Source organism: Bombus huntii, chromosome 1, assembly GCF_024542735.1.
Source record: "Bombus huntii isolate Logan2020A chromosome 1, iyBomHunt1.1, whole genome shotgun sequence".
NCBI classification, from domain to species: Eukaryota; Metazoa; Arthropoda; class Insecta; order Hymenoptera; family Apidae; genus Bombus; species Bombus huntii.
The window spans coordinates 1167749-1680240 of record NC_066238.1 but is presented as its reverse complement, the minus strand read 5'-3'; the positions used below and the strand labels follow the sequence as shown (position 1 = coordinate 1680240).

The 512492-nt window shown below is 36.7% G+C and overlaps 2 protein-coding genes across 28 annotated transcripts; one reads left to right on the top strand and one right to left on the bottom strand.

Annotated features, from left to right (window-relative positions):
- Positions 1 to 1306: 1306 nt before the first annotated feature.
- Positions 1307 to 167996, top strand: LOC126872294 (C-type lectin 37Db-like). 15 transcript variants are annotated; one of them, XM_050632137.1, is made up of 8 exons: positions 1310 to 1937; positions 5152 to 5376; positions 57673 to 57763; positions 70979 to 71107; positions 95208 to 95489; positions 157179 to 157291; positions 165797 to 166032; positions 166742 to 167996. In XM_050632137.1, exons 3-8 carry the CDS (start codon positions 57679 to 57681, stop codon positions 166857 to 166859), a joined length of 963 nt encoding a protein of 320 aa, XP_050488094.1. In that variant the 5' UTR covers positions 1310 to 1937; positions 5152 to 5376; positions 57673 to 57678; the 3' UTR covers positions 166860 to 167996. The 15 variants fall into 15 exon arrangements, with proteins under 15 accessions (XP_050488084.1, XP_050488094.1, XP_050488069.1 ...); XM_050632112.1 differs by having other exon boundaries at positions 1310 to 2101; XM_050632118.1 differs by having other exon boundaries at positions 1310 to 2101; positions 5129 to 5376.
- Positions 167997 to 170726: 2730 nt separating this feature from the next.
- Positions 170727 to 491304, bottom strand: LOC126871575 (glutamate receptor ionotropic, NMDA 2B). 13 transcript variants are annotated; one of them, XM_050630551.1, is made up of 20 exons: positions 491090 to 491304; positions 433681 to 433779; positions 356756 to 357257; positions 351301 to 351472; positions 256102 to 256280; positions 254025 to 254439; positions 250375 to 250561; positions 248221 to 248359; positions 222869 to 223098; positions 197817 to 197964; positions 195755 to 195938; positions 194369 to 194508; positions 193120 to 193232; positions 191017 to 191301; positions 188992 to 189197; positions 188163 to 188398; positions 187674 to 187867; positions 183927 to 184043; positions 178934 to 179053; positions 170727 to 177048 (listed from the first exon to the last, which is right to left on the bottom strand). In XM_050630551.1, exons 3-20 carry the CDS (start codon positions 357056 to 357058, stop codon positions 176991 to 176993), a joined length of 3426 nt encoding a protein of 1141 aa, XP_050486508.1. In that variant the 5' UTR covers positions 357059 to 357257; positions 433681 to 433779; positions 491090 to 491304; the 3' UTR covers positions 170727 to 176990. The 13 variants fall into 13 exon arrangements, with proteins under 13 accessions (XP_050486508.1, XP_050486500.1, XP_050486511.1 ...); XM_050630543.1 differs by having other exon boundaries at positions 491108 to 491304; XM_050630554.1 differs by having other exon boundaries at positions 178934 to 179035; positions 491108 to 491304.
- Between the last annotated feature and the right edge of the window lie 21188 nt (positions 491305 to 512492).

The window sequence follows — 512492 nt, the reverse complement described above, 5'->3', positions numbered from 1 at the left end:
AATAAAAATGTAAAATATGAAACGTTGAAATACCATTCGAGGAATTACAAACACTTCGAACGATCTGCATCTTGACATTTTCTATTTTTTGACCAATTTTAAAAGTCGTGCTAGATCGTGAATCTACGTTCGAATACGATTTCCAAAGAGCATTCCGCTAAGAATCCAACCGTGCGACGTAATGCCACGCGAGGTAGATTCCAGCGAAGGTACGGTATTTCAGGTCATCTCGCAACAAGAATGTTGTTGCATCGGAAAAAGGAGCCTACTTCCTTTGGCGAATCGCAATTGTGCAAACGAAATTAACGGTAAAGGTCGCCTTCGCGTTTTCTACGAACACGCTTATTTGTACCGCCTTAACGACCATTAATTACTAACGATCGTGTAACGAGCTCCTTGTCGGAATTTATTAATTCGCGTTTTAAACGACCTTAAGAAACCATACGCAGATAAACATTGTTGAAATCGACGTGCATCCAACGCAACATATTTGTCGAATGCTTAGAATTCTTCGAATCGCTGGTTCGACGCATGTCTATCAATCGATAGATTCAGAATGTTGCCAGGATTATTTCGCAAATCGTAAATTACGCTATGGCAATCAACTAACGCTGTATATCTGATACGCTTAACGATCGGTCGTTTGGTTCATCTACGGGTGTCTTCGTTCGTTATCAACGGCAAAATCAATATTTTCAAACGCAACAATTCGGTTGCATTGTGAAATCGTCTGACCGTTTCAACGAAACAAATGCGATCACGGTGTCCTGACAAAGAGAGGTTCGTCGTAGAACAAACTTGAAATTAGAAATACCGATGGAACACGCGATAAATATTTTCGTAAGATGAAATTTTGAGAACCTCGATATATCATATTGGTTTTCTAATCCCTATTCAATGGTGGCTTTGAAACCAGTCCAATAAATTTCTTCACGATTCTCGCCAGACGTTACGAACGTACGTAAAACGTGTTTGTCATTATTAGCATTATATACTGGAAAATGGAATGCTAGGATTCTACGAGAAGAGCGCATGCTTGGGTCGGCTATTTAGTTCAAATTTTGCACATAGTTAGTACATACCATGTGCGATAGCACACGTCTGAACGCACGAACGGGCAATTCGAAATTTTGCCAGCAAGTCATGGTCGAGGAAGGAAGTTTATCGCGCGCATTCGCTACGATATACGTAGAGATACACGCGACAAGCAAAAGCAAACTGTACGATCAATCGATCGATAAAAAAAAATGTTAATAATCCTCGTTTACCTCATTACTCTTCTTTCCACTTTGCCACCATAAATGAAAAACAGAGGATCTTAGGCGTTACGATTTTCTCTCGTACACACGTCACCCACACGAAACGAATCAACGACCAGAATTGCACGCGCAACCTTCGCAATCGCGAAGATCATCGCGTCACCGTTAAAACCGGCAATTATTCCCCGGTACAAATTTTACGCGTGCATGAAGCAACAGCGGCAGCCAAGCCTCCGCGGAATCATTCACGGTAACCTCTCACTCTCTCCCTCTCCCACGCGTGTTCGTGGCATGGGACCGTAACGGTGGAACGGAGAAAGGAGAAAATCGTGAAAATCTCGCGCGAGTGAAACAGAGACGGACGCACGTGCGGGGCAGAAGGTGCGTCCGAGAAAGAGTGGAAGGTACGATCGGGAACGGCGATCCTTTCTTTCTCCTCTCCTTCTCCCTCTGTCTTCTGGTTTCTCTCTCGTCGGTTCACCTGAGAATCGGGGAATGTCCTCGTGGCGAGAGCAGTCGTCAGTGTCTCGGTAGACCTCCATCTGGAGCCAAGCTCTGTACAGGAAACGATCGACCGTGTTCGTTCGCGTGTCATTCAGTGTCACGTGTGACGTTGAACGTACGCTTGTCGGATACTGAAACGGAAACACGGTGCCGATGACACTGGGAATCCCGAAGGTAGACGAGAAATCACGGTGATCGTAGCCTCCGTCGTCGTCTGCGACGTCTTCCGGTCCCGCGTGTTTCCGATTCGATTTGCCTGCACGGCGATTCGATTGCCTCGCGCCGCCAACGTTTCACCGTAGTCCGGAAATCTTGCCACGAGAAACATCTTGCCAGTGGTATGTGCGACGCGAAGATTTAGAGGAACGGCGTCGAAATGTAAATAGCTGTAATGAGAGAATTCCGGCAGCTCAGCTTCGATCGTTCGACTCACGCGGAGCGCGACTTGTGATTTTTGAAGAGGAGTTGGGATAGGTGATTGTTGGAAAAGTGGTATTAACTGGATAGTTCGTGCGGTGATTTGTTTTTCTTCCTTTTTTTTTTTTTTTTTTTTTTTCGAGGAGATTGCTTTTTCAAATTGCCGGGCGGATAAATATCTTTATTGGCGTGTGTATGCGCGTGCGTGCGCGCGTATGTCGAGTACGATCGACGTCGATGCTACGATGTTCTACGATTCTTGTCTTTGCAATTAAAAATGATATTGCATCTTGGAGGAGTTTAAACATATAGTACACACGTAAAATCGACGGCCTTGATATCCTTCGTGTGCTTCTCATTAGTATGAAATCGGTATATGTACATGTCACGTAAAATCATGGGAATATTCCAAATTTACTTCCTCTTTGAGAACAAAGACTCTATGAAGACTCACTTAAAAAATTTATTTCGTTCGACGCATAACATCATCCGCTTATAGTGCCAACTGTTCCATCCTTTGTGCAATCGTAAATTTTCCATCGTTCTACACTTTGTGTAACCATAAATTCCCCATCGTTATTGTAAAACGTAAACCGAAGCACGTAAACCACCTGTTCTTCGACACTTTTCTCGATGATCTTTCGACCAACTTTAAACCAACGGCGATTAAACGGCGAGAAAGACGCGCGATGCTAAACGTAGGCCGTCACGACCAATTGATGACGGGCATTGTGCCGCTAATAGTCAGTTCGTTGGATGTTAAACGAGGCATAACTCTTTCCCCGCTATCCTGATGACACTGCATCAACACCACGGACTCAGCCGTTGGATCGCAGCGTAACGCGACCACGAAGGAAATTGTTCGAAATGACGGTGGACTGAAAACCTCGACCGCGGTTCGCGATTTGCGTGCAATTTAATCGAACGATTCAACTGAATTAGACGCGCCGGATGATCGTTGCGGGGGCGCGATGTACGTAGCTGTAATCGGCGGGAAATAATTTGTTTGGTCAAGCACCAGTTACGCGAAATCTGATTGGCTGCAGATGATCGATTGGTTTACAGGCCACGCGGAGGAATTAGGCTGGTTATCGTTGCTAATCGTTCGACCGTGATTTCCATCGTGCGGTTCAATGGAAGGCGAACGATGCTGCTTGGCAAAAATTGACCACGTTGTTTGATCGTGTAAAACGAATATTTTATCGCAACAGATGAAATCTTCGTAATTAAATCCGTTTAAATCAGTGTTTAACCGTTGGGTAACCGATCGATGTTGTTTCGCTTGTCTGCTAATCGTGTCTTCAATTACGCCTCGTATGGCAACGCAATATTGCGAATTTTATTCCGGTGCAATCGGCGTTGATTTTTTCTTTAGTAACCAATTAAGGTAATTTCCGATAAAATCATACTCGAAGTAATTGTAATACACGAAACGTACACGAAGCATATTATATCGATACGTATAAAGATTAAAATCTCGAATAAATCGTTCGTTCGGATTACAATACGGTGAAACATGCTCCGGCGCGGGAAACTGACGCGGTTTTCTTCGATAAATCCGAGAAAGGTTGTGCAAGAACATTCGCGCCGGTTGTTCGTTTCCAGTTCGAGTCGCTGGCTACCAGTTTTCGCGCTCACCTTTAAGATCTGGGCCAGCAAAAATCGGGGACTTTGTCGGCTCACGACAGGAGTGGCTGCACGATGTTACACGACATAACGTATCGCGGGAAGCACGAAAGAGGCGGAAATCTTCGTGGGATGAAGGAGACTCCGATTCCTCTTTGATACTAGGATTTCCCCTCCGTTTGCAAATCCACTCTTGCGTGCGGTTTAAATCCGCGGAAATCTTCTGCGGCAATTCCTTCCGGGACAAGGGACAACACGTTCCGATCGTGCGATTTTAGATTTCTCTCGTGATATCGAGGTATCCGATCATCTTAAAATGGGATATTTTCTCAAGTTTAATTGCATTTTATTTGTATATTCTTACTTCGTTTCACGTAGGTTGCGTAATACGTTGCGAATTTTACGTTACTCTTATTTCTTTTTATGCAAATTATATGATATTTCATCGTGATATATACGTCCTGAATGCACAATCCTAGGATACCGAAGCTTCTTCTTCTGGTCATTGAATTTTTCAAAGTATTATTCCAAAGAATTATTTTCTATTCTATAGATTTTCTATTTTCAAAGTTTCGTTAAACTCTACTTGTTTACCCCGTTGTGAACCTTCCGTACATTTTTATGGAAAATATACTATATATCACGGGATAAATAATCGAGAATTTCAATCTCGAAGCTTCTTCTGGTCACTCTTTTTCGACGTATCCAAGTTCGTTTGTATTCTGCAAATATATCTTGAAAATTATCTTGAATTCTATTTGTTATCTTCTATATGCGTAGTTTTACGTAATCTTTTATATACCCCTTTTGATGTAAAATACAATACATCAAAATATCATGAAAATGTGATACAATACATATTTCCATGTACAGTTATCGTACAGTTTATCATTATACTGCTATACAACGATACGTAACGTTAAAAATACTCCATACTCGCGACTTTTCGAACGACTATTCGTAAAATACACAAAAGACATTATAGGCGTATCGTATTACAGAAAACACGACGCTACGCGCGTTCTAACTGAATTTTGACGGCGCGTTAACCCAGGCGCGTCCCCTAGAGGTCGTTTCGATCATCGATTCCACAGCGTTAGATCACTTGTTGTCAGTCGTCGCGTGTTCTCGAAAACATTTCTGCGTCAGCGCCTTACTTTCTAACACGAAACGTCGAAATGTTTCCAAATCGTCGCACGAATATCCTATGACCTCGAGCGTCTTTGGTCGCTCGTTGGAATCGCGTACGCCTCGATCGAAGCTTCCAGTCGCGTGTCAACGGCGTTTGCCAGCGAATCTTTCGAACCGTTCCGTGTTTTCAGTGTGTCGTTTCGGTGTGTTGCAGCTGAAAGAAGTGTCGCACGAAGTCGACAAATTTTAAGTAGCATTTCCAGTGCCGCAGGTGCAAAACAATCTTATGTGTTACATGCTGTGCAAGCGAAACGGTTGAGAGAAAGAGAGAGAGAGAGAGAGAGAGAGAGAGAGAGAGAGAGAGTGAGTGAGTGAGTGAGAAGAAAGGAGCGGAGGAGAACGCCGGGGGAAGAATTCCTTTAGCCAGCTCGAAGAAACGGTGAGTCAAACAGCATGATAAAGTTTAATGGCTCTTGCAACCGGAACTTTTGATGCACGACCGTACTGCAAGTGCTGTTATAGTTTTCGAGATGGTAGTTTCGTGACGTCACCGAATCCTTTATCGTCTATCAGTTTCGTTATCGTGATTAGACTGCGGATTTTTATGCAAATCTGTGTGTTGGAGAATATTATTAAAAGGGCAAACGCTCGGCAGAAAACTGTTTTATCTATCGTGTATTATACACCGCTATACTCTGTGGATATTTTATATATTTTTCATGTTATATACAATTTTGTATTTTTAAATTTCCTATAAATGTATAAAAATCCGTGGTGGATTAAATCATGATGGATGGTTGACGAACGAGCTACACCAGTCAGTTTCGTATCGTGAAAAAGTTTTAGCTTTACCGTCACCGTATAGCGGATTTAAGTTTTAAAACGGAATATACACTGGGACCTCCTATAACGCGCAACTTTATTTTTACGTTTCGCGTTATACACGAATTCCGGGTTATAGGCCATAACGCGGATACCGAAATAAATTCTTTGAATTAACGTAACTAATGCTGTATAGAAATAACTGTCGCACGTAATACATAATTGATTCTATCTCTTTCGTTACAGTGTCTGTTCGTATTAACATACATTGGAATATGTAATTACGTGTAATAATTCGTTCTCGATAATAATAATCGCGTAGAAATAATTCGTTCGAAATACCAAGTTTAATGGGAAGAATAGAATATAAAAAATGATATAAAAATAATCAAAATAACAAAGTCCAAAGTAAAGTTACCGTTGAATAATACAAAAATTACGAAATCAATTAATTTTATTTAACTTTCGTACACTGTACGTGCTAAACTATGGACAAGCTTTTCTTAATGAAAAGCACACGAAACTGAAAACAAATGTTTCTACGTTAAATAAACGATCTAATGCATCCGTTTTCGCGTAGAATCTTAATTTTATTGCTTATTCGTTATGACAGGAATATATTCTTTAGGAACCAAACGACCAATCCGGATAGAGTCGATTAGTTTGAATTTCATATTACTCGAATGACTAAATTGACCAGTTATAAGTAGGTAATTGTAAGTATAAGTTTTTCTCGATAATCGAAAACGATAAGGAGTCGAGCAGACAACCCGACAAGTAATTAAATAAGCGGAGAATTATTTCCGTTCGCTGGAAAGTAACTTTCTGCGGCAGTGGAACTGTATTTGATAATTTTGATATACGAACCGTACGAGGTGGAAAATTAATAAGGGGCGCTGGAAACCTGGTGATATATAATACGTGGAGTTTCGTTTCGTTTCGAAGTAGCTTGACGGAAATTTACAAACGTAATTACGTTTTGGAACTTTATTTAATTCGCTCGTACGCTTGAACCATTTTTAACGTTTTATCCATAACAGGAGAAATTGAATTTCGCGTTTGGTTCGTTAATACCAGAAGAATGCCAGAATAAAGTCAGTTGTATTTTCTTATATAAGGTTCGTTCATTTATTCTAATATTTCGTTTCTAGTTAGTCACAGGTTACTCGCCAAACACGTTTCGCTTATTCCTCCTGTAGGACTAGTTTACAATCTAACACTTGTTCCAAAATGTTGTCGGAAATATTGAAATTTTTACGCTTTTCCTCGCCAACAAGTTATTGCTTCCATCACGTAAAGGTACTCTCGGGAGCTATGCAGTTTCCGTTGAAATTATGATTTCATATACTATCCGTAATAGTAGGAATATTTCAAATGTATAAAGTTACTCTTCCTTGATGCTGCTTCTTGCATGTGTACGTTGAAACAACACCGGTGCGTCGCGTAACAAGAAAGAAGATGGTTCCTTTTGTCAAGCTAAAGCGACGCGACACGATAAATTTTCATTGGGTTGTGTCCCCGTTCTCGAAGAATAAATCTGAGAAACAAATGAACGCACGTGTTTGCACATATGTATGCGCTCGCATGAAATCCTATATGATAAAAGTTAGCTGTCGGTTGTAGCAACAAGTATTAATAGTATTTATTTCATTTAGAATTTTATTTCCTTCTAGACTAAGAGTTGAAAGATCTTTTTACTAAACGTTTCAGAGTTACAATATTACTTGTTGTTCTATTGGGCTGGCAACTAAGTGATCGCGGATTTACCACCCAATGACAAAATCCGCAATCACTTAGTTTCCAAACCAATAATTGACAAAGTTCGTTCTAAAGTTACGTAATACGCATAATAAAATAAGAAAGAAAATACAAAGCGAAGGTTTATCTGAATTTAAAACTTAGTTAACATTATCGTGTACATATTTCTTGCCATTTTGATGTTCGTAAATCACGATTTTCATAAATCACGCGTTTTCTATGAAAATGAACGAACAAAATTCACTTAACCCGATACTTATTTACTCAAACCATAACCGAGAGAAGTCTCTGTAATAAAAGACACTCGAACGTACGAACTGCTTTTATTTCCGTTTTCATTTCCACCGAAGAAGTGGATTCCATACTGAGAAAAACCTTGTACAGAGATGCTTCGCGTTAGCATAATTAATCCACATTTTTACCGCTAAAGTTCTCAAGTGCCCTTCGTAATTTAAAAACCTGATCCAAACAAATCTTCGTCCGAGCCCTATTTTTCAGTCGTGTTCGCTAAAATACGAATCTGCATAAATATCCGTATGTTAGTAGCGACGAGCACGAAAAACTTGTGTATGTCGAGTGGGTGCTGAGGCGAAAAGTTTGAACAAGCAACTGAAAAACGTGATAATAAATCGATCAGTTACAATCCTACTTTTCTAGAGAGCGATCCCGGTTTACTTCGTATTTTTGCCAACACATCAAAAAGCTAGAATCCAAGCGGAATCTCGTTTCGCTCTAATTTGAATATTTTATGTATTTGCACGTGTTACGCGTATTCTGCGCAGCTTCGCGTTTCCAAATTTTCCTTCGAACATATATAAAAATCGAATGAAACGTAGAATCCAGACAGAAATTTCTTCCACTCTTCTTTGGATATTTCATGTATCTTCGTATATTACTCGTATGCTGCGCAGCTTCCTTTCTCCAATTGTTACATTTCCCGTGAATGTATAAAAATTCACGGTCTAATCATGACGAATATAAACCGGAAGCAGGATACGGGGCGCGAATCGATGAGGTCAGATGCCAATGAACGAATTTACCGAACATTTGCCTGCTAATTCACCTATGCAAGCCGTGTAATCCGGTTATGTTGTTGAAACCGCAGGAATGTGCGGCTACGTACCTGTGCGGCTAATAGTACCTCTCCTATCCTACGTGTATATACACGCGTGCACGCGTCTATGCGTATGTGTATACGGCCAAGTTTCGTACGTACGTCAGTCGCGTGGCCGGTATGCGCGGCTCGACCACGGACAAAAGGGTGAGAAAGAAAGGAACTGGGTCAATGTGATTTCGCGAACTCTTTCCCTAGGCGCGATCGCAATTTAACTTCTACGACCGCGTGCTCTATGTTGTTCGTTGTGTTTTACGAACCATCGTTACCCCATTTCCAGCTCTTCTGCTCGACGCGACGTTTACGCGAAAACAAGCCCTTTAATCGGTTTAACTCGAACGATTTTGAGCGACAAACAAATTGGTGGGATTTATCGCGTTTAATTACAAGCGTTCTCGCCTTCTGTTTGTTTCCAGTTGAATATTTGATACCGGCAAAGATTTTTGTTCTTCTAGTTTGATCACTTTCACTCGGTGGCAATATTTTGCCCCTTGTTTCAGCGACGTACACGCTGCAAGAACTTGAATTCCAACTGGTCTCGATATCGTCTTTCTTCGCGGATAGAACGTGTCTGCCTACGCGAAATTATATTGAACGGGTTAGATTAGTACGAACAGGAACAGTCATATAACGTTTACCTTCTATTTACGTAAAAGAGGAAGAAGACGAACGCGAGCTGGAACTTAATTGCAACTGGTTGATGGTCAGTTGCAAGAAAATCTCAACTTTGTATGTACAAGCTTTATCGTACGTACGTAGAAAGTAGTGTATATAAAAAAATGCTGTATAGGATAAAAGCGTATGCGAAGATTGGCTACTGCAATTGTATATCCTGCAGAAACAAAGAAAATTCTTGCTCCTTTCTAATCCATTCTTGTGTAATCGCTATATTTTTCACTTTTCCATAACGACGATCGCAAGTTAGTTTTACTCTTCGTGACTTCTGACGATACTTACTATTGGAACGATAAAAGCATAAATAGTAATACGACGATATAATCAATTTATTTAATTTATGCTCCATACAGGATGGAAAATACGATTGTTACGATCGGAAGAAATTTTGTATAATACGAATCAAGCGAAACGATCGTTTTCGCGTTTGTCGTGTAACAATTTAAATTTATTCAGTACGTAATCATTGCAGGATACTTTAATAGAGAAAATACCTAGAATATCGTTAGTAAACGTAACTTTAAATTAACCGAACTTAATACTGCCGATCGTCACTCAGCCGATGAGTATCGCGATTTACATCGGTTACGCGGATGAATTAAATTTTTATTCAAGGGGTGAAAATCGTGAATGGGGTGGTCCGAGGTAGAAAAAAATCGGGAATAGGATGCAACGAAATGCCATGGCTCGACTCGATTATCGATTCCGCATCCCCTCGAACTCTCCGTTACGTGTTCCGCAATCGAATTGGCCGGTTTGCCGGGGCTTGCCGAACGTTTGCCCGCCAATTTACTTAGGCACGACGTGCGTGAACCTGCGACAACCTCGTTAACGTTATCGGGTACACGGTAACGTGCAAATGCGCCGCGATTATCGCCGAGTGCAAATTGCGCCGCTTGGCCTATCCCCGAGGTTCAAATTTTCCCGTTTCACATCCTCGATGTAACAGGTTCCGCGAAATTAAGAAAAAATTCGGAATTGGCTTTATACGATAGTTTCTTTGGTATCGATTCAGAAAGTTGGAAGGTTTTTGTGAAATATAAGATCTTGGTAATAACATCAGCGTTTACAGTATGCAGAGGATTTCCGTTTTACGATATTTTAAGGGAAAATATTTTCGTTCTATAGATTATATTTTATTTAAATCGGATGCAGAGAATCTAAAGTTTGACGTTGAATGGCTGACGGTTTATTTACGTTTCCAGGTATATCGCGATAAATTATTATTTTTGAGTAAATAATACATCAATCGCGAGATTATTTATCATACTATATATTCCTGTTGATAAACGTTTTTGAATAATATTTTAACGAGTAATTAAACGAGGCTCCATATATATATATATATATATTAATTATTCGAGTCAAATAATTAAAAGGATACGAAAAATACTTCTGCGATTCGTTGTATCAGATTACGCACAGTAGAAGCGACTGCTCGTTTGGTAGGGTCCGTTTCCAAGAATTTATGAAATATGTTACTTTCCCAGACAGACAAAAGTTGGCGAACTGTCGGGATAACTTCATCCCATAAGGACGGAGTACGTGTGAGTTTAGGTACGAAAATGGAAAGCTAACGTCATGGCAAGTAACATAATCTAAAAGAAGAGTCAGAGAGAAAAAAGAAGAACGTAGTGGAAGAGAAAGCTTAGAACGGACGGTACATTGAGCGTTGGATCGTCAGAAATTGATCATCGAACGCCTAACTTTATCGCGAATTGCTCGCTAGAATTGCATTAGTGTTCGCTATCGTGTTAAGAGCTTTTCGCTAAGCGAGAATAGGGGAGAAAGTCTTTCTGACGTTATCCTCTTGGAAGTTTCGAAAAGCATATGCGTCATCTAATTCCAAGACACTTGCCAGCCGCGGAGTAATCGTCGAGTGAAATCTCGAGTGGAAGTGAAATCATAGTAACGTAATCAATCATATGGTGATTAATTAAGTCGCCTAGTTTATCATTAAGATTTGTAGTTCCTGTTAGGTTTCCCTGCGCGACGCAGAAACCATTTCGAATATCATGTTGATTTCGAATTGATATCAACATAGCGACGTGTCAACGATTATAGCAATTAGCTAGCATTTTATCGTGAATTCCGGAATAATATTTAACGGGACATAAATATCAGAGGTTTGTGGGTCGAGTTTCGAGCAACAGTCCGGCACGATTGTTAATTTCCGGCTTGAACGTTGTATCGCGATTATCCTTGGGTGCAAATTGCACCCAATCTCTTGATACCTCGAAACGGACTTTACAGTTCTCTGACGTCTTAATGGCCTTGGCTGGCGCTCGTAGCTTCGCTACAGATTTAAACAGTCTCCCTTTGGGAACGAAGTTAACTTCTAGTTTAACTGCGGTCGCGAATCTCGTGTTTTGTTTTCTTCGCGGCCGGAACTTCGTTGGACTAGGTCCGAACGAAATTAAGAGAACGCTCGCGACTTTGCAGCGTGGCGACCAGCGGATCGAGTAGCTTAACTTTAAATCACGAACGTAAAATCATGTTCGATCTCGCGGTTTGTAATAACACGAAGTCGAACTGTGGAATTATACATTATGGATAGTTGATTATTTGTCAAGTCTGAATCACAAGCGTTTTGACTTTTAAACAATTTGTTATGTCAAATCGAAAAATCTTTGTTTCTTTTCAAATCGTTCAATTTTGCTAACCAATCGTTTCTTTTAAGTCGCGTTATCGACACGCAGTGGGGAATTATATAGTTAATAGAAGCATGAATTAATAATCGTAAAATACAATGGTATCTCTATTTAAAAAATTGAAATCTACTATGCTAAATCAAATACGAAATCCGATCATGCGCGAGATAAATAAATTCGATATTTGAATTGGCAAACGACTTATGATTCACCATATAACACACCACCACCATATTATCTCGTAATATCCAGTGAAAGGATAATAAGTTGAGAATAATATTGCAGAGATAAAAAGGTGGAAAGTAATTTTCTTTGAGCGAAAAAAGCTTACCGATGTAATTAAACGATTCGACACTTAACCGATAGAGATGAAACGGTGTATAATAATATTTAAATATAATTTACGCGACATTCGTACGACAATAATTAGCGTAGAAGTGAAACATTCTGAAATTAGATCGCAATTCGCTTAGCAACGAAATACCGGTATTTATGTCGCTGTGCATATTGCATCGCGTGCTTTTCCCTGCATCGATGTAATAAATTGAATCTCGATTCCGATTGTTTGCCCCGTTGTTAAATATTTACAAAGCCCCGACGCGCTTACTGTGTATGTTTTTTCCTGCAATTTGTTCCCAAGCAAACAGAATCGGCGAACGTACGTTCATCAAAATTGCATAAATTTTATCGCAACTGACTAACCGGTGCACCGTCGTTTTTTTTTTTACAAATTATCAACGTATCGACAACCGTAATCTTCGATTCGGCATATTCGTTGCGTAAAAATGTAAAAAAGCGAAGGGTCGTATCGATCGCCGTTATTTGGGAACATTTCGTTAATTTCGCAATATCGCGGTTACTCTTGTCAGATACTTGATTTCGATATTCGTTGAACGGTGATCGATTTGACGTGTGAATTTATATTGCATCTCGTTTGCAATGGGTAGATCTGTAGGGCTGAATTGGTTCAAATAAGTTGCTCGATAGAGTGGAGTGCCAGTTGTTCAAATATCGATTATTGGATGTTTGATTCGATTAAATGTCGAGTGCCGGTTCGATTACTCCCAATTATTTATACGATAAACTGTCCTGTCTGCGCTATCGTTAACTTATTCCTCGCCAGGTTAACCTTAAGATTCTATCAACCAATAAATCTAACGCTAAGTTTCATTACTCTTGTATCAAATGTCGAGTAAACATTAGGATATTAAAGTTTCATCCACGTTCTACGCATTCAAGTTCTGTTGACCGTCAGTCAATCTCTTCGACGTAATACAATAATTTCTCTAGTTGAACATTTCTCACTTTCGTACGTGTCGTTTTATTTCTCTTACAAATGAATTACGTATATCGTATTTCTATTCTTAAGAATTGAAATCTTAGCCAAGATCGATCTATTTTTATCAACTTGGTATTCCGCGATTATAAAAAATTATAGTCAAGACAGCACTCGGTTAACGCGCGAGGAAAGATTTATATGAAATTGTCCGGCTAATTAACATTTCGCTAGTCACGAATCGCGAAGGATTTTACTCACGAATCGCAGAACATGTCCTCGGAGTTGGATCAGAATTCCCGTAATCTCAGCATCCTTATTTGCATACCGTCTTATGTCAGCCAATCTGGCGCAACAAATACTATAATTCTCGTTACCGCGATACTCGTCCCATTTCCGACACCGCAAGTGCGACAGCAAACAGTTTGAAACGGAACCAGTTGAAACGACTGAGGAAGTGGAGGTCGTGCGTTAAACCGCGAAACGTCGCGGAATAATTGTCATTGCGGTTTCGCGCTTGTCATCGAACCCGTCATTATATCGCGTTCCACGTTGTTTCGCGGGCACAGCGGATCCTGTCATTTACTCCACGCCATCGTCGCCCCTTTCCACTCTTTTCTCTGCCCCTTCTGATTTATCCTTCGTCACGTCCATTATCGTTTCTCGCGACTCGTCTTTAATAAAGCGACACCAGAAGGGTTCTCGAGGTTCGAGCATAAATTTTCGAGCCATTCCTAAATGTAGAACGTTATTTCCCCGTTCTGCGATCTATTCGAGGACGCAGATGCTGTCCATTTCTAACGGAAACCCTCTTTCCCCCACTTTTAAGTCGATACGGAACTTCTGTGTTTCCTTGTATAATATATAGGGTCAGTGAAGAGCTCGTCGTATTTGTCGACTAAACGTTAAAGAGGAAATATCGTAGTGGCGCTGGAAGAAGGAAGAAGTACGAAGAATAAGGATTTCCGAGGACTACGAGAAATATTACCGTGAGGAAGTAAATAAGTCACAATTATATCGTTATCACTGTCAATCACAGCATAATTTTTTTTTTTTAATATTCTGGGCTTATAAAATTTGTTTAGAGTAGATTGGTCTTTTAGTCGAAAGGTACTAAAGTTTAATCGAATTTTAACGAAAAGATAGTTATACTTTTCTTTATTGTGAATTAGTTAATAGACGAATAAAGGACAGTGTAGATAATAAATAATGAAATTCGTAGTCACGCGGAGATCGAGATTGGTATTTTATTTAAGGAACAGCTCGGCGAAGGTGAACAAAGTTTCCGTCTTAACTCGATCTATTCAGATGAAGATACTTTAGGTGAAGAATAATGTTCGAAAATTAACGATTATTTTCGTCAAAAAAAAAAAAAAAAAAAAAAAACACCCCACCGAGCGAGTTGAACATTTTTTGTCGAGCGTTTAAAGTAGCTTTTGTCAACGTTTTTTGGACGGAAGCGGCGATTCGTTTGAATATTCAAAGAACCTTTTAAAAATGCTGTAAAATTCACCGGTCCGTTATAAATTGAAATTTTGAGCAAAGTCATCGCGAACGAAAAAGAAACAACCGTACCGAACGTTTCTCAAATATGTTAAATAATACAATGGACGAAGTAATTAAAAAACTGACCATTTTATTTCTGCACGGGAAAATCAATCGCAAAGTTCCACGATAAATTCCAGTCGATTTTCATGATAATCGATTCCACGTCGGCGTGTTGATCGCTTAAAAATTCCCGCTTGACTATGGTCAGATTATTCAAACGATGTTACGTCGGTCTTTTCAAAAGTAATCACAGTCATAGCGACTTCTGCGTTTATTCAGGCTCCCGGTCGATTAATCGAATAATGGTATCGTCGATTTTAATTCGCACTTTCAATATCATTGCGTCGCGTCGGTTTGCTGGAAGAGCGACACGTAAAAATAAATTTCTCAGGAAACAAAATTTGAAACGGAAAACTGGAAGTAAGAAATTACCGACGATTCAACTATTTAGCAGTGAACAATTCGTCTCCCTCTTACGATATTATTGAGATATGTATAATTTTATGTGCTAGACTAGATTGACCGCGTAGTAGTGATACATGTATGTGAATATGAGTGTACGGATAATTTTATGTGTATGCGCGGCGTCTCGGAAACAAAGGAATGTAAACTGTTCAGTTAACAGTCTGGTTAACACTGGAACACACTGGAAGAACGTGAGATGCGTGCAAGTGTGTATCGACGAAGATCTTGAAGGTCGTTTATTAAATAAGTCTAAAACTATTTTAATATGAATTCTAAATGTAAATTCAGCGTTCCTATACCATTATTTCGGCAATTAAGATCCAAAATTCTCAACAGATATAATATCCTTCAGGGTGTCTCGCAAAGTATCCAAGCATATTCCTTGCCATTAAAAAATGAGTAGAACGTTTTTTTCATAATTTCATGATTCTCTGAATTCGTTGCTCTCGTATCAAATCTGTCAATATCGTAACATCAGCATAGAAACAACAAGGAAATTTTCAATATTCAGCAAGAAAGTATCCAATAATTACCACCGAATATTATTTTCCTGCGAATATTAAAACGGGTATTATTTTACGTTGCGTATGATAAACATGCGGTAATTAAATTCTCATTATCATTAAGTTTTTCTTCGCGTTTCGTATCGAAATTCGGAATATTTACCAGGAACCAAAGCTTGCGGCTCATTTGATAAATAACGCGATAATCAACAATGATATTTAAAAGTCATTTAACCCGCCTCCCCGTCGGGGGCATTTTATCAATGCGATGCGTAACCGATCGAATGCTGTCGGAATAAATTTAAATTTATTCTGGACACGGAGAGGCGGCCGAATCGACGTGCAAGCGTAGACCGTTTAAAAATTCACAGGCCGACTCTGTGGTCAGAATAAAAATTTCCAGCGACGCGGCCGGACGACGAAGGTGTCGTTGCGTCGATTGTAGAAACAACGAGTGCCGTGCGATAATTGGTCCGCGATCGACGCGCGTACAGCGCACGCTGTTCCGCGTATATGCCGACTGCCACGTTTAATAGCGCCTACCTACGTTACGAACCACAGCGATATATTCAATCGCTAATACCTTGTAATGCTCGCCGACGAGCCACGCTCGCTCTTTTCTTCGTCCCTGTCGCGTGAACGTTGTACGATAATTTCTCTCTTCTCCCTCTTTTCGTCCTTCTTTTTACGTCGTTTCTGCGTCGTGTTACTATTGTGAATTGTGGATTTTAATCGCCGAAATAAATATATAACAACATTTAGATTACACTTGGGATTGATATCAAAATAGTTTTAGATTTATTTAATATGTGATTTACAAGATATTCGTCGATTACATTTGCACGCATCTCAGTACTCTCTTTGTCTCGCCATCTGCTATACCACGCTACCAACGCAGTTGCATTCACCTGTTTTACGAGACGCTGTGCACGCACATATTCCCTAACACTCATACTCGTATATGTGTGACACTACTACGCGGCTAGCGTCTAGTGTAGCACACATAATTACACATATCTCAATAGTTACTCTATGGTTAAAGTGGATTAATGTGTATTGGGACAAACTGATCTTTCTGATAAATGAAGCGTTTGAAGAGTGCGTATACGTAAATCATAAAAAAGTTATATGTATACGTTATATATTTAGATATATTGGTATTATGAGTTGATCGAGATGTTCGATCATGTTCTCCTTGTTGCGTTTACATGGTAACGATGGAATGGAAGATTGCGGAATTTTGCAGTAGTATGGCTAAATTACCGGTTCTCTTTATTGGAAGGTAATTACGTGTTTACTTGTTTGTTGATGTTTGTTCAGCACATACAGTGGAATTTGTTCGAACGGAATTTTACTTATTTTCTGTTGGATTGTGCTATGTAAATGTAGGATAAATTTCTGGTATTTTATTTAATGATATTATTTATTATTGATTGTTAGTTATATACTCGTTTAGTGCGTAGAAAGGCCATTTATTTGAAGGAAATTTAAGTTAGCGCTTGATTAAGTGTTTTGTCGATTAAACATTCGACTTCATTCGTACGATGCTCCAACAATTTCGTATAAACGGAATTCTGCTGTAACGAAGATTCCATTTCTTCTGTTGAATAAATTGCCCGAACCATAAGAATACTATTTGTCTGTTCACCGATTTATCACATCGTAAAAGACTTCGTAAAACGTAATATTGGAAAAATTTTTGTAACGAACGTCCCAATACGTTCAACGACCATCATTTGTACAAAGGAACAACCGATAAAAAGAGAGGCGTAGCTACGTTAAAAATTTTCAACGAACTTACTATTTAGCAATGAAACGAATTTAAATGGTAAAGAAATTCGTTCAGCAAAATGCAATCTCCCTTTTGCGGCCCACCAGTGAACAACTAGCCAACAAAAATATTAAATTATTAAATTATTAAATTAACATACCTGCGATTCTCTAAGTTTCGATCGTATTATTAGTCGCGCTTTGTTCCAACGTTCCGCAAACATCCCAGTTCGATGAATCTTTGATAAGTTAGAATCCACTATGTTTACGAAACATCGGAGCAAAGCGCAACGCGCTAATAACACGATTGAAACCCGAATAACCGCAAATGTCTCATCGGACAGTCGTGAAAGTTTAAAGTTCGAAATAATTAAATTGTTCTTGATACACAAGCGTAATCCTGTAATCCCATAACATATTTTACGATCTACTTCTAACAACGCGTTTCACCAATACAGATACGTATCAAGGAATAAGGGAAATATCGTAACAAAACTTACCATGTGTCTAGAGCGTAGAGGAACGTTCACCGTCTGACTATCTTTTTCTACGTCGCCCAATGATATCGTGGAAACGCGTGGATTCGAGGCCTAATTACAGGGGCAATGCAACCGTCTCGATATCTCGAAAGGTAATGCTTTCTAATGCCTGTCAACCGGATGCACGTGTCCTTTTGTTCTAAATGCATACGAAGCGAAGCAAAAATTGCACGCTCGATCTCGAGGCGTTTCGCGATTTTGCAACGTCGATTATCCGCGATACGCGAGATAAGCGCGCGGATTTTCCGCTCGCGACAGAAACCGGAACATTCCAAGAGGAATGTAGAGGGAATTCGGGTCACCCGGTATATTTTCAATGGAAACCAGAGATCGCGTTAACCGGCTTCCCACTCACACACCGGTGGAATAATTTCGTCGCAACGGCTTTGTTTCGGAACGCGAGACGTCGCAAAAATGTTAACCTAAATTGGAGGGTGTTTACGAAAACACCGTGGAACGAATTTCATTTCGCGTAATTAACCTCGAGAGCGGAGCCACCAAAGTGACGAACGAGGGGAATAGCAAGCTAGACAACGAACGAAAAAAAAAAAAAAAAGAAAAAAAAGATAGTTTGAAATTTTTCTGGGCCGCGGTCGTTGCCTTTTGACACGAACGAATTTTTACCCCGCTAATTGGCTTTCTGCTTCTTGCACGTTGTTTCCTTCCAAGTGGCGGAACGTTATTGCGGAAGAATTTCGAAGTTTTAACTCTGCAGAAAAGTTTTTAGCTGAAAAGATTTGAATTTCCGTAATGCGACGTTTCAAACCCTGGATTATTTAAATTTGTTAGCGCGAAATTTAAATTTCGAAAAATTTGGCTCCCGCGCTCGATTCAAATTTTAACTACGATCGTTCGATCTTTCTCCATTTTAAAACGCTCGTACGTGAAGCTATAGGCGTTTATGTTATCGCGTTAAGTTCGTTAAGTTGCGTAATAATTTACGGATAATGTTGTAAATTTTTCAACTGAACTGTGCCGATATATATGATCATCTTGTGAAAATTATCCTTCGTTTATTAAAATTTTTATAAATTTGTTTCTTAATTGACACCGGCGAACCAAATACAGCGATTACGCGAATTGTAAAATTCTATTGGAATGGTCGATGCGTGACCAGACGATATCCTATTTCAACTAGGGTGCCGTTTAACGTTAACCTGGTTGCGCGAAGTTACGAAACGATTATGTAAGGTCACTGTGTGACAGTGAATGCAACCAGTTGGGTTTATTGTTCCGTCGTCGAAGGTATAATGGTTTGTGTACTTCCTTCTGTGTGATCGCGGTGAAAATGCATGGCTGACGCAAGAAGCAAATACCTTGACGATTTATTTTCCTGCGCGACGTATGGAATTCGCCGTTTGTAAGGTGTGTGCAACGTAAACAGACGTCGTACGGTGTTCCATGGTGATATAACGTAGAAACTTTCGTTGCTTCGCTTCACGGAAATAAATAACAAAAGCTTAAGTAAATCACAATTTCAAATCAGGGTAATTTACCTGGGAAAATACATTTATCGAGAAAAAAATCAATTTTCAAAAGTATCAATTACGTATCGCTGTTATAATAAATCACTTTGAAAGATCGTTACTTATCGTGAAATAAATGTATGTTATTCGAACGCAATTACCAACGATCGATTGACATAAAGTTCCATAATGATCAATTTGTCGGTATGGTATTCGAGATAATGAATCCATTCGTTAGCTTGATTTGATATTTCTATTAAGATACCGGCGATTAATTTTTCAACGAATACGCCTCTTCTATCGTATTTCCACTGGAAGAAAAAATAGAGCCGCGTATGCAGTTTGTACAAAATTTCCTCCCCATCTTTCCTCTCCTGAAATTCACTTGTCGAATATTTCTCGCTGTATTTAATTATGCGTTCGCTGGTATCGGATATCGCGGTTGAGCGCAGAGTCAGAATAATGGCTGGAAACTCGTTTAGATCGTCGATATCTTGGACTTTCGGACAAGAAACGGCTTAATTAATCGCACGGCAATTGGCAGCGGAAAAACGAGTTGTTTCGCGTTCGAATCACGCGGGCAAGAAGCCAGAAACCATCGGGGCGTCGTTAACGGTAATGCGATTCAGAGCAGATATGATTTCAGTCGGCGGGAATGCAGACTGTGTTTCTATAAATCACGATGAGAAAGGAAAGATCAGTGAAGTGACTCGTTCGTTACAAATAACTGTTTGAAACCCGTCTAAGGCGAGACATAAACTGAATTGCAAGCGTGTTCTAAATGCTTGTCGAATGACGAATAATTTTAAATGAACGTTACCTCTGGTTCAGCTATTGCGCAGAATTGGAAGGAAATGCTCCGAGACGATACAGGCACGGACAGTCGTTAGCAATTCGGCGATGAATTATAAAATTGGATCGTTTGGAATGTTTAGGAATTAATTATCTGTGGCTTGTAGTTTTCGTTAGACAAGTTTTCTTAAATGTACTGTAAAGGAAGGACTGGTTCTGAATTAATATTATACGGCCTTGAACGAGACTCTAGCTCCTTACGACTACCAATACTCGATATCTAGTTACTCGTTGCTGTCGTCAAAAATTGTGAACTTATTTTACGATCGTACTATATCAATCCCACGTATCATATTCCTCGTGAAACAATAAGAACAACATCTCTTTCATACTGCAGTTTGAAAGTGAGAAAATGCAGTTTGAAAATTGATCAAGTACAGGTGCTCGAACACGTTATAATTCCGAACTGGATAAGAGTAAATAATCGACAAATGATGATTAAATGATAAATAAATATACACGATAAACGATAATTAAATGATAAATAAATATACATGCGATAATTAAATGTCATTCGACGTAAAACTACGTGTTATTCAACTGGATTCTATATACCTATATATATGTCGGAGATGAAAGGACATCGGGGCTTCCCTTTTGGAATGTCGGGAGATTTTTACCAGAATTTTGCTATAGTTACACTTAAGTAATAAAACTAAGAAATAGTTTTAATGTTCTAATCCGATTTTATGACGATGGACTTGGGCTCGAAGTGACACAGCGGGTCACTGAACGTAGCCACGGTCATGGGAGGGACGTGTACCTGACAGAGGTATGGAATAATTATATATCGCTCTGCTTAAAAACAACGATTGACCCGAGAGGTGGGGAGAAGAATATATAAGGGCAGTCCCACTTGGACTGCAAGTTAGTTCGTTCAGATAAGTTTTACTTGTACGTTGAGTCCGTGGATTCGTTGTCATCAATATCTCGACTGTCCGATCACCGCTATTACTTGTAGCCTCTTGGAATAACCACATTTGTACCAATAAATATCAGCTATAACCGTGATGGTAAATTCGAGTGAAGGCCCAAAATTCCAACCTTAACCCGACATATATATAGATTGCATTTCTCTCAGACGATTTCTATGCAGATCTGTACAGCGCGTAATATCGCAAATCTCGTTAATGTAACAAATTTTGCCACCCTGTAACACTTAGTGAATCGACTGAGGATACGGGTAGAAGCTAGTCGTCTGGTTGTGACGAACAAGTCTGCGATGGAATTTCAGGGAAGATCGTCAAACGTCGTAGATACGTTTGAAAGCATCTGAGCCGGGCTGTACCATCCGAGACGATGGTGAAACTTTAACAACGATCACGATGGAACCCATTTAAGGGCGTGTAGAAGTTTCTTAGACCGTACTGGACACGATAGAATTCCTGTAGATATCCAGATTTTGGTAAAGCGTCGCAAGTGAATTGCAGTCTTGCGAAACTTTGTTGCTTATTTTTAATCGTCCCCTAACCATCATCTTTTAACCTGCAAAGTGAGAAAGTCGTACAAACTGTATCATCCTCTTAGGCGTAATACATTTTTTATTTAGAGCTTCCTTAATTTTTCACATCTCGTTCTATCTCTTCTGAAAATAATTTATGCAGGTAGTGTGCATTGCATTTGTAAATCTGCCATTGACAATGTATTTCTTCGGAATTCTATTAATTGTAAGTTATTTTCATTTGCAAACGAGCGTAATTAAAACTGATTTATCTTCAGTATTATTACACTTATTCTGAATTTTGTAATTATAGATATTTTTGCTCAAGAGAAGACTCAGCTTAACGATATTTTGATCATGTTTCGTTCGATTCGTTAAAGATTTGTTTCACTCGTCGTTATTCGATAAATCTTCGTATTGTTCGAACGTGTCGGATAATGTTTTGTCGTAATATGTAAACAAGCGTAATAATCGATGAAGCTTCCTATCGCTACAATAGCGTATTCGATAATTTGTTGCGTATTCCAATCAAGTAGAAGCGATTGTGTTCAATCGAGGTGTTCCAACTGCATTCTACCTGATTGGACTAACTTTGATCGTGTTTAAGTAATTCTATTGACGTTTCGCTTTGTCCGTTGAATTTTGATTGTCTAGTAATTTGGTCAGACAATTCGAGTCCTTTCTAACGCCGTCAGTTATATCTACGTTTACGTCTGTCTAATCGATTCTATCGCTATTTTCGAAGATTTTTCAACTTTTTCAGCTTTCTTTTTCAGATATGATCCGCAGGTTCATCGTATTCTGTCTTTGTGATTATACCTTGTGTCTATTTACGGCGATAGAAATGAAAAGTTCATGGTTCCCCGTACAATTTATAATATCTGATCGTAACATAGCGAGAAATCCCTTAGATTTTAACCGACAAATTTTTGCTTCTCTCGATGAATACCATGTACCGAAGTTTGAGAGCCTTTTTCGCAATTTTCCGTATATAAAGATCATTCCAGAAACAGAAAGGGAATACAGCGGCTACAAGATGCATCTCTGCGCCGTTGTACTTATTATAGCGTTTATATGCTAATTACTCGACACCAAGTGTATTAAGTTCCATATTATTCGGCGACTCTCATTACGTTGGTTACTTTCATACGGCGACAACATTTTGATGCTACTATTAGGTCGTCCGAAAAGTTTCTTTCTTTTCATAAGATGATAACAGACGAACAACAATTTCTATTTTATATTATTTCATTCAATTAGGTATGATCCATTTCGTTCTATTTATATTATTAACGAAACACATTATATATAAAACAAAAAACATTGTGCGTCTATTATTTCCTTACAAAACGAAAGAAACTTCACGGACCTGATAAAAGGACGCTTCCTTGGAAAGTAACGTTGCTTACAAATTCTTTTTTCAATCCCTTACAGATTTCAGACGACAGAACCGCACAGTCGAACAAATCGAACGGTTGTTCTTTTCTTTACACCGTCGAGCCATTAATTGCCGGAATTCGTTTAACGTGGTTGCCTGGTTTTTGCCTGTGTGTATGTATCGAGAACCGTTTGGTCGGACGATTCTCGAGTAATTCGCGAGTAATTGAAACGCACGGGCTGTCGGGTTTGGCTCGCAGACTTTATTAAACTCGAGCGGCAATGAAAGTTTACGCACGGCGTTATTCTTTTTAAACGACCGCCAGAGAAAGTTCTCCTCTTGGCGAGAACGGCTCTGCTATACGCGGCTGCGATAAAACCTATCCTGGTTACGAGACAGCGAAGAGCTATCGCAACGATGCGGAAGCCAAGGAAGCCGACATGTCGCGGTACAAAGCGGCTTTACTTAAACCGTCCTGTCTGACGACCGCAATGAGTTCCGTATTTCGATTTAATGCGTATCGCATTGATGCTTACGCAAACATCGTGTATGCTTGACAATATACATGTAGCGTGTTGTATACGCTGTTATTCGAGGAACACGCGTCGCTATTTTACGACACTACAGTCCGTTATCGGGTTTTCTTTTATGCAACGAATTTTAAATCACCGGAATTTCGAAGAATCGATTATGTAAGATCGAAATTATGAATTACTATAAAGAGATTACAAAGTACGTATGTGTAACGGCACTCGACAGCAATTAGCGTCGGACGACGGCAGCGCAGTGGTTAGCGCCTTATTTTACGAACGTTCGGGAGCCAGGTTCAAATCCCGGTGATCGTAGTCCGGTTTTTCTTTCCACGATACAAAAATGAGAAGAAAATGCAGAAATACCCCAGCAGCGACATCTACTCCCGCAGCAGAACCTATCTATTCTCTACACCAGAAGTAGCACTATCGCCGTAACTATAGTACACCTCATATAAAAAGAATAAAATACAACGATGAGATATAAAATAATTATGGTAACGTACGGTCTGCTGAACGTTCTTTCGGTTTCTTGCGAATTATCGACTAAAGAGCACAACCGGTCAGGTCAAACCGATCGGTCGATATCGCGTACCTCGAATGAATTGAATTAACGCTCAAGGTGGAGGGAGGTTTAATATATCGAGTGTTAGAGTAGTCCAGCACTGTGTTGAACTTGTTGTATAAACGTAACGTGTGATGTGATGCACTGCGTTGGTGTAAGATCTTGTTGGGAGTGAAGTCTTTCACTCGTACGGTGCGATGTCTGATGATGAACTGTCCTTCTACGTTGCTGATTCAGCCGTTGGATTTCGTCTGTCCATCGTGCCCTTCCGGCTGGTCCTTCCTGGGGTTTTTACCTGACCTCGGAGTCATTAGATTTCCAGCTCGGGGAGGACATGTAATTCTGAATTTCCTAAAGAAGGGAATGGGGCTGTCCGTGCCATAAACGGACGGCCACTCAAAATTCCGAACACGGTTATTTTTAGACGCAACTATTGTTGCAACACTCGATTAACTAGCGATCAGTCAGGCACTACTGCTCGGTTGGTATCGCGAGCCTTTGAACGTTATTAGCGTCCAAGGTGGAGGATTATAATAAATGTAAAGAGCGAGGTTTAGTTCACCTTATTTATTCCACTCAATACTCTGAATACAACTGTCTTTAGTTCACTGGCTATCCTGTTAAATATAATGGTCACTGACTACGTGTTGACTCTTAGAATATTGGTGCAAGAGTGACCCTTGGTGATAGAATATGTAAGAGGTCTCATTCCTGATACGTGATTTCTCGTTCTAATGATACGTTAAATATCTTCTTGAAATATTACAAATTCTTTTTATTTACTAAAACGAGGGCAAGATTGATTACAATGAATTTTATTCTGAACAAGTATTCGTAACATCCGGTGGCTATACAGGTACGTGTACGTTATATTTTGTAGAAAAATAAAAACCATTCATTAAAACATCCGACTGTGAAAAGGTTCAAATTACGTTCAACCAAGTTTTTCTTTATTTAAAGCCGTATATTTTAGGCGTATTTAAAGCCGTATATGTTAACGATAATGTCTTATTATTTCGATTTTCCCTGCCAAACATCTATGTATCCTAAACGTATATATTAGATCGTCCGAAAAGTTTCTTTCGTTTTATGAAGAAATAATAGACGCACGACGTCTTTTTGTTTTATATTATTTTGTCGAATTACGTACGATCCATTTTATTCTGTTGAGATAAACACCGCGACAATTCACAGACTTGATTTCACGTTTGTACGAAGCTGCACTGTTGTAAGAAACACGTTCGCGGAAGAAAGACACTTTTCGGACAACCTAATACATCGTATTTCAAAGGAATTACCTGGAATATTATAATAATTCGGAATTTGCTTCTTCCTAAGAGAAGAACAGCGAATCACGAGCGTTTCCTTGCTTCGCAAAATTTTTTGTACAGATATATCGGGTTGGCAACTAAATGATAGCGGATTTTGTCAATACTATCTAATGATAAAATCCGCAATCACTTAGTTGCCAACCCGATATATCTGTAAAAAAAATTTTGCGAAACAAGGAAACGCTATACCCAAGGAAACCCAATACCTATGCCGGAGAAAAGTCTGCAAGAGTCTGTTCGATACAAATCAGACCTATCTTTGCGCAAGTTTTGCAAACAGCCAGCTAATTAGAAGAAAAATTCTCGCATATAATTTCAATTGCTTATTCAGAGAGAAACGTGGCCACGAGCAACGAGATACGCGAACGTTCCGGGAACGGAGAGCGTTAGATTTGTCGGAGAGCATCCGCTGGAAATTGCGCCGCTATTTGCAACCAAAATATGTATATTGCAGTCGGTGGTTCGCGATTTTATTCCGAGACGGCGAATAGAAGAAAATCCGAGAAACAGAGATTCCAGACGGAATGAGCGGCAGCTTCGTTAGCGTTCAATTTCGAAGTCATCGTGGTAATTGCGCCTCGCGGCCGCCATGAAATTGGCGCTTTTTATTCCTTCAAATGAACATCCAGGCAGTAAAAGTGACTTGATCGTCTATGAAATTTGTCGACATTATCGTATTTTTCGTCTTGTTTACTATTGTAAACTATTGTAATACTTTCGTGTTTCCTGTTTCAAGAAAAGTAATCGTTTTCACAAAATTGTACGTTAGAGCAGAGAACATTGTAGGAACATTGACGGTGATTACTGTTTATTATTATTATTGGTCATTCGTTATCATTTCATTATGAGTTCAACGAATAATTCGTTAGATGTAATTAAATTAAATTCGAAGAAATGCCAGTTGATATTTCGATATTTCGCATTGTATGTATCAACGATCGCTTGTTTGCTGTTTAATAATTTACTCGATACGAAGCGAATAATACGACCATAAAGCTGTGCAACCGAAGATGAAACAGCGATGGTTATCGATAACGAAAGAAAGGGATTATTTTTTGAAAATTTCTAGTACTTTTACGTCAAAGATCGTGGAAAGCGATTCGTTTGAAAACTTTTTGTAAACGTAGAAATAGCGAAAAAGAGAGGCGATAAAGGAGTTTTATCTTAGAAACTCGCTGAAACGCTTATCGAAGATGGAAACTTTATTAGCTGCTCGTTCGTTACATTATCAGTTTCGTCGTAACAACGATGCAAATTAGCGATTGTTCGTAGAAAATTTGGTTTACGCGATGATCTCGTTTGACGTGGTCGTGCACAAAAAGTCCTTCGTTTCCCATTGAATCCTCTTTCGACTAATGAGCGTTTCATCCGTTCATCGGATTCCGCGTGACAAATGGTCGTCCCCTTGGCGAATGCAAACTTGCTTCATTAAAACGGCTGCATTAATTTGTCACAGATTCGCGCGCTTCAATTTCTCGAATTTCTCTGTAGCGTGAAATTTTCCTACGTTTTACGCTAAGTTTGTATATTAAATTTGTTTCCAGGGAAGATTCACTTTGCTTCTTTTAATGGAAATATCTTATCGAAAAATTACCTTTGAATAGTCAGCAAAAGTTGTAGCATAAGCCATCCCGGGCTTGTGAGATTATTATCGGTTGGATCTCTTTTCAATTGTATCATAAATTAAGTTGAAATGGATTTTCTCGTCAGAACAAACCAATTTTGTACTTGAACCGGTAGAAAGAAAAGTACAAACGGAAAGTTTTAACCCTTAACAAAGAAGGCTGTTCGCCCCGAAGGGAAGTAAGAAGTTTCTATCCGACGAATGCAATCTACGGAATAAATGACTTTAAGTTTACAAATTTCTCGCTTCTTCGATCCCGAATCTACGCAGCAAATTTGCCTTCCAGAAACTTCTCACTTGTCAAAATGAACTCGTCTTACATCTGATGCGAGAGCAGGAAAAATTTTAATGCAGGAATTGGAAAACTTTCCAGCAAGAATAATTTCCATTAAAAAGAAAAGATTGATATCTGGTTATCTTTCCGTATAAAAAATTGTCCAATACATTCTGCAACCAGTAGAAGCAAGACAGAAAATGTTACACAAACGGAAATCGTTGACAGGTTGTTGAAAAAATATAACAAAATTAATGAAATACCAAGGGGGATGTTGTTCCAGCTCGCAAGACTGTCCCAAACTACGCCAAAGGAAAATTAATATTCGCGATTGATTCCTTAAAACAGAACATACCATTGAAAAATTAAAACGAGCTTCGTGGAGTCGTAAATTTAATTTCTTATCACTGTCAATGTATATCGTTGTTAAAAAGATTTTACATGGTCTATTCATAGATACCATTTTTGTCTTCTATCGCCGTAGCCGAAAGTCTGACATTGTTTCCTTTATATTTATCATTTGCCTTATAACTTATTAATAGAGCTTCGAGCTATTTATATACTGTGGAAATTAAGGTATCGAAATTTGTCGGCAAACAAACAATTTATGCGATTGGAGCTCGTATAACGGAAGGTCGTCAATTTCTTCCACTGTTATTTTCTGTTCGCATAGAAGATGCTCACGTTCGGACAAGCGAACTTAACCAGGAACAGTCGAGTTAATCGTTAAGCATTAACTAAAATTTTGTTCCGCTAAAGGAAATTCAAATAAACGGAGTTGTACCGTACGACGCTCGTTCTTATTCACATTCGCAGATCATAGTGACGAAATTTAACTAGAGTAGAAGTAAAACGTACCTTATACATCTAGCGACTGAAAAGTCTAGAACTGAATCTTGGATTCGTCAAAGGAATCCATCGACGTTCATCCATTCATTTTCTCCTTAAATGTCGCGACCTACTTTCGATAAACTTACCGATCGTCCCGTTACGAAGTGAAACGATCCAGGTGCAGATCGTTAGCTCGAGGGATCGAGGTATTGACCCGCGAGCCGAACAGGCGATCAGCTGACGCAGGAGCTGACGCAGGTAACTCGTTTTACCTGCGTTCATGCATTTTCGAAATCTCTTTGGCCGTCGCTCCCCATTCTCCGTGTTCATTGATCTTTTGGCCAAGTTGATTGACTTTTCGGCGTCGACCGGTGACGCCCTGGAAAAGGTAAATCCTGGCTTCAGGTGAGCAAACAGGTGCATTCGACCAGGGGATCAGGTTACGCGAGAGATCGGCTAGGTTGCGTTGTGTTTCGAACCGGTTCTACGCTTACTGGAATCTCAGGTGCACGATAGGTACCTTATACTCGATCGGCTGGCCATTCTAAGCGTAGCAGAATAGACTCTTCGATTAGATGCAGTTTTCGCATTCGGAGATTTGAAAATGTGCACGGTGGTGGATAAAAGAATGACTTAAAGTCGATACACGATGAATTTTGGTAGCTTTTGTATCGGAACTATTTTTATCGTCCTCGTCGTGTTTAACTGACATCCGTTCTGTGACAGATCACTGACGCGTGCTAACAATTTTTGAACAGAAATTAGCTGCGAATTTATTAAGGCCACCAGATACGGTCGATTGTTCGATATCTCGCGAATAGCGTGGTTAGCGTCGTTTAAGGCTCAAAGGATCGTCCAAGCGTAATTGATCGAAATTAAATCGAATCTGATGAACGAGACTGATGGGGTAAACCGATTGCGAGGCTCTTGCGGGTAGTTCCTTTATAATTCCGCAGATTGTTCGTATCTCGAGATCACCGTTATCAAATTTTTGACTTGTAAATTCGCGGACAAGGTGTGACAGGTAAATGAACTTTAGCCGTGGTGTTACGATCCTTATACGTAGTCTTGCTTGCCGAATTTCATTAGCTTCATCGTCGACTAGAAATTCCCTGTCGTTATAGGAAATTCGTTTCTCCATTGAGATAGCTAAGAATTTATTCATTTTCGCACCGTTAATCGAAATTAAATTTGTTAAAAGTAAACATTTCCCTTTAGCACGGGAAAACAAGAGCCGAATTTTATCCAAAGTGTACGTGGAAGATTGTTCGCTATAAAAATGTCCAATTATTCGTACATTTTTAATGTTACGTAACACGATTCACAGATTATCCATTTAAATATAAGTATGATAATTAAAGATCTTGGTACTGCCTGGAAAATGGCTTTGTTGGAAGTGAAATTACACCGGCACGTAATAAATTATACATTCTGGAATTTTATCGCAGATTTATGATTCCTTTTGTCCATTATAATATTCCATAATCGCTATTACGATGGCAGTAGAGAACAATTTATGCACAATAGCATGGAATGTATTCTGTATCGCTTCTTTTGATGTAATTTATAAAGTCGAGGAAACTTTTGTATCGCTGATTATAATATTCATAGCGAAGTCTTTTAACCAAGTGGAAATCTCCATGAAAAAGAAACGAAAGGAGAAATCTTGAAACTAATTCGTACAAAATATATTGGCGTGTTACTTGAAAATATTTTTACCGCAATACGAATATGTTGTCGCATCGGAAGGAGAACGAGGGACGCGATACGAGAAAGACGAAAGCGAAAATCGCGATTGGAGTGGGAATCGCCGGTCCGGCAGAAGAAAAGTAATAGGAACGTTCGCAATCCTCCTTCTCGCTTGTTGTCCTGATATTGAACACCTGTTCGCGCACCTGAATCACCTGGAACGTGAATTTATCTGCGCATACGGCCACTCGAAAGTCCTCCTTGCGATCTTTACCGCTCTGATAGAAGAACCGTCGTTTTGTTTTAACCATTTCAAACCTATGACGTCCTCTTCTAAGCGAGACCATTCCGAGCGAGCGTAGCATCATCTTTAAATTAAATCCAGCTGTATAAATCGTGCTTGCTTTCCCCATTTCTCTCTTCGACAATTAATTTTCGTTTCACTGATTTATCGAAGCGAGAAATATTCTTCGACGAATGAAAACTTATGTCTGAGAGAAAAACGTGTCTCGTCATAAATACACGAAGACTTGCTTAATTTCTTGCTTTAGGAATTGCTGTATGGATATATATGGAAATATATAATAAAATATATACAGATTTATATAGAAATGTTTCTCGGATAAGGTGGATTAAATTTTTACTAATTAAATTAAACACGTTGCCTAATCTGCCTGGCTGAAATAATTAGGAGGGATTTGCAATTTGATAGCTTTGGCATCGATTAGCTTACGACTTTGTTTGCACAGATATTCAAATTACTAGGTTAATGGTCGGTAATAAAATTTGTAAACAGAAAGAAAGAATATATTTTAGTTTCTTGATGATCTATGTTACGACATCAGCTTTCAGCTTGATCGAGATCTTCATTTGCATATTATTCCTATATGTGCATATATCGTCCTTGTTTATTAAGAATATTCATTAACAACTATGTGTATTTTTTTTTTTTTTTTTTTTGACCGAAGTTATTCGGTGAGATGTGTGATAGATACAAACCCGATTCGTATTTTGTGAAAAGGAATAGATTTAACGAAAGGAATTTATTTTATTTTTACATTTTGTCTTTATATAATCGTAATTTATATTTTCATTCCTAACAGATCAGAAAATCGTATTTAAGCGATATCATCGTGTTCATACGTTTAAATACGACGAAGTATGAGTTTCCAATTACTCTTTACCGCGGTCTAATTAAATCCTATCGCTTGTAATCGATACACGGCCGTTTTATGTCAATCTTTAATCAACCTAATATTCGAAATTAAATTTCAATTTCTTAATCAAACATATCACCTCAAGCTATGAAAACGAAACCAAAAATTCTTTTAAAACTAAGCATCTGCTCTTTTCATTTCAATCAAAGCACACTCTCGCAATTAAATCGCGATTCTCTTCGAACTACCTTCCATAATTTTGCTGATTTACGAAATCGACGTATCGATTTGCCCGAAATTCTCATCGAGGCAAAGGTATTAGGTTGTCCGAAAAGTTTCTTTCTTTTCATAAGGCGATAATAGACGAACAACAATTTCTGTTTTATATCATTTTATTGGATTAGGTACGATCCATTTCGTTCTATTTCTATTATTATATTTGTGTATAATTCAATAAACTAATATAAAACAAAAAACATTGTGCGTCTATTGTTTCCTCATAAAACGAAAGAAACTTTCCGGACAACCTAATATTAGTAGTTCGAATGAACGAAGAAAAATTTCTATAATTTTTGACGATTTTCTTTTATTTCGTTTCAACGTTGCTTCAAAATCGAACGCTATCAGTAACGTCGTATAGCTGTTCGTAGTCTTGTCTCTAAATCGTTAACCAAACATTTGGTAACTTACGGTTTTGATGCGCACAAAAGTTGCGCCAAATTCATTAGGTTTTCCTTCGAATATAATATGCACAGTTTGTTTGTGACGAACAGCGCGCTTTTAACGTTCAAATCGTTCGGTCGTTGGTCATCAATTCAGGTATATTCGCCGATCCCGTATGTCAGGAGAACAGCAAGTGGAAGACGTACAGGTAGAACGTCGATTGCGTTCCACCTGAGGCGAGTGCAACGTGCAACGTGTCTTAGTGCACTCGACGCTGTGAATATCGTTGTAGTGCATCTCGGACTAGGGCAGTATGTATACCTCGGCCATTCGTCGTTCTGGTTTTGTCATTTGCGTAGTCCGAGGCCGAGCGAAATCGAACGGTGGGCATACCATCGACTAATTGCTGCCATTTCACGAGAAATCAGAAAGGAGGCTCTTAAAAGAGGAAAAAGATGGAAACTTATTTTTTATCGGAGATTTCTAACTTTTACCTTAAGTAATTTTATCTTCGATTTTTGACACTTTCAATTCTCCGCATATATTTAACATTTAGCTTTTTCAAGGATTTTTTTTTAATGAATATCGACAAAGTTTCTCCTTTTTGGAGTTTGTATAGATTATTTCTTCGATCTCGAATCGAGCTATCTTTCCTGACGCGTTGAATGAAGTGGCTCTCAAACGCTCGTGTTTAATTTGGAGAGAATTAAGATTCGATTTACTTAAATATCATTTACTTAATTGGGTTTAATTAGATTAAGGGGTTAAAGATACGTTTCGCTTAATTTATAACATACGCTTCGGTAAGTATAACAGACTTGAAAGAATTCCTCGGATTGAAATACACGGTTGATTGCTATGTGTTTTACGATGGTAATTAAATTCTTCTGTTTATCTGTATTTTGTTACTTAACACGATAATTACGTCCCGAGCTTGGTATTTAAATAGTGGAACGGCCTGATATTCATGTCTGTTGCATTCAATTCCCGTATTTCGTGTGGAGGTTCTGATGAAAAAGTTGAGTAATGAAGACGATTCACCATTTGTTTTTTTGGAAACGAAGCTAAGTCTAAAATGCTAGAGTTTATAATAATATTTCTATAACACCTCTATAATAATAATACCCTTTGGCTTCAGAAAATAACACTCTGTGGAAAAACAATATTATTACAAATACGGTACCCTATTACAGTTTTAAAACGATACGTACGATTACGCTTACAAGCTCAATTAACCCCTAAAGCGAGACTCGTGGTAAGGGATTTGTGCCATAAGCGAAAACCACGAATCTGACTGGTGGTAATTTACAAATTACTACTGATTCATTATCCACTTTGAAATAATGAATTGTTTTTGTTAACTGATCAATTGATCATGATTACGCCCTAGACGTCTTAACCCCTTCCTGTACTTTATAGAGTCAGACTGGCGACGAAGATTTTGGCCCAAACATGAATATCGCGAGTCTGACTCGCGACCAGATACTTGGGTCAAACGTAAACGTAACAAACCGAGCTCGCGGACTGTTTTTTTTTGCCCGTTACGATCGTGACTGAATGTTAGTTCCTGTTTACGAGCATCAGTCTGTTTAGCGCGCGTCGATGTCTACCGCTTGGGCCCGAGTTTCGTCGAACTAAATGGCACGGGAAGGGATTAAAAACACTATTTGTCCTCAAACGTTATTTATTATTTCGCAATTCCTTTTGTAGCCCCTAGATATACATGTCATAAGACGTATACATTTTGCGCCAGTTCGGGCACACGGTTGAACAGACGAATGGCACGGCGCGCGACCGAACTTCTTGCTTGCTATGGCTCGCGCGATCGGCAGATTGCGTGTAGGCCAAGGGGTTAAACATTAGAAAATAGGAAATTAAACGCCCATCACATTACATCGGGGTACAAGGAATTTATCAAGCGTAAGAATTGCCAAATAGTATTATACATGTGTAATACTTTAAAAAATAGCGAATTATATCTCAACGTACATTATTAAACGTCTAATGGGATGCAAAAAAAAAAAAAAAAGAAATAAAACGATTCTATTGGCCGTCAATTAATTTTCTCTTGCGCGTCAATCGTATCATTCCTCCTGTAGAGGATCGGTCAGTATGCGAGTAAGCTTACTTCTTTTAGTTTCTCGTATCGTCCAGTGGCTGGGGGATTCGTCATTATGTCCTCGACTTGCTGTAGGTGCCGACTGTCGAGACATTTGGCGAGGGTCACAAACTTCATTTTGTCGTTCGTAATGTCTGCTGCCTCGAATTGCGCCTCCAATAAGACGAACCATGCCGTGATGTTCGGGGGCTGCAATGGAGGCATGCTGACCACTTGATTGGCAATGGTTTTGCTATTCGCAGCCTCGTTAGTATTTGCCATTATCTTTCCTCACTTTTCGCACGTTGGAGTTGCCACTAGCTCATGTACCGCTACACTTCTCTCTGTTAGTAACAACGTTGTAACTCTTATTCCACGAAACTGGGATACGACATTCTTTCTTATCATCCCATAAATTACATCATAAAATTACGCGTAAAGTTTCATACAATTTTCAATTATACATATGAAAGTACATTAGAAACAGCTCTCTTACGTATTAGGTTGTCCGAAAAGTTTCTCTCGTTTTATAAGGAAATAATAGACGCACAATGTCTTTTCTTTTATATTAGTTTAATGAATTATGTACGAACATAATAATAAAAATAGAACGAAATGGATCGCACCTAATTCAGTAAAATAATATAAAATAGAAATTGTTGTTCGAAAGAATGAAACGAAAGAAACTTTTCGGACAACCGAATGTTTTGTAATTTATTTTAAATAACGTGTTTCACTTTAAACTTCTCAGTAAATAGTTCGATGATAACCTCAGTCGTGGTTTCGCTCGTGCATACGTCTTTTAATTCTTTCACTAACATTCGCTATTCCAATATTCCACGCGATCGTTGACAAATCTATCAAAAAAAAAAAAAAAAAAAATCAAAAATAATCTCGCAAAGCTGCGAATGTTTATCCAGAAGAAGCAAAAATTCTGTTACAGAATTTACATCGATCGCGTGGAATCGTAACGGGGGAGATGGCGTAAAAGTTGTTTAAAACACATCGCTGGATACGTACACGTGCCTCTAACATTTTCCTCGAAATTACATTGCGCTCACGTAGCCACGTTAACAGCTCGTCGTTTAAGGATTCTCGTATCAATTCAAACAGTAGTTTCACAGTTCGAATATAATACTCGTCGAAAAAATGGAGGACACACGTCTGACTAAACTTAAATGGGCGCTCGTGTCGAACACGGTTTGCGAATAACTGAAGGTCCGAGAAATTTTCATTCATTTGCCATTTTCATAGGACGCGAAAACGACGAATCTGGTTCGTTAATCCAGAAATAAATAGCGAAATAGTGGAGTTACCAACGATATTCAAAGCCGCGACATTTGCTCGCGACTCTGACCAACGTTCCAGCGTCTCAGGATCCTCGGTTCCGTGACATTTCACTGAGAGTCAGCCGGTTTATAAAACGCAATTATATCGCTAGAATTAACAGACTCGTGCGAGAACTTTGTTCGCAACTTCGTTGTCCTGCTTGCGTTTCTTATTATCGTGTTCGTCGATTGTAAAATTCTCGTATATGAAAGCATTTGTTTGCAGCGTTTTAATACGTTTAGAGAATAGCAAGTGCAACGATCCACTCGTGTGAACGAATATCGTTGGTTCGTTAAATAATACCTACGCTAGTTATTGATTTTCTGTCAATGAACGCGTCCTCGTTCGGGTATCGACGAGTGTGATGGAAACAGAAGCTTTAACAGCTGCCCGTGTTCTCGATGTCTATCATCTTTTCCTTCTTCCTTGTCTGCCTTTTTGGTTTTGTTACTCTGTAACGGTGCTTTTGTATTTACCGTTCTGTTGTAAGCTGTCGAATAAGCGACATAATCTTTTCGTGTTACTCGACAGAGAACTAGGCTCTTCGGACAAAACAATTACTCGTTAAGTAATATTAGGTCGTTCTAAAAGTTTCTTTCGTTTTACAAGAAAATAATAGATGCGCAATATTTTTTGTTTTAATGCAAACGAAACGTGTCCTACGATAGCTAGAAGACGATCGAAGGTAAAGACCACAACATTTGACAAGGTTTCGCGTTTGTGTCAACATAGCCAGATGAAGCAGCTGCGTGCAGATAGCACAAAGGCATTGTTGGAACAACCTAATGCTTTAACCAAGATTCATTTACGTAGAAAGGTTCTGTCATTTTGTAATTTATTTACTTTTAGGATTAATTGTACTGTATAAATTATTTGAGGGTTAAATATGATATGGTAGCTATTAGTTGCGATGTGTATGGAAGTAAAAATCTGTCGTGCTGTGCTTGCAAGACCACACGCTGCTTCAATCACGATACACGTTTGCAATTTTGGGACAGAAGGTTCTCCTTATTCATCATATTCCAGCTATAGATTATCATCTTTTACGTGACTTGTGAAGTAATATGAAGCAAGAACACCTTTAATAATCCCTGGAATATTCTTTTGGAACTGAACCTGGTTAACTGGAATATTCTATACTGGAATACTATCAAGTTTTAATATAGACGTAAATATATTTGTTCATCTGTAATATTCGACGAATATCGACGTATCGAATATCTAGTAGATACACGTGGTATCGTCGATTTTAATAATGCGACGATGAAGATAGAAGGAATATTAATTTTGTCAAAAATAACTGCGTATTTTTAATAATCACAGAAGCGAAAAATACGAGATTAGCTGCAGCATCGCGAATAAATCTTGCACGGTACTGGCCGAAACAGATACGCATAAATCAATGCTTCATCCCAGCCAACAGCAAACAACTAAGCATCAAAGCGCTCTCTGCCATTATTTCGCTCGTAGTGCAAATTCGTCTCTCAAAGTTTACAAGCCAAACTTGCTCGCCACCTAAATTACCTACATACACCTCCGCATGTACCGCGTGTCACACCCATACGCGAGCGTTCGGTGTACACCAGGATTCCCCCCGAGTAAGAAGGCAAAATGTCAGGTAACACACGGTCGACGTGCAGCGATTTGTTGTTAACCTGTTACCTTCTCGTGCGGTTTACCCCTACCATGAACGTGGATCGTTCGGAATAACCGACAAGAGGAGAACGAAGGAAGGAAGGGGTACAGGAGAAAAGGGAGAGTGGGGACGGGAAGCTGCGACCTTACACCTTCGCCACAGGTGTAACATCCTTCCGTGTCTGTTATCCTGCTCGCCCACGCTCGTGAAATTCACCTGAAAAGGAAATCCGAGGTTTCTTTACCTGCTCGCGCGCATCATCGCCTTCTCGTGTCTTTGTCACGCTTTCGTCTCGTGCAGCGTGCAACACATTCCAGAGAACATCCACGTTCTCTGGTTCAACCTGTTCGCTCGTCTGACCGCCTGGTCTTCCCGACTCCTGAAAATCATCTAGACATTGCGTCTTCACGGTCGAGTACCGGTATACCCGGCCAACTTTCCCGTGACCCATCGCATAATCATTCCGCTCTAATGCGCTCGTTCGGATAGTAGGTTCGCCTGACGCGACGGTTGGGGAAATGTTACTTGGCTGTGGGAAGGCTTGGAAGTAGTAGAGCTGTGAAACGAGTTATATATGCATATATATGTAGATATCGATTGGGTGTTTCCTTGCTGGGAATGATGGACGTTATTGGTTAATAAGCTTGCTTGTATTACATGGTACCGATTGTTGCTGAGCATTGAGTTGTTCAGAGGGAGAGAAGTTTGACGAGAAGAGTTATGTTTAGAGAGCGATGAATTTTTGTGGAGTTTATTTGGGTAGGTTTTTGCATATTTCAGGTGAAATACGAATTGACGTTTGTTCGTCATTTATGTATTTGTATAATTATTTATATACAGGACGTGCGTTTATGTACCTATGAAAAATGTAAGTGTGCCGGAATATACAGGATATTCGAACTAAAGTACGTGGTATTTAAAGGACGAAACATTTTTGCCATATTAGGGTAACTTCGAGACATCGAATTCGGGTAAAGATCATCCTCTAACGATCCTCTACGGTATGTTACATCCTTCGTCTCATTTTAGTTGCCTATAGACACCATATCACAGAACGACGGGAACGAAGCATGGTACTCATGTGCTCCGAGGAACTTCGTATTAGGTTGTCCGAAAAGTGTCTTTCTTTTACAGACACGATGCATCTTTATACAAACATGAAACCTAATCTATCGAACGTTGTGATCTTTATCTTGATGGAACATAAATGGATCATACGTAATTCGATAAAATGATATAAAACGAAAAACGTTGTGCATCCATTATTTCCTTATAAAACGAAAGAAACTTTTCGTGCAACCTAATAATTTGAATAACGACGTGGGAGGGGAATGTGGTGGGAGAAGGTACAGACTGAACCTTCGAAGATAAGGTGGGAGGTGTGGGCGTTGGGCCAGGTAAAAGGCTGCACCTCTGATTCCCAGGCGAACAGCAGATCGAGGAATCGGATTGAATGCAGGCGCAGGTTGCACCGTTGCATCGATACCGAGAACAGTCGTGTGCAACGTCGCTGTTCGACCAACACTGTCCATCATTCCTCGCGGTTATCGATATAAACTCTGAACTGGATGGTACATTTCGACCAATGATATTCATGAACCCAAATCTCTCATATTTTAGCCATCGAACTTCATGTATCTTGGTCATTAGTCTATGCGATAGTTGATTCAGGTTTAGACTACGTAACTGTCGAATTTCTCTTTGCATATTTCACTTATTGCCATATTGTAGCTACTTCTTTGACATTCTTTTGAGAAGGATCCTGGATAGTTGCTTTTTTAAAGCGACTGTCAGTTGGTTCGAAGAGGGAAAAATAGACTATCTTTTTGTGAAATAAAATTTAGGACGAATTCAAAATTAAGAGATCCAGTCACCTATATATGTAATGTATTAGGTCTAGCTCTATCTTTTGCGTATTTGTGCTGCTTCTTATTACTGTTGTCGCTTGTAGTATTGGTTATTACACGGGCTGTTATGCTTTGCTTCCTCTTATTATAGAAACGACTTCCTTGTTATTATAGAAATAAGATTTCTTATTAAAACAATCAACTTCATTTTCGTCTGTTACAACTATAAGTACGGCGTATCTCAATGGGTCACGTGTTTGACCTTTATCGGCTTTACCTCGCAAAGAATTACAACAGTCTGGCTAGAAGAAAACGATGTTTCTGCAAGGTTATCAGAAACTTCTCCGTTAAATGGCAAAAGGTAATTAAAAAAAGGAAAAACCGCACGTATCTCTTATACTCACACTCTTTAACGGATAGGTATTAATTCTACAAAAACAGATCGTGTTTAAATCCTACGAAAATTTCATCGCAATCCCGCAGTTTCTCTCAATTTCAAACACGATACTGTCGTACCAAATTCCATACACCTCCTATCCATCATAGTCACTGAATTTCAATGGCGACACTATTTTCCCTACAACCAAAGCTACTCCTAATTTTCCTGGCCCTCGGTACGCGAAACAATTGGCGTTGTTCTGGTTGTATAGCGAGGGCAGTCATCCGGCATCGATTAATATTCATCCGCGGTCGTGGGTTCCCGGCGGACGCCTGCGTAATAATCTCGAAAGGCTCTGGCGTGGTGTCAGAAGCTCTCACGCAGGTGCAAAACGCAGCACGTTGCCACGATCGACGTGCGCAGAGTTGCTGGTTATTGGTATCGTGTTAACCGGCGAGCAGAAACGCGTCGAAGCTCTTCGCACCCAGACGCGAAAGAGACGCGAACCGCGCTGGTTTCACGCGGCATTCCTCCTTCCTGTCGTCATTCCCCCTTGTCATGGTCGCGCGCCATCCTACGGTCCAGCCTGGGGACGAATCGGGTCGTTGATCCTGCCGGTCGAGTAGTCGCGACAAAGACAAGCCACTGGTGACCAATTAATTATCATCTGGAAAGGTGGACTGGTGGCGATCGATGACCAAGGCACCATCAATATCCGGAGGTGTTCGCAACTTCGCCTTCCTGCGTCTTTCTTTCGGGATTGTTGTTCGTTTTCGCGGTATCTTGCCCGAATGGATTGGACGAGTAAAGTTTCGCAGGAGGAGTACTCGTGTCTGATCCTTGTCTGTTGTATTCACTGGATTTGCTGGAGCGACTGGGATAGTAGATTCGGAGGTCACGCGATCTTTGGCGGAATAAACTCCGCGTTTCCTTTTCTCCGTTTTTGTATTTTCTCGTTGTCGAAGTTAACTTCTTTGGAAACGAGCCTGAGTTAAATGAAAATGAACACGGACTGGGGATTTACCGCCAAAGAATTAGAACCAATCGTATGTTATTTATCTAGGGTTTACTAGGTAAAAGTTGGGTAATATTTAGAGCACGATGTTTGCACTGCGAGTGAACCCTGTTTGCGATGTTCTTTGTTATTTCAACCGTACTGTGTTATGTTTAAACTTTCGTTAATTCGGTAACGTTGCCCGGTTGGGAATACATATGGCGAAACGATATTTTTAAGGAAATGCGATGTAGAATCAATTAACGAAATTCTATTACCTGAAATTCCCATATGATTTTTGTAAATCGTTCGATGTATATGTATAACGCGAGTTATATTCTTGACAGGCTTAGCACGGTCTTTGTTATTGGAAAATTTATCGCCGCTTCGGTGTAGAGTTTCCTTAGTACGGATTACGTCAATCAGATTGTCGTTCAACCGTTGCAACGTTTCCTTTCGTTCGTCCCTCGATGACGTAACAAGGTCGCGGTAGCGAGCGACTCTCCACGCATAAGAGGATACCATGAGAACGAGAAAGTGATCCCTGTTGAGTAAAAAACCTGACGTTCCACGAACGCTCGCATACCCCGCAACGTTCTCTCTGCATAGTCCGCGATTATTCCGTGGAACGTTAAACAACGTTGCGTAAAATATTTATGGATGATTTTCATCCGAACGAAATCTCTATGTTTCTGGGTAACTGGTATAAATATGTATTAAATATTTATAATTTTGATCAAATTACGGATTTGGCAGTGACGTGTGTCTGAATAAAAGACAACCGTGTCACTGATTCGTCTTATCCCAACTCTGGACTAGTTGTTTCACTTAGCTAACGTTATCCACGTGTAATTAAATTAAAGCTATCGAATGTTTAAGCAAATTTTATTTTTTATATAAAAATGCTCAAAAGGCAGAAGATTTGCAACGAAACTTTCTACTTTTGTCTTAGAATATATAAATATATTCTATAATATTCTTATTTTCTATATTTAATTCTTGCATATAGAAGTTCGTAGAAAAGGGATGACGTAAGACGGAAAGGTCTAGCGTGGAACGAACAGAAGCAAAGTCTGTACTTAGAAAAGTGACTAATCACGGTGCGCTAGAATTTAGATAGTTACAATCATGTTTCAAGAGTTTTTAGAACTTTCCATACGAATTTCTATAAAATGAACAAGCTCCTTGTTTAAATCGAATATTCCTAGATAACTCGTTATAGCGTAACACGATATATAACCAATCATCGGAAATAGGTGAACGAAAGCAATCTAAAACCGTGTCACAGTAAAAGCGTTTTCCATCGGATTTCACTCTCCACGCACTCCAGGATCGAGGTCAACGAGACCTCATAACTCAGAGCAGATTTAATCGCAGCGGATTTAACTGCATGGATCTCCTACATCTTAAAGCCGAGATCTAGTTACGAACACGTAACGACAAAACCGCTCTCCCACTCTTGTTCAATTTCCAATCACGCATTTCATCGATCAAAGACGGCAAAAGCTTCCCTACTCCATTACCTCCTAACCATGAGATTTAATTAAATTCCACGAGCTTCGAGGTTAATTGTAATCCCGGACTAATGTACGCACAGTCTGCTTATGCTTACCATAAAGCTGCCCCTAGAGAAATCCGGGTCCAGGTGAGCCCCCGGGACAGGTGTATCGATCAGTCGGTTAATTAAATGCCTGGTAGGCTGCCCTGCGGTTCCTCCAGGAATCGGCTGATACCCTGTTATCCTCGACCGGTCGCTTGCCCCCGCGGTTTCGACCGCGAACCTAAAACTCTTCGGATGAGAGCGGAATCGGTATTTTCATCGATCAACAGGTGGCTTTTAAGCTCGACACTCGTACGGCCATCGTTCCTAACGAAGGATCTTTCCGAGCTCGTGTTCCCGAGCGTTTTCGAGAAGCCGAGCTTTTTTCCCTCGTTGAATTTCTGTCTCGACGCATCGTGCAGAATCGTCGCGATTTCTGGGGTTTGCGCCCTTCGGTCTGGCTCCCTTTTTGCGATTTCCGCAGTTCGAATCTTTATCTTTATCCTCTTTGCAGATATTTTTGGAAATAATTATGTAGCTGTTTGACGAGTTCAGTGTGAAATTAAGAATTGTATGACGTAAGATCGTGTGGTTATTGTGATATGATATTATAATATGTTGAAAGGTAATACAATTATTGCCAATGTAAAATATGCCACACACGTATCCCTTGAAATATACTGTTAAAGAAGATGCAAAATATATAGACAGGTAATTTAAGAAATCTGAGTTAATGGGTGCTACGTTAATATACGCTGACGCATATATTAAAGGAAACTAAAACTTACGTTATCTATGGAGAACACCACTCGTGCTCTATGAGAAATAATCACATCGCGGTATATAATCGTTAAAAGCGTTTCGATTCTTACAAGAACGCGCACACCTGCGATATTCCAGAAAGTACGTGGCATCTGCATAATTCTATATTTAACAAGATTAATAATTAATAAAAACAAACTATTAATCCAAATACGTATTTGAAACAGCATGGATACGCTGAATCACGATGGAAAGATTAATAGAATTTAATAAAGTGTTTTCGAGAACGTTTCTATCCGAACTATTCTCGCGTTTCTATTCAGTCGGAAACAATTAGCCGTATTAACTCAAACTGGGAAAGTATTACGAGAAACTCTCGAATGAACGTGAACTTCGCCACGCAACACTTAATCGTTGCGACATAAGATCCAGCAACATTTTCACAGTGGAATTACGGTTCGCGTAATCCGTTTATGCAGGCCGGCAGTTTTTACGAATGGAAAACAGTTTCACCGGCTGAGTTGGGCGTTTCTACGTTGGTGTCGCGTAAAGTAAAACTTAATCCTTGTTGTGGAAGAGCGGTTAATTGTTTCAAGGTATGCCTCGCATGAAAACCACGCTGGAATATAATTGTTTCCGCGCACGTCTCGTACGGAAGGCATCCGTAGTTTGCTTGTTGCAAGCCAGTTACCGAATACAATTATGTATTCGCTGGTCGCCTTTGCTAATTTACTTTCCAAACTGGCTTTACGTTCGTTCACGCCGATTAAAATTTCACAATCTGAACGAAATTGTCCGTACGCAGAATGGATCCGAATTGGGCACGAGGAAACGCGGCGCAGCGATGTTCGGTTCGCGCCTTCCACGGTAGTTTTAATGCCCGAAGAGAACTTTTCCTTTGTATGCTAATCTCGACACGCTACAAATTTCGTTCTCACCGCTCGCAGGGAATGTTAAAGGGTTTGTTTCCTGCCGGCAAATTGTACAGTGTCAGTCGAGATTCTAACGATTTCTCTCTTCTTCGTTGCGCACGTTAGACTTTTTTGTTCTTTCGACGATTGCAGCCTGCCACGTTGATCCTCGGTGATCGAACTTTGATTTGGTTACGAGGAAGTTTTGGTCGTGTGATCTCTTCTGTTCCTTCGGCTTATCTGCATTTTCTTGTATAACGATCTACCAAAAGTAGTTAACGTAGTAATAATAGTGAATCGATTAGGTAGAAGTTACATGTTACAGACTTCTCTTTTATAATCTTGTAATTTTATGTAGCAGCGGCATAGTCGTACGATGTTGCAATTTCTAAAATTCCGTTTATTTTATCACTGTTTTGTAATTTTCTTGCGCTATTTTGTAATCTCATTACGGCAGAATTTATTAGCATTGGTAACTCTTGCAACATGTCTTGCAACGATGTCAGTCGAATCGTTCGAAAGGTTCTTGGAGTCTAGAGATCAATAATTAATACGAATGGAATGTTTCCGGTATTAACACTTTGACTGCCACGTTGGTTATATATGAGCTTCTTACAATTGTAAAAATTAGGGCATTTAATAATCGATAAATAGAAGATACTTTGAAATAAAAAGTGCCCCATTGAACGATTAAACGTTTTTATTAGAACATCGATAAAAACAAAAATGAGAACAAATCTTGCATCTAACGGTGCACTGTGTTTGCATCGATATCTTTGAGGGGTAATCTACGAATATTATTATAAACACAGCTTAGAAAATAATCGTAAATGCTGCTTTGTAATCGTATAATCGAAGTTAGAAGTGTGCACATACCTTACCGTTATATATAGAATGAGCAAATACCGTTTACTAATATCTTCCACACGTTTCAACGATATATTCCGCATGTTTTGCTCGCGACGAGACAACGAATGCGAATGGTTTGTTGAAATAAACGAAACCTCGTTGTAATACGTCGCTATCGACTGTTATCAAGGCGCCACGGTGGTCACCCGTGACCATCAACGAGATAAACGGCTCATCGGGGAAGAATGTTGTCTTACATGATCGATTTATTATTATTTTGCCATTATATGCTTTGAATAATAAAAATACTCGCGTGGCGTCCTCAGCGAAACGTGTGATTTCGACGTGGCAGTCAAAGTGTTAATACGATTATATAGCGATAAATTACGATATGCGTAACAAAGTTACTACATGACGAGTAAATAGAATAAGATTAAGAAACTATATCAGTTTTTATCACAAGTCATATTTAGGGATCGACGTAGCAGAATAGAAATAGAAGAATTAGGCGCTTCAACGTTTTTTAGTTGATATGTTATTCTCTGTCATAACTTGTAAAAACTAAATCAATAGATGGTTTACACGCGTGCGTAATAATATTATCAATCCATTTCAAAATCGATTTAATTAAAACGAACGATCGTTCCTCCTGCACGAATTGATCGAGTTGATCGATATTACCGATCAACTTACTCTTCCATTTATCTCACAAACTAATGGTAATCGTTTCTCGTACATCAAAATATTCTTTTCGTCGTTTTCCTTAAAACCAACCAGACATCTTTTCGTTTCGTAAATTTGTTACTCTCGTCAATAATTAATAATTAATAATAATTCATGCTATCGTATTAATATCGTCCCACTATTCCCATAATACAAGCCGATCGTACGCTATAATAAAATGTATTTAGAGCACGATCAAAGTGTGCAGCAGTTCCGGTTAATAAACTCTAAAATTTCCTCGTTAGCTCCGATCAAAGGATAGATAATGGTTCCTGTTACAAAATTCAAAACAGTTTTCCATGTGCCCCCATACCGTACGATACGACGCCAAGTTAACAGTGCTATTGTATATTAAGCAGAAACGGATAGCCGGAGACGTAACGACATTTCAAATTCGATCGAAATTAATTCGACACGGCCGTGAACGTGGTAGCTTTATTTCGTTAGCTCGTCTTCTTTCGTAAAATATTACAATAATAATACAGAACGTGTGGCGGACAGATAACAAACTCGGATTTAATATGCGGAATCGATTGGAAAATGTCGAATCCCGTCCGTCTCGTCGTTTTCACGAGTAATTATTCGTTCGGCTTATTGACAGAAGCGGAATAATTGAACGTAATTCGATTAAAGTTCGGCCAGTAGTGGGGGCAATTATCAAAACTTGGATGGGAAGTCATGCGGGCATCGTTGAAACGATTGTCGAAACTTCGAAGCTGTCCGGATATCGTTCGTGCAGGAAAACCGATTGTTCCTACCTTTTCGCCAATAACGATCGATCCTTCACCTGCAAGATTATTAAACTATTTCTGACATCGAATATCGAGGTAGTCTGGTGTCTTTTAGGGAGACGAAAGTTTCTTCCAAGTTCGACTAGCTAATAATAACTCGAGAAGCTAATCTTCAAATTTGTATCGTTCGACTCACGGATGAACGCTTGATGAGGTTCATTAACGTTTATTGCTGATATGTATCCTGATTCCAGGTAAATAAAAGATTTACCTGTGCGAATAAAATTTCATGCTGAAATTCCTTCTCTCGGGATTTTGATTTTTATCGAGCAAAGTATTAAACGTTTCCCTACACGAACGATTGTACAATACGATAAAGAGTCTCAGTTAACACATTACGTACGGGTCACGAGATATCTCGTGTTTAGCAAGCCGAACGTTGCGACCGGATCACGAGATTCTCGTTTTCACGCTTTTTCGACTAAATCGATGACTTAAGCAACCAGAGACAAATGTTTTCGTTATGTTACCAGGGTAACGAAGCTTGCGCATTCTTGTGTCAAATGAATAGCAGAACAACTGAACGTTGACATTCCAAGCACGTAAAAACAATCAGTCGGTATAGCCAGTACATCGGTAGATCTCTGCCGATCAAAAATGTGCAGGCCCTGGAAGCGCTTTGAGCTCGCAGAGCGCCCTACGCAATGTGTTAACGAGCGTCTCAGAATATCATGCAATTTTTTAAGCAGCCACGGTGAAGAAATTTGTTGTTATTTCTGTATTCAGAGGTAGGATCACAATAGCTATTATTTTATTTTTTTTGATAAATCTATCGCGCCGTTCTGAGCCGAAAAACCTTTATTGCACTTTCTTACACGGACTAGGAATAAAAGCAAAATATCTTAAATCGACTATCTGATTAAGACTATCTTCTAGTTACTATTTATTGTAACTAGCGCATCTGCACACGAATGGCGAGCGCGAACTCGCGTTGTCATTTTGAGCAAAATTGATAATTTTATTGATAATAATAGTCACGTCACGAGCTATAATTGTCCATAATATTTCAAATACAATGATACAATGTATGTCTACAGAGGGACAAGTATCTACGCAATTTTTCACAATCGTACTTCACGGTCTTTGCACGCGCTTCCTCGAATTTTCTACGAAACGGGCATCGAAGTAGACGAGAAAAAGACGCGAATCGTCGCGCGATGATAAGTCACTCGCGTGATTCTCGTGAAATTGAAAAGCAAGTTTTCACCCCGGTGAGTGTAGTAGCACGCGAGACAGCTTCGTTCGGCCAGTTACGCTCGAAGAACGAAAAGCAACGATCGTCGCCTATTTCCTATCGACGGAACAGACTTCAACCGCAACGTCAGTGACTGAGAACAAAAATAAGCGAGTCGATATGCGCCTATATACACGCACTGTTACCCTGTTTCCCCAGTCACGTTTGAATCTTACCACGTCAGGGAACACTGGGTCGTGTTCGCGGTCTATTTGTGAAGGAAAACAGAAAATGGATAAAATATCGAGGTTGCTCGACCACGTCGAAGCCGTTTCTGCTTCTTTTTACGTTCGCCTCGCCTCGCTGACTTTCGCCTTTCATCCCTCTTTCCATTATCCCATACCTTCTTCCCCATGGGTGTCTTAAGTACATGTCGATGCAGCCTCTTTCGGTGGAGCTACTACCGGGCATCTGGAACAAATAAGGAATATCGCCCGGAAAGACGTAGCTCCGAGAGCGAAAATGATTGGACGACGAGCTAAGGATACCAGCTCCTCGTTCGACTCGATCTTTTGCGTTCATCCTCCCACCCCTGGACTTCCCTCCATAGTATAGCAATCTCATCGCAGTGTCGTTTGGTAAATAAGAGACCAGCTTGTCCTGTAAATATGTACACGTATTTCTATCGAAGCTTCTTTGTCCCCTGTTTGTCGTCGGTACAACGTGAAAAGGTTTTCATTTAGTTTTTCACTTGCTCGCTTCAAAGATACTCTGGTATTCGTTTAATCAGTCTTCACAGACTTGATACTTTTTCGTAGGATCTTTATTGGAAGAAGAGAGTTTAATCCTGTTATTCGTAAATAGCAAATACACTCTGGTTTCCTGATTGCTACGGTACAGAATAAAGCGATAATTGGTTTAGAAACGACTGAGTTTCCGCGAGAAAGGGGAGGTTCGAGTAGACGACGGAATTGTTGAATTATAATTACCGTCTATGTATGTCAAACAGAATCCTCTTAAGGACGGGCAATCTAGCTTAAGCAGCAGCAAGATGATCTTAAGGAAAGTCAAATGTTTTTATTAAGAGAAGGTATTTTTGCGAGCGTTCTATCTAGACAATAGCATAATTTGTTGCGTAGGAAGAAGTGGGAATACGCAACTAGGAGTAGAAATTCAGAGAAACTGGTAGATACGATAGCTTCCTGGCGTTGTATGGTTGCAAGTAACTCGAGGACGCTTCTATTCGTATTGTTCTTAAATCTCGAATGCAATGTGGCGAGTGAGAATTCCTATGACAGTAATAAGAGATCGAGAATCGTGTAAATATCTTTCTTGATGGAAAGCAAAGAACGATTTAAGGAATAAAATTAGGAATTAGAAGTACACGTGTATTATGTGTAGTGCTTATAAAGAAACCTTTCGTAGGAACAAGATCGACCAGAGTTGCAAGTTCGTTTGAAAACTGGAAAAGAGACTTTCCAGAGAATTATCAGTTGTCCCGACAAGGGAGAACGGTTCGGTTCCGATCTGCACGAAACATTGGAATCTCGATCCTTTAGCTAGCTGACTCAAAAACGATCGTAAGATTATCAATATGAAAAAATGATGGATAAAAGACAATAATAGTAAATTCTAATTGAACCAAGTCCTTTACAATTCATGTATATTCCTTGGATGTTATTCTCGTGGAAAATATTTGGATGACCGTTTGATTATTTGGAACGTGCGTTTCCATTGTAAACAGCAGTCTAAAACGCCACGGTTACCGAACGGAACAAGAGTAACACGTGGTACGAGACAGGAATCGCTTTCTGTTCTTAATCTCGAACCGAAGCTCTGGTTAACCTGGCGGTGTATAGCCGCACGTAACGATAACGCGATTAAAGTAACAAAATACGTGTCGTGGTCGGAATTTCTCATTCGTTTCGCGTTTCTCCGCTGTGCGAGCGTGGCGTTCGTTTCCTTTATCAGCGGAACGCCGCGTCGCTTGCTTTATTGCTTTTCGCGTGCGCCACGCCAGACCACAATAGGACGACAAAGGGGCCACGGGGGGTGTGCCGGCGACGATAGCAATAAGAGCGGCGAAGCAATATTAAGACTCGAAACATACTGCGGAAAACGAAGCGACGCAACGTTCAGGTGCTTCATCTCGGTGATTCCGGCCAGGGGGACGAGTTAAACTTTCATCGTCTTCCGGCTTTATTCTCCCTCCTTTCGTTGCCTCTTCCAACCGTTCTCTTTAATTCTCGCCCGAGCCTGCCAGAGGACGAGGTGAAACGAGACACGCTCAGCCTGCTATTAATAACGTCTGGTATCGTTGCTAACCCTGAAAACTTATTTCTGTTTATTCGCGACCTTATAATATCGTCGGATTAACCGTACCTTTATCCTTCTTTTTTCTCTCGTTTCTCATTTTCTTCGTCCGTTTGGTTCGAAGCCACGCTTCGATCTCTCTTAACGACTGGTTGCTCTCCTCGACTTGTCGAGGAGAATTACGCTTATAAAGGAGCGTAAGCGAGAGAATAAATCGTCGAGGAGACCTGTGTCAGAAATTTCAGAGGCAATTTCAGGTCGGAGCTCGCCGGATTGCTTTCATTATTCAGTTCATCGTTCGGCCCCGAAACGAGACGACACTAGGCGATGGTGGTAGGGATGCAAGACCTCGCTGCAGACGAGAACCTTTCGGAAGGTTGATCGCGAAATTCTTAGATTTTCATTCGACCACGAGGTTTCCAACGCCAGCCGAGTAATTTCCCCTGAGTTCTATTTCGTTGCGGCTACGGATTCGCGGCTACGAGATCGTCGAGTTCTTTCGCAGTTCCGCCGATCTTTCGAAATTGTTATGCAAATTCATATATCGGGTACTGGCTGGATTTGTCGATTAAGATCGTACGTACGCAGGAACGATGTTTAAGTCGTACGTAATTGCGTAAATGTTAACTTTGTACAGGGAGTCTGGTTCGTAGAATCGTATTTTATTATGGTAAATTGGTTGCTCAGTAGGTCGATAATTTCATTCGCTTCTTAACGATTGTATTTTTTTAAATGGAGCTGATAGCTTAATTGGTTAAGCGATGTATATCAAATTAGATACGATCACGAGATTAAAATAATGTCTTTTCTAATGTGGTCGAAATCAGTTTGAAACGTTTTGGAAACTGTTTATCGCGAGGCGAGACTAACGTGACTGGAATACTTGTATGCTAATATAACACAATTAGCAAAGTTCATGGATATGCAGCCATCAAAGACTGAAACTTTCTGATGTAATTTCATTAGCGTGGAGCAAGTTAAACGTGATTCCGAGTGTTGGTTAAAGGGGGACAATACACGAGGACAATACATCGCTGCTTAATCATATCGACAACTAGCATAACATGCAAGCATTATGTTTCTTCTGTGACAGTCTCGAGTAAAGCTTCCATTGTAGTAATATAATATCAGTTACGAGCATTCTACAGAGTTCTACAACGTTCATTAGCTGTGATTTCACTTTTAATTTGAGTTTCAATTAATTAGCCACTTTCAAATTGTAATTTCAATCGCATTTCTCTATCGAGATAAGAAGGGAAATATTATTGATTTAGATTGATAAAAAAAAGTAAGAAGAAACATTGTTAAACGATAAAGAGAAGAACAAAAAAATTCGAAAAACGAAATAGAATTACAAAATACGATATTTATCATTAACGTAGAATCTCCTCGACGCGTTCATTGCGTTCCACGCGCACTCGATTCGACGCGTATTTTTAGACTCCGTACGGTACCGATTTAAACACCACGCGCGAACTACAATTCCCAAAATTATGAAAAAGTATTGCATACCGATTCATATATAAAACACACGCGTATGTAAAGTATCGGGATATAAATATACATAGTACGCGATGCTGTATGAAAATGTTTTGTTATAGCACACAGCATGGTAGAAAATCGAAATCGGGGCCGCGGTCAACGTGTTACGCGAAACAATTTATACGAACCGCTACCACAAAAACCTCAACCCTTTTCGAATAGAATTCGTAAATTCGATATCGCCGGTGGAACGATCCCGAGATCAACAGCGATCGCTTTTATACAAATATCATTAACAGAGTTGAGAAAGTTTGCCGCCGGGGCGGGAAGTGAATTTCTGGCTGGTGAATAGAGCCGACGCGCCGGTTTAATCTCTGGAGAGCTACTTAGCGAGGAAGTTTGTTCGATCAGCGGCTTTTCTTGCGGGAACCTTGCCCTGGCCCTTCTTGCCTTGCCAGTTCCGTGACGAACAGCCCTAATTATCACTCGGTCGGATGTGGCCAGAACGCCGTCAGAAATTCCCTCGCAAATCCTTCTATTCTCGCCAAGGCTCCTGCTCATTTTTCCTCCGGGTTCAACGCGAGCGCGGGAAAGCCCCTGCGATGCTCCCTGGATGTTTTTCGGCCTTCGTCTTTCTTCCCTGGTCAACGTCTGCGTCTTTCTCGCGACGACATTTGAGAAATGAACGTACATCTAGCGCGTGCAAAAACCAGCGACCGTTCTCGCTTCGATAATCTCAAGATTTCTGGCTTAACGGGGGTAACCGTGTGCGCTGAAGGATGTGAGCGGGATCCGGAATAATTGTTTCTCTTTTTTTCGAAAAATTTTTGGACTCGTTTAATTTGGAGAGGAGAAATCCTCGGATTGGGAAGACGAACGAGTATAGCAAGATGCGGACATTTCGGGGGGCGGAGGAAGAATTTTCTGAGGAGATCATTCAACAGGGTGTAAGGATATAACGGGCTCGCTAAATACTTGGAAGATCTTGGCTGAATTATCCAGGTTGTAGGTTAAGCTAGCCTGTATCGTCGTCTAGGGTAGGTGGGAGTATCATCAGAGAATTACATAGTTCTAGTTTGACTATCCAGCATCTGGAATGTCGAGATAATTCTTAATCGAGTTATTATTCTTAATCGCACAGAAAACGTAACGATTATAGATAAAAACATATCGTTTAAGATCTTGTTATCTATAATATGTCTTATTTTTACTTATATTTAATTCATAGAAAAGAAGATCCTTTGTGTGTCATATCTCACGTTTTACGACCAACGTATCGCCTCAATTTCTTTTCCTATTCCTCGTTCCATCTCTTCGATACAATCGTTTCTCTCCTTTTAACTTCCTACTTAATTATCCATATTTTACTCCCGACTGCGATAAAATCGTTGTTACTATATAGCGCGCAGCGGACGACTCCTCTTTCTTCGTTCGTTACGCTTAGTACACGGCAGATAGGGCTCGCTATCTCGGAATCAATTTTCCCTATTGCAGGATCCTCTCAAGCCTGCTGTTTAAGCGCTCTTTCGTCGGGGCAAGGTTCATAATGCAACGTTAGTCGGGACTACGGATGGAAAGAGCGGCTACAGCTATATCCGCGTATCGATCGACCCCGAAATCGAAATGCATCCTGTTTGCCTTCACGGCGCGGGTACGTCGCCGGTTTATTCACGCGGGCGGATCAAGGTCCTCCATAGAGGACTCGCCGAGGCCGTCCCCGATGAAAAGGGCTAGGGAATATTTTAGATCCGGCTAACCGTGAAACGAGATACGTGCAAGTAGCGTGGGCTCACGCCTAGCCAGCCTCGCTTCAGCGATCGATGAACCGTACGAAAGGATGCTCGAAGGCGCTGTTCCGGTTCCAGCGTGCAGCCCGTCGTCGTCTCGAGACACAGAGCCACGTTTGGTCCACGAGGCTTTACGTGTGTTCGCGCCAAGCACACGCTGCGTCCTCTCCTACTTTCGGTGAGAACTCTAGGTAGCTTCCACCGGCGATGTTTTCCCTTTGGGAAAAATAGAAACTTCCACGATACTCGTTGGAGGATTTGCCGGGAATAGCCTGGTAGAAGGAAAGGGATAAGCCCCACCGAGAAATATAGGCTACTGCTGACGGAGTCGTCCATTCTTTGGACAGGATCAAAGCCCTGGCTCGTTCGTTCGCGAAATAAGCGCGAACGAACCGTGACGGATATGGAGCACGACATTGTCCATCCCTTTTTATCTCTGCTATTTTATGGGTTTCATTCGGTCTCTTCTTTAGATGGTTTCGTTCTCGAAGGTATAGAGTGGCTTGGATACTCGAGACGGGTTGATTTGGTACGGCTATAGGGAGATCTTCGTTTCTGTTAGAACTCTTTGTATCAGGATTTTCAGTGATTTTAACTAACGACTCGTATCTTCGCGCATGGACGGTCGTAAATATCAAGACATTTACAGTGGTCGAATGAAATGTAATGTTTGGTATAAATTGGACGTGTCGAATGCTTGGTGTAAATTGAACCGGTGTGCTTTGCTTTATAACGTAAAGTATCAAGTCGCGTAAATTTTGATTGACTTTTCGATAAATTTCCACGTATATACATGGGAAAAATTCCTGTCCTTATCAAGACGATGGTATATAGGATGTTCTATAAATTAACCGTGCAATTCTTACAGCAAATATGGTAAATGCCAAGTATGAAGAAATAACTCGGAATAATATACCAAATATGCAAATGATATAGGCGTTTAATAAATCTTTGTGTACGATAACGTATTTTAAAATTAAATGACGTACCCTCCTAAGCGATATATCTACGTACAAATTTTTGAAACATCTGAAATCCATTCCGAGAAATCCACAGCACCCGCATAATATATCGAGAAAATTATGCCACGAGGTCTCGTAAGCACCCATTCTCACCGAATCCTACACCCCATGCGCCATTCAAGCAGAAACAAATTCTTACCAGATCTGAACAAATTCTTAAACACGTATACGATACACCGGTAGATACACAAAGAGAAAAAGATGCTTTTTGTTCAACGTTTACATGCAAATGGTCGACCGGGCTGTCGCAAATATTTATACAAATAGCCAGCGATCGGGCAGCTACCGGATAAGGACAACAGTTTGTACTCGACGATTCTCAAAGGAACCGCGCACGTAAATATCGCAGATGATCACGAACGGAGAATTCAGCGGTCGCACGACTCGATCATAGGACGATCGGAAAGACGCACTGCTGACTCGGCTGTCTCGAGCTCGGATTCGCGACCAAAGTGCCCGCGGTTCGAGCCCTGGTCGATTTTTGACCATCATCTGTGTTACTCGATTTATTCCTAGTTGTATCGTGCTTATGTCAGCGTGTTGTTATCGATTCGGAATCTACTTAAAATCGTAGGTGCTTCGCGTTTAGCTGTTCACAAACTCATCGTACACGTACTGAGACGTTAAAGTAACAGCGTCTCGATGTTGGAAATTAAACGATTATTTATGCGAATTCATATTCTCGTGGAGATGATTAAAAGAATGGAGCTCATATGTAGGTAAAAAATTGTTTCACGTATTAAATAGTATTACAACAAATACTGTACTTCGCACTCTTCATATATTTTTCTACATTACGTGCTTTCTTACGTATTTTTTCATCTCCACATTTTTCATAAACATGTACAAGTCTACCCCGTCTACCGACAACAGAGCTCCTTGTACTTTAGAGTACCTGGAATTAATCTCTTGTACACGTATATGTGTATGGAAAACAACACTTTGTTAACAGTCTCAGAGCACTAGAATTTAGCAAAAATGAGAATATGCGAAACTTAGAATATTAGAAGCTCTATACACGAGAACATGTTTTGATACAACGTCGTTGTAACGCAAAAGGTAGTCACCAATAACCCTAGCGATTGACGAAGCTTGAGATAACAAAACAACGCAAAAGTTACAGCATCGTCGATGAGAGGATAAGCGAGATATTACGGAATATCTGTAGTTGTAAGGAGAACGATACGTGATCCTATGAAATCTCTATATACCTATACATGGATGCATTTCTTTGAAGATTTCGAAACGCGATCGGGGGATAGTAGAAAATGTTTTGTTCGGCGCCAGCCAAGTTCTACGTATACAACGTTCGAGACCTTTGCGCCCCAAGACCTTTTCCCATGAATACGATCGGCGGCGCAAAGTAGAAACTTCCATCCGCGCGACGACGGCTCTTCATCCGCGAAATTAACGAGATTCTGGCAAGCGTTGGTCCGCCTCCGCGATTCTGCGAAACGTTGCCGTTCAGCGAACGATTTTGGCCTGAACAGCGTGCTAAATTGTTATCGGTGTTGTGTAATCGGTGGAGTTCCACCTTTATGCGGATTTGCTTGGGTAGCGTACGATGTGGATTGGGTTAAAGTTGCAGGCGATTTTGGTTAACTACACAGTGATTTACTGACATTTCTTTATTATTTCTAGCTTAGCTAATTTTGTTTAACGAGAAAGGAAGACTGTTTTAATGACAAATATTTATCTTATTTGCCATAATTGGTAATTGGTTAAGTAATCTACCTTACTTGTATGTTATAATTTAGTCCTTAATGGATAAGTACAATTACGATCACGGTTCAATTTCACTCTTAAAATACCTGTGAAAAATAAATGATACGATATGTATGCTTTTGAACATTAATGTAAATCAAACTGTTACGTCGGGCGACACTCTACCTAGGCCAGGCTACACACCGCGGGCAAGATGGGAACCAGATGTTCATGAACCGGATCCTTCAGACCGAACAAACATCTCTTTACTGAATCGTTTCTAAAGCTTATTGTTTACTACGGGAAGATACGGGAAAGTTAGTTTTTCTCACGTATCACACTTCCCACTAACAACTTTCTATCGAGGGCGGCTAAGACCCTTCCTGGTCCACCAACCTTCGTTTATCCAATCAGAAGCAATGTCTACTGCCCTCACTTTCCTAACCAAAATTGTCATCAACAAATCCGATGATCCCTTGCGTTAGACAGACCCATCGCTAGCTTTCCTCCGACACAGCATTGTCACTTTAAGTTACTTATTCTTTATCGTTAGAATAGTAAACATGTCATTATCGGGTTTCTATCCTTAAATCAATCATCTACTTAACTTGTACATACGCATCAATGGAATTATCTTCTTTACAAAGTTGTTGGAACAAACATTATTTTATACCTGTTAATTCGGTATAACCTCGATTGAACCACCCCTATTATCGTAACAGAAATCAGGGGATCGATCATTTCGTGGCGTCGATTATCTAATCGTAACGGGAATTTACGACTCCCGTTGACGTGCTTTCTTGCGATCGCGTCTCTCCGCGAATAGTCGAAACACAAACAGAACAGAGGATCGAAAAGAACTCTTCGCTTTCTAAAACCTCTCGATAGTAAATTAGAATAAAGCATCACGGAAAGCCTAAACCCTGGAAACTCCGAGCTGTCCAAAAGTTCTCCGAATCATGTAAACTTTCGAATCTCCGACAAATGGAGCATTGTAATCCGACGCATGTAAACGCTTCTGCCATTCCGTTTGACGAGGGTCTAGACTCTAGAGTCTCTAGGTTCTCGTGGTTTATGAATCCAGCTACGTAATTGTCCGCTGAGAATCTCGTTAATTAGTTTAAACGATCGAACTTGGTTCCAGAGATGGCAGTCTGACGTTTTACGACTCGTACTCGCGTACAATGTTGACTATTAACGAGATATCGACTAGGAGACGCAGATAGGTATGACAGGGTGCAGACTATGCGTTAATGAGCGGGCAATCGACGCCGACAATTGGCAGACAGGATCTCATCGTACCGGCTCGCTTTTGATTCGTGACAGGCCAGACTGCCACTGGGACCCCTTCGTACCGCACGACAGTTGTCAGTGACATGAAAGCATTACGGCGATCGATTACCGCACGGCAGCGCCGTCGATGATCTCCGTCCATTTCGTATACAGCCTGTTAATACTAACATCTGTTCGTGGCGATCTGATCGTCCAAAGTCAAATTGTAGGACCCTTTTGTTCTCGCAGTCGGGAGTTTACCAGTTTCACGACATTGTCGAGGTGTAGATAGTGGCAGCCGCGCGTGTGCCTCGCTATTGTTCCATTGTCGAAAGAGGTTCACGACCGACGTTATGACGAAATAGACTATGGCAGATTGCGAGAGATTGATCGTGGATGATCGGGAAACCTGGCTGTACCGTTTGATGCCACGTAGCTTCATCTTGTTTGGGAAGATTTTAATCTATTACGTTAACTAGGAATTATCGACTCGTTCGATACTCCATCGACAAACTGTTGTACGTTGTAATTTTTGTTATTTAGCAATTATTTATTTCTTCGCGAGCGTTGTTTCGATTCTGTCAAAGACGAGTCAGATCGCGTTTACGTTTCCAAGGATTAAAATCGAAGCTGCGTTATTCTTACTGTCTTCCAATTCTGTGATTTTGAATGCTTTTGGTCGGAGGTTGAGTCGGGTAATATGTAGTTAAATTTAATCCGTAAATTACGTAGAAATCGACGCGTCAGTGGTACGAATCTCGTGAAAAGCGTCGAATGTATGAGTAGCGTGTGTGGAATAAGAGAAAGCTGAGTTTTAAACCAGACTTTTCGCACTCGTTCCACGCTGAATGAATTTACAATAATAAAATTTGTTCTTCGCGCGTTGGATGTAGAAGCAGATCAGCTATAGAAATTACTATAAAACGATTGTAAAATTTTATGAATAGTATACTTTTCGGTAGGAAATAAATTACTCGCTTCAAATTATTTATTAGTCATATCTTCAGCTTACAATCCACCGCGTTGCTTTTAATAATTCAAACTGATAAAATTTTAACAAGTATTTGCCATTCAGAAAGTTCGCTGAGCGTACACGTATTTTATCGCGTGAACAGCGAGACAATCGCATGGGCTGGAGAACTGCTGCGGTTTCTGAATGTTCTCAAACACATTATAATTAATTCATGCGTTACCTTGCAGGTCGAAATGAGAAGGTGTGGCTTCGTCGTGTGGTTGGTCCTCGCCTGCCTCACCAGCGACGCATTGCAACAGTACAGGGAAAAGAACATCAGTGAGTGATATCATTTATTACTTCGTTTAATTAACACGTTGGAAATCGCCTACGTTCGCGTTTACGTCCTCGAATTGTCTGTCCAAAAAGCTGTCAGGGCGATAAGTGATAAAATCATATGGAGGTAACGCGATACAAAAGGTGCAGAAAATGAAATAAAACAATAAATAATTCACGAACAAGATTATCGAGACGTTTAACACTCTACGATATGTACGTACAAAATGCAAATTGAAAGTGACAAAACTTTTAGAAGACTTTCATGATAATGGTGTACACGTGAAGCATATGTTTCAGTTTTTATACTATAAATAAATTTACATAAATGTTATTCATTGTCATATAACATTGAACGTAATAAATATGCAATGACCAATGGACGTGTTAAAATCAGCTGCTAGTGATCGTGTCACAACAAATTTTTTGAACGGTTACCTGCACGATAGAACTAGCGCATCCGCACATGGATGGCGAGCGCGAACTCACGTTGTCATTTTCAACAATTTTTTTATAGTCACTGTATGTATAACAGAAGGGAGAATTCGTATTTCCGAGGAATAATTCGTTTCGAAGCGCTTCAATTCTCTTCATAGGCGGTTCCACGACATTACGAAAGATGCAGAGTCTTGCCGTTTTCTACTGCTCGGTCGATGAAACGATTCTCCACGGGATTAAATCCCTGGCGACGACACGAAGTTAATTAGAGCCACGTGTCTTTCCGCCAATAAGAATTACAACATTCCCTGTGTGTCGTCTCTCGTGTGCTCTCGTCGAGGGAAGCTTCTTACGGTCGAGTCGTTGCGCAAAATTAGGTTAGATCGGGATCGGCGAATTCAATTCTTAATCTCGTTAGTCAGCGTCGTTCTCAATCTTTCGTTCCTCGTGCAATCGCTTCTCGCGAATCAGTTTGTCCCTACCACGTTCATCTGGATATTGATGAAGTTTCCTAATTAAAATTTTTATTTGATACCGCAAGACTTTCGAAAGTTATATCTCGCCCTGTCAATTATTCATCGTTCATGTGTTTTTTAACGAGCCGCGAGATGCAAGTATCTTAGAAATGGTTGAAATTTTGCAAAAGTATTAGCCACGAGATAAAAGGAAATTGTTTTTTTAAGGAAATGGAAAGTGTTTTTTAACGAACCGCGAGATGCGAGTATCTTAGAAATGGTTGAAATTTTGCAAAAGTATTAGCCACGAGATAAAAGGAAATTGTTTTTTTAAGGAAATGGAAAGTGTTTTTTAACGAACCGCGAGATGCAAGTATCTTAGAAATATTAAAATTTTGCAAAAGTATTAGCCACGAGATAAAAGGAAATTGTTTTTTAAGGAAAGGGAGAGTGTTTTTTTAACGAACCGCGAGATGCAAGCATCTTAGAAATGGTTGAAATTTTGCAAAAGTATTAGCCACGAGATAAAAGGGAATTGTTTTTTAGGGAAAGGGAAAGTGTTTTTTAACGAACCGCGAGATGCAAGTATCTTAGAAATGGTTGAAATTTTGCAACAGTATTAGCCAAGAGACGAAAGGGATTTGTTTGAGGTATCTATTTACCTGTGCATTTTACAACACGAATATTTCGAAAATTTCAATATATTTTCTGGAATATTCTAAAGTCGTACCTTGCTAATATTATTCGACAAGAAAGAATGGGATCATGGCGAACCATAATAATTTAGGTCGATGATTAATCTTAATTTCCGATCTATATTATACGGGATAGAAAAGATCGATAATTTGTATCGTGTAAAATATAAAATACAAAGTAGAATCGAATATTTTGAAATTAAAATAAATTGAAATTAAAAATACCGCAATGTTGAGCAGCTAAAGCCAAATTATTTTAGTTACCTACGATCCAACGATACCAATTAAAGATAAAAAATTCTCTCCGATGTAACAACTAAAAGAATACAAAACACCATTAACGCTCATCATAGCGATGAAAAAAATCTGTAGGGATAGCTCCGATATCATATTTCTTTTTCTGAAACATATTCCCTTGCGCTATTAAAACCAGCCGAAAAAAAGATCGAAAAGGGAAGATACCATATCCACGTCGTGTATGCCATAACTATAAATCCGTTGGAACCGAACGTTGAGAAAAAAGCTCGTGAAAATCACCGCGGCTCTATAGCACGTACGTTCATGCTTGCCAATCACAATGCATCGCCACAAAGTTATCCTTTCTCGACTGCTCGACCAAGGTATATAAATGAATTTACAACCGTCGTATGATCGAATGGCCGACGAACAAAGTTTCGCTATGAAATTTTCGTGTGTCGATAGTCCGCGATAAGACCTCGATACACCGTACGTTACATTCGAATGTACACTGCGGTTCAAAAGTATATGCGTGTACATTCGTTTTTCTCCGAAGGAGTATCATTTAGTTAGAAAATTGGGAAAAGGAAGACCGACGAGCGCTCTTTTATCTTTTAGCAGCGCCATCGTAGAATGTTACGGCAGGTTGAAATTTATCTCTAAAACTCGGTATGTGCAGGGGAAAAATTGATATTTGCGAGAATTAAGAAGCCATTTAAATAATCAGCTACCATTTCGACGAATAATTCACGTTTCGTATGACACATACATACGTAACGTTAACGTTCTACGAGAAATATCGCTTTAGATCGTTAGCTTGCCATTTAATTTACATGTATTAGCAACTTTCGTGTATCGTTGATATCAAATCAGTCAAAGCTTTCACATATGGTACTTACGAACGAGTATGTACTAATACATGAATGCGTATGTGGAGAAAGAGGGAGAGAGGGAGGAGAGGCGCATATGGGACGTGGCACGAACGAGATTCTCTATCCGCTCGATAAACTCGACGCATCGAAATCAAGGGGTGAAGAGGGAGCTTTGGAATTCACTCGGCGGAACTCAAAAGCTCGACGAATACCCGGTGATATTGGGAGCAGATTGGAAGCCAAGAATCCGCCACGAGATTGAAAAGTTCACTCCCGATTCCCATGGCGGCTTTTACCGCGGACAAGACGGTCGGATAGTAAAAAGGGCAAATTAAGCGCGCCCACGTAAGCGGAAAAACCAGCCCGTCGCCCTCAAAGCGAGTCTCTATTTTTCCCTCCTTTTTTACTCCCCCTGTTCTCCTATCGTCTATTTTTGACACTGTTTTTCAACTTTTAAAATATCGAGCCGGGATGACAGCCGGTCGGCTCTAGGCACCGCGATAGATTATCCTCTTCGATCCGTACCGGGTAGAACGTTAAATTAGAAAACGGTCAACATTTATTCGGAACGTAGAAATCTATCGTTTCGATGGAAATTTTTCGAGATGCGAAAGAAGAGAATAATTTGCATTTGGTTTTTGGAAATGACGGAATTGTGGAGCGATTATCGCTTACATATCCCTTGCTTATTCGATAAATGCGAACTATGCAGCAGCGTGTCCTGCATATCCTCGTACAAATTATTTTGTGTCCGAATGTGTAGAAATTTCATCTTTCTTCTTTAAAAATTTCTTTTTTTCTGACATTGTGTTTTTATTATTGTGCTTGCTCGTCACCGAGGGACAATCAGGAAAATTATTATATCACATTATTCTGTAATCTTATACGAAGTCATAATTTTTCTTTTTCGTTTCAATCGTTGTTATAGTTGCAAGTCTTTACGTTTCAGATTTTGAAGTTTAATACTAAGAACAAGCGAAAGAATGAGAAACTTTGGAACTGCGTCGAATCATTGGCAATGAAATATTAATCGTAATTATCGAAACTTAGCTGGGTTTTAATCGACCAAGTAATCGGTCTAAGCTAAATTAACTTTATTTTCAAATAAGTAAACATTTTCCTCTTATCAGCAAAATTCTCAAAAGTCTAACGTTATTTATTGGTGTATAAATTACAATCTAAATGTTATTTATTATTATTTACATATTATTATTGTATATTGTTATTTCTAAAATAATTATCAAGGTATTAGCTAAAGAAAAGAAATCTTAACATCTTAAAATATCATCAGGTTCAAAGAACCAGACAGAATACAGCAACATATTTTCTTCTTCAAAGAAGGTATCGATCAAAGTGTAAACTTCTCAAGGAAATTCCTTTTCCGATATCAACTTTTTTTCCAGTCAAGCAGAACAAACTCATTTCGATCCGGAAAGAAGTATTTTCTCTCTAAATAATCTTCTAGAATTTGTTCCAAAGCCATATTATAGGTAATCAGAGGAAGAAGTAACAAAGTAGATTCAAAGTTGTTTCTTTTTAACCCTACTACGTCCTTTCCATCGTTTCCGATCTAATTACATTTTTCTAACATCAGAAATAATCACAAGTTTGTATGCATGGTTTCTCGCCTTGCGTTCAATATTTTAAGAAACAATAAAACATATATATTTATCTTTTAGGTGTAATAATAAATTTAGAATAATAAGATGGGGATTGAAATATAACAGTTCCAGATACGGTTAGCCATCGTCGATTCGTTTCATGAAAATGGTTGACTTAATTGATATTTCACAGACGAGATTCGAAAATGTTTCCAATCGAAATACAATTTTGTTGGACAAACCAACAAGAACGATCCTCCGGAGGATCGAGCTATTTATTTACATAGCGATGCGACCACATAATCCTTCTATTGAAATGAAAATCCCTGCTGATGCGTTCGATGTCTTTTGTGGCCTGGCCAAACATGGAATAATCGTATTACTTTTACTGTTTAATACTGCGTTATTTTGTTTGTTAAACGACCAATAACATTATCAGTCGCTTTGAGGAATCGTTGCGTAAAAAAAGATTGATATTCTATAGGAGATCTGGTTATCTTTGATCTTCTAAAATAATTTTCGATATATGAATTTATATTTATGTAATTTGGTCAAAGTTTTGTTCGTCATGTTTGAAATTGATTCGATATCGATTAAAAGTAGACTATAGCTTAACAGCTAAAATAGCTTTAAATTATTCCTTTTTCTTCGATAGAAACACCTATTTTTATTTTAACTAATAATTTCATTTTGTTTATTTTTCTAAGTTCGTCTATCGAAACATACAAAAATATAAAGTAAAAAATGACATCAGGAGTTATTTTACCGATTATGAGAGTCCAGTAGCGAAATTCGAAATAATTAAGACGACGCAACATATGCGTCACTTTTCGCAGTAATCAGAGACGCGTCTCTGCGATTACGCGCATGAATTTGTAATATTCGTGTTTGTGGCACTTACACGCCGTCGTTTTGATGCTTGGAATTCTAATTAAAGAAATTTGCAAATTTCCTGCATACGACGTGAAAGTGGAGCATCGAGGAATTTTGCATTTATGAAATGCATACGCGTGTAGCTACTGAAACTAATTGAAGCATAATTGCGAGTGTCCCTTGATCGGTTTTCCTTTTTGCATATTTTATGCGATCTATCGGGGGACACGTACGGTTTCGTTCACGTTAAAGAAGGTTTTATGCAGTATGGTTTCTGTCGTGGATAATCGAAATTACGGCCATTAAGGTAATTTGCCATAAGCTCCATGAAATTTTATTACCCGCTGACAGAAATAATAAAACGATGACCCGTACGATCCGTAAAATATTTTAATAGGCGCCATTAAAGTCATAATTCGAACTAACGAAGCAAATTTTATTTAGTTCCATGTATCGCCATATTTAGATCCCACGCCTACGCACAAACAATAAACGATAAATATTAGAAATATCATCGAACCAACGACATTATATTTTTTTCTTTGTTCTTAATAAATTGTTTATTCGTTCCAATAAATTTTTTGCACGTGCATTTATACGATGAAAAAAAGAAGGTTCAGTAACGTTAGCTGTGCATCAAATCGTAACGAAAGAATTTCTGAGAGTTTCACAGTCGAAGAAACTCGTAAAAATATCTTGAAACTTGTTTTCCTTGAAATTGTTCCGGTTACAGCCGTAGCGGATGGGTCACGCACTTTTGTGAAATTCAATTCCCGAAAAAGATTTAGGCTGTCGTTTTAACTCGTAAGTATTTGTCACTCTGCATGCTGGTGAAATCCCATAAACGTTCCGTAAACGGGTTCCATCGAGACTTGGCGCCACTGCGAACGCATCTCTGACTACGTTCTCTTTTAAGTCCAACGAGAAATTCTTCTCGACCTTAAATCGCGTTTCGCTGGCGCGAGGAGAAAGCTATGAATGGTAATTCATGGCAGTTCGCGGGGAAATGCGTTATGAGTACAGCCTGTTGGTATTTTCAGGATATTTCTGGGTATCGTAAAAATATAATTTTACGTAGATATAGAAGATATTATTTTAATTTATTGTACGATTATATGTCCTTAATAAAAATTATATTAGATTTTTAACATCGAATAGATTGGGGACATGATCGACTTGGCTCGACGAAATTATTACGAAGGCAAAGGAAATATAAATATCTGGACATTGTAGGTTGCGTAATCAAGTAAAAGTAGCGGAGTAAACTTCTATATTTTAATAAGTATATACCTCGGTTGACTTATCTATTTATGATTATCATACGAAAATAAACAGGCTTCAAACAAAATTATGCAAACGTATTGAATTTGTAATACGTCCAACCTGCACTAATGCGTCTTAGAACGTTTCTGTACGAAGATGCCTCACGTAGTTGTTTTGCCACAGAGGATTAACACTGCACGACGCACATAATGTAATAAACAAACACTGGACGAAGCAATTTCGCTGCTACGCGCAACCTACAACCTGCGACAAGTTCAAACCTTTCGATATCCCCCTCGACCAGTATAAATAGACGACCATGTCCTCCAGACACAGTTAGTCGCGCCAGTCAATATCAGTCAGTCAGTCAGTCAGTCAGTCAGTCGGGCGAATAGGTATAACGAATCTGTCTAACGAGTCAGCATGACAATCAGTATCAGTACCGCAGTATCGCGCAATCTTATAACGAGTATCATCAAGCGAGCAACGCTTGCGATTAACTTTGTATTCTACATTTCATAATATCTGTAAATATAGTTAATCGAATTAACTCGTCTCCTTATTACTTTAACCAACACCACCGTCCACCACGAGTCTAACCATACATAACAACGAATATTAGCTCTTTTTCTATTTATTTTACTTATATTTAAATAAATTACGTTTATTTTAACGATACATAATAATGTTGAGTGTAGATAGATGTTTCAGCTATTTCCAATATCATACGAGGTAACGCAGTTGTTGCTACAGTTGCGAGATTTGTGTAGTTCGACGTAGGAGATTTCCGACACGTGGTGTACGATATAAATGCTTGCAGGCTCGTGTAATCCGATGTAGATAACTTCAGTTCTATCTAGACTGCTCAAAATCCGATAACCGCGTGGAAACCCAAGAAACCCTCAAACCTCAAGATCGTACTATTCCCAGAGATATCTGGGGTCATCAGGATCGCAAAGATCCTCGGAATCTTCCAGGCCTCCTGACATTGGCCAAATTCTTGAGATCATCTAGAATCCACTAGACGTCCAAGATAGTTGGATTCCAAAGACATTCGTAGCCTCTGAGATATCCCGAGGTCTTAAAATTTTCCAGACCCGTGGGATGTACTAAATATTTCATTGTTCTCGCAGCCTTAAGCATTTGATTCTGAGGCACTTCTGAGATTCAAGGTGGATTAAATATTTGATTCTTTAATTGCATCAACTTCTGATATTAAATACCAGACATTACAGTCTCGATTGTTTCTTAATTTGAGTCTTGATTTTGCTTCTGGTACTAAAAGAATTGAAAAAGGATTTCTCAATATTGGTAACTCGTATCGATACGAACTCGCGCAAGTAGTCTTAGATTTTAAATTATTATACACGTTTAAATGCTTATAAATTTCACTTAATCGTGCCGCGTATTTTTAGTATTGCTAACGGGTGCAAAGTATTGGGGATTAATCGCAAAAGATTAATTAAATATTATATCGAACGCGATTCACAGTCATTATCGTGAAACCGTAGGATTTAACGGTCGGCTGCGACGAATCTCAAATTTGATTTAAAAAAACATTTAAATTTCGATGTTTCTCGCTATCGGATTTATTGATATTCTACGCGAACGTTGCACGAGCGCGGCGATTTGCATAACGAACCACCTAGCACGCGGCACAGAAAATTCGAACGATTCTCGAGATAAGTATGAAAAGAGCATTATCGAGTAAGCATTTGCGATCGAGCGAAATCCCTTGGATACGCAACTAGATTCCAGGTTCGGCTGGTTTTTATCGACTGACAAAAGAATCGGGATCGCCGATCGGCCAAACGACTCACGCTGTCGCGGCATCGCGAATTACGTTTTTCCGTAATTTATGCGCATACAGAGTAAATGAATCGGTCCTGGAAACAGCAACATCTGCCGCGCGCCACGCAGCTTTGTGTACAGCGCTTAATTGGTAATTAGCTGGCGTATTTAACGTGAGCAGCGGCGAACAATTGGTCCCCCCGTATTCTCTTTCCAAATTCGTTTAACAAACGAATCGCAATTGCAATGATTACCAAGCGTTCCCAGCGAACGAACGGTGCGCCGTGATTGCGATTTTATTGGTCCATCCTGCACGCGTCGATTAAGCTTTTTGTTCGAATAAAAATTACCCGCCGCCCGCCGACTGTCCCTTTTACTTTCTATTTCTATCGCTTTTCCTACCGTTCGTCTACGTTCCAGTCCGACTGGAAATTCCGCGATTCTATCGCCATCCTCGTAAACATCGAATTTACGCGAACGTCAACGGAAATCGATGATTCGACATTCTTGGTTGATTAAATCGTTCCACGATATTCAGTCGTAATCCGGGGAAAATTGCCGAAGTAATTGTCCAGGGTGTTTGTGTCGCAAAATTTTAATACGAACGAACGGAACACTGTTTTAAACCTTTGCGCTCCTATATCGAGCGTGGTTCGACGTCGCCGCTTTTCGTACATAGGAATGTAATAATTTATATTGTCGCGAGTTTCTGACGATTACGGTATGGAACGTTAAAGTGTACACGCATCGCGACAGAAAATCAAGAAGACGATCCTCAACGATATTGTCACGTAAAATTAATGCTACAAAAAGGAGTAGCTGAGCTATAACTCAAGTTGACTGTGCTTTTATAATTTTCTAAGCTTTTATTCACGAACATGATTAAGTACGATATTACAATGAAGTAGCGAAGTTAAAATAGTTGTTCAAATCACGGCCAAAACTGTACACAAGACTAGTCTCATGGTCGAATGCTCGCAGTTTTATATGTCGTCGAGTTTGTTGGAGTTAAAGGGCGAGGAGAGGATCCTGAGTGCCCTACGTGATGGGGAAAGTTTGGTGTTGGGCCATGTGCAAAGGTAAGGTCAAAGTCTAAAGGTTCATCGTCATGTAGTGTGGAATGGCGTGGATTCGAGTATGGTCGCTGTCACGATATCCGCGATATCGATTAAATATTGAGGAGCTCACGTGTCTTGAACTCAACGAACTCCCTTGTATCGCGCATTGTACATATACCGTGATCATTGTAAATAAATAATAATAATTTCGATATAACATAGTATATACTATATAAATATCTTATTCTATTCCATTTTGTTGGTAAAATACCGATATAGCGAAACATTACACGATCGTATTGTTCTGGCGGCAGTGACTGCTGAAATCAACGCGCTCCGTAGTAAGACGAAGGTTGGAAAGTACCGCTGATCGCAAAGAGTTAAAATAATAAAGTAGCATTATTCTCAACAGTATGATTTTCATTCTGAGTAAAGAATAGTGTTTGCATGCTACTTACATTACGGTAATTCGAGCAATAAATTCCAGTTTGAAGTTTAAGACGACAAGCTCGAGTGCTTTATATTCCGGTAAAAGTCAAAGAGGAATCGCGATCATAGCTACGCGAATTAAGGTGAAACGGGGAACAGCAGCGATCACAAATCAAATGGCCTTCGGAAAGAATCGATACAGTCGAGGCACTGGAGTAATTATGTTGCAAAATTGGCCAGCTCGGTACACGCGATCCCGTGACTGATTCGGATACGATTCCAGGTCAGATTGGATCCGTTCTGCTGTTTATGGTAGTCCCGACTCCACCACCCGATCCGAATCTATTTAGAGATATGATTTACGTTACGCCACCACGAACACGCCGCTGTCCTCTCTACCTGCCTTGTTCTCGTTCGAACGAGAGAAAAAAAAAAAAAAAAAAGAAGGGCCGATCCAGCATTGTCTGGCCAACGCATCGCGGTGCATTGTATGCAAATACCGAGCGACGCACCGATATCTCGGTTTCCCCTCCCATTACGTATCCTCTGTCATGTTCCACTTCTTTCACGTTGATCGTGCAATTAGAGTCGCGTGAAAAACACGGAGATGGTGTCCGATGACTTACTCGTCGTGAAATGTGCTTCATTTGTCCGTTTCCGTTTGTCCGTTTACACGGGAAAAATGTGGTACGTACGATGTTTCTGATTTTCCAACTCTCGTGATATTTCGTCAAACTCGTTACTTGGTAGCTGAAAGGATGTATGTTTTAATGTAACATAGTTGAAAGGAGGAACAATCTGCTCGATAGAAAAATATAAGTCTTCGGTCGATAGACGATAAATTTATGGAAATACTTGATAATTTAGTAATAGTTTATTGCTTGACAGAGCAATGGTATTTTAAAATTGCTCTTGTACGAACAACGAAATAACGTGATCTATCGTGTCTGCTCTATGGTCTTCAATTATACGATACATTACGCTGTGTCGCTTTTGTAGTCATTTCGTGTATTATGTTCGTTTCGAAGCCTCGATTTTCATCAGGAGACTTGTTTTCGATCGTACGATTGCCACGGACGAATTTCGTCTACGCTGACTTTACTTCCCTTTGTACATATTTCATGGTATGGAAACAGCGATTCTTGGAAATTATTGATTCTTAACTTTTTAAAACTAGCTAGTGGACCGTGAAAGTAAAAAATTCAAAAATAATTAAGCGTATCTCGGTGAAATAATATTTGCCAGTAACGTTCGTTAAAATTACATAAAACGAAGAGAACCTTATCCTACTTAAATATCGTAGAATGAGACTGGTATTAAAACGAAGTTCCTATTGCGCTTTACGATTAAAAAGAGGCGATATGTCTTTTACTGCATAAACTTTATAGATCGATCGAGTCGTAGAGAAACGGAGCCCGCAGAATGAAATTGATTTCACCGATTCATTCGGTCGGAACGGACGATGATTTCGGCCCGAAGCTCGTAATTTATTATCGTTCGCCTCGAAGACAGAATGGACATTGTTCGTTCCGTATCGCGGTGTATTCGGAGTAAAGGCCGACGGTTTAAATGAAAGTTTCGCGAACTCCGCCCCGTCGATTTGCGATGCGAGCAATAAACGAAACGAGGTCGCCGGCGATCATTGTACAGAGAAAAGTTTAACCTAGGAAATATCTGCGAATAAGAATGAAAAGCATCGACCAACGGAACTTTAGATAATTGCTGGGAGAATTGAAGAAAAGTTTCGCCTGGTGGAAATAGTAATCGCGATTCTCGTAGTCGCGATTTTCCCTCGCCTTCCAGCATCGTTTCTTTTTGCCAAACGACTGGCTTCATCAAACGTCAGTTTCCAGGGCAGTGACACGTTTCACAGAGGATCGATTTTCAGATACTCGCAAGAATTAATTGGAAGAATGAATTATTTTTTAGGACGGTGGTATTTTATTATTTTATCTAATAAAACTATTCCGCTTAATATAAACAGAATGTCACGATCCGCAAACCGGTTCAACCTTCTCGAAATGGTAAACGATATACCTAAAATATACAGAGTGGTTGGTAACTGGTGGTACAAGCGGAAAGGGGGTGATTCTACGCGAAAAAAGAAGTCGAAAATATAGAATAAAAATTTGTCGTTCGAGGCTTTGTATTCGAGAAATTCGACTTTGAATTTTCGCTCGGTACACGTGCACTTTATCGCATCTCGTTATAACGGATCTCACTGTAGATCGTTGTCTCGATTGACGTTATTTTTTTAATTTTTTAATTTTAAATTTTTAAAATTTTATCGTGGAAAAAAGGCCTGTGGCGGCACTCGATAGCACACCACCACTCGACACTAACTAGAGTCGGACGACGACAGCGCAGTGGTTAGCGCCTTAGGTTACGAACGTTCGGAACCCGGGTTCTCGAATCCCGGCGACCGGAGTCCGATTTTTCATCCACGATACAAAAATGAGAAGAAAAGCGGTCGTACCCAGCAGCGACATCTATAGCCTAAGCACTCATGATACTACATTTGTGTAATATCAAAAGGGGGGGGGGGGTATATGCTTGGTCTATCATATATTTAAGTTCGAGTTTCCTCGGGATAGTACAAGTTGTAAATTTAAAGTATAAACTAAGAATCGTAAGAGCGCTGGGAAAGAGAGAAAGTGAGAGAGTGTGTAAGTAAGAGTGTATGCCTTGGTGACGTCAAAGCTAAATGAGTAGGAGTGGGAGAAGGGTGCGAGGGGCGAGAGTCGGCATTTTTTGACCTGGCAAGACAGACGTTGAGAGCCGAGTGTTAGAATAAGACGTACGAAGATATTGTAGTCAGTTCTTGCATTGGGTATTGCTTGTTAAAATGAAACTAAACTTCGCTTCAAATGGAACATCCTTTCTTGTCCTTACTCTAGACTATTTAGGTACTACATTTGTGTATTTATCGTAATTGTATATTTAAGCGAAACGTCGTTTTGTATAATCGTTTTAGACAACGTTCAATTATTTGACTTCGTCACATTTTTAAAGCTTAATACGATTTGTATATCCGCGGTATGTGTCGCATTAAGCGCTGGACTCGCATAGTTGGGCAATTTTGAGAAAGACAAGGAGAGACTTTGCAAGAAAACTGACACGCCAGGAGGTAAAAATGGTAACTGGAATTTGTCGCGGTTGTCAACAAGCGTGCACAACTTTATGAAGATCGTCCTACCGTTGTTGACCATCGCAAAAACCTTGAATCGTTTGGCAAAGACAAATGGCAAAGTGATCGTAACGGCGCGGTTCCCAAATTTCTTGTTACATTTCCTGACTTTCTTGAACGTGACAGTTTACGTCCAAGAAAAATGATCGCTAGAGCTACGTGTAATCGCGTTTGATGTACTACATAAAAAGTTATAAGGACGTAATATCGCGGCTTAAGTTTTTTCGTCGCTACAGATTTTCTTCGTGACAACTTAAGAATCGACGCAGTTTCGTTTGAAAGTTAACAAATAATAAGATATCCGGTTGGTTAATTCCAGACATCGTTGCACGAGGACTCGATAGACGTCAGATTTCGCGTCGAAGAAAAGAACGAGATTCGGATCTTTGGACAGAGATCGAAACTTGTTCCAGATCGTTGGACAATGACTCGGTGACTATCGAAAATCGTAAGTTATCATATTTGGTGACCTTAGTGACTCTGATCTTTATCTTTTCTTGGCTCCTATGTTAGTATTAAGGAACCTGTGCATAAAGGTTCTTGGATGGCTCAATAACATTTCACGTTTTTGATTCAAAGTACTGTACACTGTGGCCGAAAGCGATCAAAGCGAAGCTCTGCATTCTCAGCGGTCGAAGCCCCAAGATCTTGTAACGATGAAAGTTTTCGTGATGATTCCAAGCTCGCGCGACAGCAGGGTTGTCTGACTTTCGAGATCCCATACTACTAGAATCCGTAGAAATCTCCACTACTTTTGAAATGTTTTTATAAATTCTTCGTAATCTTGTAACTTCGAAGTAGTCTAGATTTCTTCCAAGCAGTGTGATTTATATTGGTATATTAAAAATTTTGAATTAGAATTTTATACGATTTTCACCAATTTTTTAAGTACTTGAAGATTAGATTTTTATTCGCAAACACGCGGCAAGAAATGCGAAATCTCGAATTAGCTGGCTGTGTGTGCGTTCGATGTTTTTTGGTTGATGATAAAAAGACCCTAAGAGTATTGGAGTGTATAGCCCTTTATCGCCGAGAAATTAATAAGTTCCTCTTACATCCTTCTTCGTGAATTCTTTTAATATTATCATTATGTTTCTTCTACTTTCTATATTTCTATATTTTCTATATTTTATATTCTATATTTTCTGTAATTATATATTCTATAAATTATATATTCTATATTTTCTATAATTTATTTTCATCAATTTTCGATTATTAATATGCGTATTTGTACAATTCTACCAGCGGAAATAGTAAACGCAGTCATTTGAAACGTAAGAAGTTACTGCAGCACGAATGCAATTTCTCGATTAATTTCTCAAAAACAAAGGTCCATGCACTCAAATCCTTTTGGAGTTGTTCTATCGTCAGCCTAAAGCGTCGAACGCGCATACAACCAACTCGTTCGAGATTTAGCAGTTTTTGCCATCTCCTTGTCACTTGCAATTTCTTCTGACGATACACATACTACGTTGGTATTTTCATTTCATATTCTTTGGCTCGAATAGATATGTTAATAACGCAGCAATAATTGTATGTTGCACGAAGAAGATTATATAGATCTGATTATGCTTATGTTCTTCAGCGATGAGAATAAAAATCTATTTGAAACGAAAGGCAATATTATCTTTATGATAAATCATTTCTCTTTGTTCGACTCTGTGAATAATTAATTTTCGAATCGATTCCGTCAGACCGGACTAGAACCATTTGCGCGAGTGTTCTCATCGCAGAGCGCCTGATGTAATTATGTTTTACGTTCGCCTTTGTATCGAGCGTTTGAAGTTCGTACAAAGCTATTTCCCGTAACGAAAAATGTTCAGCTGTAATTTGATGCAGAAAGTTGAAAAATTAATTCGCATATTGCTGTCAGAGAAAGTCGATTGTTCGCGAGGAATTATAAAGAGAATTAAAGTACTACGTTTTAATCAAATAAGAATTATGGATAACACGACAAGGTGTTACAGATATATTAGCTTTATGTATGTGAAACCTTCTTCAAAATTTCAATTTTATGCGATACGATATCAGATGAAAGTAAAAAAGCAGGTATTCCTTAGAACTCACGTATCGCATATTCAATATTAAAGAAATTTATAGAAATAAATGTCAAAATGTTATTAGCGTTACGAATAATTAGAATATCCCTGTGACTTCTCCATGTAAATTTAAAATTGATATAAGAACCGCGAAAGGCACTGCAAACATGAATTTCATATTTATCTTCTATTTTACCCAGACAACCGCTTAACGCATAAATTATTCTAACAGAAGCAATAAATGAAGAAACGCTAATATTACTTCGTTCCAAGAATTCTTTAATCGTAGATTTGACCCTTCTTATATATTTTAAATAATAAAACTATACAGTTAGTCGCCTGAAGAGTACGACAAATCACGCGGAAATTACTTTGACGTTTAATATATTTCGAAAGAACTACGCGCAATTAAAATTTCATTTGAAAAAGAAACAACGTTTCATACGTACCAACCCAACACACATTATCGTCTAAAATACATGTCGTTGCAATAAAGGGATTTAATTGAATCCAGTGAGCGATCGAGAAAGGGCGGGCTTTTCGAATGTTCGATCGAATCACGTCGACGAATCTCTGTTCAGTCTTTTCGCTACAGTCTTTCGCAGTCTTGTCGATCTGGTTAATAGCGTGTGAAATCTCGTATAAATACGGTAGAAGAGCAGAACTGTCCGCGACATTTTGCAATCTTGAAACGGCCGGTCGTTAAATGGGAATGATCCCAGTTACATGACCGAGCTCAGCTGCGGGGCGAAGAAACTACGGCGATTCGATCCTCTAGTACCCGAAACCTCTTTTCCTCTTATCGAGGATTTCTGATAAAAACGTTTCCAACTGCCTCGCAATAGAACGCGCTGTCGAATTGTTGAAAATCTGGACAACAAAGGAGTTAAGCTCTATCGTTCTGGCTAGATCAAAGGAAATCCTTGAGAACCTTTGTAACTATTGTAAATGAAATAAAAGAAGTCATTTGGTGGAATAGCGTAGCGCAAGTACTACAATTTGTTGGAGAAGTAATTTCGTCGTTTGTTGTTTTGAATTCGGTGAAACTTCGATTTCACGCGATATTCACGTGGAAAATATTAATATGCCAAGACAGGCCAGAAGTAACAACGACTCTGTAGAAGCGGAGAATGAGTCGAAAATCGATATACCTGATATAATAGTAGTTGTAAGACTAATGACGGTGAAAAATGTATTACTTTACGAAGGTCACTTTAAATTCTACTTTGTTCAGTTTCGATGAACCGTAAGACGCTAAAACGTAGTTCTTTTCTTGTTTTGTATTCTCATTACTCCTCTTAACGAAACTTTAAGGTCCTTAAAAAATACTTTTCCGGGTATAGAAACTGTACAAGTTTGATCAAAAGGAACTAGAACGTCCTATGTATAATTCTGTTTCAATCTTCATAAAATTCTGAAACCCACTATCCGGGCAACTGGTTCGATCCAGCGTTAAACCTTCGGTATTAACATCGTTACAAAGTTTCCCTTTGCTAGTTTACCGTTTCGTAGTCTGATCGAAATCTGGAGAATGGCTCGCCGTCAAATCGACAGAATCCTCTCCGCCGTTTCCAATTCCAGCAATAAAAAGTCGTTCCGTTTTGTTGCCTCTCGCCGTTTTCGTACAAGTTCCCTTGGCCGCGTCTTTTTCGATTCGAGATCCTTCCGAGGATGCTTCACCGCTGCTTCCAATTACCACGGGAAAAAAGCTGCCAATTAGGGAACGTGATTCGCGTTTCACACTCGAATGACCTCGCCGGGATCGCCGTATTTACGCAAAATCGTTGGATCTGGATGGAAGAAGGGACGATTGTTGGAAGCAATGATTTACAGCGTGAATTTAATTGCTCTGTCGATGGAATCGAGAGAATGCAAGATACTTCTCGGCCGGAAACGAAGGAACGCTTCGTCGATTCAAGTGTGTACACTTCACGGCATTAAGAGCAAGCGCTTGCACGTAACGAGCGATTGATAGCAGTAATTGATCGATTCATCTATCGATCCGCTATTTTTTCGTTTCAAGAGTATATCAAAATTTACTTCTGTGTTTGACGACTGTTATAATTCAATCGTATTTTATATTTAGGAATATTGATACGTTTTAAAGTTGTAATACGTATTGCGGCAATGGGAATTATCGGTGATCTTTTTGTCAGCGATTGAGATTTGATTGAGGATGATTGAGCTCCGAGTGAAATTACGGTACAAAAGACGATTGCGCGAGCATCCAAGGAGACGTGATTGCACGTTTCCTTCGTTAGAATGCGTAGCGTGAGGCTGAGTTAGTTCTTGAATGGTAGTTATCGAATTCTATTCTTTCGTGATGTATTGTGCTGTGTTATGTCACGTCGCACGTTTACCGCATTATATTAGTTTAGAAGTATTTTAATATATCTAATTACAGTTTGAAGTAAATTGACACTGGATCTGTGGAATATTAACGTCGTAAAATACTCGTAAAAATGTTTAAACATAAACAATATTTATTTGATATTTCTATAATTTGACACGAAACAGACAGATAACTAACTCTGTTTCACTTATTTCCTGACTATCGCGATTTCTGAAAAGAAGAAAAGAAATTTGAGAAAACGATATCGATCACACTTATTGTTATTGAACTTTGCAATTTTTCAAGTATCGCCTCAAGAATGTTTAAACAAAAACGATATTTATTTGATATTTCTATAATTTGACGCGAAACAGACAGATAACTAACTCTGTTTCAATTATTTCCTGACTATCGCGATTTCTGAAAAGAAGAAAATAAATTTAAGAAGAAACAGACAGATAACTAACTCTGTTTTAATTATTTCCTGACTATCGCGATTTCTGAAAAGAAGAAAATAAATTTAAGAAGAAACAGACAGATAACTAACTCTGTTTCAATTATTTCCTGAATATTGCAATTTCTGAAAAGAAGAAAATAAATTTGAGAAGACGGTATCGATGACGCTCATTGTTATTAAACTTTGCAATTTCTCAAGTATCGCCTCAAGAATGTTTAAACATAGACGATATTTATTTGATATTTCTATAATTTGACACGAAACAGACAGATAACTAACTCTGTTTCAATTATTTCCTGACTATCGCGATTTCTAAAAAGAAGAGAAGAAATTTGAGAAGACGATATCGATCACACTTATTGTTATTGAACTTTGCAATTTTTCAAGTATCGCCTCGTACCAAACGTACCAAAGCTCCTAATGTTACCGCAGTAAAGAGTCGCGAGATGGAGCTGGTGCAAATTTCGCGAATTCGGCTCGTCAGAAGAAGGGGACTCGTTCTCGTGATCTTCTTATTGTCAGTAACAATTCCTTCGACGACGTTGATCTAAGGACGAGACGATATCTCCTGGGACGGTGTTCCTCCGCGAGTAAGCTTTGTCGAAGCTCGGGTTATTTGCCTGGTCTTCCATCGTATCGTCGAACGAGTATAGAAGAAGAAGAAGAAGAATAAGAAGATGTAGAAGAGGAGACAACAGAGAGGGCAAGCTTGAAAGGAAGTCGAATTTCATTATGGAAGCAAGAGACGCGTGTTCTCTATATTGGCCGAAGCCAAGAAGCTAGAAGAGGAAAACGAACAAAGGAGAGAAATTTGACGGTGGAAAGGGAAAACGCGCGAGGTAGAACGAGACGAATACAACGAGTTGTAGAGAAACTGAAAAAGTTGCGTACGCCGGATTTCATCGAGTAGGAGAAACGAGAATGTTATCCATGCAGGGTGTCGCAAAATATGTAGAGGATATTTTTATGGTGTTAGTCGTAGATATCGAAACACTGAAAGAGGTTTCTGCGCAAAAATATCGTCCGAGGCTCATATCGCAACTTACGAACAATTTCATTTTACGCTCGAAATACTTTACGAAATATACCGATGTCGATGAGTCAGTTGACGAATCTCTCTGCGTATATCATTCGTACTTTGTGTTTCTCGCTCTGAGATCCGCGAACCGAACAAAATAAGAGAGTAGCATTTTGACTGTACATGTATTTCGAGCAGTGCTGCGAATATTATTTACGGAAAGCAGAAATACACGCATTGAAGTATTTCCTTAACGAAAGATATACGAACGAGATTCACTTGATTAAATGGATTTTATATAAAAGTATCAATACTTGTATCCTTCTAAGATATGCTTGAAGAAACTGTTATCACTCAACGTAATATCTATATAGTTTCGTTCCTTCGCGTTGCAATGAAAAACACGAAGTCTTTATCGATGCTAGTACACTTCCAACGTGATATAAAATTGTTCCACTTGAAAAGTAAGCCTCGGGTGACCATAGAAACATATTCTCTACGTGTTTTGTGACTCTGTATACGAAATTCGGGAAGAAAATGGAATCAGAAAGAAACGAAGAACGGAAGAAACGAAGGACGTTTGCAAAAGAGTGAAAGCGGATGGATCGAGGACAAAAACGGTGGGTGCAGGGACGAAGACGAGAAGAAATTCTCTACCAGTCCTCTTTCCTTTTTTATCCCCTGCACCCTTTTCGTTCGCGAGGGAAAAGCAAGGGACAGGGTTCTGCGAAGAAAGGAAGATCGGAAAATTGCCAAAAATGTTCGACGATGAACCGATGGAATAATACACGAACGAGCACACACGGGAAACGCAATTTTTGGCAGAATACGTATTAACCGCGATTATATCTCGATGAAACGATTCTCGATTTGATCTAACAGTGCGTAGAAATCGTGGGAGCCATCGTCTGGCTTGTGTTTCCTCGATGGATCTTCTTTTCTGCGAAGAATGGGAGAGACAGACGCGCAATTTCAGATCGGGCGACTGCCAAGAGAACTTACGACTTGGGAAGATATCGCTCATGGCTGGTCGACGGGCGAAAATTTTTCGCTGTCGTCCCGAATCTTTTGATGCGCGACGTGGTAATTAATTATTTCCTTTCGTGCAACGAATTTGTGATAATAAAAAATACCTTAATAGATAATGTGTGTGTGTGGGAATTAAAGAACGCGCTCTTTCTGTGTCCACAGCCGTAATAAATATCCGTAGCGACGAAACTATAAATCACTTAGATTCGAGCATTATTTTCGATATATTAAATAGAATGTTTTACCGCAGAAGGAATCGTAATAGAAATTTATATACTTAATTTAGTATCCAAGGATACATATATGTACGAAACAAATTCCATTGAGAAAAATTAAGAGTTCATTCTACTGTACACCTATGAAAACATAACTTTTCTTCCCTTTGCACTTGCTAAAAGAATACAGTTTCACCCGTATATCTGAGAAAATTTAAACAGACTTACATCTGTTTGAAAATATCAGGTATCAAGTTGTCTGAAAAGCTCCTGTTTTCGCTATTCGCTATCATTCATATCGTTAATAATTAAGCGTACCTGCTAGTAATTAGTCGCGACATTTATCAATAAACAGATGATTTTGGTAATCACGAAGAGAATCGGACCGTGTCGCGTTAGGAAGCATAACGTCGATATTATTCACGAGTCACGACCACGTGACAAACGAATCGACTAGCAATTAATTGATTACCTTTGTTACGTCGGATGACACTCTACCTAAACCAAGCCACACACCGCGGGCCAGACGGAAACCAGATGTCCGCTCATCCTTACTGCGTACCCTCAATAGTCTTAAGGACCCGTCATTGCTAGCTGAGGTCCTTCAGACCGAACAAATATCTTTGTTTCTAAATCATTTTCCAAAGATTCTTCCCTACTACGGCTTGACACGGGAAAGTTAGTTTTTCTCACGTACGATGCTTTCCACTAGCAACTTCCTATGGAGGGCGGCTAAGACCCTTCCTAGTCCACCAACTCTCGTTTATCCAATCAGAAGCAATGTATACTGCCCTCACTTTCCTGACCAGAAATGTCATGAACAAATCCGATGGTTCCGTGCGCTAGACACACCCATCGCTGGCTTTCCTTCGACACAGCATCGTCACTGAGCTTTACTTATTATACAACGCTAGAAAAGTCAACATGTCAGTAAGGGGTTAGTCTACTACAACAAAACTCTATAGTGTGCCATTGCATCGCGTCTCTATACGCTAATTCATTGTCGACGATATATATCATAAGCAACGGTGTAACTTAAGTGGGAAAAATATCAATTTTATAACCCTGTGAATCACAGTGTTATACCCTCTCAACCACCCCCATTATCTTAACGGAAATCAGGGGATCGATCAACTCGTGGTGTCGATTATTATAATCGCAACGGGAATTTACGACTCCCGTTGACGTGTTTCCTCGCGATTGGTCGAAAATACAACCTTAATCGTAAAAATATATCTTATCGCTCTGTTTTTTTATCGTAATAATTAACGTTGCGGTGTTACAACGTCTACTTTCTTACAATAAACTTAATAAATTTCCTTGTTTGAACGTAATAAAGAATAGAAATAACTACAGTATATCCCTGCGCTGCATTACTCCCCTACAAAAGACGCAGATATTAGGTACAAGAATACAAACTGCTGGCCGGTATTACCGTACAATGCGAACGCAATACTCTTCAAGAAAAGAGTCGTAGGAGGGGAGTTATTCTTCGAATGCATTCGTAAATGGGCTTCTGGAGAATCTCAGGAGCATCCTGAAGGCGAAGAGTGCGCGCAAAGTGCAAGACAATTCTCTGTCATCAAGGAAACCCGATTCTCCTCGTAGACCAGTAAGTGCTTCTGATCGTGAGACAGAACGAGAGAAAAAAAGAAGAAGAAGAAGAAAAAGAAGCAAGGGAGCAAGGGAAAGATGGAGAAGACAGGGAAGGGCGGTACATACGCATGAATGGGCGAAAACTCATTCTTATTTCCGGCGCGGTTCATTGTGCATTGTTCGTAAAATGGAAATGGAGCCGGCGATAATTTGCGTTTGAACGAGTCCCCCTTTACCTCTTTATCCTTCTCTTGCCCTTTTCATCCCCTACATTTTGGACTTTCTCGCTGGTCTGACCAGCCAAATTAACGAGAAGCGTTCGCGATTACGTGTATTGGCCTCATAAAATAAAATAAAATATATTTGTATATTAAAAGTTTGGAATTAAAGGTGTCTACGACAGCAACGTCGTAGGTTTTTGCTTAAATCGTTGAATTCTATGTACTATGTTGTCCGAAAAGTTTCTTTCGTTTCATGAGGTGATAATAGACGAACAACAATTTCTGTTTTATATTATTTTATCGAATTAGGTATGATCCATTTCGTTATATTTCTATTGTCACGTTCGTGCATAATTCAATAAACTAATATAAAACGAAAAACATTGTGCGTCTATTATTTCCTTATAAAACGAAAGAAACTTTTCTGACAAGTTAATACTACGTGATGGCTCTAAACTGTCGGCTCTTGGCACGTAGAATATTCATTGGTTTTTACGCTAAAAAATTTTCATAACGAACAGGTCGAGCTATTTTTTATTCAGATAACGTATAATGACTCTTTCGTGCTCGACGTTGCATATATACGCGACGAAGTTATCAATTAACCAAAAGACAGATGTATCTCTTTTCTGTAAAGTTGGCCTGCTGTGCATTGTGTCTTTTATACATAAACATACGAAAATGCTTTTCGATTATAAATAATCAGGAAAAATTTCCCTACGGTCGAAAAGATGTTCGCGCGTGAAAGACTCGATAGAATTGCGTAACGAACGAGCTAATTAAAACAGTTGACGACAAAATACTATTTCCTAGAGGAAAAGAATTAACGAGAAGATACGTTTCGATCTGATACCTTTTTTAACTTCACAGGTGGAAAAAGCAGCATCGCGACACTGTGCGAAACGTGACACGCATATGTATGTATCGTACTATTAATGGAGAAACTCGTTAAATGGTAGAAGCAGTACAACGAAACACGCAGTTACAGTTATTAAGCGTTTCGTGACAGCGTCGTTTACTTTAGTTACTCAGGCGCGTAATTTTCCAGCTGTTTAACAGTATCAAACAACAATTTTCCGAGTAACTTAATCTTCAGTGTTCTCGCGTCCATTAAGAAGTTTCTTCATCGCCTATTAAAATATGTCAATCGCGTTATTATCGCGATCGAAATTATCGTGATATTAATTACAATCTTTCCAGGCGATGATTAATATGCACATTGTTTTATTAGATTATATTGTACCACGTTAAAGCGACTAAGTATCCAGGTATTTTGACGTTAATTGCACGAATGTCACTACGAAAATCTCGATTCCTTCAATAAATAAATTATCGAAGACATAATCGCGTCTCTAAAAGATCCATTTAATTATTAATTAACTCGATACCTTAAAAGAGTATCCTGTTCTGTTCCTAAAAATCATGAGAAATTTATCCTGTTGAAATTTTCTAAATTAATCATCGAACGCCAAAGAACAATAGATCACACGTTTTTAGCTCTATAATTTAAACGCATGAATTATTTTTCCCGAAACGAATAAGTCAAATATAAGTTTCGAGTCTTGCGACTAAAATATATCGTACGGTGCCAGATGATCCGAAACGGCTGTGTAAGCGCCGTCAGGCACAAACGCAAAATCGACGATGAACGGACGCGTTGCTTTTGACATCCGACCCATCGTCCAGTAACATTCGTCACATCGTCTCAAATATGCGCTGACACGTCGTCACAACATATTGAAATAGACTTCCACGCAAAGGACGGGGAGGGTCGCTAAAACGACAGGTTGATTCTGCAGATGGTAGATTTCGTTGTTTGTCTATTATCAAATAATTCGCATTTCGAACTGCAGCTGCATCTGTGCGCGGCGGTGAAAATAGCCCGATCATGGACATAGTACGATGCATTGTGTATCGACTCAATGATGCGCATTGGAAACACTATCGATCGTCACGGACGATAATATGTATATGAATTTACGTTTGTAATTACAACTGATTGCGTTCTGCTGAAATACTAACACCTCGAAACGTGTCTGTTTTAGCGAATTTCCCGTTTAATCCCTTGACATTACTCAGAGCGCGAGAGAAATTTTGCGCAGATTCGAAATTCACGCTTTGCAATTTTATTAAAGCAGGGAAGAACCACGAGTCTGTTTCTTCGTTCGTATGCATAAGACTAGGTTGCGAAGCTGTGCAAAATTTTTAAATCTTGCGCTCTATCTACGATTCATCTTGTTTTATCGGAAGCAAAATGTAAGGGAGAAAAATGTGCGGAAGCAGAAGAAGGAAGAAAGAAAGGGAGGAAAAGTAAGACAAGGTAAAGAGGAATTGAGAAAGAAATGAGAGAGAATGGAAAGGAAGGAAAATCAAGGAAAACAAGGAACGGAGGGAAAAAAGATAGCGAAGAGGAACGAGTACCCACCTTTATTTCTGTTGATTTCAGGGTTCAAGCAGAAAAGAGCCGATGCTTGCCTTGAAACTCTCCTGCGTACAATCTCTATATTCCACCTCCTCTTAATTTCACCATAAATCTATACCTCACCAAACATTTTCACAAATGTCTGGTTATTAAACTATTGAAATTTTGAATGATCAAGTTAACTATAGCTATCGTAGATATTAATTAAACTTAATTATACTACGGCGATAGTATCTGCATCGTATAGACGATGCATACGAAATCTGCTTCCTAAAATAAACGCGTAATAAAGCTTATCGATAAGAGGCAGCTGTTACGTTAAATTAATTAGATTAAATATAATATGTTTATAGCGCAGGAGCAGACGTAAACTTACACCGTGTACATTTCTGCGCGAGTACTCTTTTCAGACACTGTACTCGCATACCTTGAATATGGCTAGACGAGACTGGTTTCTAACAGCGGGACATTAATGGAACGATCGTTGCGTTACAGGCTAACGTTACATCTCCGAGATCGGAGTTCGATGAGGCGACCTTTTTCGTTCGCCACCATAATTCAGACTGGTAATTTATGGAAATGGGCCTTGAAGTGTCGATAACATCGAACGGCGACTATGAAGTAGGATTTACGAAGAAACTAATTGAACCGTAGGATTAAATTGATTTAAGCGAAGAGCGCGTGGGTACGAAATATGCTTGATTCCATCGTCCTAAGTATGCCTGACGAAAGAATAAGAAAAGAAAAGAATTTCTTGTTTATATATCAGATTTAATCGATATTTGGTATAACCGCTTCCGTCGCTAATAACGTCGCAATTGACGACACGATTATCGATTTTATTATTTACATATTATATTACGTTATATATTATAATATGTTACATTACATTACATATTACATATTATATTTCCTTGTTATTTCGAATAACTTAAAACGCGATTCAACAGTGATTCAACAGAAAAAGCGATACGAGAAGAAATCCATTTTCGTAACTTATACTTGTTTCATTCGATTCGATTTATTTCGTCAATTTTTCGTTCGGAGAAAAGGAACGCTGTGGACTTTCGACATTTGTCGATTAGAAGTTCCGTTATACGCGACGATACCTGGAAAAATGAAGTTCGCAATTAGGAGAAAGTTGATAAATACTCGAGTGGTCAGTGACTCGTCGTCGTTCCACTTATAACATCTTCATATCACATTTCTCTGAACTGGCGTTGTTAAACACTCGACACCGATCTTCAAACGCGTAATAACGAGCGTGTAGACGCAACGGGAATTCCAAGCCATTATCGTTGAAATAAAAAGTTTCGTACGAAAGCAGCGTCAAACGAGACGCGTCCAATTTCTTGCTGAGCAATTATTCCGCGAAAAAGAGATAGTGTTTGCTTGTTTCGCGATGTCATCCGTTTCATTCGTTTATCTTCCGTTCAACGAAAAGAAGTTGCACAACAGATCGAGCGTGACTGCAAAAATTCGGCGAGCTGTTTCCCGATTTCTTACGTGTCGAAAACACTAACGAGCCTGGACCGTGCAGAAACGAATTGGGGTCTTAATTACATAATATTTTGCTGCAAACTATGGTGCAGTGCATTTTTCCGTTATTAAGTAAATTTAACAAAACCTTAAATAACAGAATTACCAACACATTGTGCAACATTACACCGTATCTTCTAGCGATTGTTCGATTAAAGATTCGTCCGTTGCTTCAACATTATTCGTATTCCATTTTAGAAATATATTCTTCATTTTATTACAACTTTTGCCAGAAATTTGACCTTTTAACGGAAGATCATCGTCATAGCGTTATCGAAGATATAAAATACCAACGATATACTTTGTCCAAGTAAAATTAACTACGCAAGGCAACCTCACGCGTGCACATATACACGAATCAAAACTGCCATCGTCGTTCGTTTCAACAAGACTGCTTTCCTAACTCTTCTTTCTTAAAAATCTAATCATCGTAGATAGTCAGCTTCCAGGTAACGTTCATCCGCCAAAGAGCTACGTCAAATTAATTCGTCAATAGCTGTCTAGTTGTCCGAAACGACGACAAACTCTCTATCGTACAACCACAAGAGCGACATCCGTCAGTTATTCACAATTTACCGAATCGAATACGATTTCTCTACGAGATACCGACGAGTTTGTTCTTGGATCAATTTCTTCCAAGACGTTTATCAGTTGACTATACAAACTAATAGCTGAGAGGTGCCCGAGGCAAGTGTCGCGCAACTTTCTTGCTGCCTTTAGCGTCTTCTGTTTACAATTACTCAAGCCGCTCGTCACGTACGACAGGCTGCGTGTACCGTAAGTTTGCCGTGCAGCCTGGCCGTATTTGCTCGCACGGTATGAATCTTGCGCGGGTCGTCTCACATTTTTGCGGTGAAAACAGTCGGAAGCTCGTCAACCAAACTTCGATCGACTGTCGTTCGTTCGATGTCTTCGGAGTTTATCCCAAAAAGCTTGTCGTTTCTGAAAGAACCGTTCCCTGTTTCTACGTGCACGCTATGTGTGCCTCTTGTTTCCTAGCAACGGTGTATTTTAGTTTTAGTTCCGTTAGTCTGCCGTTATTTAACTTCAGGAAGATTTATGGTCGATACTTAAAGCTCGTACTGATGTATCCATTGATTTAGCGAGCCGGTGTGTAATTTAGTAATTTGCCATTTGCAACTAGCAAATTAAATTTGTAACTCAACATTATATGTTACTTAACGCTATACGTGTAACCAACGCTTTCTATGTACCAGGCAAATCGCTTAGTGCTAAGTGGCTACGCGTCATTCGACTAAATTACTATAGTCCGTTCAACGAGTCCAGCTATAAACATATGCACGTGACGGTATTTGAATAAGACAGGGACGTTGTCGTAGTTCTTAAATATCGTACTTACTACGTACTTACTACGAATTTTGGAGACTGAGAAATTCGTCCCGGATATGAACAAACGACTAGCGTTCGGTGATCGGCCAATGGTTAGATCTGCTGCCTCTCGCGTGTGCTTTCAGCACGCGAATGTTTGTTTATAGCTGTTTATTATAAACTGTATATTACTATTATTATCATAAGCTGTATATTATAATAGCTGGTATCTTGACTCGTTGCACAAACTTTAGACGTATCTGTACGAGCCTTCAAACTGCGTAAGAGAGTACGATCGTTTAGAATTTCAGGACTAAAGAGTTTAGGTACGACGAGACTGTTCGGTTCTATGATCGCGTTGCCTTGAAAAAATACTTCTGGCACAAGGGACTATATTAAATACAACGGCGCTTACTTCGCAACTTGGAAAACAAATACACATGTAAGTGATTCAATGACTTGGCCGAGCAGCACTTTGTATCCTGACGTAAAAGTTTCTGACATGTTTGTACGTTGCGAGGAAAGAAAAACGAACGAATAGAGCGCAGAGATGGTTCGTATTGGAAGGTGAGATCGATTGGACTTTCACGAGTAAATGGAGTTGGTAATTAAAAGGTCGCGACTCCTGTCGACGCGTGGCCAAACGACAACGACGCCCAGTTTCTAATTAGAGTGCCACGGACTTCAGGCTGTGACCGTGTCGAGAGCCTGTAAATTTAGATCCGTGGAGAACAGGAAGTGTTCGTTGCGGCTCGTTTGATTTCCGGCCAGAACGCAGGTGACCCTTGCTGTCGCCAAGCTTGGAAAGCTTCGGATTAAATGAAAGTTCGAACGTCGTTCGTATCATATTCGTTAAGGGTATTCTGGACATTGGTCATTTTGTTTCACCGACGAATATTTCAACGCGATATCTCTCTTACGATGTATAGTTGACGATAAGTATAATTTTAACATCCAACACTAGCGTATAGATAGGAGATTGTACTATTTAACACTTTACCGATCGATAGTCTATTAATCGGCTTTTTGTCGCCGATGATCTTTCTCATTATTCGAGCAGTAATTTGTTATTTAGTACTAAGGTACCTTGCTCAGTTGCGTCAGCTGCGCTGCTTTGTAAGCTTCCAGAGTTTGATACCAATTTGAAAAACGTACCGTCCGCAATGAACAAAAAGAATGGTATTGGAGAGTCTGAACCGAAACAGAGCCGGCGCCAGGGAGAATCTGCGCCTGAGATGCCAGTGGGACGTGCGTATGCTGTTGAATCCTAGCGGTATCGGTAAAATGTTAACGCGTTGAGTGTCGCGGTAGTCATCGGTGATCCATGTTATTAAATTTGTTTAGAATTATTAAGATAAGATCAATCGGATAGGCTAAAAAGTTATCAACAATGCGTATGAACTAGGGAATATTGCGGAGAAAAAGAAGCACAAATACAATATAATATTTTGCAAAAATTAAATGTTACATGGTGTTATATATTGTCAGCGTACTTTAATTAATTTCGATTTCGTTATTATTATTTCATTTGATGACTTTGCTTGGCGTCACATATTTCCATCGATGTCTTTCTGGCCTAGGAATGTAGCTAGGACTGCGACTAGCTTTACCCTTTTCGTAAATGAGATTATCCGAAGCTTTTCGAAAGATGTATGTCGACAAATCCAAACTCGCGTAAGCCGTTTTAGAACAAACTGCATCGCGACTCGATACCAGCCGATGTAGCTGCAAGTGCAGTGGAAGTCGTCTCCTTCGAACGGGACAACTTCTCACTGCTCGTATTACGTAGACGTATTCTGTCTGCGTTGATTTGCTCACCTGGTTCTGCTGATCGGTCGTCAACATTCTAGACAACATAAATGGTGTTCTTAGAAAAGGTTTGAGCAAAGCGTTAAACAATACGTTGAGAATTATAAACAAACTGTAGATGTTTATACACATATAGTGCCCGCGAAAAGTATTTCAATACCATTGCATTTGTTATAGCATTTAAATTCAAGATAAATTCTTTGTCGTTTGGTAGAATTTTCATACGATCAGAAAAATGTTATACGTACAATGAAAATGAAACGTAGAAGCTGATAAAGATCTCTCGAATGGAAAAAAAGTATGTACAAATATTCGCTGGAAACGCTCTTTACTCTCGACGATCTGTTGAAATTTAAATCTCCCGGAAATGTATAAACATTCGCAGTCTAATTACAAACCAAAGCGACAAACCAAACGTTAGAAAATTACAGATCCACTAGATACACAATTTTTCCGAAACATTCGCAACCAGTTGTAACCGTCTAACTTAGTCTAAAATCGTCTAATTTAAACTCGATTTTCCATTTCGAAGAATACGCGAATCGAATAATCGTTGCCTTACGCGCGGTTGCCCGAATAGAAAATCTGCGATTTGGCCGGAATGAAATTTTTAAAGGACAAAGAGAATCGCGTTAACGCGAAAGAGCCGGCATAAAGCATAGAAATTTTGTCAGAGCGTCGACTGTCTGCAGGCGTGTCAGAAGCCTCTGAATAATGAAAGCAGCGTTGCGAATCGACGATGTTTTCCCTATGTTCCGCACGCGACATCAAACTCGCGCCTGAATACGTTTCCGGGCGTAATTTAAGGCTCCCTGGGCGTGACGTTGGTTGGCAAATTCCAACGGGCCGTTAAATAATTCGTCGAACAACGTACTTTCGAGGCCCGATCGATCGTTCCGCCACGGCGTCCTTCAGGCAAGGTGCATTGACTTTTCTTTCCAGCTGAATATTCGAGTGGATCTTGCAGGTGCTGGTTGCCATCGAATTTATCGAGTCGCGTACACGATCCAGCAACGTCACGTCGTTCTGTACGTCGTTCTTTGAACGATTTCCATCTTGTTCCGCGCGATCTTGACGTTTCGCGATCCTTTCGTCGACTATGGCGGATTGGCTGTCTGACGCGTTGTCGATACTATTTCTCAGGCTTTCCTCCAGCTCCAGCAAATCTCGGAAAAACGTTTGGCCTTTGACGCCGAACAGACCTGTTCTGAAACAATTGCGCGTGTCTACCGAGCAACGATTCGAAGAAACGAAAGAAACAAACATCGAACATACCTGTTTTCGTTGTTGCACCTTTTTCTTGCGAGCACGTTCTCCGTATCGGAATGAGACTTCTTCAACATCGCCTGTTCTCTCTTTCGATGCCTCTTCAATTCCATGACGATCATACGTCGAACGATAACGTTCAATTCCTCCTCCTCTTTGCCGGAACTGGTGGCGCGTCTGTCGAGTATTTTTTCCAACAACTTTCACGTGTGCATCGTTTTATGATGTGTGTAATTATACGGTATAAGGAACGAACGAAAGCGTAGTGTGTTTAGAAATTTAATGCCACGGGTCGATGACATTTCTGCAATTTGCTTTTCTCTTTCGAGAAAACACGGGATTACTGAGTTACTAGCCGATCCAAATCAATCCGACGGATTAGAAAGCGTTAAATAATATACGAGGACAGAGCGATGACATCGCGTTCGCGACAATTTCGGTTGAAACCGTGGAAAGGATGGAACTATAGTTAAAATTTCAATCGTGTCGTTTCGATTGAAATTTCAGTCGCGAGTATCCACGACGAGTATCGTACGATCGTAAAAACACATCGAGTATTCTCGTTCTAATTGACTTACGATCGGCTAAAGAAAATCGTAGATTCCGTTCTTCTGTCGTTCCTCGTCCAATTCTTCTTTGGAGACGATCCAACGTCTTCCTCCCCATCTTTGCTTCGAGATATCGCACTCTTGCTCCAATGAAACGCAGATTTTTCTTCCGTACAATTTGCCTCGCTTTTTGGGTCTATTCCAAACTGTTCGTCGAAATAATCGTCCTTCCGCGTACGCGCATCGTCATCCTTATCCGCTGCCTCGCAGAACGAAAATTCCTCGAACGTATCAGCTACCTTTGCAAGATTTTCATTTTCCTTTTGTTCCACCTCCACGGATCCTTTCGATGCACGAGCAGTTTCTTCCGATGCATCCATCTCGAAATCAACTACCTTTTCGTTCGGAAGTTGTTGCGAATTTTTCGCGAACACGACGTCCTCTTGTAAGATCGAAACGAGAAACTTCTCCGCCAGGAAACGACTCACCGTCGCCTCCGAAGGTTTTTCATTTCTCATCTCGAAATTTGCCAAACGTTGCTGCGAATGTCCGCCGTCCCTTCCAATTTCTAAATGCGCCTCGAATTTATACGACGAACGAACCTCGTTGTTGTTCGGGCACGTATTCTCGTTTTCACGAGCAAACGCGTCCTCTGCATATCTTTCCACTCCTGGAACCATGGCAACGTTTTTCATCATAGCGTAATCGGCGAGTTTGCCCTCGGACCAATCTATAAATTTCGACGAGGATGTTGCGCGGCTTTCTTGGAACGTTGCATCGTACTGTGAATTCTTTCCCTCGCTCGTCGACGGTTCCACGTTTTTTAATTTATCGGCTGCTGCATCGAAATTCGTTTCCAGAGTGACGTCGTCGTTCGAGGTTTTATCTAAATAAACGTCCATGTCGTTTCTAATATTCTGCCCGGTGATTTCTATCGAGATTGAATCATAACGACGCTTCTTTCGCTTTTCCAAATGACTTTTCAAATTCTTCCTGAAAGATGCACGAATATCTTGAAAGATCTCCCCGAGTAGACGTTTGACTGTGCAAGGTTCGAACTCCGGACGCCTATGCACGCTGAAAGCAGATCTTCGAGGAAATTAGTCGATTCTTATCGAAGTTAACTGTCTTTCAAAATAATAAGAGGAGACAACAAGAGTATTCGTTTGTACGTATGATACAGTATAAAAATCATCGAATTTATTCTTTAAGAGATTAACGAGCTGTTAAATTAATGACAAAATAGATATATTCGAACATATGGTTCTTATCTGAATTAGCTATTTAAATCAATCGATAACAAATTCAACAATTCTCTTACATCATTCAACGATCGTCTAATCCATTCTTATGAATACTAACAAGTCTCTATACGTCGATAGAAGTACGCGAGTATTTCCTCGTATGATAAAAAACCACCGAGTGAGAAGACAAGTACGCAACAATCTGGAAGTCAGCAACGCCTATCGGATTGGCCGACAAAGCGATTACTCATCGACCGTACGCAATATTCGTCGCACGTAGAACGAAAGTCAGCGTCAACTTGGAAATTGAATCGAATCGATCAACCTTTTCGTGATTATTCGATTTGACGGGCCGCGATTTAATTACTTTTTACCATGGTCGCGGAAGTAACGGATTCCGCGTACGAAAATTCATCGGAAAATAACGGGGGGGGGGGTCGGGAGCGCAATCGGCGCGATACAATCAATTAAATTCAATTACGAGGTAGCCACGCGTACGAACGGGCTTGCGCGACAAAATCGACGTAATTACGCTGGTTCTCGGCGGGAGACCTGGTCAATAATTGATTTCCTCCGCGCCACGAGACGCTTCTCGGTACCAGATGATCCGACGTCGATTTCTTCCACCTTCTTCTCGACTTGTTCACCTCGTAGATCGATAACAACCTCCGGACGCTCGACACCACGAGCAAAACGTTCCACGCGAGGACAGCGAGCGAACAGATGCAGATTAGTGGTAATATCGAGCTCTCGTATCCCAGGATACTTGACATTCGCATAGTAGCAGAATTATGCAGGTAACACGATCACGAAAACGAGAATTTCTGCATGTTATCCTGGCACGTCCTCACTCGCGCATCTTTGCAATTGTTTTCTTTTTGTTACGTTAATTTCTTTCCTAATGAAATTCAAGTAATTTTCTTTCCACGAGAGATTTAGGTTACCGAAAGATGCGAATTTTGCGGTGGCGACTGAGCGATTTGCGATTGTTTTTTGCTTTATCCCGCAATGTTCCGGTTTAGATATACCTACGCGAAGTTTGTTCGTTTCCAACTTTTTGATCGTTTGGTATTTTTTTTTCTTTTTTTTTTTTCATCCCTTTCATCGTGCGCGCGTGACTTCCGGGAGAGCGGCACGGTCGGGAACAATGTAAAAGTGAAGTAAGTATAGCATTTGTAATTTGAAACATGGCTGGACCGTGGCGTAGTTTGGAATTAATTTCCCGGAACCGTTCTAAATGCATTTTCGGTGCAAATATTTTTCGCCGACGAATATGAACGCGAATATTCAAATGCGTGGGAATTAAACCGGTCGCGGTGCATCAAGGAAGACGAATTTCGAACACGTTCAATAAATTGGAAGATACAATTTTATGCAAACGATATTTCGCCTGAGATATTAAACGACCCAGCCTCTAGAATTGCAAATGTGCTCGATGTTAATATGTATGGCATCGTGGAATTTAATATGTCGTGTCACGGTGATTTTACGGCAGATACGATCGGGTCGTGACAAACCCGATCCATTACCGACAACTGTCAACTACATGTTTAAAGACTCAATGTCACGAAGTTCGAGGCCACGAAACGTAATGAGAACGGCATTGTGTTACCGGAACTCGACACAAAGAACGCGGACTCGTAAAGTTTCGTATCTTTTGAATTTCCTTTTCGAAAATGAATAGCTTCTGGTATTTAATAATTTCTAGATAGTAGATGTCGTATGGTAAATATTATGTTTTACGTTACGTTAATACATTGAACAACAAAGTAGAATTGAATAAACTATTGATTCAGCTCCTTGGAAATCATTGGAATTTCTACCGATATTTTTATCGTCGGTTTAAGTTCTCCGCAATTTAACACAAGTTTCCTGAATTTCATTGAACCTGATCGTAATAGTAAGAAAACGGGTACCTATTCTATCGATCCATTATCCAATAGTCCGTCATTAATAATTTACTAGTTGCATAAAACTTTAGGTTTCTAAATCAACACGTTAGATACCAACGACGATATCGAGTATCGTGTGTTCTTAATTAATTATTACTTGACCTAAGTTCCCTATAATTTATAGATATGAAATTCACAAAGTTCCCTAAATTGCCACGAATCGCCTATAATTTCCAAATATTATCGAAATCGATCAGGATCGTATGAAAAACTAAATACCTGTAACGACGTTATTTCCATTGATAAACTCGACGAAATCCATGCAAAATTATATCATTCAAAAATCGAACGTTTCTTTAAACCACTCAACATGAAAATGTGAGAAAGTTGAACGAACTCTGTCCATAATAACCGTTTCAATCGCGATATTTCATCTGCAAATAAAGATAATGTATCTATCAAGGGATTAAAGGCGAATCGGGATCGCATCGTATCACGTTCATCGATCAAACGTCCTCGTTTCTTTCTCGTCGACGAGTATTATCTGAATGAAACGGTGCCCAGCGGTATCGAGCATTGGTTTTTCACCACTTCCTATCCACGAGTGGTGTATCGAGTATCCGGTGCACCCTTTAATTCGTACGCATCGCACGTATACGTGACGTTGACGATTCGAGGACGCCGTTGAACGTCAAACGCATGCCCACGTTGCGAGGACTCTCTAATGGAGTGTCCTGCCAGGTCGAGTGGCTCCGTTGCATATCATTTACCTTTACGAGCAAACGCAGTTACACACTCGGCATAACGTCGATGCTTTAATCACGTGATCCTGATTCTCGGTTAGTCAGCTACGTTTCGACCAATCTCTCTCTGGAACGTGTCGTAAGTTACCGCTTCGTGTCACGTTCATCCTCGTGATCCTCTATAAATAAAGTGTCGGACGATTTTATGCTCCGTTGCCGGTCGATCTCACTGCTATTAGGCTTCGCAAGATCTACGTTCATGACGGCTGCAATTAGTAGACTGCGAATGTTTACGCGAATTTACGCATGTCCGTACAATTTAGCTTTGCGAATGTAATTCAAACACAGATTTATTTGGCGTATCAAAGATTACGATTGAAACGCGGATACCGATGCAGATTTGTATTTTTGCGAAGAGAATTAGAGAGATGGAATCCAAGCTGATATTTGTTCCAGGTATTAAATGTTACAAGGAATATTCTATATGGGATATTTCACTGACTTTAGACGTACGTTTGACAAATTTTTATATTTCTAAATATCTCGTAAATGTATAACAACGTACGGTCTAGTTATAGTATACGCTGTCGTAAAAAGAATCCAGGAATATTACGTAATCGAATTACGCCGTACATAACGTAATAGCCGATTATGAAAACACGGATTAATGAAAAATTTGAAGGCGATCTCTTAGAAGAGTGATCATCGGACAAGAATTGAAACTAAGAAAAATTACGACACTTTTATTCGAAAGTCCCTACTTAATGTTAACACGTATACTTACGAAGTAATTCGAAATAATCTTCTCTCCTATGAAAATGAAGTTACTCCGTTGACCGAAAAAATCGAATATACGATTGCAATTGGAATCGAGGTCGAATCATAAACTACTGGATTTCGACGATAATCTGTACGGGGAATTTGGTGAAAGTTGTATCATAATTTCGTATTTGAACGCGGAGATTTTGGGATGCTGTGTAAGCGAAGGGATTAAATAAAGTGTGCTTATATAAGTTACGGGTATCTTTGTAATTGTTCATGATTGACATGTATTTTGAATACACGATTTGAAGTGCCTCCTACGATAGAAATTATGCTTTCCTTCGATAGATCTGATAAATTATTCAGATCCTATAAATAGAAATCGTGTAATTATCATAACGAAGCTACATCGAGTACAGTTAGCTTTACAATGGGTGCCACTAGGTCAACGTCAAAAATACTGCATTAAAAATGACAAATGAATCTGTCAAGATATTAAATCAGACATCGTTTCTCGATGCCTTAAAACGCTAGCATAGACAACTACGGATATTTTTAAACAGCTTTATTTTCTACCAAACAACATTCTCTTCCCTTACCATCGAAGTGGTTGCTACCTGCGCAAGCTTCTTACGCGAATATCGAGACTTCTGTAAGCTTCTATTCGTTTCCATTCGCAAGAAAGTGCATTACTGTTTCAAGCTGAACGACAGCGATACTGCAGCAGAAAGATGATCACGCAACGACGAACATCGAGTTGATACTGCTTCGACGTCAATAAATTCGATATTTGCAACCCTTACAAATTCAGAAATAAGAAAACGGAAAACTGATAAACCACGATACTTGCTCCATTACAATTTTACTAAAGGAAATCTAACGCGATAGAACTAGTCACGATCATCCTGCGTTACCACTGTACATCCTCCAACGTCGCACGACAATAACGAACAATTTTCACGCGGATTATACCAAAGGATAAGGAGAAATATGTTAAAGACACCGCGAAAGGAAGTGAAATAGATCAGCGTAGCGACGAACGGGGGAAAACGTTCCCTAAGTGACGACATTTTCACAGAATGTTTCCCACAGCTGGTCAAAAACCCGGAATAGAAGAAAGGAAGACGGAGACGCGGAGCAGTGTATTACTCCGGTTCCGTGGCCCTCTTAGGAGCTCTTAGCGAGTCGTACGAAAAGTTTCATGCATACGAATGTACGAGAAACTTTAGATGCACGGCGTTTCACGACGTATTTGGAATTAAGGCAGAAGAACAGCAAGAGAGAAAAAGAGATGAGACGTATCGGAATAGGTGAGAGAGCGGTAAAGAGAAAGAGAGAGAGAGAGAAAGAGAGAGAAAGAGAGAGAAATAAAGAAGGAACACGTAGATAATGGAACAAAAGATGATATAACGTATATTATTGCTTTCATAAGTCGTCACTTGTCGTTCGGTAAAATTGCACTTTTTTAGAATGCCACTATGCAACGATAACGGATGGATAGGAATGCATGAAGCATGAAAGGATAATACAAAAGTACGTACAGTTTCACGAAACTACATACACGAACTTCGTACACGGTGTACATAAAGTTTCGTTCCACGTTACGACGGATATATCGAGTTTTAGTTCAAACGAAAAATACTTGGTTGGAATGTATCGAATGCACCTTGAAGTGTCTTTAAAATTAAGTTCGACGAAGTAGGAGCGTAACTATGGCGTGACGCTGTAAGAAAGGAAAGAAGGACAAACGGAAAAGGAAGAAAAGGAAGGGACGATGAGTTTTGTCAGTGGACTCGTCGACAAAATAACCTAACAGATCCGTATCTTAGATGCTGAGATAACGGACTCAAGTCAGAGAATGTAGGAGAAGCGTTTGCGACAATTGCCTTCGGTGTATATCTCTCTGGTGGCTGAGAACGTCGGCGTACAATATAAAAATGTATCGAAAGAGAACGAAGCGGAATAAAAATGAAATAAATGAATTTAAAAAAACAAAACGAAATAAAAAAAGAAACAAAAAAAAAACTCACACACAAACGCAAGGTAATTGGCCTGATTACGAGAGCAACATGATTTCTGTCTTGCAGGCGGCGCGGAGACAGACGCGGTACAGGCGATCTTGGCCAGATATCTTCAGAGGCGTCTTCAGGGGTCGCAGCTGTCGACGCCGCCGCCGCCAGCTGTCCTCTTCAGTAGCAATAACCAGGCCAGAATGAGACACGCTCAAAGGACTACCAGCAATGCGTTGCCGAAGAATGTCAGCGAGAAAGAGAGGAGGGAACGCGTGGAGGATTACGAGGATTACGAGGACGACCTTGAGGGTTTCGAGGACAGTGAGAGGAGCAGGACCAGATTCGATCTCTTCGCCGGTAAATCCTTGAGCCCCGCTCATATTCCATTTTTCGGATCATTTCGTGTCTTGATATTTTATCACTCGAGTATTTTATGATCTTCGGATAAGCTTTTGTAATGGTCTTCGGTGAAAGGGAATTACAGACGAGAATATGTCTACTATGTCTCGATGTTCGATCAGTATTTTAATTTAATAGTTTGGTAAATTTATTTAAGGATTTCCCGTTGGATGAATTGAAAAACAACGACGTTTTTTGTGCTTCCCCGATCATTGAAAATACGCGGCAACTTTTAGTAAAATTAACGCCGATTTTTATTCGGATATAAAATCAATTACGTATATCTACCGATTTGCGTCATTGTTAATTTAATTATCGTCAACTATGTAGAGTATATTTAGGTGTACAATACAAGTCGATAATTGTAGCGCTAGCGGTTTACAGAACACGTGTTAGAAATGGGAATTAAGACTGTAGGTTTTAGAATACGTTACTTTCCTACGTTGCAGCACATAGTTGAGGGGGGATAATCACATTAGCACTGGGACGAGAAGAAAGTGGAGTTGCGCGAGGACGTGGAATTTCGGACAGAAAGTTAGCCTCGTAGCGACTAATTACTAACTGTTTCTTCTAATTACTAAAGGTCCATTCGCGAATCAGTAAATGTAAGAAACTCCGAAAGAAACTAGTCTTCGACTCTTTTTATTTACTTGCCATGTATATATCATTGTTCGTAATTGGCAGTATCTTTCTTCGCTTTTCGCCAAGTTTTCGATCGGTTCAACTGTCACGTTATAGCGAAATTGATTTCACATCGTTATTTACGTTATTCGCGTAATTATTATTATAATTATTAGACTACGGATTGTCACACATTTATGCACATTATGCGTTTAAAAATTCATAGAACGCCATGCAGAAATATAGTACAAAGTAACCAAAGCAGAATGCTCGTTATAATTTCTACTTAGTAGACGAAGCACATTTCTATCGGGTTTCCATTTTCTTACCTGCGTTCAAATATGAAATTTAATAAAAAAATTACAGTCTAACGACTACATATCGTATATCAGCTTAGAAACAATAGCGATGAGATTCATATTCACCGCCTATAGTTCGCTTACGAGTTCGTGTCGGTAAATGCCATGCTTGCCACGTTACTTGAAGTTATCGCGGATTCATTTACGCATTGACGCCAAGTTTGAAGCCTGTGCACGGCTACGTGATTACTCTTCTGCAATTACCACGTTTAATCCGGTTATACCGTTATTTAGCCAGCCATTCCTGTTATTACACGTAAAATACAAGGATGAACGGATTATCGAGCGAACCCGTGTGTAGCTATGCAGCACGGATAATCAAATAAAACGACGGCTAATCGGACAATCGAAGATAACGGGCGATACCTATCCAACGACGCAGACATTGCTACTATTAATATCTGGATATTCGAGCAGGTCTGTTATCAGCAGCCGAATAACGCTTTCTGATCACTGGCCTGACTGATCGTTTCCGTTTGAAACGATTCGAAATTGTTCGTTGGCCGGTCATCTATATTCGTTTGCTCTGTTCCTCAATGGAATTATTCTGTTATACAGTTAGCTTGTCTATTTGGATTTGTAAAATAATGTTGCAAATTGGAAATGGAACGGAAATTTCTCTATTTGCAAATGGAAAAGATTGATCACTATCGCACGTGATATAGTATGGTTTTGCGAGGTACTAAAATGTTCGGATGTTTGTTCCGTGTGTCTCTAACTCTAAGTAACACTGTGTGGGTTTTCGTCTCGTTCTTCTTACGAGTGATGTATCCTTTCGATATATCACTTTTAAAGTCTTTTTATATTAACAATGCTTTCGTAGCTCGAAAGACATTTTAAAAGTAACGATGTGAAAATCGTTATTTAACAATCAAATATATTTTGTGCTGCTTCTTATTTTTCCTGCTCTTGGTGCTTGCATCCACGTATTTTATCGGATATAAAAGAGAAAAAGAAGTTTTCGTATAGAAGGCAAATATTATCTAAACTCTCTTATCTGTTAATCGTCTGTAACGAATTCTACGTATACAAATTTCTTATATTCGATCACCAGCTATCGCTAAAAATTCCAAAATGAAAGATCTGGAATCTCCTGCTTTCGGTTAGCGCGGAATTTCGGCGACGCTTCGCAAGAAGGAAGCGAGGTCATCGCTGTCCACCGTCTCGAAATTACTCACCTGCCGTGTGTAATGCGACGACAAGGGAGTAGAGGAGCGTGCATTGACGTCACAATGCCACACGCCTCTGTTCGGATCCGTTCTGATCGTGTCGAATCGTTCGACGGTAGAACACGTCTGCCTTGCTGGCTGCACGCTTCAGATCTCTCGCATCTCTCAACCCGGCGCGAGAATGCTTTCGTCCATCGCAAATACCGCCTGTTCTTCGCGCCGTAACGTGTATTCCTTGAGTAGTTTGGATTTTCTAACACAGCTCGCGTCGACCTGCATTGAGATTGAAATTCTACTTCAAGAATTTCTCGAATTTCTCGAGATATATAGGAAATCGAAGAACATGGTCGAAAATTCACGAAAACGAGGAACGTAGAAACGTAACCACTTCTTTCTTGGTTTTTATTATCAAGAAAATTGTTGTAGCGAATAATAAATCTCTTCATTTTTGTCATTTTTATCGTATATTTTTTAATAAATTTATTTCGTGCACAGACGATGAAGCTAAGAAGATTGTACCGTTGTGTTTTCATTATTAAATTCTTTTCTTCCGTTCTATTAATTTTGAATGGAATGTATGTTTCCAACAATGCGTCTGCCGTATTTTTTAATACTAATTTTGTACTATTGTATTATAAATTAATTGCGATAGCGGAATCGTAATAATAATAATAATAATAATAATAATAATAATAATAATAATAATAATAATAATAATAAAGTGTATATTGCACATGACTACATACAGTACCAGAGTAAACAGTAATAACAACAATAATAATAATAATAGAACACGTGCAGATCATGTTTATATGTAATACTATAATGTGACACACCGTGAAGTTAATCGACTGACCCCTTAATTTGCATTCCATTTCCAAGTGGTAAATTGTAATTTGCAGAAACGTTTAAAATGCCATTTCACACTTTACGTAGGATAGAAGCAAAATTGTATAATTTATGTCGTTTATAAACTGAATTAACAAATTTTACAGAGTTTTAATTGCGTGTTCTAACGAACCGACACTATTTACCGTATCTTTCAATTCTACACGTTTAGTTTATTTTGCATTTTCATCATAGTAGTTGTACGAAATTTCGTGCAACGAATTCCGGCAGCATTTCGTAGTCGCTGGTTGCCACGATTCGCATTCAATTTTCATAAAGTTCCTTTGTAGTTGCTGACGGGACAAACGGTGCACTTCATCATGGAAAAATGAGAATTGAAACTTTCTCTTTGTCTTTCAAATTTCAGACTCTCGAGAAAGTTTGCGACATGGTGCTAAGTCTTACGTCGAAATTCGCGTCGTGCCTTGAATCTCGCAGAACTTGAAATTTTACTCCCTTACCATTCCTTCGTATAGCAATTCTTACATCGAACAATATAAAATTTTATAAATATTAGAAAAATTTCTCTTCGAAGTTAATAAACGAAGATCGTTGTCTTCCCAACGGATACGATATAACAAAACATAATTTGTGATATCGTTTCATCAAATTTTTTCTTCCTTTAAATACCACCTTCGACACGTATGTTCGTGTGTACAGCAATTAATTTACTAGACATTATCACATTGTAACACCGAACTAAATTTTACGGAAAAATATCTCGATTTCATATTCGGCCAATTGGTTCGATTTTAATGTTATTGAAAATATATGGAGCTTGTTCAAATCGCGTGTTTCCTCATCGCTAATCTTCACGTTTTTATTTTTTATTTTGAAGACAAAAATTCCAGATGTTTGCCAAATTAATAAGGAGGATGAATATATATGGAGAATGTCAGAGTTGGAACGATTTAAAATCAGGACAAAAAGAGGAAATATAAATTATTAATACGCTGCGAATTTTTATGCACTTAAAAAAGTTTGCAATACATTGATATTATAAAACCGCAGAAATGCAGAAAATTTACGTAATATGTAAAAATATCCAAAATATCCTGCTTTCTATAACACTCGTTAAATAAAACAATGTTTTACCAGGGCCTACTTTTTAAATTATATTCTCGAAAATATGAATTTGCATAAAAATTCGCGGTCTAATTATCAACATGTGTACGGTTACGGTTACAGTATAATTACATATATATTAAGTTACATGTTAATAACATATTAGAAGTTCCTAAATTTTGCTTTTAAAATTCTCTCGCGTCTCTCAGTTTCGCTAAAATAGCGAGGACCGTCGAAAATTTTTAACGAGCCAAATTCGCCAGATCGGGACCGTGGAACTTTCGAAAGCAAAATTTTCAACAAAATCTGCTTTCCTTCGTGTACCGAAAAGCTGAAGCTCGATCGAATGACCGGTGTACAGAAACAGAACGGAAACATGAATTCTACGACGGATTGACACGTATGCAAACGTGACATATTGGACCTTTACTCTATTTTTCCTCGTTTTATTTTTCTATTAACGAAAACGTTTCTCTACGACCACCCCTCACCCTCAACTTCTGCCGAACGATTTAAAGTTCGTGTGTTCGATATTTCAGCCGAGAGCCTTGTCGTGCTTTTAATTGAGCGCAAGGGATTTCGATATTCGTGCGATGCAATATGCAATCGAGTGAGCCATCCAATCGAATGGTCACGGGTCGTCGATTGCATCGACGATGCAACGACAGCCGGGGCCGACTTGTTGATAAGTTTTATTTGTTGCTCGTCAACCGGTCCACGCTTCCCCTTTCCTTTGTCCCCTGTCTTTCAATCGGGCTAGATTCGACGTTCATCCAATTAAATGTTCGCGGCCTGTTTCCCACTCGTAAACCATCGTGCAGCGATTTCTCTTTCCAGCTTAACGTGCCTGTTCCATGGCAAATCGTTTAATTACACCGGTGTTTGTTAATGTCCAGTAACACGGCCTGAAACGCGCTTTGTGATAGTATTCGCGGATTCGTCGATCGAACATAAGATTACGTTGCGTCAGGTTTGTGCACGATGCAACCCAATTTATAGAGTTTAGCAGGATTATGGCTTGTATAATATTAAAACTGTTGAATTCTTTTGTATACAAGTGAAACAACGAAAGGTAGATAGGCAATAACATGTGTGCGATGAAAGAAATGTTGTTAGTTTGCTTTCTTATACGTGTAAATATATATGAGGATTATATGGATTGTATAATATAATGTAATTATACGAATTATATTATTTTATATTTTATTTAGTTTTACATAGTCTTTCTCTTTCGTGTTTGCACCAACTTGCGAGCTTCTGCGTTAAGTGTAGACAGAATTTTAAACAACGATGTACCTACATATCGATTTTGATCTAAAATTTAAATAAACATATCTTTTAGTTTCCTTACGTTAATTCAGACATCAGATAATTATCTTTCTTAGATAATATAATGTTTTCTTCATTTAAAGACCAAATTTAATATATCGATCATCCTTCCTTTTTTGTATTACTGTTTGTGAATTGTCAAAAAAAAAAAAAAAAAAAAAGAAGCATCGTGTATCAAATAACCCAACAAAATTTCTCCTGATCTTTTTAAAGTTTGTTCCGTGTAATTATTAAATTAGAATTTCGTGGCGTATCAAACGAACGTTGTCTTCCTTCCGATTCCATTACTACGACAAATTTGATTTCATCGTTGGAAGTCGCGGAAATATAATTTCAACCAGACGAAGGCAATAGTATTGTACGCAAAGAATAAGAGAACGGTAGAAATTCATGGCGGATTGCAAATTCGTTTCTCGGGACCGTGCAAAGGAACTGTGTCAAAAGTGTTTGCAGTATTTCGTTCTCCATCGCTTGAAAGTTTCCTTTGGCCCGCGGCGGCTCGGAAATTAACAGATATGTAGGCGTGTTTGCGAAGCGGGTAAAAGTCGCGATGAAACACGCGGAAGAAGCACGAACTTTCAAAGACCGTTTTTCTTCTACTTTTGGGAATGATTGGAAGTATCCTACGCTTTCAACTCGGTTGATATAAATTCAATTTATATTTTCCAGTTTCGAGCAAAAGCACGCTGTATTTCAAATTCATAAAATTCTTTTCGTAATATCGAAGGATGAAATTAAAAAAAAAAATTCTTATTCTTCGCAAGAGAATAATTAGACGAAAGATTTACTGCTCGTGGCTTGAACAATTTACGATCGAATAATTTTGATAAAATATCTTTACGAATTAATAGTAGTTGAATTTCGCGTTGATCGACTTTTTTAAGCGAATGTACATTAATTTGTACTTAGTAGTTTACATTTTTCCGATAAAGCTTGGCAAACTCCTCGGTAAACTTTCGTAATCGATGTTACCGATCGTATTATGCGTGTACGGTTCTCGTATATCGCATCGAAGTTTCGCATCGACAACTTGATACTTTAACTACATTCTACTTAAAGTTGGCATTGTTAGATTTCTAATTTAACGCAATTAATATCCTATCGGATAGCTGGTAACGTGATTGTAAATTCAGACACTCGTCTAGCAATGAAATCAGCGTACGAATTAATTAAAACTCGATCGATGGTTTTATTTGAAGGAACACTCATCATCGAACAGACGCTTCGAAGTACCTCCGTACTCGAGTCGATTATTCTTTAACAATGTACATAAGTACACGTAGCAGTGCACATAGTCCTCGCATAGTACCTATGGATTTCCGATCTTAATACGCTTGCATACTAATCATTACTCGCTATTGGTTCAATTCCCAGGACAGTGAAGAAGCTATACAAGGAATTCTTCCTTTAGGAAACAAGATACAGAAAATACAGAAAATGATACGCACACAATATCGCTCTTTTACGTGTACAGATAATAATTTCGTAACATTTGAAAACATACGGATTTTTGTAAATTGAGGTTTAACATCACAGGCATTTTTCCGAATTAAAAAAGGTTCCTTGCTTGTACAAGCGAATTAATTCTTTTCCAAATTAAATTAAACGTCGTGTCGTAAACATAACTACATAGCGGAATTAATAATAATTGTACGATTCTTTATATTATGGACAAACTCCGATATCAGAAAGACGATCGTTAATCAAACGTGCGTATTTCCTGTATTAACAAAAATATTCATGAATCGATCTCTTCTATATTAAACTGGATTAAACAAAACGCCAATATTTCATTCATACATTACGTGTTGCTGTGTTTATTCGTGCATCGAGGAAATTTTAATCGAATCATCGATAAATTCGTGTTTAAGAGCAAATTGTTGTATGTTAATATTTGGCGATTAATCTAACCGGTTGTCAGCATCTTTAGAATAGCTAACTTGATAAACACGTGGAAGATATTCGCTGTCATCTAACAGAACGCTGGTATTTATTGCGTTATCGTGTCACATTAATCACATATACGCCAGAGCATCGTGGAAATTGCATATTTATAAAATGACATTTCACTGTTTATTATATGTGAGACAATATGTTGCATAATGCAGCCTGAAATTAACATATCGAACATGTATTTTGCTCAAATAAATGCGAAACTAATTATCCGTTATCGCTACGAACCTTCATCTCGATCGACGCACGAACTAAATGTATTTCCATTGTCCTATTTCGTCGATGCATTCGATCGCGTATCACGCGATTAAGAACGCAAGCTCGTAAGAAATATGATATTTCGTAAAGTTATAATTTTCAGAATTTACGACCATTGGAGTCTTTACGTGTCGTATACGAGATAAAATTAGTACGGTTTTAGAACGTAGTTTGGAATAGAATCTGCAAACTATGTAATTTCAATCTTTTGCTATAACATGTTATTATTCTCATACCGTTTAATCTTCTTGTTTCATCTCATTATTTTTCACCTCATTTTCTTCTCTTTTCAGATAATATATATCCACGAGAATATTTCTCCAAATATCTACCTCAACGTTTAATGAAACTTTATATGACATCAAAGAGTTATTTTTAATTTACATCTCTCACGATTATGAAAATTAATATCGTAAATTTCAAAGGCATTTTGTGTCCAACAAAATGAAATTTACGTTTATCAGAGAGTACGCGAGCAGAAAGAATACGACGCATATTTTCCCAAACCGTCCGATCGCGCACGTTGCTCTCAAAACGTATAATATTCCGTTTCTGGTAATATTTCTTCGCTATTTTTATACTACGTTACCGTTTCATATCCCTCTATTTATTTATCCCTGCGTAGAACGCGTTCCTCGAAATGCACCAAGTAAATAATTTCATAGAAGATATATCCCCATAACTGTGGCGGCCATTTACGAAGCTACGGTGCAATATCGCGAGGTCGGTCGAATTACGTACAACCGTGCACGCGTACGCACACGCCAGGGGCAGTCAGATCGCGCAAAATAGCGATGAAATTTCGAATAGAGCAGATATCTGTTCATCACCTGTCAGCTGTTAGACCTATCATATCGTTCCGTCGTTTCTTCGACATTTGGCAGGAATTAATAATTGTCCATCGACGCGCATAATGCGCTCCAATGCGCGTTCACCATTCCTCTGTCCCAGTTAATAGCTATTTTCTGTTATTCCAGTATACCGTTCACCGTCTGCTTCAATTTATTTCGAAATATCCCAACGACAATGCCCTCTATCGCTTCGCCCCACGCTTATTTGATTATCGCTTCGAAGAAATTTATTCAGCCGAACAGCGTTATTTTGTTTGACATTTTGCGCGCGCGATGTTTCATTAGAATCTGTTTAACTCCTTTACAAACTCAAACACTTTATACTAAACTGCTTTTCAAACTACTCGTACGAATATCCTTTAATTTTCTCATGCGTTTCTCCGTAATTAAAAGGAAAATTATTTATGTTCTTTATCATGTTGTACGCTAACGGTACGATTATTCGTAGGAACACTTAACTCTAATTTATTATTAATTTATTGACAATACAAAGTGTACGTAGGAAGTATACAGAGTGGTTGATAACTAGTGGTACAGGCGGAAAGGGAGTGATTCTACGCGAAAAAAGAAGTCGAAAATATAGAATAAAAATTTAAAAATTTAAAAATTTAAAAATTTAAAAATTTAAAAATTTAAAAATTTAAAAATTTAAAAATTTAAAATTTTAAAATTCAAAATTTTAAAAATTTAAAAATTCAAAATTTTAAAAATTTAAAAATTTAAAAATTTTTTAAATTAAAAAAATAACGTCAATCGGGACAACGATCTACAGCGAGATCCGTTATAACGAGACGCGATAAAGTGCACGCGTACCAAGCGAAAATTCAAAGTTGATTTTCTCGAAAACAAAGCCTCAAACGACAAATTTTTATTCTATATTTTCGACTTCTTTTTTCGCGTAGAATCACCCCCTTTCCGCTTGTACCACCAGTTACCAACCACCCTGTATTTGTATTTACAAGAAATATATTTTCAATATTGATCTTCTCAAGTACCTTAAACTATTCTTTTATCAACTTCTATACCGCTTCTGTCTTATGTAATACCAAGTATATTACACAACACGTGTTAATATTTGTACTTTCGTTTCGATCATTCGATATTCAATATGCATTGCCGTTAACGCAACTATTTCTTCCTGCTATTATACGTTTTAATCGTTCAATGTTTGTCATTCGATCGGAAGAACATAAAAAGATAATAAGCTTGCAACTAAATGCTGCGGCAAGATTATCGAAAAGAAAACATTTCTAACGAAAGAACATATGCAACTGTAAAGACGGATTCTAATCCTAATGCCTTAAGACATTTTTCGTTAACTTACGATGCTTACAACCTACCTACCCATCAAATTGTATTAGGTTGTCCGAAAAGTTTCTTTCGTTTTATAAGGAAATAATAGACGCACAATGTTTTCTGTTTTATATTAGTTTATTGAATTATGCACGAACATAATACTAGAAATATAACGAAATAGATCATACCTAATTCAATAAAATAATATAAAAAAGAAATTATTGTTCGTCTATTATCACCTTATGAAACGAAAGAAACTTATCGGACAACCTAATACCTACAACTGCTTATTCGATAAATTTGTGTAAACTTTAATTCGGTGAACGTTGCGCAATAGAAACTCAGCGCGTACATTTTCAATCGATTGATCTATGAGTTGGTTGACGGCACACCGTTTGCACTAAATAATTCGAACCGATGCCGGGATGTTTACAATCTCCCAGGGATTAGTCGGAGGAAATAGAAACCCGATCGAACGAACGATCGGTATGCGGATAAACGAATTTGATCGTGTCGTGTTTGGATAAATAATCGACTGTCATGGGTTTCGCGAGAGTCGATGTAATTCGATTGGAAATACAAGTCGCAAATGTATGTGGCCGAGACACGACGCTTTCATCGGGAAGTTGGCGAATAAGAAGGACAAACGCTAGATTTCTATCCCAATATCGCACGCAAAAGCGTGTAAACAGGCGGCCAACGGATTTCACTTCGCCTCTTTTCCTTTCTCTTTCTCCTCGTCCCTCTTTTTCCCTCCGTCTAAATCTCGAGCTCGGACCCTTTGTTCGTTTGCTCGAGCTCGGGAAACCTTTTTCGACTTCCAGATCCGTAGCAAGCATTTTGGAAACCTTTGCCGATCTTAGACTTCTCGTGAACCTTTCTGGAAAAACTTTTTACCTTCCGTTCGAAGCCCTGTTGACTTTTAGAAGCCATCCACCGGAAAATGTTCCTATGGCGCACTTTGTCGTGGACAAAATCACGTTCAACTCGGTTTTAAGAGACTCTTACGTCGGAAAGAAGATTACACTTTCCGAGGGCCAGAATTCTTCAGCTGAATTTCTTTCTCCGCGATTCTTCGAGACCAGCTCGCCCTCGCACCTTCGTCTTTCAATTAAACACGCGACTTGTAATTCCTATAATAATTTCCGACTTTATCGTACGCGTGTATATCTATAGTTTCATCATTTGTTCGCGTAACGTTATTTAGCGTAAGTTGCGTGCTTCTATCTTCTAATTATTTCATTACAAATCTATTATTCCGTTATATCGTATCGTACGTGTTTTATACTCTAAATAAAATAAAATTTACCGATAAATACAATATTCTAACATTTATGACCTGCGGTATGTATTCGAAATTTGTCACGTTCTCCTCTACCCTATATGCTCGGTAACCAATTTTTACCATTATTCGTAAGTTTTAAACAAATAATGTTTGATACTTTTAGAATTTAAAGTTTTCCGACCAATCACTTTCGAAAGTACAGAACGCGTATAACTCGTGAAACTTGAATCAGGCGCGCGGTTACAAAGCGGATAACGATTCGATTACTCATTGCCAGTCGACGAGCGTCCACCCATGAAGGAGGCGGTTCTTGAAATCCAGCTGAAGCTGTTTCGAACTTTTAATCAGTTTACATGATTTCGCGGGAATTGGAGTTTCCGTGGGCCGCTATAAACGCTAATTAAGCCGTTTCGCCGGCTAGGATGCATTGTGTTCTCGCGCGTGTGGCGCAGCCTTGTCGCTTTTCGCCGCAATCGCGGGATTTAAACGCTGACGGTTTAATTAGGGTTACACAGTTTTGCCTGTCGAAATTAGCGCGGTTGACGTCGGAGGTACAAAGGCTCGCGGGACTAACGCGACCCGTCGAGGGCACCGTTATTAAAATTACGACACTTCGTATTAGCGACGACGTTGCGCTACAAAGTCTGGCAAAATGTACAGGGTGGTTCTCTTATCTCGGATTTCTTGATATCTTACAGTCGAAGAATCGAAGCAAAGGAGACTGTGAATGGCAAAACTAAAGTTTCGATTATCGAAATGTTATTTATTGACAAAATGTAACAAAATTTATTTATTACACGTGCTATATTACCTTGTATAACTGCACTATGTTTTCATTTTAATAGTTTAAAGATCATTTAACTAACAACAAGAGGCATTTTATATTTTATGAAAGGATCTAAGTTGATTACGTAGTTTCTTTAAAAAGGTTATAAATACCATTTTCTTATTTAATGGAATAATTGATTTATCTACGCACATGTTCAAGGCTGTGAGCAACTGGCTCATAGCACTTGCGGTCTAATTTAGAAAACTGAAAAAATGCTAAAAACTATATGAATTAGTACGATAACATTTCCCTCTATATTTATTGATATTGGCATTTATATAAATAATCTTTTGAAAGAAGAAAATTTCCTTAAATGGCACTTACAGCCACGTTTACTTCCACTCTTCAATTATGTAATTATTTTTCTTGGTTCGAAACAACAAACTCGGTCGATGATTCACGATCTTTCCTCTCAACACAATTTTTATGTTCTCCTTGTCCTTCGCAGGTAAGTCCAATAAAATTAAAGTCAAAATATCTTTACGAGCTTTTTAAAAAAACCGTCAATGGCCTAGAAAATTGAAAAAATTGACCTTTGAGAGGAAAAATCGTAAACCATGATATTCGTCGTGGTTCTGAACCAACCAATTTTGTCCTAACATAACATTTTGTATGGATAAAAATAACTAAGATATTAACCAATCTGAGATAAAAGAAACGCCATGTATATCTACATATGCATACAAAGCTCTGGGAAAAGTTAGCTTTTTCAGACATCATTTTTGTAACTTTCTAGCTTTTTGAAAGTATCGAGGCTATCCCTTCTGGCTATCTTTTGCTTTATGTGGAGTTCTGTTGGGCTCGTTACAGAAGATTTGAACTTTTTTAATTTATCTTTCGAGTTCGTTTTAATTAAATGATCTTCTGCTAGTGCATACTTTAATATCTTTAGTTTTATATTTCTTTTATACTTCCTTCTAATTATACAATATGTATATATTATTCGGTGCTAGTAATGAATATTGAAAACTGAAGTAGTTTGCATTTTTATGATTCGAAGAAATTGAAATAAATCTTATCGGATTAATACGTATTCTCAAGCTTGAAAAGTACCATAATTTCAGTGTTTCATATTCGTACAATATATTCCTCCTTCTTTTTTCTTTTTTCTTTTTTTTTACGTGGAGGAAATCTTCATATACACCTTACCACCCCGTGGATGCGGGCAGAAGGTAGTGTCGGATTCTTACCGGCTAAAAACCTTCACGGGCGGGACGGTAAGACCAATGCGAGTTGATCGTCGAAGGCCCCTGTGTGCTTAATGCCATGCACCTTTAACCAAGCACTCTCAGTAAGTAACACCCACAACATACGCAAGGGAGGGGCTGACCGCTTGCCTGTTGTATATTAACTTGTAAGAGAAATTTCGGTTTTTCCGTCCAATCAAACTTTTTAGTCTTACCGAGGATTCGAACTCGCGACACGTCTTCAATTCTGAACCTTAACGAGCGTAGCTGGCTACCCCGCCACAATATATTCCTTCTAACTACGCTTTATCTCACAATAGAAGTAGAATCTGAAAGTTTTAGTCAGACTAATATTACACGTTACGTATTTTGCTCGATTAATAGTGTAATTCTCACAACTATTTAAACAATCTTCTATTATGTTAAACGTAGAAATTAATTTTAACGATCTTCTCATAATTCTAACAACCAAATATTTCCAATGGCCGATTAAACTAGTCTAAAACTTAGTCTTAAACAAACCAAATTTACACGGGTCACCACCGATTCGCAGCGCAGATTTACCAAACGATCTGCGAACGATCTATCAAATTCACAGCTTCGTCGCTCCTTTAAGAAACTGGAGAGCTATTCCGCCAAACAAAAGATCCCATTGAAGGTAACGAACAGTCAGAAGAGCACGAAATAGAATCGAGCGTCTCGTTGAAACGACAAGAATCGCATCCTCGTTTCGTCCAGAGATTCGATGTTTCTCTATCGGCGATTGTAGTTGCGGGTTGCGATTTATAGCCACTGGTATATACGTTTCGCAGTTAACTCCGGTTTTACGAGCGGCAGACGGCAAAACGAAGAACACGAGAACCAGATCCGTTCTTAATTACGCTTTTTGCTCGTGCATCTATGCAGGAGGAAGCATAATTCGACTGTTTGCAGTCTTCGTCGAAGGCGTCGTGGCAAAGACGTCTAGCTCTCTGCGTTTCGCTGTGATAATTCATGCTAAAACACATCGGTGCACGATGTTGCGCTGTGATTTCTACTGGTTACATTAGCACTCACTCCTCGGGATAAGTGTACTTAATGTTTGCTGCGTTTCTCTCTCGATTGGCTGCTCCACCTTTGCTCGAATAATTAACGAAAGTGTTACGTATACGTCGGTCGCAGGTTGATTAGAAAACGTTAAAGCGATATATAATTTCATCTCTTTTCTAACGTTTGTCTCTTAAAAGTAAGATACTTTAATTATGAAAAAGATTAGAGGAAGAATTATTAAGCGGAATATTAAACGATTTACGAATAATTTGAGAAGAACGTAGGAGACAGCCGAGCCGTTTACAATTAGAGAAACATTGATCAATTCCGTAAATTGGGTAATAGAAAAAAGCAACGACGTTAAATACTATTATTTATTATTATTTATAATATTATTTTTATAATATTATTTTTTAGAATTATATAAATATTATTTTTTAGAATTTACCTCGGAATTTATTACTATTTATTTCATTTCTTCTGATAATTAAATTTATAAAAATAAGTCATTTCGTTTTCTTTTTTTGAGCAGTTGAATCTGAATATATGTGATCTCAATGCATAATAAATCCGAGGGAAGGTTTAATTACAAGTGCCAAGTGTAAAACAGGTATAAGATCGGCGTGCCAATTTAATTCTAATGCAATTCCTCTCAAAATTCCACATACGATATCCAAGTGTGATGATATACAATTTTCATTACCACTGGAAAAATTCACAATACCGAGTAAAGTAACAATCGTTACGAACTTTTTATATCTTTCAAGGTTCTCTATTTTCGCTTCTCCGCAGAGTTCGCCGAATAAAAACTTTGGCCAACAGCAGAGATTAAATTTAAAGAAATTTTCGATTACTTTTCTTCAAACTTCTTTATCTCGCTTTACTAAACGCTGCTCCGATGATTATGCGAAGTTTCGTTAGCTCGAACAGCAAACTTTCGTGATATGGAGATAAAGTAGCGTACAATTTTCGGTATACGCTCGATTTTAAAATATAAAAATGCAGTGACCGAGAGGCAACCGAAACATTTTCTATAAATCTGTTTGTTGAAACGTGTTAAAGTCGTTCTTTCTTTCGCTAAGATTCGTACTTTGCCGATTTCGTTTGGCTGTTTATTCGTGTAAAGACATTGCGATATTTCCATAGCTCGGAAAGTTTTTCACGTACCTTCGTGGCCCAGCTACTTCCGCCGTTTCTCCCGGTTGAAGTGTAACCAAACTATGGAAATTTTGTTACGCAACGTGCCTTGAGTTTGTTTAGGGTAACACGGCATCCTCCGGTTGTCTCTTCTTCTTTTTCCTGAATATATTTCAACTTCTACCATTTTGACGTCGGTGGTCCAGGGACCATTTGGCTACCATTTTGACTGAATATTTTGCAATTCTGAATGATATCCTGTATCCTTCGTTATTGATATTCTTCTTCTAAAAAATTTCTATTTTATCTATGCATCGAAAATATTCGCAGAAATAGCACTCATCTTATTCACCTAATTTCTATTTACAGTGTTAGTTAACTATAATCTTAAGAAAACCATTTTGATCAAACATTTTTTTACTCAACTTTATATACTTCTTTAAATTTACGTCCATTTTTCTTTGTTTCACACTTTTTATTATTCGGTAATTTAAATTCTTCTTGTACAAGTGAATTTGACATTTTTGCAAAATTTTAATTCGTTCCTTCCAACTCTTTCCTACAGTCTGCGTAAATATTAATTCTAAAGGATTATTGCTTCAGTAATCCAGTTATTTCATGATTTATTATCTTTCTTACGCTGTTGTAACATTCAACAAATTTATTCAGTTTTAACGATCGAACAATAATTCCTATCAGTGATGCTTTATCAGCCTTTCGGATTTACGAATATTAGAGCCAATAACGTGTCGCAATTAATTTAAACAAATCGAAGACTGAGATCGATCGAGCCAGTAAATAACGCCTAACTGCCTAATCACGCGTTTAAATTTACAATCCTCGCTGTTTGCTTTCGTAGCTGCGCCTCTCTGCAAGTGAAATCAGCGTCGCTAAAAAAACAACGTCCAAGCTCGAGTTGATCGCTGAAAAATCACAAAAAGCGTTCGCTTTCACCAATGCTGACTGAAACCTGCCAGGTTCAACGTTTGTCCAGCTGTTCGCCGCGAAAAAGCCAACGAAAACCAACCGACACGCTTAAAAAAATTTTACCTTCGTTCGCGAGGAAAAGCAAACACGTAACCCAGCCACCAAGTAGAATAAGACCGTTCGGATCAGCCTCGCAATTCGCAAACTTTACAGTACGACAGTGTTTGCTATTCTCGAGGATTCTTTCCTTTTCATTTTCTTATGTCATTTTGCATACCTAACGTTGACGTTTAAATGCTTAGAGCGGTGTTTAACCCGTTTTCTGCTACTAAAATATGCCGGCTCTTGCACATGTTTCTCATCAGAAGAAACTTTACTGTAAATATCTACTAATCATCTTAATATAGATGGACTATTGCTTTGTTTAATTATTGTTGAGAATTGTGGATCTTAATTGGCGAAATAAAAGTAAAGGAACGCTAAGATTACACTTAGAATTCATATTAAAATAGTTTTAGATTTATTTAATAAACAATTTCCAGGATCTTCGTCGATATACGTTTGCACGCGTCTCAGCACTTTCTTTGTCTCAGCATCTTCCATACCACACTGCCAATGGAACAATTACATTCGTCTGGTTTTCGAGACGCCGCGCATACACATACTTCCACACACTCATATTCACATACGCGTGTCATTACTACGCGGCCAATCTAGTCTAGCACACAAAATTATCCATATCTCAATAATTATATAACTAATTTTGTCAAAAGGCAGAAAGGTAGTAGGCGCGTTAGCAGCATCATTTATCGTCAGATAATTGCAACGGTGCATCGTATACACCAAGAGCAAGGAATGTGCTAATTTTATGGCGTTTTTTCGTCATCCTTGATCCGATCGTACTTTTCTAACATTAACAAATATTAAATATTATAATAAAATTAAACACCTCTTTTGGTACACGAGCGCAGACACAGACTACAGAAACACCGGATTTTGAACTGTCCCGTTATTCGAAAAATATTTATATAACAACGTGCCTAAGTACAAAAGAAAAAATATTTCAGTGACCTTTTACATATTTTAAAATACAAGTTCGTTGAATACAACTCAGGTAAATATCGAACACGCGCGATTGCAAATTACAACTTTGAACTTTCTTTACACCGTAAGATTGCACCATTGTCAGTAAACATCGTTAATATATTTGCGTTGCAAATAATTGTTTTTCAAACAATTGTCTCGACAAACATGGTGGATGTCAATAGAGGCTCCGTTGGCTATTTGTTCGCGCGAGAACAGCCAACATCTCCGTTAGGTACGAGCTATTACACGGTTTTCGAGGAAAGCCGACGCTCTTAGAAGGCCTCGAAGGTTATGAGTATCTGCGCGACGTTGATAAGCAGCTGCAGAGAGAACGAGGCATTATTGCGTTATCGTTTCCAAGTCCGCAAGCCTGGATCGAGCCTCCTTCTCGAGGTGGCTTTCTCGCGTGCAAGTCACCGTTCAAGGAAGGGTCGGTATTATGCTTGGAACAGAGCTTCGAGTCTACTTCGTTGTCTCGAATTCTGCCCCTTAATTAAACGTTCGTTGTGTTTGAGGCTCGTCGAGAAACTTTCTTCCAGGGGGTCGAAGTGGAAATGAAGCTTTGGGGAATGAGCGAAATTTTACTAGATAAAAATGCGAATGTACTTGCGAAACTTTGATAAATCCCAGACACATTTTGCAAGTTGATTTGATTAAAGAGGATTCTACCATCGTTCCAGGGATTCTATTCATTTTTGCGAATTGCGGCGTCGAACAATTAAAAATAGAAAGATCGAGACTCTAGCTTTGAAGAAGAATCTTGACATCATTTCGGGGATTCTAATAATCTGCACGAATTGCGATTTGAGGAACCAGAATAGGAATTCTGAGGAACCTCGTCTGAGGAACCAGACGAATTGAGGAACCAGAAATAGAAAGATGAAAGCTCTAGCTTAGGAGGGTAACGAGGGACCAAAGGTACGGAAGAAGAATTTTAAATAATTTTAAATAGTCCAAAAATATAGAAAAATCGAAGTAACACTGACGGATGATAGTCGAGTCGAAATGAAAAGATCGTAAAGTCTTGGTGAATTTAGCAGAGTTGATTCGATGAAAGAAAATCCGAGGGTGACTTGATGGTTTTTGCGAATCCAAGTAATTGGTGATTTCGAGGATTTAAAGACAGAGAGATTTAAATTCCAACTTTGGAACAGACGTAAGAAATGAAAAATATCAGAATTATAGAATTTCTAATAATTTCTATGGAAATAGTTTCAAAATATAAAGAATCGAAGAAACATCAGAAGATGATAAACGACTTAAAATACAAAGACTGTAACGCGTCGTTAAATGTTGCAAAGATGGTTCGTTGTTGTATTGGAAGTGTACCGCGTTTTAAAAAATGTTTACCGTAGAAGCAAATGGAAGTCAAAGCTACGAACATGCGCAGAAATCTTCCTATAAATTGAATTTAATGCATCGAAAATTATGTGTAGTAGAATCTCGGAGTTATCTATAGCAAGAATTGTTCAAGTTACAAAGTTCGAGATAGATTTTGCCCTGTCGGAAGAAGATAGAAAATGTCTTCGCTACGACAACAGTGCTTTCTCGTTATACTTCCAAATTTTCATAGACTGCTTTCCACACGTTCTTTCACGGTTCCTCTTCCATTTTTATCGATATACGTTTTTTACAATCCTACGTTCTCGTGGAACTTTGTCGAAATCTCTCAAGAATTGCCTTTCTAAGAATCTAAATCGCCATTGACCTAGTTCAAAGGCTCAACCGTCTAATCCACTTATCGAAACTTTCTTCAACGATTAAATAACGTTTGAAATCATCAACCATTTATTACACCATTTACCGCCATAGGCTACATAATTACAACAGAAATTTTATTATGTTCGTGTGTGTATGCGTGTTAATACAAAACGATTCAATTACGTAATACGGAACTTGCAGATCTCTATCATATTCTCTACGCTCGATAGATATTAAGAGACTAGTTTCGAGCATTAACGCGTCTACCGACAAAAATCATTTTTATTAGAAAATTTGTAACGTTGCTTGTTACGTACGGCTGTAAAAATGTAAATTTAGTAACAAGCTAGAAAGCAGATACACGGAGTGGATACGTATCTTGAGAAACGCACGAGAAATCGATACGACGAAATCGAATTATCGCGACAGCAAAAAGTTTGCCAATACCGGCAGCAGTTTCGCGTTCTTTAATTAATTATGCTCGACTTAATTGGCGCCGGGTCGAGATCGCCGAGTAACGAGCTGCTGAAAATCGTGCTGGTCCTTTCAGTCGCCATTGAAATTTTCAATCGATCGTGAAAGCGTTATAAGTTGCAACGAACATTTACGTAAGACGACAAGCTTCGCTGAAACTAAATGGTCACGGGTCCGCAGTATGTACACGCGTTCGATCGAGAGAAATGTATCGCCAAGTGTATCCAGTTGGCTCTGCCAAGGCCGGTCCTCTTTGGAGAAAGTGAGTAACTTCGTGACTAGTACTGTGTTCGATAGTTGCAAGACCATGCTGTTCACGCGATGTCACTCTTCCTTTGACTTTCGTGTAAATACCGTGTAAATACCGATAAATTCTCAAGGCTTTTACTCTTCTTTTTATGATGGATTTTCCAATTGAGAATGAAGATAATCTGTTTGATGGAACAGATTTGAGTATGGCTTTGTTTATGTCAGCATGGTGATTTTGGTATATGTGTATATGAGAATTTATTTGGTCAGACACGATTTCGTGTAACGAATGATATAATTAGACATAATGTCGTACGATGGAAGTGTTCTTAGAATTTATTATACTTAAGTAATATTTATTAATAATTAAAGTAAATTCTATGTTCGTCATGTTCTATGAATTAAATGTTCAACTCCTCGTAATTAGAAATTTTTATTTGGTGTACGTCATGTTTTAGAAAGTTCAAAGATTGACCTTAATTTTTTTGAAAATTCAATAGCCGGAATTCTCTATATGGAATTACCAACACCCGTGGAACGATCTTTTCATATGTAGCAGAGTTATTTCAAGGTAAACGTTCACGAACGTGTAATTGCCAATTTCATTTACAAGCTTACGTTTCGAAAGAACCGCATTTCAAAAGCAAATCATATTCGCAAAAAAATGAAAGCAAACTGTTACTCTGGCGTCTACAGTGCAATAGCGTAATTAACCATAAACAAGGTTTTGCAAGCAGCGACACTGACATTGACATTTTACGATGTTATTCTTTTACTTCGCTGATTTTTATCAAGTAAATGCTTCCAATAAATATTTTGGAACTTCTATACACATTTTCACATCTATTTCAACGTTTACCAATATAATCAGGATAGTCGTGTCTCGTTACGACGTTAGTGAAATTTCAAAATGTTTTATACAATATACAGGGTGGTTGGTAACTGGTGGTACAAGCGGAAAGGGGGTGATTCTGCGCGAAAAAAGAAGTCGAAAATATAGAATACAAATTTTTCGTTCGAGGCTTTGTTTTCGAGAAAATCGACTTTGAATTTTCGCTCGGTACGCGTGCACTTTATCGCGTCTCGTTATAACGGATCTCACTGTAGATCGTTGTCCCGATTGACGTTATTTTTTTAATTTTTTAAAGTTTTAAATTTTTAAATTTTTATTCTATATTTTCGACTTCTTTTTTCGCGTAGAATCACCCACTTTCCGCTTGCACCACCAGTTACCAACCACCCTGTATACGTAAAAAGTTTCTGAGAATACTTTCGCGAACCAAGCAGACGTAGAAGACCTTTCAATTGACGAATCATATAATATATCATTCATCTGCACGCGCAATTAACATTTGAAAACAGTAGTCAGGTTACCACCTATCGACATCTGTCTTTGAGGTGAAAATGAAAAGGATATCCAAGATTGACTCAAACGACGTTTCCAGATTATAATCAAAGATCGCGTCTTTTACGTTACCAAAGATCGTGAAACTCTTGATACGAATCGGTTAATTAACTGTCGATAGCCGATCGTCGTTGCGAAATTTGATCGACGATAACAAGAAGCTAGGCACGGTTCATTAATGGATCGATTATTAAATTGAATATCGATATTTTCGCTTCCGGGTACATGGCATCCGTGACACGGGACGTCAATAATTTTAATTAGGAATCGATTGACCCTAATTTTCGGAAAGGACAGAGGAGACCAGCACTCTGTGTCGATAAACGTTCTAAGAGAAGTAAGGTCGATAGGCATTTTGTCTTATATAATTTCTCTAACGTAATTTGATATTTCATAGATACGACATAGCAGAGAAATATATTTTACATGGAAAAGTTCTTCGAAATTATACGTACGTTAATTATGCATAGAACATTTAAAAGTTTCCCGAACTAAAAGAAATTAGAGTCACCAATATTTGATATATAACGATTACTTTAAAATCAATTGGATTGAAATTAATTGAAACAAATATCGTGATAGTATTTGATAAACATCAATATGTTTTCATTGAAAAAGCGTTTCGATAGACACGAACACGTTTTTTTAAAGCATTCGATTAACATCAATATGTTAATAAACATCGATACGTTTATTGAATGCTTTCCAACAAAAGTTACATATTACGTGGAAGAATTATTAAAAATTATATAACGTTAGATAAGAAATTAAAAGAAATTAGAATCTTGTCTTCTTTTCAATTGCGTAAGGCTCGTGAATCGCAAAGAAATTAGGAAAAAGAACTATTACAAACGTTACAAGTTGCGTTTCAGTATTCCTAGCTTAATAAAAGATATCCGTAAATTTGCCGTGAAAATACTTATTGTCTAGCTTCTAAATTCTTGCGCTTAAATATTACGCAATATCTCCTTTTTTATTGCACTACACCCATTCAGCTGTACGCGCACGTATAATAGTTCTTTAAACAAGTTTTTGCATAGAACAATGGGGCAGTGCTTGAGCCAGGTGAATTACGTTCCGTGTATTTTCATTTGTTTCGAGAAGCGGCCCGTTTGTCTTCGCCCGAAAGATCTAAGAGACGCTTGAATTTAACGAAGAAGCGCTAATTGTTAGAAATGATGTAAGCACTGTGTTGCGTTCAATTGCGGCTCGGTACATCACGGTCTTCGTAAATGCCCTACTTCTACCTTTCCAGTGTCTCAACGTCGTTAAAACGTTCAATTATTATTGTTACGACACAACGAGTGGAAACAATAAATTAATCATTACGGTAATAACGATATATTTACCCGTTCAGAAACGAGAACTCAAGAACGCGGTCATCGTAAATTTCACGATACGATTTTGGTCGATGTTTATGAATATTCTTGCGATTGTTTATTTGCTGCGTTGTGGTGAAACTTTATGCGTAATACATTGTAAAATGAATCTTTCATTAAACCGAAAGTTTCAGCAACACTAATAGTACAGTTTCAAATAGAACGTAAACCCAGTAGAATTTCCCGTAGTTTCTAAAATCAACAGACGCTCTATATCGATCAAATGTCCGCACATTTTGACTTTGAATTGCAAGTAAAAATGGAAAAATTCCGAAAGACAAATTCAAATGTTGACATTGTAAGATTAATATTTGTTTATGCGAATGTAATAAAAATTCTCAAGAGAGGTATGTATTCCATTATTGATCTTTCAATCAATAGACAGTGTATGTAAAAATAATAATCGAGGATACACGATTGATATGAATGTAAATAACAGGTTAGCCACATTTACAATAAAAAATAACATTTTATTTGCTCGATATAACTTTACGTAGTAGAGAGTTAAATTATTAGCTTAAGTATAAACCACTTCTGATATTCGTATCTTGTACGGTACACAAAATGATATGCCCAAAGAGATGATCGTAGCTAGTCATTTACCAAAAATGAAAAAAAAATATTCACTACATAACCTGTTAACCCTTAATTAACATCTTCCACGATAAAAATGTGTTTAAGAAGAGCAATTTATAAAATCGATACCACGAAATCAGATGTTCCATACGTTACAACCTAACAAGATACTGTGACAAACGTCGAAACGTTATAAACATTCACGTACGAAATTCATTCTTTTCGAACGTTTATTAAATCCTCCTAAAATGATCAAACACGAGTGACAAATATTTTCGCAGCGTACTGTACGTCGAGGTGCAACAAAACAGTCGGTCTGGTTATCCAACCAGAGCCTCTCTCTTTCTCTGCGAAACCTTCTCCTCTCCATACTCGGTCCGTTGCACCACTCGTAAACCGAATGCTGCACAAGTTCGATACAGTTCGAGCCAGACACGATTTTGTCACACTTCAATTATTCCGCTCGATCCCGTTTTCAGAGCGGTTTCGAGCGAACAGCCGTCGTGTCACCAGAAAACTGGTCGGCCCTCGGACGACTTTCATTTCACATTTAAACGGCGAAACGATTGAAATTTCCACGGTGTCACTCGCCACGGCCGATCGAGTTAGACAACCTTGAATCGGTGAGCGTGGTACCATACACCGTTTCGACTGCTACGCTTCGTCCTTGTCAAGATCGCGCGCTCGTGATCCCGCGGATCCTCAGCCGGAGGATTTTCCGATCGAGTCGACGGAACGTGGAAAGCCAGTTCCGCTCGATGGTAGAAAGATTTCAAACATATCTTCCGGATACGCTGGATAAAACCATCCGAGAATTTCGACAGCTTCTCGAACGTTTCCTGCGAAACGTGTAGATCGGTCCAAGCGAAAATCGTGACATAAATTTAGGTTTTGTGGAACGATTTTGTTGAGAGGAAGATTATTACAATTTTCGATTGTTTTTCTAACATTGAAAAATATTTTCAGACACGGTTCGAACAAGATATGAGAAATTCGTTATTGGTATGCGTAATTTCTCGTTTCAATTTGACGTATGAAAGTAAAGAGATATAAAGTAAATCGTGTACAGCTATCTGATATCGTTTCTTCGTAAAGTACGACGACAGAGCATAATTTCTCAGCAACTTTCTTACGGGATTTGGTAAGACAGTAATTTCCAGCAAATTACCTGTTTCCTCTTACGATGTAAAAGCTATTACATACAAGTTGTATCCTCCTTTAAAAAAGGATCGCATTCGTCATTTTCGCGATCAATTTCACCAAAATTTTACAGACCTATCAGGTGTAATGAAAGATAGAGGAAAAGAGAGGGAAGATGAGTTTCGCCTGAGACCTACTAACGAACTCCTTGGAAAGGCTTTTTGGCAAACCCGTGTCTTACAATTAGACACGCAAACCAAGTCTCTGGGCGTAGATCAAGCCACGTCCTATGTAAAATAACCAACTCGCGAAATAAATATTAAAGTTCTTTGGTTTTCTCCAAAAATATGAACAAACAGGATGATCCAGAAAATGTATGGCACATAGTTGTTAATAGTTGCTATCTATAAATCATTTCGTATTTGATGAGCAGTGTCTCCGCAATAAAGTATTAAAATCTAGATGTACGTGTTTGAATATATTCCAAGAATGTCTGTAGCGAGTAGAACAGGTAGAGAAAACAGAGGCACTATGTGCATATGCATGAATAAATGGTCGAGGAAAATGCATACGCGAGCAGTTGAAAGCGGGCAGGCGAGAGTGAGAGTTTTGAGAGAGAGTTTGATAAAGATCTTGATCGGACACAGCACGAGATTCGACCAAATCATCATCGTCGATTTATCGTTGCTAGTAAATATAATAATTATTTTATTTGATATTTTACCTATCTAGTACACCAAACACATTGAAAACCATAAAATACAAAAAGTATTTAGGACGCAGCATTCTTTTGTCGGATTTTACATTTCCATAATATTCAATCTTTGTAGTCGCACGAAAGCGTTGCCGAGTAACACGAAATTTAACATCACATTGGCCTAATTAATCGGTATATAAATGGTACGACAAATAGAACAGTGCTCGAGTACCTTCTATAGCAACCGTAAATGCTTTTGATTCTCCAACTGTCACTACACCTGCAATACCATCGATAACTAACACTCAAAAATTAATTGGTTCATAAATCAAAATAAAATATCCGCCGTACTCGATCGATTTATAATACAATAAGAACAAGACAGGCTCATCCATTGTAACGTCGCTTTCACAACTCTCGAATGTTTGTAAAATATCGTTCCACCGTGAATTGTAATTTCATCCGATATAAACCGATCCTTTCCCGAAGTAACATCTTCTTTGTCGTTGGCCACGTACCATTTTGGAGTTTGTAAACAGCGATGGGCCGAATGCCTCTGTGCCTTTCTAAGCGTGACCCTGGTTACGAAACGAGCCACCGTGGAATCTTTAACTTTCATTTTCTACGCTCGTATCTCCCCGCGACGTGCTTGGCGCATGCTGTTGCACGTGACACGCGTTGCCAGTGCACGTGTATGAGCGTGTGTCTACGCGTGTCCAGCGCATAAACACAACCGTTAAGGAGGAGTAAATAAGAGCCTACTCGAGAGACGAGCTTTCGATCTGGGTCAGCGAATCTTTTCCTTTTTTCTTCTGCCTTCTGTAAATGCGCTATTGGAATGTTGTCTGTTACAGGGTTGCTATCTCGTACAGTGGATTCTAGCGTCGACGAGTATAGTAGCGTGATGGTACAGGAGCAGAAGAACCACTCCCTTATGCGATCTTATTTATATGAGCTATTCACAGAGCAAAGTGGTTATAACTACGCTTTCTGAGATCTTTCGAATTCGCTGGTCGGAATTTTTGAAATCTTTCAAACTTATCGTCGGAACTCTATTTGTGACTGATTCGTTATCTTACGTAATTTCATCATTTTCATCGTCGATAAAAATTCTCCATCTATATGATTTTATTGCATCTGTCGGAAATGATCAGTCAGACCCGCATTCCTCTGTCTGGCCATTTTCTCATAAACGCGCAGTATGTAGTGCTCTCTGTTACTCATCCGTCACGCGTTGCTAAATACATTGTCTCACTGGTTTATGTGAAACGTGAAAAACAACAACAACCAATGAGGCCCGTATTCCTTTGGCTCTCTCAGCTCTCTATTATGGTAACTTGTGCATAACGCCATTGTTTATACAACGTGAGAACGAGAATTGCTGGATTAAATGCATGAACTTCGCGTCATTCTGTTCTAAGCAAGCGTAAATATCTGCTGGAACTAACTTACATCCTATTCTACCATCTTAATTCATAACTTTCTCGAACCCGCAAAACTTGTTGTATTTTCCTTAAAACACGATCCGAGTTTCAAGAAAGTTAATACGTGTATATCGCTGTATCTAACGTTTAATGAAATTGTAACTTCTCTGTGAGAACCATTAATTTTGATGTAATCGTGCATTACGGTAGTAGTATGAGAATGTTATAGTTGAGCAGATTTGACGTTGGCATTTAAGCAAGTAAATTATATGACAATTTATGAGGTGTTGGTGGTGAAATTGGTTGGAAATGGTGGTTGGAGGTGATATTAGCAAATGTTAAATTATCGTGTATGGAGATAACGAGAGAAATTATAGGGCAAAGTTGGAGCAAACGTTTGAGATGATTTTCTTCTTTATTTTCTCTTTCAGCATGCTCAAGTGTATCAAACGCATAGTTATTTTATCTTCCATTAACGCGATGTACTTTTCTTTTCGCCAATGAGGAACGTTTTAAAAATTGTGCAATAAATGCGAGATTCGTTTCAGTTCTGATATTTCATTGTAACTTTGTAATTATAACGCATGATATATACGGCAATAATTTTCCTCCAATTAATTGTTCCAGGAATATTTTAAAAATTGTTTAACGAGTGTGAGATTCGCTTTAATTGTGATATTTCATCTCGAATAAATTCGTCCAAGATTAATAACGATCTCACAAATCCAATATTTCATCTACCGGTCTCTTAAAATTATAATACGATAACGTAAATTAGTCAAAATGTAAATTTGCATCCAGAGAATCTCCTTCTTCTCGAAAAAAAAAGAAATACAAAATTTCAAATTGAATTTATATTTTGTAAAAAAAGTCGGTCCATTCTTCTCTTTTCATCGCTGCTTCCTTCTGTTCTCTGAAGTCTATTTTCAAACTACGCTGACCTGATCCTGACAGCCTGACCGAGGCCTACATTCTTGGAACGTGTGTTCACTGGTAAAAGGCATTGCGAAAGAATCCAGCCGCTTCATTTCATGATTGCTATATTCCACATAAATCATATAATAATATTCGTACATCGCATTGACGTCGATTATGACTATAAAAACTACAGGAGGCAATTATTTCGTAAAATTTATAATGGCCATAGAAATTAGTATGTCGAAATCGAAGAGAAAGGAGAACCCTTTTTTCAGTTTGTCACGTTAATAGTTTTCGTCAACGTATGAAGATTTATGAAGAAAGCCATAAAAAATATTGAGCTCTCAATTAGTCATGGATATTCAGGTAATTTATTCATTCATACGCACTGAAATCTTGGTACCATATAATTTCTGCGAGAAGAGAAAAGTAGGTAGGAATTTTAGTAAATTTTTAAATTTTAGTGGAAAAGTGGCGTCAAATATTTAATTACAAACAAATGGCATGTGTTGCGATCTAGCATGGTTATAAATAGACCGCGGATTTTTATGCAATTTCATACTTTTATGAAGCAGGAAACTAAAGAAACGAAATCCACATTCCATAGTAATTTGTTTCGCCTACTAAAAATTACGATGAATACTCGACTGGATATTTTACATATTTCTGCATATCGTATTCTGTGCATCCTCTGGATTTTTGTATCTTTAGTGTCTACTCACGAGTATTCGATGTTTTCTTTTTCTTTATTAAAGAGACAGTAGTATAGTAAATGATATCTTTGTTCCTTCGATGAAAGTTTTAACGTCGATAAAAATGAAAGGTAAACGTTTTCATGAAATCTTAAACTTGAAAATCTGGAAAGCATTGAAATATTATTACGAACTTTCAATATCTTGATACTTTCTTGCATTTACGATGATTTACTCGAATAATAGGTATAATAAAGAACGAATGAAAGAATCTTCGCTTTCTCGGTGAAAATTTCGCTTCTGTAAAACTTTGTAAGCCATCCTTTATCTATGAGGGACGTATTAATACCGAGAAAGTCGTACTACAATGAAAATTACGCTTTTTACATTTGAAACAGTCGCTTAAATGGAAGTTTGGAGAGATACCGAGTTGGAGAAACAATCATGATTATGAAACGAAGGAAAAATAAAGTTAATTTATTGCCTCGTGATTTCAAGTTTTGTTCGAAACGAAACGGCAGTTGCATTCGTGACGTGGTTTAATTTTCATTTTTGCAAAATGAATGATTACTCAGAAGTTGCCAGTGTTTTGTTCTATAGTTTTTCATCTGTGACGATACTCGTGCCATTGCACAAGTATATAAATCTAGTGCATGTAATTACAATAGCATCGGCAAGGAAAATAGAACTTGAACAGATCATCGAGGAATAATGTTCGATGTTTTGCTTTTCCATTTGGACAGTAACATTCAATAACGTGCTTTCATTTGTCAGTGTCTGTGTCTGTCGATTTGCCAACGGCTAAACATTTGTTGGCTAATGTAGTCGCGCCTTTCTCAGGTTCCTCGATTATCTCGTACATAGTTTCCGTTCTGACGACATCACGATATCGTAGACTATAGTCTGTCATAAAGAATTCCTGTGAAACGATTTGATTAGAAGAGGAAGTAGAACAAGTAGAAATTCTTTGCTGAGAATGAATTTCTTTGGACAATGTAAATACATAGTCAATTCACGTCTGATAACTTTGCATTCCTTTAAAGCAGATCTGATTCATAATGTAGTTTTGTATGTAGAAACATATTTCAAGTATATTCTTGTTGATTCGTAAATGACAAGTTGCTAAATTTTATTGCCAAGAAATATCTGACATATCAATACCTTGACGTTGCGTACACGCCGCATAATACTTCGACAGATCATCAACTAATTAATCTACGAGTATATTTAATTTCGATAAAACTGTTCTTACGAAACGTGCATCGTCTTTCCTGCGGAAACGTTGGAAAAATGGGTTTCTAGTATTAATAATCGAGAAAATATAATTAACGTTCAGTTCAAAAAATTTTTAAAAATTATTCATCACCGCTCAGCCCTTTCAGAATTATTACCACAGTATCGGTTTTCGTTCAATACGAATATTCTAAAAAATAAAGAAATATTAGACGGTCACGTATACGTATAATTTAATTCTCAAGAAAAACAAGCAATCGCTTTCTCTGATCCGTCGCAATCACCGGTCATGCAACAAATCTTAACGATTCGCGCACAACAAAAGATAGCAATCGCAATCAACCGGTTATTTATTCCATTCACGGCAGTTGAAACAATGCACTTGCAACTAAAAGCACCCCCGCAAATAATTCTTTTGCTCGCGCGAACGATACTGGAACAAGAATTTCGCGCGTTACAACGCTCACGCGCGCATTGTCAATCGATCCGGCGCTTCGAAGTCGAACAATGTGCATCAGTTTTGCCGGGCTTCTCGTATTTTATTTCGACGTTTCTGTGCTATTGGCGGGGTGATTTATCGGCACGGCGACGCCTCATCGTGTCCTGATCGAAAGTACAGGGAATTGGATTCTCAATCGCGCCGCGTCACACTGAACGTCGTCGAATAATCTCGCTAGAAATCTCTCTCATGAATAATTCGCGCCAGAGTTGTCGATACTTGCGTATTTGCCCGCCGCGTTCTGTCGTCGCACACGTGATTCGAAACGATCGCCTTTGTAAATATCGTCGTCGCGACGGATTCCCGCCCTCCGCCCGGTCCTGACATCCACTCCATTTTCAAACGAGAAGTTCATCGCTTCGGGTACACGAACTTCCATTTCTGATATTCCCATCGCATACCTTGGGAAAAAGAGGTCGATCAACCGATAACGCGGGCGAATCTTGAAAAAATGAATCGCCGAGGCTGTTTCCTCTGTAAGAAAACCTTCCGATGGACGAGGAAAATATTTCAAGCGTGGAGGAATAGGATTTTGATCCTTAAAAGGTTTCACTTTTCAATTGTTGCAGCACGTGTTCCTTAAGTGTAAAAGCTAACGAGGTAAAACAGATGGAACGAAGCGTTCTATCGCTTTTCCACGCTAGATGAAAATGATATAAAGTTCAAAAGTAGGTAAATGTCGAAGAGTAAGAAGATCGCAAATAGTCACATTGCAATGGTATTATTACGGTACTATGGTATTCGAACAAAATTCATGAGGTTTTTATCGAAATTTATCCATTGTACTCTCCTATGGTTAAAATGAACGTTGGAGCCTTTGCACGGTTTTTAATCCGGTGGACAAAATTTTAGTTTCAAGGAGGTGGTCAAATTTTGTTTCTTTTTTCTACAGAAATGTACGATGTAATGCTTGAAGTATAAAAAATCGTTGTATATTTTAAGTATTTTGAGCGTAAGTGCTGAAAATTTTGTCTTTTTGCCAGTTCCTTAAGCTACAGCAAGATTTACAGTAAAAGCTCTTTGTATATTTTAAACGTTTTAAGCGAAGATATATTAGCTTTTAAGAGTTCTTAAACTACAAAGGAATTCTTTGAAAATCCATAAAAATGGAACGTTTTTAGCAGGTTTTAAAGAAATATTTGGTTTTATGTTTGTAGCGGTGAAAGAATTCTTCTTTTTTTTTTTGTGAAATTTTCTTGTCGTTTCTTCCTTTCTGTGAATTTCGGTTGCTCTTTAGTCTGTTTTTTTATCACCGTTTGATACTTGTTTTACGTTGTTTTAAAAGGTTTCATATTCGGCCTTCTGTTGGTTACACATATATGTACCATAACGAGTTGAGTATAAAAAGCTAGGCTTGTTTTCTTTCGTTTATGAGACAGACGCTTTTATTAAAAAATTTAAGTTGGAAACCTCGTAACGCAGCTCGGCGACTTGCATGACCATGTACGCATATAGATGTGCCAGATATTTTAATAAGCTGTGGTCATAATATACAGCGCTTACTTTTCTAACAGTAGAAAGAATATTCTAATATTTAAGTATTTGAATCATCATAGCTCATCGTAAGTATTTTAATCTCCAACTTTTAACATCTATAACTGTTCTTCTAAAACATACCACTTAAGATATTTTTCGCTGTCTTTCTATTTCTCGTTTTGTTTAAAGATCATTGTATTTCTTCGTGTCACACCAACATATTGTACAATATAATTTTATGTGACACGACGCTATACTCATCTAAAATTCAATGTTTCTGGAAAAAGAGAAGGGACACCTTAATTTATATTCTACAGCGAAGCCATAATATTTCTAACAAGATTTTTCCATAGCCTTCTTTTCGAACGCTACGTACAGTGAAAATATGAGAAAATGAAATATTTACGTCGAGTAAAGCCTTCTGAACTATAGCACAATGCCTTACATTTATGATATTTGCAACCACGTTTGATATTTGTCAATGCTATTAAATTAATCTCGAACGCGGCTTTAATTCCAATCTATAAGATTAAAACGCAAACGGATAAACTAATAATTACATGAAAATTGAAGAATATATTAAAGAGATTTTATGCTGTGATATTTACATTTATGCTCGCATATTCCAACGCGATTATTTCACGTAATGTCCTTTCGCCAATATCTTTTCCTTCATCGTCAAAATTTTGAACACTCGTAATATCAAGTATGAAAACTACTTCGTTTAAATAATAATAATTTTAGTAATAATCCATTACATATAACAGCACAAAATTTAACATACCAAATAAAGAATAACCTTCGCAATCGATATCTCTCTCACTCTCGTGATACACCATTCTTTACTTAGCACTGTCGAATCAAAGGTGAACACATCCACGAACCAAAAATCATAAACCAAGGATCAAACAATCGCTGCTTCGTCTATCCGAAACCACTCCCTAGAACAAAGGAACTCCATTCTGAGAACAATCGATCAACGGATGTTGTCTACGGTTCTTCGAGTCGTTGGTCGGTGAATTACGAGACAGCAGAGCCTGTCTCCAACATTCGTTCGGCTTAGCCGCGTTCAAAGTTCTTCGGCTCGAAGTTGAACTTGAGAACAGCAGGGATGGTTTGTCGAGCAATTTCGAAAGTTATACGCACGCCTCACGCCACGGATTTCGTCTCGTTGTCGTTACACGCCAGAATTAACGAGAGAAAGAAAGATAGAGAAAGAGAGAGAGAGAGAGAGAGAGAGAGGAAGAGCTCTAGGCCCTTTAATATATTGTAATATCAGCCGTCGATCCTTCCGCGAACCACGAAATCGTTCGCGCTCGAGCGATTGCACGCGAACGAGCAAATTCGGGGCGCGGTACCAACGAACGCCAAGAAAACTGACTCGGATTCTCGTAGCCGTAGGTTCCCCCGAACTTCGTCGTAGACATTAGCCAAGGATCTTCCGGCGAATGTACCGAAACTGTGATAGAGGAGACGCAATATCGCGCATTAGATTCGTACGAGCGATTTGTGACATTTCGGGATTCAGGAATTGAAGAAGTGCCGGGGAGTTTGGAATTGTTGGGTTGCGAAAAGTATCTTTTTACGGAGGATATCGATAGCCTTGATGAAAAGATAACACCGATTTACCAATTTTAAAAAATTGTGGAAGGTTATTATGTAAAATGTGAAGAATGCGTGTTGGAATGTCACGATAAACAGATGTTTTTCTCGTTTCAAACCTGCCTATCTCTCTTGCGATTCATAGATTTTCTTGCAGACTCGATCAAACCTGTTATTGCGCAATGCAATGCGAGGATTTTCTTGAATTCTAACCAGAAGAAAGAAGTTGTTGCGTTAAAGATTCCAAATTGTAGAATGTGTGTACAATGCCACGAAGAATTCGCAACCTCGCGGAGAGACCCCAAGAAGATGGCCAAAAATTCCAACTAGCCCTAAAAGTCGCCTTAAAAACAATAGGATCCAACAATTTCGAAATTATTCTCGAATCCAGATCGTTCCGTTATCGCGTCGATATTCGCTGACGCAAATGCTCCTTTCACCTCGATCCGTTTTTACGTCTCCGCGAACGGCCTATTTGGAGAACGGATGGAACGATGCTCGGCCGCCATTGTTCGCAGACAACTTTGGTCCTTTCGTCCTCGAATTTCTTGGACGACGGACGTGGCTGCTTCGAAATTCCTCGAGGCTCGAGGGCCCTCGCCGAAACACGAGTCGTCGTTTTACGACACGTACCATCGTCGGGCACGCGGACCAGTCCTATGGTAATCCGTGGTGGTGGTCTCGCATCTGAGACCAGCGGGAACCGGTGAAGGTCGTTTGTCGTGGAATCCGATTGAAAAGCGAACGTAGCCGCCAGTTGCCGTTCAGTTCGTCGTTGTTTGCCCAACGGGCTTTACCACAGCTGGATCCTGTGCCTTCTCCTGCTGACTCAGGTACCCGAAAATCCTGTCGTTCCACTCTCATTGTCCATAAGCGACGATCACTTGCTTTTATATCGCTCGCTACTCAATTTTGTAACTGGCTTCCGTAATGACTCGTGTAAAAATAACACTAACTTTCGGTGAACTGAGGTGAAGTTTTGGGACGTCGCTGAAGATATTATCTATCAGAGGCGTTTCTTTGAGGAAAGATGCTGTTTGTATTGTATTAAATGTTACGTGGTAACATTATAGGCGTTTGTGCTTGTTAGGAAGTTTTTGGTGGGTTCTCTATGGGAGCTGTTCGAGTGTAACGGGTTAGAGGAGAAGGCTATTTGTATTGAGAACACGGTAACGTTGTAAGCTCTTGCGATTTTTGAAGATTTTTTTTAGTTATGTCTCTATGAAAGCTATTAGAGCGTAAAGGGTTAAGGAAGAATACTATATGGTAGCAGTATAGGCTCCTGTGTTCCATTTTTTTTTTTTTTTTTTTTTTAAGAATTCTTTAATGATATGGGATCTACCGAAATGTAAAAAGTTAAGTTATTGTGTACATTAATTTTGGAGTATTTTTTCGGAAGGGTCTAGTTAAGGTAAAGATTTATTAGATTTTATCGCGAACATTACTTTATGATAAGTTGAAGTACTTGGAGTACTGGTTAATCTAACGATGGTTCGAAATCCATTGGCCAATAGTGTCTGTGGATCGAAACAATAGAGGGAAAAGTCAAGAGATGAAGTGACAATGTAATTGAATAGCGAGGATTAGTGTTCAATACTCCTCGATGGCCAATTGATTTCGGACAAATTGTAAGCTTCGGAGCTTAGGGGCTTCCCTGTTCTGCTTCTATTACCATAATTTGCCAATTGATTCTCATCGAATTCTACACATTGAGTCGGCATAACTTGATATCTCGAATTTCTGACTTCTGCAGACCGACTAGTATAATAGAATTTCGTTAAAATCCAAACTGCTAAAATACAGCATCCCACTCTTCGTATCAATTTCTAACGTTTAAACTAATTGTAATAAAAATACAATAACAATCGCAATAATGCCAATCCCAATAATTTTTTTTTTTTTTTTTAGAATTTTTGCTATTTACTGCAATGTTATCAAATTCTACTAATACCTAATTCTATTATCGATAGAAAGCAAAAATAACCTAAGACTCCAACCTAATGGTATTATATCCCCTGTACATTTTTACGATACAAAAAAGAAACCTCTTCAATTTCTCCATGTTTCTCAATAAAATTCCCCACTTACGTCACCAAACTCTATCGACTTCTAGTCTATCTATTTCTGTGACTCACCGCTTTTACTCAATACCGTATCCCTCCCACCTTACAAAATTAGGGAAAAGATCTGCAATTTCTCCACATTTCCTCTATTAACACCTAATTCAATGACTCACGGAAAACCACAAACAAACCTCAGACTTTCGACCAGTACCAATTTCCACATCTCTGACAGAAAACTGTTTCTCTGTTCGCAATAATATCATCAAACTATAGATACCAACACATGACTAACATCTAGTAACCTCTGTTTCTATATGACTCACCAGCAATCGCTTCGATCCACGAATTTCTCCCGGCACAGATCGAGATCTACCGGTCATCGATATCCTGTAACTCCGTAACTGCAAAGCTCTTGGCGTTCGTCGAATAGCTGTCGAGTTTTCGAGCGTCGAGAAGCCGGCACGCGCGAAACGAAGGAAAATCGGCTCGGCCGATCGCCGATCTCCGCGACATTCTACGCTACAATCCGTTCGTGGTAACTCCTATACTCGGTCGAGAACAGGACGCACGTGCGAGTTCTCCATTCACTTTCTGGCAGCGAGACCCGCAGCATCGTCGCCGATCCTCGATCGTGTGGAAGACGCGCGCGATCGCGAGACTGCCAGACAGAGGGATCGAGCGATTACATGTGGCCCTCTTGTTCAGAAGCGACCGGAAGACTGTTGGATCGGAACTTATGGTCGTACGGGGGTAGATCTAGCTGGAGCGACGAGTCGAAGAGATCGAGGACATGATGTCGTGGCTGTTCCTGCTTGTTCCACTGCTCCTGGGATCCTTGGAAGCTGTTCCTGGGAGACTAAACGGTACGTGTCTCCGACTGTTCTGGAGATAAGCTCGACCTATTTCCGTGACTAATTTCACGATCGTGATATGCAAGTGTCCCGTGTATATCTGGTGTTTTCTCGTTATCAAGTGATTTTCTACAGTGTTTCTCGTTCGCAGAAAGTTGAAAGTATTTGGCTTGTTTGATTTGCAAGGAGAAAGTTAAAGTGATTTTTCGAATAGGGTTTCTCAACTATTTTCTTACGGTTTTGCGTTTTTTGAATCGTAACATTGAGAGCAAACGTGAACTGATCTTAGTGTGTTCAGCCAATTAAATAATTCGGTATCGTAGATTATTATAATATAATAGTATAAAATATTCAGTGGAAAAATGGTTACAGTGATTTCGTTGTGTTATGTTTGATTTAGTTATTAATGCTCGATTTGAATAGTGCACTCGTTAAAATTGCATTCAGGACAAACGTAGTTTGATCCATTTTTGCTCTCAGTGCCTCAATTTAGGATAATAGAAAATGGATATTACCGTAGTTTTTGTTTGGAGTTTCGAATAGAGAAGTTTCTAGATTCGTATTTATGTAACTTCTTTTTACTCATAAGTGGGGAATATCGTTGTAACGTTTAGTCATCTGGTTTTGAAATATCCTGTAGGACTGTGCAATACTCTCTGTTAAACATACTCGACATTTGGTATTTGATTTTTATGTATAGTTTCGAAAGAGAAAGTCGGTGCGATTTTAAACGACATCTTTAAATTAGTAATAATAATAACTTGAAAATGGACAAGTATTATCGTGGTTATCGTTATAATTTTAAAATATACCTTTTTTTAGACTCGTAATTATATTCGTAATTTTAGACAAAAAACAATTATCGACAAGAGGCAGTCAGAATTTGCAAATTGGATTTTATTCCATCTATTTTTATAATTATTGATCGATCACGTTAATTTTTCTGTCCTGTAGAAATTTCTCTTTCTGATATTCTCTATGTACGTCAAGTTATTTTGTAAATCGATAAGACGATGAGAGAACAACGTATTTACGGGCTGTCTATGCAATACGAATGGCGATAATACCATGAGTGATCGAAACATTTCATCGCAACGTCATGATCGATGTAACGAAACCGCTATTATCGAGATCAGCTTCCCTTGATCGATCGTGATATTTCACCAGGCAGTTTGTTGTTTCCAAACAACTGCTGATTTGAATCAGAAAGATTGCTTGTAGCATTCTCGATGAAAAATTCGCTCCACTACTCTACCGATAACCGATTAAACTTTTGCCGTAGTTCGTGACACATTTTCCCCGTTCTCTGGGTCGTAACTTACGTTCTAGTCGTTATTCCCGTACAAAACAGATAAATTTCGTAAATTTCACATATGGCGAGATTTTCACGCTCCAATTTCCAAATAGTAATAACAATAATCGCCAGTTTTCTAATTTAATACTAATGGTAGAATCTTGATTATTACAACACCAATTGATAAAATAGTCGATTACTTATTTTAATATGGAATAGATTTTTTCTGAAAATTTATTTATTACTTAATAAAGGAATTAATGTAATTTCTCTTTTGGAAATTTTAGCGACGATTCCTTGGAAGAAAAATTGGAGAATTTGTTAAAAAGAGTGATGTATTAAATTTTTATTCCAACATTTTCGTCTCTGTTCGATATTAATTCTTAGAATACCAATTGATAAAATAGTCGATTACTTATTTTAATATGAAATAGATTTTTTCTGAAAATTTATTTATTACTTAATAAAGGAATTAATGTAATTTCTCTTTTGGAAATTTTAGCGACGATTCTTTGGAAGAAAAATTGGAGAATTTGTTAAAAAGAGTGATGTATTAAATTTTTATTCCAACATTTTCGTCTCTGTTCGATATTAATTCTTAGAATACCAATTGATAAAATAGTCGATTACTTATTTTAATATGAAATAGATTTTTTCTGAAAATTTATTTATTACTTAATAAAGGAATTAATGTAATTTCTCTTTTGGAAATTTTAGCGACGATTCCTTGGAAGAAAAATTGGAGAATTTGTTCAAGAGAGTGATTTATTAAATTTTTATTCCAAAATTTTCGTCTCCGTTCGATATTAATATTCGTAAAATAATTCAAAATAAATAATTTCCTCTCGCGGGAAAGCAAAGTTACTCGATTGTTCGGGCAGCGGGTGTCGCGATAAATTCTGATAATCAACGTCTTGCTTTATATTCGTTGTCGGCCGATATTTCTTCGAATCTTGCCCCCGAAATTATTTTAGTCCTTGACAGATCCCGATTCGATCACTTTGGACACCTTTCGCTGACCATGATCGCGAACACTTCACCGACCTTGAAAGCTATGTTCATTGAACGACTGTATGGATGGCGGACGTAGCCCGGGGTGAATTCCTTTCCTTCGATCTTGTTTCCAACATCTATCGGGTTATCCAGGCGATTTCATGTCGTTGATACCGATCTCGATCTCGATCTCTCGTTTGGAAGAACATGCCAGATGGTTCAGAATTATTTCGATAACACGTCATTTTTTACGTTTTCTGTTACTATACAATTTAAGATGACCTTCGAATTCTAAGATAATTTTTGACCTCTATTTTCTCTATGCAGTACTAGCTTGTCCCAGTTACTTTGACAGAAGTAGCACATGTTTGATTTTGTAACTTACATACGAGGTATTCCAAACTGCGCTACTTATCTGCTAGTTAATAATCAAAACAATGGAAGAAAAAGAACTTCTTTGAATATTTTGCATTTTTATACTTTTTTATTATACTTTTGTACTTTATATTTTTGATATTACGTACATAAAAAGTTACACAAATTAAACATACAAAGCTTAAGCGTATCACATTCCGAGTTTCAAGACATCGGACAATTTTATATCAACTAGATATTAAATTGATTATTGAAATTCAATCAATTATTCAACACGATTAATACTAATAGGAAGATTAGATTTAGGAATTATTGCCCAATATTATATAGCAATTTTCCGCGAATTAGCATTTTCACGTTTATTTCGTTGAATAAACATTATTTATCACCAAACTGTTAAATAATAACTAAATATAATACTAATAAATAATACTATCTTAACGATATATTATACTAATTAAACGAATCAGTCTATCAGTACACTCTACAATTAAATATAAGAAGAAATCATTCCACAAATCTGCTACTCAACCTTTCACATCACTGCATACGCTCTAACATTTTCGAGACATTCGTTCGACGGAATAAAATATCCTAGGAAGGTTCAATTAACGTATTTCTTCCGGTCGCGGAGCACGCTCGCGAGGAACAAACGAAACCACCGGATGCATTCGAAATCGAGTTCTCGATCGATTCGCCGAGTCGAGCCACTCGCTTCGGTTTCTTCTACCCATTTCCTTTCCCGTTTTCTCGCTCGTTTACTTCCGCCGGTTCTCGAACGATTACGAAACAGGGTCTCTTCCGGTGCACTCGTTCAGAGCTTCGGAGGGACGCGTTTGCGCGCCAGCACACAGGAGCAGGGCATAAATCACGGGTCGCGATAGCGGGACACTGAAAAAGATTAATGAAGCCATTGTGAGCAAAGAACACTAGTTTGACGGTATTAGGAAACTGGCATGGCTAGGCAAAGGAGGAGAAGGAGGAGGAGGAGGAGGAAGAGGAGGAGGAATTACCATCGGGTGAACTCCGCGGTTTCGATTCGACGCACAATAGAATTATGCTCGGGAGCTTGACGACTCGACGACGGCGTCAACTTTTCGAGCGTAACGTCGTTAGTCTCTGAATCGGCCGTAGCGAACTGCGATCGAATCGTCGCGCGGAATGCGTTTCGTCTCCTGATCGTTGGATTATTACGAAGACGCTGGATGGAGGATGTAGTCGGATATATAATAAAACCACGGCAACTCGAATCTCAAGAGAAGATTTTCAATTTTTCAGTTATCGAGGTTTCGCTTCATCGAGGTGTTGATCTATCGATGTTTTCCATTAAAAGAGGTTTAACGAACGAAGATTCGACTTACGCAGGCTAGTGTAACTTTTGACTTGAATGACGAAAAACAATCAGTTTGCGCGAGGGATCAGCATAACAGAAGACAATAGTCTTCGTGCAAGAAAGAGGGACGCGATACTTCGAGTTCTAGAGACAGCGGTGGTGGAACTTCATCGTAAAAGAGGTGTACTTCAATTTGTCGAACAGGTCGAGTTTCTCTGAATTCGAGTTACAGAGATAAAATAACGTATTCAAACGTGGAGAAAATAATTCGAGTGAAAGGAAGTTTATATTTGGATTTTCTCAGAGTAGAGCAGAAGGGAATGAAGGAAATTCTAATCTTATAGGGATTTTCGAATTATAGAATTTCGAGTTACCGAAGGTTTGCTGTACTTGTGTGTTTAGATAACTCTTGGTTCTGATTCTTAATTTTATTATACAATTACGATGCTGCATTTTATTATTCTGATTAAATTGGTGCGAGTATACAAAAGATATATGGATCCAATTAATGCAACAATAATAAACGGGCATACGTATTTTACGAGATATCGTGCATTAGGTTGTCCGAAAAGTTTCTTTCGTTGTATGAGAAAATAACAGACGCACAACGTCTTTTGTTTTATATTATTTTGTCGAATTACGTACGATCCATTTTATTTTATTGAGATAAACACCGCGACATTTCACTGTTGTAAAAGTGAAAAAAGTGCACGGTCGTAAAATACACGTTTACGAAAGAAAGATACTTTTCGGACAACCTGTAGAAGGAAATTCTTATGCGCGTTAGAAATAGGTAATTTCTTAAATAAATTTATTTCTGATTTCGATGTCTGTATCTCGTTCTTTCCCATATTAAACTTTTACAGTCGACATAGACGTTAATGAATTACTATGATTTTCGAGACAATTCAGAAACGCATAGGAAGCAAACTCTTGTTTCTATTACTCGCGTTAGATATGTTTATGGCAACGATATGCTTTTACACCTCTAACATTTACTGACACATTCACGTATATATATATATACACAAACTTTTTAAACAATTTTGCAATCACCTTATACGAAGGCGCAGTAGCAATTCTCTCGTCGCTTTATACGAATTTCTACTGTATTACTTTTAATCGTGTCTCTTTGCTCTACGCGCCAATAAGCGCAGCTGGAAATTCGTGCCAATGTAACTTTACGCCATCGAATTTCATAACTTTCCGGATTACGCGAGATTACGCACTTGATAATCATTGCATAGCGCTTTAAGCACACGATTTAACTCGCGAAGCGGAAATCCTGTACGCTTCTTCCTCTCTCGTCCTCGGTAAAGCCGCCGTATTCTCCTGTTTTGCTCTTTCCATTTTATCTCTATGTTTTTAACGGTTGTGTTTTCGTTTCTTCTTCGTTTACTACTTTTTCCTTCGCCTCGGCTGTTATCCTTTGGCTCGGTCACATGCTTAGAGTCTCGGTGAACGCTCGACACGCTCCAAAAGATTAATTTACAAACCGAACCGCGGTAAATAGCGAGTTGACACTACTGGATCGAATTCTTCCGCGATCACCGTTCCGCTTTGATGCCGATCGAAAATCGACTGTGGTTTGATATGGAAGAAACTTCGATGATTTCTTTCGGTAGGCGATGAATTAGAAACAGTAAGAACGTTGCTTTTTCGGAAGGAACTGCACGTATCTAGGAAGTGTAGAAGAGTGAACTAGAAATTTTGTAACTGGGACTTTTAGATTAATTTGCGATAGATTTTTTCACAGATTTTTCGCAAATGATGTTTATAATTATGGTGATGTACAGTTAACGCAACGTAAATAATTTGCTGTATCAAGGTAGTATATGAAAACGTATCGCAAATTTTATGATTGGAACTATTGAAGATTAGATAGTTTTAGACATTTTATTATTACATCAATTTTTCACGGATGTTCCGCAGATTATTATTTGCTTGCGTTAATCGTGAAATATAGTTAACGAAACGTAAATAATTCCATAGAAAAATAATAATAAAAAGAAAAGAGGCATAAAGAAGAGAAAAGGTACTCGGAAAGCAGAAGCGAATGTACGTGCAAAGGGCCAGTTATAGTTTATATCGCTGCTATTAACCTAATCGAGAAGAAGCGATTCAGAAGTTATCGACGATAGAGCTGTATTTCAACACTGTTATATTTCATTTTCATTTTTCATACTTCAACACCTCGCGTAAGTATTTCGAATAATTCTATGTAATATTTTTATAATTCCTTCTATCCATATAGAGCAAATATACATTAGAAAACCGCGCTTTTATATTCTTCTGAATTTTCTTCTTGCGTACTTGTAAACTTGATTGATTGCATCTTATGGAACGTTAATGGAGGATTGATCCTCCGTCTGTTTAATCATTCTCATCTTAATTATCGTCTAACGCGATCGTGTATTAACCAGTTACATGGTAGAATGTTTTCTTGCGAAACACCTTGCCAGCGTTACGCTCCAGAAGAGTAATTTCTTAATGATCCGGATCTGAGCCACAACGTGAAGGTAGAATAGCTGGAATAAATGTATCGAGAAAGAACTTCTTACATTTTCGACAGATACGAATTTTAAGTGCTAAAAAGATAACAGCCCACGTATATGGAATTTGATGTAGCGAACGTGGAATACTTTATGTTTCCTTCTTGTTCAAATCTTGTATACACGTTAGCATAGAAGATAGGAATTCCAGGCTTCTGCATTTTCGACGTTAATAATTTCAAACTTCGCTTTAAAGTTCCTCTCAAAAGTTTATCAATATTTTATCCTGCGGGAACGTACGTAAAGGGTAAACATTTTTGGCTTCCCAACAATTTCGATTAAACGGCACTAACTGCTTTGTTTACGGCTTAAAAATTCAGTCGAAGTATCTACCAGACATTTAATTCCGTACATCTAAATTTATTATTCTTCATAAGTTATTGAACGAAATTTCGTTCTTATTCGAATGATCCTAGCTCGAAAGTAACTGGAAAGTTTTAAAAATACGTAAAAGTTTGAGACGCGAGTCGACGTTACAGCGGAAGAAGAAGAAATAAGACTCACTTTCATCTTCGCTGACCCAGAATTCGCGTTAATTGCACGATGCTTTGCATCGTTAAACCTGCTCGGTTTTTAGCGATAATGTAGTGCATCGGTAACATTCTTTCGTAACTATATGCTTGAAACTTTAGCGATAAATATAAACTCATTGCTATGTTTATTTACGCTAATACTCGACTGAGAAAAAATTATTTTAAGGATCGTATTCTATTTTCATGACATATTAAAATTTTCGCTCAATTAATTTCTTCTCCGTTTCGTTGAAATATTTTTATTATACCATTTCTTGTTCCATCGTTATAAACGCTTGTTCTCTTGAAAGCAATGGGCCATAGTTAGAAACGATGATTTTTTACTACGAGATGCTGTTCGAAGATTAACCTGTCAGTTAAGCATTTTGTATAGTGTCGTATCTCATTTGCGATACTAGTCGTAGCTCGAAGCTAAACGAAGCTGACGGGCACACCTGCTGCGTACAATGTATTGTGATTTCAATAATAGTAATTAGGTATTCCTGTCAAATCAAATTTAACAGCACGATGAAGTAATAAAAATATCGAACGTTATTATAAAGTCAATATTGCATAAGAAAAAAACTTAAATATTCTACAAAGTACAATAATCGTTTATCTTATTGAACGTATAGCAGAATTTCTAAAATACTTTACGGTAATACCAATTTGTCGAAATATAAAAGAAAGTAATAGCTACGAATAGCACTAAAATATTTGCGATATGAATATAATAAGAAAATCAAATAAAAATAGCGTAGTTTATAAACAAATGGTTCATCTGCTGCTGGCTTGCAACGATAAAAGTAGGTACTTTATAATTTACTAATGTACATACAAATATAAATACACAATGCAAATTAATAAACATATATATTTTGTTAAATAACAACGCTGTACGTTTAAACTGAAAACACTATACATTAAAATATATATTATACACTATACACAATATATTTTAATTTCTTCGAACTGTAGCCTTCTCTCTCTTTATCACTCTGCAAAATGATCTATCTGTTTCTAGATTATAACAAATTCAATATACGCTGTCAAAATCTTAATTTCGATTTGAAACGAACTACGATTGTTCGTGGACTATGTCCCTAAACCTTTCATACAAACTACTCGTTTCTCATATGCTTTTGTTATTTATGTATGTCCGAAATATCGTTTCGACTTGGTTGGAGAAATTATGGTTTTTTAAATAGGTGATTTACATCGAAGATAAGTAATCGTCGAGTAAATATGGTTTTAAAATATTCCATTGGAAGGTAACGGGGATCTATGCCGCTCCCACGATGTCGATAAATCACTTTCGCAGGATGATCGCAAGCTTGGAGGAAGAAAAGTTGTGAACCAACCTTCGCAACTGGAATTTCATGCCTGAGGGAAAGTTCGAGGCACGTGCGCACGATTGTGTATGCTTATTTCCGATGGAAATATCGTAATCTCGGATTATACGACTCTTTGAACTTTCTTATTGAATTCCATTTGCATTGATTCATGTGCATTCTTTTTGCTTAGGGTCCCTTCCGTTCTTCCATTATTCTCAAATAATTATTATAATCTGTGAATTAATTATTTTTAATTAATTAATTTAGTATGCGAAGTGAAATTGTTGATTGGAGAGGAAATTGAATTATTCATCGGAACGCAGCGTCTGTGTGCGCTACTGTGATTTACTCATTCTACTACGGTCGACTTATACTGAAAAATTGAAGAAATTTGTTATAATCTGAGAATTTTTATTCGATGTATAAGAATTAATTATTTGATATATGAAGTGAAATTATTGGCTGGAGAAGACACTGAATTATTCTTCAGAACGCAGCGTCTGTGTGCACTGCACGATCTACTTATTCTACTACGGTCGACTTATTCTACTGAAAAATTGGAGATAACAATTCACGCGTCTGTGCTCGTATCGAACGATCTACTGAAGAATTTTTAACAGTCCTATCGTGGTAATCTTTTTGATGTTATTCGATATTTGGTATTTTTAATATATTAATTTATTATTAACATTGTACGTGAATATGTTTCTTCTTAAATTTTCTCTTTCTTCAAATTTCATTATTCTAAGACATTCGTAAGTCTATAGAATACGTTTAAAAAATTACTTTAGCTATCTTTTAATAGTTTCTTATAATCGAGCAATTATCCTGTTCCATGAAATTTTACACGAGCAATGGTTATCGAAGTCCAATATTTTGCGTTTCAGCAAGTCTTCGTGCAGCTTTGTTCGCGTTCTGACAACTTTTAAAGTGATTTCGTGAAGCCTTCTCAAATATTATAAACGAGAAACGAGAATAAGAACAAAGTGTTGCAGAAATAGCGAGATAAAAGATCAAATCGTTTTACCATTGCGTTTGTTCGTCGTGTGTAGTGCTTTCACGTGGACATCCACGTGTGTTCCATTCACTTTGTTTCTTTTCCTTCGTTGTTTTACGGATGCATCACCCTCTCACGTTTTATAACGTTTCAACATTGAAAATGTCACTTCATCGCTCATGTACGCGAGAAGTAGGTGCAGTAGAAGATAAAAATGCAGAAACTTCGATAAGTTTTTATAGGACAATCTAAAATGTAGATAGTGCGTATATTATAACACTGCATTTCAGTGATTTTGTTACGAATCGTAGTTTTTAAATTAATAATCAACTAATTAATATAAAAATGCAAGAATACCTCGTTAAAAAGGCTTTACTATTAGACACTATTTATTTATTATCGTTCAAATTATGTACATGATATTCAAAATATTCATATGCCATATCTCTATGTTGCATTGTGATTATTTCGCGCTGCATGCCAATTATCGTTTCCCGTCATTGATATATAGTTCTCGTCCCATTCTACTTACAAATTATATCTTCTTCGCACCTCCATCGTATTAAAAACGCGAGATAAGGCATTATTATATAGCCAAGAAACAATTCCGCTAAAAAGCGCGTTGTGCATATTTCACCGGTCAAGTCGAAAGAAATCGTTAAAGAGTTCATTCGAAATATACGGATCTTTCAAATTAATCTCCAGCGTAACAATTTCCATACAACACTTCTGTGAATCGATTTCGCTCGATGCTGCGGTATTTCACCGGCATTCTTCCTTTTTCCATCCCTGCTCGTTTTCCAACGTTCCTCGTCGCGTTTTTCGTGACGTTCACCGTGCAAGGCGCGACATTCCGCTCGGCGAAGCGCACGAGGAATACTGGATGCCAGAATGGAAACGCTCGGTCCCCTGGGACGCCCACGAGGACCCGTGAAAATGATATCGAATTCGAGATACAATTCGAACGGATCGAGTTCTCGATAAACACGTGACTTCTGCTCGCCACCGTTCGTCGATAATATCTTGGGTCACGTTGGAATTTACGCGGCTACGGGAAATAAATCGACCGGTCAGGGAAAGAAACTGCCTACCTGGCCTCTGCACTCGCGGATGAATTACGATTCCCTCGGCTTTTTCTCCTTTTCCTTTTTTTCTTCTTTTTTTTTTTCTTTTTGATGGTGAAAGCGGACGGACGGTTTAATGGAAAATAAATAACGCGCGACCACCGGGAAAGGTTGGAGCAAAAAATATAGTTTGATGGTTTTTTATGTGTTTGTTCCGCTGGCTCCGAGGGAGAAATGGATGTTACGATGGTTGCGCACATGTGCGCTGGCAAAGTAGTTAGGTGCTTCATTTTGCATGGCAAAGTCATATTGTACGAGCTGATTTGGAATGATGAACGCGAGAGTTAGTGGCAGTTGTTTTAGCGAAGTTAGACTTTTGCGAACGTGTATTGACTGGAGAGCGAACTAATACTTTGTAAGCTGGATAGTTAAGTGTTTGTTTGACGTAATGAATGTCTGGAGTAGGTACTGACGATTGATTCCCGCGATCATTGCTTTGTCAACCTAACATTCGATTGTCGATTTAATATTCGTTAATAGGTGGAAGCTTATTTTGTAACGTAACTTGATTGGGAAATATGCAAAAATGATCGATTATATATGAAAGTTGACTGTATATGATCGTCAAAAGCGATAATGATAACAATTCCTCGTTTTCTTATTGTACAACTTGAATGTTATTTAGATTTGGATCTTTCATCTAACATTTGTCATATTATATTAGAAATTATTTCATGGAAAGAGATTATTTCGGTATTTTTCGTACATTTTAAGTTACTACAGAAAGTTAATTTCCAGAAGTGTATCATCTTTTTGACGTAACAAAGAAATTCTAGAATGAAAATTCTAAAGTAAATTCTCGGCACTCGAGAGGAAACGCAAACTAATTACTTGCTAACAATATAATTAACACTTTGTGCCATTATTATCCTTTAATAATATCGTAGGCGGCGAGCTTTTCCAAGGAAGGGTAGTTATCGAAACGGCGAATACGAGAACCTTTGCTCTGACCTAGAGTTTGGTTGTTACGCGTTACTGCAAGTATAATAACCTGAAATACATTCTCGGTGGTAAAGCAATATCCGGAGAACAATGACAGAGCACGTCGAAAAGGAAACACTTCTGATTTCTACGGATACTGAGTATACCATTGCAAATACTCGACTTGTTTCTCAGCTTGTAAACGAGCTTTTCATTGCTGGAATACAAATACCTAAATGTCGTAAACAAAGTATTTTATTCGAATTAAAAAGAAAAGAGCGAGAATAATGAAAGTTTAAATTTCTTCTAGACAGATTCTTCTAGATATCACATTAATCTATTATCCACTTAATCTTCGGACTATAGAATTAGGAGTCGATAAAAATTAGAAGAGTTAAATAAATTCATTAATTTGGTTAAGTTGTTAATTTGGTTTCAGTTCTGTTTATTATTCAATTGTACCATTTTCTTTTTAAATGTGACACAAGAAGAAAAAAGTAAATCTGAGCGAAGAATTAGCACGAATTTATGGGTTGTAATAATTTTTATTTCAGTTATTCCGTACGTTCCCGATTTCCTAAGATTAAAATCCCCTCTTTTCAACTAAAGTACAGAAGTTCTTTCATGAGAACATGTTGTTTACTGAAATTTTATTCTATATACAAGACCTGTAAGATATATCAGAATTACCTCTTTCAATGTCATTTTCTTCGCCAACATTTCTTTATCGCGATACTAAAAAAGGAAGGTAGACGTGATGCGATTACGTAAGAGTGTGCAGATTATTCGAAATACTTGAAGCAATCGGGCGCAGTCGACACGAGCGATTCCCTTTTATTTTTTCGCGTAACGGTATCCTTTTTCGAGAGGAGTAGAGTTAACCGGTTTTGAAACTTTCTCTGTCACGTTTCCTTCGTAGCAGGCGGCTCTACGCGTCAAACCGCGATGACCTTTCGCGCCAGACAGGATAATTAAACTTCCTTTTGGGAACAAGCTGACAATCGCCCGCCACATAAAAGAAATGCAAGAAAAACAACGTCTTTGACTCCCGTTCATAAAAGAACGAGGATAAAAATAAACGCTCGTTAACACATCGAAACTGCTACCTTTGCGCGTAATAATAGCGCGTGCCACGAATAGTTCGGTAATTGCAGATATTTCTTAAGTGCGTGGATACACAGTAGAACCACGTTTGTATTGACAAATTTAATGCTGAACTATATACGAACTCGTTCTAAGCCTCTCTGGACCTCTATTATCCGAACTATGTACATATTTTTGTACCAATTACATGTAATGATTTGCATCTACGTATATTTTTGTAATGAACATATACGACGATTTTATCTCGAATAAATTCCATATATTATTCGTAAACTCGTGGATCGTAAAGTTTCATCTGTTTTGTTATCGAATTGGTTACTGTTGCGCAAGAGTATTCGTTAATGTTGGTAACCTAACACCATATCAGATAATTTGTAACCCGTGACTCGTAAAGTTTCACTAATGATATTAGTTCGGTCGTACAAGAAGGTCTAGCTCCTATTATTCGAGCTACTAAGGAAAGCTGAAGAGGGTAGCGATTATTTATCGCAACTACTCAATTATCCCAACTGTTTCGTCCCTCGATCTACTCTGACAAGTGAGACAAAGCAATTATACGCGACATTTTATCGTATGTAATCTGTTTAAAGTACGAGCAGAGTGCGAAACTAATTTTTCACTTAGGTCTTTGAAAACTATGTTATATTCTAAAGGTTACGCTTATACAGGATATCGTACAGGATATTATATGGTAATTATACTTATACAGGATGTATGAAAATTTGGGGTAAAATTTTAAGAGAACGTAGTATTCATCGGAACAAAAAGGTCTTAATAAACATGGATTCAGAAACCATTAGCTTTGGAGTTATGTTTCCTACTATAAACCTGGAATGGAATAACAGACCCTAACGTTTTTCGGAAGATGGATTGGACGTGGTAGATCTATGACATGGCCGACTCGTTCACCCGATCTATATCCGGTGGGCTTTTATCTACGGGTACATTTAAAAGGTACAGTGTGCGATAGATCAGTCACTTTGGTAACTGAATTATAGAATTCGGTAACCGGACACAGCGAATCGAAAACTGTTACCAAGAAATAATCTTTGAACGTGTGCGTGATTCTATGGAAAAACGTGGCGAATTGCGTGTTGAAATGAACGGAGGGTATATCGAACATCTCATAACCCCGAAACTAATGGTTTTGTCTACTACTAATGGTTTTGGTGTTTATTAAAACTTCTCGGCTTGTTTTGACGAGTATTATATGCTCTTAAAGTATAATATTTCCCCATTTGATACACCCTGTACATGTCGAATTTTTAATAAACATCGATGCACGTATATTTATTGTTGAGCGTATTTGAAACGCGACTCTGCCGCGTTCTGCGAATTATTTTCGACCTAATCGTATTTTCTATCGTATTTAACAAATTTTACAAGTTTCAGGAAAAATGCAATTAATTGTTGCCGATATGTGCTATATTTTTCGTTCTAATTGTTTGACGAAGATTCTGTCGATACGTTAAATATAACTGTCTTGCCGTTTATTAAAACGAGACATAAAAATGTTACGACTATAACGGGGTGAAAAATTTCAAAAAGCGTTACCACGTCATGTAACTTGTTCTTTATCTACAACGTTTCGTAAACTGCGACTACAACACTCTCTATACGATGCACCAAGTTCTTTCAATATCCTCGCCATTTTCCGCCACTCTGGCAAACTTATGCAACGTCCCAAATGATATAAGACAGGTTTCCAATAGAGACGTTTTTGGGAAGGCCAGGACCGACCCACTTAGGCGAAACTTTCAACTTCGTTTTTCGAGTTTCTCGAATAATCTTCCGCTTGTCGAAAGAATTTTCGAGTTGCCTTTAAAAAGGCCGCGCCACCTTTCAAGCATCCCCGCTGCTATCGTGTCAGAATGTTTCCGGTGTGTTAGTCAGATTCAATTTTCCACTGCATGCGTCTTCTGGGATGCGCTCACCTCCGACGCGCCAGCTTCGCGAAGAATTAAGATAAATAGCTGGATAAATACCTCCGTGGCGAACTCGGCTTTTACCAATTAAGTTAGGTTGGTATAAAGTTGAGAAGTTTCTAATATCCAATAGTCTTACCAGTTTAGAACGAACCATTCTCATCGCGGCTATTCATCAAGCTAGAGGCAGATTCGCTGCATTGTTACGTAATCGTTGCCTTCGACGGAAATGAAAGAAGTACGATCATGATAAATGCGTTTTAATGGTGAAATCTTCTTATTCACAATTATACAATGTTTATTAAACTCAACTTCCTTTTACAATTCATAAGACATTTAATTCTATAAGAGCATTATAATAACGAGATTGCAAAAGAAAATACGTTGCGTGTTCATTGTTAGGTTTGATTTTTGAGAATGATGTAGCGAGAACGAAGCATTCTGCGAAAGTTAATGGAACGGAAAAGACAATTGAGTTTGCGGTTGAGTTAAGCTAAGTCCACACTGACAGACGATCGTACGTAGACACGTGTCGCAGTCAATCAACATCTGTCTTTCTGCGAGTTTCCCATCACAGACTGTTGGTTGGCCGCGACACGTGTCTACGGACAATTGTCTGTCAGTGTGGACTTAGCTTTAACGCAATCATGCTGTATCGAGACCTGCGTTTAACGTCACGTGATCCAACGCTATTTAATTTCTTAAGAAGTTTCTTCATTAAGTTCTTATATTCGTGTCTCGAAATAATCCGTGTTTCATTGATTCTTGTGTGTGTCAGTAATGAGTTATTTTTAACCTGTTAATCAATCAACTCGTCACCTGAATCTACGATACTTTAGACAGAATGATTAATTTTCCTAAGTATTTTTTGTTCTTTAATGTATCGTTATATTTGAATTCGAAGTATTTTATATGTGTATAGTTAGTTACATTTGCTTGAATTAACTGTTAATATATGATATTTAAACACGAAAGAACGATTCTCCTTATTTTTAAGATTTATATAAAATTAATATTATATTTAAATTTTTCTACAGAACTCTTCAAAGAATTTATTCACAGAAACTGTTTTGTGTCATGATAAATATATATAATAACATTAAGAAATAGAAACAGTCGTTTCGTTTCAATTTAATTGCATATTACGACAGCTACACGTACTCTGTGTTTGACGAGTATACTCGTCACCAAGAAATGGCAGTAAATAAATATATATATATAATTTACAAATATGTACGATTACTTGATCCAACAATTGTAACTAGATTTTGATTTTCATGTCTTACGATTGGGCACATGTACATGCACACACACAAACACGGACGTGGCACAGCTTACGTACGTTTCTCTGAGTCTCAATTCCGTAACTCAATTCCGGCTCTTTTAACGTCAGATGGGAACCTGCCTTTTCCATTCCCATGAAGCGATCCTACGGCTTTCTCTTGTTCACCGGTTCAATTCGGCAGAATTGTTTCGTTTCGGGATGTCTTCGATCACTCTACGCGATACGAAGCTCCTGCAACAAGCTACAAGTTGCATTACAGCGAACTTCTATCAATGTTCTGTCATGCGATAAACATACTCCTATAATAGAGACGAGAAAATGTGTTTCGATCATTGAAAGATTTACCTTGATATTTTTGCTTTAAATTCTTAACGTGTAACATTTGTCAAGATTTGTGGAATGTAAGGACCTTTGAGTCTACAAATCTCCAAGGTTCCAAAGTTCGCAACTTTGCCAGAATTTCTCGAATTCCAGAAATTCTAAATCTACAAAGTCCTCGAGTTCTACAGTTTGAAAGTTTCTTAGAGTTTGTCGAACTCGATAAATTGGAAATCTACAAATCACCCGACTTCCAAAACCTTACATTCCAAGGCAGTTAATTTAGAAATGAAATAACCAAGTAATACTTGCAAATAGTTTTTTTTTTCAAATTATATCAACTTACTACGCTTTACTATACTCGCTACACACCTCGTTTCGCTTCACTGTTACACATCATAGTCATCGGTTCTGATCATAGTTTAATCATTAGCAGGGTTGTTTAATTATTATCAAGCACCGAGTACTATCTCTAACAAGATGCCGCAACTCTAATTAAAACTTATGGCACAACTATTATTAAGCATCCGTATTATACACTTATAATTAGATAAACTCGTTAAACTGACAATATGCGAGTACTATCGTTGTGAATGATCAATCTGTTAATCCGCGACGATGAACTGAATTATCCCTTGATTTGCCGATCTCTTAGACTTAGATGCAACAAGTATCTTTGCTTAGGAATCCCAGTTTTTGTACGTGTCATTTCATTTCTATCAATTAGATAAATAAATTACGTCATATTAGGTTGTCCGGAAAGTTTCTTTCGTTTTATGAGGAAATAATAGACGCACAACGTTTCTTGTTTCATTTCACCTCGACATTTCACAGACTTGGCTTCACGTTTGTACGAAGGTGCACTGTTGTAAAAGACACGTTTGCGAAAGAAAGATACTTTTCGGACAACCTAATATCCATACTTGCAAGAACTGAGACCCACCTAATCGAAATTGATTTATTTTTATTAATTTTGAATTCTATGATTTAGCGTGATTTATTATTATTATTCAGAGTCGACTAACTACTTTTTAAGGCTTAGATGATAAAAATAAACAAATATCTATTTGTATAATAGCTTCCAAGCATATATTGTTAATTAATTATTATGAACACATTTGTTTTGAGAATTACCTTTCGTTAATACGCGATTGAAATTTTTAATGCGACCAATTATCGTGTACACGTTTTGCGGGAAGAGAAGGGTGGCATTTCGTTGTAATCAACGGTAAATTAGGTTAATTATTGCTCATAAAATTACAGGCTGACCGATTGGACGCGTTCCAAAATAGCTGGCGTGCAAGTTGAATCCGCTGGACGATCGGCGATCGTTTCGATGCCGAGGCACGCCAACTTTTGTAACGCGCACATTAATTACGACAATTATTCGGAGATTCAAGCGTATTAACACGTTAATGATCACGTTATATACGAAGATACTGACGTTTAACAACAAACAGGTGCTCGATAATCGAGCAACCGCTCTAATTAACATGCACCGTCGTTTGGACGTGATTCGCATTTGAATAAATTACATCATTAAATTACTTACTTATAAACAGCAGTTTTATAGAGAAGTGAATAAATTGGTTCGTCGCTGGCCGATTTATTATATTTTTAACAGTTATTAGCTATATTATATTAAAATATTCTCAGGTTTATATCACGCTGCGATGAAAGGTAATTTTTTAAAAAATGATATTCTACAGATAAGAAATGAAATTAAAAAAATTCTCTGAATATTTTTTCAACAGTATTGCCTCTTCAACCTAAATTGTATTTTATAAAGTTTTTGAGAAATCGAAATATCAAAGTACTATGATAGAGATAAACTGTTTTCATTTTTCAACTACATAGAAACTTTTTATATTTTTGCTGCGCGTAATAGAATTCCGCTTCTTTAAAATATCTATTATTTTAATGTATTTTTTCTACCTTCGCAAATCAATATGTAAATTATTCTACTCTAGCGTTTCAATTTATGCAACTTTTACTTCACTGCGTACTTGTTAACATTAAAATTCAATCGACTAAAATTCAATTCACATTAAATTTCCTTTTAACGTTAAAATTCTCTTAAAGAATTCATGAGTGTTCAAGAGGTGTTTATACGAGAACTTATGCTACAATTCTCAATGTCAATAGTCGATTCTTTTCCTTCCTTATTCTTCGGGTACGGAAAGAAGCGAATTAAGAAGCGATATGTTCGATCTATGATCAATAAGTATTATAATATATATATATATATATATATATATATATATATATATATATATATATATATATATATATAATATGTTTTGTTCCCGTGGATTTGGTTCCTAATCCCAACCGATAAATCGACGCCGCTTTAAAGGCCGCTAATAGCCTGCCATGGATTTGTAAATTCACGCGATGGATTTTCGTTTAGCACATTGTGAATTTCGTATTGTACGAAACAACGTGACCGGCCACGAAATCTCGCGATTTGTTACTTGCCGATATCGGTCATTTCAAAGCATTGCGTTATCACGCAACATGACCAGAGAAGCTAAGCAGGTCTTGCTCGAATCGATTAGCTCTTGTATCTGATTTAATCTGAAAATCTTGGTAGATGATAGAGCTAGATCGTTGAAATGGTGGCATTAGATGGATAATTTCAAATAGATGACAGTTCGATTGGAAAAATAATTAATTTGGAAAAATATTTCTCCGTAGTATCTCAATTTTAGGGTTTCCTCGATAATTACGTAGATACGTAAGTAGAATCTTGTTCATGGGGAAATATGAAATATGAGATACGTTGTTGTGTAATATCGTTAAGTTTACGGTTTTCTGCGTAAATATTTTACGTGTCTAAAATGTGATCTTCTTCGGAATCACATTCACGAGGAAATATGTTTCATGTATCACGTATGTTATATATTTTATTATTGACGTAATCGAGGAAATATACTACCTAATTAATGTAACCGATATATTGTAATATATTATACGTGTTATATTATTATATTTTCTACCTGCTCTGTTTTACAACACAACGTTGACGTTATTTCCATTCTGATAAGCATAACATTTTAACGAGACTGACATCAAAGATTTATTCTTCTAAATAGAATTTCAATTTAAGCTTTTGTACTTTTTCGACAGAAAAATTTATTTGTAGCCATTCTGAATATGAAACTTTGAAAAATAAATTCACATTGTTATTACGTGTTAGCATATTTACGTAATAGGAATTTTCTGAAGTTATTTTTAGTGCGCTCACTCTGCTTCCTTCGTAAACTTTCTTTTTTCCCGAAGTCGATCTTCCTGGACTATCGCGCAATCATCCTTGGCTCCTCTCACTTTTACTCGTTTTTCCGTTACATCACTTTACGATGGTATTTTTCCCTCGCCTAACGCGTATTGAATATTTTCACCGATCGAAGTTTCGGTTCTATTATGCGCCACTGGAAAAGATCACAAAGTGGCGAGAAACGCAAAGCTTGTTTCATATCACGTACTTGGCTTTGTATCGAACAGGCGAATCGTGTATTGGACACGTGAAACGTGGACAGAGCCACGATTTCTCCAAAAATGATCGTACGAGGTATTCAAGGTCTGAATTCATTTTCTGGGACACCTTAAAAACGTGCCCACCTATTTCTCCGTTTCTTTGACACACACGCGTGTTTTACAGAGTGGAATTTCATCGAATATCGTACCAACGAAGCGCTAGAATAATTTCTCTTTCCTAAGAATTAAAATATAATTTATAGGAAATTTAATTAAAAATTAGATATTTAAGAAACGACGCGTGAAACTATCGAATTTACGACTTGAAATTTTTTTCAAAAGATGTGAATCTCTAGAAAGTCGGACACACATTTATACGATCTTCACTGTCCTAGATCGTGATCTGATAAATAGCAAAAATATTTACACGTGTAATATACACAATTTAATCAAATACTTATAAATAGATTTACTATGGACTCTTCGTATCTTTGCGGAGACAATGCATGTGAAATTGTCTCGTAACGCTATTTCTAAAACCAATCAATCTCCCAAATGAAATCTCGAGAACAACTAAATATTCATTTTCCCGTCCGATCCCCTTTCATCGTGAAACAAGAGGCTATGGCTGTAAATAGAATTTCACGCGTGTACCGATGGTAAATTTCCCAGTTGCTGACATCTGAACTTTCACAATTTTTCATCGAAATTATCAGACCCGTTTCCTATTCTTCGCTAATCGCAAGAGTTTTGTAAATCGACAAATTCTTCGCTCGAGCTATTTCAAATTTGAGTTTACCCAAGTAACATTACAACGCCTGTTATCATCGCCTGAATATAATATTTACTCTGAATATTCTATACATTTTCTCATATTGTACACATTTCGCACATTCCGCTACATTTATGTAAATATCCCGTAAATACATAAACATACGTATCTATTTATTATATGATAACACTGGCGCGCAAGATGCGACAAAGATCCTTAACCAAAATAACCAAAATATCATATATCATCAACAGTGAGCGTGTTAATACTAGGCAAACATCAAGCAACTATTCGTCGCCCAAGAATTCCTAGAAAATCGTTTTAGAATGCAACCGCTAACGACCCTCGACCTCTGACCTCGCTTAAGAAAACTGTCTCGCTAATAACCTTCCTTTACCAATTCTATCATTGCTACATATTTTTATGGGAACTCTACGTAAGTAGACTAGTCCCGGGAGGGACGTTTTCGCGCGATTCCAGGGGAAAAACCGTAAGAAGAATGAGACGGAGAATAAGAGATGGCTGGTGTCTATTAAGAGATCCGTTGAATATTAATGCCACGAGACGTATTCCAGGACGTCATGGACCGGTGCGCGACGATTAACGAAGCGATTATTAAAATATGCAGAACGCTCGTCCTAATTAGCCCGTCGACGAAACCGAGAAGGGCTTTTGCTCGTCCACTATCGTAGCTGTGTGCCTTTTCTTCGTGGCAAGAACCAAAGAACACCACACTCGTCTAAGTTTTCAAGGGGTTGAATTTCTTATCGTCGGCCGATTTTCTTCCATTATCTCGCCCGATTACTCGAACCGGCTGCCTCGTTAGTCTCGTGCTCGTGTGTTTAGATCAAGCTAACGAATCCTATTTTCTATAACGAAGATTTTTAAGATTCATTTGCGTAAAGATAATTTAATTCGCTTTGGTTTTATCGATTGTTAAACTGCGAATCTTTATGCATTTATGAGAAATTAAAAGGTGCAGGAATACACAGAACGCATATAATACACATGTGGCATAGTGTGACATCAGGGAAGGACGTGGCGTGAGGGACAATTGTTTATTAGAGTTGTGAAAGAGTGTTGTGAGCGTTACCAAGATATGTTTAGGAAAAAAAGTGAGCATGGAAAACATTGTGACGAGAGTTGAGAGAGTCAGAGTTGAATTTATCGTCGACGTGTGAAGATCGTTGTGTTGTTGTGTCGTAGAAGTAGTGAAACGGGGTATTATGTTCGATTTCGCGTGAGTGCAAACAATATTGTATAAATCATACTGTTACCTACAAACTAATAATGTAACATTGCTACGTACATATATAGTATACCTAAAATATCTACAGCGCAACAATCTTTATAACATTCGGTAAGTGAGACAAAATCTATTTGTTTAATCGTGTTCGTAAAATTTACAATCGCGTAAACATCTGCAGTCTACCGACTGTACATTATTTTCGACAAGTAGCAAAAATTTGGTAGCCAGAAGTAAGTTTTCCATTGAACATTAGAAAGAATATAAGTGTAATGTTGGTGTATTAGGTTGTCCGAAAAGTTTCTTTCGTTCCATAAGGTGATAATAGACGAACAACAATTTCTGTTTTATATTATTTTACATTATTTTTATTTGATATTATTTTTATCATTGAATTAGGCACGATCCATTTCGTTATATTTGTGTTATTATGTTCCTGCATAATTCAATACGCTAATATAAAACAGAAAACATTGTGCGTCCGTTATTTCTTTATAAAACGAATGAAACTTTTCGGACATCCTAATATATCAAAATGTGAGTATCGCGTACTATTTCCTTTTCCTCTTTTTAACGGATTTCCCATCATCGTCTTCCTCTTCCTCTTTCCTTCTTTTTTCTTCTTACTTTGTTAAATCACGCGAAATGATGCGTTTCGTTTTTTACAAAAAGTAGTTGAGAAATCGCACGTCGCCAGTTTTATTCGGTCTTTCGAACTGAATCAAATTTCCAATAAGTTAAAGCATTCTTAGAAGATTCTCAGAACGTTCGGATGTTCGATTTTTGATCGAACGAACGATCACCATAAGTCGAAAGAATATCCGTTTACGCTTTCGTTTCTAAATCTTATTAAAGTAGACGGAGAGCGACGCCTTGAGACGCCGACGAGGATGAGAATTTCGGAATTTCCAAGTAGTTCCTGTTGGATGGATTAATCGCGGCGGTTGGCTGGGTAAAGGATAATTGAAAGGTTAATGAGTGACTCGATCGTGTACAACCGGCGGCGGAACCGAGCCGAGATCTTGTTAAAATGCATGGCCCCCTTCTCGTTGAGAAATTGTCTTACGGAACCAAGAGATCTGCCCCCCCCCCTGCCTCTCTTTGGGAATTTGGAAACGTCCGCTCGCCACAGTGAATTCATTAGGTCGATGGATACCGTCGTAGCCGTGTTACGGAAATTGGATGTTTCGTTTATGACGCTGTGGCACGACACGCGCTTTTTTTGTGATTTTGCGTGCCTGGAGATCGTTTCCAGGAGGTTTGTGAAATATTTGAACGTTTTGGGAGTTTATTGGGTTTGCTAATGAACTGTTAGATCGAGTAGCGCGTTTGTTAACTCGACAGGAGTGTTTTGTCGCTGTTCTTTCGTGGAAGGAAGAGAGATCAGTCACGTAGCAATGTTTTTTTGTTGCAATAATGTTTACTGTACTTTTTGCAATCATGCTTAATGACTTGCTGGTCTCGGATATGTCCAGATGTGAATTTTCATGTGACGTTTTTAAAAGTTGTGTCTAGTAGGAATCAAAATTTGTATGTTCGTGATAGTATTATTGATAACAGTATTATACATTGTATTATGTATTGTATATTATTATATCAGTATAGTATTATACTCTACGTTGTTAGTTAATAATATCGTTAGTTAATTTGCAGAGAGATGGTTAGCTATCCCAAAGAATATTACGTAGTGTAAATAGCGTTAGAAAATTTCAAAATTTAATAAAATTATTACGCTCTTAAATGGTTAACAGTCCCTTCTATAATTTATGAGAATTTATTTTCATTCGTTATATAATATGACGGTCTTACTCTCATTTATTTTTTTGTCTTATTCACAAGACTGGATGAGCTTCTATTTAAAAGCTTCTTGTAATAACTTTGCCATGTGACCTCGTGCGAAGCGCATAAAGAACAAGATGAAAACGAAGTGAAACTACAACGTCTCCGTGTTATTTACATAACATTAAACGTTAATAAAACGACACCAGGTGGTGTAATGAATCGAAGAGAAATTTACCTCGATCGATTACACCTGCGGCCGAAAAATTGTCGACGAAATTACGTAAGACGAAGAACGTAACTTTTCTCTCTCTCTCTCTCTCTCTCTCTCTCTCTTTACACGTCCTACATAAATTCTTGCCGGTAGAATTATCTTTCTTTATTTTTCGTAACAAACGAATCTTTCTCGCCGTATAATTATTTTCCCTTATTACCGTAACAGCTCAATTTAAAACTCTAAAGAAGACATCTTATAGAAAGTACATTCGGCGTTTTTATCTTATCCCAACTGCCTAGACTAATTAACTTCGTTTCTTCGTGTTAATTAAGAAGTTCACCTCCTTTGTTAACGGAACCGCCCTTAAAACCAGTTTCCTTAAAAAGAAACATCGGACTGATATAAATAATCTCTTTGTATCCCTGGAAAATCTTAAGATACTAAACGAATTAAAAAACGACGATAAATATCGTTCCCTAGAAAAAATGTATCGCTGTCAAAATTTGCAACAGTTTGGATTAAGTTATATAATTTTAAACCAGTTAATTCTAGTTTATATTCTCCAGTTCATGTGATAAATACTATCATTTACATTTGTACCACAAAGTGTAGAATATAAATTAAGATTAAACTCTGTAAATTTTTATATCTTCGTATTTCGTATAGAATTATTCAAATTCCTTGTTCGCAATTAAGCGTGTATACCTTCTAAGCTTTAAACTCGATTTTCTCAAAAACGGATTATGTTTTTCTTCAGTTTATTTTATACACCACGTGTATAATCGTACCACGCGTCCTGTTACACTCTGCATTATCCACGACGAACTAGTTACTAATACAACTAAATTAATAACAACAATATTAACGCGCAACAGAGTCTCGTTACATCAGAAATACAAAAAACTTCGTCGGTTAACAAGTGATTATTTCTCGTGTCACTTTACCCGAATCGTCAACTAATTCGTCACTTCATTCGTCACTTTTTTACGCCACGAATAACGCGAGTAACTTAACACAAGACTAACCTGAGCTTTCTTAACTACCTATGGCGCGACGCTACCAGACGAAAATAAAAAACAACTCGTTATCCTGAGTTCACATAAAATTCTTTCAATAACCAGCAAAGGTAGGAAAAAGAATCTGGAGAAATATCTCATTAAACAAAAGCAAACAAAATTTTATGATACTATTTTCTCCGATTATTTTTCCAACACTGTACTCGATTGAGTCGCTGAGGTTCATGGCGATATTATTTATGCGGCGAGCCGAGCACTCCGAATCACGTTCATTTTACAGTCTATATTATCCGAAAGTTCTCGTTAAGTTCCTTATTTCCATAGGCGTGTTTTATCGCCGGGAACATTAAAACTTTCGCCCTCGGCGAGAATTATGCCGCGATATAATGGTTCGTTAAAGCACGGCCAAAAGAGGTGGGCGATCGTGCCTTTAATAATGGAATTTTCACTCGTCGGCTTTTCCTTGAACCGTTACGCGTCTCGAGCCACCAGAACATCGACTCTTCCGCATTACGTAACAAGTTGGTCTGACCCCCCGTGAACGCTTGTAATTCCGTTTTCTCGCAACCAGCATTCAACAGAGAAATCTATTACGTGAATTAAGGGGAACGTCGCAAAGAAACCTTCAGTTAGCGAAGGTAAATGGTGGCAAACACGATTATTAACGATACCGTTGCGGTGGAGAGATATCTGTTTATTTCTGCCTCTGCACGTGGATTATTTCGATCGAAAAAGAGCAACGTTAGGTGTCAGATTTTACGCATTTGATCACTTTGATCGATACGTTTGATATCCAATTAGAAGCAACGAATAATACTTTTGAATCATTGTCGAATATACAATGTAAAAAATGGAATAAAGTAAATTAACCGTCGACAGTATCATGAAGTTTCTGAATGACCCAATGTTTCGATTCTAATAAAAGTTAACATCCATTGTTATCCAAAAGCGTTTATATTTTCCTGATAATTATACAAAGAAAAAAGAATAAAATCTGTTATTTTAAATACGCTGTTAAGTTCGATGTTTAATACTTTAAATACTTACTTCAGGAACTTTATCTGTTATTCGTTGTACAAACTGCAACTTAGCACGAAATAATAAAGACAACTGAATGAAAACCTTGAATAAGGGACTGAAGCAAACTTAACAGATTCGGAGGAAACGCTCTTAAACTACACTGTTCCATAAGTTTCAGGCGTTTTACGTATTTCTTGTATTCGGTACTATATCGCCTTCTTACGAAATATCTGCAAGCCGTGTAAGTGAGTAATGAAACCAATCGACACAGACTGTGAAACAATACTTTCCTGTTAATTTAACTTCAACCAAATTGTGTTGTTGATCTTTAGTCGAGATTTGCGTGCAATTAATTTGCCAGGGATTTCTACCAGATCCACGCTAACATTTCCATTGTTTCCACAGACGACTGTCCAAACTGCGTGGACGAGCACAGCAGCAACCTGGCCGCATCAAGATGGACGATGCCGCTGTTGAAGCTCGGCGAGAAAAGATACTACCTGGGGATCTTCTTCAAGGTATCACGGCTGCCAGTCACTTTGATTTATCTAGTTGCTCTGGCGGGCGCGGCCTACCGGACATTATCGAATTATTTCCGTGCCCGTAACTTTCCCGCTTGCCGTCTCACTGGCGCTTTACGGTGCATCGAACGCCAGACCGGGCTTGTTATCGATCTGTTCACCTGAACGCGACCATCCCCTATATCTATGCTTTGTATCACGCGGCAAAGAACGCGGAAAATTGATCTTGTTGATCACTGTCCTCGTGGACTCGTAACGATTCCTCTGTCAAGCAGATTGCGTTGACGGAAGAGAGCTCTCTGTCGGGTTGGTCGAAGACAACGGTTTGATAGACACACGTTCGTCAAATGAGGGAGAAAAAGGTGTTCTTTAAGAGGAACAGGTGGACGTTTATATTTCTAGAATGCGGAAGTATTCTATCGATGCTTGCTAGTTGAGGATCTTCGATTATTTTTCGAGAACCGACGTTTTACGGAAGCGTGATTTGCAAATACAGTGCACTTCCTCTTGTTTGAGCTTTTAACCGAATACATCTAACTTCTTTCAGAGAAAATTTACCGATACGTTTCATGCGACGTTAAGCTTATTGGTGGTCCAGAATATTCGTCGTGAAAGGAACTTCGATGTAACAGAAAGGTGATATCGTGATGTAATTGAAAGAAAAACAAAGGAGAATAGAAAAGAATACTTTAAATAGTACGAGTCTATATATAAATACATTACGTATATGTTCAAGATAGAAAAGGTTTTCTCAGTGTAGGTGATATCTTTGTAGAAAAGGATAGTAGGTTGAGTATTGAATTAAATAGTGTTAAATTAAATTTTCAAATACATGTAAATATATCCTTTATTTTATACAGTGCATATTCACGCGTACATACAAACATATGTCTTTTGTAGCTACTTATAATATGATATCTGTTCGCTTAATCAGGTAGTGATTTAATTCCACAAATACCATTTAAGAGAAAGTCTACCGTATGCGCGAAAGATTAGAATGGAATCTTGATAACGTCAAGTTGTCGAAAAATGTTCTAACAGCAGGACAAATATCGATTCTTAAGTACACACGAATATTCTTTAAATCGAAGTTAAAATATTTAAACTATATTGTAGTTATACTACAAGCAATTTTACACTTCCATTCGCTATTCCCACGCATATTTTCGCATTGAGGCCACTTTATGTCAGTATCAGACACGCGATCTCGCTTTAACTCGATTCCACTGCACATTCAAATCTCCAACGACCCATTCCCCACCGCTTGACACACAATTTCACCTCCATTCCATCTCCTTAAAACAGGAACAGCGTCGTCTCGTCGACGACCGATGCCTAGAAGTGCCATTAACCCATTTATTACGTATTCGTGTCTAGTTTAAACCCGTCACCCACTTTATCACGCTTTTCCCTCTAACCTAGACCCCTTGTAGGACTCCCAGTTGGCGACCGCGAATTCCCTGGAAGGTAAAATCGTCGAAGTATCGCTTAAGAACTCGGAGAATTATGGGCGAATATATCTGCTAGAAAAAATTATCGCTATAACTTAAAAGCGAATTTATTCACTCGGAACGACACGTTTGCTGTGCTAAAATATTATTCAGTGATATGAAATTTAATATATTATACTTAGAGTTGATTAATTAACAAGTACTATAGAAAATACAATACCGTGCGCCGATACTTATTGTGGCTACTGTACATGCGCTCGTTAATTATCATTTCGATTTTAAATAACATTGATTAAAATTTCATATTATTATTATTGTTGTTTATCATTAAAGGTAATACAGTTCCTTTTCCCTGACATTATATACAGGGTGGTTGGTAAAAAAATTTTTTTTTTTTAATTTTTCCATCGAGACAACGATCTACAGTGAGATCCGTTATAACGTACCGCACGCGTACCGAGCGAAAATTCAAAGTCGATTTTCTCGAAAACGAAGCCTCAAACGAAAAATTTTTATTCTATATTTTCGACTTCTTTTTTCGCGTAGAATCACCCCCTTTCCGCTTGTACTACCAATTACCAACCACCCTGTATATATTCCTTGCAGCAAACTTTCTATTTCTTCGTGAAAGTGCTACAAAACTTCAAATTCTTATTCTTCAGATAATCCTACGTAAAAATTTATGTAGTAGTTTTAACGCATCAACTTTACTTATACATATATCTGTTGGATATTTGGAGTATTTTGGTCGCTTACTTAAGGATGAACCGTCCTATTACTTCGCTTGTTTAAAAATAATCTCTAGGGAATAGTTTGTTATTATTTTAAACAAGATAGAAGTCAAGAGTTTGTCGATAATTATATTCGTCTAGTGAGATCGATAATTTTCGTCGATTAACATGTCAAAATAATCCTTTTAAAAGCAAACTACAAATAAACTGCATCTTTTTATGGATTTAAAAATACAGAACTATGTAGCGTAGACAAAACTACAGAAAATATGCAAACCAAAGTAGTCATCACAATATTTTTATGTTAAACTGCACCTTTTTATGAGCTTAACAATACAAAGCTATCTAGAATTGACGTAATGCACAAAAGTACAGAAAATATGCAAACCAAAGTAGTCATCACAATATTTTTATATTAAACTGCATCTTTTTATGGGTTTAAAAATACAAAACTATTTAGAATAGACTTAATGCACAAAAGTACAGAAAATATGCGAACCAAAGTAGCCATCAAAATATTTTTATGTTAAACTGCATCTTTTATGGGTTTAAAAATACAAAACTATCTAGCATAGACGTAATGCACAAAACTACACAAAATATGCAAACCAAAGTTGTCATCACAACATTTAATAGGCGAAATGAATCTCTATTTGAATCCCATTTAATTGGTTATCTCTGTAAAAACATGTATTTCCACAAACATCCACGATCTTTAAATAATTCCCGATTATACAGAGTGCTCAGTTGAGGCCACTCAATCGGTTAAGTGGCACGGCATTTTCAAATTGTTAACCAGCCGAAAATGGAGATTCACGCAACCAGATGAATCGACCGATCGAACAACTCTCTCTATCACTTTTCTCTCTCTCTTTCACTCTCTCTTTCTTTTTCTCTCTCTTTGACCGTTGTTGCTCCACAAGTCGAGTCACCTACTTTCCTTGGCTCGCGTGCAAACGGAACCGCATTATTAAGACAGATTTTGTAATGGCAACGGCGTGTCCGGTCCGCGGCCTTGCAACGATCTCTCTGAAACGGTGGGTGGAAGTGACGTAAAGCGTTTCTTCGGCGATAAATGACGGCGTTTCGCAACGACGTAAAGGAGCGCTGCTCGATCCTCCCTGTAATCGGATTAACCGGGACGAACGTCCTTCTGCACCCGTTCACCTTTTGTTTCGCCAGCAAACAATGAAGGCTGTGATGGTGTCTGTTCGTTTGTTGCTCGAGTAAATCTTTGGTTACACCATTAGTCGAAATATGGTCTTGGTTATTATTTTATCGTTTTACCTGACACCGCGGAGTATTTGCTTTTTAGTGGTTATCCAAATTCGCTTCGGGATTCGTTTGACCTGTCGCGAGGCTCGAAGTATGATTTTCTAGCTATGACTGAATTTTTTAAGCAGTTGGTCTATTTAATTTCTGAAATAACAGAGTAAAATTACATTATAGAGGCGAACCATAAGTATTTTTACAAATTGTAGAAATCTTACGAAACTGTAAGAATCTTACAAATGTTGGAAAGAAATTCGAAGATTGTGGAAATAAAATAAAATGGAATGAATTACGAGAATGTAAAATTACAGTCTACAAATTATCGAAATCGTCGATGAAATAATGACTTTGGATTACGTAAGAAATCAGAAGAATGTACTTAAAACACACTTCTGGAATATACGTATAGCGCACTTAACGTTCAGTATGGAAGGATAAGTTGCAGATTTTTCACTTCACTTTCGCAATAATTTGATGTTAAATCACACGATCAATCTTTTTACAAACTCATTTCCACTCGCATTAAAAAAACGCGACGCCTCTCTTATCTCCTTGAAAATTAGAATTTTGACAAGTTTCAAGTACCTCTTTCTGCGATTAATTAATAATAAATCCTCATCAAGCCGATACATCATTATATTTATTTACTTATATTATATTTTCTTATAGATAATTATTACTATTTTATTATTTGTGCTTCTACCGATTACTATTTTATTATTTTCATCACACTACTTTGATTATAAATAGGTACCTCGTGTAGTTATTTACGACGAAATAATTTATAACTTTCTCCCTAGTCATCTTTAATCATCAAATCAATGGCAGACAAACTGATGTTTAATACGTGAAATTCTTCCAAAGCGTGGAACACAAAGTAGCCGTTTCGCCGGACGTGAATAGGACACGCGTAATATTAGAGATATTTCAATGGAAACGAAATATGCAAATGTCGCGGATCCGTGTTTCTTTGCGCTTCCCCTATCGGGCGTAAAATACGAGAATGCTTGTTGCGCGGTCATTTGCCAGGCGTAATGGAGCCGGCTGGCGAAATTTATGCGGCTTTACACTCGCGTTTTTTGAGCTCGTACTTTCGTGCTGAAGCGTGCCGCTCCGGTAGTTCTCCTCTCAGCGGTACACCGAAACTCGTACAGGAAGGCGCACCAGTGACGAATTACGACGAAAATCCGGCAAGACAATTTTTCAACAAATTTCGGCATAATATAAAGTGGTTTTGAATTGAAATCCGATGGAACGTTTGAAGGAAAAATATACGTTTCGTTGACGCTTTCGCGTGAAATGAAGTTTGAATTTTGAAATAGAATTAAATATAATTAAAATTTTATTGGCATACGTATCGTTATGTTTAATTTTTATATTATTTCTTCATTCCTTTTTTTTATCAGATGCAATAACGTTCTTTCAGATATGAAGAAGTGGTATTTTTCATTTCTGAATATTTCAAGTTTTAAAAAGTTAATTAGAAAGATTCGATCGAATTGAAATACCCTTCTGAATATAAAACGTATACTACGCAAATAATTTAAAAGATCGTAAAAATGCTGCTAGAGATCAATTTAAAATCGTAATTATTATTTCGCGGTACTGTTAAATATTTCATAATGATTGCCTGATCGTATTATTTCCTCCTTTACATTTTATGTGCCTAAAAAAATATTATATTTTACGTACGTATTTATAGAGTTTATTATAAAATAAACACGAAACGAGCTTCGACAAACGTAGAAACAGCTTCGCGATTGTAGCAGATGGAACGAGAACGAGGAGAAACGAGTCGCGAGGAGCACGATCGAGAGCATTTAAATAGACTTAATGCGCATTCGTTCTTTTAACCACAGTGGACAAAGTAAAAGGCCAATTAAAGGAGAAAACAGGCTGCGTCGGTATACGCGATCGCGAATAATTCTTTTCACGTTCATCGATTGCCACGGGCAATTTGCTGCACGGAACGAGCGTCTGCGTTGTCTTCCCCAACCATAAAGTAGCGGTATTTTCATCGATATCCGCACGAAATGGTAATTTTGAATAAATTCGATTGCGTGTTAAAGTATGAACGATTAGGGAGACACTTGTCATTCTTCGAAATCTTCATTGCCATTTTTTCTAAGGAAAGAATGGAATTAGGTAGCTACGAATTACGAATGACACCACAACTCGTAGATAAAGCATTTACTCGAACCGTCGATTGTTGATTAATTTAAGCTAATTAAGATACTTTTTAGGTGTGTATATCCGTTTTATGTACACTTCCACTTAGAAGTTTAAAGCGCGTTAGGATAAAAGAAATACCGACTTCTTTAAGTAAATAAATATTTTATTCATTACATTACTATTACGTAGTATTGAAATGGTAGTTGATTACATTTAAAAATAGGGCTTATGATTGTAATATTCTTATTTCTCAGAAAAATATGTGAAAAATTTATTTGTCTCATTTCGGAAAAAAAGAATACCGCAGGCTTTCAAGTGGATATATTTATTACAAAAAATGATTATAAAATTGTAATTTCAATGAAATAAATTATAATCGTGCTATAATATCGGATTAGATAGATTATGAAAGAAAAAGAAATACTCGTAAATAAGTTCACGTATCTTTTTCACGATAATATATGTATATTCCAAAGATTGGAGGATATGTATCGTAATAAAAGGTCGGTTTGAAAGAAAAATGCCACTAAATCTGTTTCAAACGAGATTTAAAGGAAGCAGGGAAAATATGATAAAAGAAAATTGAAGAATTTACGATACTAAAATGAAGGGAGGGCTGATAATCACGGTGGTGTAAGTCGAATCACTGCTGCTTTTTCGTAAAACAATGTCTTGCGTTTGTTACTGCACAAAATACTCATCATACTTTTCCAAATCGCGAAAAGGTATCGCGGCGAAGAAGAAAGCGTAAAGTTAATTAATTACGAAACTAAGGAAGATTCAAGAATCGAAGTACACGACTAAATCCAAATCCTTCAAAATTTTCATTCGCGCCACTATGATTTTCAGCTCGTCAAATGACAGATAATTTCGTATATTTCATTTTCGATTATAAAATCTTCTCGACTTTTCACATAGGACGAAACTCGATGAAACTAAAGTCGAAGAATACACATTGATCGTTCCTTCGATAACGAAACCAAGTAAAAATGTAACTTGCACAGGAGAAGATGAAAATAAGCAACAAAACCGTATATCGAAAGTATTCGATTTCGTAAACTGTAAAATAGAAACGGGACAGTTTCATCCCGCTAAGATATGAAGGAAGAGGGCGAAAAGATTTTGAAGGACTCGACGTTGAAGCAATCGCAAAGGCGCTCCTATTTATCGCTCTTTATTTGCATTCCGGCCGGGTTACACGCGATTTTTCGCGTTTCTCCATTCCCCTCTTTTCCTGTTTCCCTTCGTGTACGGAGGTGAAACGTGTTCTCCGGTCCGGCAACCTCGACAAAACATTCCTCCGCATCGACACGAAAATCGCATTCGGCCGGGCCGTGGCGTCGCTCGCGAATTTATGACACGACGTGTCTTTGGCATGCTTGTCGCCGAAAAATATCGACGCCGACGTATACCGCGTTAACAGGGCGAAGGATACTCCCAGAATCGAAAAAATGATACTTCACGTGGAACGTTCCGACATTGTGGATGTTAGCGAACGTAAAGAAACGTTCGATGAAATTATTTTATTTCCGATCTGAGAAGCGAGTCTTGTTTCGTTGAACGTTTACAGTCACACGAAACGTCGTAATAAATCGCTGGCGAGTCAGTTGAGAGTTATCAGTTAAGTTTCATCATCGTTCGAAGGGATTGATTTGTTTTAAAAAATGCAGCGACTGCAATGTTTAATCGAAAATCATTTGCACGCTCTGTATCAATTGGCCTACAACAGTTTTGTTCTGTCGTCATTGTAATCCTAACGAAGAGTAAAAAGTATTATATGTCTTTCGATGAGCATTTTTCAAATGAAATTATATATCGTACCAAAAGTGAACTATCGTGTCCAAACACTTTTGTGCAGTAGCGTAATAATCGGTAAAATAGTGGATTTAATGTCGAAAATATTTTAAGGCCTGTTACAACCTTAATTAGATTCTGTCATTATCCCACAATATGATACGATCATTTCAAGTTTAAAAGAATTTCAAGTAATCTAATTATATGAACGCGATGCGTTAATTCTGCCATGATACAATACAGCATATAACTGTCTCTGCTGTTTAAATGTACAAAGACTACCATTATATCACAGTCCATAATTTAACGAACAATTATTGTTAATGTCCAAACCAGTGTCTCTTTTAATTATCTCGAATCCTGTTCCACAATAACAATGTTTAATTACCATTCGAATCGGTGCATACGCATATTATTCACCTAAAAGCCGACACTCGTCATTCACCTAATATTTTATCATACACGATCGCACAATATATTTCGTTTCTCACTCTATTTTCTCGAGCAACATTGATCGTACGTAGGGAAAACTTTCGATTAGATCAGTTTCTTCGAACGATTAAAATAAATTTGTAAATATTCTACTCTGTTTTGTTTTATTTGTATTGATAAACGACCAGCGAATTCCTCGAATAAAGCGTGTTACGACCGTTCGCGAAGAGACGCGATCGCGAGGAAACACGTCACCGAGAGGCGTCAATTCTCGCTACGATTCTGATAGTCGACGTCGCGAGCCAGTCGTTCCCCTGTTTTGATTAGGATAACAGAGGTAGTTCAAAAGATTGTAACACTGAATTAACAGGGTTAATATAAGCTTCTATTTTTAACAATATTTAAAATTGTAATTAACACGTTACAAATGATTTAACGATGATATAACTAGTTTATTATTATAATTCGACTCGACTTTATAATATTTGTCGTTCACTTCAACGACAGAACGGTGGGAAGGCAAAAAATAAATTGGAAGAAACGAAAGAAGAAAAACAATAATGAATTTGAGGCTGGCGTTTAATTCTGCTTCAACGAGATTTCATTCTATCCGCTTGTATCGTAGATTTCATTTTTTAATTTCGTTACAGGCCAACTGGTACAGGGCGTCCCAGTATTGTCGATATCACGGAATGCATCTGGCGAGTATAGCGTCGCAGGAGGAAAACGACAGGCTGGAGAAACATATTAAGGACTTCGGCCTTGGACACGAGCATTTTTGGACCTCTGGTACCGATCAGGCTGAGGAAGGCACTTTCTTCTGGATGGCGAACGGCAGGCCAATCACGTTCGAAAATTGGAACGTCGGCGAGCCGAATAATTTCAGGTATGAGCCTGCGATATCTAAACTAGTAAGGACACAAGAATGTTCGTATAATAGAACAAACATTTTTCTGATATTAAATTCCATTCTTTTAAACGAGGATTAAGAAATTACAATTCTTTTCTTAATATCTAATAAAAAGAATATGTATATATTAGATTGCCCGAAAAGTTTCTTTCGTTTTATAAGGAAATAATAGACGTACAATGTTTTTTGTTTTATATTAGTTTATTGAATTATGCACCTAATTATGTACCTAATTCAATAAAATAATATAAAATAAAAATTATTGTTCGTCTATCATCACCTTATGAAACGACAGAAATTTTTCGGTCAACCTAATATTTCCGAAACAAGAAAGGCCATCTTCGTGATCTTTAATTGCTGTTCATGCTCTAATAATATAATGTAATGCGTGGAATAATAGTATTTCTAACAGAGGGAAATACTAACAGACGTTCTGTTCGAATAATGGGATATTCGGCTCATATTAGAATGTTCAGATATTAGCATACTCGAGCGATGGCGGATAGAGAGGAGTTTCTATCGCATCGACTTCACCTCTCCGAGGGAGACATAACAGGAAGCATTACTCCGCTTTTCATTGTTCTGAAAGCTAATTGAAACCGTTTGATAATATCTCCTTCAATACATGCCTAATAAGAGACAGAGGAGAAAAAAGACAGCATAAATTCGATGCATTTCGTTGCAGATACGAGAACGGCGAAGAGGAGCACTGCCTGGAGCTGTGGAACAGGGATGGTAAAGGGCTGAAGTGGAACGACAGCCCGTGCAGCTTCGAGACGTTCTTCGTGTGCGAGGTGCAGTGATCGATCGATCGGCCAACAGGATTGACGAAAAACAGGATCTGAAAGTCATCGATACACGGGATTCGATTCACGATACATCGACTTGCCTATCGAGTCATCCTGCCAACTATTGCCTCGTCGACTTCGTTTTTCCTCCGGGACCTCGAAACAAAATAGAAAAAGTGACTTTCTCTGTGTGTGCGCGTGCGTGTGCGTGCGTGCGTGCGTGTGTGTGTGTAAGTGCGTGTATTCCACGTAGACGAGCGTTTTAAACGCGTCTTGCGAATCGATGGATCGCGGGCAAATGGATGCTGAACGTAAAGAAACAGATGGCGAACACGATGATTAGGATACCGAGATGTTTCTGTGAAGGAAATTTTTGTGAAATGGTCTGAAACCTATGCTTGGATTTTTATGTGAAAATCGCGGTTTCGTTACAGCAAATACGCCTTATTTCTGCTACTGCGAAGACCACTAGTTCTACTTGTTCGTAGAATATTTTTATAGTAAGTAGCAACGATGAGAATTTTCTTTACTGGTGGATAAGAACTGACGAAAGAATGGTTTAAAATGATTATTTTAATGGCTTATTAACGTTCACGTTGTATGATACTATTTGCTTGTTAAATTTAGCAATTACGAAGTAAGGACTCGTAAGTTTTAACGTGGATGTTAGCGATAATAGTCGTTTGTCATTAACGCAAAGAAGCCTGTGTTTGGATAATGGATTCTTTTTTTTGGAAGATGGATAAGCTGGAGCTTGTGTGCTACTTTTTCTTCGATGATAGAAACGTAGAATTATAGTTGCGTCGTTGACGAAAGTTCCAACAAAAATGTGACCGTTGTTGGTAACCAGGCGGAAAGTCAGGGAATTTTCAAACTTTGCCAATCGATGGAATCAAGGTTGTCCGATACGAAAAGCACTTCCAATTCCATAGATTTGCAAAATTTCTGGTTTCTAATCGTAAGATATTTCCTCTTTTTCTTCCGGTTTCCTTACCAAAAGCTCGTTGCTAACGTTAAAAATGTCGAGAGGAGAAATCAAAAGACTTTAAAGTGGGCGTGTCGATTAACGATGATTTAACAGAATAATGTAAGCTTCTATTTTCTAATTAATATCTGAATTAAATAACGAAAGGAATAAAGAAATGAATTCTACATCGATGGTTGAAAATTATTAGCGATCAATTTAATGTAAGCGACGAGCAGAATTCGCACAATCGGAATTCTGCGCCAACTTTCATGATTTTATTTTTCACGAGTTCGTTGGGCGTTGAAGTGGAAACCCCGGACGTCGGAAACGACGTTGTACATGACATCATTTAGCGCTATGCAATAAAATTCAAGTTACATTATTAATACTCCGTGATATTTTTTCCCCTCGTCGTTCTTCAAATGCCAAAATAAAATCACATTAATCATTTTGGCTAAAATAAAAGACACGTAAATCGTAAAATTCGTCGTCAATCGTCATACGCGTCTGGAATTACACACTTGTTAATTCGAATCAAGAAAAAGTTATTCGTTCTAGGACTCGTTCGATGGCACTTCCAAATTCCTTTGTAATCTCATATACTCTTTTCTTTCGCTTCCTTGCTATCTTACAAGATGATAGAATTTTATCAATTAGAAACCTACCTATGGACCGAAGCCAGATATTTTTAACTATTTATAAAACCTTTTACATCACCAACTAAAATAATTCATAGTTTGTAGTTTTAGTTCCCTCTCAGTCCGTATAATAAAACTTGTGCATCCACTTCTATGATTTTTATGATTCTCGTAAAAGAGTCATAACGCGAGCATCTGGTATCCACCAAAAAAAAAGAAAAAAAAAATTCAAAGAATAAGAAAACACACGAAAGGACAGGCAAGATACGCAGAAAAAAACTCTAAGCTTGACATGATGGGTTTAATAAAATTTGAAATCTCGCTACCATACACAAATGGCTGAACTGTCAAACATCCCGCGTAGTGAACGAACAGGACCGTAGATAAAAACAAGTCGCGGTTTAGTCGGTGGCTGATCGTTCTCCGATTGCACGTTTCAGCGAGTGGAAACAGGATCTCGCGTTTCGTACCGGGATGGATGTCGGTTTGTTGTTCGCGGCTGACGTCGCGTCGCGGCGTCGAAGCGTCCAAACGCGTTCGAATATTGTGAACAAGCACGGGAGCCGAGCTTATTGAAAAGGACAGAAAAACCGATGATAAAACGAGGGAAAAAAGGCAGAGGAGAAAGGAAAAAAAAAATGGAAAACGAACGAACGAACCGACCAGAAAAAAGCACGCAACTGTAATGAAAGTTGCTCTCCCGGAACGTTGTATTCCCGTAACGAATCTTTCCGGTCGACGTGGCCCATGCTTCGTCGTTTCAACGTTCTTCCATCGTTGCTGCGCCGCCCCTTTCCTTTTTAGCCGACACAACCCATCAACGTGCGAGTCCCCTCTACAGGATTGACAGAACCAATTAGTGGTTCCGTCGATTTTTCGCCGTTTCGGGGGGAGGGCAACAATACTCCGGAAAGAGGTAGTGAGCTGGTAAAAAAAAGGAAAACAAAAAATAAAAAGGAGAAAACCGGACGCTAAAGCGACTGTAAAAGCATGCGGCTGAAAGAGGGGCAGGGACAGAGGAGACTGGCAAAGGGTAATGAAAATGAAACGATAGGATGGTGAGATTACATCACTTGCGATTTCCATGGACCATAGGAATTCGAGTTATTCGAAGAGGAAAGAGCGGTATAGGTTTAATTAGTCACGCCGGGGAGTAGCCTATTAGAGGTAGTTGATGCCGATGACTTGTAATATTCACTTTGTAAATGAAAGATAAGAATTGGAAGATCGTCGCTGTTAAGAGAAACGTTATAGTTAGACGTAATTTGATTTTATTCCGAAGCATTTAAATCGTTTACTATAACATTGGTGATGAACATTAGCTAAGTTTTGTACATACTTGATACAAAAGTCGAAACTTTGGGTTCATATCTAACAGGATGTACGTGCGTGTTTTAATTGATTTTAATTAACTCGTATCTTTTTGATACTTATGACACGCGTTTGATAATAATCTGAATTATCATCTAAAAGTTGACGAATTTTAAAACAATGGATCAATCGAGTATTAAATTAATGTTACTTTATTTATGTTCCATAAGGTAGATATTTTTTTTATCGCGCAGTCAGATCGGAGTTAATAGTAATCTTCAGTTGGTAATGTACCTTTCTATTGTGCTGCACGTTGGTATTCGCCATTTACGTTGTCCAAAATATTGGCTAATGATGGTACAAGCACCGAAGAGGTACAAAATGAACGTGACATCACCGACGAGATATTAATAAACGATTCAAGTAAATCTGCACTCGGCGAGAAACGGAATGCGCTTTAGTGGTCGATATCACGATAGGTACTTTATCGACCAATGTATATTTGACGTTCGAATGATCAGTGCTGCATCATAGTCGATATACAGAATAGACGAGACACGCAACGCTTTTTCATGTCCACGTTTTGGGGGTCATCCGACCATCTTGCCATTTTCGTGTTACGTGCGACTGTCGGTACATTTGGTACACTCGATTCGGCACGAAATACAGCAAGTTATAAGAAGCTCCATGCATGAACCTTGTTTACGTATTACTTTCAAAATGTATGTACGAATCTTTTTGACGATTGTCATATACTGTATAAAACGATGCAATACCAAGTGCTACATCTAAAATATCTTTCTTTTTATTAAAGACACGTACAAAAAAATTTCACAACTTTATGAGCTAGATCTTACATATTTATCGATACATGTTAGGAAGCGCAAAGTAAGGATTTCAGTGAAGGGAAATCTTCGCAGAAAATCGCGAAATACAGGGACTGAAAAGAAGCAAAACTCTGATAACTGAGTGTAGTATACAAAACAACAATGTTTTATTTGAAACAACATACAATCATGTGCCACATATGTTCCTTAAGCCGTCGGTTTGCGCGTTCCGCGAGACGATTGGTCGACGATATTACTCGTAACGTAGAAATAATGTGTGCATACGGGATATCTGTGAATGGCTTCGTCGTGTTATTAACGTACCATATGCCTTGTCCGCCATCTTTCCCTGATCTGTCGCGGAACTCGCAAACCTCGTTTATCCTCTTTAATGCTTATCAATGTTACCATTTTTTTTTATCAATCTTTATCTTTTTTTGGTAATTTTATTTTATCATTAATATAATCTTGTTTCGTTTTTTTTCCCATTAAAAATGTACGCAGACACAAATACAACGCCTCCTTGTTCGAGGCCGTCGAAAAAAGATCTCCAGTTGGCGAGGTTTTTCGTCGCTAAACTTACTTCTCTGCTGGTCTACGCTAATCCTAAGGTATATTTTTTTTCTCTCTTGTCGCTAATATCCTCGGTGGTGAAAACGAAGAAGCACGAACGAGGACACTCGAGAGAGATCACGATCTCGGTCCTATCGTACCTTCTTTTTCCCCTTTCAATTTTTCTCAATCGTTTCTTCTTCGTTATGTACATAGACGAGTATACGCACGAGTATACATACAAATTGGTATAATCGTTTATACTGTTTCTACGCGCGTTCGTATTTATCATACCTAAAATCGTGATGTACGCGGCGATCCTTTAACCCGTTTCAATTTTCCTTTTCCTTTATCCTCATTTGTTTTTCTTTTTTTGTTTTTTTTTTTCTTCAAACGTCTCTCTTCTGTTTCGTTTGTTTCGCACAAAAATGGCCATCGTATGGCCACGCTATCGACTTCATTATCTTTGTATGTATTTGACTAATCTATCTTAGGGTCCACTGAGGGATGCGATCCTTTTGGACTTGATCTATCGCGAATGATGGCCTGGACTCTTCTGATCCGTCGTGTATTACTTTAACGATCGTAGTACAGGTTGATCCGTCGCTAATATTGCTACAATTGTTGCTTCGTCATTGCCGTTTCGTTTTTCTTTTTAACGGTACTGAATCGAAGCTTTAGATTACGCGATAAATGGTGTATGAAACGTCTTTTGATTTTGGTGTTTACGATTTGTACATTTTGTTGGACTTCGTATAGAAAACAATGCTAAACGTATAAATAATGAGAAACTTCTAATAAATCTTTAATAAAATGTTTAATATTCGTATCATACATAACGAGATTATATATGATAATCTCATAAGTTCAGTTTAATAACGAAACAAACCTTGAAGCGCTCTTCGCGTTCAATGAGTATAATTTAGAGAGAAATTTGTGAAATTGTATTTCGTTGTATTTTCCAGTGAAACGATAGCAAATCGATCGAGAACAAAGTTCCGTAGTTTCTTAGTGCCAAAGAATTTTTGAAAATGTGCCGGTAAAATTTATTTAAATACAATTACTCTCGTTGTGACCATCGCGAACGTTACTACTGTTCAACGTTACGTTAAATTCACCCGCAAAAATTCCGTTGTTACTGTGAAAAGGAAATTAATCGCTCGACGATGTTACTGATATGCTTATATTCAGCCAACGGATTTCTAATTTGCTGCGTTTCTTTTCTTTTTTTTTTTTCATTCGTTACTCGATCTTGCTTATAAAAATTATTTGGCACATCATCGTTTCGTCCACACTGATGAAAAACAATCGTTTCTAGGATAAAATGACGATGATCCGCCGATCGGAAGAGTCCTGGTGGGAGATGAATACGCAAAGGACACGAATCTCGGATGAAAATAGCGAAAGGAAGCCTATCGTTCGTGTAAGGACGACTAGTCTACAATTACGGGTACGAGAGTCTTCGGAGATCACGAGTACGACGCTGAAAAATCATCATTAAGGCCGCTATTTCGTGTGTGCGCACGATTGTTAGGTTTACATCAGTTAGTTTCTACTATCAACGCCTTCTTGCACAATAATTTACGAATAATACCAGTAAGTTGGGAGAGAGAGATAGAGAGGCAACAAGTTTTAAGTTATACGTTTCTGTTACGCAAATAGTTGGTATAATTGTACAGTTTTGTATAGAATAAGACGATCATAAGAATTTTTATAGAACAATTTTATGATCTTCCAATTTTATATTCTATAATCTAGATGATAATCTGTAAAATTCAATTATAAAATTTCATTAATGAGATTTAATCCATTTGTGCAAGAAAGCCGACGTTATCTCTTTCTCGTGTTGCACCGGTTACAATCGCTTGCCGTGATCGGATTGTCACTTTCTTCTAAAGAAACGTGTTTCACCTAATACGGCGATGCGTTGTTTATGAAATAACTGTAAACCAAGAAATCATAGTTACCGATGAAATTTCAATTTTACATCCGCTTTCCTTCCATCTTCTTCCTTAAATTAACACTATCGTATCTTTATCGTTAATTGGACTTTCAATTTTTACGTCAGAGATTATTTTCTCGGTAATGAAAGCGACTGTCGATTGTTTTAACATCACGCCACGTCGATTATTGTTTGACGTTAGTCTCGTCGGACTTAAAGCTGCTGGATTCTCGATTAAAGCTCGCTATCGTTTCGATGATCGTCGAGCCATTGAAGAGGAAGAAATATCTGAGCTTTATCAAGAAACGTATTCGTTGTATCAACGCGAATTTTCCGCACGAAACTCACGTTCGTTCAAAGGATGATCCATCTTTTAAATACAAACACGTATCGTCAAGTTTAGTTCGTTCTAGAGTTAGATGAAATTGCGTTTGATTATCTTCGATCAGTATCTATCAATTATGGTCGTGTGTGCGCACACGATGAAAAGAAATCTCGTGTTTGTGTCGGATGGAAACAGCGTTTGAGATCTCACGTCGACCGGAAATATGGATAAAAGCTTACGCCTGTCTTTTAGATACTTAACAGTAGCGGATAAAGATACATTAGTTATGGCATAATCGACACGCCTCGTCGGTATCTCTTTTTCCCTTCTTCTTTCCATATACTTGTTTCGAAAAGAGTTAACCAATAATCTCGTTCTCTCTACGTACGTTCGCGTCGTTCCTTAACAACGTAACATTTCCATTATCTTTAACAACAACAGTAACAACAGTGTTTTGTCCGATAGCAACGTATCATAAGTTAGAATTGCGATTTCCATAAATTTGTATTCTTTATCTTATTCTCGGTTAAATCCAGCACTCGTGTCTCGTCCTCGAATTAATCGTGTCGTTCGACTTCTCGAAAAGCCGACAGAAAGTGCTTTAAAAATCGGCGAACGTTATGAATTAATCGATACAATAGATTTTTCTCGTGGAATTTTCCTGAGCAAACATCGTTTCAAATGTGTGATTCGTTTTATCTCGCTTGAACGCACGAGGAGTCGAAACAAGTGCTTTTCTAAATGGAGTTGTCGACGTGCGGTATAAGCCACAATAGCGAAACCTCGGAAACCGATGATCGATGGATTTTCAAAACCCAAACTATCTAAGAGCCGGAAATTTCAAAATCTAATAACGACATCAGTTAGTTTTGATCACAATTATCGGACAACGAGAAACAATCTCGAAATTGTTGCAACTTTCTTCTCTCGTAATTCGATTCTTCTGCAACTCCGTTTCGAATTTTCTTGATCGAGAAATTGTAGCAGCGTTTTTACAGCAAAGATATACATTTTCGTTTCTTATTGCGAATTCATTTCATGAAAATCGTTTGAATATGGTAAAAAAAAAAAAAAAGAAAAAGAACGAAATTCTCTTTCCAATGTTTACTTTGTGACTTACACGGTACAATGCGTTCTATGTACAGCGGACGTAATTTTAGAACATTAATCCTATCTCTGTCGATTTTCCTACACACACACACAAAATCTTTGTTTTTTCTGCGATTGGCTCAAAAGAATTGCCTCTTTTTCAACTACTCCTTACGAGGATAGACTTTATATTCCTTTCTTTTTTTTTTTTTTTTTTTTTGGCTTTTTATTTGTAGAAATTGCGAAGTGTCAGGTTCTCGAATAGGCGCGAAAGCTTTGAACGATCACGCGATCGTATCGACGCTTCTAAAAAATATTTCACCTTAATGGTTACACGCTTGAAATTTACTGTTTCAGGCACCGTTACGTATAGTAAAATATTTCAACTCCGAATTTATTCTCTGCATTTCTTACCGATCGAATTTTAAAATGCAACACGAGCCAGCAAAGATTAATTCTTGGAATATTTACCAAATTAATAAAGAGAAAATTTTATTAAAAATTATCAGACGATATTTATTTTATCCTTTGAGTTGGGTATTATGATTATAGTAATTTTAAGTTGAATTGCATTCAAACGCTATATTCACAAAGAAATTAATTCTTTTAATAGCACATTAGTAAGTTTGAACATTTTTAAAATTGTTGGTCGTACAGAACACCAAAGATACAATGAATCCATTAACAAATCAATATACCCTGGATACTATTTCAATTTTGTTAAGAAAGAAAGAAAAATACATTCGATGAAACTATTACAAAGCGTACAATATTTTTTCACTGTCGTATACTTTTCGTTAGAGAAGATTGTTACGACAAAGAAAGTGTCGAAATATCCAAGCTAATAATCGTCACTGGATCATCCTGTTCACGGTTTTTTTTTATTAAAAATTTGACACGCAACACCTGACACTTCTCGATGCAATTTTATTTAATCGTTACGCTCGGTGGATCTTTATTACGTGTACTTTTTTTTCTTGTTGTTGAGCATATTACGTCCTCGAAATAAGTTTCTTTTAGAATATTTCATTGTTCTTTTTACCACAATATACATACTTAACGTATAATAGTAGCTCGTGTGTACATTACGTATTAAATATATATGTATATATGTATATATGACATACTCAAATGTCATAGTTATATCTCGTATGGTACACATTGACATTTTACCATCAAGATGTTGACAGGTTTTCTTACTTCCATCATTTTTAATATATAGCTTTTATTTCATCGTTTTCCTTCTTTTGTAGCAATTTGCTCGCCTTGGCGTTCGTTTTAACGAACAATTATTGGCTCGAAGTCGACGCCCTATTTTTGAAAAAAGGGCCGATATTTCGTACAAAGTTTTAACGAGATTCTCAAAAGACTTAGGAATTTTCAATAACTACCTATTGCATTGTTGCTGCCTGAATATAATTTATGTGGTTTGGTTTCTTTATTTTTCCCACTTTTATCCAGGTTCGTGTTGTTTCGTTCTCTTTGCCTTTGTAACAGCCACAACATCGTCTGCAAACATCACTCATGGTTCCAAACCTTAATTCTCTCATACTTATATTATACAATAAAAATAATCGTTGACATTACAGACATCGTCTGTTACGAAAAGTTGTCAATTTCGAAAACAGTGATTTATTACCGCTTAATATAAATGTCCAGATTTCAAGCTTGAATTTAAAAGTTCTAACCAAATGGAGAAATAGAAATTTCTGAGTTTTCAGATTTTCTCCAAGAATCTCTGCAAGCTACACGACGTACGTATCAGGCAAGAAATAAATAAACTAATTATCAGGCGTTTCACGTAAGAAGGCCAATCAAACGATACCAGCAAACAGTGTCATATACGCGATTGAAATAGCATAAATACACTCAATTCCCTCCTTACAACCCTTATTTCAACTACCCTTCAGACGACACACTTTCCAACGAAACGTGTGAATCGTTCTTTTTCAAAAGTTTCGTCTCCCCCCCCCCCCCAAAAATTTTATTTTAAAAGAGAAATGCTATCGTAGGACAGTAGCAAAGACTGGAAACGAATCGTGTTCGTCCAAGAATTTCAATGTGATAGAATCACAAGAATGAACACCGCGCACTTCCGGCTCTTCGTGGCGAAGACAGACAGACCTTGGAAAACGTGGTCGTGGTTAAAAGTTCGTTCATCGAGAGAAAAACGATCGTGATCTCGATATTCTTCATAGGCACTGAACGTTCTTCCCGTGCACCAGACTCGTTTTTTGTATTCTTCGATAATTTCTTCCCTCGTCTTCTTCGGTAATTTCTTCCCTCGTCTTCTTCGATAATTTCTCCCCTCGTGTTTTTCGATCGCTGCTCGAAACGGCTCGGCTTCGAGGGTTTCTCGTATTCGAGGGATGGCCTCGACGAGGCAACGAGGCAACAGCTCGTTGTCCAAAATGGCGAAAGCGAGTTACACCGCTCCCTAAGGACGCTTATGATCGCGCTGACGTGGCTGGGCAATCGTGGCCGCTTCTCTACGATCACAGAACTGTCTCCATCTCGGCGATTTCCGTCCTGGCTGCGTCGTCGTCCGGAATCCTAAATACAATAATCGATTTCATTCGTTAGCTCGGACAAAGACAAAAAAAAAAGATATAATTCGCGAGGGATAATTGGGCGAGGAGAAGCCTCCTCGCACGAAAAAAAAAAAAAAAAAAAAATGTAGAATCGTGGAAAAACAGTGGGAAAATTAAGAGACAATCTTTGTATTGTCTCTTAATTTTTGTATGGTGTATGTAACGATCGAACTTTCAGCGACTATCTGTTTGTCGTAACATAAGCGAAAAGTCCAATAAATTATAGTAAATATTTACGTGGACACTAAGGTAAATGGATATTTGAAAACTGCCAACTGCAAAACTTTAAAAAAATGAAAATTGTTGAAAATAAAATATTTTGTCGAGGGTGAGAATCTTCTAATACTCTAAATACTTTAAAGTGGAAGATACTTTCATGTACCGCGAACATTGTTATTGATTGTTATAATCACATCGTTATAGTTGAGAAATTGTAAAATAACAACGATTTGCATAATGCCAAAGAAATAAGAAAGAATTTCTTCAATGACGAAGAATGTAAATTCGATACGAAATAAAAGCGACGAATGAGAGCAGAGTAAGATTTGATCGTAAGTGTCAGCTAGACTGTAGTTGAAAACTTCGTTTGATCACTCGATCGATCAATCTGATACATTTTTCCATCGTTTATACGTCGTCTAAATTCGTAAATTTGATAAAATTTAACAACGATCAGGCGATAAATGATGTAAATGGCGAAATTAACAGAAATGATTTCTTCGCTTCTATTGGAAATCACTTCTGGCCCTTACATCGTCTACCATTTTAACTATTCAATTTTCTAGAAGGTGTTTGGACGAGTTTCCTTTAATCTTTTTTCAATTAACGTGAAATGTTTGGAAAGGACGATGGCAGAGAAGTTTGTGAAAGATACACGTACGTGTTAATTGGGTTTCACTATGTGTGCGTGTATGTGTTTATGTGTGTCTGTTTCCGTATTTGATGCTCAGGAACGTGAGGAATTTTCGTCGAAACGAATCGTTGATGTAATCGAAAGTTTCTGCGCAAATATTCCACTGAGACAATCTTTGCTCGACTAGGCACGTTTTGCATTTTTATTGGAAATTTGGCAAATGTTTGAGGAATATGTTGGTGCGCTAAGCTCAGGTGGCGTGAACGCTACACACGCGATAGAGTGAGGCCAATTTCAAGCTAATGTAAAAAGGGTAGCGAGCTTGGTTGCTGAAAAGTGAAGGAATTTGTGAATAATAAAAATTCGCTGAATTTTTCAGACGACGATCTTCTTCGCGTCATATCTTGTACATACGGCGACGATTTTAATTAAAATATAAATTTCATGTAAACTCTCTGAATTAAGTACAAACTTCGTGGCTATTTATCTAAACAAAAACGCGATAAATTATATTAACAAATAGAGATAGAAATTAAGCGTAAACTTACATTCGAAAATCAAATAAACAGGTGAGCTACCTTCATATTTTTTTCAATAACTTTATTAAATTGTAGGAGTAATATATCTTGTGAGAAAGTAATTAACAGATTAAAACATAAATGCAACGACGAGTGTCAGGACAATGATGCAGCAATTATTGGTTTATAATCGAACTTCGTATGAAATATTAATTAAATCGTATCAAATATTAGGTTGTCCGAAAAGCGTCTTTCTTTTACAACAACGCATCTTTATACAAACATAAAGCCTAATCTGTCGAACTTTGTGATCTTTATTTTAATAGAACAAAATGAATCATACGTAATTCGATAAAATAATATAAAACGGAAAATCTTGTGCGTCCATTATTTCCTTATAAAACGAAAGAAACTTTCCGGATGACCTAATGTTACTGTTAGCGAAAGTTTGAATTTCTTGAATTTGAAAAATTTACCTGTAGATCTGTGGAGGCAAAAATTTGTCGCTATACTCCGTGCTGACCACGTGGTTCCTGGTCATGTCCCTAGGCCTGGCAACATCGATGGCGTCGATGAATCTAGATTCAAGAGAATCCCTGTATGATAATTTGGAGAGAAGACTATTTTACTGCCTGAAAACAGATAGGCAAAGAGACGTATACAGAGTGGATCGTCTAATATTAGAATCTGAAGTATTCTCCTGGCCTCGAGCATTTTTAAATAACGTAGCGTATGTTCCTCGACCAAATGCTAGTTTTAATTTTACTGCTTTCTCTTTCCTTTTTCGATAATTCTCCTTCCACGTTTCGTGCTTGGTTTTCAAAGCAAGTATAGAACAGAAAATTAGTTAGGCTTTGACTTAAATCCACGATTCCTCGAAATTAGGTAAAAAATTCGAGGTAAAATGTCGTAAAATGTAGAATCGCGTAATGCCATAGCACGTTTAACTTTAAACTAATATCCGTCGATTTCTCAAATTTTTTAACGATTCTATCGCCGAAAAACACTCTAGAATTTTCATGCTAAAAGAAACGAAACGGATGAAGATCCTACTTCTTCTTTTAAATTAAAAGAAGCAGCCTTTTTAATTCCCGTATTCGAAGATCGTATTTTTCAAATATCTTGTGAAAATTTCAGTGTAAAGAATACAACGCCAGTTATAGTGTCGTTACAAGCGCAGTTATGCAGATGTTAGAAGGATACGTTCAACTATATTTCGTCGTTCCTTAGACGAGGAAAGTTTAATTCTCTGGAGGAAAATTTCAGTACTTGCAAGTCATAATTTAACACTTAGCAACAACGTGTATGTGGAATGGGATATCGTACAGAGAAGACGGCACGGTTTATAATAGGAGACTCGCTATAATGCGCTTTATAATGCACGAGAGTGATGCGATATTGTTTGTGCCGGAGAAACTATAACAGTTCGTGAAGCAGGTCAATATGAAGAGAAGCGTCGAGTTTCATTGACTTTCCGGACAGCGTAGTGCCACAAATTCGTGGGGAATTTGTGGCGTGAAATTTGGACGCTCTCAAAGGGAAAATCATCCGGGTTCTTTTTTAGTGCAGCAACTTGCATTAATCGAGGCAAGGAGAGTTTGCCGCAGCAATTCGGTGAAATGAGCTTTGAGATTGACCAGAGACACTCCTGTCACGGATGGAAGTTACGCTAATTTCAAACAGAATAAAGGACGCTCGTTTCGTACTCGAATACTTTCAAAAAAGGTATACATTCGCGGGAAGGAACTTCTATGCTTAATTAATTTTACTTCGAAATTGGTTCGATCGAATTTACGTTTGTTAAGTTCAATTTGAGTGGATTTGTGTCACGATAGGTTTACGTAAATTAACTCGTAAAGTCGATGTAATATAATTACTATCGAAACAATTTCTACAAATTATCGAAAATCACGGGTGTACATTAATGGTATAGAATAGTTTGCGTAATTAACGCTGGAATTATCAACGTCGTCAGCGTATCGAATTTGTAATTTTGGCAATTTAATTTAAGGGACTTTTCTTTGTAAAATATTTCATAAATCGTAACTTTCTTTATACATTGTATAATTTTCTATATAAGTTTCACGTTGATTTCTTTGCGGCAAGTTTTATATACTCTTTTTTATTTAATAGTTGTATAAAAAAGATTGCATATTACCAGTTAAATAAATAGAGAAGTTTTTTTTAAGCGTAGAATTCGTCGAATAACGACAGGAATGTTTCAATATCAGAATTTTTCAGCCCCGAGAATTTCGCGTTACCAGGGAACGAGTAAAATATCAGATTTCAGATTCCATTCCATTCAGATTCCATTGTTAGACGACTCATTCCGGACAAATCACTTGATCGCCGTACTACATTCTTCTCCCTGAGTTTTCCTAATTTACAGGAATTTCCTCAATCGTAATCGATGGCTCCTTGTACCGTCCACTTAACGCCATCGCGCACGATTTATCGTTCCACTATGCACTCTCGATACAGTCGTCACGGGTCTACCGAAAACTTATCGTTGAACTCGCATGCCATGCTTCCGAGCACATGAAAAGTAGATCGATACGATACGAAAATACGAGTTTACAAAGTGAATAGATAAATGTACAGGAAGATAAAAAAAAAATAAAAAAAAAGAAAGGAAGAGTACGAGGCAATAAAAGTAGAGAAGAATAATTCGAATATATGCAGACGTTCTGGACTACCAAGCGAAGCGAATAATCTACTTCTACTCTTATCCTTCAAACTTTTATATCGTTATTATCGATCCTCGCGAAGCTTCGTTCTATTATTTTCTTTTTCCGTCGCGTAAGACTCGTGGTGCACGAAAAAAAACATTATTCGAGTGACCAGAACCGATATCGTTTTATTTTTAAAAGTATTACCAAGTAATATTTTAAGAAATGGTTTAATTGTCCATACAAAGTCGAATGCCAATTTAATCGAAGCTTAAATCGAAGTTCATACGTTCAAATTTAAATTCAAGTTCAAATATTTTGTTTTAGTTAATTTTGTTGTGTTATCCAAGGCGTTGATATGTAACGTTAAAGGGAATGAACGAATCGTCCGTATAAAATTACATTCTAGTTTAATTCAATTTCAATTTAAATTCAAATCCAAACATTCAAATTTAATTCTAAATCTATATCAGAATTGTACGATTCAAATTTAAATTCAAACTAAACTTCCATTTGTAAATTCACCAATTAAAAAATCCCGATTTAAATTCAAACTAGAGTGAAACTAGAGAATCGACAGATGCTTACTAACAAGAATCCAAAGCATTCGGTCTCTGTGCCATTGCGTCGCCGTTCAAATCCGATTTCAGCTACGAAAAGAAAAAACAAGAAATACGATAGCCTCCACAACGATATTTTCGAAGAAAAACAAGATGGTTTCCGGACACGGGGATAATGTGGCTCGTTAGCGGAAAAGACACCGGGGAGATCGTACAGAAACAAGCCTCGCGAGATCGATTTTCCTCCCTTTTGTCAACAGTGCACGGATTTATCGACGTTCGAATGGCCATTTCCCGATTCCCTTCTCGTTCTCGCCATTCTTTACTTCGCCAAACGACTACCAAGTCGACCAAACGACCACCACCTAACGACTCATCGATTTTCACGTGCACATCGAAGACAATTTCTACCAAAGCGACGTAGGAACCTTTGCTTTTCGAAAATAAAGCCGGATAGAACGTTAGAGTCGCGGTGGAATACGAAGTAACGTGAGGATGTTCGAGCGGTTCTCGGTCTTGTCGTTGAAATCGACGTCTATTTGTCGCGATAAATGGTAATAAGTGGAAAGCGATATAGCGAGCGATATGGTCTTTAGCGTTAAAGCACCTAGTTAAGCAAGGTCATAGCTCGAGTAGCAACTAGGATCGTACGCACTGCGCCTCTTAGTTTAGAATCTTCCGTCAACCATTTGAAAATATCCGAGAAAACTGAAATTTTATCTTTGTGTTTTCCTTTGTTCAATTTAAAATACGTAGACATTATGCCGTAACAGGCTGTATAATATATTTCAACGTGTCGTTTTCAAACGTTTCCACGTACTTCGATAACGAGTCATAAAATCGGAACTTCCGAAATATAAGTCGGAAATAAGATTTTATTTCCAATTTGTAGTCAGAATTAAAATTCAGAAGGAGAGTTAGATGGCTCGCGATTGTGAAAATTGACATAGCGAATTTTACAGCTAATTCCTTTTATCGCGAATGTCGTTACTGTCACGCGAGAGAATTTATTAGCATCGCTAACTTCCAGCCCGTGACTTGTAAAATTTCGTTAACAATTTTTATGGCTGTGATATCGTAAAAGTGGCTGCCCGAGTGAATCGATGATTTATGTACGTTATTGATCCACTATGGTGGTAATTTCTTGAATAACATTTGAAATGAACCGAGTACCAAAATCATCACGAAGAATTTTGTTCGGTAGAGAAATAAACCATAATTCGGAATTAGATGTACAAATTAGAGAAAGTAACGATTATTTAAGATATACGCAATGAAAAAAATTGATTCTGAATTGACATCGCACGACCTTGAACGAGGTTCCTGCAACCCTCAATAGGTCTTCGATTCGTTAAATTATCGGAAGCTGCAAACTTCAATTAATAATTGACTTTACGACCTCATCGTATCGTTTCCATTTATTATACAAAGACGTTGCTGTCAGAATGGAACGATTTACAATTTCAAACGTGTCGACGAAATGGTCCCGACCGAAAGACAATATCGTTTCCTGTTAAGCAGACGTGCCAGATGTCATGCTTGTACCATATGTTACGGTTTCTCTGTTTGCTGTGTGGCGCTCGGTTTACTTTTAAATGGCAAACGCCTCGAAACGACACCAGCTGACGGACAAACAAGCGTGAATTTTTCCGGATATTTGGCAACTGATTCTGCTGCCTCTTGTTTCGCTGCCAAATACTGGCTATCCGTGACCCAGTAAGTACATCTCGCGAATCACGTTGCTGGCGGAAGTTAAAGCAGATCCGCTTTGTTGCTGAGATCAGCTATTGCGATTGTTGTTTCTTTGCGATGTAATTTCGAGAACGCGAGGATACACGAAACGAAGGGTTGATTTACAGATCCATCGTGCAAATAGGAATTTTAGAACTCAGTTCCGTATGTTCTTAAAAATATAATAAAGTTGGCTGACGTTCTTTTCGAATAATTTTATTGGATTAACGTAACTCTGTAATAAAAAGAATGTTTTTTTTTATTCGACCATATCGAGCGGAATCTTTTTACAACATTACGTTCTATCGAATGTAAAACGAAAAAGGAATATCAAAATGGAAGGATTTGATGGAATGTTAAGAAACCGAGCGCTCTTTGGGGAAATGAAAAATGCTGGAAAATCGTCGTTCGAGAAGTAACTCTATTTCGACGACACATCGGGGAAAAATATTTGCCCTGGTTCCTACGTCACCGAGTATTCTTACGTGTTTTGGGCGTTGCGGACTTACGAATCGAAGTATGGCGGTAGCGGATGCGGAGCTTCCACCGCCAATGACTCCGCTTGTGAATGGCGATCCGAGCTTTGAAAGCATCCTCGCCACCAGCCGAGACTTCCGGTTTTCCTCCTTTAAAAAAGCCGACGTGGATATGTGCCAGGCTTCTTTTCCACCATCGTCCATCGCCACCAACCACCCCTTAATGCGTACCAGCAACACGTCTCAAGCGACAAGAGATCCTTTTATCGTTTCTTTTTATCTGTCTCTCGTCGTGTAATCTGCCTTTGTCAAGCTTTTTTAGGATTTCCTATTTTTCGGCGATTTCAGAAACGCAGAGAACCCCGTGAAAAGCGCTAGAGATATCGAAGTAGAATTCTAAAACGCGGAAAGGAGTATTTGGAAAATGCCGGAGATATTAGAGGAAAGAAGCTTCGACGAAATATACGAAATCGTCGTTTGAAGTCTCGCCGACTGTTATTTTCGTTCCATTTTCTTTATTGACAAGAGAGAAATTTCGTATTTCTGTCTCTACGAAAGAACTTGGCAGAAGTCGAAGCAGAGTTCAGTTTACGAAATGTTAATTTTCTTATTCGACTCTCATATTGAGATTACAGTTACATTAGCAAATTTAATATTAGATTCGACTTTAATCGTTTCAATTGAAATTTAAATCCAAATTGAAATCGAAAAATGCGAACTTAATTGGAATTCAACGATTCAAATTCCATTCAAATACAAATTAAATCTTCCGCAGGAAAATTAGAATCTCGAAGGCTGAAGCGAAAGGCTTCACCCTTAAATTTCTTTCCCCCGATTTGTAATTCTATCGAATAAATTTAAGAACAACTAACTGAAGGGATAATTATGTAACGTGTCACAGACATCTTATAATCTTTTCAAGTTTTTTGAAAGCTTGTGTCAACAAAAATTAAGTTTCTACAGGAACGATTTAATTTATCTATCATCGTACAAAGATAAGTTTCCCTATGGATGATCGAATTAATTTTAAATATTCGAACTGAAATTCCGATTTGTGAAAACTTGAGCGCAAATTCAAATTTGGATTTCCATCGTCGATTTCGATGTTCAACTGCGATTAAAAAATTCCTTTCTCCATAACAATTCGCGGTTTCTCTTTTCCTTGCTCAGATTATCTAACCCAATATCCGAAGAACCAAATCCCGTTGAAACGCAATTGAGTACCTGCTGTATCTCCAAAAGGGCATGAAACGAAAGTTGAAAAGTTCGTCATTTATACGGGGTGCGAATATCGCGAGATCCGGATCGGCTGTTCCCAGGAAGTTCGATTAAACAACGTTCGCGATTGGTCCAAACAATGTACCTGGATTCTCTGCAAACACCTGCGGGCTTATCCGAGTCGAAGTTTTCAGTGTAAACTTTTCTAGCTGGAAGCAACGGAAGTTTATTCCGAGATCTCGTGTCGCTGAGAAGTTCTGCTTTCGTACGAGCGACATACGTTCTCGCCTTCTTCTCCTACGTTTTCCTGCCCCATTTTGTTTCCCTCTTCTATCTACCCTTCGTGTCCACGGGCGAAACTCTTAATATCGACGAAAATTCGAAGCCAATTTGCCGTCGAACATATCTCATACGTGATACGGTGAAAACATACAGTCGATCGTAAGTTTAAGATCATCGATTCACGTTACATGTTAGTGTACTATTCTTTAAAGATGTAGAAATCTTCTTACACATTTTCTACAAACCTTGCCTCGTAATCGTAAATCCGAGTCCATTATCCTATTTAGAGATACTTGGGAATAGGACATTTATTTATTGGAAGTAAACTAAAATAGAATTCGGAACGTGAAACTGTTTTCCAAGAATATATCGTGTATTGTAATATTTCTTGTTTTTCATATTGGAAAAATATTCTCAGATGTTTGAAGTACTGATACGTAGTTATCTTCTTACAATTATTCTATGTATCTATCTTATATGTATATGTATAATTTCATCAAATTTAAATGCCGTAACAAATAACTATGTATATCTACCAAATACTCATGCAAACTAAACTTTACAAGTTATACAAGTTCATGTACTAGGTGTCATACCCAAGAACTGTCAAAGTAAATGCTTGCGGTGATCTAATCGTTTCAGTCTATTTTGTTTCAGTGGCGAACCGAAATATCGTAAACCTCTATAAGCTCTTCATTCTGCGACACTAGTGGTATAAGTCAATAATAATCGCCACCGAAGGCATTACGGCTCTTCTTCTTACGTTCTCTAGGGAAACCGTTTTACTAAGGGACGAGGTCTTAAACTCACGATCGTCAGTAGCTTCAGGAAATAAAGAATAACCAGAAATGAATGACACGCTCATGGCGATATCACGACGTTAACGTACTCGTGTGTATATGCGTCCGGATGTATATATACATGAATATTGTACGTTTATACACAATTAATATATATACATCTCACGACTGTATATACGAATGTATATACGTGTTCGTTCGTAGATAAGTGCATGCTGTGCGAGCCAGGCTCCAAGTGACGTCAGAAAGTAATTGAAGATTTAATCTCGATCCGCAGTTTCCGTCGTCCGCGCATTGTGTAGGACGTTTTATCGATTAATCGAACGTTAATCGTCCACTAGAGAATCTCGTTCGAGGAATTTTTAAGAGAATTTATATATTTCTATCGTTAAACACTTTATACTATTTTCATATCATTCTATGAACTTATTTTTTATTTGTCTTCTATCGTCCTTTTGTACGTAGAAATTTCCCTCGGAAAATGTACGTAACGTGGATCGAGATTGAATCCTTGTAAATCTTACGGAGGACAGGTGAAATAACTATGCAGTAACATGCGTAGATCTGTCGTTACGGGTCCACTTCCGCTTTCACGAAATCGTATTTCGGGCAGAAGAGGCGTCGACCTTTAAAGGAAAGCTTTCTAGAACAAAGGTCTGTTGGAATTTGGCGGAGGAGAAAAAAAAAGAGCTGCAGCGCGAGATACTTCGTTTTGAAAGCGAGTGGTGCTTCAAAGGAAGCGAATGTGTATCGAATAGTCTGGATAAAGTTCGTTCACGTGAATTTCTTTTGTCACGGATGGAACGTTTCTTTCCCTTTGCCCTTTGTTTCGAACTTCTTCCTTCAATCATCGAAAGGATCTCAAAGAACGTCGCTATTGTATGAAGGGAATCAATCGTCTTCGTGATTATGTGTTTCCTGCGTACGTATATGTAACGAAATTGTAGGACCATAGACGACGGATGTTTATGCGATTTCATGTATTATCGTATGCCATCGTATGTCATCGATATAAGGCTGAGAATTTTCCTTTCCACGTATGATTTTAATATTTTAACATTTCCAAGCAAAAGCACTTTTTTTAAAGCTTAGTAGTATGAACTGTTAAAAGTCAGCCATTTCATACATTACAATCCAATATTCTTGGTTGAATACTTCGTACATTTTCATAAACTTTCTCACATTGAAATTTTCCATAAATGCAAAAAACGTACGTAGTTTAATTATTAATTATTACAAGAATTTTACGTTTACGTTATATCTATAACACATAATTAGAACACATAATAAAGAATATATTAGAAGAATTAAAAGAGAAGCAGATAAATATTGTCAAGAAATTTCGACGAATTTAAACACGTTCTTTGAGATCCTCTTGAATGAACTAAGGTCAAGAGTTTTAACTGTAATGCGGACATAATATAAAATCTTCTTATTCGCGGGGTAACGTTAATTCCAGTGAATTACGATTATAGCATACTTGGCCTGGGTGGGTTTTATTCCGTGAGCCTCCAGATCCTTTTCCAGCTGTCGTATCTTGATCTTCGCCATGTCTAATTCGTGTTTCACCTTCCATAAATGCGTGTCGCATATGGGATCCCTGCATCTATGGTACCTCAGAATGTCCTGCGCCTCGTAGACTGCTCCGCGGAATGTCAGCGACTTTCCCATGCTCTTTAAAAAAACAATTAGATAGCTTTATGTATAAATGTTACACGAAACCTTACACATACATGGTTTCGTACGAATATTTTTAAAACGAGGAAGAAATCGTTGTAGAACGTTGTAGACGTTGTTGATGTAGGAATACGAATGTGACAATTGGACTGTTTTCCTCGCAAAAAGAAGCGACATAAAAATAAAATCGATAGAAATATCAATAATATGGAAATAAAATCGAAGGAATATTCAGTTCGTCGATAAATTTGGAAAGAACTATGACAAACTGTATTTAGGAAAAGCGGTTTACCAAGCTGAAAAGTGCGCAACAACCACCACCGTCACTTCGCGCCAGATGTTGCCTGACATACTTGAAATACAAATGTTCCAGAAGTAGGAAGGCTGCAGCCAGAAGAATTCCCATCATCAATAAGAGAAACGCGGACAAGAACTGTTCCAGCGCCAAGGGATCGCTACTTTTTTGTACCTCTTTGCCTGGCTTGCAGGTACCTGTCATCCAGTACCGTCTCAGACGCTCCAAGTCTCCTGGAATTTCAATGTTCTTCTTTTATGATAGAAAATGTACAGAAATTGTGAGAAATATTTATTCTAATCTTAACACGTTCAGCTTTCAGCATATTAATTCCAAATTCACCTTATAAGAACATTTATTTGAATATTGAACATTTATTTTGTTATAATTTGGTTATTCATTGTTAATCTTAGGTAGGTCTAATCTTAGGTAAAGAAATCAAAGTAAGAAAAGACGAATTGCGTGAATTGAATTATAAAAAGAAAGCATCGTGCACATTTCTATAATAGTAACATTATTCGATATTTCTCTAACATAAGCTTTCGCTAATACTAATAATTTAACGTATCATTTGATTAATAATTAACAATCATACGCGTCATTTACGATAAATAAAAATTTTATCAGTCGTAAAAATGACAGTTTTCTCTTCCAGGGTTAAATGCCCAAATATTATACGGATGTGTGAGACTAGAAAATATACAAAATAATAAAATACACTGCAATTTCTTGGAAATGTTCTATGTCAATTACCGAATGGAATCTATGTACGTATTTAAATAATTTGTTATTTAATTGCAGACGATAAGTAAGCAGATGCCGATACCGTTGTCTCTGTAGTCGAGCAGGCGCTTGTTGAACATCTGCAGATACTTGGAATTCCTTGAAAACGCGAGACCGTACCCGGTCATTGCGTACCAAGATCCCACAGTTAGCAATCGGCAGTCCTCGTCTTGCGCTACCAGATAGTCCAAGACCGTTCCGTCGTAAATAAACGCGTCCATTTCTCTGTTGCAGAAGGAAACGATGTCACTGAGAAAATTGAAAAACGAGGAGCGAAACTTTAAACTAAGCGAACGAATGGCACGATAGATCGTTCGAGTCGAACCTTTAAACTTATTTCTTTCACGTAGAATGATCTTCCACTCTTATCTCAATTACATTGCTGCAACTTTTTCTATCGAAGAACAAGGGGAAATTCTCCTATAGGAAATTTCCTTGATTTATCTTATCGATCGTCGTTCTGAAACGTTGATATCGACACCGAACGATTTAGGTTAGTTATAAATTTCAATATACTTTGATAATCGAAACAAGGAAAGTTCTTTACAAAAGATTGATTATCTTGGATCGAGCAGATAGTGATTGAACAGGGAGGAAATTTCTATGATAACCAGGTTACTTAAGAAACTTTACATTGTTTGGCGAGTAGATAATAAGGAAATAAACGGAATTCTTGTACAAACTCTGAGAAAGTTAACCGAGACCCTCAAATAACAATGAAATTTAAAGCAATGTTCACGTCCAACGCCCAACGTATCATCCAATATTGTAAATTCGTTTAATCTAAATTTTACTAAAAAGTGAACTCTCCGCGTAACATTCTAAATTTAGCTAAAAGCTCATCCTATGACCTTCCGTTAGAAAAATCCCCCTCTTTTACATCTGCGCCATAATTTACATCGAACACTCCACCTTTTGCTTCCCAAAGCTGCCAACGCCATTTACAGACCAGCAAAGTGGCAAGGTGGGAACTAGTTCACAGAGATTAAACAAGCAACTTCGCTCAGAAGCTTCGATAACGAACCACGTATATATAATGCGTGCACATTTAGCGCGATTAAGGGATCAAGTTCTAATTTGAGGACCAGCGAATTCAACAAACTAATACGTTATGAGGTGTCGTGTCTGTCCTTGGTTATTTTTTTTTTTTTTTTTTATGTGAACTAGAGACTGGTATGCTTTCCGGTCTCCGTAAATTTTCTTCTACAAACATAAATACACGATGAACGTACTAAGAAGTGTATTGCAGGTGTATCGTAGGTACTCGAGTGAATCTGACATTTAAAAGTTGAAATCAATTGCATATGCCTTAGCTCGGCTGTGCCATTGGAAACCATTTTTAAAATACTCTTTGAGAATACCGAGTTTACAGCACATTTTCGTTTATCAAGCGTGAAAAGAACTACAAATTTTACAGAAACTAATGATTTTTATAAATATACTGTAGTATCGTGGACGAGGGGCCTAGGGGGTGTCGTGCGAATTGTAAACGAGCGGTTGCTGAGCGCGTGCATGATGGGGCTTAAACAAAAGATATCAGACGAAAGACCATGGGTTGCTAAGAGGCATAAACGAATTAACGGCAGTATGAGTTGAGAAGCCAGAGAGTGCGGATTGCGTTGTCGAGATAGTGTTGTTAGCGTTGTTGAGATTGAAGTTGTGTTGACGAGAGTTGTTAATTAATTATAATACGTTGTTACGATTAGTTCATGTTAAATAACCATTGTTTTCTGTTTAATCCATTTATTATTAATAAACTAATTATTATTATATTTACGATACTACAGTACCTAAGTAGAGAATTGTTTTACCTACTAATTATTAGTAGGTATATATTATATTTTACACATTCTATGCATCTTCGCATCTTGAAATTTCTCATAAATACATAAAAATTGTACTAACAATAAATCTGTTCTATAAATGCACGAAATCTCCGTACTAAAACTTCAAAAATACCCTTTGCGATTGAATTATATGGGAAATTTTATTATAAACTTTGTCGGCGAAGACCTCATGCTTTTTTTATAAATTTCGGGACGAAACAACGTCATTTAATCGGTCTTACCCGCTGATAACCGCCTCGATTCCTTCAGCCACGCTGCTTTTGTTGAATTTCTTCATGTACGCGTGCATCTCCTTGAAATATTTTGCCAAAGTGCTGTCAGTGTGGCTCCAAGGTATGGTACCAAACTTGAACATAGGCTTGTGGGACCATGGCTTGGCCAAACGATGATCGTCAACACCGGTGAACTCGTGAAACTCCTCCCTCGTGATCATGAAGGCGGCCAGGTTGGCAGTGTAAATGGCGAGGAACACCACGGCGAACAGCGCCCACACGTTCGTCATGAATCTGAGTTTACAAGAATGTCGTTAAACGTTGGCGAAGCGACATACATTCGATCGATAATTGCGAAAAGACTTTTAGCTCTGCTACGTCGTTTAACTTGTCTTGGGTTCGATCGCACTCTCAGCTCTCCTAAAAGATCTTTCGATTTTATGCTAAGCGGGTTTTCTTTACTCAATTAGATACTGAATGGTTCGTTTCTTCCCCTTTTTCAAAATTAGAAGCGCTTGTGAAGTAAATCAAAACGCCATTGACGAACTCTTGGAAACTGTAACAGCATAGAAAAAAAAAGCTGACAATCTGAATGAAAAAATTAAATTCCTCGATATCTGAAAAATGTTTGTATCTTTGGACGAATGGAAAAAGGAACGAACAATTTTTTTAATTAGAATTATGAAAAATTTGCATATATCATATCAAAATTTAGTACGATTTTAGAGAAAAAATTAATCGTCCGTTTACTTGTAAGAAGAACCTGCGATAAGTACAAGAAATTAAATTTTTTGTCGAATTAAAATTAAATATCTAGAGAATAGAGAAATTTAGAAAGAATTCGATTGGTATAGGAAGAAAGTTATTAATTACATAAGATTTATTTGTCATCAGAGGTATAGAAATTCGAGGACTCTAAGGTTCCATTCACAGTTGCGTTATCTGTAATTCTAAGTCTTCACTAGTAAGACTTTTATTGGATTTAGTGAATTTTTAGTATTTCAGTGTGCCGTAATTTAACACATAGGCCGATGTTTGCGTCCATTTTACGTAGCTCACATTTTGCTTTGTATTTTACGATAGCATAATTTAGAAGCCTTAGGTTTTACGGTATTAACAGGTAACATCACTCGAGGATTCTATTTGCGAGCTCACCAGATTCGTTTCACTTACTCTACTACATAATATTTTCAACGCTACTACATCGTTTTCCTTCGTTTTGAAAATGCAGCTGGTTCATCGAGTAACATAAAATATTTGGCAGTCAAATTATGAAAGTTTTCGAAAATGGCGCACGCACAGAATAATTCAATGAATAAGACGAAATTAAATCCAACGTGTGCTCGAGAAATAAATGTTCATTTTTCGTGGCGAACACTGTGGTTGAATACAATTTCTTGGCACGGTATATGCCGCTGATATTTCGCCCGAATCTTTATGATTTAAACCATTTCTGCCTGCATCCTCTACACGCCAATTATGGTACTTCGCAACTATCATGTAGCTATGAAACGTCACATTGCCGTGTAAAGTTTAATTGATGTGACTATAGTGTCTTTTTCTTCTATGAACGCGTTTAAATCGATTCTTAATTCTTTTTTGAAGTCTCTCTTAGCTTTCAACTTTTCTGAATTACAACGAATCAGTTTTCAAATTCCTATATCATTTAATTCTCTACAGATTTAACGTACAGAATGATTAAAACAGAGGATGCGATTTTAAGAGTTTCAATTATGTGGTTAATTAATTTTAAATTATTATATACGTTCAAATTATTAAAGATCAGAGATAATAAATTCGACTTTAAATACTTCGATCGCATACTCTACTAAGAATCTTCGAGCTTTAATTAGTCGCACATTATTCTCGAGATACAAAGAGGGAGAAGAGAAAACAGAGAAGACGAAATAAAGACGGTTCATGTAAATTCGTCGATGATATGCGCGTTTGTCGAACGTCCTTGTGATCCCTTTGATCCTTCTCTTCATCCCTTTTTCGATGCAGAGAAAACATGTTAATAGATTTTGTGAGTTCTCTCTTTCTACCGTGCTTTTCGGGGAATATGATTTACGTGCGAGGATTCTAATTGTCGATAGAAATTGTTTTACCGACCTGGCTGTGAATCCCCTGGGAGAATCAATATGGACGGCTGCCTGAAATAATACGGCCCAGACCAGCCAGTACGTCCGACAGAAGGAGAACCGATGATTGGGCGATGGATTCTTCTGCAACCAGCATAAATCAGCCGCGTTCGAACTCGTTTCGTATCGTTTGTACAACCAATACAGCGACAACGTTGCAATAATAAGAAAATGTTCTAATCTACGGTGTAGGATTGGTCTGCGTTAGATTTTAGACAAAATCGTGCAAGAATTCAGTGAGAAGGTTAAACAAAAGCGAGTGATAGGAAGATATTGTGTTAAAATGCATTGCGAATATTTGTGAAGATATCCGATAGATAGATGTCGTGTTCGATGCTAGAAAATTAATGAAAGTTGCGGATGGATCGCTAGATCTTAGAAGTAGCATTCAACGTTGTGCCAGTGAAATGATCTATAATATTTATGTTTCATATTTCTTCATGCAATTTGTTTGATTAATATCTTAAAGATACTTAATTTTATTAAATAACAATACGACGTGGAGAAAACATGAATTAATTTTGAAGATTTTATGGAAACGTAATTAGAAATGAATTCTAAGGACTGGAAATAATTTCTGATAACGAGAAAGAAAAGGCGAGAAGCTTAAAATTTTTAAGAAAAGATGGATAGATATAACGTGATTCAGCTTTGAAAATTATGGAGAAACAGTTCTATTAACTATTAAAATATTATTAAAAATAGTTCACAGCAGAAAGATATAGGAAACTTTAAATCTCTGTGAAAGAGATTAAAGAAAATATAAATCACCCTTGATAATTACATAGAATCAAATTTAGCAATGAATCTTAGGAAGTAGAAATAATTCAAAAAATAATTCACAAAATACAAAGTGTCCTTCTTTATTTCTCTTCGCTAAATAAAAATTGTATTCTCTTATTGCTGACAAAATATTTCCAATTACGCTCGTAAATGTCAAATGATATGGACGCTTTAAATTGTAGATTTTATTGACAAGCAAAATGAGACAAAGATGTTTTCCGAATAAAGAAAAAGGGGAAACTGCGTGGTATTTGTATCATCAGGAAAGTACGTGGGAAGATTGTTCTCCCACGATCAATCTCTTTTTCTTGTGTCACAGGGATGGAGTGTCGTTAAGATTAATGGTATTGTCCGGTATAGTAATTTGCTCTATAAGGATTTCGTGCTCTGAAGGCGAGAAAACATACATAGCTAATAAGAAGCGAAATTAATAGTACCAGTTTCTGCGCAGCGTCTGAAGGGTTTACCTTCATGTTGAAACCGGATGGTGACAACCATTCGAATAGCAGTATCATAATCGTGGCCGCGTGTATGGCGACGATGCCGACTAACATCCAAGAGGCGGTGTCGAATGGTTCTGAAAACCATAATAAATAATATAATTATAATAATAATAAAATTGTTTCGTATTACGTGGAATGTATCGATCATATTTATTCTATGTGTAAGATCATATTTTGTATTAATGTGTGTATTAGTGCACGTCCAATAGACTTTGGAATTTCTTATTTGCTAAAAATGAAAAGTATTGTTACTTTGATAGGGAAACACACTTTGCTAATTAAAAACATTTGTGGCAATTACTTTATAAAATATGTATATTTATATTAAATACTAGGATATATTAAGCTATGCTAAATATTATGTTAAATGTTCTATTAAATATGTATATTTATAAGAAGCCATAGAAGGATCGATTAAAAATTAAAATACATTTCTTGTTCTGTTGAATAAAACGAGATCGAGTAATATAACAGGTACGCGTTTTAAATGATTTCGAAGAATATATAGTATAATAGTGTTACTTATGTTAACTATATCGAATAAATTTAATAAAGGAGAGATTGACAGAGTTTTAAATAATTCGCGAGATTCAGTTTTATCGCATTTAAATAAACTGAGAACGATAAATAAAACCATTGATGTCATATGTGTATATGTTGAATTTTATGTAAATTATAGAATCGTAGAACATACGAGTTAATAAGACTGAATGAAAAAATATTTTCTCTTCCAATCATTAACAAATTGGTTGTTAAGTAATTTGATTGAAATTTGGAAAGATCTGTTAATCCTGTTTCGCAGAACAATACTATTGTAAATATCTTTGAGAACCACCCTCTTCTGAGTGAGTAACGTAGTTATTTCCTAAAATTGATCGACCTTTACTGCTGTTTATCTAGAATTTACCCTCTTTTCCTCAATAGCATCTGTACTAAACTTCCGAAATTTTAGAACAGGATGTTTCGCGATGATCGTAAAACATTCGAAGCAATTTTATTGAAAGCTCTGACTGAAAAACGTAATTCAATCATAGTTACAATGAAACTTTGCTTTTGATAATTCCATGAATATTTTTTATTTATTTATAATATATTTTATATCATTTATATTTACATATTAGATGTTATTTCTTGCAGGAAACATTCAATCGTATTTGTGTAAAATTCAATGTGTTTACAATAATATACGATTAATTACTAGTATAAAAAATTAATTATCTATCATTTTTCTATGTTAATTTTTGATACATATTATTTAGGATCCTAGGAGATTTCTTTATGAACTATTTAACGTTTAATGAGATCTTTATGGCCACTTACCAAGAAAGGCAGTGGGAGATATTATACCAGTCCTCTTAGCCACAACAATGGCGATACCAGTCTCCATGTACGGTACCGTGAAATCAACCACGGCTTCTCTTTCAGAATTAATCATCAAAGATGTCATTACCATGTCCGTTTTCCGATTCACCAGATCAGCTATCAAACCGTTCCATTTTCCATTCTACGAACAGAACAACGGACATTAAACTTCGTGTAATTGCAAATTATAAATTCCATCGCATAATTTTAATATTCCAGCAGAAACTATCGCACTGTAAGAAAATTCCATTAACAATTTGACGCCATAATATACCAATTGACGTCGCAACTTAAAACTCATCTATGGAAAACGTTAGTTGACGTTCTAATGTAATATATATGTATACAGAAAAGTTCCACAAATGTAATATTCTAGACTGTATATTCTTTTTTTATTTATTTAATTTGTACTTTACAATCTGTCCAGCTGGACATTTGGTAAATTTTTCTAACTAGACTATATATAGCATTATATACATAACAATGAAACTGTTAGTGAATAAAATATGAAATATCAAAGGAATAAAATGTATGAAGAGTTGCACAATGCAGAGGACAGAACAAGCTTTTGCGCATACACGTTGCAAAGAAAATATCCAAATCCTCAAAATGTACGCAATTATTTTAAATCTATAAAATCAAATATAGAACGTATAAAGTTGATAAAAAAAATAACGTATCAAATCTCGAAGAAACATTACGAATTGACCGTTTTGATCATTTCGATAGGTCTAGTGTTATAATCATTTTGTAATTAGTGAAAAGGCTTTGTCGATAAAATGTCGATAAATAGCGGTTATAAATATGCACGAAGGTTACATTTTTGAAGTATGTTTCGCCTAGGACCCATAATTATCCGCACGCAAACGCAGTCATATTTAAATAAACACAATGAAAGAGCCATGCTAACTCGAGGACACTTTGTCCTCGATACATCTCAATTGTTTCGTGCCCGTTGCAGATTCTGGATTAATGAACAGAGTTGGAATTACGCGCGAAATTAATCTATACAGTCGTTCCATCGATACTGTCGTCAAGTATTAAATCCTGAACGCTCGGATTAAACGAGATCCGCTGTGTTAACCCGATCCAACTTTAAAGACGTTCCACTTACTACTTCCACGATCATTGAAACTAATTCCTTGCTATTCATTGGGATTAAGATTTCATAATTGACTGATAGACACTGATCTATTAAATCTTATCTGGATCTTCGACAAAAGCACTTTTCATTAGAAAATTAATTTCCTAATCGAACGAACAAAGATCTAAAGCGGAATGTCGCGCTGGGGCTAATCGAACGTTCCTTTCGTCCTTGAAAGCTGTTAAGTTGAAAAATGTTAAATGTACATTTCATGTCGTGTATATTTTGAATATCGCTTGTATGGTACGTGTATTTTTGTAAAATTTGTAAATTAACCGAGTCACGAGTGGACTGTGGTAGGTTATATATAGGTTTTAGGGATATTGGAACACGTACACAAATATTTGGAACGTATACGAGTTATATGAAAGTTGTTGTATAAATAAAACAAATATCAAACTTTATTAAAGTGGAATAAAACGATATTTAATTGTGAAGTAAAAAATTGGTTTTCTCACCGTCCATATTTCTAATCGTTTTGATTAAATCCAGTTTATTACGAAACAGTAAGTCTATTATTTTACTTAACTATTAACGTTCTATGCAATCTTAGAAAATATTCTATTTGTATTTCAATTTCTTATATCTTCAGTAGAATATCTGTAAATAATTTACAGTTTTCACGCTCGCAAGAATCTATTTATAATTAATAATTTTCCATAAATATATATATATATATATATATATATATATATATATATATATATATATATATATATATATCTATACACTCATATTATTTTATATTTTCTATCTCCTCTGTATCTAAAAATATCTTTTACGCTTTTTCATATATCCTATAAGTATCGCGAGGATTCATTTTATCGGAAATGCTCAATAATAATTGTTAGCTGGATAAAATTCGTTATAACCAACCTCTAGCGTGCCCCATTTCCCATCTTCGACTCTAACAAGCTCATAAGTGAAGCCGATTTCCTCGGAGAACTTTTGAAGCAGGTCGATGCAGAATCCGCTGCAGCACTGATAAAAGCTCTCATTCTTCTGTGCCGCTTGAACGTCCATCCTGAAAAACGGCGTACACCAGTAACATCGTCGTTCACTTGCTCGCAGCCATGTTTTATTTCTCTACCCTTCCATGGACGTTGGAACGATCGTTCTTCGATCATCCCTATGATAAAATACTTTGTCCAGAATCTTGAGATAGAACGACAAAGAGGAGATCAGTTTTTCGTATTAGGTTGTCGTGATTAATGGATGGAATAACTTACGTTGTAATTATTTTCTGACAGTTCGTTTTTCGTTCGCAAGACGACGAAAGATTCTATTGATCAGAGCGATTTAAACGAAAGATATTTATTTTAAAAGATAGCGAGAAAAAGAGAGAGCAAGAGAAACTGGATACTATAGTTTCTTTTAGATTCTTAGATTCTTCTTATGGAGTTTCTTGTGATATTATAAAATGTAAAATATAGCTATATTAAATTTGTAGTTACACGGAATGTGTCGTAACTAATGGAGGTCATTTTAATGATAAATACCAGATATAAAAATGATAGAAATAGAAATCATATAGAGTTTTGTTCTGTTCGATATCTTCTTCGAGGTACAGCGCCGCTGTAATGTGTAGTTTACATGTATAGGTATTATTGAAAAAAGATAATATTTGATTTAAACGTAAGCTGCAGCTATCATATTAAACATTCCAAGCATTTTTCCAATACCATTAACAAAGAGTTTAATAGAACTGTTTCGTATTGTTATTAAGAATAACAATACGAATAACAATACAATAAGAATATGCTTGCATACGTATATACATAGGATTACAAGTAAAATGAATGTATTTCGGTATTTTTGTATCTTTCCATTGTTTACCTATTAGTAAAATAATCAAAGAAGAACTTTTGCGCTAACGATCGAGGAATTAAATTTGGGAAACAGGTTAAACGAAGATTCGGCTAATAATTCCAAATTCGAGAAAATCGAGTATGAGAATAAGGGAAGACGTTAATGTAGCGTAAGATGACTTTACAGAAGTTTCATAATGTTCCTGAAATTTCTCAATCTCTGTTTATACCACGAAACAACCGGATTAACGTCGCTTCTGGCTAAGTCGTGCAATCTGGCTGAATACGAGTCGGATGGTTTACCCTGGTCACATCTGCACGTGACAAACCCGATGCTCTTCGTGCATTGTTTCCGCAGCTGGTGAATAACACTCGTTTTACGTGTTCTATGGAATACGCATTGTTTGGCCAATCGACTGCAAGCTGTACCTATATTTTAGGCGGCAGCATTCGGAAAACAATTATCGAATCTCTGGTACGAAATACGGAGAAATTAGAACTAACTTACAGTGGAAAGAACAAAGCGAACAGTACAGAATAGTCTGAATTTTTCTATTTCTCTTCTCGCTTGTATTATCTTTACAAATGTTCCTTAAATTACCAAAACAAAAATACAATTTTTTTTTTTGGAAATAAAACCTCTAGTTTCATTTTTTACGAAAAAAAAATATCCTATCTATGTTTTCGAAAGATCGGAAGAAGAATGATCGGTTATAGAACGTTCTATTAAAAATTGAGAAACGAATATTTTCCATATTCTTAATTAAGTTAGTTACGAAATCAAACAATAGATTTAAGAGACCACGTTTTCACCAATATTCCTGAAACATTGCGCGATGACTAAACTTCCTCGCTCTTACAGACGATTAACCCGATCACGGTAGCAATCATTATTGGCTGTCTATCATTTCAAGTTTTCCTCACAAAACGAACGTCAATATCGCGTCCATCAAAATTTCCAATTTACGAACGTCATTTAAACGTCCGATAGAAAATCTCAATAGCCAGTAGCTAACGTGTGAAACAGGGACGCATCGATCGTTAGGCGATGGTCGTTAATCGTAAGACGTCCTTGGGACGTGAATATATCTTAATCGCGTCGGCATAATGGTCGTAATTGTCGAATAAATTTGCCAGCAAATGGGCATTAATGATAGACGCGTTAGACAAACGAAGAAGCAACGCATGCCTCCGGGAGTATTATGCAGGAATTTAACCGGACTGACGAGGGTACAGCTTGTAGGATGCTGCAATAACTGGGACTGAACATAGTTTGCCCTTGTGTCAACCAGTCTGAACGGAGATCCGTGACTCGTGTTTTGCGAGACGCGTAAACAAGTAATATTAGGCATATACGCACAAAGTGTACAATATCAGCATTGTAATGGCATCTGGGGGTTTGTTTTTGTTATTAAATGATTAGAGTCGCTATGAATCGTTTACTTGCACGTAACAGAGACTTTTTAAGTCCATTGGATTATCGAGAGAAGTTTATTAAACTCTTCAAGTACACGATGTGTATAATACACCATAATAGTATTCGGGTTGGTCTTTGTTATTAAATAATTAGAATTGTTATGAACAGTTTGCTTACGTATAGTGCAGCTTCTTCGATGTAACGATTTGTCAGAAAGAATTTCTGAAATTTATCGAGGCAAGTGTACTTTGTACAGTTTATTAAGATAAATATTTCGTGGGATATAAAACTGAGAAGTGGCGATGTTCTTTCATCGTTGTGTCATACTTCCGAGTACCTTTACATGATGAAATTTAGTCAGCAAGAAGATTGTAGAAGTATCTTACTTTGAACGTTGCGCAATAAAAACAGCATATCAAATAGCGAAGAACTTGCGACGATATTATTTTATGAAAATCTAAGGGGAATATCGTGTATCCAAAGAACTTTTCGAACCAATCTTGTCCCGTGTGATATTCTCAATTTCGAGCATCCAATATCATGTTATGGAAGATACTGAAATCGAATATCCTGACAGATATAATTAATTATTACTTTCATGCAACACTGGAACTGATTCACGTAAGACACGGCAAGATTGTATAAATTTTGTTTCGAAGCATTCAAGAGAAGAGATAATTAGGCAATAAAGTAAAACAATAGTGGAAATGATATTAGATTTAACAAAAATAACGCGATCGTTCAAATTTTCGTATAATAATTCTTAGCTTTAAAACCAATATCGGTGACGTTAAGACATTAGTAAAAAGCTGTAGAATTAAATAGTCCCATTTTACTCGTTTCAGTCTTTGCATTTTAATCATTTAACCTTTTTACAGTTAATGAGATTAGAAATATCTTGAATAGCGAGAGTACAAGAGCCATACTGGACATACCAATTGTTCCAGTTTATTTTATCAATTAAGTTCCTTGATGATATAATATTCACCTCGATTAACATGGTTTCCCTGCACGAACGAATAACTGCGGTAAATTTCGACAGCAAAGTCAGCAGACCCAGCACTATTGCTATTCTCTATGGCCATTCTTACGATAATAACCTTGCGTTTATTTTACATTTTCGTGATGCATGTACCTATGTATATCTACTAACTAAGGATGAGAACTACCATAGAAACATCTACTTCCTCCGAACTACAAGATATCCAGTAACGTTCGGCTATATCTCGCGACTTTCTTGGCCCATTGGTCGTAAAATCTTACGTAACGCAAATGTATATCGACGCGTGTACGTTAGGCGTACTGACAGCAGTTAAAGCCTGGTAGAAGTGGAAGTTTATACGTAAACGTCCATACGTCGAATCCCTTATGCACCAGCCCGTGTAGCTTCGTTCGCGCCCTTAAAAGTTTATGGCATTCTTAAAGGGTTGTTAAACTTTCGACGACGTTCGAAGTGAATTGGTACCTTTCGAAAACGCAGTCAGCTACGTGCTGTCGTTAGAACCACTAGAAAATGATAGATTTTTACTGTTCATGACCGCGTACTTAACCCCTTAACCTACGATTTACGTTCGAGAATTTTGGGCCGATAACGTAAACAAGCTATTATACAGGGTGGTTGGTAACTGGTGGTACAAGCGGAAAGGAGGTGATTCTACGCGAAAAAAGAAGTCGAAAATATAGAATAAAAATTTGTCGTTCGAGGCTTTGTTTTCGAGAAAATCGACTTTGAATTTTCGCTCGGTACGCGTGCACTTTATCGCGTCTCGTTATAACGGATCTCACTGTAGATTGTTGTCTCGATTAATGGGTTAATTCGATTAATGGGTCGTTAAGGGGTTAATTCTTACGGGCAACGCGTTCTTTTGAGATTTGCAAGTCACAGTTTATAGAAGGTGAATTCTGTGGAGCGTTACAAATAGTTGTGTCCGAAGGGTAACGTAATGCGAAAATATGATGGAACTTTTATAATTACGAAGGGGCTATTGTTAATAGTAAATGAAATAAATGTAAATAATGATAGATTTGGAATTTTTTACATCACTTTTCTTTGTGTTTCTAACGAAAGATTTATTTTTTATTTTGTAAATATTTGTTTACGAAAAATATACTATTTCTGATACATGAGACATCATTGAATGAAATAAATTTAGAATTTTCAAGGTCATCTTCATTTTTCGAATGCAATGTTTTGTACCTTACGTATGTATCACATACTTGTGGTGATAAATTAACGAATTAATGGAAGCGAATATAATTATGTTTTCTTTTAATAATATATAATTAACAAATATATGTTCAATAAAATTATATCAATTTGTTACAAAACAATAACAGAACATTGGTAAACCAATAAATGACTCGCAATTTACACGATAGCCTGATTCGTTTTTCTTCGTTAACATATCAAACACATGTTTAATTACTCTCACTTTAATCGAGTAGCGTATTAAAGTCAATATTTGTGATATATATTTTACGTATACTGGGCAAATTCTATTAGAAAGTTCTACTAAAGGATATTTAATTAATAGCATGTTTGAAGGTCGCGCTACACTTCTTACAGTATCTCATTCATCTTCAGTTGAAACCTAATAGAACTTGATTTGAAAACCTATAATTTGCTCGTATTTAAAAATATGAATTTCATAGATAAATAACGTGCTCTATATAGAAGCTTCCTGTCTTCTATTCATCTAATATACCAATCTCTAATTTCTAAAAATATGCAATACACTTCTAAACAGTATAGAATATTGGAAAAGTCTAAAATGCGTTAAAAAGACAACGTATTGCCCACGTATTCGACTGTTTATTTTTAACTGTAAAGAGATGTTAAGATGAATCTCCGACGAAAAGTTCTCGGCATAAGCACCGTATCAACTGGTAAATTTTTCTATTCACTCGAGCTCGTTCGCGTTAAAGAGCCACGTTAAAGAAGTTTAAAGTTTTTAAATGGAAATTTTATTGCTGGAATGTTCCGAAAATGCGATTCAGATTCATCAAGTTGAACCTCCCACATAGTTCTCAGCCTGATGAATAGAACGGAAGAAGTCGAAGAAATGCTAAAACGTCGTTCGAGTTTGAAGTTCTCTCCGAGCCCAAGTTCCGGTAAAAATGGAAGAACAGCATGAAATAAATTACAGAGAGGCAAAATTTCACCTTCGAATTATTTTCTCTTTTTTTCTTTTTTTTTTTTTTTTTTTTTGATGGTCTGGTGAAACTTCTATAGCGAAAAGCGTAATCCACTTAACACGAATTTAATCTTATCTAAAGTGGCAATCACAGAGCGTTAAACGTAATTTCTGTTCTTTCCTTTCTTTTAGAGTTTGAAAGGTTGATAATAATACGATTCTCGCATTCTCAGCTATTTTTCTTCTTTTTAACTCTATATTCGACTACTCGTTTTGGCACACCCTTCGTTTTAACCGCGCCACATAGAAGAAGCAATTATCTTTCCTTTTTTGTTGGCATTCTGCCATATCCTTTCCACTTGAGAGACAAAGAGATTCTATCATCATTGTACGTTTTACCAGGGAGCTATCTGGCCTACTAAGCTCTTTCTAATACTCCCTGCCATAATGTTTTACGAGGAATTGTGAACTAAATGAATCATCTTTTCAAAGTAGCTAGTAAGTCGTTTAGATGAAATAAAAATTCTGAATACAAGTTTTGTGTAATATACTGTTTCTAGTGTTTACTAGAATTCTAGGTAAAAGCATAACAACATTACTATAATCACGTTATTCTTATTGTAATTGTGTCATTCCTTAGATTTTTTACTAGCAGGACTAGTTAAGTCTAAATGATCCTTAAATGAATTTACAAAGAATACTACTTCCATTAATTGGTATAATCGTTAGTCATTTTTTGACCTTGTAAAAGTATGGACGATTTTCTCTGTTGAATATAATAGCAGAGGTTAGTTTTCACTATTTTCTTTATATGTATTAATTTTCGCTATTTTCAGTATGCGAGAAAAATATTGTACACTTAAGAAACTCGAGTGGAAATTCTGGCACATCAAATATCGAATCACGTTAAAAGAAATTATAGTATTCCTCAAGGAATAAAAAATGTATTAGGAAGTTGTTACGATATTAGAATTTTGTTATATTTTAAGAACTTTAATATATCAAACATCGAGAAGGATATAACGATAATTGTGTTCATTTCTAATAACGTAACAAAACACAGGAGTTTAAAGTTAATGAAATTTAATCTCCTTTTATATTTAACTGAAAAGTAGCTGAAGTCGCAAAAAGATCTCAGTATCGTCTGAAATTCTACATAACTCTGTTAAAGTCTTGATGGACTTGGCGGAACTTAAAATCTGGTTACGCGCCTGAAACGTGACCCGACATCCTGGATTGACATCGATGAAGTTCGTTCGAATTAACCAGGAATCAGAAGAACTTTGACAGACGCCTTTCGAACTATTGAAACCCTAGGAATCCATGATGCGTGTGATCGAAACAGCAACATAGTTGTCCAATAAAAACTAACCACCGGAACAGGCACAACTTTAGTGTTTCAAACAACATTCAGGGTACAATTAGCCTAATTTACTTTAGAAAACATCTGTAACCTGTTTAGAAGTAGAAAAGTTTCAAGATTCAGCGTGAGTTAGTAAAAGTACAATTCTAAGATATTCTCGAAGGTTCAATCAAAATTACGAAAACACGATTTAAGAAAATTTAGATTATTGGAAATTAGTAACATTATCGAGCAATTTAAAAAATAGAATCACTTCTAATGCGTGTTAAAAAATTAGATAGAATTACAAAAATGTGCAAAATGTCTTAATCTAATATTCTACATAATTGATCTTATAATAGCTATCAAATATACTTTAAAAAAACGTTAGGTGATTAATTTTTTGCAATATTAGAAAGAAAATAGCGAAGAATGCGAAATTGATTTATTAAAAACTTATCACATCTATGCAAGAATTGTTATTCTCCAGATATGGATTTAATGGCCCATAAAAATTGAAATTAAGACAGAGTTCTTAAAGTGTGAGCCTGCTTCTCCGACTTGTTTGAAGATTTAGAAATACTTGGACAGATTTAGCGGATTTGTAGAAGTCCAATATCTTGAGAAATCGGATAATGTTTGATGGTGCTTAGGAATATCTACTTAGAATCTAAGAGGATTTAATAGGATTTAGCTGATACCATGAGCTCACCTGAGCTCAATAAACCTCGGTATTATTTAGGTAAACTTGACTCAACGTTTAACAACTATCCTATTTCGATCATGTTGAATTAGTAGTTAATAGTTATGAACCATATACCGTAACATCCTTCGATTAGAATAATATACGCATCTGAAGGTTTCTTTTCCCCAATTTTTCTAATAATTATTTTTAAATAACTATGCTACAATATGTGTAATCGTTACTAGAGTATCCTATTTTGTAAATAAATTAGCATTTGATAACGAGACTCACAATGCACAAGCGAATTCATTTAATATCAACTAAGATTTCGTAATACACGTACTAAATTGTTCCTGGTTTAAAGTTCGTAATTTCATTTACAATACAACGAGAAAATTTACTTTTGGAAATAAAGTCATACATTTTTTCAGAGTACTGAACAACAGCGCTTTTCGCTCGTTGTTCTCGTTGATGAAGATATAGGAGGTGCCGTGTGTCGCAAATTACGGGGGATGCTTGAAATTAGGAAAAGTAGATGGGAGTTTCGAAATTGGAAGTTGAAGGTAGCGTGTTCGTTGACTGTATAATTCAATGGGCAGTGGTAAACCGCAAAATTGTATATGAAATTGTTAGCAGATGGAAATTCAGTGGGTGGAAGTAACTTTAAGCCATTGCAACATCCTATTACGATATTTGCATAAAATAGGATCCACTGAAAAAGAAGTTCCTTTCATCTTCCTTAAACATTTATTATATAAATTGCTAGAAGTGTCGCAGTTAATATTTGGACATCTAAATTAATATAATATATAATTATTAATAAATTATAATATATCATAATATCTATTCCATATAAAATAGTGTTTACTGCGAAGGATCACCTTTGTCCTTCTTTCATTTTTTTTGAATAATTCTAACTTCAAACGATACGAGAAAGTTTCTCTGTATCATAATCTATATCACTGCCCGAATTTTCACTAATTTTGTTTCAACGTTCCAACAGCAATTAGATTAATTAAATTCAATGCAACGCTACAGGATCGGAGCTGCAAACATATATACGTGTGACTGCATTATTTTATGAAATATTGACCTGATACCATACGAGCGTATTTATTGATAACGAGGGACGAAGTTAATCCTGAAATTACTAGGTTTTGTTGCGTTCTAATATTCGTATATCAAGCTGAACATTCATAGCGGTCAGTATTAAAATAGGTGATTTATGCAAGAATAAATCGTCCCACAGTGTCCATGATCATCGTTGTTTCTCGAAAATTTGAATCTCTATCGAACCACGTTCGAGTAAAAGGCGGAGGATAGAATAGCAGATAAAATTACCGACAAAATAGATCATTTTATAAATCCACTTAATAAAACGATTTATTCGTAAGAATCTTCTTCGACAGAATACGTACGTCGTAAAATGTTATCGTAAAATTATACTGCCGGTTCAAATACATTTGCCGAGTAAAATATCCCATGGGCTGGGTCAAGTTAAAGAGAAAAAAAAGAGAATCAGTGGGAATAAAAAGGGAAAGCGCACGCTGGAGATAGAAAGATCTTCATCTCATATGCGTCCTCAGGAATAACCACTGCTCAATGTATTTGATGTGAATCTCACGTAGAAGAAAAGTAAAGGAAAAGCTGGATTTATGCTTGGAATGTGAAAATCGCATTAAGTACACCCGATCGGTTTTGCTCGACATGAAATCATGACAAGAGATGATCGAGCCATTTAGAATACCGTAGATTTTAAGCGTACTAGATTCAAATTCTATGGCTAATGCGTAATGACATAATATAGAGTTAAGTAAGTAGACTGCAGATTTTTATGTATTCACTGAAAATCAGAGGTGCAAAAGTATACAGGGTGTATACAATATGCAGGAAGACATAAAATATACGACATATTTTTATTGTAATTAATGGCAGAAATAAATTTCTGCGTGAGTTTCAAATATCTGTTTATTTGTTTTCATACAAATTTAAATTTGTATAAATATCCCCGATCTAATAACAGATAAGCTGCAGATTTTTCTGCATTTACGACAAATTAAAAGATATAAAAAATGCACAGAATGCATTATGTAGGCTATATGCAGCAATATAGTATAAAATATTCAAAGTACTCTACATCTGATACAATATTTAATAGATAAAACACTTGTCCATGTAAGTTTCATTTTTGAAATTATAATACGTATAATAATAATACGTATAATATAATATTTCTTGAGATTTTTAAATTATTGTCGTATTACATAACATGTTTCGTTATCATTGCATTACACGAGTCTGATACATTGAAGAGATTGTAAGTTTCCATGCCATTTCGTATGATTCGATATTGAATCAAAACTGGCTTCAAAATGGGCTGTACAGTGTTCAAGAAGGGGAAACAGTACATAAACCGGAACAGGAAGTGACCTGCTCCTGTTATATCCACAAAACTGATTCGTGGTCGATCAAGTGGAATGCAGAGGCAGGATGTGGCTGGAGGAAACTATAAAGGATCCCTTATGCGTGTACAATGGAAAAGGAATATCGAAGGACGGGTTTCTCAATTCAAAAAGTAATGGCGGGAAGTGTCAGAGATGTATTTAATATACAGAAAGGATTGTTTCAATTTCATTGCAGGTTTGCACTCGTAGCTTAAAAGAAATTTACAAAAGCTCACAAAAATTTGAAAAGAATGTCAGATGTCTAAAGAAATTAAAGCAATTTTTTCGGAAAAACAAAAAAAAGCATTTTACAATCGATTAAAAATTTGTATAGATAATGTGTTTATGTATGTTTAATATTCCAAGATAAACAAAATTAATTTTATCTGAATTTGGATACATTCCATTCTGAAGTATGCTATCATAACATTATTATATAGGCAAAATAATTATATTGTATTATATGATCATGAGATCACTTGTTATCATTACTTAAGTACCATTTTATTGCAGTACTGCTCAATTCAAACATTTGTTTGATATGTACAAGATATGTACACCTTGATTATGAACATTATTTTCTTCGTAACAAGAAGAACCGTGTATCTAAATATATAACATGGTGCACATACGTTAGAGAATTTATAAAATATACTCAGCTCACATGTCATACAAAACCTGCATTTGAACGTAATGTGAGGTACTGTAAACGGATGATTTCTCTTGCATCGAAGCAAACATCAAACAATTTGCTCCATTATGCGTAATTCCCTTTGCCATTCCAAAGAGGATAGGAAGCATCAGAATTTGTGTTAGTAACGAATAATGCCAAACGTAAGCAAATGTTTGATGGAATTAAAATCACAGGTATTATCGGCAGTCGATGCTGCACTATTTGCTGCAATAGTACATACGCTACAATAGATACAGTACTATAAAGATATATCTGAACGAGGCAGACACAGTATGGATATAATTGATAATTCATTCTTGGCTATAATAATTATAGTGATAAAGGGAGGAACGTTACGATACGTATGAGCAATGGAATGTGTAATAGCAAATATTCCTCTATACTACTTATCCATTTACAAAAAGGTCAATATGGAATATACTTTCAATTTTACCACAGAGACAACAATTCTATCCTTAATTAATATAGCAGTACATTCAGATTATATTGTCTTGATTTCCCTTTGAACATTCAATAATGACCTTTGTTTTATTTCTCGTAATCGGTTAGTTTAAAAATAAATTAAAAATAAATATAAGATAGGAAATTTTCTCGGTTATCATTTAATAGGATCATGGTACTTTCTTCGATGGAATTGTAGAAAGCGTAAGTAAAATCTTAATAACAATCCTCGAAATGTATACGTCGAAAGGTGAGCGAACGTATATACTACAAAATCTAATACTCCCTGGAATTTGAATGTTAGCAATTGAAAGTAACAGTTGTGAGTTGGAAGTTCGAATTTGAATTGAAAGTCAATATCTAGAAGTTTCGTGCACACACGGGCTTACACAACTAATAATTAGAAGTTACAAGTTCATTGTTGGAAGTTTAGAGTTGGAATTTGGAAGACGAAAGTCAACGACTGTACATTAAAGCTGAAAATTTACCATCTTAGCGAACGCTCTTCTGAACAATTAGAAGGATGCAAACATCTTTTCTCGTTATACTTCCTCAATGATGTTTGTTTAGTCTGCGTCCACATGCTGACGCGAGGCTTAATTAAGATTCAATGCGTACGCGAGTTTACGCACGCGTTGCTCATTTGCGTACGACGAACGAGTATTGTTTAACGTTCGGTGTAACGTGTCTTCGATTCAATGAAGCAGGATGTTAACCCTCAATTAGATAAATGATTACAACGCAAACGATTTGAGTTATATTATTTGATTTTAGATGATTTAAAAGCTTTAGAGCTTTTTTTTTTATCAGACACTTAATTTTACTAATGGTTTCTATAAAATACACAGTAACAATCAAAATAGAGTAAAATTCTCGAATTAAATAATCAATTTTGTCAAAGATATAATATGTTATTTATAATAGTAAATTACTAGAAAACAACAATAAAGTTACAAACTTGTTTAATGAAGTTTCCACAATATTTGATGAGTTTCTAAATTTCTATTTTACGTAACAAAGGTTTTAGCAAAATCACATTGTAAACGTTCTCTGCCAGAGAAACAAGCTTATGTATCAAGAAAGATCGTTTGTCACTAAATTGTAAGGGAACGTTTGGAGAGTTCCGTCGCTACTTCTCGATCGCTTTCCACTCGGAAAGTTACTGCACATCAGCATAAATTGTATCGGACAGCAACGTCAAAACTGAGGAAGAGTTTTACGTGTCTCTGAAACTTTGTTTTGTCTCTAGCAGCTGGTACCAACAGCCATCGCATCGTAGCCTTCTTATGGCCATCATTGCAAACTACTTTGTCCACTTGCTGCCTCTCTTGTGGCTCTTAAAAGGACGAAACAAAATCGCGTGCCATTAATTGCTTTTTTGGTAACCACCTCGTTATCGAACGCCTGTAACACGCCTAATATCGCTTTATACAATTATTAATTAATTCTGCACGTTTTTCCCTCTTAAATTTAAATATTTTTGTACTTTAGTTGTTAATCTAGACATTTAACACAGAACATTAATGAGCATAGTTTTACACTTGAATTAACATACTTCCATAATTTTGCGGAAATATCGTTATGAAAATCTGGAATTATTCTAATTTCTGTATTTCAGAATTTTGCGTTTCTGCTTCGCAACCGAGATCACTTTTTGCCGTTGAAATAAACAGTGATCACTATGTAATTCACAACTATAGATCTCGTCCTACTATACTGCAAATTTCATAAATATTATGTTTGGTCGATTATGTTCATGTTATAAATATTGTGATAATATTATATATTTTAAATGTAGATATTATATATTTTTAAATATGATGGTATTCAACAAGCGTGTAAAAGCTCTCACTAGTACATGCATAAGTGACAAAAATTACGTTACTATACGCTGTTGGCTTAAGACGTGAAACAATCAGGGATTTGCTGAGTATTAATGATATTATACTTGGATCACTTAACTGAGGACTGAGTGAGAATTTACCTCTAAGACACCGAGCAGAATGTTGAAAATTTGATCGAAGATAAATAAACTCCAGTTAGTATCGGTAGATATTAGCGTCAAGTAAGGCGTTTTGAAGCTTCTATCTTCGAGTAGTTTTCGTAAATCGTTGCCTAGTTAATATCGAACGGCTTCAATTACAAAAGCTTCCTTGTTTGCATTAGAGAAATAAGGTTTGAGCATTTGAATCGTCGAAATAAAGGATCAATGGCATCAAATACTCTGTAGATATTCTTTCCACGATATTCATTTTCATTTATATCATTCATTAACAAATACACTTCTAATTTTCCCTTTCCATTTACTTCGAATGGAAGGATATTCTCCCACTTAGCTAAACTCTGCTCAATTACGTATTTAGAGAGTCAAGGGAAGCTCTTCCTAAAGTTTGTCTCATCCCTTTTCTCAGGTGGCAAGTTCTTCCATTTTGCATAAAACATGCATTAAAGGTTGAATTCTAATTAATTCCTCGCTGGCTGTATGGATCACTTGAATTTATGTGTAGATTAAAAATTTCAGCAATTAAGAATAGTCTATATTAGTCGGTATGATGATCTTTTAGTTTGACGCGATAGGGAATAACATCCAATCAGTAAGAAATGGATTTGATGATTTAAATAATTAGTTTTAATACTTGAAGACTATCATGGGTAAAAATTCACACCTTTTTTTACATTAAAAAATTGATAAAGTTAAATAAGTAGAGTTAGATGTTTTAGCGTTATTCCGTACTAAATGAAAAATAAACAAATTATTGTGCAGCGGTTACAAACAGTAACATTGGAATGGTATTTTTATTGGATGATAATTATGAGATAAAAATGAGATATGTATAATTTTGTGCGCTAGACTAGATTGGTGGCGTAGTAGTGACACACGTACGTGAATATGAATGTATAAAGTATGTGTGTGCGCGTGGAAAACAGACGAATGTAACTATTCCGTTGGCAGTGTGGTATGGAAGATGGTGAGACAAAGAAAGTGCTGAGACGCGTACAAATGTATATCGACGAAGATCCTGGAAAACGTTTGTTAAATAAGTCTAAAACTATTTTAATATGAATTCTAAGTGTAACCTTAGTGTTCCCTTACTTTTATTTCGGTAATTAAGATCCACAATTCTCAACAATAATATGAAAACGAAATTCCCACGGGGTGAAATTATACTCGTAATATCTTTCCAAGATTTAATATTTGAGTATGTTTTTAGACGTAGAAAGATTTGTCTCTAGTACTTAAAAATGACCGATTGAACTAATTGTAAGAAGAATACCTTCCCTAAGAAATCAGATAGCAAGGAATCTGATAAATCAGTCTCTCAAAATAATCCGTCGTGTAACTGAAATCAATACAAGCTTGAAAGCAATGCGATAAAACAGAATAAGCTGATTGAAGAATCGAACGCAGGATCGCTCCGTAGAATTATATCAGATTCTTAATTCTCCTAGAAGAAAATGTTGAAAAAGAGAAAAGAACGTGCTACACGTGCTGATTCTTACTCATGGCATTCGTTCCAACAACGTACGTGTCCGCAATGCTCGGTATAACATGAATTTCCATGAGTTAGAAATTGTGAAGGGCCATCGCACAACACCGCAGATTCGAGCAGCATTTTCGTGTAAACGGAGCGCAATCCTCTTGCTGGCGTTTTCGCGAATCGAGTTCGGGGATTAACTCGATGAGAATACCGTGGCCAGGATTAAAACGAGACCACCAGTGGCTGTGGAAATCGATGTAATGCCGGACGATAATATCGGTGTATTTCTATTCGTCCGACCTTTCCGGCGCGAAAGGATGTAGCAAGCGAAAGATGAAAGTAGTCGCGGATTAACAATAATTAATAATAATTAGCGATTAATAAACCTTTCGTATGTCGTACAAATGATGTATCGTAGTTTGAAGAGCTGGAAAATTCGTTAATGATCGGCCGCTGATAGCGGTTTCCGTGTAGATTATGAAATAGACGGAAATGTAGTACGATTTGGTTTGAATGAAATTTTTCTTCATCGTTTTTCTTGATTACTAAATTATGGATATTTATGCATTTGTAAGAAATTTAACGAGGAAATAAATAAAATAAAGTTGGCGGTAAACGTCTGTGTGTTTGAGCAAACCTCGAGAACCGCTGGACAAATTCTGATGCGGTTTTCACCATTTTAAAAAGCCCAGTAATGTTTAAATGCGTGAAGCGATATAACCATAGAGAGCTATGCGTAAATAAAAAATATAAACCAGAGCGACCTTCTTCGCTGTGATCGTGTTTTGCTCATAATGCTGCTGCGACGTAGCGAGGAAAAACGAATATGATTCCTCCTCCGAGTACTCTCGGAGTCTTTCTCTTTTCAACGTGCAGCATATCAGAAGCTTCACGACTCCGTTGTGCGATTCTATACAGTCAGGTATTTCTCATAGTACGAATAACAGACTTTGATTCAGTGTTAAGCAGCTTTTTATTGGTTACTTTGATTGTCAATTCGATTTTAAGTTTGAGCCAGTAAGTAGATTCTTTATCATAGCGTAAATAGTACATTTTTCACAACATTGTTGTCATAAAAAGCTTGAGCTAGCTGTAAGAAGCTTTCCAGTTATTTTCGTATTCGTCATTTTATCGAATAAACGTCTCCGTCCATATATATATACATAATTTTTTATTTTATCGTAACGTGATTGTAACGTTACCGACCTGAACGATTACCCATTACGCCGAGAAAGAAAGCGAATGTACGTAGGTCACACATCGAAAGCTACAAGAATTCATTTATCCATTCATTTATCATAGTAATAATGAAACTGACCAAGAAAGAGAATTTCGATTATCGAATAATAGAAAGAGAATTGCTTTACAAAGAGAAAGAGAGTCCTCTGTTAAGCGAAACAATCTATCTATCTGTTAGCAGTATTAGGAGAGAAGACGAGCAATTCGAATTGAAAGGACAAAATGTTCCTGGTTTGTGGCTCGATAAAGAGCATTACACTATGTACTATGATTCATCCATAAAGTATAGAAATAAGAGTTCAGTTTCTACTATGGTACTATGTTTGTTGTCTGTCGATATCGTTCAACTCTAAAGTAGAGAGATGAATCAAAAGGTGTGCGTTATTCGCAAGGGAAGAACCTATCTCTTTAAACGTAAAATTCGTCTTGTGCCGTTCGATAGTTTTATAATATTTAGTAAGCGAAACAAGTTTCTCTTCGAGTCTATATTTCTTCTAAGAGACGTAGAGTATGATATATGTACGTATACGTGTGTACATAAAAAATGGAGACGCGTGAAACGAAATTATGCCGAAGGAATTCATAGTAAAAATTCATAGTGAACGGCGTTATAATAAATAAAACATTCCATGAAGCTATTATTTTCAATTGCATCGTACACTTCACGCTACGACGTTACTATAAAACATCTAATACTCGAGTAAACACTTTGTAGTAACTTTATCCATTCTCTTATGAACTCAAGATATTTATCTAAATCGATGAAAACGATTTTTTGCATACTACAACGTCCTAAATATATTTTCATTTCTGTGATTCAGAACTACTAACACGGAATCAACTAGAAATATTATTGACATAGTATGAAAGAAACTTCGAGTCTTTCAGGGTACACGCTGATCTTACACATTAATACGTTAGGACCAAACAAGGCGTTCAAGCGATCACGTTTGCCGGAAATTTAATGGCCGCTTGAGTAACGTAGTTCTTTTGAAGTAGTTCCTTTACCCTCTCTGCGCGCGTTTTATACAAAATATTGCGGAGAACCCGAGGAAAATGTTATTGAGCGTGAAATCTTAAAAACTTGGTTTACCAGGAAAAATTTATATTCAAGAAATCTGCGGATATGCCAGACACATGCTTCGATTTCGTTCGATTAAAAATTTCGATGTATTGTGCTGTCGTTATTCTCTTTACACGAATCACAGAATCCATGTTTTTTGTTTGTTTGTATCTGAGAATAGCTTTTAGCTTAGTTTATTTTAATTTCGTTGTCTTCTCTTAAATTAAAAGTCACATTAAAAATTCAACAGATTATTTTTCAGTATCGACAGAATTAATTCTCTCCCTATACAAATTAAGATAAAAATTTTCTTTACAACTTTTATTTACAGTGTTATTATTGCATCCAGTATATTCTATTTATATCATCAGAGATTATGCACAATTTATCTAATTTAATAAAAGAAATCATCATCAAGAAATGAATTCTTCTCTCCTCTGAAATTTTCCACTGAAATCGCGTTTCGAGCGAACATTTCAGCTGCTATACCGGAAATTAAAAGACAATGGCAAAAGAAAAAACAAGGAATTCGAGTAACGTTCCACGTTAAATCTCATATCGTTTCATCGCTCGCAAGTTCACCGCTCCTGGTGTCCTAAATTCAACCTCTATCTCTAGCGAAGGCTATGATGAGCCCGCCCGTGTATCTTTCTCCGCTCGATTTAATTCTAGAATCCCTCGTTCGCAATGATACATGAGACGTCTGATGCATCTGGCAAAAGTGTGACTGCCAATGCAGCTGAATTCTTTTATATAAGAGCAAACCAAACGTAAACGGAACGTGTCGTTCGAGTAGATTAAAAACCACCCTCGCGTGTAGTTGAACCTCCTATTCTTACTATTGATATATTTTTAAAGAGATACATCGGTTCGCGGGTAGGTGTTTTTTCAAAATGAATAAATTCAACGAGGCCATTTTTTCGATATTTTAATTCGATATTTATGTCATAATGTTAGAATTTAATCTCGGAATTAAGATTAATAATCTGTGGAAGACACAATGTTTATGTTGAAATAATATTATGTGCAATTTATTAAACAATTATTACAGGAAACATAAGTGTGTTGTGGAATGTAGACAGTTGGCTACTTATTCTCAGACTGGCTGGCTTAGTGACCCATGGCCCTTGAAAAGGTTTCGAACCCCACTCTCTATGCAATAAAGAGTGTGACCTGTGTAGATGTCTGTGTGGCGTCACATGTGCCACGGAACCTTCTAGTAGCTTCTCGACGTGCCCAATGTTCCATCCATATCCTTACGCTTCTTCCGCCGAATTCTCGAAAGGGCATACACGCGCTAGCCGCCGCGATACATCTCACGAACGCACGCTAGTGGGGTATCGCTGGGCAACGAAGGGAAGAATCCGTTCGATCAATCACCTCATCTGTATGCGATTAATATCGTTGTATTCCAACACATAACACTTATTGTCCTCTATCGAATTATTTCCTAATAAACTGGTAAAAAATATTGCGATCGAGTAAAACAATCTCTTTCAGATGTTAGAAGAAATTCTCATCACGATAGAGATCTATTTTCTAAGGAATTTAAATTACCTTTCTGTGAATCGAAATTTATTTTAAAACATTGTCTCCTATCAAACACATTGTTTGCAGACACGGTAGACATCGGTGATCCGCGTTATTATGTTTCTATAATCATTGAAATAAGACAAATTTCATTGTCAGAAAAATGAGAGCAAATACAATATGATATTTTGCAAAAATTAAAATCTTGTTAATACAATTTTCTATTTTACATCTATTTTATTTGCTATAGAAACACGTGGAAGTCTAATTATTCCCTTGTATCTGTATAAAAGTGATTCGTATAAAATGGTGTTTTGTTCTCGTTCGTACTCTCGCAGCGACACTAACTATCGATGTCGAGCAGGAAGACCATTTTCAAGGCGAATGGCATCGAAATAAATTGATTCTCGTCGTTGGAAACTCCGGTACTTGCTGTATCTCCATTAACCTTATCTCTTTTCTTAGATTTGTTTTGCAGTATCTTCATTCTTTCCTTTTCTATGCACACGATTCTACAAACATGGAAACGTTCCACTCTAAGGAAATCCAAAGAGAGAAGAATCGGTTTTGCCTTTAGAGACTCGGTTACGCCGTCCAATGATCGAACAAGGGACGAGAGTTTACGTTTACTCCGAAAGAACTTCGAATATGCCAAAAGCTTCGCTCCTGGGAAAGGACCCTGTTACCTAAAATGTTTCCTCCTTGCTGCTCAAGCCCCTAATATCGAAATCCATTTTCGGAATAGAACATAAGACCAGTTTCTTCTGAATGAAATTGAGCGTAAGGGTATTTCCTTCTTGTATGAATATACCAGAAAATATCGAAAAATTTATCCTATTTTGTTCTTTTATTAAGCGACGATGAAATACTTGGTGCAAAGTTTGAGAAAGATGCGCAAAATTTATGGTTTGTGTCATTATTTAATTTCTTTTGTTTGTTTCGTTGATTGATGAACCTATGTACTGCTTCATTTATGAGTTCTTAATTAATGAATTATAAAAGCTTTTGGATTCCGGAAACTCCAGAAATGTAAATATTATACACCTACTCAGAAGATACGTATGATCGATCAAAAGCTTCTTCATAATTTTTGTTATTAATTACAAATTACTACTACAGATGTCAATATGTTTATTCGATATTCTTTTATTCCTGTAGATCTGACGTGCTTTCTAGCGTAATTAAATTTTAAGTTACATAATTTATTTCCCAATTCTTAGGTTCTACGTGTCAGTTATCGTTAGATTTTATGACACGCAGTGATTCTAAACTTCCACAAACACGAACAAACGTGATAGCAGAAGTGAAAATGAAGTTGAAGAAATTTAAATTTGATCCTTTGAATCGAAACGTTTCCTTGAATACCTCCCCTCCCTCCTCCCACAAAAAAAAGAAATAGAAAGAAAAGAAAACGCGTTTATACGGTAAACGAGTGGAATGGAAATCGAGGAAAATTGCAAATTTGCCCGGATGAATTCAAATATTTAAGGATACAGATTTAGATTTGAATCGATACTCGACAGAGTGGGTCGATGTTTTTATTTGGAAACCATTTAAATATCTGTGAGCGTTCTGTGACCAGTGCACGAGCTTCGAGTAAATACAAGCGAACAGAACCAATCATAACCGCAGCTCGGGCAATTTTCAACCTTCCCGTGCCGCTTCTGTCGTGACTCTTTCAATTACAGCGATTCCATCGCTAACTCGGCCACGAGCGAGCATTCAACCGGGTTCGCGATATTCCTTTTTTCTTCCTCTCGACCAGGCCGCTTTCTTTTCGACCTTGTACTTTATCCGACAATCGAAATTTTTAATTACACCGCGCAGGGAAATAATCTCGAGCAAACCACGGACTTCCTCAACCTCCGCTTTCTAATTATCCGCGAAATAACGCAACCTTCCAGGTGACACTTGTCGACAAGGACGAAATTGTATGGCGATGAAAGAAAGTAAAACTTTGTAGACAGTTTCCCTTTCGCAATTATGAAAGGAAAGTTTTCGATGGGAAAAATTCAAAGGGAATTCGTTCAAAGGAATGAACCGGGTTTAAGTATTCCGTTGACTTAAATTAATCAATCGAACGCCTGCGTGTTTCTACTTAGAAACTAATTTTCTTCAGGGTTTTGAAATATTTCACCATTTAGATCTCATTAGTATGAATTATTAATATTCTCTAAATAAAATTCTTCATCCGTTTCGTGGGATTTTATACAAGTGAAAATATATATAGAATATTGTCTATGGTAAATATCAGTACATAGGTATTATTACAGCAAATTACTTGTTTTGTATTAAAAATATTTATATTCAGAGCATCGAATACTTGCAGAGTTAATTCGTAACTGAGTAAATCCCTTTGGTTTCAAGTTTACAATTTCAGAAAGAAACAAACAAGAACTACTTGTCCAACGATAATCCTTCATTTTCACATGCCGTTCCTGTTTTTATAGAAAGAAATCCATAGGAAAATTTTCATCTAAAACATAAAGATATTTATAATTATAATTTGGAATCGATGACGTCGATCGCGTTAAATTTCTTGGCGTCACTTTGAAGTTGGGGACTTGTTTAATTCGACCTTGCAACCTAGAGATTCCCTTCACGTTATCCTTAATTCAAGGAATCTGTCGTGAGTGGAAGGTCGAGGAACTCGGCTAGGCATCGCCTCGTGGTTGAATGTTCAACGACCCCAGGGGTGACGTTGGGCACGCGCATAACTCTTGGCTGGCGCCAGTCAACTTTCATGACCCTGAAGTCTCACAAGTCTCTCGATCATGATCAGGTTTATGTTTATCTATTATTTACTATTACCTATTTGTTTGTTTATTACCTATTTATTGTGACATTCTTAGATGACGAAAAGAATCTTTGAAAAGAATTTAATATGCGAAGAATGTTTCTTAAGAATAAATAGATATACTTGAAAACATTCGCTCTGTTATTTTGAATGTGATTGTGTAAGCTACATAAACGTATTTATAATTAAAAGCGGCGTACTTTGCAGGAAAAATTTATCAGAATAATTCATAAAAATTCCTAATTTTAGCATGTTGTTTAAACAAATGGAGACAGTTATACTTTCCAAAATATTCCGGAAGATGTGTTTCCAACCCTAACTTTAAGGGTCGTTTTCATCTTTTAAATGTAGACGATTCTCAAGAAAAATTCAATATAAGTTATAAATTCTAATATCTATGAAAGGACAAGCTTGTGTTGCGACAAGCAACAGAGAACATTTATCAAACTGTTAATATACTGACAAAGATAATAAAATTCCTGAATAAAATATTGAATAAAATGAAATATAACCTTGAAATTCGTAAAATGGATGTTCTGTTGCTCAAGCTTATCGAAAGCTCCGTGAGAAAAATGTACGAACCACAATTGAGAAATAGTACAAGTAATGCGATATTCGAATCGAAGTTATTTTTCGCAAGAAACTTCTTACATGATACACGTTGTAGTTTAACGTGCACGTTCGATCAATTGGCGTGGAAAATTGATTCGCGTTTAATCCATGTCATGAATTTCGTTTCGGTCTCACGCACGCGTCGATCGCATTCCTCCGCGAGAGGAATTTCAATTTCTGAAATCGTTCCGTTGTCAACTGGTTACTGTCGAGTTAGTCGTGCGTCATTCTTGAAGTTCGTGTTTACGGTTCAACAATTTTCGAGTTATTCCACGCGATGTAGTCGTCGAAATCGATTCATTATTCGCGATCACGACCTTACGAATCGAATTGCTTTTAATGCCTTTGCCTATATTGTCCTCGAAGCATCGAAGCTTTCCTGCAAAACGCATTTTCCGTTACGTTCGACATATTTCGTAATTTCGTGGATTTTGATCGCGTTTTATAAAATCTCTGGTTGTGAAAATGTGTCATATACAAATTTATGCAAATTGACATAATTAGGGAATATGGGGATGGAAAATTCGGGACCGAAGCATGAAGAACTTTTTGAATATCTGTCGTAATTAGACTGTGGATTTTTATGTATATTCACGTTTTCGACAATACATTTGAGAAAATAGAACCTCGATAAAAAATTGTTTTACCCACCAAGCACTATACAAAGCACTACACTTTGATTTTATATATTTTTTCACATCATGTATATTTTATGCAATTTTGCGCTTTCAAATTTTCTATGAACGTGAATGTGAATAAGAATTCATATAGTCCAGTTGTAACGTTTGGTACGATTTAATGGAGTAATTTGTAAGTTTCCAATTACACAGGAATAACATCTATGTGAGCCAATAGGTCAAAGCGCTCGTTCCACTTTCCGAGATTTTCTAAATTTTAGATGCTTATCGTATCAACGCTGTATCGTATACAATCTCATTAATTTTCTTTACTTTTTATTCTGTGAAGTTACGGACTCGTACAATATAAATATTTAGAACACATATAGAGGGAAGTTTTAGCGTTCTTTGTAACATGTTTAAAGACTCCTAAACAATTTATAGAGTTCTTGAAAATTACCGACGAATTTCATTAATTTTAAAAGAAATCTACTTTTCTCAATCGAATCATTGTTCCAGCAAATCAGTGATATAACTAAAGAGTATTTAAAATTTCCACGCCCTTCAGGCCTTTTTCCAAACAATTCTCACTTCCCATTCTTTCACGAAGAAACAAAGAAACGTACTACCTGAGTGACAAGTAGCAACCTCTAATTCGTTTCCGAGTTTCACGTTAATCGAGATATTTGTTGCATTTAAATAAACGTTCCAGCAACAAGAAACGATACAAATTTCAGCGAAGCTGGCGGAACGTTAATACAGAGGAACGGAACGCGAAAAAACAATGACGTTCGCGATAAGAAATCCTCGAAAGGATAGGAATGGAAAGAATAATAGCGAGATCCGGACAGCTGCCAGCCGAAATTGAATTTTCCTCGTGGATTTCGCGACATGAACTGCGAAGTTGCGAATTGAACTCGCTCGCTTTGTCTCCCATTTCTATTTACCTCTCTCAGTTACAGTGTCGCAATTCCAGCAAACTGATTAGTGGTAACTACTGAATGCATTTAAGTTGTCGTATAACATAGGTGCAACGAAATCTGTGGATTCCAAGCGTCGCACTCTGCGTCGTGTTAACAGCCTCTTATTTTCCAGATGAAAAATAACAAAGTTCATGATTCACATACGATCGGATATTTTAATTATCGTTGATTTTTTAGTTTCTAATTGGTATGTATTTATGGAGGTGTTTTTACGAATGTCTAATTTATCTAGAATTATGTTATTAGATAGCTAAATTAGTTCTAGTATTAGATGTTTTTCTAACAGGTACCTAAGTACTCTAATCTCAAATAAATTCCTGTTTTATGATTTAAAAAAAAATGATGTCTGTAATTTTGCTTGATTTAGTTAAATAATCAAAATTATTTTAATAAACGAATATATCTGTAAATAAACGTTGGATTTTGTTCAAATATATTTCGCAAAAATATGAAAAATTGTTTTCCAAAAGAAGATTAAGCGGCAAAGCTGATTTACTTTTTCGATTTCGATTCAACATTTTATAATTTTAATACGCCTTCTGTAAGCTTCCTGTTCCATAATATCTCCCTGTATTTTTACACATTTTCTAATATTTGTCTCCTTTATGAAGCTCACAGGTCTAAAATTAAAAAATAATCCACTAGTACTGCAAACGTACGTTTCTCGTGCTTCAACGGAAAACTTAACTATATTAGACCCGTTGCGAAGGTCTTCCCAAGTATAATTTCGATCCAACAGGATTCCTTGCAAAATTAAAGCCAGACTTCGCGAAGGCAGTCCCTTGCGTGAGTGCAAGGGAAAAAGCGTCGAGTTCAAATGTAGCGACTAACTACGTTAACACGTTGCAAACGAGCCCGTCGGGGAGCATTATCTAAACGAAGGGCTTACCTTCCGGGAACCTAGATAAATTGCCGTTTATTATCTCGAAGAAGAGATATTTATAGATTACAATTTCTGCAATCCTTGCATAGTACTACACTTGGATATATCGAAAATTATGCTTGATGAAATTACATTTGAAAGTCTTCGAATGATTTGAACAAGATATCGCTGTTTAGAGTCTACGTTTGACCTATTAAAATTGAGTCCGAGGAAAATTTAATTAGAGATTAATTATTGAAAATTTGATTGGCAAAGATATTTTTAAACAATATCATTAATATCATTTAAAGAATGTCACGAGTAAGATGACGTCTTCTTTGAAATTCGTTAAGCTTGTTTCTTCCTTAAATTTTAATTTTTCATGATTCAAAAAAACAAGTTTTTAAATTTCCGTTCCCCGAGATTTCCAACGAATATTCACCTTAATATTTCCCTGCTGTCCACCCTTAACGTTCCTCTCCCTCTATCCTCATAAATAACACGAAAATAAAACTTCTCCCTATATTTCTTTTTCGTCTTATCTCCCTACTGCATCCTGTCTCCCTAAAGAGCGAACAAAAATAAAAACTGACCGACGGGTCAGGTCCGGTGTATAAAAGCTCTCGAACCTAAGTTTCACGCAGAGGCGTTTAAAGGGAAGAAAATTGATAATACCGGCATGGGTGTCAGTATTTTCCGAACTGTTTAGCGTACATGAGAGCAAAGATCCGGGCTTCATCGACCGACGAAGATTTCAACGACAAAAAGGAAGCGAACTTACTCATCCATGTCGGAATCTTTGGCTACTCGACAGTGAACACCACGATCCACCAGACATTTTCCGGTCACAGGATCTGGAGGCGCGAGATTGATGTAGGGCGGCTCCTCCAAGAAGGTTATTTTCAAATAAAACTTCTCCGGCACTCCTTGCGGTGGTGTATGAGTTTTTCCTGGCCAGACGATGTCCTTGATGTCCAGACCTTCCTTCTTCCAGGATTTCCACACGCCGATCTGTTGCCACAAATGAGACGAAAGATTGATAAATCAGAAGGTTGTTTCGCTTGATAGATGATACGTAATACTGGCTATCGCGGAGACACGTGTTCCTGAGCATTTCTCTTAATACAACGTCCATTTTTCTTTGTACTTACAGTCGACGACAAAAATAAATGGGCTGGTAGTGGGAAAAGGGATCAACCAAGTTTCGTTAAATATTGCTTGTTTGCGCAAAGATGTAAATATTAATTTTCATTATTTACCAAATAGCCCATGCACTATAGGGATGTACAATAAATGAAACTTGAATTTATAACGCTATTTATAATTCGATCGAACTTCATTGATATCTACTGTCACTGCCTGTCCACTTACATTTGTCCTGTATGTATTTTTATGCATATATTTCACTGTATGTATGTAATCTGTGCGACAGGAAGATAGTTTTGCTATTCCGTTTAGTATCAAATACACGTTAACGTTTTATACTATTTGAGACTTGTCTATGATTGAGAGAAAATATCCAGGAGCCGACGTTTACAAGTATTGGTGGGGTTCCGATGGCACGGTATTCATATTTTTTATCTTGCAATCAGTGCCATTTTTTAATTTCGCACATTATTTTCTGAAATACTTTTTACGCGGAATCTTATTCCCCGATTGACCTTTCAACGTTAATCGGCAATAATTGCCACCAATTGCTTCATTTAACGCAAACACAATGCATCGTTAATTTCGGATAAGAGATTACTTAACCCTTATCATTCCAATTGGAAACGAAGCTGTCAAACGCAAGACAGCATTGGAGTGATAAGGGTTAATTTCGTGATAGTTAACAAGTTCAATGATAATAGAATTTCCATTACCTATACGATGTGTCAGTAATTAATTTTCGTACAAATTTTGTCTTTATATCGTACAATTTGATGTATTCCATATTTATAAATTATCGTCAAACACTTTGTACAAATTCTGTAGCTTTTCCCTTCTATCAACTGGAATTTGATATTTAGCGAACGTTTTGAATGAAAAAATACGAGAATATAGAGAGAACAGAAGCCTTGAAAGTATTGATTAACTCGATATTCGCGTTATTGTTGGTGTTTGTGAAAATATATCATTTTAATACACGAAACCTATCTATCAAAATGCCAGTATAATAAGAGAGTTTAATTTAATATGAATGGTATAAAAAGTACAAACATTAAATTTATGAAAATATTTTCCGACGTTTTATAACCAGTTCACTTTTATCTCTGTCAGGCGATTATTTATCGCGTGCTTATAAATATGACAAACAATATACCTATTTATAACCGTAATACGGTTAATTATGGAGAAGTTCAGAACACGTTCGTTACAAATTATTTTTTTTTTTTTTATCAACAGACTGTTATTTCTTTCGGAGGAAATAAAATCGCCAGAATTATGGAAGCTGGATTTCAAGTGCGGTCAAAGAATACTGCGACGTTTGTCCTGACTCGACAGTTCGCGAATCGTTTGTAATTTGTTCAGCATGCGAAAAATCGTGATCCTGAGTTTAGCTTCCACGTTGCATCAGCAAACTCGACAAACTAAATAAAAGTTCAACGCGTACTATGCAAACGCGTTGTAAATTTTGCTCCTTCTCTTTCCCTTTTCAATGCAAAATGTGCCTGTGGAGTTACGATATTTATTCAAAAAATTCCTATACTTCCATAAAATTTTCTATTGATAAAATCTCTTTTGTATCTTTTCAGTTACCGTGAACAGCGTAACCGGGCCAGTAACCATAGACTCTACGTATAAATCATTTTTCAGCACCACTAACCCAAACAATTTGTCAATGTTGCAATCATCCTACTACAGAACCCGTGGTTACTGGTCCAGTTATGCTCTTCAAGCTGTTCGTTCTGCTCTCTAATTTCTGCCAACGATACTTCATACTTGAGAATAGTTGCTATCTCGATTTCGAGCTAATTGTGAGAAACGATGCAGCATTGTCATAGAATGTTATCCATAGCGTAGACACGATACAACATTATCGTGTTTCTGTTGTGCGGAAATAAGGGGAATGTATAATTAGCGGAATCCACAAGGGCTCGAGCTGCTCGTCCGATTTAATTACAAAGTTTCACTCTAGATTACCGCTATTCGTCGCGACATATCCTGCCTTTCGACTCGGAAGCAGGATGGATCTTATACCACACTCTCATTGAACAAACAGCGAGGAATTCTCTATTGGTGTCTCATTTTTCTTGAACACGTTGCTGTCTAACGTTCGCGCATATTCCTTCGCGTTACTGTTGTCAGTAATAAAATCTGCTACTTGTTACTTGTTTTCGCTCAAAGCGATACAAATGTGAAAAATAAGAAACACATAGCAACACGACAAAAACAAATACTCGTTCGATGTATACCGATTAGTTGCTGGTAACAAATGCTTTGGAATCGGAAGAAAATCCAAATATTCCTTTGATTACGTTGCTTTCGCGTGAACGTGAATGTTTCTAAAAATTGAAATTTGTCGCGTACCGTTTGAAACACGAAGCGGCAAACGTGCAATAAAAAGTTCCTCGTTGCTGCTTTAGCGAAGGTGCAATTTTAACTTTCAGCTATCGCGATAGCATTTCGCGTGCGATTTATTAACACGCAGTGGTTTTTATAAAGTATTTACTCTCCGTTGTCAGTATGCTCCGAAAAGTTTGAAACACGTACGTATGTGCGTATATTCGATCGAATTCGCTGGAACAGGCTGATGCAAATATTTGTCAGTTTTCGATATTTTCCAGCATTATTTGTTCCGGTGGTGGAAAATCGATACTATTTTATTTACTTTATGCACGATTGTGTATTCTTTCTTGCCAAGTTTCAGAAAAGGCCAAAATAAAAAGCTTGGTAATATGCAATGTCAATTCGCGTTGCAATTTATATTTTAAATGTGAGACGGGACATGCTATCCGAAGGTAGAATAGCGTTGAAGTAAAGTACTAAGAAACTTTTTAGCTTGTTATATGAAAAATGAATCTCACGATTTCGGTTGCAATAAAAATAATTTGTTTATTTCAAACCTGTTCAAGGCATGTTAAATAATTTTCAAACGTTGTTAACTTTTTCATTCGCAATTAAAGAACTTATCAAACTCATAACTAACTTAATTAGGGAACTCGAAGACGAATCAACAAAAGCGTCTTCACTGGCGAGTATAATTGGAAGACTAAGGATTATAATGGCGTAACTCCACTACTAGTTTTCTTAAAATAACATTCCGTGTTTATCATTATAATAAATTCATTATATTTTTTTCAAGCCATGAGAACTCATCGCAGCAAACAACGAAGTTACAACTTAATTAATTAGCGAACTCGAGGGATGAAACTTTCAAAAGTTGAAATACGTAACTAAATTCGCATTCTCGATACACATACACTATGATTTTTAAGCCGTTACTTACTTGTATCTCTTTTCATTCTCTTAAATCGAATTATAATATTATGGTTAGTATGATATAAATAATTGTGTTCCTTAGAGATTATTTTAAAAGTGTAACAAGAATGAAATATTCGAGAACTCTGATATTTCTAGTATTAGAAATCGACGCAAATAAATAACAAATTAGAAACGACGTTCTCAGCTACGTAATACGATCTGTTTCGACCAACTGTATTCTGACCATGTGAAAACATCGTGGATACGAGGTTGGCGAATACGAATTGAAAGTAGACGATCTATCGACCGTATCGTTTTGCCCAGATCGCATCGACCCGAATTTCCGTGGAATTTATTTAACAGCGGGTCAAATGAAATTGCCCCTCTGGCCGGGGAATTCCTCTTTAAAGGGAACAACCCGCGAGAAAACGTCATATATTTTCGACGAACAATAGAGAGGCCAGAGTTGTGCAGAATTTTCGAACGAAACTTCACAATCTGTGGACGAAGTGGAGGGAAAATTGCGAACGAGGTGAGAAAGAGACCATCTGCAAGTTCATCGTCGTTACGAATATGTAATAGGAGGAGAAAGAGGGCGTCTCCTGTGTGCGATCGGCCGACATTCGAATATTGGAATCCGATACAGATACAGGTCGAACGTGTCGCGATGAAAATTCATTCGCGCCACCTCCGCATCTCTTCATCCGACTCAGCATCATCGATTCCAAGGCAAATGGCAATTTTTTAACACTCTTTTCGGCCATGGAATAAATCGACCAGCAATTTTTCGCGTCAGATTCTGTTCAGATCTCTCAGCTTCTCGGACAGAATTCTCTGTCTCAGAATAGTTCTCGGAAGAAGAAGGAAATGAATGCCATATGAAAAAATAAACAGCGTGTTTGTTTCTTACGTTGAGTTTTTAAGAAAAGCTTGGCGAGTTTGCAGTCGTATTTGCGTAGGTCGATTAAAATATTTCTCGATAGTTGAGATATAACGAAGCTATTGTTGGTATATTTTTCAAAGAGTTGTTTCATGGCAATTTTTTATACGAGTAAACGCACAGCGGTTGGATGTTCAGTTATTTGGATATCGAAGTCAGATACATTTGAAGTCAGTTTTCCGATACATTTGAAACGAATGTTGCAACGTAGAATAAAGATTATTTACATGCCAGGAACAGTTAAACCTAAATACAATTTTTCAGGTTAAAATATCGCATAAGTGAATAATAATTGAATGTCAAACGTTTGTTTACAAGTTTTCTATAATAATCATAGTATACGTAATATACATAATAATAATCTAAATTTCAATCAATTCCTAATCAAGATACACGTTTGTAATTATTTAATTATACTGTATAATCCTATTATATTGTATTACATTAATTCTATTAATTACTCAAACAAGTATACCAACAACGTTACTATATAAAAAAGAAAATACGATATCGTATCAGAATCTCTATGATTCGATACAATCGTTAGCTTGTAACGAGTGTTGCCATCCGAAGGGTTCCAGTTGAAATTCAGATTACCAACAGAACGAACGGTATACCGTTTTAGATTTACAGGGCGACACGCTCAGATCCAGCTGCCAACGAAATTAATGTAAATAATGTTCCCTGTCAAGCCGGCTTACTGAGACGGGAGGAAATAGCAGGGTTCGCTAGTACACAGTCATATCTATGCGTCGCTGACCGATGATTAATTCCGTGTGCTGCCTTTCGCGAGTATCATTCCAACCCTCTCATCAGGCTGCAACCAGTTTCTCTTGTTTGTTGGCACATTGGCACGCCACAGTTCGAAATACACGATCGAATAATCGTATTATCTCTATCTAGATCTTGTGTTCGACTGACTGCTTTAATCGCTTTCCAAGATATCCTGTAAACGATCGTCACAAAATAATAAATAATAATAATAAACAGTATGATTATAAAGATTGGCGTTGTTATCGTATTACATCTGTAGCAATGTTTATTATTTTTATCTTCGTCTATCACCTTACTTTTAATGGTGTTCATTCTTATTTATTATTTTACTGTTTATCATTCGTACCATTGTTTTGCTGTTGTTTATATTTACTTGTTAATCGATGGAATATATCGAGCATTTTAGTCGATTCACGAATCTTTTGTACTCTTTAGAGGCTGAGTCACTTACAGACACTCGGTAAACAATGTTCTCGAAATACTCAAATTTCTCATATTTCAAGATATTACTATTGTCTGATATTTCCACTGATAGTACTGAATAGCTTTCCTGCAATTGTGAACCGGAAGACGCAAGTGAGTTGCAACGACGAAATGAAAAGGAATACAGAGCGAAGATAGAAATAGAAGAATTGTATCGATAAGAAAGACAGCGTGGGTAGAATGGAGAAGAAAAATTTTAACAATGAAATGAAACAGGACAGGGGCATCGAAAAGAAAATGTCAGCGACACAAAAAGACAGTAAAAAGATGACAGACGGAATATCACCAGGATACAAGGAAAAATGATGTTTCTATAAGTAAAAATACGTCGAGTATATTGAAAGACGTTTCTGAACGAATACGACTTTCAAATTCTTAGAATATCGTACGATTCTATCCCAAAGGGAACATGTCAGAAATTTGAGAATAGACGATGCAAAGTAGAGCTGCAAAGCTAACTGTGCACATGTGTGCATAACTAGACTTTGTCGTATGCTGCATTAGTACGTACAATATGCTCGGTTTAAATGGAATTAAAATATAACAAAACGAAATTTAAATGCAGGCGACATGTCGGTTGTAAAAGTTCACTTCTCCGGCATGATTTATGCAACAGACGCAAGTAGTTAGTATCCTGACAACGTTTTAATGCCAGCTACAATGATACGCGATAAAAAGTGTAGATTTTTATTTGAAAATATAATTGTGACATTTTCTAACCAGAAGTTTCTATAATTAGGAAATTGAAGATTGACAAAGGCGAAAAAATAATTCCAGTTAGATCAGTTTTATTCCTTACTTACAACATTCGCTCGAAACACTTTTTCTTTTGTCTTCCATATTTCTAAATTAGACACACGCTACACAAACTATGATATATTTTATCGAACAGTTACTCAACTCTCGTTTTAACGAAGTTTCTCTTTTTAACTTGCTACGAAAACCAATGTAAAACCGAAGTATATAAAATACTTTTATAAGATTTTTGTACCAGAGACATCAATTATCTGTCCGCGGTTGCGAGTTCCGCTTACGTAACGAGATCAAATGAAAGAAGAATTAATGATCGACCGCTTAATCACGATCCTCATTACCAAGGAAATGTCGTTAACGAATCGCGTTGCATGTAAATACGAGCCGCTCCTTCCGCTTATCAGGAGTTGTGGCGTATACTCGTGAGATCTAGCGAGAGCGTGAGTAATGGCCTCGATCAATTTTCAGGCTCCATTAACAGTGAATATCAGAGAAACGAACGGCGACGAAGGCGATCGTGTAGCAACCGGACGTCTTTTCGCCGACGCGACGTCTTCCTGATAAGCTTTGGGTAAAGGAAGAATTTAACGAAAGATCCAAAGCTTTTGTCTAGCTCATCGTAAAACGCATAAACTTTTACTCCGCTGAGGAAGTAGCAGGAACCGAGATAAGTTCCTGTTGATGTCAGGAATTTGTAATTTTTTAAGAGAAGAAAATGATGGACCGTACGTTTTCCTGCTCTTTTAAATAATATCTTTGAATCTGTTGCCCTTCTCGCGTTTATATGATCCGAACTGGACATTACATTTTAATAGATATTATTAAAATACACAGGTTTCAAATATTCGGTTTTATTATTCAATGTAATTGTTATACCCTTTGCGCATTCCACGCTCTTTAAGAATAAAATAATTAAAAAAAGGAAGATATCCGAAGAGATACAAACATGGATAATAAGTGGGACAGGAGAATTAGATAAGCGTAGGACGGTTGTTCTTAAGCAATGCTACGAGTGTTATGTAAATTTTCATTTGCATGCAAGACACATTTTTATGGATGATATTGAAATATTTCGATTTTGGTTCCAATGATACCGCTTTTATAAAAAAAAAGAGGTGGGATTGTTAGATGTTAAATTTTCATCACGAGTAGATGACATGTCTTTCTTCAGTTATATGACGAATTGCTCTTTCAGATCCGCTCTGAAGAAGCGAACTGAAATGTTCACGAAACATGGTAATAAACGTAAAAAAATAATAAAATTGAAAGATCTTGAAGAATAGATCCGAAGAATCGCAAATATATATTCCCAAGGTATAAACTGTAATGTCTCTTCCTTATCTTAAGATCATAATTTCACCATGAATAATCTATTACCTGCGAGAACGTGTACATTAATAATTTCAATCGATACTGCTACGAGATACATGATACTGTGTTAAAAGCAATACTGCCCCAAATTCGTGAAAAGATTAATTGGAATTTTATCAACGACGTTATTTCGATAACATACTCTTTCGAGAGTGGTCAGCTTACAACCAAATGCCTGAGGTACTAGGAACCGTGGGTGGAACTTGCCCGAAAGTTTCCATATAGTACGCGATCTCGTTAGAAAGCCGCCGTTAATCACATTCTATTAGCAGTCATACATTAGAGGCGATGTTATGCCTTGTTAGGTAGTTTATTACTCTACCAGACTCCGTAGCATCTGCTGCGCTATATCAGCTCGATAAGAAAGTTCTTCTCTCGCCTCTGTCGCCATTTCGAGCTGTTTAGTGGCTCAATTATCCGTGATGCGACCGATAACGAAGCGACATCCGGTTAATGGACTAAGTAAGCTAATCTGGTCAAATCGCTTGTACAAGTAACAGTGGATTATGGTTAAACGATCAACGTGTAGATCGAATTTTGCTTCGTTTAAGTAGAAATGAAATACGAAATATTACATGTATTATTTTATAAAATATCACGATCGTTCAAATCATTGCGAAGGGATGAAATTTCTAGGAAAAAATTATGATTTTGTTATTTCGATCAGATCCGACGGCTCTAGTGTTAAGCATCATTTTATCTAAAGTAAAGTAAGTAAAATTAAATAGTACTAAAATCTCAGCGTTCAAGCCCATTTTGTATACTAATAAACATATTCATAAGAACACTTGTCGTCTTTCACTTCCCGCCTTGCGTTTTGCAATTTCACTGTACTAAGAGGGCAAAATATAGCATTGGAATTACAAAAAATATATTATTATATAAACAAGAAACAATTCCTCTAAAACAAAATCGTGCATTTTCGATCAGCTGGGTCAAAGAAAACTGTAATTTACTTAGTTAAAGAAATTAATATTCCTAAAACGAGCGAGTCAATTTTCTGTGACCATTGCAATTTTACAATGAAGTTTGAGTTGTATACTATAAATTCCACGCAAAGAACATTTATCTAATTCCTCGATCGTTTCACCGAGAAACGTGGAGTCAATTCAAAGTCGTAAAATGTCGCCTGGAAACCCGATCCACCGCGACGATGTTCGTTCGAGGATGTACGTGGAAAGTTTTGCAGATTAGAGGCCCTGTACTTCGTTGGCCATTCCCGTAACGATTATGGGTGATATCGTCACGATTGGGACGTCGCCAAATGCCCCAACTTCTGTCAAGAACCGCCGGAAGTACTTCACTAAATATATACTTGATGATGTGACTGCCGCAGTAATCCTTGCCTCCACTTTGCATGTAGTCGCTTAGCAGAGTCGATTATCTCTGCGGTGGTTCCGATCATAATTATCCAAAGTATTTGGTGTTTCAAAGTTTGACGTTTGCTTTCATGTAAATTGTTTAGGCGTGTAAATCGAGATATGAAATCAAACGCGGTCGAGTCGCACAACTAAGTTGTGTTGCCAATCAACCGTTCGAAACTCCGATATTTCGTGGTCCACATGTGGGGTAAAATAATATGTAATATTGTATATTATAATATAATGTATGTATATAAAAATATATAATAAAAACGCATTCTTGGCGTTTCAAGCGTGTGACCAATACGCTGCGTTTTGTTGCAGATAAGACGATTGAAACCGGAGAAATTACAAACATGTTATCTATCATCGTCAATGTTTAAAATGTAAAGCATTTAATATTACCAAAGTTATGGAAATTGTACGCGTGTATAATAATGTGAATAATATTTTTGACAAATATATCGATACGAAGTGTGCATGTTTGGAAGTATTAAACGAGTTTAATAAATAGTCCTTATCTTAATATCTTTAATATTTTCTCTCGAACTGCGCACAAAATATGTTGGATTAAATTTAAATGTTTCTTAATGCGCATAATCTTCGTTTAAGTGATTATTATTGTTGGTTTATGTTGATATACTTGTGAGAGTTAAGTAAAAAGGATGGTAGTTTAAGTTTGCAGAATCTTAGTCGAAAGAAAGTTTGATACGGTCTGAGTCGCCAAAACGGGAAAAGTTCAAGCGATTGTTCAACGTTATGACCCTAATAATTTCGAAGTTACCATCTTTATAATTCTTTTTTATGTTTCAGTCGTGACATGCGTCTTGACCGCTGACTATCATTTTAACCTTTTTCCTTAAACTCACGCACAAGTGCAATGATATCAATTTACGTATAAATGTAATTGATACAGAAAAATGATATCATCTATTCTTTTCACGAAATAGGTAGAGCATTTAGAACGTCTTTCGTCTGATAGACACGGTTAATCGAACGATCTTGTTTATCCCTTGTTATTTGGGATTAAACTTCAGAAGGCTTCTAGAACAAAGAAGTCAACTTCTCTCCAAGGTACTTCAGTAAAAACAAGCAGAAGTTCGGTAACATTCAGTTTATTCGCTTCAGCCCTCGCGACACGGATAAAGCCCTCGAACTTCAATAAACTTACGCAAAGTCCTCGCGTTAGCAAGACGCCGATGAAATTCGCACAAATACTTGAAACAGGCAACTATTCGTGACAAAGTTCATTTTTTAAGTTATTACCAAAAATTCTATCCCCGATTGTTTGGCAGTTACAAAGTTACGAATAACGTTCACAGAACTTTCATATTATCGAATTCCATGAAATTGTAACGCTACCGTCTAGATCGAAGTTCGAAATTCGTTCTAAACTAATTCGAAACCGGCAAAATGATGGCTGAAACTCCCTCTAATTTCACATAGTCCACGTGACATTTCACATTGAACAAAAAATCCCTCAGGTCGACGTTAAAACGTGATCGATTTGGCGTAGAATGTCGATACCAGATACTACTAATAATAGATACCAGATTATATACCGCTTTACCACCAATATAACAGTACCGAAATGAATATAATTACTAATATTAATCTGCCTACTAATAATATCAGGTTAGTATCGTTCCTATTACCCGGCATAGTACTCATGACACAAATAATTTTGAATCAATCTATATTACCAGGACGCTATAAAATGATCGACGCATTCCGAACCGCATTCTGTCGCTCTCCGATCATCGGTATACGCTCGATGACTACCGAAACGCCTGAAACACGTCAACTATATCCATGCAAACCATAGGCGAAGCGTCATACCGACCAAATAGGGTTCCCTTCAAATTCACCGACTCAATGAATCATGCCACGCGAATCGAAGTCTGACCTGTCAAGTGGCAACATCTGCTAGCAGTTACGCAATGCGAACAATTTCCTTAATTAGCCGGGGTTGCATGTGCGCGGCCGCACACGCGCTTCGAATTACACTCTGGTCATGAGGCGCGCGGATACGCGCCTACTAGATGCGTGTGTACGCGTCTGTGAATCGCTAATAGCTGCACACAACGGGTTCTGGTATCGAGATCCTTTACGTGGCCACGAGAATGTCGGATCGAGCTGTTAATACCGTACGGCAAAGCTGACTCGATCCGTTTTCAATGATTAATTGTCAGGTAATCAAACACGGATTAGTATTTCGTTCGTTCGCGATTTCGGACACCGTCGAAATTAACATGGTAATCTGCGGGCAGTAGAAGTTGTTTGCCGGATGTGATAACGTTTGAAGAACGAATGGAAAGTGGGATTAGTCGTAGAAATGGGTTTCATGGGATTTATTATGCCAGGGATTACCAAGGTTTATTAGATTATTATTTAATATCGTAATGCGCGCAAGGAACTAGAAGCTTACGATACAAGTTTTTTAATTTTTAGTAAGAATTATGATGCGACTAATAATAATAAGGGTAATGAGAAATTTATTACGCGTTGAAATTGCGTCTAATTTTAAGAACTTAGCAGAAAGATAGCTACTGAGTTAGCTACATCATGGAAGTGTGTTTTCGTATTTGCAAGCGTATCAATTTTTCTATCAAAGTTTTATTTTATCCATAGCTTGTTCCAATTAAATATGTTGTCTTTATTTAGATATTTGTATCACTTTTCCTCTAAGACACTTCGTATTGTTGACTATTCTGAATTGTTTAATCACTAGTCAGTCAGTCTAACATTTGGCTGTAATTTGGTATTACTACTGTAAACTTAAGTGCTAATTTTTTCGAACGACTTTAGAAAATGAAGATACAGTTATGTTTCGAGTGAAATTAATTTAATTAACGCATATTTACGAATAAAATATCAATAAGATATTGTAAACAATGCTTCTGATGCTCCGTACGTACTTAAGCATCTCGCGACGACAATTAATATTCCATTTCGTATCGACGATTGTTCACGGTCCTTTGTCTTCTCAGACTTGGTAACTAGAAGTTCACGGAGGCTCTTAATTGAATTTCCTCGATTCAACGACTGTTTTCCTGTATTCGTACAAACAAATACTACGTGTTGCTTTTTGGTAACCAGAAGCCATGATAATTCACAAAGACGTTTATATTCATTTTATATGAATGTACTAAGATCCTATAACAAAAGCCGTCGAATTACGCAAATTTTATAGAATATCTTATTTTAGAAACATTGTTCGTTTATTTCTAAACATAATTGTCGAAAAAGATTTTGATATAAACTTGTTCTATAATTAAATAATTGTACATAATATATGCACTCTATCTTTTCATGTTTCCTCTCCGACAGGGACGCATCTTTAAATATTATTTATTCATTTCCAAACACGATTTTCCAGAAAATTAATTTGATATAAAAAATAAAGCAATTTTTCACAGACTCTATTTCATTTACTAATTTTGTTAAAAAGAAGAATTTAGCTTCAAAACGTTCATCATAAATTATTACATGCAACGTAAATATGAAAATATTATAATTTCTGATAAATTATAATCGATAGACGACCATCTATAATAATTGCAACTTGCTCATGCTGTTTCGTTAAAGACAATTATTTTCGCTGCATATGGTTGAACAAACAACTATGAACACGTTAAACAGAGACAATTAGTTTACGTACATTCGTTAAATTCCCATTCGCCGATGAATTCGCCAAATAAAATTGCGGTCCGCGGTTTGGCCGCCAGTCGGATCTCGAAACCGAAAGTGGAGCGTTTCGTAGGAGTTTAAAACACGATTTCGTTAAGCCGATATCGTTTCGACTAAGCTGCCAGTTGGAGGAAATATCTCAATGATGAGACGCTCGATTGCAGATTTTTCGCTATTCCAACGATTATCGATAAAAACGGCAGCGCACGGGACGATTTCGTGGAAAATAGGCGAAATAAAACTGCGAATCGTTTCAACTGTAAATATCCATCTGGCAAACGGTTTCACATATATGAAATTTAAATACGTGACGTTTAATGTGATTAATAAAGATTTTTATATGAATTGTCGTGTAAAGGTTGAAGATATCCGAATTAATATATTTAATGTAAAATATCATACACATTTCGTTCAACGATCAGAATAATCTATACTTATTTGAAAATATGTAATCCACTCGCGTTCCTTCTTTCAGTTTGGAAAAATTTCCGAATGATGATATTCGTACGTGAAGAAACGACCGCGAACTTGAAATAGGAAGAAACCAGATCTGCGATTGACGATATTTGTATGCGAAAAAATGAAAATATGAGACTGAAGCTATTAAATTTTGGTTCTGTAATAGATTAGACGAAGAAAGTAATTTCGCGTTTTTCAAAATAAATTTATCGTTTATTTATTATTTATTTTGCCTACTTTCTAAATACTTTTTGATCTTATGTTATAGATATATGTTGCGTTTTAGAAATATTGAAATTCCATAACAGTGAAAAAGTATTTAAATTTAATACGAATTCGTAATTATCGATTTAATGCGCAGATAGCGAATTAATTTCTACATCTAATATATTGAGAAATTACAATTTCTAGCATGTAATATATCGGAAACCAATTTGTCATGAGTTAAAATACGATATTTCATCGCCTTATTCACATTTCAACGTTTTAAACTGTCGACTCCTTTGACGCGGTAATCGAATTTCGTTTATTTTGCATTTGCACGAAACAGGCATGCGTGATAAATTAAAGTCGTTCATGGTACAGAAATATCTACGACAGAATTACTCACGTCGAGCTCGATAAAAATTTTATTAACCAAACACTGAAACACGAGCCTCAATACGCGTTGTTTTTCACGACACAAAATGAATTTGTCGACAGCTTTGCGATTTTTGAAATAATCGACTCTTCATAATATTTCGTGCCATTGAAATTTACCTGATATTGTAAAAATGCTTTATCGTCGATGCTTAAATGAATGGGCTACGGTGATTTCAGTTTGCATATTCAAATATTTCCTGCGTACTTTCATTCTATGTTCAACGAGAATTTTTTACGAGATACGAATTTCACCGATTTTCGGATGAAGCATTGTGCTTGCGTTCACGTAATTGTTTTAACATCGATCTGACGATCATTCAAACAAGATTAATCGAACAATATTTCATATGCGGCCTGATTATTTCATTTTCGTTTATCTGAACCGTTATCACACTTTTCTAATTAATAATACAAATTTCGAGATACAATAGATATCGTAATTTTTAAAGGAATATTTCATTTACAGAAATTTCAAATTGAAAAATGGAAAGAAAGAAAATTAGTAAAGGAAGCAAATATTTTTTATTTTTTCATTATAAAAATTTCCTATATGTAAATATACTTTATGAAGTAGTATTATGATATCAACGCCTCTGGTTTCCGAACGTATTCGAATAATCTTTGATTTCAAAGCGATCTTTGATGATTGACCCGGTGTTAGAATCGATCTAAAATGCATGCACCATAATGCCAATTCGCATACGCCGCAACGTTCACTGGACCAAGATCTATTTTACCACGCCTTTCGACAAGTCCTATTTAATTTTTAATTATTAAAACATTCACACGATTGTTACTACGAAATATCAAATCTCTCATGCGAGTTCGATAATAATTAAATAAAAATAATTAAACTTACACTTGTTAACCTAATTCTAAATACTACTATTAAATTGGATGAAACAGTAGTTTGAAATATTTGAAGGCAATTTCTGAGAACCTTTTTCAGAAATAGAGGTATTTCAATGATTTCAAGATTTCCATTTCCTTTAACGGAACTATTTGGTTTCGTATACACTATTTTCATGTATGTATCTAAGCTATTTTCGTTCGAAGCCAATTCAAACATACATTGACTTTAATGCTCCTTTTCGGTGTCGTACTGGAATGGAGGTAATATTGTAATAGTACACAGCAACGAAAATAAGTATCGATACATTGAATGTCAGCGGATTAAAGATTCAAGTAGTATCAGATAAATTTAAGTTTTAAGTATTTACTATACAATTTTTATACGGATTCCTTCCAAACCAGAAATTCAATTCTCATAACCGTTTAACTCTTAGATACGTGTTATGAAACATCGACTTTCTCTACTTTTCTGGCTACACGTATGCTTTGATAACGTGGTATAAAAGTAGCGTATAAAACGTTATTTCGTTGAATCTTGACATTTAGCTAACAATTAATTGATGCAAAATGTGTTAAATATGGCGCTGTAAAAATTTAACGTTATTGGCAAAAAGTTAATACCAATGATAGACGCGAACGTAAACAAAATCTTCCATAAGATTGTTTCAATCTTTCTTGTACAAATAGGCTACATGCATATGCAACAGCAAGTATCTCCCTCGATCGCCAATAGGTGTCCATCAATAGTAATCTCGACAAACGAATCTACGGACAATTATTTTCGAAAATCGAATCTTCTCTGCGAGAAACAATTTCTCTGTTTTTTCTTCGAACGTGCACTTTCTAATCTCGTTGTCGTTGCACCAAACCAATCTTCCTTGACGCCAAGGTTCGTTACAACCGCCATTTCAATTTACCATTTCGATCTCTTTAAAACTACTGTTGCCATTCTATCGAAACCGCGAAAACAATTACACGAAACGAGTAAAACAATATACAAGAGAACAGCGACATATCTCTGTGAAAGTACGAAAGGATCGTCAGCTACAGTTTCACGCGGCTATCGACAGCCAGTAAATAGCACGCCGGTGGAACAGCAGGAAATCCCATTTCAGATTTAATTAGTCGTGTTCCCGTTGAACGGTGAAAATCCCGCGTTAATCGTGGCCATCGGCCGACTAGGATGAATAAAATGTCGACTTCTGAACGCCACGTGGCCGCTGATTGGAAATCGACGGACGATGAAATTGGAAGTCGGAAACTGTCCAGCGAATATTCGCGCTGCAGGTAAATACCCATACGTTGCGCTGGCCTTCTGAGGAACGTGAATAGCGTTATTAGCTCGAAGGATAGGCGACTCTGATCCGATTCGTGGATCATTGACGATCGAATCAATAACGAACTCAGGTTGATGAATTGCTATTTGAAATGTACGGTTTTTGGGGCGGATTCAGTGTAGAAATATAGATAGGCTTTTGCTTCAGAGCATAAAGCGAAAGAATAATTACGTTTAACACGTTGATTGCCACGGTGGTCGTCAGTGACCCACATTTCTTTTGATAAGTCTTTTAAAATGATTAAAATAAGACAAATATCATGGACTAAAAAATTGTCGATAATGCGACTGACATAATTAGATAATACTGTGAAAGAATAATATTATGATTACCAGTGGCACACATTTTACAAATGATAATCTTCTAGAATTATTAAAATGAGACGAAGTTGATGGACTAATATATATTTTTAACAGCGCGAGTGACGAAATGAAAAGAAGCACAAACAGAATATAACATTATTGTGCGGTATATTTCCCAGGAAAAAATATATAAAATGTATGCTGCAGTCCACGCGCCAATTATAAAATAGGAATAATAAAATAATGAATTAACTTTGGAATTAGTGCTTTACATTCTTTCATATCCTGGAATGATTTAATTCCAGAAAAAACAGCTATCCATTGAATGTAACTCAATTTCATTAAACATTCTGAATTCTTTCAACTCTTCAACGATTCACCCACGATTCTCCCGCTTCTTAATCATGAGATCTTGAATATCTTATAAGCATCACATATTCCGGCCACGTACATCCAGATCTGCGCATGGCATCATGAATATTAAATCTCCACGCGCATTTCCCAAATCACTCCTCGCTCGATACCGATACTTAGGCATAAACATTCATGCTACTCTCGTTGCTAGGCTGCGAATTTTACTTCATTCCTGGCAAATTTATTTATTTAGGTGCAGCGATGCATATAACGTATATAATATACAAAAATAGAAGTACTAAACGAGACTGGAGAAGTACTGGCAGAACTGAAAGCGATAATAGAGAAGAGAAGAGTAGCAGAAGAGGGGGGGACGACAGGGAGGGAGCACAGCAAGGAAGCAAAAGCCAAAGAAGGAATGAGCACTTAGTTATAAGCGTTAGATATAAGTTAGTAGTCAGTTATTAGAGATAGAGCAAGCAAGGTGCAATAGATAGGTATAAGCAGTATATAATAATAGAAGTGCTAGAGTAAGAGAAACATATGTGATGTAAGGGCATTATAAGAGATGTAAACCGAGTCGTCCAAAGCCGAAAGGTACGGACTAAGAATAAATAAATAAATAAAAATAATATACAAAAATATAGAAAATATTCGAAGTGAAGCAATTTTCAGTATGCGAAGCAAATTTTTATATAGGTTCCATGCTCGTAAAATTGTGTAGTCTACTCGTCGCTCATCATCCACGCAAATTCTCATTCGCGAAATGTAATAAAATACGCGTAGGATACGCGAATAAAGAATTAAGTATTATTCGAATGTCTTAGTTGAATTACGGTCGTAGTTGTCGTAGTATCGTAGTTTGAAGAGAGGTCGTATAGGTGAAAGTACGGGTCAATAGGGGAGTAAAATCAGATCCATCGACAAGACCCTTGGTTATGTACAAGACCTGCTACATTTACCATATCTGGGCTTGGACGAGCGACAGGGCGCGTGCGACGTAAAATAGAAGGAACGAATGGAAGAGAGAAAAGCGAAGAAGGATTTTTCCCCGAGACAAGAGCATTCTGAGTCGTTAGAGAGAATTGGAGATTCCTGAGGATCGGAAGGATTACTAAAGTCGCTTGAACGTTTATTGCGAATCGTTTCCTGTTGATTACGGTTGCTAAATGTCTCGAGGATGATAATTAAGAAAATCGGTAAAACTCGGTAGAAAATTGTTTCACCTGCCAAATATTACAAAAGGCACTACATTTTGGATATTTTATATACATCGTTTCGTATTATATTACATCTATTCGTACGATAAATGTATAGAAATCGACAGTGTGACGATTACGACCTTTTGAATCGATAATAAGTTGTCAATTCAAAGTTAACATTAGAACTACCGATAGTTGACAGGAAGCTGTTTCTACCAAAACTAGTCAAAATGAGTGGTCTTTAAAAGAATACGTAATAAAATATTTTTATATTTATTGATTTATTACTTTCTTACAGAAGCAATCCCATGCTATGTAGTACATTTTTACAACTGCAAACGAGGGTTGGCACGTTTATAAAATCGTAGAACCAGTCATTTTGATTGGTGTGGTATTTCTAGTGATAGCATCTAGCGATCTAGCGATCGATCCGGAATTTTCCTGATAACTGATATCATCATACCAAATGATACGCAGTAAAAATTTTAAAAACGTGTGGGGGCTTGTAGAAAATGAGAACACTGGTTAATTGGAGTTCGATAAACAGATTGCAAGACCCTTTTACATTTTGACTGGTATCGGTATAAGTAGCCTTGATACAAAATTATTTTCAGTATGAACACATAAAAAACAAAATAAGTAGGAAGTAGGAATTTTAAAATAAAACTGTAAAACCAGTCAATTTGACTGGTGTGGTAGTTCTAGTGTTAATATAGACTCAACACGTATATATAATTAGAGAAGTAATTCCAAATTTTTGATTGGTAAATCACGAATGCTATTACAATAATAAAAGAGCAGGTAATCTCTGATTTTACTTAAACGCTTCTTCCTCACAGCATCTTTCTTCGCAAACGTACAAGTTACGCATTCGCGTGTTAAGTAACCCTGTCGAGTTCGCGCACTCGAAACGGAAACACTTGCTCGCCGTAGAACTGTCATTTTGTCGATAACGCGAGTGAAAGTGGTGGCTGGAATTCCGGAGAAATTAGTTTGGCAAAGTAGCTCGTTTCCTTTCGACTCTATTTATCATTTCTCGTCAGACCGGGGCCGCAATCCAGTCGAGTTTCCTTCGAGTCGTTTAATTATTTCTATCAGTCAAGCGGAAACGCGTGCTTACAGACACGGAAGGAAATCTCCTTGTAACGGCGCGTTCATCGTATTCCCATTGGTGATATAATTGAAGTTTCGTTGCGTTCGCGATGGCTGCGAATCGACGTTAAAACAACGCGAATTGCAGGAAGCAATTAGAATTGTTACGACGAAGAACGACGTCCAGGGGAAACAAAAGTTCTCCGAGCGACTTGGTTCTTCGTTCGCAAGCGATCTCGATACGCTAAGTTAATTCGAATGAGAGACTCAACTTTTTCCCTCGTAGTTCATCTCGAGTATTACTTTTGATTGAATCGAGAAATTATGGAAGAGTTAACGGCTAACTTGTTACAGAAGAAATATAGAGAAAAGAATTGTTGATTTTTATCAACGGTCGAAATTATCGATTAAGTTTTATCAGTTTTGTAAAAAATTGGGTCACATTTTAAACCTGTAATGTTTGTTGTATTAATAGCTGTAATATTTCAGCGTTTTTAAAATACACGTAGCATGAATTGATATGAAAATATGAACTTTGTTACAGTACAGGATGGGATAGGCAACAGTAAGTTTCGTACGCACACATGTCGTATGTTAAATTCCACGAAAAGATACGAATGAGTTAATTTTGTGTGACCCATCATACGAAATTACAACCTGCTTTTTATAAAAATTATTTTTCATAAAAAACATGAAAGGTCCTGTAGATTTCCATTCTTTATTCCACTTATCATTTGATTAATTTTATTAACTGCAATGTGTAAAAGCTTTTCAACGGATGACTGAATTTTACATTATAACTTTTATTTGTTCGTATAGTACGTTTCAAGCTTAATATCCAAATTGTAATTGTTTTACATTAACAGAGTCTCAACGATAAATTTAGTTACTTCTCGCAAGATATCAGATTAAACTTAAAATATCTAAGAAGAAAACCAACAGATGTATGTAGGGTGCACGCGCTGTAACGATGATCAAATAAAATCCGTTGAAGCCGAAAATCGTGATACACGAGGGGGAAAGTTTCTCGAACGATGGGAGGTTGGAAAAGAGGAGCAACGTTTACTGTCTACCATGAAATCCCCATAAAAGTCACCTAAGTTAACACTGGCATTACAACTTACGGTTAAGTTCTAAAATGCTAGTAAAAATCTTTGGCGCACGAACGTCGGATAACCATATTATTGGATAAAGTTGGTATACTGCGTAATAAAAAGAATTTAGTTGTGAGAAAGAACAGTTTAACTTAATTCCATAATTTAATTTCAGAAAAATGAAACGTATAGGGGAAACGTTTCGGGTTTTTAAACATTTGTAGGATGTACTTCAAGTTATTGGTACAACTTCCATTCAAATTATATTTAAATCGTTGTCCTATTTAATTTTGTGGAAAATGTTGTTAATAACAAAAATTCTGTTAGCCTTAGCGTTTGAAAGATGTTAAAATAATGAGAATGACGTTGCTGAAACTGATTTCTAGAAAACAACGATAATCTGAATTACAAGATATTAATTGAATTTTAGTTCGGTAAATTTCGTAAAGAATTATTTGTTATCAATTTGATAGAAATGATCTGTCATTAAAGGAATATAGTGAGAAATTTGGTGTCCGTCTAGATACTTCCTTTTCCGTTTAAATTTCCCATAAAACGATCTTCAAATATAATTCATTTCGAATGGAGATAAACAATAATTGACTTTGCTTTAATTTGAATTTGCTCGACTGAAACCAGACAGAGATGAAACAATCTAAAATATTCTTCTCGGCTGTAAAAAGAACGGTGAATACGTAAAACAATAGAAAAATAAAATGACCGCGAGGCTGAAACACATTGGCAGCGGAAACAACGATGCGATAACAAGACCAGGGTCGAGAGCAAGATCAGGGTCGAGTCCAAACAACACCCTTGAGACTCGAAAATAAAACAAACATAGAGAAACAATTTCCTAATTCTTACTGTGCAAATTCTCAAGCGTGAAAGACTTTCGCGTAAAAGAAATAATCTTCAGAGCGTGTGTATTGTGCAAACCGAAGCGAAAAGAACTACGGTTGTGATAAAACCAACGATTAAATGCAGAAGAAAGAACAGAAACGCTAAATTACACGCATACTTACTAAGGCACAGAAGAGAAAGAAACGTAGGTAAACGTGCCTTCTTGTGAAAGGAGGCGGGAGAAATGAATCCAGCCATGAAAAACAAATTATTCAACAGGGAAAACAAAGAACAGTTGTGAAAAGACGGTGGGAAACCAGCACTGGCGGGAGAAAAGAAAAACGAGCAGGTCAGCATTTGAACGCAAAAAAAGATTTTCGCGGTAATTACGGAGCGTTTGCATTAGGATTATCCGTGAAGCACGTTCCATGAAACGACCGAATTCTGCGGTTCTCGGTGTCTGCCGCGATTAAGTGGACACGTTTAATTTCGCTCGACCGGAATCCTCGTCATTGACGCCGCGTGAAAAGCACCTTCTGTTTCCGGAATGAAATGAAGCGACAGAAGCGACATTCGTGCCGCCTTCTGAAAAGAGTATCGCCCTTTGAGGGGAGAAAGTTGCGTTCAAGAAAGGAGCAACACATGAATTGGTTGAACGAGGCATTTCAAACATGAAAACTCGCGAATAACGTAGTTGCGGTTTGGAATATTAAAGGGCAGTTCTTTACGCTGCTGGCGGGATATTCGATTCTTTAAGGTTGAATGGGAATACATAAAATTGTCACGATTCGGCCGAGATAACTTGAATGAAAGAGAACGACCCGGATTTGTATGATACCTTTCTACTTGTATGTAATCTGAGGTTGGTTATGCCTGAATGAGAATTATTTATCTCTGGTATTTCTGTCGCTGTTCTGCAGTATTTAGCTGCTTAAAATACAGATTCGCGAAGTTGTGAAGATGATGTTAGTGGAACGTGATGTTTTTAAAGTACGAGGGAAACGGGTTCTGATTAAAAAAATTACAAAGTTCTTTCGCTGATTTTGTTATGGAATTTATACAGAGTCTTCGAAATTGTTTAATTGAAGTAAAATTTTTCAGTGAGTGCCTATATAACTTGTTGTTGCACTTCGATTTTTATTTGGAAAGTAGGTACATGTACGATAAACATTTTGGATAAATTTCGGTTAAATTCAACTGCAAATACAGAATATAAAACAGGTATTTAATAATCGACCAATAAATGGAAACATGCTTAATTGTAAAATCGGAGAAAATAACATTTAAACGATATTCAAATAAATATCAGAGGCATGCCGGTAATGGATAACGAGTATAAATATCTTCACAAATATATTTTTAAAAACAAATCGATCAGTTATTTTATATTTCATTCCAAAGGTCAAAAGCCACAGCTTCTGAAGAACAACACAGACGACCCTGATATATCACGCTAAACGTCTTGTTACGGGTTTACGCGCAGATTTACTGGGGCAGCTTGCGAAAGCACGATGAAATCCGGTGGTCACGTGAAAGTCGCTCGTGAAATTCCTTTCGGTGAGACCCGGATATTCGTCAGCGAACTGTGAATAAACGTTTGAACGCAACGGAAATTAAAGCGACCACCTCGTTACAGGCTGAGAATCATACCAGAGTAAATTAGTTCACGACTATTTTTCATAAAATAGCGCGTTGATGGTATTATTATTATAAAAAATTTAGTAGACGTCATATTATTGAAATTATGACAACATGTGTTGACACGGAATAATGTTATAACTTACTTGAGCGAACTGAATGCAGCCAAACGAATGGAAAACATAATTAATTCAAATTATCAGAATTTTTATTTATTCTACTTCTCGGAGGTTTTTCATTATTTTTATATAACAGTTTCCAACACCTCACGAACCACTCGGTAGTGTTTTAAAGAGTACACCTCCTTCGCTGCAAAGTTTCCATTCTTCTCTTTATAATTTTGTTTAATCGCATCGTTGAGAATTCAGAAAGGAAACACCGTTAAAAAACATCAAACGTCATTAACATTTTATCAACAAACCGCCTTCGTTACGATGCTGTTCAAATTATATTTCGTAAATTAATCAAGATGGATATTGATGTTAAACTTTTAAAATACATCCATTAAACAGACTTTTCTTCTAAATTCTCATATTCCGTATTTACGCGAAATTTAATGCAATTATTTCATATAAAATTCCAATTGACGTTCCAGGGCATTAAATGTCCAACAATATGTCAAAACTTTGAATTACTTTAAACTTACTATATTAAAGTCCGTCTGGACCGGTGTCGTGTCACATAACGTGCTAAGAAGATTGACAGAAATCCGAGAAAATGAGGATCTAAAATCCTGATTAAAGTCACGTGAGTTATATATCTTAACTTTAATTCAGTCGCTGCATCGAGAACAATATAAGGAAGCGTGTAACAGCGGGCGTCGTTGTGTCAATCGATGTCTTCTCTGTTACTCGATGCTTCAATTTATATCGTGAGTGCCACTATATCGAGTATCGGACGAACCATGACAATTCGCGCGTGAACTCGCGAAAACTCGCGACAAGGATCGATACGGTCTAGGCTGAACGTGTACGCTGGATCAATACGATGCCGGACGTTAATTAAACGTCAAATGCATCCATTAGAAAACGAAGTTTCCCTCTCTAGCCGCAACCTAAAGCCCAATTCGCACAGCTGCCTCGCTAGTGAATACTCAACGATTCGCATATAACAATATTTTGGCGTAATTCTCTCTTGTTACGGAAACGTTTCTGAATCGCTAAACGATGCTATCTGGAATATTTAGATACTACGACTAAACTAAGATTGTACAAACTGACCAATTTCTAATTTGAATGATCCTTTGAACGAAAAATTTTATTCGATAAAATCAGAATACTACGATTGTAATTTATCTTGTTCCTGAATTAGATTATTTATGTTATTGTTCTTATTAAAGAAGGGTAATTCGTGGTTTAACGTGTATAATATATGATAGTTAAATAATTAAATTAATATTATTTTCTTACTATTTGTATTAAAGGGAACCTAACTTTGTTTCAGATCGTGAGTTTGGATTAGAATTAACAGATGATATGACGAATAAGATTTCAGAACTAATTATGTTCGTTTTAGTATACTTCTACTTGTTCTTACGTAATTTTATTATACATCATTTTTCAAGTATCTTCCATTTTAATTTCCACCGTAAAAATCGGCAATTTCAGTGTTATATTCTTTAGGATAAATATTTCGGATAAGAATAATAATTTTTTTTAACACGGCAGAGAAGAACGAAACCGATTTAATTACTGAAGTCGAATATGATTTCTTTCATTTATCAGTCAGTTGCTTCGGCTAATTGAAATATTAGAAATATCGATAAATTTTTCCCCTTTCAAGCCAATTGCTTTAATTATATCTTTTGTGTACGACCGACATCTTGCAAGGAAGATCTATAGCTCAATTAAGCTGATCAATGGGAGCATTCTGAACTATTAACAAAATTGAATGTGGACGTATTGTGGCAGAAAAGTAGTATGGACATATAATAAAACCTCCGATATAAGAAATGATTTACCGTTATTAAACCAGGTTTAAAATTTCGATTTTTCTTCTAATAAATTCATTGTTTCTGTTAACACAGATAATTTAAAACTATCACGATACTTTATAGTTTAAGATCATAGTTTCAATTAAATTTAATTTCAAATTCTACATTATTTATTATCGCCAATTACATTATTTATTTATTATAACCTTTTTTTTAACTCTAATAAATATGATTGAAAGTCCGTGGGGATACACAAGAATTTCATTGATAATGAAATCCATATCTGGCGTAGCTTCTTTCTTTCAATACTAGATCGCGAATTCTTTTCGTAAACCTTCTTTTCTATCCGGGTTCCCTCGAAATCTTCGAAGGGATCTAATATTTTTCAACTTCAATTCCTTGTTATCCCACATCCAGTCGCTGAGTCGTGCGATATCTACGTTATATTTTACGCTGATCTCTGCGAAACCCGTGGCAGATTCAATCGTATGCGCTTGGAACGAGAAATTTCAGCGGTACAATAGCAAATCTCGATCAAACTAGCGAATTTTTAGAAAGTAACCTGGCATCTCGTAGAAAACAACAAAAACACGTAGAAAATTTAACACTCACCTCCTCCCAAACGAGTTGTTTACTTAATCCGGGACGGAGATTCATGATTTTCAGTTCGGCCGATTTCAGAACGCCGTCCTGGGTGAACTCGACGTTCGGTTTCCCCTGATCGCCCTCAACAGACACGTTTTTCAAATACCTGGAAAAAGAGGTAATACGATTCTGCCTTGAGCATCAACTCGTCATTACAACACCATTTTAGTTTTATGAATTCTTTGGGTTTTAGGAGGACGAATCTTTTAACATCTAGTAGCTATAAAAAAGCAAGCTTAGAAATATTCGTGCTATTACAGTTACGCACGGTCCACGTTTCTGAATAAATTGCAGATGTTTACGCAAATGTATATTTCTCACGAATACAATTAAGGAAATAAGCCTTAACTAAAGATGTACTTGAACCAGGAATATCTTGCATGCTTTTTGTAAATTTGAATTCACCATAAATCCACGAACATTCACAGTCTATCCATAAATAAATAAATTTTCTTTCTCATGGCTTCTTACTTTTCTTCTTTCTCGTATTTTCTCGTTTCTAGTTTCGTTTTCTTAATTTACGGGAAAATACCTCGATCTTAAAACTCGCGTCTGTTGTTACAACAGATCTGTCTGCGATCGCTTCAGTCTGCAAAGAATTGACTTTCTTCTACGGGTATTTATTATGCTCCTTCTGTTTCTGTAACGATGAATAACAACCCGGCGAGTTTTACTTCGATTTTTCTCCGTCTTGACATTTTAATTTCTTTCATTCAAGAGCTACCACTTCTTGTCCATGAATAACGCATTATACTTCATGTGCAAGTCAATCCCACTCTAAACTCTGCCTTTCAATTAAATACGATCTATGATGGAAAATAAATACGATCGCAATGAGACGGTAACGACATTCTGCACGATTTTTACTCTTATCGCAATAATCCGGAATTTATCGTAATAATCGAAGTAATGCATGCAGGACTTTTAAAAGATCATTTTTTCGTCCCACGCATCAATTCCGATAAATTGATATTATCAAATGAATTTAATCAATGTTCACATCCCCCATGGGTAATTAAGCCAAGGTTATCCTATGCGTAACGATTACTCGCATCATACAACTGTACGTTCTGCCATCGAATAAATTCATTAATTAATTATACTCGAAATTTATGGTTGGTGGAACTGTTAATTTCATATCATAAATTGCACGCTAGATGATGCTATTATCTTAACTGTAATTTTAATGAAATTACGTGGCCAATTAATTGAAATGTAATGTTAAATGGTTTTTGATCAGCCAAAGTGGGATATATCTATTTCATGCAATTGAATTTTATAGAAAGGAAAAATATTCTATTAAAATACAGTATCGACTCGGCGTTGACAACAGATATTATCTAAAATGGTATTTCGTTAACTTCTTAAGGTTCACTTTTGTAGTGTCGTATTTGCCGTAGATTAACTTAAAATTCCGTCACCGCAATATCACGTGACTGAATTTTGCATATTAAATCTCTCATCGTACATTCAGAACTGATACTTTTTGCGCAAAAATAGATTTTGATGCGATTACGGTAATATAACATTTATGTGATAAAACAATGAAATGAAAAAAAATGTCCTCTTTTTTCGTTTCCTTCGGAATAAAATAAAATTTAGCGGAAGCTCAGGAGATCATAACTGTGCGGATATAATACCGAGAGAATATAAAAATCGAAATAGAAACGCAAATATAATATTAGCGAATTCTTAAAAGATTATAATCATGCAATTGTACAAGAGTTGTATTTTCAAATATACAGGGTGGTTGGTAACTGGTGGTACAAGCGGAAAGGGGGTGATTCTACGCGAAAAAAGAAGTCGAAAATATAGAATAAAATTTATTTTTTATTTCTTTTTTTTAATATTTCCATCGAGACAACAATCTACAGTGAGATCCGTTATAACGTACCGCACGCGTACCGAGCGAAAATTCAAAGTCGATTTTCTCGAAAACAAAGCCTCAAACGTAAAATTTGTATTCTATATTTTCGACTTCTTTTTTCACGTAGAATCACCCCCTTTCCGCTTGTACCACCAGTCACCAACCACCCTGTGTATTCCTTTTCTACGATCATATTCCGTACACCGTATTTCGTGTACCGAACCTAAAAATGTTGGATTAAAAGCAACGCTTACTTGAAAAACAGATCCCCAGCGTTCCAGCGGGATTCGCCGTAGCTTCCCTCGCAGCTGAGCTGAGTGTTCAGACTGAGATGACTGTTTGCCTGATTGTTCAAGAAATCCTCGGCGCCGTACGCGTAAACTTTCACCGCGGTCGTGATTTCGCTGACCAGACGTTCCGTGCTCGTATCAAAATGTACTCCTGAAAAAGATAGACCAAAACGGTAAGTCGTAAAAACTCTGGAATTATATGTTTAAAAGAATGATTTCTAATTAAATGAAAATACAGTCTGTATTTTATATAATTTAAATCATAACGCATTTAGAACTTGATTAATAAGCGAAATTTGAGTTCGTCAAAACTGTTTTTAAGAGGGAAACGAGGAGTAAATAACGTTAGTTGATAGACAGACTTCGTTCGAATGGATTTAATTAAATTCTCTTCGATACAGCTTGCTGTCCTCGAACGGTTGCTAAAATGGAAGACACGCTGATCGACAGGGACGCGAGTGCTCGGTTGACACAGCCGAAGCGTATTCGTTGGACGCTTGGTATCTGGGAATTTTTTTCTTTCATTTTGCTTCTTAAATCGCTGAATAACAAATGAGCGATTGATAATTTATCGTGTAAAATATATTATATATAGTTATTGATTGTAACAGGTGACAGCGTCAGTAGTTAAACTCGAATCAATCAGTGTCAGACACAGTTTAATTATCACAGTTTAGAGAATGTGTGTGGAGAAAAATACGCATATAGTACTACGAGAAGTTATAGTATACTCTCTATTGTGTTACAGATGGAATAATCTTGTTCGAAATTCGATTAAAAGCTTTTAGGTCTGAGAACAGCTTATTATCTTAAGAAATGAAGCTACAACAAAATTCAATTAAACACTGCAATTCGTTTTATGAAATATAACAATTCTTTTAGAAACGATTACACAGAGTGTGCCACTTAAATATTTAAATTTTTGCCATTTCAAGTTATTGAAGTCATTCAATTGCGTGGATACAAAAAGTATTTTATGTACAATGTAAATGGTATCGAAAAACGTTTATATACAATATTAGGTGGTTATTTGTATCATATGTGCAGTGGTGTGTACACCTAGGATATCCGCCTATAAACGTATAATGAGAAGTAAATAAAATTTCTATAATTCCACTAAGGAAATCTTCTTATTAAAATCTAATAGCCATTCTTATCGAATATTTGACCGGATATTTTATTTACGTTCTAAAACTAGCGACATCCGTCCAACATATTTTTTCCTTGAATTTCGAGTGGATGTATGATATATGATATATGATATCCCTCTGACAAGACCACGCGTTGAAAATCGATGAGACTGCAGGTACAAATAGAAACCGTTTTCGACTTTTGCGGCTCCCACTCGAGATTGCAGAATATTTGTCAATACCAAAACTTGAATTTTTTGCTGCAGATCTAGCTTTTTCGTTCTTTTCTTTTTCGTATTTCCTGCCTTGTTCGCTGAACATTCGCGTTCGCGTATGCGCGCTCCCATGTGACCAACATCGTTACAGTACCTGCGAAAATATTGAATTCAGAAATCTTTCTGTCACCGGCGCGCTCGTTCAAGAGTCTGGATTTTCGTGAATTGATCTGAATATACGTATCTTCCTCTCGGATTATCCACGAAAAAATAGCCGAGAATAAATCGAGCGAGACGATACGAGAGACGGAGATTTGAGGGGAAATTAGAAAGAGGCCGCGTTTCACTTGCAGTAATTTCATTTCGTTAACGTTATTATACCTCACGCGTTCTCGTTTTGAAGCTCGCGAAATTACTCGCGAGGGAGAAACGTGTGCAAATTGTTTTGTATTGTCCCAGAGATATGTTGGCGGAAACAGAAGACGTTTCGTGTCGTCTAATAAACAGCTTCACGTTGGATCCTTGGATATCAGGATTTTATAAGGCTTGTACTTAGAGAATGTTAGCATAAAAATTGTAATTGTATCAGAAGAGATCATAAATATTAATATTTCTCCTTTTTAAAAATAGAAACTTAAAAAAAAAACACACACGAAATCATATCTTCAAGTCCTTTAACCGAGTTTTCGATGGAAATTTTACGAAATTAAAAATTAATCGTAAAAATTAATTTTTCTTTCCCTTGTTCAATAACTTTAAAATTAATCATTAAAATTAATTTCCCCCTCTTTTCTTTTTTCGAAAAACTTAACGTTAAAAATATCTGGCGAATTATTATAGAATTTTAGTCACTGTCTAAGCTCCGTAATCGTCATCTGAACGTCAGCATCGATGCCTATAAGAAACTTCTCGATGTAAAGAATAACGGAAGAGAGTTGCCGCCTGTTAGAATTTTTAGTTGTTAGGATCGAATGGCGGTCGATATTTTGAGTGGCCAGTCGTTGAAAAGGAGATTCAACGGGGAGGCGAGAATCACGGAAATCGGAAATTGATGCCTTCCTCGAGATCCTGTCGTGGCTATCCTCTTGGGAGGAATAAATTCATCGAATTCTGTTCTGCAGGAACACGTCGAACGTCATACGCTTCGACAGACCTCTCGATTTCGTAGAGAAGAAGCGCAGATATGACGCTTGCCAATTGAGTTTCCAATACTTAGAGGTAAAGGAGAATTTTTTACTCATTTCTGGCTAAATCTATGTTTCTTCGAATTTTTTCTTCAGGTTGGAAAGTGAATAAAATTAATAAAATAATGTTAATGGCGGTAAATTAATGAAATGACATTTAATGAAACAAATGTTTAGCCATGTATAATAAATATTTAATCGGTATTCATTGAATTGATTTTGAAAACTACGTGTGATAATTTCGACCATCTTTTATTTATTTACATGAAATTTTTGCTACGAGGAAATTTTATGCGTAACACAAATATTGTATAAAAAATTGTCTGAGTTTGAGAAAAATACGAATGGATGGTTTCTCGGCCCAATTTCACGTTATGAAATTTATGAAAACATTAAATCCCTTTTCGCTTATTAAAACAACATTAAGATAGAGAAAATAAAGGAATCGTAACAGGAAATTTACTTAAAATTACTGGAATACGTATAATATTATCCTCTCAATACCACGAGAACAAAGACAACGGAAAGTCAAAGTTTCATATCTCTGCCAAGTAAAGTAAAATACCTCCAATCAGCAAAGTAAAAATATTATGTCAGCCCGCCTTTTTATAATAAATCTATCTTTTCCCTTATCGGGGAGCTTATTTCTCGAACAGGATCGCTACCTATATTCCGATGCATAATCACGACGCAGGCTTCTAATTTATTGGAATTTAAATAAGCTCTACTATATTACCCAATAATTTATGCAACCTAACGTAACTGTTTGCGCAAGCGGAGATTGCATGAATAAATAATTAATTCTTCCACTGAAGAATATATCAAAAGTTACAGATCTAAATGCATATTCAATTTTGATATCTTATACACACACACACACATACACAATTATCTTATTTATTATTATAATTAAATATATAAATAAACATTATTATATAATATTTGAATTGAATTGAAAATTTCTGAATGAATTAGGAATGATAATAAATAAATAGACACGTATAAGTAAATATTTTCCAGCAATCGTCAATCACCGAAATCCACTAAATACGTAAGACGCCAATTAACCAAACATTTCCACTCACCAAGCATCCCAATTGGAAACTGGCTGGGCGTCTGCAAGTTTTCGATCACGCTCTGCGTTACGACCCACACGTAATTTTCACCGGTGATCTTGTAATCGTGTGCCGCACCCAAGATTGTGATGGCTTCCTCCCTTGTCGAGTAGAGTAACATCACTCTGGACTCGCTGTTTACCAACTCGAGAAGATCTCGTGTATCGGTGACTAGGATCGCGCTCAATATGGTGAACTTGAAAGTATCCTGCATGTCGGAGATCCTTTCACGGACCGCCTGCACGAAATCGTCGTGTCCGGCAATCTGCGATGTGACCACGCTGAATTGATGCCATTTGTACCTCTCGAGGATGCTCAGCATCGCGGCCGTTTGGTGCTCCAACGATGGCGCCAGCTGCAGCTGTAGGTTACTCTGCGAAGCTCTCTGAAAGATGACGAAAATTCATGTATTTTCAAACGGATCGTTCTAACGTGACATTCTCGTAACAGTATTGAGCTACGATTTAAGTAATTTGACGTTGTATTACGTAGAACCAATTTCGTTTTTTGCATTGAGCTAATCTGTGGATATTTATGTAGCGGCACAGGAGTCGAAGGACGACGCGAGTCGGGAGCGACTCATGCTGTTGTTTTGCCTCAGGACATTGACTCAGCCTTGACGCAGAGATGTAATGATAAACAAACTCCGGGCAAAACAATGTCGCCGCTACATGCAATCGTCGAAAGAAGACGAATTCAAATTTCCCGACTTCTCCCCGACCAGTATAAATAAACGGACGTGATCGCGAACGATGCACAGTACGTATAGAGTATCGAACAGTATCGTAGAGTATCTCACGAGTATTTATCGAATTACGCGACGAGCATTAACGAGTATTTATTCCGCGATTTTATTCTGCGATTTATATTTTGTGCTAACGACTCACATATACGGCTGTACATTAATTTATTATTTTAGATATATTCGACGGTTTCAACAACGAGCAATCTCGTTCTTTAAATCTCACGTACTAATCATCCTACACATTTATGCAAAACTTTTATAACCACTATTGAAGAAATGGAACCTAAGCGGAAATTTGTTTTATATATTAACTATTTTAACGAGTACGCAGTGTTTTAAATAATTTTGCATATTGCGCGCGTTCTGTGTATTTTTACAATTTTAAATTTTTGCATATATACATAAAAATCCGCAATCTATTATACGTAATTATTCGTATACATAGGCATCTGGTAAGAAATTTCGACATCATTTTCGATTTAATTTATTCTCCATATTTTTCAACCGTTAAAAGATTTGTTACGTTCCAGGAAAAATTTGCACAATCGTTATCGATGTGCGTGATAATTCATTCCAATTTTTTGCTAGAGATTTTATTATTATTATTATTATTCTAAGATATTATTATAAGCGAGAGTGGAATTCGGACATAGGAATTCGTAAAAGGGTTAATATTAATTGCGTATAATTATTGCTAATTTCATTAGCAGTATATTTTATCAGAAATATAAATTGCAGCTGTATAATTTATATGTTTTTCGAGCATCAAGACAATTTTCGCGTACAACAAAACGTAACTCGTTATATCTAATTACTAAACTCTGGATGTTTATTTGTATATTTTTATACGATTTTGTATATTTTGTAGCATTGATCGTGAACATGCATATTTTTGATAAATATACTCTTAAATCTATATTTTTATAAAAAGCGATTAAAAAAGTGACCTAAATGGAAATTTATCTCACGTATTAAATAATATAACGAATGCTTTATTTTGAGTATTTTATATATTTTTGCCTTTCTTAACTTCCTATAAATGCTTACTAATTACTGTAATGCGTGTCAAAATATTATTTCTAAAAAATGGCCGAAATTATCTTTCTGCTTGATACGAAGGTAACATTCGAGTTGTCATAATCGTGTTTAGAGAAATCACGAAAGCTTAACATGTTAGAAAGTTTTTATTTCTATTTTCTTTTACAAGGAACTGGAAAATAATTTTTTTTTTTAAATAGGCTGTGCTTGTTTGTAAAGTTAGCTTGCGCAGATGAGAAAAAAGGAACATTTGGATCAACTCACTCGCTCCAATCCCGAGTTATCTGCATTCCATGCTATCACTGGAATTCCTAAGTAACCGGCCAGCTGCAGAAAGTATTGAGCACTGGCAGTGCTGCGGCCGTACTTCTCGTAGTTCATCAGGTATAAGATAGCGGACACGTTCATCGGCAGAAATTCGTTGCATAGCGAGTTCAGAATTTCTGAAACACAAATAAAATACCATCGACATTAGACATTTTCTTCTTAACGAACAAAAGTATTCGTCAGAACGATACAACATTCTTGTTGAATTATACGTATACATATTGGGAACATTTTCAGGTATTCTACTAATTATAATTCGAATCACTTTCTCATATAGAATATAGAAATTTTTTTATTCGATCACTCTTAGAAATATATTATGTATATACGCATATATTATACAAAACATTGTTAAATCTCGTCAACAGTGTAACGAGACGACTATCCTGATTGTATGGGTAAAATGTGAAGCAGATCTGAAAATGTATATATCGTAGAAATTACAAAATATCTATGAGGAGCATACAGCCAATTCTTCGCTTCATTAATAAGCCACGATATTTAATGAGACCATCTTTGGCATTAGTTATATGTTTAAGACCACTATTTATACTATATATTCATTTTTCACTAAGTGTATGTTTGTAATAAATATCTTGTAACTTCTATACATTTTCTGACTAGTTTGAAATTCTATCATACAGTAATTACAGTAGTCGCGTTCGTTTCAATGTTAATGAAATTTCAGAAAGTTTTATACAATTCGCATAATATGTATATTCATAAGCTGTACTAAGTATTCGAATACTTTCATGAGCCAACTTTCGCGTGAATCTTCTCTGACCTGCACAATTACTCGTGTACCAAGAAACTCCATATGTGTCTATAACCTCACATTCAACAATTTCAAAATTTCATTCCACCTTTCGTAATCGTGAACAAAAGTTCCACATTCGCAACTGAATCTACACGAAGTGACCTGAAAGTTGCGACTACACGATAAAATAAAAGTAAAATTATATAGGAATTTGCCGCGTGATCGAAGGTACGAAGCTCGTAATCGTGTTTGCGTGATTTATTGGGGGTATAATCGTTCTAGCATAGTATCCTGCGGCTATTGACGCAATTTATCGCAATTGCACACGGATACGAGCAGTGAATGTTTCCTTTCGGGTGGGGTACGCGCGCTTTTACAAATGGACACGATAAACGTTAGGGTCACGAAGGAGCAATGGGGTCGATTACCGGCGCGAAACGCTGTCTCGATTGATCAGCGACGATTAATTTTACAAAAAGCTTACAACTCGATCGATTTGATTACATGCAGGGGAGCAACACCGGGGAAACCGATTGAGAGAAGAGGAGCAGTTGCAAAGTTTGCGATTGAAAAATTCAGAAGCTGTTGGTCAAACTTTAATCTAGAGATAATAGAAATCGTGAGCTCCTATCCGTTTGGAAACCTTTACTGGAAGCAATAAGACGCATCTGCCGCGTTCGAGATGATAATCCTCGCCTTGTTTTCTTTCTTTCTACCCTCGATGCTTCGCATTGCCAGCAATTTCATTTCCTCGTTTACAGTTCGCGGTTCATGATCGGTTTGTTCTATTTTTACTGTAAACACGAGAGCGCGGTTGTAATGGGTTATTTTCGCAAGGGCGAAAGACGAAAATTGATCGATTCACGATGATTCAGGAAAGTTTCTATTGGATTTCGTTCTATAACTTCGGCGAGAATTTATACTATGCTAGGCTGCAGCTATGTTATTACGAAAGCAATAATGAATCTTTTTCATTCGGGGTAATTTAAATGCTAACAAGTTTGTAGCTGTTTGTAATTATTATTTTATCACCGCATATTAATTTCTACTTTATTTTCAGATCTTATTTTGTAATTTTGTTATTCATTATGCCGCATATTAATCTATAATTTTCCTGTATCACTGTCCACTTTACGAAACACGTATCAGTGTTCAAGCTAATTCAAAATTTTATTTTACAATTCTACCATTCGTCATTGCATTTTTATTTCTAATTTCACGGTATCACTATCAATTTTTTTCGGACACAAACTATTTTTCGGACTGGTCGAATAATTCTATTTTCTCGTCACAAGCAAGACATTTATTATCTTCGTTTAGAATCGTGGAATAATTTCAGAGAATATTCGATGGTACGCTTACGGTCCTCTTTCTCGATCGATCCACTACGCTTTTTAGCGATCGTCGTTACGAAGCAACAACGCAATCGCGGAATCGCGATCATTCGAGTCATGGACACATCCTGACCTGTCCCACAAAACCCTCCGCTTCATCCCTCGATGCCCGTGTGACCCTGTTTCTCCATGTCCTCGTTTCCATCTCTGTTACATTATTCTTTCCAGTGGTTTCTTAATTTCACTTCTTGCTTACGATCAGGATTCCCGAGGGCGAATCTTATTAAGCCGCGGAAATTTTAATGAAAATTTAAGCTGGTATTTCGTATGCAAGTGGAACGGTGGATGGCATTCAGCACGATAAAAACTTATGATTCGTTATGACATCTTGTTACGTTCAATATTTTCATCTAGATTATAACCAATTTAGAGACATATATCGTATCTTTAAATTCTTCCTGCCATTTTTTTAAATGTACAGTCACATAGGTAAACTATATTAATATGTTATTAGCGACTCAGAGTCAGATGATATCATAAGTTGAGTTTCGTAATATCTGGAGATCTTGTTTCTCTTCGCCTATTAAAAATATATTTCATCGTAATTTTGTTTCTCTACATATATTAGCAATAACTTAAAATTGAATTAAAAAGCTTGGCTCTAAAATTATAAATTATCCTCTGCATAATGTTTTTTCTTTCTTTAGATTCCAGCTTTTCACCTCTGTTCATGAAAATATGAATTATTTTCAAAATTCTACAGTTTACACATAATATTTAATGCATTCCCAAATGTGCAACGAAATCTACGAGCATACGCTCACCACAAACCTCTCTTATTTTCATAAAATTCCTTTAGTATCTTCGTGACGACTACATTCTTCTATAAAGTCCAACAAATAAAAATGGAATTCTTCCTTGCAGTTCGCCTCATATCGTCGTTATTTTAACAAGCGCTTGTTACGAAACGATTGCACAAAACTTCGCATGAGAGACGTACGTGACATATATGAAACAACCTTCCCCGAAATTCCCAACTTCTGCAAAACTTATCTCAATTTCTCTTTGGCTGCGAAATTTAACGCGTGCCGGGTAAGTCGATTATTTCGTGTTGTATGTGCGCGTGTATGTACGTGCGTGCATACTTAGGCATCGGAATACTTAGGCCGTAGATGTCGCGCTGCTGGGTACGGCCGCTTTTCTTTTCAATTTTGTATCGTGGAAGAAAAATCGGACTCCGGTCGCCGGGATTCGAGCCCGGGTTCCGAACGTTTGTAACCTAAGGCGCTAACCACCGCCTTTTTTTTTTAATAATGTTTATTTAATCCAAGATACAATTTTAAATACATTTTGGTATTCACAATAAACGGTGAATTTTTGTAGTGATGTGTTAGGCAAAGGTACCGATACGCGGCGGTACGACGTAGCCATACTATATTATGAAACGTAGCCATACTATATTATGACGTAGCCATACTATATTATGCCACTGCGCTGGCGGTATTTGCTATCGAGTGCCGCCACAGGCCTTTTTTCCACGATACTACATACACGTGTAGTTCTACACTCTCTTATGAGTGACACTCGCGCGTGGAAACTATAGCACCACTTATGAGTGCTTATTGAAATTAACAAAATGAAAGGGTGTCTAACGTGATTGTTCCACGAACTTCTTCCGCCATGCGCATCTCGACTGTTGTTATCAATTATTTTCCGCTAGTTTCTGTGTCTTTTTTCTTTCTTCAATATAAATATATATGCGTATAAAATTTCTTCTTATTGCTTAATATATTCTAATATTTAATATATATATATACACATAGTGATAAACTCACTATTATAAAGATAACAACGAATATCCGACGTTACGATCGTATGAACGTATCGGCGAACGTATAAACGTTCCCGCGAAAGAGCATTTGTACCTATTTTTGTTTTATTTTCGTTTCGAGAGAAATAATTTTCACTTTAATTTAACGTACTTAGTCTAATTTTCTAATTTAAAAAATCACCACAAACGGCGTTCGTCACATAAACCGATGCTCGTCGCGTGCAATGCGTTACACTTCGTCGACGTATGAGTTCCCGCGAAAGATTGAGTTTCGATGATTGTCCACATTCAGTCGGCGGTCGCTAACACGAGTCCACCGTACTGACGTATGTATGTATGCTCGAAACGTTTCAACAATAACTGCTATCCAGTCCGTTATGTATGATTGTTTCGCGTTTTGCCATGCGAATGGCAAACATCAACCGGAACAATGCACGTAATAAATAACCGCTCGTGATCTCCATGCTACCCGGGCGAACGTTCACGCTAACGAATTACCCTGGACGATTTTGTTTGCAAACAAATTAGTATTATTGTTAATTTGATGCGATCAAATGTGTCCCACGAGAGGATTTTATATCATAATAATGTCGTTAATCTCATAATTCATAATGCCATGATGTTTACCACTCGTTTAGTGGTTTGTTAAATGGAAAAATTAAAATGGAAATACAATAACGTATGATGATACGTTTTATTATAATTTGGAATTTCACATGCTTGCCTTTCGTTTACTGTTATATTAATTGTTATTAAAATGGGTATGCGGGATATATACGCGCTACGATACACGTTTAATATCGGCGAATCTTTTACAGTTTCCTGGGGTATCAATTCTCTTCTTCTTCTGTATGTCCGTAAAATTTCAGCGAACATTTTTATCGTACAAGCTATAAAAATATAACGAAAATAATGTTGGAGATAGTGGAAGAAAACTATTGTTAAAAGTATTATTAATAGAGACGTATTGGAATATTTATATCAGAGAAGCATCGTTATTGTTTACGGTATTATTGATTAAACTTGTTAGGATAAGGGGATAAGGTATAAGCAAACAGAATTCAATTGGGATTTGAGAGATTTACTTTCGCGGTATGATGTATGATTTCCTTTGTAATTTACATAATATAGTAGCCCCGGCGAATAATTTCGCTTTGATCCGTTATTATGGTATTGTTTAGTAAACAATACACGTTACAGCTTCCTATTAGAAATGCATGATCGAAGATGTAATCGACCGTGTACATGGGATAATGCAGTCTTTGATCAGAATTTACCTTCATCGAACCGCTGCTTCTTAGACTGTCTCCGCATCTAATTTGTTTGACAAGCATTATAATATGACACGACTAACGAAGCTAATTTTGTTATAGGAAGAGTCGAAGAACGTAACTCGGGATTAATCATTTGGCGAAGAGTATCCAAACATTAAAATCTAAATATTACGCTTTTTATTGCCTATCAGATCACTGGAAAACTTTCAGGCGATAAAATATTAAATATTTATGTTAATGAATAAAACGTAACTTTCACGTGAAATATAATACGATCTGCGCTAAAGTATTTTTAATTACTGTAAACGTTACATTTCTGACATTAATATGTGGTATCTCATTGTTTCTTTCATGGAGTCAAGAATGAAATTCAAACAATAATCTTATATATACACAGACGTATTTTCTTTAAAAATTTTAATACGTTTCGAACTTTTACATTGTATATGTAAAGACATTTGTGGATAATATTTTCCAGATATATACCACCGGGTAATGGAATCTCATTTGCCATGCCATTAACAAAATTTAGTAAACAGCAAATCAAACAATTGCAAATCATATTATTTCGTCTCCAATAAATATTGTAGATGTGTAATTAAAATAGCCGATTAAATTCTCCAAAATGAAGCGCTAAATAACAATACAATTTGTATAACGTGTTCCACGAACATTTCGTTCGTAGGCAGCTACGTACAAATCCGTATTACTGACACAGCGCTATTAAATTTGTTGGTCGATGACTTGCTCGATCCGATATGATCGTTCGTGCGTAAATTTCACGCTTCCGCCGAGACGGGAAAGGATTCGTAACTGGATTATAAAATAGACCGTGCCAACAAGACGGCTGAATCGAACATTCGCTGAAAAATTTTCACTTCAGCCCTTCCTCAGCTACAATGCAGCACAATACTCGTCGTTTCGAACCAGAAACTCGTATTCTCCCTCGATGGATCGGTCGAGTATTGTTTTTAATTACACGAAGAATTCCACGCGTTACGCGAATCGCAGTATTTAAGCACCGTGAAACTCATTCGAGTCATCGTGTTCTGTCTGCACACAGAATATACGTGCATCGAGTAAATAGCGGAGCGATTCGGCCACGAGACGCGACTGAAGCGGATATTAAGCTCGCGACCAATTAACACAGACGAGTCTGCTTGTATCTGGTGAACGTGGAGTCAATTATAAGCTAGGAAGGTGGTAAAAGTTTTGGGAATCTACGATGACGGAGAAATTAGGTGAATGCGTGTTTAACTCGTTGATTGCCACGCGAATTTTATATTCGCATGATTGCTTACAAAAGTATTCGTACATTTATCACAGAAATCTTTTGAGTATATTGTGCGTATTACGTGAAACATTTTGAAATTTCATTAGCGCTATAACGAAACGTGATTATTACGATTATATTGGAAAAATTTGATTGCAATTTGAAAATACACATGTACGTAGAAGTCGCAGAATATTTATCGCAAATTTATATTTAGTAAAAGATTAGTACACAGTATGAATATTTAAATAAACTTACGCTTGTACTAAATGTCTTGAAACTTCCGTATACATTTTCAAAATCACCAAAAATTTTACCAATACGATGATAATAGTTGGATGTAATTACGAAGAAATTTTAAAATGTTTTGTGTAATAAATGTAATGTATGTTACGCGTAATATGTTCATTACAGATATGGACAAGTGTACGAATATACAATATACATAGTGTTTACCCTGATAGAGCCGCAATAGATGGCAACATACCACACCATAACATTAAATTTTTGCAAATCGTATTATATTTGCGCATTTTTTTCTGACAATGTTATCTAAGTATTCGCATCATTGATAACTTTTTAATGCGTGAGATTTATCCTACTTAAATCATTCCAATAAATTTAGTAACGTGGGTCAGCGATAATCACCGTAATAGTTAACGTGTTAATAGAGAACGACTGGGTCGACAGAACGTTCGTCATTTTATCAGCTTTATATATCAGGAATTTTCATTGAAAACTTGTGTTGACCATGACTCGGTCGAATGACATTATTCCACGCTGTAATTAAACGTGATATTCGTTTATCGCGTGCATACCGATTAATGATTTGAACGTTACGACAATATTATTCCATCAATGAGGATCTAGTCTCGCTGTTTATCTTTTCGATAATTGCACGGTTTATAATGGAACCATGCGAAATGGCCAGCCAACGAATCAACAATATCGCGGATAAAAGATAACTCAACGTTCGTGAAATCGTGACACGTGACCTGAACATTTTATGGAATTTATAGCAGAATATTATCAGTGAATAATTAATTTTTTGAATTAAACGATAATTACAAATTTGATACATAGTAATTTGATTTTTGAAATAATCGGTTGGTATTATCTTGAATATTCTATCAGTATTAATTGCCTATGTCCTCCAAAGTTGGTTAATCAAATTTTACAAATGAATTTCAATGAAATTTCGTTCATGAAGGTGCTCATAATTGTTCATCCATTTTCTCTCATTCCTTTCTCTGTATTTTGCTTCTTCTACATCTCCTAATGTTTTTGTCACACGTCGTTTGATATTAATTTAATACGAACGAATAGAATCGATTACTGTGTTTAACGTTTGGAAAAGGAAATATTCTTAATAATCGATGAATAATTCAAAGACCAAATGGCAAATGAAAACGTCGTTTGCAGTGTTTGCACAGTTTAAACATTAATCGTTAAATTTCTACTTCTTATTGTTCCACCGACGAACATTAAAGCATAGCCTGATAGGCAAGTAGGTCGTATTTATTACAAAGGTAAATTTATCTTTTAATTCTTTCCATTTACTTTCATTATTCCATTTCTTTTAGATGCTTTTGCATTTTGCTCATATATATAATACAATATCAAGGCATAATAAAAGGTAATTACGCGAGTGCTAAAAATGTTATAAAATGTTCCAATATGTAATTAAACAATTAAAAAATTCTTAAAAGTAATTGTACAAAAAAAAATTCAGACAATTTTTCTTGCAACGCGACTATTAAATTAGACGAAGGATGGCATTGTGAAAATTATGTCATTATGCAATCATAATTATATGAAATTACTAATATGTCATATTACATAATTGTATGATACCTATATATGTGATCTCTTTCTCTATATATATAAATTCATTCTAATTGAAGGCTTAGCAAGAGAAACCAAATTTGTTCGTTTGAATCAACTGTTTAGCGTGGAACTCGATGCAGAGCTAAGTGATGAGTCTTCGAAATCAACGCATGTGCGTCTATATCGACAGTATAGTCGTAGGAAAATCAATTAGTGTAATGAACTCAAGGTAACAGCACGGACACACTGTTACGACAGAAGGGACTGGATGAGATTGAGTTATTAGCGGAATTAGATGGACAATATGTGTCGCATCACTAAATCGGATTTATCATCTTACAGGACCTAGCGAGTCCAAAACTGTTCCTAATAAGACGATTGATAAATAATTTTACAATATCTATGAAGTTATTTATTTAATATAACTTCATATAGTGGCATTTTAAAGTGCAGATAATTCTTTCGTAATCTAACATGCGATACTTTATCGTCGAACATTTTATTATTCAATAACGTATTTTCAAGAGCGGTCCATAATTTCGGTACATTTATATTTTCATAATCGATAGCAAGCATATTATCGGTATGGCATACTTCTAGTAACACTGTACAAAAATTCCGACGATTAAAATATTATAACTTTTAAGACAGAGAAGCAAAATTTTTCTGAGAAAAACTGTGTACGAGTTGCTCGGTTTGTTTATATTATATCGATTATTGTAGCAGCATCTACTGTTAAATGACGAATATGAATTATGTGTCAAGTTTAATATATATTTAGTTAAAGCCGAAAACGGATCGCGTGAAATATTGTTGTCGAGTCCAACGTGACATAGAATCACGAAAGTTAAAAACGAGTGAAATTTGAAAGTATTAACTATCAATGAAACTTGAAGGTGTATTCGTCTCTAAATTTTAAAGTATAAAGGTTCCTAATAGAATTCTCGTTCGGGTTTCACCGAGACAATATTTCACTTTGCAAAGAAAGATAAGCTGCAAAGAAACAAAAAGCGCGGAAGTTTTGGATTATACATCGAAGGTAATGTAACGAAAATTTGAGCTGACGTTCGAGATCCTGCAGGTATTAATGAAATCTATCAGCGACTTATCGGCGATAAACACATAAATCTAAGTAATACAATTGGTAAATTCGACGTGGATGATTTTACAAAAACGCTTGGAAATGAATTGGAAAATCCTTCCAATGAAAATCAATAAAACACCGTTTGTTATTACAGATTAAATATTAATTCGCCTCTGTATTCGCTACAGTTAGTCTTTCCACGCAACAATGTCACCGCGAAATAATGGTATTATTCCTTCGCTGATGGAAAGGAAATTTTTCCAGGTTTTTATTAAACATTAAGTACCATTAGATCTGTGTCCGGTGATGAGTCTATTAAACTGAATTTTTCGTAGCAATTTTTCCTTGGAATTTGGCAATACAATATTCTTAAATTTCCGTCTAACAACAAAAGCCATTTCATTGTAATAATCTAATTACTTCTCTTTAAATACGAAGCTCTTATTAATCGAGTCGTTTAGTTTTAGAAGGATTCTTTGCGTTACGATAACTTTGCATTAAATTTTACCACCTGATTCTAAGCAATATTCGCTAATATTTCTAAAACTCTCATAGAGTCTCTACAAAATCCCGCGAAAGCTTCTATGGCAGTATAACGTCGCGTTTTCTCTCAAAGCAGAAAAGAAGTCTCGAGATTTTAGAAGTACTAGTCGAATATAAACCCACTTCACCAAAGCAAGAGGAAAAAGACTCCTTGAAATCGCGGTGACAGTTCGAGAAAACAACGTGTCCACGATTTTCCTCGAGACGTCATTCACAACGACCGTTTAGCGAAACAGCAAACTACCTCTGGCGCGGAATCGTAGTCGCAGAAAGCTATCGCAGCGAGCACGCGTGCCGTAGAAACTAGGAGCACGTACGATACACGGCTCGATGTCACCTTTCTCTGCGAATCCGGAGGCGTTTCGTCTGCATTTTGTCTACTTGCTACTCTGTCACTTTCTAAAGTTAATGCAGTATGATATATCGCTCGTTTGACACAAGACTATTCAACGACATGATCCTCTGTTCCGATTTTAGTTTCGATTCCGCGACTTTATTTGCAAACTTATTTATTTATTTATCACGGACTTTTTAATAAATATTAAGGTATTAGGGATACCTTAACATTGAAAGTGTAACATTGCACGTAATACGAATAAATACGTAAGATATCCATAGTACAGGTACTTTCTACAATATTTGGTCGATGAAACAATTTTCTACCGAAGTAAGTTCTATTTTTTCATTATATTGTCAAAAATATGTATTTGCATAAAAATTCGTTGAAATTTAGAAATTGTCATCTTTAGGTTTTCTTTCAGTTTTTACCATTTTTGAGCTTAAAACTTTCTATACGTATGCATCTCTGTTTGTTCTGCTTCATTTTTGTGTATCTCCAGGAGAAAAGTAATATTCAAGGTTTTCCGATTTTAATTTTGACACGCGAAAAGTCACGAAGAATTGAATCAATGGTGCGCACGATTCGCGGCAATAAAAGAAGCTTAATTTGCATCAATTAACTCTTCCGCTGTGTAACTTATACGGATAAATTGAGAGGTGGCCTGATTTTTAAATTCACAAATGTTGTTTCGTTTATTTCGTTGAACGCTTCTGTGTCGTGTTAGCTGTAAAGGAATAGAAACGGTTAACGATATGAATATAAACTGAATATGCATGTGAACGTTAATTATTTTTATTAAGACGATGAAAATGACATTTTTCATTTAACTGATTGCTTAAATACAACTGTTTAATTTGTGAATGTTTAAAGTGAGAGCGAGAATGGAGTTCAAGATACGAAGATTAAAAACTTTGATGTTGCAAACTAAGAATGGAGAGAGCCTTTTTACAAACGTTTACTCTCGTCTTGCGTCTTGAAAGAGTATTTTAAATACGTTTTAAAACGTTTCTAATAGAAACGAATAAAATCGTAATGCTCCAAGATCTTTTAAACCTTCAATTATTTCCAAAAATTGTTATGAATTTGTTTGTCCTGTAAAACGAACATGTAAATTTGCTAAACGGTCTTGCCAACAATTCATTACAAAATCTGGAACGATACGTTTCTCGAAGTACTTACTTTTCCCTCATTTCTATTCTACCTACAACTTTCGTAACTTCCCAACTTCCACATATCATCGATAACCCATAAGAAACAAGAACAGTAGCAGCAATCGGGTTCCAAAAGTACCACAAGGTAACAAATCTAAACTGACGTTAAGATATTCGTCGGGAACGCTGCCAAAATGTTTGAAATATATGTGCGTGCCCCTGAAACCTCGAACAACGATCCATCAAAAGGAAACCGATATAAGAAACGCGACATATCGGTCAAATACTAAATGGCATTGATGTTTTATTGATCTTTTATTTCACTGTCTACGTACAAACGATCGTTGTTTTATGAACTTGTCTTAAGAATTGTCGTAGAATAAAATATCATTTAAATAAAAAATTATTATTAATGCATAAGTAGAATGAATCTATTATTGCCCGGCTAAGCCAAATAGATTGCTCATAGATCAAGCAAGTAGTGTAAGTCAGTCATTCCATCGAACGATATAAAATGTCCGTAACAATATCCAATTATTGTTAAACCAAGTAGAATAAACGAATTATTTATTCGGAGAATGGCAAATATCCATCATACGTAGAACAGATTAACTGTCATTAAACAAAGTACGATAGTCAAATATGACAACGCGAATACAGCATTTGTTCATGGTGAAACAGTGGTCTATATGATATAAAGTGAAATCAATCGTATTTGTTCTTATAATTTTCCACATTATCGATGCTTCTTCTCTTATTATGTTCATTGTTCATTCCCAAACCTAACCCCAATCATTCTAAAGCCCATACAAGCTCACAGACATACGTATCACTGACAAATCTCTTTTAGCGGAATATACTGACACATTGCTGACGTAGTAACGATATAGCACGTCGATGTCGATAGGTTAAGTACGCAGTAAACAGAATTAATCCACCAACGTGCTGAACGTTGCTACCGATCAAACGTTACGTTGTTATCTCTAAAACGACTAAAATACGAAATATGTACCAAGGAAATAAAAATGTATTGGTCTACTGTAACGTAGATACTCTTATCCACTCTGATAATCAAATGGATAATATAAAGGCTACACGAAGAAAGCTTTTAACCTGAAACCTTTACCAAAAATGAATCGTTTGAATTTTATAACATCTCAAAGTTGTATCTCGGACCGCTCTAATATGACCAATTTATCGCTCTAATATTTCTAGTTTGAAATAAACGAGAGAGTTTCATCGTCCTAATTATTTCACGAGAGAGAATGCGTAAGATAAATTCGGCTTATTTTGAACAGAATCAAAGAGGAATATTTTTCACTGGAGCATCCATGTTTTCCAGTCACGTTCGCCCTTCATAAGGCATACCACACACATTTTTACACGTGTGCAGAAGACGAGGTCGTCGCGAATTGGTACGAGCGAACGTTAAGCCGTACATATTGACCGATGTGAAGACTTTTGAAGGAACGAGAACATTAATTTCGGCGTCCTGGCAAAGGAAGAAACAGCGTCCTTTTTTTTACTACCGCTACGTGGCCACGTGTCGCCAACAGAGGCGATATGAAAGCGGCGATATTGTCCTGCTTTCGAGTTCGTCACACGGAAATATTGCGACTCGCTGAGTTCCACAGAGCAATGAACTCCCTGCGATTTCCGCTTCCTGTTATTTTGATGTCTCAGGCGAATTGGTAACTGAGAGGAGCGGAAGAAGGTGAAATACTGATAGATTATTGGCTTTCGAAAAGTTTTATGCTGAATTATCGTTATTTCTGAAGATTATAACTGTCGCGTTGTATTACGGATAGGGTAGCTTATTTTGTAGCTTAAAACTCGCAAGTAAACTACAGATATTTATGCAGTGTTATATTTTTATAAACATAATTAAAGAAATAGTTTTCAAATAGGAATTTACTTTGTCTATTAAATATGACACGATTATATCATAATGAGTGCGTTACTTTGAATATTTCACGTATTTTCACATACTATATGCATTTTGCAGATTTTTGAAACCTTAAATTTTCCAAGAATGCACGAACATGTACACGCAATTTACTTATAAATAAGACATTCATATTAAACAAGTAGAGTGGGTCTATTATTGCTCATCCAAGTAAAATAGATTATTTGCGGATCAAACAAGTAGTACAAGTCGATCATTCCATCGAACGATATTAAATATCCATAGCAAATACAGCAGACCAATTATTGCTAAACTAATTATGCAATAATATATTCGCAGATCGAATAAAAAGAATAATATCCATCGTATGTAAAACAGATCAACTATTATTAAGCCAAATAACACAAATTAGTCACGAATGAAAAAAGTAGTACAAGTCAGCCATTTGTTAGAAGTATAGTAAATATCCGTCGTAAACAGAACAAGCTAAGGAATTAATACGCAGACGAGGAAAATAAACTAGTCTCGGGTCGTGTAAGTAGTACAAGTCAATCATGCGGTATACGTATAGTAAACATCCGTCGTTAAACAGACAAGTATCGTAATATAATCTTTAATCAGCGTTAGAAATACGTTACTGTATTAAACTCAATTACGAATATATTGATACGTCAATGATTAATATTATTGAAATTATATATAATTAGTACATTTATTATTAGCAGTGTTTTTTAATGTTTCTAAATAAAAAAGATATATAAGTCTGAATTGACAAGATGATAATACATCGGTAACTATTGTAATAATATTGCATTTAAAATTTGATATGTTTTATTAGCCAGTAAGTGACAATAAAAAATGTTGATAATAAAATATACTATTCCTTTTCATGTAAAAATACAGAAACCATATTTCTCATACCATATTTTTACATTAAAGTGTATTAAGGCGCTATAAGGAAAATATGGTAAGAGGGCGAAGGGAAAAGGAAAGTACTTTTCGTTTGAAAGCTGCTGGGCACGCTTTCTAACCATGCCCTAGACGTTGAAATAGTAGACGTCGGGTTGGAAGATGTATTTCTACGAAGTTGATGGTTAAGCTGAGAATTGTGGGAATGTGCTGATGTGATCACTTTGTTAGCAAAATGTAATTCACAATAAATAGACATCTGTTTGCAAGCTATGAAGCATTTTCTGACATTAAATCAAATATTTCGTGAAGTCGGTTTTCAATAAGTTTCTACGAATGGAATACAGTTTCATTCTCGCATATAGTAATCGAGTATTCCATTTTACCAACTGAGATTCAAATTATTAATCAATTATTGTATAAAATAATAGGGGCACTGTTTGAATAACACGATCAATTGGGTTTGTTATTTCAAACTGTGTTGCACGAAACTTGAAACTCGTACAAATATACTGACTATATTCCGCGTCGGAAATAAATAAACATACAAGCGTAAAAATGTGCGAAATTTAGAAAGAAAATCCTTCTTGCATTTCATTAACCTCTATTACAGCTATCATTAGACTGCAGATGTTCATGGTATTTCATCCCTTTATGAATGCGGCTGAAGAAATGGAACCCAAACAGAGACTTCTTCTACCCACTAAATATTGTAACGAGCGCTCTACTTTGGGTTTCTTGTATATCTTTGCATAATATGCGCATTCGGCACATTTATCACCCACGCCTGTAAATTTTCTATAAATGCAAAATATCCCTTATGTACTTTAATACTTTACAATATTATTTTTAATATATATATATATTTTGCATTTTAATATTTTACGGATTGTAAGCAACTGGCCAATGGCGTTAGTAATAAAAAATGAAAATAAAAATTAAAAATCGCTAAGGATGAAACCATGTGCATCGTGTTACGTTTATCTGGCGTGTAATCGTATTAACAAATATCGTGTTATTCAAAAACTTAATTATACTTCTTCCATATATACCTGTAGGACTCGGTGTGAGCGTCATCATGCTCAGTCGAACTGAGTGCTGCGTGAAGTCATACTTATCCAGGAAGCTGGATCCAGAATGCTTGTTCTGTCCCTTCAGCTTGCCGCCTTTGCGCAGGAAGCCAACCGTGCGGTTCACGGCCTTCGTATACTCGCGCACACCGAAATTAGTGTGCGGCACCACTAATCCGATCGACATTTTCGGTAACGATCCATTGCGCCGTCTGGATGATTCAGGAACTCCGGACTCGCTGATCGTTACCCTCCGGCCGCAATCGCCGGAGATCACGAACGTACCGAGGATCAGAAGGAGTTCGACTCGCATCTTTCCTCCTCGTCTTCCTTCCTCGACTTTGTATTTTTCGTCTGCTCCACGATTCTCCTGCTTCAAGGTCGATTAAGTGTAAAAATTATTTCTAATCGATGGTATTGGAAAGCGAAGTTACGTATCTCGATGATCCAGTTGATACACACGAAGTTTGAGTGTCGAGGAAAGTAGTTCCATGATTCGTCGATGATTTTGGAAAGTATTCACCTTCGACATACAGAAGAATCTTCTTTCTCTTTCTTTCAAATCTTACTTTAACGTCGAAGATAAAATTTCTAGCAATTAGATTACCAACTACTGAATCACTATACCGAGAATCGTGTCGTTTCGAGAATTTTTGAAACTTGTAAAAAATTTTTTCCGTGCTCTTGCCATCGTTCACGGAAGATGAGACATATTACAGTGAAATTGGTATCTCCTAGTACACGTAACTGATCAGATTCGATTTGCGTTGCTTCTCGTGCGTCATTCTTCGATATCCGATCGTCTGAACACTGATAGTTCCAAGATTGTCGACGATGCTTCCAGAGCTTCGTCAGTGTATTACATGAAAATTTTTAACAACTATACACTGTAGTAGATTACTATCTAAGCGACAACTCGTTAATATATTTCGATGAAGGAAGACGAAATTTGATTTCACGCTGGCGATTATTATTCGAGATAACAAGAGGAACTCGGGAGTGGCAAACGGATTGCGCTTGCCTTCGTACGGACGAGATAACTAATATTTCGGAAGACACTGAAAAAGAAATTAATTGTTGTACGTAGCTGTTTTATTTTCTGAAAACGGTTGCCTTCTGTCGTTGATGGAGGCTCGAACAAATTGTACATCTTGTACACAGAAGTAAAAAGTACGTTTTGATATCGAATAACATGCAAACAGCAGCGTAGGGAATAACCAAAAACAAAAACAAAAAAAAAAAAAAAAATAGGCCAATAGGCTCCTGGTTTATGCTATCTCCTCTAACTAAACTTGTGCATTTTGGAGTTGCATGAATGGAGGTCGTGGTCTACATGGATGTTTTTTTGAGCTTCAGAGGTAAAAATTTATGCGTAACAGGTCACCCAGAAAATTTCTGCAGTTTTAAGCTTCTTTTATTTTGGAACAGCCTGCGTTTACTGGAATGTAGTTATTTTAGTAGTAGTAGTAACGGTACATGAGTTGTCAATATTAATTAAATGCGCAGATACCTTGGCTGTATTAATATACTTCAATTAGTATACATATATGTATCATTTAATGAAACTTATTCTCAGATCGAATTAAAAAAAATGCCGATTATGGTTGTCTAAAGATTCTTTGATATACCAACATTGTAACTCCAGTTAACGTCAAGATCAACAATGTTGAAGATTAACAATGTTGTTAATTACTTCAAGAAAAACTTTACACTTTTTCTTTTGTATACCCGTGACCTGGAGCTGTTACGCTGTTACGAGGAGAATAGAATTTAGTGAAACAAAAAATTCTAAATAAGGAGAGGTCCATATTATTGTGCCCTTGAATATAAATTGTGTTTTGGGTTACAAGGTCTAGAAACAAAGGAGCTCTGAGTAGATTTCTATTGCTGTTTCTTGTAGCCTTCGGCTAGAGTTACAAGGTTAACTTTTTTGGTAATGTCCTTTGCTATGAACGTGCTCGCTATCGCTTCTATTGTATTTTAATACTATAAGAATGAGGATCTGGATCAGCATACATTATACTTATACCTTTATTTATTCCAATATATTTTCTACAACAAATTCATCCACTCGTTCTTCTATCACTCAACCTCAACAAACAAAACGCATTATTGGCACTCAAGATTAACAAGATTGGCACGAAGAAGAAGTAGAATCGTCGAAGTCGTTACAAATCTATTTAAAATCGGGAGCCATTATTGAGATCATGTGTACTCGAGATAATTCAAAGAATACAGAAGGTAATTAAAACCGCGACATCGACGCTAAAAATGACCATCGTCAAATGATCATCAAAACAGTGGGATTATTTAAACATACGCGTCGTGTGAGTAAGGAAATTTCTAGATCGAAGATTTGTCAAACATGATTGATCTTTTACATGGCTGATTCTGTATGGCAAAATCCACGTGGTAATTCAGCATACAATGACGCCATACGATATTTGTTCCATTACGGAAGACTGATCGAGAAAGAAACTCATTCGTATCGTCGCTAAAATTGCGAAAACGCAAGAAGGTGTCTCCTGGTAACAAAGTAGCGAGACTCCGATTTCAAATCGAGAGAAACTCATTATGAGAGATCACCGGAAAGTTTTGGCGGTACAATCGAGCACAGCCACCGCCCTCCCCCCGCGGAACACCGATAAGATTGGCTGGAAGTAATTACGGGGTCCTCAATTAAGCCGACGCCCGATAATTTCGTGCGAGGATCTGGAGCGTCAGAATCACAACGAAGCTAATTATTGAGATTTTCGTCAGGTCGGCTGACAGGGACCGTTGCCCCGTGTAATTCCACGTTAATTGGTAATTACGGAAACCTATCAAGCTCCGGCACTTTCAACCGCTCTTGTCGTCCCTTGTTTTCGTCCTCTTACAACCCCGGGCATTCGTTTCGTCCATTCGATTGCCTGTCTTCGCGGTAAAGTACTCGTCGCGATCACGTATTCAACTTTCAAACGTTCTTTTCCAGAAGGAGTTGAATTGTACGTTTCGTAGATGCCGAGAGATTCACCGATAGGAAAAGGGACGATTTTCCTTCTCATTTACTCGAAGAATATTATTGTGCGTTTTCCAGCCATCTTCAGATGAATTTTTGTAAATTTGAATGCGTTAGAGAATGACGGTACGTAGTAGGATAATTGTTTACTAGCAGAATTATTTATAAACGTTGCGTAAATGCAGATACTAGAATGGCATAAAATAAATAAAATAAAATAAAATCGATGGTTAACAGGAGATCGTTATAATAGAGAGTTTCTTTTACATTCGGTAATTGTACGAGATAATTTAATTAGGAGATTTTATCGTTTTGGCGAAGCAGTTATAATTATGATTCTTTTGTGTATTCATTGTCCACCCGCAATTGTCTGATTTAATTTAATTAGCGTTTAATCCAATGCTATTATTTCTCTCGATTGTTTTCGTATTTTTCAATCATATAGTTGATGTCAGATTGTAGAGAAGATAAAGATAGGAAGAAACCGAGATTGCAATTCGATAGTTTCTTATCATAAACTAACTATAAACACATTGGATTGGAATAGAAAATCATAGTTAAATAGATACACAAAAACCCCTCAGTAGTAATAATAAATATGGTAACAACAAAGAATCATGAATCGCGATTATTATCTCACGTTGATCGATCGCTGTTCCGCTACTGCAAACTCGGAAAGAAAACATGGCAATTTATGTACAACAATTTTCAAACGTGAAGAGCTATCGCACGTAAAACTATTTCAATTTATGGAACGACTTGTCCCCTTTGTCGATGGAAATCTTTCCATAGTGACATCGTGAAACCATAGATAATCCGTTTCTCTTCGTTCGAGCGGTAAATGTAACTATGGTACATCGACGATGCCAGTCACGTGGAAAATTTACATGCACCATCAGTATACCGAAAGCCACTTCGTTTCTCTAAGAAAAGTCCTAACCTGTTTACCGGAGAGGTTAAATTTGCTTTCGAAATTTCTATCGAGGCGAGAATGCCCACGTTTTCTTTTCCTTTTTTTCTTTCTCTTTTTGTAGTACATTTAATTTTCTATTGTACGCTGGCTCTAATGGATTCACTGTAATCGTGTCTTCACAAGAGGGTGCGAATAGAACTTCGGTTAATTACGCAAGTGTAACGTTTCAGTGAATTGGATTCTTCGTTAACGCTGTTACCAGAGTTGAGATGAGATACTAGGTCTGTTGAAAGTATGTGTATATAAAGATTCAAGTTTTTCTCGTCGGATGTAATCTTCGTGGAAGAAGGGCGAACATGGGATAGTTGGGTGAAAAGTTAAGTAGTAGCTATAAAGTGATTATAGATCAGTGCTTAACTTCCGTTCCTCTCTCTACTTCTGCCGTAATATAATCTTAAAGAAAAAAAAAAAAAAAAAAAGAAGCAGATACGGTCGAAGGAACTTGTTATTATCCTTTCGGATTACGAAGCTTGGCGCTTGTCGTTAACGTTGTCGTTATCCTGCAGTATAACCGAACCTACGTATCGTTATAAAATGCGCACCGTCATCGCTGTAGCTATATTCAATCGCCGGTTTAACGATTACACTCTAAATGATAGTCGATATTTTTTTACTGAATTTGGTTAATAGTAGATGATATAAATTTGACGAAATATTATTATATTTGAATGTGATTTTGTTTGAAGTTTCTCGGATAATTAACGTCTTTGAACCGTGTCACTGAAAAAGTAAATAATTAACATTTATCTAGTGAGTATTTCTTTTATTCGGAACATAATCTAACCATCTACCCTAATAATCCAATCGATTAACGTTAAAAGACTAAAATTTCTCCTTCAAATATTTACCCTCATGTTTAGAAATTAATCTCTACCAGCGATACCGATATAAACATAAATACCAATTACAAGCGCAATATAAACATAGCTTCTACCATTATCGTTCATCGGCGAATGCAAACTCTGCTCTTAACACGATGCTCGTCTCTGCGAATGTTCATGAGATTCTGACCGGAAATATTCCCATTCAGGAATTCCTATAACACAACAGGATAGTAGAAAGTTGTATAAAACAAATATGTACCGTAAATGAAGATTGAACGTAACTGTGTCGAGTTGATTTTAGTTTACAAGCGAGAAACTAGCGTTAACGCGACGAGCCTCCCATATCAAGGATATCCGGCGTCCTCTGTTTGTTCCGAACTCCGACAAGTTTCCTTCGGCACGACGGTTCGGTAGTCGTGGAATTGCCAACGAAAACCTGGCTTGAAGTTGCTTCTGGTAAAGATGACGGGGCAGAGATTACTAAGAAGCTTGGATTCGCCCGTCTCTGAGTCGAATTGTAACAAATCTGTACACGATATGGTCAGTAGGATGAAGCCTATATCTAAGTTTTCAAGAGGTTGTAGTTTAATCCGGATTATTTCGTTACGTCGAATGAATCGAGTAACATTAACGAAGCACGGGAAAGCTTTTCGAATCCAATTTGCTGCTACTGCGAATCCAATTCGTTTCGTGAACGATGCTTGCAAGCTGCACGGCGATGATTATTTCTTTTAACGAGAAGAATAATTCGTTTTATGAACGTGAATGATGATCGTGCATGCTACTTGGGAGAAGTTAAGTTACAATAATGTTATAGAGTCGGCGTTAAAATTAAGCGGACGGATAGTGTAACAACGTATCGACGAAGTCTCGTGAAATACGGTTTGTTTACGCGAAAACATAAATATTCACACTGCTGCATCCTGCGTGTCATTTTTGACCGAGTCGTATTTCCCTATCGTTAAAAAATTTCTTAAATTTGAAAAAAGTATGAAAATATGTTAATTACGTTAATACGTCAATTGTATACCAAAGATTTCCTCAAAAAGTTAATATTTCTAATTTGACAATGAGTTTAAACTACAGAGAAATTAGAGGCAGGGTTAATTTCAGATATTTATTAAATAATTGAATAATAAGTAAATAACTAGTATACTAGTACGACTAAACTTTATTGATACCTATTTTCATTATCTATCCATCTATTTTTGTCGCCGACTAAACGTAGCTCGAAATACGATCTGGGAAACGCCTGTGCAGCGGTGTCTCGTTAGAGACGTGGACTCGCCCATTGCCATCGACGTTTAGTTTCTGTTTCGAGCGCGTGGAAATTAGTCACGGTAACCGAGTTACGGTAAAGCTGATGTTTCTGGGTGGAAACTGCGTGAAAACTGCGTCAACCTGAACTATATCACTCTATGTAGATTGGACAGAAACGATTCGAGTAAATATAAAATACGTTTCTCTTCGAGCCTTTGAACCCATGGAATTGGCTGACAGTAACATACTGATTGCTCAATCATCGAAAATGTGGCATTGGGGAACAGTAACGACTGCAATATTTAGGTTCCTTTCTAGCAAATATTATCGCACTAAATAAAATTCTTTTTAGAAGAAGGGGCAAATATTTTCGTAACTTGAGATATTGCAATATTAGATAAAAATAAATATATTTGTATATTTATATGTTTAATTCAATTGTATATTTAATCGAAGATTTTAAGATCTTAGCTTTCTACCAATTGTCTAATATCCTAATGGTATTATACCGACAATAAGGATTGCATGCTTTATTACTCAAATGCTGTGAATTGAAGAGAGCTCTCTACATATTACAGTGTTTTCCAGCACTCGTAATCGAGAGTAATTGAAAGTTTCTGCTAGAACCGCAAGCGTTTCGAGCATCAAAGTTCGAGCGGAACACTCGAAATTATACCGTGTAGCAACGCCTTCGCCAGGCCCTTCTCCACGCGCAGTCGTAACCAAGATCCCTTACAGTACGTCGAGTCAACCGAAACCAAGATAACTATCGATTTCCCTGTTCACGTCATACGATATTTCGGTCGTAAGCATCAGCTGGGAAAAATAAATTTTCTATAATTATTGTAATCAAACAAGATCTAACAAACTTACTCTATGTATTTTTTTTTTTATTATTTTTCCAATATTTGTCAGATGTTTTTTTTCTATCAAAGATAAACAATATTATTGTATTAAAAATATTGCACCACGTAGCGTACGAAAATAAAAAACAGGATTAACAAAATTGCTGGCGTGCCATCGTTGTATAGTTCACACCACTCGGTACAAAATACGTTTCATCCAATTATTATATTTACTACGATCACATAATCTATTCTGTTAAATACATTTAACTCTAACGAACTGTGCAAGAATCTGTTGTATCCCATTCCCTCTCCAACGAATTGACTATTTTATACGACAAACACATTCATCGTCTATTACATACATATCGAAGAATTTAACAAGAAAATTTGAGTCAACGTTATCAATTCGTTCTTCGCGCGCTTTCTTTCGCGCATGCGTATTTCCTAAACCGCAAACGAGATCTCTCCAGGCTGGTCCGTGAAACGCAATTTCCCTAGGATAGATCAGATTGGATCTATTCCTGTCTGGGGTAAAGTGACGATAACACGATTCGTGGAAATATCCTGGTGTCGATGATACCCGACTAAGGATCTTGTCGAACACCGGCTGTTCAACGTTTCGATTTTCCGTCAGAATTACCAGATAAAACGATACCATCTAGATATGGTATCAGATGGAGAAGGCAGACTTGGAGGACCGAGGATTGGTTTTATTTACGGCAGACAGCAAAGTGACTGGTGCAATCGCTGACGAATAGTTGGTTTAATTTTAAACGGAGCACAAGCTGCATTCCACGGCAGACTGTGGCGTAATTGTTGTAGTTCGAGTGAATTATGTTTGGTTTACTACTACGTAACCATTGTTCGCACCGATACTTTTTAACTGAACAGAACTTTCCTTTGAGTAGCGTCGTTTAACTTTTGCACTTTGTTACGACGTGCTTTAGGAAATGAATTGAGCGTTGTATTGACATCAGAAAAGCAGAATAGGATTATGAATGATGCAATATGACGAATACATGCAACATTCATGCACTTGTATCTCGAATTATGTCTTTGTATATGCTCGAAGCAGACAAACAATTCTTCACTTCTGAATTTCATGCTGACCCTTATGTCTTTTTTATTGCGGAACTGTATGTTTCCGTTTAATTAAGCGTGTTATTCATCTCGAGTCTAGTTCATTAACTTATGACAAATTGGTGTGATCAGACGATTGTTTAAAAATGTTTTCTCGTATAACTTGTATTTAATTATACAAGTAACATATTTCTCGCAATGGGAAGTATAAGTCACATATGACCATTTACAGACAAACTGGTGAAAAGAAGGACAACAAAAATTAGTGAGAATAGTCTTCCATGAATCGTCAAAAAGAATATATTGACTCTTAAACAGCCAAGTGACAGAACGTCACTATCAATGACGAAGAAACATAACAATACAAACAAGTGTTGTCCCTATGAGGACTGACTATTGGAACCAGTGTTTCACACCTGTATCTGCTAAGACAATTAGCGTATCTAGTGTACTCGCATTGTAGTGTACAGTATCGAGCAAGTAGTATACTCCTGTGACTGATCGGATAAGTCCTACATGCCTCTCTCCTTACTGAAGCGTGAATAGATACCACGTGTGATCGAGAATTGTGATTATTTGTGCAGGTGTGAAATTGTAAACGGTATATGAAATATTTCTTTTTTGACAGGTATCATATATATCGACGCTATATATGCATCGTACGAATCGCGTCTTGTTGAATACGTTGTGTGGAAGGAAGTACAAATCCACAACTAGATTTTATATTTTTCTTTTACTGTAATTTTTTATTTAAGCTATTATGTTCATCTGTTTTGTCGAATTTCGTTTCGTCGATCGATACGGTCTCTCGTCTTTGTTTACATCTCTAGAGGATAATTGGTTGAGTTGTTATTTAAATGACGAGGTATCTTGATATTGAAAACCATCAAATATATTTTACAATAGTTTATAGATACGGAGAATGTTTGCAAAGACGCTCGGTACTAACGGATTCGCTAAGACTGTGTATGGATCGCTATTAAAATCGCTCGAGACTGAGACCGAAGAACTGATATTGATTCGCACGACCGACTGACTTCTGGAGAACATGGTCGTTTATTTATACTGGTGGAGGGAGTACCGGAAAATTCAAATTCGTCTTCGTTCGACGATTGTTTTCGCCCGGAGTTTATTTATTATTACATTATGTATGTCCTAACGATGTTGATACTCCGAGGCAATACAACAACATGATTTGAATTGTCCTCTATTTCATGTCCCGCTATAAATCATTGATAGAAGGGAGGCTGCGAGTTATTATACGTATTATAAATATTCGTTGTAGACATTAAAGTTAAACGCTGGAGTATATAGAAATTCAATGAATAAACTTCAATTTAAATTTATCATTTGTGATAAAATTTCAGGTGAATGTCATAATTTATACACGTGTTAAAATGATCGATTAAATATCCCTTAGATATCGTCGTAAACTCTTAGGAAATTCTGTCGTTGAGAAATGTAAAAATTTGGTAATACGTGAAATAGATTCGAAGATTTAGCTGATGCCCGAAGTTTGTGAAAATAAAATTCGCTTATCTGAAAGAAAATAAGCTTACTCCGATAATTGAATCGCAAGACACGTCTACGGTTTATGCGGAATTATACATTGCAAATCGATATTTCTGCGATAGGTAGGTATTACGATACGACATATGTACGATCACTCAACAACCCGAACTGGACATTTCGGAAGAGAAATGTCCTCGCTGCGAACTTTTCTGACTTACGGTTCTGACAGTTACGGTTTTAGCCATATTTCATGAATTCGAGTTTCCAAGATCCCTACATGGTACGAGACTGTTTTTGAAACACAATACACGGACAAAATTTCAAGCCCTAGTTTAATGCCATTTTAAAATATAAATAATATTTTTGTCAGAATAAAGTATACTAAGTCTTCGAATTTCTACTATAAATTGTACTTAACTAAAAATACTTAACTAAAACTTGTACGTAACTAAAAATACAAATATTCTACTTTCAATATCTTATATAGTTTTGCATATTATGTACACCTTATGTATCTTTGCAGCTTTACATTCCTAACAAATGTAAAAAAACAGGTCACTTATGCTCCTCGTTTAACAGTCCCTAACAATTTTTCCAAATCTTATCACCGGGAAGATTCTGGAAATTATCACAAAAACCCAAGATCCACGTTTCCCTCGGTCCTTCCGTTAAAACATCGATTTTCTCAGCAAACGAATAAGCGTCGCCTCGCAATAAGAAAGCCTGCCACCCTGCTAACCCTAAGATGAAAAGAAAAAACATAGCCACAGTATGTGGTCGCGAAAGAAGCTTTGTGCCCCGCAATTTCCTGTCGTAGCCACTATTTCCTTCACTAAGAACACACCGAACCTCGGCGTTTCATCGGTCACAATAGATCTCAATTGAATCCATCCCCGAATCTCTGAATTGTTTGGTCGAGCTTTCGCGATATTGCGGTATTTCTGCTCGTCTGGCCATGAGAACTCGCACAGCGATGATCTCTTCTAATACACAGTCGCAGGATACTCAACTTTTTCCTGTCATCGTTGGATCCTTTCCTGAAAACCGAAAAAAAAAACGATGGTCGTCCTACTCGTTTCGATATCCCGATACAACGATGAATAACGATCACTGGTCAATTCAATTATCGAGTGTTTCGTACTTAATTGATAAGATCTGCTTGTCGAGTCAAATAATGTAGGCGGCAGCCATGTGGGCTCAAGGAGGACAATAGCCAGGCACAAAACTAATTTTGCCTGGAAAATATAGTAATCGAGACCTTACGTGCTGTTACGTAGCGTGGAAATTGCGCGAGAAAAATTGTTCTGTCTCTTTGGGCTCTTAACAAACATAGGCGGCAGCTTCTTACAATTAGATGAGGTAGTCAAAAGAACCAGGCAACCAGGTTTGCACAGTTTTTGCAGAACAAAAGGAATCTACCCAACCAGGAAGAAGTTCGATCGAGGAGTCAATCTTCTGCCACAGTGCAAGAAATACACAGTTCAGAGAATAAAAGAGAATTCGCTGGAAATTCACCTAAAGAAGGACGAATGCTCGTTTATGCTTTCATCTAAACATATATAACGACAACACATAACATTACTCTTGCGAAAGTGTGCGATCGACATAACAGTCGGCCCATCAATTTCGATATTTCAATCCAGGAATATGGATAACGATCGCTGGTCAATTCGAAGGGTTCAATTGTCGAGGTATTATATTTTCTCTCCTGTTGTTTGACCATCGACTTTTGCCCAGGAATAGAAACATCCTACCGGTCACGTAGGGGTCAAACAATCCCTAGAAGAAGGGTTTTCTCCTCTAATCGTCCTTAACGTACCTTCAGCCCCTCCCTTGTCTTCATGCAGAGAATTCTATGGCTGGGATTAGTCTGGACGAAGGCGATCCTACGCGAGAAAAGCGGATAAATCAGCGATAGATGGTATTCTAGGTTTATCTTGGGACGCCTGACCATGACTAGGCTACTTCTTTACTGGCATCTGATGGGAAGAGGGTTGGTTTTGTCCCGGAGGAATGAGAAAACTAATTATTGTGGAGCAGAGCCGGTGATAAAAGATAGCTAATATTGAACTCTCGGGTTCACGCAAAATTTGTAGCAATGCGAGCGTCCCCGAAAACTAATCGACTTTATGTCAATTTCTTCAGTTTGTATAGATAAGTACAAGATTAATATTTAATTCTCCAGAAATAAATTACTTATTTCCATAAGTTCATTTGTTACAAAAAGATGGCACAAGTAATAGCAAATTTTATGATAAATTTGAAAAATAGTGTCTGTAACGTTATCGGTTTTTCTACTTTGCGATTCATGCGATTGATCAATCTTACTTCTGAAAAGTTCATATACATATACGTAGGTTAACTCACAGGACTTGGAATAGATTTATGTTTCTCTTTGTTATCACGTTATGAATCTGAAGGAAGTTATGTAATTTTGAGAAGACAGATGATACAAGAAAATTATTTTTTAGTTTGATTCGTTCTGGCATAATTTCTAATATTCTCGGCCATAGCAGGTATAAATAATACATTTATGCTATCTAAGAGTTTATACATTACTTCAGAAGAGAAATTCTAATATTTCATTATCGAAAAAGATGTTGCATCAAACGTTGCCTGTTTCCACCACGTGACTATAATTCGATATTAATAAAGATATTCAGTTGAAACTTCTTGAAATCACTAAAAATTACTTAAAATCATTTGAAATTCTCTGCTGCCCCTTAACAATTCCAAAATCACCAATTTCAATTCTCGATGAAGTTACGGAATGTTGTAACGATGGAACTAGAACATTCTGACCGAAAACAAAGAAACTTTCGTCGTTTCGGTTGCTGCCAGTTTCAAAAACAGAGCGTACGTTTCGAACGACATGAAGCCAGTCAAGATAGCAAGTGTTAGCTAGTTACGTCGTCATCGGGCTTCCTTGTTACAGGTACGCTACATGTTGAACTTCGGCCCTCGGAAGCAGCAGATGCAAATTAGGGAGCTCGATGGCGGCGAAATTTCGTTTAGCAACGCATTAATTACCATGACCGCGAGCCCTCGTTAATTTTCCGTTTCGAAACCGTTTGACTGGTTGCTGCATTCAAAATTTCACGAAATTCGAGAGAAGGTGTTTAATATCCGTGGATTATCTGCTTACAGAAGCTCGAAGAATCGCCGTTAGTAATACTTCATTCATTAAACTGCAGTATCAACCGAGTACAATCTGTATTTATATTTATTTAAAATTCATGTAGTGTTTTATGTCAAAATTCTATTTAAAAATTCCTCTTTATCGCAAATTTAATCTTAATAAGTCTTACGAGCGGATATGCTAAATAGGAATTGTTGAACGTGAATGTTGACTCAAATGGCGAACCAATGACGGGTTTTCCCCTTTGTACAGTTTACATAGACCACACGAAAGTCAACAAAGGGTGTGTAATAGGCTCAAAGAAAATTTTCGTTTCCACTGATCGCCGATATATTGATGTATCGATGTATCGCATTGTGTATTTGTTGCTATTGAACGTGCAGAGGTGAATGCCTAGCAACGTATCTGGCCGACGAATACGCGATTCGATAAAGTCTATACATATAATAAAGCAGTAGAAGAGTTATGCCTGTACATTGAATGAAAAAAAGTAAATAAAACAAGTCATTTAGGAACGGTTCATAAGCCATGGATCGGAAAAAATCAATTTTTGGAATTTTTATCTGTCTGTTATTTGACCTCTTTCTACTCGCATCACGTAAAAGCTGTTGAACGAATTTTGATAACATTTTTTGCTGTATAGCTTGGCAAAGGGTATCTGGGAAAGGAAATAGGGTGGTCGATCCGTTTTGTAGAAGGTGAGAAATAGCCTGACGTCTGAGTCGTATGCGCTGCCACGTTTGGTAGAGGTCAAGAAACGATGGTTATTGCTTACATCGTTTCATTCCGAAATCGAATCTTTTTATAATTCAATATTTTTCAAGCGAAAAATATGTAGGTATTTCGTTCATAGAAATTCATCTGCTTAAAAATTAAAGTATTACACTTTATAAATCATGATTTCTGATTTCTGATTTCGTGTGTTCTGATTTCGACGAGAGATCGGATCAAATCGGACGAAGATCTGAACATTTAAAAAATAAGAGTCCAATATTCGTGTCTTAAATCGACTATTTAAACAACTGAACAAAAATAATATAACAATAATAGCAATTTCTCGTAATTCATCAGCACCTAATAAAAGGAATTAATTATAGAATTCGGTCGCAGAAGGGATTTAACCGTAGCTGTGCCAAATAAGAGGCTGCGATATCGGGCAACTTGGTTGGAAACGCTGACGAGGCAGAGTAATACTGCTTAACCGGAGAAATCAATTTCGCGGAGTGCAGCCGCTTGATGTTTTGATAAGGGCACTTCCGTTTTAAACTGTTTGCGCAACTTCGAAGGCTGCAACATTCGCAAACTGGCCCGAAAAATACGTCGGAACGTGGCGGAATTCTCGTTCATAAATGTATGAGAATAATTCGACGCAAACGTGGAACGACTAATGAGCGGATCTTGGGCATGCCAAGTACTTAGTTCAGCGTGAACGGTTTATGGTAAGCGTTTGGAGCGATGAAATTGGTTGTGAATAATAGAACGTCCTCGAGCTTGATGCGATAATGGAACGAAAATATAGAATGCCTAATTGTTAGTTTTGCGAGAAATATGTAGATACACGTAACATATCAAAATTATAGACTTTATAACTTTTTAGAAGAAGATATTTGTAATAATCTTTTCATTTTTGGTTTTCACGATAGAAGAAAATATATAAAATTTCAGAGCAAATTTACAAGGTAGTGAATTGACTGGGATATTTATATATTTATAGAAAATTCACATGCAAAAATGTACTTTGTACATATTTACGCACAACGCGCGATATTGTACATAAAGAAATACAAAAATTATGTATCCAAAATAAAATTTAAATTCATTATAATAATTAGAGGATGAAATAAACTTCTGTTTAGGTTCTTTTTCCTTAATTGTGTCAATACATTATGAATTTGAATAAATATCCGCAATGTAGTAATGAACCGTGTCTAAAATCGCCGTATAGAATTGAATGCAAGTTACTGTATCAATATTCTACCATATTCGTGAAATTAAACACCAACTGAACGTTAACATACCATATTCACGAAAATAAACATAATAATCAAAGAGTTCTATTTTGTAATACGGTAGAGTCCCCCTTATCCCAACGCCCATTGTCCGAATACCTTAATATCCAAGCGTTTTATTATCAGAACGCTCTATTATCCGGACGTAATGCTACCCAGTAGCGGATATCGTTTTCCCTCCCGAATATGTACATATTTTATTAACGTTCGTATACAATGTGTTCCTGCTTTCGTTCGATCGAATGAATTCTGATTTTATACGAACTCAATATGAAACTAATAGCGTCGTAACTATCGAAACGAAATACGATACAATTAAAAAACTCGTAATTAGGTTTCAAGGAAACTATCAATTAATCTTAATCTATATCCGAATCAATGAAATTTCATACGAGAGAAGTGATTGTTCTATTATCCGAAAATTTCATTATCCTCTTTCTCAAATAATCTGTAAAATTGTATTTGCATTGGATTTGACCTTGAAGATACAGTAGAACGAGCAATTATCATTAGCTATGGTATTCAATCGTTACCTTTTAGGATAATTCTGCCTTTTTCCGGTTCGTTTTCATTAAATTTGTTCGCGTCAGGACAAGGTGTTTTTTGCTTTTTGCCTTATCGCCCGGTAATTTTTAATTTCGTCCCATTAAACTTCAATGGGACGAGTCTGCCGTCTCGATTTCCATAAGTTCTCTTATTTATGCATTCTTTAATCGTACCCCGACCCCACTGGAATGGCAACCATCAAATTCCTTTCCACAGTTGAAAACGAGGGGAAGACTCGTTAAAATATTTACACCTTTTCCTTCCACAGATTCGATGGAAATTCTTTTTAACGGGCCATATACTTTTTAATAAAACCAGCTCGATGTGTTTTAGTTTGAAATTTTATGCGTTTTTACGTCGTAGCAAAATTAAAGACTCAAGTTTTTTATGGAAATTTTACAGACATCTTATTCTTTCCAGCGAAATGTCCCGCCATTTATGCGGCATTTTTCGGTAACGTTAGATCCCACGCGACGTTTCAAGCTCTTTAAACAAGATTCTCAAAGCGTTTGTTCCTGAACGCAGTTCCTTAAAATGGATTCGATTCGCGTCAATCCTTGTTCTGCCTGTCACCTTCCGATTGCGACTTTAAAACACAAGACTCGATCCTTTAAGACCACACCTTATCGAAGGACGATTTACCCTTAACGATCTGCTATTATCTAAACTTTTCAACGATCATCTCCCATAATTATCCAATCGTTAAAATTTACGACTTCCATGTGAGCTGTTTATATGATTCATATTTCGTCTTAAGACGACGATCTTCTCGTTGACGAACATTTAGATAATCTGCTATTATCGAGACTTTCAACCTCTTAAGACTCTTAAGATCGATCTCACCCAGGATACAGGAAATTTTCAAATTTTCATAGAATCGCGTTCGAGTTAACAAGGAGCGAGTTCTTTAAAGAGTTCGAAGACAAGCATGCGTAATTATTCAATAGCTAAAATTGACTATTTTCGATATCGATCGCTTTTATTATTTCCAAGTCGCTTCAATTTATTATACGAAATAACTTCCAATAATACGCCGGTATTTTCAATGTAGGCCTCCTCACGATCGTATCGTTTTGTCATTTGCAATGGAAAAATTCCAATTAAACGTTGATCCGTCGGTGATTTCACGATTTGCGCAAATATCGGAACTGTCAGCTTAAGCACGATTAATAAGCGAGCTATCGGTCGCCATAAAAGAGCAGAAAAAAAGAAAATAATCGTTCACGTAATTGCAGACAGAAGGCAGAACGACGACTTGACAGCTTTTAATGACGGTGGGAAACACGACTACGATTGAACGTAATTATTCGAATTTGCGTTCACGCGCGCAAATCTGACATCTCATTAATTTCCCGTTTGCCACGTTTCAATGAAATCGAATTGCTTCTCGCGAATGTAACTTTGTAATTTAGCCGATTCGGACGCGTTTCCAGTTCATTTTCTTCGGAAATTGTTGTGAAATCGCACGGGCGAGTGATGCAGTTTCGCGTTTCCTGTGGCGCAATTTCGACCGCCCATATGCAAACGATAAATGATGTTTGATCCTTATGGTATTACATGACTTTCGAATTATATACTCGAATATCTATATTTCAGATATCCTAGTTTATTTACACGCTACGTACTCCGAATTATTGATATATCGCTGTATTGAAATTTAGCAATTTCGTTCCATCGATCATAGAATGTTCAATTTTAGATTAAAAGGAAAAATTATAACGAATTATAACATCGGTTAATATTCAATATGAACATGTCTTAGTTGGAATTTTTAGATTTCAAACAATTGCAACATACGTAACGGAATTATGGAATAATTTTCAATATTAAAACCGTTAATCACAAGTTTTACTATTAGCTCATTTTGTACCTAATGCTACGATATTATATTTTCTATCTAATATCATTATTTCACTCAGTGTAACTGTAAACATTTTTGGAACTGTGGAAATGAAATCTCTGAGAAATCAAATGGCTTTGCCGAGTTTCTTTACAAAAGAAACTAATAACGTGTTTGTTAGGATTATACGTAAATGAAAGAAATTTTTCAAAGAAGAACGTTTCCAGTCTCCAGGAAACGTTTCAAACCAAAGACGTACGCGGACTTCTATTGTGCCGTAATAGCTGACTGTAGAGCTACAAAGCCTCGTGTACATTACAGTGAATATCGTCAAGAGCGAGTAATACGCAGATAGCCGTATTAAAGCAAAATGATGAGTATAAAGAAATACAGAGAAGTTCATTCTACAAAGTTTACTCGAAACGTTTCAAAAAAATTTCACTAAAATTTCGTAATTAAAAAATGCAACGTTTTATTTCTTTGCGTTTCAGCTTTAATTACAACGAAGGCTATTTCCCACATTTATTTTCTACACCCATCTTTTTAATTTAATATTATTTGTCTCTGTGTCTCGTGACGCGTTAATTTAATAGTAAATATTTAAATACTAAATATTTGAATAGTAAATATATTTGATTGGAAAATGATCAAATATTTAATCAGTTAATTGATGAATTATTTCCAAACCTCCGCAATATCTATCGTAATATAAAGTGAACAAACAAGAATTATCCGTTTTCTCTTCGAAAACGAAGATTTAGATAATCTATGCTTAATGACTCGGCCTTTATGCGCTATTTTCTTCGCGACACGACGCGCGGAAATGGAATTTCATGAGGCCGCAATAGATTTTGTGTACATCCGTGGTAGGCAATTATGGATCACATCTTTCATTTGGAACGTTCCTTCCCTCAAGCGTTTACTCGGTATCGCTGAGAACAACGAAGACGACATATTTCTCCTGTAACGTTAGATGACCCATACCACGCATGCATCCTCTGTACCATAATTTATCGCTCAACTTGGATCATCGTAAATTCAGGACCTTCGGTGCTCGAGGCGTTTTCTTTCACATTTTCTAAGGAGAAAAATATTTTCAGATTATCAGATTGTACGAATGTATTGGTCGACTTTTTTCGAAACGTCGCTTTTTTCAAAAACTTCTAATTCTTGTTTGTGACATCGTAATATCTTTATAGTACAGCATTTTATTTTCGAATAGAAAATTTTTTCCGATAACCTGGACACTGCACTTGCTCCGAATAGTCAATATCCATTAGTATCGAAAATAAAAAAGTTTATTTTCAGACCGCAAAAGAATAGTAATTCAATTTTGACTCAACTATAGCATGTCAGTTGAAGAAAAGCAATTAATTGTAAAAATGTACAGGAATTAATAGATAAAGATATGATGTGCGCGGGTACAATAAAATGAAATTGATAAAAAATTCGTGTTCGTGATATAATTTTACGAAAATGATTTTTCCTTACGTTTAAAATAAGTATCCTCGCGAGATTTATATGTACGTTGTAAAACCACAAAACTTGTCCGAGGAATGGGATTAACTTATCCCTGAGCGAAAGGAGACCATTCGCCTACCCAAAGTGCAATTAAAAATTTTATCACTTCCCAAGGGCAAATTACAGCGAAACATTAACCACCAAGTGTCGCTCAGGGGTCGTCGCTGAAGCACCGAAATATTAAATTCATCCACTCTTCTCCCTCTTCAACTAAATGTCCTTCTCTCTAATTTCACCCTCGTTTCGATGTTTACGTCATCGTCTTGTCAACAAGAAGACGAATAAAGAAACAGAGATTTGAAAATGCAAGACAGACATCGATCAAGGAATATCGATCGATATTATAAACTGCGGGCAAGATATTGCTATTGTATAGTAAGACAAATATTCGCAAATCATTCGCCTGTGGATCAACGAGTGGAAATTATATTAAAAAATAAAAAATTTACTATTTTTATCATTTTACGTTCTGTATTAACATCTATCGCTTGCAATAGCTTTTACGTTATGTCATATACCGTTTTAAAGAAGCGAAGGAATTAATTTTCACGTACGGCGTTATCACAATCTGTGAAAATTGTTGAATGGTGGATGAAAAAATATTTGTTTCGAAATTTCAACCGTAATTGAATATCGCGATAGATCGCAGCTGTTTCTCCATCTTTGTGACAGTTTTAAAGTATCCAGGAGACGTTAGTTAGCATGCGACTTCAATCCTGCACGTTGAATTGTCCCCGTTCGTTAATAACTGTCTGTTTCATTAACGAGGTGTTGAAATATTTGCCAAAAGGGGGTCCAAGCATATCGTCTTTCTGCCAAATTAAAATTCGCCTCGTGCCCTCGAGAACGTTATGTACCTGGAATTGGCCAAGTACGAATGAAGGTAATTCCAGAATTAGACCGATCGTCCGTTCTCTATATAGTTTACTCCATACTTTCCGGCAAAATTACTTACCGCACGTGAACTGTAACGAGATTGTTTGCTTCAGATACCTTGAATTCACTTTTGGTAATTGTTTTCTAAAGAACATATCGCGGACTTCCTCTCTTTTATTTGTCATACGAAGGAAAAAGAAAGTTACCGTACTGAAGAGATATTTTAAAATTCACACGACCTTTTCGCTTAAAATAATCTCAAGTGTTGAAGAGGTGTTCGCAAACACGAATTTTCTATCTGTGTCGTGAGAATGAGAGATAACAATATGGTGTAATAATCTCTGTTAAAGTTTGACAAGTTTCGTTCTTACTTTTCTGTTGTTAGTTCAGCAACTGCAGAATATACAGTTCCTAATTACATTACGAAAGAAATATATAATAATAATTTATCATATGAATATTTCATATGAAAAACTAAAATATGTAGGTAGAGTTTTTATTTTAGACATATGTTTGAAAATAAATAAGTCAATCATTCATTATATATGCCTCTGAAAACTGAATGAGCACGTAGTTCTATAACGCGCACGTAATATCGAATGAAATACGTGACAAAAGCTAAAAATCACAAAAAAGCTTAACAATTGCAGCAAAGTATACACAACAAAGTATAAAACAGTATGTTAAAAAAAGAAATGTTGTACGAATATTATTTGCTAGCATGCAAAATGGGCAGCGGAAATTCGATCAGCGTTGAACGCGTTAGTAACTTCCACTTCATTTTAGCGCCAGTTTTTCTTTGAATCCACATGCATCATCGATAGTGTACATTATCGGTTATTTCACGCGCGCTGAAAATGTTGACAGCTTGAATAGAATATGCAGTGAAAACAACACACGTTGAACGAATGGAACGTGTTAAAAACAAACGCCTCGTGTTCGACGCACAGACGACAGCAGTCTATCAGTATAGAATGTAACGAAGCTTTCGCTTTAATTGCAATCCGTTCCTTTGTCCCTGAAATGCAGGCATCTCGCGGACCTGTTATAAAACGTCCAGCCAAACGGTCACACTGCATTACAACTACAATCTCGAAAATATTTAGAAAGAATTCGCGACCGATGTCCACGTACGATTGCCGATTAAAGAACTCCGCTAGCAAGCTACCAAACAAATTTTACGCAATAAAGATGAAAGTAAATAGCAAGGTGTTCGATCGATCAACCGCTAACTACATATTTATTTAGGTTTTGGCGAATATTTGCATTTATTATATAGCGTGTACTACGTCGCGTATAATTTTAAACAGGAATTTCGAACGAGTGTCTATCAAGAGTGAACGAGTTAAAGTTAGTTATTAAAGTTAGAACGAGTGAACGTTAAAGACACGTAAATGGACTTATAACATCTGCTTAAGATTAAATCTGAATTAAGTCTGAATTCAAGCAATTTGAAACATCTTGACCAATGTGAATCTGTTATTTATTTAACTCGAAGTAATCCTTTGAGTTTCTATGCTCTCGTTAATCTTTCATTAGCAAAGTTACTTCAAGTCAGTTTAGATTCAAACAGCTTGATTAATTTCATTTAAATGAGACTTTAGAATCCCATAGACGACCATAAAATTATGTGTAGTTCAAAGCGACCGTAAATGTACTTCGAGGATGTCCAAATAATTTGCCTTGAGCGAATGGAAAATATTATAATATAGAGAGACAGAAAACGTGCAGATGTCAAGATATACATATTCCGAGCAAGATAAATGTTTGATTTAATTCTTCAATGATAATCACCGATCGTTGGATGGTATATGGTCTTTGAATTGTACTCCGTTTAGGTGCGTTGCGTTATATTCTTACGCTTCGCAACTGTTTTCGTGTCGAAACCGTTGTATATACCTTGGTTTTCACACTTCCCGAGATGTTAGTATACAATGAAAGTCCCTATAATGCACTCGAAGTGTTACACGCAAACGAGCATTTCCTGAGATCTTAGCTTTTGTAGGAGGAACACGTATATTCGCGGTGACGCGACAATTTTCGCGGGTTTTCGGGCGCGGTCCTGTTTATCATCAGCTGTCGGGTAAACGCGTCAAATATTAGTTTCCTTATCGCGTGGTTAAGCCATCGTGCCGCGTAACATGCAGGCAGAGCACGCATTTGTCCATTTATTGGCCGTGTTTCGATTTCTATCATTCACGACGAGCGCTAACCATTTGTATATTGATCATCCCCAAACAACAGGACTAAGTTTCTAAATTTTTTAAAAAGACAAGTTACTTTAAAAACGTTACTTTACAACTTGGAAAGTAATTGCAGATCAATACACGTATATGCTAGTTATTTGCAAGCGCAAATTAGAAATTTTGTACAAGTGCGTTTCTTTCCAAGAACGAAATAAATTTCCTATGAATTTTCAAAATTTTACAATTACGCCTCAGTGCGATGTTTCAATATTTATAAATGAAGAGTCACTCGTACGCCATATACTGCGCGAATTAAGCTTCAAGGAAGAGATATTAACCTTTACAACCGGCAGTTACACCGATAAATTCCAGGGCACTTCTCTGCTGTTGTAATCTATAGCTGCGTGCTCCAGCTCCTCCCATTAACTCGATCTCTTTTATCAAAATTTACACCTACCTATCGTTCATTCGCAACTTCAAAATAGTCAGTAAATCAAGACTTCGGCTTTCATACAAACACCATTTATTCTCTACTCTCTGTTTTTACCGAACGATTCCGACATCCTACACCAAAAACATCTCCACCCTATTAGAACTCGCTCTACACCCACCCGTCACGGAATCTTTTCCTTTTACTCGGTTGGTGGAGGACGATAAAGAAAATTAATTCCTAAATCATAGGTAGCCAGTGTGGGCGAAAGAGATTAGCTCTTGAGCCGGAACAATTTTTCCTCGAGCAAACTGGTTTGGTTCGGTCGAAGACCTATGAAGTTGCGACGAATCGCAAAGAAGGGACAAGGGAAGATCAAAGGGCGGAGAACAAAGGGTCACGTGGCTGCGTGGGTACGAGATCGATGGCATCTCTCCATCGAGAGATTAATCAATGGCGCCACGTTGGTCACACATTGTTCCCAGGTCACGAGAAAATCTTAATTTTCCCCAGTCAAAGACGCCCATCGCTCCTTTATTAGCCTAGGTGCGACGAAACAGGACTAGAAACATGTCACGCGACGATAGCGTGCGTTCCACAAAGAGATGTTTTCGTGGTAAAGTAGGGACGAAACGTCTATTTTCAAAAGGAAAAGCAGGCGAAGGAACGTGTTCGTCACTGAAAATTTTTGGTTCGATATTGGTGTCTTTTACTACAACTACGGAGAAAGTTTTGTGTTGCAGATGCGATGGAAAGAAAGTTTAAGATCGACATATACATGCAAGTACTAGAAACTTTGTAACTGGATGCTTCTTGCCAGGTTGGTAACAATCATCTATTTTGTGGCAAAAATAAGCGGACAGGTAGTGGAAATTTCTAATTTTAATTGTTTATTAAATAATCTGTGTTCTATAGTATAATCAATAAAACTTAAGTATATAACACAAATACCAGTTCGATTAAGCTTTACTGATATATAATGATATATAATTTTTCTTGTCTATTTATTTTTTCCCCAACTGTTATTATTTACGTCCATTCATTGCTCTTGTAAAATAGAATTTCCTATAGATTTACGATAACAAGATTCTAACATAATATCTTTTAAACTTACTTTTCACCATCACTGTACCTCCGAAGCACGAAACTTGGTATTATACCGACGAAATCTAAATGAAAGATACACGAAAAGAAAAAAATGCAAAAGAAAAAAGAAATCTTTGTTCGTACATTCTATCAAATGTCTCCTAAAATTCAGTTGTAAATCTGTAAAATCACTATGATGAGTTAGTTCATGAAGATTGATCATTTTGACCATTTTAATGGTACTAGTGTTAATGGGCCGACGGAGAATTACAGGATCGCCTCTATTTGCATAGTAATGTGGCCTGGTTCGCGATACTGGCAGCTGTTCTAATTGAATTTAAATGGAAAGAACTGTGTTACTGGGGAAGGACTGAGCTCCGTGTGATTCATGGGGTCTGCATGGGGTTGTTTAGGCGAATGGTTTCAGGATAATTCTGCGGTTGGTTGATTATATGGATTCGTTCATTATATAAAAGCTGGAAAATTATAACTTGAATATAGAGAGGATTTGTCGGGAGTATATGAAGGTTTCTTTCTGAAAAACGGCGGTAAGGTATTCTATGAATAAAAATAAAAGGAAAATATCGGATAAATGTAGACATATTAGGAAATATTGCAAGAATAAAAAATAAGAATGAACCGCTTTTTCGTGAGCAGTTATTCCTACGGTATTCTAAATAGAGTGCAAGGTAGCTAATTATAGCACGACATAGTAGTTTTAACGTGAAAGTATCCTTGAATATGAAATGAGAATAATTTTGACAGAGTCTTGATCGAACAGAAATCAGGAAACTGTGATTTGCATAAATCGGTATTCCGCAAGTTATAGGGATAAATATAGCAATATGGTAGGTAAATATACAGCAAATTTAGTCTGAATTAGTATCTGCGAGGATGTCAATCGTTTGAGCAAAATCTTGTACTAACCCCACGATTACTCAGAAATTACGAAACAACGTAAAGTTTAAAAATTTGTATTTCAAATACAATATATTGTTAGGAATAAGAGTCCTTTAAACTTGAGTGCCAATAATATAGAGCCTTAAACTCGGCCCTTAGGGTGTTATAAGAAATCCAGAAAATCGCAGCAGAAAGTTTCTAAATAATTTCATTGATTTTTTACGATATTCTTTCTCTCTGTAACATTCAATTAATATTTAAATGCCCTGAATCATAGCATGCTCCATGCTTCAAATTGTAATAGCTGATGCACTTGTGTTTCCCTCTTGACAGATCAAAGTTAATTCGCTAGGGGCGGGTACACTAATAAACATTTGTAATTCGTGCAGAAATTTCTCTAGCGCTTTCGACGAAAGACTGACTCTAGCTATATAACTTGTCTAAGGAACACTCACGTCAAATGCAAGATACGAACACAAACCTTTAGGGCATCGAGTAACGTTCTAGACAATCTGATAAACAAATCGTCAAAAGTCATTTTCGATATTTTCAATCATTTTTAAAATTGCCTATATTCGATTCATCCTTTAAGGAAATCTAGTTTCGAATTATAAGTCTCAAGCTTATTAAGAATGTTATCAAAAAGAACAAAGTTCTGAAAGTAAGATACTAACTTCGAATCTTCGATATTCCTCAAAGGCCTCGATAATTCAATGCTTACTTTTACTCAAACTAAATTTTAAATGAACCGAATCTCAAAATCTTAAATCACAATTTTATCGACGCAAAGGACACAAAGTTTCAGAAATAAGACTTTCGCAACTTCTATCGTCACGCATTCCACGGTTTCCAATCAAAGTCTACGGTATATTCAGTTTCGCCTTCGTTTTCGACCAATGCGCAAGCCAGTGGAAACATAAATTGTTCTGAAGCTAGCACGAGGATCGCGGACAGGAAGGGAATCCTGTTAATTAACTTTCCGGCACAATGGCGGACCGGAACTTATAACGGGGCATCAGGTGACCGACTTTTCGTCCCCTTTTAACAAAGAACGCTGACACCGAAGTGCAGCGGAAAACGCGAGGCGAAAGTAATGACACCGCGACGGAGGGGATGAAAATGAATCACGGACGAGGCACGCTCCATTAAGGATGTTTACCGACTACCGGAGTCTGTGCTTAATCGATGCATCTTTTAATTAGACCCTCGTTAACTCTGTATCCGTCGAGTCGATAGGGCAGTGGAATTTGAAAGGTTTGAAAATGTTCAAGGTTTGCCGAGCGGTCAGTCAACACGTTTGACTCAACTATATAGATTACGGTTAGGACGACTAGATAGAAGTCGACTGAGCGAGCGGTCGATTGCAGAGAAATTTTAGTAAGTCGCTTTGTGCAAATGCAAATTTGATCTACTAGCTCAGTCGACCGCCGATTAAGGACCGAGTGGCAGGAAAGTTTTCGTCTGCGAACACAAAAACTTAGCTGTGTACGTTAGTAAAACCTAGTTGTATTCAGTCGATCACCGAATCCAACTTTTTAGATTTCCTGGTTAACTAGGGTTCTGTAACTGGTACTCTTTGGTAGTCAACCGTCGATGAAGCTAGTCGATTAGATTTGCATTTACACAAAGCGACTTACTAAACTTTTTCACTAGTCGACCACGTAACCGATTCGCCTGCAGTCGCTCTTACAGTGAATGCGTACATGGACGAACTGACATTCTGACGAATGAAACATCCGAAGATTACAATGTATACACTCGTAAGAATCGGTAGCTTAGGTACTGTATGCTAATTTTTACATAGAGCATCAAGCAGGTCAATTAACGAACAATTGCGAGCAATTAACGTATTTATTTGTTACGATGTATTAATATGTGAACGTATTTAATTGTTTCGAAATATTAATACGTTCGCTGTAGATCCGATTCCATTTTTTACAATGCTGTACGCTGACGAAAAATTTGAATACGATACAGTATATTGTAAAACTTTCTACATATGTTTAATATGAATTCGGGCTTTTCAATTCACGTTCAAATCGATGTCATACATTTATAATCTAAAAGTATGCACTCGAATGCATGTCGCATGCAGTAAACGTATCGAATTCGTTAAAACAGTAGTCCGCACAAATACGCATGCACAGTAACCGTTGCCGTACGCGATCGACATCTGTGATACGATAAATTTCTCTTTGATCCGGTAATTCGCTTCTTTCAAGAAACTTTCAACTCGAACTCGTTCGATAAAAGAACTAGAAGGACTGTACTTTTCCAAAGATCCTACTTTTCAGAAAGCTCTCGCGTAAAGTCCAGTAAAAATATAGTATAGTCTAGTCAAATGGAGTAGAGGTGGCACGATAAATCATCGTTCAAACGATATGACAGGATTGGATGTGACACGGCATCCACAACGACACGGTGTTGAATCCAACGAGAACAATGGCGGCAATAATTTCGTAGATTTGCGTCGCACTTTTACGCCGCTGCGCCGGATGTTAGAAAAAGGCGAAGAACGATGAGCGTTTAGCTCGACTACCTTACGCGTAGGATTGCTGCGATCGAGTGGTTGGATTTACTGAAACGTTATTGCGACCGGTGTTTAGAAGCTTCGTATAATTTATACGTTTCCTTAACTTGCACGAGAAATCAGAGAGTCGAGACTGCAAAAATATTTCCAGATGTATTCGAAGTAGATTTGAAATAGCTGATGCGTATGACGGTATAAAAATGGAATGAACTTTCCTTTACGAGAACGTAGGAAAGAAACGTGAATTGAAATTCTCGTGCGGGCGATTTCGTTTCCAAGAGGAAAGTTACGTTCGTCTTTGATTAAAGTTTCAGTTGCATCACAAGATGACTAGCTTTGTTTTATTCTTATTTTTATAATCGGGTTGAATAAAATGCACACTGTCCAAGAGAAAGATGACGATTGAAGTAAATTAATATCCGTAACGTACTCGAAATTGTTCAATCGTGTATATTCGGCGAAATATGATTTATCAAAGTCTTGATATTCCTAATACTTGGTACTTTTCTTTATACTTTGTTGCTACTTTCGTTTTTTAACTAAATAATATAATCCATAAATATAAACATGTTATAATATCGTTATTAACTAGAGAGTGTTAAATATTAAAACATCGTTCAATTATCGGCTAATCAATAAAAATATCAACAAAAATAGCATGTGCAAAATCTCGACAAAAACCTCTACGATTAAAGCTTCTGTAAAAAAAAAAAAGAAACAAGAGCGCCGTTCAACATGTTTTCTACACGCTCGATCGAATGATCTCCTATTTTTGCGTCTACGTCGCAAATTCGAGGATTCGTTACTAATTGTTCGAGCCCGGCCGACCTAAATAACTTCTTGCAGCCATGAAACGCCGAAAAAAGACCTATATATGTTCGGGAGTGGACTCGTGAATTTTCGCGTTTCCATTCATTCGGGCGGCCCTTTCGGTCGAATCCACAATTATAATCGCAAATTCGAAGGCCGCGCCCCCTTTCTGATGTAAATTCGCCATCGTTTTTTAGAGCGTGACTGAGATGCCTAACGGCTCTCTAAGGCTGATTTATAGGCAAGATACACACGCGATGGCGTGGGGTCAAGTGCTTTCAAACCAGGCGTGTAGCTACTTCCGACCGTTCGATTGTGATGTACAGAGGTGATGGAGTACGATTCGACGATTTAACGATTTCACGGTTGGCCTGTTCGTTCCATGATACCATTGTGTTTGTTCTCGATAAACCGGCACGAAACGATTATTATCTACCGTGGATCTCGACTATCGCGACCGGCAGCGTCTCTTTCCTGGCACCGTTTTTACAACGATGGCCTCGTACGCATACCACGCACGATAAAACCGTAGAAGAAAATAATAATTTCATGCAGAACTTACGAGCTATTTCGACAATTTATGCCAACGCATACTCGTATATGTCAGCGCTGCTATTTCCAAGTGAATTTTTGCCGCGAGGCTAATTCGTACGCGTATCTCGCGTTAAAATGCTAGAAACAAGCACCGTCTGACACCGAACACTTTACATGCTGAAATGTTTTTACTCGCCCAGCCGAGATATCGTTTAATTTTGCCGCATTCCGGAAGAGCTAGAAGCCCAAGAATTTTTTCCACGACTTGTAACCGACTACTAGAAAAATAAGTAGCAGAGAGCACCGTGCCACGACCCAATGAAATTCATGTTCGCGCGGTGATCACGTAGCCGGTTTTAGAAGCGGTAAAACGCGGGTTTATTCCACTAACGTTCCACGACGTGGTATTCGACATTAACCTCGGTATTAATATTGCACGAGGCTTTCGGAGATGACAGAATCGAAAGAAATTTAACGCTCGTAGCATCGAGGATATTGTTGTTCGAGCCTCCTAACGTCAAAGAAGGCATTAGACGTACGAGAAACTATGCCACACCTGTGACGTACGATCGTCGACTAGAAACATGTTGTAGAGATCAATGCAGGAATTGTCATACCCCTTACGCGATGAAAATACCTCCTGTTCCTTGCAAGCGGGTCGTCCATAAAATTCGTACGACATACCCCACACAAACACTAAATAAATCTCTGTTTCTCTGGCAGTGATATCCGGGGACGATTCCCGTCGAGTAATCGAGAAACCCAATTCTCATTCGTTCGCCCGGCGAGTGTCAAGGTTCGACGCTTTGGTAGTCGATCCACCCTATTCCCGGAAGGAAATCAGGCCATCCTGAACGACGATTGTAACGTCCACGCTGTCCGCTCATCGGTCGAGTCTTCGTAAACACTGGCAAGTTTCGCACTTGGCCCTCATAGTTGCACGAACAATAGCGGCAGATCGATTAACGACACTGTACGCGCCCGTAGAAACGACCGAAGGTGTTCATCGGAATGGAAAATCTCATCGGATTCCTCGAAACGAGATAATCTTCTTGACTGGCTGATCTTGACGCATCGATTGTCATGTCCATTTTGCGGCGATCTCTCAGAGATAGACTTTCCTACAGGGACCTCCCCTTTTCGTAGACTCTTCTTTCGTTCATTTTTATCTGCGCGTCAAAAACAACCGATCCCTGTGCACTCGACCGAACATCGCGTACAACTGACCAAGCACGCGGCTCCCAGCACATCAATTTCAATTCTCCCTCGTCGATCACCACGCACCGACTATCTCCACCAGACAGACAACCAACAGAGACAGAGGTAGTTGCACGAGGCACCCCTCGTCACCTCGGAGTATCGCCGACTACGGCACGCTCCGCTCTCCCCTTCTTTCGCAACCCCTCACGACGATCACGTGACCGGGAAATTTTACTGGCGCAGCGGAATCAAACAACTTCCTGCTACGATCCGCTCTTCGACTTCCTGCGATCCTATAATGGATACTACCACAAGAGTCGGATATCACACCAACTCTCTCTTTCTCTCCCTCTCTCCCTCTCTCCCTCTCTCTCTCTCTCTCTCTCTCTTGGTTGACTCGTCGATCAGTCCATCGTCGCGCGAACCAACGTTTCCAGTCTGAAAACCGACAACCACCGGCACGTCATCGTGAGCACTGGCTGTACTAGAAACATCATCGATAGTTACAGGCGACGTTGCTCTTTCGAAGCACTTTCACTTTTTTCTTGTTTTGGCGCGTGTACCGCGAGGCTGCACGTGCACCCACGGGGGTGTCTGCTTCGTAGCCGCCGTTCCCCGTGTGACACGTGTCACTGCGCTCTACCGCAGAAGAAAAGAAGAACGGCCTGTTCTGTGTGCGTGCGAGAAAGAGAAAGACAAAGACAGAAAGAGGAGGAGGAGGATAGGAGAATGACAAACGCGAGACTGCACGGCGGTCCGCGGACGGAAGACAGACGCGATGGCGTTACGAACGGAAAAGGAGGGAAAGTGTGACAAAGGGGGGAAAGATAGCGACAGGAAGAAAAAGAGGAAAAAAGGCGGCTACCAGCTCCGTAGCCTTCGATTTTTAGAAGGAAAGTGAAGGCTGCAGACACCGCCCAGCTAACCGCCCGGGTGTGCCAACGCGAAAAACCACCCCCGTAGTGTGCTCCACAACCGATGCCCCGAATTCTGTCATTGCCCATGCGCATGGTAACCTTGGTTACCGCGCCCAAGCGCGCCAACTGTCGCCCTGGCGGTGGTCCACGGCACTATCACTATACCCTTGGAAAAGTTTCACGCACCCCGCCGATTCCTATGAGACGAAAACCGTGCGCACCCCTGCGCGTTCCTCCGTTAAAGGGGCGGCGCGGCCGTGCTGATTATTTTTTCAGCGGGACGCGTTCCTCGCTGTGCCGATGAGTCAGCGATACCGAATTAAAGCCGAGAGGACGGTTTAGAGATTCTGCGAGAGACGTTGAATTCTGACATATGTCAATAGGACGTGGAATGGAATTTCAGAATTGCTTCGATCGAATATTTTCAGAGCAATTTTGTATAGTGCGTATATCGTTGCGTGTATTATCGTGTGTGAATTCAAGATATATAAAAGAATAAAAGTATAATAATACTAGGTTCAGTATTAAGTTTATTTTCTCTGAAAAAAGGCACCGTCAAGTGTTACTATTCTCATGTGAAATTTATCTAACCAAGGAATAATTTATTTATCTTATTTCTTTATACACGTACCTTTACATTGTTTTTACAACTTTTGTAACATTTTTCGAGATGTACATGTTAATGAACAGCGAATGAACTTATTGCTCGACCCAATAATTTCCAAGTTTTCGTGGAATTTGCAAATTTAGAGAGAATGCAATCGACGAACGTAAATTACTTATTCGTGTATTTACTAATGATGTATTTTAAAATTATATGCGTGGTCCGTTGAGATAATCGTTGATTTTCAATATTACTGTTGGAATTAATCGCGATGATATTTGCATCGACGAAAGAATTATTTCATTCGCCTTTTATAGTTTAAAAATTAAACGATCTAAAGGTAAGAAGCTTTTCCAATAGTCAAACGAGTCTTCGAGACTTAATACTTGATAAAACCAATTCATTCATTGCCTAATGAATGCCTAAGAAGTCGATTTAATCACAGGATAGTATTTTGCTATTGAACAACGGCGAAAGTAGAAAGAAACAAAGTCACCAGGTTCTTTCACCTTCCACTTTTTAATTAAATTGCATTCTGTCAAAAGTAAATAAGTACCTGAGAGTTTTTCAACGATGATGTATCTTACTTATGAATTAATAAATTAATTGTGAACGTAAATTATTGGAAATTGAAATTATATAATTAAATTGCTCCAACTTTTCAATATTATAAACCACATTCGATACGCTTCAAATATATTACAAGGATTAACATAATGTAAAGCCATTCGATTAAACGAATAAAAATAAAGAAAAATCTTTGTAATCTAGCAATAATCTAACGTTATAAAGACATGCGTAACATGTACTTCGCGTTTAAGATATTTCGATTATCTATTACTTTAATCTTCGTAAGGTCCTCTCAATCTCTATAATTAAACGCCGATTAAATATCTACTCACGTTCATACACACATTAATCTCCTTCCGAATTCATAAATTCTGGCAAACTCGATGGCTGGAATATTCGATATTCATCGATGTCTGATCAAAGTTTCGTAGTACCGGCCCATCGAATCCACTTTGCCAGTGGTAAAACGTACTCGAGTTTATTGTACCTCTTACTACAAACTGTAACCGATTTAGTATCTCCGATATTCAATATTCATCGGCTGTCTGACCAAAGTCTGCAGCTATTTACTGATCAAATTTGCTTGTTTCAGAAGATACTCAACCCCGTTCACTATTTCTAACCGCATACACCAACCAGTTTAACATCTTTGATATTCGATGCTGATCAAGTCTGATCCAAGTCTGATCAAGATCTCGATCTCCTTACTGCTATATTCATCGCTCCATCGTCAAACGACAGTCGATCCCATTCTACCTCTAATCATCCGTTAATCGTGAATTCACGTCCAGTACGTTTACTCGTTTTGGAAGTTAATGGTTCAAGTCTTATTCTCCTTACTAAGAAAATTCGTTGTTCCATCGTCGAAGAGCACCCAGTCTCATTCTATCTCCAGTTATCCGTCATTTACCCGTTCTTGATAATATTCAGGCCTGTTCGACATTTCTAATTGCATACACGAATCTATTTAACATCTTCGACGCTTGATATTCACCCAAGTCTGGAACATTATTATATGAAATATTATTCTCCTTATTATTATATTCTGCTCCATCATCAAAGGACACTCGATCTCACTCTATCTTCAATCAGTCGTTAATCGTCACTTCGTCTCGTACGTTTACTCAATTTCGCGAGACATCCGGCACCGTACCGAAAGGTACGATCACGTGATATCAATTTCTGAAGCAACAACGGACGAGACGCAAGGTTTGCTCGAGCAAATTAACGCAGGCACCGCGAGAATTACTCGCGCATCGCGTAGTTTCCATTACTAGGCTTATAACAGATGTAACCTATGCGGGTGACGGAAACCCTCGACATTGTGGTTCGCCCCGTTCCTCTGGGATAAGTGCAGAAACGTTTTCACGACGGTGCAATATATGATCGATCTCCGAAATGGTGAGGGATCAAGAGACTCGACCCAGTATTTGTTATATGGTATTGATTCGATATCGTAAAAACAAATATAAGCCGATAGTTTAAAACGTTTTCTCTAACTTGCTGATGTTATTTAGCTTCTTTCTATCCGTGTATCTAAGAAAATAATATATGTATGTGTGTAAGATACGTACAGTTACTGGAATTTATGACACTGTGTGCACTGACAACGTTTTTAGATGTATCGATACTGTTTGTGTTCGTATCTTATGCGTTATATCGCGGTTATGTTATATATAATCTTATGTAACAAATCATTTATTTGTAACAAATATTTGTATGCAAAATAAAGATGTGAAACATCTGATAAACGTGAAAAGTTCGTTCTAAGCACGGGGATGTTAAATCAACTTATTAATTGCGTTATTGATTAATTAACTTTTATTGTTGGTAATATTGCGACGATGCTTTTTTTGAAAAAATCTTTGTGAAGATTGAAGATAAAATTACCCAGAAATTGATACAAATTCTATTAATACAGTAAATTCGAAAGTACATCTTACCGTGTCATTTTCTACCGTAGCTACAAAAGCAGATTAATGTAGGTCATACCACAAGATGTCTCATAATTTCTGACAACAGTGAATCATTCTGATAGGATTTGTTTTGTCGACGATCTAAAGGCTGAATTTACCGCTTCTAGTTAAGAGCTTTCACATTAGCCCGTAACAATGAAACCGTCTTATCAGATAGATACCGTTCTACAGATGAAAGCAAATACATATTTCGGTAATTGAAAACGTAAACGTTGAAAATTTAGTGACGTAAATTTGACAGTAAATTAAGATCAAACTGACACTGTAATTATTATTGTCCTGTTATGCACAACATTCTCCAAGCTATTTGTATAAAATAATTTGACAAATATCGTTGTTTTTCTGTACCATAATTACTAATTTTCCTCCGCCACAAGGATGATCTTTTTTCTTTGAACAGAAAATTTTTATTATAGCAAAATTCAACATAGCAAATAACTAGACGGAATAATATTTACCGAGGAGACGTGAGATGTTTAGATAGAATTCAGGGAAATTTATTGCGGAAATCAACACGCAGACGTTCGTCACAGTGATGTTTCAAATGTCGGGAAACCACCATTACAAACGAAAAAGAATCGTTGATGATGCAGGATCATTTCGATATTCGAATAAAAATTCACGATGTATGAGAAAAACTAGTGTACCAACGTCATTAATGCAATACATGAATGACGCGTCGCTGTGACAAAAACAATATCAGGAAACTGAGGTGTCATGATTTATGTTTAGAAAAAAATGAAAAAATATTCAAAGGACGTCAAAAATATCAAAAAATATTCGGAAGACGCGAAGAAAATAAAAAAATATTCGAAAGTTATAAAGCGAGATACAAACGAACAAACTGGCAACGCGAATTTTCCATATAACGAAATTTCAAATCTCTGACCTGAAAAATTCGGACTTTTAATAAAAACTATAAAGAAGTTCGAAAAGGCGATGAAACATGTAATAGCTGCGAATTAATTCAATAATTGACTGGAATAAACGAGCCAGAAGGAAATCTTGGAACGAGAATTGTTTAACCTTGGTTAAGTAGCATAAACTTGCTAATCCACGCGATATTGGTCGCCACGGACTCGCTTTAACGCTAGTTCTCGTAACTTTCCGCAAACTTTTGAAGAACCCTGCGCTACGTCAGCTTTTCCTGTTGTTTTTAACGTTTCAGTTTCTGAACACGTTTGTACGTTCACGAGCCAGCGATTGAAACATTAAATAAGTTACTACGGACGTACTATGAAACGTAAACACTCTTCAAAATAAAATTGAAGAACGTGAAAATTTCGATCGACACAAGTAACTTTTCGCGTATTTCAGCGAAACGTTGCTATTGTTAGTATAATATTAAGTAAAATTTACGATAGTTGAGAAGTTGTATAAACCCTTATTATACGTAGTATCCTACAATCAGATAGCATCGCGAGATACTTTAAAATCATACTGATACGACCGATTGTAAGACGGATCTTTCGTGTCGACCGCTATAGAGTAAACAGGAACTACTTTAAGAACGAGGAAGAGCTTAAAAGAAAACAGAAAGCATTATCTTCTTTCGTGGGAACTTGCTCCAACTTCCGAGTCACTTCGCACGAAGTTAGCGTCTTAGCGCTGCAGCGCCGTTAAATATTGTGCAAACTATTAAAAAATGGTAAAACAACGTAGCCTAAAGATAAACGACGACGTCGCTGATCTACATTACTCCATTAAGAAGCAAGCTCAAGAGTTACATAAACACAATGTTATTGAGAAACTAGATAAAGCAAATAGCTTGCATATTGTTTTATGAAAGTACAAAAAAAAAAAAAAAAAGAAAAAGGATGGAACAAAAGATACCTTACAAGAGAAGTATAAAAACGCAAAAGAGATTTCCATGATTTAGGAGATTTATATTTCATAGTCTTCTAAATATTTCAATTTCTTCAAACTTCATAAAATTGTAGAATCTAGAGGTACAAGAAGAAACGAGAAATGGATCGTGGAAAGAGTAATGAAATCTTTAGAAATCCTTTCTTATGGTAACAGTATTAAAAAAGAAAAAGAATTCGATGGAGTAAAATTGACTGGAAAAAATGCAATTAGAACGTTGTCCGAATCCAACGTTTGTCACTAACAGGTTAATTAAAAATTGAACTGCCTGTTCTATTTAAAGTTTCTCAAACAACCTATATACTATATACACCATGCAATTTTTATATCTGTGCTTCCCTTTCGTTAAATTATTCCGTTTGAAAAAGTCCTATTATAAACGCAAAGAAATATTCGCCCCGGTGACGTTCCAATTTAGAATTTGATGAATCCAAATCAGAAGCTTACGGAATACAATAGAACACGTTCGAAACGACCTTTATAAATTTAGGTGATCCGCGGTTAATGCTCGATGACAAAAATAAACCGGAATTAAGACAGTTTCGATTCTTATTATCATAATAGCGTACAGCCATTCAACAAATCGCACTAAATCTATTACATTATGTATGTATGCTAGCCTACTGACACAGGAAAGTAATATGAGATGCCAGCAACCCTAAGGAAGAAGCCCAGCTATCGCGTGCTTTCGTACGCTACAAACACAATTTTTATGTTAATGTAATAAGAAGTCGTGTCGACATCGAGGCGTCACGCATTTCTCAACGAACTTTCTTCCTGAAAGTTGAACCTCTTCCGTCGGCGGAACTAATAATCGTGAGATGCTGGTAAACGAGCATCTTTAACCAAGATCGAGTGTTCTTTGAAATTTTGATTAAGATAAATATAACGGCGAAAGTAGATCGTCTATATCAAGAAATTCATCTTTGGAATTACTTGAGATTTTCTTATCTCGTAATGTTCTGTTCAATTACAAAAGTAGATTCCGGGATTTTCTGAACAGTGGAGCGACATATCTTGAAGTTGCGCTATCAAAGAAAACCTAATCGCTCGGCGATAGAATCTTTAAGGTTAACAAGATCAGCTTATCGTTTTAAAGGAATATATGGAAAATTTCGCAAAGACTTCTACGAGATAGAAGAATTTGTCTTTTCGTCTATCGCTTATGAAATGATCGTAGATTTGTAACGAAGGCGATCCTCGTCAAAGTTTTCATCCTTTTACAGAGTAACGCATTTATGATGAATATTACGAAGAATATTGTAAAGAGCGATCGTTGTTTTGATTTACCGTCGAAGGAAAATTAATTCGATTCTATGAAAGCAAACTCTGTCACGAGGTTTGCAAGTTCATCGTTTAAATAGATGCGATCCTTCCGCTATATAGTTAAAAATATACTCGCAATATTTTGTTTAAAAAGTTGAAATGTATCGAACAGATTCTTTCGCTTTCCTGGAAAAAGACACATACGCGCAAGGTTTGATTTGATTTTTCTTTATTTAGTAGTCCTTAAATTATTCAAAACTTTATTTATAAAACTTCCATATTTTATATACTCATAGAAAAAAAAGATACATCTATAAAGAAAATTTCTTATTCAGTCACCGAGAATTCATTGAAATTTCAAATCCTTCTTCTCAAACAGAAATGCAAAGGGAATTTCCATTAAAGGAACTAGAGACTTTTTCGATGGATCGCATGTACAGAGAAATCCATGAAAGGAACAATATTCGAAACGAACAATTGCAAACCCGTGGAATTCCCTGCGACGACAGAATTTACCTTGTAAGCATCGTGGATCCCTCCCGAGAGTCGATTGTAGTCTCACGTTTCGAATCTCGCCCCTCGGGCTGCTAGTCCGTGGAACAGCTCACCAGGGACTTTCATGCTACCGTAAGAAAATAGGGGTGTACTTTTATACGGCATCGATGCTTTTATAAAGGAACGGAAAAAGGTAGAACGCTGGTTCACCAAGGGCAAACCGACTGAAATTCAAACCTTTTGCAGCCGAAACGCGATTAGTCTGAAGGCGTCTTCGATGTCTTTGGTCGCGATACTTATCGGGGTTGGATTTCTTACGAGAAAGAAAAACGCGATTTCCTTACGAGAATATTCTATGACCGTCTTTCAGACATTCCTTTTGATCTTCCTTCTTTTATTTCTTCTTCTTACTTGTTGATATTAGACGTATAGCGGAGTTTTTGTGATACTCGTTCATAAAATGACTTTTCTACTTAATACTTCCTTCGTTAGATATATTGTGTTATATTATCAATAATAGCGATAAAGAGAAAACGATGAGAAAATTTTACTAAAGGTTTAAAGGTTTCTCGAGACTTAAGATTTTTCAAGAATTTCTTTCTCTTCCTTGATGTTATATCGTGGGATTTATTTATGGGCAGAACGTTTCGCCACTTGATCTATTTACTCTTTCTATTTGATTTTTTTTTTTTTTTTAGAATGTTAAACGTCAGATTAATAATAATAACACAAAAATAGTAATAATAAAATTTCATTGTACTTAACAAAAATTGTTTACGCGTAATGAGGTGAGATATAAAAACATGGTCTAAGCGTTGTTTTAACGAGAAAAATCATTTATTGGAATTGCCATCGATCCATATGAAGTTGTCCACAAGTTCAACGCTTTATGCTAACAGGGTCGAAAGTTTCAGAATATTCCTTTTATGATATCTCGAGGTGAGACATTCTAATCGTTCCAACCCTTTATCCAAAGTTTAATACCGTACGAGTCTAAGTTTCAATGAATATTCAAGAGCGCAGAATGTAATATCGGCGTCTTTACCCATTCAAGTTTTTTAATCTCACGGTGTTTAACGCGGATATTGAATTTATCGCGTTTTAGTAGAATTTATATAATGAACGTCGAAAGGAGGGAAGCTGTAAATCGTATGCAATTAAAGTCGCAGCGCATTGGTTTGTCTCAAGTACAATGAGCTCGAGATCAGCTTCGAACTCGTAACGCGAATGTTTACTTTGCAAGTACAAAGGTAATTCATTGATTTCGGATAGAAATTGTGCAGAGAAAATGATTATTTGCGAGTGGTCCGCAAACAATTTTTGATTCGAAATGGATACCAATAACCATACAGTCGATGAAAGAATTTCATGCAACGCGATTCTTTTCTGATATAAAATGAAACCGGTTTGTTGGTTAGAGTTATAAATTCAATAAATGCATATAGCGAATAATTAAAATTGAAATTGCTGGAATTTAATGTACTTTTAGAACGAACGAAATAATGTAACCTCTCAATCAAATCTTCGATCCCTTAAATTAATTTATATACAAATTCAGAACGGAGTATTTTTATCGCGAACGATATTTCTGAGGGATTAAAATTTGTAATTTCGTTCAAGATATATACATTGAAACCAAAATTCTACAATTACTGAAATTTAAAATTTCGGTTTATTTTCATTCGCTCTTCTCTAATTCCGCTGTGACTATCGAATTTTTGTGTTTCGACCTTGCTATCGTCTCAATGAAATTGAAACGAAAAATCAGTAAAGATTCTTTCATTTTTTTTTTTATTCAAACTTAAGATATTGCATAATAATAGAAAAGTACGATTGTACGGAAAAAGCGCAACACGGTTAAAAGTAATCTAAATGAAATCCGTCCCTTCTAATTCAATTCCCTCGCATAAAATAAAGAAATTTATTACCCTAGTACGATTTCAGGAAGCCATTAGCCCATTCTTTATTTCAAGCGATATTCGCCTAGGTCCGCGGTAATTAATTGAAACTGGAAATTTTACTTCTCCAAAAGAGAGAAGAAAAGACAGTTAGAGAGAAAAGGATAGAGAGAGACAATCAACCACGAACAAACAATCCAAACAATGTTTGTTAGAAAAGACTAGTAACTCCCGATAAATATATCCAATCGATATCCCGTAAAACAACAAACTTTCTCTCTGTGTTACGTAAAAAAAAATTTACGTAAAAAAGATCTACGTCTGTTTAAACTCGATGTCGTTAAAAGGAAACGTCGCACAGAAGGGTATTTCCCGCGTAATCCAATCGATAGCACTGAAGGTTCGTCGGCAACGATCGATCTATTGCGTCCTTAAAAACGTTCGCGTGTATGTGTGTGGCTATTTACAAAGAACGTGCGATAGGACTGTAAAAGGTGGTGCGAGCGAGCGGAAAGCAAGTCATAGAAATCATTTAGTCGGAATTCTTTAAGAGGTGGCGAAGGAAATGCTGTACGAGTCGCAAAGTTACGGAAGAATGAGGCACGGTTCTTAACGAGACGTCCCACGGGCAACGAGGAAAGTTACTTTGTTTCAGCAACTTTCGATATCGACGACATTGTCGAGGCTGAGTTAGGCGGCTGGAGTGGCACCCACACGTGACTCCGTGATCCACGTAATGGGTGCTGCTGAAGTGTTTTCGCAGTGTGACGGTATTTTCACAGTGAGAATTCGTGTGAATGACGGGTGATCGAGAATCGCACGAATGTTTGGATTAGAGCAATGGAAGGGAGAAGCAATTCAGAGAATGCACGTGGAGATTTCGAATGAATGATGCCACGTGGAAATTTCTGTACACGTGATAAAAACGATTTTTCATATACCGCAATTTTGCGTAATATGAAACGGAAGATTTGAATCGGGAGAGACTCGTATTATTGTGCCTTGGAATACCAACGTTGTTTTGGTTCGCTAGATTCAAAGGTAAACGAACTCCGGACAAAACATTATCGTCGTTATTTGTAACCGTCAACCGGAGTTACATTTGAACTTTTTATAATAATACTGGTCGACACAAATAGACGAAAGTGCACTCTAGGACAGTCATTATAGCGAGTCAGTATAGCGAGTCAGTATAGCGAGTCAGTATAGCGAGTCAGTATAGCGAGTCAGTATAGCGAGTCAGCATAGCGAGTCAGCATAGCGAGTCAGTATAGCGAGTCAGTATAGCGAGTCAGTATAGCGAGTCAGTATAGCGAGTCAGTATAGCGAGTCAGTATAGCGAGCCAGTATAGCGAGTCAGTATAGTCGAATAGCGAGAGTATAGTTGAAGAGTAGCATTGAGCGAGCGACCTGCATACACTATCTCTGTACTTGTACTTAAAGCGATTTTAATATACACTGACTATTATCATTTTATCACTTGTCTCTTTAATTAACCAACACGTTATAATAATCCACCTCATAAAACATATTTATATGCTTATATTTTTCCTCATACCTTTTCTTTTTTATTCCTTTAGTACAAGTTTTATACTCCAGTCCGCGGTAGCTCTACTTTTAAAAATATAATACTATTGAGAAGTTAGACAGTGAGCTTCTGGTAAAACTTAAGATTGTTGTAAGTTAGAATCATAGCTCAACGTTGAAACTTTAAATTTATATCCTTCGATAAAAGTCAGTCTGCAACGTAATATTCCCAAAACAGCTGCAGTACAATTTTTTATGAATATAAGGCGCTCGTACGAAACCATTAGGCGAATGTTGAAACATCTAAGATGATCGAGGGACACGTCTCAGACCACTACTAGAGGAAGAAACTTTCAAGTTCGCGGCAGCAAAATCGTGAGACCAATTCGGTTCACGCTAGGATTGTGAGACGAAGAAAATTACAATTTTAATATTGCAGAATTGAGAGACTTCGTATATCGTATTTCAGATATATTAAAGTGCTATAAAGTACCACAGTCTTAGTTGCAGCATCGTGAAACTTCGGATACCGTGACCTACATCTGTGGAAAACGCATCAGACCACTCTAATGGTAGAACTTAAGAGGAGACTTAAAGTGCACGATTCTGTAATACTAAAACTCAGCACAGTCCCTGGTATCGCGAAGACATCGATTTCAAATTTTCAAATCCTACATCCCGAACCTCTGTTTTCAAATTCAATACTCTGAACCTTCGGCACTGGATCCTAAACCTTGATCTAAGACACCTAGACTGGGATAATCCAGGATTTAGGGTCATGAATTTCGAAGTGATACAGATTCCAGGAGGAATTCAGAATGGACCTTGGCACGTTTGGTTTTTTCAAAGCCATCTTTTTAATGCTACGATTTTTTAATATCATTCGAATATTAAAATTCATGAAATTCGCGGTTAATAGAGTTTAGAGTGACTTCAAAGTCGCAGGCTTTACAATACAATGATCGTATTTGAAACTGGATCGAACGAATTGAGCTGTTTTGAGTGGCTAGGAGGATCAGTTGACTAGCTGACGTGTATACAATTTTTGAAAGGAATGCAATTGATGACCGTACATCGTTTGAAGCTTTCATATGGAGTAAAACTACGCAGCACTGTAATTATTTGTATTGAATCGATCGCTGTCAGGGATTGCAAACCTATATTTCTTTATTTACATCGCTTTAATACGTTCCTAGAATAATTCTTAGACTCAGAAATCTAATCAATCAATGACTTCACTTATTAATACTTTAAATTGTTACTTTGCAAGTAGATCGTCGATCAAAGAAGGAAATCACGATAAATAGTAATTATACGAATTTTACAGATTGCAACATTTATCGTATTTTTATCCATCGTAATCTGTTCTTCAAGCCCTTAACATAAAATTATGGAAATTTTAAAAGTCATAAAATTTATAAACTCTGTTTATCTTTTGCTAATAGCCTTTCTCTAAGCTTCATTACCGTAAAGTGGAAGCTCCAACAAGTAAAAACAAATATGCCAAAGTTATGCAAGCGTAAATTACTTTTTTGGCGGTAGAATGTCCAGGGAGAAGCCGCATTGTTTCCTTCGAAAGACATCCCTTTGTCCGAGAAGCCTTGTTGCTCGAGATCCGCATAGCGGAGAAGCCAATCTGTCTCAGATGGCCTCGTTTGATTGTACCAGCATACTGACTTTACAATTAACCGTTGTGAAATACCTAAGCAACCGATGTTGTTGTTTAAAACCAATATCGCCCGAAATGACGATCAAATCGAGTACGACGACTTCATTCTCGCTGTTTTTGAACTACAATAAAAGCAATCGAATGTACTTCCGTCAGAATCAACCCTATCGTTCCAACAGTTTCCCCAAATGGAGGCTCGCCTTTGTACTTCGTTCTTTGTAGTCCGGCCTCGTTCAGGTTACACGACACGATTCAATTTACAGCGCAAATCGCACGTGTGCCGGTCGCTTGTATTTGTGGTTACTTTTAGCGAGATCCATGTTAACACGAGCATTTTTTTTTTTACATACCTTCCGACGAAGCGTCGTTACAGGTAAAGATCCTACATTTCATTTCGATATCATCAAATTTTTGTAATCGTATTACTAGTGATACGAAATGTTACAGTCAGATCTAATTAATTAGCGTATAAACGCAATAATGAAGGTAGTGACGTAGAAATAATTTTCGCAGTCACTGTACTACTTTTTTATTGTTCTTTGAGAAACTGTATTATTTCTGATGGTTTGTGTTGGCTTCTAGTTCTCTAGCGCATTTGCTAGTTGCACTATTTTAGCACAGAATCGAATAAATCAAAATGTACTTTCCTTATTATATATCTGTTCATGTTGATAATTTGCGACTGTTGATCTTGGACGTTCTGTAACTCTTCTCATATTTTTCTCGAGTAGTAACAATAGCTTCAGTGAATTTCCTTGGAATAGGAGATAGAAAAATAATTGCATCCCTTTTATCGTTTTATTTTCATTTCTTATATTCTTTGTTACTTGTTTTTGTGCGAAGTAAATAGCGTATTCCAGAAAATATATTTCCGACCTCCAATTTTGGAGGTTGCTTCTATCCCCTATGTGATGATGATTCTTGATTACAAAAATGTAGGTTAAATATTTTTCCGATAAGGAAACTCGGTATTCTCTTCAAAAATTTCATCGAGATTAACAGTTGCAAAAACATTCCTCTTGAGCTTTAGAATGGTGTTTTCAGTAAGAAGTCTTCTTAAAGAAGAAACTATTATTTTTAATTTTTTCTTCTCGTCCTCATGATACAATAAATAATTCTTACAAGATTGTTTTAAATATGGAAGATTTAATGTGCGCGTTTGAGTTGAATTATTTTTCCAATGAATTCATTAAACGACGTCACGGGAATATCGTCCTGGTGAATGTATTCAGCTATAAATTAATTTTCTTCTGCTTTCAGAATTTATGAAGCGATAAACACGCCCTTTTTAGAGCCTTCATCAGTTATTAACCACGAAGTTCGGAACACTTAGCGGCACGAAACAAATGGAGAAGAGAAAGAAAGACTGAAAGCACAGAAGATGCACCATGCGCGCAGCAAAAGTCAAATACAAGTATTTCTTCATGGATATGAACGTTTACCAAACCAACTGTGCCACCAACTTTCACGAAATTCCATCTAATCGTATATGCTTGGATAACAAGAATCTTTTACCTCGAAGAAAATGATACTACATGAAAATGTTGATGTATACAATGAGCATAGTTAAATAGGTATTCGACTTTAAAATCTAATAAAGAATATTTTTAAAAACGCTGCTCTATAGATTCATTACACGCGTATTTTTTATTTTTTGTCTTTTTTTCGTTGTACGAATTTTAAATTATTAATTCCCCGTTTCTTTTATCGCAAATTTTAAATATATTCTCGTGCAACGATTTTCCTTTGCACTTAATGTTATTCACAAAGATTGGTTCCATTTAAGAGTTTCTACTAATCCTTGCATCGGGTATATTAATTTTCTGCTTTCTTTACAACAACGACATAGCCGCGAGAACGTAATTTTTCTGGAGAGAAAGAAAAGCAACTTCATATCTTTAATCAAGTAACGAATCAAGTAAAATAGTGTAAATCTAGCAATTAAGGAAGTAGAATTTTTAATTCATTTTATGCCATCTCGGTCTACGCTAGAATGATATGCAAAAATTTCTGCATGAGAAATATTTGACCTAAGTCACTTTCGTAGTCACTGGCACATATTAGCAACAAAGCAAATAGATTAATTAAACCGTATTTTGGCTACTTTCAAGTTCCACCTATATACATAATAATAATAATAAAATTGGTATAAAATCCGCTGAAAAAATTAGGCAGTTTTAAGTACAATGACGAATTTCATTGAAAATTTGCGAGATTACAATTATTTGTCAGACCAACGACGTTCTGAAATTCTATATATTTGAAAAAAATTCGTTGCTTCATAGATATTTGAAGCTAACGCTGTATTCTCGCTGATCGCGTTGCGACGCGAGAAAATACCACCACGTAGAAATCAGCTTCCAGAGGCATCGACTTTCGGATGCTCGATTCTTGTCTACAGTGCCGCCATTACTAACGAGAACTCGAAGCTTTCGATGGAATTCAACGAGCTGAGCCAGAATTTCCCCACGAATGTCTTACGAAATCCAAATTCCACGGCATGCGAGACGAAGAAATAGCTTGATCCACATAAAATATTCCTGTTATGCCGGTGAAAGCTCGCGGAAGCGGGACAGCTTCCGCGAAGAAAATGTTGTACACTGTCAAGAAGATAGGATATAGTTCCTTTGCGGGCAAATAAGATACACGCTTTCGGTAGATGTGTACGCAAGTAGTTCTTTGGATGACAAACCGTGACGAAAAGACGTTGTGGGATCTAAGAGCCCGTAAATCAACCTATCTCGGCTGCGGAAGCTGTTCCGAGTGGTTGTCTTACATCCTCACACTCACCGAGGGATTTATTAATAATGTAAATACTATAGCAAATGGAAACACAGCTATGTTTTGCTATGCGTTTATTTAATATCGTGCGTTTATGCGATATATTTGTATAAATGATATTCGCATCATTGACAGACTATGGATTTATCGAGAATTTATTAACAATGAATGTATTGTATTAGGTCGTCCGAAAAGTTTCTTTCGTTTTATAAGGAAATAATGGATGCACAACATTTTCCGGTTTACATTATTTTATCGAATTATTGTATGATCTATTTTGTTCTATCAAAATAAATATCACAACGTTTGACAGATTAGGTTTCACGTTTGTATAAAGATGCGTCGTTGTGGAAGACGTGTCTGTAAAAGAAAGACACTTTTCGGACAACCTAATACTTGTCGAGATAACAGGTTTTAGATCTTTTTCTCCCTGTCGTTATAGAAAACACAGAGGCATTTTGGGAAATTAATCTTTTTTTTTTTCCTAGAATTGAATTTCCTAGAATTTTACTAAAAACATGGAAATTCATTACTTAAAATACAGAAGTGCTTTGGAAAATTAATTTGTTCTGCAGAATTGATTTTTATCGACAGGTTGGTGATTTTTGTTTTTACAAAAGTTCGTCATTACTAAAAACATGGACATTTATGAGCGAAAACATGGAAGTACTTTGGAAAATTAATTTTTTTTTTTTTTAGGATTGACTTTTATTGATGGGTTTGTAGTTTTTCATCTGTATAAAGTATAAACAGATGCATTATTTGTCGCGAGAGCATGTGTTACCTAGCTTAGCTTTTAGATGCATGATTCATGTGACTTCCTGAGTAATCAATACGAATAATTCTCGAATGAAAATTACTGTATGCTGTTTTAATTTAATTTATCGTTGATCGAGTTTGCATGTAAAATCGCTCGGGTGTATTCTTTTCTTGAGTCACTTTGGAATTTTAATTGTACGAGTATATGTATAATGCTCATTTCGGGTTATTTAGACGGTTCTTTGTTTTCATATATTTTTTCGTCTTATAATTTCCTTCACTGCAGTTGAATTATTTCAGATGTTTCTTTAGTTATCCATTTTTAATATACCACAGCATAATCCAGTGGTCCTAGTGATACGAAAATTTATTTGCTTTTATTGCTGGGTTTAATATTTTATTTATTAAATTACCATTGTAGTCTGTTCATTGTGAAACTATTCCAATTATTTATGCATTACTTTTGCTGGATTTTACGATTTACTAATTTTAAAGTGGACCATAGGTTTTGTTTATGAAAGTTTGCAAGAACGATTTGTATTAACATTATAAAAATTATCAACTGTAGAATTTCTGCAATGTAATATTTCTACTCTGATTCTACAGATCGTAATACAAAGAACTTTGTAATACATCGAAGTTATCAATATAGGGAATTGTAACTTGGACATTATATTACCTGTAATTCACGAACCTGACTCTGATTTACTATAGAAGTAAGGTCTGTATGTATTATTGGGAATTATCGACGTGAAACGTAGATTTGATCAGATATCGATCCAAATTTCGTAATAACCCATGGGTTTACGAAATTTTCGATACTGTATTCAAAGTATATATTATACAATACATATAAAATTTATCCTGGTTCTGTAGATCTAACGATGCCTTCTTAATTATAATACCGTAATTTTGATATACGATAATCCTGCACTTTTGTGATACTTTTCTTTGAAACATGATATGTCGAATACTTCAAAAATTAATAATCAATAGACGACTCTCATTCTCAAATAATTCTGATACCATATCAAAATGGTCTTGAATGACTTTTTTACGATAGTCAAACGACTTAATAACTATATATTTCTTAATTTACTTTTATTTCTACAGCTGCCTTTATCCACCATCCATTTTTAAAAAAAAGACATTTAAAGTTTTTTTTTTATTATTTAATTTGTACTTTACAATTTGTCCAGCTGGATATTTGGTAAATTTTTCTAGCTTATACATTTAAAGTAGTCTCGATTTTGAAAATTAATATTCACTCATTCGCGAAACAACAGTATTCATTTAATATAAAGACACGATGATTTAATAGAATTACTTTTGTCAACGAAAGAACAATTCCCAGTCACGAGAAATTTCTCGATACCCAAATAAAAGCGTTTCAAAATGTCCGTAATTTTTTCATGCAAAGTGAAACATCCACGATGGATACGATGTAATATTTCACTTTAACTCTTCGTCTGACTTCGGTGTTTACAATTTTGTAGCGAATATCAGATCAATTAATAAAGGCCGCGCCTTTCACAAAGCTTTAATTAAAACGTCCGGCATCGTCTATCCTTTTTTCGTTTCATGATACGGGAAGCACTCGAAAATCGTGACACGCGAGAAGCGAGGATTCGCGATACAATGTTTGTCACAAAATAAAACTACAGTGTGTGCAGTGCAGATAATAACGACAATGAATCGAAAGTAGTAGCTTGTTTCGTTCTGTCAATTTTTTAATCCATTATTTTTCTCCTCTTCCTTCCTACAGAATAAACATTTTATTTTGCCTCCGTTTTATTTTTATTTTATTTTCACAAAAATTCTACTTCCGCTCTGTTGCATAAAAATATGAATATGGAATAGTTTCTGGGTGTTTCACGGAAAATACTCAAATATAAATCGCGACATATCGTCATCGCAAAATCCCTCGTCAAATTGATATTACAATTAATTTATAATTTTACCGCTGGTCTGATTTTCATCTATAGCATCTATTAAGAAATGATTCCCAAAGAAATTATATTTTTATGTCGTCAAACTCTACAAACGTATTTACAATTACCATGAATTATTAGAAAAGTCTTCCTTTAAAATTTCATTATCCTTAATTTTTATTTCGTATCCAAATCCCCGATGCTTACGGTATATCTAACTAGAGTATAAGAAAATAATTATTGTGGAGCTCCGTTTACACGAATTCCATTCGCTCAAACATGATTTTGCTCTGGTCCATTGAATCAACTGTTACATGAGTCTACTTATTTTATTTAACTTTATTGATTCATTTTATTTAATTGAGTCTACTTATGCGAACGTGAACTCCTATCGTATGAACGGAAAGTTCTTATAAGATTTCCAGTTATATAAATTGCAGGAAAACTTCTGTTTTCCGGAAGATACATATAAACGGATACGATTCTACTATATTGGAAAAATTCGCGAATTGTACGATATGTGTTACGTACAGTCTAGAGAACACAGAAAAAGTTTCGACGCTTTTATAACTTTCGTAGGAAAGGGACGTTTTTATCTGCGTGTATCGTATGGGCTCGATGTTTCGAAAATATATTTCTGCCTGACTTATACGCTAAATTTCTTGACTAGGATTGTTTTCAAAAGAACCATATATTCAATCCAAATAAACACAAAAGCCGTACTAAAAACTAACATGACTTTGTGAATACAATCTACCGACAAGATGCTTTCGCTGTGAATAATTTCATTCCCTTGGTATGTTACCAACGAAACAATACATCGCGACCTTAAGATAGCCACAGTTAAAGAAGAAATATTAAATTCAGTAACAGATATAATACAAGAGTTAACAACCAACAAACCCCATTAGTCATCCAATTACTTGACACGACGGATCAGATCCACAGACTAAAAAGACAATACCCTTTAGATTTAAGCATTAGATTCAACTAGAATCAAACGTACTATAAACTGTTATAATTCCAATTACAGTACCACGCCAAAATAATTTACTTATAATTCTCAATGAGAAATGATTGTAAAAAGTCTACCAAATAAAAAAAAAAATAATTTCATTCAAATAGTATCCTTTAAATTATCTAAGACATCGATATGAACATTTGAGAGTGTATCAAACAGCCATTATTACCTACTATATTACCTACATCATTTAATCAGAAGTATTCAAATTACCTATAATATCTAATACCTAAAATATCTAAATAAAAATTAAAATATCCATAATATCATATTTGTACGTTACAATATGTATGAAATGTGATTACTTTACACGAAATACCAATCGGCGTGCCTCATGGCGGAAGCGTTAACAATAACAAGCAAATTCTCACATAACCGCGCGTCGCAACGGAATTAAGACGTTCTGCGTTCCATTGACCTGGAATCTGTGTTGATTTTGCCCACCACGCACTTGATATGCGCATAATATCGCTTGTACGAAGCAATTGCACAGTCATCGAGCGTTAAAGTGGATCTCAAAGGGGTAGCTGTTATCGGAAACGGCATATTTAATGAGCGCAAATATTCGACTATCGTCTACACACTATTCTGAAAGAGAATTCGTGAAAGAACAACGATCGAAAATGGATAACGGCGGATAGATTGATCGAGCGTTGTATCGTAGGAACTAGTTGCGCCACTTGAAAATTCGAAAAAGCTGTGGCAAGGTCGTTTGCCGAATACCAGCACGTAATATCCGCGATGGAAACGAATTAAACGAGAGATCGTTGCGTCCACGATTAAAGTCTGGTAATTTCCGGCCAATTCGTGGTTAATTCTTTTCGAGCGGAACCGCGTGTCGTTAGGTGTTTACTACGGCTGGCAATTTAGTTGGCGATAGGATGCGTTAAACTTGTATTTTACGAATCGTAATTATCTTCCGGGATGTTCGTTTTCTTTTTCTGGCCGGTTTAATTACGCCAATTCCAGGGAAATGTAAATAAGTATGAAGTAGCTTTTCAATGCATTTCATAAAGGTGATGAGAAGGGGATTTTCGAGAAGTTTGAAGTGGAATGTCGTTGAAAATTATCACAGTGGAAGATCAAGGGATAATTTTAAAATATTCTTTTGTGCACAAACTGAGAAGGAACTGTAGTATACTCGATGCTTCTTTAAAAATTAAGCCAGTATTCATTCGGTAGATTCCCTCGTAACTTGCTTTTATCACGAAAGTGTATGTAAAAAAGATTGAAATAACGTTTCTACGTTCCATGTTATTAGAGTCGAATTTCGTTAGATTTCAGGGCGGAATTTCGCGAAAAGAATAATTAGGTTGTACATCGAGTTTAATATTTTACGATAGCTCTTACCAAACAAATTTTAAAAGCGATGTACTTACACATTGCGTCGAAGATATCGAAGTTAAAGCATCTACTCCATAAATCACAAAAATCATGGAAAATTTCAATACACGCAAAAGAAGCTATTAGAAGAGCTAACTGTGGTTCATCGTTTTCTAATGCGCGCAATTTTTAAGCTCAAAAATGATACCAAATATTTAATCATATTATTCGATTGATTCTCGTTTTCGATACTTTAATTGATATCATATTTTAAAATTGAAAGGAATATAAAACCATTTTAACGGGAACTACACACTCGCTCGCTTGACGACCGACGACTAAAATGTCATTCGATGTGATAAACCAAATTGCCTTCCACTGCTACTCGATCAAACACGAAACTGTTATATTTCTCTTAAAATAGACACATTTGAAACACCATCGAATCATTTTCAATAAATTCCCACGCTGTTCCTAATCGCGATGAAAATCTTTTCCTCCTCGTGGCTCCTTACCATCCATCAAAGTCTCTTGACCCCACGAATCTAAACCCTGGCTCCCTCCTTCCCTCCCTTTTTTTATTCTTCATCCCCTTGTCCATGCGTTTGAATAAAAACTTCCATTCCACCCTACAGAAGAGCACCAAAAACGACCACGAAATCACGTTCCTACGTCGTAGCACGAAAACTGGATATTCCTGCAGGAAATATTCATAATGATGCCTAGGAATACCTTTCCAGCGCCAGACCGCTAAAATTTTCTAGCGAGATACACGAGATTTCATGCAAATCCACTTTATCACTGCAGCTTTGTCGTCGTCGAGCCATCGCTGTTCTACTTTCACACCTCCCTCCCACTACCCTCGCACAGGATGTAACGTACGGCAACGATTTATTGCGTTGCTATGTCCGGGCCGACGCGTTTCATCCCTTCGTGGCAAACGCGTCTCTGCTTCGAACTCTTATCGCCCCTCGATCTTTCCAATCGATAGCGCCCTTCTCTAATACGTCTCTTCCTCCTTTGTGCTTCCCTGAAATTCGCCGGTTTCACGTCATCTCTATTCTCAATTTCGAATTTCGCACGAACATTTCATGGCGGAGAACCTGTTTCCGTTGGACCAGCGGTCCTGCGAATGTTGACACTCCCTATAATCCATTCCAATACGTGGCTTCCGATGTATAATCTGAATCAGTTTGTCCATCCGGGCTTATGGAAACAGGTCTGATTGACGATCGAACAGATTGCGAGGATTGGATAACAGGAGAAATATGTCAGGTAAGAGTAGACGCGACGAAACGGTATAAGACGTAGCTACTAAAAGTGTGACAATTGACGTAGATTTGGAGAAAACGATTAATCAACCGGAATCTTGTTTTTTCGCGAGATAATCTACTTGAAGGTGTATGTGTGTTGGGAGGCGGTAGTTTTTGAGAATAATTTTGTAGTAACTGGTGGATTCTTAGAGTAAGGACAAGTGATTGCTGGTAGAGTTTAAAGTTTAAGGTATTTTAATGAATGATATTCGATAACAAAGGACAGACTACGATATCTTCGCACGCCGACTCACACTCCGTGTCCGCTCAACTCGCACTCTGCTCCTCGACTGCCTCTCTGGCCGCTGTAGCACTCTATTGTCTATTGCTGGGCCCACCGCACACGTGTTCTACAGACGCTCGTAGCCAGGGTCACGTAGGTCTTTTCGGCTATTTACCTATTTACCTGAAGGACCCGGTAATGCATTGATGGAGCCGACAGCGCCTCGGCTCTCGCGACATTGTCTGTAGTTAGCTCGACGTTTCCTAGGCCCTTCTTCCCGATACTACAATTTGTTACGGTGGAAAGAAAGTAAAGAAGAAATTATCGTATGCATGTGGATTCGTGTTTCGGTCGGAGTAATTTTTATAATCTAAAGGTGCAAATATTATGAAAATTCTTAATGGATTTAGCAAAATATCGTATTAACGATATGTCGGTTTTATACGTATTTTCATCTCCATGTATACATTTATTTTATTTAGAACGATGGTTGTCGAAGAATTTATTCAATAATTGATATATCTGTTATAATTGAACTCGGCTATTGTTTTATGGAGAGTCATATGAAAATATGCTTTTATTACTAAATGCTGATTTTCAAATTGCTTCGTATAACGTCGGCTTTATACTTATGTCTCGTGAAAATACAATGACGATCAAACAATACCGGTCACACTGTCTGTTCAATTTAGTGAATCATACATTGGTCAAATTCTTCTCACCGAAAATTTAATAACATCGTATTGTTATACGTACTATAGCTATATTTTACATCCATACAATAGACCTTTTTGTTTCCAAAAACTCGTTATCCGAACGAGATAATAAATTGGTACTATAACTGAAACCACATATAGCGGTCCATATTCTCGTTGTTATTCAACGTTGGTTTAACATCTTAATTTTTCTCGTAAGGTGAAACTCAGATTTTGCTTCCAACGAATTTATTTATTATTCAAAGACGATATTCTTTCGTCAGTTTCTACAGATTCCAGCTCGGACTCTGGAGTCTACATTCGAACAAATGGTTGAGATTTAAAGGAGATTAAATGGTTTGCAACGTTCAAATTTACACCATCTCCTCTGTTTAGTTGGCGTAGAAAGACGGAAAGGATCAATCATCAAATACCTCGTGTTTTCTTGTATTTGCAACGTAAAACGATATGGAATTACGCCGCATTCTGTTTTAAACGATTCATTCTGCGTCTTATATAATCTACCGTGATGAGAATAAAAATAAATTTTAGAACATATCCGCGTGACAACTCCTCACGTGTTATACCCACGAGAACACGAACAATCGATTCAATTTTCTTACATTCGTCTCATTTTGTCACTTTCCTCGTGTGTGTTTTCTTTCACTTTCTTAATACAAAATATACTATCACATCGTACCCTACTCTCACGTTTAATATACGTAAACCCATTTGATTAGGAAGGTTAAAAAATAAGCATAAGTTTCAGAAGAGGCACAAATATTCCCTTTGTCATTCGCAAAGAAATAATATCATAAATTAAAACGTTCATAAAAGGAAATTATTACAATATGCATAGCTATCTGTGGACTCGTACAATTTTTATTATATCCAAACAAAACGCACGAAATGAAATTACTAATGCACAAAATAGAGCAAATTCAGAACATTTTTCATACGCAATTAAATCGTTCGTTTGTGAGTTCATCAAAACTAGCGAAGCATCCATTCTCGAAGATAAAAATTCGTTCAAAAAAGCTTCGTTTCACGGGTTGATCGGTCGTAATTAATACACTGTTTGCGATTAAATTCCAATCAATTTAGCGGCGGATCGTCCCCTTTATCAGGCTGTTGCTTATTAGCTATGGCAGATAGTCGTTATTGTGATCGGTAGATCAATCTTACGATCTTAGTTAATCTCTCGTGACACCTTCGTATTAAAGTACGAAAGAAAAAGAAACAATAGTTTTCGTACGGTCATCGTACAATTTATCATCCTGTCTAATGAAAAAATGGTAGAATTTTATCGGCTAGAGAAAGATATTTGTCGATAAATCGATAAAGGTAAAAATGCTGATTTATCGATGGTCATTTGGTCTTGAGTACTTGGAGGCATGAGAGAAATGTTTAGACCAACTACTTTCGATCGACTATCGTTTAACTGGAGATATGTGGCCACTTAAGATTTCGAGTAAGCGTGCCTAAGTATCGTTTAGAAACGAATACACAAACTAGAAGAGGTGCTGAGTTAAAGAGTTGTGCAAAGGGGGTTAATCAACGAAGAGACAAAGCATAGAAAAAGAAAACCGTTTTTGAGAGAATTGAGAATTCTAAATAAAAGTTGTGTCATTCAATTGCTATTGAATTAGCGTTAGGTTACCTCTGGTCCACAATTAATTTACAAAGACTCCGTAAGTAGATTCAGACTGTACATGTTTTACAAGAACGAAGCTTAATTCTTCGCGAATGTTAGCGTTTTGTATATCATTTACCGTTAAGTCAATGTTTTATTATTTTTTTCTTCTATTTTTTTTATTATTTAATTTGTACTTTACAATTTGTCCAGCTGGACATCTGGTAAATTTTTTTAACTTAATTGTTAAATAACATCTTCCAGTTTGATTATTTTATTTCTTTAGCGAGGTCAGTGGGGTGTTTTCTTTTCAGTCTTCTTATTATTCTTGGTGCTCATATTTCGTGCTGAACGTTTTGCCGTCCTCCACGTGATATATGTTCGATAAATATAACTAATGCCTCTTACACCCTATTTTGTTACCGAATACAATTTTCATTGCCCTATCATTTCATAAACGAAATTCTGATTTGCAACGAAATATTTCCACGTTGTCGATCAGATGAAGAATTACGTCGATAAAGAGAAGATAATGGCGAGCTAAAAAGGAATTTATATACGGCGTTAAAGTCTCACCGAAGCGTCGTTAAACTCGCATCTCGTCGAGCAAATATGTGCGTACGCGCGCCTGCATTTACGCGCTCGTTTAATTGACTCTGATTATCGTGGTAATTCCACCGCACTTACGTACCGCCGTATTACAGTGCCTTGATATAACTGGAAGATAATAACACGCGAAGAGGAAATATTGATAAGAAGAACGATTTATGAGAAGAATGGAAGAATAGAGGAACGAAAATGGAAATTTGTTCATCGAAAAAGCAGGTCGAAAAATTTCAATAATTTTACCATAAGGTTACTCTATGAAGTTATTTTATCATGAGTTTGGAACTATCTTATCATAAGCTTTGGAAGGAATCGCGACGATCGAGTAAAATAGAATTCATTTTGAAAGAAACGAGCTTATCAGAATGTCGTTCGGCAATGAAAAATGTTCGCAAGTGTAGATTTGAGAAGAATTATAATAACCAAGAAGGATAGAATTAATTTCGGAAGAAATAAATTTATCAGAGGACGCCTGTTAGAATGTTAAATGAGCTGTCTCCAGCAACACTCGGAAAGTTACTAACATTGTACAGAATGAAACTAGTTCTTCGAAAGAGAAAGATCGCAAATAGCCTGTTCTTAATAATTCTATAGTTAGATTGTATCGAATAATTTCCACCGGTTCAGAATTAATTTACGACAGCGTAGGTAGATTCACACAGTTTGTAGTCCGACATGCTTAAAAAAAATAACCATTACATCCGAAAGAATTCTAACAAGTTCTAACTCTTAAAAAAATGATTTGTTATTCTTCCCGAATAGGAATAACATTTTATCAAAAATTGATAAAATCCGTCAAGATATAATCAATAGGTTTAAAAAAGGTTGAAATACCTTTTAGATCCTTCGCGAGAAGAACCTCTCGACCCACGGTGCACGAGAAAAGAATTGGATATACTTTTCACGTGTCGCGAAACAACGTCGGCTTCGTTTACTCAACAAGGCGATACTTTTACAAAGGTACATTAACGAGAACGCCGATATCGGGTTTGGCCCACCTTATGAAGATAAAAACAGCGATATCAGTATACTTTACGACGCTGCGCTGCGGTACAAATGGCAGGAAAAAAAGAAAAACAAGAAAATTGGCACGAGAATCCGTCGATCCCTAACCGCGCCACCGTTGGCAATCGATTATCAGAAATCGCGTGGCACGTGTAGCGATACAGAAAGGAGAGTGGAAGATTGGAACGGTGGCCATCTCGTTGGAAAGCACCATTAACGTCACGGTCTGATTTTCCTCGCTTTTATTGGTCCATCACTGCCTTGTATATAGATACATACAATAAGCCACGTGTAAGATTTTCTGGACAAATGTAACGATTTGGCGAGACGAGTAGTTAGGAAGAAAGCTGGAGGATGTTCAACAGTGATAATTTGATAGGTTGCAATAAAGGAAATGTTTCTAACGCTATCTGACACATATTTTGTAAGAAAACGATACAATTTCCTGCAAGGAAGGTCCCGAAACTTCCGTCGAGTCTCTGAGAACTTTCGTTTATTCCTAATTTCGATTGACAAAACAATCATACTGTGAGAACGCTCTTATGGCAGACGTATTATCGATTGATTCTACTGAAAGCTACAAGCTCCGGTAGAATACACATACGTATCAATAAATAAGAAGCAACTTGCAACTTTTGATCAATCCCATCAAAATGGCTTAACAACGAATTACAGTAAACTGCAATGACGAAGCTCGAACAAACGCGTCAAGTGCATCGTATATCACGATACGTCGAATTTTGGCTGATTTTATTGCGACCAGCGAAATTCCTGCGAGAATGGCTGTTCCAAGCTGCTCGGAACTTCCATGCCAAGTATCGTACACCTGATTAATGTTCCTCGGCTAACTGTCAGTGGATTAAAGCTAGGCACGCGAGAAATTAATCAAACTTGCTTGTTTTTAAGCCGGAATAATGGCCAGACTAGGTCCGTGCAAGAATCTGATTTTCCAAAAAGAATCGCCGCAGTTGCTTAGAACTCGACCGGTTTCTCATAATTCTCCTGTCTCTCGAGTCGAGTTCGATATCGAGAGCGAAAGTACCGGCCAGGATGAGAAAGTACATTCCCGTTGGTTGCTTCGACGAAATATAAAGTTGTTCAGAGAGTTTCTAAAGTTAGATAGTTAAATGGAACTGGTACCACGGTTCTCGAATATGAAATTCCCTTAATATAATGTCATTTTCAGGGAGCCCAATTTGTCGGTAAAATTGATGTATCGAACAACGCGGCTGATACGACGAAACGTGAAATCTGTCGGGAACATATAGGATAAATAAACGTAAAGACAAATGTAAATGAAACGCGGTTTATTTGTCATACACACGCGCAAGTTTTCAATCTATTTTCGCTTCGATACATTACATTTTCATCGAAATTGTGTACAGTTTATTTTCCCTTGATTTCAATTAAGTCGTCGATTCGCTGTTTAAACCATTTTATATCGGCGATACCGGCAAGAAGAAATAATTTGTCGAATCGACAGACGTAAAAGGCAACGCAGATTTGACAAAATTTCCAGTGAAATTTCTTGTAAGAAACCAATAAAAATAATTTAACATATTCGATCACTGACACGTATTCAACGATGCAAAAGAGAAAGAACCAAGTTCCGTAACTGTGACGCGAATAACCTGTAATGGTGCAGCCGTGGTTTCCGTGGCGTGAAAGAACGAGATAAACGAGTAAAGTGGTACTGAATCTCGGAAGGATCGGAACTTTTTCAAGAGAATATATCGTGGTACTCGTTTCGAGAATTCCTTGCAGGATTTCAGGTCAAACGTTCAATGCCGCCGCGCGAACACAATGGACTTGACCCTCGAGTTCAGGATTCGAAGATCAGTCGTTCGAGATTAGTGCGATCTTAAGGAACAGTCGTCTTGTCCAACGCTACGGATTAACCTTATCATTTGCGGTCTCTTTTATATTTCGTTCGTTTTCATCCTACTCTATTTACTTTTTTGTTGGCCTATTTTCCCGCATGTTCTTCCTTTCGTCGAATTTCCTTTCAATGGTTACTTTATTACTCGTACTTTTCTCTCGTTTTTTTACCTTGCACGAGGAAAGTTTGCGACACGAAAACTTACGATTGCAACGGTGAAAGGAGTTTCGATTCCATCGAGAGTATCGCCGATGAATGGCCGTTGGTAAAAGCAGATATTCCTCAATGGGCGAAACTCTGGGTTAGGAAAGCGAGTGAACACGATGGCCGGTGTAAAGACGAGATTTATCAATCGCGACCGATTTACGGGACAAAATGAAATTTGTCCGCAAGGACGAGCCCGTACAGGTTGCTTTTACACGCTCAGAATATCCTTCGATACTTTCGCGGGACTCGTTTTTCGATCGGCCGTACATAATACCCGCGATAAAGTCAGATAAGCAGCCGAAGGAACGAGCGTGTCGTTCACAGAAAGGGTTTACAAATCTCTTGTCAATAGCGGACCGATCTTTTGATGATAAAACGCGCCAGACAGGTAACGACCTATTGCGGAAAATATCGTTCTTGAAATCTCTCTCTTTCGTTTCCCCTCATTGGACTCGGTGATTTTCGACGAGATAGGGAGGACGAAACAGGACGAGAACAGGAGGAGGAACGATTGTGATAAATATCCTTTTAATTAATTGTGAATGGCGGAATTTATAGGCTTTTTTCGATTTTTTTGATTATTTAATTTGTACTTTATAATTTGTCCAGCTGGACATTTGGTAAATTGAAATTTATAGGCGAACGTAATTTTTATACGTATTTTCAAATAAGATTATTAAATGTAGAATGAGGATGACTTTGGTATCCTGTCAGAATGAAAATCATTTTAATATCCCTTCACTGCGGACGCTGTTTGTAGGTAAATATAATTTTTATATTTTTAAACAAGATTATTAAAAACAGAATGAAAATAAGTTTAACGAGAAAGAAGCAGATTTTACTGCGTAAAAATGATCAGATCTAAGAGAATATTTATCGAAAGTATATTGTTTGTCTTATTGCCAAATTTCTTATTACAACAACCTATTTTTTTTCTTTTTAATGAACTGTAAAAGAAAATGTATTATACGATACTTCTCATTTTAAAAACCACCGAAAAACGAGTAAATTTAATAAACTTTCGTTTTAAACCGCTGTAAAGGAACAACGCGAGAAGTAAAGCGACGTAATTAAGTGCCCCTCTGTGCAGGGAACTAGACTTCAATAATACTTTCGCGATGTTATATGATTTAACTCACCGTACTTTTGATGCAGCATCGCGACGGTCATTAATTGGAAAACTTTAACTTTAACTGGAAACTTGATAGTTGACCTGGCACTAAGAAAGTCAAGACGCTGATGTAACTCCTGACGAGCAACCTCTCTTGCTGTATTCATTAGAAAAGCAAGATGGTCGCCGTATTTGGTCTCTGTACCTTGGATCGAAATGATCCTGAGCAGTAACCAGTAGCATCACGTGGAAATTAGATCAGGCTAAGATTGATTACCATCTGTATCAAATTTGACCCTGACCGCGCAACCACATAGTGTACATTTCCACCTATGCCACCCTGCTTCATAAACCATGCCATGTATGCGCGTAAATTCTGGTCTTCGTAGTTAAACGCGTAAACGCGCACAGTGATTATTTGCTATTAGTAAGAATTCAAATATTAGGAGAAAATATAGGAATTATATTCATAGATATTTAGTTGTTCTATAAAAGCTTATATCGTTCTATATGTTCTAGAAATCTGAGAATCCGGAGCTTTGGAAAAGCGTCGGTATTAGAGAGAAATTCACATAGATTCCCCATACGTGAGGACACACGGGTCGTAAGAATTTTAGTGGCTGTAGAAAGTGTCAAAAATACCGGGATTCTTCGGTGATCTTGGAGATTTTAGGATTCCGAAGGACCGCGAGTACAGATTCTGACAGCCGGTTAATCTCGGGCATCTTTGCGTTTTCGAGAATCCGTGACGATCGATATTCAGTCGTTCTGGCTAAGAGTGGGTCGTATTAAGTGTCCTAGTTTCATGGTCAGTGGACCTCGAGCGTCCTTACGGCTTTTACTTTGACAACGTTCCATAAATTCGAGATTGTTGATATTTCAGCCTATGCATGGGCATGGAATCATTTAATGGAGCATATTAAACTAACGTTATTAGTGCAAGGCGTTGAAAGTCATTATAGCAGATATTAAGTATCATAAATGTATCAAGCATCCATTAATAACGCCAAGATTGAGTACTAAAATCTGAATGAGAAATTTTAGACTAGCATAGTTTGACGTTCTATAGTTGATATAGTTTGACACTGTAAACTATATCTTTTTTTTTTTTTGTGGAATTTCACCAACATTTCAATTGGATTGAGGGGAATCAAACGATAGAGTGATTGGAAAATTTGATTCGCGAATGGCATACTCGATGGAATACTTTCATCTGAGAAAATTGGAAGATTTGAATATAATATGCAAAGAATTATACTTGAATCAGGACTTATTTTAATCTGCGGATATTTAACATCGATAACTGAAATATTTTTCTTGCGTCAAAATTTCGCAATTTTATTGGCCTCTTATTAACCGTTCCGAATTTTTTCTGTATTCCATTTCAGAATTAACTTTAAAATATTTTAATTTCATATATCCCTCGACTAAACAACCTCGAGATTAAAATAGATTCCACGTGCAATTTCCCCATATAAAAGTCAATTAATTGTTCGCGAACAAATACAAAAGTAATAACCATCGCTCGGTTTATTTACAGTTAAATCGTCAATTTCTCTGACTCAACATCGTGTTTGAAATAAATGCAATCCCGACGAAAAGGTCGCGAGAGACATATAAATCAGAGTGCAGTGTCATTCGGTGAAACAACAGCCAACCCCGTCGGCAGAAAACGTGGAAAATACACACTGTATTTCCGCCACGTTCTCATCTCCGGTTTTCCTAACTTCTAGAATGTATCTTGATTTTCTATCTCGCCACAAGCGGCAAACGTTGATAAGAAGTTGGCGGCAAGTTTCAAGGCGTGTATCCACGCCTAAGCGCCGATACTATAGCCTCGAGTAATATTTACTTTCGTTTGTCGTTTTGCACTTGCCATCGTGGTACCAGCATACTTATTTTTTCCGTCTATAACAGGAATTTATGATTCAGATGCTCTGAGAACTTTAGTCGAGCTAAATCCTATTCGCTCGCGCCTTCTCTTCCTTTTCTTTTCCGTAACGAATGGTTTCAAGCTTTTACAACTTTATGCGATTTAAAATCCATGTATATATATATATATATATATAAATACTGTGAATGTATACAACTTAGAACGAAACGAATTCATATAATAAATAAGAGACGAAGGATCATTTAATTATTTTCATAGTTGAAATATTCTCTGTTGATGTTGTTAAACAAAGCGGAGAATTGAGAGATTTTACTTTTACTTCTATATTTAGGATAATAACATTGCTTTATATTAATGTTTATATTTATAATTATATCCTTGCTTAATATATTGTCTATTAGTTGCACGAAAATACGCCTCTTCTGTTACAGTTTTCGACATTGATACCAATTTTTCTAAAATATAATTTCAAATCAAAATAGAACAATACGACGCAGAGAAAGAGATTTTCTCGCGATCAATGCTTCGATCGTAACGCAAAGACGTATCTTTCCGTCATCAGCACGACATTTGTTTGCGATGATGACTCAAATTTCACTCAAACAATTTCGAATAGCATTAGATTATTGGAAAAGTACTGTTCTGCAAAATTGTAACACCTTCGAAAAATGAATTTCATGAAGTTCTCGATTCCTTAAAAATTTTAGTAATAACTGTCCGGGGATTTTATTACGAATTACTACGTTAATTTATAAAACAGGCTCGAAGGTTTCAACACGTCTAGACTGTAATGTCATTTTCCTCGCGAAACCTTTCAAGAACACTCAAACATCGTACTTGCACGACGATTAATGGGCTATCAGCCTAACTAAGGCAAAGGTGCACCTTTAATTACGTCCTGTTCGCTCAAAGGAAACCACGACGGACGAGGCTGAATGAGAAACGTCCAGCCCTTCAGATCCCTTTTTTTTCAGTCGAAGACTTTTTTCGGTAAAAGAGATGCGTGCAATGTTCTGTAAACGAAAAAATATTCGAGAGAACCGCTTCAGATTTATGGAAAAGGTAGGAGGCAGCCTTTGGAAGCAGATTAAATCTATACTTCACCTGAAAACGGCTAGGTATCGTCTAATCTTTTCATTTGCTCGCATTACTTACGTGCTTTTTGTGCGTATATATTGCACATATATTTATAGATAAGAATATGAGATTTTTTACGTTTTGTTTCATATCCGATATTAAAAAGTAACAAGAAATTGTTGTTATTTATTTTTGAACAACGAAAAACATATGCTACGTTCCAAAGTTGAGAATAATAAGAAAATGATTTGGCAAAATAATTGCCACGTTGCAATAGAAATTGATATCTAAAAGTATAGGTTTATAAAGTTGATATGTAAACGTTCTCTCTTCTCTCATTGTGTCTAAGGTATAGGTCTGTTAGGTGAGCCTTACTGAAGAGTCCATACTAGCAGATCTTGGACGAAACACTCACTTATAAAGTTGATATGTAAACGAATTTTGATAATATTTGATAATTGTTCGTGTTAATTATTATTGTACATTTTAATGCTTCTTTTTATTCAAAATTTAGTGTTTGCATAACAAAGGTGTAGTTTATATTATATATATATATATATATATATATATATATATATATATATAATATAAATATATATATATATAATATAATATATATATATAATATTATATTATATTATATATATATATATTTATATTATATATATATATATATATATATATATATATATATGTATTCAAGAAATTGAGCGCTAAAAAGTAAATTACATTAAATTTATTGTTAAATTGAATACTCCTGCATTTAATTTAATACGAACGGCTAAAGTTCTTAGCAATCAGAGAATTAATTATCGAATAATCAAGTATCCGCTTCATCGAATAAATTGCATTAGAGCTACATAACAAGCTTGAGAACTATAAACTGATTCCAATATAACACAAGACGGTAGGATATTAAATTTCTTGCATGCGTTTGTTAAAATATGCTTTAAACGAGATATCCACATAATATACAGTAACTACGAGAAATAAAAAAAATATCATTGTATTTATTATAACATTCACACACTGATCAATTACCTCCATGTGCATTAAATTTCATATTATACTTTCATATATACAGAAATTTCACATTATAAAAATGAAACGTAGAACCTGAGGAAACGTTCCCTTAGAAAACAAAGATCATACCAATATTTTCTGTAGCCACTGTACCGTATGAAAATATTATTAATTTTATGAAGCCCCAGAGATCGAGTAAACATCTTGTAAATTATAAATCAATTTACGTGACTCGAGACGGAGGGTAAACTACTCTCTGCGGACTTCTTTAAAATAGCGCGGTAGTAGCAGCAGTTTAAAAATGTTCGAGGTTTCTTCGCTAGGTGGCAGCAGCTCGCAAGAACGCCGCAATGTTTAGGGTAACTACCATTATCTCCCACTTTGTTCCATAATTAACTATATTTTAAATAACGAACGAACCTTGATAACATTGTACAACGATGACACCGTTTTCTTAGCAGATTAGATGGGTGGAAATTGATCGAATCGAACGCTGATCGACCGAGAAGAGGCGAAAATTATCTTTGCCTCGTCTGGTAAAAGGATGCGAAGAACGGTAACACAATGGCGTCGACTCGTTACAATGGTTATCGTGGTTGGTAAAGTGGTTAGAAAATTCCATCACAGATATAGTTTAACATTTACCATTTTCTTTTTTTGGAATACGAAAGAATTGCTTTTAGGCTGGGTATTTGAAAGATAAATACTATTTTGTGCAATTTAATTTGTATTTAGCGAATGCTAGTAATATTTATCGTAATCGTTATCTATTAGTAGATTATTGATATTTACTCAAATTCATATTTTTATGAGCAAAAGGAATATGCTACTTTCGATATTTTACATATCCCTTTACTATATTATGTGCATCCTATGCATTTTTGTGCCTTTCCCACAAACGAATAAATAAATTATTTATTAGAATCAGTACATCAGTAACAGTTTACTAGTTGATCATGAATAATTTTAAATAATTCAAAAGACCTTCAACATTGATCTGTCACACGATAAACACGAAACAAATAAAAATTTTCCTCAAACTTTTCGAAAGATCTAGGATGATCGTAATTTGTCGAAATTAATTATTCCATTCTAAGGATGATATTTTGGAAGAAAAATAGGACTATGTGCTTCAAAAAAAAAAAAAAAAAATTATTTGTCGAAAGTGGAATCACAAATTTCTTTCGCTATCTTCGAGAAGCTCGTACACCGAGGAATTTCATAATTCTTGATAATTGTACTTTATTCGACGTTCAGGTTATTCCAGGTCATGCCTGGATTGTTACGAGAGATTAGTTAAAAAACAATGAAGTTAATTATTTAATTATTAATATATTTAATGTTAAGGGATTATCTTCCTGACTAATGGAGCTAAACAGCGAAGCTACGAACTTCGTTTAGAACGTTACGATCGGGAAAATAATTACAAGGTAGAAATAGGAATACGATACAAAATAAAAGAAGATGATAACACGTTAGCAAAAGAAACATATTCTATGTTCTAAGAATTCGTAAAATCTTCATTATCGTCGTCATTTTCTTTTTTACCATTTCAAAATATCAACATATAATTTACAACAATTTTCACCAAACGAAGCGATCCAGCTATTCCATATTTATTGTACTAATTTAACGCTTTTTTAAGTCTCAGGGTATATATTTTTTAAACCATTTTCGTATCTTAAAAATCAGAAATATCTAGAAGAAAATCCCTGATCAATCTTCTACCACAACAAAAATACCACCGACGCGACGTTTAAGCTATCTATTCAGTTCACTAGCCAGTGATCCATCACAACGACGGACGTTGCCATCTTCTAAATTGACAATTCCACCCCAAGCGTTAAAGTACCGATCCGAAACTAGAACGACACAGCCACCGACTATATTTCATCTAAACACTCCTAAAATCATCCACAGCTCATCCAATAATTCTTCTAGCACGCTGTCATTCTTCCTACAGAAAACTATTCCGAGAATTCAATGAATCGTGAAATCATCGAGTTTTCGTCCCCTTTCGGCCCGAAGAGCAAAGTAGGAATCGGGATGGCCACATTATTCTTAGGTAGCAACGCCACGCTGCGACTACTCCACTATTTTTACATCTGCGAAACCTGAGGCGGACAGGTTGAGCCGAAAACGCCGTAACTCCGCCAAGAACAGCGTTCCATTTCTTCCGACTAATTTTTAATTTTTAATTTTATCAGAAAAAATAGTTTCGAGAAGCTGGAAACACGATCCGTTTCAGTCCTGTTCGCTGTATTTGATTTATCGATGCCGAGTTTAAATTTGCGAGGGAATGACACGATGTATGAATGCATTATACAGTATATGTATACGAGGGTGAAAAACGCGTACGTGCATGCGTAGAAATTGTTGTGGAAATGTTTGAAATTGCGTAGAAATGTTTGTAGATATTGTTGAGAATTGTGGATCTTAATCGCTGAAATAAAAGTAAAAGAACACTAAAGTAACACTTAGAATTCATATTAAAATAGTTTTAGATTTGTTTAATAAACGATTTCTCACTATCTTCCATATCACATTGCCAACGGAACAGTTACATTCGTCTGTTTTTCGAGACACCGCGTACACACATACTACCACACACTCATATTTATATATTATCGACCATAAGTATTTGGTCACTCGGTGTATTCGTTCGAAAGATTGATGTTTCTGTTACGCAGTAGAACTCCATGGAACCTGTCGGAAGACAAACAACTTATATAATTAGATTTCACATAACAGCTCACCAATTATCTCAATAACCTATTGTTCCTCGTTCACGTAATAGGAGTTTACGTTCAGAAAAATGAATTCACTTAGTCGATCGGGAATTAAGTAAAATTTCCAATAAATAGAAAATAACAGGTTAAAGTAAATGAAATTGTACTGTATTCTTAACGTTACTGTGGAACAACGCTTCCCCATTGTTGATTTTTTACCTGTAAATTGAAACTGAAGATCAGTGAACGACTGACATTTTATTAAATCCATATAAATTGTTAGTATACGTTGATAGTAACAGAGATACATATTTCGATTATTATTCAAACATCCCAATTTTCTACAGGCACGTTTGGGTTATTTAAATCAGATGTCTTCGTAGGATCAATTTTACCAAATTTCAATTATTCTTGTTTTATTCGTACTAATTAATATCGACTATTATTCTTATAGATATACATTAATCGTATACAGTTGTCTAAGAGAAAATCACAGGCGGAAAATAGACTTAAACGTTTCATTTTTGAAGTATTCTTCGTATGTAGCGTTCTCTTTTAAAATTCACTTAAACGTCCACAAATTCCATTCTACATTTTATATGCTTCGTTTTTCTTTTTTATTCATTCGATAATCGTTCATTTCATAACTGGTTGATCACTAGGATGATTCGTCAGTTTACGTGCATCAGTTATCCTGACACGCGTGCTTAACCGCGACGTTCAATTTGCTTTGTGGCCAAGCTATTTCCTGCTTTATAGGGCCAACCTACTAGCACCAACACGATGTGCCGTCACTGTTTCCTCGTTCCCCGCGATTAACTATCGCACAGCGAATTATTTCGCCTCATAGTTTTGTATGGATTAACCTTGACCCTTTGTTTCCGCACTGGTGTTCCGAGAATTTCGATTCAAGGGGATGAAAGTGAATTTGTGATATGAAGAGGTTCGAATATATCGAATACCAGAGTGGAAGGTATTGACGGTTTCATTTATGTTTATTTTTTGTCAATTCGGTTTGCCATTCTGGTGATTGACAAGATTCGGCTATTGGATCAGTTTATATACAGTTTGCTGTCATATGATTTCATCCGGACATCGACGAATGACAAATTTAATGTTTTTGGTTTTTCTCGCATAAGGAAGAAATCTTTTCGTGTTATATTAGATTTATTAATTATCAGCTTTCTTTATAGTAGAATAGCTTATTTTTTATATCCAGAATTTCGTGAAATTTAAATCGAATAACAAATGGATTTTTTTAGCCTGCCTTATGTAGAGAATGGATTATGTCGTATCGTATTAGATTTATTAATAATCGTCTTTTTTGATATTGCAGTAATTTGTTTCTTTGTATTCAGAATTTGATGAAATTTAAATCGAATAGAGCGTGGGCTCGTGAGATCTGTTCGTGTTGTCATATAAAATCTTTTTGAAATGTATCAATCTCGCGTGATTTGTATGTAAATTCCCGTAATTTGATGCGTATGAACTAATTAGCTAATAAGTTTTCCATTAACAATAATTAGTCGCTTGACATTTTTCTATCGTGTTAATTGGAGTGTTCGAATAGACAATTCCCAAGTGACGTAGGTTTGCTCTACTCGTTTTAAACGGTTTAATTCTGGAGCGCAATCTGGAATTTGCATGACCCTCATTAACCTTCTTTGAACGCATTTACACCTACCGTGGCTCACATTTGTGCCAAAAAGTTTGCATTTTCTGTGCTATAGAACAGAGAGATAACTTTTCAACTTGTTCCTGTAACCTAGAACGGTCTATTAGACTAAATATTTGCAGCTAATAACCGGTCATCTATTTCAATTAATATCTCAGCAATATTAAGCGATATTTCCTTTCTCGTTCATTATAATATATTAAAATTGATTCGAGTTATATTAGATAATAGGATTCGTCGAACGAATTTCGAATAATTTTAAATTACTCGAAACTGCTTTTTAATTCAGTTCATGACGAGAAACGTAATTAAAGGAAATAACATGCCAAATATCAAAACATTTTATCTACGAAAAGTCTAAATTTTATCACAAAGGGTTCAAAAGGAGTATTAATTTTCCTCCTTTTTTTCTCTCTTGTATTCAGGCCTGGGCACAACACGCCCAGCTACTTATATTCGAAAGTTAGTTTCACGCGGATGAATGCGAAGAGGAGAAGGATCTAGGACGCTTTTCGCAAGTAATTGAGAAAGTTGAGAGCCCGTCAGATGCAGCACTACAAATTAGAAGATAAAAGAATTCGTTGGGGACGTCGTTGATCTAACAAGCGCCAGCAAAAAGTACTCCACTGTCTGAATAATGTAAGCGATTAGTGACATTCTTTTGGAATAATTCAGGACTGGATTTCATTTACATACTCTGCAATTTCACGATACACCCTTTACTACAAATATACTCAGGATATTTGTGCAATTTCGTATTTTTATTATAAACATAACGGAAGAACTGGAACCTGCAGATGTTCCGCTATTAAATTTTATAACCAGTCCATCAATTTGAATATACTTTAGAGCGAGTCGTTCAAAAGCCATACTAATAAACTCTACAAAGTTTTGAAATTTAAAAAAAAAAGCGAGAATCTGAATTTATAATGTGTTTTAACAAACTTCTGGAAACGAGTTATTCGTTTCTTTGAAAAGGTGGACACTAGTCGTACGCTTGGGAAATAAAGTTGAGAAATTTATAACAATACAACAATATTCGTATAATATTCTCAGTCCGTAATGACGATTTAACAATCAATTCGATTACGACGAACGTTATATTATGAATAATGAACGATATTATTAATAACGTAATCCAATACGATAATGTAACATTCCAATTTACCAAAACTGATCTATAGGCGCAATTTCAATGCGCTGAAAATGTTAATTTCTGGACTAATTGTTTCATTGTGGTATTAAATACGACGAAGACGAAGAGACGAAAAGAGAGCCGTTTCAATAGCGAACTTTTCCGTAAAAATGAACGTCATCGTTCGAATAAAGCTGATATTAACTTGATATAACAAGCGAGAAAGACTCGCGTTAAAGCTTTCCAGTTCGCACTGATGGAATAAAAATAATATCAACTATTCTTTTATTCGTTTCTATCAAAAGTAAAAGACCCTCGTTTGTTAGATGGTCTGCAACTTTTGCACGGTATTCATTCGTTCAAAAGGTACATGAAACAGATAAGACAGACATGTAGACTGTTCCTGCTTGCCACGGAATAACATCCTTTTCATGGGAAATTTACACCGCCGATGGAAAATATGAAACGTTTCAAAGAGAGATGATCTGTCTTTAGTGGGTTGCCGCGTAAAAATCAAATTAAGACGCAAAAATCGACGGCCCCTCTTTTGCTTTCGCGCGCTCTCAATTTATTAAATTCACCAGAGACTGACGCCCACGATTTTCATAAAGCACCGCAGCTTAATGGAGCGAAAGACGGCGCAACGGTGACGCGAGTAAGATGCATCGTTTTAGCTGGCTGCTATCGCTATAGGTGCTTTAAGAGCCAAGGGTATACGACTCGACAAGAGGCGTTGAAAAAGGATATTAAAGTATCCAAGGGATTTCGGTTGACATGGGAGCAAACATTCAGTAGTGTTTAATTATGGCAAAACATCTGCCTCGACTTGCTTGAAATGAAAAGAATTATTCGAGGAACTGTTCCTAAGGAAATGAAAGAAGGCGAGATAATTAAGATAAAACGACGAGTTAATGGATATATTCTCGTTTTCTTGAAACTTGTGTCAGTCCATATAATTATGTAAACGCAATGTCGCTACACGATCCTGCTGCGAATGAAAACTAATTTATCCCTGTAATTTCTATCTTGTAGTTATATCCGTTTTAAGTAAATAACATAGAAATAAAGCTTGCAATTTTATTCCGCTTTTGGATACCTTACAACAGAATTCTGCATCTTGTTCATTTTAAACCTCGTCCTAATTTCGTAATTTCAGTCCATCTATTAATCTTGTCTTGCGCACGAGTTCATTCTGTAATTCAAGTACAGATATGGAAAACCGATTTTAATGGGACATTCTTTACTGGCTGTTTGCTTGTGTTGGCTACATTTAAACACGTAAATTGTATTCTCTGGACACCCTGTGCATGTAGCAAGGGAATATGCGAGTCGCTGTACCAATGGCGCCTGGCTGCCGTCCAGGTTAGCGTAATATGATTTGCGTAGGTTAACTACACCTTTTTCGTTTCTTCCTGATGGCCAAACGTTGTGCTCCATAGAATTAAATTTTCATTCTATGGTATACAAGAACCGGGTCGTGGTGCGATGCACGTTCGAGCAACGATATTATTGGAAACAATAGACGCTTTATGAAGATCCGATAATCAAAATAATAGGAAACAGCGCTGCGTGCGATGATTACATTTTAACCTTTAATATTTTAGGCTAATTTACGCAGAAGTTTTTAAAATGCTTCGGATATATAATATCATTATATATAGAAACAATATAGCTGATTGTTCTGTTAGTGGTTTTAAGCTTTTCTAATCAATCAGAAGTGGAATGGATATTATGTTTAATAGATTGAAATTTAAATTGTTCGAGTTGCGGCAAGCTCTGCGCTTTCGCAGGTGACATTAATTCAAATTGATTTTAATATTATGTGAATTTAATTGAATTTAATAGTTTAATAATCTGTTGAATTTATCGAACTATATTAGTTGAATTTATTTATAGTAATTGGAATTATACTATAGATATTGGAATATACTATAAACTGTGCAGAATATTTGAATGTTATGGAAATAAAAAAGTAAGTATGTCGTTAACGGATGAATAAACCTAGTTAATTCGTTTCGGCGAGTATAAAAGGATTCTGTTATAATGAAAAATTTCTTTCCGCCTCTGCACCTTTTATTTTTTCAACAAGCCATTTTTATAACAACCCATTTAAACGACATTGCGACATAACTCACGGTAAAATAAGTCTTTAATAACGCGAGCTGCGGCTCACAAGCGTACCTTTCCGCAATTATAGCTAACCGAGGAATGTCATTATTCTTCTTTAATCTATTAAATCTCTCCCATTGCCTACATTAAAGGTGGCGAAGCTTTTCTTTCTAGCAGAGTGACACAAATACTTTATTTCAAATATTATTTCTACGATCTTGTCACTATGGCTTTTGAGGAAATAAATAAAAATTTAAACAATATATTATAAATAAAGTTCTTCGTGTATTCACCAAGTAACGTAATCTAATGCTGCAGTGGGCAAATACGTGACATTTGATTCTACTCGAGCAAAGTTTCTATCAAAAATTACACAAATGTAAAATAGCGGATTAATTGTTCAAACTACAACTAGCAACTAAATAACCAATCTTAATATCTTCATATACTCGTGATTACAATAAAAATGACATATATGTATATCTAGTCAATATTAATTTCGTCTGAATTACTTGCATATTTTTAATATGTAATTCTAAAGAATTCTAAAAGAAAATCTGAAAAAAATTCGTTATTTTGACACATTGAGTACATCTTATAAAATCGTAACAAAGATAATACATCGTAAGGATACTATTCTCTTCCTTCTAGCAATAATACCTTCATACAATAAACCGTACGAGCAATGTGAATAAAAATTCTATTTCGAAGCAGACAGTTATGCACTTTAAGCCGTCGTACGATCATCCGTGGCATGCCAATACGAATTATCTAAACGCAAACGAACCGCGAACGTGCGTGCACCTTTCCATCATCGAAAATACGAAATATCTCGTTCGGGTTCAGAGGTAGCAAACAAGGGAGAACGAACAACGAAGAAGCAGAATTACTGCAAAGCCGTGATAAGCAGTTATCGCGATTCAGTCATCGACTCTTTCCAACCAGCAAAATTTACGGTGTCACCTTTTACACGAACTGAAAGTTATCTAATAATTCGCGTGCAAGCTGCTGGTGAGACAATGTTCGCCGGCGAAGCTCCGTTAACTGCAATTAAATTGCGGTTGAAAGCCAGGCGACGCTTATGTTCCATCGTTTTGAGAAATGCATAAACAGCAGAACCGTGGAATATTTCGGCGAAGCAAATGATTTGTGTGTTAATTGATAAATTGAAGTTTGTTCCCTTGCAGCGATATATTCGATGAGTCTGCAGGCTATTTTCGATTACCGTCGAAAATGAAGATATCTTATTGTACACGTTCCAATATTATTATTTATTACTAATAGCATTAACAACTAATTATTATCAATGGAATTATTTATTTGTATGAAACTTTTGATAAATCATTTCGATATCTATTAGATTCGAAAGATTTTTGGAATTATCGACTATGGCAACAACAAGAAAGTAAATTATTCGAGGAAATTGTTGAAAATGACAACGTGAGTTCGTGCTCGCTATCCATATACAGATGCGTTAGTTATAAGAAATAATAACTAAAAGATAATCCTACTTACAATCGATAGATTTAATCGATAGGCTTAAGATGCTTTTTTGTTTTTCCCCCAGTTTTTGTAAGCGCGTGCAATAAAGGCTTTTTTTGGCTGAGAACGGTGTGATAGATTTATCCATTGAATAAAATAATAACTATTGTGATCGTACCTCTGAGTATAGAAATAACAACAGAAATAATAAAAGGGTGTTATTTATTACAGTAAAACTGCATTTATCCAAACGAAATTTCAGTTAATTAAAGCTCAATTAAGTAAACTTTTTCTGCTTCAATTCATTTATGTGAACGCGAGTTACTATTATGTGAACGAAAAATAATAGGTAGTTGGTGAACTCCTATTATACGAACTCCAATCTATAAACTGTTTGTCCTCCGAAAAGTTCAGACAAATGGAGTTCTAGCGTAATTTAAAGTTTTAAATACAAAATTTATGTAATTTCTGTTCCACGTGTGTAACTTTCAACCGAGTTTCATATTTTGGCGGAATCTTATTATATTTTATTAATAAAGGCACGAAGACACAGTGAAATGTAATTTTCTGAATATTTCCAGGTATAATTCTACGAATGAAAGGTTTAAAATTTTTAATAAAAAGAGAGTAAATTTGAAGGTAAGTAAGAGAAAGATTGATAAAACGATACACGAGCAAAAACGATATGAAATATATTCTAGAAAAAACTTGACTGGATGAACGATGGAATGACGAAACCGTTTTCATCGAGAACGAAATTTTTGTAAACACCTCGAATGCCGCGAAAAAACTCGATTTGGTTTTTCGATAGCAGCGTATGGAAGATCTCGAGACGTGCTCGACGTGAGAGGAATCATACATTGACCTTTCATTCGTGCCGTCCTACTTCATCCCCTAAATCCCACATGAGGCCGCAGATGAAGCTTATCTTCGTTCAGTTTTTCCCTCGGTTCGGAATAGAGAGAGCAGTGCACACGTGGCAAAGTTTCATAAATCAGTCGATTACATTGCTGTGTTTGAAAGCTTCTTGAAAAAAAGTGACATCGACGTACCGTGGATCTATTTAAAAGCAAAGAAAAGCTACTTTGAAGGAGAGTTACGAGAGCGTCGATATTTCGCCAACAATTTTTAGAGAAGTTTCAATCCTTATCCGATATGAAGGAAAAATATCAAAAACTTTTAAGACGTTTAAGTGGAAAATATATACAGTGACCCAAAAAAGTGTTTAAACTTTTAGTATAGAAAAGTTTCAGAGATACATCGTGTGTGTCACAACAGAACTGTTTGAAACTTTATTAGCACCGTAACCAAACACGACTGTTCTAATTATGTTGGCAGATTTTGAAATAAAATATTCACAGAAGCTATAAAACATTTACTACAAACATGTACTTTGTAAAGAATTAGTACACAGAATGAATGATCATACGAAACATGTGATTAGTGGTAATAGTGAATTTAATGAATATCAAGGCTTATTAATGTAACGAATAATCGAAAACGAAAAATAGCTTGTAATTTCTGAGTATGTTGTTCAGTTTCTTTCAATAACAACATGACGATCGTGTTGTGCCGTAATGGTAATGAAATTTTTTAATGTTTTGTATAACACATTATAATACTATCGTATAATAGAAGGTTTTACTAGTATCAAAACCTTTTATGTATTTTTGTGTGACACTGTATGTAATGGTACGAAGAAACTGAAACGATAAAAAATTAAAAAAACAACCTTTTCAGTTTTGCAACTGAAAGTTTCTCAAGATAAAAAGCACGAAAAGATCTTTTCGTCCGATTTGTATTGGCAATGAAGCCGGAAAAACGAGCGAAAAACTTCACTGCCGTTTTTTCCAATGACCACAGATACGACCAAGAACACTTTTTTGCGATAAACCTGGCACCCCTATAAAAGACACAAACGTTCCCACGAAATGATCCTGAACCGATCTGCCAGACTTTTCTCCCTTTTTCGCCTGACATTCGCACGTTTACTGAAAGATTCGTCTTAGATTTATGATCAGGTAAGTATCTATGTATCTTCCTTTTGAATACTTTTCGACAAATTCTGGGAACAATATCTCATTTGCTTATTATTTCTCATGTCAAATTTATCAAAAACTCCTGTTTTTATTCCAATGGAAAAAGATTAACCTTCAGTATAATATCTTGCCGTTACTTATGACTATATTTTATCTAACAATTCATTTATGTCGTCGCTATAGAATTTAAAAAATAACTCTCCCGTGTCTCTAGAATCTGATTTTCGAGATTGAATTCTTTTCCGTGAAAAAATTGTGCTGAATCAAATCGCCAACTTGTACAGAAAAACCGTCCGTTGAAAGTTTTTCCATTAAGTATTTGTACGAGCTGCGATGTCTAACGACAGTACGATGATTTACTTACAAAACATATTTACTGATCAAACTTTCATCAGCTACGTTACACACCGCCTTTTTGTAACTGTATAGAAAGCGAAAATTTCTCGAATTTAGCGTTCGTAAAACTCTTCAAGTAAGGCTGTAGGCGCGCAAGTAAAGTCCATCGACGGAATGTCCAATCAACGAAATGCTTTATCTACATAAAAATCTAAAAACGGAAAGAGCAAATATTGAATTTTTTACTCTCCTATCGTCTGCTTTTGTCAATTCCTGCCGCAAATTTCGTTTCTTCCGGATAACGGAAATTCCTCAGAGCTCACACACAAAAATTGAAAATCTATACATCAGTCTCGTGTTTCTTCTATTCCCAGGTTTCCTCCATTTCCCTACATTTTAGAAATTCCCCGAGAAACGCAGTAACGAAACCCAATCAAAGTACCGGGATAAAATTTCTCTGTATCCGTCCCTTCTTCTTCCACGTTCTTTCCTCGCGGGAAAAGCATCGGATCCCGACAATTTTCATCCGCTACGAAAGTCATCGTGCAGTTTCCGGAACGACACGTTTTCTCTTTCAATCCGTACGGCCGAATCCGCTCGTAACACGACCGTCGCGCGTTCCAGCGGATTTATTTTGAGGCGGAATTTGGACGTAAAATGTCCGCTTAAAACAGCCCAGACAAAGTTTTCTAGGAATTGGTTCTTTAAGTCGGATCAAGTCGAAAGTCAACCAAGTATTTGCATTCGTCTAAATTCGTCTTGCGCCACTGTCGCGAATTCTCGTTTAAGTCTCTTGGTTGTCTGAAATATTCCCGTTTCCGACGATTGTATCATCCCTCAATTAGCGACACTGCGATAAAGCAGTCGAAAGAGAATTCCTCGTTCGACGATTTTACATTTCAAATTTTGTAAAGTACCGAGTACGTTGAGTTGGACACGATTTACATCGAACGCCGTGATTAAACTGCGCATGTTTATGTAAATTTATATTTTTGCCAACACAAGTGAAGAAATGAATTCTACGCAAAGGTTTGTTTCGCTTACCAAGTACCATAACCAATACTTTATTTTCGATATTTTATATATTTTTACCTATCATACGGCTTCTGTATATTTTTGTATCTTCAAATTTCACATAAATTTTTTTTTATTATTTAATTTGTACTTTACAATTTGTCCAGCTGGACATTTGGTAAATATTTCACATAAATGTACAAACATCTGCAGTTTGATTGCGATATTCTTTCAGAGAAAGCTAGATCGTTGTTGTTATCGAATATTTTGTTTTATAGCAACAAAGCGAAGAAGTCAAGCAAGCAAGCGATTTTACCTATACGTGACAGATAAATTTGGTTAAAAAATAAAATCCTTCGTACAGAGTCTAATAGAAATATAGAACTTTATAATATACAGAAATATTATATCTCTGCCAGCCGTAAGTGACACAGCTTTCGCCACCAGAATGTTAAAGATAACGCTAAAAGAAGGAAAATGCATAATTAAAATTTGAACGTAAATGAAATATGTGGCTGTTGTTAAAAAAACGCGACGGGACAATGGAATTTTGGGTAAAATATACGCAGGATGAAGCGTAATTACGAAGAGTGTCAGTGTTTTACTTTAAAATTCAGCCACGCATATAAACGATAACTACCAGGATATTTTCTATGGTCTCGTATACTTTTATCTCTTTTTAAGGGGGTTGCTTTGATTTTTATTCCGGAATTTCATATGCTTACTTTATTTCCGAAGCGTAGTTTCTTTTTACAATACAGCTATGTATATAATATACGATATGGTGCAACGAGTATTACCAAAAATCGTATTACCCTGCAGTAATTACAATTTCTTTTTGATCTTTGTTAAAAACAACTTTCTTATCTACGCAATTTATATTTTACGGTGCATTCCATTTCATCGAAGAGTAACCGTGAACCAATCCAAGATCTATCATTCGATATAACGTATCTTTTATAATTCTAGTTTTATATTTTCATGGATATGGGCACGTTACATTCTAGAGAAAGCGAAGATTTCATGTATTCGTCCAGGAAACCAAATAACCACCCCTTCCGTCAATATATATACGTGTAAGCGATGGGGTAGATTCTCTTAAAGCTGAGCACACCGTTAAAGGTGCCAAGAACGACATAAAATCCGCGAAAAATGTTCCTTTCGACCAACGCATTATCCGTAAACGTTTACCAAACACTACCGAAACTTTCTCCACGCGTTCAGTCTAAGAAATTTAATTTAGGCTGCCTCAAAATAAAATATTTCCAGCCTCTAAATAAATATTACCAATTGCCTGGTTGACTAAAGTACTCGAGTTAACCACATGGAAGATGAAATCACAATTATTCAGTGGTCCAATTTCCAGTGGTAGAATTGGCGGGATAATCTCTAGTTCGCCAAGGTGCCAATAAAATGGCTTCGTTCGAACTGCTGGCGCGCGGCTTATTTCCCAGGTTTTCCATTCCTTTGCTTCCCTAATTACAGCGAAGAAAAGAAAGAAAGCTGGTTAGACGATCAAGGTGGTGGAAAAGTCCATTTTTTACCCGGCCACAGCTTTATCACGCCCCAAAGGCACGGTCGCTTGAAACGAAATGGTTCACAGGTGTTCCGGGAGCTTAGGCGAAAAACGAGCCTTTTGCGGCTGCCCCGTAAACAACACCAGTTCCCAGGCACAAACACGTTATCATCTTTTCACCTGTTTCGCGTATTAACACCACGTTTCTTCGTTACAAGAAACGCGTGAAGATATCCAGATAGCTAACAAGCTACTTTATTCACGCACTCTTAAATAAACTCACGGGTTCAGAGGCCTCCTATCGCTGATTGACGCGTGTTTTCTGTCTTCTGATCTGCCTAATAATCGACGAGCCGACTGCGGACTTTTATGCAAATTTAAATTTTCGTTTTACATATTAGAGTAATAGTGTAATAATTATAACGAATACTCTAATTGGTCTACTTTACATATTTTTGTATGTTATTGTGGGAAAAATAATAGTGCTAGTAGGTTTGGTAACGGTATGATTTGTTTCAATATCGTTCATGCCAACGCAAAATCAAGCATGATGCTCCGTCAGCCCATATGCACGCAGTCATCATTCGTCACTCACTACTCTCGTCACAACCGTTCCAACACTCTCTTTTCACGCGGACCATTCTCCTCGACAACGCTGACAACACTGACTTCTCAACTCAGGACTGCCTGTTAATTCGTCTTTCTCCCTTAGCATCCCTTTGTCTTTTCTCATAGCCCCACCATGTACGTGTTCCGCAACCGCCCTCGCCCACAGTTACGTAGGCCTTTTTTCCGCGTATACATTGATGGACTGCTCGACCCATTGAAGTTTCCAGACCCTTTTGGCCTGTCGGCACTTAGGCTTCCTCGCAACATTGTTTATGGTTCACCCGATATTTCTTAAGCAACCTGTCCACCATACTATTAGGTAGACCCAAAAGTATCTTTCGTTTCATAAGTGAAATTGCCCAACATTTTTTATTTTATATTATTTTATGGATTCATGTATGATCCATTTTGTAGTGATAGAAGAAAATGGATCAAACATAATTCAATAAAATAATATAAAACGAAAAATGTTGAGCATCTACTATTTCCTTATAAGAACTTTTGGGACAACCTAATACATTATGTGCATTCCATTCATTTCTACGTCTTCAGATTTCACATAAATGCATAAATATGTGCAGTCTATCAATGAAACTGTTCGTGTTTCCAGATTTACTGTTCCATTGGATGAATTTAGCTGGTCTTGAAATAGGTGCATAGAGAGGTGAATGAGATGAAATCATTAACAGAGACAAGAAACGAGATGGGGCTGAGAGATGTTTAGAGATTAGGTCACATCAAGGAGCTTCGTGTAGATGTGATTTGCTATTTTTTTTTTAATTATTTAATTTGTACTTTATAATTTGCCCAGCTGGACATTTGGTAAATTTTTCTAACTTAATTGCTAAATAGCTTTAGTGAGGTCAGTGGGGTGTTTTCTTTTTAATCTTCTTGCTATTCTGGGAAATATTTTATCTCTATTCAGCGAAAATAATGTAGCATCGAAAGGTCCAGTGCAATTGTTTCATGTTCAGTTTCTTGTGATAGAAATATTCGATCGAAAAGTTCCAATTCTAACGTCTCTGCTAATTTCCGGCGATATTGGTTGCACAGGATAGATTCTACGGTCAGTTGAGTAACTTGCGAGTTTTTTACATTTCACCATGGAGGATCAAAGAACCTGTGTTAAATTTTCCGCAACGAATAAAATTAAACATAGCAAAGTCTCCAATAGTCCAAGCGAGCTACAAACAAAAAGTATCACGTCAGGTTAAATAAAAATTCCTTTTTTTGACCACTACGGTATCGTGCTTCATCTATTGCCATGGTTTGCTACAGCGAATAAGAAATGTTACTTGTGGAGAAATAGCTGATGAAGACTGCACCACCATGTAACATTTAAGAAGGAAAGAAGTTTTGTAGTATTTTTCATAGAAGATTTGAAAATAGAGAATATTGCAAAACATTTGCAAATTTGTATCTTTGAAATATTATAATAAAAATTCGCGTTTGTATATTTAATGTCTGGCATGTAACTTTTATTATCAATGTAAATATACTTTAACAATAATCTTGCGTTCGATAGCATTATGCACAAGGATACGTATGATCATATTGATGATATGAAATTGCAAGCTTAATGTTCTTTAATCATAATTATCAGATAAATCTTTTCCATCTGAACATTAATACCACGTTCGCAAAGGTTCAAGGAGAATTAAATTGACATAGTCGAAGCTTCGAGGCGAAGAGGTTATTCCTTCGCTTTTTCATCTTTCCAATTATGCAGGTAAGAGAAACGAACAGACCTGGATTATGGGGTGAAGTAGTGTTTGCGGAACGATTTTATCAACTTTGAAGATACGTTTCTCTTTATTTCATAGCTGAAATTCCTTCACCGTGCTCTAATCTGACGAATAGAATTAATTGAAACACTCGGAGAATTCTTAATTCATTGTCGGTTTGTTTCATTCTCGTTAGTCAGACTATTGAGGGGACAATAAGATAGCGAAATAAAGGGGATGGAGTCGTCGAAGGTAAAGGGAAACCTTTCTATATGGTCTCGCCCTAATGGCCACGAAGAACACCGTGCCAGGCGCAAACGAACCATCGAGTTACAAAACACAGTATTCTCATCACGAAATCTTCTACCGAGATAGAAGAGCTTCAGACCTGTCATCGAGTTCGCAAAAATTGAGACTAATAGCAGGATAAAGTTTCATTTGTGAGCTTCTCAGAAGACACACTAATCAACTTCGTGTTTCGTTAAGGGCCCAATCTCATCGCCCAGATATGTGATTAGAGTCTAACTTCTTACAGAACAAATAATATACTTTCATATGTCCGTTTATTGTAAGAAAGTAATATAAATGATGGTAAATTTTCAGGCAAATTTTAAAGACAGGATAACGCCGTTTTGTAGTATCGTCACTTTCTTTTACTTTTCAATTGAAATAATTTTCGCAGTGGATTAATTCACATTTATGTGACTGTATATGTAGTATCGTTTATTAGCTCGTAATTAAGATTTCATAATAAATAGTTAATTGACCTTAGCGTTTGTAATAGAAAAGTTCTTTCAATGTATTTTTATACGATCCTGCGTGAAACGTTAACTGAACTGTTCACAAGCCACGTTGATCAACTTCATAAATTGAAAAGCGGAAAAAAGTGACGTGACAAACATGAACGACATTGACAAGAAACGGAGAAATTGATAAATTAATAAAAAATGAAGTTGGTCAGTTTATATTCTGAGAGACTCCGCTATAAGTATAGTTGATCGCCCTGTTTTCGAACTAACTGGAAGACTAATTTTATCTTATTTTAATTATATCCTATGCGATAGAGAAAAATGTAGAGGAACAAAGAAGATGACTTACCAGTGGGACTCGGCGTCAGGGACTTCATGCTTACTTTCACGTGGATGTCGTACTGCTCGAAAAGTTTCAATTTCGGTCCTCTCGAGCTCTTCTGCAACATGTTAATAGATGAAGTCACTGCCTTCGTATATTCTCTGACAGCGAAGGACTTGTGCGGAACCATCATGCCCACCTGTTACATGAGAAAACACGAGTTAGTGAAACACGAGTCGAAAGCGGAACCGACGCTTAAAAATTTGTATCTCTATTGGGACACTTTAAACATCATTAAAGAGTTGTCGTTTATTTCAGAAATTAATCACACATTTATACTTTCCATACTAGTCACTGGAAATAAAATTTTTATTTCACTTTTGCTGAGACGAATTTAATCACGAATTTAATTATTCAAAAACTGTATAAATAATTTACCGTTCAGAACATCCAGTCGTTCTCGTTTTAAATATCGCGATGTAAATTTTAATAATAAACTATTCGCTCCTTTTTTATTTTATAGAAGTTGAGACTTGCTATAAAATTCACATTAGGAACCAGATGAAATATTTTAATTAGAAGTAATTTCGTGTTGCGAAATACATTGGCTATTACTTTAAATATCGCGATTGTAAATTCAATAAGAAATTATTAATTATTGTCTTAGTATACTAGAAGGAGTTGAAACTTGTTATTAGAAATATATTAGAAAGCTCGTACAATTTTAATTAGAAGAAAGTAACGTTATTATAGTAATAAAGTAGTCGTTTAATGTATTATATCGTTTTCAGAACTATTATCTAAATGTAAGAAGCGTGATATAATAGAACAGGCAAGTATTACGCATTCAAACAGACGAAAAAGTGCATCCAGGGTAGAGTGTTCACTTTGTTACGACGAGAATGGATCAGCGCGCACCTGTTGCGCAAATCGATCGCGCCAGATGAATGGTACGTAGGCAGAGAACGGACAGTAAGTTACATTTCTGCCTATCACTTTGCAAACTTTTCTCGATCGTACCATTGGCTACGTCTGAAATCGTTTAGAAGACACGAATGTTGTTAGTTTAAGACGGAAAATGATTTTCTTTTTCGTTTTAAAGATACCTATGATCTTTTTCGTAGCTTTTATGTATAGTAGAAAAAATGACGAATTATATTGTTCTATAAAATAAGAATTTTCTTTCCGAATTATATAACAACCATAAGGATTTGTCAGTCATTTTTATATCTTTTATATGACAAAAAAAAAAAAAAACGATTTAAGAACGTGTAAGGGTTGCTCGATTATAAATCGATTCGAACTTATTTGTAATTAGTAATTTGCATTATTATCTAATTCGTTAAGATTAGAAATTTGAAGGGGAAAGGGAGAAAGGACTTTTGGGAGAAAAGAAGAAAAAGACTTGAGAAAGAAAGAGGAAGGAGAAAAATAACAAGAAATAGTTTTAAGTTTCAAATTGAATAAGATTCGAGGTCTATGTGTTCACGAAGAAATATCACAAATTTCATCGTATCTTCGAAAGTTCTGCTAATTTTTGATATTCATAGATTCAGAATGTATAACGACGACTTCATCCGATATTATAATCTCAAATCCGTAAACTATTCGACGATCGTTTTAGCTCCGTTTTAGAAGTTGAAAACGCCGAGTGAACTATAATTGAGACATACTTTCGAAAAGTTCGCAGTTCTTCGAGAAGAAGGAACATCCTTCTCTTTTTGCGCTACTCCTGCCTGAAATATATGTTTAATTAGAAATGTAAATCATCCTGCCTTTACAATTAGACATCGCGACCCAGTTCTCTACGCGGAGCGTGCCGCCATAATTGCCGCCGTTTTCGCGGCAGTTTAACTTAATGCTTTAAAAATTGGGTTCCCTTTTCCCGCTTTCCCCTATCTACTCGTTTTGCTCTTCTGTTCGTTCGTTTCTCTCGCTGTTAAATTTCAGTTACTTTTTTTTTTCATCGCCTTTCACTTCATTTTTTTTTTTCCCGAGCCCTTCCTTCCCATTCCATTCCTCAAACCTTAATTTTGCCCCTCTTTGTCACGTTTTTATTGCATTCGCTGATGTCTTTTTCCTTTCCCCTGGATTTTTCATTTTATACATGTTGTGTCATTTTCTGTCTACTCGCGTCTCGAATTTTCTCATTTTCATGTTTTTTTCTCTTTCATATCGTACAAACCCATTTACCCTCCTGGTTTTTGCTAATATGTCTCGGTGCTCAAGTCTGTTCCTCGTTTATTACGAGTACCAACACGGCTGTAGCATAATTTATACGTTTCACTAAGTTCATTTTATCCCGTGAAATTGAATTTAACATTACTTTTAAGGAGGAGTTCTCGACAAATAAAATTCCCCAACAAGGTAAATTCGGAGATAGATAGCCAGTTTTTAAAACTAATTTGGGAAACGAATCTCGAAAGTGGCATAAGATTCGTTTGAAAACTAAAACAGAATAAACTAAGAATTGAAATCTATGAGATACCTAGGCTGAAGAATAGAGGAAAGTTTGGAATCGATATCCTATGAATTTTAACATTCTTTATACCAGAAATGTGTCACGGTATTGCCAACAATTTTTTATTCTATGGCATACATGTATTATATTTGCATTTTGTAAAATTATCCTGTCTTTTTATATTCCCTATTTTACAAACTTTCTTTCGCGCACCACTGTATACCCTCTTGAAAAACTAAACTTCAACAATTTCAACTTCTCATTATTTATAGCTCCGTTAAAAAGATTATTTTCCTATCAGAATTTAACCATCCATTGCCGTATCTTTCTGTACCATCTATTCGAAGAAATACACAGTAGCATCTCAGCGAGAAATCTTCCATCATTTCGTAGATGTAGTTCTAAGAATAAAATCGCCGTAGATGACGAGAACCGTACCCATAGCGATCTCGACGTTAATTGTTGTCTGGCAGTGAAAAGTGTGCATTACGATGATTAAACGTCAGTTGGAGGACTGATCGAGAGCGATAGATCGTGCCGTCGAAAATGGAGAGTAATGGCGACCGCCGCGTGGGACGGAATAATTACTCGAGGGAGTCCGGCAGGCTTTTCCGTGGCGCGTTTAAAGCGATTATCTTGGCGAGTTATACTTGGCGGAAGAAGTTCGTAATTACCGCGGGGATAGTATTTCAGCCAGCAGCCGTTCAGAGAGAAAGAGAGAGAGAGAGAGAGAGAGAGTGAGAGAAAGGCCAATTGAAAAAAAGCTTCGCGCGAACCGGCTGTCATTGCCGCGTAATTAGCGGACAACGTGACGACGATTATTCTTCGGAGATTCAATTAATTCTCTGAATTTTCCCTATTCTGGGAAAATGGTGTGAAAGTGTCACAATTTTCTTACCATTATGGTATGAAAGAAGAACTGGAATCTTCGTTCTTTCAGTTAATCTTTTACGATTCTGTATGATTTGAGTTAAATGTGTATCTTTAGAATTCTCTATTTCGTTCCTTTATAAATATATTATCGTATAGAAAATGATCGTGGAAGCAATTGTTAATGTGTAGACTGTTTAAGATTTAAATAAAAAATTCTAATAAACTACAACGTTCTTTCTGTCCGTAGATTAACAAACTTTTAATCGTAGAGGATTACATAACAAAATATCGATAGAATATCGTTATTGTTAATAGTTTATCAACTTGTTTCAAACGATGAAACGAAACATTGTCGGAGAAAAAATCTATACTTAAATCTGAATCTACTCGTATTTTATATAGAGAGTTTTATAGGTGGGATCCGTCTTAAACTTAGGGAAAGCACATCAACATCTTCTAAAATTAAGGAGATTTCTTTTATGTCCATTTTATTTCGAGTGGTTTCGAAGCGAAGGGCCCAATGATACCATTAAACTTCGAAAGTTTCAACTTCCAAGAGAAATTTCATCCCGTAACAGTAATATCAGCGAATTAAAGGAGAAGTTCGTTCTGATCATTTTCGAGTAGGTGCATTACTGTGGAAGAGCAAGATATATCCACTATCTTCAACTAAAAGCTATCTTCTCGAAACTGGTTACATGTTACGGAAATATCCTACCTATAAATACGATCGTTCGATTCAAGAGAATCCTCCGGCGAACTCATTGTTTATTAAATAAGATCGGTCCGTCTTGGACGACAAGACGCCATACTGGCGAAGGTAGGACAAATCCTGCAGAGAAATTTTCTTAGTATCTGGAAACGTTGAATTTTTTATCGATCCCTCTTCAAAAAGGGACTGAAGTCGTTTCGAGACTCGAACGAAGAAAGTCAAAGAAAAAAAGAGGAAATCGCTTTTAGCCTGGGAAAGATCCGTCTTCAGATAGGAATTCTAGCTGTGGAATGTTGTCCTGATTACTGCTGTTCAAACTATTGGTAGAAGAAAATTATCGGGAATACCAGAGAAGGAGCAGAAACATACGAAGGAACGGGGTCATCTAATTTCATCGTTCCAAGCGTCCTTCTTCGATTTCTGGAGCTAAGAACGCGCGAATGAAACGAGTGGTAATATAATTGCTCGTTCTTCACGAGATTCGTCGTAACAAAGAGCGACATTACAGGAAGATGCACATTAATAAATGCGAAGATCAAGCTACATATCTCTAGGGTAACATTTATCAGTATTTTTCAAATGTATAGTGATAAAGAATAACGTTAGAAATAAAATTTGTTCAACTTGTTTGCGGGTTAACGTTTTCTAGTGTTTCTCAAATCTAAAACTACTGAGATATCTTCCTTAAAAAAATGTGACATCTGACGTATTACATTTCGATGAGAATAATTTTCAAGCCATGCTTTGATTTGTTCTCCCTGTAAAGTGATAGAAAAAGTAATCAGTTCCAAAGGTATTTATTCTACAAATTAACCGCGTCGTCGTCATACATCAAGCTTGAGCGAAGAACTGTGTTTTCACGGATGGTGAGAATCTCTTTAAGAAAATAGGAATTCTAGAACATCTCGACTCAAAGCGTTCCTATATAACTACTTCCTTTACCAGTTACGTTGCCAGTCATATTCAAAGGAGTTTCAGTTTCCAGATTATTCCAAGTTAAATTTCTATCCCTCTATTATCGCTCTAATCTAAAAGCTAATCTAAAACTCGGAACACTTCGAATATAATAAATTCTCTCCAGACATATGCGCTTCGTTTGTTTCTATTCAGAGACTAGATCAGCAAAAATAAAATAATTATTAAAATCTCGTACAGCGAAGCTGAAAGGAAGCGTTTCATTCAGAGCTATTTCAGCTTAACGCGATAAACCAGATACCGTAAAGTTTCATCTCGCGTTAGTCTCTGTTGCCTCCTCCCCTAATTTCCTTAAATCTCTAAATGAACGTTGGAACACTAATGATCCCATTCGCTTGCAGCGTCGGTGTCAAAATTTGCGCGTCTATGATTACGATCCACGGTAAGCAGATTCCAACTGTGATAACAGCGTCTAACGTTCCAACGATCGAGAAAATTTTCATTCGTGAAATGCTACTTACTTTCAAGGTGTTGGAGTTGTTCCCGTCAGCGGAGTGTGGCGCGATGGTGACTTTCGGTATGGATGGCGGCGTGGTGCTAGTAGTCGTGGTAAACGGTCTCTGCCTCGTAGAATTTGGGAATCTCGCGTCGCCAAGTCTTACACCCGAGTGACCTCGTCCACCGGACAGTCCGGTGCCTTTCGCGTGTGTTCCGCGATCGCTGGTGCCGATTTGAATGCCACTGCCACCCCTCGTCACGCCACTACTCTGGAGGCTACCAGCCACCGGCAGAAGTGACACCAACACGAACAGAAGCCACCTCATTTTTTCGCCACGTTTCCGGAATGCTTGTTAAGGGCTCGAGCCAGCCCTTTCGTGGGTATGTCGTCCAGTTGCCTCGCTGCTATCACACGCCCTGCTTCCATTCAGGAAGGTGGATAGCTCAGTCACGACGTGATGTCGTTCTCGCGTCCGACTGGGCATTTCTAACTTTTCCACGACCCCTCATCGTGTGCTCGAGACCCTGAAACGGAGATTATCAGGGTTAGAGGTTAACTTTTGGTCCAAAGGATAAAAGTATCGAATATAGCGTGAACAACATATTGGATCGAATAGACGTAACAGACGTAAATGCACGGGTAAATGATCGTTACTGACACGGTGAAACGTATTTAGTATAAATTTGTTAATATGCAAATTTTAGACCTTCTTTCGGCCATAACTGTATTTTGGGATTAGAGCTATAGTGGTCTTGAATGGATACTTTCGAAACAATTTGTGAAAAATATATGTATAAATGATATTTGAGCGTTAAATATTCGTGTTGCTGTTTAGCAATATGTTGAAAATGACAACGTGAGTTCGTGCTCGCCATCCATATGCAGATGCGTTAGTTATAAGAAATATTATAGCAATTAGAGGATAATCCTAGTTAGATAGATTTAATCGATGGGCTTAAGATGTCTTTTCGTTTTTATCCCTAGTTTTTGTAAGCGCGTGCAATAAAGGTTTTTTTGGCTCAGAACGGTGTGATAGATTTATCCATTCAATAAAATAATAATTATCCTGATCTTACCTCTGTGTATAGAAATAACAACGCAATATTTTTTCTGCAATTCGCGAGGCACCTTAAGTAATAATCTTACAAGGCTAACATTAATCCTTCATATTTAAAAAGTTCGAATAGTAGGATGACAGACAAAATTCTCTGAATAAATCAAATATTTCTTTGCAATGTACATTTCAATTTCATCTCGCATTTCACTGTGCTCATTTGCAATTTTGCATTTTTTAAGAGTAGTTTTTATTTAGTAGATTTGCTTCGTCTTAATTTACCAGTTAAATATCGTTATCCCCTTGTCTGCTCGAGGGAAAGAAATTACATTACGCTGAAGGGATATACGGATTGGCACGTTCGATACTAATTAATTGCTTCGCATGAACGTAACTGGTGTTATTAAATTTTCATCATCGATGAAGCGATAGCACCATTATACAATAATACGAAATTCGTAACACGGATTTTGACGCGTAAAAGGGTATGAAAGTGCCGCGGAAAATTGCCTTGTAAATTCTAATGTAGTCGCGTGACTATCGAGTATCGTATATTCCGATGAATTTTGTGATGAATAGGAATTACAAATAATTATCGCAATGCAACGATTTCGAACGATACATACGCTTGCTATATCACTTACTTCTATAAAGTTTTATCACGTAATTTTGACGATTTTACAAATCTTATTCTCCCAATTTTTAGATAGTATAATAACAAATAGACTGCCGATGTTTATGTAGATTCATATTGTAATAAACGCGATTCAGGAAATGCTTTATCTACCGGATATTAAAGTAAGTATTATAATTTGGATATTCTACGTATTTTTGCACATTGTGTGCATTTTTGGCAATCTTGAATTTTTCATAAATGCATAACAATCCTCAATACAGCAATAAAATTTATTATTATTGTCATATTATCTAATACGGTCGTTTCTAACGTTGCAATTTATTATGATCGATTGTGTTTATTGCAATAAATCGCGATATTCTAAATCTGTTCCGCGTGTACATTTTTTTAAGAAGACGACAAACATGTAACAAATGTCGGTGGTCGTTCAAAGAAATTAATGAACAGAGTATAGTGGCTAGAATATTAATTGCCAACAGAGAGGGCCAACTTGTGCTTTAAACGCGAAGCTCGCAAAGTGGATTTTTTGAATAATGATTCGCAAGATAAATGTTGAAGAAACTCTTGTGCATCGGTTCGGGCAATTTGTTAGCGTGAAAAAATGAGCGCTTCTTTAAATATGTATTTGAATCTAATACACGAGAGAGCTATGCTAATGTAGAGCCAATTACCTGTGGTCGCTTTTATTGTCTTGAATAATTTGAGCATTATAGACGCAGATTTTAGAAGTAAATGTTGCGATGTTGCAAACGTGACAAATTTTATAAATACAAAAATGTAAGGAATATGATATACCCCTTAAATAACAAATTCACGTGTATACAATCTTCATTCGTGAAACTTTTGATTGTTTTTTTTTTTGGTATTTTATATTTATATGCTGCTTTATTGTCTGATATCATTTTAAATATTATCATATCGAAAGTGCATGAACGAAAACATGATAAATATAAAAATGTTTCATTAACGAAACTTTTGACTGCTTTTAATATTCCATGTATGAAATGTAATATTTTAACAATATCAAATATTTTTTTTTATCACAATCTTACCAAGTGCTCGTAAAACGTGATTTTATTGTTCTTTCAACTTGACGTATTCACAGTGCTTGGCATTCACAAAGCACTGGATGCCCTTAAGAACGTACTCCACACGTGCAGTCATTGAAGGTACTCATTCTGAAGCACTCACGTTTCCAAGAACTTTATTTTCCAAACAATTCATCCCTTTTTAATACGCGGAACCCTTTTGCAATTGCATTTGGGACAAAAAATCTATTGTATGAAAAGTAGATATACTTACACCTTTAGCATTATTTAAATATATATATAAAGCAGTGCCCCGTATAGAATTTAATTTAATTTTTAGATTTTAGGTTGTCACGAATCCTAGTCGGGTTTCTAGTTTTCGCGTCGGTTTTTCCTCTTCAAGCTCCTTTTGCTGTTTGTTTCAAACATTGTGCAAACGCACACCAAAATTTGACGATGAATAAATTGTAGATTTTTTTGCGTAAAAGGAGGGTGGATGGGTCGCGGTTAGGGTGGGCCTTCTTCATTCGCAACACCTTTTCGCGGTGAAATCCGGACAATTAGTATTATTTGATACATAATTCCTAATTGTATCAACTATACAACAAAGTAATTAACTACATAATCGGTATAACGATTAATTACATGGCAAGTAATATGACCTAATTGGCTGCTACCATGACTAGGTTTCATATCAATGCATCTATGATATAATATTAGTGAAATATAATTCAGATATAATTTAAAAGCGTAACCAATAATACTTTACTTTTGTAACAAGTAACTTTTGGTACTTAATAAAATATAAATAAGAATGGGGTATTCTAGAATTAAATAACTCCGTACAAAGCATCGTAGCTGTCGTTACCAATTGAGGATTAAGATCTTAAACCTAAGTATGTGTATAGCTTCATCAGGACCAGAAACGCTAAGTACGTTGAAGAACGGCACACAGAAACCGAGATTGCGGTGGTGGCTCTCTTGAAATTGCACATCAAACGCTAGTTATGGCGAAACAATTCGTTTGCCGCTTTACGATAATTATCCTGATGGTACGTAGCCGACGTTTGTGTGATTAATTCACGCGTGCGCACGTTGCAAGAGATATTTGAGCAAGATTGCAGCTCTGGAGCTTTTTGCTGCGATAACACGAGCCATTTTCAACGTATTACTGTAATTTTTGCTCTCGAGCTGCCGTATTTGCGTTTCACGAATGCGAGAAGTTCTGTGTAAACAATAATCCACAGAATAATACTTTAACGTGATTATCTTTCAGCTTATTTTACGCGACTAATCCTATTACGGCGTGAAACTCGAACTGATCATTGCAATATGAAAATATTACAACGCGAAATCTTGTCCTTTATTTTATTCGAAATGATGCGTGTAAAATTACAAGCTTCGTGCGTTACATTCTGTCAAACTGGGATGACGCGTTAAAGATGGAAACCAAAAGGCTTAGTTGCGAACGCGATATGAGAAGAATCTAGCGAATTTTCAACGGAGACGCGTGATATTCGATGATTCGATATGCAAATGTATTCTCGATTTTTATCTGACCCAGTTATGCGTTTCATGCAAGTGTCTCGGATATTCGGGAGAAAATATCTCAGTGCGGTTATAGAAAAATGAAAATTAATCATTGGTTTTATGACCAGTATTAAGTATTTCAAGTACTTGAATTATCACCTGCTGGCCGAAAATTGCTTTTCCATGTATGCTTGACAACAGACACACACAGACGAGATAAAAATACGAAGCTCATACAGACTATATTCGAGGAAGAGAATATCAATTTTATGGGACTTCAAGTTTAAAATTAAATATTTCAATTCTACATTTTTTAACTTTTCCTTTTTCTCGTCCTCGTCATTTCGAGGTTCTTTTCCTTTCTCTTGTGGTTTTTTGTTTTCTTCCTTCCTTTGCGATTCCTAATTTTCTCTATTTTCTTGGATCCTTGGATTTTAAAGTTTTATGTCAGACTGAAGTAGTTCAAAGTATTTCTCCTTCTTTTTTTATGCATTCAATTTCTGAAGTGAAACAGCTTTTTAGTGTCTTTTTCAATAAGATACTTATGCATGCATGGTTTAAAAATATAACTATAATACATTATACAGGTTGTCGTCTATAAAAATTATATAATTATGCAACACACGCATCTAGTTATTACAAAACATGGCACATTGCTAGTAACTTCGTGATTTAATATGTAAGGTGGTTGCCTAAAGGCGAACACTCACTATTAGCCTTAATCAAGCCTTTAGGGGACGTTAGTACACTATATCAACTCTCGATAGACGCCTATAGAGACTGTTACTACTCAAAGGGTTAATAGTGCTATAACATGTACACGAAATATCAAAGTCAGTCAATATCAATTAATATTATTACAGCCACTATCGGGACAATTTATAAAATAATATGATATTAGCTTTATCTTCTATCGATATTCCGTGAATCTTATAGATCATAAATTATAACTATCTATAATAAGTATTAACTTATTGTAAATAAACAGCCATGTCACTGCGCCACGCCAGAAAAATTACTGAAAATTCTCAACGCGAGAATTGATTGTAATTTCAACAAATAAATAAAAAAAAAAAATATTCCGTGAATTTCAAAACTTTACAAAAAAGTAAATGAATTTTTATATAGACTTTTAATATCTTTTATATATATTTATTTTTATCGAATAAAAAGGAAGAATGCTCGATTGTTGTATGGAATGTTGTTGTATTTGGAATATGTCTCGAATCGTGTCGTGTCGTAGTCGATATGTGTCGAAGGATCGCAGGTTGTATTCTAGTCGCGACAAGCAGACACGAGTCACGCGGAATTTTCATTGTTCCCGAACGTCGAAGTTGCCGCGTTAAAAGCGCCAGTTGCTTGCCTCGTGTCGCGTTCGCGTTCATTTACGCGCATCAGTATCATTTAATATGAAATGTACGGTCTATCGAACTATTCCCGAGATGTAGAACTCACCATAATTTCTCGTAAACGCGTAGAAGCGCCACGAAACAAATGGATCAAATTTCGTTAACGAGAACTACGATCCAGCTGCTCGAAGCACGTTTAATTTTATTTGTCAGGGCTCTGACTACAAGTGACTAAATGTAAAACCCACAAGACTATAAGGTAATGGTGATTAATTGAGTGGTGAAACTAACATGTTATTTTTAAGGCGACGAGTTTGAAACATATAACACAATATAGCCTGGCTATACAACGAAAACACTTTTTTAACGTTAAAACTTTGATGTCGTAAAGAACGATGCCAATGCTGAATGTGAAATATTCTTGATAAAATTTTCAGACTTGCATGAACCAGATCTCAACTTTACCTGAATTCTTGCTCAGAATTCTACAATTCGAACACCCCATCCACGTTAAGAATATTCGGAGCAATTTTTCTACGGTTATAATATCTGTAAGACTAAAAAGAAAATACCCCACTGATCTCACTAAAAAAATAAAAAAGTCAAACTCGAAGATGGTATCTCGCTGGGGGTAGCCATTCGCGTGTTATTTAACAATTAAATTAGAAAATTTTACCGAATGGACAATTTTACCAGCTGGACAAATTGTAAAGTACAATTTAAATAATAAAAAGATAATATCTGTGAGAAACTATAACAATTTTAAGAGTAACTCGATTGTAATATTTTGCTAGAAGGCCGTAAAGAAACTCATACAGTACGACCAAACAGTTTCAAAAGAATATATTTCTTTTCTGTAAGAAAAGGACACAATTTGAAATTGCTTATGCTTAAATATCCAGATTAAATTTCCCGTACTTTCCTCAATTTATAAATTATTATTAAAATATAATTATATTATAATATAATTATTATATTAAAGTAGCAGAAGAGAAGCAGAAGATTATTTCGTAGAAGGAAATAATCAAGTATTCTTGATGAAATTTTTGTTGCACGATGAATTCAATTAAAAACGTCTCGGCGGTAGATGCACACGGTCCTTTCGCTAAATTCTAGGTGCTTGCACGAGATTGCAAGTTGAAGATCTCTCGAGATTGTTTCAAGTTTGCTCGTTGCGACGGTTGCGTGAATAATTCTTGTTCTCGGACAACGAATATCTCCTTGCTTTTCCGTGGTGGAACAAAAGGCTAGCAGCTCGCATTCAAACCTCGCGAGATCCTTCCGACGTGTTGGAAAATGATATTCTCTGTGTCGATAGTTGCTGTCGAGTAGTAAACTTCCTGTGGTCGCTGAATTAGGGGGATAATTAGCTTCCAGCGTGAATTTCGTCTGCTTAGTAATATTTCAAACACGTGTTCTTGTACCATTATCAGAAGAGACGAAGTTAGATGTGCAGAGAAGCGTTACTTGTGTCAGTTGTAAATTGTAATAGTTCGGTGAATTCTCGTTGCTTGACAAAGCTTGTGTTACAAGTAAGCTTTAATTGATATTCCATAGACAACGTCAATTGCCAAGTCGCTAATGAAAAATATTCTACGAGCCAACGAGTTTCTTTTCGACGATATGTTGTAATTGGGTTGACAATTGGGTTGTAAATAATTTTTAGCAACGGTAGAACTAAATTTTTTTTAGAATTAGCGAGTTTTGTTAGAGAATTTTGTGAGAATATTTCATAAAAGAAATTGTAAGGCTTAATAATCTTTTTCTCTTAATATTAATTTATTAAGATCTATTAATTCAAATGATTTAATAATTTATTACACGATTTCGAAATAAATAAAATTGAATATAGGGAAACTTACACGCAGATAAAAATACAATTTTTTGAATCTTATTTAAATTTTATAGAGAAAATCATCTACATTTCTGAACAACTTAAAAATCTAGAGAAGTAACGGAGAAATAACATCAAGAGTAAAACACCGAGAAGAGAATTTCAAAAATTTGAGATTGGACGGCTACGAAGCAAAGAGCGCCTCCATCAACGAAGATATAATAAGCCTTAACACATGAGAATTCGTTGGACAGAATCTGTGATGTCTACATAATGACCTTAGAGTTCCTCAGGTATTCTGGAATTCTAAATGGCTTTTGTCAGAAATCTGATAATGACAATTTCATGTGAGTTGAGCAGCAAAGTTGTACGTGAATGTGACACGTTATACGCGAACCAAACATTGTCCGGGTACAGTAACCAGCTGTATGATGCCCTAAATTGAAGCATCTAGCAAAGCTTAAGCCAGTAAGTAAGTCAGCAATACTATGGCTCGTTTCAGAGTTCTCTCCATTTCCAGTACAGATTGAGGCAAAGTTGTGATAATGTGACATAGAACCCTGATACATCTGTCATCTCAAATTTGTTGAATTTCTATTAATTTGGTCGTCAATTTTCTGAAATACCTAAATTTTTAACATAACGTAATTTTAGGGTATCGTCGTATTATTCAGATGTTATTACTGTGTCAATTTATATTTTCTTGCTATTTTTTAATACAATAAATATACAATAAAGTCGATTTTTGGCATCAAAATAATTCAAAAAGTTTCTATGTACAAATGTTGATTCAGATCTGTCTTTCACGTTGTGTGGAATTTAATTTTGCGCTAGAAGCCACTTTACTCCGCTGTACGTACTTGGCCAAGTAGCAAGGAAAGCGCAATGACGTATCGCAGTGTCACTCGCCAAACAAAATTCCACAATGAAAAATGTTCAAGACATATATATAGGATACATTGCTGGTTATATCTTATTTAACATTTTATATTACAATACGTAAACTGCGAATGAAATAAAAGATTTATAACGAAATAACTAGCAAATAGAATGAGAGAGAAACAAATTTCTTTATAGTAAATAAACAAACTCTTCGCTTCAGAAGATATTCTACGAATTAATTAAGGTTTATGATACGACTATTATTACATGGGTACTAGTTCCCATTCATCATTCTATAAATTATCAACTCTCTGACTCACCCAAAAGCTCTTGAAATTCTCGTCGCTACACCATCCATCAAGCTCGGAAACGGAAGACTTTGTCATTTCTCTGTTAAATTCGAATAGCAATTTACGCCTAAACGTATCATTATTATCAGATTAATTCAACTTCCTGTCACACAACATATTTGTCGACAACCTCAAACATTTGCCTTCGTGATACCGTCATTTTACATTATATACCGACATTACACAATGCTGTCCAACTAGAACATACCATGTCAATATCCTCGCGTCAACGTAAATTTATTACGAAACACTGAAGAAGCAGTCACATCAGCCTAAGCTTCATTAGCTGTCTTATCAAAAGCGATTAAAACATATTCTATTGTACAAACTGTCCAATGTTCGAAAGCGCTGATGAGACGTGTTAAAATGATTGAATTTGTAATGTGGACGAAATTATTTTCAGCAAAGTTATTTTCAATAATTAAAAATTTTATGTCGCAATCCATTTGTATAGTTGGAACCAGAAGTCAGGGTCTATAAATTATTTTTGTAGCTTCAGAAACTTTGCATTTCACGCGAATTGCCAAGTTGAAAACTACTAAGCGGTCGACCGATACTTGCTATTTTCGTTATTCATTAGAAATTAATGCCGAAATAAGCAATAATAATATCATTATTTACATAAAGCTTTCTTTTAAGATGGCAGATATCTGAACTAATTTTTCCTAAATTATTTTAAATTTTCAAAGTAATTATAAATTATCTGTTCGTAGTAATATGTGAATTTATCGCTTCCAAAAATTAGTTTACCTCTTTTTTCCAAACAATGTAGGCTCGCTCTTTGTCACGTAACTGTAAAAATAGGGCACAGCGATTCTCGTTACTAACCAAAAGTCATAACAGTAAATCAAGTCATATAGCACTGCGTGACGAGATATATCGATACGAAATGATTGAGTCGAAATCACGGTACCTGACATCTGCATACTCAACAGCGAATGGATATGTCATGGTAAACCCATGACATGGGACACAAGTAATTGCAGGACACATAATCCGTACCCCCTTAAGCCTAGTTTCTCAGGTGACGTGCTGACTATCCTGCTAACGTCTCAGTTATCAAGGTAGGTGAAACGTTCCTTATTCAACGATTTCTTATTCGTAACTTCATCTACTTTCGCAATTTATAGCGACATGAGCATATTATAGTGTGTGACAAATGTGAATTAGATTGCCAAGTGAAGTGGTGGAGTGCTGAATGTTCTGCAGATGTGAGATGGATGATGACAGTTTGTAAACCGAGCCAAGGAGATTGAATGTTCGTGTTAGAGCATCGATCGTAATTCATCTGCGATTTTAAGAATGCACGTGAATATTAAATGTATGGGTGCTATATAGAAATATGAATGCACATGGCAAAAACGTAACGTTTGGGAAGAAAGAGAGAGAGCCATTAGAATTGGAAACTTATTGTTGAGTCTTGGAAGAGAATTACATGTCGTTCTCACTGCATTTACTTTCTAGATTTTTTATTATAAAGCTGTTATTTTATTCAGGTCATATGTGTCTTATACAAAATATTAAATAAAGTAGAATTTGTTCGACTTTTCTAATAAATATGATAAGTAAGTGTGCTAATATTTATGGCCAGCAGCGCATATATCTAATTGTTCATTTAAAATTCTATATCATTTGCTCGATCTATGTTCCTACGCTGTAAATCAACGCTAGCTCGGAAAGATAAGATATCTACACAAAAGATCACTCCTCTACAACTACCTGGCAAAATATTAAGTCGATATACGTGACAGATATACGTATAGAAATTAATAATATTATGGAAATGTATATATTTAAACAAGACTCGTTTGTTATATGCTTTGACTGTTGCACATACAATTAGTTCAGGATCCATAAACCTTCTTGGAAGGAGTTTCGAGCGTGGCAAGCCAGTAACTCTCAGCGAGGTTGACGCGTGGTGTACGATAATTCTCGCACGATGAATTATTACTATCGCTTCGTGGACGAACTCGCTGCAGCTCGCACGAGTGTCCGTTTATGCAGCCGCCTGGTGGCTGTCAGAAGGAATGTCGGAGAGAAATCGAATAACTGTGGCCAAGTGGCGAAGCAAACTTTTCCATCGGATTATTACAGGATTACGATAGATATCTCTAGCAGCTGGAACTGTCAAACTTGAATAGTGCATTTTGGTCTTTTTTCTTCTATGTAATTACTAGTAACGTTTCAATACCTTTGGAAAAGTTCATTTCGACTTTTATTGAGATTAAAATACGATTACACATACATCATCGTTCGTAAGTATTAAAGCTTCGAAGAAAATGGAAATCTGATAATAGAATAATAATATTACCTGGTTTGGAATCTTGGAACAATTTCATTGGCTAATACAAAGCTGACAAATAACAGAATTAAACTATTCCCTTCTCCCTACCTCCATTTTTAATCACTGATTCAACTAATTTTAGTGTTTGTATTAGATTTCCTATCGCACTTGTTGTTCTTCGATTTCAGACATTATGTTATCATGTAACGCGTGTAGAATTTTTCAATGAGAATCGGATCAAAGTTTGTAAATACAGAAATATTAATTCACCATTTTTCTATAAATTTGAATTTTTATTATTATTCTTAAAAATTCTTTTGCTCATTATCCTAAATGAATACGTTTTTCATACCGTAGGTTTACGGTACGTTTTATGTAAGGGTTTATAAGATCAGTAGGTGCTCCAGGTGTATTTATGAACAGAGATGTGGATATTTTATTTCCATCGTGCAATTTTAATTAAAATTACGTATAATATTTATATGTAGGTTCTTATAATTTTCTTGGACCCAAGTTAAAGATTGATTATCCCGGTTTTAAGCATTAGTATAAGAAAACGACTGAAGTTTTTAGTTTATTTAATTTCATCGGGGTTGACTGGTACATTTCTGTGCCGCGATACGTTTTCCGTTGTCGTATTTTTGTAACGGACGATTCTTTTTCTCTTTCTCTCTCCTCACGCCCTTTCACCAGTTTCCGGCGTTCCTTTGTTTTTCCTGTCGTCAAGAAGCAACACATATTGCTCACATGCGTTTACCAGGGAAGAAATTGCTATACGGTTGTGCGGCTATTTTTAAAGGATGCGACTTTTTCACGAAGCCAACGCTGAATAAAATTGTAATGCCTGCGTTCTGTGGAAAATGGAAAGGACGATTCGTTGGATATTTCAGGGACGTGAGTTTGATAGGTGAAATACAAGACTGAATAATCATAATCATACTGTAATAATAATAGGGAAATATGTAGTTGTAACCACGGTTAACTCATCAAATATGAAACAGAATAGTCGTAATTACATTTAATAACAAAATAATTATACGAAGATACAGTACCCTCATTTGTCTCAATAATCGTTACAGTTCCTCTCATAAACTCTGGATGTTTATAAAAATTGTTTTAACTAGAAACTGTTAAAGAAACCCTTTAAATATTATAACGAACACTTTACTTTGAATATTCTATTCTACATATCCTCGCATTGCGTACATTTTTACAGATATAAATATCCCATAAATGTACAAACAAAAAATATGTATTTTGAATTTGCTATGATGCTAACGTTTTTAATCAAAGACAATACCATTAAAAACATCTGTACCGACGTTAAAATCAAATTACTCGAAACGAAAGCATCTGTTCCGATATTAAAATTAAATTACTCCGAACGAAAGTATTTTTATGAGCCGGATCGATAAAGCTAATCTATGATTAATTAAATTACGTGATTCATTCGACGTAGTTAGCGCATGAACAGTCTTGTAGCAATGATTAACTACCGCGAACAGGTGGTACACATTATGCGAGCGATAATAGTCATCAAATTTTCAAGGCTCGACTGATTCATGATCGTTCTTACGGCTATTTCGGGAACATTAAGCAATAATTAAGTGCGATATCGATTAGCAATGCTCGATATCGGCTCGTTGGCGTGCAGTGGCGATTAATTCGATTGGCCGTGACCAGCGTAATTGACGGTATTGAATTTCGATCGATCGGCAATATGATAAATGCAAATTATACGAAGTTACCCACATATTTAATTTTAAATACAGAATTATATTCCCGCAGAAAAATCTATGACAATGATATCTCACTGACGAGATAAAATCGTTGGTATTGTTTTTCAACGAAACGATACATCAATCAAGATACGACCTTTTTTGTTTGACTAAGTGAATAATATTCGAAACTTTTCGCCTATAATTCCGATTCAGTTTCTCGTGTAGATTTTCAAATATTTTCCCATCAAAGTACGTGCAAAGGACGTTTATTGCAGTAACGTCGATAACTCTTTCTATTATTTTTCTTTTATCGAACTTTATCATCGCGATGTTTCTCCCATTTTCCTTTGTTTAAATTCAGTTTATTTGCTACTCAAAAGGGATCAATTTTGTTTATTTACACGCGAATTAAATTGTAATTTAAGCTTTATACGAATAAAAATGAACTTGAAATTAATTAAAAATTGAAATAAACATCACGACAAAGTAACGCAATGTTTTAAATTTGGAGAATCAATGACGATAGAAAGAAGTTATCTGAAAATAATAAATCCAATTTTAAATAGAAAAAATTGAGAAGGAATTAAAAGAAGCAGTTAAATTATTCTTTCACCCAGGATATATTTGTTGCGTTAAAGTAATTCAGCTTGATTACTTCTCCTTAGTTCATTCTTTTTCCCCTCTTTAGCCGTGCAAATGTCATTCGAGCCAGCGAATTCAAATATTTACTTGCAACTCCTTGCCACAGGACGATTAACCATGGAAGCCGCTAAACCCTCGACCTTTCTTCGCTTCGGCACTTCGTTCGTTTGCATAAACCGCACGTTCCATGAACTTATCAATATGTATAGCACATATTGCCATAAAAGTTCCAACAGCTAATATATATACCAGTCTGATATACCAGTTCTGGTACAAAAATAACTTTGAGCAAGAGAAATTTTAAGGAAACGACATTTTCGGTATATCTGGCGAATTCAAAATTACGATTTTCAAAATTTAGTTAACGCGAAAAATGACATTTAGAAATTTTAAATTACGATGAAATAGTATAATTTGAAAAAAGTCTGTTTAGAATCTGTCGTTTAATTAAATTAAAGAAATATAATATAATATAATATAAATTATAAGCAAAAAGACTTTATTTTTGGATTAAATGAATAATTATTTGTATTTGAAATAAATTTTTACATTTTTATTTTGTTTTAACTATACTCTAATAATAACGTTATAAAAGCATTGTTACAAAAGTAAGAATACTAATTATCATTGATTTAATACAATATTTCTACATTACTTTGTAATTTATGAAAGAAACTCTAATATTACAAATTCTAAGAAATCTCCCATAAATTCTCTCAGAGAGAAATATCACAAAACGAATTTGCTATTTAATTTACTAACATTTCTTTACAACTTCATTTCCAGTTACTTACTAAACTTAATCATTATTTTCCGAGTACTAGCAAATTTTCTTTAGATTCTCACAGTAAAACATAAAAGAACGATAAAGCAATATTTTAAACGCTCATCCACTTTCATCTCCGGAAAAGATATACACGGCCAAGATTATTTTACTTCGCGGCGTTTTAATTACCCCGCAAGTTTCCAAAAGGGGAAGGTATATAAAGTAAGGTGGTGAAAAAGATTCGCTAAAAGATGTTTAAATTGGAAGGTGTTCAATAGAAGAGGAAACTGTACATATATTTTATTTCCCAATACTTCTTAGAAGGAAACATCGCCAAAGGTTACGTTAATCGATGTTCTGATCGATGTTTCTCTCATGATCAATGTTCCATTCCATTCAAATGTTCATACGTATGTTTTTTTTCCTATCGACAAAAACTACCGCGATATATATGCCAGAAATCTCTTCAGTTTCTAGAGTACCGCAAGAGGTTAGCAAGATAATCAAGAAACATCATCCAAGTGGAAGACCGCATCTTTCTTTGCCGCGTTAAAGTAGCCGACTCATATTTCTTTAGCTTTTTTAGCGTGTTAAACTTCAAGAAAGTGAAGCGCAAGCTCACAGGGCGGCAGATCGTGGTAAACCGAACATCCTCTATCGTGAATTCCTGCGGCTCCTCGGAATCTCAGAAGCCCCGAAATCCTGAAGCCTCTATTAAACAGGACTGATCACTTTCAGGTCTAATAGAGTACCTATGAATTAATTAATGAGCATGATATGCATGGAATTTATAAACGGATCGGACAGCAAAGGATGAAGCTTCTAATCGATTTGTGGCATGACAAACTCTCTATCAGCGTCAAAGATCGTTTATTTGAATAATTAGCAATTGTTTCATCGATGAAATTGAAATTTATGATATTTAGAATTAATCGACTGTACGCACCTAACGCGTTCATTTATTCCGGTAGAAACATTGTGGTGTAATATAATGGATCTATTCCTGTTATTAATAATCGAATTTACGTTGAAATTGCTAACATTCTATTTATTTAGTTTATTTATCATCGTATTAGAATCTATAATTAAGCGCCGAATAAACTTCGAGTATTTTGGTTGCCGTACTACTCGCCAGAGTGAGCACTCACTTATTCTATTTACTCGTTTAGCCCTATGCGCTAGTTTAATTATCTGACTAAGCATTGTTATATTCCACATTGCGACTGCGCTACTCTATCATACTTGCGCGTACGTACCTAAGGTCTTGTTCTATTTGTCTGACCACACGGCGGGCTATTCTACTTAGATCTCAAGTGCAGATTATCAACTAACTAGTGAAGTTACATAGTTGTTCATCCTCTACTGCCTGATGGTTTCTACTTGAACGACATTAACGAGCAATTATATGTTCAAATTATTTTTTTTCTTTTTGACGAATTTGTATTATATCATACTACTTTGTATACGTATGTTATATACTTTGAATTATATTACAGTATTTTTGTCAAATTTTGTAAATACAAGTTTCATTAAATATGTAATTTACATTTAAATTTTCTATTTAATTGATCTGGCGTTGAATGAAAGTGTTTTGCTTTTAATTTTCCTCATGCAGAGCGAAACTAATTAGGGACTATGGTAATTATACGTGGATTTAATGAAAGTTTTGGCAGATTGGTTGGCAATATGTGGCAACTTGTTACACAGATATTTCCAAGGGGTTTCGATTGAGAGTAAACATGTTATCCGATTATAGTTTCCGCCTTGATTAAACCTCTAACGTAATGAAGATGTTAATTAACCTTGTTACTGGCAACAGCAATTAATAACCAGATCTACTACTTTCTTCTGATACCGAACAAAGTCATAAAATTATGCTTGCAATGATTCACGGCAATGTACGCTTCGAGAAAATTCAATTTTGCAACATTATTCTTATTCTAATAAGATGTTTACTATTTTATTTATACTCTGCTGGAGCAGAAAAATTTTTATTTTATATAAGTCATTATTGATATAGCTTGAAGCTAAATTTCATCGTCACAAACTGAACTATGTCAAATACATCAGAAAATAATCGTTACAAAAAATAACAATATTTACTACATGTATAAGGTTAGTATACAATCTTTGAAAATAACATGGCAATGACATGGTATCAACCGATGAAATCTTCTTATCACGAACAATGAAAGAAGAATTGTAGAAAAAATGTATTGTTAGAAAACAACATAAGAGATTCATCATTTGCTTAGAATTGTTATATTTTGTCAATAAATTGTCATATCGATGGAGAAATAGGGGACACATTAAGAAGGATATATAAAGTTATTATTCCTAAGGTATTATTTACATAAAATATTTACCTACGTGTTACGTTTACACATAGAAATGTGATTATTGTTAAAATAATGTAAAGACATAGTATAAACAAATACTATTACTCGACTCACTGATCATTTCCCTTTTCATCGATAAATAATTAAAAGTAACTTGACATTAGAACTACCGATAGTTAACACAAAGCTATTTCTACCAAAACCAGTCAAAACGACTTACTATTTTCTTACAGAAGGAATTCCATGTTATGTAGTAGATTTTTTGTATTATTAATCCACCTGGGATCCCTGAATGAGGGTTGACACATTCATGAAATTATAGAGCCAGTCATTTTGACTGGTGTGGTATTCCTGATAACTGATATCATCATATTGAATGATACGCAGTAACAATTTTAAAAACGTGTGGGAAGTTGTACAAAACGAGGAAACTGGTTAATTGGGATTCGATAAACAGATTGCAGGATCCTTTTACACTTTGACAAATACCAGTCATTTCGACCGGCATTGGTATAAGTAGCCTTGATACAAAATTATTTTCAGTTTGAATACATAAAAAACAAAATTAAATTCATTATATTATTCTTTTAGTTATCGTTGCGAAAGTCATTACATCATTGCGGACAAAGAATATAACATGAAGTAGGAATTTTAAAATAAAATTGTAAAACCAGTCAATTTGATCGGTGTGACAGTTCTAGTGTTAACATTCGACCATAGACTCACCAGTCGATTTCATTATCAGCGACGATCACAGTGGAGGAAAAACAATAGGCAGAAATTCACCCCTTTAGCCACGCATTCGAATATCACGAATCGAGAGATGGATCTGTATAGTTTACCAGGCCGTTTGGATGGATAGAGGAGAAACGGTTACCAGCCGTAGAATGCAGAGCTATTTCGGGAATGAAATACCTGAAATTCTTCCCAGAAGGAGAGGAGCACCACAAGAGAACGATCGAGCGATCCGAAACTGACACGTTCTGTTTATGAGCTCGTATTTTCATATCGCCTATTTTTCTCATTCAGAATGGACTGCCAATTATATTTTTACTCCGATTATAGGTTTTGAAAAATTCCTGTGGTGATTTAGTTCTTGTTTTTATTTTCGTAAATGACTGTTTGGAGATTTGAAGCTTGATTATCGTCGTTATAATTTCTAGAATGCGAAACTTGTTCAATTTTATGGATTATATCATCGTTATAAAATTGTAAATTATATTAATGGTTATTATTCTTTAATATTCAAATTTTTTGATTCAAAAAGACTCTCCATATCTCTCCACAAGTATAGCAAATTATATTTATTTTATAGAATTGAGTCCATTGAAACCAGCGAAATTTATTGTATTCTTTAAATAGTTTTAAATATTTCGACTCTTAATAAAAGATATTTCAGCAAATAGCTTAAAGACACGTTGAATATTGAAATAAAAATATTAATGAATAACGCTGAATTTTTAAAAGGTTAGAACATTAAAAAGGTTCTTGGTAAGTAAAATAAATCCAGGGTTATTACGGTGTTAGCAAAAAGTAGGGTGCCACGGAGGTTCATAATAGGATTATAATCTAGATTATTATAATAGGATTATATGTAAATTTCGGAGCACTCCTTCCCAGATTTCGGTGTATAAAGGAATTTTGTATAATTTCTAAGAAATTTCCACTGATAAGTTGGAATTGATTTCTATTCTACTACTAAACCGTAAAATATAGTAATTTCAATTTACATTTTATATATTATATAAATAAATTGATAATGATAATTACATTCATACGTAATTAAATTATTACGTATTATTATTAGTCATATTCGCTACATTTATATCAAATCCGATTAATTTTAACGTAACATACTCGTTACATAATGTCATTTCACACTAACCAAGCTATGACTTCCATTTCCTATAAACATCCTCAACTATTAACACAAAACATTAATTTACCAAACTATTCAAAAGTAAATATTATTAAATCAGAATGTAAATCGATTACAAATTTGACGAACGTCAAAGGATTGAAGTAAACAAAGGTAATAAAGTTATTAATTGAGTAGAGTGCGCTAAAGAACAGCCGTACACCCTTTTTCGTCTCTTTCGCACAGCGTAAACAACGTTAATTATTTTAATACAGCGTGGGAACGACTAAAGAACGAGCAACGTTTATTCACGTGTTCGTACAAAGTAGCGGAATGAAAATTGCTAGAGGCGTGCTTTCATTTTCCCAATTTCTGATATTGAGCTCTCGGTTGCTTTATAGCAGGGATAACTGCGTTTACCAGAAATTCGGTAGCCTCGAATAACGCGAACATGCCGCGTTAATCGTCAAAGGAGCTCACAACACATTGCAGAGAACGTTTCCTCTACCGCTTAAACACCAATCGAATTGAATAATATCGATACAGATATTGCGTTTCTTCGTGAATTTATCGAGTCATTCCGGAAATGCATCTTGCCACATCATTACACGAATTAATTTTCTTCTGCGCGACAAACGCGACGGAAATGTAGCTGAGTTTTTGTTCCAAACAATGTCTGGACTTCGAGAATAGGAAACTGAGAATAGAAGACGATAAACGAATAGACGAAATAGAGTTCTTGTGAATCTTGAAAGTTTCGAACGTTGCATTTCCAATATCTTGATTCTGAAACCTATCGACAAATTTGTATAATTTGAATTTTAAACATTTCGAAATTTCAATACTTTGTAATTCTCCAAACTGTAAACCATCGATTTTCAAGTTTAAAAAATGTAAACCTTTGGAACTGTGGATCTTTAAATTTTTGAAACACCGAGTTCCCAAATTTTCAAATCTTCGTTGTTACTCAGATATCGTAACTTGGAATTTTTGATTCCCAGGCTTTTTAAAATTTGGCACTTCGAAATATCGAATTTTTAAATCTGGAAAGATCCTCCGAGGTACCAGAAATATTTCAGACTGAATTTGTTTTACATGACACTATATGCACGGTAATTTGCATAAAAATTACATTCACGGTAGGTAGTAGGAACTGAAAGCTCAGATGCTTTTCATAATTTTTAAAGAATACAGTACAGAATAAAACTGTAAACGCTAAAACACAGAATTTTTTACGAATAATTTTCCTGGTTTGTGTTACTTCATTATACGAATAAACACAACGATTAAATGTATCTACCACTTTCCTGTACCGATATGCCTAATTAAACAAATATACAGTTTGTATTCACCAGAATATTCCTAAGAATTCCTAATAATATTCTCTACTCAGTGTTTTCCACAATGGCCGATTGTTTGTTAGGACAGTCACGTACCAAGATAAGCTAATTAAGCTCTAAAAAGGGAATTCGCTGCCACGTGAAATATTCCAGCGAAGCAATCTTCGTCAAAGAAATTTCATCCATTTATGCAAATGAATCTAGATTTGAAACAACGTAGTTGTCAATGGTGGCTCTATTTTTAATAACTTTCAAACGTTTTATACGTTTCTTTCACTTTGCCACTTTATCGGTCTATTTTCTAAAAGTACGGTGCCTTTCTTTGAGGGAAACGAACAACGAGTCGAACCGCGGAAAGAAGCAAGGAAATGAAAGTGAAAAAAAAGGATCGAAGGGCATAAAAAAAGATGGCAGGGAGAGCCGAGCAAAAAGTAAGCAAGAAGTGGGGGTAGCGAAATTGGAAAAGGAAGAAAGAAAAAGGGAGATAACATTATTTTACTAGAAAAGGATAGAGGGAAATGAAGGCCGAGAAGAAAATCTTTCGAATGAAAGGAAGCTTCGTTCTGAAGCTTTAAGATCTGTCAATAGGGCTACATATGGACTTACTCTCGATATGAGAATAAAGAAATTGCCTATAGAAGTAGAGGATGAAACATAGGAAATAAATGGAGCTTGGACAGAAAAATGACGGAAATACAGGTAATAAGAACAAGAAATAAAGAGAATTTCTCCTTACTCGAATAAATCTCTCGAGAATTAAAGCTTTGTCGATCGGAGGAAGACGCGAATACTTTCTATCGAAAATACTGTCATTGAAAAGATTTCTCTCGTGCTCGATATTGCGCATTAAGTAACCAAATGGTAAACATATTTATTTTCGATAGGATATTCTAGCTTTAGGGTATTGTGTGTTCTTCACAGAAGCATCACAGAATGTTTGATTTTATTATCAATAATATTATGATTAAAATTTTGCCACAATTATTTTCAGAAACCATTTAATCTTGAAAAGATTACGTTATTTTAATGTGATTTAATGTATGTTATGTGCATTTCAGAAAAAGTCTACAAATACCATTCTATTGAAAGCTTAAACGTTTATTTTAGTAAAATAAATGGTAGCGAAAACTATTCCCCATCCTCCCCGGTCAGAGGGTGTGCTATTAATGTTCAGCGGAACAAAATCGGTCAGTTATTTGCACAAAGCTGCAGGACCATCGGCGATTTCAATCAGTTTTTTCATCAAGCTGCGACTCGATATTCAATCAGAATGGTCGGATAACGCGCGTATCGCTGGCAACCGCCTCAGACCTCGCGATACCCTATGTAAAAGGAGACCCAACGTGATCCACGCGGTCAGTCTCGAATTAAACCTCCGTTCGAATCCCTTTTGTCCGAAAGGTTGTTTACAGTCGAGCTGGAACAATGATGGAGATCGAATTCGTGGCGAATAGACGATCTTGTTACGAGACAGCGGCTGGTAAAACGAACGGCGGAACAGGAGAAAATGCAAGAAATTGCTTTTATAGATGGCCCTAACTATGAATACGTTCATCGATGTCTGCAACATCCGATTCCGTGTAACTCTTATCGCGTGATCGGTCATTGTCGAATTTTTTCCTCTCTTTTTCCTCTTGTTTTACTTCTCCTTGTTTTCCAATGCTTTTAATTAAGTTATCAACGTCACCTTCGATCCTCTTGTACACGTTCAAAGAAACCGGCTATAGAAAGGAAAATTGAAAATGGCGAATGGATTCTAATCAGATTAGATGGTCCGCTGGAAAGATTCTAGACGTTTGATAATGTCGTGACTAAACCTTACAGAGGATGAGAAACAACACGAATTTGTAAAGGAATCTCTAAACCGGTCTTTCTTCTTCTTTTTCTGGAATTAATGCGAAAAGATGATTGATACGTATTCACGCGAGAAAGCTTCCGTGATACGAACGAAATAAGATTACGATTGTATACACGATCTTTTAAATTGACTTTTCATATGCTTCGTATATAGGTTTGGAGGAATAAACGTGAATATACCAAGGATGAAAGTTGTTTCGAACGTGATTCGTGCTGCTCGATTATTTAAAATCTTGTCAATAGCCTAAAGTACGTGCAATAATATCCTCGTTAGTAGAAACGAATATGAGATTTTAATAGAAACTACGGTAGAAGAGATCGATTTTATATCTTCAACATTCTGTAATGAAAATACTTCACGCGTGAAGAACCCTTTGATCTGTTGTAAGTAGGTTAGCTGTATCGTTCATGTTAAAATGACAAAGGGTACACCTTCCTCGTTTCACACCGAACGCCTTTTCGAAAGCTGAATCGTCAGGTTAAACCTGATTTTCTGTTTGCACGCGTTCAACGAACAAAACGGCAGCTTCATAGCGATATAAACGCCACGGTAAGGTTTCCCATGACGAGGAGGGGAAAATCGCTAAGAGGATTTTCAAGAAAGACCAGTGAAACAAACTCTACAAAGGAAGTACGAATTATACGATGTTGCTTTGTACGATGCTTGACTCGACGACCATACTACAATTCATACAGATTACTCGTTCTAGTTAGCTTCTGAAGTTAGATGTTTACCGTTGTCTGTACGCTCCATGCAACTCGTGTAACTTACGTATGTAATTCAGTTTATTCAATCGTACGATGAAAATAACATTTGACAAAAATCACTCGTGATTTAATGTAAATTAATTTATCGATTAATTTTTCCATTAATTATTCCATTATACTTGTTTGAGGTCGATCAAATGGAATCGCTCCGTGCAACTAATCGGACAAGTGGTATAGCTTGTCAATAATCGGAATAGTGGAATAGTATAATAAATGGCAGTTCGAGAAAGTGATACAGATCGATCACTTACCGGACAAGCAGTGAAAGATAGTAACTAATCGAGGTCAGTCACTGATCAGACAAGTAGTACGAGTCAATAACGGACTGAATAAGTAGCAAAGGCCAATGTCTAGTCGGACGATGTGGCAGAACCGTTTATCTGATCAGAGGAAGCATCGACGAACAGAGACGTTCTGACAAATGGAGGATGATTATAATTAGTCGTGCGTGAAATATGTAACTCTGCATTCGAACAAGTATCGCAAAGAGGCTGTAGCGTTTCTTATGTGACTCTATGTACGTTTCTTTCACTTTTACGATTTTCCATGAGAAAAGATGTGGGATTTTTCACTATATACTGTCTCCTCTTAACAATAAATATTAATAAATTAATAATTATGGAAGATAATCGTAATTAAAACAGTATCGACATTTCTCTAAATTCAAAATTTATGAATATAGGTATAGAATAACTTTTGCCACTTGTATGCAATTTCCCTGAAACCAGACACCCTTTTATTATCTCTGATCGACATAATTTTCGCTTTAGATGAAATCTGTAAGCTAAATGAAGGGCTACTTAAATCTACACGGAGAGTTTTCTTTAAATTTACTGGCTCGTCCAATAGTTAAAGCAGACTGGCGAGGAAATTTATTCAATTTTGAGTATGCTAGCGATGGTGGTTACAATTTTTCGCGATAGATCATGGCCAAAGGCTGTTTCAATATTTCACTTGAAAAGTGTCACAGCGTCAGCGTTCCGTCCGTGATAACAAACACGGAGCAGCGTCGAGACAACCGACCACCGTAAAATTTTAGAGACGAGGAAATTTTGTTGCGAAACTCTGCTAGTCTGCTCCTTGTATCTTTACACGTCATGCATGCATTTCGTTTTCCATGGAACTTTTTCGCGCTTAAAACCCATTAAATATGTGCTTGAACTTTTTTCAGGTACTTTTATGGACATTTCGATGAACGATATTGCTTTAGGTAAACACAAATATTATTCCACTGGGAAATTAATAGCCGCTTCTCTTTCTTGTTGGTATTATGTATCGCATATGGAAAAATCATTCTGTTATTTAAGCTTATTATATGTTTACGTATGGTGTCACAAAAATGTTGAAAAATAAGTAAAGATCTGTATATCATCTCTGTACCACGAAAGTGGGAATTTTTATATTCACGGAATGAAAAGCTAATAAAGAGCGAACTGAATTGAATTTGAGTGACACATAAATATGATACAATTTATTTTTAGTGAAAATGAAACGTAAATTAAAAAATTGCGATAGATTAATTCGTGTTCTCCGGTTGACAAATTAATCTTTCAAATAATTGTTCGTGTCTCGTCATTTTCTCTTTATTATAGATTTTCTTTTAATATTCTCAGTCCAACATGAATCTTTGATCGTCGTTGTACGTATTGTAGATTTTTCTTTTTCAAAAGAAGATAACGTGTTAATTCTAAACTAAAAAATGTCATCGTGTTTAAGTAATGTTCTATACATTGTTTAAAGCATTGTCTAACTTTTATTTGATATTTCGGTTTTTTATTTTCACAATTTATCCGTTTGCAGGAAATGTTTAAAAGATACAATAGCATTTGCGTCACAGGATTACATTGTATATTTCATGCACTGTTACTCGTTTACACGGGCGTAAGGAAATATATTTCCACAAAAACAGTCGAGAAAGAATAAAAAACAAAGTGGAAATTATTTCCCACGATAATTTCCTAGCGATAAAACTCAGCCAAAACAATTCACCGTAATTCACAAATTACTCCTTGAAAATATTATATATTGTTGCTGTAAACAGTTCTCGGTTTCAACAAACTCTGAACATTGAAACGACAGTTGCAGAAGAATATACAAATATTTATTTTCTTTTTCCATTTTTAGTTTTAACCAAATGTCATAAACCAGAAGTCTGTTTAGCTTTTCCGAGTAATAACGCGATTTAATGTTCCTCAAAACAACTCACCGTAATCTACAAATTACTCTACTATTCTTTTAATCACTATATTGCGGATCTTTATGCATATTTAAATTTTTATGAATACACAGAAAATTGCTTCATCTACCAAACGTTATAGTAAGTAGTTACTCTATTTTGAATATTTAATATACTACAGGATTTTATTATTTATTTATTTATTTAAAATGGATTAAACAGGAAACTATGTTTATTTAATGTGAACTAAATGCAGTAATGTGCTTTAACTAAGGCAATTAAATAGTTAATTTACAACTCTCGTCATCACGGTTCCAAGCTCTCTTTCACGCGGACCACACTCTCTCGACAACGCAATTCACACTCTCTGACTTCTCAACTCATACTGACTGTTAATTCGTCTTTCTCCCTTAAGCATCCCTTTTTCTTTTCTCATAGTCCCGCCACGGAATGTTCCGCAATCGTTCCTGGCCATGATCACGTAGCCCTTTTTCCCGCGTAACTATTCGACTGAAGGACCGACGACAGATTGATGGGCCTATCGGCACTTAGGTTTTCTCGCAACATTGTTTATGGTTCACTCGATATTTCTTAGGACATTTGTCCACGATGCTACGATACTTTTGCATATTGTATGCATCTTAAGCATTTTTACACTCGCAAATTTCCCACGAATGCATAAAAATCCGCAGTCTATTAATCACAGCAATGTACATGCAAAGGGAACAAAAATATATTTTAACGAAGTATCATAAATCACCAGTATATTTTCTACTTTTTCCAAGTAACAACATGACCAAATAACCTGCAGATACCAATGACGTTACGCGAAGACAGAGAACGCCGTTACGTAGTTTACGGTCGAGATTTTTACGTAATTCAAAGTTGTCAGTGGAACACCATAAACGTTCGTGCGATCCACAACTACGGTATCTGGAAATCTACATGGAGGAAACGCGTCAATGTGACACGACTATGCATAGAATTTGCTTTCTGAAAGCGTATGCTTACGTAATCTCCAATTTATGGTAATGCGATGTGGGTACATGCACGCCTTAATCGCCTCTCGGCATCACGTGTACACTGTGTTTTTCCCAAACTTTTATCCTTTTTCTGATAGCCGACTACCACCACCGTATTTCGTAATTTCAAGTGCAATTTATGTTCATAGAATTTCCCGTGTGACTGTTGAAGATAACAGAGTGCATGAAGTTTACGGTACTGGCGAAATATCAACTGTTGTCGAGAACTCGAATATTTTAGTTAAACGTGTTATTAGTTTTATAATAATAAGAAGAAGGAGAAATTTAACGCGTTTAATGCCGCGCGAATGTAGTGTATTTCGCCTTGCAAACTGTAACAGGATGAAATATGCAACACCATAACATTTACTTTTTGCAAAATATATTATTTTCTGGATAATATTGTTTTAGCCACTCAATTGTTCAGTACCTGAAATTTATCTTGTTTTAATCGTTTTACAAAATTTAAATAACCGCGATAAACGTCGTATTAAAATGTAACTTTCAAATTTTTGCATCTTCTGTCTAATATTAGGTTGCCCGGAAAGTTTCTTTCGTTTTATAATGAAATAATAGACGCGCAATGTTTTTTGTTTTATATTAATTTATTGAATTATGCACGAACATATTGATAGAAATATAACGAAATAATAATAATAAATAATATAAAACAGAAATTGTTGTTCATCCATTATCGTCTTATGAAACAAAAGAAACTTTTCGGACAACCTGATACTATGGTGACAAAAATATAAAACCTGTATCAGATTAAAATGAAAGGTATATGAAGTGATAAATAACGTAAGGAGAGAAAGGAGCTTCTATCCACGTATTTCACAAAATCACGTGCTATCTCAAATTTACAAAACCGTTGATTTATGAAACAATATTAATTCATGCATTTTACAAAAAATTATGCAAATCAATGCTAGAAGGAAATATTGCAAATCAATAAAATTATGAGTCGTATATGAATCATTCTGATTGCTCTTGAATTCCAGTGTTAATATTATTTGTAAATAACACTTTCAATCAGTGATATCCGCAATAGCGGTTGATATAATGTACACGTTGAACTGAGGGCATACAGATGGACAGCAATGGATACTTCAATTTACTATGGACCAACATATGAACGTACGTCACCTCTGAGTCACAGAAAAACATCGAATCCATGATTTCGAAAACATATTTTTGGGATGTAGTTTATAGAAAAATATTTGACACGTATCTTTCTCATATGATCGTTTCAAAGATCGTTTCAAACGTCCATGCTAAAGCGATGAAAACATCTGCCACATTTGTCAGTTTTTCTTAAATGCTGCATCTTCACTGTGTATTACACTTTTAATTGTGTATTTTCAAAGGAAGAATGCAATTATCTGTACGACTTCAATTCGTACAAATTTTCCAGGTTAAAACCACAGTTTCGTGATTAATTTCTGACTAATATAATATTCTATATAATTAGGATGTAAGATTGAAAAGGCAAGAATGAGAAGACAAGAATTAAAAGAATTTTTAAGCTTCAAAAGGAAACTTAAAAATGTTTAAATTATGAAAACAATTTCCCTAGACTTTAAAGTAACAATTTCTAGTTGAATTTTAATCACAAGAAATCACCAACTTGGAGAAACTTTTTGAAAATTTTGTACTTTTTAATATGGAACACCGAGTATGAAATATTTGCTTGCGAATGCAACTAATTTATCGTCGAAATACATTTATACGCTGACAAATAAATTTCATGTTCTATAGGTAATTGATTATTAATTAATTCACTCTGCGAATTGTTAGAAAGCGAACAAAGAGTACGAGGCATTTGTTCCGCTCTCGTTTTGATGCTCCTGCGAATTTCCACGCTGGAATATTCCAAAGCGTTTCGAACTGGGCAAACTGAAAAGTCGCCGAATCGAAAGTTCGTCGGTTATAAAGTTTAGAATTACAGCGAACGGAATAGCTGAGTGGAAAGTTCATGTAAGAGGAATAGTTCATTCTTCTCTTTTTTATCGCTGTTCCAGTGTACCGTGGAGTTAGAATAAGTTACTCCTTTCTAGATTCGCCAGGCGAATTGCAAATGTTAAACGCGATGTGTGAATATTTCGTTTTGAATATTCCAGAAATTTTGCACTCGGCTTACACGAAGATATTGTTCTGGATTTTACTTCGGGAAATTAGCTTGCGACCTAAAGTTTACCAAACTTGTAGATAGTAATATAACTTTTGTGTTCCTGGCAGCGATTTCAACTTTTAGCAATTTTAATGTTTCGCTATGTAGATATTTTTTATTTTAATAATGCTGAAAAGATCATTTTCGGAGTAATTTTGTTTCTCGTTTTCAGACATTTTTTTTTAATGTTCAGAAAATTAACAAACTTCGTCGAAGTTTAAAAATTCCCTTCTAATCGAGTTAGATGCTATTTTTAATCGCGTTTGGAACGTACAGAGTCGAAAAATCGTAGCAGAATCGACTTTGTTGATGCTTCGAAACACGGAGGGGAGATGTGAAATAATGTTCACTGCCATAGTAGCTCGAAGTATGCTCGCGTTTTACGTTACATTTATACGATAGATCTTACGCTGCTTAATATCAAAGAGGCAGCGAAACTTTAAATTATGTGATCATCGCGTGCACGAAATAGACCATCATAGTTGCATACACATAGTATACGTCGAGAAACATAGGGATTTACCTATAGAAGGTAAAGACATGTTTATAATTATTTTGTAATCGAAACCTCGTTATCAATATCACACCGGCATTGATTACGTATTCGCGCCGGGAAAATAGAAAAAGAGAGTTAATCATGGTTTTGGTCGGTTCTCGCTTCGAAGCGAAATTACGCTAGCTATTCAACGTCTCGTGCGTGAAATACAATCTGACATAACCAGATAATAGAGGAATACTATAACAGTGATGAGAGATTCATCAGTTTCACAGTTTCAATAACAGAAGAGGATTAGAGGAAGAGGCAGAATGAAAAGATGGAAAAATTTGTTGCTTTTGCATGGCACGTAAATAGTATTAACCAGTCAACTGAGGGATTTAGTTTTTGAAATGTCTCATGGGGTGCGTACGTAAAATCAATCGATGACAAGTATACACGTCAAATGCAGAAAAAAATGGAATACGCTACTATATTTCAATATTCGAAGGTATTAGATGAAAATTAAATTAACTTAACGTCGTTCGATTTATGCCGATGACATTTTATTCCGAAATCACGTCATTTGGTTAAAATGGTAGTAAACAATTTAATTCAGAGAATCGTATTTAAATTGTATATCGCATGAATTATTCATAAGGTTTAAAGAAAATATGTCGTATTATATAATTTGTTGTATAATAAAGTGAATTATTGAAATCGAACATTCTGATTCCTTTATTCTTCTTTCTCGATTTATTTTCTATGCGCTGTCTTTCCTGGATCGAAAAGGTCAAGGGATACGATTAATTCAGAATTTTTGAAGAAATTTATTTGATCGTATATTTTTCCACCGACTGACGGGATATTAACAATTATACCAGTCGAAAAATACGTGTCTTTACGTCGCTTGCAGCACAATTAAATAAAGTATAGGCGATGAAATAATCCCTGTCAAAATATCATCCTGCAAATTCCATACACATGTTTCCTGTTTGTTGCGATTTTTCGAATTTATTAAACATATTTATCATCTATGTCACGAATAATCACTGTACTTATCTCTTTATTTATTATTTGTCACGCTGCTAATCCCGAGTCAAGTAATATTTTGATATTAAACGGGCAAGTAAATTACACTCTTCTTGTCAGATTTTGAAAATTCGATCCTACTCCGTACATAAAATTTATCAAATAAGCAGACTGATCCTTCCTTTAGAACAGTTTAAGTTGCCTGTCAGAGACCAAGGACGTTTGGCCTATCTCATTTTCCCTGGATTTACGTTTGATTCTCTCCTTGGCGACGAATTTCCTACCAAAGATAATAAAAGGAACAAAGATGAAGGGACGCGTAGAAAAATCGCTCGGAGCAGAAAAATCGTTCAGCGTAGAAAAATCGTTGTAATAACGTCCAACTCTATTTTATCACGTTCGTTTGATTTAATTAGAATCCCTCTCTTCGTAAGACAAATCAGGCTACATTAATCGAAAATTATATTTAGAAACATTCGGTGCACTATTATCTCGAGTAATATCCGATTTATCGCATGAAATTTTACTTTCTCCAAAGTCTAAGGTAAATATCACTTATTTATAAATCCTTACGAAACAAACGATCCGAAGATAAATAAAATTCTCACCTAATTCAATCGTATCAGAAATATATTAATCAACTATCCTTGCAGGTAAAGAATGAGCCAGTCGGAAAATTAATTTTCGCGATCCCTCGATTTATCTCGCCTCTATTTCTTGGAGACTCGATCCAATTTTATTGATCCTTGAGAAAAATTTCGCACAATTCATCGTTTCATCGAGGAAATTAATCTTACACAGAATTTATACATTGCCAAAGAAGTTTAATTATAAGGATTTCTTTCGTTCAGACGAAGGAATAATCTAAGAACGAATAAAATAACCGAAAAAATTATTTTCTTCTTCAAACATAATTCTATTCGCTTACTATAATGTTATAACCTATTGATATAATTTTTCTCTAATATATAACATATATAGGGTGTCCTAACATTACTTTCCGATATTTTAAGACTTGCAAGGGTCTTTTATCTAACATGTATGTGATATACGATACCGCTTCTGGGACACCCATATGACTGTAAGTGGTTGAATCATTTTCAAAATGGGACGGCATACAGAATTTTACGTTTCGAAGAAGCGTATTCGAGAGCGTGTAGTCCTCCTTTGAAATATCCTTTCCAGTTTTGCATTCCCGCGAGGAATGTAGTAATAAAAATGCAAAATACAGGACGCGTGTCTTTATTACACTCTTAAATATTTAATTATGTGAAGCATATGGATCATACGTCGAATTTTTCCATTCCACTTGCGTGTTGTTAAGCGAGTGTAATATAATAATAGAACTAAACGAAGAAACTAAATTGCAGAAAAGAAGCTTATTTTTATCTTATAAAACTGTTATATTGGATTATCCAGTGTCTTCGTAGGAAAATTTGAGAAATATCAACAGACAATGTGTTTTGCATAGAATTTTCACTTTATTGGACTGCTATTATCAATATAATTGTCACTCTACTAAATGCGCTATTTATTTCTCTGTCATTTCGTTATAGACAGTATGTGTCTCCGTAAGACATTCCAAATAGAGTTTATTGATGGTTCTTTTCTTTATCAGCATATGGAATTTAACGTTATCCTATCGAAAATGATGCCTTTTCCGCAGATAAATTTCGAACGTTTCTCGTTAATAGCTGCACTTGTAATTAGTCGACACAGATGAAAGGCAGCATTTCTCAAAATTAAACGTCCTATCAGACGAAAGTTTGTAACGATGATTTTGTTTTACCAAATGCGTCGCATAATCTAATATTGGCACACGCCAGCAATGCTGCCAATTTTTACAACAATCCAATATCAAATTGCAACCTACTTATTGTAAATAAAACTATACACATATAATATACGTATATAATAAAATAATATAATATATAATACTCGCTTAAATTAAAAAGTAGAAAAAGAAGCGTTTCTTCCATTTGATATCGTCTTTCACATCATTCATACTTTTCTGTTCGATTGTCTTATTGACAAAATATTTAATATCTTTGAAAATCTTTTCGGAGAATCTAGTTACAGAGAACGATCTTCGAAAGAAAAAAGCTTGCGAAAAAAATATTACGTTAATCTATTCTAGAAAAATCACGAGCCGTGGTGGTTGAAATTATTCGAGTCGCGTATTCTTGATGTACGAGACTACCGTACTTCGCCAAGAAAGTAGTTCAATTTATTTATAGTGACGTATTTAAACGACAGGAAAGTTAACGGCATCCTTGTAAGGCTGAAATTTTCGAAGGCGCTTGACGTCTCCATTTAACTTTCGCATTACGCTGCGCTTGATGTTCTGCGAAGTTCGTACAACATCCCACAAAGTCGATCTTAAGCGCATCTTCAAACCTTTATCGCAATCTTGATGTACTTTGTCATTGCGATTCAATATCCGAACATTTCCTTTAATATTCAATATCCTTTTAACGAAACCGGTCTGATTTTAAAAACTGATCTGCTAATTACGAAGGGTAACTATCGTATTCAACACACAACGAATCGGAGCAAAATATTTTGCAGAGTATTTGATATTTATCACGTACCCTTTAGCGAATTTTGAAAGTTTTTTGACTTGCTGCTTTGTATATATTTAATATGTTGTTTCATCGTAATTTTAAGGTAACTGATCGTACATGAGAAGTTGAAATGATAAATGATGTACACAAGTGTCAGACGATTTTCAATAGAAATAGAAATGAGCAATTTTCTTTGAATAGTGACACTTTTACATAATTTATCGCTTGAACCGGATCGATCTTTTACATCTACCACTTTCACAGACACTATACTTCATAAGATATAATTATAGGATTTTTATTTATTTGGAAATATTAGAAATTAGGGTTTCCAGTGATTTGTATCCTATATGATAAGCTTATTGATCGATAGATCTATTTACAATGGATTAAACAGGAAACGATGGTTATTTAACGTGAACTAACTACAGTAATGTGCTATAACTAAAACAACTAAATAGTTAATTCACAACTCGTAACAACTCGGCAACTCAACTCTCGACTCCTCACCACTCGACTGTCAACTCACAACTCGACTCCTCACAATTCGACTCTTCACTCACGACTACTCCACTCGACTCTCAACTCACGACTACTCTACTCGACTTTCAACTCATGATTCCCCCACTCGACTCTCAACTCACAACTACTCCACTCGACTCTCAACTCACGATTCCCCCACTCGACTCTTCACCTGACGACCACCCGGTAAAGCTGCTAGGCCCTTTTGGCCTAACCGCACTTATGGCCTAATTACACTTCCCGCAATATTGTTTATGGTTCACCCAACATTTCTTAGGCCATTTGTCCACGATACTACATAATAATAGTATACTAAATACGTAATATTATACTAAACACATAATAAAAAACTTCATAACTCTATCTTGCAATGGTTCTAAAATTTCAAATAAATTATAACTTGTAATAATTTTCACCGTATTTCCCATGAAATTCTCCTCCCTCGCTAAAAGATCGTGCTTTTTATTTTTTTGGTATTTATATCGTTTATTATTTCAATCTTCTACTAATAAAAGAGATTTATATTAGAGATACAATAGCCCATTTCAAACGCAATTCACCAAACGAAGCATTTCGCTGAACTGCACTTTTTTGCGGCAACTTTCGAAATTACCATATACAAGTTCTAAAGGATTTCTACGAATAGCTTGCGCAAGTAAAGAAAGAACAGACGAGAACGCTTTTCTTGCAAACTGTTTGGAAGATAGTCGTGGTTTAGTACGAGAAGGCAATTTTATCTTAAACAAGGATCACCGATTGTTGCTGTCTCTTGCAAATATTGGCTAAACCCAAGCTTTTGTTTTCCCTTTCATGTTCTGATTTCGATCTTGCACGATTGTACTTGCTTGCGTTGCTCCCCGAGAGAATTCCCGCGAATTTTGCAACAATTGCACGCGTAATATTCACAAATGTGTACTACAATACTACGTTCGAATAACTGTGCCACAAAACAACGTATAAATGAGTGATGAATATTGTTGCAGCTGAACGCGTTTGTTACGCGAAACACGAAAATGAAATCAATGTAACATTAAATGGAATGTTCTATATTTCTTCTATATTTTTATAGAAAGTTTGTTGAATTTGCAACTTTTAATATATAAGTATATATGTGTATAGAAATATTTAAAAATATGAAAGAGAAGTTATCACGAAAATAATGAAATATGAACGCATATACAATACTACTCTATAGAAACGAAATGATCGTGGGTACTTGAAATTTGGAAATACGTTTTGCAACAGCATGGTTTAACATAAAACAAGAATTGTAGTCGTTAGTCGTGGAAGTAGAATTTTAACCAGTTTGCACTGGCCGAGTACCCTCGCAAATAGAATGTAAATTGCGTACAACTATATCGAGACACCCATCAAGACGCTCTAAGGGAGTTATATATATAATTTAGATCTAATGTTTGTTGCTTTATTCAAACAGCTCTTGAAACTAACAAAATTTTCATGACTTCGATTTAACACACAGACATTATATACAAGCTGTTACGATGAATATCAAATTTTTATTTCCTAATATTTTTATCGATATTAAAAGTAGAATTTATAGAAACTGAAAATATGTATTTTACAGTGGATTGTTAGATATTTATAGAACAGATCGTTATAGGAACAATACTATTTTTTACTCGATTCGGTTTTAGAACAAACAGCAACCTGATAATTGAAACTAATCCGACTATCAGCGTTTCGATCAATTTTATTTAATTTTAATTTACCGCCAGCTTGAGCTACAGTTGTTACTTCCATTCGTATATACGCGATGAACAAACGGAAAAGTTCAGAAAAGCGGAGATATAAAACATGGTTCGATCGTTAACAGATGAGAAATCCTTTATTATCAGGAGAACAATATTTCTATCAATTAATTGTTGTATGTAAATGCAAGAATGTTATCGAATGTTATGCTCCTAAATTAATATTATCGTATACGTTTAATATCAATTTGACAATTAACATACGTTAATTTATGTTTTATAATGAAAGTGAAAACACTCGAGAATTTTGCGATATCTGGAAAAACGTGACTAGTTGATGGATCGTTTGACAAGCTTGATTACGATTGATATATATGTGCAATGGAGAATTGTTCAATTGTATGAACTGTCTTATTGCCAATCGCAAATAACAACGGGATACTGTGATATTTATAGTTTTGAAAATTTCTGACTCGCGATCCATCAAAATAACAACGGGTTACTATGATATTTACAGTTTTAGAAATTTGTAATTTGTGATCCATCAAGATGAAACACTTTTCAATATTATAACTACGATATACGATTACTAACAAAAGATTAAGGAATCTAACGATAACTTGAAAATTATTGTGTATTTTTTATCTTTGAAGATACATTGGTTGAAATGAAAAATATCTTTTTAAAGGTTATACCTGAATATAACGAAGTATATTATATTATAGAATGAAATAGTTGTACTGTTATGATGCTAGTCGATTATTTTTAGATTTAAAAGTAAGTTCGTATTCTACTCTATCTTCTTAATATTCTTTTTAAGAATCAGTTCAAGCAGGCGTAATACACATTTGTATAATAAACTTCTGTATTTACGTGAATAATTATGCTACAACACCACCAGAAGCAATCCTCAAGGGTGCAAAATTCGAAAGCTGTGCTACGCTACACTTTGTATCACGCTCTTGAGACCATCACTTTACATCATAATAAATTAAAGCTCAACTGCAAGCGTTTCATACCCGAGGGTGAAGAAAAATAGATTTCCTAGATGGTCTACATTTATTATAAATACTTTCACTGCATAAAATACGATTCAATTCCTTCGTCATTACTTATCTTGTCCACTGTCACATTTATCATTGCAAAATATGATACGAAATATGATATTTAATTCCGATAATGTTCTCATCGCTTAATCTATTTCATCTATCTCTTCCTTCTTCTAGTAGATCGAGATAGAAGATTCTAGAAATTATTTCGGAGGCAAACATTTAAAAAATACACCGACTTAGGGTTAGTGTTATCTTGAAAAATTTTCTGTTAAAAAATTTAGTAAAAAAATTACTATTGATATCTGTAGTATCAATTTCGAAATAATAACAAATTTCTGGTCCATAGTATACAAAATAAATATTAATATAAACAAGTCGTATTTCATCGAATTAGCGTTTAACAATAACCCTTTATTTGTTAATTACTCTTCTTCTAAATAACAATTAATACGTGTACTATCTATCAGCGTCACGATACTCTACAAAGTTACAGTCTTCAAGACGATAAATTTGATAAAACAGAGTGACCCCCGAAAAGAACGAGCTACGGAACACCAGCCCCTAACATTTCCCGTCAGTTTCAAAGACATTTCTGTTTCGATGTCGGGTGAGGACAAACCGAATAACCCTTGTCAAAAACAAAAGGGGCTAACACTGTTTCAGTTCGTAGAAGCAATTCACAAAGTGTTGTTTATATAATAAATAAAGAATAACTGAGTTGTCTGAACTGATATATTTTCCTAACGATAAGGTGACTGTAATTCGATCGTAAGACAAAGAAACCATTTCGAGAAGAAGAAAGGAAATCTTAAAGTTTAGTAAAGTAAGAAAGTGTGGCACTGAAACCATTAACGTTCGGAATTTTTAATCTAAATCTCGTACACATTGTTAGGACTCACTGGTTACATTTATCGGAGAACTGTAACAAATTATACCTCGTTTAAACGTTACATTATAAGATACGCATGCGTTGCGTGCGAAATAGCTAAAACACAAATTTTCGTGCATTTATGGAAAATTTTATGATGTACAAAAGTACAGAGAATGCGCGTAATGCGCACAAATATGTGAAATATCCAAAGTGTAGTATTTGTTATGTTTAGTACATGAAACATATTTCCATCTAGATCTCCTTTTTTATATTATACTCGTAAAGATATGAATCTGCATAAATATCCACGCTCTAAGAATAATCTGATCAACAGAAAAAATAGATACAGCCGATAGCATTCGATTTATACTAAATATCAAGAGGTGCCCTATCAATTATGATTGGCAGTGTATATGGCATTGACAATAATTAAGAGGTTCGTTATTTCAGAGGAAAGGAGTTGTCAGTCCGGAGAATAAAATTAATTATAGTTATGAAAACTCCTATACCTAAATCTTATACCTAAAGAAATTTTCTAATTAAGGAACAAGGTAGGAACTGGTATAACTAAAAGTAGTAACACGCTTAAGTAAAATATGTCGTAAATTTCGTGCAGTTCGTTATCGTTAAAAGCTTCCATTTTCCCAGTAGTACGTGCGAATTTAAATCTCCCGGCCACGAAAACTTCTAAGCGACATCTCAGAGAGCAATAATGTCCCTCGCGACAATATGTTCTGTTCAAAGAGAAAGTTGAAGCTGGTCAGTCGTCTGTTAGCGCTTATACGTTGCGACGCAAGCCGATGGAACGAAATGGTTTTAAGTCGAAATACCTGTTGTGAAAAAATGAAAACAGAAAGCAGGCCATCGGAATAAAGATAACTGGAAAGTGGCGCATAAGAAATGCAATCCCTTTCTTAATGGAATATTTGTACTGTAGATTTATTTGTAACACGAATTCTCACACTATTTATTTTGAATAATTGATGCACAATTGTTGTTTATAAACTGACGCAATGGATTATGAAATCGTTGATGACTGATAATTTATCGTACGGAAAGGATATTATTATCGCGGCTCTATTATCAATTTTTAATGTATTTGTATAAATATACGTAAACGATATCAGCAAAGAACAATATTAACTTTTTCAAAAATTCTTGCATGATTCTAGTCATTGTAAAAGTAAGAAATCTGCAATGCACTGCTTTAAGACGTTGCAGTAACTCTGGCGTTGAAGCTAATATAATTTCCCCTAACTCTTCACTTACAATAAGTTCCCTTCAAAGAATCTTCGTTAACATCTGCCCTGAATTTCCCAGTAGAACTTTGCTTTACTAAACTTCCTTAATAAAAGAATACTCTTAACACACGAACATTCGCAAGATATCAAAGATAAGGAATAAAAATGATGAAACTTCTACTCGTCGTTCCTTTGATTCGCGCTGTGTCTGCAACAATTCCCCCTCAGAGAAATTTCGCCAAGAGAGATGTATATTTAATTCCACGGTTAACGATAAGATCAAAGCTCCCTGGTCACGACGCAAACAGAATTGCTACGATTCCCTTCGCGCGGCGCTATTTCTAATTCGTTGGGGCTGATTCTGGTGTTTTCGTTATTCGAGCCAGCTACTTCGAATCGACTTTTGGTCCGAGTTTCTATGTACTACGATTTTCCATTTTCACGGGACTTCCGTGCACGTTTTCTGCAGCTCTTTCTCCAGCCAGTAGATGAACGGATAACCGGTTGCTCGACCGCGAAGCGACACATTTTACTCGACAAAAGAATATGGCTGGCACGACGCGATGGCATTAATTCAGCCGCGCGACGGAATTTCATTTCTTTCCTCTATCGGCTGAGAAAGGTAAATTCCATTCCATCTGGAGGCAGCGGCGGCAAGGACGTGCAGCAAGCACGATATGACGCGATTATGATTATGGGATTCTGCGGGCAATCTTCTTGCAAATCTATTCCGTGAAACACGGCGAATCCCGATGGAGGGCACTTAGGACCCGTGCACAGGACTGAGAAGATTTTTCTAAAGCGTGAAACACGGTTTTCAAACGTTGTTTTCGATTACGCAGTGCAATATGGACCTTTCGGTAGAATATCAAATTCTTCTTTCGCGGTCTGTTTCTTTAGATCTTTGTTATTCAGTTAGCAACATTGCATAAAGATTCTGTAGAACTTGAAATTCTAAAATATTTTTGTTATCAGTATTAGGAAGCGTAAAAGTTACGAAAAGAATGGAGAAGTAACGATAATCGAGTGGCAATGTATTTATATCATCGTGCTTTTGGATTATACAATATTACGAACGAATTATTCTTTCAAGCTATATCCTATTTCTTATCTTAATCATTGGCACGTATTGATTTAATCTCTTCTTCGTCATATTCTCCCGAAAATGTATATGCATATTATTCTACAATTGCTGTGAAATAAAAACCATTTCTTATAAATTGTCTATAAAAATTAGGATACATACGAAATACTTCGAAATATGTACATAATTACGTACGTAGAAGTAAAATACGTGCGACTAGAGTACTTCTTCGAGCAACAAGGAATTCGCCAATAAGAGAGACCACGAAACGCACAGTCTAAGAATTCGCTTTATTGGAAGGCATCGACCTTAGCCAAAACTTTTATTAAAATAACGAATACTCTATACGTACCAAACGCAATTGTCTTAATTAAACAAAACCTTTCTCATTAGAATTTCCCGACACGATAATTTTATACGCACCAACCTGACATTTCGTAATCACAAAACAATCCAAAAATTGCGAGTTTTTCATTGCTTTGCACAAAAGAATAACCCCGTCGACCGCTGAATCTCACAAAAATCATCCAGGATCATAGTCGAAGAAAATTGCAAAGGAAAGATTCGTACTTCTTCGTTAACAAAGAAGGAATCAATCGTAGTTGAAAATGCGAGGCTCGCGTTCTTTCGGTTTTCGTATAACTCCTTCGTAAGCTTGCTATTGTCGGAGCTGGTTCAAGGATAAATCCAAGCTCATGGCCGTTCCCACTTTTCGAAACGCGAAATCCTTGTACGCCCTTCTACTCGACGTCATATATTCCCCGAGGAAAACGCATTGTGTACATTTCACATGGCGGAGAACGGTTCCGAAATACTCGAACGAGGAGATCGTTGAATTTATCTTCGCGCGAAACTCTTTGTCTAGGTCTTCAATTATACGGACACCTTGAACGAGGTTCTATAGTACGTCTTACAGGTCAAAGTTGCAGTGACGGTAAATTATGGTTCTACAGTTCCTGTCGACCGTTCTAGTCCACACAGATTGCGGATTTTTCGTCAGAAGCCGATCTAACGTCCAAGAGTAAGAAACGCGTTCATCGCAATTCAACGAATACAGTTAAACTTAAAAACTGGTTTTTCTTCAAATTTGTTTAAATACGTTTTAAACCTTAATTGCAGGCCTCCGTTTAATTTATGAGCATAAAATTGAATCTTACTATCGTGAGAAAAATCTTTGTAATTATTCTACCATATCGATGGAAATAACAGATCGCTTGAATCTAAGAGGTCGAATTTCCAAGCTCTCTGTCTCTCGAATGAGTGGAAATTTTTAAGGAAAGAGAATCGAAGATGTTAGGTAAACGTAGGGAATATTGTTGACTGTGAACGGTGATTGTGAACCTGATTCTGTATCAAATATTTAGGAACATTGCTACGTCTTACTTTTATTCTTAATTTTGTTTATAATACTCACGTTAATTGCTTTTATCGATCTATTTGTTACTATTTATACAAATAATGTTATCTATAATTTTTATAGGAAAAATAGAAATAACGTTAGATAACGAATATCGTAAAGAAACGATCGTGTGAAATTTGGAACGTTTGACGGTTGATGACACGGAAGAAATTGTACTATAAGAGGCGAAACGTAAAAGTTGATATTGAATAAAGTGCATTTCACACGTTATAATTATAAAGTAAATTGTGAATACCGTGGAAACAAATTTCATGTTATATAGAGCCACGTATTCTCAATTATTTGAGGATAAAATCAATAAGTCACTGTTAGCTGAAACGTGCGAGAACGAAAGATTTTAGATACGAGTAATTTAATTTGATTCTGTTAAATAAAGGAATGTTCCGCTAGTTAATTAAATTTTTGGCAAGCGGAATAATGGAATCGTGATGGGTGTTAATAAAACGGTGAAGTAATTCGCACAAACGAACAGTGTCGGTTTCCATCCATTTTGCGGTCGCAGATGAGGTTGAAATTGATAGAAAAACGTGAATAGAATAGAATATTAGTATAAATTATCGCAGTAAAGCATAGCTTGCGTCGGTATTCCGTTTCAACTAATAATAACGGAAAGATATCGTCGCTGTGTCTTTTGTTTTACGTAATAGCATTATGAGTAAAGGTACAAAATTTGATCGTATGAAAATATACCGCCTCGGTAATTTCTAAACAAATTTCAAAGTTTATAAATTCAAAAATTAAATTAATTCATAAATCCGTTAAAAATTCTCTACGATTATTTTTAAAAATTACAAATAATTTCTCCGTAATATCAAATCTTTAAAATAAAACCATTGCTAATAACATTGTTTGTATAAACCATTGATCAAGGAAACTGGTTCGTTGATAATTTCCACGAAATGTTGCCTGCCTTCGATTTTGATTTTCTATTGAAAAAGATTTCAAATATTCGACTTAACGACTAGTTGTCTAACATCGTAGAGGCACCGGTGAGTATCTTATAAGTCAAACATAAAAAATCCAATTTGCCTACACCGAATGTAAAAAGATACATCTGCCTACGAAGGATTAATTTTATCACAGGACAAATTCAAGAAACGAATAGCTTTTACGTTTCAACGCCTTATTCTTAAAAATTGTTAACTTTCCAGTTTCCTTTCATTCCTTTCCCTCGGGATGCGATAATTTCTTCGTCCAATAAAAAAAGAAAGAACCACTAAAAGGAAGCCATCCCTAGAAAAATAACGTGGCGGGTTAATAAGATCGAGCTGACTTTCTTTATTTAATGACGGCCTCGGGAGGAAACGGGGACACCGTTTCTTTCCAATCATTGGCCCGTAACACCGGAAGACCGTTCCTAACTCATGAGAACATAATTTAATAGAGGCGATGACGCATTTCGCATGACGCGCATGTGCCTCATAAATACAGAGTTCCATATGGATCACGCGGCGAATAACTTCACGTACGTGATCCTTCTACGAACGAGATCCGATTTTGTAACCCTGCATTTCTGTCTGGTAATTCCGCGTCTAGAACTCGGACTGTGCAATTTACTCTTTCGACTGTTAAATTTCAGACGCACGTACATGGGTAGATCTGAACTTTCTAACCGCTTTCAACAGGGACGTGAAAATATGGAATCTCTCTGTTCCTCGACCTATATCACTTTTTTCCTCCTGGTGTTTGTCTTTTGCGACGTCTACGGTATTTCTTATCGCAGATAGGATTGCTTCTTTACGAAGCGGAAGATGAAGCATAACGAGCAAGTTGCTGATTTAACCCACTAAATAAGTTCAAGCGGCATTATATTCTGAGCAGTATCGGTATGTAGTATTCTTCGTAATTAAGTATTCTTAGTCGCATTAAATAATTTAGGAAGTTAGTTCGCAGAGTCAAAGAGTCGTTACCGTAATGGTTTAATTTCATACTGTGTAAAAGTTCTAAGATAAAAAAAGGAGCTTACAAAATGACATTGCGATTGTTGAAATTGATTTATTCATTTTAAAATGTAAATACGACGGAAGTGATAAAGACAAAGACTACTTTTTTTAGCTACTGTTTCGTTATAGACGTTGGCTAAAATGTAATTATTTAGAAAAAAATGAACTGTTATATATTATAATTATTATGTGAATAATAACAATTATTCATAAGATTAATGCATTCGTTTTACGATAAAATATCAGACTGGATCAACAAAGATAGTACAAAGGTACTAATATCTAAGACGTAACATTTAAAAATGTCTATTAGTTCATCAAAACAAAATCCATTGTGAAACATTTTGTCACAAATTTTGTGAACAAGCGTAATCGCAGTAAACGTTCAAATGCATGTCCTTTTTAAAACTTACGATCGTTTTTGTAGCATAAAATCAACAAACGGGACTTCTATTTTCGACGATAGCTATCCGTATGTTCATCGTATCCGTTGATCCGATAAACCTACTATCATTGTATAACAATCATAACAAATCTGCCTTGTACCTAACTGAACATTTTCATCGTCGTTTTACTCTTTCAATTCGCGCGTCGATTCTATTGCAACGCATTAATCCTTTAAACTCGTTTGAAAACGAGGTATTAGCAACGACGTTGATCGAAACACGCGTTACACAGCGCCCGAAGCGAAACATAGGCTAAATTGTTTCCCTCGAAGCACGCGTTTTCCCGCGACACAATGGGACGACCCATTTTTTCGCTGACTGATGGCACTACCGAGTGACAGTCTAGTTTATGAACGATTTTTGCAAATCCTGGAAAGCTATAAGCCGACGTACCACCGATAGATCTTGACTGAGCGTTTATGGAAGCGACAGTCGCTTTTCTTGCTTGATACTGTATCACAGATGTCATCGTCACGTTGCTACGGGGAAGGAATTGCGTCCTACAATTCGTATAGTGTTTCTTTTCATTCGGAAATAAGTCACCGGGACATGTGCAATCAGTTACAAAGGCCTACATACACCACATAAATATAAAACGTCGTAAAAAACGCTAGCTCTACGAATCGTTTTGTCACACTAATTCCTCCTTTATTGAGAAAAGGAAACAAAGAAGATATAAGATACTATGTTACAAAAACTATATACATCTGCTATATTTACATGAAATAACAGGAACGGTAGGTATAATACTCTATTAATATCTTATCTTTATTAGTCTTTCTCATGGGTTGAAAAATTTAAGGACTTTTTGCAATGTCTCGTGTAATTTTGCCCGAAGATTTTTGTAAGTTAAGTGTCTTGTTTCTTAAATTTCTTTTACGTTAATAATAATCGTATTGATACTTACGTATTGTTAATTTTACGACATGGTACGTTTTCAGTTCCACGTGTATTTCTCATCAACAGATCGACATATTCTACGATAATTAACGCTGGAAATATTTTCTTGTTTCACCTGAGTCGAAGTTAGAAATATTTTAAAACTTGCCTTCAATTACTGTTAACAATATCGAACTTGCCTATAGTCGGTGGTAGTACTGTTGTACAGTTCGCCTTTAATTAACACTAGCAGAATGCGCTTCTAATTAGAGTCAGTAATATTTTAGAATGTCCCTTATCGATGTTCCAATATAATGAACCGTTACTTTTATTTGTCTTTATTTCAATATTTTTTAAGAACATACTGCGCGAGCGAAGTAACTGCGAAAATAAGCCAGCCTCTCTATCCCACACTTTCTTAATCAAACTCCTTTGATAGATCGATCTAAATGGCCACTGTTCGCTTATTCCCTCGATCCACAGACCATTCTCTGTACAATTCCACTTTCACGACAAACTGACCATCTCTAAGGTATTCACACAACTGTACGTGCAAACATACATATACGTTTGCCATTCACATATCGACCAACTAACCGTTTTACCACCTCCTTCACCGTTGAGTATCCTAACCAGATGGAAAACACATTCTACGCTAAACTTCTAGACGATCTACAACTAGTGCATTAGCTTAATGACAATTATTCTGTCATTCAACGATATTGGAAGATATTTGTTACTTATTATTCCAAATAATATCCCAGAAAGAATCTATTTATTCGACGAAAGAACAGAAGATGTATCTTAAGTCAAACTTGAGCACTTTTGCAGCATCCTCATCTTTTTACCTGGGTCAATTTACAATTACACGCTCTGCTTACGATATCGTAATTGAAGGTAAATAACATCGTGTTAATTTCTTAATACGATAAGCCCTTTTTTTAATTTAATTCCCTTCTGAACTCGACGCAATTTATTCTTAGTACCAATTAAACAAATAAATTCTAACTGCTTTATATCGTCCATAATCGTCGAAGTTAGCTCGATCGTAACGCGTAGATTACGTTGAATTAAACGCAGAAAAAGATCAAAATTTGCCGCAACGCGATAAACGAAACTAGCAACTTAAAGGGAAAAGAAAAAAGAAGAAAATTCAATCGCATAACTCAGTGGCACGCCATTTTCAAACGCTATCACAGGGGGATTTTTCTTAAATCGATGAATTTCATCACCGTTGCGACGTTGTTTACGGATAATAGCAACGACGTCGTGTTTTGAGGGCTCATGGTCTCGCCCACAGCGTCGCGAGAGAACACCATGTATTGTTTTCGCAGGGACAATCGTAATTCCATTCCATTATCTCGTCCGTGCCAGACGCGTGCAACTTTGCATGCATTGGTGCCTGTGACGCGATTCGCATATCCTGCGGCTATGTGGTTTCCGCATACACACCCACACACACACACACATATACGCACACACGGTTTTCGACACGGCGTCCGCGAAAAAATTAATTACATTTACATTTTATTGCCAGTGACCAGGCTTCGTTGCTCGTTTGACGAAGATCGTAAACTACGTGACATACGAATTTCGATGAAAAATTGAAGTTCCACCTCGAAGAATACGTTATTGGTGTTTCACAAGGGATCCTTTGGCTGTGCGATCTGTGAAGAATAGTCAGAGAGAATTCTCTCTAGGAATAAAGAATTCTATTTGTTTCGTCACCAGAGGGGTGAACACTGCCGGCGAGATGATTCAGCTTTTCCTGAATAGTTCGAACATTTTTCTTGAACGAATACGTGGCTTTTAAGAGGATATCCACGTTGCCAATTTTTCAAACCACTTTGAGGGGACTTTATCGATTGGAGACTCTTTTAGGGGTGACATAATACGTTAAGTATTTATTTCACTTAGGATTTCAGGGTTTAAAACTCTGTGGTAATTAAACGTTTCTCATTGTTTATAAAAATTTAGGCGGATGTATTGCAATTTTATAAAATACCATGAAGTATCAGTTTTCTGTATGATTAGTTTGGTGTCCTGGACGAAACGGGAATACAGGATCGCTGGTCTCATAAAAGTGCATCAAGGAATTTTAATTTTCTGCATCGGTGGACTTTACATTTGTCGAGTGTCAGCTGGCTGTCAATCCATACGATCGCAGTCTGGGAACAGGGACAAGTGTGAATATATCGGAATATTCGAACGATGTTTGTGATATCTCATAATCATGGAAAACATCATCCGCAGCGAAGCTAGGAATTAGTTACTTCGACAAATTTCCAATGTACGAATTACGCGATTTAAATTATTTGCTTGCGAAGAAAAAAATGTTCTTCGTTAAAGAAAAAGGGACATTTAAAATCTATAGAAATAAAATATCTGTTAGGTATCTAATGTACAATGGAAAAACAAGCTTTGCAAGTATTAAGAACAAAGCGATTATTAAAAAGCAATAAGGAGATATTTAAAAGATTCATCCAATATTTATTCATCCATATTTTTAATCCTTCGCGCTAAAATTTCAAAAACCTAGATATTACGATCAAATAATGCACGAAGCTTATGTTTGGAACAATAAGGTCTCGCTATGAATTATATCTTCTCGCAACCAGAAGTCAGCTTACGCGAGATCGTTGAAACTGGCATTGCGCATCGAACAATTTTGAAGTGTAATATCATCGAATTACGAAACTGGTACATAATCGATGAGAGACGATTCGTATTACGCGGGACATTCATCAAGTGCCCCATACAGTTTGGTATTCCCAAAGCACCATAGCTTTGCATACTCTGTTGCAACGTGTATTATTCAACAAGAGGCAGTCGCCGAACAATCTAAATCGCTTGAACGCTTCGCCATTGCGCGATATCGGTTCAAATACGTCAGGTCAGAGATTCATGTTTGTTCCGAGGAAGATGTCGCGTGAAAATGTATTCCGATGTTTAACTTAAGTCTCTTATTCATGTGGCAACGAGTTCCTTTGCGTTTTACGATAGCATCTTGGATCTTTGAATGTAAATTTTCGGTTTTATTAGTTCCTCTCTTTATGCATGCCAGGATCACGAGGGAAAGAAGGGAAAAATTTCATGTCGCCATTTAATGTCACTTGCAGTTTATTTATGATATACGAGACCATCCGTCTTTATAATACGCAAGTACAAGAGAAACATAATTTTGCTTTCTTTCATAGAAATAACAGTCTAATATCAAATACGTATCTTCGTCGCTATTTAAAAAGAAATATTTTTCAGGAATATCGATCGTTATAGAATTAGTATTATGCTGTTTATTATTCTTTTTTTTTTTTTTTTTTTGAAGAAACTGGATAGATTGTTCCAAGTATGTATTTGACATGTGCGTCAGGAAATCAAGAAAAATTAACTGTCTTCCACTGACCTTCATACAGAATGATAAAATTCGGTCTATGTATTTCGTTATGCGTAAAAAATAAAAATCTACTTTCAACGATGTTCAAGTTTAAAAAGTAATCAAAGTTGCAATTCCTAAAATGTAAATACATTTTCGCCGAATAATTTCATTCTATCGTAGATAAAATAACGAGAGATACAATTGCAGAAAATCGGTAACCATTACTTGTTTAGTAGAACTATGAAACTTTACGTTCAATTATCACACGATTGTACTTCTTGGGTAGCCCGCAGCTGCGTTTTCTCTCGTGTTTACGTTAGCATCGTCTACTACGATTTTACCAGTGGAAACTAACTTGATTCGCGAAGCTTTCGTGGCGCATTGGTTTCTACGAATTTCGGCCACGAGCCTTGTGTTTCAAACGACTTTCTGCAGCAATGCGGCGACCATTGAACAATACTGCGGCTATTAAAGCATGACTACTGTCCGAGTATAATGGTATCGCTGTAACCGGTGATTAAATCCGACAGTAATCGTTATTTCCGCGAATTAATCGATAATAAATACGAATTTATTTCTGAATATCGTAAAATTTCATCCTGGGACTATAATATTTTACTTCCACAATATATACGTTCAGTATACGTATATATTCAATTTCACGATCGTACTTTTATAGCTACTACGACGTTCCAAGCGTTAAAAAATTTAATCGCGAGTGTATTAAAAGAATTATTCATTGCTGGACTCCGCATAGTATGCAAATTATTATTTTGTATGAATATAATTAAAAAAATGGAAATCAAGTAGATGTTTTTATCTGTTGCAAAAAGTAGGTACTTTGGGTGCTTCGTACACTTTTGCATATTATGAACTTCCTGTGCATTTTTACATTTTTAATCTCTCATAAATGTACAAAAGTCCGTAGCCTGTTCATTACCATCTCGCCGCAACTTTGCAGTATACGATCTTCTATGCGATTCACGAGTTAGCCCCGTAATAATCCGATTTTCTATATCAATGGCATTTAATCGCTTCATCCGGCTAATTATCAAAATTAACCGGTAATAGCGTCAATTAAACAATCAATCACATATAAATGACAGCCATCCATTGCCAGTAAACGTATACGTCATCGATGAGATTGAAATTAGGAAAATTCAATTGAACGCCCTTACACGAACAAATCGGCGCTTTTTTTCTATCGTACGGAAATCTTGGAGCAAACCGAAAGCGGCCCGTATTCTTCGGTGCCTTCGTTTCTCGTTTCTCGCCAACTTTCCTGTCGAGATAATCGAATTCCGCGCATAACTCCAGCCAATTGCGTCGGGATTCCGCCCTTTCGACGGGGCGCGTGAAATTTTGTACCACGGGGTTCGACGGGGCGAGAAAGGCCAAAAGATACGAAAAAGGAATTTCCATTTAAGACGATCGTACGTGTTTTATGAGCTGCGAGGATCGGTTAATGTCATTCACTCGCACGGGATATTCAGATTTCCCTTTGCGATCCTTCGGATTTATTCTGCGAAGCATTCCAATCGCTCGCGAACGATCCAGGATGTCTCAAGGCGGAAATAAAGAACGAGGGGAACCCTCTTTGATCTGTTTTGTTGATACGCGAATTTGATCGGCAATTCTCTAACGACGATTTAAACGATTCAGCAGATCTCGAGACGGAAATAAAAACATCGACGCGAGAATTTGATGAAAAATTTTTCAACGACTCGAGCAATGGGTTTGTGAGACAGTTTACGGATACGAGAAACAAGAAATTGCTTGAGAATAGATTTTTAAAATAACCGTACAGAGTTTTGGTCTACGAAATTTAACGAAGCGCGTTTTGGTTTCAAACATCTTGAAGCCATTGAATTTCTTGAATGCATTGAAATTAATAGAGAGAATTTCGGAAGCTATAGAGCTTTTTAACGAACTACTGTCCATTTATAATCGTTCTTAGCGTACAACACTGAATGTGCGCGTGCGAGCAATTTTTAAACGAGTTACGTTAAAAGAAAATACGTTGAAATTGTAGACATTGTATTCGCATTTGTCGAGTTGTGCGATCAATTTATTAAAAATTAAAAAATAGTGTATCGTGCATTTTATTTCTTCACATTTCAATGTCTTTCCCATGTTTTATTTTTTTTTTTTTTTTTTTTTTGAGATAACCGATAATTGTTTCATTATGGTTTTATGTTTTCTGAAAAGTTTGAAGAAAATCGGTAGTTATCGAAAACTTGTTACAGCAGCTTGTTTATTGTAAGGATAACGCGTATATGGAGGTGTATGCTGGTGAAAAATGCGAGTATACATTTGGGAACAAGTCAATCGAGAGTAAACTGCGATGGAAAGAACTGGAGCAAATTGATCTGGAAGAACGCGGTCAAGGGTGTATCGCGAAAAAGAGAAGATATTTCTTGTTATATTTAACCTGTCGCTTTATCCGCGATATTTTATTAAATAACAAAATCATAAATATTTTATTATTCACATTTATTTTTTGAATAATTTCTAATCATATCTTCGTTTGAACGATCCTTTGTCTAACTTGGGGCTCTCTATTTACAGTTTACATACAATTTCGCCTCTCTAATTAACTGCTAATTCTTCGGCAATAGCAATTTAATTAATAATCTTGTCCCTTTATCTTCTCACCTTCATTTTCTTTCCAATTCGTTACTTGAGGTAAATTAAAAGATAAAGAGCGATTCGATGAACCGTACAGAATAAGCGAAGCCAAGAAACGACCGAAGCGAAAACCTCTCTCAACACAGTGTTTCAGACACCCGTATAGTAATATCGGTAGTATAACAACTTCAGAGTCAGACACGGCCGAAAACTTCTTCGGACGCGAAAATACATAAACTTTCAATACGAAACTTTTTCTCCTCGGAAAATTACACATACGTTCTCCTAATTAAACAAAAAGTACAATTGCCAGCTGTCTATAAAGTTTCACAAATGAGAGACATTCCACCTACGATTCTCAAATGGGAAAGTCATGGGAAAAACGCTTCGCGCGAGTTTTAGTTGGAACGAAGTTACTTTTCCTTTTTCTATACTTTCTCGACGTAACGTGATTAAAAAAAAGAAATACAATTACACAAGTCTATAGAGTTTGGCAAACAAAACAATTCCCGCAAGCAGCCGTAAAATCACAATTTCGTTCAACGGCTTTTGCCAGCGATCGAACATGGCCGTTCGTACCTGTGATTCCTCGAGCGATTCATTACTTAGCTTTTCGTCAAAAACGGCTACAAGTACCAGAGCCGCTTCCTGATCTCCTTCCAGCTGGAAAATCATGAAAGCTTCGCCATGGTCGATCGAAAGTACCTTCTACCGGTTTAAATGCTTCGCTTGCTCAACCTTTCATCGACGTTTCCATTCACCTCCTCTCACCTCTTTTCTTTCCGTTCCATACGGATCTCCCTTTCTGTTTTCATTTTCTACCTCTTTCCTTCTATATGTGTACATGTGTGTACGTGTGTGTTTGTGTGTCCGCGCGCGCGTCTTTTTCTTCCCTTTCTTTCTTCGATACACATCACTTTATCGTCGACTTTATCCCAGCCGGTTGTTGTAAAGAGAGTTTCCAACGTCGAAAGAAACGTCCACGGACGCTATGCTGATTATGCGAACCGTTGGAAAGAGCTGTGCCATAACACCGCGACGCAACGCTTTGCACCTGGTGTTCGTGCTGTTCCTACTTTCGAAATAATACTGCACCCTTTTTACAGTAGCTATCGATAGCAGATAGTGGAAAAAAGCGGACTTTTTTGTGTTTTTCCCAGATATTCCTTAAATACCGTTCTTTGTAACTCTTTTTATTTCTCGCAAGTCATTTTTATTTATTTTTTACAGCCTTTAGGTATGTTTCATTACCCGATAAAATTGCACTGAAGTATTTCATGACAACTGCTTTGACATTTCTCGAATATTCTTCGATACTATTATTAATTACAAAGTTAATCATTGATGTTTCGTCAATGCTTTCAATCAATGTGTTTTTGATGCACCTTTAACGGTTCTTAATACCCTTTTCATATGCACCATATTATTTTATATTACTCGTTTTAATATTTCATTGCGGTGTATTTTAAGTACCTTCTAGTATATTCTTTGGTAAAATTTCCCTCGTTATAGAAATTTATCTATGGTTAATTAAAATGGATAGGAGGGGTCAATGATTAATAATGGTGCGTGGTAAACGAAAATGGAGGAGATTGCTTCTGAAATAATTTACATTTCCTGTTATTATGCCATAATCTGGATAATTAGCGAACCTGCTGTCAGAGATATCTTTACGAGGCTCTCAGCTTTTAATCCTCTAAAATATTCAGTACACAGTGCGCCAGTATTTCAGAAACACTATGATACTATATTCAATTTGAACTAACAACTTCCATTTTGAATATTCTTACTGTAATATTATGACGTTGTACGAACAGCTATATCATCATTGTCTTTGTACAGGCGCAGAACTTTAATTAAAACTGTCCATTATTCTAGAAACTGTCATAAACGAGCCATCTTGATTATTATACACAAAGGGATGAGCGAGAGAAGAGAAAAATGAAGACACGATCAGCCAAATGTCATTATACCGAACGAATGATCACTTAAATCTTCGCGATCTACTCTTCGTTGTCGTTATAGTCTTCTACGACAAAAACGAAGAAAGGAAAAAAAGGGAAGGGCAGCCAGATAAAATAGACAATAGACAATGAATTCGAAAGATCCGAAATTTAAAAGCCCTTCGACAGAAACGTTAAAGACGTATTTCCGTCTAACTGAATGTAACAGGCACTTCCTTTTCTACAACTATCCTTCCCCCTTGCAACTCGTGTAGAACTCGTGAAATCGCTTTCACGTCGCGTCGCTTTACCAAGGACAGATTTCGTTCACTCTAAACAAAAGACACTCTAACAGGATCTATACGGACGCTGGTATCGATTATGTGCTCGAACCATGAACGATGCAGTAACGTAACTAGGAACGGAAACCCTGGCCAAAGTTCCGTCTTTCCGTTCAGCTTACCAGACTATCCTGCTATTACTGCGACAAAGTCAACGATGTCATCGGTACATATAGTAAAATTATCTATCGATTGTACCGTACCAAGAACCTGATTAATCCTCCTTCACTGACCAATTTTAGCCAACTTGGTGCATAAAAGTCATAGAGTCTAACGCACTGCTTATTTCCTCGTAATTCCCAGTTTTTTTTTTTTTTTTTTTTTAATATTCGACGAATTTTCAAAATGTTTCTCGATTGTTTTATGGATTAAACGATTGATATTAAAGATGTATTTTGTAGAACACATTGTTTCAAAATATTCTGTCTTTTAGATGATTTCCAATTGTTTCGAAAACTTGGCAACAAATGGCTCTAAGTAGCGTCGTTAATTTTCTACAATTGTCTTTTAACAATTCGTAATTTGTTATTCGATCCACTCTGAACATTTCTAAAGATTTTTCAACTTCAGTACCAAAAGATACACAAGATTTCATGAGTCATTTTTTCAATCAAAAGTGATCAAGCAAAAATTGATCACTTTGATTTCTTTCTCTGTGTGTGTCTCATTTACGATTAATTTCTACGTTTAGCTTTACGCTTGCTTGGTTCAAAGTAAAAATTCAACGCGTCTAAAATCCATCCACAATTCTCGTAAAATATCAATCCATAAGTCTGATACTGGAGCATTTTTAATTTTAACGAACCAGAAAAATGAAAATGGATACTTATTCGCCGGAAGCTTGCGAAACAAAATAGCCTGCCATAAATCTGGAAATAATTCCCTCAAAGAACGACACGTTCGCGTTTCAGCGGAACGACTTTCGTTGCCGCGTAATATTTGATCAGTTTAAACCTTGGCGTCCCCTGCTTTATTTATTATCCCTGGATACATGTTTACCGGTTTTAGCTGATCTCTCAACATTATTCATTTCCACCGTGCTTTGAAACAAAATCAACGCGACTAAAATGAATCGTCGACGGTGCCGCGAACATTTTTACAGCGTTAATTTCACAATTCGGAGCGTTAAATCATGGCGTCACCCATATTTCCATGTCACAAAATCGATTTTTGCTATACGCATGTAAGAAGTATCGTTCTGTGTACAGTTCAGGTGTCGAATTCATGATAGTGGAAGTAACTTTTCCGTTTCTGTAGAGTGAATAAAAATATCTAGTAGACTTGATACGTGTAATTTAGTAAATACGTAAATAATTGAGGAATATTTAGCAGTAGGAGTGGTGCAAATAGCCAACTGATACCGAATTTCCCATAGAAGTTTCATAGAAATTTCGTTTTTGTATTCAGAGATATTTCCTTCGTTTTCCGTCATATACGTGTATTTTTCTTTTTTGACTTTTCAGATACAAGTTTCAGTTAACAAATAGTTAATAGTTCCATGCAGGCTACTTCGATATTTCCGATGTTAAATAATACGAAAGGATATTCGGTTGGAGATAACAGGATAAAAATTGAAAAAAATATCAGCGGATCTATGTGAGTAGAGACGAATCAACGTATTGCCAATACAACATTCTTAATCTCTTTTCCATTTACAATCGTTAAGACGTGAATTTTCTGGAAACTCTGACCGATACTGTACGAGAAAGGATTTCAAGGTAACGAGTAACCAGATGATCTATCTAATAAATTCTCTCCCTAGATATGTAAATAACTGTGTTTTACGAACAGAATATTAACATTAAAAACATGAAATACAATATGGTTCCTATTAACTATGAATATTTTTATTATTGAGATGTTAAAACATTTAAAAGTGAAATGCAAATGCAGTAAGACCCTCTATAACGCGTGTGGCACACGTTATCCGTGTTATACGGATTTCGCGTTGTACGATTCCAAGGACGCTGAAAACCATAACTAAATAAATATATAGTCTTTTTTTTAATATGGCAATATTATACACGTTCCACGATAACAACTGTTGCACCACACGAACTGTAAACATACCCTCCTTTTCGCGTAAGAGTTAACGCAAAACTGTGCTCCGGGTCAATTCAAAGACGCGCGTATTTTCATATCAGAAATGAGTCATTTCCATCAACTGCTTAATAGCGTTATAGGGGAGCAGTGACGCAATTTTCAGTCGGCGTTATAGGGGTGGCGTGTTATAGGGGATCCGACTGTAATATAATAATAATTTTATCCCAGGATTGTCATCGAATACGACTCGATTTCCACAACTCCCTACTTTTCCACCAACTACATGACACGTTTCCCTTTCTGAATCGCATCCAAGTCTTAAAGATCTCACACGCACAGCATACATTCTCGTCACGTGAATCAAATCTCCGCGCGACGCTATGCATACCAAACCGCTACGTGCATTCTCCGAATCTCTTCTCATTCGCTAACGATATTCCAGCATAAACATTCGTTCAATTTTTCGACCAATCGTCGTCCACGCGAATTCTCACTTCAATACTGTTCGTCGAAAATCACGGATCTGAAAAAGTCCATTGTTGAAAGGATAAATTGACGAATGGGCGTTCCGGGAAATGTTTCGTGGAAGAGTGGCAAGTCTATCGAGAAAGGGGTGAAAATTCACGACAGGGGTGAACAACACGCATTTTACGATCACCAGAAAAGGTAATAAAGTGGCTGATATGTTTGTACAGGCGGAAAAATATGGTATTAACGCGTGAAACTGCAACGATCTTGGAAATTTACAGCCGCGTGAAATAATAAACCGTCCCGCTACTAATGGAAGGGCGCAGAATTAAAATTTTAATGGACAAGGGAATTACGTCGCGTTGCTTGTCGAAACAACGTTTTCATTAAATTGGAAATCGTTCCGAATGCATAGATTATCGGTCAAGCGCTCGTCCAATTACACTAATCCATGAATTTCTTAGTAATTTTCTCCTCGATTTGGAATTAACGCTGCGGATATCCAGATAAATGTCCTGTTTATATCCTGCTGGATTCGAACGTTGAGAGATTTTTTTATGCCATGCTAAAATATTTAACTCTGTTCCATTTTTAACCCTTTGTCTTATGATGTTTTAACGGAGCATTCATTGCTGTAACACCGTGTCAAGTAAAAAACGTCGAAATATCGTGCGTAATCTGCATTCAGTTCGAACCGAAAAATTGAAGATAAAATTTGAGCTGCAACTAAATTTTCTTGCAAATATAATGCATATTTTTCCAAATCAGGTTCTAATCAATGACACGCGCGTGTCTCGGTATTATAATGCAAGAGGTTCTTTTATATTTATCGTCTAAGGCAGTTGCAAACTTTCGGCATGCGTTGCACGTGTATATATTACAAAATTCATTGCCGAATAGTCAATATAAAATTTGGAATTAGCATTCGTATTAAATAACATCCAGAAATTTATATAAAAGAAAATGGAAACGTTCGATTTTAATTTACTTCGCACTTTATTCATTACGATTTATTTTATATGAAACGTCGCTCGTTTCGTTTTTTTAAATATTACCAAGAAACCTTTCAAGCGAAAAGCGAGACATTTTTCTATTTCTCACTTGCAATTGGCGGAGATTGAAGGAGATTTGCGGGCCTCAAACCAGCGACCAGAAAACCAGCCACTAGAAGAAGAAGAGTAAAAAGTGGAAATCTAGACGTGAACAAGATCGACAGTGTCGAAAGAGGTAGGAAGCAGTGTAGAACAAGCGAGACGAAACTGTGAAGCAAAAAAGATACAAGATGATCGACGCGTGGAATCAGAGGAAGTGGAAGACGTAGAGAAAGAAAAAGCAACAGGAAGTACACTCCTTTGGTAACAGAAGAAATATTACGTTTGTTTTATTTTCCAGCCAGCAAAAATATATGTGATACTTCGGCTTCAAACTATACGATCCCTGTGTTCATAATTGAAGTGAGACTAATAAAACAAAATTTATGCATGACGGCTGTTGGAATTAAATGGCCCCTTTAATGCGGCTATAAATCCGTGTCACTAGAACATTATGGAATTTCAATTTGACAGTTTTTAGCCTGAAGTCGAATAAATACGTTCGAATGATCCAATTAGAACTACGATTGAATTTTATATTCGTGCGAGCTTCTAAAGTGGAGAAAATCCATAAAACGTATCTCTCTGGTTTTTACAAAAATAAACGTTTCAAATTGGCCGAATGAAATATCCTTCTTTTCAGAGTTTCAGTTACTATTACATCAATCAACCGGTTATCAAAAGCAATTTGTCAACGTTTAAATAGATCTTCAGAGTACAACACGAATGAATAAACGTCTGAAATGAACACGTGTTCTCATTTTTATTTCTTTCATATAATCGTTGATATCGCCAACTTTTCTCGTATTTCCTTCTACTCTTCTACTTTTTTTTTTTTTTTTTTTTTTAGGAATACCACCTTTTCTATGTCTGGAAACTTAGCCGAGTAAGACTGCCGGGATCCAATGACCTAAATGAAGGGGGCGTTGCGATAAATCGACCGCAAGATATCCGGAGTCAAGGTACAAGCTACCGAAACGCGTTCATTTTGCCGTAGGACTGCTTTTCGAACAGTCCCTCGAATTAATGGCCATGACGAATGATACAAGTTTGCGGATTTCCCGCGAAAAAGCTGTGCAGCCTCGCCAACTGGGACTCGTAATTATGGCTGGGACGTACGTAGGACCGACTTAACGACTGTTTTCTCGGTGAAATAACACGTATGCAAAAAGGAAGAAGCAAACGATGAAAGCATTCGAGAAATTTTCCCACTCGATTTCGATGCGAAGTTTCGTTGCGATAAAAAGCTTCGTGATAAGAAATGTGATGAAATCGCGATAATACGGACGATAATATCTTTGCTATATTTATTATATAACCGTTATTAATCTGTCCTCGAATTATTAACCGAGTCACGTCCTTTCAGATTTCGATGAAACGAAGGAGAGAATGTATTAAAAGTTCACATTTTATGTAAACCAGGCTTTGAAAGTTATTAAAAAGTAGGTGTTTTCGCGCCAAAAAGGACACAAATACGTGGACTATATTTTTATGAAAATAATGAAACCGAGGCAGAAAGCTTTTTTTATCGAATCGTTGCCTGAGTTGAATTGAAACGTCGAAAGTAAACTGATTATTATTTCTATCGTTTATTAAGTTTCGTTAATTAGTTTAGCAGGAAGAATACTGTTTTATATAGGAATCACGATCCAAACGAAGCCAAGTCAAACCTTATAACGATTCTTTAATAGACTGAAGAACTTTTTAATTGACCCGAGTTAAGATAAGGTAGGTTCGTAACAGTTTCGCGAGGTGGCAAAGTATAACAGTTCTAGGTACTGTAAATTATTTTTGCTTGAACCCTGCAATCAGCGAAATCAAGAGCAAAGAGCTAGGTACCACCAGTAACGGTTTCCCTTTTCTACCTTCTCTTTCTTTCCTTCTTTCCTTCCTTCTCTCCTTCCTTCCTCTCTTTTTGGCTACAGCGCTAAAGAAACGTCAATGCCTTAACGTAAATAGCTGCCGTATTGTTTACAAACGTACTTCAACACTCCATTCACAGAGATTTTTATTCGCAAATTTTTATTCCAAATATTTATATACGAAAAGTACCGTTGAACAAATACCATTCTATTTTCGCTTTGTTGGGAAATACAAAAAGAAAGAACATAACTTGGATGAGTCTGGTTCTCAGACACAGAACTACATACGCTACGTAGATAACGCACCGTTTAATAGAATCTTCAAAAAATGCTTGAAATTGAATGAGTTACAATGCGTCAAAAATCACAAACAGCATGAAATAAAAATTGGAAATATTCGAAATAATATCATTTACTTCGAACGTGTGTTATACAACGAACGAAATAAAACGTGCAAATAAGCAGAAAGTAATATTTCAGAAATTTATATATCTGTAAACTACTGAAGCGTTGCAAATAGGAAACGTTCGTATCGGGGTCCCATTCAAGCCGATGTATCGTCGTCGCGAATGGAAGGGTGAAATTCCGCGGTAAAAGCTGCAGCGTGTATTTTATTGCAAGAAAAATTGCGATCCCATTTTTGTCCTCGGCTAGAAGACGCTTTTAGGTGGATCGCGTAAAAACAGCGTGAATGGAACAGCAGCGGAACGAGGGTGAAGTACGACTACTGGTAAAACTCAAAGTTTACCCCTTCCAGCAACAATAGGACAATGAGCTTTTCTTCCATCTTTGCTGTCTTTATTAAAATCTGCAAGTACAGTTTACCGTATGCCAGCCATTCCATCCTCTCCGTGTCGGCAATTAAATCCGGGCTGCGTCGTGTTTTTTTTTTTTTTTTTTTTTTTTTACAAATCGAAATCCTCGATGTTCGTTAATATTCCGATTTTTGTTCGAAATATATCCGTAGCTTGTTTTTCTACCATTTTCGTGTTACTACCGCTAAAAGAATATCGTGGAAAGAATTTTTTAGGGATTTCAGAGTGCGGAAGCTTATTTCGAGAGTAAATATTCGGAATATTTTCGTCAGAAATATGAAAAATTCGTACTGTTCTCCATATCATTGCTCCTTTCCTCCCTGTTGAGTGTTTACACTAAAAAGTTTGGAATGTCCGTAATATCATCGGAACGAATCGTACGCTAGAAAAATATTTTCCACGGCCTTTAGAACGAATAATCTCCGTTAAGAAGAATTAATTCGCTCGTAGTTTCTTCTACCAGGAGTCAGTAAAGAAACGCGTTGCGTTTATAATAACATTACGCGAAGCAACGAATGAAAGAAAGAACGGAAGACGATAGGAAGTCGCTGTTTCAAACAAGAGAAAAAAAGGCGACTTTCTTCTCGTGGAACTCACTTTGGAAGCACCGGATAATATCGGTTCGATTAAGAACAATTATACATTCATTGTTCGCCTTGGTCGTTGCTTATCGAACGTTTAATTAAACAAGGATCGCCCGCAAACGCGACGCCTCTCTATTTAGTTTCGAACAGGAAACTGTTCGAAGTTTCAAACTGTAACGTACGTAGGGAGATTCCGCAAATGTATCGGCAATTAGAGCGACTACTTCTGCGACATTTGTAGTTTAGCTGCATTGCAACTGTTGGTTATGGTTGGCGAAATCTTCAAGACGCCACCGAATTTTATTCCAGAAATTCTGCATTATGATTTATATTGATTCAAGAAAATCTCAACTGCAATTTATATTCATAAGAATATCGAGTGTCGATGGAACCATAAATTGGTGAAAACTAGCGAAAAGTAGTTTAACATCTGGTAACATACACGTGGAAGTAAGTTTTCTACAAACATCGTAACTGACGCATCGCTGTTCCAGCAAGAATCACACGTAAAAGTATACTTTTATTGGAGAACTATCGGCTAAGTCGCGTCACGTATTAAAGTAGAACTTTCGTAGTATCCAACCATGCTGTTTATTTCTTCGTACAGCCTGAAAATCTATGAGCCTGTTTAAAACATGAAATACGCATCAACTTCCATGCCAATATGACATTTGGCCAAGAAATATCCACAGCGGTGTCCATATAACAGAACGAGTGCCGATCATAGCGTATTTATTCTATTTATCTGACAAAGTGACAACTTTAAAGATCTCGCCAATGCTCTTGCTAATTGTCTGATTTTCTTTTTTCTCCCGTTCTCGTTCAGTCCTCCGACTATTTCTCGCGTCGTTTGCGATAAAAATAATTTAATTTAGCTACTTCTTCAAGTTCTTACGCGGTATTCGATTACAAAGATTCGATCAATTTCCATTGCATTAAAATTAGAGATTAATGACATTACATGGGGGATGTTTATGCAACTTTGATAAACACGACTAAAGAAACGGGACGCAAGATATGCTTCACATAAATATTAAATACTACGAATATAATACTATATTATTACATATTTCTACATATCATACTTACTTTTTGCATCATTAAATTTCCCAAATAAATACAAAATCCGCAGTCCATCGATAATCATTAAAATTCTTTTTAATTAAAGCGAGAAACCTGATATTCGAAAACTAAAGCGATCTGACATAGTTAACACATTTTCTACTGACTGACACGTATATAATGTTCAATTCTAGGATAATTCAGGGATCGATTCTGAAAATTTGAAAATCGAGTTTATTGTAACAATACTTAAATAAAATACAGAGGTAAATAACGATTAACGATAATTAATAACAATAAATAATAATAAGAAATAAATAAATCGAGAATCGATTTTCCACGTCCTAAACTACCACTCTTCCTCTGTCGATCTTCAATACTCTAAATAATAATTTCTCACTTATGATCGTGTCTATTTCTAATGCTCGAAATCCTTCTTCTTCTCTAATTGTCTGTCTGTGAAATGACTGTTTGGCAAATCAGTCGTCCGTAACAACAAATAAGGCCACACTGCCCGTTAAACAGAGAAAGTCCCTTTGTTTATCCGCGTTTGAACTCTTAGAGAGTTTACACGTATGTTGCGTCGATTCCATTATGTCCCTCGACGTCATATTTAAAAATTCATGCACTTGAAAGAAATCTAAAAAGAGGAATTACGCAATAAGTAGTATCTACAGATAAATGCTATTAGTCTAAATAAAGATCTTTTCTACAAAAAGAGTATAAACGAAGAGTGGACATTTTGTTAGCTGGCTGCGAGCACGTTAAGTGGTTAACGGTGGTTGAGCGGTGACTCGATTTGCATTTTTCCAGCGGTGGAAAATGCGACGTGGCGGAAGCGGGGCTGAACTATTGGCCCAGCCACGATACCAGAAATGCTGCAGCTCGAAATAAAGGTAACCTTGGCCTCTTGGCTCGATTCGACGACGAGATAACCGCGTACTGTCGCAACTGTCGATATACAAGTGTCGAGATACACGGCTTGGACCAGTAGCTGCATCAGGATCGCTACGACACGTATTTCTAGCCAGATATCCGACCAGATTATATCGAATCCCGTTGTCGCATAAACGACGCGTCGGATTAAAGGAGCCCGATACGATATTAACGCGGCTTCGCGCCCCTGAGAAAACAACCGCTAATGAAGGCTACTAAACGTCGCTTTTCGTGTTAAGTGCTTTGCTTCTCGTAACTTCAATAGTTAATAGAAACACCCTTTGCCTTGCATTACGTCTTTTGTTGAATAATATAGCTGTTTGTATGCACCTCGACAACTTGGATCAGTGAAACATTTATCTTCTTACCGTCTGAATAATACACGCTTTCTCTTGGTAAATTTGTTCCTTTGACAGGGAAACAGCTAGTTTGCTCGGATTTATTAACTAGAATGCGATAAGTGATAGTCTGGCAAGTGTTCGTAGAGTTCCTGGATGAGTTTATAAAATTATAGAATTTATGAGAATGTATAAAGTAGCAGAAACGCGGTAGTCGTGATAATATTTAGCGAATAAAACAAGTTTTTAAATTCTTTTTTTTTTTTTAATAGACTTCGTCATAGGTATCTAGGCTTTGTAACGATGAAACGTTTAAAATCAGCGTCTTTTTCATCGAAGACAAGGATGAAAGAAAACAGGACAATTTTACATTTTATCACGATGCGTCCCATTTAAGTATTCGTTTCCAAGATATTACATTTAACACAATCTGTAACATGTAGAATTTTGGTCAAGCGAAGAAATTGCTCGCATATTTGAAATTTCAAAAGAGCCAAACGATTTTACGGAAATTGGACGCGGTCTGAAAGTTGAGTCCTCGGAAGACGGACACCAAACAATCGAAGGTTCGTTAGCGTCGGAAGTTTCATCGAAAGAAAGTTATGAACACGCTATTGGAAGTCTGCATCTTATCTCGAGCGGACAATTTGGAGAACTTCTTTCTTTTTTCCGCGGAAGGTGATGAAAAAAGCTTGAAGAAGAACGAAAAAGTTAAATTTAATAACAGCCTCTATATATGTACGTATTTCGTAAAATATTCGAACGTTATGAAGTATAAAATATTCATAGCTGTAAAATAGGATTTTCAAAGCTCGAACGTGTACACCACTTTCCTAAAAATTGTTACGCTATAGCCTTTAATCAATGATCTCAAATTTCACAAAAGAAGCCTCGTTATTGCTTCGTCGAGGAATTTCGCAGGGTCGATTTCCCCGGTGCAAATGTTTTAACAAGTGCGGTGAGCAACAGAGGCGACGAGGCAGAAATCGTTCGATGGAAATAACGAAGTTCATCCGAGCTCTAAAGGTGGAAAATAAGAGAGGGAAAAAGGAGGGACGAGTCAGTCAGGTTGGCCGAAAGTTTACGAGGCGACATCGAGAAGTTGAAATCGGTTGACAGGTAACTCGGTCGATGATGTTACTGGCACTTCTTCAGATAAGAACGAACTGCTCTGATTAAGCGTCTCTCCTCGCGCCCGGCTCCACCGTTCTCAGTTGAATAATCCCTCAGAATCAGCCGCCTTATCTTCGCCCCGATGAAAGAATCGGTGCACCAGTGGTGAGAATGCGAAAGAGAATTGGCCTTCGAATCGATTGCTCGCGATAACCTCGTCTGGTTTCGAGTAATCTGCACCACGAAATTGAAAACTCGAGCGGACTCGGTGTTGATATCGCCGGTTTGAAGAATTTTCCGGTTTTGACGAGTATTTGCCAATCGGAAAGCTGTAACTTGTAGGTGAATACGTAGTCCTGTGTGACACAAAATTAATACGAGACATTAGTAGTAAGTTTTTCGCAATTATCTCGGAATTTAAGAAAAGAAAATAGTCGATTTGCTAATTGGAATTGTACTTTGCAAATAAGTACGTGGCCTGTTGTAATATAAAAGTAATGAACAAAACTAGTAATAACATTTTCGTAGTCATCTCCTAGATAGGATATGTGTAAAAAAAGAAACAGAAAGACGATCGGTATCGCGTATGATTAAAAAATGATAATTTAATAGACGTTCTTGTTGGGGAATTTTTTAAATTAACAAATATCAAGATAAATTGTAGAAATTGCAGTATTGAGACTCTATATAAATCGTCGTTGCAAACGATTCCAAGATGTAGTTCCTGAATCAAAATTTTATGAAAACGTTATTTATCAAAGATATGAAATCCTTAAATAAGATTGTACGATGTATGGTATTAATGTAATGAACGTAGATTACGTTTCTCGAAGACGTAAGATATATCAAGGTACCTTTGATACAGTCATCGATTCCTTTTCTACAAAATTCTATCCGTTCTAGAATCCATATCGCGACTCTTTTATACTTTATTTCTCTCGTGCATCTACCAAAATATATCTATTCACAGATCAAAAGTATTTTTTATTACATAAATTTCACCGTGTACAGTTACACAACGCTCACAGTGATTTTGCGCTATATTCGTGGTTTTTCCCGCATCTACCTTTGGTTTTTTACATATTTTTCTAATTTAATTCCCTAAATTCATCATTCAATTATCTTCCCAAGACACGGAACAAGCTACGTATTACAATTTTGTCGTAAAACACAATTTTACAACAAAAAAAAGACATACTTTGTCAGGGGTTTGCAATTCTTTATCCGTTATCACCTCATCTTCGTCGTATTTGCACGAGACACGTAGCAGCAACAAAACGAGTTTCTAACGAGGAAACGTCCTTTGTTTCGTCGACCCGGCGCGAAGTTGCAAAAGGAAGCCTCATTAATGAATATAAAATTAAATATGCCAGGGCGAAATAACGGCGTACGAAAGAGAAAGGAAAGAGCCAGCTTTTTCGGCAATTTCGAGCGAATCGAAGGTGACGACCGGATCGAGGAAGATTCTGGCGATTCGCCAATGTTGTACATCCATTTGTGGCATTGCACCACGATTTTCACCTACCTTGAAGAGCTTTGTCGATTTTAGTCTCGGTTTTTTATCGCTCAATTGAGAACTACGTATAACGTCTCGAACAGGATCTCGGTGAACGACCTCGAAGGCGATACTAACTTCACGGTCTCGTTTCGTTTAAAGCAAATGAAACAAAGGGAAGCGAAGGGAAAAGTTACCGGGAGTCAAGAAGGAGCCGTTCGTGTTTAAATTGAGCGAGAAAGGAAAAATAAAAAAAAAGCCAGATGTACTTTTAGCGACGAAACGTTGATTTTATGAAGAGTCTATCTAAAACGAGAAGAGAAACATTTTGAGCTGAATAAAACTTTGAATGTAAGGATAATACGTTCTTCCTAAAGAACCGCCCGGAGTAAAATATTTCGGCTCGTGAAAATGAACCATCGAAAGCCGTTAATTAGAAAGCATATTATCGTCGAAGTATTTTAATATTAGCCGTGATACAAGGATCACGTAATTCCGCGTAAATGTTATTACTCTCTTTAAGTTTTCAAATTAAAAGTTCGCAACTTGGACTTCAGATATGCGCTTTACCTCTAACACGAATTCGTGCAATTACGTTGGAAAGTACACGCGGCTCTACTAAAGTATAAATTACGCTCTGCTATCGATATATCCTCGCAAAGTATACGTTCTTCCATAAAATAACCATCGTCGATAGAATATATTCATCGGTGCTTGTCGTTTATTTTAAGAGGAAAAGAAAAAGCAATAACCAACGCTATCTGCAGTTTAGTTGAAACAAAGCAACGAACAATGCCCGTTACGGCTTGTCATTTATTTAAAAAGCAACGGTATATGCGCTACTTGTCAATTATTCGAGAAAAGGGACAATAAATGACACTGCGTATCGTTTGTTAAAGATGAGACTAGGTTTTTTTTCCAAGACGTCACAATATACATATGCGCTATCTTTTGTCGTTCCCAATAGAAGTCTAACAGGCAATATCGTTCACTTCCATTACTAACCCACCCTTTCTTTCCACGCTTCTGTCATTCTTTTGTCGTTCTCGCGGCACCCACTTTCTGTTCCCTTCCCCCTCCCCCTGCCATTCTCTTTGATTCGTTCTTTTAACCGTACAAAACAGTAACGAATTCATTGGACAGGTGGAATTACTGTCTGAAGGGTGGCGAAGCGTGTCGTTGTTTTCCGATTCGTTGCGATTTCCGATTTCCGTCAACGTCCTCTGTTGCGCCTCTCTCCCTCTCTCTCTCTCTCTCTCTCTTTCTTTCTCTCTCCCTCTTCCGTACACGCCGGTTTGTGTTGACCAGATGCGCAGGATAGCGTGGTATTGCTTTCGTCCCTCGTGTCTTCGGCAACGGCCAATCGGTTTTGTCATAACCATGGAAACTTTCTACTGCTATCACGATTCACCTCCGTAAGGAAGATTTCCAAATTTTACGTCTCAATTGCCGAAGTTTTCGGGCTACTTGGTACGTGATATATCTTGGACGATGCGACGTGTTCGTTGAAATTGTAAGTTTGATTGCTTGAAGCAGCGGAGTAGAGAAATACGATGAAAAATGATGAATAGACTGAGGATTTTTGTGCATGTTCGTATCTCTATGAATGTTGCAACTTCGAGATTTGTTTAACTTGGGTGTTTTATACATTTTTGTGTAATGCGTATACGTATACCTGTAAACTTTGTCCATTTGTAAACACCGAAACTACCAAAATGGTCAAAATAACTATAATTCCTCGTAGTAATTTTATAGATTACAACGGTGCATTTTTATGAAGCTTTTCTTTCATTTCAGTGAAACTTTTTGGCGAAGTATTTACATATTATTTTATATAATATATTCTATATAATATATGATATCCTGTTTTTTTCTTTGCAATATATTTTTCCATGTAGTTTCTATTGTAGTTTCTATTCTGTAATAATTTACATATTATTTTATATAATATATTCTATTATATAATATATAATATCCTGTGTTTTTCTTTGCAATATATTTTTCCATGTAGTTTCTATTCTGGTTAGGGTTAGAGTTAGGTGAAGCCTATTAGATTTCAAATTTACTTTAGTCATTGATAATTCGAATAATCAATGCGCAAGCATCTATCTAATAATAACTGCGAGCAAGTTATACAGAAAATTGTAATTCAAAAGTTATTTCTTTACTTTCTACGAATGACAAATAAACGTGATATTCGATGTTGACTAATGAATAGAAAAGGACATGGATTTTTTGTCAAAGGTATATTTTACCAATAGGAGATGAGCAGTAGAGGTAAAAATGTATCGAAGGTAACTGAAATTCTTTCATATAGTATAAGCAACGACAAACGCGTTGCTTTTATTGTCGAGCAGCATGCGTTCTTTGCATCTGATGCTTCTCGTATTTTCTACACTGAAATATCGAAATTCTGCCCCGCGCACGGAATAATATTTTTCTCGCGTATTTTTTAAATCCTTGCAAAAAAAATAGAAAATATCTACAGATCCGAAAAAGGTTCTAATAAATTTGGCACAGCTCTTGACGAACGTCAACGTATTCCAAATTTATCATTATGAATCTCTTCGTATTCAGGTACAAACGTTTATTTGATATCTTACTGTTTCAATAAAATATATCGCACATTTCTATCGTTACAATTAAACATCGATTCATACGCAGAAAAGATAACAGAATTTTTATGAGTATAACGTAATCTACGTATATTTAACATTATTTATACCTCCGCATGCGCGGATCTTACTTCTATTCCACTTTCGTGAAATGACTTTTATCCTGATTCCTCGAACCAGATATCTCACGTTCTAATAAAAAGACGTACGAGAGATACCTCGTTCGAGGCGAGAAAAAGACTTAAGGACCTAACCTTTCCCGTCTTCCGGAAATGCCATAAACATACTATACTATGTACTAATACTATATGCTATCTACACCGTATTTCGTTTCCATGGACTTTTGTAATTTTACCGTACTGTATATAATTTTAATTTTATTCTAATATCGAAACTGAGTATTTAATATCCTAATTTGATCATTGTCCCGAGAATACTATGACAAAAATCCCTACATATGACGAAGAAAATACCAACCATCTTTAGAGCTATAACAATATTTTTGCCGAAGGCCGTAAGTTTTCCGCTTGAAACACGCGATATTTTCAATCTTATCGTTCGCTATCTTCGAACAAACTGTCCAATGTATCTAATGGATATCGTAAAAAATTCCGTCGAAATAGTACGGAGAAAGCGAACGATTTTAAAGGGCCGATGGTATCAAATCGTCCGGCTGTATTTCACCTACGAATATCGTGGAAATCCCGTTGGCTTTGCAAAGCTTAGGACTCTCTTAACGTCGAAAGGTACCGTCTGCAGATGCAATTGCACGGAATCGCAAGCCGCGACTCCTGCTGCCGCGCCGTCGGGAACATCTCTTCAGGAACTACTTATCACGATCGTGATTCTCAACTTGCTTCGTAGATCCTAGTTTGAAGTAAGAATAACGCACTACGTTGTCAGACAGGGAATCCATGATCACCCACAAGCCATGGATACACAAGGGAGATATAGCAACCGAGAGTTAGACAAGTAAAACACGATCATTCTTGCTCAGACACCGTTGCAGGCTTTGTTTGAACACGCACAAGTAGAACAGGGTCGTTTCTATCTGAACAAACAGAATGGTGTTTAACATTGGAATTATGAAATTCAAAACGATCCGGATTTTTTATCTTTCCATAGCCTTTACTCTCTGGATCTTTCGTTCTTGCAAAATCATGAATTTATTATCATTGGATTACTTTAATTGGAATCGTTTATACAAAGTATACTTAGATACGGGTTAGTGGCTTAAAATACGATCTTGGTATAGTGTATTTCGTGTACACCGCTTTTCAATAGATCACACGTGTAATATTCGCAAGGGAATTCTGGTATTTTCGAATGCGTGCTAGACAAGTTCACTCGTATATTCTCCGGTGGATTAATTAAACTTTGGGTATAATGCGTTGAATTCTCGACAAGTTTATAATCCTCAAATGAAAAAAGTTTGGGCTCTATAGGACCGATCGATGTACGAGCGTGATTGAGCCTTCTTTCGAAAAACGTCGATCAAGTTTTCGAAAAGAAACTTATATTTTATCGAATTGAATATTCTAATTTAATTGAATATTACACTTATTATTATTCAAAATTGTCTTTCATCCAGAAGTTCACTTACTTCCACCGCGTGAAATCTTCATTCCTTAAAATTTAATTTACCGAAAAACATTATGCTAAAGGTGCATGGTTATGCACGGATTACGTTGATGTTCCAAATTTTCAAAAATTCTTTGACTGCTTGTTTATTCTTATTTATTTATATATATTATTCATTCCGCTGCAGAAAATGCACGTAAAATCCACTCTTCTATAGAATACAAAGCCAAAGATACACCACCTGACAGACTACATTCATCTTCTGAATTTCCAAAAATTTTCCTGCCACCTATCTAGTAGAATCTTACTCCCGTTGTATGAATTGTATGAATTTGATACATCGTATCCCAAGACTTACTATTCGTATAAAATACAATACCAAAGGTATCAAAATCATACTACTTCCTCATCCTTAAGTCACAGATACTTATTTGATAATATTAATTGGCAAAAAAAAGCGATCTAACTAACTAATTTCAACCTTCGTGACAATCGTCCAGCACGGAATTGCATCCGAATCGACCATGCTCCGTAACGATTCATCGGAAAATCGTATCACGTAGGACCTATGTAATCCAGTATCTATTACAGAGAAACGCGGTGCAGCGTATTAATGTTAATCTCGCGTCGCAACTGAGAGCTGTGTCGGACCGAGCGTTCTCTGCCATCTGTAAAATACGTTGTTCGTGTACGCGTTGTGTTTGCACACTGCGAACCGTATGTAACCATGTAAGATCGCGGACAGTGTGTAGGATTGCCCGTGTCTACCATCAGCGTATCTGCCATAAGCATCCTGCATCTAGATCCTCGTTTCACGTGAATCTAGCCGCGTCAAGCTATGGTTAGAAACTGATATTCTGATATTCACGCACGCAGATCCATATACATGCTCGACTTATTTACTACATTTATAGGAAATTCAAAAGTGCAAAATTGCACATGACGCAGATAATATGAAAAAATATATAAAATATCCAAGGTATCGCGATTTTTATAATAATTGTTAAGTGAAACAATCTTCTACCCAAGTCCTATTTTTTTATCATGACATCACAAAACTGTGAGTTCGCATAAAAATCCGCGGTCTATCCGTTACTTTGACGAACTCGATTCGTTGGACCTTGCCTGTCGATTCGCCGGAATATGCATCCAACGTAACCATAAGTTCGCGTGAACGCACGAATATCGTAAGATTGCACCCGTCGAAATGCAACTGCACGCTGTTTTATTCCGTTGACGCGTGTCGCAAAGGGACGAGAGACGATGGAGATCGCACGGCTGGCCGAAATTTGCATGCATGAATGTTTGAGCAAAGTGGGAACTTGCCGTGCTCGTGGAAAGGCAGTGAAACGGAAAATTGAGCGAGAACGGTGATAATCGGACGAGTTGTTGAGCGAAAACGGCCGGCCAGGAAAGCAGGAAGTTGTTTGGGATACCAAAGGATTCTGTGTGTCGTTGTTAGACTGTTAGATATAAAATGATTCTCTGGCGGTGTTCTGGTGTCTTGCGCGATAAAAATGTACGAGATTATGCACCAGCTTTCGCGAACCTAGTGTTTTACGCGATAAAAGATTTTGTAAATGACGAGTGATTTACGAGCAAAGGAGTGGAAATGATACGCGCGAGGTTGAAAGTATTTTTGTTGAAAATTTTTTCCTATCTTACTGTTGAATCGCGGATGTTCATAGAAATTCGTATTTTTACACACATTGTTAAGTATAGAATATAAATAATCAATAGCTGATGTCTCTTACAGATAATGAAAACAAAAACGAGCGAGAAATTTAATATTTCAATATATCTCATAATTAATATAAATGATCAATGGCTGGTACCTCTTACAGATAACGAAAACAAAAACATGAGAGAAATTTAATATTCCAATATACTATTCCATGATTATAGAAATAAGACTGTAATAAAAGAACGCGTTATAGTCTAAATATTGTAACGCGAATCCCAATTTTCACATTTTACAGATTTTTGCAGCTGCACTCGTCCTGCGTATTTATTTCGCTTTCGATTAATTATTCACACTGCTAAAATTCGTAAAAAATTTGTTTTCTTGCCGTAAACGTCACTGCACGTTTTCAATCTTTTCCGACATACTTTTCAAGAAGTATTATGTTGGAAAGTATCAGCGCCGTAAAATTCAATTAGCACGGAGAGAGGACGAGACTCTGCTAGTCGCTAAACTTTCGTTAATAGAAATTTAAAACGGATTGAAGCGTGTAAAAGTTCATTGGAACTTCTGTCTTATATCTTTTTCCTCGAAGGAAGCTTCGCGCATCATCGAAATTTTTGTAGGGGATTAAATTCTCCGATAAATCTATCAGAGAATCGTTCGAACAGAACTGTTAATATCGTTTTACAGAATATTATATGATCAAAAGAGTTAAGTCGAGGAGCAAGATACAGATCCAACAACGCGTTTCGTTCCACTTATCTCGTGTCAAAACTGAAATTTCGGAACGTAATTTTATCGCTGGACCGTTTATATCACGAAACATGAAATTTCACGGCTATTTTCAGGCAAACGAGTACTTTGTCTTACGCGAAAAATTACTTGTTACACTGGCTATGACAATATGCTTTATACACTTCACTTACGCGGTGAAAGAAACAACATTACCATTAATGTTGCAAAAATTTACCTTTGCCGTGAATTTAGACTTCCTTTTTCAACCGTGTTCCGCAATACTTATTCGTGAGAAAGGTATCTTAAATTAGTATAATCATTTTTTCCTGAAAATTTGAATTTATAATCACTGATTTGCCTCCCTTCTTTCTATTTTACACTCGTACAAATCGAAGTGAATAATGTTCGCAATTGATGACAGGTGGTTCCACCGATAACGTAGAATCTCATTAATATTGATTTGATAAAGAACTACCAATGGAATCACGTGGTTCATAATGGATTCTTTCACCGATTTGTTGAGCTTGTATTCGAGTAACAACAGAAAAATTCATTCATTCATTCTGTCGATTAAGTCACGACAATCGGAATTCCAACTACATCCAAATGACTATAATTCGCAGTTAATTTCAATTTAATCATAATGCAGTAATGTATTCGTAATTAATTATATTTTGAATTGCGAAAGTTTTTAATTTATTTTCTGCTTTCTTAAACTGTTCGCTTTGTTCCACCAAGTGTACATTTCACATTCGAATAACAGTAAAATAAATAAAAATGTAATTTACAAAATATAAAAGTAACAAAACCATTTGACCGACATTCCTTAATGTATTATGCTAATAGCATTCTCGGGCTATTTCTCCTTTTTGCCATATAAATTTGTCCTGGATCTTGGAAAAACAACCAGTAATAACATCCAGTACGATAACGTCAATTTCACGAGCGTATTACGATTGAACAAGCATGACAGAATATTTCTGGTACGCGTTCGATTGGTCAGGAAACGCTTGTCATGCTCACTGACTGGATTTTCACTGGAATCGGCACCCCATGAAAAATGCAACACGATGGAAGATCGCCAACGGGAAAACATTGGTAAATCGGGAAGGTGACGGCGAACAAGTATAAAAGTCGACATATGGACGTGAGTTTCTATTGTTTACGCGTCACGTTGAGCGGAAATACGTTAACAGGCCAGCAAGGGACTCTGACTCCTGCTTTTCGCTAGCTCCGCATCGACAATACGAAACGATCGACTGTTTTCATTTAATATACAAGGAAAATATAAGATATGCTCGTGTATTAAAAGGTTACGGTGTTTATGGTTTATGGTTTAAATATTTTTGTTTAGCATAGTGCCAATATTTTTCTTTAATTATTCTCAACATATAATTTTTAATACGAAGGAAACTATATTAATTTATAAAAAGGAACGCATTTTTATAATAAAGACTTCTTCTTTCGATTCCTTTTTTTTTAATTTCCCAGAACTCCAACTGTATAATAAATACAGCATCGACTGTTTGTTTTGCGTCGACTTCGAAACATTTCACGCAAGTCCCCAAAGTTCTATAATTCTTCTTCGAGTTTCTCAACTTTTGAGCTATCGTAGGGTACCAAAATTTCGGTCGAATATTCCTTCTAAGACCTACGAGACGTTCTTAGAAGAGTGTGATATATATAGGTATAAGATTATCGCGGATCGTAACTTTATAACCCAGTGGAAGCAGCTTGTCTAATTTGGTCTTCCGGCATAATTAAAGCGTGATAACGTTTTATGTCGTGTGCTGTACATACGTTCCAAACTTCACGAAGATCACGTAGAAAATGAAACGTAAGTCAAACATAAACAACAGTGACAGAAAGTGCAAATGCGTGAATTACACGGTGAAGTAATAGAAAGGCGTACGTTGAAAAAATGCACGTGCACTGCTCTACGCTCATCGTACACTCGACAAGCTGAAGCAGCATAGTAGATCGACAACTGAACTGAAATAATTGCCTCATGATCAAATGATATTTTATTATAGAGACTGGTCTAGCGTGATTCAACGTTCCATAAAAAATACAAAATATGACACATTAGTTAAGAAAATTAATTGCAATCGCAAGAAATCGGAGTGGAGTGAAATCAAGCTTCGCGATTAAAATTTAATATTGTACTTAACAGTGAATTTTTTCACCCGATAATTTCTAATTTTCTTCCACCTATAGATTTGCATATATCTGTACGTGTATTATACGTTTCTTCGTTCGTATAAATAAACAAATTTCAATCCACGCTGAGTAATCCAACTGTTTCCAAACATCAAACGGAAAACTGTGTTCGCATGGCAGAAAGCAGACGTTCTAGGCGAATTTGTTGTTCCACGCCCCTTGTTCCTTTCCATCTTTCAGCCAAGAATACATCCGACACCATTTGTAGCGTGACGCCCTTGCTCTGTCGTTTCCCAGGGGAACCTGGGCTTCATATAATTACAATCGTACAGCAGAAAGCTTCCGACCCCGTTTCTATTGTCCTCTGCAACGACTTTCGCTCGTTCTTCGAATAATTTCCTCCTCGTGCTGCTTCCGGCGGCGTTACTTCGTATCTCGCGTCGCCTCACAATGTTAATCGGACAATTGCTGAAGATGAAGTTGGAAACGAAAATCACTGTCTCTGCCGTTCCAAGAAATTGTAATTCATATAATTCTTATTTCTTTATGATCCCTTAGTCTCTTACACTATGTTGAAATTTCAGCAACTTAGGCTATCGTGAGATTTGATAGAAGTAAAAAAAATAACAGCTATAACACGACTTTAGAATGAGCCAAAGTTTTCATACAATTTCAGTAGCAACCGATGGTCTGATTCAATTTTAACGGCGATTGAAACTTTGACGCAAAGTCGAAAATATGAAAAGAATTTAATGTACCAGTTCTATTTGCTTTATATATATTCCCTTAGTATCTTAAAATTTCTTGAAATTTCAAGAATTCAGACTATCGTGGGATTTGATAAATCTTAGAAGTAGCAGCTTTCATACAGATTTAGAGCGAACTAAAGTTTTGATACCATTTTAGTATGAACTAAAGGTCTGATTCAATCGCGAAGCTTTGACGCAAAGTTGAAAATATGGGAAAATTTGATGCGTCAACGAGATCAATGCGATTTTCGTCGAATTGAAACCATAGTTCGTGAAACGAAGACGAACGTTCGCGGAATTTCAACTACTTAGAAATTCGTTAGGGTGAAATTACAGTAACATTTGCTTGATTAGTTGAATCGATCACGAATCAAATTTGTAAAATTCGACGCTCGACTAGCGAGGAAGTGTGACAGCAAAGTGAAATTTCGAAAAAACCGAAGACGCTACGTTTTTAAAGTAAACTGTTTAACGATACTCGTAAGTTCTCGTTGATTGACGCCGTAAAGAGAACAAAAATTTAGCTAAACTCATCGCTCGAGTTTGAAGATTTATCTTCCTTTATGTATCCTTTTTGAACTTTCCTTGCGCATAGTAATTACTGTGCTTACAATGCATTTTTTAATGTCTATGGAAGAAACGGCTTTTTATCTTAAAAGCTACCAACTTTTAATAGAATATTTATAATTAACAAATATATCTCCTATATCTTCCTATTCAATCGCTATAAATTTGCCGTAAAATGAATATAGTATGCGATGTCTATAATTAATAAACACATTTCCTATCATGATCAATACCTACAATGATTTAAAATTAACTAAAATAAAATTACTCCAATAATAACGCAATAACGTACTAAAAATTCAATTATGTAATAATTGTCCCCTCGCTAATTATAAATACCATGCATTGTCAATCTGCAACCAATCGTGCGAATGATCAAATATAAAACTGTCTCATTTTTAACACGTAAGTATACTTCGTTTGGAACATAAGGATAAACTAACATAAGGAAAGCGTCGAAAACCGTTTTTAGCAGATCCAATATCTTTTCACTGTTTGTGCAGAAAATATTGCTTGCCAAACAAAAACAAAGTGGACCTGAAAACTCTTCCATGCTTCGTTTATTCGTCTATTGTTAGCCATTCGAGAGTCGATGCCTATCGAGAACGAAACGAGAATACGGTTTCGGTACAAATGTCAGAGCGGCTAGAATTTCAGGAATTTCGTCGCGACTTTTCGGTATTCGCATGGCGACACGATTTCCTCGCGAGATCGATAATTTCCTCAATTTCCAATAACCGAGGGCAACCTTTTTCATAGTCGGTGTGTTTCGACGTTCGCTTAGAAATCTGAGAACACAGTGAACAGAAAGCTGAATCACAGAGAGTAGAAGAGAAAGGCGAAACGACTTCCGGGAAGGATGATCGAATGAAATAAGATAAATCGCGAAAAGAATGACACCGTGGATCCTTATTCTGCTCCTAAAGTCAATCGGGAGTCTCTCGATCAAGAACAAAATAGAACGACACGAGATTCATCGAATACGAATCGAAATGACACTCTCTGCTTTTCGATTTCGCGATAGCGAAATAGGTATCGTTCCAGAGGGACACTTGAACCGTGCAAACGTCCGAACGAAGATTAAGTATTTATTCGTCGATACAGTTGATGTTTGTAATTGTAATTTTCTATTTATCGTTAACAGCCAGACAGAATATCGCGATAGATCTCTCGTCTGTAAATTTATTCTCGTAAAAGTATGAGTTGAAACAGTGACTAAATTTCATATGTTCGTTCAGTTTCATATATTTGTGAATGATTCATTTCTCTTCTTAAATATTATAATATCGTTCGTGCCAAATATAAGTATAATACATAGACTGTCGAAACGCGGAAACGAAAATTAGAAACATTTGGAAGAAATTTTGTTCGCCGACTTAGTTGATGTTACAACCATACTATGTTATGATTCATCGGTAATAGATGGTCGGATCGCTACAATATATTTCCCATCTGTCAGTTGCGTATGTTCCAGTAAAAGTGTAGCTTAAAACATATAAAATAAATGATATGTATAGCGATATTCGTGCAATATATCATACTTGGACATATTTTGCACATTATAAATATTCTGAACATTATTGTATCTTGAAATTTCATACGCATACGTAAACATCAGTAATTCAATAGCGATAATGAAAATAAAATTAAAAATATGATATAGTATATGAAATTATCCGTTTAATTTTTGAAATCGTATCACGCGTTTATTCTATATCTTTTCGTGATAACACTCGATACTTTAACTGAAAATTATCTGCGCTGCATATTTCACGATAAAAAGACGTATATTGTTATTTTAATGTAGGGACGAAGAGGATGAAAGTAGAGATAAAATTTGGTGATGTTCGATACCTTGTCGAACTGCTGACATTTTTCTAAAGATTTGAATGCCGATCCCTGTTAACAAAGTTTTCCCTTCTGAGTAACCTCAAAGGATTCCACGTAGGAGAGAAATATCCAAAGAGAGAACGAAAGATAAGCGAAAGAGAAAGCTTTTTCGTGCCGTGGGCAATTTAGATTTTGTCGAACAGCTTTGAGCGAAGTGTCGACCCTAATTCCGTGACCCGGAGAAACTTTCGGGTTTACCTAAATTCTCAGGCGCTCAAAAGTTTACCCCGGCGAAAATATCATAAAAGAAAAAAAGGAAACAAAAACATGACGCTAAAATCTACGCACTTGACTATAAAATATGGCTTAAAGGAATCGCTATTCATACTTGAAACAAATTTATACTCTTCCTTGGATTATTCTATGTCATTTCAATGATCGAAGCTTCTATACCATTTCCATTTAACTACTCGTAGACGTTTAATAGAATGTTTCAAATATTTACTCAAATTTAAAAGTGGGTCGTTTCTGTTTCTTCGTTGTAGACAGAATACGAATTGAATTTACTTTAACATCAAACATAAAATCTAGTTTATTTAAAAATGCCTTCCACGTTAACACTTTATTAAATTTGTCTCCTTCTTTCGTTCCTTTCCTCGCAGTCTCTCTGTCTCTTACGTTTATTCAAAAGACGAGGTCGAAAATATGAGGATATCATCTTTGCGTTAAAGAAAGTTGCACATTTTTCGTTTGAAAACCGGCCGAAATTAGCCTCGTCGATAAGAGAATCCTTTTCTCGTCGTTAATGCATGAAAGAAGTGACGCATTCGCAAAAACGCAAAGGAACAATGCACTCGCCACGCAGCATCACAGCCGTTCAAACGTCACGACGAAGAAAAAGAAAAAAAGGAAAATCTCAAAGCCGAGTTAAATGTCAGCGTTGTTTCAACTAAAATTACCGCCATTAACAATTCCTTTGGCAAACATTTCCGCTCACTTTTTTCTTGCTTTGTCGTCGATACTCTCTCGTGCAGAACACACGATTCCGCGTGGAGCAAACATCGTGCAACGAGGGAAAACTTTGTTCAACAGTTGTGTGGATTTTACGGCGTGCAAGACGCTCGCATCCTGTGTGTATTCAACGAGCGCAAAATAATCACGCGTGCTGCAAAATTGAAGAATTTCGGATGGCGTGCAGCACCCACGTACCTGTTATAACGACTTCAAACATTTGCCTTCCATTCTGATCTTCATTCCTGGAGTGTTTGCGTGATTACTCGCGCGGAGGTACAGATGTAAACATTCGTACTCAATTTCGCTTGTCGATGAATTTCCAGACGATTTTTTAACAGCACGTAAAATAAATGGTATTGTTTGGCTAACAATCGACAGGGGTATCAATGGAAAATCGAATTCTCTCGTGATTAATGTCCTGTTTTTTTTTTTTTTTTGCTGTTTCTAATCAGTTTGATTATTGAAAAATTCGGTTTTGAAATTCTTTTTCTGTCATTTAAACGATTAGTATTACAGTAATTTGCGAAAGAATCGAATTATCATTTCAATGATATTCTGTTCGCCTTTGTTTTTATTTCTTTAATTTTTAAAACAACGTGATAAAAGATTCTGCTTTGTTAATCGTTTCGATTAGTTATTGTAATAATGACATGCTTTGTGAACGCAGGCCACGCAAGAATACTTCGTTACTACGATAAAATAGTATTCCCTTCATAAATATAAAATAGCTATTTCATGCTGCTTTCTGCTTTTTCAAAATAGCTAAGTTTTATTTTAAATAAACTGGTTTCTGAATTTGAACCAGCCTTCTTTGTATATTTTTCTGAATATTTTAGAATATAGTATACTTTCATATTTTCTCATGTTACTTTCATATTTTCTCATGTTACTTTCATAAAAAATAAATAAGCTAGTTTAAAGTTTCTACGTCATATTTCAGTCAGTCTTCAAACGAAAAATATGTTATTTTTAGTTAAAGAAGAAACTCGGTTAAAAACAAGCATACACGTTCTCAAGTCAATTATAAATCCGTACGAGTTTGTCTAATAAGTCATAGTGGTATTCTACTTACTCGATGCCAGTGTAGAACCGGGCAATTTCCACTTGACTTGTGCCTGACCACGAACGGGGTCATACTACTTGTAGCCGGGCAATGAGGCACACCAACTTTCTGTCGAAATAAAATTAACATGTTTTACGTTAATTTATAAATATCAAAACAATAGAAAAAAAGATATTACTCAAAATATCATTAATAAAACATTAATGAGTTTTAATTGTAAAGTAAAACTAATCTTACTGCTTTTATTCTATACTTCATAAAACGTAGCTATTACATTTTTATGTACGTATATCGTTACTTCTTTTAAATAATAAATCGTGTCGTATTTAATATCAGTGCTGATTTATTCTGATATATTTTATTGTCTATAAATCAACGTCAAAGATAATATGTAAACTTCGGGAAAAGCTGATGGTCAATTCGATGAAAAATAACTTGAGTTATAAAGATGTGTGTAATTGTCCGCCGACTATCCAACTAATCGAACTTTCTTTTCATAACTTCAAAGATGAAAAATACTACGAGCGAGAAGTCGAAGTAACAAAGTGCATCAGATCGCGCGTTTACGACGTCGAACCAACTGACGAATTATTCATAGGAGAAAAAATATATCGCGCGATATATTATTCTCAATTTATCGACGAAAGGCGCGCCTTCGTGAGAAAGGAACTGCGGCCATCATTTCTGAAGTAGCAATATCGAACTGGCTCTTTGTGGACACGTAAAAATACGGTCGCTGGCTGCGTGATGACAGTTCGATTTCCTATTCCTCTTGGCACGCTCACCAAAATGCGTGCACGAAAAGATCCATCGATCTCTGGAATCGTGGCCCACTATCCTGCGCCTGCTTCACGACTCATAAAGGAAAGAAACACCTTTTGCTTAATTCGAAATTGGGACTACCCAGTCATCAGAATGTCACGATATTTTTCAGTTTCCTCTTAAATGTATTTACACCGAACCACAGTACGTACTCGGAATTTCTAAATACGTATTACTATAATATCGTATAGTTAAGGAAATGTATCGATTATTGCGAAGTATTACGATAATCAGAGAAAAACTAGAGAACTAGAACTAGAAAATTGTGAGAAATCCCTAAATTATTCTATGCATTTGCATCGATATTCTAAGGGAACAACTTCTCGTATTTAATTTTAATTTCAATTCTGTATCATATTTGAATAACGATTAATTTACAATTTCATTATAGTATGCAATAATGAAATTATCGAGGTTGAATGAGAACGTGAATGAGAAATCTATGTAAATCAATGTCACTTTATAGCCGGTAGGCAAAAATTAATAAAATATACATATATGTAAAAATGAAATTAAAAATAGAAGCGGAAAGGATGAAATTAGTAGAAAATTTTACAACTAATTTTATTACAGACCCTACTGCATGGTCAATATTTCGGAACACGAACATACGAGATCTCCGAGGAAGATAAATTCACTCTGTCCTTCGTCTGTGATTTTAGTTACGATAGTTATTTTTATTTTAAAGTTACGAGAGGGTGTAAAAAATTGTATACTTCTTCTATGGTAAAGCGAGTATATCCTAAAAATAGCAACCTTGTTTAGTACGAATACCGTGTCCGAAGAAATACGAGAATTGTGATCCTTGTTCTTCTCTATTTCAGAACTTTTAGACTACGATAAAGAAAATTTTTGTAACTCTAGAAGTACGGAACTCTGGAGAATATCTTCTGTACAGTATACGCATAAATCCGCCGCGACTCGAGGCACGTCCTACAATTTTTCAAGTCAATGAAACAAAGTAGATGTATAATAAAACGGAGATCGATGAAAAAATCTCGATCGAAGGTTGTAAATAACGTTTATTCGAAAGTCCAGTTATTGTTACAAATAAATACGGAATAATTCACACTTCGGTAAGTAACAATATTTATTAAAAAATCCGATTACCGTTACAAGTAGACTCGGACGAACAATTTCCACCTCGATCAGCAATAATATCTCAAAATTCAGTAGAAAAATTTCGATCGTCCTATGGTCGTAATTCTCTATGGTTTCAAATAGAAAAAGAGTGAATCTCCTGCAAACAGCATCTGAACTTTGTTGAACTGGAATTCGCAAAAGCAATTCCACGAGAACAGCGAGATTGCAGAAAAAATTTAACGCACGAAGAAAAACGTCTGAAAACCTTGATAATATACCATATGATTTATTTTATCAGAAATATTAGAAATTAGGGTTTCCAATGATTTCTATCCTATATGATAAGTTTATCGATACACGGATCTATTTACAATAGATTAAACAGGAAACGATGATAATTTAACACGAACCAAATACCGTAATGTGCTATAACAAAGACAACTAAATAAATAATTCACAACTCACAACTAATAGTTTACAACTCATAACAACTTGGCAACTCAACTCTCGACTCCTCGCAGCTCGACTCTTAGTTAACGACTGCCGATTAATTCGTCTTTCTCCCTTAAGCGTCCCTTTGTCTTTTCTCATACCACCACCACGTACGTGTTCCGTAACCGACCGCGATCATAATCAACTTCCGCGTAACTATTCGACTGAAGGACAGACGACACACCGATAGGTCGTTTGGGCCGTTGAAGTTTCCCGACCTTTTCGGCCTGTCGGCACTTAGGCTTTCTCGCAACATTGTTTATGGGTCACCCGATATTTCTTAGGCAATCTGTCCACGATACTACAATATCCATAGACGATACCAACAAGATGTTGGGAAACGAAAAGCTCGTAAAGATGAAAATAAGAATCGACGGTAATAAACCTCAAGATTTTATCCTTATTTTCACTGAGAAATAATAAAAGAGAAATCCACGTAAAGGGTTCAGTTGGGAAATTTAATTGTTTTGAGCGACAAGTAATCGGAGAATCAACAAAAACGAAGCATCGCAGGAATAAAGTCTCTCGGAAGTCGGACCCTTGGAGCTTGATTTATCTCCAGAGTAGAGTTGATAATCGCGTTCCTGGAACGCGTGGAACTTGGACAGAAGCGTCTGACCACTGTCCCCTAGGCATTTATTCGTTTAGCCGCTCGGCCGAACCCGCGCACGACCTTTTAGGGTCTCTAGACCAACAAATGGAACCCCACTCTTTACCATTGCAGATGTTCCCTTTCGATTCTTCTTTTCCAATTCTTGTTTTTACCCCGAACAAAACGCATCCGGATTCCAGCAGAATCAACGCGGAGTCGCGTATGTTCGTCCTCTTCACTTTGTCAGTCGCCGGCATTCCGCAACACCGATTTTTAATCACTGTCTTGTCGATAGACTGTGAACTTTTATGCAACTTCATACCTTTGAGAATATACTTAGGGAAACAGAGGCTCGATACAAAATTGTTTTACGTATTATCAGTATTATTATTGCCTAGTATTATAGAAAGCGCTATACTTCGAGTATCTCACAGGTTTCTTCGTATTGCGTGCATTCTGCGCAATTTTCTACCATCGAGTTCCCTATAGTGAAAGCAGAACTCGGTAAAAAATTGTTTTACTTGCCAAATATAACGGAAAGCTCTATACTTTGGATATTTTACACTGCCAAATTCCTCGTAAATGCACAATACCTGTCACTTAACGATCAGCGAAATAAAAGAGAAAGAGTTTCAGTGAAATAAATTTCCTTGTATATCGAAGCTTAACTCTTTGGTCGTGTTGAAAATATTCTATTATTCGAAGGATTGGAGTGACAAACGACTGGTTGTAATGAAACTTTAATTAAAACCGTTGAATGGACGGGATGGAAGTTGGTTTCCATTACAATGAAATGAAACATTTGGACGAACGAATGCACCGGGGCTGTGCCTGACTTGACAAGCAGAATAAAACAGTAGGTAAGCGGGCAAGAAAAATGTGACTGTGTTTGGGTAGATGACCGGAATAAAATCTTGCGTGGACGGATAACTGTGTCAGAAGCGTGTCTAATCGAAATGATAGAATAAAAACGTGCCTGAACGAACAAGAAGAATAGAGCCGCGTTCGGTTGGATGGGTAGAACAAAACCATAGCTGGACACTGGTAAAATCAATGGAGACAGTTATCGTAGCAGCATGTTACGCGTATTGCAACATGTATTAGGTTGTCCAAAAAGTTTTTTTTCGTTTTATAAGGAAATAATAGACGCACAATGTTTTTTTGTTTTATATTAGTTTATTGAATTATGCACGAACGTAATAATAGAAATATAAGGAAATGGATCATAGCTAACTCAATAAAATAATATAAAACAGAAATCGTTGTTCATCTATTATCACTTTACGAAACGAAAGATACTTTTCGAACAACCTAATATTTCGCGCGCGCGTTTTATCGCACACGATTTTTCTCAAATGTTGCCAATGATTAAGTGTCTAATTATCGTTTAATTCTTACTTATCCTTCGTTGGCTCGTTATTAAACACGCGAGAAATGCTTGGAAGTGGAATCGAAATGTATCTGACAATGGAGAAACCAACGTCAGGAATAGAGCGAAATTTCCTAAAGGCGAAATTTGTTTGAAATTGAACGAACCGAAATTGTAAGGAATAGTTAAATTTTTTTCGTCGAGGTGTGTTGAGGTTGGCCGATAGAGGAACGAGTGGATGAATTTGTAATAGAAAAATATATTGAAATAAATATTGGTATAAGTACAGGTATAGTGTATGCTGATCCAGATCCTCGCTCTTTCAGTGTTACGATACAACTAGAAGAAGGATGATAGGGAGCACGTACATATATTTATAGTAAAGGACATTAACAAAAAGTTAACCTTGGTGTGTAGCTCTAGTTGAGGGCTACAAGAAACAGCAATAGAAATCTACCTGTAGTTCTGCTGTTTCTAGACCTTGCAAACCGAAAAACAAAATTTATATTCAAGGGCACAACAATATGGACCTCTCCTTATTTTCAATTTTTTTTTCACTAAATTCTATTCTCTTCGTAACAGCGGTCTCCAGGTCACGGAAATATGCAAAAGAAAAAGGTGCAGAATTTTTCTTGAAGTAATTGCTTCAACAAGGGGCAAATATAAATTGCGTGGAACGCTTCGAAAGCGATTAATATTAAACTAATTGATAAAGCCGAGTCGACGTCACCGGCGAACGTTAATCGTCCATCGTTGTTGCGTTCCGAGCATTTATGAAAGTTTATTCCCTGTATTGTATTTTCACGAAATTAACTGAAATTACAACCACAATCGTTTGCTCGCTGTTTCTATTAAAAGTTTCTCTCCGTTATTCTCCGTTATTCGATATTTTCTTTCTCTAACGAAAGAAAATTCTGCCCATTCTACTTCTTTGTAAACAACGTTACAAAAGCGCGAATGTTGTGCGCGAAATCCTATCTTTCTCAGATAACTGAAACAGATATGAAAATTACGTGCAAAGTCACGCAGAGAATTTTCAACGCAATTTTGAGAATCGTCTATTATAATTGAGCGGTTCGTTTCGAAACCAGATACGAGCTTCATTGTTGCCAGTACGCCGTCCTAGCGTATGGTTTACATCTTGAAGAAGCATTTTACTTTCGCCATGGTAGCTTTTGTTCTTTCCTCTCACGTCAACGTCAATAAAGTTGCCATGCGTGACGCATTTACCATGCAATATTCCGTATACGTGAGCGGGCTTTCGGGATCGTTTCAAGCCTCTCCTTTCTATTTCAATGATCTAGCAAGCTTCGCGTAAACAAGGCACAGAATTTCGAACACGACAGAAAATGTTCTTTTCGCTCGTAATTTGTAGGGAACTTTTTGCAAAGCTATCGAACCTTTGGCGAGCAGCTGGTAAATTTTATTGGAACGATTTCGCGAAATGCAACTGAATTTTATAAATGACACCGTTGCGAAACTGGGACGAATAAAAATGGAAACAGTCGATACCGGGTCAGTAGGATACTCGGTTTCTATTTGCGTTTCCAGTTAAGCACCGATGTAACCGAATTAAACGAACAAGGTACCCGCACCGACCTGGCCAGCCGCCTTCAGATTCTGTTTATCCATTCGCTTCTCACGTACTCCAACGCTTAATTAAAATTCTCACCTGCCGGAATCAAATTGATTAAATCGGAAATCCCAAATTGAAATATCTGGGCTGAAATGAATTATGGTTTTCGACGAGCGGTCCGTGTCATTCGATTTCATACTTTAATTTACGAACGCGACGATATCCGTACCGTGTAATCACCGCTGCAACACGTAATTCATTAAACGTTCCCTCTGATTTTCAGATTGCATTCCCATTCTTCTCGTAATTTTATATGCAACCGGAGGAGAAAAGGGGGAACGGTGTTGTACCGTAGTTTAAAATTGAACGCCGAGACGAGAGAATTTGAAACTGGAGGTTGGAAGCTTGTCCAACGTGCAAATTAATTTAATTAATTCTGTACCCAACAAAGGTGAATACTCTACTCACTCGTTTGCCTCTCGTTATCGTCTCTTCTTTTTTAATGATTCTACCATCCGTTTCGATAGGATTCGACGCGAGAGTGTTACGTTTCCAGGTCGAGTCTTCTTTCTATTGTTCTTACGTTTGAAGATATAAACGGGACAAGAATTTCAGTGAAATCGAAATTTTTTAGAGAATTGAGAATTTTTTAGAGGTAACATTCAACCTTTGTGTTTCGGTGTCTCCAAGTGGGATTATACCGCTTCAATGGTATCGTTGCCTGTATTAGTCACATAGAGATCGTTTACCAAGTAAGTTACAAGTGACAAGTCGATACTCCATTTATCAAGACTTATCGTAGAAACTGTTTTTATATTTACAGAAGACATAAGCAAATAGAAAGCACTACAAAGCTGTTTTATTCGGAATTTACTTTCGGAACTTCAATATTGCCACTGGTATACCATTTTCCATCCTCTAGTTGGTTTTTACTTTCAAAACTTCAATATTGACACTATATTTATTTTTCACTCTGTAACTCTTGCTTTTAAAGCTTCAACGTTTTCACGCTGTTAGGCTATTTCTCGATCCACAGTCAACTTAATCAATTGGATTTTATACATTCGTGCGATACGGTACACCTAATATGCAAAAACGTATAAACAATCGAAGGTACAGTAGCTGCTACAATATTCAGTAGATAAAAAAATGTTCCACTTAAATTCTCCGTTTTTTTTTTATATAGATTCGCGATTATACCATCAATTCGAAGATACCAAAATACTCAGAACGCGCGTCATATCCAAAAATATATAAAACAGATTTTTACTTTTATAAAAACACGAATTTGTATAAATTATCAATACGCATCTACCATCCGTAAATTTAACCTCCAATTTGTACTTTAATCTTTAATTTGCAAGCTAATTTACAATTTGTTAAATTATCGGCAAGAGGCATCATCGAATAAGCATTCCGGCCAACGAGAGGATACTCGCGTGAGGGAAAATCGGATCAGCAGCGGAAAGTGATGTTCTGAATGCACGTGGGCGATAACGATACGAAGACAAGATCAGGATGGTTATCCGTTGGAAATCGAAAAGGGGAGTGGTAAACGTAGAACACGAGAACGAATCAGCGAGGTAAGGAAACGGAGAAAGACCCCTTAATACTTGGCACTTTCACAATGGATCTTAGCGGTGCGCGGTGGAATAACGGCGAAAAAAGGAGATATCGTTGGAATGAAAAAAGCAACGGGAATGCGATTCCACGGACAAAAGCAACGAAGAAAGGATGTTAAGCGCGTGGTATTCCCGGGAAAGATGAGGCCTTCGTTAGAACATCTCGCTAGTGTTGGAATTCGAGGAAATTTATTTATCAGCTAGAGCTTCGGGTCGTTCACCTTCTAACCAACTTGCACCTTCCTACGTTTTCGTCTGATAAACGTTTCCCGAGCAACAATCCTGCAAAGAAACGAATGACTCCGAGCTGGTAAAATCGTTCGAACGTTGAAACTGTAGGAAAGGAACGGACTGATACGTTCTTGGAAGATGGACTAAATGAATCGGAAAATTGCACTGCTTTCTGAGGACTTTAATCAAGCGATAATGGATAAAGCGTCGCGATAATTGGATATACTTCTTCGATATAGTTGTCTCCTCAATTGCTTCGGCTTCGAATTTCTTGTTATTAAATTTTACACCCGATGGATAATTAATGCGATTAGTAACGCGACTTTTTTATACATCAATCGTTGGAACATTGGTAAAGTAAAATAATATTCGGAATATTCATAAAGAAGGAAATGTATTAATAATTACGAAATAATAATTGAAGATTCCATAGAGAATAAAATAAATTCGTCTTTGCAAATAGCGGTGAAATACAATTTTCAGGTGTAAATCGATGCTATCATCGGATGTAATTTCCAACAGATAAACCTTCGATCACCATTGACCCTAACTAATCGTCGTCGATTAAAGGAATCCTTACCTAACGGAATAACATTCTCCTATGCAAACACAAGATTCAGATCGCAAATTCGTCTCGATTTCAATTTCGCGACTTATTTACCCAGAGACGCGTCTCGCGCGGCGCGTTGATCGAGCATCTCGGTAAAATCGAATTTTCCGGCTGGTAAAGTTTTACGGGCGAATTTAATTTTCGTCGATAATACACCGAAAACGAACAAAGGAAATTTCGAAGGCTGTAACATTTGCATTCAAACCCTCGTCACTTCTGTTGAATTAATTTACCGTGTAATAATTTACTGAAACGTTCGTTCCATTTTTGAGGATTAATTAGTATATTCGTTGCAACATTCTGCTCGATGGTATTTGTACGATTAATCGCGTGCAAAGCAAGCAAAGCAGAAAATATAACTATTCGAAAAAAATATTTCATTTATTTAATTCTCTTTATTTCTGGGGAATTGATGTTGAAAAATTCAGGTTTCACAGAGACACTTTTTCAACGATTTCTATAAAAAAAAATAGCTCGAATTAAAAGCAAAATAGCCACTCTACTTCTTTCTAGAGAAGAAATAATAAAGTAACCGCAGGAATGAAGATTAACCAACATTACCTTTAAACTAGTTCTAAATCGTTGGTGGAATGTTCTGAATACTGTATGAAGAAACAACGTGTAACCTCTTTCAAACGTCGCTTAAATAAACTCTAAGAAAAATAACACTGATTTCGACCGATTTTATTAGAAAACCAATAACAAATGTTCCATCTATTCATTATTGGTTCATTGGTAAACACTAATCCCTCAATCTAGTACTATATCTTGTACAGTTATTTTTTTTTTTTTTTTTACTGTCCTCAAATTTTCCACGCGTTTTCATTTGCAGTTGTTCATTACGTATATTGTCGCTTTGCTAGAATTTCTACAAAATTGACCCTAAGGCTGTGATAATATGAATTGTAATACAATATATACTGTTCAACAAGAAGAATGTCACAATTTTTACTCCTATTCTTAATATTAAAGAACAGAAATAAAAAATATTTTGATACAGTCTATCGATTGAATAGTTCCGTAGAAAAGGCCTACGCGACCCTGGCCACGAGTGTTTGCGGAACACGTGCGTGGTGGGCCTAAGAAAAGACAAAGGGATGCTAGAACAGTCAGTGTCAGTGGAGAAGCCAGAGAGTGTGAATCAAGGAGTGAGAGAGTGCGAGTTGCGTTGTCGAGATAGTATTGCTAGTGTTGTCGTGAGAGTGTGGTCCGCGTGAGAGAGAGAGAGAGAGAGAGAGAGAGAGCGTTGGATCCGTTGTGACGAGAGTTGCAAATTAACTATTGAGTTGTCTAGATTAAAGTACGTTATTGTGATTAGTTCACGATAAACAATTATCGTTCTTCTGTTTAATCAACATCTGTACAATCCATTTATTGTAAATAAATCATCATCATAATAATAATAAATATATATATATATATATATATATATATATATATATATATATATATATATATATTTCTGATACTACACTATCAAAGAAATCATTACGGAACGATAGCTCAGAAAACGAATGTGACCAACAGGGAGACAATATTCGAAACACAGGTCTTTGAAAATTGCTATAATAGTAGAGAAGAACTGAGATAGGACTGCATCTTGGATTAATCAGTCAAGACCTTGTCCACATTAACGCAGACTCTGCATTAAACGATAAACCCTACCGACTGATGAGGAGAACGTTAGGTAGCAAGTTCTCTTGCTTTCCATATAGTTTACAGAAAGCTCGACTCGTTCGGTGTGCAAGGTGTACATACAGCAAACTTCCTTTAAGCGTTCACCCTATTGCGGCATGCAAGGGAGCGCGCGAGCGCAGCCCTTTAACGTTCCACAGAAACACCAACAACACGGTATACTTAATAATTCGCTGTTTCTCTGTCAGGTGATTCAAAAGTTCTATCAACAATTTGGATCTGGACATAATTAATTACGCATATAATGGCTCAGTTAGCGGATTAAAAATTGGCGAAATTATTGCCTAATGGCTGTGTAATCGACTCCCTAATCCGTGCAATTTGCGCATCGAATTGCATTGCGAAGGATTTTCAATAGTCGTGTCGAAAATTATTAATACTCTACGCATCGATAGAAAATTATGCATCTGCCATACGTAGAATGAAATATTCATTTTATAACATCGAATAAAATTTGTACTTTATACTTTCGATACGATAATCCAAATGCGTCTCATTTATTACACGTTTGTTATATTATATGCACTTTGCTATGTTTGATCTTCTAATACGGTGCAGTGCAGGAGAAATTTTCGAAAGCTGTAAGAAGAGGTTCGATATATATATAATACTATTAAATGTATGATATAATTTATAATAAAAGTTTGATAATGTTATTCTTAAAATTGATCGATACGTTATATAAAATACAAAAGATATACATTTCTTGTACCTGGCAAATATAAGAAAACTTAACAATAAAGAAATAATTATTTTGTCAAACGCCCGTTGTAAATTGTATATCATTTTTTTGCACTGTGAAAGAGTTAAAGATATATTTGAATCAAGATTCGAATACCAACGTATTGTCAAAATTGCTTTCAATAGCGATCTGTTGGCATATATCTCGGTATTCTATTTGCTGGACTGTGCTATGAAGGCATTCAGCGCGTCTGGTTATATAAGGCGCTATTCTACTTACGCAGTCAGGTATTATCGGATCATTTCAAATTAAATGGGCCAACAGCTCGACCATTTATACAAGAAATTTCATGCAGCTATATGGTCTGCTAATATATCGTCCATTTACATGGATTTACCATAACGCATTTCGTTTCAGTTAATTTCAATTCATGTAAACCTATTAAATTGAAACTATTTCCGACAAAATTGGTACCAGGATAAAATTTCACGAGTCAGTTATTATTAATGACACGGGCTTTTCATAGAGTACGACTTTATACAGAAAGAGATAATTCAAAATGAAATATTCCTGCGAAATACGGCGTTATAGTCTCGAAACTTTTTCTGCGTAAAAGATATGTTTCCAAGAAAGTACCGGTTTTACAGAGAAAAGATATCGAGCTTTGAGTACAGTCTACGGCGAAACGATAGAAAAGTTCCAAGTCCAAAGAAGATGGAAATTATCTTTGAATATTTTGCTAGTGGACTTCGTGCTATCGAATATTCTATCGTACGAAAAATTCAGTAAAACGTAACCGAGGGATTCAGTGGAATTTGGGTAGTTATCGAGGGTCAGGCAAATTTTGCGAAATAAAACGAAGCAGCGAAAGAGGCCACAGAAATTTTCTGTCACATAATGATAAAACTATTGTAATTTTAGAATACCCGATGTAGATATATAGAGATAAGTTTATAGATACGAGAGGCGATATTCGAGATAGGAAAAGAAGTGGCAAGCACTTAGAAAAATTGGCGATGATACTAAAAAGCCTGTAAGGTGAAACTGGATAAAAAGTCGAGAGGTTCGGAAAGTTAAACATTTTGACGAGCAATTCTGTACTTCGAGTTTAACGTTCCTGGCCGCGGTATCTCGAGAGTATTTCCTGGTTCAAATAGTCTGCTTTCTCTGCTTCAATTTCTTTGAAAAAATGTTTATTTCTTCTTGTAAAAGAAAGAATAAGTAAAATAATTACGAATTACCAGATTAGTCTTCGATATACACATTTTTGGAATTCATTCTTATTTTCAAAAAATAAGAAGGTACGTATCTTCTTACTTTGAAAATAGTTTCGATAGTAAATTCTACGTGAAAATACAAACGAATTCTCCTAAACACGCCTCGAACTGTTCTTTCCGGTAGCTTAAAACCTTTCTCCGAAGATTCTCGGTAAAACGTATTCTGTTTACTTCGGCATTTCTCGTTCAATTGGACCAAACATCGCAGATTCTTAGAAAATATTCGATCGCCTTTACCAAAAACTTCATCTCAAACGCCTTTCTACCGCACCTCTAATGGTCATTGTTAGAGCTATGTTATTTTTTACGAAATTTCATACGAAACTCTCATTTTCACGCTGCTACGGGAACGACCTTCGTGCAAATTCAATTTATCTTCAGTGTGTGCGACATACATTTGAACAGCCGCACTTCGGTATAACCGTAACAGTTTCAGTAAAGAAAAAACTCGACTCGAGCTCCGGACGTATACAGCAGTTGGAACGATGCACATTCCAATCTGAATTTATTCCAGGAAACGCGGATCGTTTTCGAGACGTGTAACAGTTGCATCGCGATGCAGTGGCAGACTCAAGCTCTCGTATTTTGTTACAACTTGCGATTGCCAAGCTGCAAGGAGAAAACAAAACGTGGTTATACCTTCTGAGTGAATTTAAAACAAGGTGAAAGTTATCTAAAAAATTGTTTAAATCCGCTCAAAATATTTCGAAGTAATAGATTCGCTCGTAACAATGATGTACTTCGGCAGGCAAACCGTATAAATCGTGGTACGAGCAATAAATATTACTTGCATAATAGAAAGAATAATAAAAGAAAAAATAATGGAAATTTAAATATGTTCGACGATCACAGTTTCGATTACTTGACATTACTTGATTTGTTTCGTTCGCAGTTTCAATTATAGCAAGTTGCGTGATCCGATTCGTAGATATAATACTTTGATTCGAAGACGAGAGTCGAAGATGTTTGAAAACAAAAATTCAAAATATTTGTCAAGATTGAAAGATACACAAACTATTAACGCGAATCTACCATAAACCAGTCTGAATAGCCCCACGTTTTATTAATTTGTTATTATCTATTTCTGGGTCTACGATTAGTGTCCAATTTCTCAAGTAAACGATTGACTTAATTTCCTATGTTTATTTGTATATATCGTAAACGTTAAGATTAAAACACGTCAAAATATTCGTAAGATGATTAGGTTTCAGGTATTTCAGCTGCTCCGATACAGTGTATGGCATCTTAGTACTTAATAAGCTTTGCTGTTATAGAGTGCGCGTATGCTATTGAATTTTACTAAAAGAAATGAAAAACGTCGAAAGCTTCGAACAGCTTTTCTATAGCTCTACACGATCCAATTTAGAATTTATTAACGAGTTTTTATTTAGAAAAAAGGCGCAAACCAATTTTCACCGACGAACATCGACGAGCATAAAAGATGGTAAATTCATACGTCAACTCTGGTGGCTTCAATCTGATCAATATTTCGCAGAGAAATGAATTTCAATTATGTAGATGGCACCTTAATTACGCGGCAAGTTCGTCTGCTTTATACCGCACATTTCCCTTAATTATTGTTATTATTAATTTATACGTCGTTATTAATTACACGGACGAATATTGTACGAGGACTGCTGTAGATATTTCTTTGCAATTTACTGGATGCTCAAATATGCAGCGCGAAGAGCGAAAATCCGAATCCTCTCTATACATAGAAGCAAACAATGCTGCATAACACAATACATTCAATCAACTCGACAATTATAGGAGCGCATCGTAAGGCTGTAAGAAATCCTAGTTGCTCTTTAGGTAAACAATATTAAAAAATTTACATTATTTTATTATTGAGATATGTATAATTTTGTGTGCTAGACTAGATTGACCGCGTAGCAGTGACACACGTATGTGAATATCAGTGTGTGGAAGTATGTGTGTGCGCGGCCTCTCGAGAAACAGACGAATGTAACTGTTCCATTGGCAGTGTGGTATGGAAGATGCTGAGACAAAGAAAGTGCTGAGACGCGTGCAAATGTATATCGACGAAGATGCTGGAAATCGTTTATTAAATAAATCTAAAACTATTTTAATATGAATTCTAAGAGTAACCTTAGTGTTCCTTTACTTTTATTTCGGTAATTAAGATCCACAATTGTCAACAATTACAATATAATATATGTCATATTATAAAATATGGTAAAAAGTATTAGAAAATTCTTAAGGGGAATGACACAGAATCAGGCGTTTGTTTTATCCTATTTATAATATATTTACTATCTATCAGACATGAGAATTGGATAGAAATTAAGATAAGATGATAAAATCAATCGAGTCGAACGAGAAGAATTCGAAATCCCAAGGTCTATATCCTAGATAATAAATCTATATTCGGAATCGGCTTGAGATTATTCCTAGTGAGACATAATTTAAGGAACTGAACTAGTAAAAAGCAGAAGAGCACGAAACACAAGTTGAGGAGTTGCAATAACGAAACATCAAGGTATTCGTGATTACAGTCTCGTGGCGCACATTAGAAGCCACCTCGAAGTCAAGAAACACAAATTCGTACAAACTACGAAATAGAGGAACATCGTTGGACCACTCAAAGCACGGGGAACTTCTCTAGACATGACCCGAGGTCGTTGAATCTATCTGTAAAAGCGACAACCACGAAGAGCATTGACTTCTGTATCCGCGAAGTTGTGAGATACATCCTGGTTAATCCAGGGCTCGAGAAACCTCAATAGAACTGAAGCTCCCAAGATCTACCCCGGAAATCTATATCCTACGGGCAATAAAGTTCGCTGTATCCAATTATGGGATCAAGAGATCTCGATTTTTACATAGTCTAGCTAATCACGAATCCTAAAACCAGCGAATCCGATAATCGAACCAGGACTCGTGAGACTCGTCTTCATATCGATATCGCGTTTAACTGGATGTTTCAAGATGTGGTCGACCAATCGATCACCGAAATATCGAGGCTTTACAATGTCCATATTTCAAGGACAACAAGGTTCGCTACGTGTACGTAGTCGTGAGATCAAGAAATCTCCATCTCTAGAATACTTGGGTCATGAGATGTACCGTAGTCGCGAGACCTAAGAACCGGCGTCCGTAGAATCGAGACCATGAGAGTCACATCGAGGATCCTGAAAATTAAGGGTTCGCGAGTTCCATATTCACGAGACCGTGAAACTTGCGTGAAACAGTCACGTGGCCATGGAGACGTGCTTTCCCTTTAGATATCAAAGACTCGACTCTGCTTATTTTCTTAAGAGATACGTTTCGATATTATTACAAGAGAGAGTCGTTGTAATTGTGATTTCAAGCGAGAAAAGAAAGCTATTTATTATCTAGGAGAAGAAAGCTACTTATTGGCTTACTATCGTTCGATACTACTTTCGTTCGATGTCTACCTTATTTTAATTTTGGAACAAAAGTAAATAAAGCACCTCGCTCGTGATGTTGAAGGGAACTCTGATTTTATGTGTATATTTTATGTTACGTGTTCTTCGACGGATTCTTCGACGACTGGAATGGAAAAGTCCAGAAGGAAACGAGAAAAAGTATAACGAGCAACCAAGGAAAGTTTTTACAAGTTTCACAGCGAGAAATGGAGCGACAAGGTGTCGATGAACGATACCTCCCCCCGTTGCAACGCAATCTTCAGGTTTCACAGAATTTACGACTGTAAGAACTGCGACTATCTAACGTGCGAATGATCGTTACACTCTTGATTGTTCGATTCGATGTTTCGTTTAATTTATCAGATTTAGTTTTTAACACACTCGATTTAAATTTCCTCTCACAGATTTCAATTTTAATAAATCGTTTCCTGAAATGGATCCGCCTGTAACGAGTTCTATGTTTTGCTTAATAAACGTTCAACAATTTAGTACACAAAGCGAACAAAACGTTTAGTTTATCCGCCAACAGTGACAAATTTCATCTGATTAGAGGGCCGGACCGACAACGAATTAGCAAACGTCACCGCCTAAAGTAATTCCATGAAAATGTAAAGCAGTATTCGAGAGCGGAACGGATTCCAGGAGAAAATATTTGCGGAAATCTAATTCGGATCGAACGTGAGAATGAATTAGCATTTGTTAAAATCGCCGTCCCCGAATAGGATAATCCCGATAGTTGAACAGGAAAAAGTGCGGATACTATACGGACGATACGTTCTGATTTCGGTACAGTTATTTTAGAAACGATTGTTCGCCTCAATTTCTAGAAATTGAAAAATTTTACTACGCTTATAAATAATAATTCGGATATTAGCGGCAATTATCTTTGTAATTATAGCTATCTTGGCCAGTGGTATATTCTATTTATAAGATTAAATAATAATTGAACGTTATTAGAAAATGTTATATACGCTTTCTCTGTAATTATAAATCTTTGACTAGTGACTGACAGATTCCACTTATAAAACCCGATAATAATTTACCTATTATAAGAGTATTACGCGTGACTATTTTATAATAATAAATGGCTGACCAGTACACGTTCTACTTAAATCAATAATATAAATCTATGCTTTTTAAGGAATTATTTTTTAAAGAATAGTTGTTAGATTGTGCCTTACATATTTGAGCGTATATATAACTCTAATTTTTAATATATTGTCAAACATTCTATATGTTTTATGAATATTTTATGAAAAACATCCATCAAAAGAGAAGAAATATGAACAAAAAAGAATGCTTTCCAATAAATTCTTACTCCCTGTTCCTGTCTCAAACTAGAAATTTCTTATTAAATCTGATATTTAATATACAAGTAATTCTATATACTACGATGATGATAAAATATTACAAAAATATTGAAACCTCGGGATAATGATATTACAACCAAACGTTGTTCACTTCAACTTATTATCACGTCTTCGCGTTTAACAGAAATTCGATAGCCCTGAAGCTGAACCTAACTAGCCTAACCTATCACTTAATTTGCATGTCCTCGGCGTCTACTATTTCACTATTTAGTTCCCTAACTTGCTTCCATAAATTAGCTTTAACTTTCTTCCTTGGGTTTGAGACTCTTCTTTCCTTCTAGCTCTCTGTATCTGTACTTCTCCCAAGCTATCTATCTTTGTAAAGCTACTGGATTTAGATCTTGATTTAGGAATAGTTCAAGTTACAACTCACGGTATGTGTATGGGGTTTCTTAAGAGTCTGCTTAGAATCTGTGGTGATTCTAAGGGGATTGAATCGCCCTATGCATTACCTTTACTTGGATCTCAAGTTGGGTAACACGACTAGTCTGGCCAACATATTTCGACGAGCAGATTTTTCACAGCATGCTCGTGGCTCAAAGTATTCCGTCGATACGATCCGATATTTTCTAATTGGCGGTATACACTAATTAATCGTTTATCGCTGTTAACAAACTTCTGGACGTAATTTACGATTGAGACTGTATATCTCGCGAAACGTAAGCAGATCCAATTACCTCGTGGTAGTGGATCAACTGGGAGAAATTGTCGTTTAAGCTGAGCTATTATTTCATGCTTTTAGCCGACTCGTTCTAAGCGATTTATTATGCTCAATATCGATAGTCGAGAAATATCTTGAAGAGCTAAGAAATATTTTTACTGAAATAACAGAATAAAATTATATATCGCCATGAGAATTGCATTACATGTGGTGCAATATGAAATTAAAATTTTCGTATCGCGTATTAGGACTCAGGGAAAGCCGGCGAACTGTAGTACAGTTAGAGAAAAGGACCAGCATTGTTGAGAAAAATAAGGAGCCCAGTATTCGCGAAGGACGATTAATGGAAGAATAATTAAACTTTCAACTATAAAATTAACGAACGTTTAAAATTCTTCGAAAGGATTAAGAAACTCTGTATGACGAAGAAGAATGTTCATTGTCAGATCACGTGTGACGGTAACCAGTTCATGGAGTTTCTGAAATATTGAAAATCGACTACAACACAGTTTCCCTTCTTTTCGTCTCGTATGTTACTCGATTCTGGCATAAAAGATTTGAAATCGTGTTCAATAACGAGTTTTATGATTATCCCTGTATTACTTTGAACTTAATGTACCGAGAACAGCAGAATGTAATCAACGGAAGTCGATATAAGCTCAATTGAGCGTATAAGTCGAAAGAGTAGTGCAGAGACCGAACTTCGTAAAGTCGGCAACAGTATGGAATCATGGTGTGTGGTTTTCGTGCCATTTAACTAGGAACTGGGGATTTGTTGTCAATTCTTAACGAACTAAGAAAACAATTACATCTTCGTGTTAGGCATAACAACATAGAGCATCGATGGAGCAATTTATTTAATGGCCAAGATTAACTCGACTACGATCTCAAAACTGACCCGATAAAGAGGAAACCCGTAACAGTAACAGCGAAGAATAGGATCAAAAGAAAGGATTTATCTTTAGAGAATGCAAACGTGGGTTGAAACTCATTGAGGAAGCGCTTTGAATGAAAAATTACTGTGTAAAAATTTCAATGGTAAATGCAACATTTACGTAGAAATTTCTATTAGAAGACTTACTTGTTTCCAAGGAAAACAAGATAAGGAGTGCTTCATATTTAATAGATGTGAGAACAAGAACTGACTACGTTGCTACTCCGCAGTTATTTAATTTCAGACGAATAAATTTCTTTTGAGATGATACGAACGGTATATCGTTCTTATGAAAAGTGTATCACTCTTATTTAACTTTCTTTTATCTTATTTCATAATAGAAAGTATTGTACATTAAATGTTGCATTAAATGGAAAGAAACGTTAATTCGATGAAAGGAAGAACTAAAAGCGTTGGAATTTTGCGTCGTCGACTTGTCACAGTTACGTTGGCTACGAGTTACGAGTTTAATGACGTTACGAAGTAAACGCGTAGTAAGGTAGTAGCTGCTATGAGACAAATCTCTGCTTGTCACTAAAACAGATCCGAACTAAACGTTGAGGTAAGCCGGTCCATGTCTCTAAGGATTTCTCTGTTGCTAATGGCAAAAGCATATTATATCATATTTCTCCGTAATAAAGCGCATTCAACGTACTACTTATGTATTCCTTCGTATCATTCCAAAAGTGTTTAAATCTGAGTTACTACCTTTAACGAAGACCAAATTTTTTGATAGCGTTAGATGATATTTTAATAAACTGATAAATGGCGTTAAATATAGCGTTTTAAAAAGTCCCACGTGTACACCAATGTGTGTCACCAATCAAATTATTCAAGCACCACGCACAAGTATGTTAGCTATAGCCGAATAGCATTTAACATTTGGAATGTTGTATTCTATAATCCACCTCAGCGGCAATTCCAGTTGGATTCCGGAAGTTTCAAGCGAAGTAATTCATGGGATTACGGTCATGCTAATCTCCTGCAGAATAACGTGACCTTATGCAGCACATTAGATATTGGTCAGGCAATCGAATCGATTCCAAGGCTTTCGCTAACGTAGATTTACGAGAGGGTGTCCTATAACTATCCCAATTTAACAGTTTTACGTGAAAACAATAGTAATAGTAATTTCTCAATCGTCACGCGTATTTCCTTAAAGAACCATGCGTGCAAAAATCGAGAAAACTCTGAAATTACGATTGCGTTATTACCGAACGAAAATAGAGACACGAAAAACTCCACAATGCGTGTTTCGTTCGAAACGCACAAAGAAAGCACGCGTCGATAAAGCTTATAACGCAATCATGAAGAGGGCTATTTTTGAGTTGGGAACTGAAATTATCACGAGGGTAATAAACAGCACGTTCTTTAGAATTTTGGTTTATTCCGTTTTCAGTATCCAGGAACGTGAGATATAAACTCGGTATCTCCGAAGAATAATTCGCAATTATATTGTAACGGTACAATTTAGCGAGGTTTCTGACCTGAAGAAATAACGCGATCTTTCCAGAAAATCCGAACACTCATGCTAGTACAGATAGCGTCCCACTTTTGCCGGAAGGAGGCGCGCCAAGAGCGCGTGGAAGGGTGGTCGCGACACTCAAACCTCGAATATTCCGCGGAGAACACAGATTTTAGGCCTACAATTTATCAGATACCTAATATAACGAAGAATTTCGATGCGAGAACCGAAATCGCCAAAAATCCCAAAGAAGAATCCGCTGGTCGAACATTATTTCGGACATTATCATATACGAAACGAAACTTCTTTATTTCTAGTCTTTGTACACGTACAATAATCGCGCCAACGACTGCTTCTTCTTTGGAGTACTCGAAGACTGGCAGCCAACGACGGTATACTTTGTATTACATAGTATAGTAGCCTAACAACGGAGGGTACCGAAATTCTCGACTGTCTCGTGCATTCGGGTGTCTCATAAGATACCCGTGCAGTCGAGTAATTTTTGTACAGTCGAGTGACTCGCGAGTATCCGGATACCCGGGTATCTCAGATGCTCGGTTGAAATTGCCGGCCCTACTTCGTAGCATTCGCGTAGTTCAGCCATTTTTCAAGTCTCGTACGACACATTGTACAATCTTCGAAAGCTACAGATACCTTTCAACTCTATTACGTTATATTCTGTGTATATATTATTACGTTGCGTATTCGTTATCGCGTGTTCGTCCATCAAAATCTAAAAACTTCTGTTGATCGTTATTACTGAAACAAATGCACGCGCTTCTATCCTTCTCTGCGCATTCATAGCCGTGACTGATAATCTAAAGTTATTCAGATCACATCGCTCGTGTGATTACGTCAAAAGATTAACGGAGACAGACACGTCCGTACAACGCGGAACTCGTTAAATTTTTAATCCTTCGGGAACAGAAAGTTGTAAAATTCTAGCGCTCAGCATATTTTTAAATAAACAGAAATAAACGCGAAGGGTAAAAGTTCCGAGATTGTAGTATCGATCCAGCTGCACCATTACTATTTCGAAACTTAAAGAAGGTCGTTCCTACAGCTCTCGAGCGCAAGCACAGCCGCACTCGTATAATGCGTTCATGAAACGATGATTTTGTTCGTACGGGCACGACTGAAAGAAGAACTGTCACGAAAGGGTGGAAATCTGAGAATGGAGGGATATCTTCGTAATGACCGAGCGAAAGAAAATGAACGCTGAGATAATATCGAATAAGACGGCGCAAAGTATCGTGGAAAACGAGAGAAAAATGTTTTATTTAACTGAAAACTAGAAATGCAATCTAGAAATGCAAATTGCTAGAACTGGACGGTAACTTGGCGGAAGGGTATCGTGTTACGGAGTAAACAGTGCGGTTCACCTTTATTTGCTGTCTTCTGGAAACACCTTGGGGAGCTATCCTTGTGCTCGTATGTAACCTTAAACTGCGAAGGAATGAAATTTTTTAATTTCGCGGAACTTTTATCCTCGAGGACGTAAACTTTGTCAGCAAATATAACTAAGAAATCTCTGTAACTTGGTAGATTGTTAAATTCCTCAAATTTCTTAGATAAATAATTTTAAAGCATCGAGCGTTCAAACTTTGCAATCTTCACATTTTTAACCTTTCCATTTTCTGATTTTTAGACTATGCGCGCACGTCCATGTAAACGAACGTTCTTCTCGCAAGCGACAATTTGCCGCTAGCGCGCGCATAGTCTTAAACTATTTACGTGTTAATTTTCTCCAGTGTCGATGTTCTCACTTTTCGAATATTTATGTTTCAAACGTGTCAAAGTTACAGCTAAATATTTTACTTTGCGAACTTTGCAGTTTGCTCGAAGTTTGCAATTGATTTGATTGTACGAACGTTATAACTATCGTAATTTAAAAGCTGTGCGTTAATATTCTCACTTAGCGGACGCCATCAATTATTAATTCACAAATGGTTGGCCCAAAACGAGGTCATTTGTTCCTCTATTTTTCGCTTTAATTGCTGCATTCGACGTATCATGTTCAGCTAGTTAATCTTGTGTCTCGTTCAGCCGGGAAGTTCCGTAATTAATTAGACGGTTGCGTGAGAACGAGATGCATATACCATAAAATGTGCAGGCGTTGTGGGTCCGTTTACGACTAGAGGTTTGCTATCTCAATAATTCATACAAAAATTGTCCTTCGTATTTCCGGGAATAATCGTATGTGTAAACAACGTTTCAAATCGGTATTAACTTTCCCAATATTCGATAGAATTTAAAATTGAAACTTTTTATAACTTCCAACACCGCTAGATCATTTTCGTTTTGTGTGCAACAGAAAACACGAAACACAGCTCGTCTGGAATAACAGGAACATTTCGAATGTCAAATATAATGAAAATTTGTAATTTTATATTCAAATTTAATTTTGAACAAACGCTTTTAAGAACATTTCTAGTTTTTAAGAATTTCGAATGTCAAATATAATGAAAAATTGTAATTTTATATTCAAATTTAATTTTGAACAAACGCTTTTAAGAACATTTCTAGTTTTTAAGAATTTCGAATGTCAAATATAATGAAAAATCGTAATTTTATATTCAAATTTAATTTTGAACAAACGCTTTTAAGAACGTTTCTAGTTTTTAAGAATTTCGAATGTCAAATATAATGAAAAATCGTAATTTTATATTCAAATTTAATTTTGAACAAACGCTTTTAAGAACGTTTCTAGCTTTTACGAATTTCGAATGTCAAATATAATGAAAAATCGTAATTTTATATTCAAATTTAATTTTGAACAAACGCTTTTAAGAACGTTTCTAGCTTTTACGAATTTCGAATGTCAAATATGATGAAAAATTGTAATTTTATATTCAAATTTAATTTTGAACAAACGCTTTTAAGAACGTTTCTAGTTTTTAAGAATTTCGAATGTCAAATATAATGAAAATTTGTAATTTTATATTCAAATTTAATTTTGAACAAACGCTTTTAAGTATGTTTTTAGCTTTTACGAATTTCGAATGTCAAATATAATGAAAATTTGTAATTTTATATTCAAATGTAATTTTGAACAAACGCTTCTACGAATGTTTCTTAAAACTTTATATGGACTATATAAAAGCAAAAATGCTGAAGCAACGACAGATAAAAACACGTAGTAAGACGTTATCCGTTCTCATAAATCAGTTGACGAATCTATTCTTTCTGTGTTGGGATCAATAGAGACGTTGCTGTAGCTCGGTATCATGGTAGCGAATAAAACTCGCTAGTTCCACTAGAACGTTGATTCAATTTACTGGACGGTCCTCGCTACGTTGTTTCGAGAATTCTTGTTAATCATTTATCTGGTTTTTCGTCCTTCGCTGGCAGGCGAACGTATCTACGTGTAGGTAGAAAAATAATATTTTGTTTTGCAGTACCAAATAACGGTCATGTCAATTTTTTATCCACGCTTTCCTTTGAATTAAAAATATAACAACCCAGATACCTTTTCTCCTATCTTTCGAATTTTCCATTATATTTCAGTACGTGCTTTGTATTTTATCTTGACGTGCATAGAGAATTACGATATTTCTCTTTTGAAAAATTGTAAACAATATAAAGAGAATTCCAATTACGAATATTTTTATATCGTTGGCTCGTTTCGATTAAAGGGATACGTGCGTGTTCCACCGTCTATTACACGCGGTACCTAGCGGAAGTTGGACAAAATTCGATTTTGTATTAATTTATTGCTAACGCTTTCAGAATTCCGTGTCAAGATCAATTAAAAGTTTCGGTTAGTTTACTCGTATTACACGTTACGCGATACTGTTAGTGTATCCTATTGCCTGTAATATGCAACGTGTGACGCAAACATATCAGCATCTAGGATTACGAAACAGGAATCTGCGAGAAAAGAAAAATCTTTATTTCGATTGATCGAGTGTAATTGAAAACCTATTCGACGTATTTCTTATCCAGTGTATCTAACATTTGTATCTAAAACATTCTTCAAGTACCTACGAATACACACAAGGTACACTGAACACCATTTTTCTCTAAAGATCCATATTTTCCATATTTCCCATACTTTCGAATTTATACTTCCTCGTACATACTCCATTCCACAAACCATTGCACGTTTAACGTATTCAGAACGAAGATAAATCTGCAAAAATGATATTTGAACCTAAGACTCGCTGATTGTATGCGTTATAACCATCATCGAAGAACCGAAACATCTGTTCCAGAAAGGATTTGTTCTAATTTAACGTTGTGCTTCTATTTGACTTATAGACTTATAGACGATAATCCGAATACTGTCCTCGCACAGTCTAACGATTCTCCTAATACTCAAACCGCAAATCGCAAAATCAACGAAGCAAATCTCGTCGAAACCACAAATCAAACCTCTCGGATCCTTTAAACGAGCATCGAATCGTAAAGTCCAATAATTCCTGCAAAGCCGATGAACCACAATTCACGAGACCAACGAAACCATCTCGTCCATAACATAAACTCTTCGACTACATATTGTCTTGGTCAGATCTCTTAATTGGACATCAATCCTTCGTGGCAAAGCACGTTTCAATTTGTCGTGACCTCTTTCTTCTACTCAGTGCAATCAGATTTCCCCGAGCTCTATAACGTTCACAGCCATGTGAACACGTTTCGTGGTCCACAGCGGGGAACGATATTTCGATTGTAACCACAATTCTTGTCCGTGGTAATGACACGTTCGTGCGACGATCGTCGCAACGACGAAGCAAAAAATAGCTGGTTGGAACGGATACCGACGAACGAAATACGAGGAGAAATTTCATTTCGATTCCCTGCCACAAAATCAATGGGGTCGTCAGTCGTTCGTCGACCGACGACTTATCGTCTACCGACGACGTTTTAGTTCTTTTCCTTCGATTTCATCAACGTGAAGAAATCGAATAATAGCATTTGCATCGAACGCAATGGGGCAACGTTCCGTTGGATGCCGTTCGTTGTTACAATGACTTTCCAGCTGACTGTATAGTCATACACATGATACGTTTGGCGATGTTGGATGCAACGATTGGTTTTTCATGGAAATTTCTCTTCTGTCGAGCTTACTCTGCGCGTTTGTTAGAGGGTGGAAGAACTACGTAAAATATTACACGTTTGTTTGCTGAATTACGTTTCATGGAACTGAGATAAAATTATCGTATAGTTGCGAAAGGGTATGTAAGAAGAAACTCGAATACAAAATTGGATCATTAACTATTTAATGATTCGAACATTTTATATAATTTATTCGTTCGTCTTAGAAATTAAGGTTGAGAAACGCGTGAAACTCGAAAATAGTAAACTTACAAAAATAGTCGATATAATACGAAACAACTATTTCGTTAAAAGATAACGGAATATAAATTTGAAATACACGATGTATCATCCGATATCTTTTTACTTTTGTATCGAACTTCCACGTATATCTATTTCTATCGTTCAGCTCTGTCTTCTTTTTCACGTTGAATCAGTAGGTACGAGATAACTTCGGATAAAAATCTTTTCAGTAAACGTTCGAACAAAAGGTAGCTAGCGAAACGGAGGGATCGTGTTTTTTTCCTTGCAATTTTGTTCCAATTGTTTCTTGAGTTCTTACGCTGGCAAGGTTCGCGAATTGTTGGCCTGAAAGCTTCTACAAGGTGTGCGTAGTGTGTATGCACGGAGGCAACAACAAAAATGCGAATCTTGTTTTCTTCCACGTTTTTCCGTTCACTGAACGTCGAGGGATTTCTCGTTTTGTTTCGCGTTGTGATTAATGTCTTGTCATTTAAACCGCACTTCTCCCGATTATTTACGACAATAGGAGATTTTTCGAAAAACGCTGCGCTTCCAGAGAATCGATACGCAAGACGAAGTAACCTCAATAACTAATATAAAAACCTATATAAATTATTCATTTTTTCAGACAATTTTCTTTCGTGTAAATAACTTTGATCCTTCAATTTCTGATATTTTTATTCACAGCAATTTTCTTCTCCTTGAAAAGATTTGTTCTTTTCAAATATCGCGAAGAAAAATATGAATTATCCACACATCGATGTGAATTAAACAAATAATAAATAATAATTTCTAATGTAATCTACGATTTATTGGATTTCTAAGCATCTTCTAGGAAAGTAGTTCGAGTATCGACTTTTCAAAGTTCAAAGATGCAAAGGAGATCCAACAGTGATACACGGACCATCACGCACAATATACTACTTCACATCGTGCAATGTTAATACAGTTTATTTACGTAACATCCACTTGTTACACAACCGATATAACTTACGTCGCAATATATCGCATTGAATAGAATCTCGTTGATATTCTTCGAACGATGTATCGAATATTACTTAAAGGATCGAACATCGAAATTTTAGACATCTGTCGTGCTTTCAAAGTATGCGTGGGATGCTGACGTACTTGGTAAATCCACATTGCCATTGTGTCTGTCGTGTTCCTCCATTTTCCTTCGTAATGTATGAAAAGCCTTCCTCGTAACAGAGTTGTTGAGAATATTCCTCGAATGATAGTAGTGCGTAAAGTATACCACTAGTATACTGTATCACTTAATAATGTATTTGTATTTTAATAATATGTTATTGAGAAAATGAAGAAGACAAGGAAGGGCAACATTATGCTATAACCATGATATAATAATAAATCGTAAGTATAATACGTCTCTTCTGTTACTTTAGAGTTTCGTTTCAAATTATCCAAATTATTCAAATAGTCGTTTCAAAGTCTCTTTATATCTTATTCTTCGCGCAAGTTGCGTATAATGCGGTCACAGACATTTGCGTTTTTTAAAGTCTTTGCGGTACACGATATTTTATTAATTTCGCCTGAAAGCGCGAGCGAAGCTCATAAAGAATACCGCGGTATTTGCACGAGAAACATGTTTCCGCTTAGCAAATACGTCTTCGATCTGCGTTTCGTTCCTACCTATGGGGAATTTTCAAACTCTTCCAAAGTCCAAGATGTCCGAGTGAGCCTTAAATTTTCTGTCTGACGTAACATTGGATACAAATAATCAATATCATATAAATAACGCTATACACGGGCCCGATATATTTACGATATATTTTTGAGTGTCACGAAGACGCTTCTAATATTTTGCAATGTTATATAAATAAGCACGTTTCAAAGACAACTAGAATTGCGAATACGCGAGAGAACTCGTTGCTCGCAGACACAAATATAAACAGAAATAGATTAATATATTTAAAAGGCTGATATAAATAACAGCGATATATATTTATGATAAACATTGAGCGCCCATACGGGACGCGAGTAAGAACCGGTAAAGCGTGAAAGAGCTGGAATATCGTAAAATTGACGTTCACGTGCCACACAACCGCGATATTCCATCGAAATTTTTATCGCAGTCCTCTCGAAACATCGATACCTTGTTTCTTCCTCGAGTGTATAAACGCAACGCCGAATACCAAACCGAAGCGTACATTGTTTTTAGCTATTTCGTTCTCGAAACGTTGTTGTTAAACGAGTATCAGATAACGATACGAAAAAGACGCGATTGCCGTTCATTTGCGATGCTTCTAATCAGTTTTCATGAGTGCGGTGTATCGTTTTACAAAACGGATGAAACTGAAAACCGGGCAAAAATCAGGAGAGAGCTGGCGTCTGGCAAAAAGTGCATCGGTGATGAGTTAGCCAAAGTTACGGTATAAAATTACTTTGCCGGCGCCGTGCACTTTTATTGGCGACAAAAAGCAGCCACTCGAAATTGCATCTGTACACGACAGACGTTTCTGTAACGCGTAACCCCACCATGCCGGATATCAAAGGTTCGAGAACAAGATTTCCATTTCAAGACCAGACGGAAATTGGACGATGGTAGAGACGCGTGTCGACCCAATGGAAAGAGCTTTAAGCGCCTTTTACTGCTTCTATCATCCAGCCATAAAAGTGGCTTAAAATCGGCCAGACAGCGTCACCGACGAATGTTATTGTTGGAACAAATCACACGTTTTAACGTTCTGTGGAATTAAACCGCTCGACGAATTCTATTTCGAGGGATAGAAGAACGTCTAGTAAACATTTTGACATGCGCAATGTTCATACAGTCTAAAGCCTATTACTGCTTAATATTGGAACTAATATTGGAGCTATAATGTCATGTGTGTGTGTGTGTGTGTGTGTTGGTGTGTGACTAAATATACTACGTAGACATAGTAAAATAAGAACACATAAATATATAGATACACGTAGTTACGTTTCTATTCAAATATCAAACTTTCACGATGATGGTGTTTTTACAAGAACGTTGTTCTTTGTTCGTGAACATTCCAATTCGCTTCTTCCGAGGGGCAGACCTTCGGAGGTGAATTGGGATGCTCGGAAAACATCGGAACGAAGCGCAACGGGCTATCAAAAACACGATCGAAACCCAAAGAAGGAAAAACACGTCAACTATGTTCCTGTTTCGACAAAAGTCGACGTTAATTTAACCAAACGCGCTTTCGTAAGTTCAGTGGCTGTGGTATTGAAAGAGGCTGCAGACCAGTTTATTTTTACGCTGATATAATTTCATTACAAAATTATGGATAAATGGATTTGCGAAGATTTCATCCTCTCTGTCGAAGGATTCGAGAAAAGATTGTTTCTGAAAAGGTATTACGCGACGATAATCGGTGACTGCATATAGATTACGCGGGTGCGTGAAATAAATGTTTCATGCTACTGATGTAACTGGTTTGTCTTCAATGAAAAACAACGTTTTCAAACGAAAGAGCATTCGCATTAAAACTGAAATATCCTTAACAATGCTGCGTATGTTTGAGAAAATATAATATTCAAATCTGTTGCTTTCCATTATTCGAAATCAATAACTACATTTCGCTTATTAATATCAAACTGGGCGACCAGAATCAAGCCACGAGCTTACGAACATAATGCTAGGATAACGAGTATACGTGTATGTACACATATAAAATCTTAATAAATAAAACAGTCGCCAACGAGTATTGGAGCGCGCAATTATTCACGAGCCGGAGACAACGCGACAGAATAGCGTTCGCAGAATTCAACTTGCATCCATCATGATTCGGCATCATGGGATTCAAATTAATTACAACCGCTACCGTTGATAAATTCACCGCATTCGAGTGGCCAGCGATTTTCATGTCTTTTTGTACGAAACCGCCAGCAGTTTTCATATTTTTCTGTATAAACTCGCGGAAGAAACTTATATTTTCTACAGATTTCTCATAAGGAGATTCTTAATGCGATACAGTAAAAAGCACGACGCGATAGTAGCACGATCCGCTGAAATTAACGGAATAAATAGATTCGGTCGAGCAGGAAAATGAGTAGTCAAGTAGCGGAAGTGCATAAATATCAATGACGTTTTATCGTATATCGTTGCAGTACCTAACGTATTTAATAAATAATTGAAATTAAACGCAAGCAAGCCATATTTAACGAAATTTCGTTGATATCCATTTTCACTACCTCTCCGCTCACTTTTGTCCCGACATACAATATATTTATGTAGGAATGTTATATTATAAGTTAATAGAAAAGAGTATGATAAATACAATATCGTTGCACTCGCACGAAATCGAATATAATACCGCGTTTCGCGTATTCGTTTCTCACTAATTCTACGTCACAACAACACAACGAACTTCACACGACCACGATAAATTCAACTCTGCTCATTTTCCATGCTCATTTTCCCCTTACATACCTTGGTAACGCTCACAACGCTCCTTCACAACATTAACATATCTTGACAACGTTTATAAACAATTACCCCTCACGCCACGCCCTTGCCTGACGTCACACTATCCCACATTTATTGACAGAGTAAGTAGGTAGAGGTGACTTCAACGTCACCCGCAGCTGAAGGATTTGTAGCGGCACACGAGTCAGAGGACGATGCGAATCGAGAGCGACTCGTGTTGTTGTTTTGCCTCGGGACATTGACACCGTTTTGGCGTACAAAACGTAACGATAAACAAACTCCGGACAAAACAATATCGCCGCTATTTGCAACCGTCAACTGAAGTCAAATTCAAACTTTCCGGTACTCCCCCGACCAGTATAAATAGACAAGTATGCTCTCCAGAAAATGATTATCTAGTATCTGTAGGATCTTATACTACAATTAATTTATTTACAATAAATGGATTAAATAGGAAACGATGTTTGTTTAACGTGAACTAATCGCAATAACGTATTATAATTAAGACGACCAGATGGTTAATCTGCAAGTCTCGTCACGCGCACCACACACTCTCGACAACGCTAGTGTCACGTCGGAGACACAATAAATTTCCTCGCGTCGCAGTTCGAACGTTTCGCGAGTAAGGTGAAAAAATTGAACTTTGTATGTGATAATAGAATTTATAATGCAAATCCAACGGAGTTACGGTTCAAAGTGTTACTGAATGATTCAAAGCGTTAGAAGAGACTGAGTCAAAATATTTCAACAGACTGATTCGAGCGCTTATTTTGGATGGTTTTTATACTGTGGTTTTAGTTCCTCTGGAGGGGTTGTCGTCTGATGTATCTCAGGGGCGCCTATTCAGTTACTATTTGGTTATTGTTTCGATGACTGTGGTACGCAGGATGTCTAGCCTATCCTAATACCGTTTCTGAGCGGGTGGTCTTCTTGAGCGTGTGACACTAGCAACACTCTCTGACTTCTCAACTCACACTCTGGCTTCTCGACTGACACTGCCTGTTAATTCGTGTTTCTCCCTTAATATCCCTTTGTCTTTTCTCATAGTCCCACCACGTACATGTTCCGTAACCAATTATAATCATTTTCCGCGTAACTATTCGATTGAAGGACCGACGATACATTGATGTCGACACTTAGGCTTTCTCGCGACATTGTTTATGGTTCACCTATATCTCTTTACTACATATCCTTATAACGAGTAGCATCGAGCGAGCGACGATTGCGACTAACTCTGTATGCTGTACATCGAATAATTTTAAACACGTTTCACTACACGAAATATCAACTCGTCTCGTCGTTAATCAACGACACGTTTAACCGTCCACCGCAGATTAAGCAGGAGAAAACGCGCGTTGGATTTTTATCGACTCGGAAATTCGGGATTAAACGTGGAAACGCGAAGAAGCTTGCGCGAATTATACGCGGGAACACGTAGATCATTTCGTTCGTCGAAATAGGATCGAATGGTGGCGAGCACAGCGTGGCAATTAACTCGTCTGAAACGAGATTACCTTGAATTTAGCATCCCTATTGGCCGGAATATCGTTTATCAGCGCATTAGCACCTCTGTAATTGTACGCGCCGCTTTTAAAGTCGGTAGATCTCGGGGTGACGAGGCGTCCATGTCCGAAATGGGAACGCACCGCAAAATGATCAACTGGAAACGAAGGCCGGTTCACGTTTTCCTCTTTGCGCGCAGCTTACGTAACGCGAATATTTCACGAGCGGAAGGAAATTTTTGCGAGAAACCTCGAAAGTGCCAGCAACACTTTTATCCTCTGTACTTTTATAAAGAGAAGAAGATGATTTGAAACTTCGCGCCAGTTAAACATACATCCTCAGGGATGGAAGAAAAGTTTTTAATATTAGTTGCGGAAAACGTGTCAGAGTTAATAACTAGTTCAATCGAGAAATTATGGTGTTGCTGAAGTGCGAAAATTGATTTTACGCAGAGGAGACGTTGCATCGTCGTAATAGTTTGTGACGGATTCGGTTGATGGTAATTTACGATATCCTCGGTTTTCTAAGTGGAACGACTTACATATTCGATCAACATCGTACCAGAATCCTGTTACGGAACATAACAGGTGTATCTTAGAGATTTTAGACTGCTATCGAAGATATAAATCCGAGATGAAAGCGAAGATATAAGTCCACGGATTCGTGAAAATGGTTAAATAGAGCACAAAAGAGAGGATATAAATTTAAGAGAGCGTTTCGTGGAAAGAATCATCGGAAGTGAAAGAGGCTTGACAAATTTTCATCGTGTATCCAGTTCATTTTCAAAATCAAGATGTTTTTTTTATCGATCGTAATACTCTTTTTTAATTAAACTTCGTAAACAAGACAGGAATTATTTACATGATAAATAGTTGTTTAATTTATCAAAGTTAAATCAAAATTCAAAGTAATCGAATTAATTCTACGCTGATGAACCGTGCTGTATTGTAGAAAAGGTGTACACTGATTTGCATGCTGAGAGAGCGAACTGTACCTGTCGATAGAAACTCGCGGAAACGGAGACTGGAAGCTAGTAACAAACAGAAATATAAAGCAGACACGCTATGACGAGACACAGGATTAGCCAGAGCACGAACGTCGAGCATCTTGAAAGTTGTACTTTCCTCTCGTACGACCTCTTCATAGTCGCAAGAACAATTTCTTCGTACAATATTATCTTTCTAGTCTGACGTCTAGTCGTTGGTAAACGTCAGTCAGGAAATTCAATTTTAAAAATTGTTCCCTTCGGGTTGCTCTTTTGACAAGATTTTTCGGATTTATTCGTGAGAAGCTTGCAAAGTAAATAAAGTCTTACGTTATGTTCTTTCCAGTTTCAAATATTTCTCGGATTTTCCTCGAACGATAGGTTAGGCGTCGAACGAGCATGATATTTTTTCTGAATATTTGAAATACAAAATTTGCCGGACTTCGCGTTACATCTTCATATCGAAATTAAACTTTGCGCGAGAATTTATGAAATATTCACTACAACGTAAAATTTACAGCGAAGTTCGTTCCGTTCTAAAAAATGGAGAACTTTTTTTAAATATAGTACTCGGGGTTAACGAGTTTGATTGGTTTGTAGGATATTCGCAAAGAGGAGAAGCCGGGCTTTAATTAGAGATTAAATAACTTTGAGGTCATTCTCGTTTCCCTATAATGATTGACGTATCGTTAAACAGGTGACGTATCGTGACGTGTCAAATAGGATCCGTGAAAGAGTTAATCGATTTTCCAAATGGAGGACGTGCACGTGTGTCGAACATGTGCGTAACAGAACCAAGATTCAAGAAATCATCCGCAGATTTAGAAATCTTTTTGAGTGTCAGATGCGAGTGATAAATGCTTGGAGCAGTAAGATTCCGTTGAGATATTTGCCTGACTGATGGTCGAGGGTGCGGTATTTTTATACTGGGAAATCACGTGTAGTATGATTTCAAGGCATCAAATTTCCTCGACGAAGGACGACGATTTATTACGATCGTACATTCGACGCGAAAATAACGTAATTTCCTACAATTAGTATTTAATCAGTAAAACTTAGTAAGAACACTAATACCAATATTAAGACTAGTACTAAGGCTAGTACTAAGGAAAAATACAAAAATATTTCATGATTTTATTATACAATTATTCGATTATTTTAAGATTTCATTTTACTGCGAATTTTCCTATGTATTTTTTAATCACAAATTTCACCTAAATATCAAATTATTAATAAATTAATCGAGATACCTACCTCGATATACTAGGAGTTTACGATTACAGTTAAAAATGAATATAACGAGTAATACATCGATATACACGTTATAACGATAAATTACACCGTAAGAAATAGCATAACTATAATATAATGGCTCAACTAACGCATAACAAGAATCTACTGGCAACTGTAGTTGGTAGGTAACCAGTGGAACAACCAGGGATTAGTCCGACTTAAGCGTTTCGTGACAAATAACAGGGTGGCTGCAAGAGTTGGGGAGATTCCGCGTAATCTCGTTTTCACTTGGTTAATTATGCCAGAGGCAACGCGAAACGGCCGTGATCCAATGATACTTACATAGAAAATCGATTTCGCAACATTTGTAATCCACGATGTGCTGCGGATTTTCCAGCTTAGTTCGAACGAGATACACGAAACTGGCCGACAAACCTATTGAACTTCGATTTCTAGCGAAGGTGGCGAAAATCACGAGAGATATTTCCCGTCGTTGCGTTACTCACGGCGAATAAACGAAAGAAATTTTCTCAGATAATCAGAAATCGAAACGATTTATTTGAAAGTAAATATTTCCTTAACAGTTACAGAGGTTAGCGATATCAAGGTGTAACATTTTAAGGAAAATTTTCCTCTTGAAGAAATCACGAAAATAAGATGCGACTGTAAATTTGCGTGATCCATAGAATGTATGAAACTCATTTATAATACATTTATTACGCGTTTAACAATGTTACGTTATGTATAAATTCGACTACAGTCGATTACAAAAATGATCCGGTTTGTTTCAACGATCGAGTTTCGAGCGGATCGACGGCTACAACTTGCTTCGAATAAATTTTACCGAGTATTGTGCAACGGAGATTTTAAACGAACACTTTCCAAACGATCCCTGATTGCTTTTCGTGGTAGTGGAAACCGATGAACTGTGAACGCTTTGAAACTACGAAGAGTATAACGTGTCGATAATTTTCGACCACGTTTCCAATCGTTTTCAATAATTAATTTTGCGATTTAAGCAACATGTAAAAGATTCCGTGGAATAAAAGATCAAACGCTTTTCATGGGAAATACGAAGTTTAACGTTTCGCAGGATCATAACGCTAAATGATGAAAATTATTCTATGAAAGGAATTCCAAGTTCCAAGCTTGCCAAAATACCTTCCTATTTTAACAACGTAGATCCTTTTTCTTATTTTTTAACAAAATTATCCGTTGCCATAGGGAAACAGTTAAAAAAAGTATAAAAATTAAATATACAGTTATAACCAATAGTTATATAGAAATGAAACCAATTTTCATCCTAATCAACTTCGATACACAAGTTTCACTTTATGAAATTCAATTACCATTCATAAGGGATGATATTTCATTTTCTGTTTTCACAAAGTACTAAAATTATACCAGCTGGTTTCGAAAGCAAAAGTTTGCGCAGTTTGTAAAAGCAATTACTCGGAAAAAGTAGAATCGTAAAACAGGACGCGGATGTCATATACAACATATTCTGTGAATTCATTTACGAACTTCCAATTAAAGTATTCCAATTAAAAAAAGATTCGAATCCACTTAAATGTACTGTATCTTATCTTATATTTTTCTCGAGGTACTCACCACGCGTCCAAAATTTTCCAATTGAATTCCAACGTATTTGCGATATATTCGAGTTCACCTGTATCGACAGCAATCGCGATATCGCTTTCGTTCCGAGAGAAAAAAGAAAAGGAATCGCGTATAAATTACAACCACTGACAACGGTATCAAGGCGTTCGCAATCAGCCAACGATTCTGCTCTCGGAACGTGTCTAGAGAAGAAATTGCACTGTATAGCGGATGATTGGCAAACGATTAGAAAACGACGAGAGAAAAAACGTATCGCCATTGATCTCGCGAAAATGCTTTTCTTCTTCGTTCGAAATTATAGACCCTAGGGAGTCATGGACCGAGAAAACTTCGGATCTCTCCGCAAGTCGAAAAATCATCGGTTAATTAAATTTGAATAATATCGAACAAACGTCACAAACAAGCCGGCCCACCTTTTTGTTTCGCACGGCGACGGCGTAATTAGATTTCGGCGTGGAAACACCGCGTCGCGCATTCCGCTCGTGTTTCTCCATTTTATGATACGATGTGGGAACGAATCGATCGGCGAAAGTCAGCGTAGCGTCGAGGGCTCCATATCGCGTCGAAAAAACAGAACGTTCGTTAACGGCCCCTCCGATTCTCGATGTCGTCGATCGGGTTAATTAACGGGAACGATTAGCGGGAGACGCCGATTAAAGTGGCACCAGACGCGGTGTGATCGTTTGCATTGGAAATTTTCAACGGGGCTCGCGGTGAAAATTTATGGCGGGGAAATCTCGCGCGGATCGATTCACCGGAAATTCCAGACGCAAACGTTCACCGCTTTTCCAAACTTTTAAAAGAAACGATCGTTTAATTTTTGTTCAATTCTCCTGTTTTCACTAATTCTATTGTTTATGACAGCATTTAGTAAAATTAGTTATTAACAGCGCAAGTAAAAAAGAAAGAGGTACGTAGTTTTAAACGTCTCAAATTGTGCAGGCAAAGGTTTGTTGATGTCTCGAAGAAAAACATCGCTGATCTTGGCTTTTAATTATATTTTCAATTTCTCTTTTCTTTAACTCTGCTGTTTACTGCTGCGGCGATTGCTCGTTTTAACGACCTACTCGAATTAATTATCATCATTTGTTGGAAAAGTTATTTTGCAACTGTAGTTTTAACGTTGTATGGAGATATTTTCCCGAAAATGAGTCTAAAAAGTTTGAAATAAAAATTATTTACCAATAATTGAATTTAAGAGCACGTGTTGCGAACGGAGAATGACAAAGTGGAGACAAATCAAACGCGGATTATCCTAAGCCTATTCTCAACAGAATTTCAGACAATGCTTTTTCAAAACCTAAGTTATCCCCGTTGAAAAATGTCGCGATCTTTATCGAGTGAGCTACGAGTGTATATATTTGTTATCTACATAAAACTCTTACAAAACTCTTACAAAACAGTATTTTTGCGTAACACGAAAATTCACCGCGTCAGCGTATTAAAGAAGATAGAGGAAATGCAAAAAAATTCAGACTGAAAACTATATTCAGACGTAGTATCGCGAGATTAGCATTTAAATTACATTTCCCATCTATTTTTCCAAGCAGCATCGAATAAACTTTTTAAAAAATATAGCAAAGGTTGCTTAATAATCACGAGAGGAATTACAATAAATAATATAATTAACAATTATGAAAGTCACACTATTCGCGTTTATCCAAACTTACGATTGTATGCCTAACGATATCTAACGACTATTGTACGAATAATATAAAATTGTAACAAAAACGCGTAGAATATATTGTGTTCGTGTTCTCGGTTATAGTATTATTCTCATTAACGAGAGAAATGTTAATTAGATTCCAACGGACTGTGTCGGAATCTGTTCGAACAAACAAAGCTCTGTAACTCTAACAATCAGTTACGTTCGTAGCATTGACTCAAATATCTCGATTCGCCTTTAATCTCGACGTGTTTCGCGATATTTCACCAGATATTCAAGCTAAATACTATTAATATTGTCCTCCTTTTACGTTAGTAGATATTATTGATTGTTAGTCGGTTTGCCTGGCGAATGCGTTAAAGTACCCAAGGGCTTAAAGTGGTTACGATATCGGTGAGCAAGCATCAAATAGGTAGCCGATTAAATCGGGTTCTCTGGGGAGGAAACCGTACACGAGTAAACAGAATATTCAGGCTAGATCCTGAAGCGAGGTTTTCACGTTTCTAGTAAAAAACAAAATGGCAAAATTCTCGATTTTTACGCTTGCTGCTATTTTTTTATGCGACACAATGTTCTACTACTTAAGCTTTTTTATAATAAATTCTTGCCGCAACTTATTTTTTACCTTTTCTTTTACTTCAACATTTTTTCATTTAAGCGTTCACAATTTTTTCCTTCTACTTTCCTAGCTTTTTTACTTCGACTCTTTCAAATGTAATTTTTGCCTTTTTTGCGTCTTTTATTGCTGTTCTCCTGTAAAATTTATTACCTGCAAATTTTCTTAACACAATTTTTTTCAAATCTTCTCGCTGTTTTTAATAGGAAGGTTTTGAGGTCGCGATGTCGAAAGTACCTTACACGTAAATATTACTGCGGATTGAAATTTACTTGCACGAGCGAAACAAGTTCTTCGAATTTCTATTTCGTAAACCATCGATGAAAAATAATTTTCCATAGATAAATCGTATCGCGGTTATTTTAACTTTCCGTCTACTACGAGCCGTTAAAGTGTCAATAGTGATTCATCTCTAACTAGTTGGGTGTACTATCTGCAGTTATTTATTGTCGTCTAGTTGCGCCGAGACCACGTATTTTAACCGTTTCAAGTCCTCCAGGGCATAAATGCAATCTGCACGAAGATAAAATTTTAATGGAACGCCAATACCGTCGATGATTCGACAAATTTCACCCTCTTTGAATGATGCCGCGTGGAACGAGCTATTTCGAATTGAGCTTATTTCAAGTATTTGCCACATGATGCATGTAGCTTATACGAACACTCATGTTCAGACATACATACATTGCCCTGCTTCTGATAAGATTTTTCACTAGAGATTTTATTACTAGAATTTATTCATTTGCACGCATCCATGGAAATAACGAATGGACACTTGTACATTTTTCTTTTGAAATAATTCAAAGCAACAAAAGCACATAAATCTTAAACATTTTCAAACGAAACTCTTGTCACGCAAAAATTGATTAACACACCACGATAACGAAAACGATCGTTTAAATAGATCAGATAAAACCTGTTTGTAAAACCGTCGGAGTAACCAAATAGACTCAATTGTTTAAAAAATTTTTATAGAAAGGTGGTCGAACAATTTGCTTCTGGAACAATTCCAAATTCGCGTTAAATTTAAATTGCATTTACAATTAGCTAAATTCAAGTTATTATATTTAACTATTAAAATTTAATGATTTAAATTTTGATTAAATTCAATAATACAATATTCGAGAATGTGGATTACTTCGGATTAGTTCGTATTATAAATGTCGAAAGCACGAAGACGCTTTCTGCAAAATTAACGTTGTTTCTTGTTTTGAAACAGCGAGCCTATCGCACAGATATTGATTAACATTTCACTTTTCGATTAATATTTCATCAATTGACTGATACCGCGTAACGAAACCGATAAATTCCAACGTTAAACGAAATATTTTTTGCAATATAATTGAAATTATGAAATAAATTAAAATCACTTAAAAAGGAAATGTAATATATAAATGTTCGCATGAAAATAGAAAAAACTCAATTACAATCTTACAGGTGCGGTGCAAAAATCAAATTGCCCTCGTACGTGTGTATATGTATGTATAACGATATCACGTTATGTCACGATTTAATCAAGCCCGTATAGAACGTTTTCGTTTAGAAAGGAGCCACGATGCGGTATTGTCGGAAAAAAGCTAGCAGATAACGAAGCGTTTGCATAGGGTTTTCGGATAATGGGAATTCGGATAACAGAAGTTGTTCCCAACTGTGACTCGCACAGATTGTTCGCTATGATTCTGAACAGAGCAAGCCTGTTACAACGAAGAAATTTCTGTTTCGCAATGCAGATTTTTCGTTCGGGAAAAGTGGAATCGCAAGAAGCTAAGTCGAAACTAACAACGCGCTCACGACGATGCGACACGACGCAAAGACGCTAGTAAATCCTTCGAGGAAGATGGGCAAATGTTACTGACTGCTTCGGAGATTTTCATTGCGTAACAACATATTCTGCGGTATCAAGGAGATCGGTATATATAACAGGTGAATGAACGTACAACATTTTCCTTTGTACTGCGACAGATTTTTTTTTTTTTTTATAAAGAACTCACGGTATTCAATTACTTTTAACTCAAATTTTTATAACGATCGAAATTTTATCGCTTCACAGTGTGTATAGTAAAATAGTTGAATTTCATATTTAGAAAGGAAATCGTCGAATGTCGTATAGTTTCTCATACGAATTCAGCAATTCGGAGGCACACAGATTTTTAGCAATTTTGTTATAGAAAATGAACATTCTCCTTGAAGTAACTCCGATGGACATCCTTGACATTCTCGGAAAGGTCATTATCTTACATGATGTTACATTCGCTTTAACTTGAATTTAAAAATAAAGAAATAAAATAAAAAATTCAACATAATTTATATCTCCGTGTTAATTCATTCCTTCTAAATTACCGTGAATCTTCCGAACAATGACACCCCCTGCAATGTTAACTCCATGTACATTTCAAAATATTTTGTTATTCGCGTTGGTTGAACTTTCGGCTGCGTGAAATATCGGCAGGCATTTATGAACTATCCCGTGTAGCAGACGCGAGAACACCGTGGAAATAATACAATGAAATTGATTCAGACTTCATGCACGGAATACATTATCGAAATTTCCGTGGGAAACCGCGGCAGCGGGGCTAGCGTCAAACTATCGACGAATTTTTTCCTTCAGTCAAAAAAAAAAAACCGTGCTTATCGGCGCAGGAAGCTTTAATGAAAAATACCAGCTGGATTGATTTCCACCCCTATTGAATTCTTCTCGACGTGAATATCGATACGCGTTACTCGCGTATCTATTTCGGGTACAAAACTTTGTAATGGAGCCGTTGAAGTGCAATTCCACAGCAACGTTGGATCATGGGTTTCGAAATACTCTGGATCGCTACTATTATGGTATTTAATTCCGCTGCGGTCTTCAAATTTTTACGTGCTAATTTCGTTCTACTTTTGAGGATTAAGAAAACTTTTAGTATTTGAAACAAAAAAACCGTCGCGTAGAATTGAAACGACGATTCCTTCGCACTAGATTGAAAATATCTTTTAACGACAGTAGAAAAAATTCACAAACAACACAAGAAACAAACACAAAATTAATTATGTTAATTATTGAAATAAAAATCTTTCGAAACGTCCGTAGTCGAAAATACAAATTATGTGGGTAATTCTAGCGGAGAAGCTTATCAACAGAAAAATAGAGAAAATTAATTGATGCAGCTGTATCTGAACAATTTGCGTGCGTGGAAAGTATAATTAAATCCTAGCGCATCTACTGTTCTACCGAAATAGAGCTGCATGAAAATTTCATTAGAAGATAAATGTGCACCGCAAAAGTTTATGGCGGTAAAACAACGTATCCTGCATCAAACGTCAGAGTCTCTATTAAAATACGTTTGAAAAGAGTATCTCCAACAAGTGTCTCCATAACAAGTTTAACGAGGTTTTTACTTTTACGAATCTATTCATAAAGAGTAGCCATGGAGGGTACTCTTAAATCTTATGTTACAAATAGTAAAACTGTTCGTTGTTATTTATTCGAAACATTTGCTCCTATTGTTCCAATCAACTTAATAGAGAATTTTACATTCCACTTCGCATATTTAATTGATATATATATCTTTTTTATTGAAGATTAAATCGTCAGGATATTTGAAGCTACTTGGGGAAAGGCAGATAAGACGGTATCTGCAGAGGGAGAGAGCGAGGGCAGATAACCAGGATACTGTCGCAAAAAACGAACTACGAAGGGGAGAGGAAAGAAATTTTTTCTTTTTTGTCGGAGCTAATACCAAGGGTCAGTATATATAATCGCGGCAGGAGTGACCAAGGGATGATTCGAAGCCAAGGGTTGCGTCCCTCTGGGAGACGCCGAAACATTTTCGAGAAAACCGTCGACTGAAATTTTCATAAAGAAAACAAACCACCCTTCGTTGGTGAAAGAAATTTCTTATCTTAAGATTCGATGATAACTCATTTCGTGAGTAATTTATTTTTATTCGAACGTTTTATAGAAACTTTCGCCCGAATGAAACGAAGAATACGAGACAAAAGCCGAGGAATTATTTTTTTAAACATTTTGATAGATATTAAAACAGTTGAGATATTCGTTTAATTTCGTTTCACTGTACGGAGAATTTTTTATAAGAATTTAATATTTTTTATACGCGTAAATAAATAAAGTATGCGAAAAACAAGCTGCAGGATTAAACACGGCTTTTCAAATATTTTTCGAGCGCACTGATTTTCCAGAAGTTCTCGTCGTGCCTGAGGATAGTGGTTGAAAAGTTTGCTGTACTATTTACGTTTCCACCGTACAACGCTCAAAAACAAAGGAGGAGATAATTAGAATTTAAATCCGAGCAAACTGTATAATTCATCCCTCGGCAGTAATAATTGCCTTAAAAATAATATTAAAATTTTCTAATAATTTGTTTTTCAATATAAAATAAAACTACTTTTGAACAATTTCTCCTTCAAGAATATATATCTATGGTCTGAGTCTAGTAATGAAAACCTTTCGCAGCTTCCGTCAAAAGCCACCAGAAGCCACCAGGGTTTCCACCGTTTTATTTCCATTATTTTCTTTTTTCTTTCCTTCCATCTGTTTCTGATATTTTCCGCAAAAATGACCCGACAAGACCTTGTTAGCCGATATCGAGTCATGGAATGAATTCTCGGTTCGTTCTATCAGAGTTATTTTTATACAGCATCGAATCGAACTTACGATCGTTTTACTGCACTTTTACAGCTCACGTTCGAAATCTTGCCAATACAAATTGATATTGATACTACTGAATCCGAGCGTGATAAACGTCCTACTTTGACTACTCGACTGCTGCAAAAATATGTGATCGAGTTTGTGTAATCTTAGTAGAAATGGAATTTAATAATTCATTACTGTTCTGATAATCGAGAGGCCACAGGAAAGCAAATATATAGCTTCGATCGTTTTTCAGCAGATCGAAGATTCTCAGAGGATTTAGAATTTTCGTAGTAAAGCGGCGACGAAATTGCAATCTCAATATTGTAATTCAACGAGCTGGATAGTATCAATAATGCACTGAAATTAATCGCCGAGAGGATTAATCAAAGCACAGTTACAATGAAAATTTATTATATGGCGTAACGAAACGCAATTAATTTTATAACGTTCTACTATCCTTTATGTCATCGAGTTTTTGTTGAATGTTTGAACAGCAGCGACGATAAACTGATACGTACATACCAAAAAGTAAGCGCGTTGAAAATTTTATGCATACGTACAGCTGGAATTATCAATTTAAATTAACGCAAATCCAGTATACTAAACAATCCAATCATAATTAATTACAATAACAGAAGCTTCGCGCTCCGACTTCGCACGTTACAAATCATTTTTCGACGACCTAACTTTCCAGGCGAAAGTTCTCTCGAAACTTTTCCGTATCTCTTAACCCCATCATCGATCACCAAAGAACATCGAGAGTCATTGCTTCTGAAATTAGCATGCCTTTTCACAAAGGTCACCTCGCTAGCGGAAACTTTCCTCTTTGATGTTTATCATCGAACGATTTTCAAGGCTCGCAAAAACAGAATGGACAGCGGTTCGCGACAATCAAGGGAAAATGAAACGTGTTCTCTATGGATAAAGCGAGATTTCTGTGCAAACGGAAACGTACATCGATTTTTTCGTTTGGAACGACGAAGAGACAGAGACAGAGACAGAGAGAGAGAGAGAGAGAGAGAGAGAAAGAGAGGCTCCCAACGGAGTCTCCACTGTTCTGCTATACGTCATAGTGCGAAAGTAGAACTTTTTTTATCTTTTCCTCTTTTTTCCTTTTTGCCTTTTTAGAACAAAGGCAAGGGGAAAAGAAGAGGAAAGACGTGTTCCGGAGAGAGGGTAATGACGAGACCTCTGGCAACGCGGAATTATCGTGCACGCGTTATCGACGTTAATTGATCGATCCCGCTCGACTCGGGAGATTAATGAAGCAAAAGCTCGCGTTCGATGCGGTTCGGTGAACGGTGTCACGAAAAGGCCTCGACCATGACACCGGAACTCGACGTCGTTGAATGAAAGAACAGCGTAGGATCGTGTTGCCGGTGACCGCTAATGGCTGGCACTCACCGAATGAAGCACACTTGCCTTTCGTTACAACGCAACCCATGACTTTGAAGGAGAGTGACTGGTCGTTGATCGTCTTTATTGGTTTTCACCGAATAATTTCACCTGTGTAATTTGCGACACGGCATAGCGCGGCTCTTGTTAAATTTTTATCGCTAGATTAACAATATCGAGGCAAAAATTGGAAACGGAGAAGTTGCGATGAGCTGGGCGGCTCGTAGACTGTTTTCAAATCTCTGCAGTTTTGCAAATTTTCAGATTTTCGTTTCTCCTTTTCAAAATTTTCTTCTCATATTCGATCATGTATCTCGGTTTTTTAATACTTTCGCTCTTTATTTTCCACATTCGTCGATTAACATTTAGTAGTATTGAGATATGTATAATTTTGTACGTTGGACGGGGTTAAATACGTAGTAGAGATACTTGTATATGCCAACGACGAGAGCGCGCTGAAAATGCTGGTTTTCATTCGATCGCCAGGGTTAAGCAGCGTGCGTCACGGACTGACACTAAGATGGGTGGTCGCCCCTTAGGACTTTCTGTGCGCCGTTGGCGCCACTCTTTTGTCCGGCGCTACCACGCTATTTTTCCCCAGAGCGACCTGGTATCCGTGCGAATTTCCTCCACGTTAATAAAAAACAAAAAAAAAAGAAAAAGAAAAAAAGAGATACTTGTATGTGGGTATCAGTGTGTGAAGATATGTATATGCGTGGCGTCTCGAAAACAGGCGAGTGTAAACTTTTCTTCAGTCGGGTAACAGTCGGGGTAGAGAAGAAAGTGCTGAGACGCGAGCAAGTGTGTATCGATGAATATTTTAGAAATCGTCCATAAAATAAATAAATAACTATTCTAATATTAATTCCAAGTGTAAATTTAGTGTTCCTATAACATTATTTCGGCTACCAAGATACACAATTCTCAACAAGTAGATGTCGTATAATGATATTTTGCTTCAGAGATGGAAGAAGATAGAATCGACGTTACGATCAAACACAAGTAACGTTCGACGCATCACGATTGTAGAAAATACAATAATCCTATACAATTTATTTATTCATGGATATACCGTCGCGAGCAAGAAAGCGCTCTCAAGCCATTTAGTTGCCGCGAGAGCAGTTTAGAAGCACGCGAGATCGTTTTAGCCGAGAGCCCAAGATGCGTGTTGGCAAGTCCAACAAATGGCATTGGTGAATTAATTATTTCTAATTACTTCAAACTCCATATTTTAAAAGAACGTAATTATACCGCTGTGAATAGAATTTAATTTCAATGCAAGAATGAAATATCGAAGTTGCAGATAACAAGGAAAGGAAGTATTTGGATCCCGGAGAATTACAGAGTAACACGCGGACGCGAAAATACGAACGTAATCTATCGAGGGGTCTTGCGTCGGATAAACGACGTCGAATCCGTTCCTGTGAAGTAAAAACGAAATCTTCCGTAATGGTCCACGGAAACTCGAAATGGCTCCCGGTTGGTACGTTTAATTCCAGTTCCGCGCGAAATTAGTATTCACAGGGCGAACTCTAGTTCCCCGAAGTTATTATCATACGATAGGAACATTCGTATCCCGGACATTGATTTATTAAAGCAACCGATAACCATGAATTAGTTACGCGTAACGCATGGCTCTGCCTCAATTGCTCGACTAATGGGGAAAAGCTCGAAGGAATGGCATTTTTCTGCCTTTTTTTTTTCATTTCATCCGTGACGAAAGTAATAAAACTAGTGAAAAGGATCGATAAAATTATTTCGCCGGAGTAAACCGAGAGGAAATTCTATTTTTGCGTGAAACCGCCGACGAAATAGCGAAAAATTGAACAGCTACGTTCGGCTGGAATTCGCACGAGTACCAACGCTGGTAATTTTTTAAATTCCATCGATTGAAGTTGTTTCACGAGTGAGATGATCGCCGATATCCATCGCTAGGACACGAGATATTGTTGTTATTCGTTTTAGCGTGTCCATTAATCCGTAATGTAAAACAGATAGTTTACGCGAACCGATTTCGGCTATTATTTCCGAAAGAATGATATTAATCGCGAAAATCTATTAAACTTTAATATCGCTGCTGTTTTCGACGAGCCTGCGTTACAGTAACGTGAAAAGATTGCTTCGTCGATGTATCGAAATAAAGAGTCGTTATTGACCGTCGTATAAATTCTTAATTATCGTTTTCACGGTGGAAAACCAGATACTTCATGGCTGTTAAACCCTGTAGCAGAAGACAATTGCTTCTATCTTCTTTTCTTTTCTTCTCTTTCTTTTTTTCTAATTCAAACGGCGAAGGATGCCGCGGACATCCACGTATAATATCTTTTTACGAAATACGAGAGAGGCATCTGATTTAAGAGAAAAGTTGAAGATATAAAATAGAAGACGTTGGCGCTTTCGAAGAGTTAGAGAACGAGCGAGATATGAAAGTTGGCTTGTCTTTGGTTCAGCCTTTAAAGTGAAAAAGAACATTCTTTGAAACTACTTCGTTCTCTTAATCTATATAATGAGAATATGTAATTTAAAGGGCCGTATCTTAACTATGGCTAAGGGGCTTACATCTTAATTATTTCTTTCGGACGCTAAGAATCTACCAGTGGAAGAAATTTATTGCGAAATTCTATGCAAACAGTTTCGAAACTTTTTATCGCTTCACTCGATTTCCTATCTTCAGATCTTAAAAGCTTAATTCTATTTCTTCTAAAAATATACACAGATATAAATTGTCGATAAAGAGAGAAAGAAAATAAAAAAGAATTATATTTGAAACGATGTTAAATATTATTGTTGGAATACAACGATATCAATCGCATGCAGATAAGGTAATTGATCGTACGGATTCTTCCGTTCGTTGCCCAGCGCCATCCCCACTAGCGTGCGTTCGTGAGATGCACCACGACAGTTAGCACGTGCATGCTTTTTCAAAAAACGCCGGAAGAAACGTGAGGATATGGATGGAACATTCTAGATGGGCACGTCGAGAAGCTACTAGAAGGTTCTGTGCCACATGTGACGCCACACAGACACCCACACAGGTCACACTCATTACTGCATAGAGAGTGGGGCTCTAAACCTTTTCAAGGGCCATGAGTCACTAAGCCAGTTAGTCTGTGAATAACTAGCCAATTGTCTACATTCCAGAACGCACATTTATAACTCGTGTAACAATTGTTTAATAAATATCACATTATATTATTTCAAATACAAACATTGTGTTTTCCACAGATTATTAATCTTAATCCCAAGATTAAATTCTAACAATTATACTAGCGTAAGAAGAATGTCATCATCGTAAAAATAGAGAAACATAGAAAATAACGTACTGTACTACGTCTTTGAAATTTGTAAGAAAGTACATAGAGTTCGTCCTATATCGTAGACACAGTGTTCAAGTTCATAGGATGTTGTAATCGTCGGATCTGCCAGCCAACTAGAGCAATTTTATATTGCTTCGTCGAGGGAGTACAGACTGCTTCCTTCCTTTGATTCTTTTTATATCTGAAGGAAAAACGAGCCAGTTAGGAGAGAAAGCTCGTATTCTAAGCACGTGTTGACCTATTTCCATCGATTAACAATGAGTTATATAGGTCTATAAACCTTCGTACTTTGACAGCAAAATGGCGCATCGACCACGGAACCTTGTCGCGCTGTCTGACAGTGATCGATTAGTATCGAGTGCTGACAGATGATCGCGATGCGCGCTTTGCTAGACAAATTTTTATGCGTTTGAATTTCTCTTCAAAAGATAGAAACAAAGAAACTTTAACAGAACAATGATTAGACAAATATCAGTTGGTTTTCTGTTTAGAAATTTCGTCTATATTCGTAAGCATGTTTCATCAAGATATTTTATTCATATTTTCTTCGGGATTTTTATAGTTTATCAGATATTTTTAAATACAATTTTAATGCAAATACGGAAGAACACCGATCTTCGCTTAGAAATCCTAAACTCGCAAATAATTATACTCGTTAGTGAAAATAATAGAGTTTGCCAATTTGTTAACGGGTTAAATAATCAACTGAGTTAACAGTGTTAACGACTTCAGACACGATGAGAGGTAACTGAATGTATTTCACTCAGGAATGGAAGAAAAAGTAGGATATTTAAATCCTTCAAAAACGATTATTTATACGATGTATGTAAAAAATAAGTAAATAAGTAATTACGCGTAGAAAAGAATTTCACAGTAAAATGCTACACATCGAAAGAACTCGGATAAAATCTTGAGAAAAAATTCTGAATACAAAAAGACCGAAAGATATTTTAGCAGAAAGATCTGAAGGCTACATACGCTTGCTACACGGTGGAATGTTGAAATTCCAGAGTGTAAAATTTCGTCATTCGGGGAACCTGGATTTTCGTGGCATGTGTTCAGAGAAGCTTCTACATGCGTCTCAAAGGAACTTCGTAGGACCAAACGTCATCTGCATACTCGATGTACAAAGTGTACTACGAACGAGATAAAAAGACCGACGTTCTTTCGGTGAACGTTCACGCTGCAAATAGCGTAACGAGTGCAACTCAACGAAAAATACTGATTCGATACTATACTTGGTTTCTTCCATGTTCGTGCGTCGAGTTTTCCGATCAAAGCGATAAATATATTTCCTATCGATATGAAGTGCGAGATACTATGGTAAACAACGATCGAGTTCGCTTAATTAATCGATTGAAAATTATGCGCGTAAAGCATTTACATTAAAAATAGTAGCCCGTACAATTTCTTTCTTCCAATTGTATCAATGTATTATGTTTCCCACTATAATTAAAGCGCCTAGTCACTATATTCAAGAGAATATACAATTACTTTGTAAATTTATTAAACGCGAAATAGTCTGCGTATTTTCGTAAATAAGTTTAATATATAATAATTTAATAAAATTTGATTGAAATATTTTAATCCCTTTTCAAACATAAAGCAGCATATAGAGTCGCGTAGAAAATAAATATTCCGAACATCTGCTTTAAAGTAAACCGCGAGAGAAAGGGTTAAAATCCTTGTAGCCTGACGTTCTTAAAAATGGTTGAACATTGGAACAAATCCATCCACTAAATTCATTCTTTTCTAAACAACTAAACCAGTAAATAATAATAGACAAAAGACGCACACGTACGTCCGTTCTTCATAGGATAAAATCATTTGCATTGTCATTTACGTCTACCATAAATTAACGAAATAGCACTGTAAAGCACGTAACTACGCGAAAACTCGCAATTGCCTCGTATCAACAACTACGTCCATCTGTACGCCCGAAACATTTGCAAGTATCAACGGTAGCACATACATCGAAAGACCAGGTTCATATCGTAAATTACTCTATAAAATTAATCTGACTTTACCACAAATCAAAACAGCGAACCAGCCAAATTTACCAATCAACCGACGCTCCTTGTCAAGCAAGAAGTTCGCGTAACAGTTCTCTGTTGTTCTCGGTTCAACAGGCCAGCCAGAGCGGTTCGTTGACCCTTCTAATTACGCGCGACCACTTAATCAGCGCCGATAAATCAAGCCCGGAGGAACGAAACACACGCCTCGAGCATCTTGTTGCCACGTGAAAAGCGGTCTGGCAACACGCAGGAAAGGACGTACCACGTTTAAGGCGTCTACGATCGGACAAAAAGGATGACGTAATGGAAATGGATATCGATGAGGTTTAATCGAACCACTGTACAACAAGCGGGATCGGTATGCATGATAGGTGTAAGGGGCTTCGGATATTGGCTGGCGGACGACAGTCGGTTGTCGCATTCAGGAGCGGATTTACGCGGATCATTGTTATGGATTGCTTCGAATTCTCGGCTATACGAGAGTATCCAAAGTTGCATTTGAAGTGAATATGCTTCGTTTCTCTTCTAAAAGTGCGTTTATTTGCTCAAATGCATTACATGTAATATACGGTGAAACTAATTCGCACGATGTTAAACAGTAACGTATCAAGAATTAACGCCTCGAAAATTGTCTCGATCACACGCGTTCGTTTGCCTCCTCTGACCGATTCGACGGACGTCATACGTTCAAATTTATTTGGTATATATTCATGTAGTACGTCGATTATTCGCCAGATAATTGAAATTCATAGGTAAATTTCTATGTTAACGAGTCGTGTTTAACGAAACTTGGTTGGGACTCATTGTCACTACCTATGCGCTTATTTTTGTCGCCGACTGTACTTATTTATCGCGAATTATTTTAGCGACGCGCCTGCCGGAAAAACTTCGCGTAGCCATTTTAACGGTCATAAAAACGACAACTCTCGAGCGAACAGCGTAATTAAGCGCGGTAACGATACCCACAGGCTTATTCGTTTCACCCCTTTGTTCCTGCTCGTGGCCGTCGTGGTTTGGCTCAAGGGGATTTAACTGACAATTTTTACTGTCGCAATGAATGCCTCCACTCGTCGTACACACGCCCCCGGCATGGCCCTCTCGACGACGGGTTGAACGCTCCACTCTCGTTCAACTTGTTCACAGGCAACCGTGAAAACGGCGGGTTAACTTGTTCTTCTCTGTGTGACTTTCGTATTTACCGAGTGTAAGGAAATAGGGGATGAAAGAAGGGATGTTTGATCAAAAGATTATAGTCGTTAGCTGATGATTGGTGGTACGTAAGAGAGGAAGAAGAAAGAGCCAAGAAGGAGAATCGCGATATTTTAGAAAGTTAAGCATTGTTTATGGCGTGTTTTCAGCCATTGGACTAGATAAATCGGTTACCATAATTGTAATGAATCGAAGGGATGTTATAAGTAGGAACGATAGGAACGATGAACGAAAGCATCCAGGCAATTTATTCTTCTTTCACTTGGTGATGCTTCATGGAGGAAACAGAAATGTTAGTAACATTGTGGAATTTGTACCTTCATTTTACAGATACCTAGGTACATCCTTAAATACGTTGAATAGCCATAGCATTTCTGTTTCGTTTGAACGACACAAGTTGCTCTTAAAATTAAATAAAACGCGAAACATACACAGTTAGCTCTGTCGATTGAATTGCTTTTGTAACTTAATTATGAAAATTGTAATATCACAAATGCCAACTCGTAATATCACTGCTTTCGAAACATTCTAACCTAAAAGATAATAATACCGAACTATGTTGCAAAAGCACCAGGAAAATTCTAAAATGGTGCGGAAAAAATTCCAAAAAAATATGCCTATAAGGTACTATACGTCTGCGAGCTTATGAGCTTTCCGTTTCGTTGCAACGCGAGCAAAATCTGAAGTTGGAAACTCTTCGTTGAACACGACCGTTGCCTATCCGCAAGATGATACTCGTACGTGGACAGAGTAATTTATCTCGCGGTAACCAGCCTTATTTAGATGAATAGTTTCTGCTCATCTCGACCAACTCTACTTCTTTATTTAACGACCAATCTCCTGTGTAATGCACACGTAATGGCCACGGTAGAAAAGGTAAAATGTTTTCAAGTGGAAACCGGTCGAGCGAATAACGAGAACGACGTTCGAACGTGCAAATTTCGGAAGACTCGAACGACTGTAAGAATCGTTAATTACTACGAGCACGATCACTCGCGCACAACGAGCAGATGACAAGGTGAGGTTTCGCGTGTTTCCAAAAGGAATACCAAACTCGTTGCAACCCTCTCTGCGATGTTTCGTCACGTCACGACGCCAGACGCGAATAACACACCGTCGTAAATCACCATTAATTTACGCGTGGCGAAAAAACAAGTTGGATCGAGAAATTAAAAAGCGTTTGCCGTTTTGCACGAATAATTATTGCCGGCCTTGTTTCTACCAAACCGTACGCATTAATCTCTCCGCCTCGGTGGGTCATCGTTATCCGAGCAACGTAAAAGATCCGCAGGAACAAGAATTTACCTCGAGGTATAATTTTACAAAGTATCGCGACTTTCAGACTCGTTAAATATAACACGCAGGGTGTGACAGAGATTCTTTGGAATCTCGAAAAACATCGATACCGGTGAAATATCTCGAAGATCAGGATTCCAGGTATTCGAGGAATTCGCTTTATTGCCGCAATAAATTGGAGAGTGACGTTGCATGGAAACAGAGGGAAAAACTGTGTGATCGATCAGAGGTGATGGAAGCGTCCGAGCTTTTTGAAGAATAGCCCTTTGAGGCGAACAAAAGAGATTCGATGGAAACTTGAGGACACTTTGCTGAAATAAAAGCAATTAATCCCTCGGCGATGTTGGAAATGTTAATTCTGAATTCTTTTATGCAGCGTTCAGCAGGGTACGGCGTCGCCTGTAACGCTGCAACGTGGATTAGACGACGATGAGTTTCAGCGCGTGCAAAATGTCGAAAACGCGAACCAGCCGTCGACAAATACTTTCCCTATTGCGTCGGCGCGCACGTTTATCGTAATATGTGATTTTTTGTCTTGTCTTTGCATGTTTTGTCGCTTGCCAAAATTTCATTATTTGCGCTAGAAAGTTTACGTCTAATTAAACCGGAATTGTAATCACACTTTACGTAGTTACTAATTGCAACGTACGTATGCGAGAGAAAGTTCACGTTACACCGAGTAAAACAGGAAATTCCAGCAGAGAATCGAAGTCTGACAACGGTTGATTCGAATGCTCGTTTAACTAAGCGATGCGATGGTACGATTTTCCTTTATAATGTAAAACATTTGGTCGGTTTCCATTTGTTGGCAACTATCGATACAGATGTACGCGTAAAGTGTACCAAAAATTGCAAACTGCTACGTATTTTCCATAAAACGGTGAATAAAATATTTAAAGCTTCGATAATCACCTACGTTCGTCTCTATTTCAATTCCATTGGGAAATAATAATTTATCTGAGCGATTCGGTATTTTAATTATATTCCAGAAATTAAATATTCCTTCGAAATATTACATGTACTCTGAATTACTGCAGAATTAACAATGCAACCGTTGATAAATCAACAAACGAAAGCATATTTTAATTCGCCGCCGGAACGATGTTTCCATTCAAAAAGTTGGAAAATTGATAATCAGATCGAAAAAGCGATAACGGAATATGTCAACGGAGTCTTGGCACGGATCGTTTTTAAGCGTAATTGCCACCTTTTGAACGGTTTCTGGCAAAGATACACGATCGAGTGTCGTGTCACACGCGAAAGGAATCGATACCCGATTGTCTCGGCATCCAACGGTTTTCCGATTATAGAAACTGTTATGATCAATCAGTTTTACGCGTTTCGTGTGACGTTAATCCGTTCGTTTCGAGATTCCGCCGGCTGCTTCAACGATTCCGGTCGACGTTTATTTGTACGCGGTGAATTTCGCAAGAATCGCAAGTTCGCAACGGCAATACGACCGTTTCAAATACTGGACCGCGTTCATTTGTCGCGGAGATTTGCCCGTTAAATCTCACGTAAACCAATTTTGCTTGAACATTTCATTGCGCTGGAAGTTTCGCAACGAACATGCCGTTATGCCCATAATAGGCGAAATTTTTGGCGCAAACTCGCGGCTTAAATCGCATCACCACCGTAAACCCTTCTTTAACGAGGATTTTGCATTTTCCAGATTTTCACGCGCAGATTCATTGTATTATTCTCTTTGAACTATTTGGCTATAGCTTCGCTCCGTATAATTATTCTTTATTTCAAATAAAACAGAACATATAGAGTCTATATATACATACTCACGAAAGTATTAGAACTATTAGAATGCTAGAAGTATTAGGAAAGTTTTACGAATATATATCGCACTTCTTAGACGAAGCTTTTTGAAACTCTATCGGCGTTATAACGGAGAAAGACTGTGCTAATTACATTGGTACGGTTTGAAATAAATCCTGAAAATTGTCGCAGGGATTACAAAACATTTGCTACAAACATATAGTTTGTACAAAATTAGTACACAGCGTGAATAGTACCTTAAACATATAATTAACGCCGAAGTTGGTCTCATTAAATATCGTAATTTATCGCTAGTAGTACAACGACTGTTCAAATATTTTAATTATTTTTGCACTTGTAACAAATATCTCGTAATTTCTGATTCTTTTCGCGTTCGTTCCACATTTTATCGATACAACCACGATGATCGTGTCTCGTTACAACGTTAACGATGTTTGAAAATGTTTTCTATAACACGTATAATATGTGTATGTAATGCGTATACCAAGTAAGACGTTAAATCAAGCGAACGGAAGCTCGATGGGAATATGATCATCGGATATCTTCGGCGCATAATGAATGTCGAAATATGGAAGATCGAGATAATGATGGTTCTTATGGAAAGTAAGAATTAATCTTTTTAACGACGATAGATACGTATGTGGTATATTCGCATCGCTTCGGAAACATAACTAAACGTTTGCATAAATGTACGACTTCGTTACCGCGACGAATGAATTATTCGAAACGAATCTTCGTAGCCGAGTAAAGTATTTACAAGAATACTAAACCCTCTTTCATGCTCGAATTACGTGCATCGGACAAAGTTAAATCCCTTGAAATAACAGCTTCGAAATTTTGTTGCTCCATCCTTTTAGTAAAGAAAAGCAACCTAACCCCTGCCATGTCAAAGTTTCTATAACTGCAGATATTCTCGGAATGTGAGTAAGATCTTCGAAAGTTACATAAAACCGTCGAAAAAGAAAATCTTCTGAAACAGATACCTGAACAATAAAAAAGCGATTCTAGGATCGATTTCTATTTCTATTAATTCTATTAATTAAGGAACATTTCTATTAATTTCGTTTTAATTCTTACCGTTATCTGTTGTTAAAATTAAGACGTTAGGATGTATGGAAAATGAAATATTATTTATAATTATTAAAGTAATAATTGATCTAAGACGTACAAGCGGCTATGTATAAGGAAGGAAAAAGAAAAATAGAACGAATTTCAATTTCATCGTCAACGTTCCGTCTTCCGTGAACCACTAATAATACTTAAACGCATCGACGATAGAACGAAACAAGGTGGAAAACAGGAGCGACGAATGTCGCGATTCCTGTCACGTATCGCGAAGAAAAGATGCCAGGAAGTATGCGGTACTTGAGTCAATCGGTGGAGATATTTTTTCTGCTCGACGAATGATTGTAACGCGACACTGACAGAGTGGCACGATCGTATTTCCCTTTCCACGCAGTATCCGCCCTTTCCTGCTTCTAGGTTTCTCAAAAAAATCAACAGAATCGGCTATGTGCAACATCGCAACATCGAAGTTCGTTCACGTTCCGAGCAGCGTCACTCCCGAAATTCAATTCGTTGTTCGCCCTCGTTTTCGTTTTCGTTTTCGTTTTCGTTTCACGTCTTTGTATCGGGACAAAAGGACACTTCAGTTGTCGAAACTTCTTCTACGAAACTTCGTTTGGAGGCTGAGGCTCGACACGATAGTCTGAATCGTTGTAAAGCAACGAAGCTGTTGACGAAGAATTTAAATTCTGCTGCGGAATTCGTCGAAAGAGGGAAAATTCGTCGTCGTCACGGTCCTTACACGCGTTTATAATGAACTCTCCGGTTAAACTACGCTTGACGCTTCGACGAAGCTTCGGCTTAATCGTCAACCATTCCCCGAGCTTGTACTAGGATTACACGGTCTCTTGCCCGGTATAGATACAGCGACTGTTTCCTCTTGCGTGCAGCGGAAAATAAATTCCAGGCCGAAGCCACGAAATCGCGTGTAAAGGTGAAATTCGAGGGCTTGGTTCTCCGCTTCGATCCGAGGATTGATCGAAAATCGATGGACTTGGTCTTTAAAGTCTCGTTAATAAAGGAGTTACACGCATGTATCACGTTGATGTATCGTTGCTCGACTAATCGTACAGATTTGTTCAAGTTTTTGCGCAGATTCTCGTTGAAAGATTATAGTACTAAAAAGCGTGAATGGACCGAAAATACGCTGATTCTAGGATGACTCGATCCGCGAGATAATTTAATAACGACTAAAATGTAATCAACGATATAGATGCCAAATTGCTTTTAAAGTACAGGTTGCTGATGATTTGAAAAATAAACTAACGTTGCAACTATGTGCTGTTGCAGTAACATTATCTTCCTGCAAAGAATATAATAAAAATGGATACAAGAGTCGATGGAGACGACGAGAAAGACGCGTGTCGACTACGCAAGAGGTAGAAACTTGCGAGAATGAAAAATAAAATACTCTGAAATAATTTGTATGTATGATGGAAACGGAGAAAAATAGAGTGACAATTTTTCTCTAGACTTTTGGATTAACAGGTTTTTGCGTTATGTCTGTTATCTTAAAATCAAAGTCGTCTTGAATCTTATTACAGTTGCCTAACGATCTGTATCTTTGTGTTGTTGTAAGTTGTACTACGAGCTTATCCTTACGTGTAATCGATTACATCAAAGTAATGTGTGGAAATCGAAAACTACGTGGATTGGTCGCGATAGAAGACCGAATTTGCATATATGCGCAAATATGGTACGACACACGAACATCGACCAATAACCAATATCGTGAAATTAATCCACGAATTATCTGATTGGATCACGTTATGCCTCGTTCTACGTCGCTTGGTATAAAACTACATAATAAATTGTTATTGTACTTATTTATATTACATCCATGATTAAATTTAATTGATTAATCTTCTTAATAGAAATTTATATACTACGTCAAACAGTATGATAAATCCATTTATGAACAACAGAGTAATCTGATCGCATCAATTACAGAATTTACCTACGTATTGGATACTGCATTCTCGGACAATGAACCGCAATTCGTGGCTATGAATCAGAAAATATAATCAACGATTTAGCATGTAATCGGTTGTAAACTCTGCGTGTTTGCTATCTAGTAATCTCCTAAAAGCATGTTAGCAGCACTGGCAATATTATTTCTGTCGATTCCGCCGATACGATATTTTATAATTACTTGCTATTAACAAGGAACAATACCATGCTACGAACTTTTGTAATTTCAACTTTTTGTTTCGATCGCGTTTCTTCATAGCTGCTGTCACAAAACCGGATACGTTTTAGTTCGAAAGTAAAGCAGAATAAAAACGCTGTTAATAATAGAATTTTTCCTACAACAAAGAACCAAACTTCCAACTATTTATCTTTCTTCTTCTTCGACGATAAGAAGCGAATAAATTGACTCGCACAGCATCAACTGTGAACGTTTTCTCTTTGAGTCGCAGAGATCTTCGAACTTTGTTCTTCGACGGAATAGCGCCGACTGCAACGTAAAAAGAACGACCGTGCTGAACCGATAAAAAATACGAATTAAAATTAATGAAAGAGGAAAGTCGTGAAACTTGTAGTGTATCGCGAATCGGATATTCAATTAGGATCCGAGTTTCAGCCAACTTGAACACTGGAAAATCGTTCCGCTGCGTTTTTATCGGCAACCTCGTTCGACCCAGCTACTGGCTACTCCTACTTTTTCCACCAACTCGAATCGACCTTCGCCTCTAATACGACCCGATACGCTACGCATTCGCGCGCCATGTAAATGTTTTTACTCGAATGGAATCGCGCAATCCAGACGAGTCTACGTTTCGAGGAGACTGAAAAATCGTGTGAAATCGAATACACAGGTAGTTGCGTTTGTAGCGGTAATTGTGCCGCTCTTCGGCATCCTGTTATAAAAGCTGCTACGCGACACCTTTGCAACGCGATACGTTACGAAGCCGAATTCCGATCCTGCTATCTGGCATCGATCAAAACTTGGCGAAAGGCAAACATCCCGGCGAAATGGTATACACGATCGTAAAAAGACAAACAAACAAGGGTTTCTTGTCGAGTCATGAGAGTGGAACTCATAAATCTGGACGATCAAGAGGAAAACTTTTCGAATAGCCGAGTGCCAAGGACGAACGCGATTGTCGGTCTCTCTCGCGTTCAAGAATTGATGTCCAACGTCGATCAACGTTTTGCATGCTCGAACTTCGTACTCTATCTAAAATACCGTCAGTTAACCCAGATACGTAGCGCTCGACCGTCAAACAGCGTCTCGCGCAAGTTCCTGTAAAAACATCTGTCTTGGCAAACGAGAACATCATCGAGGTGATCTATCACCGAGGAAACGACAACGTTCGAACATCCACGACGAAATCTCCTCTTTTCGTTTTGTACGTTTTACCCTTCGAACATCTTATGACACGCGAAAGCTTGCTTTCTTTTTCGTTCGTTACGATTGCGAAAGCGACAGTGAAGCAACTGCGAACAACTGCAACCCTTTGTCAATCACTGAGACAAAATTTCACTCACGAAATCTCGGACACGTACGTTCCATCCACGACGTCCAATTGGAAATAAACGAAGCGTCGGACCTGTCTGTGGAATTGCACGAACTCGCACTGCAACTTTGAAGATGCACGGGAAAAACGAACGAACGAGCGAAAGTCCCCGAACCACGGAGTCGGGTGTGCGCGGATCAACGGAACGAAAGAGGCACCTCGAGGCGCCAGAGGCCAGTCGCGAAACGCGAACCAAACCCAACTGAAGTGCGACGTTTCTGTACCCGCGACCGCGCCCCCGCCACCACCCCCCTACCCCCATTAAAACCACCCGCGCACGCGTTTCGCTCCGGAAGTCGGATGCGGGGTTGCTCGCGTCTTCTTCTCCGAAGGTTGGCCACGATTAGCGCTCGACATTTCACAATTTTCCAAGGAGAAAGTTTAAGGGATCGCGTTGACTTCGTACGGGATACCGTTCGCATGGTTACAGTGCAGTTTTCGACGATTTAATCGCGCCAATATTGGAAAATTAAATAGTTTAGGTGAATAACTTGAGATTAGACGCTGCGGTATTATAGGATCGAGGTTAGCAAATACGGAGGTAAGAAAATGTGGTGTGAAATAAAGGCAGAAGCAGCGGGTGACGAACAAATTAAATAGGATAGGCTACAGCTATTGTTTGCGAAGATAAAAGTAATATTATATATACGTACATATAAAATAAATGTAAATTTCAACGCACTTGAATAGCTCGTTTCGTATCATATTGCAATATACGTAGAAACCATCATTTTCTAGAAAAAGTTTGTTATTTGTTCGTTCTATTTGTTCGTTCGTAACTGGAGACTTATAAATTTTTGTGAACGTCATGAAGCGGCACTCGTGGAAGGAGTAAAACTTTTACTTGGTGAATAACGTTGTTCTTCGTTACACTAACCAAGCCCGACGCAAATTAATTACAGACTAAATGTGTAAATAAAATAAATAGTGTTACAGGAGTGTGTAATTGTAGGATTAAACTGCAAACAAGAGGTAAATAATTAAATATTTTAAACGTTGTCGCAGCACGCTTCGAAATATTTTCACGACGCGTTAATCACATCCTTGTGACAAAAGCTTTCAACTGCTACTACTTTACGCGAAGGATTATACATGCAGAAGCCACTATATTTACAAAACAGAGTGTTTTCTGCTATGGTGTCTGGTATAATTCCCTTCGTTACTTCCTCAAATGCCTAAAATTGTAAGGCAGGATAATTATCTTTCTTCGACGATCTCGCGTCTGATACTTTTAAAGTATACAGAATTACACAGAGAATTCATCCAGAAGAAATGATAAAATCTTCCAACGTAAAAAAAGAATGACTAATTTACTTAACTTAAAGTAATCTTCGCATTTCTATCAATGCAAACAGAATTGTTTTACAAAGTTGATTTAGAAAAGATTGCAAAATATTTCAGCATCTGTACCTTACGAAAAAATTGGTAATTTATTTAACTTACAACGTTCAGATTTACTTAAATGATAGTTATATAAAAATATCAAGATGTTCTAATAATTTTATTTCAAAAGGGTTACCGATTGATTCAACCCGAGGTATTCGGAATTTGTTAAGGAACTAATTTAAACGAAACGACAGGGACGTCTCAACAGCTGCTCCTTTAAGATGAATAATATATTTAACTTGTATATAGAATTCTATTACGCGAGCGACTAGTTTTGATTTAATCAGCATGGAAAATGACGCATCCTCGGAGCGAACATTTTCATTAACTTTAGCTACGGGGCTTTCTTCGTGAAACGGTACATTCGAGCGCGCGGAACTTTCAAGATTTCGTTAATTTCGCGAAGAAACTTCGCGGATGCCCAGTTCGGGGGTAATACTTCCCCGCAAGCGGATCTGGAGTGAGAGCAAAGACTTCGGAGTTTGCGTAACAGACGTAGTAAAACGCGATTTCCGAATGGCGTGCAATCCGCGACTTCGTACCCATTTCGATTTTCGATGGCAACCACTCGACAAGCCGCGATACGCGATGCAGCTCGTTTAAGTTTCCCGTCCTTCGACCCATAGTGCGTGAAACACCGACGCGGGGCATCGATTCCCATTCAAACGCATTCCGCAGCTGCGAAATTACTTCTGACGTTTTACGAATTTTCGGCTTTTTCGATCGGGTTGTCATGGAAATTTTTGTCTTCGATATAAAACGGTATTGTACGATATTGCGAATAAATTACGTAAAAAAATCGTCTACTATTAACGCTAGAACTATCGAAATTACAAATCTGTAATTCTTTATAGAAACTTTATCGACCGATAGCGGTGCATTTTAGGGGATTTAAATGATTTTTTAATAAAGCATATATCTAAACGGATGAAAGAAACGAATACTTTGTCATATTCCTTTTATTTCGTAGCAAGATTTAATTTTTGTCGTTAAATTTTACCTATAGCTATTATATAGCTTATACTAGTTCCACGATGTTTTATTCACGATGGTATTAGCTCTAATGTTATCTTTAACGTTGCTTGAAAATAGAAAGTTAATAGTTACGATTAAGTATTACCGTGAATTGAGTTTCACAATGAAAAGAAAGATGTTACCGTTGGAAATAAAAATTGTAATACAAGGTGAATTGGAAGAGGATGCGAAGAGACGAAATAATGGTATTTTCAGATGAAGAACACTTGAACAGTACGTCAACTTTAACGCAGACGGTTAAGTTAGAATTTACGAGTACGATAAGTGGTCAGTCATAAACACTATCGTAAACGAAGCATTGCGAACAGTCACCAACTCTAAGCAACTTCCTCTGCTTATTCCTAAAACAGTATCTTATAATGGTGTACTGTCGCTTTCCCAAAGTACCATACTTTGGATTATGGAACGTAAAACTATACTCAAACTTACACGCATAGACTTAAAAATATCGACAAATGTAGCAAAAATGTATCGAAGATGTTCATTTAAAAATAGCAAACGATATTTGATAAGTTGCAATAACCTTCGTTACGTCTAAAAACGATATTTATCTAAGAATTTAACTCATATTATTGTTGACATCGGATCTCCATTAAATTGAACGATTTCTTACCTGTTTCACCGAGAAATCGATACACCCTTTCGCAAAGCGATTATCGTGTTGTCCTTGATATCCACCACTAATATAATGCAATATTAATGTCGTGGCAAAGTGGTAGGAAAAATAACGAAACACAGCGTAAATACGAAACACTGGAAATGCGATACGAAACACGAAATGAGAACAAAATAAGAAAACAGGTTGGTCCGCGGTAAAAGACGCAGCGACAAATCGAGGGAGGGCATCAAAGTGTAAAGACATAACGAGCGAGAGGTGAAATATAACCGGCCCGGCGTTGAAAGAGGAAAAGCCAAGAAAATATGAAAAAGCGGGACGAAAATAATAATCCTTGAAACTTTTAAATTGCTCCTGTAAGTAATTTGGGAAATAATCACCGAAGTTACTAAAGAGTTAATTGGACGTAAATAAAGATATATATAGCACTTAATAAGATGAAAAACGCAAGATCCACGGTAAATTCACACTAAAGTATGTTAGACCCTTCAGCAAAATACTCACCGAATTACAGTCGTAATTCTCGCAAGATAAAACGAGGCCAAAAAGTCACGTTCAAACATCGATATCCGATTCGTTTTACATTATACCGAAGAAACTTTTGGAATAAAGGATGCGTCTGTAATCCCCTTTGAATAAGTAGTAATTCCTGTCCAAACGACTCCATCTGAAGCCATAACATATCATGTTGTGACACACGGTGGTAGTAAATCCAAAGTGGTCGTTAAATATTTAGGTAGAGGTACTGTGACTCGAAAAGCATTCGAACATCTACCGTAGAAACTTTTTATGAATATACTATGCGAATTGTGGATTATACGAAACTCTTTGCGAAGTATATGCTTCCAATAAATATCTTGTATCTTCCATATAAGTTTTCAGATCCGTTTCAAATTTTACTGTTATACTCGCAATAGTCGTACTTCGTTACACAGCTAATGAGATCTTAAAATGTTTCGTATAATACAAGTACAATTTTCTACGATACAAGTACACTATACAAAGTTTCCAGGAGTATTGGAGTATTTTCGTAAGCCCTCGTATAGTTTAGGCGATTAACTGAGAAGGTTTGAAACCACTGGAAAAAAGCGGTTCGAATATTACAGTAGAATTATTTTCGATGAAACTCTTCCATAAATTTGACCACAAAGAGGCTGCAGTTGCACTATGAAAGGACGTATTATACGTAAAGAATTTGGAAACTATCTAGGAGAGCTCTCGATAGAATTCACAAGCCAGATACTTCGGTCTGAAATTCCGTTCCAAATTTTATTCTAAACACGTGGAAAATAGTTTCATCTCGACGATTATTCGGTTAATTGACTAAAGAGCATTAACCTCTGTAATTGAGTACGTTCTTTCTAGAAGGTAAAACATTATGGGGCAATTAGGCGCGTTTAATTTTGTCATTGACAATAGAATATCAACACACTCGGTAAAGGATAAACGTTTTATTTTAATATACAGAGCGGCGTGTGCATTTATGACATAAAGGGAAATATACCAATCGAGCAATTGGACGTTTGTAAACATCGAATCAACGCGACTCGAATAAATAAATATTTCCATATTTATCGAAAAATATTGGTGGTGGCTCGTATCGAATACACATTTACGCTTTTGCGTAACTGCACGTGTACCTAATACTTTTCTGATCGCTGTCGCTGTGCGTAAACGGCCACCGAAACTTGACGTTAATTGATACCGTGAATCAATTTGATCGACGTTTAACTTATTAAGGACCACGCGGTGAAACAATACGTGAAAGTTTTATAAAGGCAACATTACGGAGAAATGGGAGTAAGGTAATGTAAACAATGTTTTATGACGTTGCATACTTTGCATAAAGTACAGAGATACTTTATAAAGAGTCGCTATATGAATAAGAGACACAAAAAATTTGCAGAATTTAATCTTTTCAAACTTTATAAAATCACAGAATTAAGGTGAAAGAAAAAGCAACGATGAGCAAAGTATGAAACAAATCCTTCGAATTCCCTTTTGAAAACTACAATGTTCGCAGGATCTAATAACGTAAATTGACTGAAAGAAATTGTAAAACTTATTTTCGTTCAGACGAAAGGTTGTCCTATAATGAGTTGACTAGTGTTCTGGGCAGAATTATTAGACGAAATTGCGAATGGCCTAAAATTAATGACTTTTCAGGCGAAAAGCTTATCTCGCAAGGAGATACGATGATAAATATCTTACAGTATCCACAAATCTTTCCGTAGTTCACGATCTAGCAGGAAATCCCAGATTTCCCTGTCGCTTGACCTGGCAATCTAGCTACGCTTTCATCTATTTTTCGGTTTGATCCAATGTTCGTCCCGTTTAACGTTCCACGGTTCCGAAAGAATCGTGTTAGACATTCCAATTTTCTCAAATCTGCCGATCGAAGATTAAGCTGCTGCGAAAGCGTTCCCGAGCATTGCGCAAAGAGTTAAATTGTTTCAAAGAATGAAACAGACTGAGGTATTGGCTGTCAATCTCACTAATTGTAAGTTAAAACGAATCCATTTCAGACAACATTTTCTCAACTGTACAGTACGAGTTTTAATGTAATATATTCGTTTTCGATAATCTTTTACTGAACCCTACAAATTCGCAACGCTTCTTTCTTAGAGCAATAAAAATAATAAAGATTCTCTAAATAAAAAATCAATCGTTTACTTTAATCTCAAATAATTAAAAGATATATATTAAAATAATATACCACAAGAAAAATTACGATATTTTATACAAAAGGAAGACACGTAATACGATGTTAATATATGTATCTAGAAGATATCAAGCTGTCTGAATATTTTTAATAAAACTTCTATATTTTCTGTATTAAAATTTCTAAGGATTGTAAATTTTCTACAGGATGATATTAAACGCATATACACGCGAAGGTTAAAATATTAAAGGCGATCTCCTATCGAACGAAGTGCGGAAATGTACGATTAAAAGGTGCACGCAGGATATGATATTACAAATAAATATGTCACATTTACTTCTCCCTCCGAGGAATCTTGATAATAAATACTGTCTGAATATTGCATCGTCGGAATAAGATATAATGTGATTATAATAATGGAAATTCGGTCTGAGGAACGGCAGGACCATGAACATTTCACGATTAAGCCAGCAGCTTGTAGTTCACGGCGTTGAGTAACGTACTTGACGATAATATCTTACGGTGAATGGATGTTCAGCATTTGTTGCAGGAGAAAATACGTTACTCGCGTATGTAATAAGATACAGATAGTACTGTTGCGTTCGTCGAACAAAAATTATCTAATAATGACAAACGTGACTTATTGTTCGTTTGAAAGTGCAAATACGCAAGGCGTATATACATTATAAGTTACTACAGTGTAAAGCGAAAAGCTTCACACGTTAGAAGCTGAAAAATCTTGTCTACAAAAGGTTGTCAAACCAATCGTGTATTCGTGCAATTCGAAAATTTCTAACCGAGTCTTGATGGCTTTAATTATTTTACTCCAACGTACGCTCGTCTTTCTCATTCCCTTTAGAGATAACGTTTTCATTCTTTATTCGAAAGGATGATTGTAAGGTGACTTTATTTCAGATTCCTTGAAATCACGATACAGACTATTTAGTTGTCCTCCTAGACAGATTTTTGAAAATTAGACGAGAACGCGGGTAACGGAAAAATGTCATTAATACGTTTAATTTAGATTGCAAATAAAAGAAAAGAGATATTATTTTGGTAGCCATCGCAAATAAGATTTATATTCATGTCTGGATCAAGGTAACACAGATTGGGTTGCTTGTTATCTTCAAACTTTCTTATATGTACAAACGATAAATTCTGATATCTGACAGATAAGCGACAGCTAAGAAGCGATTTCCTAACCATTTTCTCTTTTCCCTGTCCTTCGTCTTGTTATATGCACCGAAGTTCTTGTCGCAAATCGTACAAAAGAAAGATTCAATGATCTTTAAAAATACGTCGTTGCACGAAGAATTTGATTATAATTTAGCTTAGTATCACTGTAATTTAATATTATGTATGTGTTTGTAAAATATCGGATCAATTCGTATAAACGATAAATGAAAATTTGTCACACGTATGTAAAATAGTTAGTGAAATACGGAATACAACAAGACAGTTCAGGTCTGGTCGAAAATGCAAAGAAATTACAACGAGTACATGGAAAAACAACAAAAGATATTTTTCTCCGTATGTTGTCGTAGTGTATAAAGTAATCCTTATTCACGATGCCCTTGGTACAGTTATGCTTACTGTTGTACTCTATGTGGAGCCTTTCGTCATATTTTATCGTCCTAGAGGAAACCATAGTTTGCACTGTGAAGTAACATTTCACGCTACACCGTTGCACCTGGAAACCTAACTGTTTATTACTAATGCATATTTTCCGTCTTGCAGATACAACTTGCTTTTCAATTCTCGCGATAATAGTCGGAATAAAATATTTTTCGACCTGCACGTGTTCCGGATATTTCCAATACTATATTCGAAATAAATGAAAATAACTTCCAGTTAAAATCGAATGATTTGAATAATTATCATAAATCGAATTGAACTTGGATAATTGCATTAGTCTTACATATAGGAATAATCAAACTCTATTATACGTACCGGTAGACATACTGAACGAAACTATAATAGTATTTCTGATTGCAGGAACATCGTTAATGAAAGTTTCGCAAATACAATTTCAATCTTAATAATGAACTTGTACGAATAATAATCAAGCGGAAGTTATTGAAATTGAAAAAAGCTATTACAAGACAACTGTCTAAAATCCGTCGTCCCATTGTGCTTTACGAACAGGAATTAATCTCGGGATAAAGCGGGAAGAGCAATCTTTTATTTACGCTTGTCGATTCTGCAAAAACGACTGCTTTGTGGCGGACATTAATTTCCCTTTGGACCGCTTTTCTGAGAACACTTTGCAGAGCGACATGACTTTTGTATCTCTCCATATAATAGAATATGTATATACGATATCGGTATAAAAAGACTAAAAAACGGATAATAGGAAAAATGAAAATACGGCAAGAATTGAATTCGACCAAAAAGACGATGAAATTACAAAATTTAATTTAGGCATCGATCAACCCTAATACATGGACGCTCGACGAACAACAGACGAATTGTCTATAACGCTGAATCTGAGAAATCTTTTCTCCGGAAATGCATTAACAAAGCCAATAAAAACGACGCAACTTGCGCGACTATATTGGTAAAAAAACGTACCAATTTCAGAACGCAATGTACTCTAGCATATCGACAATCAAGTAAAATGTTCCTTAATGCGCCATCGGATTGCGTCCAGCGAGTCGCGTAAGTTTATGGCTAGCTAGAAAAGCATTAGCTCGTAATCAAAGTTCTCAAGCTTTTAATACGCTCAACTCCATATAACAGAAATAGAATCAGTTAAGATACCAAAAGGTTAGATTTGGATTCAAAAACATTTAATCGCTGCTAATACGTTTTTCGCGTTCAATAACATCCGAAGGTCTCTCGAGTGGTCCTCGAACTCACGACTTTGGCAGTCAAGGCCACTTGAAAGTCACTGTATTCGTCGAGATTCTGATATTCGAGAGTCTGATATTCGTCGAGCTCTCGAAGTTATTGAAAGGTAGTCAATGTCATAACCTTGGTACTCAAAACCAGTCGAAAGTCACAAATTCCTATCGAGGTCACAACGCTGGCACTCATAGTCAATTGGAGGTCATACATATTCGACAGGATCCTACAATGTTTACGAACAATATTTGTACACTTCTGTATTTATTGTAGCATTTGCACATCGAGTATATTACGTTTCATATGGTTTGATAATATTTTCATATGCTTAGAAAAATTGTATACTATAAGAATAAAACGTGGAATATGACAAAAAGATATTTCATTGGAAAACGAAGGTATGTGCGAATACTTTCTACGGATATTGTATAATTGGCGCTCAAATTACTTGGATATTATGAAAAAGTTATCGCCTTCTTTCTCTGTTTACAAATATACATTTGAAAATATCGGTCTACATGCAGGGAAATTTTTAATAAATTGATTTCCCATTGAAATAATTGTTTGTTTGATGTTGTACAGATATTGTACGTGAGACTATTCCCAATAGTTTTAACGTCAGTGTATATCGGTGTATGCTTCCGGCAGAGAAATTCGGAAGGAGAGATTGCAATTGGGAAACACAGACATACGCCATTCCGGTCACGATACAAGCGGTTGAATTGTTTTCATCGATATAACATAAAATCATTTTTCTCCAGAAATTCGCTCGTAACTCATGTCAATTTCTGGATGAAGATATTGGTTTGTGAAACTCGATTTATTTATAACAAATATTCCCACGATATTAACTGATATCGCAAATTTAGAGACCAATTGAAATAAAGCTTCCACAAAAAATAGATCGCAAAGGCAACCAATAAAAAGCCACTTCTTACTTTTTATTCGGGTCAATGAGATTTTATTTATATAAAAATCTTTGATAATCTGTAAAAAAAAAAAATAGTTTGCTTATCCGCATGACGTGTACTCTCCGAATCATGAAATCCTTTTAAGTTGTCACACAGAAGCCATTGCTAAGCTGCTTCGCAAGCACGGAAACTTCCGCGGATGGTCGTAAAAGAATGAAATAGGGTTGATGCGGACGCGAGAAATCCTTTCGTTACGCGATTCGTGATTCGATTCTCAGCACGCGGAAGCTTTCTGCGGGCGCGGAAATCTTTCGAAAACACAGAAGACATGTGCTTGAGGCGTGCGCGGAACCCAATGCAAAGATAAAATTTACTCTCGACTTGCTATTCTGCTCACGGAGAATACCCTATCAGAAAAGTATGGCCCGAAGTAGGTGTAAATAACTACGAACCATTCTCGTAAACGTCACAGTCACATTTCCTCTTTCCGTTCGCTAGCTCCAGGCTACCCGACAGTTTAGTAATTTTGTTCTTTCGAATTTGCAACCTCACCCTACTTAGTTTTTTGTAGTTTCTTAGTCTACTCTACTTAGATCTTTATTTAAAAAACTGTCTTTCATGCGAATCGAAATACGAGTACTTAAACGTATATAATAAAAAATAGATATTTAAACGTATGAATATTTCGCAATACTTGCAGATATTATTAAAATAAAGTAAAACATGTTATTACATTGTGTAAGGTAACAAACAAAAAGGAAGTTCAATAGAGCAGAGATATTGCGGATAATAAATAACAGTTCATTATGAATAGTAATGAATAATCAGTAATAAATAATAGATTGGAATAAATTTTTATTTTATTCAAGTCGATTAAAAGTTTAAATTATACTACCAGCTCTCTCTCTCTCTCTCTCTCTCTCCCTCTCTTTACGTTCTATCAACCTAATTCTAATTTGGCTTGAGATGATTTTCAAAAATCTCAGTGATGATTCTCAAAAGTTTACAATACACGTTTCACATTCATAAAAAGCTCGCCTTTCCCTTTTGTCCTATCAAGCTATTTCCTAAGCAGCTCTCACACCCAATGTCTCAGTCAGGTCAAGGAATACTATCGATCAATGGATTTTCCCAATGGAACTGCTTCCTTTCGCTCGTGATACTTTCATCAAAACCTTTCCTTAAAATTAAGACACCACACTAGCGTTAGATATCGTATTAAGAGTATGACATACGAAGATATATGAAGCGAAGGTAACCAGGGTAATTGACACCATGTACGAACATACCATTACAGCGATCTAGCGCGAAGTGACCACTCATATGACTCAAAGTGAGATACGTAAGCTCTCTAACGAACTTTCGTCTCTGTTGAAAAGTTTCGCGATCCATTTAAACGTGGACCTGTTGCGTACGTCAAAGTATCCTTCATCAATGGCGCTCTTCGTGTAATTTACACTCTGTTTTGTCGACTTTGCCATTTTATTGCTGTTAAAAAAACTGTTAAAAATCAGAGTATTTCTTCTCGAAATTCGTTTTCATTTTTTCCGCATATAATATCCCGTCCTCCTTGCAATTCACGAATAAATCGATAGCTTCGTTACTTCTTTTCCGTTTGTCCAATCATACTTTTTATTCGTACGTTTTCGTACGTTTTCACTTATCTACTTAAAGCTCAGCACGTGTGCATCGGTCAGTGACAAATGACGCGTCAGCGTCTTTTTGCCCTTCATTACCGGCAACGTTCGCACTTTCGAGAAAAATGTGGTAGATCGCAAAATTTTTTGCAATCCTGTCTTGATTCCATGATCTTCAAGTTTTTGTGCGAGATATCGTAATTTCGAAAGCATAGTATACCATAAAAATAAATTGGCGTACCGAGACGTACAGTGTAACTGTACGCTTAATCTGATAAACATATAGATACTCTGCATATATACAGTCGAGGAAGTAGTATAGATCCATGTCGTCTCGTGGGAGTGGTGTACTCAGCCAGGTAAGTAGTACATCCCAGTGTATGGTCAGACAAACTCCATTGGCCTACTTCTGCCACGTACAGAGCTCTACCTTTCCCTGTTTTTATGCAAATCAATTGTAAACTATAAAGAATATTCAAATGATATTTTACGATCAATGTGAACCTCTCATTCGCACGTGTCGTATATATTACGTGCAAAATATTTAGTAAATTATTAGAGAAGATTTAGTGAACTCAATTAATTACATAGGATAGTATCCTTAGTTATAATTAGCTGTATAAGTTCATTAACGCAACGATATAAACAACAATCATCAGAATAATATTTCATAGAATATGTAATACAGTTACGTCATTTATCCTCTATATGAATGAACTTTCTAAGAGTTCGGATAATCGGGAAGCCATAAAATTAAACTTTGAATAGTTTGAATACCATTGTATTGATAGCGTGAAAATCTAAATTTCCTGAACGACCCTATAAACTACGTGACGCGAATTTCTCAACTTACACTGCGGCGACGTATCAACTTGGAAAACGTTAGAATTATTTGCTAGTTAAATCATATCCGCTCTTCTTATCCCGCTCATTGAACTACGTTGCGTCGTACGCCTTCGGAAAAATGCCGTGGAGCAAAACCAGCCACGTAGATAAGTTACTACGAGCGATGACACAGCACAGGTATTTTTCCTGTGTCATCCTCACTTATCGCCGTGTTTACCATGCGGATACATCTCACGCGTACGGCCAATAATACGTGTAAAATCCCAGGCTCTGTATACATGCGTGTACACCACCGCAGAAGCACGTTGAACTTTCTCAGCAAAATTTGATGGTCCATATCTTCGTCGGTTATCGTCTCGATATTCATACATAATCAATTAGTGCAGCTAGCTACATCGTTTTACTAATATATCTAATTCCATCGTAACAATCGTTTAGATACTCCGACTTAATAATACCATTAAATATAAGAATTGTACAAAATTACAATCTTTGGTAAAATACAAAATGTATATTGACTCTAATATCACGGAACTCGGTTATAAAATCGCGATCGAGAAAAGAAAAATTTCCGAAGAGAACCTGGTTTCATACTTGTTTTTAAAATCCATAACATCAAACTACGTATTTTGCATACGTAATGAGATTTGTCACTCGATCGTTCAAACAATATAAACGGAAAGCTTAAAGAGGAAAGTTTAAAGATCGAAATAGTAACGAACTCGTCGAACGAAAAGCAAATTTTCTTCGTTTCGCTATACCACGGGAAATATCAAAGCCGAGGAATTGGTTGTAGCACGGACGTAAGAGGTTATAAATCGTACGTGGCCGAACAGCCACAACTTCGTTAAAGTTTGACGTGACCGGATTGGAGAACGCGAAAAATGTGGTTTTAACTTTCCCTTTCCTTGAATTTGAGCTCGTAACTGGACCGTTACTTTCAGATTCGTGGTCCCATTTGCTCTGTCCGGAGAAAGTTATAAAGAAGAGACGTGCACGCGGATATCTCGGTAACGTATGCTCATGATCCGAGAGGAAACGCCAGATGGTACAAGAAACCTAATGTTACAGAAGTATCTCGGAAATGTCTCACGCTCCATGAAATCATCTTCGTACGAATGTCGATCAACAATATCACAACGCGTTATTAAATCTTTTTCGATATCGTAGAATTTGGTTTCGTTTGTTTCAAAGACAAGGAACGATACGGTAGAGCATGTTATACACAAACGCTCGTTATTAGAACGTTCAACCATTCGGACAAAATGTGTACGAGCTCCGTGTGCTATTTTTTAATTCAAATATCACGTTTACATATTTTTTTTTTATATACTTTTCTGTCAATCGTACGAGTTATCGTATTAGCGTACGTTGCGATAAAACAGGTATTTCTGACTATCGAACGACGATATGAAATAATTGAGAAGCCAACAAACGATAGAAGCTAAGAAAAGGAACTAAGGAAGTTAACGAAGCTAACAAAAGTTGTAAAAATACATTAGGCAGACTGTACAATCGTGGAAATGTTTACGTTAAAAAACTTATACAATTTAGTAGCTACAAGATACGGAATCCTTAAATATTCAAACAACCTATCAATCTTTTTAATTTCTATTTAAACGATCTCAAAGTGAAATCTCCTGCTCAAAAAATTCCTATATTAGGCTTCAACGTTCTTCCTGTCGAATCGAAAAACAAAGATCAGTTTCGTAAGTTCAAAACGTCTTCGAGTTTAACCTGATAAACTCGATTTCAAGTTACGCACACAAAGACTAATCGTAAGTACGGAATAGAGCGCGTCTTGCGTCACATCTTCGATCAATGTGACAGGACAAACGCGTGATTCGATCGAGGGAGTAATTATTAGACGAGGATGGTGTAGAATCCAACCACAAACAACAGATTGGAATGGTTTCCCCGATGACCGTGAAAAGCAGACGGTTTGGAGAAGCGTCGTTGTCGCCGTATCAGTTACGAGGCGGAAGCGCGTTATCAGCATCCGGACCAGCGAATTCATGAACAGCGAGGGGGGGAGGCGTTACACGAGGATCAGAAGCGTCTATTATACCGGGAATACTCGAACAACGCTGCTTCATGTTGGCAATCGCCGTCAATAACCGCAGTCGTGACGAGGACGTTTCCATCTTTGCAGCTCGAACATTGACAGGTCTGTGGGACTAGTTATTGCTGGTCGTTCCACTGAAATTGACTGATGAGAATTGATCATCGTTCGACGATTCGAATATAAATTGGGCCGAGACATCTGCCGGCTGATCGTGCCTTCTAGATCGCGCATTAATTCCAATTTAATATCGCCCCGACTACGGAAATCTGTAATTGGAAAGGCGCGCAAACGTTTAAAGCTAGTTACGGTGTCGATTGTAAGTATAAAATAGAAGGATTTCAAGAGAACGAAAGTAATTGGAATAGTTGGTATTAAACGGTATCGAAGGAGCTATTAAAAATTTAAAGGAAGCTGCAGCAGAGTTTCCGATATGCCCTCTTATTTATGTATATAGGAGAGCAAACAAATTTCACGGTAAATTAAACGCAATTCCACCAGAAGAAAATTATCTTCACAGGGACGAAAACTTTAGATGGTTTCCTTTGTCCTTGTTCCTATGTTCTTTAACCAAGAAATCGATTGTTGAAAGTTCAGTCGTTCCTCCCTTTTTTCTCGTCTTCTTTCTACGTCTGTACCTTTTGTACTTTTAACGTTCTCTGAAAAATAAGATTCTTGTACGACTCTGTTTACCCATCTTTTATAACCGCTTCCTCTGGTGTTCGCCCGTTTCGGTCTCGCTGGTATTTGCCGTTTTCATCCTAAAGAGGATGCAAGCGGTTAAGAAACGATGGATAATTGCCTGCAACTCGTAACAAGTTTCCAGGACATTACGCTTGCCGGGAACTATACGCCTCGTACAATTCCCTGGATGGAATAATAGAAGACGGTCCGAAATAAGAAGAAGAAGAACGAATTCAGAAAAGTGAAAGACTCTTGTCAAAGTGTACGATACTGAGGATTCTTCGCATAATAAGGGAAACTGTATGTAAAACTTTTAATAGGTTCCAGAGGGGACCCGAGCGAGAAAAAATTGACAACGAATTTACAAAGTGTTCGGCAATTTGTAAAATATTCCAGGTTTCGTGTTTAACTTGCCATCCGTCTATGAGAAATATTTTTCGGTCGATGAAAAGTAGAAAATGTTCGCGCCTGCTATCGTTTAATCCGTAGTCGAATTATCGTGGGACATAAACATTAATTCGCGAAAAGATTATCCGTTTAAAAATCGAAAATTACAACGTTAATATCTTGGCTCGATAATCCTGACCAACGAGCGATTTCTCGCTTCAATTTCGATTTAGGAAATTACAAAATCGACGCCTTTCTCTCTTACAACTCTACCACGTTTCGTATTTCTTCCTGAAATTTGAACGAACCAATCGATCAATTATGAAACTACATAATGGACGAGGATCGCGGCACTCGTCCATTTTCTATTTCTCGGTGCATTAAGCGCGATGATGGGTTATGATGTTTGCGAAGATGTTGGTAAAAAGGCAAATCATCTAAGATCTCGACTAGACTTAATAAACCGATACGATTCGCCTTTAGCAGTCGTTGATGTCCTTATGCCAGCAAACTACTGAAATAACTGAAGTGGCCATAACAGCTTCTTGAATACGGAGTAGTATTCGTTCAAACGATACTACCAGCGCTAGGATATTACTACCGGGACGCTTTGATCGGGGATGAAAGGGTAGAAATCGAAAGAAGAAATTCCCTTGGCCTTTCATGCCTCGGATCTCAGGGCTAATTCTTCCGAAGATTTTTTTACTAAAAAGAAAATCGTCACTTCCAAGGCGAAGGTGAGTGGTGACAAATCTTTACTGCAGAATGCGCATAACACGTAACGGTACACAAAACGGCTTGTAATCAAACGTCTAAAAGTATAAATTTGAAGAAATTCCGACCGACGCCAATTTTGACGCGAGTCCATCGATGGACGACAGAAAAATAGAATTTTTACATCGATTCATGCGGCAACTACATATACGTAGTATTTAAATAGTCTAGAGTAAGGACAAGAAAGGATGTTCTATTTGAAGCGAAGTTTAGTTTTATTTTAACAACCCAACGCAGAAACTGACTACAATATCTTCGTACGTCTTATTCTAACACTCGGCTCGCAACTTCTGTCCTCCCAGGTCAAAAATGCCGACCCTCGACCCTCGCACCCTTCTCCCACTCCTTTACTCATTTAGCTTTGACGTCACCAAGGCATACACTCTTACTTACTCTCTCTCTCTCTCTCTTTCTCTCTTCCCCAGCGCTCTAACGATTCTTAATTTATACCTTAAATTTACAACTTATACTATCCCGAGAAAACTCGAACTTAAATATATGATAGACCAAGCGTATACCCCCTTTTTTTGATATTGCATACATATGTACGTACATCGTTGATTTTTCAACAAAAAATATAATTCATTTTATTACATACACAGTCGCTGCACTTTTTTAGCTAAACACAGTTTTAAGTCATTCAAAAAAATGTTGTTCACTTCAGTACTCTCTTCATTCAGTTATTTTCAAACAGAACTCATTCGGCTTTTTTGCCTGGGATCATTCCTTATTAGTTAATTCTTGGGATTTCGAATTTTGTAGGCTGGTTTCATCGCCTAAACTCGAGTTACAATAGCTAAAAAAAATAAGTATCTGATATCTTTGGCTACTCTTTGAACTTACAATGTTCCATTAAAATAGGAGCGGATCGTTCGCCACCTTTCCTTGTTAATGCGGTATTTGGAGCATGTCCGAGCATGTTTGTGAAAATGGTTTATTGGACCAGTTACACCACAGGAACTTATAGTCTCAATTTGTCTTGTAATAGAATACCGCGGTAAATATCTGGTTCTGAAGGGTTTGATCGAAAAATATGGTAGAAACCGCATGTAATTAACCTAATATCGCTCAGTGATCGAACGATTTAATTAAGGAATAAATTTTCGAAATTCTCCATTGTATTACAAAATTATTAATCGTTGCTTTCAATTTTCAATTTTAATGCAAAATAATGCGAAATAATGCAATCAATGTATCATTGTACAAAATTGTTAAGTTTGAATAAAAAAGAATGGCTGAAAGTAAAAGAGAATGGTTGAGAGAGTTAAGAGATATAGATTTTCTTTTAGGTCATATTTGCATAGGTAATGTTTATCAAATTATTCTGTTTCTAAATGTTAGTGTTATTATATACAGGGTGGTTGGTAACTGGTGTTACAAGCGGAAAAGGGATGATTCTACGCGAAAAAAGAAGTCGAAAATATAGAAAAAAAAATTTTAGAACAAAGTATCGGGGATCTTCTCAAAATTCCAAAAGAAAGGCCCAGTGTCCCTACATCTCCGACATATATATATATCTAAAAAACTATTTTAACTATCTCGCATCTGTATAATCTCTTCCAAATAGATAGAAGTCAAATACAGATAAATAATAAATAGAATTGCTACATTACGATTCATTAACACACTCCTACGTTACGATAATTAATTTGCGATTTCACCGGTGAATCTACGTATCTCTTCGAAAACATATCTGCTTCAAAGTAAATAAAAAAAATTGAAAACTGCTACTTTCTATCGTCTGGACAATTTGCAATAATCTTTTTACTTAAAGGACCATGTTTAGTAATCCTCCTATAATCGCACGAAAGTAATCCCTACGATAAATCGAATGATATTTTTATAGAATCGCGTATCCATATATGACCTTTAGCAGGAACGCACGATTTTACACGAGTCACGTACAAAGCTGCAAATTATCGTGAACAGACACGAGAGTGCGTGCAACTTGATCAAAGGGACGGATAATTTTCGATATTAATTACGTCACGTTACTACGGGCTGTTTGACATGTAACAGCAACAGCTATAAGGCAAATCACATAGGAGCTGAATCGTGACATACGGACGAAACCGCTAAAATCGAACTTGCGTTTGAATCGTGTGATCACGCGGCAATTGATTAAAGATATTCGCAAGATACCGAGCACGGGTTTCGTTACGTCAAATGGAATAAGCTACCACTGTTAAATCTATGATGACCATAGGAAGAGATGTTCATTCCGGATAATTGGTTAAAGTCGTAATTAACTTCCTTCGCTAATTATTCTAATCGAAGAATCAAACTGTGAAACTCTCTACTTCGAGTCGAATATTATTGAAATCCGTCGGAAAATAATTGTTCAAGGCGAGATAGTCGTAAAGAACTCGTAAAACGACTCGATGTTAGATTTGCAATAATTCCGATGGTAGAAAGGGGAAGCAAATCGATACTCAGATCGAAAATAAGAAGCGAGAATGAACGGCAACGGTGATCGAGTTGCTCGTAAAACTAATTTTACAGACACTAAATCTCTAGTTAACCTCCATTATTTCGTACCTCGCGGTTTTCCTTCAAACTCGATAACTCAGACTTGGATTTCTTCTTCCGAACAACGCTTCATCGACCTATAAATTCGGGTATAAGCCATAGTCGTACAACTATACCTCGATCTTGAACTTTTCTAAATTTTAAACGCTTTACACGTTACCGAAAAACTTGCCGTCTTTATTTCAAAATGTTCGATAAAAGATGATCTATGATAATAGACGAAAACGTATTCTCGTTAAACATGTCGTCAAACAGGATTAAGCGTGGCGTAAAGACGAAAAGTAAATATCTTTCAACATCGAATAAACGAAAATTTCTTTATGTCAGTCGACAACGTAAAGTAAATTGAAGCATTTTTAAAGTACGTAATACATAAATTTAATACTTTATAAATTCCTATGGAACCGTGATAAAACGGAGATTGCCGGTCGAAGAAACATCGATGAAGAAGCTCAAAATACATCGACGAACGAACTACGACAATTACAAAGCTGCGACTATGAGCAGCATTCTTCGTGGAAACGATCTCGGTATCTTTCCCGGCAATAATTGGTCCTCACCGGTAATTTTCATTAAACGTACGACAATAATTGACGAGGATCGCGATTGATAGAGACGTTCTCTATCGATCCGTGACCAGGTGAGCAGGCTGACTGAAACGTCGAAAAAGAAAGAGGAAAAAAGAAACGGTACCTAGTGGCTAATTAATTGCTGTTAAAAGTACGAGAACGACCATCGTAATTTCAAGCGAGGGGGAATGGGATTTTCACGAAAAACAGAGCGGTAACGGTTTCGAGGAAAAACGAGTAGGGAGAAACGAACGGAACAACGTTCCGCATTTCCTGGTGCACGGGAATAGAATTGACGGGTATCCGCGGTTATTTCCTGTCGATTAAACGAAACAATAGCTCGAAATGCAGCGATGATCGTTGCGCTTCGCCAACTATTCCGAACCAGCCCCAGTGTCCCGGGTTAGAAGCGTTAAATTTTTTATCAAGTGCCCTCGATAGATCTATAGAAATAAATGTAAGAGAGGAATAGGTGCACATCGAAACGTCGCGTCGCTGGAATTCAATAGTTTTCTCAAGAGCGAAATAACCTACGGCGGAGGAACAATAGCGGACAGACACGATCGGTGAAGCACAGGAATATCGTTCTCCCACAAAGAGCCTGATAATACTATCGATGTAAGCTGAATCGAAATGATACGAATAGACCAATTTTACGTCTAAAGCCGTCGTTTCTGACGGTAATTAAGAAATCAACGACGCGGAGATTTAAATATCTTAAATACCGAAGAGATGAGAAAGCAAATATTAGGTTGTCCGAGAAGTGTCTTTCTTTCGCAAACGTGTTTTTTACAACAGTGCACCTTCGTACAAACGTGACACCAAGTCTGTGAAACGTCGCGGTGTTTGTCTCAACAGAACAAAATGGATCGTACGTAATTCGACGAAATAATATAAAACAAAAAACGCTGTGCGTCTATTATTTCCTCATAAAGCGAAACAAACCTTTCGGACAACCTAATAATCGAACTAGTTCGGATAAGCTTTAAATATCCGAGCCTTTGTATTTTTAAATGATTACACATCAACCACTGTAAAAGAACTCTAAGTTGGAATGAACATTCGAACTGCTACTCCTTGCAGAAATAACCGAAATACGTATATTATTCGGAAAATTTGAAACTACTTTTGAACATCGATCTGAAGGTTCTACATTTTTTTCCAACGGAACGATGCGACTGAACTCGAGCAAACGCGATGCAAACCTGAGTCACTCGCTGAAATATAAAATCGTCTACTAAATTGAAATATCCGTGACCTTAATAATAAGAGCCAATGTAGAAAATTGGCACAGAGTTCCCAGCGAAAAGACCAGGAACTAGGGCGGACATTTAAAATAGGTAAGCGTCGAGCATCATCGAAAAGGACAAGCTCAGACGAGACACTTTCTCCACATCAAAGATGAACTATAAAACCGAGACAAAGCGAAGAATCTGTTAGCAACAAAATAGTTCTCCTTTTCAGCAATGCTTACCGATCTCTGCACAAGGACATTATTCGGTCGCGTTATTCGGCACTCGCACCTCGATCCACGAACAAGGAGAATGGAATATCTTGAAATTTTTGCTACGAAACTCCAGCTAAAAGGCAATTCATTGAACGTAATACTAGGCAAATATTTTTGTTTGCCTACGAAAATGAAATCGACTATATAGAAATGAATATCTTATTCGTTCGTGTTCTCAAGCTAAGTAAATGTTTCTTTGAAACTTTTGAGACATTCCATTTGTCTAAACGACATATAGAATTGCAATTTAAATGGAAATTTGTAATACATAAAATTAGGAAACGACGAGGAGGTAAATATGTCAAAAGAGGTAAAAAGGCGGGAAAGAAGATGGAAGAGGAATACAAAGCAGTAAGATGATGTTATATAAATTAACTTCAGCAGAAACGAACTTCGATTAATTTGACTCTCAAATGCAGAATGAATACTTTGTTCGTTAGATCTTTTAGAGCTGAATTTTTTATCAATCTATGAGAATAGTTATTGTCCATTAAGCAGAAATACAAAATACGTTTAACAGATTTATCACAAATGTAATACCAATACATTTACGAAATTTATCTTTTTGCCTGATATTGTGAACAAGTCAAGACGAAAGTTTAAGATTAATTTTATCGAAAACAAATACGTGCGTTTATCCTATACGCGCAATATCGAATAATTAATAACGAATATCGAATAGTTAATAAAATACTAATTTAAACTCAGCTCTCGCTTTTTTTCAGCAGAAAAGCCACCGTTATTTCATCCATCGTCGACTCACCATATTCAGCGATATATCGCGAGAACGTTATGAACAGCTTATTCGTATCATTTCTCGACAGTCGTATAACGTCGATCGTTTCGCGAAGAAATATTTGTCCAATTATCATTGTCACCTCTGCCGTTTTCTTGACGACGTTGGCAAATCCGTGATTAACGATCC

Bases quoted from the DNA above. Each gene is read 5' to 3' on its own strand.
- LOC126871575 (XM_050630551.1), bottom strand. From the start codon at position 357,058: ATGAGGTGGCTTCTGTTCGTGTTGGTGTCACTTCTGCCGGTGGCTGGT. The intron at 248,360-250,374 runs GTAAGCGTTGCT...CTCTTTTTCCAG, and splicing joins GCTGGGGATCTGTTTTTCAA to GTATTTGAAAAACGTGTCTG. The intron at 179,054-183,926 runs GTAAGTCCGCAA...ATTATCATACAG, and splicing joins CTACCGCCATACTTCGATTC to GGATTCTCTTGAATCTAGAT.
- LOC126872294 (XM_050632065.1), top strand. From the start codon at position 19,403: ATGGAATTCGCCGTTTGTAAG. The intron at 95,490-157,178 runs GTAAATCCTTGA...TTGTTTCCACAG, and splicing joins CAGATTCGATCTCTTCGCCG to ACGACTGTCCAAACTGCGTG. The intron at 166,033-166,741 runs GTATGAGCCTGC...ATTTCGTTGCAG, and splicing joins GGCGAGCCGAATAATTTCAG to ATACGAGAACGGCGAAGAGG.